This window comes from Engystomops pustulosus, chromosome 3 (assembly GCF_040894005.1).
Source record: "Engystomops pustulosus chromosome 3, aEngPut4.maternal, whole genome shotgun sequence".
Classification (NCBI taxonomy): domain Eukaryota; kingdom Metazoa; phylum Chordata; class Amphibia; order Anura; family Leptodactylidae; genus Engystomops; species Engystomops pustulosus.
In genome coordinates, this window is record NC_092413.1 from 218,701,710 (window position 1) to 219,170,159 (window position 468,450).

A 468,450-nucleotide genomic window follows, 5' to 3' on the forward strand; every position below is an offset into this window, starting at 1 on the left:
CAGCACTTCACAGAGACAGCACTTCACAGAGACAGTGATACACATGTTCTGCAGCACATTACTTCCCTATAGATCTGCAGCACATCACTTCCCTATAGATCAGCAGCACATCACTTCCCTATAGATCAGCAGCACATAACTCCATCATTGCTCTGCAGCGCATAAAGCACTCATAGCTCTACAGCACCTCTATCCCCCAGTTTTGCAGCACATCCCTCTCCCATCATTCTGCAGCACATCGCTCTCCCATCCTTCTGCAGCACATCACTCTCCCATCATTCTGCAGCACATCACTCTCCCATCATTCTGCAGCACATCACTCTCCCATCATTCTGCAGCACATCACTCTCCCATCATTCTGCAGCACATCACTCTCCCATCATTCTGCAGCACATCACTCTCCCATCATTCTGCAGCACATCACTCTCCCATCATTTTGCAGCACATTACTCTCCCACAATTCTGCAGCACATCACTCTCCCATCATTCTGCAGCACATCACTCTCCCACAATTCTGCAGCACATCACTCTCCCACAATTCTGCAGCACATCACTCTGCCATCCCTCTGCAGCACATCACTCTGCCATCCCTCTGCAGCACATCACTCTGCCATCCCTCTGCAGCACATCACTCTCCCATCCTTCTGCAGCACATCACTCTCCCATCATTCTGCAGCACATCACTCTCCCATCATTCTGCAGCACATTACTCTCCCACAATTCTGCAGCACATCACTCTGCCATCCCTCTGCAGCACATCACTCTCCCATCATTCTGCAGCACATCACTCTCCTATCCTTCTGCAGCACATCACATCACATTGCATATGTGTGCAATACCTGTAACTATGTGATTTTTATGTGAATTAATTTCTGTCCATGAAGATAAATAGCGCCCCCTGTTGAACCCGTGCTGTACACATCACGTATAGGCGATATCTGGCAGAACATCTCTGCTGCCCCCTGTCTGAATATTAATCCTCATAGTAACATCTGGTGGGGGGGGGAAACAGTCTCTCTGTGCTCCCAGGGTCACCGCCTTCAGTCCACATGGCGGTGGATGGACAGACAGTCCTCCATGGTCCCTGCTCCACCAGTCCCTGCTATTCCCCATACATCACACCTGTAGCATGTATAGCCATGAGAGGACATGTACCCACCTTTTGGGTTGGAACCATTCTTCTTGTCAACTTCTGTGTGTACTGTCTGGGGATAAAATAGACACCATCAGAAATGTAATCAGGGACATGGACAGACATGAGGTTGCAGGGACTAAAGACTGATGGGCATAGCCCGAGCCTCCGGCATACCTCCCAACATTTCTGGAAGGGAAGGAGGGACAAAATGCATGCCGCGGCGATCCCCCTAAGCCACACCCCCAATCACTCCTTGGCCACGGGACTGTCCCGGCCAATCCGGGACGGTTGGGAGCTATGGCCTTCGCTACCAGCCACGGCCACCTGTACCATTCAGCAGCATCACATGATCCATCAATGCAGCACAACCAGCCAGGATCACCACCCCAATCCTACAGAAATAGGGGTACAAGTCCCAACGCATGTGTCTTGCCCCCTTCTAACCTTACAATATATATTGGACACTGAATATCTTCAAGACAACTTGGAAGCTTAGGTACAGCATCTCAAAGGGTCATAGATGGCTTGAAGATGACAGCTTAGATACAGCAGCTCAGCTGATGCATTGTAGATTAGATACAGCAGATCAATTTGTCAGGTATGTATCTCATTAAGCTCTGTGAGGCAAGCTTAGATACGCCCCCACATTTATTAAAGTGTCTGCACCAGTTTTGTGTTGCAGCTGCACTTTGTCCGACAAAACAGAAAAAATGTCACCTAAAGGGGTTGTTACTGCTTTCTGACATGCACCACAATTCTGCAGCATAAACAAAGTGCACCAAAAAAATAATGGAGCCGACTTCCCGAGCAACAGCGCCAGATTCATGAAGACCGTGCGCTACTATTCATGAATCTGGTGCCCCCTGTAGACTACACAGGACACTGCACATAGTACAGACTGCACTGGTTCTGATAAATGTGGAGCATAGTCTCTGAATTCTATATAAAGTAGATGCTACTATTGTAATGTCCCGCAGGATGGGTCATCACTAAATTCAGCACCTTTCATCGTAATTCACCTTAAGACTGTATTTTCCCTGAGTTTCATCTGCTCTATACTAAAGCGATCCAATACCAATACTTTGCTGCCATCTCCTGCCCAAAAGGAGTGTTTACACTGGTATTACATCATGCCTGCCACTAAGGAGTTAATGTGCTATCTATTTATGTTATGTCTGAAATTAATGTAACTTTTCTGCAGAATCCCAGGCTTGTGATTGGTTGTAAGGCTCTGAATATTCCAGAACTGTCCAGACAAGAAAAGTCTATAAATTCAGGGTCTGTCTGGGGCTCTGGGTCGGTATCAATCTAGAGAAGCATCCCTGCGCCTAGCCTGCTCCAGCAGCAGAGCCAAACTGGCTCCTATTTCCAGCCTACTGACCACTGGATCAAGGTTGAACTACTTCCATATTCTCATTTCACAACGGAATCATCACCACAGCCAACCAATCCACCATCATGTGCAGAAGGAGAGTTTACAGCCTGTTACCTGCTGCTGCATGGACTACATCTGCCAATAAGGAGACAGATGTGAGTTATTTCATGATTCCCGTTTCCAAGTGTGATCCCTGGCTGCCGCTAACACCATGGGCTTCACCATCTTCCATGGGATCTGTGACTCAGGGGGATCCTCTAACTATATTGCAGCCTCCCCTTATCTTATTTCTCCCTGCCGGCCCTGATGTGTGTGGATGAGGCCTGTTCCAGTGGTCCAAGCCACCATGACATATTCTGGTGTTAGGCCGGACTACAGAATCAGCCACTCGGGTCCCTGGGAATCCAGCTGCCCCCACACTGCGGTTAGGCCACTGGTGGTATAGCAGCTCAACTCAAAGTATGGTAGATACTTCTATAAAGAACACATGCAATGGCCTGGTTATAACCGCAGCTTAGATACGGCGGCCCAGGTCTATGCAAATTTCTATAATGGAAGTTTAGATGCAGTGGCTCGGGTCTATGAATGGAGGATCTTTCTATAATGGCATCTTAGATACAACAGCTTAAGTCTATGTATGATAGATACCTCTGCAATGGCAGCTTAGATACAGTTATCAGCTCTATGTATGGTTGGTACCTCTACAATGGTAGTTTAGATACAGCAGCTCAGCTCTGTATATGGTAGATATCTCTAGGAAATTAATTAGGTTGTACTCCATGAGATGTAGTTCTGCTCCAGTTGAAGCCATGATGCCAGACTGTAGGGGACAGAATAAAATTTCCGCTATCGCCCGATAACAAATCTCCCACAATCTTACTGGACTATATACTGACCCACTACTACTCAATGGTCTATGTAAATGGGAGGAGGACATGGAGCCAGTGTATCACAAATCTCATTGCACGGAGCAGGATTTATTATACTTAGACTTCCAGATATCAGAGGGGATCAATGTGTTGTGAGAGGAGAGAGTCCTGTACGCATGGCTGTGCAAAGGGTTATTTTCACTACATCACAAGTTTCTCCCGTAAGCAGAAGTAACTTGATAGAGTCTAATGCCGTAGCCAAAGGCACTAATGTCGCTCCCATTGTTTTCAGGCAGAACCTGTGCAGAAACTTACAGAAATCCAACGTCGTAAATCACTGATCCTAAATTGTCTAAGAGGAAACCCATCCAGCAGCAGCGGGATCCAGTCTTGACTCTAGGGAACACTTCAGAGTTTTGGGATTTACAAAGGTATGAAGGTTCCTGCCAAACTACACATAGAAATGAGGAGCCAGGAGAAGTCATAGCAGCGCAGTCTCAAGGCTTGCGGTAGACACCGACGTAGAACTGGTGAAACCATTTGGATCCAGGAATATTTCAACCCGATGACTTGGTGTAAATCACCGTATGTGCTTCAAGTAGTAGAAACACCATCAACTATTAACTTAGAGGACTGTACAACTACTACTGATACACTACAGAGAGGACTGTACAACTACTGCTGATACACTACAGAGAGGACTGTACAACTACTACTGATACACTACAGAGAGGACTGTACAACTACCCCTGATACACTACAGAGAGGACTGTACAACTACTCCTGATACACTACAGAGAGGACTGTACAACTACTGCTGATACACTACAGAGAGGACTGTACAACTACTGCTGATACACTACAGAGAGGACTGTACAACTACCACTGATACACTACAGAGAGGACTGTACAACTACTGCTGCTACACTACAGAGAGGACTGTACAACTACTACTGATACACTACAGAGAGGACTGTACAACTACTGCTGATACACTACAGAGAGGACTGTACAACTACTGCTGATACACTACAGAGAGGACTGTACAACTACTACTGATACACTACAGAGAGGACTGTACAACTACTACTGATACACTACAGAGAGGACTGTACAACTACTGCTGATACACTACAGAGAGGACTGTACAACTACTGCTGATACACTACAGAGAGGACTGTACAACTACTACTGATACACTACAGAGAGGACTGTACAACTACTGCTGATACACTACAGAGAGGACTGTACAACTACTACTGATACACTACAGAGAGGACTGTACAACTACCGCTGATACACTACAGAGAGGACTGTACAACTACTACTGATACACTACAGAGAGGACTGTACAACTACTACTGATACACTACAGAGAGGACTGTACAACTACTGCTGATACACTACAGAGAGGACTGTACAACTACTACTGATACACTACAGAGAGGACTGTACAACTACTACTGATACACTACAGAGAGGACTGTACAACTACAGATACACTACAGAGAGGACTGTACAACTACTACTGATACTCTACAGAGAGGACTGTACAACTACTACTGATACACTACAGAGAGGACTGTACATCTACTACTGATACACTACAGAGAGGACTGTACAACTACAGATACACTACAGAGAGGACTGTACAACTACTACTGATACACTACAGAGAGGACTGTACAACTACTGCTGATACACTACAGAGAGGACTGTACAACTACCACTGATACACTACAGAGAGGACTGTACTATTACTGCTGATACACTACAGAGAGGACTGTACATCTACTGCTGATACACTACAGAGAGGACTGTACAACTACTACTGCTGATACACTACAGAGAGGACTGTACAACTACTGCTGATACACTACAGAGAGGACTGTACAACTACTACTGCTGATACACTACAGAGAGGACTGTACAACTACTGCTGATACACTACAGAGAGGACTGTACAACTACTGCTGATACACTACAGAGAGGAGTGTACAACTACTACTGATACACTACAGAGAGGACTGTACATCTACTGCTGATACACTACAGAGAGGACTGTACAGCTACTACTGATACACTACAGAGAGGACTGTACAACTACTGCTGATACATTACAGAGAGGACTGTACAACTACTGCTGATACACTACAGAGAGGACTGTACAACTACCACTGATACACTACAGAGAGGACTGTACAACTACTACTGATACACTACAGAGAGGACTGTACAACTACTACTGATACACTACAGAGAGGACTGTACAACTACCACTGATACACTATAGAGAGGACTGTACAACTACCGCTGATACACTACAGAGAGGACTGTACAACTACCACTGATACACTACAGAGAGGACTGTACAACTACCACTGATACACTACAGAGAGGACTGTACAACTACTGCTGATACACTACAGAGAGGGCTGTACAACTACTCCTGGTAAACTAGTAAATCAACAGCTTAAAGATTATCTACCACCAGGATCAAGTATTGTAAACCAAGCACACTTACCTGCTGTTGTGAGCCCTCCATGGCAGGTTCTGCTGTTGTTTTAACTTCTAATGCCCTCTCTTTAAGAAAAAAAGGCCTCAAAAGTTATGCAAATGAGCCTCAGGGGCTCTGGGCCCCTTTAACACCTACGGAGCATGAAGCCTCTCAAACTCATTAGCTTTTTTTTAAAAGCCTGTTTTTTAAGAAAAAAAAAACAGGACATAAGAAGCCACAATGCAGAGACTACTGTGAGGTCTTAAATGTTAGTGTCTGCCCAAAGCCCAGGTCATGAGCTTCCCCTCGAAGTCCAGTAGCGTATGTGTCTCCCCGGGTAAATAATATACATTCTTATTATATGACAAGATTACACCCAACGAGATCCGCCCAGCAAACAATTCAATAAGAAGCGAGGAGTCTACAAGACTTGTGTCTTACCACACTCATGAGCTCAGAACTCGACTTTTTCTTGCGAATCTTCATTAAGTTAAATTTTTGTTTCTTAAACCTGCAAAAAATGAAAAGGTTTGTCTGATCACATGTCAGCAGTCCAGACCACATGGACAGAGTGACGAGAGAGTCAGTGTGTAGTACACCTTCAGTGCTGCCGCAGAACCCAATCCCAGGAACTGAGTCAGGAAACTCTAATCCAGAGCTGCAGCTTCCACAGTTTGGACACAGCTCCAAATTCTCCCACCATCTACTACCAGGCTGCATCTACTACCAGGCTGCATCTACTACCAGGCTGCATCTACTACCAGGCTGCATCTACTACCAGGCTGCATCTACTACCGGGCTGCATCTACTACCAGGCTGCATCTACTACCAGGCTGCATCTACTACCAGGCTGCATCTACTACCAGGCTGCATCTACTACCAGGCTGCATCTACTACCGGGCTGCATCTACTACCAGGCTGCATCTACTACCAGGCTGCATCTACTACCAGGCTGCATCTACTACCAGGCTGCATCTACTACCAGCCTACATCTACTACCAGGCTGCATCTACTACCGGGCTGCATCTACTACCAGGCTGCATCTACTACCGGGCTGCATCTACTACCGGGCTGCATCTACTACCGGGCTGCATCTACTACCAGGCTGCATCTACTACCAGGTTGCATCTACTACCAGGCTGCATCTACTACCAGGTTGCATCTACTACCAGGCTGCATCTACTACCGGGCTGCATCTACTAGCGGGCTGCATCTACTAGCGGGCTGCATCTACTAGCGGGCTGCATCTACTACCAGGCTGCATCTACTACCGGGCTGCATCTACTACCAGGCTGCATCTACTACCAGGTTGCATCTACTACCAGGCTGCATCTACTACCAGGCTGGTGCTTTATTCCTGAGGATCCCTCTCCATGACCACATGACGTTGCATCCGTCAGATCCCTGGATATGGTTGTTACCACCACGGGCTTCCCATCTATAACCCAGGGACTTATCTTACAGACACTCAGGAGTTGCTCCAGTGAGAACCAGTTCATCAGCCTTTCCCTCCTTATTTCTTGCAAACACCACCTGCTGGAGACCTGCCAGCTGGGGGATGTTGCACATGGAACAAGCATAGCAACAATGTGTACATACATGACATTACTTATCCTGTACTGATCCTGAGTTACATCCTGTATTATACCCCAGAGCTGCACTCACTATTCTGCTGCTAGTGCAGTCACTGTGTACATACATGACATTACTTATCCTGTACTGATCCTGAGTTACATCCTGTATTATACCCCAGAGCTGCACTCACTATTCTGCTGCTGGTGCAGTCACTGTGTACATACATGACATTACTTATCCTGTACTGATCCTGAGTTACATCCTGTAGATCTTTTATTTTATATAAAAGTAAAAAAACATAACAATACAAACAAAACATAATATACAATATATACAATATCTTACCTGCTGGTCCAGCCCCATTCATACCTAGCAAAAATAATAACTTACAATACACCAAAATGAATAAACACCAAATACCACAACCCCCACCCAACCGATTATTACATCCTAAACCAAACCAATAACAAACACAAGCCACACCCACAAATAAACATAAATTACCATAAATATACATAAATATACATAAACCCACCCCACACCCTCTAATAACAAACCACCCCACACCCATTTTTTTTTTTTTTAAATATATATAATAACAAACACAGAATACACACAACACTACACTAAACTAAATCCCTCGCCCGCACCCTCCCCTTCCCCCCAGACACTGGTCTAACGTCCAAAGTTTGCGTTAAGTAGTCCAGACCAGTGCCCAGGTCAGTTCATAAGTCCCACCACCATCACCCCCCTCCCAACCTAACACTATGTCCCAAACCCAACTATATACAATATATACAATATATACACTAATTACAACATAACAAAGAAAACAGAATACAAATAAAGTCTAAACAACATCAATCAAAACCACATAAAGCCCAGGTTCGGCGCCTGCAAGCCCAACATCACTACATGCCCAGAACACAAAACAAAAATCTACAGTGCAGCTTCAGCCCGACACCAGGAGCGGAGATGACAGACTAAGGGACACTAAAGGAGAACCCCCTCCAAAGGAGAGAGGCCCTCCCCGTGCCCAGCCCCTCATACTCCAGAGAGCGCACCTTCACCAGGTCACCCACAATGTTCCTAACCACCTCATCCACCGGGAGGATTTTACGCTGCGTCGATACTAAACACCGTGCATTCCACGTGTGGTACCTGACCACTAGACTGACTAGGAATAACGTGCAGCGGTCCCGGCCACCCAGGCCTCTGAATGCTCCATAGGCCCACTCCGCATAGGAGAGACCGGCCAACCCGGGCCAATGGATGGAAGCGCCCACCCGGTTGTACACCTCTGTGTTAAAGGGGCACTGAAGCAGGAAGTGGTCCATGCTCTCCAGCAGGCCACCGCACTCCTCCCGGGGGCAACCCCTTTCCTCAGAGCTCCTACACTTCAGATTGTCCCTCACACACAGCTTTCCATGGAAGCAGCGCCAAGTCACGTCCCAAAACTTCAAGGGGATCCTGATGGAATTCAATAAACTCAAACCCACCCCCAGATCCCGACTTGGGCAATCCCTGAGGGCCAGAGGCTTCTGAAAATGGGTCAACAGAACCCTCTTGTCAAGGATTTTCCTCGACATGGTCCTGATCTCCCACATTCCCAGACCCCACCGGCGAATCACCTTCAGAACCGGGGTAGCGTAAGCCGGAAGATGCCCATGCGGTGTACGAAGATCCTTCACTTGTCCTCCTGTCTCCCATTCCTGGAAGAAAGGCCGAAACCATCCCCTACAGGAGTATACCCACGGAGGAGCCCGATATTGATCTTAAGAAAGGTATTGACTAGGAACACCACAGGGTTGACCATACACAACCCTCCTTGTCTCCTCGTGCGGTAAGTAACCTCCCTCTTGATTAGGTTCAGCCTATTCCCCCATAACAGCTGGAAGAACAGACTGTACACCCGAGTCCAGAGGGGTTCTGGCAACATGCACACACTGCCCAGATAAATCAGTAACGGGAGCAGGTAAGTTTTGATCAGATTAACCCTTTCTCTGAGGGTCAAAGACCAACCCTTCCACTGGTCCACCTTCTGGGCGGCGATCTTAAGCCTACCGTCCCAGTTTTGCATGGGGTAATCCCCCTGGCCGAATTCGATGCCGAGAACTTTGGCGGAGTCTTGGGGCCCTGGAAGAGTGTCCGGGAGATCAAAGCCTGGATCCCCCTCTCCCAGCCAGAGACTCTCACACTTATCCCGGTTGATCTTGGACCCAGAAACCTCTGAGTAGCGGTCAACCTCTGACATCACCCATTGCGCCTCCCCTCCCGAGGACACGAAAACGGTGACATCATCAGCATACGCTACCACCCTTAGAGTGGCTTCCGGTGCTGCCCGATCCATCCCGACTCCCACCAACGGCCCACGATCAACCCTCCTAAGGAATGGGTCAATCGCGAACACGTATAAAAGTGGGCTCAGAGGACAACCCTGGCGAACACCAGACCCGACCTTAAAAGAGCGGCCAATCCAACCGTTCACAAGCGGGAAACTCTCTGCCCCTGCGTACAAAACTTTCAGCCAATTGACAAACTCCCCCGGCAGGCCATACCTCAGAAGGACAGACCAGAGGTACTCATGGTTAACCCGATCAAACGCTTTTGCTTGATCAAGGACAGCAAGTACCCCTTCCAGTTACCAGCCCTGCCCTGCTCCACTGCCTCCCGAACACAAAGCACAGCACTGAATGTACTGCGGCCTGGAACAGAGCAGTGCTGGGTCCCCGAAAGGAGCCGGGGCGCAAACTGCACCAGCCGATTAAACAGCACCTTTGCCAAAACCTTTCTGTCCGTATTGAGAAGCGCTATGGGACGCCAGTTCTCAATACGAGATCGGTCCTTACCCTTTGACAGGATGATCAGGGCAGACCTCCTCATTGACTTCGGCAGAGCGCCCGAGGAAAGACACTCATTGAATACCTCAGTCAAGAGGGGAACCAAGGCGTCCTTAAAGGTCTTATAAAACTCGGATGTTAAGCCATCCGGACCTGGCGATTTCTTGAGGGCGAGCCCTTCAATCGCCCGGCTGACTTCCTCTTCCCTGATCATCTCTGTCAAAACATCAAGAGAGGGGTCTACTCCTGGCTCAGGGACAGTTTCAGCCAGGAAACCCGACATCACATCCCGATCTAGATCCTTCCTGCCCAAGAGTTGCGAGTAGAAGGATCTGACGACCTCCAGGATCCCTGATCTGGACCTTTTCAGGGATCCCGTACTGTCAACCAGTCCTGTGACAACTTTACCATTCACTGACATCTTGCAGTTTCTGTAAGGGTCGGGCGAGCGGTATTTCCCGTAATCCCTCTCAAAAACCAAAGATGCGTGTCTATCGTACTGACACCTCTTCAGCAAGGATTTCACTCTGGAGATGTCCTCACGACTACCTCCAGTCGAGACGAGATGCTCGAGTTTCCTCCTCAGGCCCTGATACAGGCGGTACCTGTCCAGGCTCCTGAGGCTCGAGAGCTGGCGGAAGAATCTCGCCACCCTTTTCTTGAGCATCTCCCACCACTCTGACTTACTGCTACAAAGGCCCAGCAATGGTACCTGGCTCTGAAGAAAGTCCTCAAAGGATTGTCTTATCTCCGCTTCTTCCAGGAGAGACGAATTGAGCTTCCAGTAGCCTCTTCCCATCCGGGGGGTCTCTGTAACATTCAGAGAAAACAAAATTAAACAGTGGTCGGAGAACTCCACCTCAACAACGGACACTGCTGAAGAAATGGCTTCCTCCTTTAAATAAAACCTGTCTATTCTAGACCTGCAGCTACCCCTATAATAGGTGAACCCCGCGTGGCCTGGGGTGTGCCGGATGTGGACATCCACCAGGCGAGCCTCACTAGCTATGCTATTAAGAGCGACGCTATCATAAGTCAGCTTGTCTCTGGAACCTCCCCTATCCTGGGACCTCGTGACAGCATTGAAGTCCCCTCCAAAGACCACCTGCCGACTTGTAAAAAGGTAGGGCTTGATCCTCATAAAGAGACACTTCCTGTCCCACTTGGACTGGGGACCATAGATGTTAATTAGGCGAAGTTCTTGTCCCTTCATGAGGACATCCAGGATCAGGCACCTCCCCATTTCTAACTCAATAACTCGTCGGCATTCTACCGGTGCGGTAAAAAGTACCGCCACTCCGCTATACGGCTCGGCCGCAAGAGACCAATAGGAAGGCCCGTGTCTCCATTCCCTCTTAGCTTTAAACACGGCCGCCAAATCTGGCAGCCTGGTCTCCTGCAAAAATAAAATGTCGGCTTCAACATGGCCAAGAAAATCAAAGGCCGCAAATCTAGCCGCATCAGACTTAATGCTGGCGACATTAATGGACGCCAGCGTCAACGGAGTGGGTGCCGCCATCATGAGTGATTGAGTTAGACGGCTTTCTTTTTACCCATCTTACCACCACCCTCGGGAAATGAACACCCCCTTTTTAGACATATTGTGGTGTCCATCTCCCGCACCTCTGATGCTTCAGGGGCAGATCCAGGACCTGCCCCCTCATCCTCGTCTCCAGACTCTGGGCCAGTCTCCCCTCCTGAGGACCCTGACTCCCCAGGGGGAGACTCGGCACCCCCTGCAGGCTCCGCCACCTCTGGCCCTTCACCCTCAGCCCCGCCATCGGCAGGAGAGGCTCCATCCAGGGCCAGGAATCGATTTGAAAGTTCGACCAGCGGGGGGTCGGTTGCACCTTCCTTGGGTAACTTAGTCAGGGAGGGAGAAGATCTTACACCTCCCTTCTTTTTACCCTTTTTCTTCTTTTTGGCGCCACGCTTACGCTTTTCCTCTAGCCACGCCCTATTATCCTCGTCCATACTCTCATAATGGGAGGAGTCTGAGGACGTGGCACCCTCCTCTCTCTCGATCCTCCTGACCTCCTCATCCAGTACATCATCCCCTGGGGCCTCAGCGACAGGTGTGGTCTCCAGGACAGCGCCAGAGGTTGTCCCAGCAGCCCGAGACTCCCCCCGCTCTCTCTCCTGTTGACGCTTCTCTAGACGCCTTAGCTGGGCAGGCGTCTTTTTCCTGTCTTTCTTCCCTGGCCCCTCCATTCCTCCACCTCTGCTAGTCCCCTCCCCAGCAGATTCAGCCTCATGGCTTTCATCCGCTGAGGTTGAGCCCGCATTAGCGAAGGAAAGAGGACAACGACTGTACGGGTGACCGAGATCACCACACAGGTTACACCTAATCTGTCCCGTACAGGATGCAGCGAGATGGCCGACACCCCCACACAACGCACACTTCTGCACGGTGCAGTTTGCGCTGAAATGTGTGGGGTCACCGCACCTGTGACACAGCTTAGGCTGCCCCCGGTAGAAGATCAGGATCCGATCCCTCCCCAGGAAGGCTGCTGAAGGGATGTGGGCGACTGAGTTACCTGAACGCCTCAACTTTACCATGAAGGTCCAGGCCCCTGACCAGATACCAAACTCGTCTCGATTTTTCTCGGGTACTCCCAGTACCTCTCCATAACGATTCATCCAGGTCATGATGTCAAAGCAAGATAATGATTCGTTACGGGTAAGAACGGTCACTTTCTTGACCTCGCTCTGGCGGGACACTGCTTGCACAGCAAAGTCCCGCCACTCGGGCTCGTTGTATCTCAGCTCATAGTTGGACCAGAAGAGCTCAAGCCCCTCCGGCCGAACAAAGCTGACATCAAACTCAGATGTACCATAGGGATGGATCAAGGCAAAGATGTCAGCCGCCTTGAAGTCCATCTTCAGCAGCAGCTCAACTACCCGTGCCCGAGGGGGACACACATCACTGCCACGCCACCGAAGACGGACCACATTCCTACGGTTAGCACCCGGCCCGGTTGTCGGGAGCGACCATGGTGTCTCCCTGCCTCTTTGCTCTCGGAAGGCAGACAGGCCGTGCCTCTCTATCCAAAACGACAAATCAACCTCCTGCCCCGCTACATTGATCGTCCTTTCACCCTTCTGTAAGGCCTGCAGGAAGCGCCGTTGCAAAAAGCCGTCCCCAGAGCCCAGAGACGAGGATGATGGAACCCTACTTCCCCCAGCAGCGACACTGGCATAGCTCTTAATAGGGGCCGCCACTGGGGGAGCAACCGGACCAACCCCTGCACCCACCACATTAACACTACCCACCAGCATGTTACACTCAGCCACGCCACTCACACCACCAGTCACTCCATCACCCACCCCCAAAGCTGGAAAAGATTCTCCACCACTCACACCATTCACATTATCCACCACAACATCACTGACTCCACTCACACTGGCTGGACCAGCAACAACATTAGGGGACATGACCACCTCCGCATCTTCAGGCACAAGGGACGGGGGTCTCCTCGCAGAGCATCGCCCAGAGGGGACCCCGACTTGTGTCACACTTGTGCCCTCCGCATCATCGGTAGCAGATGTTATTTTACTTTTCTTAGGGGAAGGTAAGAGTCGCCGCTGATCTTTGGCCGGTGTGAGGCGCCGCTGATCCCCACCTTCCTCAGCACTCGTCTGCAGACTATCTCCAACACCGACACAAAACAGGACTTTAGGTTTAGGTTTGGGAGGTTCGGAGCCCTCAGCCTCAGCGACCCCTCCACGCTGCCGCCACCCCATAACCAAGTGATCAGCGGCAACAGAATGAAGAGGCGCCGAGGCACCGGAAGCTGCCACCAGTGCCGGGCTATCCCCCCCTCCCACCGGGGGACGCACCACAGCACTGGATTTGGATGGTATCGCCACTGCCGAGCCGCCCTTACTGTCCGGCCTTGCGGCCGATGCCTCCCCTGCTCCCCCACTGTTACCACAAACAGAGACGGAGCCCATCGCCACATCAGATGTCACACCTGTAATCTCCCCGCTCCCTGGCACTGAGTCCACTGCAGGACCCGTGCTGGGCTGGGTAACGGGGCTCGCACAGTGAGCTGACCCTGCGGCCGACTTGGGTTTTACGGGGAGGGGGCTGTAGACTAGACTCACCACTTCCACGGATTTGGTCTTCTTCTTTCGTGGTTTGCTGCCCCCCGGTGCATCCTCCGGCAGATCGTCTCCAAAAGTAAAGTCCTGGAGGTGCACAGGGGACTCGAGCCGTCGGATCTCCTCCATCAGCGCCCCTCCCTGGTGGCTGTCACTATCCTCACCCGGGCCGGCAGAACCGCAGCCAGATGACATAGCCGCTTGTCCTGCAGGGGGCCCACTGTACGGCACCGGGCTTTCCTCCTCCGTCTGACTCTCAGGCTGAAGCCCCATCAGCCGCCTCTGCTTCTCCTCCTCCATCTCCCGGAACCGCTCATCATTAAGAATTTTTTCTTTAAACGGACCGCTCCTCTCCAGCAGGTAAGCTTTCCTCTCCTCCAAGGCCTGGATGTCAGTCTGGAGCCTGGATATCTCTGCCAGAATCTGCTCCTTCCTCCTCTTCTGGGCAGAGCTTGCCCTGGCATGGGCACACCTGAGCTCCTCCCGCAGTCTCCTCACCGTCTTGCTGGCTTCTTCGTACTCAGAGAGGTGGCCCAGAGCCCGGGAGGCATAGGTGGAAATAGACTCCCGGGTCCTCAGCATTCCCCAGCCCTCTTCACTGAGGTCAGCCTCACCTCCCTGAGCACTCAGCTTTCCCGCAGTATCCAGCTTTTCCTTGGTACCCAGCTTTCCCGAGGTATCCAGCTTTCCTGGGGTTTTGGAGCTTTTTGATGCCTTAGCTGGCCTGGGGGTACTTGGAGCAGCATTGCTGCTGTTCCTTGCAGATCTTCTTACCCCCAAGGCTTCCGCAGCGCTGGCCGGTTCCTGGCTACCCCTGCCCCCCGCCGGCCTAGACCGGGAAGCAGGAGCCTGGGACTTGCTGCCCTGGCTCATGCCTGAAAACCCACTCCCTCCCTGGGAGAGGAGAGAGCAGGCCCCAGGTGGAGGTGGTTTTCCCTGGAGCTCAGGAGCAGCAGCAGCACACAGCCTCTCACAGCAACAGACAGCTAACGAGCTAACGAGGCACACCAGAGATGCACTCACTATCTGCTGCTGGTGCAGTCACTGTGTACATACATGACATTACTTATCCTGTACTGATCCTGAGTTACATCCTGTATTATACTCCAGAGCTGCACTCACTATTCTGCTGGTGCAGTCACTGTGTACATACATGACATTACTTATCCTGTACTCATCCTGAGTTACATCCTGTATTATACCCCAGAGCAGCACTCACTATTCTGCTGCTGGTACAGTCACTGTGTACATACATGACATTACTTATCCTGTACTGATCCTGAGTTACATCCTGTATTATACTCCAGAGCTGCACTCACTATTCTGCTGGTGCAGTCACTGTGTACATACATGACATTACTTATCCTGTACTCATCCTGAGTTACATCCTGTATTATACCCCAGAGCAGCACTCACTATTCTGCTGCTGGTACAGTCACTGTGTACATACATGACATTACTTATCCTGTACTGATCCTGAGTTACATCCTGTATTATACTCCAGAGCTGCACTCACTATTCTGCTGCTGATGCTGTCACTGTGTACATACATGACATTACTTATCCTGTACTGATCCTGAGTTACATCCTGTATTATACCCCAGAGCTGCACTCACTATTCTGCTGCTGGTGCAGTCACTGTGTACATACATGACATTACTTATCCTGTACTGATCCTGAGTTACATCCTGTATTATACCCCAGAGCTGCACTCACTATTCTGCTGCTGGTGCAGTCACTGTGTACATACATGACATTACTTATCCTGTACTGATCCTGAGTTACATCCTGTATTATACTCCAGAGCTGCACTCACTATTCTGTTGCTGGTGCAGACACTGTGTACATACATGACATTACTTATCCTGTACTGATCCTGAGTTACATCCTGTATTATACCCCAGAGCTGCACTCACTATTCTGCTGCTGGTGCAGTCACTGTGTACATACATGACATTACTTATCCTGTACTGATCCTGAGTTACATACTGTATTATACCCCAGAGCTGCACTCACTATTCTGCTGGTCATGAGTTACACCTTGTATTACACTCCAGAGCTGTATGAAGCTCCCCACCACCCCAGGGGTCATTTCTTGGCTCTACTAATGAGGCATTAATCATTGGGGACCTCACGTGTTATCCCCTGAATCATCTACATGTGGATTGTGTTAGTTTCCATCACTCTTAGAACAGAAGTCTGGTCCAGTGCTGTATCGGGTCGGGCAGATCCTCGTCACAAATGTGGACCAGATGCTTCCAATTTCCTGGACATGAAGCCTGTACTGAGAAATCCAAGTGACGGCCTGGAGGACGCTGCTACTATAACTGGATATTAACTAGGATGTTACATTGTATCTATACAGTTTAATGCCATCTACTATGGCTGCCATTAACGTCCCACAGTAGGCTCCATATGACTCTTCCAGTCTCTGTATCTCTGGTACAACCTGCTGATGTCTCTGTGACTCTTCCAGTCTCTGTATCTCTGGTACAACATGCTGATGTCTCTCTGTGACTCTTCCAGTCTCTGTATCTCTGGTATAACAAGCCCCAAAGCAAATAGCGAAGGGGCTGAGGACTGTAGGGGGTGGTTTCAAGCCTTCTGGTAGGCTGGTGGGGCTTGCCCCTTTACTCCTCCCGTGTGAGGTCACAGGAGGCGGTGTTTGGGGGCGGGTAAGGACCCGCCCGGTGGTTTTATAAAGTCCGAGAGCACGTGGGGGGGGCCTCTTTCCTTCTGCCCCCTGGACCAAAGAGGCGAGAAGTCAGAGACACCTCTGCAAATACCCAGCATGGCTTCCCTAGAAGATCTAGTACTCTGGCAAGTGGCCCTGGATGGTTCAGCCTGGCTGGATACCCTCCTGCAGCGCCCTGCTGCGGGGTCGGTTCAAGAAGCGGACGTCCCTGAAGGGGACACCCATCTCCTAGGACCGAATCCTTCTGCAGTGGCTTCCACCCTGGAGGGTACAGCCACCACCCCCTGCCCGGCGGCCCGCCACCCTGCCACCACCACCCACCCAGTGCTCCTCACCTCCTCCACGTGTGCAGCGTCTCCAGTGCAGTTCCTGAGGAGCAGCTGGCAGAAAATAGAGGAAGGTCCATCCGGATGATCAGGCCTCCTGTCAGTTTGAGCCCTGGATCGCCTGCACCAAGCAGGTAGCGCGGCCCGGGCCAGAAAAAGATGGCGTCGCCCAGACCACGTGGGACCCATGCTGCAGCCAGTGCAGCGGATCGTCGGGGGGACGGATCGGAAGGAGGCCTTAAAGGGTAAGTGTTTGCCTCCTGCGCGCTCCCCACCCGGCATCCAAGCGCTGCGCCCCGCACCCACCCTGTGTTCACCCAGCAGGCCGCGTCCCCCTGCCTGTCACCGCCTCCACTCCCCACCGCTTCTGCGAATCACCCAGCCGGTGCCAGCGCTGCGGCCTATGCCTCCCTGCGCTCCCCAAGCAGGCCGCGATCCCCTGCCAGCCAGTCCGCACCTCCCCTGATCACCCCCCCCCGCGCTCACCTCCGCTCCGGCGGGTCCCCCAGCCGGTGCCCGCTCCCAGCCCTGCGGCCATGCCTCCCAGCGCCATCCAGCAGGCCGCGATCCCCTGCCAGCCAGCCCGCGCTCCCTCCCGCGGCCCCCCCCCCCCGCGCTTACCTCCGCTCCGGCGGGTCCCCCAGCCGGTGCCCGCTCCCAGCCCTGCGGCCATGCCTCCCAGCGTCATCCAGCAGGCCGCGATCCCCTGCCAGCCAGCCCGCGCTCCCTCCCGCGGATGCCCCCCCCCGCGCTCACCTCCGCGCTCACCTCCGCTCCGGCGTGTCCTCCAGCCGGTGCCTGCTCCCAGCCCTGCGGCCATGCCTCCCAGCGCCATCTAGCAGGCCGCGATCCCCTGCCAGCCAGCCCGCGCTCCCTCCCGCGGCCCCCCCCTCCCCCGCGCGCTCACCTGAACTCCGGCGTGGTTTTCAGCCGGGAGCAACATCCAGCGCTGCGGCCCGGCCCACCCGGTAGCCAGCAGGGGACATAAGGCCTTCCCCTCCGCGGCGTTCTCCTCATGGCTCCCCCTCATACCGTCGTGTGGTGCCTCCGTGTCCCACCGGCAGCCCCAGGCTCTCCTCCTCTCAATGCCACCCCCTCCCCCAGCACTCTCCTTGGCGCGGCAGGATCTCCAGGCAGCCCCAGGCCCAACACTAGGCCTCTGGCCTACCCCCCTATTCAGCCCCAGGCCCAACACTAGGCCTCTGGCCTACCCCCCTATTCAGCCCCAGGCCCAACACTAGGCCTCTGGCCTACCCCCCTATTCAGCCCCAGGCCCAACACTAGGCCTCTGGCCTACCCCCCTATTCAGCCCCAGGCCCAACACTAGGCCTCTGGCCTACCCCCCTATTCAGCCCCAGGCCCAACACTAGGCCTCTGGCCTACCCCCCTATTCAGCCCCAGGCCCAACACTAGGCCTCTGGCCTACCCCCCTATTCAGCCCCAGGCCCAACACTAGGCCTCTGGCCTACCCCCCTATGCAGCCCCAGGCCCAACACTAGGCCTCTGGCCTACCCCCCTATGCAGCCCCAGGCCCAACACTAGGCCTCTGGCCTACCCCCCTATGCAGCCCCAGGCCCAATACTAGGCCTCTGGCCTACCCCCCTATGCAGCCCCAGGCCCCATACAAGGCCTCAGGCCTGCTCCTCACCCAGGCCCTACATCAGGCCCGGGCCTACTCCCCAGCCAGCCCCAGGCCCTCCCTGTCACATACCCTCCCCCCCCCCCACCAACTCAGCCGCCAGCAGCGCTATCACCAGCCTGCGTCCTGGCCCTCTCCTCCCCCCCCCCCCACCACCATGCCCCCCGGCCCAGCCAACACCACAGCCCTGGATCCCTGGGCAGCTCCTTTTCCCTTCTCCTATTCCCCTGAGTCCTCTCTGCATACCCTTGATGCGGTAGAGACCTCTATGCCCACGGTGCACCACAGAGACAGGAGCCACAGATCCCCGTCCAACGAGCAGCAACGGCACAGCAGAATGGACTCCCAGACATCACGGAGGACGCATCATCACGGAGTACGCATCATCAGGACGTCGCAGACACTACAACGTCACCGGGTTCCAGTGGCCGCGAGGTGGCGCACTCACACGCCCGCACCCGGCACCGAGACTACCGACAACGCCGCAGAGACTTCCCTCACCGCCTGACCAAGCTCTCCAGGCGGTCATCAGAGCATCCAACAACTCGCCAGGAATCCGAAAACAGATCCTCAGCTCATCTACAGCCACCGCAGTCCCAGAGGTCATCCCGTCATGGCAGCCAAGGCTCTCAAGCTCCACTTCGCAGCTCTGACATCATCAAGAAACCACCTCAACGCATCACTTCAGCTTCCGAACATCACCAACCATCTGAACAGGACAAAGCACAGTCTTCTCATCAGGACACGTCAGCTCCACCAGCGAAGACTTCATCCGGTGAGTTCAGTGGCCTCCCCTCGTGGTCGGCCATTACCTCCTCACACAAGAGCACGGAGTTCATCACGTCCATTACCTCATCACACAAGAGCACAGAGGTCATCACATCCATTATCTCATCACACAAGAACACAGAGGTCATCACACAAGAACAGAGGTCATCACGTCCATTAGATCACTGATCACACAATTAGAAGGCAGTCAGGATACACCTGTGGGCTTAGGGAATTTAGCTAACGCAGGACGGGGTAACACATTTAGGGATCGCAGCCCAGGGACTGCCAGTGCCCGGGGCTGCGCGATCCTCCTTCCGGGAGCTGGGTCCGTGCCTTCTGGCAGGACCCGACTGTAACACTGAGCATGCGTAACACGCTGAGCATTACACAGTGAATACATCTGTATTACACTGTGTAAGGTGTAGAATATCTTGAACAGGCAATAACTTAGTAACATTATTGGACCCGCTTGCTGACTGCCGTAAAAACAAACCCGAAAAACTCGATAAAAATGTAAATTTTTCATATAATCTCTTCACAAAAATGTTCTAATACGTGATAAAAAAAAAAAAAAAAAAAAAAATTAGCGCCGCAATGGTATCAAGGGAAGAGACAACTCAACATGTAAAAAATAAGCCCTAAACTAGCTCTGTCAACCAAAAAATATTATAGTTATGTCTCAGAAAAGATGGCGATGCAAAAACAAATGAGATTTCCTCTATATTACTTTTTTCCAGTAAAATTGTAAATATAAATGAAAAACTATATAAATGAGGTATCAACGTAATCATAGTGATCTGTACGTTATAGATAATATAGTATTGTTAGTGTTCGGTGTACGACCCCCTCCAAAAAAAAAAAAAAAAAAAAAAAAAAAACACAAAGAAAGGAACCAAAATTGACAATTTTCCTTTCCCCCATACATTCAAGAGTTAATAAAATCCCATCAATAAGCCAATAACCCACTAAAATGTAGCACGGAAGTTATAGCTCAGGTGGTTGAGACGCTGTGTCATTATTGTTCATGGACACTGCAGGTTCTAGGTTCAAATCCCAGTCAGAATAATTTTTTATTTTTAAAGTGCATCGCATGTCGCAATAAATAAGCCCTTATATGTCCAAATTGCCTAAATACTAAAAAATAAAAATAAATGAAAATAAAGATTGTATAGCCAATAAAAAGGGACAATGCATAATCTGCTGTGAATGGCGCAGCTTCCCCTCCATGCCCTGGCGTGTGCCCGTACAGCAGTCACCACCACATATGGGGGATTGCTATACGCGGGGGGGTTTGGGTATCAAATTTTGTGGAGCGTTTTGGTATTTTATTCACTGAGAATTTGTCTCATTTTTGAAAGACACATTAATTTAGCCAAAAATATGTACTTTCATAATTGCATCCGATTTTGTTTCAACCCCCGTAAAACAATTAAAGGGTTAACAAACTTCATAAAAGTTGTTTCACATACATTGAGGTGTGTAGTTTCTATAATGGGATAATTTATGGGGTTTTCCTTTATTTAGTGATTTGAAACCAGAGCAGGTCCCTCAGGTTTTTGCGGTTTTTATGAAAATGTGAAAAATCGCACCCTACGTTCTAAGGCCCAGAACATCCTACAAAAATAAGAGTATGCATAAAAAACCACGGAGTCATAAAGTAGACATTCGGTTATGCTAGTTACTAAGTTTGTTTTTCGGTTATGACTATGTGTGGTAAAAGTAGAACATTTTTGAAGTTCGAAAATCGAGAATTTTTCCAAATTCCCTCGGTCAATGACACTATATGGTAGGAGGTTGTGGCGGTTACGTACGTCTCCTTCGATAGGGCGGGTGTCTTAGTGCAGAGAAAGATGGAAGTGTCCAAAAACTTTCCATAACTAGTTGCGAGCTTTTGCGGTTTCGATCCCTGGTTTTGGGTAAATGCAGTAACTTAAAGTCGGTAAAGGATAATCCTGGGTAGCACAAAAGGCACATCTCACCCCGGATAACTAGTCCCTTGAAGGAAGTCTTGTGGGTTTTGCAGGCATGTCTTCGTGCAGTTAATGGGTCAGGTATCCTATTCACGAGAGCAAGGAAAGTCCTGATTATCAAAAATACATGGTGTCCCTGGGAGGAGTGGCGTATAGGATAACCACCTCTTTTAATGCGACGGGGTCCATCTCAATTCCATTGAGGTGAATATTTTCCTTCTCGGCCTGCGGGAGCAGGCTGAGAAGGCCATGGCCTTGGTCCGTGTGGGGGGTCGCAGCCGGTGGTAGGAGGGAGGAGGCTGCTCCGTGGCGGAAGTTACACAGGCCCTAAGGCGCTGGAAGATGCCCACATGCCGGCTGCAGGGACGCAGCCGCCATTTCGGGCGAAGTTGGTTCTCAAGATTTTGAAGATGCCAAGCGGGCCTAGCAAGTTGGGAAATGTTTTAATTTATAACGTTATTTAATAATTTATATTAGTTGTTAATAAACGCTGTGGCCTTCCCACATTACCCAAACATTTAGTTTCCCGGTCTGTTGATGGGTGGTTAGTCTAGGTACACGGTCAGGTACCAGACGGTTGGGTGGTAATCTAGGTACACGGTCAAGTACCAGACGGTTGGGTGGTTAGTCTAGGTACACGGTCAAGTACCAAACGGATGGAAGGTTTATCAAAGTACAAGGTCAAGTACCAAACAGTTGGATGGTTGATCAAGGTACAGGGTCAAGTACCAAACGGATGGAAGGTTTATCAAAGTACAAGGTCAAGTACCAAACAGTTGGATGGTTGATCAAGGTACAGGGTCAAGTACCAAACGGTTGGATGGTTTATCAAAGTACAAGGTCAAGTACCAAACGGTTGGATGGTTTATCAAAGTACAAGGTCAAGTACCAAACGGTTGGATGGTTTATCAAAGTACAAGGTCAAGTACCAAACGGTTGGATGGTTTATCAAAGTACAGGGTCAAGTACCAAATTTAAGGTTTGGGTTTGTTAATCCCTGCAGTCTAACAAGCCCCAAAGCAAATAGCGAAGGGGCTGAGGACTGTAGGGGGTGGTTTCAAGCCTTCTGGTAGGCTGGTGGGGCTTGCCCCTTTACTCCTCCCGTGTGAGGTCACAGGAGGCGGTGTTTGGGGGCGGGTAAGGACCCGCCCGGTGGTTTTATAAAGTCCGAGAGCACGTGGGGGGGGCCTCTTTCCTTCTGCCCCCTGGACCAAAGAGGCGAGAAGTCACCCTCCCACCCTGCCCTCAGAATTATTTCTTTTCAGCTCTTCTTTCCTTGGTTCTGGCTGTTTCCTTCTGTTTTCCTACAGTTGTCACAGCGAAGGCGGAAGTTACACAGGCCCTAAGGCGCTGGAAGATGCCCACATGCCGGCTGCAGGGACGCAGCCGCCATTTCGGGCGAAGTTGGTTCTCAAGATTTTGAAGATGCCAAGCGGGCCTAGCAAGTTGGGAAATGTTTTAATTTATAACGTTATTTAATAATTTATATTAGTTGTTAATAAACGCTGTGGCCTTCCCACATTACCCAAACATTTAGTTTCCCGGTCTGTTGATGGGTGGTTAGTCTAGGTACACGGTCAGGTACCAGACGGTTGGGTGGTAATCTAGGTACACGGTCAAGTACCAGACGGTTGGGTGGTTAGTCTAGGTACACGGTCAAGTACCAAACGGATGGAAGGTTTATCAAAGTACAAGGTCAAGTACCAAACAGTTGGATGGTTGATCAAGGTACAGGGTCAAGTACCAAACGGATGGAAGGTTTATCAAAGTACAAGGTCAAGTACCAAACAGTTGGATGGTTGATCAAGGTACAGGGTCAAGTACCAAACGGTTGGATGGTTTATCAAAGTACAAGGTCAAGTACCAAACGGTTGGATGGTTTATCAAAGTACAAGGTCAAGTACCAAACGGTTGGATGGTTTATCAAAGTACAAGGTCAAGTACCAAACGGTTGGATGGTTTATCAAAGTACAGGGTCAAGTACCAAATTTAAGGTTTGGGTTTGTTAATCCCTGCAGTCTAACAAGCCCCAAAGCAAATAGCGAAGGGGCTGAGGACTGTAGGGGGTGGTTTCAAGCCTTCTGGTAGGCTGGTGGGGCTTGCCCCTTTACTCCTCCCGTGTGAGGTCACAGGAGGCGGTGTTTGGGGGCGGGTAAGGACCCGCCCGGTGGTTTTATAAAGTCCGAGAGCACGTGGGGGGGGCCTCTTTCCTTCTGCCCCCTGGACCAAAGAGGCGAGAAGTCACCCTCCCACCCTGCCCTCAGAATTATTTCTTTTCAGCTCTTCTTTCCTTGGTTCTGGCTGTTTCCTTCTGTTTTCCTACAGTTGTCACAGCGAAGGCGGAAGTTACACAGGCCCTAAGGCGCTGGAAGATGCCCACATGCCGGCTGCAGGGACGCAGCCGCCATTTCGGGCGAAGTTGGTTCTCAAGATTTTGAAGATGCCAAGCGGGCCTAGCAAGTTGGGAAATGTTTTAATTTATAACGTTATTTAATAATTTATATTAGTTGTTAATAAACGCTGTGGCCTTCCCACATTACCCAAACATTTAGTTTCCCGGTCTGTTGATGGGTGGTTAGTCTAGGTACACGGTCAAGTACCAGACGGTTGGGTGGTAATCTAGGTACACGGTCAAGTACCAGACGGTTGGGTGGTTAGTCTAGGTACACGGTCAAGTACCAAACGGATGGAAGGTTTATCAAAGTACAAGGTCAAGTACCAAACAGTTGGATGGTTGATCAAGGTACAGGGTCAAGTACCAAACGGATGGAAGGTTTATCAAAGTACAAGGTCAAGTACCAAACGGTTGGATGGTTTATCAAAGTACAAGGTCAAGTACCAAACGGTTGGATGGTTTATCAAAGTACAGGGTCAAGTACCAAATTTAAGGTTTGGGTTTGTTAATTCCTGCAGTCCAACCTGCTGATGTCTCTCTGTGACTCTTCCAGTCTCTGTATCTCTGGTACAACCTGCTGATGTCTCTCTGTGTCTCTTCCAGTCTCTTTAGCTCTGGTACAACCTGCTGATGTCTCTCTGTGACTCTTCCAGTCTCTCTGTATCTCTGGTACAACCTGCTGATGTCTCTCTGTGACTCTTCCAGTCTCTGTATCTCTGGTACAACCTGCTGATGTCTCTCTGTGACTCTTCCAGTCTCTCTGTAGCTCTGGTACAACCTGCTGATGTCTCTCTGTGACTCTTCCAGTGTCTCTGTATCTCTGGTACAACCTGCTGATGTCTCTCTGTGACCCTTCCAGTCTCTCTGTAGCTCTGGTACAACCTGCTGATGTCTCTCTGTGACTCTTTCAGTCTCTCTGTAGCTCTGGTACAACCTGCTGATGTCTCTCTGTGACTCTTCCAGTGTCTCTGTATCTCTGGTACAACCTGCTGATGTCTCTCTGTGTCTCTTCCAGTCTCTTTAGTTCTGGTACAACCTGCTGATGTCTCTCTGTGACTCTTCCAGTCTCTGTATCTCTGGTACAACCTGCTGATGTCTCTCTGTGTCTCTTCCAGTCTCTTTAGTTCTGGTACAACCTGCTGATGTCTCTCTGTGACTCTTCTAGTGTCTCTGTATCTCTGGTACAACCTGCTGATGTCTCTCTGTGACTCTTCTAGTGTCTCTGTATCTCTGGCACTATATGCGGATGTCTCTCTGTGACTCTTCCAGTCTCTGTATCTCTGGTACAACCTGCTGATGTCTCTGTGACTCTTCTAGTCTCTGTATCTCTGGTACAACCTGCTGATGTCTCTCTGTGACTCCTCCAGTCTCTGTATCCCTGGTACAACCTGCTGATGTCTCTCTGTGACTCTTCCAGTCTCTGTATCTCTGGTACAACCTGCTGATGTCTCTCTGTGACTCTTCCAGTCTCTGTATCTCTGGTACAACCTCCTGATGTCTCTCTGTGACTCTTCCAGTCTCTGTATCTCTGGTACAACCTCCTGATGTCTCTCTGTGACTCTTCCAGTCTCTCTGTATCTCTGGCACAACCTGCTGATGTCTCTCTATGACACTTACAGTCTCTGTATCTCTGGCACAACCTGCTGATGTCTCTCTGTGACTCTTCCAGTCTCTGTATCTCTGGTACAACCTGCTGATGTCTCTCTGTGACTCCTCCGGTCTCTGTATCTCTGGTACAACCTGCTGATGTCTCTCTGTGACTCCTCCAGTCTCTGTATCTCTGGTACAACCTGCTGATGTCTCTCTGTGACTCTTCCAGTCTCTGTATCTCTGGTACAACCTGCTGATGTCTCTCTGTGACTCTTCCAGTCTCTGTATCTCTGGTACAACCTGCTGATGTCTCTCTGTGACTCTTCCAGTCTCTGTATTTATGGTACAACCTGATGATGTCTCTCTATGACTCTTCCAGTCTCTGTATCCCTGGTACAACCTGCTGATGTCTCTCTGTGACTCCTCCAGTCTCTGTATTTCTGGTACAACCTGCTGATGTCTCTCTGTGACTCTTCCAGTCTCTGTATCTCTGTTAAAACCTGCTGATGTCTTTCTGTGACTCTTCCAGTCTCTGTATCTCTGGGACAACCTGCTGATGTCTCTCTGTGACTCTTCCAGTCTCTGTATCCCTGGTACAACCTGCTGATGTCTCTCTGTGACTCTTCCAGTCTCTGTATCTCTGTTAAAACCTGCTGATGTCTCTCTGTGACTCTTCCAGTCTCTGTATCTCTGGTACAACCTGCTGATGTCTCTCTGTGACTATTCCAGTCTCTCTGTATCTCTGGTACAACCCGCTGATGTCTCTCTGTGACTCTTCCAGTCTCTGTATCTCTGGGACAACCTGCTGATGTCTCTCTGTGACTCTTCCAGTCTCTGTATCTCTGGTACAACCTGCTGATGTCTCTCTGTGACTCTTCCAGTCTTTGTATCTCTGGGACAACCTGCTGATGTCTCTCTGTGACTCTTCCAGTCTCTGTATCTCTGGTACAACCTGCTGATGTCTCTCTGTGACTCTTCCAGTCTCTGTATCTCTGGCACAACCTGCTGATGTCTCTCTGTGACACTTCCAGTCTCTGTATCCCTGGTACAACCTGCTGATGTCTCTCTGTGACTCTTCCAGTCTCTGTATCTCTGGTACAACCTCCTGATGTCTCTCTGTGACTCTTCCAGTCTCTCTGTATCTCTGGTATAACCTGCTGATGTCTCTCTGTGACTCTTCCAGTCTCTGTATCTCTGGCACAACCTGCTGATGTCTCTCTGTGACACTTACAGTCTCTGTATCTCTGGCACAACCTGCTGATGTCTCTCTGTGACTCTTCCAGTCTCTGTATCTCTGGTACAACCTGCTGATGTCTCTCTGTGACTCCTCCGGTCTCTGTATCTCTGGTACAACCTGCTGATGTCTCTCTGTGACTCCTCCAGTCTCTGTATCTCTGGTACAACCTGCTGATGTCTCTCTGTGACTCTTCCAGTCTCTGTATCTCTGGTACAACCTGCTGATGTCTCTCTGTGACTCTTCCAGTCTCTGTATCTCTGGTACAACCTGCTGATGTCTCTGTGTGACTCTTCCAGTCTCTGTATCTCTGGTACAACCTGCTGATGTCTCTGTGACTCTTCCAGTCTCTGTAGCTCTGGTACAACCTGCTGATGTCTCTCTGTGACTCTTCCAGTCTCTGTATCTCTGGTACAACCTGCTGATGTCTCTCTGTGACACTTCCAGTCTCTGTATCTCTGGCACAACCTGCTGATGTCTCTCTGTGACTCTTCCAGTCTCTGTATCTCTGGCACAACCTGCTGATGTCTCTCTGTGACACTTACAGTCTCTGTATCTCTGGCACAACCTGCTGATGTCTCTCTGTGACTCTTCCAGTCTCTGTATCTCTGGTACAACCTGCTGATGTCTCTGTGACTCTTCCAGTCTCTGTAGCTCTGGTACAACCTGCTGATGTCTCTCTGTGACACTTCCAGTCTCTGTATCTCTGGCACAACCTGCTGATGTCTCTCTGTGACTCTTCCAGTCTCTGTATCTCTGGCACAACCTGCTGATGTCTCTCTGTGACACTTACAGTCTCTGTATCTCTGGCACAACCTGCTGATGTCTCTCTGTGACTCTTCCAGTCTCTGTATCTCTGGTACAACCTGCTGATGTCTCTCTGTGACTCCTCCAGTCTCTGTATCTCTGGTACAACCTGCTGATGTCTCTCTGTGACTCCTCCAGTCTCTGTATCTCTGGTACAACCTGCTGATGTCTCTGTGACTCTTCCAGTCTCTCTGTATCTCTGGTACAACCTGCTGATGTCTCTCTGTGACTCTTCCAGTCTCTGTATCTCTGGTACAACCTGCTGATGTCTCTGTGTGACTCTTCCAGTCTCTGTATCTCTGGTACAACCTGCTGATGTCTCTGTGACTCTTCCAGTCTCTGTAGCTCTGGTACAACCTGCTGATGTCTCTGTGTGACTCTTCCAGTCTTTGTATCTCTGGTACAACCTGCTGATATCTCTCTGTGACTCTTCCAGTCTCTGTATCTCTGGTACAACCTGCTGATGTCTCTCTGTGACTCTTCCAGTCTCTGTATCTCTGGTACAACCTGCTGATGTCTCTCTGTGACTCTTCCAGTCTCTGTATCTCTGGTACAACCTGCTGATGTCTCTCTATGACTCTTCCAGTCTCTGTATATCTGGTATAACCTGCTGATGTCTCTCTGTGACTCTTCCAGTCTCTGTATCTCTGGTATAACCTGCTGATGTCTCTCTGTGACTCTTCCAGTCTCTGTATCTCTGGTACAACCTGCTGATGTCTCTCTGTAACTCCTCCAGTCTCTGTATCTCTGGTATAACCTGCTGATGTCTCTCTGTGACTCTTCCAGTCTCTGTATCTCTGGTACAACCTGCTGATGTCTCTCTGTGACTCTTCCAGTCTCTGTATCCATGGTACCACCTGCTGATGTCTCTCTGTGACTCTTCCAGTCTCTGTACCTCTGGTACAACCAGCTGAAGTCTCTCTGTGACTCTTCCAGTCTCTGTATCTCTGGTACAACCTGCTGATGTCTCTCTGTGACTCTTCCAGTCTCTGTATCTCTGGTACAACCTGCTGATGTCTCTGTGACTCTTCCAGTCTCTGTATCTCTGTTACAACCTGCTGATGTCTCTCTGTGACTCTTTCAGTCTCTGTATCTCTGGTACAACCTGCTGATGTCTCTTTGTGACTCTTCCAGTCTCTCTGTGACTCTCTAAGCTCAGTGGTCGCTTCTATCTAAGAACATCCTGGTGAAGCCTCCCAATGCGGTGTAAATGCTGATCAATTATTAGTTGTCCTATGTGAACAATATGATAAGGAGGACTGTCTTAAAATATATTCCATATTAAGCAAGATATATCAAATTTAATAGAGCATTAAACAGTTAGACATTTACGGTCAAGAGCTTAAAGAAGGAGACATTAAGTTAACCTGTAAAGGTTAGAGGTGATTATAGGTTCATCCTAAAAATTTCATCCACAAACCAAATATCCCTAAATTGATGAGTGGTGTAGATAGATAGGAGATGGTTAGAGATGAGATAGATAGATAGATAGATAGATAGATAGATAGGAGATAGATAGATAGATAGATAGATAGATAGATATGAGATAGATATGAGATAGATAGATAGATAGAAGATAGATAGATAGATAGATAGATAGATAGATAGATAGATAGATAGATAGATAGATAGAAGATAGATAGATAGATAGATAGATAGATATGAGATAGATATGAGATAGATAGATAGATAGATGGATAGATAGATAGATAGATAGATGGATAGATATGAGATAGATAGATAGATAGATAGATAGATAGATAGGAGATAGATAGATAGATAGATAGATAGATAGGAGATAGATAGATAGATAGGAGATAGATAGATAGATAGATAGATAGATAGATAGATAGATAGATAGATAGATAGGAGATAGATAGATAGGAGATAGGAGATAGATAGGAGATAGATAGATAGATAGATAGATAGATAGATAGGAGATAGATAGATAGATAGATAGATAGATATTAGACAAGAGATAAATGATAAAATAATAATTAGATAATGTAATATTTGCTATAGATAATATTTGAGGATCTCTCTATGTAACTTACATCTTGCAGTTGGAGCAGGAGAGCGGCAGAGATAAGTGTCAGTGAGGGGACATACACTTTCCAGTACATGTAATACCAGGATTGGTCTGCAGGGGGTGACATAGACCTACAATCCGGATATTTCTGTGGAATACACAAGGAGTTAGTCCGGAGAGTCTGCAGGTGACAGATGGAGGCAGTTATACAGATCACTTGTGTCAGAACCTGAATGGATCAGTTCCTCAGCACCTTTAAGATCTCTGCTTTCTGTCTGTGAATAGAGAAGACGAAAGCTCGTATTGACTCAATGGGGCTCATTTACTTACACTCCCGCTGGAGTTCACTGAAAGTGCATTGTCCGTGTATAATGCCCTGTACCGGGATTCCCTACGATTGTTCGCCAGATATCCTGCATGTGTCACTTCACCGCTCAGTTACGACAGAGTTTACATGGTGTATGTAAGTGCTTGATCTTGCAACACAATGGGGCTCATTTACTAAGGGTCTGAACGCCGCACTTTCATCAGGTTTCGCGAGTTTTGCGGCGAATTGTTCCGCTATTTTAGCGCACTCAATTGGATCGGCTTGCACGCGATAGAAATTGGGGGGCGGGCCGTCGGGCAACCCGACGGATTCGGACACATGCACCGGGAAGAAGCAGGTGAACTCCAGCAGACCTCGGCGCAGAAGCGACGGACGCAGGAACTCGGGCCCACGAGCTTCATGAATCACAGTAGACCCGAATCGTCATCGGACAACGCTCTGCGGGATCGCGGCAGGACTGGGTAAGTAAACCTGCCCCAATTTGAAAGTTAAAAACCGCGCTCAGTCCGAATCAGTCACAATTTGTGTTGCATGGAAGCAGCTGCGCCAAAAAAGGATCTCATGCGCCAAAATCCCAGTGCACTTCTTCAATACCTGTCACAGACGTGTAATCCCGGAAAACACCAAACAATCTGACGAGAGTGCAGCGTGACCCTTAAATGAGCCCCAATATATGGCTGCAATTATATCCTGCACTGAAGGATTATTCCGGTTTACTGCGCAGATACATTGTAGCAAAGTGCAGTTTGGATGGAATAGTATAACATGATGGACTGTATGAACTGGATACAATTGTAACAAAGCCTCAGCATTCACTAAGTGTAAGGATCAACATTCTTACAGGACTAGTGCCCCCGCGGCCGCAGGTTGTGTCAGGTATTGCAGTTTGCTATCAATCACACCCCGCGGAGCTGATTCACCCAATCAGCAGATCGCAGGGAGATAAATATGAGAACGATATGACTGGTCAGTGGTGGCAACGCCATGGCACATGCGCCCGCCCAGCCCTCTGCCCTGGTGCACTGGTTGTGGAGTCCATAAACAAAAGGATGAACCTAACCAATTATAGAAAGACGCCCCCCCATGGACACAGAGTAATATACTGGGCTCAGTGGTAATATTCAATTGGGGAACCCACAGATCACAAAGAAGAGAAGATCCTGCCAGAGGGGGCACACACCAACATGTATATATACTTGTTTTACAATCCTTCATCCTGGTGGTGGATTTCCTTTAATGAGCAGCCTCCCCTCACTAGTGAAATAGCAGAGCCCCCTTTAATGAAAAGCCCCCATAACAGTGTCACCTACACATCCCCGATAACAGTGTCACCTACACATCCCCCCATAACAGTGTCATCTACACATCCCCCATAACAGTGTCATCTACACATCCCCCCATAACAGTGTCACCTACACATCCCCCATAACAGTGTCATCTACACATCCCCCCATAACAGTGTCACCTACACATCCCCCATAACAGTGTCATGCACACATCCCCCCCATAACAGTGTCACCTACACATCCCCCATAACAGTGTCATCTACACATCCCCCCATAACAGTGTCACCTACACATCCCCCATAACAGTGTCACCTACACATCCCCCCATAACAGTGTCATCTACACATCCCCCCATAACAGTGTCATCTACCCATCCCCCCATAACAGTGTCACCTACACATCCCCCATAACAGTGTCACCTACACATCCCCCCATAACAGTGTCATCTACCCATCCCCCCATAACAGTGTCACCTACACATCCCCCATAAGTGTCACCTACACATCCCCCATAACAGTGTCACCTACACATCCCCCCATAACAGTGTCACCTACACATCCCCCCATAACAGTGTCATCTACACATCCCCCATAACAGTGTCACCTACACATCCCCCCATAACAGTGTCACCTACACATCCCCCATAACAGTGTCACCTACACATCCCCCCATAACAGTGTCACCTACACATCCCGCATAACAGTGTCACCTACACACAGGGCCGGATTAAGGTTGGTGGGGGCCCCTGGGCGCAAAATCTGGTGGAGGCCCCCACTGAGTGTAACGTACAAACGTCTTCCTGCTTCCTTTCCAATATGCTAGCAGTAACACAGCTACATACAGCCGTCTCGCCCCCAGTAACACAGCTACATACAGCCGTCTCGCCCCCAGTAACACAGCTACATACAGCCGCCTCCCCCCCAGTAACACAGCTACATACAGCCGTCTCACCCCCAGTAACACAGCTACATACAGCCGTCTCGCCCCCAGTAACACAGCTACATACAGCCGTCTCGCCCCCAGTAAAGCAGCTACATACAGCCGCCTCATCCGCAGTAACACAGCTACACACAGCCGCCTCATCCCCAGTAACACAGCTACATACAGCTGCCTCATCCGCAGTAACATAGCTACATACAGCCGCCTCGCCCCCAGTAACACAGCTACATACAGCCGCCTCATCCCCAGTAACACAGCTACATACAGCCGCCTAGCCCCCAGCAACACATCTACACACAGCCGCCTCATCCCCAGTAACACAGCTACATACAGCTGCCTCATCCGCAGTAACACAGCTACATACAGCCGCCTCATCCCCAGTAACACAGCTACATACAGCTGCCTCATCCGGAGTAACACAGCTACATACAGCCGCCTCGCCCCCAGTAACACAGCTACATACAGCCACCTCATCCCCAGTAACACAGCTACATACAGCCGCCTCGCCCCCAGTAACACAGCTACATACAGCTACCTCGCCCTCAGTAACACAGCTACATACAGCCGCCTCGCCCCCAGTAACACAGCTACATACAGCTACCTCGCCCCCAGTAACACAGCTACATATAGCCGCCTCATCCCCAGTAACACCGCTACATACAGCTACCTCGCCCCCAGTAACACAGCTACATACAGCCGCCTCATCACCAGTAACACAGCTACATACAGCCGTCTCATCCCCAGTAACACAGCTACATACAGCCGTCTCGAACCCAGTAACACAGCTACATACAGCCGTCTCGCCCCCAGTAACAAAGCTACATACAGCCGTCTCACCCCTAGTAACACAGCTACATACAGCGGCCTCATCCCCAGTAACACAGCTACATACAGCCGCCTCGCCCCCAGTAACACATCTACATACAGCCGCCTCATCCCCAGTAACACCGCTACATACAGCCGCCTCATCCGCAGTACCACAGCTACATACAGTCGCCTCCTCCCCTGTAACACAGCTACATACAGCCGCCTCATCACCAGTAACACAGCTACATACAGCCGCCTCATCCCCAGTAACACAGCTACATACAGCCGGCTCGCCCCCAGTAACACAGCTACATACAGCTACCTCGCCCCCAGTAACACAGCTACATACAGCCGCCTCATCCCCAGTAACACTGCTACATACAGCTACCTCGCCCCCAGTAACACAGCTACATACAGCCGCCTCATCACCAGTAACACAGCTACATACAGCCGCCTCATCCCCAGTAACACAGCTACATACAGCCGGCTCGCCCCCAGTAACACAGCTACATACAGCCGCCTCATCCCTAGTAACACAGCTACATACAGCCGCTTCGCCCCCAGTAACACAGCTACATACAGCCGCCTCGCCCCCAGTAACACAGCTACATACAGCTACCTCGCCCCCAGTAACACAGCTACATACAGCCGCCTCGCCCCCAGTAACACAGCTACATACAGCTACCTCGCCCCCAGTAACACAGCTACATACAGCCGCCTCATCCCTAGTAACACAGCTACATACAGCCGCCTCATCCCTAGTAACACAGCTACATACAGCCGCTTCGCCCCCAGTAACACAGCTACATACAGCCGCCTCGCCCCCAGTAACACAGCTACATACAGCTACCTCGCCCCCAGTAACACAGCTACATACAGCCGCCTCGCCCCCAGTAACACAGCTACATACAGCTACCTCGCCCCCAGTAACACAGCTACATACAGCTACCTCGCCCCCAGTAACACAGCTACACACAGCCGCCTCCCCCCCAGTAACACAGCTACATACAGCCGTCTCGCCCCCAGTACAGCAGCTACATACAGCCGCCTCATCCGCAGTAACACAGCTACACACAGCCGCCTCATCCCCACTAACACAGCTACATACAGCTGCCTCATCCGCAGTAACATAGCTACATACAGCCGCCTCGCCCCCAGTAACACAGCTACATACAGCCGCCTCATCCACAGTAACACAGCTACATACAGCCGCCTAGCCCCCAGCAACACATCTACACACAGCCGCCTCATCCCCAGTAACACAGCTACATACAGCTGCCTCATCCGCAGTAACACAGCTACATACAGCCGCCTCACCCCCAGTAACACAGCTACATACAGCCGCCTCATCCCCAGTAACACAGCTACATACAGCTGCCTCATCCGGAGTAACACAGCTACATACAGCCGCCTCGCCCCCAGTAACACAGCTACATACAGCCACCTCATCCCCAGTAACACAGCTACATACAGCCGCCTCGCCCCCAGTAACACAGCTACATACAGCTACCTCGCCCCCAGTAACACAGCTACATACAGCCGCCTCGCCCCCAGTAACACAGCTACATACAGCTACCTCGCCCCCAGTAACACAGCTACATACAGCCGCCTCGCCCCCAGTAACACAGCTACATACAGCTACCTCGCCCCCAGTAACACAGCTACATACAGCCGCCTCGCCCCCAGTAACACAGCTACATACAGCTACCTCGCCCCCAGTAACACAGCTACATACAGCCGCCTCATCCCTAGTAACACAGCTACATACAGCCGCCTCATCCCTAGTAACACAGCTACATACAGCCGCTTCGCCCCCAGTAACACAGCTACATACAGCCGCCTCGCCCCCAGTAACACAGCTACATACAGCTACCTCGCCCCCAGTAACACAGCTACATACAGCCGCCTCGCCCCCAGTAACACAGCTACATACAGCTACCTCGCCCCCAGTAACACAGCTACATACAGCTACCTCGCCCCCAGTAACACAGCTACACACAGCCGCCTCCCCCCCAGTAACACAGCTACATACAGCCGTCTCGCCCCCAGTAAAGCAGCTACATACAGCCGCCTCATCCGCAGTAACACAGCTACACACAGCCGCCTCATCCCCACTAACACAGCTACATACAGCTGCCTCATCCGCAGTAACATAGCTACATACAGCCGCCTCGCCCCCAGTAACACAGCTACATACAGCCGCCTCATCCCCAGTAACACAGCTACATACAGCCGCCTAGCCCCCAGCAACACATCTACACACAGCCGCCTCATCCCCAGTAACACAGCTACATACAGCTGCCTCATCCGCAGTAACACAGCTACATACAGCCGCCTCACCCCCAGTAACACAGCTACATACAGCCGCCTCATCCCCAGTAACACAGCTACATACAGCTGCCTCATCCGGAGTAACACAGCTACATACAGCCGCCTCGCCCCCAGTAACACAGCTACATACAGCCACCTCATCCCCAGTAACACAGCTACATACAGCCGCCTCGCCCCCAGTAACACAGCTACATACAGCTACCTCGCCCCCAGTAACACAGCTACATACAGCCGCCTCGCCCCCAGTAACACAGCTACATACAGCTACCTCGCCCCCAGTAACACAGCTACATATAGCCGCCTCATCCCCAGTAACACCGCTACATACAGCTACCTCGCCCCCAGTAACACAGCTACATACAGCCGCCTCATCACCAGTAACACAGCTACATACAGCCGTCTCATCCCCAGTAACACAGCTACATACAGCCGTCTCGAACCCAGTAACACAGCTACATACAGCCGTCTCGCCCCCAGTAACAAAGCTACATACAGCCGTCTCACCCCTAGTAACACAGCTACATACAGCGGCCTCATCCCCAGTAACACAGCTACATACAGCCGCCTCGCCCCCAGTAACACATCTATATACAGCCGCCTCATCCCCAGTAACACCGCTACATACAGCCGCCTCATCCGCAGTACCACAGCTACATACAGTCGCCTCCTCCCCTGTAACACAGCTACATACAGCCGCCTCATCACCAGTAACACAGCTACATACAGCCGCCTCATCCCCAGTAACACAGCTACATACAGCCGGCTCGCCCCCAGTAACACAGCTACATACAGCCGTCTCGCCCCCAGTAACAAAGCTATATACAGCCGCCTCACCCCCAGTAACACAGCTACATACAGCCGCCTCGCCCCCAGTAACACAGCTACATACAGCTACCTCGCCCCCAGTAACACAGCTACATACAGCCGCCTCATCCCCAGTAACACAGCTACATACAGCCGCCTCATCACCAGTAACACAGCTACATACAGCCGCCTCATCCCCAGTAACACAGCTACATACAGCCGGCTCGCCCCCAGTAACACAGCTACATACAGCCGCCTCATCCCTAGTAACACAGCTACATACAGCCGCTTCGCCCCCAGTAACACAGCTACATACAGCCGCCTCGCCCCCAGTAACACAGCTACATACAGCTACCTCGCCCCCAGTAACACAGCTACATACAGCCGCCTCGCCCCCAGTAACACAGCTACATACAGCTACCTCGCCCCCAGTAACACAGCTACATACAGCCGCCTCATCCCTAGTAACACAGCTACATACAGCCGCCTCATCCCTAGTAACACAGCTACATACAGCCGCTTCGCCCCCAGTAACACAGCTACATACAGCCGCCTCGCCCCCAGTAACACAGCTACATACAGCTACCTCGCCCCCAGTAACATAGCTACATACAGCCGCCTCGCCCCCAGTAACACAGCTACATACAGCTACCTCGCCCCCAGTAACACAGCTACATACAGCTACCTCGCCCCCAGTAACACAGCTACATACCGCCTCACTTCCCCCCAGTAACGCAACTACATACAGACGCCTCATCCCTAGTAACACAGTTACATACAGCCGCCTCGCCCCCAGTAACACAGCTACATACAGCCGCCTCATTCCTAGTAACACAGCTACATACAGCCGCCTCTCCCTCAGTAACACTGCTACATACAGCCGCCTCATCCCCAGTAACACAGCTACAGACAGCTGCCTCATCCCCAGTAACACAGCTACATACAGCCGCCTCGCCCCCAGTAACACAGCTACATACAGCCGCCTCACCCCCAGTAACACAGCTACATACAGCCGCCTCATCCCCAGTAACACAGCTACATACAGCCGCCTCACCCCCAGTAACACAGCTACATACAGCCGCCTCACCCCCAGTAACACATCAACATACAGCCGCCTTGCCCCCAGTAACACAGCTACATACAGCCTCGCTTCCCCCCAGTAACACGAGTACATACAGCCGCCTCATCCCTAGTAACACAACTACATACACACGTCTGGCGCGCTGGAGAGGAGGAGAGGTGATCGCGGCTCACCCCTCCCCTCTCCGTAGAGAATAGAGCTACGTGGTCGTTCTTACGGCCATAGATAGAGCACGCTCTATTTCTTTTGCGGCCACAGCACGAAACAGTGAGTACTCGTTGTGCTCACCGTACCGAAGCACTAAAGACGCCTATGAGGGAAGTATATCCGGTAGCAAATTTGCGGCCAGATATACGCCCCCCATACATGTTCTTATACTGACATGTTTATACAATTACACACTGATATATACACACCTTTATATACTTATATACACACAAATAAAGTTCTACACTCGTATACTTGCACCCATATATACACACAAGTATATATTTATACACACACATTTATACACTCATATACATTTATACACTAAAACACAGAGTATATATAAACTCATAAAGTATATACACACATACAGCAAATACACACACATTCAGTATATACAGCAAATACACACACATTCAGTATATACAGCATATACATACATACCATATACCCAATATATATATATATATATATATTTAAATGTACACACATATATGCTTATATAAATATATGCGTGTATAAATACAGTATATACGCCTATACACAGTAGATGCATATATACGCTGTACATACATATATACACAGTATATACATATATACACAGTAATTGCATATATACCCATGCTTGTTCTAGCAAGGGGTGGGGGGGAGGTTGGTGTTGAGCGGGGTTGCTTGTTTGGGCGGGGGTTGGTAGCTCGGCCATGCTGCATGCGGGGGGACGGGCGGGCCGGGAGGCGGTCACCTGTGCTGGGAGGGCGGGCGGAGAGGCGAGCGCAGTGTCACCTGTGCCGGGGCAGGCTGGGAGGCGGTGTCACCTGTGCCGGGGCGGGCAGGGAGGCGGTGTCAACTGTGAGGGGGGATGGCGGGCGTTGAGGCGGAGTTACTGTCACTTGTGCCAATGGAGGCGGGCAGCTCCTCCATGCAGCGCGATGCAGCGGGCATCTCAGGAGGAAGGAGGGGGGACGCGGGCGCGCAGAGGGTGCGATCTGGTGGGGGCCCCAAGGGGGGGCAACATGGTGGGGGCCCCGGGGCTCGAGCCCCGGGAGCCCCGCCTATAATCCGGACCTGCCTACACATCCCCCATAACAGTGTCATCTACACATCCCCCATAACAGTGTCACCTACACATCCCCCATAACAGTGTCATCTACACATCCCCCATAACAGTGTCACCTACACATCCCCCATAACAGTGTCACCTACACATCCCCCATAACAGTGTCACCTACACATCCCCCATAACAGTGTCACCTACACATCCCCCCCATAACAGTGTCACCTACACATCCCCCCCATAACAGTGTCACCTACACATCCCCCATAACAGTGTCACCTACACATCCCCCATAACAGTGTCACCTACACATCCCCCCCATAACAGTGTCACCTACACATCCCCCCATAACAGTGTCACCTACACATCCCCCCATAACAGTGTCATCTACACCTCCTCCCATAACAGTGTCACCTACACATCCCCCATAACAGTGTCATCTACACATCCCCCCATAACAGTGTCACCTACACATCCCCCATAACAGTGTCATCTACACATCCCCCATAACAGTGTCACCTACACATCCCCCCATAACAGTGTCACCTACACATCCCCCCATAACAGTGTCACCTACACATCCCCCATAAAAGTGTCATCTACACCTCCTCCCATAACAGTGTCACCTACACATCCCCCATAACAGTGTCACCTACACATCCCCCATAACAGTGTCACCTACACATCCCCCATAACAGTGTCATCTACACATCCCCCCATAACAGTGTCACCTACACATCCCCCCCATAACAGTGTCACCTACACATCCCCCCATAACAGTGTCACCTACACATCCCCCCATAACAGTGTCACCTACACATCCCCCATAACAGTGTCACCTACACATCCCCCATAACAGTGTCACCTACACATCCCCCATAACAGTGTCACCTACACATCCCCCCATAACAGTGTCACCTACACATCCCCCCATAACAGTGTCATCTACACATCCCCCCATAACAGTGTCATCTACACATCCCCCCATAACAGTGTCACCTACACATCCCCCATAACAGTGTCATCTACACCTCCTCCCATAACAGTGTCACCTACACATCCCCCATAACAGTGTCACCTACACATCCCCCATAACAGTGTCATATGCACATCCCCCCATAACAGTGTCACCTACACATCCCCCATAACAGTGTCATCTACACATCCCCCCATAACAGTGTCACCTACACATCCCCCCATAACAGTGTCACCTACACATCCCCCATAACAGTGTCACCTACACATCCCCCATAACAGTGTCACCTACACATCCCCCATAACAGTGTCACCTACACATCCCCCCATAACAGTGTCACCTACACATCCCCCCATAACAGTGTCATCTACACATCCCCCATAACAGTGTCATCTACACCTCCTCCCATAACAGTGTCACCTACACATCCCCCATAACAGTGTCATCTACACATCCCCCATAACAGTGTCATCTACACATCCCCCATAACAGTGTCATCTACACATCCCCCATAACAGTGTCACCTACACATCCCCCATAACAGTGTCATCTACACCTCCTCCCATAACAGTGTCACCTACACATCCCCCATAACAGTGTCACCTACACATCCCCCATAACAGTGTCACCTACACATCCCCCATAACAGTGTCATCTACACCTCCCCCATAACAGTGTCACCTCCCCCATAACAGTGTCACCTACACATCCCCCCATAACAGTGTCACCTACACATCCCCCCATAACAGTGTCATCTACACATCCCCCCATAACAGTGTCACCTACACATCCCCCCATAACAGTGTCACCTACACATCCCCCATAACAGTGTCACCTACACATCCCCCATAACAGTGTCACCTACACATCCCCCATAACAGTGTCACCTACACATCCCCCATAACAGTGTCATCTACACATCCCCCCATAACAGTGTCACCTACACATCCCCCATAACAGTGTCATCTACACATCCCCCATAACAGTGTCACCTACACATCCCCCATAACAGTGTCACCTACACATCCCCCATAACAGTGTCACCTACACATCCCCCATAACAGTGTCATCTACACATCCCCCATAACAGTGTCATCTACACATCCCCCCATAACAGTGTCACCTACACATCCCCCCATAACAGTGTCATCTACACCTCCTCCCATAACAGTGTCACCTACACATCCCCCATAACAGTGTCACCTACACATCCCCCATAACAGTGTCATCTACACCTCCTCCCATAACAGTGTCACCTACACATCCCCCCATAACAGTGTCACCTACACATCCCCCCATAACAGTGTCATCTACACCTCCTCCCATAACAGTGTCACCTACACATCCCCCATAACAGTGTCACCTACACATCCCCCATAACAGTGTCATATACACATCCCCCCATAACAGTGTCACCTACACATCCCCCATAACAGTGTCATCTACACATCCCCCCATAACAGTGTCACCTACACATCCCCCCATAACAGTGTCACCTACACATCCCCCATAACAGTGTCACCTACACATCCCCCATAACAGTGTCACCTACACATCCCCCCATAACAGTGTCACCTACACATCCCCCCATAACAGTGTCATCTACACATCCCCCATAACAGTGTCATCTACACCTCCTCCCATAACAGTGTCACCTACACATCCCCCATAACAGTGTCATCTACACATCCCCCATAACAGTGTCATCTACACATCCCCCATAACAGTGTCACCTACACATCCCCCATAACAGTGTCATCTACACCTCCTCCCATAACAGTGTCACCTACACATCCCCCATAACAGTGTCATCTACACATCCCCCCATAACAGTGTCACCTACACATCCCCCCATAACAGTGTCACCTACACATCCCCCATAACAGTGTCACCTACACATCCCCCATAACAGTGTCACCTACACATCCCCCATAACAGTGTCACCTACACATCCCCCATAACAGTGTCATCTACACATCCCCCCATAACAGTGTCACCTACACATCCCCCATAACAGTGTCATCTACACATCCCCCATAACAGTGTCACCTACACATCCCCCATAACAGTGTCATCTACACATCCCCCCATAACAGTGTCACCTACACATCCCCCATAACAGTGTCATCTACACATCCCCCATAACAGTGTCACCTACACATCCCCCCATAACAGTGTCACCTACACATCCCCCCATAACAGTGTCATCTACACATCCCCCATAACAGTGTCATCTACACATCCCCCATAACACTGTCATCTACACATCCCCCCATAAAAGTGTCACCTACACATCCCCCCATAACAGTGTTATCTACACATCCCCCATAACAGTGTCATCTACACATCCCCCCATAACAGTGTCATCTACACATCCCCCCATAACAGTGTCATCTACACATCCCCCATAACAGTGTCATCTACACATCCCCCCATAACAGTGTTATCTACACATCCCCCCATAACAGTGTCACCTACACATCCCCCCATAACAGTGTTATCTACACATCCCCCATAACAGTGTCATCTACACATCCCCCCATAAGTGTCATCTACACATCCCCCATAACAGTGTCATCTACACATCCCCCCATAACAGTGTTATCTACACATCCCCCATAACAGTGTCATCTACACATCCCCCCATAACAGTGTCATCTACACATCCCCCCATAACAGTGTCATCTACACATCCCCCATAACAGTGTCATCTACACATCCCCCCATAACAGTGTTATCTACACATCCCCCATAACAGTGTCATCTACACATCCCCCATAACAGTGTCACCTACACATCCCCCATAACAGTGTCACCTACACATCCCCCCATAACAGTGTCATCTACACATCCCCCCATAACAGTGTCACCTACACATCCCCCATAACAGTGTCATCTACACATCCCCCCATAACAGTGTCACCTACACATCCCCCCATAACAGTGTTATCTACACATCCCCCATAACAGTGTCATCTACACATCCCCCCATAAGTGTCATCTACACATCCCCCATAACAGTGTCATCTACACATCCCCCCATAACAGTGTTATCTACACATCCCCCATAACAGTGTCATCTACACATCCCCCCATAACAGTGTCATCTACACATCCCCCCATAACAGTGTCATCTACACATCCCCCATAACAGTGTCATCTACACATCCCCCCATAACAGTGTTATCTACACATCCCCCATAACAGTGTCATCTACACATCCCCCATAACAGTGTCACCTACACATCCCCCATAACAGTGTCACCTACACATCCCCCCATAACAGTGTCATCTACACATCCCCCCATAACAGTGTCACCTACACATCCCCCATAACAGTGTCATCTACACATCCCCCATAACAGTGTCACCTACACATCCCCCATAACAGTGTCACCTACACATCCCCCCATAACAGTGTCACCTACACATCCCCCATAACAGTGTCATCTACACATCCCCCCATAACAGTGTCATCTACACATCCCCCATAACAGTGTCACCTACACATCCCCCCATAACAGTGTCATCTACACATCCCCCCATAACAGTGTCACCTACACATCCCCCATAACAGTGTCATCTACACATCCCCCATAACAGTGTCACCTACACATCCCCCATAACAGTGTCACCTACACATCCCCCCATAACAGTGTCATCTACACATCCCCCATAACAGTGTCACCTACACATCCCCCCATAACAGTGTCATCTACACATCCCCCATAACAGTGTCATCTACACATCCCCCCATAACAGTGTCATCTACACATCCCCCATAACAGTGTCATCTACACATCCCCCATAACAGTGTCACCTACACATCCCCCATAACAGTGTCACCTACACATCCCCCATAACAGTGTCACCTACACATCCCCCCATAACAATGTCATCTACACATCCCCCATAACAGTGTCATCTACACATCCCCCATAACAGTGTCACCTACACATCCCCCATAACAGTGTCACCTACACCTCCCCCCATAACAGTGTCATCTACACATCCCCCATAACAGTGTCACCTACACATCCCTCATAACAGTGTCACCTACACATCCCCCATAACAGTGTCATCTACACCTCCCCCATAACAGTGTCACCTACACATCCCTCCATAACAGTGTCACCTACACATCCCTCATAACAGTGTCACCTACACATCCCCCCCATAACAGTGTCATCTACACATCCCTCATAACAGTGTCACCTACACATCCCCCATAACAGTGTCATCTACACATCCCCCATAACAGTGTCACCTACACATCCCCCATAACAGTGTCACCTACACATCCCCCATAACAGTGTCACCTACACATCCCCCCATAACAGTGTCACCTACACATCCCCCCATAACAGTGTCACCTACACATCCCCCCCATAACAGTGTCATCTACACATCCCCCATAACAGTGTCATCTACACATCCCCCCATAACAGTGTCGTCTACACATCCCCCCATAACAGTGTCGTCTACACATCCCCCCATAACAGTGTCGTCTACACATCCCCCATAACAGTGTCATCTACACATCCCCCATAACAGTGTCACCTACACATCCCCCATAACAGTGTCACCTACACATCCCCCATAACAGTGTCACCTACACACACCCCATAACAGTGTCATCTATACATCCCCCATAACAGTGTCACCTACACATCCCCCCATAACAGTGTCACCTACACATCCCCCATAACAGTGTCATCTACACATCCCCCATAAAAGTGTCACCTACACATCCCCCATAACAGTGTCACCTACACATCCCCCATAACAGTGTCATCTACACATCCCCCCATAACAGTGTCACCTACACATCCCCCCATAACAGTGTCATCTACACATCCCCCATAACAGTGTCATCTACACCTCCCCCATAACAGTGTCATCTACACATCCCCCCATAACAGTGTCATCTACACATCCCCCATAACAGTGTCATCTACACCTCCCCCATAACAGTGTCACCTACACATCCCCCATAACAGTGTCATATACACATCCCCCCATAACAGTGTCACCTACACATCCCCCATAACAGTGTCATCTACACATCCCCCCATAACAGTGTCACCTACACATCCCCCCATAACAGTGTCACCTACACATCCCCCATAACAGTGTCACCTACACATCCCCCATAACAGTGTCACCTACACATCCCCCATAACAGTGTCACCTACACATCCCCCCATAACAGTGTCACCTACACATCCCCCCATAACAGTGTCATCTACACATCCCCCATAACAGTGTCATCTACACCTCCTCCCATAACAGTGTCACCTACACCTCCCCCATAACAGTGTCACCTACACATCCCCCCATAACAGTGTCACCTACACATCCCCCATAACAGTGTCATCTACACATCCCCCATAACAGTGTCATCTACACCTCCCCCCATAACAGTGTCACCTACACATCCCCCCATAACAGTGTCACCTACACATCCCCCATAACAGTGTCATCTACACATCCCCCATAACAGTGTCACCTACACCTCCTCCCATAACAGTGTCACCTACACCTCCCCCATAACAGTGTCACCTACACATCCCCCCATAACAGTGTCACCTACACATCCCCCCATAACAGTGTCATCTACACATCCCCCCATAACAGTGTCACCTACACATCCCCCATAACAGTGTCATCTACACATCCCCCATAACAGTGTCACCTACACATCCCCCATAACAGTGTCATCTACACCTCCTCCCATAACAGTGTCACCTACACATCCCCCATAACAGTGTCATCTACACATCCCCCCATAACAGTGTCACCTACACATCCCCCCATAACAGTGTCACCTACACATCCCCCATAACAGTGTCACCTACACATCCCCCATAACAGTGTCACCTACACATCCCCCCATAACAGTGTCACCTACACATCCCACCATAACAGTGTCATCTACACATCCCCCATAACAGTGTCACCTACACATCCCCCCATAACAGTGTCACCTACACATCCCCCCATAACAGTGTCACCTACACATCCCCCCATAACAGTGTCATCTACACCTCCTCCCATAACAGTGTCACCTACACATCCCCCATAACAGTGTCATCTACACATCCCCCCATAACAGTGTCACCTACACATCCCCCATAACAGTGTCACCTACACATCCCCCATAACAGTGTCACCTACACATCCCCCCATAACAGTGTCACCTACACATCCCCCATAACAGTGTCATCTACACATCCCCCCCATAACAGTGTCATCTACACATCCCCCCATAACAGTGTCATCTACACATCCCCCCATAACAGTGTCATCTACACATCCCCCATAACAGTGTCACCTACACATCCCCCATAACAGTGTCATCTACACATCCCCCCATAACAGTGTCACCTACACATCCCCCATAACAGTGTCATCTACACATCCCCCATAACAGTGTCACCTACACATCCCCCCATAACAGTGTCACCTACACATCCCCCCATAACAGTGTCATCTACACATCCCCCATAACAGTGTCATCTACACATCCCCCATAACACTGTCATCTACACATCCCCCCATAAAAGTGTCACCTACACATCCCCCCATAACAGTGTTATCTACACATCCCCCATAACAGTGTCATCTACACATCCCCCCATAACAGTGTCATATACACATCCCCCCATAACAGTGTCATCTACACATCCCCCATAACAGTGTCCCCTACACATCCCCCATAACAGTGTCACCTACACATCCCCCATAACAGTGTCATCTACACATCCCCCCATAACAGTGTCACCTACACATCCCCCCATAACAGTGTCATCTACACATCCCCCATAACAGTGTCACCTACACATCCCCCCATAACAGTGTCATCTACACCTCCTCCCATAACAGTGTCACCTACACATCCCCCATAACAGTGTCATCTACACATCCCCCCATAACAGTGTCACCTACACATCCCCCATAACAGTGTCACCTACACATCCCCCATAACAGTGTCACCTACACATCCCCCCATAACAGTGTCACCTACACATCCCCCATAACAGTGTCATCTACACATCCCCCCATAACAGTGTCATCTACACATCCCCCCATAACAGTGTCATCTACACATCCCCCCATAACAGTGTCATCTACACATCCCCCATAACAGTGTCACCTACACATCCCCCATAACAGTGTCATCTACACATCCCCCCATAACAGTGTCACCTACACATCCCCCATAACAGTGTCATCTACACATCCCCCATAACAGTGTCACCTACACATCCCCCCATAACAGTGTCACCTACACATCCCCCCATAACAGTGTCATCTACACATCCCCCATAACAGTGTCATCTACACATCCCCCATAACACTGTCATCTACACATCCCCCCATAAAAGTGTCACCTACACATCCCCCCATAACAGTGTTATCTACACATCCCCCATAACAGTGTCATCTACACATCCCCCCATAACAGTGTCATATACACATCCCCCCATAACAGTGTCATCTACACATCCCCCATAACAGTGTCCCCTACACATCCCCCATAACAGTGTCACCTACACATCCCCCATAACAGTGTCATCTACACATCCCCCCATAACAGTGTCACCTACACATCCCCCCATAACAGTGTCATCTACACATCCCCCATAACAGTGTCACCTACACATCCCCCCATAACAGTGTCACCTACACATCCCCCATAACAGTGTCACCTACACATCCCCCCATAACAGTGTCACCTACACATCCCCCATAACAGTGTCACCTACACATCCCCCCATAACAGTGTCACCTACACATCCCCCCATAACAGTGTCACCTACACATCCCCCATAACAGTGTCACCTACACATCCCCCATAACAGTGTCACCTACACATCCCCCATAACAGTGTCACCTACACATCCCCCATAACAGTGTCATCTACACATCCCCCATAACAGTGTCATCTACACATCCCCCCATAACAGTGTCACCTACACCTCCCCCCATAACAGTGTCATCTACACATCCCCCATAACAGTGTCATCTACACATCCCCCCATAACAGTGTCATCTACACATCCCCCCATAACAGTGTTATCTACACATCCCCCCATAACAGTGTCACCTACACATCCCCCCATAACAGTGTTATCTACACATCCCCCATAACAGTGTCATCTACACATCCCCCCATAACAGTGTCATCTACACATCCCCCATAACAGTGTCATCTACACATCCCCCCATAACAGTGTTATCTACACATCCCCCATAACAGTGTCATCTACACATCCCCCCATAACAGTGTCATCTACACATCCCCCCATAACAGTGTCATCTACACATCCCCCATAACAGTGTCATCTACACATCCCCCCATAACAGTGTTATCTACACATCCCCCATAACAGTGTCATCTACACATCCCCCCATAACAGTGTCATCTACACATCCCCCATAACAGTGTCACCTACACATCCCCCCATAACAGTGTCATCTACACATCCCCCCATAACAGTGTCACCTACACATCCCCCATAACAGTGTCATCTACACATCCCCCATAACAGTGTCACCTACACATCCCCCATAACACTGTCATCTACACATCCCCCATAACAGTGTCATCTACACATCCCCCCATAACAGTGTCATCTACACATCCCCCATAACAGTGTCACCTACACATCCCCCATAACAGTGTCACCTACACATCCCCCATAACAGTGTCACCTACACATCCCCCCATAACAATGTCATCTACACATCCCCCATAACAGTGTCATCTACACATCCCCCATAACAGTGTCACCTACACATCCCCCATAACAGTGTCACCTACACCTCCCCCCATAACAGTGTCATCTACACATCCCCCATAACAGTGTCACCTACACATCCCTCATAACAGTGTCACCTACACATCCCCCATAACAGTGTCATCTACACCTCCCCCATAACAGTGTCACCTACACATCCCTCCATAACAGTGTCACCTACACATCCCTCATAACAGTGTCACCTACACATCCCCCCCATAACAGTGTCATCTACACATCCCTCATAACAGTGTCACCTACACATCCCCCCATAACAGTGTCACCTACACATCCCCCATAACAGTGTCATCTACACATCCCCCATAACAGTGTCACCTACACATCCCCCATAACAGTGTCACCTACACATCCCCCATAACAGTGTCACCTACACATCCCCCCATAACAGTGTCACCTACACATCCCCCCATAACAGTGTCATCTACACATCCCCCATAACAGTGTCATCTACACATCCCCCATAACAGTGTCACCTACACATCCCCCATAACAGTGTCACCTACACCTCCCCCCATAACAGTGTCACCTACACATCCCCCCATAACAATGTCATCTACACATCCCCCATAACAGTGTCACCTACACATCCCCCCATAACAGTGTCATCTACACATCCCCCATAACAGTGTCACCTACACATCCCCCATAACACTGTCACCTACACATCCCCCCATAACAGTGTCACCTACACATCCCCCATAACACTGTCATCTACACATCCCCCATAACAGTGTCACCTACACATCCCCCATAACAGTGTCACCTACACATCCCCCATAACACTGTCACCTACACATCCCCCCATAACAGTGTCACCTACACATCCCCCATAACACTGTCATCTACACATCCCTCATAACAGTGTCACCTACACATCCCCCATAACAGTGTCACCTACACATCCCCCATAACAGTGTCATCTACACATCCCCCATAACAGTGTCATCTACACATCCCCCATAACAGTGTCACCTACACATCCCCCATAACAGTGTCACCTACACACACCCCATAACAGTGTCATCTATACATCCCCCATAACAGTGTCACCTACACATCCCCCCATAACAGTGTCACCTACACATCCCCCATAACAGTGTCACCTACACATCCCCCATAACAGTGTCATCTACACATTCCCCCATAACAGTGTCACCTACACATCCCCCCATAACAGTGTCACCTACACATCCCCCATAACAGTGTCACCTACACATCCCCCATAACAGTGTCATCTACACATCCCCCCCATAACAGTGTCACCTACACATCCCCCATAACAGTGTCACCTACACATCCCCCATAACAGTGTCACCTACACATCCCCCCATAACAGTGTCACCTACACATCCCCCCATAACAGTGTCACCTACACATCCCCCATAACAGTGTCATCTACACATCCCCCATAACAGTGTCACCTACACATCCCCCATAACAGTGTCACCTACACATCCCCCCATAACAGTGTCACCTACACATCCCCCATAACAGTGTCATCTACACATCCCCCATAACAGTGTCACCTACACATCCCCCCATAACAGTGTCACCTACACATCCCCCATAACAGTGTCACCTCCACATCCCCCCATAACAGGGTCACCTACACATCCCCCCCATAACAGTGTCACCTACACATCCCCCCATAACAGTGTCACCTACACATCCCCCATAACATTGTCACCTACACATCCCCCCATAACAGTGTCACCTACACATCCCCCCATAACAGTGTCACCTACACATCCCCCATAACAGTGTCACCTCCACATCCCCCCATAACAGTGTCATCTACACATCCCCCATAACAGTGTCATCTACACATCCCCCCATAACAGTGTCACCTACACATCCCCCCATAACAGTGTCACCTACACATCCCCCCATAACAGTGTCATCTACACATCCCCCATAACAGTGTCACCTACACATCCCCCATAACAGTGTCACCTACACATCCCCCATAACAGTGTCATCTACACATCCCCCATAACAGTGTCACCTACACATCCCCCCATAACAGTGTCATCTACACATCCCCCATAATAGTGTCACCTACACATCCTCCCATAACAGTGTCATCTACACATCCCCCCATAACAGTGTCACCTACACATCCCCCATAACAGTGTCACCTACACATCCCCCATTACAGTGTCACCTACACATCCCCCATAACAATGTCACCTACACATCCCCCATAACAGTGTCATCTACACATCCCCCATAACAGTGTCATCTACACATCCCCCCATAACAGTGTCACCTACACATCCCCCATAACAGTGTCATCTACACATCCCCCCATAACAGTGTCACCTACACATCCCCCATAACAGTGTCATTTACACATCCCCCATAACAGTGTCATCTACACATCCCCCATAACAGTGTCACCTACACATCCCCCCATAACAGTGTCATCTACACATCCCCCATAACAGTGTCATCTACACCTCCCCCATAACAGTGTCATCTACACATCCCCCCATAACAGTGTCATCTACACATCCCCCATAACAGTGTCATCTACACCTCCCCCATAACAGTGTCACCTACACATCCCCCATAACAGTGTCATCTACACATCCCCCCATAACAGTGTCACCTACACATCCCCCCATAACAGTGTCACCTACACATCCCCCCATAACAATGTCATATACACATCCCCCCATAACAGTGTCACCTACACATCCCCCATAACAGTGTCATCTGCACATCCCCCCATAACAGTGTCACCTACACATCCCCCCATAACAGTGTCACCTACACATCCCCCCATAACAGTGTCACCTACACATCCCCCCATAACAATGTCACCTACACATCCCCCATAACAGTGTCATCTACACATCCCCCCATAACAATGTCACCTACACATCCCCCCATAACAATGTCACCTACACATCCCCCATAACAGTGTCACCTACACATCCCTCATAACAGTGTCACCTACACATCCCCCCATAACAGTGTCATCTACACATCCCCCATAACAGTGTCACCTACACATCCCCCATAACAGTGTCACCTACACATCCCCCATAACAGTGTCATCTACACATCCCCCATAACAGTGTCACCTACACATCCCTCCATAACAGTGTCACCTACACATCCCCCATAACAGTATCACCTACACATTCCCCATAACAGTGTCATCTACACATCCCCCATAACAGTGTCACCTACACCCCCCCCATAACAGTGTCACCTACACATCCCCCCATAACAGTGTCACCTACACATCCCCCATAACAGTGTCACCTACACATCCCCCATAACAGTGTCACCTACACATCCCCCATAACAGTGTCAACTACACATCCCCCCATAACAGTGTCATCTACACATCCCCCCATAACAGTGTCATCTACACATCCCCCCATAACAGTGTCACCTACACATCCGCCATAACAGTGTCATCTACACATCCCCCATAACAGTGTCATCTACACATCCCCCATAACAGTGTCACCTACACATCCCCCCATAACAGTGTCACCTACACATCCCCCATAACAGTGTCATCTACACATCCCCCCATAACAGTGTCACCTACACATCCCCCATAACAGTGTCATCTACACATCCCCCCATAACAGTGTCACCTACACATCCCCCCATAACAGTGTCATCTACACATCCCCCCCATAACAGTGTCACCTACACATCCCCCATAACAGTGTCACCTACACATCCCCCCATAACAGTGTCACCTACACATCCCCCCATAACAGTGTCATCTACACATCCCCCATAACAGTGTCACCTACACATCCCCCATAACAGTGTCACCTACACATCCCCCCATAACAGTGTCACCTACACATCCCCCCATAACAATGTCACCTACACATCCCCCATAACAGTGTCATCTACACATCCCCCCATAACAATGTCACCTACACATCCCCCCATAACAATGTCACCTACACATCCCCCCATAACAGTGTCACCTACACATCCCCCATAACAGTGTCACCTACACATCCCCCATAACAGTGTCACCTACACATCCCCCCCATAACAATGTCATCTACACATCCCCCATAACAGTGTCACCTACACATCCCCCCATAACAGTGTCATCTACACATCCCCCATAACAGTGTCATATACACATGTGGAATGCTCTGCGTCTGGTCCATCCTGTTCCACTTGTTATAGTGACTGCATCGTTCCCGTCTGAGGCTGGAGGGACGATCCCTACACCTGCCCCTCTCTCCCTGTCCCTACACCTCTGCAACACGGTCCTGTTCCCTCCACTGCAGGTCACTGCCCTCTGACCCCACTAACACTGCAGCAGTGACCTGGACCCACCAGAAGTTCTGCAAGTTCCACTACATTTTGTGTATTCATGTCGCGCCATCTCTGCTTGCTGTGAAGAAAATAAATCATTTTTGTTTACTATCAACTACCTACAACCCATACGACACATTAGCAGCGCAATCTGTTTGTTACAATGTATCAGCGCGGAGCCCGGAATGGATTGTTTAGATTGGATACAATAAGGACAAACCCTCATCTTTTGCTTCCGCATGTGATAATCCGGGCAGTATTCGCTGACAGCAAGCAGAGATCTAGAGAATCTTAAAATTTCTATTTGCAGGACATGCACAGCACAAAGCTACAGGGTGACACACAGTCACGACACCTCAGTGCAGGCAATATATCTGCAGTAAGAGGTAAGATCTCTGTTTGCTGTCCTATAGTAGAGACATTTTCCTGTGTTCAACCCATCCTGATCCAGTCCAGTTCAAAGCTAGACGAACGGGAGAGCACTGATACACTGCAACAAACCCCCAGCACTATAAGTCTCTGACTGTAAAGATTTGTTTCCATTCACTGACATCAACCATGTGTAAACACTAAGTATATGACTTGTACTTTAGGTTCAGGGACATAAGTACAAACACCATCTCTTTCCTCCTCTATTGCTCTGGTTTCCTACGTGCCAGTCCTTACTGCAGTAATATTCTATTCAGGAACCAGAAGGCTCTGGATGAACACAGACTCATCATCTATGAAGGAATTTTGGAGGAATTGTACCCAAAAACTGAGGCTACATAGAGTATAAAATACAAAAATCTGTTCTCTTCCACTTCTCTCAGTGTCAGTCTTTACTACAGTCTTCGTATTGTGTTCATGAACCAGCAGGCTCTGGATGGGCACAGCTGAAGACATTTATGTTCTGTGTATGAATACATAATTATAACTTGATGAGAGAACCATTTTTGCATTAATTCTCCCAAAATCTATAGTCCACATGAAGGCTAATGGTGAAAAACCATCACATTTTTGCTTTCATTGCTGTTATTGTCAGTGTCAGTCCTTACTGCAGTATTAGAGTTCTATTCATGAACCAGGAGGCTCTGTATTAACACAGGGATAGAGTTTTTGGCACCTCTATAAGTCTAGATGTGAGTTTGGTGAAATGAAGGGTCAGGACTACATGCGATTTGCTCAAAAGTTTGTGAACCCGCAGTTTGCACCCTGTTCACACTGTGCTGCAGCGACACTTCCCTGATGGCAGATGCTTCTGCGGACAGATAGTGATTGCAGAAGTTGCAGGTCAGGGCGGGCGGGGGGGAGAAATCTGATAAGGACACATTTAAAGGGGCCAGACTCACATGGTAGGGTCCGGTGGCTGGTCCCCGGCGCCGGTGCGCACAGGTCACACGGGTGGGGGGTGTCAGCACATCTCTCCGCTGATCCTCGGGCTCGTCTGTCAGGTAACCTTTGCTCGTGATTTTCCCTCCTCTTCCTCATTCCGTGTCATACTATAGATAAACACCTGAGCTTCCAAGCCAAGAGGAAATGCACTGAATAGACCAATCATAGCGTCACTGTGTACGAGGTTGGCACCGGGCACCTGAAGGCTACACGGGAGGATCGTAATAGCCGTATAATCTCCAGCAGAGTACACAAAGAATCGAGCACTTCATAGCAACCAAACTGTTATGGTTTGTAGGAACCTGTGTGTAAGGCAGCAGGATCTGAAACTCATGGGCTGGTCCTTTGGTTTGTGGGGGTGTGTCTATTATAGAGCCAGCCCCCGCGGTTTCAGTTGGATGCTGATTGTTCCTATTCATCTGTGTTGGAATGACAATGTGTGCAAGTAGGGGATGAAAAATTGGCCCAGTGGTTAAAAAAAAGCTGCAGAGGGTAACACATACCCCTAGGGCCCTTCTATCCTTTCAGGGGCCACGAGGTGGCCTCATTTTGATCTCTTTAACCCTGCTTTGGCACTGTAAATGGAGCATGGAAAAATGGGACCTTGGTCTTTCATAAACATAGGAGGCCCTATTCTACATGAACACATAAGGGTCCATAAAAAGTGCCCCGATTATTCATGAACACATGAGGGCCCATAAAAAGGGCCCGATTCTTTATGAACGCATGAGGGCCCATAAAAAGGGCCCCGATTCTTTATGAACGCATGAGGGCCCATAAAAAGGTCCCCGATTCTTTATGAACGCATGTGGGCCCATAAAAAGGGCCCCGATTCTTTATGAACACATAAGGGTCCATAAAAAGGGTCCCGATTCTTCATGAACACATGAAGGCCCATAAAAAGGGCCCCGATTCTTCATTGATCAGCTATAATAATGACTAATAATCTTCAACATATCACAGGTTTTATTTGTGGGATGCACTTAAATGGATTGATCCCTGCTAGCCACACCCTTGGCCCCACCCATGAGGAAACACAATAGTATCTGATTGTATAATATAGTATAACATTGATCATTTTACTGTAAAAAATGACCTGGGCCTGGGCTTAAAGAAAGTAAAGAATAATAGGAAGCAAAATCTTATACATTCTATCGTGGCTTTGAAAATTCAGCCCAATAGAAGAACTGCATGTAGTGTATGGAGAGATGTGCCATCAGACCTTTGTGTGTGTCGTTGGTAGCAGCAGGACTGTGATATATCGATTTAAATTCCAGGATTGCAGCTTCTCCAAGTGGGGCTGTCCTCAGTTTGCTGTACTTTCAGCAGACAGTGTTATGTATTGTCCCTGGAGAATGTATAATCAGACCTTTGCATATGTTGTTAGTAGCAGCAGGACTGTGAAATATGGATTAATGTATATTCCAGAGTTGTAGCTTTACAAAGCGCACTGGGGGCAAGTACTCACACTGCTGTGCTCTTCAGCCACTGTTAGGTATTGTCCCTGGAAAGCTGTGTATTCACACTTGTGGTGTTCCCTCACACTGCTGTGCTCTTCAGCCACTGTATTGTTCCTGGAAAGCTGTGTTATCACACTTGGGGACATTCCCTCACACTGCTGTGCTCTTCAGCCACTGTATTGTCCGTGGAAAGTTGTGTAATCACACTTGGGGTGTTCCCTCACACTGCTGTGCTCTCCAGCCACTGTATTGTTCCTGGAAAGCTGTGTAATCACACTTGGGGACGTTCCCTCACACTGTTGTGCTCTCCAGCCACTGTATTGTTCCTGGAAAGCTGTGTAATCACACTTGGGGGTGTTTCCTCACACTGCTGTGCTCTCCAGCCACTGTATTGTTCCTGGAAAGCTGTGTAATCACACTTGGGGTGTTCCCTCACACTGCTGTGCTCTTCAGCCACTGTATTATCCCTGGAAAGCTGTGTAATCACACTTGGGTGTTCCCTCACACTGCTGTGCTCTCCAGCCACTGTATTGTCCCTGGAAAGCTGTGTAATCACACTTAGGGACATTACCTCACACTGCTGTGCTCTCCAGCCACTGTATCGTCTCTGGAAAGCTGTGTAATCACACTTGTGGTGTTCCCTCACACTGCTGTGCTCTTTAGCCACTGTAGTATCCCTGGAAAGCTGTGTAATCACACTTGGGGACATTCCCTCACACTGCTGTGCTCTCCAGCCACTGTATTGTCCCTGGAAAGCTGTGTAATCACACTTAGGGACATTACCTCACACTGCTGTGCTCTCCAGCCACTGTATCGTCTCTGGAAAGCTGTGTAATCACACTTGTGGTGTTCCCTCACACTGCTGTGCTCTTTAGCCACTGTAGTATCCCTGGAAAGCTGTGTAATCACACTTGGGGACATTCCCTCACACTGCTGTGCTCTCCAGCCACTGTATTGTTCCTGGAAAGCTGTGTAATCACACCAGTGCCACTAGAAAATACAATGTGGAAATACAAACGGAGAAAGCGAGAAGTTACGGCTTGTGGAAGTGGAGGAGTAAAAAACGAAAACTCAAAAGAACGTGAAGGGGTTACAGACCCCGCCCTTTGCAGGGCACCACTTTTTATAACCAATTTTTGCACATTCTTAAGGACCAGATATAATACCTTCATATTACGGTGTAATGTAATCCTGTATCTATTCATAAAAGTAAGTGCCCCCTGTGTAGCAGGACATCGGTTCTGGTTCTTGTGGTCCATATGGCAGATGTTCTCGCTTTCTCCTCCTGCTCCTCTGTAGTTGGAGGCCCCATAAACCTGTATATTAGGAAGTGATATAATGAGGATGAGGATATTACTCTATACAACCCGCAGCGAGTTCATTGTCATAAACGAAACAATTCGGGCAAAGGTCAGAAAACCTGAGCTTCAAGGGACTGTCTATTTTTTAACACCACTAGCTGTGGTAGATAACTACATGTCCCATGATCCCATGCACCATGAGGGTCTCTGGCTCTGCAAGACCCATAGATTATACAGACATCATAATGTGTAATACTTCATATCGCCTGTGGAGGCGCTGCAGGGAAATAGAATACATGAACTTCCTGTACAGGATCACAGCTGATTGGTCGAGGTCCCAGCAGAGGGACCAGTTATGATCAGATTATTATCAAGGGACCCATCTAAGCCGGGATCTAATTCCGAAATGGTCTCTAAAGGAGTCTTCCCCTAAAGGACATATATCAGCAGATAATGAGAAAACCCCTTTAAGGACAAATTCTGATTTTTAAATTGGAGGACCCCTTTAAGGATCTATGTGAATGAAGCCAGAACTCTCCTCCTGGACTTGCTTTATCGGCTTGTTTTCCTGGCTTGCTGTTTGTCTATGGATTAATCTTGTCTGGCTGAGAAGGTTTCATTCATTCCTTCTCTTCTCCGGATACAATGGGGCAGATTTACTTACCCGGTCCTGTCGCGATCCAGCGGTGCGTTCTCAGTGGAGGATTCGGGTTCTGCCGGGATTCACTAAGGCAGTTCCCCCGATGTCCACCAGGTGGCGCTGCTGCGCCGCATTCCGTCGGAATGCACTGAAGTTCACCGTCCTACTCTGGGTGCAGGTAAGCGCGTGTCAAGCGACACTTTTAAAAAAAAAAAAAAATACGGCGGGTTTTCGGGTTTACTTACGGCCACGCCCCCGATTTCCATTGCGTGCATGCCAGCGCCGATGCACCACAATCCGATTGCGTGCGCCAAAATCCCAGGGCAATTCAGGGAAAATCGCCGCAAATCGGAAATATTCGGGTAACGCAACGCAAAAAACGCGATTGGGGCCCTTAGTAAATGACCCCCAATGGTTTCTAGGATCCTTGTGCCGTAACCTGGAAGAAGATCCATCTCCTCCCAGCGCTCTCATCTCATGGGATCAATCTCTCCAAGGATCTCCAGGAAGAAGCCGATATATTCCGGAGAACTTTCCTTAAATACCAAAAACCGTAAAAAGTTATAAAATGAATAATGAAATAATAAAAGCTAAAAGTAAAGTAAAAATAATGAGAAATAAAATCAAAAAACTATAAATCAGGAGCTCAAATTAAAATGTGAATTCAGATTTATGGTCCCCCCCCCCCCTCAGGAAATAAAAAAAAAATGAATGTAAAAAAATGAATAAACAAAAAAAGGAAAAAAAAAAGCTAATGCCGATTTTGCTTATATGACAGTGGGTGGAGATAAACTGTTATCAGTATCCAATGAAAAGCAGGTTTTAAAGGGATTTTCTGTAAACCCAAATCACATTGATGGCTGGTAGGTGTGGCCAACCATAGATGGGGTGGAGTTTATGCAGAATCGATTTTTTTTTTGGGTTGTGGAGTGCATCCAGATTGCCCAAGACCAAGATTTTGTTGGGAGCTATTAAAGACTGACTCAAAGCACCTCTATCAGTTAAATAGTTAAATGGGCACAGCGCCAGACGTTTTTAGTGGATGTTCCTGATATTGCAACTTAAAGGAGAACAGCAGTTCCCACGTTGCTCCTCTAGTGTTTTTGGGACTCACTTCAGCCAATGAGTTGCCTCTTCTGACTTCTCTTCCTTTGTTGTCTCTTGATCCAAGGAATTCACTCGTTTGCTGAAGCTGGACCTGTAAACCTCCGGTACTTCTGGCTATGGACTGGCCCGAAATCAGGAAGTACCAGAGCAGCCTGGGAGCTGGAGTGCGGTAACCAGGACCCCTTGGAGTTTTCTAGATTTCTGGAAGACACCTTGAATGAAATTTCTGTAAGATGCAGTACCAGGAACAGCCACTACAAAATATATGGTGCTGTTACGGGGGATAAGCCAATCAGCTGAGTGCTTTAGGTCACACCCCAATGTGTTTTAGGCCATTTTAAGGTCATCAGTTATAACTCTTCCCCTTTCTCTGAAAACCCCTTTGATGCAGCTCTGGGTGTAATTAGAGGAAATGTAATTAGTTACATTGGCCCCAAAACAGTAACACAGTTACAAAGGTAAGTAACGTAGAATCCTGAAGATGTTCCTGGGGTCCTGCAGTCGCCCCTCAGACAGTAGAAGCGATCAGGGATCAGGTGACGCTTCCCGAGGTGTAATATTTACCTTCTGTATTAATTATGGCGCTGACCCCGCCCTGTGCAGAGGCCAATGAGATAATAGATAACAGCTCCTGTACACACAGACAGAGATTTGCATATTACTCAACAGCTGAACTCAACCTTCCAATATCCTGAAAAATGAAAGCAAAATGGAGAAAAAATTCCCGGGGGCCCCTGATCTCCAACATGTGGGGTTTCTACAAGGCATTTATTCTTTAAAGGAAATCTACCACCAGGATGAAGGATTGTAAAACAAGTATACTTACATATTGGTGTGTGCCCCCTCTGGCAGGATCTGCTCTTCTTTTAGCTTCCTTTCTTTAATAACGCAAATGAGCCTCAGGGTCTTCAGGCTTCATTAAAACCTAAGCATAATTGTAAAGTCTTCTTTTGTATAAACCAGGGCATAAGAAGCTAAAAGAAGAGCGGATCCTGACAGAGGGGGCACACACCAGTATGTCAGTGCTTGGTTTACAATCTTTCATCCTGGTGGTAGATGCCGTTTAAATATTTTCATACTGACCACTAGGGCAGTAACACCATAAGCGGTTCCCTGTAACTAACAGCTTTGCTGTATACACTGGGGCAGATTTACTTACCCGGTCCGTTCGCGATCGAGCGGCTCGTTCTCTGCGCTGGATTCGGGTCCGGACGGGATTTATTAAGGTAGTTCCTCCGCCGTCCACCAGGTGGCGCTGCTGCGCCGAAGTTCCCTGAAATGCACCGAAGTTCACGATCCTATACTGGATGAAGGTGAGTGCAAGCTCCGCGACACAATTTCCTTTTTTAAATGCGGCGGTTTTTTCCGAATCCGTCGGGTTTTCGTTCGGCCACGCCCCCCGATTTCCATCGCATGCCGGTGCCGATGCGCCACAATCCGATCGCGTGTGCCAAAATCCCGGGGCAATTCAGGTACAATCGGCGCAAATCGGAAATATTCGGGTAACACGTCGGGAAAACGCGAATCGGGCCCTTAGTAAATGACCCCCACTGTGTCAGGATGAGCAGAGTCATCTCGAAATCATTAGATGGCAGGATGGTAACATATACATGATATGTGTACAATCTGCTGCCTCTGGACTCCCCAATACACTCTCCCCTTTCTGAAGACTCCACTGTCCCACCTCTAGCCCTCTAATTGGAGATATGGTACCAGAAACAAACCTCCTACATAGATACAATACCAGAATCAAGTTTGCTACATAGATAAGGCACCTGAACCATGCACACTATACTGTATGTATAGAGAGAGACCAAGAAGCCAGTTAACTACATGCAAATAGCACAAAATAATAATAATAATCTTTATTTATATAGCGCCATCAAATTCCGTAGCGCTTTACAAATCACAAAAATGTACCGGTTTACATAGATCTAGCATCAGAACCACTTATTCTTAGTCTGTAGATGCAACACAAGAACATACCTGCATAGCTATGATACAAAAAAATTACTGCATAGATAAAGTAATAGAAACATGCCTCCTGCATAGATAAAGTAATAGAACCATGCCTGCTGCATAGATACAGTAACAGAACCATTCCCCCGCATAGATACAGTAACAGAACCATGCCCCCGCATAGATACAGTAACAGAACCATGCCCCCGCATAGATACAGTAACAGAACCATTCCCCCGCATAGATACAGTAACAGAACCATGCCTCCTGCATAGATACAGTAACAGAACCATTCCCCCGCATAGATACAGTAACAGAACCATGCCCTCGCATAGATACAGTAACAGAACCATGCCTCCTGCATAGATACAGTAACAGAACCATGCCTCCTGCATAGATACGGTAAAAGAACCATGCCTCCTGCATAGATACGGTAACAGAACCATGCCTCCTGCATAGATACGGTAACAGAACCATGTCTCCTGCATAGATACGATAAAAGAACCATGTCTCCTGCATAGATACGGTAACAGAACCATGCCTCCTACATAGATACAGTAACAAACCATGCCTCCTGCATAGATACGGTAAAAGAACCATGCCTCCTGCATAGATACAGTAACAGAACCATGTCTCCTGCATAGATACGGTAACAGAACCATGCCTCCTGCATAGATACGGTAAAAGAACCAAGCCTCCTGCATAGATACAGTAATAGAACCATGCCGCCTGCATAGATACAGTAATAGAACCATGCCTCCTGCATAGATACAGTAATAGAACCATGCCTCCTGCATAGATACAGTAATAGAACCATGCCTGCATAGATACAGTAACAGAACCATGCCTCCTGCATAGATACGGTAAAAGAACCATGCCTCCTGCATAGATACGGTAAAAGAACCAAGCCTCCTGCATAGATACAGTAATAGAACCATGCCGCCTGCATAGATACAGTAATAGAACCATGCCTCCTGCATAGATACAGTAATAGAACCATGCCGCCTGCATAGATACGGTAACAGAACCATGCCTCCTGCATAGATACGATAAAAGAACCAAGCCTCCTGCATAGATACAGTAATAGAACCATGCCTCCTGCATAGATACAGTAATAGAACCATGCCTCCTGCATAGATACAGTAATAGAACCATGCCGCCTGCATAGATACAGTAATAGAACCATGCCTCCTGCATAGATACAGTAATAGAACCATGCCTCCTGCATAGATACAGTAATAGAACCATGCCTCCTGCATAGATACAGTAATAGAACCATGCCTCCTGCATAGATACAGTAACAAACCATGCCTCCTGCATACAGTAATCCCTTTAAGAATCATGTGACACATAGAAGTACCGCCTTCCAAATATCATCTCCCATAGATGACATCACTTCACATTCGGCATAGCGTCATGAGTCATGACCTCCACCCCCGTTCTCACCCAACAATTTGGAAAGTTCATTTTTAGAAAGTCTTTATCCGAAGTGGAAATGTCTTTTTTTTTATTCGCAAGGTTAAACTGAAATGAAATCATCCCCTCCGAAAAATCCTGTAGCTCGTACATCAAACAGCTGTAAGGGATATTGATCTAGGATAACCAGCAGCCATGGACAATGAGGTCCACCGGGACCCAACTTCAGAACCTCAAACAAACAGGAAATGACATCACAGATCAGACGGCCAACCACAAATGTCAAACAAATGTAAAATCAATAATCCTTCATATTTGGGGAATGACTTGTGAGAAGCTTTCGGGAATGGCGTGATATCAAGCTCTGTGTCCCGGGGGACATCTGCCGTTGAGTCGGGTTTTTCGGAGATGATTACCATTGTCAGGCCCCGCTCTTGGATACATGTGTGTTGTGTAACTATAAAATCTTTTTTTTTTTCAGTGAAAGTTAAAATAAACGATGCACGGATAAAGCGAGTGTGACCTACGCTGACCCTCCTCCAGATGAGGAGATGATGCCGGAGTCTCGGAGTAGCGTTGAGGAGGCTTCATACTCAGCGGGATTAGGAATCCAGCCAATTTTTCTTGATGGTCTTCAAAACAGCAACTGTGGACATTAAACACTTCCCGTTTTTCTTTGACATGTGGAAAGGTATCAAAGTCTTGTTTTCGGCACTTACAAGAGAACAGAATGGGCTACATGTAACAACATGAAAGCTCGCTTTACTGCTGTGCCCCTCTTCCTGTATAATAGGAACATTCTGGGTTCTGATCATGAATAATACCATCGTGGGAAGATAATAGGACGGCAATGAGGATATGGGCCAAACTGCAAAACTTTTTAGAGTATTTTGAATTGTGGGCGAATGCATTACACCTACAGGAAGCAGAACAAGGCACCAATTTCAATCCATGGGTGGCTGTTGCACAAATTGTTGTCAGGATGCTCCTCGGGGGTGGGGCATGGACAATGCATAAGGTTTGAGATACATTTGAATGGAAAAAGAAACACACTTTTAACTGAGACTATGCAGATAGCAAAACATTTTTCTTTACTGTTGTATAATAGGAACATTATGGGGGTCATTTACTAAGGGCCCGATTCGCGTTTTCCCGACGTGTTACCCGAATATTTCCGTTTTGCGCCGATTTCCCCTGAATTGCCCTGGGATTTTAGCGCACGCGATCGGATTGTGGCGCATCGGCACCGGCATGCACGCGACCGAAATCGGGGGGGCGTGGCCGAACGAAAACCCGACGGATTCGGAAAAACTGCCGCATTTAAAAAACAAAAAGTGTTGCGGAGCTTGCACTTACCTTCACCAAGTATAGGCCGGTGTACTTGAGTGCATTTCAGCGGACTTCAGCGCAGCAGCGCCACCTGGTGGACATCGGAGGAGCTACCTTAGTAAATCCCGGCCGGACCCGAATCCACCGCAGAGAACGCGCCGCTGGATCGCGACTGGACCGGGTAAGTAAATCTGCCCCTATGAGTTTTGATCATCCAAAATTATTATCTTCATGTGAAGACGATAGCACAACATTGGCCAAAAACTGAACTCTCTTTTGTATCGTTGGACTGGAGGCGGAAGCAATATTCTGGGATCTATAGAATGCAGAACAAGGTGACAATTGAACTTCATTGTTGATTGTTGCATCTTTTGGTTTCAATTAGCTCCTTGTGGATGGGGCTAAAACAGTAACACCCACTGCATTAAAATTTAGGCAACAGATTGTAAAACATACATCCGTTAAATGGGGGATTTCAGCTATGGACAGAACAAAATTTGTTGTATTACTGCTGCAAAATAAGAAAATTTGGGGTTTTGATTTCATACCTTCATGGGAAGATAATAACACATCTGGATATGATATGAAATGAGCCAAATTAAAAAAAAACAAAACAAAAAAACTCTCTCTTGTAACATGGTACCAAGAGACTAAGACCATCTGTAATGTTATACAGGAAGCCGAACAATAGAAGACTCCAAAATCCATGGTTTTTGTTGCATCTCTTCTCAGATAATGGGGGTCATTTACTAAGGGCCCGAATCGTGTTTTCCCGACGTGTTACCCGAATATTTCCGATTTGCGCCGATTTTCCCTGAATTGCCCCAGGATTTTGGCGCACGCGATCGGATTGTGGTGCATCGCCGCTGGCATGCACGCAACGGAAATCGGTGGCGTGGCTGAACGAAAACCCGACGGATTCGGAAAAACCGCTACCTTTGCAAAACATCTTCTGTCCACCACTGTTCTCTGATAATGTTGAGGTGGATCCTATATAAAAACTGATCCCCCATTTATTTGGTCATGCCTCCAATTTGAACCTTCAAACTATGATCACAGGGTGTGCAATTCTGGTGATATTTCTACATTGGTGAGCAAGAAGCACCTCGGAGGACTCCTACATCTGGAGTATGTCCTTTCCTTTTCTTCGAATCAATTCTGACTCACAGACACGCATTGTCACCACCGAAAGTTGAGGTTTTCTATTAGACTCAATGGGGGTCATTTACCAAGGACCCAAATCGCTTTTTTCCGTCGGGTTTCCCGAAAATTACTGATATGCACCGAATTGCCCCGGGTTTTTGGCGCACGCGATCGGATTGTGGTGCATCGCCGCCGGCGTGCACACAATGGAAATCGGTGGCCGTGGCCGTCAGAAAACCTGACGGATTCAGAAAAACTGCGGAATTTTTTTTAAAAAATGTGTTGCTTGACATGCGCTTACCTGCACCCAGCAACGGATGGTGAACTCCAGCGAAATCCAACGGACTTCAGCGCAGCAGTGACACCTGGTGGACATCGGGCGCACGACCTTAGTGAATCACCGGAAGACCCGAATCCTCGACGGAGAACGTGCCGCTGGATCGCGAATGGACCGGGTAAGTAAATCTTCCCCAATGTGGCCATTGCTCATGGTAGACCTTGGTCATGGTGGATCTTGGCCATGGATCTTTCGACATATTGGAAGATGTGTTGGTGGCTTTGATTTGTGTCTCCGCTTTCCTTGATGTGAAATCTGCAAAACTCTCCAGCGCCGATGCCTTAGGGGTTTTATTCATCCAAACCAAATGAATATAAGTGATAATTGGGACCAGATTTCATCGGTTTCTTAGCAGAGCTTCATGGATCAGGGTGAAAGGTTCAGGCCGGGGTCAGGTAGACTGTGCTTTCCTCAGTAATTGTTCCTCTTTTTTCGGGGCACAAGCCCTGATTTTCGGCATTGTTAGGCATGATGTCATTTCTTGGTTGTGATTTCATTACATTTAGATATTACACATTATTGTGGAGGGTAGGAGGTGTCGCTCCTACCCACATTCAATCTGCGGTTTCAGGACCTTTAGAGGACCTTCAAAGTTCCTTAAATGGCTCTTGTGTACAGAACAGGAACAGATATACGAGAATTTCATAGTTGAAGGTCCACCTCGTTATAAAATTTGGTGGGTAGTTTTGGTGGCCATGGGCACCCTCAAAGGCTTGGGCTCAGGGCTACCACCCAAACTACCTGTATTATAATCTACTACTGCTTGGAAACTGCCTGTGACCTTCAGTAGGCAGTTGCTTATAAATGGAGCCCATTCCTACCCGGCCCCAGAGAAATTACATAGGTTACACATGTTATATATCAGCCTCCTACCATCTAAGGCTACATGCACACTGCCGCGTGCCCGCCGCACCGTAGCACGGCGGGCACACGGCAGCGACGGGGAGAGGAGGAGGAGGTGAGCGCAGCTAACCCCCGCCCCTCTCCATAGCGATATATGGCCGCGGCACCGTAATACGGGAAAAGATAGGACATGTCGTATCTGCTCCCGGGCTATGGAACTGTACGGTGCCACACTGTACCGCTCCCATAGGGCGCCGTGAGCCCATAGAAGTTGGGGGACGTACATCTGCCGCATATACGTCCCCATACTGTAGTGTGAATGTAGCCTAAAATTGTAATTGTACATAGTAATTATATTCAGATGAAAGGCTTGTAAAACGAAGGCTCAAGACAGCCAGAAGGGGAGCGTTCACTAGAGAGAAGCATGGTCCAACCAAGCCAAGGTCAAGGATAGCAAAGGTTTTGCAGGGTCAGGAAACAAGACGCAAAGAGCCTTGTTTATTCAAAGTGTGACAGTTCTGGGGAGGTTTGGTCAACCATGGACAGAAACCATTGGATTGAAACTGGTGAAGACCCCTTGGAAAAACATTGTAGGAGACCCCCATGCCAACTCTGGATGACAGACTTCCAGATATACGTTAGGGAAATGGCCCTGTATGGTTGCACTCAACACTTCGAAAGAGAGAGCCACCTCTTCTTGGCTGGATATGGTTTTCCATTTTGTAGAGAGTTTTTGGTCTCAGCAGTGCACACTAGAGATATGGAGAAATATTCAGGGTAAAGAGGGTTGTGAGGGTCAGTGGGAACTGTGCAGGTTGCCAAAAGAGAGATTTTATTTCCATAGATAGACATAGGAAACCAGGGATGGTGACAGATGTCCACAGTTGGACAATACCACCCCACTGTGACATGGGCATAGAGGATCTTTGAGCTCAGAAGGTTATTGTACGTGCACATCCTAGGACACAATCATGCTGGATTCTGCTGGCACAGTAATTATACCACTAGACTAGAAAAAGCTTTGACCTGTCTACGGAGGCCTGGGAAATGTTGCACATGTTTATCTTTGACCGGTCACAGTGATCTAGACCATCTGCTGAAATGGTGGAACACTACAAAGCCTCATGATGAGGCCGCACCACCAGCGCCGTTGCATTGTTTTATTGTAGGATTTTGTTGGTGGTCTCGATCTCTGATACTATCCAGATCTACAGAACACAGTAAATCTAACGAATAGAGAGGAATGATAAATCGCAAGCCAGAAACGGAAGGAAGGCTTACAGGATCCAAAGTCATCTCAACCTGCTCAGTCTGCCAAATAATCACAGGTCTACAAAAGAGAGACAATCACTCTCATCATTACTGGAATCCTATAAGCTCCATACACGTATAGTGTTTTGAGATAATTTTTCCCAATTCTTCCCAAACTACAGAGCAAAGCTAACAGAAAACAGAAAGTAGTCAAGATTTTTATAAGGAAAACTCCAGGTTAGGAGCTCAGTGGGCATTCCCTGTAATGCTGCAGTTTGGGAGCTCAGGGGGCATTCCCTGTAATGCTGCAGGTCAGGAGCTCAGTGGGCATTCCCTGTAATGCTGCAGGTCAGGAGCTCAGTGGGCATTCCCTGTAATGCTGCAGGTCAGGAGCTCAGTGGGCATTCCCTGTAATGCTGCAGGTCGGGAGCTCAGTGGGCATTCCATGTAATGCTGCAGGTCAGGAGCTCAGTGGGCATTCCATGTAATGCTGCAGGTCAGGAGCTCAGTGGGCATTCCATGTAATGCTGCAGGTCAGAAGCTCAGTGGGCATTCCCTGTAATGCTGCAGGTCAGAAGCTCAGTGGGCATTCCTTGTAATGCTGCAGGTCAGAAGCTCAGTGGGCATTCCATGTAATGCTGCAGGTCAGGAGCTCAGTGGGCATTCCCTGTAATGCTGCAGGTCAGAAGCTCAGTGGGCATTCCCTGTAATGCTGCAGGTCAGGAGCTCAGTGGGCATTCCATGTAATGCTGCAGGTCAGGAGCTCAGTGGGCATTCCCTGTAATGCTGCAGGTCAGAAGCTCAGTGGGCATTCCATATAATGCTGCAGGTCAGGAGCTCAGTGGGCATTCCCTGTAATGCTGCAGGTCGGGAGCTCAGTGGGCATTCCATGTAATGCTGCAGGTCAGGAGCTCAGTGGGCATTCCATGTAATGCTGCAGGTCAGGAGCTCAGTGGGCATTCCCTGTAATGCTGCAGGTCAGGAGCTCAGTGGGCATTCCCTGTAATGCTGCAGGTCAGGAGCTCAGTGGGCATTCCATGTAATGCTGCAGGTCAGGAGCTCAGTGGGCATTCCCTGTAATGCTGCAGGTCAGGAGCTCAGTGGGCATTCCCTGTAATGCTGCAGGTCAGGAGCTCAGTGGGCATTCCCTGTAATGCTGCAGGTGGGGAACTCAGTGGGCATTCCCTGTAATGCTGCAGGTCAGAAGCTCAGTGGGCATTCCATGTAATGCTGCAGGTCAGGAGCTCAGTGGGCATTCCCTGTAATGCTGCAGGTCGGGAGCTCAGTGGGCATTCCATGTAATGCTGCAGGTCAGGAGCTCAGTGGGCATTCCATGTAATGCTGCAGGTCAGGAGCTCAGTGGGCATTCCCTGTAATGCTGCAGGTCAGAAGCTCAGTGGGCATTCCCTGTAATGCTGCAGGTGGGGAACTCTGTGGGCATTCCCTGTAATGCTGCAGGTCAGGAGCTCAGTGGGCATTCCCTGTAATGCTGCAGGTGGGGAACTCAGTGGGCATTCCCTGTAATGCTGCAGGTCAGAAGCTCAGTGGGCATTCCATGTAATGCTGCAGGTCAGGAGCTCAGTGGGCATTCCCTGTAATGCTGCAGGTCGGGAGCTCAGTGGGCATTCCCTGTAATGCTGCAGGTCAGGAGCTCAGTGGGCATTCCATGTAATGCTGCAGGTCAGGAGCTCAGTGGGCATTCCCTGTAATGCTGCAGGTCAGAAGCTCAGTGGGCATTCCCTGTAATGCTGCAGGTCGGGAGCTCAGTGGGCATTCCCTGTAATGCTGCAGGTCGGGAGCTCAGGGGGCATTCCCTGTAATGCTGCAGGTCAGGAGCTCAGTGGGCATTCCCTGTAATGCTGCAGGTCGGGAGCTCAGTGGGCATTCCCTGTAATGCTGCAGGTCGGGAGCTCAGGGGGCATTCCCTGTAATGCTGCAGGTCGGGAGCTCAGGGGTCATTCCATGTAATGCTGCAGGTCGGGAGCTCAGTGGGCATTCCATGTAATGCTGCAGGTCAGGAGCTCAGTGGGCATTCCCTGTAATGCTGCAGGTCGGGAGCTCAGGGGGCATTCCCTGTAATGCTGCAGGTCGGGAGCTCAGTGGGCATTCCCTGTAATGCTGCAGGTCGGGAGCTCAGGGGGCATTCCCTGTAATGCTGCAGGTCGGGAGCTCAGGGGGCATTCCCTGTAAAGCTGCAGGTCGGGAGCTCAGTGGGCATTCCATGTAATGCTGCAGGTCAGGAGCTCAGTGGGCATTCCCTGTAATGCTGCAGGTCGGGAGCTCAGTGGGCATTCCCTGTAATGCTGCAGGTCGGGAGCTCAGGGGGCATTCCCTGTAAAGCTGCAGGTAAAAAAATGTAGTGGTATTTCTCTGAAGGTGTATGTGAGGAGCTCTGTGGGATCTCCCTGTAAAGCTGCAGTTTAGGAGCTCAATAAGCTTTTCCCTGTAAAGCTGTAGGTTGGGAGCTCGGTGGGATCTCTCTCTAAAGATGCATGTTAGAACCTCACTGCTGCAGGTTAGGGGCTCAGTGGGATCTCCATTTAAAGTTGTACTTTAGGAGCTGGATGGGATCTCCCTGTAATGCTGTAGTTTAGGAGCTCAGTGGGATCTCCATGTAAAGCTGCAGGTTAGGAGCTCAGTGGGATCTTCATGTAAAGCTGCAGGTTAGGAGCTCAGTGGGATCTCCCTGTAAAGCTGTATTTAGGAACTCAGTGGGATCTCCATGTAAAGCTGCAGGTTAGGAGCTCAGTGGGATCTTCATGTAAAGCTGCAGGTTAGGAGCTCAGTGGGATCTCCCTGTAAAGCTGTATTTAGGAGCTCAGTGGGATCTCCATGTAAAGCTGCAGGTTAGGAGCTCAGTGGGATCTTCATGTAAAGCTGCAGTTTAGGAGATCAGTGGATCTCCATGTTAAGCTGTATTTAGGAGCTCAGTGGGATCTCCCTGTAAAGCTGTATTTAGGAGCTCAGTGGGATCTCCATGTAAAGCTGCAGGTTAGGAGCTCAGTGGGATCTCCATGTAAAGCTGCAGTTTAGGAGCTCAATGGGATCTTCATGTAAAGCTGTAGTTTAGGAGCTCAGTGGGATTTCCCTGTAAAGCTGTAGTTTAGGAGCTCAGTGGGATTTCCATGTAAAGCTGCAGGTTAGGAGCTCAGTGGGATCTCCATGTAAAGCTGTAGTTTAGGAGCTCAGTGGGATTTCCATGTAAAGCTGCAGGTTAGGAGCTCAGTGGGATCTCCCAGTAATGCTGTAGTTCAGGAGCTCAGTGGGATCTCCATGTATAGGTAAAGGTTAGGAGCTCAGTGGGATCTCCCTGTAAAGCTGCAGGTTAGGAGCTCTGTGGGATCTCCGTGTTAAGCTGTATTTAGGAGCTCAATTGGATCTCCATGTAAAGCTGCAGGTTAGGGGCTCAGTGGGATCTCCATGTTTACAGCTGTAGTTTAGGGGCTCAATTGGATCTCCCTGTAAAGCTGCAGGTTAGGAGCTCAGTGGGATCTCCATGTAAAGCTGTATTTAGGAGCTCAGTGGGATCTCCATGTAAAGCTGTATTTAGGAGCTCAGTGGGATCTCCATGTAAAGCTGTATTTAGGAGCTCAGTGGGATCTTTATGTAAAGCTGCAGGTTAGAAGCTCATTGGGCATTCGTGAGAATAATACTAGGCTATTAATGACAATCAATAGGCAGAAGACCTCATACATGGCTGGAGAATCAGACTACATACATGCACAAACAGAAGAAGACATTTAGATAATAGAGCAAAAATCTAAACTGAAAATGTGCAGAAAGCCCTGACGAATGGAGCAGAATATGCAGTGGTGGTAAAGCTGTGATTCCTGTCATTGAGGGTGTTGACCCCCAGTCACCCAGCGAAGAACCAAACCATCTAGAGATCACGTAGCGGAATAGGCACAACAGATCCATCACCATCTCCGAGGCCGCTCTTATTACCAGATCCAGCGCTGCCTGACAGCCATAGCTGTGGGGGACATGCTCCGAGCTGATACGTAATAACAGCTGGGGTAATTATTCAGTATTTCTTGGCATCTCTGTAAAGCCGATAATCCCATCAAGCCGGAGTTTCACCGGCACGACTCCCAGCCCTACTGTTCTGTGAAGTTTGTCTTGTACTGATTTCCTGACTCCGTGCTGAGATCTAAGAACCACGAAATTCCATATCGACCACATTCTAAGGTATTCGGAGTCTCTGGTGATCACATTACATGATCCCCCTCTCCGTCACAACACAAGAGGGCACGAGATTGAAACAATTAGCCATCAAATATTAATTAGGTAAAGTTCTTAACCCCTTGTCTTCAAAGTTACTTGCACTTCTATTTATAGCACTAAAGGGGGCAATTATTATTAGTATAAAACAAACATAAATTACAGAAATACAGCAAATAAATCAAAATCAAAGGTAATTCAGTATACATCACACATGTTCATAAGATAATAAAATGTAGATTAAAGGGGTTTGCCCATGAAAGAAAATTCCCAAATTTCAATCCCCTACTGATGGTTACACATTGTAACCCCTTACTTTACAATGTTACTCAGTTTTCCTGCTGTTTTAGCTCCTATCACTCAGTGATGGTCAGTGTGAGCGGGGACTCTCTGAGCAGTCACATCATGATCCCTCTGTGCTGAGAGATGCTGTGTGCTGATAATGTGCTTAGATTATCAGGGTACAGGTTTATCTACACTTTCATTTAGCTTCTCAACATACTACTAGCATCTGACACATAGAAAGAGAGATGAGACAGATCAGAGATAAGATCGATGAGATGCATATTACACATAAGTGCCCACAGTCAGCTCTGTTACATCTGTGCTCCATCACAATATGTCACAGGTGCCCCGCGATCCATGTCACAGATCGCGGGCACACCCATGCCGTTCTCCGTGGTGCTGTCCCCGGCCCCAGCTCCTAACTCACCTCTCCACTCTCCTGCTCCCGTCCGGCATGGCACAAATGCACGTCCCCGCTCCCTAGGGTGTGTGCTACGGCCTCGAGGATTTAAAGGGCCAGCGCACCGCTGATTTGGTGCTGGCACTTCCTGCTTTCCTTAAAGGCTGGCTGTTCCCAGGATTCTCTGCCGGATCTTTGTGCTCTCAGCCTTAGAGAAAGCTTCCTTGCTCTTGTTCCCTGTGTTCCTGTACCTGCATGTCTTGATCTCCTGTTGCCGACCCCGGACCTGAACTCTGACCTCTGCATATCTGCCACCAACCCTGACTACCTGCCTGTACCCGACCGTGAGCCTGAACGCCGATTCTGTACCACGACCTTGGCTGCAACCATGGGCTGGTCGCACTTGTGGAAAGTCCTGGTGGCACCCTGGTGCCACTTAGAGTCCGGTCTCAGGTGTCGGCTAGTACCATCTCCCGTGGTGGTCCAGGGAGTCCACTGATCCCGAACCCTGACACAATATCAGATCTTCAACTCCCCCTTGCCCAAGATAGAACTTATCTGCTTGTAGCTCTTCTTGCTGCTGCTGTTGTTTATCGGCAGGAAGTCAGTGTCTGTGTATCAGTGTGAGCTCCGCCCTGGACTGCAGGGGGGAGGGGCTAGAGGTAGAGAAGGGCTCAGCTCCACAGAGTCAGACAAGATGGCTACCGACCCTTAAGTCATGAGATTTAGGTTTGGAAACCAGGAGCAACTGAAATTGTGTACACCTAATAGAGGCAGGTTGGAATTATGTCTGTGAAATGCTGCATTTTTGTTAATAACAGTAAATTAGAGAATGTGATATTTTGTTATCCTGAGTACATATAAGAAACTTGTCTTTGTGAGAAAACCCCTTTAACTGTAAGTTAACCCCTAATGACTCCTGCTGTATGGAGAGGACTCTGTCCCGCAATATGCAGCAACCACCCACCGGTAACACCCGTCTGTCGCTTCTGGAACCAATCGTGGGTATTAACCCTTTAAAAAAAAACCTAAAACTTCAATTCCTTTTCACTAGAACTGATATAAATATAAATAAACAATAAAAATCATAAAAACATGTTGAAAAATATTAAAACATCAATAAAAAGTTACCAAAAGGAAATACAGTCCTAACAATGGTAGCATTTAAAACGTCATCAAAAGGTGCAAAAAATGACACCACCCACAGCTCCGTACACCAGTTATTAGCGCCAGAAGATGGCAAAATGAAGAATTATTTTTGTACGGGAGGTTTTAATTTTTGTAAATGAATGAAAACATTATAAATCCTATACAAATTTAAGATCCCTGTGATCGCACTGACCCAAAGAATAAAGTAGACATGTCATTTGGGGCGCACAATGAAAGCCAGAAAATCCGAGGCCCATAAAAATATGGCACAAATGCCGAGACTCTTGTAAAACACTCTGGGAGTCAGTGAGACCTGCAATCAGTTTTTTTATCCACATGCTCCCTTCAATTCTCAAATGGATCAGGAGCCCCTAGGGTCCCATAATCCCATCAGTACCTGCTGTACTGATACTGTCTTATCTCAGATTTCAGCCGGTCAATCCTTTGTTGGTCATCCCCACCCAAAGAATAGAGTGACTCCAATTCTTTCCACAGTCTCAGATACTGGCTGTACTTACTGCTCCTCTTCTTAATTGACAGTCTCTGCGAGAGGGACCTGATCTCCTCCTTGACGTTCTCCCACCAGTCGGCCATGTTGTAAAAACTAAAAGGCCAGGAGATCGGAATATGGGATTTTTCTTTCCCTTCTTTCCCTTCAGAAAGACCAGACTGAAGAATTATATTGTTAAGGACCTTACAGTCCCTGGTAAGGGGCCTACTGTTCCTGTCCCTGGTGGTAGTGGTGGCATTAAAGTCCCCGGCCATGATGACAGGAATAGACATGAATAGATGAGGCTTCATTTCATTAAAAATCTCCACAGCAAGTGACCAAAAGGAAGGACCAGACTGCCAATCTCTCTCCGCCTCTCGTATGAGACCCAAGGTGTTTAATCACGTCTCCTGCAAGAACAATAGATCAGCCTTGAGATACTTCAGATGTTCATACACAACATGTCTGGTCCTTCTAGCTCTGATGCTATTCACATTGCTGGTGACCACAGTAAGATGGAAGTGCGCAATCATGAGAAGAACTAGAAAGACCATCCCCATCATAAGTCAGAGTTGTCTTCCTGACTACCAGTTTCCATATCCCAAACTGACTGACCTCATGAAGGGGTCTCCTTTATGGGGGTCGATGTCCCTCTGGGTCCTCATCATATTCCTCCATCATACATTTCAGCTGTCTTCTATCCTCTTCATCTGATAGTACACTGTACCTGTTAGTAGTCAAAGTAACGTCAGCCTGACTCTCCACTCTCATTTTTGTGGGTTTTATGACGGTGGTCCACACACTCTCAGGTTTGAAGGTTCTTAAGCTTCTTCCTATTTTTCACACTATGATTTTTCCCATCGGTGGGTGGAAGGGCAGGGGAAGGGATGGGCACTGGATGCTGTGCAGGCTGCTCCCCTACCTCCATGTCCCCCTTGGTGGTACCTATCTCTGAATGGTCTGGGGCAGTCCAACTCATGCCTGGGGTCTCTAGCACTGTGCACATTGACTTTGACAATAGCGCCTTCTCATCCTTCTCCTCGTCTGAGACATCTGCCCGTTCTATCAGGTCTTCATCAGGGAGGTCCCTACAGATGTTGTGCCAGGCATCAGGACAGTCCTTATGGGGATGACAGATCTGACCACAAAGATTGTATCTTATGGTCTTGCAGTTGGCGCTCACATGGCCGAGGTCCCCGCACAGGGTGCACTTCACTGTGGTGCAGTTACTCGCCACATGACCGGATCTCAATAACCGGGGGCAGTATTATAGTAGTTATATTCTTGTACATAGGGGGCAGTATTATAGTAGTTATATTCTTGTACATAGGGGGCAGTATTATAGTAGTTATATTCCTGTACATAGGGGGCAGTATTATAGTAGTTATATTCCTGTACATAGGGGGCAGTATTATAGTAGTTATATTCCTGTACATAGGAGGCAGTATTATAGTAGTTATATTCCTGTACATAGGGGCAGTATTATAGTAGTTATATTCTTGTACATAGGGAGCAGTATTATAGTAGTTATATTCTTGTACATAGGGGGCAGTATTATAGTAGTTATATCCCTGTACATAGGGGCAGTATTATAGTAGTTATATACTTGTACATAGGGGGCAGTATTATAGTAGTTATATTCCTGTACATAGGGGCAGTATTACAGTAGTTATATTCTTGTACATAGGGGGCAGTATTATAGTAGTTATATTCCTGTGCATAGGGGGCAGTATTATAGTAGTTATATTCTTGTACATAGGGGGCAGTGTTATAGTAGTTATATTCTTGTACATAGGGGGCAGTATTATAGTAGTTATATTCCTGTACATAGGGGGCAGTATTATAGTAGTTATATTCCTGTACATAGGGGGCAGTATTACAGTAGTTATATTCTTGTACATAGGGGGCAGTATTATAGTAGTTATATTCTTGTACATAGGGAGCAGTATTATAGTAGTTATATTCTTGTACATAGGGGGCAGTATTATAGTAGTTATATTCTTGTACATAGGGGGCAGTATTATAGTAGTTATATTCTTGTACATAGGGAGCAGTATTATAGTAGTTATATTCCTGTACATAGGAGGCAGTATTATAGTAGTTATATTCTTGTACATATGGAGGAGTATTATAGTAGTTATATTCCTGTACATAGGGGGCAGTATTATAGTAGTTATATTCCTGTACATAGGGGGCAGTATTATAGTAGTTATATTCTTGTACATAGGGGGCAGTATTATAGTAGTTATATTCTTGTACATAGGGGGCAGTATTATAGTAGTTATATTCCTGTACATAGGGGGCAGTATTATAGTAGTTATATTCTTGTACATAGGGGGCAGTATTATAGTAGTTATATTCTTGTACATAGGGGGCAGTATTATAGTAGTTATATTCCTGTACATAGGGGGCAGTATTATAGTAGTTATATTCCTGTACATAGGGGGCAGTATTATAGTAGTTATATTCCTGTACGTAGGGGACAGTATTATAGTAGTTATATTTTTGTACGTAGGGGGCAGTATTATAGTAGTTATATTCTTGTACGTAGGGGCAGTATTATAGTAGTTATATTCTTGTACATAGGGGGCAGTATTATAGTAGTTGTATTCTTGTACATAGGGGACAATATTATAGTAGTTATATTCCTGTACATAGGGGGCAGTATTATAGTAGTTATATTCTTGTACATAGGGGGCAGTATTATAGTAATTATATTCCTGTACATAGGGGGCAGTATTATAGTAGTTATATTCTTGTACATAGGGGGCAGTATTATAGTAGTTATATTCTTGTACATAGGGGGCAGTGTTATAGTAGTTATATTCTTGTACATAGGGGGCAGTATTATAGTAGTTATATTCATGTACATAGGGGGCAGTGTTATAGTAGTTATATTCTTGTACATAGGGGGCAGTATTATAGTAGTTATATTCCTGTACATAGGGGGCAGTATTACAGTAGTTATATTCTTGTACATAGGGGGCAGTATTATAGTAGTTATATTCTTGTACTTAGGGGGCAGTATTATAGTAGTTATATTCTTGTACATAGGGGGCAATATTATAGTAGTTATATTCTTGTACATAGGGAGCAGTATTATAGTAGTTATATTCCTGTACATAGGGGGCAGTATTACAGTAGTTTTATTCTTGTACATAGGGGGCAGTATTATAGTAGTTATATTCTTGTACATAGGGGGCAGTATTATAGTAGTTATATTCTTGTACATAGGGGGCAGTATTATAGTAGTTATATTCCTGTACATAGGGGGCAGTATTATAGTAGTTATATTTTTGTACATAGGGGATAGTATTATAGTAGTTATATTCTTGTACATAGGGGGCAGTATTATAGTAGTTATATTCCTGTACATAGGAGGCAGTATTATAGTAGTTATATTCTTGTACATAGGGGGCAGTATTATAGTAGTTATATTCCTGTACATAGGGGGCAGTATTATAGTAGTTATATTCCTGTACATAGGGGACAGTATTATAGTAGTTATATTTTTGTACATAGGGGGCAGTATTATAGTAGTTATATTCTTGTACATAGGGAGCAGTATTATAGTAGTTATATTCTTGTACATAGGGGGCAGTATTATAGTAGTTATATTTCTGTACATAGGGGGCAGTATTATAGTAGTTATATTCCTGTACATAGGAGGCAGTATTATAGTAGTTATATTCTTGTACATAGGGGACAGTATTATAGTAGTTATATTCTTGTAAATAGGGGGCAGTATTATAGTAGTTATATTCCTGTACATAGGGGGGCAGTATTATAGTAGTTATATTCTTGTACATAGGGGGCAGTATTATAGTAGTTATATTCTTGTACATAGGGGGCAGTATTATAGTAGTTATATTCTTGTACATAGGGGGCAGTATTATAGTAGTTATATTCCTGTACATAGGGGGGCAGTATTATAGTAGTTATATTCTTGTACATAGGGGGCAGTATTATAGTAGTTATATTCTTGTACATAGGGGACAGTATTATAGTAGTTATATTTTTGTACATAGGGGGAAGTGTGGACTCGGTGTTGATGTATAGTTGTGATTACCTCTATTACAGCTTTAGCCCTGGGAGTGGGGGGGGGGGGGGGCACATTGACTTTCCATGTTTTTCTCTGTATTTGATTCTGTTATCCTCACATATTGTCTTCCAGGAATACTTTATCTTCTCCTTCCAGTGACTCGGTCGTTGTCCGCTGACTTGCTCACTGCCTTGGGCTTAATCAAAGACTCTCATCCACTCCAAATGCATTTGTGTAATATACTTTGTTTCCTCGTGGTGCCTGGCAGTGGCGTTTCCTCCGGTAAAGTGCTATCAAGTATTAATTCTCCTCATTATCTCTCAGACATGGCGGCATTACACATACATGAAATAAAAGCTTGATAATGTCTCTCTACAAGAACATCGCATGATTCATGTGGATGGAATAAACAGTCACTAGTTTTCCTGTGTTATTGTATCATTTCATGTTTTTCTCTATTTATTTTGTCATATTTTTATTACTGTATTTTTTAATTGTTTTTTTTTCATAAAATGTTTTAGCTATTATAATGTTATATACTTTTTTATATTATTTTCTATTCCATTTATGCATTATATTCTTTTATTTATTACTATTAAATATATATTATTTCGTTTTGTGTCTGTCTCATCCCAGCAGCCTGAGACCCCTAGACACGTGGTGTGTTTTTGGGGACACAAATGCTCTTCTTGCTTGTGTAGGGGGCAGCTTTCACTGTGGACATTGTGCAGGCCAATCGTTCCAGATACCTGGGTGTGTGAGGCACCTTCTTCCATGGACATGTTCCCGGACCAGTTACCTAGTGAGGTGCTGTAACCTCCAGCTCATTACCCCAACTGCCCCGACCTCAGCCCATTCTCTGACCACATCTCCTCCTGGCCCTTCTGTTCCATCCACTTGCCTCTCCTAACCTGCCCAGATCAGGTCCAGGTGGTACAGACCAGGTGGTCTCCCTGAAACAAAGTCCATGGTAGTGACCTGGTGGGCACCATGAAATAAAGTCCATGGTAGTGACCTGGTGGGCTCCATGAAGCAAAGTCCATGGTAGTGACCTGGTGGGCTCCATGAAGTAAAGTCCATGGTAGTGACCTGGTGGGCTCCATGAAGCAAAGTCCATGGTAGTGACCTTGTTGGCTTCCTGAAGTAAAGTCCATGGTAGTGACCTGGTGGACTCCATGAAGCAAAGTCCATGGTAGTGACCTGGTGGGCTCCATGAAGCAAAGTCCATGGTAGTGACCTGGTGGGCTCCATGAAGCAAAGTCCATGGTAGTGACCTTGTTGGCTTCCTGAAGCAAAGTCCATGGTAGTGACCTGGTGGGCTCCATGAAGCAAAGTTCATGGTAGTGACCTGGTGGGCTCCATGAAGCAAAGTCCATGGTAGTGACCTGGTGGGCTCCCTGAAGTAAAGTCCATGGTAGTGACCTGGTGGGCTCCCTGAAGTAAAGTCCATGGTAGTGACCTGGTGGGCTCCATGAAGCAAAGTCCATGGTAGTGACCTGGTGGGCTCCCTGAAGTAAAGTCCATGGTAGTGACCTGGTGGGCTCCCTGAAGTAAAGTCCATGGTAGTGACCTGGTGGGCTCCATGAAGCAAAGTCCATGGTAGTGACCTGGTGGGCTCCATGAAGCAAAGTCCATGGTAGTGACCTGGTGGGCTTCCTGAAGCAAAGTCCATGGTAGTGACCTGCTGGGCTCCATGAAGCAAAGTCCATGGTAGTGACCTGGTGGGCTCCATGAAGCAAAGTCCATGGTAGTGACCTGGTGGGCTCCATGAAGCAAAGTCCATGGTAGTGACCTGGTGGGCTCCCTGAAGTAAAGTCCATGGTAGTGACCTTGTTGGCTTCCTGAAGCAAAGTCCATGGTAGTGACCTGGTGGGCTTCCTGAAGCAAAGTCCATGGTAGTGACCTGGTGGGCTCCATGAAGCAAAGTCCATGGTAGTGACCTGGTGGGCTCCCTGAAGTAAAGTCCATGGTAGTGACCTGGTGGGCTCCATGAAGCAAAGTCCATGGTAGTGACCTGGTGGGCTCCCTGAAGTAAAGTCCATGGTAGTGACCTGGTGGGCTCCCTGAAGTAAAGTCCATGGTAGTGACCTGGTGGGCTCCATGAAGCAAAGTCCATGGTAGTGACCTGGTGGGCTCCATGAAGCAAAGTCCATGGTAGTGACCTGGTGGGCTTCCTGAAGCAAAGTCCATGGTAGTGACCTGCTGGGCTCCATGAAGCAAAGTCCATGGTAGTGACCTGGTGGGCTTCCTGAAGCAAAGTCCATGGTAGTGACCTGGTGGGCTCCATGAAGCAAAGTCCATGGTAGTGACCTGGTGGGCTTCCTGAAGCAAAGTCCATGGTAGTGACCTGGTGGGCTCCATGAAGCAAAGTCCATGGTAGTGACCTGGTGGGCTCCATGAAGTAAAGTCCATGGTAGTGACCTGGTGGGCTCCATGAAGCAAAGTCCATGGTAGTGACCTGGTGGGCTCCATGAAGCAAAGTCCATGGTAGTGACCTGGTGGGCTCCATGAAGCAAAGTCCATGGTAGTGACCTGGTGGGCTCCCTGAAGTAAAGTCCATGGTAGTGACCTGGTGGGCTCCATGAAGCAAAGTCCATGGTAGTGACCTTGTTGGCTTCCTGAAGCAAAGTCCATGGTAGTGACCTGGTGGGCTCCATGAAGCAAAGTCCATGGTAGTGACCTGGTGGGCTCCCTGAAGTAAAGTCCATGGTAGTGACCTGGTGGGCTTCCTGAAGCAAAGTCCATGGTAGTGACCTGGTGGGCTCCATGAAGCAAAGTCCATGGTAGTGACCTTGTTGGCTTCCTGAAGCAAAATCCATGGTAGTGACCTGGTGGGCTCCATGAAGCAAAGTCCATGGTAGTGACCTGGTGGGCTCCCTGAAGTAAAGTCCATGGTAGTGATCTGGTGGGCTCCATGAAGTATAGTCCATGGTAGTGACCTGGTGGGCTTCCTGAAGCAAAGTCCATGGTAGTGACCTGGTGGGCTCCATGAAGCAAAGTCCATGGTAGTGACCTGGTGGGCTCCATGAAGTAAAGTCCATGGTAGTGACCTGGTGGGCTCCATGAAGCAAAGTCCATGGTAGTGACCTGGTGGGCTCCATGAAGCAAAGTCCATGGTAGTGACCTGGTGGGCTCCATGAAGCAAAGTCCATGGTAGTGACCTTGTTGGCTTCCTGAAGTAAAGTCCATGGTAGTGACCTTGTTGGCTTCCTGAAGTAAAGTCCATGGTAGTGACCTTGTTGGCTTCCTGAAGCAAAGTCCATGGTAGTGACCTGGTGGGCTCCATGAAGCAAAGTCCATGGTAGTGACCTGGTGGGCTCCCTGAAGTAAAATCCATGGTAGTGACCTGGTGGGCTCCATGAAGCAAAGTCCATGGTAGTGACCTGGTGGGCTCCATGAAGCAAAGTCCATGGTAGTGACCTGGTGGGCTCCCTGAAGTAAAGTCCATGGTAGTGACCTGGTGGGCTCCATGAAGCAAAGTCCATGGTAGTGACCTTGTTGGCTTCCTGAAGCAAAGTCCATGGTAGTGACCTGGTGGGCTCCATGAAGCAAAGTCCATGGTAGTGACCTGGTGGGCTCCCTGAAGTAAAGTCCATGGTAGTGACCTGGTGGGCTTCCTGAAGCAAAGTCCATGGTAGTGACCTGGTGGGCTCCATGAAGCAAAGTCCATGGTAGTGACCTTGTTGGCTTCCTGAAGCAAAATCCATGGTAGTGACCTGGTGGGCTCCATGAAGCAAAGTCCATGGTAGTGACCTGGTGGGCTCCCTGAAGTAAAGTCCATGGTAGTGATCTGGTGGGCTCCATGAAGTATAGTCCATGGTAGTGACCTGGTGGGCTTCCTGAAGCAAAGTCCATGGTAGTGACCTGGTGGGCTCCATGAAGCAAAGTCCATGGTAGTGACCTGGTGGGCTCCATGAAGTAAAGTCCATGGTAGTGACCTGGTGGGCTCCATGAAGCAAAGTCCATGGTAGTGACCTGGTGGGCTCCATGAAGCAAAGTCCATGGTAGTGACCTGGTGGGCTCCATGAAGCAAAGTCCATGGTAGTGACCTTGTTGGCTTCCTGAAGTAAAGTCCATGGTAGTGACCTTGTTGGCTTCCTGAAGTAAAGTCCATGGTAGTGACCTTGTTGGCTTCCTGAAGCAAAGTCCATGGTAGTGACCTGGTGGGCTCCATGAAGCAAAGTCCATGGTAGTGACCTGGTGGGCTCCCTGAAGTAAAATCCATGGTAGTGACCTGGTGGGCTCCATGAAGCAAAGTCCATGGTAGTGACCTGGTGGGCTCCATGAAGCAAAGTCCATGGTAGTGACCTGGTGGGCTCCATGAAGCAAAGTCCATGGTAGTGACCTTGTTGGCTTCCTGAAGCAAAGTCCATGGTAGTGACCTGGTGGGCTTCCTGAAGCAAAGTCCATGGTAGTGACCTGGTGGGCTCCATGAAGCAAAGTCCATGGTAGTGACCTTGTTGGCTTCCTGAAGCAAAGTCCATGGTAGTGACCTGGTGGGCTCCATGAAGTATAGTCCATGGTAGTGACCTGGTTGCCTCACTGCAGCAAAATCCAGAGCAAAAACCTTAGGTGTTTTCACCTAATGGTCTCCCTGCACTAAAGTCTGGGGTGTAACCTAATAGTCTTCCTGCAGCAAAACATGGGTAAAGACTGAGTGGTCTCTCTGCAACAAAACCTGAGATATCAACACGGTTCTCTTCCTACAGAAAAGTCCGGATAGCGGCCTGGTGGTCTCCCTGCTGCAAAGCACAGGGTATTGAAGATCGCAAATGGGTAACAGTCTTCCTAAAAGCTGTTTCTGATAATTTGAGGGCTGCAGATTTGAAAATGGGGTGATATATGGGGGGCTTGTAATATTATATCTTTCAAATCTCATTATAAAGAATAATGATCCCCAAAAAAGTCAATTTCTTGAAAATACGGAAAACCAATGTTCGATTTGTAAGTCACCTGATAGGAAAATAAAACCTTTCAAAAATTATAAAAACATAAAAGGAGACATGTGGGAAATATTATTTAGTAACTAATTTAGGTGGTGAAACTTTCTGCCTGAAAACAAGATCATTTCAAATTTTGAAAATGTCAAATTTTTTCAAAAACATCGCCTTTTTTAAAAAAAAAACAACATTTTTTACAAGCAAATGCAAAACTCATCAGCCAAAATCTACCGCTCACGCGAAGTGCAACAAGTGACCATAAAAAACATTCTCCAAATCCCTTTGGTAAGTTAAAGGGGGTCATTTACTAAGGGCCCAATTTGCGTTTTCCCGACGTGTTACCCGAATATTTCCGATTTGCGCTGATTTTCCCTTTATTGACCCGGGATTTTGGCGCACGCGATCGGATTGTGGCGCATCGGCGCTGGCATGCACGCGACGGAAATCGGGGGCATGGCCGAACGAAAACCCGATGGATTCGAAAAAAACCGCCGCATTTAAAACAAAAAATATGTTGCGGAGCTTGCACTTACCTTCACTCAGCCCGGCTCGGTGAACTCCAGCGCGTTCTGATGCTTTTCAGCACAGCAGCGCCACCTGGTGGACGGCGGAGGAACTACCTTAATGAATCCTGGCCGGACCCGAATCCAGCACAGAGAATGCGCCGCTGGATCGCGAATGGACCGGGTAAGTAAATCTGCCCCAAAGTGTTCAAAAGTTATAACCGTATAAAGCGACGCAAGTCAGATTACAAAAAATGGGGCTGCGTCCTGAAGGGGTTAAAATGTTTTTTTTTTGTTTTATGCAATTGTTATTCTTTAATTTTCTTTATTTTTTTCAATTTTTTCTGCTTTAGTTTTTTTTAAACTACAATCAAGCCATATGTGACATCACTGAAGAAGAGTGGCCGCGGGACCCTTAGTAAATAAGCCCCATCATCTGTTTGCTAAATTGTATCGATCCAGCAAAACCGATTGTGTCGGGGTGCTGTCACACGTCGCGTTTACTGCATGCGTTTAAAAATGCATTGCTTCAGCTGAAGGGAGATTTGCCTAATTAAACAGCTGTTAACGCTTGCGTTTACAAAACGCAAGTGTTAACACATTGTTAACACATGCGTTTTGTAAACGCAGGTGTTAATAGCTGTTTAATTAGGCAAATCTCCCTTCAGTTGTAGCAATGCATTTTTAAACGCATGCAGTAAACGCAAAGTGTGACCGCACCCCGACACAATCGGTTTTGCTGGATCGATACAATTTAGCAAACAGATGATGGGGCTTATTTACTAAGGGTCCCGCGGCCACATTTCTGTCAGGTTTTCCGATGTTTTCGGGGAACGCACCACTGGGACTATAAAATCCAATTGTCGCACACAATTGGATTTTGGCACGTTGGCGCCGGCTTTCATGCGACAGAAATCTGGAGGGCGTGTCGTTGATTGATTCGGACTGAGCGCTGGATTTAAGATTAAAATTGTGTCGCATCCAATGCACTTACATGCACCGGGAAGAAGAAGGTGAACTCCGGGGACCTGAGCGGGGAAGCGACACATGCAGGATATCGGGCGCACAATGTAAGTAAATCGCGGCACACTGCATTATCATCGGACCGTCCAGATCGGGGACCGGGCAGGGACTGGGTAAGTAAATGTGCCCCGATGCCATCATGACTCGTGTGGTGCCGTGTGAGGCCGGGGGCAGCGCTAGGGGGGGATAAGCCTCTGTTTAGTTATTAATCAGCGTTTTATTACAGTGGAAGGACCTCGCCGCTCTGCACATTCTCCTCTCCAGAAACTTTACTTTATTAATTCTCCTCCCTGGATAATTTTAGCAGCTTTTACTCATGAATAATCAAAGAATTGGAGTGAATTTTCGGCTTCCTACCGTATAATGGACGGTGGAGTATTTGGATTACTGCATTGTGCCACCAGATTGTTCGGTAATTAAAGGCAATGTATCCCGGAGCAGCGGGCAGCGCACACATATAATGACTCTATTCACACGCGATCCGCCGGCTGCAGCGTTGGATGACATTCCGCTGTGAAACGCTAATTGATACGTTTATAAATGATTTTGGTTTGTTTCCAATGAAATTCGTACAAAATCTAAACAACAATTTTCCATCTTGCACCTGAAGTCGCAGAAAGTTTGATAGTATATGATCCCCCCCCCCTTGGGGCAAGTCAATTGTGAATGTCCAATGTATCCATTGGTGGTGGTGTCATCACATTACTGGGACCATTGGTGGTGGCTTCATTCCACTAATGAAGTTTCATTTAATCCCAATGGTTGGTGGTCATCGTATTTCTTAGGGTCCATTGGTGTTGGGCTGATCTCATTGGCTTTGGCTTTATACCATTGGGCCTAGTAATGGCGGCTGTATCCTACTGTTGTTGGTTGTATATCTATGGGCCTATTAGTAGTTCATCCCACTGGGAGAAGCTTCATAGCATTGGGGGAGGCAGCCTCATATCATTAGGTCCTTTGATGTTTCACATGATTGGGCCTATTGGCTGTAGCTTGATCGGTTGGTGTTAACCTCTTATCATTAGGTTTCGTGATAGTGGACTCATCCTGTTGGTGTTGGACAAGTTCATTGGTCTTTTTTGGGGGCTTTTGAAGACTTCAGTATATGAAAGGTAGAGTCATAACACTGATCCTATTCATGGTGGCTTCATCCCATTGGTCTTGGCCTGATATCATTGGGTATCTTGATGGTAGCTTCACCCCATTGATGATGTTCTCATATAATTAGGTTTATTGGTGGTGGATTCATCCTGTTGGTGTTGGCCCATATCATCAGGTTCATTGGTTTTTTGGGGGCTTTTGAAGACTTCAGTACATGAAAGGTAGAGTCATAACACTGATCCTATTGATAGTGGCTTCATCCCATTGGTCTTGGCCTGATATCATTAGATTTCTTGATGATAGCTTCACCCCATTGATGATGTTCTCATATCATTAGGTTTATTGGTGGTGGATTCATCCTATTGGTGTTTGCCTCAAATAATTAAGTGGTGGCTTCATCCTAATAGCGCTGTTTGATACCTTTTGGGCTTTTGATGGTGGTTTAATTACATCGAAAGTTATAGTCATTGAGCCTACTAAAGGTTTCTCCATCCCACTGGTGGTGGCTTTGAGTTATGGGCTGCATGGGCGGCGGCTTTTTCCCATTAGTGGTACTTTTAGGTCATTGGACTTATTGGAAAACATTACATACCATGACATCCATTGATGGGAACTTTTTTCCAGGTGGTTGTAGCTTAATATCACGGAAACCATCAGCTTTGTATCTATAGGTTTCTTGATGGTGGATTGATCCTGTTGGTGTTGGCTTCATATCATTGGCTTCATTGGTCTGGGCCTCATTCCAATAGTGGTGTTTTGGGGTTTTTGATGGTTTCAGTACACGGCAGGTAAAGTCATAAATGGTGGCTTCATCCCATTGGTCTTGGTGGTGTGTTCATCCAATTGGTGTTGACCTGATATCATTAGATTTCTTAATGGTGGATTAATCCCATTGGTATTGACCTTATATCTTTAAGAGGGGGCTTCATCCTAATAGTGGGGTCTGATACCTATTGGGTTTTTGATGGTGGTTTCAGTACATGAAAGGTGGAGTCATAGAATTGAGCCTATTGATAGTGGCTTCATCCCATTGGTCTTTATGGTGGATTAATCCCATTGGTGTTGGCCTGATGTCATTAGATTTCTTAATGGGGGATCAATCCCATTGGTATTGACCTTATATCATTAAGAGGGGGGCTTCATCCTAATAGTGGGGTCTGATACCTTTTTGTTTTTTGATGGTGGTTTCAGTATATGAATGGTAGAGTCATAGAATTGAGCCTATCAATGGTGGCTTCATCTCATTGGTCTTGGTGGTGGATTAATCCCATTGGCGTTGGCCTCATATGATAAGGTATATTGTTGGGACATACATTTCAATAGAGGTGCTTTATACCTTTTGGGCTTTTATGGTGGTTTCATTACATGAAATTAAGAGTCATAACACTTAGCCTCTTAATGATTTCTTCATCCCACTGGGGGGGGGGGGGGGGGGCTTATATTACTGGGCGCATGGACAGTGGCATTTTCCCATAAGTGGGACTTTTATATCATTGGACTTATTGGAAGACATTGCAAGTCATTACATCCATTGATGATGGTTTTTGTCCAATGATTGTAGCTTCACATCATTGATTCCACTGTTGGTGGCCTTAGACCAGTGATGATTTTGGTGGCATCTCCATCTCACTGTTGGATTGAGTTGGTGGTGGCATATTTGACATTTGTGGTGGCTTTATATGATTGGGTCTTTTGGTAGCATGATTTCATTGGCCACCTTCGTGGACTCATCATCCCATTTGCGGTAGGTTGATGGAACTGGACTTATTGATATTGGTGGTTGCATCTTATCTTTCAGCATATTGATGGTGGCTTCTTACTAGCTTGATACCTTGGTTTTTTGGTTTTTTTGGTGATGACTACACAATATATAATTGGTGGCAACTTTATCCAATTTCTTGTCAAAGTTGAAAAATACAGAAAGTATAACTTGATGCCTCCTCCGTGATTCTTTGGTAAGACTTCTCAGTGTCTTTGTAGCTTCATGTCACAACATATGTCAGAGATGAATGGACGAGAGGACAATCGTTAGGCAGATCATAAGGGAACATATTTCTTATGTACATATCTTTAATTTCAGGTACATATAGAAGCTGTGGCTTTATCCTCCTCATCTCATGTAGAAGAAATGAAATCCAGAACATTTAGATATTTCCTCGTGTGTCTTGTCCTCTGCACAATATCCAGCGACCATTTAGAGGATCAGCAGGAGGCGCAGCAGGAGGTTCAGGTCTTGAATGGCACCTCCAGAAAAGTCACAGTCAATGGAATGAAATTTTTAGCTTTTCTTTCACCTGATCATTTAACAAATGACAAATATAACCGTAAGGGAAGAAAGAAATAAGCGGCATTGTGCACGACACAAAGGGATCTGTAATACACTTTATGTCAGGAACTGTGAGGCCTTTTCAGAGAGACTTGTCCACATTTTCTACTTGTACCAGAGATCAATTTACAGGCTATAAAACATCCATTACAAATAATACCTTCCACATAACAATAAACTGATCTATAGTCTGAGGATATACTACAAAATGAGACGGACTAATAAAGAGACAGGAGAAAGATCAATTGTATAGCTTTTATTTAACTACTATAATACTGCTCCCTATGTACAGGAATATAACTACTATAATACTGCCTCCTATGTACAGGAATATAACTACTATAATACTGCCCCCTATGTACAAGAATATATCTACTATAATACTGCCTCCTATGTACAGGAATATAACTGCTATAATACTGCCCCCTATGTACAAGAATATAACTACTATAATACTGCCCCCTATGTACAGGAATATAACTGCTATAATACTGCCCCCTATGTACAGGGATATAACTACTATAATACTGCTCCCTATGTACAGGAATATAACTACTATAATACTGCCCCCTATGTACAGGAATATAACTGCTATAATACTGCCCCCTATGTACAGGAATATAACTGCTATAATACTGCCCCCTATGTACAGGAATATAACTACTATAATACTGCTCCCTATGTACAGGAATATAACTACTATAATACTGCCCCCTATGTACAGGAATATAACTGCTATAATACTGCCCCCTATGTACAAGAATATAACTACTATAATACTGCCCCCTATGTACAGGAATATAACTGCTATAATACTTCCTCCTATGTACAGGAATATAACTACTATAATACTGCCCCCTATGTACAGGAATATAACTACTATAATACTGCCCCCTATGTACAGGAATATAACTACTATAATACTGCTCCTATGTACAGGAATATAACTACTATAATACTGCCCCCTATGTACAAGAATATAACTACTATAATACTGCCCCCTATGTACAAGAATATAACTACTATAATACTGCCCCCTATGTACAAGAATATAACTACTATAATACTGTCCCCTATGTACAAGAATATAACTACTATAATACTGCCCCTATGTACAAGAATATAACTACTATAATACTGCCCCCTATGTACAAGAATATAACTACTATAATACTGCCCCCTATGTACAGGAATATAACTGCTATAATACTGCCCCCTATGTACAGGAATATAACTGCTATAATACTGCCCCCTATGTACAAGAATATAACTACTATAATACTGCCCCCTATGTACAAGAATATAACTACTATAATACTGCCCCCTATGTACAAGAATATAACTACTATAATACTGACCCCTATGTACAAGAATATAACTACTATAATACTGCCCCCTATGTACAGGAATATAACTACTATAATACTGCCCCCTATGTACAAGAATATAACTACTATAATACTGCCCCCTATGTACAGGAATATAAATACTATAATACTGCCCCCTATGTACAGGAATATAACTGCTATAATACTGCCCCCTATGTACAGGAATATAACTACTATAATACTGCCCCCTATGTACAAGAATATAACTACTATAATACTGCCCCCTATGTACAGGAATATAACTACTATAATACTGCCCCCTATGTACAGGAATATAACTACTATAATACTGCCCCCTATGTACAGGAATATAACTACTATAATACTGCCCCCTATGTACAGGAATATAACTACTATAATACTGCCCCCTATGTACAGGAATATAACTACTATAATACTGCCCCCTATGTACAGGAATATAACTACTATAATACTGCCCCCTATGTACAAGAATATAACTACTATAATACTGCCCCCTATGTACAAGAATATAACTACTATAATACTGCCCCCTATGTACAAGAATATAACTACTATAATACTGACCCCTATGTACAAGAATATAACTACTATAATACTGCCCCCTATGTACAGGAATATAACTACTATAATACTGCCCCCTATGTACAAGAATATAACTACTATAATACTGCCCCCTATGTACAGGAATATAACTACTATAATACTGCCCCCTATGTACAAGAATATAACTACTATAATACTGCCCCCTATGTACAGGAATATAACTACTATAATACTGCCCCCTATGTACAGGAATATAACTACTATAATACTGCCCCCTATGTACAGGAATATAACTACTATAATACTGCCCCCTATGTACAGGAATATAACTACTATAATACTGCCCCCTATGTACAAGAATATAACTACTATAATACTGCCCCCTATGTACAAGAATATAACTACTATAATACTGCCCCCTATGTACAAGAATATAACTACTATAATACTGCCCCCTATGTACAGGAATATAACTACTATAATACTGCCCCCTATGTACAGGAATATAACTGCTATAATACTGCCCCCTATGTACAGGAATATAACTACTATAATACTGCCCCCTATGTACAAGGATATAAGTACTCTAATACTGCCCCCTATATACAGGAATATAACTTCTATAATACTGCCCCCTATGTACAGGAATATAACTGCTATAATACTGCCCCCTATGTACAAGAATATAACTACTATAATACTGCCCCCTATGTACAGGAATATAACTTCTATAATACTGCCCCCTATGTACAGGAATATAACTGCTATAATACTGCCCCCTATGTACAGGAATATAACTACTATAATACTGCCCCCTATGTACAAGAATATAACTACTATAATACTGCCCCCGATGTACAGGAATATAACTTCTATAATACTGCCCCCTATGTACAAGAATATAACTACTATAATACTGCCCCCTATGTACAGGTATATTACTACTATAATACTGCCCCCTATGTACAGGAATATAACTGCTATAATACTGCCCCCTATGTACAAGAATATAACTACTATAATACTGCCCCCTATGTACAAGTATATAACTACTATAATACTGCCCCCTATGTACAGGAATATAACTACTATAATACTGCCCCCTATGTACAAGAATATAACTACTATAATACTGCCCCCTATGTACAGGAATATAACTACTATAATACTGCCCCCTATGTACAGGAATATAACTACTATAATACTGCCCCCTATGTACAGGAATATAACTACTATAATACTGCCCCCTATGTACAAGAATATAACTACTATAATACTGCCCCCTATGTACAAGAATATAACTACTATAATACTGCCCCCTATGTACAGGAATATAACTACTATAATACTGCCCCCTATGTACAGGAATATAACTACTATAATACTGCCCCCTATGTACAGGAATATAACTACTATAATACTGCCCCCTATGTACAAGAATATAACTACTATAATACTGCCCCCTATGTACAAGAATATAACTACTATAATACTGCCCCCTATGTACAGGAATATAACTACTATAATACTGCCCTCTATGTACAGGAATATAACTACTATAATACTGCCCCCTATGTACAGGAATATAACTACTATAATACTGCCCCCTATGTACAAGAATATAACTACTATAATACTGCCTCCTATGTACAGGAATATAACTACTATAATACTGCCCCCTATGTACAGGAATATAACTACTATAATACTGCCTCCTATGTACAGGAATATAACTACTATAATACTGCCCCCTATGTACAGGAATATAACTACTATAATACTGCCCCCTATGTACAAGAATATAACTACTATAATACTGCCCCCTATGTACAGGAATATAACTACTATAATACTGCCCCCTATGTACAAGAACATAACTACTATAATACTGCCCCATATGTACAGGAATATAACTACTATAATACTGCCCCCTATGTACAAGAACATAACTACTATAATACTGCCCCCTATGTACAAGAATATAACTACTATAATACTGCCCCATATGTACAGGAATATAACTACTATAATACTGCCCCCTATGTACAAGAATATAACTACTATAATACTGCCCCCTATGTACAAGAATATAACTACTATAATACTGCCCCCTATGTACAAGAATATAACTACTATAATGTAACGAGCCGTGCACCTGTGTGACATCACATGACCAAGAATATAAGGAGCCATGCACCTATGTGACATCACATGACCAGGGATGCACCTGTGTGACATCACATGACCTGGGATATAAAGAGCCGTGCACCTGTGTGACATCACATGACCAGAGATATAACAGGTTGTGCACCTGTGTTACATCACATGACAAGGTATATAACAAGCCGTGCACCTGTGTGACATTACATGACCATGGATATAACGAGCCGTGCACCACCTGTGTGACATCACATGACAAGGTATATAATGAGCTGTACACCTGTGTGACATCACATGATCAGGGATATAACGAGCATTACCCCTGTGTGACATCACATGACCACGGATATAACGAGCCGTGCACCTTTGTGACATCACATGACCAGGAATATAACGAGCCGTGCACCTGTGTGACATCACATGACCAGGAATATAACGAGCCGTGCACCTGTGTGACATCACATCACATGACCAGGGTCAGATTTCTAGCCACTGGAAGTAACATAGAAGCTTTCTATAGCAGGACAGCAAGCAGAGATCTAGAAAAGCGTGAGGAACTGATACAAAAACTATATGGGAAAATTGTAGAAGGTTACATTACACAAACAATAATAGTTGCAGACATGAGAACGCCCCTTTAGGGCACATTCACATGGCCGTCTGCGGGGACGTACATGCGGTAGCATGTACGTCCCCATAGACGGCAATAGCGGCGCGGCGCGGCTCTATCTATTGGCGTGTGTGCGGCCGTGCGCCGCTATTCTCTATGGAGGGAGGAGGGGCCGCCTCCTCCTCCTCTCCAGCACACGGCGGTATGCCCGCATGGCGGGCATACCGCTGTGTGAATGTACCCTTAAGGGAGGACTGCGGAGATAGTATAGAATTACAATCTTCTTACACTCAACCACAGATGGATCTTCAGCACAAATGACTGATCCATTGATACAAGGTTCTATTGTTCTATTGCTTGAGATACCGGCAATCCTGGCGACCTTTGCCCTGGCAGGACGCGGGTCATATACGGTTATCTCCTCGGGATTTGCATGTGTCCGGGCTATTGTACTCTACTCCTCCATATCTCTACTGTCATATTGTGGAAATTCCTTCCAGAACTTTACTGAATGTTTACAGTCTTATAAATTTGTATCAAATTCTTAAGAATCACGTTTGTGGCTTAGACCCTGATCCGGGCACGAGCTCTGCACCGCCCACATTTACTAAGGTGCTTGCGCCAGTTTTCTGTCGGACTTTGCACATTTATTTCAGTGCCCGTGTCGTGGTGCACCTTTCTGCACTGAAGGGGGCGCTCCAGTGCTCATTCGGATCATGCGCCACATTTATCCTACAAAGTCCGACAGAATTGTGTCGCCTGACCCATGTTAAAGGTGCTCCAAAAAAAACAAAGCGGTGAAATCCTGAATCTGGCGCCCCCTGCAGTATACACAGGTAACTGCACATAGTACAGACTGCACTGTTATTAGTAAATGTGGGCCAACACATCCTACAAATAAAGTATCAACATGCACAAGACACAATGATCCACAGGTATTAAAGTGTCTGCGCTAGTTTTGTATCGTGGCTGCACTGTGTCCTGCAGGGGCTGATACTGCGTAGCCACGTTTATTACTGACGTGCGACCACGTTTATTACTGACGTGCGCCACAATTCTGCAGCATGAACAAAGTGCACAAACAAAAAAATGGTGCCACTTCCCCGAGCAGCCGGGGCCGCCAGATTCCTGGCCCCTGCTCACTACACATGTAGTACAGGCTGCACTGGTTCTGATACATGTGGGTCATCAGTACAGTATATGAAAATAGGACCCAGAATTATTGTGAAGGGAGATGACATGAAGAGGGGTTATCTCCCCTCTTACCAGTTTTAGGTGAATAAAAGAGGGGACAGATGTAGGCGATCTTCTTCTTCTTCCTCTTCTTATTCCTCCTCTACCTCCTCCTCTTCTTCCTCCTCTTCTTCCTCCTCTCCTTCCTCCTCTCCTCTTCTTCCTCCTCTCCTTCCTCCTCTCCTTCCTCCTCTCCTCCCTCCTCTCCTTCCTCCTCTCCTCCCTCCTCTCCTCCCTCCTCTCCTTCCTCCTCTTCTTCCTCCTCTTCTTTTTCCTACTCTTTTTCCTCCTCTAATTTTTCTATCTCCTTTTTTTCCTTCTTCTTCTTCTTCTTCCCTCCTTCACTGATATCTCTTGCCCAAATAAATGGGGTGGGAGGTAGATCTGGGAGCTTTACTCCGCTCCTGTTCTTTACATTCTCCCCCTGTGGTACTGATTACTGATGTATTTTTGGCTGCCCGGATACTATGGGGCACTAAAAGTGCTATTTCCGTGTATAATGCAGCGTGCGGCGATTCGCTGAGATCATGCACCAGAAATCCTGAATGTGTCGCTTCCCCGCTCAGGTCTGCCGGAGTTCACCTTCTATTTTGTGCCGCATCTTTAACTTAGGGCGAGCGACAGACATTGCATGTTCAATCCAGCGCTCGGTCCGACTGAAAGCCGTAATGCAACCTAATTTGTAGTATGGAGGCAGCGCAGCTGCGCCACAAAAGGGTTGTGTTTGTCACAATCGCAGCGCAGACGCTTCTTATACCCGTGCAGCCGAGAAGAACAGGAACAGTCCGACTAAAGTGCGGCGTGCGACCCTTAGTAAATGAGCCCCAATGTTTAGTCATTAATATTGATACATAATGGATGGGATGTGCTGATACCACAAGTCCCGGCTATGTATATACTATTGTACTTCATCATTTCTAATTGTTTTGTTTTTTTTTACTTTTCTGGAGCTTTTGGGGAGATTTTAAAATGGTTTTATATTGATGCCTGCATTTTTACATCAAAATGATAGCGATAAAGCAAAATGCAGACATCAATATGAAACCATAAAATCCCCGGGGCCCTATATAAAGATCCCCCATCAGTCTTAAAAAATAATCTTTACTCACCTCTGTCGTCACTATGTCATGTGACGTCATAGCAGTGGCGTAACTAGGAGAGACAGGGCCCCCTAGCAGGCTACTGCATGGGGCCCCCCTTCCCCCTTCCCAAAATATACATATTAGTATATTCACACATGCAAGTTACAATCACATATAAATACACTCATGTGCACACACAGCATATACACACACATACAGTGCCATATGCAACATACTCACATACATATACACAGATGCACATACAGTGCATATATACATCACAGTATACGTTATATACATATTATGCTGCACAATGTGTAGTACATTATAGATATAATGGTGCACATCCTCCATTCTTTATTGTGTCAAGTCAGATAACAGGGCCCCCTGACACTGTGGGCCCTATAGCGGCTGCTATGGCTGCTACCACTGTAGTTAGACTCCTGCGTCATAGTGTATGTGCTGCGCGGGCAGGAAGAGGAGAAGCCGGAGGTGAGTATAGAATTCTTTTTTTCACTCAGCACCCTGCTGTAAACATTTTATTAATAGGGGGGATCAGCAGGGGACATTTCATTAAAGGGGAAATCTGATGTGGATATTTCATTAAAGGGGCATCTGCTGTGGACATTTAAATAGAGGGGGGCATCTGCTGTGGATATTTCTGTAAAGGGGGCATCTGCTGTGGATATTTCTGTAAAGGGGGCATCTGCTGTGGATATTTCTGTAAAGGGGGCATCTGCTGTGGACATTTCATTAAAGGGGCATCTGCTGTGGACATTTCATTAAAGGGGCATCTGCTGTGGATATTTCTGTAAAGGGGGCATCTGCTGTGGATATTTCTGCAAAGGGGGCATCTGCTGTGGATATTTCTGTAAAGGGGGCATCTGCTGTGGATATTTCTGTAAAGGGGGGCATCTGCTGTGGATATTTCTGTAAAGGGGGGCATCTGCTGTGGATATTTCTGTAAAGGGGGGCATCTGCTGTGGATATTTCTGTAAAGGGGGCATCTGCTGTGGATATTTCTGTAAAGGGGGCATCTGCTGTGTATATTTCTGTAAAGGGGGGCTCTGCTGTGGATATTTCTGTAAAGGGGGGCTCTGCTGTGGATATTTCTGTAAAGGGGGCATCTGCTGTGTATATTTCTGTAAAGGGGGTATCTGCTGTGTATATTTCTGTAAAGGGGGCATCTGCTGTGGATATTTCTGTAAAGGGGGCATCTGCTGTGGACATTTCTGTAAAGGGGGCATCTGCTGTGGACATTTCTGTAAAGGGGGCATCTGCTGTGGATATTACTGTAAAGGGGGGCATCTGCTGTGGATATTTCATTAAAGGGGCATCTGCTGTGGACATTTCATTAAAGGTGCATCTGCTGTGGATATTTCTGTAAAGGGGGCATCTGCTGTGGATATTTCTGTAAAGGGGGGCATCTGCTGTGGATATTTCTGTAAAGGGGGCATCTGCTGTGGATATTTCTCGTATATAGTGGGTAGTATTATAGTAGTTATATTCTTTTATAGAGGTTACTGTATATTCTTGTACACAGGTGGAAGTATTATGCCAGTTCCCCTGTTATTAGTGGCTGTAAATCTCCCCTCCTGTGACATGTTCTTGGTGTTGCCCCCTATGTGTGGATGTTATTCCGCCCCCCGGCAGTAGCTCCCATTCTCTCCTGTGACTAGTATACACTATGTATAGCAGGTCATGTCTTCTCCCTCCTATCCAGCCATGTGATCTGTTACTGACACTATGATATGGATGAGGAATGGTCTCCTCTTCCTCTTTTGTAGATTTCAATATTTTGGTAATTTGAATGATTTATCACTTCTGCATTAAGAAGATTTATTTCATCTTATTTGTCCAGTACAATGAGCCTGGGATTGTGCGCTTCTCCAGATGTTACACGGAGGCACTTTACTCTCTCCTTGCTGTTGGATCCCATTAAGTAAAGCATCTCTTACATGTATTAATGCTCTGAACCCACTCGAGTGCTTATTAAATTAAACCCATAATCCGCCTGTAACTCCGGGGAGGCAGCGAGACTGTAGTGCACTCAGAAGAGGGGACTTAGGGGTCTTTTCAGATAAAATGAGAAGTGGAATTTATCTTTCTCAAGGACCAAAGTTCAATATCATCTCAGGGATCAACATCTGATCCTCATCCTCAAGGCTGCGAAGTCCCTTCCTTACAAGGGAAAGAAGAAACTATGTATATGGTACAATATATAGAGACCTGCAGTAACCTCAACTGACCACTACACAGAGAATGGCGCTGTCCACTTCCTGTTCTATTCTTTATCAGCTCAGTCCTCAAACCCTCTCCATACACCCCCTGTCACATGACATACTATTACATCAGCTTGTATCAAGGGGTTAAACTACAAGCCCCTCAGGTCAGGTGCGAAATGTTGCCTCTAGAATTTGCTCTTTTATGTAACATCTAACCTGTTTACCTATAGAAATTCTCCTCCGAAGTCATGTGACAATGAGCAGAGACGAGTCACTTTTTGCCAGAGACGAGTCACTTTTTGCCAGAGATGAGTCACTTTTTGTCAGAGATGAGTCACTTTTTGCCAGAGATGAGTCACTTTTTTGGGACCAGATTGGGATCTTGAGCTGTATATTAACTTCTGGTAGAACCCTCAGTGTACATCACATAGGGCCCCATAGATCTACGAGGCACCGAGCAATAATTAGGTTGCTTTATGGGTACATTCCCATTTTGAACATTGCAGTATATTGCAATTCTCTTTTCTCTGACACAGTAGCAGCGCCCCTGCGATCAGCAGGACAACTAGAATGATTACAGCATAAATCGCCAATGTGAATATAAAAAGCTTTAAAAACTCAATGTCCGGGCGATTCTGACGGCTTTTTAATCAAACCTGAGCGCAGTTTCGTTAGACAATGCATGAACAATTTACAAGACTCCTCCAGTCAGATGAAGGAGCGGCTCCTGCAGACCTCAAACCCCCAAGGAGACCGAATCAGGAACAGAAGAACTTGGAATGGCTTTTTAATGTCTTTTTAATGCACGCAGTGAGTCAGATGTAAAATGACTAACTTAATGATTGATTGGAAATGGCCCATGATGAAAAGCTGCGAATGTGCCGAACGCCTGTGATGTACCAGCAAGCGGGTCCTTGTAGACCACAACACAAATCTCCAAAGGTCCAAGATCTCAGAGAAATGGCAGGAGGTAATGAGAAAATGCTGCGTGTATCCTGCAAGATGTCAGATTATTATCTCCTCCATATACAACACTTAACATTACCATAAAGATGTATAATAATCATTTGCATTGTAGTTCTACAAAACTGCCACCTATGTACAAGAATATAACTGCTATAATACTGCCCCCCTATGTACAAGAATATAACTACTATAATACTGCCCCCTATGTACAGGAATATAACTACTATAATACTGCCCCCTATGTACAGGAATATAACTACTATAATACTGCCCCCTATGTACAGGAATATAACTACTATAATACTGCCCCCTATGTACAAGAATATAATTACTATAATACTGCCCCCTATGTACAAGAATATAACTACTATAATACTGCCCCTATGTACAAGAATATAACTGCTATAATACTGCCCCCCTATGTACAAGAATATAACTACTATAATACTGCCCCCTATGTACAGGAATATAACTACTATAATACTGCCCCCTATGTACAGGAATATAACTACTATAATACTGCCCCCTATGTACAGGAATATAACTACTATAATACTGCCCCCTATGTACAAGAATATAATTACTATAATACTGCCCCCTATGTACAAGAATATAACTACTATAATACTGCCCCTATGTACAAGAATATAACTACTATAATACTGCCCCCTATGTACAAGAATATAACTACTATAATACTGCTCCCTATGTACAGGAATATAACTACTATAATACTGCCCCCTATGTACAAGAATATAACTACTATAATACTGCCCCCTATGTACAAGAATATAACTACTATAATACTGCCCCTATGTACAAGAATATAACTACTATAATACTGCCCCCTATGTACAAAAATATAACTACTATAATACTGCTCCCTATGTACAAGAATATAACTACTATAATACTGCCCCCTATGTACAGGAATATAACTACTATAATACTGCCCCCTATGTACAGGGATATAACTACTATAATACTGCCCCCTATGTACAAGAATATAACTACTATAATACTGCCCCCTATGTACAGGAATATAACTACTATAATACTGCCCCCTATGTACATGAATATAACTACTATAATACTGCCCCCTATGTACAAGAATATAACTACTATAATACTGCCCCTATGTACAAAAATATAACTACTATAATACTGCTCCCTATGTACAAGAATATAACTACTATAATACTGCCCCCTATGTACAGGAATATAACTACTATAATACTGCCCCCTATGTACAGGGATATAACTACTATAATACTGCCCCCTATGTACAAGAATATAACTACTATAATACTGCCCCCTATGTACAGGAATATAACTACTATAATACTGCCCTCTATGTACAAGAATATAACTACTATAATACTGCCCCCTATGTACAAGAATATAACTACTATAATACTGCCCCCTATGTACATGAATATAACTACTGTAATACTGCCCCCTATGTACAGGAATATAACTACTATAATACTGCCCTCTATGTACAAGAATATAACTACTATAATACTGCCCCCTATGTACAGGAATATAACTACTATAATACTGCCCCTATGTACAAGAATATAACTACTATAATACTGCCCCCTATGTACAGGAATATAACTACTATTATACTGCCCCTTTGTACAAGAAAATAACTACTATAATACTGCCCCCTATGTACAAGAATATAACTACTATAATACTGCCCCTATGTACAAGAATATAACTACTATAATACTGCCCCCTATGTACATGAATATAACTACTATAATACTGGCCCCCTATGTACAAGAATATAACTACTATAATACTGCCCCTATGTACAAAAATATAACTACTATAATACTGCTCCCTATGTACAAGAATATAACTACTATAATACTGCCCCCTATGTACAGGAATATAACTACTATAATACTGCCCCCTATGTACAGGGATATAACTACTATAATACTGCCCCTATGTACAAGAATATAACTACTATAATACTGCCCCCTATGTACAGGAATATAACTACTATTATACTGCCCCTATGTACAAGAATATAGCTACTATAATACTGCCCCTATGTACAAGAAAATAACTACTATAATAATGCCCCCTATGTACAGGGATATAACTACTATAATACTGCCCCTATGTACAAGAATATAACTACTATAATACTGCCCCCTATGTACAGGAATATAACTACTATTATACTGCCCCTATGTACAAGAATATAACTACTATAATACTGCCCCTATGTACAAGAATATAACTACTATAATACTGCCCCCTATGTACAGGAATATAACTACTATTATACTGCCCCTATGTACAAGAATATAACTACTATAATACTGCCCCCTATGTACAAGAATATAACTACTATAATACTGCCCCTATGTACAAGAATATAACTACTATAATGCTACCCCCTATGTACAAGAATATAACTACTATAATACTGCCCCCTATGTACAGGAATATAACTACTATAATACTGCCCCCTATGTACAAGAATATAACTACTATAATACTGCCCCCTATGTACAGGAATATAACTACTATAATACTGCCCCCTATGTACAAGAATATAACTACTATAATACTGCCCCCTATGTACAGGAATATAACTACTATAATACTGCCCCCTATGTACAGGAATATAACTACTATAATACTGCCCCCTATGTACAGAAATATAACTACTATAATACTGCCCCCTATGTACAGGAATATAACTACTATAATACTGCCCCCTATGTACAGGAATATAACTACTATAATACTGCCCCCTATGTACAGGAATATAACTACTATAATACTGTCCCCTATGTACAGGAATATAACTACTATAATACTGTCCCCTATGTACAGGAATATAACTACTATAATACTGCCCCCTATGTACAGGAATATAACTACTATAATACTGCCCCCTATGTACAGGAATATAACTACTATAATACTGTCCCCTATGTACAGGAATATAACTACTATAATACTGCCCCCTATGTACAGGAATATAACTACTATAATACTGCCCCCTATGTACAGGAATATAACTACTATAATACTGTCCCCTATGTACAGGAATATAATTACTATAATACTGCCCCCTATGTACAAGAATATAACTACTATAATACTGCCCCCTATGTACAAGAATATAACTACTATAATACTGCCCCCTATGTACAGGAATATAACTACTATAATACTGCCCCCTATGTACAGGAATATAACTACTGTAATACTGCCCCCTATGTACAAAAATATAACTACTATAATACTGCTTCCTATGTACAAGAATATAACTACTATAATACTGCCCCCTATGTACAGGAATATAACTACTATAATACTGCCCCTATGTACAAGAATATAACTAATATAATACTGCCACCCATGTATAAGAATATAACTACTATAATACTGCCCCCTATGTACAGGAATATAACTACTATAATACTGCCCCCTATGTACAAGAATATAACTACTATAACACTGCCCCCTATGTACAAGAATATAACTACTATAATACTGCCCCCTATGTACAAGAATATAACTACTATAATACTGCCCCCTATGTACAAGAATATAACTACTATAATACTGCCCCCTATGTACAAGAATATAACTACTATAATACTGCCCCCTATGTACAGGAATATAACTACTATAATACTGCTTCCTATGTACAAGAATATAACTACTATAATACTGCCCCCTATGTACAAGAATATAACTACTATAATACTGCCCCTATGTACAAGAATATAACTAATATAATACTGCCACCCATGTATAAGAATATAACTGCTATAATACTGCCCCCTATGTACAAGAATATAACTACTATAATACTGCCCCCTATGTACAAGAATATAACTACTATAATACTGCCCCCTATGTACAAGAATATAACTACTATAATACTGCCCCCTATGTACAGGAATATAACTACTATAATACTGCCCCCTATGTACAAGAATATAACTACTATAATCCTGCCCCCTATGTACAAGAATATAACTACTATAATACTGCCCCCTATGTACAAGAATATAACTACTATAATACTGCCCCCTATGTACAAGAATATAACTACTATAATACTGCCCCCTATGTACAGGAATATAACTACTATAATACTGCTTCCTATGTACAAGAATATAACTACTATAATACTGCCCCCTATGTACAAGAATATAACTACTATAATACTGCCCCTATGTACAAGAATATAACTAATATAATACTGCCACCCATGTATAAGAATATAACTGCTATAATACTGCCCCCTATGTACAAGAATATAACTACTATAATACTGCCCCCTATGTACAAGAATATAACTACTATAATACTGCCCCCTATGTACAAGAATATAACTACTATAATACTGCCCCCTATGTACAGGAATATAACTACTATAATACTGCCCCCTATGTACAAGAATATAACTACTATAATCCTGCCCCCTATGTACAAGAATATAACTACTATAATACTGCCCCCTATGTACAAGAATATAACTACTATAATACTGCCTGGTGTAATATACATATATTTCTGCCTCTCAGTGTCTGTCTCATGTCATAGACTGTGTGACACATTAATCAGCCTGTGTCCCGGGATCTGTGGGGGTCCTCCGCCAACGACAAGATGGGCCATGATGAGCTGTGCTCTGCAGCGGAGGATTATTAGAACGCTGCGGGCTCTCTCATTGTCTGCCCCAGGAATAATGAATGTCACTAATTACTTCTGCTGCGGCTTTTGTACAGTATAATATCAGCGGAGTCTTCCTTTATTGTACTGTAGATACTCCGGAGCCTCCTCTTTTTTTTTGCATTTGTTTTTTTGCCATAAAGAAGTCTGAATGTGCAGATTACTCTTTACTCAAGTGCCAATGGAGATGCCTTAGATTCTGGGTACCCACCTTCACCTGCACATCAAGACAAGGTAAGCCATGACAAGGGGTTGTCCACCAGTTTGATTGATCTCAGAGGTAAGTCGATTAAAAGTCCATTTTATTAGAAAAAAAGAATATGAAATAGTTACAGCATGAGGTCAGGAAACTGACGCGTTTCGGACGATAACCGTCCTTAGTCGTAGCATAAAACATAGTGACCAGAGCAGACAATATATAGTAGATGGGGAAGTCAACACCTACATTTGGCTCCACCCCACTTCCGTTTGAAAAGGTAACAGGTGATATCAGGGAACACAGCATGAATGTAAGTAAAAGGAAAGGGAGGAATGCATCAATACAAATAGAGCAGATCACTTTTATAATTGAGCCCTAGGGGTGACCGTGTGCGTAGTGCCAATATCCAAAAAGCTTCCCGGGACAGAAGTTTTTTGAACCAATCCCCACCTCTACGTGGGCGTGGTATTCTTTCTATGGGAACGATATGTAAACTGGTAAGATCTCCTGCATGTGTGGATCTAAAATGTTTAGATAAGCCTGAAATGTTTTTGTTTGTGATTACATCCTGTCTGACAAGAGAGTCATTACAGTGTTCGTAAATTCTTTTCTTCAGTTTGCGTGTGGTACACCCAATGTATTGTAACTTGCATGTGTTGCATGTAGCCACATAAATGACATGGTCGCTTTCGCAATTGAGATGGGTGGCAATATTATAAGTTTTGGATGTGACCACAGATGAAAAATGTGAGGTTTTGTCGATATATTTGCAGGAACTACACCTGGGGAAACCACATTTAGTGCTGCCTTTATGTTTAAGCCAATTCTGGGTAGTAGGTTTGGTAACAAATAGGTTGGGAGATTTTTGGCTAAAGAAGGAGCATTTTTGAGACAAACCTGACCCCACTTTTCAATATTTCGGATGAAATGTCATCTTGAGATAAAACGGGGAGATACCGTCGGACAATATGGACTATATCATTGTACCTATTATTGTAAGTGGTACTAAATGTGAGTTTAGGAGTATTGATCTTACGTTCTCTCTTTTTTGGGGATGTAAGAAATTGCTTGATTCTGCATTTAGTTTATGTAAAGTATTGTTTACATTGTTCCCGGTGTAACCCCGAGTGTGGAGTCTTTGGCAAATGTTATTGGACGACACTTGAAAAAGTTCATCCGAAGAGCAAATGCGTTTGGCCCTTATTAATTCACCTTTTGGTAATTTTTTTATGACATGGGGTGGGTGGGTGATATCACCTGTTACCTTTTCAAACGGAAGTGGGGTGGAGCCAAATGTAGGTGTTGACTTCCCCATCTACTATATATTGTCTGCTCTGGTCACTATGTTTTATGCTACGACTAAGGACGGTTATCGTCCGAAACGCGTCAGTTTCCTGACCTCATGCTGTAACTATTTTATATTCTTTTTTTCTAATAAAATGGACTTTTAATCGACTTACCGTCTGTGATGCTGGAGTTTCCTCTTCTACCGTTCCACAAGTCTTCCACTTAGTTTGCTGCCCATGCAAACTCTCCGTGCATCAACGCCACAAATAACAGACACGCTGCATTCCAGGGAGGTGAGCTGAATCCAACTTTTTTTCTCTTTTATCCATGATCTCAGAGGTGTTATCTTCTACTTTATTTTCATCTGGGAATCTGGTTCACATCTTGAAATAGTCCTAGTACCTCTGGAAAGTAAGAGGACATGGGGCTGAATCACCAAGGGTCCGGCAGAGAATACTGCAAGGCTGTCCAGGGTTATGGAAGACAGTGGTGAGACAGAGAATAGTCAAAGACTGGCTGAGGTCAGGGCTGACTGTGGTGAGACAGATAATAGTCAGAGACTGGCTGAGGTCAGAGCTGACAGTGGAGAGACAGATATAGTCAGAGATTGGCTGAGGTCAGGTAAGGCAGTGGTGAGACAGAGAATAGCCAGAGAATGTCTGAGGTCAGGGCTGACAGTGGTGAGATAGAAAATAGTCAGAGACTGGCAGAGGTCAGGGTTTACAGTGGTGAGACAGATAATAGTCAGAGACTGGCTGAGGTCAGAACTGACAGTGGTGAGACAGATATAGTCAGAGATTGCCTGAGGTCAGGTAAGGCAGTGGTGAGACAGAGAATAGCCAGAGAATGTCTGAGGTCAGGTAAGGCAGTGGTGAGACAGAGAATAGCCAGAGAATGGCTGAGGTCAGGGCTGACAGTGGTAAGACAGAGAATGGCTGAGGTCAGGGCTGACAGTGGTGAGACAGAGAATGGCTGAGGTCAGGGCTGACAGTGGTGAGACAGAGAATGGCTGAGGTCAGGGCTGACAGTGGTGAGACAGATATAGTCAGAGATTGGCTGAGGTCAGGTAAGGCAGTGGTGAGACAGAGAATAGCCAGAGAATGGCTGAGGTCAGGTAAGGCAGTGGTGAGACAGAGAATAGCCAGAGAATGGCTGAGGTCAGGACTGACAGTGGTGAGACAGAGAATGGCTGAGGTCAGGGCTGACAGTGGTGAGACAGAGAATGGCTGAGGTCAGGGCTGACAGTGGTGAGACAGATATAGTCAGAGATTGGCTGAGGTCAGGTAAGGCAGTGGTGAGACAGAGAATAGCCAGAGAATGGCTGAGGTCAGGGCGGACAGTGGTGAGACAGAGAATGGCTGAGGTCAGGGCTGACAGTGGTGAGACAGAGAATGGCTGAGGTCAGGGCTGACAGTGGTGAGACAGATATAGTCAGAGATTGGCTGAGGTCAGGTAAGGCAGTGGTGAGACAGAGAATAGCCAGAGAATGGCTGAGGTCAGGGCGGACAGTGGTGAGACAGAGAATGGCTGAGGTCAGGGCGGACAGTGGTGAGACAGAGAATGGCTGAGGTCAGGGCTGACAGTGGTGAGACAGAGAATGGCTGAGGTCAGGGCTGACAGTGGTGAGACAGAGAATGGCTGAGGTCAGGGCTGACAGTGGTGAGACAGATATAGTCAGAGATTGGCTGAGGTCAGGGCTGACAGTGGTGAGACAGAAAATAGTGAGAGACTAGCTGAGGTCAGGGCTGACAGTGGTGAGACAGAGAATAGTCAGAGACCTGGCTGAGGTCAGGGCTGACAGTGAATAGAGAATGGTCAGAGAATGGCTGAGGTCAGGGCTGACAGTGGTGAGACAGAGAATAGTCAGAGACTGGCTGAGGTCAGGGCTGACAGTGATGAGACAGAGAATAGTCAGAGACCTGGCTGAGGTCAGGGCTGACAGTGAATAGAAAATGGTCAGAGAATGGCTGAGGTCAGGGCTGACAGTGGTGAGACAGAGAATAGTCAGAGACTGGCTGAGGTCAGGGCTGACAGTGGTGAGACAGAGAATAGTCAGAGACCTGGCTGAGGTCAGGGCTGACAGTGGTGAGACAGAGAATAGTCAGAGACCTGGCTGAGGTCAGGGCTGACAGTGGTGAGACAGAGAATAGCCAGAGACTGGCTGAGGTCAGGGCTGACAGTGGTGAGACAGAATAGTCAGAGACTGGCAGAGGTCAGGGCTGACAGTGGTGAGACAGAGAATAGCCAGAGACTGGCTGAGGTCAGGGCTGACAGTGGATAGAGAATAGTCAGAGAATGGCTGATGTCAGGGCTGACACTGGTAAGGCAGAGAATAGTGAGAGACTGGCCAAGATTAGGGACCACAATGGGGAGACAAAGAACAGTCACAAACTGGCTGAGGTCAGGGCAGTCAGTAATTAGGCAGACTCCTAGGTAGGGACCGGAAGTCAGGGCAGGCAAATACATACATCAGGTGAAGCTGAGGTCATCGTCGGAGCCGGATTGGGTCCATAGATCTTATGATTTTGATTTGAGATGTCATTACAGTAAATGAGATGTTATTATATAATATATACAGAATCAGGAGCGCCGCAGTACATATTACGTTCTGTGCATTTTTCCGAATTTACGTGATATCAGATTCCCCCCTTGTCTCACTCGCTGTGTATACGATTTGGGGAGACATCTTGGAATATACATCATGACTTGGCGTTACGAATGACAGACATAACATGAAGCCTGGATCCCGCGGTGACGTGTTTACATGAGATAATTCCCATTATTTACATTGTTACCGGGGACTGGAAATGGTTATGAGGCGGCGGGATGGAAATGAGGACCATTTGCCGCTTCTTCCCTGGATGGCGGCTCCGTCTTATTACATTTCTGTGTCTCCGCGCTCCTCTCTAGTAACGCACCTTAGATTTCCAGGAGCTGCCAGGGGGTTCACATTACTAAACACTAGAAAAACGTACAGTCCTCCAGATTCTACGTCCAAAAAATTATCTGGAGATACATTACACGTCAGGAAGTCGGCATTTTGGGAAAAGTCATTTATTGTTCCAGGTTCAAGCTGTAGGACCTTAATAACTTATACAACTCTACGTGAATTCTGAACTGCTGATTATTTAATGCACCTTCACCAATAGGCAGGTGCCTGAGCAATCATGTTCCGGATGTGCTAGTGCGATGCTAAACTGTTACTTTGGATTCTATCAGTGTTTAACTGACATCTACCACCATTATTACCTATGGAGCCTGGAGCCCCTCAGGCTCATCTGCATACAGTCCTTCATCCTGGTGGCAGATGCCCTTTAAATGAATGTACTGTATGTGTGTATAAAATGGGGCACATTTACTAAGGGTCCGAATACCACATTTTCGTCGGGTTTCCCGACTTTTTACCATTTTACCCTGAATTGCCCTGAGTTTTTGGCGCACACGAACGGATTGTGGCGCATCAGCGCCGGCTTGCATGTGACACAAATCAGGGGGCGAGGACATCGGACAACCCGACGGATTCGGACAAACCGCGGAATTTAAAAACGAAATAGTCAGCACTTGGGACATGCACATGCACCGGGAAGAAGAAGGTGAACTCCGGCAGACCTGAACGGGGGAAGCGACACATGCAGGAAAATGGACGCACGATCTTAGTGAATTGCGGTAGCTCTGAATCCTCCTCGGACAACGCACAGCGGGGATCGCGACGGGACGGGTAAGTAAATGTGCCCCAATGTGTATATTTTGTATGTATGCATGTGCATATGCAGCATGTGTGTATATGCTGTATATGGGGCACATTCTCCGTCGAGGATTCAGGTCTTCCGGCAATTCACTAAGGTCGTGCGCCCAATGTCCACCAGGTGTCGCTGCTGCGCCGAAGTCCGCCGAGGTTCGCTGGAGTTCACTAACCTATCCTGGGTGCAGGTAAGCATGTGTCAAGCGACATGTTTTTTAAAAAAATACCACGGTTTTTCCGAATCCATCTGGTTTTCCGACGGCCACACCCCCCGATTTCCCTTGGCCATGTCTCTGCTGTTCCCATTTTGTGACATACTTAGGCTACTTTTTCCTTTTCTGGATCAGCAGCAACTAGAGGACTTCAAGAGGTAGTGACTTGGTGGTCTCCCTGCAACAAAACCCAGATATGGAGATCAAAGGGTGATCAAGGCTTAGGTGAACCCTCAAACCTTACCTGTTCAAAGGGTCCACACCTGTTACATCTAATACACTAATACATGTGTAGGAGTTGGCTTCTTCTGTTAATTCATATACAACCAAAGTACATAACCATACATAAGTAATATAAAAAGCATCATAAAATATATAACATTACTATGTGGGACTATCTTATATCCAACAAGTACTCTAAGAATTTTATTATAATATAAAAGCGCCCTGTAGTACCCAAGTCACATTAACATACATTGCCCATAGCTCTACTATGTAGCTTCCAATGTAAGGAGATTACTAATATACATAAAGAGTCCATTATTCTTACACAGTCGTCTCCATAAATCTTACTGTAGGCAGCACTTGACTATTCGTAAGATTTGGAGAGCCTCCCCGGGGGGTGTGGAGTTCCTCTGTCGGCAGGTCAGTGGTGGAGGTGATGACTTGTGAAGGATCATAAGTCATCTGGCATAAGAATGATGGCGCCCCTGGAGGATAATACATGAGATTTTGCTGGTAATTTCTCCTGCCAATCTTAGCTGCCAAAAAAATTCTGAAGGAATTGATTCAGGGAAGGAGTTTCAGGAGGGTCTCTGATCACCAGACCCCGAAATTCAGTTCTACGTAGTTATCTTGGTCAAATAACCCACATGGACTGACGACCAATTGACCCCGTATACTGGAGTTCATAGAATCGTATCTATTTTCTCATGCATTGTTGAATATGTGTCAGTCTTCACTGATTTGTTGCATTGCATTCATAGATCATGAAGCTCAAGATCAGCACTGAAAAAAAAATATTCAGAAAGCTCTACCTACAAATATGAAATGAACAGTAAGTTATCTGGTGGCCACAGGTAAATAAATATGGAGGGGGGGGGGGGTGACAGCCGGGACCCCATTGTTCTGAGAAACACCTGGGTGGGTGTAAGCAGCTCAGCTCCCACACCTCAGAGAATGGAGTTGTTCTTCAGCCGACGCTTACAGTCATATAGTGATATAATGTATGAAGATAAAATACACTCATAGAAAATGTACAACTTGTCTCTTATAGATATCAGTGCAGCCTGTGGTTACTGTTAGTGTCCCTGTCTCTTATAGATATCAGTGCAGCCTGTGGTTACTGTTAGTGTCCCTGTATCTTATAGATATCAGTGCAGCCTGTGGTCACTGTTAGTGTCCTGTCTCTTATAGATATCAGTGCGGCCTGTGGTTACTGTTAGTGTCCCTGTCTCTTATAGATATCAGTGCGGCCTGTGGTTACTGTTAGTGTCCCTGTCTCTTATAGATATCAGTGCAGCCTGTGGTTACTGTTAGTGTCCCTGTCTCTTATAGATATCAGTGCAGCCTGTGGTTACTGTTAGTGCCCCTGTCTCTTATAGATATCAGTGCAGCCTGTGGTTACTGTTAGTGCCCCTGTCTCTTATAGATATCACTGCAGCCTGTGGTTACTGTTAGTGTCCCTGTCTCTTATAGATATCAGTGCAGCCTGTGGTCACTGTTAGTGCCCCTGTCTCTTATAGATATCAGTGCAGCCTGTGGTCAGTGTTAGTGTCCCTGTCTCTTATAGATATCAGTGCGGCCTGTGGTAACTGTTAGTGTCCTGTCTCTTATAGATATCAGTGCAGCCTGTGGTAACTGTTAGTGTCCTGTCTCTTATAGATATCGGTGCAGCCTGTGGTCACTGTTAGTGTCCCTGTCTCTTATAGATATCAGTGCAGCCTGTGGTTACTGTTAGTTTCCCTGTCTCTTATAGATATCAGTGCGGCCTGTGGTTACTGTTAGTGTCCCTGTCTCTTATAGATATCAGTGCAGCCTGTGGTAACTGTTAGTGTCCTGTCTCTTATAGATATCAGTGCGGCCTGTGGTAACTGTTAGTGTCCCTGTCTCTTATAGATATCAGTGCAGCCTGTGGTTACTGTTAGTGTCCCTGTCTCTTATAGATATCAGTGCAGCCTGTGGTTACTGTTAGTGCCCCTGTCTCTTATAGATATCAGTGCGGCCTGTGGTTACTGTTAGTGTCCCTGTCTCTTATAGATATCAGTGCAGCCTGTGGTTACTGTTAGTGTCCCTGTCTCTTATAGATATCAGTGCAGCCTGTGGTTACTGTTAGTGTCTCTGTCTCTTATAGATATCAGTGCAGCCTGTGGTTACTGTTAGTGTCCCTGTCTCTTATAGATATCAGTGCAGCCTGTGGTTACTGTTAGTGTCCCTGTCTCTTATAGATATCAGTGCAGCCTGTGGTTACTGTTAGTGTCTCTGTCTCTTATAGATATCAGTGCAGCCTGTGGTTACTGTTAGTGTCCCTGTCTCTTATAGATATCAGTGCGGCCTGTGGTTACTGTTAGTGTCCCTGTCTCTTATAGATATCAGTGCAGCCTGTGGTAACTGTTAGTGTCCCTGTCTCTTATAGATATCAGTGCAGCCTGTGGTTACTGTTAGTGTCCCTGTCTCTTATAGATATCAGTGCAGCCTGTGGTTACTGTTAGTGTCCCTGTCTCTTATAGATATCAGTGCAGCCTGTGGTCACTGTTAGTGTCTCTGTCTCTTATAGATATCAGTGCGGCCTGTGGTTACTGTTAGTGTCCCTGTCTCTTATAGATATCAGTGCAGCCTGTGGTTACTGTTAGTGTCCCTGTCTCTTATAGATATCAGTGCAGCCTGTGGTTACTGTTAGTGTCCCTGTCTCTTGTGGTTACTGTTAGTGTCCCTGTCTCTTATAGATATCAGTGCAGCCTGTGGTCACTGTTAGTGTCCCTGTCTCTTGTGGTTACTGTTAGTGTCCCTGTCTCTTATAGATATCAGTGCAGCCTGTGGTTACTGTTAGTGTCCCTGTCTCTTATAGATATCAGTGCAGCCTGTGGTTACTGTTAGTGTCTCTGTCTCTTATAGATATCAGTGCAGCCTGTGGTTACTGTTAGTGATCCTGTCTCTTATAGATATCAGTGCGGCCTGTGGTTACTGTTAGTATCCCTGTCTCCTATAGATATCAGTGCAGCCTGTGGTTACTGTTAGTGTCTCTGTCTCTTATAGATATCAGTGCAGCCTGTGGTTACTGTTAGTGTCTCTGTCTCTTGTGGTTACTGTTAGTGTCCCTGTCTCTTATAGATATCAGTGCAGCCTGTGGTTACTGTTAGTATCCCTGTCTCCTATAGATATCAGTGCAGCCTGTGGTTACTGTTAGTGTCCCTGTCTCTTATAGATATCAGTGCAGCCTGTGGTTACTGTTAGTGCCCCTGTCTCTTATAGATATCAGTGCAGCCTGTGGTCCCTGTTAGTGTCCCTGTCTCTTATAGATATCAGTGCAGCCTGTGGTTACTGTTAGTGTCCCTGTCTCTTATAGATATCAGTGCAGCCTGTGGTCACTGTTAGTGTCCCTGTCTCTTATAGATATCAGTGCAGCCTGTGGTTACTGTTAGTGTCTCTGTCTCTTATAGATATCAGTGCAGCCTGTGGTTACTGTTAGTGTCTCTGTCTCTTATAGATATCAGTGCAGCCTGTGGTCACTGTTAGTGCCCCTGTCTCTTATAGATATCAGTGCAGCCTGTGGTTACTGTTAGTGTCCCTGTCTCTTATAGATATCAGTGCAGCCTGTGGTTACTGTTAGTGTCCTGTCTCTTATAGATATCAGTGCAGCCTGTGGTCACTGTTAGTGTCCCTGTCTCTTATAGATATCAGTGCGGCCTGTGGTCACTGTTAGTGTTCCTGTCTCTTATAGATATCAGTGCAGCCTGTGGTTACTGTTAGTGTCTCTGTCTCTTATAGATATCAGTGCGGCCTGTGGTCACTGTTAGTGCCCCTGTCTCTTATAGATATCAGTGCAGCCTGTGGTCAATGTTAGTTTCCTGTCTCTTATAGATATCAGTGCAGCCTGTGGTTACTGTTAGTGTCCCTGTCTCTTATAGATATCAGTGCAGCCTGTGGTTACTGTTAGTGCCCCTGTCTCTTATAGATATCAGTGCAGCCTGTGGTTACTGTTACTGTCCCTGTCTCTTATAGATATCAGTGCAGCCTGTGGTCAGTGTTAGTGTCCCTGTCTCTTATAGATATCAGTGCAGCCTGTGGTTACTGTTAGTGTCCCTGTCTCTTATAGATATCAGTGCAGCCTGTGGTTACTGTTAGTGTCCCTGTCTCTTATAGATATCAGTGCAGCCTGTGGTTACTGTTAGTGTCCCTGTCTCTTATAGATATCAGTGCAGCCTGTGGTTACTGTTAGTGTCCCTGTCTCTTATAGATATCAGTGCAGCCTGTGGTTACTGTTAGTATCCCTGTCTCCTATAGATATCAGTGCAGCCTGTGGTTACTGTTAGTGTCCCTGTCTCTTATAGATATCAGTGCAGCCTGTGGTTACTGTTAGTGTCCTGACTCTTATAGATATCAGTGCAGCCTGTGGTCACTGTTAGTGTCCCTGTCTCTTATAGATATCAGTGCAGCCTGTGGTTACTGTTAGTGTCCCTGTCTCTTATAGATATCAGTGCAGCCTGTGGTTACTGTTAGTGTCCCTGTCTCTTATAGATATCAGTGCAGCCTGTGGTTACTGTTAGTGTCCCTGTCTCTTATAGATATCAGTGCAGCCTGTGGTCAGTGTTAGTGTCCCTGTCTCTTATAGATATTAGTGCAGCCTGTGGTTACTGTTAGTGTCCCTGTCTCTTATAGATATCAGTGCAGCCTGTGGTTACTGTTAGTGTCCTGTCTCTTATAGATATCAGTGCAGCCTGTGGTTACTGTTAGTGTCCCTGTCTCTTATAGATATCAGTGCAGCCTGTGGTTACTGTTAGTGTCCCTGTCTCTTATAGATATCAGTGCAGCCTGTGGTCACTGTTAGTGCCCCTGTCTCTTATAGATATCAGTGCAGCCTGTGGTCACTGTTAGTGTCCCTGTCTCTTATAGATATCAGTGCAGCCTGTGGTTACTGTTAGTGTCCCTGTCTCTTATAGATATCAGTGCAGCCTGTGGTCACTGTTAGTGCCCCTGTCTCTTATAGATATCAGTGCAGCCTGTGGTTACTGTTAGTGTCCTGTCTCTTATAGATATCAGTGCAGCCTGTGGTCACTGTTAGTGTCCCTGTCTCTTATAGATATCAGTGCAGCCTGTGGTTACTGTTAGTGTCCCTGTCTCTTATAGATATCAGTGCAGCCTGTGGTCACTGTTAGTGTCTCTGTCTCTTATAGATATCAGTGCGGCCTGTGGTTACTGTTAGTGTCCCTGTCTCTTATAGATATCAGTGCAGCCTGTGGTTACTGTTAGTGCCCCTGTCTCTTATAGATATCAGTGCAGCCTGTGGTTACTGTTAGTGTCCCTGTCTCTTATAGATATCAGTGCAGCCTGTGGTTACTGTTAGTGCCCCTGTCTCTTATAGATATCAGTGCAGCCTGTGGTTACTGTTAGTGTCCTGTCTCTTATAGATATCAGTGCAGCCTGTGGTTACTGTTAGTGCCCCTGTCTCTTATAGATATCAGTGCAGCCTGTGGTTACTGTTAGTGTTCCTGTCTCTTATAGATATCAGTGCAGCCTGTGGTTACTGTTAGTGTCCCTGTCTCTTATAGATATCAGTGCGGCCTGTGGTTACTGTTAGTGTCCCTGTCTCTTATAGATATCAGTGCAGCCTGTGGTTACTGTTAGTGTCTCTGTCTCTTATAGATATCAGTGCAGCCTGTGGTTACTGTTAGTGTCTCTGTCTCTTATAGATATCAGTGCAGCCTGTAGTTACTGTTAGTGCCCCTGTCTCTTATAGATATCAGTGCAGCCTGTGGTTACTGTTAGTGTCCCTGTCTCTTATAGATATCAGTGCAGCCTGTGGTCACTGTTAGTGTCCCTGTCTCTTATAGATATCAGTGCAGCCTGTGGTTACTGTTAGTGTCCCTGTCTCTTGTGGTTACTGTTAGTGTCCCTGTCTCTTATAGATATCAGTGCAGCCTGTGGTTACTGTTAGTGTCCCTGTCTCTTATAGATATCAGTGCGGCCTGTGGTTACTGTTAGTGTCCCTGTCTCTTATAGATATCAGTGCAGCCTGTGGTTACTGTTAGTGTCCCTGTCTCTTATAGATATCAGTGCGGCCTGTGGTTACTGTTAGTGTCCCTGTCTCTTATAGATATCAGTGCAGCCTGTGGTTACTGTTAGTGATCCTGTCTCTTATAGATATCAGTGCAGCCTGTGGTTACTGTTAGTGTCTCTGTCTCTTATAGATATCAGTGCAGCCTGTGGTCACTGTTAGTGTCTCTGTCTCTTATAGATATCAGTGCAGCCTGTGGTTACTGTTAGTGTCCCTGTCTCTTATAGATATCAGTGCAGCCTGTGGTCACTGTTAGTGTCCTGTCTCTTATAGATATCAGTGCAGCCTGTGGTTACTGTTAGTGCCCCTGTCTCTTATAGATATCAGTGCGGCCTGTGGTTACTGTTAGTGTCCCTGTCTCTTATAGATATCAGTGCAGCCTGTGGTTACTGTTAGTGTCCCTGTCTCTTATAGATATCAGTGCAGCCTGTGGTTACTGTTAGTGTCCCTGTCTCTTATAGATATCAGTGCAGCCTGTGGTTACTGTTAGTGTCCCTGTCTCTTATAGATATCAGTGCAGCCTGTGGTTACTGTTAGTGTTCCTGTCTCTTATAGATATCAGTGCAGCCTGTGGTTACTGTTAGTGTCTCTGTCTCTTATAGATATCAGTGCAGCCTGTGGTTACTGTTAGTGTCCCTGTCTCTTATAGATATCAGTGCAGCCTGTGGTTACTGTTAGTGTCCCTGTCTCTTATAGATATCAGTGCGGCCTGTGGTCACTGTTAGTGCCCCTGTCTCTTATAGATATCAGTGCAGCCTGTGGTTACTGTTAGTGTCCCTGTCTCTTATAGATATCAGTGCGGCCTGTGGTTACTGTTAGTGTCCCTGTCTCTTATAGATATCAGTGCGGCCTGTGGTTACTGTTAGTGTCCTGTCTCTTATAGATATCAGTGCAGCCTGTGGTCACTGTTAGTGTCTCTGTCTCTTATAGATATCAGTGCAGCCTGTGGTTACTGTTAGTGTCCCTGTCTCTTATAGATATCAGTGCAGCCTGTGGTTACTGTTAGTGTCCCTGTCTCTTATAGATATCAGTGCAGCCTGTGGTTACTGTTAGTGTCCCTGTCTCTTATAGATATCAGTGCAGCCTGTGGTTACTGTTAGTGCCCCTGTCTCTTATAGATATCAGTGCAGCCTGTGGTTACTGTTAGTGTCCCTGTCTCTTATAGATATCAGTGCAGCCTGTGGTTACTGTTAGTGCCCCTGTCTCTTATAGATATCAGTGCAGCCTGTGGTTACTGTTAGTGTCGCTGTCTCTTATAGATATCAGTGCAGCCTGTGGTTACTGTTAGTGTCCTGTCTCTTATAGATATCAGTGCGGCCTGTGGTAACTGTTAGTGTCCTGTCTCTTATAGATATCAGTGCAGCCTGTGGTTACTGTTAGTGTCCCTGTCTCTTATAGATATCAGTGCAGCCTGTGGTTACTGTTAGTTTCCCTGTCTCTTATAGATATCAGTGCGGCCTGTGGTAACTGTTAGTGTCCTGTCTCTTATAGATATCAGTGCAGCCTGTGGTTACTGTTAGTGTCCCTGTCTCTTATAGATATCAGTGCAGCCTGTGGTTACTGTTAGTGTCCCTGTCTCTTATAGATATCAGTGCGGCCTGTGGTTACTGTTAGTGTTCCTGTCTCTTATAGATATCAGTGCAGCCTGTGGTTACTGTTAGTGTCCCTGTCTCTTATAGATATCAGTGCAGCCTGTGGTTACTGTTAGTGTCCCTGTCTCTTATAGATATCAGTGCAGCCTGTGGTTACTGTTAGTGTCCCTGTCTCTTATAGATATCAGTGCAGCCTGTGGTTACTGTTAGTGTCCCTGTCTCTTATAGATATCAGTGCAGCCTGTGGTTACTGTTAGTGTCCCTGTCTCTTGTGGTTACTGTTAGTGTCCCTGTCTCTTATAGATATCAGTGCAGCCTGTGGTTACTGTTAGTGTCCCTGTCTCTTATAGATATCAGTGCGGCCTGTGGTTACTGTTAGTGTCCTGTCTCTTATAGATATCAGTGCGGCCTGTGGTCACTGTTACTGTCCCTGTCTCTTATAGATATCAGTGCAGCCTGTGGTTACTGTTAGTGTCCTGTCTCTTATAGATATCAGTGCAGCCTGTGGTTACTGTTAGTGTCTCTGTCTCTTATAGATATCAGTGCAGCCTGTGGTCACTGTTAGTGTCCCTGTCTCTTATAGATATCAGTGCAGCCTGTGGTTACTGTTAGTGTCCCTGTCTCTTATAGATATCAGTGCGGCCTGTGGTTACTGTTAGTGTCCCTGTCTCTTATAGATATCAGTGCAGCCTGTGGTTACTGTTAGTGCCCCTGTCTCTTATAGATATCAGTGCAGCCTGTGGTTACTGTTAGTGTCCCTGTCTCTTATAGATATCAGTGCAGCCTGTGGTCACTGTTAGTGTCCCTGTCTCTTATAGATATCAGTGCAGCCTGTGGTTACTGTTAGTGTCCCTGTCTCTTATAGATATCAGTGCGGCCTGTGGTTACTGTTAGTGTCCCTGTCTCTTATAGATATCAGTGCAGCCTGTGGTCACTGTTAGTGTCCCTGTCTCTTATAGATATCAGTGCAGCCTGTGGTTACTGTTAGTGTCTCTGTCTCTTATAGATATCAGTGCAGCCTGTGGTTACTGTTAGTGTCCCTGTCTCTTATAGATATCAGTGCAGCCTGTGGTAACTGTTAGTGTCCCTGTCTCTTATAGATATCAGTGCAGCCTGTGGTTACTGTTAGTGTCCCTGTCTCTTATAGATATCAGTGCGGCCTGTGGTTACTGTTAGTGTCCCTGTCTCTTATAGATATCAGTGCAGCCTGTGGTTACTGTTAGTGTCCCTGTCTCTTATAGATATCAGTGCAGCCTGTGGTCACTGTTAGTGTTCCTGTCTCTTATAGATATCAGTGCAGCCTGTGGTTACTGTTAGTGTCCCTGTCTCTTATAGATATCAGTGCAGCCTGTGGTTACTCTTAGTGCCCCTGTCTCTTATAGATATCAGTGCAGCCTGTGGTTACTGTTAGTGTCTCTGTCTCTTATAGATATCAGTGCAGCCTGTGGTTACTGTTAGTGTCCCTGTCTCTTATAGATATCAGTGCAGCCTGTGGTTACTGTTAGTGTCCCTGTCTCTTATAGATATCAGTGCAGCCTGTGGTTACTGTTAGTATCCCTGTCTCCTATAGATATCAGTGCAGCCTGTGGTTACTGTTAGTGTCCCTGTCTCTTATAGATATCAGTGCAGCCTGTGGTTACTGTTAGTGCCCCTGTCTCTTATAGATATCAGTGCAGCCTGTGGTTACTGTTAGTGTCCCTGTCTCTTATAGATATCAGTGCAGCCTGTGGTTACTGTTAGTGTCCCTGTCTCTTATAGATATCAGTGCAGCCTGTGGTTACTGTTAGTGTCCCTGTCTCTTATAGATATCAGTGCAGCCTGTGGTTACTGTTAGTGTCCTGTCTCTTATAGATATCAGTGCAGCCTGTGGTTACTGTTAGTGTCCCTGTCTCTTATAGATATCAGTGCAGCCTGTGGTCACTGTTAGTGTCCTGTCTCTTATAGATATCAGTGCAGCCTGTGGTCAATGTTAGTGTCCTGTCTCTTATAGATATCAGTGCAGCCTGTGGTCACTGTTAGTGTCCCTGTCTCTTATAGATATCAGTGCAGCCTGTGGTTACTGTTAGTGTCCTGTCTCTTATAGATATCAGTGCAGCCTGTGGTCACTGTTAGTGTCCTGTCTCTTATAGATATCAGTGCGGCCTGTGGTTACTGTTAGTGTCCCTGTCTCTTATAGATATCAGTGCGGCCTGTGGTCACTGTTAGTGTCCCTGTCTCTTATAGATATCAGTGCAGCCTGTGGTTACTGTTAGTGTCCCTGTCTCTTATAGATATCAGTGCGGCCTGTGGTTACTGTTAGTATCCCTGTCTCCTATAGATATCAGTGCAGCCTGTGGTTACTGTTAGTGTCCCTGTCTCTTATAGATATCAGTGCAGCCTGTGGTTACTGTTAGTGCCCCTGTCTCTTATAGATATCAGTGCAGCCTGTGGTTACTGTTAGTGTCTCTGTCTCTTATAGATATCAGTGCAGCCTGTGGTTACTGTTAGTGTCCCTGTCTCTTATAGATATCAGTGCAGCCTGTGGTTACTGTTAGTGTCCCTGTCTCTTATAGATATCAGTGCAGCCTGTGGTTACTGTTAGTGCCCCTGTCTCTTATAGATATCAGTGCGGCCTGTGGTTACTGTTAGTGTCCCTGTCTCTTATAGATATCAGTGCAGCCTGTGGTTACTGTTAGTGTCCCTGTCTCTTATAGATATCAGTGCGGCCTGTGGTTACTGTTAGTGTCCCTGTCTCTTATAGATATCAGTGCAGCCTGTGGTTACTGTTAGTGTCCCTGTCTCTTATAGATATCAGTGCAGCCTGTGGTTACTGTTAGTGTCTCTGTCTCTTATAGATATCAGTGCAGCCTGTGGTTACTGTTAGTGTTCCTGTCTCTTATAGATATCAGTGCGGCCTGTGGTTACTGTTAGTGTCCCTGTCTCTTATAGATATCAGTGCAGCCTGTGGTTACTGTTAGTGTCCCTGTCTCTTATAGATATCAGTGCGGCCTGTGGTTACTGTTAGTGTCCCTGTCTCTTATAGATATCAGTGCAGCCTGTGGTTACTGTTAGTGTCCCTGTCTCTTATAGATATCAGTGCAGCCTGTGGTTACTGTTAGTGTCTCTGTCTCTTATAGATATCAGTGCAGCCTGTGGTTACTGTTAGTGTTCCTGTCTCTTATAGATATCAGTGCGGCCTGTGGTTACTGTTAGTGTCCCTGTCTCTTATAGATATCAGTGCGGCCTGTGGTTACTGTTATTGTCCCTGTCTCTTATAGATATCAGTGCAGCCTGTGGTTACTGTTAGTGTCCCTGTCTCTTATAGATATCAGTGCAGCCTGTGGTTACTGTTAGTGTCCCTGTCTCTTATAGATATCAGTGCAGCCTGTGGTTACTGTTAGTGTCCTGTCTCTTATAGATATCAGTGCAGCCTGTGGTCACTGTTAGTGTCCCTGTCTCTTGTGGTTACTGTTAGTGTCCCTGTCTCTTGTGGTTACTGTTAGTGTCCCTGTCTCTTATAGATATCAGTGCAGCCTGTGGTTACTGTTAGTGTCCCTGTCTCTTATAGATATCAGTGCAGCCTGTGGTCAGTGTTAGTGTCTCTGTCTCTTATAGATATCAGTGCAGCCTGTGGTTACTGTTAGTGTCCCTGTCTCTTATAGATATCAGTGCGGCCTGTGGTTACTGTTATTGTCCCTGTCTCTTATAGATATCAGTGCAGCCTGTGGTTACTGTTAGTGTCCCTGTCTCTTATAGATATCAGTGCAGCCTGTGGTTACTGTTAGTGTCCCTGTCTCTTATAGATATCAGTGCAGCCTGTGGTTACTGTTAGTGTCCCTGTCTCTTATAGATATCAGTGCGGCCTGTGGTCACTGTTAGTGTCCCTGTCTCTTATAGATATTAGTGCAGCCTGTGGTTACTGTTAGTGTCCTGTCTCTTATAGATATCAGTGCAGCCTGTGGTCACTGTTAGTGTCCCTGTCTCTTGTGGTTACTGTTAGTGTCCCTGTCTCTTATAGATATCAGTGCAGCCTGTGGTTACTGTTAGTGTCCCTGTCTCTTATAGATATCAGTGCAGCCTGTGGTTACTGTTAATGCCCCTGTCTCTTATAGATATCAGTGCAGCCTGTGGTTACTGTTAGTTTCCCTGTCTCTTATAGATATCAGTGCAGCCTGTGGTTACTGTTAGTGTCCCTGTCTCTTATAGATATCAGTGCGGCCTGTGGTTACTGTTAGTGTCCCTGTCTCTTATAGATATCAGTGCAGCCTGTGGTTACTGTTAGTGTCCTGTCTCTTATAGATATCAGTGCAGCCTGTGGTTACTGTTAGTGTCCTGTCTCTTATAGATATCAGTGCAGCCTGTGGTTACTGTTAGTGTCCCTGTCTCTTGTGGTTACTGTTAGTGTCTCTGTCTCTTATAGATATCAGTGCAGCCTGTGGTTACTGTTAGTGTCCCTGTCTCTTATAGATATCAGTGCAGCCTGTGGTTACTGTTAGGGTCCCTGTCTCTTATAGATATCAGTGCAGCCTGTGGTTACTGTTAGTGTCCCTGTCTCTTATAGATATCACTGCAGCCTGTGGTTACTGTTAGTGTCTCTGTCTCTTATAGATATCAGTGCAGCCTGTGGTTACTGTTAGTGTCCCTGTCTCTTATAGATATCAGTGCAGCCTGTGGTCACTGTTAGTGTCCCTGTCTCTTATAGATATCAGTGCAGCCTGTGGTTACTGTTAGTGCCCCTGTCTCTTATAGATATCAGTGCAGCCTGTGGTTACTGTTAGTGTCCCTGTCTCTTATAGATATCAGTGCAGCCTGTGGTTACTGTTAGTGTTCCTGTCTCTTATAGATATCAGTGCAGCCTGTGGTTACTGTTAGTGTCTCTGTCTCTTATAGATATCAGTGCAGCCTGTGGTTACTGTTAGTGTCTCTGTCTCTTATAGATATCAGTGCAGCCTGTGGTTACTGTTAGTGCCCCTGTCTCTTATAGATATCAGTGCAGCCTGTGGTTACTGTTAGTGTCCCTGTCTCTTATAGATATCAGTGCAGCCTGTGGTTACTGTTAGTGTCCCTGTCTCTTATAGATATCAGTGCAGCCTGTGGTCACTGTTAGTGTCCCTGTCTCTTATAGATATCAGTGCAGCCTGTGGTTACTGTTAGTGTCTCTGTCTCTTATAGATATCAGTGCAGCCTGTGGTTACTGTTAGTGTCTCTGTCTCTTATAGATATCAGTGCAGCCTGTGGTTACTGTTAGTGTCCCTGTCTCTTATAGATATCAGTGCAGCCTGTGGTTACTGTTAGTGCCCCTGTCTCTTATAGATATCAGTGCAGCCTGTGGTTACTGTTAGTGTCCCTGTCTCTTATAGATATCAGTGCAGCCTGTGGTTACTGTTAGTGTCCCTGTCTCTTATAGATATCAGTGCAGCCTGTGGTTACTGTTAGTGCCCCTGTCTCTTATAGATATCAGTGCAGCCTGTGGTCACTGTTAGTGTCCTGTCTCTTATAGATATCAGTGCAGCCTGTGGTTACTGTTAGTGTTCCTGTCTCTTATAGATATCAGTGCAGCCTGTGGTTACTGTTAGTGTCTCTGTCTCTTATAGATATCAGTGCAGCCTGTGGTTACTGTTAGTGTCTCTGTCTCTTATAGATATCAGTGCAGCCTGTGGTTACTGTTAGTGCCCCTGTCTCTTATAGATATCAGTGCAGCCTGTGGTTACTGTTAGTGTCCCTGTCTCTTATAGATATCAGTGCAGCCTGTGGTTACTGTTAGTGTCCCTGTCTCTTATAGATATCAGTGCAGCCTGTGGTCACTGTTAGTGTCCCTGTCTCTTATAGATATCAGTGCAGCCTGTGGTCACTGTTAGTGTTCCTGTCTCTTATAGATATCAGTGCAGCCTGTGGTCACTGTTAGTGTCCCTGTCTCTTATAGATATCAGTGCAGCCTGTGGTTACTGTTACTGTCCCTGTCTCTTATAGATATCAGTGCAGCCTGTGGTCAGTGTTAGTGTCCCTGTCTCTTATAGATATCAGTGCAGCCTGTGGTTACTGTTAGTGTCCTGTCTCTTATAGATATCAGTGCAGCCTGTGGTTACTGTTAGTGTCCCTGTCTCTTATAGATATCAGTGCAGCCTGTGGTCACTGTTAGGGTCCCTGTCTCTTATAGATATCAGTGCAGCCTGTGGTTACTGTTAGTGTCCCTGTCTCTTATAGATATCAGTGCAGCCTGTGGTTACTGTTAGTGTCCCTGTCTCTTATAGATATCAGTGCAGCCTGTGGTTACTGTTAGTGTCCCTGTCTCTTATAGATATCAGTGCAGCCTGTGGTTACTGTTAGTGTCCTGTCTCTTATAGATATCAGTGCAGCCTGTGGTTACTGTTATTGTCCCTGTCTCTTATAGATATCAGTGCGGCCTGTGGTTACTGTTAGTGTCCCTGTCTCTTATAGATATCAGTGCAGTCTGTGGTCACTGTTAGTGTCCCTGTCTCTTATAGATATCAGTGCAGCCTGTGGTTACTGTTAGTGTCCCTGTCTCTTATAGATATCAGTGCAGCCTGTGGTTACTGTTAGTGTCCCTGTCTCTTATAGATATCAGTGCAGCCTGTGGTTACTGTTAGTGTCCCTGTCTCTTATAGATATCAGTGCAGCCTGTGGTTACTGTTAGTGTCCCTGTCTCTTATAGATATCAGTGCAGCCTGTGGTTACTGTTAGTGTCCCTGTCTCTTATAGATATCAGTGCAGCCTGTGGTTACTGTTAGTGTCCTGTCTCTTATAGATATCAGTGCGGCCTGTGGTTACTGTTAGTGTCCCTGTCTCTTATAGATATCAGTGCGGCCTGTGGTTACTGTTAGTGTCCCTGTCTCTTATAGATATCAGTGCAGCCTGTGGTCACTGTTAGTGTCCCTGTCTCTTATAGATATCAGTGCAGCCTGTGGTTACTGTTAGTGTCCCTGTCTCTTATAGATATCAGTGCGGCCTGTGGTTACTGTTAGTATCCCTGTCTCTTATAGATATCAGTGCAGCCTGTGGTCACTGTTAGTGCCCCTGTCTCTTATAGATATCAGTGCAGCCTGTGGTCACTGTTAGTGTCCTGTCTCTTATAGATATCAGTGCAGCCTGTGGTTACTGTTAGTGTCCCTGTCTCTTATAGATATCAGTGCAGCCTGTGGTTACTGTTAGTGCCCCTGTCTCTTATAGATATCAGTGCAGCCTGTGGTTACTGTTAGTGTCCCTGTCTCTTATAGATATCAGTGCAGCCTGTGGTTACTGTTAGTGTCCCTGTCTCTTATAGATATCAGTGCAGCCTGTGGTTACTGTTAGTGTCCTGTCTCTTATAGATATCAGTGCAGCCTGTGGTTACTGTTAGTGTCCCTGTCTCTTATAGATATCAGTGCAGCCTGTGGTCACTGTTAGTGTCCTGTCTCTTATAGATATCAGTGCAGCCTGTGGTTACTGTTAGTGTCCCTGTCTCTTATAGATATCAGTGCAGCCTGTGGTCAGTGTTAGTGTCCTGTCTCTTATAGATATCAGTGCAGCCTGTGGTCAATGTTAGTGTCCTGTCTCTTATAGATATCAGTGCAGCCTGTGGTCACTGTTAGTGCCCCTGTCTCTTATAGATATCAGTGCAGCCTGTGGTTACTGTTAGTGTCCTGTCTCTTATAGATATCAGTGCAGCCTGTGGTTACTGTTAGTGTTCCTGTCTCTTATAGATATCAGTGCGGCCTGTGGTTACTGTTAGTATCCCTGTCTCCTATAGATATCAGTGCAGCCTGTGGTTACTGTTAGTGTCCCTGTCTCTTATAGATATCAGTGCAGCCTGTGGTTACTGTTAGTGTCCCTGTCTCTTATAGATATCAGTGCAGCCTGTGGTTACTGTTAGTGATCCTGTCTCTTATAGATATCAGTGCAGCCTGTGGTTACTGTTAGTGATCCTGTCTCTTATAGATATCAGTGCGGCCTGTGGTTACTGTTAGTGTCCCTGTCTCTTATAGATATCAGTGCAGCCTGTGGTTACTGTTAGTGTCCCTGTCTCTTATAGATATCAGTGCAGCCTGTGGTCACTGTTAGTGTCTCTGTCTCTTATAGATATCAGTGCAGCCTGTGGTCACTGTTAGGGTCCCTGTCTCTTATAGATATCAGTGCAGCCTGTGGTTACTGTTAGTGCCCCTGTCTCTTATAGATATCAGTGCAGCCTGTGGTTACTGTTAGTGATCCTGTCTCTTATAGATATCAGTGCGGCCTGTGGTTACTGTTAGTGTCCCTGTCTCTTATAGATATCAGTGCAGCCTGTGGTTACTGTTAGTGATCCTGTCTCTTATAGATATCAGTGCAGCCTGTGGTTACTGTTAGTGTCCCTGTCTCCTATAGATATCAGTGCAGCCTGTGGTTACTGTTAGTGTCCCTGTCTCTTATAGATATCAGTGCAGCCTGTGGTTACTGTTAGTGTCCCTGTCTCTTATAGATATCAGTGCAGCCTGTGGTTACTGTTAGTGTCCCTGTCTCTTATAGATATCAGTGCAGCCTGTGGTTACTGTTAGTGTCCCTGTCTCTTATAGATATCAGTGCAGCCTGTGGTCACTGTTAGTGTCTCTGTCTCTTATAGATATTAGTGCAGCCTGTGGTAACTGTTAGTGTCCCTGTCTCTTATAGATATTAGTGCAGCCTGTGGTTACTGTTAGTGTCCCTGTCTCTTATAGATATCAGTGCAGCCTGTGGTCACTGTTAGTGTGTGGTCACTGTGTTTCTGTCTATTATAGATAATTAGGTTCATTAAAAACTAAGAGAAGATGCCTTGCCCGCTGCTTAGAAACCCATGGTTGTATTAAGTTACCTAAATTTAAGGTAAGCCCCATTGCCGTTCACCACTACATCACATCCTATACAGCATGCTCACCATTTGTCCTGATACTGAAACCCTTCGAAAGCTCTTGTACGATGGAGATGTCTCAGGCTACCACCAAAGAAGGGAAAGGAGGTGACTCCAATGACATATGGGCCGGTCTTGTAAACCAGGAAGTCCCAACAACTAAAGATGGCCTCAAAGCCTCTTCATTGGTCCGATGACATGAGCAGTCCTAATAACAGGGGTTGGTCCTGTTGCTAAAAGTTTATTCAAATGATGAGGTCTTCCCAACGCCCCTACATTGCCTCAAGAACATGAGCAGTCCTTAAGACATAAGGGCCGGGCTTTTTAATAAAACATGGCCGTCCCAAAGACTGGAGGTGGTCTCAATGCCCCCACATGGCTCTGATGACGTCCTGAGGACATAAAGATTGATCTAGTTGATACAAGGTGGTCATCACAAGCACTAGAGGAGGCCACTCATTGGTCTGATACCATAAAAAATCCTGATGACATAGTGACTGGCCAATGACCAAAGGGAGATAGTGATTTAGGACCATTCCTGGTGTAACTTCTCCTTCCTCCCAGAGATTTCCCTCAAGTTTGTAGGCGTGGCTTTATTATAATTTTTGAGGGGGCTAATTTTTATTGAATTACTTCTGCTAAAAAAAAATTTGGGATAAAGTGGATAAAAATGGTTGGGTACATGTTCTATCCCATGGCAAATCAGGGATTGAGAAGCTGCCCTTGTGCAGATCACTGCTGGTCTCCAGGAGGCATCTGGATAACCTTATCCGGGGACTCGGAGCTGGTGGTGAGAGAAGAGTTTCACCACTGTCTGACCTCCAGGGTCTCCGTGTGCGGTACACAACCTCACAGGAGGTGAAGTGTTCTCCACTTGAAGCAGAAGTCCCAGGGATCTCCTCCATCAGTGTCACTTACTGAGTCCTGATGATGGGGTTTATCTTTATTCCTCTCGCGGGTCTTCTACCGATTCCAAACGTCCCATTTACTGAACTTATCTGGTATTAAGTCTGATCCTCCATGGGTGACGGCCAAGACCTGAGCAGATGGGATTATGATACTGTGTGAGTGGCCCTACATAATATAACTCTACGAGCACCGAGTCATCTTCAGAACTTTTGTTCATATGTTCCAATATTTCTGTTGTGACATCTCTGCTGTACATAAAGTCTACTATTTAGGAGAGTCCATGGACAATGAGATCATTACAAATAATTCCTCTGATCTCCAGGGATCAGCTCTGATCCGCGGAGAAACCTGACAGGAAGTGTTTAGTTTCCCTGCAGTGCCTCCACAGGTGAAATAAGGTATTACACAGTGAACATTCAAGTTCATAGGTTGACTGTGCAAAACAGGATAATGCTCTTTGAGTCTTCTCAATTTCATGCTCAAGGGATGAGTATCCTCAACAGTAGATGACCTTCTATCTCCTTAAAGGTTACATGGAAATGGGTTTTCTAAACTAACAACCCTACCATCAAAATCAAGCATGGATAAACCAAGGATATTACTCATATATCCAGGCACCATAATCTTCTTACCGTATATACTCGAGTATAAGCCGACCCGAGTATAAGCCGGGACCCCTAATTTTACCACCAAAAACTGGGAAAACCTATTGACTCGAGTATAAGCCGAGGGTGGGAAATGGATTGGTCACAGACCCAACCCAGTATATAGCCAGCCAGCCCCCTATAGTATACAGCCTGCCCCCAGGTAGTATACAGCCATCCCAGCCTGCCCCCAGTAGTATACAGCCACCCCAGCCTGCCCCCAGTAGTATACAGCACTGTCCAGCCTGTCCCCAGTAGTATACAGCACTGCCCAGCCTGCCCCCAGTAGTATACAGCACTGCCCAGCCTGCCCCCAGTAGTATACAGCACAGCCCAGCCTGCCCCCAGTAGTATACAGCACAGCCCAGCCTGCCCCCAGTAGTATACAGCCACCCCAGCCTGCCCCCAGTAGTATACAGCACTGTCCAGCCTGTCCCCAGTAGTATACAGCCAGCTCAGCCTGCCCCCAGTAGTATACAGCACTACCCAACCTGCCCCCAGTAGTATACAGCACTGTCCAGCCTGTCCCCAGTAGTATACAGCCAGCTCAGCCTGCCCCCAGTAGTATACAGCACTACCCAACCTGCCCCCAGTAGTATACAGCACTGCCCAGCCTGCCCCCTGTAGTATACAGCACTGCCCAGCCTGCCCCCTGTAGTATACAGCACTGCCCAGCCTGCCCCCAGTAGTATACAGCACTGCCCAGCCTGCCCCCTGTAGTATACAGCACTGCCCAGCCTGCCCCCTGTAGTATACAGCACTGCCCAGCCTGCCCCCAGTACTATACAGCACTGCCCAGCCTGCCCCCAGTAGTATACAGCACTGCCCAGCTTGCCCCCAGTACTATACAGCACTGCCCAGCCTGCCCCCAGTAGTATACAGCACTGCCCAGCTTGCCCACAGTACTATACAGCACTGCCCAGCCTGCCCCCAGTAGTATACAGCACTGCCCAGCTTGCCCCCAGTAGTATACAGCACTGCCCAGCCTGCTCCCAGTACTATACAGCACTGCCCAGCTTGCCCCTAGTAGTATACAGCACAGCCCAGCTTGCCCCCAGTAGTATACAGCACTGCCCAGCTTGCCCCCAGTACTATACAGCACTGCCCAGCCTGCCCCCAGTAGTATACAGCACTACCCAGCTTGCCCCCAGTAGTATACAGCACTGCCCAGCCTGCCCCCAGTAGTACACAGCACAGCAAAGCCTGCCCCCAGTAGTATACAGCACTGCCCAGCCTGCTCCCAGTACTATACAGCACTGCCCAGCTTGCCCCCAGTAGTATACAGCACAGCCCAGCCTGCCCCCAGTAGTATACAGCACTACCCAGCCTGCCCCCAGTAGTATACAGCACTGCCCAGCCTGCCCCCAGTAGTATACAGCACTACCCAGCCTGCCCCCAGTAGTATACAGCACTGCCCAGCCTGCCCCCAGTAGTATACAGCACAGCCCAGCCTACCCCCAGTAGTATACAGCCAGCCCAGCCTGCCCCCAGTAGTATACAGCACAGCCCAGCCTGCCCCCAGTAGTATACATCACAGCCCAGCCTGCCCCCAGTAGTATACAGCACTACCCAGCTTGCCCCCAGTAGTATACAGCCAGCCCAGCCTGCCCCCAGTAGTATACAGCACTGCCCAGCTTGCCCCCAGTAGTATACAGCACTGCCCAGCCTGCCCCCAGTAGTATACAGCACTGCCCAGCTTGCCCCCAGTAGTATACAGCACTGCCCAGCTTGCCCCCAGTAGTATACAGCACTGCCCAGCTTGCCCCTAGTAGTATACAGCACAGCCCAGCTTGCCCCCAGTAGTATACAGCACTGCCCAGCTTGCCCCCAGTAGTATACAGCACAGCCCAGCCTGCCCCCAGTAGTACACAGCACAGCAAAGCCTGCCCCCAGTAGTATACAGCACTGCCCAGCCTGCTCCCAGTACTATACAGCACTGCCCAGCTTGCCCCCAGTAGTATACAGCACTACCCAGCTTGCCCCCAGTAGTATACAGTACTGCCCAGCCTGCCCCCAGTAGTATACAGCACAGCCCAGCCTGCCCCCAGTAGTTTACAGCCAGCCCAGCCTGCCCCCAGTAGTATACAGCACAGCCCAGCCTGCCCCCAGTAGTATACAGCACTACCCAGCTTGCCCCCAGTAGTATACAGCCAGCCCAGCCTGCCCCCAGTAGTATACAGCACTGCCCAGCCTGCCCCCAGTGGTATCATAGTGTCATAGTATATAAGGCTGGAAGGAGATGCAAGTCCATCAAGTCCAACCTTTAAGAATTAAATAAATGTTTTATCCCCATAACCCGTGATATTTTTCTCTCCAGAAAGTCATCCAGGCCTCTCTTGAACATGTACATAGAGTCGGCCATAACAACCTCCTGCGGCAGAGAGTTCCATAGTCTCACTGCTCGTACAGTAAAGAACCTTTGTCTATGGTGATGGTAGAATCGCCTCTCCTCTAGGTGTAGAGGATGCACCCTGTCCATGGTGATGGTAGAACCGCCTCTCCTCTAGGTGTAGAGGATGCCCCCTGTCTATGGTGATGGTAGGACCACCTCTCCTCTAGGTGTAGAGGATGCCCCCTGTCTATGGTGATGGTAGAACCTCCTCTTCTCTAGGTGTAGAGGATGCCCCCTGTCTATGGTGATGGTAGAACCTCCTCTTCTCTAGGTGTAGAGGATGCCCCCTGTCTATGGTGATGGTAGAACCGCCTCTCCTCTAGGTGTAGAGGATGCCCCCTGTCTATGGTGATGGTAGAACCACCTCTCCTCTAGGTGTAGAGGATGCCCCCTGTCTATGGTGATGGTAGAACCGCCTCTCCTCTAGGTGTAGAGGATGCCCCCTGTCTATGGTGATGGTAGAACCTCCTCTCCTCTAGGTGTAGAGGATGCCCCCTGTCTATGGTGATGGTAGAATCGCCTCTCCTCTAGGCGTAGAGGATGCCCCCTTGTCCTGGTCACAGGCCGAGGTATAAAAAGATCTTTGGAGAGATCCTTGTACTGTCCGTTCAGGTATTTGTACATTGTAATGAGGTCTCCCCTCAGTCGTCTTTTTTCTAAACTGAATAATCCCAAATTTTTTAATCTGTCATTGTATTCTAATCCCCCCATTCCCCTAATAATCCTGGTTGCTCTCCTCTGCACCCGTTCCAGCTCTGCTATATCCTTTTTATACACTGGTGCCCAAAACTGTACACAATATTCCATGTGTGGTCTGACCAGGGATTTGTATAAGGGCAGAACTATGTCTTTATCATGAGAATCTATTCCTCTCTTGATACATCCCATTATTTTATTTGCTTTAGCAGCAGCCGCCTGGCTCTGGTCACTAAAATTAAGTTTACCATCCACCAATACGCCCAAGTCCTTTTCAGCTTCAGTTTTACTAAGTAATTGACCGTTTAGAACATAATTATACTTTTTGTTTCCATGGCCCAAGTGCATAACTTTACATTTATCTACATTAAACCTCATCCACCATTTCTCTGCCCATCCCTCAAGCTTCCACAAATCCCTCTGTAATGCTAAACTATCGACCTCAGTATTTATTACTTTACACAGCTTAGTATCATCTGCAAATATTGAAACTTGACTGTGTAAACCCACTACAAGGTCATTAATAAAAATAGTAAAAAGAAGTGGCCCCAATACTGACCCCTGTGGAACTCCACTAGTAACCTCAACCCAATCTGAGAATGTGCCATTAATGACCACCCTCTGTTTTCTATCAGTAAGCCAATTACTTACCCAAATACACAGATTTTCTCCTATTCCCAGCAGTCTCATTTTATATACCAACCTTTTATGTGGCACGGTGTCAAATGCCTTTGAAAAGTATACAGCACTGCCCAGCCTGCCCCCAGTAGTATACAGCCAGCCCAGCCTGCCCCCAGTAGTATACAGCACTGCCCAGCCTGCCCCCAGTAGTATACAGCACTGCCCAGCCTGCCCCCAGTAGTATACAGCACTGCCCAGCATTAAAAAAAAAAAAAAACTTATATACTCACCCTCCGGTGGCCCCAATCTGCAGCGCTGCTCCCCCGATGTCCCCGCGGCTCGTCTTCTGGCTTTCGCGCCGTCTTCTGTACATCACGCTGGGCGCCGCCAATGCTCTCTCCCGGGTGGCGCCTAGTATGACGTCAGCAGCCCGGGAGAGATCAATGGCGGCGCCCAGCAGCGCTGCGCATCGGGGCCACCAGAGGGTATATGAGTTTATTATTTTTAAAGTATTTTTTACTTATTTTGTGACTCGTGTATAAGCCGAGGGGACGTTTTTCAGCACATTTTTTGTGCTGAAAAACTCAGCTTATACACGAGTATATACGGTATATTGGTTATCCATGGCCTCCTTCATTCTAAAATTAATTTTGTTCATTCTGTTATTAAGTCAAAAGTGCTCTGGGGGTGTTACTAGGAAGCTTCACAGGCTGTTACACTGTCTCCCCATACTCACTAAGCACTGCCTCCTCTCCCTTTGTGTGCTCCTGTTTTATGAATACAGCCAGAAAAGGGAGGGGAAAACGCTAAGGGAGCAGGGGGAGGGTGTGAACAGTGTAACAGCCTGTGAAGACAGAGCAGAGAGGTGCTCAGGCAGAGCCCTTCTGGCTCATTAGCATGATTCTTAGAAGGATCGCACATATAAGACGATCACCACAGTCTGGATCTATGATTTAACATGCTTAGTTTTGAAGATATATTTACAATCATGTGATTTATGCGCACATAGTGATGCCAGAAGTGCAGCTGGTGGACATGTGGGTGCTTACCAACTTCCCAAAATTTGCTAGGGTAGTCCCTAAAGTACAAAACATGACTTGGTTAGACTTGAAACCCTTCTTTTAAGTGTGTGAATTCAATCAGACAATTATGAAATACAATTAAAAAAATTCCAGTGGTAAAGGATCAAAATCTGTAAGAAAAATGTAATTAGTCAAGAAATAAAATATTTTTTTAAAAAAACCTTAATAAACCTTGAAAAAAAGTCTAGGTGTGAAAAATTGCAAGTCTTATCAGGAATCGGTAAGGCCAAAAATAGCCCAGGCGTTAAGGGGTTAAAGTGACTTAAAGGGGTTGTCAGATTGATGAGTCTTATTATAAATTCCCTTTTTTCGTTGCTGGTTCTCGCTGACCTAAAATAAGCCTATAAATATTTATACTGCGGGTCGTTACGATAATGAGGAGACTCCGGGAGTAGCTTATTTTTCTAACAAATATAATTTAAAAAAAAAAAAGTTCTGTCGGATTTCAAACTTTTTTTTCTGTTTTTATATCTTGCGTAAACTTTTTTCCAATGGATGTGCTGATATATATTTATGTATGGCAATATATTTTAAAGACAATCCTCGGGGGTGTAACTTGGGATCCTCAGGGGCTGCAGGAGGGTGTGGTTGCATGTGGAAGGAGGGTGTGTTGCATGTGGAAGGAGGGTGTGGCTGCACATGGAAGGAGGGTGTGGTTGCACGTGGAAGGAGGGTCTGGCTGCACATGGAAGGAGGGTGTGGCTGCACATGGAAGGAGGGTGTGGCTGCATTTGGAAGGAGGGCGTGGTTGCATGTGGAAGGAGGGCGTGGCTGTATGTGGAAGGAGGGTGTGGTTGCACATGGAAGAAGGGTGTGGCTGCATGGGGAAAGAGGGTATGGTTGCACGTGGAAGGAGGGTGTGGTTGCATGTGGAAGCTGTCGGAAATTGCCGAGCACCATACTCAGCGATCTCCATCAGCTCCATAGAGATGACCGGGGCAGCCAGGACATGTGCAACATCCCCCACCGGGGCCTAGCCTTGTATTGGGGCCTGGAGACAGCCTGGGCCCGCAGTACCTGAGTGGCTGGCGGTTGCGGCCTAGGCACGCTAGTGTCACGGTGCTTGGTATGGGGACCGGAGGGCTGTCCTACAGCCTGGCAGGTCTCCAGCCGGGTGGCGTTGGCAAGAAATGATGAGGGAGAGGCTGCTATAGTGGTTCTCCCTGGTGTCTAGAGTATAAGTCTCTGTGTGGTGGACAGGGTGCCCGTGATGGTGACAGCCGTAGTAGCAGGGACCAGACGGAGGAAGACGTTGAACAAAAATAACTTACAGTTCTTTATTGGAACCGACAGGAACAGTAGCAACATGCCTTAACAGAATGGTAGATTGCTGAGATGCAGTTGGAGGGAGCCACAGGATGGATCATCAGCCTGGATGCAATGGGCAGGCTGGGAGATAGCTGTGTCCTAGTAGGAAGCTTCAGCTTGTCTTTTGTTGCTTCAGATATCACCCTTGAAGGTAGGATGATACCCCTTTCCTCTCACTGACTAACTCTTAGTTCCATTCTTCAGGCAGGGAGCTGGGCTCACCTGCTCTCGTCTGGTGTACTGGCTGCACTGACTCTTCAGAGTCTCTACTCTGATCTGTACTGGATTAACTCCAGTCTTCTTCTGCCTCTAGAAGTTTCCTGACCAGGGGTTTGGTTACTCCCCCTGGTCAGGTGGTGGCTACTCCTCCAATTACATCTCAGCTCACAGACACAAGGTATGAACAACTGTGATTGGCTGCTGGAATTGCATCACATAAAACAATTAACTCCTGCCTTACCAGGCAGATCTACCGCTGCAGTGCTCATCTGTGTGATGTAGTTGTTATGTAGTGACATACTGTGGGGTTGATCAGACCCTTCACAGGCTGCAAGCTACATGGTGGGACGTATTCGCAACAACTCCTCTGCCTTGCATCGGCGAGGGTGTTGCACATGCGCCTCCTGCTACTGCACTCATCTCAGGGAACATCAGGGGTACATCGGACCCGTCATTCTAGTGATCTGTGGGGGTCAATCATTGAGACCATCACCAATCAGCAAGTTAGGTCCTATGCTATGGCACAATCAGGACCTGTGTTTTCTTCCATCCAAACCACTTGACTTGGTCACTTTTGGGGTGGATTTTCCCATATATTCTCATTTCATGCAACATGATTACTTTATTACCTTGGGCTGATGTCAGGTATCCAAATTCATGTGACATTGCAAAGGTCTGGGGGAGAAGCATCATTATCCCTGGGGTCATGGAGGGGGGACTATGTGGTCCTAGGGGCATAGGCCATAACAAGGAGCCTAGTTTGGTTTCTATTCTGTACATATCATTGGTGGTAATCTTTACACTGTGGTGGGGGCTTCTCATAAACTTCATATAAATTGCATGTGAGCAACATCCCCCCCTATTTATAGGTACAGCACTGGTTCCCAATAACTGGGATCTGCACACTCTCAGCCCAAATGTGTCTCCACCACTCAGATAACGTCTGACAATTATTTCCCATAAAGGAGCGGATTAAATAATGTGAAATCACCCAAAATTACAACCACATGTCCTACAACACGACTATGTAACGACACATCAAATACGCTGCTACCAGACGGGGTCAGGCCTGCGCCGGAGGGGGACGAGGCCCAAAAATGTCTACTAGACGATGAGAAATGGGGGCGGTAATCATCCATAGCTCAAGAAGAGAAAACATCCGTATTATGGAGGAATCAATCATCGCAGGAACGCAGCCTTCACCCCGCACTGGAGGGACCGGACGCTCTGATTTTCTTGTGGTTGTGATTAAGGAGGTTTTCCTGTAGGATAATCTGGTGCCAGGTGTCTCACAGCGGGATAAAATGTGTAAGAACGGATTCCCAGACCGAGGCCATGGTCCAGGTGCCCCGAGGTGTTGCTAATACATGGTCTCAGCAGTCCAAAAAATCTAGAACTACTCCGCTCAGCTCCTCTTCATCTTGATCCGTGCGCTGTCTGTCGCTAGTTTTGATGCACTGGATCACCTGGAAAAGAAACTTATAATTAGTAGCCCCGATTGCACGGATAAGATGTCCGGATCTCCGGGCTGCTAATTATGCACATTCCCCCGTACCTCCCTCTCCCAATCTGAAAGAGGAAGGTGATGTCACATAAGTGGCACGAATCTGCACTTCTCGCATGATGCACCTTTAACATAGGACGTGTGACACACTTCCAACTGAGCCCCGGAGCGCCCCCTTCAGTGCAGAAATTTTCCGTTGCGTCACTCCACAAATGTGTCTCGCACACTTCTTAAATATTTGTTCAAGAACTTTGCACGTGAAAAAACGTGCAAAGTCCCACAGAAAACTGGCTCTGGGGCTTTAGTAAATCTGGCCATTAGTTTTTTGAACTACAAATTTGCAAGAAAACATCTAGCTACATAGTGCCGGCTCTGGGGAACACTCACGCATGCGCGGTCAGCTCCCTACCACACTGCTAGCGCAGATGCCTGTTGTGGGAGGGAGGGCAGTGAAGGAGCTGAACACGCATGCGTGAGTGTTCCCAAGAGCCGGGGAATGTTGCAGTGTTGTGTGCGAGTGTGTGGATGTAGCAGGGCTGTGTGTGAGTGTGTGGATGTAGCAGGGCTGTGTGTGGATGTAGCAGGGCTGTGTGTGAGTGTGCGGATGTAACAGAGCTGTGTGTGAGTGTGTGGATGTAGTAGAGCTGTGTGTGAGTGTGTGGATGTAGCAGAGCTGTGTGTGAGTGTGTGGATGTAGCAGAGCTATGTGTGAGTGTGTGGATGTAGCAGAGCTGTGTGTGAGTGTGTGGATGTAGCAGAGCTGTGTGTGAGGGTGTGGATGTAGCAGAGCTGTGTGTGAGGGTGTGGATGTAGCAGAGCTGTGTGTGAGGGTGTGGATGTAGCAGAGCTGTGTGTGAGGGTGTGGATGTAGCAGAGCTGTGTGTGAGGGTGTGGATGTAACAGAGCTGTGTGTGAGGGTGTGGATGTAGCAGAGCTGTGTGTGAGGGTGTGGATGTAGCAGAGCTGTGTGTGAGTGTGTGGATGTAACAGAGCTGTGTGTGAGTGTGTGGATGTAACAGAGCTGTGTGTGAGGGTGTGGATGTAGCAGAGCTGTGTGTGAGGGTGTGGATGTAGCAGAGCTGTGTGTGAGTGTGTGGATGTAGCAGAGCTGTGTGTGGATGTAGCAGAGCTGTGTGTGAGGGCGTGGATGTAGCAGTGCTGTGTGTGAGGGCGTGGATGTAGCAGAGCTGTGTGTGAGGGCGTGGATGTAGCAGAGCTGTGTGTGAGTGTGTGGATGTAGCAGGGCTGTGTGTGGATGTAGCAGGGCTGTGTGTGAGGGTGTGGATGTAACAGAGCTGTGTGTGAGGGTGTGGATGTAACAGAGCTGTGTGTGAGGGTGTGGATGTAACAGAGCTGTGTGTGAGGGTGTGGATGTAACAGAGCTGTGTGTGAGGGTGTGGATGTAACAGAGCTGTGTGTGAGGGTGTGGATGTAACAGAGCTGTGTGTGAGGGTGTGGATGTAACAGAGCTGTGTGTGAGGGTGTGGATGTAACAGAGCTGTGTGTGAGGGTGTGGATGTAACAGAGCTGTGTGTGAGGGTGTGGATGTAACAGAGCTGTGTGTGAGGGTGTGGATGTAACAGAGCTGTGTGTGAGGGTGTGGATGTAACAGAGCTGTGTGTGAGGGTGTGGATGTAACAGGCTGTGTGTGAGGGTGTGGATGTAACAGAGCTGTGTGTGAGGGTATGGATGTAACACGCATGCGTGAGTGTTCCCTAGAGCCGGCGAATGTTGCAGAGTTGTGTGCGAGTGTGTGGATGTAGCAGAGCTGTGTGTGAGTGTGTGGATGTAGCAGGCTGTGTGTGAGTGTGTGGATGTAGCAGAGCTGTGTGTGAGTGTGTGGATGTAACAGAGCTGTGTGTGAGGGTGTGGATGTAGCAGAGCTGTGTGTGAGTGTGTGGATGTAGCAGAGCTGTGTGTGAGTGTGTGGATGTAGCAGAGCTGTGTGTGAGTGTGTGGATGTAGCAGAGCTGTGTGTGAGGGTGTGGATGTAGCAGAGCTGTGTGTGAGGGTGTGGATGTAGCAGAGCTGTGTGTGAGGGTGTGGATGTAGCAGAGCTGTGTATGAGGGTGTGCATGTAGCAGAGCTGTGTGTGAGGGTGTGCATGTAGCAGAGCTGTGTGTGAGGGTGTGGATGTAGCAGAGCTGTGTGTGAGGGTGTGGATGTAGCAGAGCTGTGTGTGAGGGCGTGGATGTAGCAGAGCTGTGTGTGAGGGCGTGGATGTAGCAGAGCTGTGTGTGAGGGCGTGGATGTAGCAGAGCTGTGTGTGAGGGTGTGGATGTAGCAGAGCTGTGTGTGAGTGTGTGGATGTAGCAGAGCTGTGTGTGAGTGTGTGGATGTAGCAGAGCTGTGTGTGAGTGTGTGGATGTAGCAGAGCTGTGTGTGAGTGTGTGGATGTAGCAGAGCTGTGTGTGAGGGCGTGGATGTAGCAGAGCTGTGTGTGAGTGTGTGGATGTAGCAGAGCTGTGTGTGAGTGTGTGGATGTATCCACTTGATAAAATGACACAGTAGGGCTGTCAGACCCCGCCTACACCCCGCTGCTTTAAAGGATTTTCACAATTCCAACCCAATTGTAGAAATTTCATAGTGTTAAAACCTCACCCACATCAAGCAATGACATAGTAGGGTTGTCAATGCTCTGCTGATTTGACGGATTTTCCTAGTAGTGTGGGAAAAGCGTCAGACGCTTCCCGACGTAACATACTAAGACTCTCCGTGGCCATTCCCAAAAACCCAACCAAATGTGGCGGTGAAAGCTCCGCCCATTTGAATAAGTCTCAGAATAGGATTGTCAAAACGCCATGTGAGTCATTTACATTGTAGATAATGAACTATGGACATGACTGTTGTGTCGTGGGAAAATACGTGGGAGCCATCGTGGCGGCCATATTGGTTGTTACCCAGTTTTCCTCCCCACAATTTAAGACAAAAACAACAAAAGTGATAAACACATTAAGTGAAGCTTCTGAGATCATCCGCAAAGCCGGACCAGACGTCTGCGTGATGTACAGTGTGTCCGGGTCATGTCTTGTGGGAGGCGATAATTTTCTTCAGACCTCGAGGAATTTTTCATAATTAAATATATATGGAGAACGAGGTCTCGTACAATTCTCCGGGAGATAAGGGAATTGGTTTGGCTGAAGGAGAAGATTCTGAGCAGCTGTGATGTGCGGAGGCAGGAGGCTGTGTCAGCGGGATGTCAGGATTTGGGGGTTCATCGGGTAAAGACGACTTCTTATAAACAATATAATAGTCAGACTGCAGATACAGACGTATCCCAATACAGCAAGGAAATTGGACCCAGGGGGGCAGTATTATAGTAGTTATATTCTTGTACATAGGGGGCAGTATTATAGTAGTTATATTCCTGTACATAGGGGGCAGTATTATAGTAGTTCTATTCCTGTACATAGGGGGCAGTATTATAGTAGTTATATTCTTGTACATAGGGGGCAGTATTATAGTAGTTATATTCTTGTACATAGGGGGCAGTATTATAGTAGTTATATTCTTGTACATAGGGGGCAGTATGATAGTAGTTATATTCCTGTACATAGGGGCAGTATTAGAGTAGTTATATTCCTGTACATAGGGGGCAGTATTATAGTAGTTATATTCTTGTACATAGGGGGCAGTATTATAGTAGTTATATTCTTGTACATAGGAGGCAGTATTATAGTAGTTATATTCCTGTACATAGGGGGCAGTATTATAGTAGTTATATTCCTGTACATAGGGGGCAGTATTATAGTAGTTATATTCTTGTACATAGGGGGCAGTATTATAGTAGTTATATTCTTGTACATAGGGGGCAGTATTATAGTAGTTATATTCCTGTACATAGGGGGCAGTATTATAGTAGTTATATTCCTGTACATAGGGGGCAGTATTATAGTAGTTATATTCTTGTACATAGGGGGCAGTATTATAGTAGTTATATTCTTGTACATAGGGGGCAGTATTATAGTAGTTATATTCTTGTACATAGGGGGCAGTATTATAGTAGTTATATTCCTGTACATAGGGGGCAGTATTATAGTAGTTATATTCTTGTACATAGGGGGCAGTATTATAGTAGTTATATTCCTGTACATAGGGGGCAGTATTATAGTAGTTATATTCTTGTACATAGGGGGCAGTATTATAGTAGTTATATTCCTGTACATAGGGGGCAGTATTATAGTAGTTATATTCTTGTACATAGGGGGCAGTATTATAGTAGTTATATTCTTGTACATAGGGGGCAATTTTTATTAGTAAAAACAAACAAAATACATTTTACATTCTTATCAGAATTTACAAGAAATCATACATCAAAATTCCATTTATAATAACTTAAATGTCCATCACTGGTTTAAGGGGGGAGAAAAAAATCAGAAATAAACAGAATTACATGATGCATCAGTATAGACTTATGTTCCTCCATAACTTCCTATTCCCTTCTCTTTTCCCAATCTCTATGGATCTGATCCACCTGAGCTCAGACATGATCAGTGTGACTGCGGTCATGTGCTGGAAGGACTCGCTGTGGATGGAGACTCGGGTCCTGTTGTGCCAGTGATAATACTTTATGGTGGTGATAATGAGGTACATGGTCCCCCGGTCAATGTCCATTATATGTGGTGTTACCCCATAGATGATATCTGGGTATCTGAGAGACTGCAGACGTGGTATATTCAGCCTGCAGGACACCTCCTGCCATATCTGCCTCCCTCCCGGGCACTCGGTGGTAAAATGCTCCATAGTCTCCTCCTGCTGACATCCTAAGGGACACATACGGTCAGAAAGACTCAGGAATTTTAAATTTCCTCTAACAAAAAGCTTCCCATGCAGAGACAACCAGGCGATGTCAAAGAATTTGGCTGGAAGCCTCGGTCCATTAAGGAGCTTCAGACTCTCCTGCAGGGTGGCCGTTGTGCAGTCCCTCAGAGCTGGCTGTAACGAATAAAAGGTCCTACAGACACTGGTATAGAGGTCCTTCCTGGTCCTACTCTCCAATAATGTTTTGTCTAGCCTCCACTTTTTCATGCACCTGAGACCATACTCCAGGTACTGGGGGAGGAAGCCAGGAGTCCACCGACCCCTCTTGAGACTGCCGCCTCGCACCCAAGACTCTGCAAAAGGCAATATCCAGTCCCTGACACTACTTACCCACAGGAGACCATTGTTTGAGTCCAGGCAACCAAAATTAACTTTCAGAAACATGGAGTCAAAGAAAACCCTTGGATTTAACATATCCAGTCCACCCTCTCTCCTCTGCAGGTAGGTGATCCCTCTTTTTACTGGGTTCAACCTGTTCCCCCATAAAAGTTGGAAGAACAGGCTAAAGAGCCTAGCGGAGAAAGATTCTGGCAAAGGAAAGACGACAGAGACGTAGAGGAAGACAGGGACCAGGTAAGTCTTCATCAGAGTAACCCTTTCTCTATAGGTCAGCCTCCAGTTCTTCCATCGCTGAACCTTTACATTTCCGGTTTCCAACTTCTCTTCCCAATTTAGTTTGGCATTATCTTCCCTCCCGAATTTAACCCCAAGGATCTTAATATGGGTGGAGGCCTTGGCGAATTGTGGCAGATCAAAGCCAGGAGCAGCATCCAATGTCCAGAAAGCTTGACTCTTCTCAAGGTTGACCAGAGACCCGGAGGCCTCTGAGTAGCTTCTGATGGCTGCAGATAACATCTCCACCTCACGAGGTTCAGATATCACCACAGTCACATCATCCGCGTAGGCAACAACATCCAGGGGCAAGCAATGGGGGACCGGCACCCCCTGAAAATCGCACCGCTGCAGTGATCTCAGGAACGGATCGATGGCAAACACATACAACAGTGGACTCAGGGGGCAGCCCTGTCGCACCCCTGCCTCTACCCTGAAAGTGTCCCCCTGCCAACCATTGATCAGAGGAAAGCTCTTCGCCTCTCTGTACAAAGTTCTCAGCCAATCTATAAATTGTCCCGGAATACCGTACTTTGATAAAGTTGCCCATAGATAATCGTGGTCAACCCTGTCAAAGGCTTTAGCCTGGTCCAGACCTACAACATATCTCCCACACCTCAGGGCTTTACATCTCTCAAACATCTCCCTTATCGAGATGACTGCTCCAGAGATGTTCCGCCCTCTTACCGTGCCGTACTGAGAGCCTGCCAACAGTGCCGGGGACAAACAGACTAACCTAGAAAACAGAATCTTTGCCAGAATCTTCCGGTCGACATTCAAGAGGGCGATCGGCCTCCAGTTCTTTATGTCACTAGGCTCTTTCCCTTTGGACAGCAGAATAAGGGAGGACACTCTCATGGATGGAGGCATCAGGTGATTTTCTAAACAATTAGTAAACACATCCACAAGGATCGGGGCCAAGAGGTCTCTAAATTTCTTATAGAATTCACATGTTATACCATCAGGACCTGGTGCCTTCTTCAGATCTAACTTATCAATGGCCTCTTTAACCTCCTCCTCTGTTATTCCTGCTGTCAAAGGAGAAAAGTCCAAATCTTTAGTGTCAGGGCCTGGAGTTGCCTCCAAGAATTGAGCCATTTTCTCTTTATCCAAAACCTTCCTCTGAAATAACTCAGCATAGTAGGATCTCACCACCCCCAGGATACCCTCCCGAGATTCCTGTAAAACTCCCTGGGAGTCAGTGAGACCTGTGATCGATTTCTTGGCCACACGTTCCCGGCAATTTTCATACGGATCGGGAACACCCAGTTTTCCGTAATCTCTTTCTATTACCAGGGACGTGTAGCGGCTGTACTGATACTGCTTTATTTCAGACTTCAGTCGGTCAATTTTATGTTTGTCCCCCCCTCCCGCCGAATACAGTGACTCCAATTCTCTCCGCAGCTTGAGATACTGGCTGTACTTACTCTTACCCTTCTTCACTGACAGTCTCTTCAAGAGGGACCTGATCTCCTCCTTGACGTTCTCCCACCAGTCACATATGTTATCATAGAAGTCTACTCTCTGGAGCTGGTCCTGAAAAAGGGAGTGGATACAATTCTGGACATATACATCATCCAGGATGCTAGAATTGAGCCTCCATAACCCCCGACCAATATCAGAGCGGTTAGTGGCTCCCATACTAAACAATAAGGCCAGGTGATCAGAATATGGGACGACTCTCTCGCTCATCCCACTTACAGTCTCTGAGGGACTCACAAAAGCCATATCGATCCTGCTGTGTCTGTCAGCACAAGAGTATGTGTACTTAGGTGTCCTACCACCCAGGGTGAACACATCACATAGATCGGCCTGTGATATGATGCTCTTTAGGACTTTGGAGTCTCTGACCACTGCTCTGCCCGAGGACCTGTCACCTGATGTCATGGTAACATTGAAATCACCTGCCATTATCACAGGGATAGAGGTAAATAGATACTGCCGTACCTCATTGAACAGCTGGATTCTCTCTGTCACTGTCTGTGGGCCATAGATGTTGATCAGCCGGAGCCGCCTACCATGGATGGTCACCTCTAGCACCAGGCACCTCCCCATAGCGACCTCCGTCAGCCTGTGCACCGTCACGTCTGTGGTGTTAAACAGTATAGCGACCCCGGCGTACGGCTCCACAGCCAGTGACCAGTAAGAAGGACCAGACCGCCACTCACGCTCAGCCTCACGGAGGTGCCCTAAGGTGGTCAGACGGGTCTCCTGCAGGAAGATGACATCAGCGTCCAGATATCTCAGGTGGTCATACACGGCGTGTCTGGTCCTTCTTACTTTAATGCTGTTGACGTTGCTGGAAGCAACTTTTAGAGAGAACCCAGCCATTACAATGATAAAGAGCAGAGCAGTGACCCCCATCATCATGTGTCAGAGTCATCCTCCCCCTGTCTTCCACCTGTCTCCATGTCTGACTCTACATCCGTATCTTCAGGAGGGGGCTTCTTTTTAGTTGGGGGGTCCCCTATGTCCACCTCACACTCATTGTCAATATGTTCCAGCTCTCGCTCATAATCCCCATCTGACTCTGACAGAGCATCAAACCGGTTGCCAAGGACCATGACCCCAGTATCACCACTGGACTTCCTCCTGGTCTTAGGTTCCGCACTGTACTCCTCAGGCTTACGGGAGGATTTATCTTTTTTCTTTCTTTTTTTCTTCTTTACCTCCTCATAATCATCAGGTGCTACAGAGGTGGCTGCCTGAGGCTGCTCCTGGGTGACAACCTCCATACTCCCCTGAGTGCTCCCTGACCGCTGAGGTTCTTGAGCAGTTTTACTTGAGCCCTGCTGTACTTCCCGCCTAGTCAGAATTTGTCCTGACAGCATGGCCTCCTCCTCTAAGGCGTCTGCCTCCTGGACTATCTCATCATCTGAGAAGTCCCTGGCGATGTTGTGCCAGGCTTCTGGGCAATCCTTGTGTGGGTGGCCCATCTCACCGCACAGATTACACTTGACCTTCTCACAGCTGGCACTGAGATGGCCGACCTCCCCGCACAGATTACATTTTACCACAGTACATATTTTAGCCACATGCCCGATCTTACCACATCTGAAGCACTTCCGTGGTTGCCCTGGGTAGAAACAGACGCCTTTCTCTCTACCAATGAAGAAGGAGTTAGGGAGGTGTAGGGTGATGTTATTGTACTGTCTCAGCTTTACTAGAACCTTCCACCCCCCAGTCCAGATACCGTCAGCGTCTCTATTCTTGGTGAGGTCAGACACAAGATCACAATGGCGCCTGAGCCACACCAGAATATCCTGAGGGGGAACAGACTCGTTCCAGAAGATGACATTCACCACCACAGTACCTGGCCTGGAAATGGGGACAAATGTGAATTTACACCAGCCATCGGTGTCCCCGAACCGGGGGAGTTTATCCCAGAACCTGTCCAGACTAGACATGAGCTTGAAGCTGACATCATAGCCCTGTCTGTCTGGAAGGTTGATGACCGCCAGGATGTCATCTGGGGAGAACCCCATTTGGCCGCACAGGAGATCCCGGACCACAAACCTCCTATCCGGGAGATCTTCCTTAGCGCCTCTGATCTTAAAGCGCACCACGTTCCTCCTCTTAAACGCCTGCCCTGAGTATTGTGCGCCAGAGGTGAAGGAGGGAGCGCCGCGGCTCCAGGCGTTTTTAGGAGGCTCCTGACGGGGCTCACTCTGGGTATTGGGGGGAGGGTCTGAAGTAGAGGGACCTGACTCATCTGGGGGGCTCGATGTTAAAGGGGGGAAGTCACACACATCATCCTGTACAACCCCCTGCCCCCCATCCACCGGTGGCTGCACCCCCCAGATAGACTGAGGGTCCCCTCCATCCCTCAACCCCTCAGCCACATCAATACGTCCAGCAATGTCCCCAGTCTCTGTCACTACAGCACAATTCTGGGTCACCGCATCACCATGACGCATGGATGGAAGTCCACTGTCTTGCTGCATAGTCTCTGCTGGGACCTGTGGTACTACAGCATTTTTATTCAGGCCTGCAGCGGGGGTCTGCGGCTGCTCTTGTGTCCGTCCCTTCTGGAATGAGAAACTTGCAGGTTTCAATACTTGGGGTGACACTTTGTGGGGTGCATCAAGTCCTGCTTGTGCTGCAGGGGCTCGGGGTCCAGGGTTATAGCTCTGCTTCTGCTGGGCAAAGCGCTCCCTGTTCTTATAGGACTCGGCCAGGGGTCCCATCCTCTCCAGAACAGAGTCCATGTCCCTGACCACCACCGCCAGCTCCTTACTCAGTGCCTGCAGCTTACTATTGTACAGGGCGCTGCTCTCAGGGTGCGCGGTCCTCAAGCTGTACATACAGTCTATCTGCATTTGCAGCATCTGCTTGTGGTGACTTAGCTCCCCCATCCTCCTTACCAGTGCTGGGATCTCCTCCGCCATCTGCAGCTCAGGCGCTCGGGTGGTCTCCTTCAGCTGCTGTGCTGGTTGCTGTAGTCCTCCAGGCTGCCTGGGTGTAACCATCTCCTGACTTGGCTTCTCAGGTTTGCTGCCTGTAATGGCCGGGCCTGAGACTGAGGCTGGATCACTCTGTGCAGAGACACTCTGCGGCTTTGCTGCTGACCTGGTGCGGCCTGTGCAGGCCATGCTGGACACAACCTCTCTCTGCTGCAGGTTTTCTTGCAGGGTTTGTCTTTCCAGCGATCTTCTCCGCTGTCTGGGTGCAGGAGTGGGGGGCTGTGCACCTGCTGCCTGACCTGTACTCAGCTGCTTCATTATCTGTGCTCCATGCTGTCCGGGCTGGGATCTGGCGTCACTTTCACTCACTTTCTTTTCTTCTTTCTTCATAACATTAACGTCACTCACAAACTGACTGCTGCTCTGCTGGCGGCTCACTCTGGGATTTACATCCCCATCAGAAGTATTAAGGGAGTTTTCTCCCGGTGTAGGCCTGGAAGCCTGGGCCTTGCTTGGGGAAGTTCCCCACCCAGGGTGGCCCCGCCCTGGGCTGTCTCCAGGCATCAGGAGACTCAGGAGCTCAGCTCACACACAACCTCCCAGCAAGGGGGCAGTATTATAGTAGTTATATTCCTGTACATAGGGGGCAGTATTATAGTAGTTATATTCCTGTACATAGGGGGCAGTATTATAGTAGTTATATTCTTGTACATAGGGGGCAGTATTATAGTAGTTATATTCTTGTACATAGGGGGCAGTATTATAGTAGTTATATTCTTGTACATAGGGGGCAGTATTATAGTAGTTATATTCCTGTACATAGGGGGCAATTTTTATTAGTAAAAACAAACAAAAATTTACAATACATTCTTGTCAGAATGAAAAATAAAACAATTATTTAACAGAGATCAAACACATCAGCAAAATAATGAATTTAGAGTAACTTCAAATTAAAAAGTCCATCACTGGTAATAAGGAAAAAAAAGAAATAAACAGAATTCCATGACATATAATCCATCACTGTAGATTTATGTTTCCCCATAACTGAACATTCTGGCTCTTTTTCCTGAACTCTAATGATCGGATCCACCTCAGCTCTGATAGTATCTGTGTGACTGCGGTCATGGGCTGGAAGGACTCATTATGGACGGACACTCTGGTCCTGGTGTGCCAGTGGTAGTATTTAGTTACCGTGATGATGAGGTACATGGTCCCCCTGTCGATGCCGGCTGCCTGTGGTGTCACCCCATAGATTATGTCCGGGTAGGTCAGAGACTGCAGTCTTGGTATCCTAAGCCTGCGGGACACCTCCTGCCATATCTGCCTTCCTCCCTGGCACTCGGTAATGAAGTGCTGCATCGTCTCCTCCTGCTGACAACCCAAGGGGCACATACGGTCTGAGACACTTAAAAACTTTAAATTACCCCTAACAAAAAGCTTCCCGTGCAGTGATAGCCAAGCAATGTCGCATAGTTTTGCAGGGAGCCTAGGACTATTGAGGAGCTTCAGACTTTTCTGCAATGTGGCCGTTGTGCAGTCCCTCAGAGCTGGCTGTAAAGTATAAAAGGTCCTACAGACACTCATATAAAGGTCCTTCCTGGTCTTACTCTCCAAATAGGTCTTATTTATTCTCCACTTTTTCACACACCTGAGACCATACTCCAGATACTGGGGGAGGAAGCCAGGAGTCCATCGGCCCCTCTTGAGACTGCCGCCTCGCACCCAAGACTCTGCAAAAGGCAATATCCAGTCCCTGACACTACTTACCCACATGAGACCATTATTTGAGTCCAAGCTTCCAAAATTAACTGTCAGAAACATGGAGTCAAAAAATACCCTTGGATTTAACATATCCAGCCCACCCTCTCTCCTCTGCAGGTAGGTGATCCCTCTTTTTACTGGGTTCAACCTGTTCCCCCATAAAAGTTGGAAGAACAGGCTAAAGAGCCTAGCGGAGAAAGATTCTGGCAAAGGAAAGACGACAGAGACGTAGAGGAAGACAGGGACCAGGTAAGTCTTCAGCAGAGTAACCCTTTCTCTATAGGTCAGCCTCCAGTTCTTCCATCGCTGAACCTTTGCATTTCCGGTTTCCAATTTCTCTTCCCAATTTAGTTTGGCATTATCTTCCCTCCCAAATTTAACCCCAAGAATCTTAATATGGGTGGAGGCCTTGGCGAACTGTGGTAGATCAAAGCCAGGAGCAGTATCCAATGTCCAGAAAGCTTGACTCTTCTCAAGGTTGACCAGAGACCCGGAGGCCTCTGAGTAACTTCTGATGGCTGCAGACAACATCTCCACCTCACGAGGTTCAGATATCACCACAGTCACATCATCCGCGTAGGCGACTACCTTCAAAGGCAAGCAATGGGGGACCGGCACCCCCTGAAAATCACACCGCTGCAGTGATCGCAGAAACAAGTCTATGGCAAACACATACAACAGTGGACTCAGGGGGCAGCCCTGCCGTACCCCTGCCTCTACTCCGAAAGTGTCCCCCTGCCAACCATTGATCAGAGGAAAGCTCTTCGCCTCTCTATACAAAGTTCTCAGCCAATCTATAAATTCTCCCGGAATACCGTACTTTGACAAAGTGGCCCATAGATAATCGTGATCAACCCTGTCAAAGGCTTTAGCCTGGTCCAGACCTACAACATATCTCCCACACCTCAGAGCTTTACATCTCTCAAACATCTCCCTTATCGAGATGACTGCTCCAGAGATGTTCCGCCCTCTTACCGTGCCGTACTGAGAGCCTGCCAACAGTGCCGGGGACAAACAGACTAACCTAGAAAACAGAATTTTTGCCAAAATCTTCCGGTCAACATTCAAGAGGGCGATCGGCCTCCAGTTCTTGATGTCACTAGGCTCCTTACCTTTGGACAGCAGAATAAGGGAGGACACTCTCATGGATGGAGGCATCAGGTGATTTTCTAGACAATTTGTAAATACATCTACAAGAATCGGGGCTAAGAGGTCTCTGAACTTCTTATAAAATTCACATGTTATACCATCAGGACCTGGTGCCTTCTTCAGATGTAACTTATCAATGGCCTCTTTAACCTCCTCCTCTGTTATTCCTGCTGTCAAAGGAGAAAAGTCCAAATCTTTAGTGTCAGGACCTGGAGTTGCCTCCAAGAATTGAGCCATTTTCTCTTCATCCAAAACCTTCTTCTGAAATAACTCAGCATAGTACGATCTCACCACCCCCAGGATACCCTCCCGAGATTCCTGTAAAACTCCCTGGGAGTCAATGAGACCTGTGATCGATTTTTTTGCCACACGTTCCCGGCAATTTTCATATGGATCTGGAACCCCCAGAGTCCCGTAATCCCGTTCTACAACAAGAGACGTGTAGCGGCTGTACTGATACTGCTTTATTTCAGATTTCAGTCGGTCAATCTTTTGTTTGTCCCCCCCTCCCGCCGAATACAGTGACTCCAATTCTTTCCGCAGCTTGAGATACTGGCTGTACTTACTCTTACCCTTCTTCACTGACTCTTTAAGAGGGACCTGATCTCCTCCTTGACGTTCTCCCACCAGTCAGATATGTTGTCATAGAAGTCTACTCTCTGGAGCTGGTCCTGAAAAAGGGAGTGAACACAATTCTGGACACAGACATCATCCAGGATGCTAGAATTGAGCCTCCATAACCCCCGACCAATGTCCGAGCGGTTAGAGGCTCCCATACAAAAAAATAACGCCAGGTGATCAGAATATGGGACGACTCTCTCACTCATCCCACTAACAGTCTCTGAAGGACTTACAAACGCCATATCTATCCTACTGCTCCTGTCAGCACAGGAGTAGGTGTACTTGGGTTTCCTGCCACCCAGGGTAAACACATCACATAGATGGGCCTGTGATATGATGCACTTTAGGACTTTGGAGTCTCTGACCACTGCTCTGCCCGAGGACCTGTCACCTGATGTCATGGTAACATTGAAATCACCTGCCATTACTACAGGGATTGAGGTAAATAGATACTGCTGTACCTCATTGAACAGCTGGATTCTCTCTGTCACTGTCTGTGGGCCATAGATGTTGATCAGCCGAAGCCGCCTACCATGGATGGTCACCTCTAGCACCAGGCACCTCCCCATAGCGACCTCCGTCAGCCTGTGCACCGTCACGTCTGTGGTGTTAAACAGTATGGCGACCCCGGCGTACGGCTCCACAGCCAGTGACCAGTAAGAAGGACCAGACCGCCACTCACGCTCAGCCTCACGGAGATGCCCTAAGGTGGTCAGACGGGTCTCCTGCAGGAAGATGACATCCGCGTCAAGATATCTCAGGTGGTCATATACAGCGTGTCTGGTCCTTCTTACTTTAATACTGTTAACATTGCTAGAAGCAACTCTTAGAGAGAATCCAGCCATCATAAGGAAATAGAAAAACATAGCAGCGACCCCCATCATCATGAGTCAGAGTCAGATTCCCTCTGCCTACCACCAGTCTCCATGTCTGACAGGGGGTCTCCAGCTTCAGAAGAAGGGGGCTTCTTTTTTGTCGGAGGGTCTTCTGTATCCCCGTCACACTCATTATCGATGCGTTCTAACTCACGCTCAAAATCTCCATCTGACTCTGATAAGACATCATATCTATTGGAAAGGACCATAACCCCGGCATCACCACTGGCTTTTTTCATGGTCTTAGACCCTGCACCATACTCTGTCTCAGGCTTACGAGAGGATTTGTCTTTTTTCTTTCTTTTGTTCTTTTTGGCCTCCTCATATTCGGTAGTAGATGTTATAGAGGCTGCTGCCTGAGGCTGGTCCTGAGTGACAACCTCCATATTCTGCTGAGTGCGGACTGCTCTCTGAGGTTCTGGCGCAGTATCACCTGACCCCTGCTGTACCTCCTGCCTAGTAAGTATTAGGCCTGACATCAAGGCCTCCTCCTCTAAGGCGTCTGCCTCCTGTACTATCTCATCATCTGAGAAGTCCCTGGCGATGTTGTGCCAGGCCTCCGGGCAATCCTTGTGTGGGTGGCCCATCTCACCGCACAGATTACACTTGACTGTCTCGCAGTTGGCGCTGAGATGGCCGACCTCCCCACACAGGTTGCACTTTACTACTGTGCATACTTTGGCCACATGACCGATCTTACCGCATCTAAAACACTTTCTCGGCTGCCCGGGATAGAAGCAGACACCTTTCTCTCTGCCTATGAAGAAGCTGTTGGGGAGGTGCAGGGTGATGTTATTATAATGGCGTAACTTCACCAGAACCTTCCACCCTCCAGTCCAGATACCGTCGGCGTCTCTATTCTTGGTGAGGTCTGACACAAGATCACAATGGCGCCTGAGCCACACCAGAATATCCTGAGGGGGAACAGACTCGTTCCAGAAGATGACATTAACCACCACAGTACCTGGCCTGGATATGGGGACAAATGTAAACTTACACCAGCCCTCAGTGTCCCTGAACCGGGGGAGTTTGTCCCAGAACCTGTCCAGACTAGACATGAGCTTAAAGCTGACATCATAGCCCTGTCTGTCTGGAAGGTTGATGACCGCCAGGATATCATCAGGCGTGAACCCCATCTGGCGGCACAGGAGATCCCGCACCACAAACCTCCTATCCGGGAGATCTTCCTTTGCGCCTCTGTTCTTAAAGCGCACCACGTTCCTCCTCCTGCCCGGAGTATTGTGCACTGGAGGTAAAGGAGGGAGCGCCGCGGCTCCAGGCATTTCTAGGAGGCTCTTGACGGGGTTCACTCTGGCTATTAGGGTGATGGTCTAATCTAGGGGGATCTGACTTATTTGGGGGGCTTGATGTTAGAGGGGGGAAATCACATACATCATCCTGTACAACCCCCTGCGCCCCATCCACCTCTATGCTATTATTAGATGGTTGCATATCCCAGACAGACTGAGGGTCCCCTCCATCCCCCAACCCCTCAGGTTCATCAGAATGTCCCCCAGTTTCGGTCACAGCAGCACAGATCTCCTGGGACAGTGCATCAGTCTGACACACAGAGGAAAATGCTTTGTCTTGCTGCTGTGCAGTCACTGCTGGGACTTGTTGTACCACATCCTCATGCTCCTTCTCAGTGACTGCTGCAGAGGTCTGCGGCTGATCCTGCGACTGTCCCTTTTGGAAGGAGAAACTAGCAGGTTTCAGTACAGGTGTTGTAACACGGGGCGCATCTGGGATCTTGGGTCTGGGGTCACAGCTCTGCTTCTGTTGTGAGAAGCGCTCCCTATTCCGATATGTCTCAGCCAGGGGTCCCATCTTCTCCAGAACACAGTCCATGTCCCTCACCACCTGTGCCAGCTCTATGCTCAGTGAGTGCAGCTTGGTATCATACAGTCTGTTACTCTCTGGATGCGCAGTTTTCAGGTTATACAAACAGTCTATCTGCATCTGCAGCATTTCCTTATGGTGGCTAAGCTCCCCCATCCTCCTTACCAGTCCTGGGATCTCCTCTGCTAGCCTCAGCTCAGGCGCTCGCACGGTCTCCTTCCCCTGCTGGTCGGGGTGCTGCTCCAGGTGGTCTAGGAGCACCCGTCTCCTTTGCTGCTCCAGTCGTCTTTCTGCCTGCAGTGGCAGAGCTTGAGGCCTGTTCACACTGTGCAGGGACACTCAGCGGCTTAGCTGTAGATCTGGTGCGGCCTGTGCAGGCCATGCTGGACACCACATCCTTCTGCTGTAAGTTCTCTTGCAGGGTTTGCCTCTCCAGGGACGTTCTTCTCTGTCTGGGTGCAGGAGTGGGGGGCTGTGCACCTGCTGCTCGTCCTGCACTCACCACCTGTGCTGCTCCATGCTGGCCGGGCCTGGGACTCACTTCCATCATTGCTTCACTCACTTTGTTTTCTTGTATCTTCTTTACAACATCCATATTCTGTTGACTTTCTTCCTTACAAACGACTCTGGGATTTCCATCCCTTGTAGAAATTGTATGGGAGTTTTCTCCCGGTGTAGGCCTGGAAGCCTGGGCCTTGCTTGGGGAATCTCCCCACCCAGGGTGGCCCCGCCCTGGGCTCGCTCCAGACATCAGGAGACTCAGGACCTCAGCTCTAACACAACCTCCCAGCAAGGGGGCAGTATTATAGTAGTTATATTCTTGTACATAGTGGGCAGTATTATAGTAGTTATATTCCTGTACATAGGTGGCAGTATTATAGTAGTTATATTCTTGTACATAGGGGGCAGTATTATAGTAGTTATATTCCTGTACATAGGGGGCAGTATTATAGTAGTTATATTCCTGTACATAGGAGGCAGTATTATAGTAGTTATATTCTTGTGTATAGGGGGCAGTATTATAGTAGTTATATTCTTGTACATAGGGGGCAGTATTATAGTAGTTATATTCCTGTACATAGGGGGCAGTATTATAGTAGTTATATTCTTGTACATAGGGGGCAGTATTATAGTAGTTATATTCTTGTACATAGGGGGCAGTATTATAGTAGTTATATTCCTGTACATAGGGGGCAGTATTATAGTGGTTATATTCCTGTACATAGGGGGCAGTATTATAGTAGTTATATTCCTGTACATAGGGGGCAGTATTATAGTAGTTATATTCTTGTACATAGGGGGCAGTATTATAGTAGTTATATTCTTGTACATAGGGGGCAGTATTATAGTAGTTATATTCTTGTACATAGGGGGCAGTATTATAGTAGTTATATTCTTGTACATAGTGGGCAGTATTATAGTAGTTATATTCCTGTACATAGGTGGCAGTATTATAGTAGTTATATTCTTGTACATAGGGGGCAGTATTATAGTAGTTATATTCCTGTACATAGGGGGCAGTATTATAGTAGTTATATTCCTGTACATAGGAGGCAGTATTATAGTAGTTATATTCTTGTGTATAGGGGGCAGTATTATAGTAGTTATATTCTTGTACATAGGGGGCAGTATTATAGTAGTTATATTCCTGTACATAGGGGGCAGTATTATAGTAGTTATATTCTTGTACATAGGGGGCAGTATTATAGTAGTTATATTCTTGTACATAGGGGGCAGTATTATAGTAGTTATATTCCTGTACATAGGGGGCAGTATTATAGTGGTTATATTCCTGTACATAGGGGGCAGTATTATAGTAGTTATATTCCTGTACATAGGGGGCAGTATTATAGTAGTTATATTCTTGTACATAGGGGGCAGTATTATACTAGTTATATTCTTGTACATAGGGGGCAGTATTATAGTAGTTATATTCTTGTACATAGGGGGCAGTATTATAGTAGTTATATTCCTGTACATAGGGGGCAGTATTATAGTAGTTATATTCCTGTACATAGGGGGCAGTATTATAGTAGTTATATTCTTGTACATAGGGGGCAGTATTATAGTAGTTATATTCTTGTACATAGGGGGCAGTATTATAGTAGTTATATTCTTATACATAGGGGGCAGTATTATAGTAGTTATATTCTTGTAAATAGGGAGCAGTATTATAGTAGTTATATTCTTGTACATAGGGGGCAGTATTATAGTAGTTATATTCTTGTACATAGGGGGCAGTATTATAGTAGTTATATTCTTGTACATAGGGGGCAGTATTATAGTAGTTATATTCTTGTACATAGGGGGCAGTATTATAGTAGTTATATTCCTGTACATAGGGGGCAGTATTATAGTAGTTATATTCCTGTACATAGGGGGCAGTATTATAGTAGTTATATTCCTGTACATAGGAGGCAGTATTATAATAGTTATATTCTTGTGTATAGGGGGCAGTATTATAGTAGTTATATTCTTGTACATAGGGGGCAGTATTATAGTAGTTATATTCCTGTACATAGGGGGCAGTATTATAGTAGTTATATTCCTGTACATAGGGGGCAGTATTATAGTAGTTATATTCCTGTACATAGGGGGCAGTATTATAGTAGTTATATTCTTGTACATAGGGAGCAGTATTATAGTAGTTATATTCTTGTACATAGGGGGCAGTATTATAGTAGTTATATTCTTGTACATAGGGGGCAGTATTATAGTAGTTATATTCTTGTACATACGGGGCAGTATTATAGTAGTTATATTCTTGTACATAGGGGGCAGTATTATAGTAGTTATATTCTTGTACATAGGGGGCAGTATTATAGTAGTTATATTCTTGTACATAGGGGGCAGTATTATAGTAGTTATATTCTTGTACATAGGGGGCAGTATTATAGTAGTTATATTCTTGTACATAGGGGGCAGTATTATAGTAGTTATATTCTTGTACATACGGGGCAGTATTATAGTAGTTATATTCTTGTACATAGGGGGCAGTATTATAGTAGTTATATTCTTGTACATAGGGGGCAGTATTATAGTAGTTATATTCTTGTACATGCGGGGCAGTATTATAGTAGTTATATTCTTGTACATAGGGGGCAGTATTATAGTAGTTATATTCTTGTACATAGGGGGCAGTATTATAGTAGTTATATTCTTGTACATAGGGGGCAGTATTATAGTAGTTATATTCTTGTACATAGGGGGCAGTATTATAGTAGTTATATTCCTGTACATAGGGAGTAGTATTATAGTAGTTATATTCTTGTACACAGGGGGCAGTATTATAGTAGTTATATTCTTGTACACAGGGGGCAGTATTATAGTAGTTATATTCTTGTACACAGGGGGCAGTATTATAGTAGTTATATTCTTGTACACTGGGGGCAGTATTATAGTAGTTATATTCTTGTACATAGGGGGCAGTACTATAGTAGTTATATTCTTGTACATAGGGGGCAGTATTATAGTAGTTACATTCCTGTACATAGGGGGTAGTATTATAGTAGTTACATTCTTGTACATAGGAGGCAGTATTATAGTAGTTATATTCTTGTACATAGGGGGCAGTATTATAGTAGTTATATTCCTGTACATAGGGGGCAGTATTATAGTAGTTATATTCCTGTACATAGGGGGCAGTATTATAGTAGTTATATTCCTGTACATAGGGGGCAGTATTATAGTAGTTATATTCTTGTACATAGGGGACAGTATTATAGTAGTTATATTCTGGTACACAGGGGGCAGTATTATAGTAGTTATATTCCTGTACATAGGGGGCAGTATTATAGTAGTTATATTCCTGTACATAGGGGGCAGTATTATAGTAGTTATATTCTTGTACATAGGGGACAGTATTATAGTAGTTATATTCTTGTACATAGGGGGCAGTATTATAGTAGTTATATTCCTGTACATAGGGGGCAGTATTATAGTAGTTATATTCTTGTACATAGGGGACAGTATTATAGTAGTTATATTCTTGTACATACTGGGCAGTATTATAGTAGTTATATTCTTGTACATACGGGGCAGTATTATAGTAGTTATATTCTTGTACATACGGGGCAGTATTATAGTAGTTATATTCTTGTACATACGGGGGTAGTATTATAGTAGTTATATTCTTGTACATAGGGGGGTAGTATTATAGTAGTTATATTCCTGTACAAAGGGGGCAGTATTATAGTAGTTATATTCTTGTACATAGGGGGTAGTATTATAGTAGTTATATTCTTGTACATAGGGAGCAGTATTATAGTAGTTATATTCCTGTACATAGGGGACAGTATTATAGTAGTTATATTCTTGTACATAGGGGGCAGTATTATAGTAGTTATATTCTTGTACATAGGGGGCAGTATTATAGTAGTTCTATTCTTGTACATAGGGGGCAGTATTATATTAGTTCTATTCTTGTACATAGGGGGCAGTATTATAGTAGTTATATTCTTGTACATAGGGGACAGTATTATAGTAGTTATATTCTTGTACATACTGGGCAGTATTATAGTAGTTATATTCTTGTACATACGGGGCAGTATTATAGTAGTTATATTCTTGTACATACGGGGCAGTATTATAGTAGTTATATTCTTGTACATACGGGGGTAGTATTATAGTAGTTATATTCTTGTACATAGGGGGTAGTATTATAGTAGTTATATTCCTGTACAAAGGGGGCAGTATTATAGTAGTTATATTCTTGTACATAGGGGGTAGTATTATAGTAGTTATATTCTTGTACATAGGGAGCAGTATTATAGTAGTTATATTCCTGTACATAGGGGACAGTATTATAGTAGTTATATTCTTGTACATAGGGGGCAGTATTATAGTAGTTATATTCTTGTACATAGGGGGCAGTATTATAGTAGTTCTATTCTTGTACATAGGGGGCAGTATTATATTAGTTCTATTCTTGTACATAGGGGGCAGTATTATAGTAGTTATATTCCTGTACATAGGTGGCAGTATTATAGTAGTTATATATTTGTACATAAGGGGCAGTATTATAGTAGTTATATTCTTGTACATAGGAGCAGTATTATAGTAGTTATATTCTTGTACATAGGGGAAGTATTATAGTAGTTATATTCTTGTACATAGGGGGCAGTATTATAGTAGTTATATTCCTGTACATAGGGGGCAGTATTATAGTAGGTATAGTCTTGTACATAGGGGACAGTACTATAGTAGTTATATTCTTGTACATAGGGGGCAGTATTATAGTAGTTATATTCTTGTACATAGGGGGCCGTATTATAGTAGTTATATTCTTGTACATAGGGGGCAGTATTATAGTAGTTATATTCTTGTACATAGGGGGCATTATTATAGTAGTTATATTCCTGTACATAGGGGGCAGTATTATAGTAGTTATATTCCTGTACATAGGGGGCAGTATTATAGTAGTTATATTCTTGTACATAGGGGGCAGTATTATAGTAGTTATATTCTTGTACATAGGGGGCAGTATTATAGTAGTTATATTCTTGTACATAGGGGGCAGTATTATAGTAGTTATATTCTTGTACATAGGGGGCAGTATTATAGTAGTTATATTCCTGTACATAGGGGGCAGTATTATAGTAGTTATATTCCTGTACATAGGGGGCAGTATTATAGTAGTTATATTCTTGTACATAGGGGGCAGTATTATAGTAGTTATATTCTTGTACATAGCGGGCAGTATTATAGTAGTTATATTCTTGTACATAGGGGGCAGTATTATAGTAGTTATATTCCTGTACATAGGGGGCAGTATTATAGTAGTTATATTCTTGTACATAGGGGGCAGTATTATAGTAGTTATATTCTTGTACATAGGGGGCAGTATTATAGTAGTTATATTCTTGTACATAGGGGGCAGTATTATGGTAGTAATAACTGTAATAATTTCATAGTAACATAACATCCGCCCCTGAATTGCTAGATATTATGTGCTGCTACAATAAATTACAGTCTTTACTAATGTAGTATAATCAGGTACATGAGGTTGTAGTAGTGATGGTCCTGTCTGCCAGATCTCCAATGTTTTCGGTAATACAATCACTTTTGGAAGTTTCAGCTTCTCCCTGGCTCTGACATCTCTTGATTAATGAGCGTAGTGATGATTTGTAGAATTCCCCATTTATATAAGATGGTATCTCCCGCATGAATGTGAGTTCCTATGGATATTTATATAAGGCCATACATCCTGCGCCATTATGTAATCTCGCTTCCAGTTTCCTCCCTGCAGCTTCGCTGTCATCCTAGATTTTGCTGTAAGACTGTTACAGTGTTAAGAGGGTCTGTGCACCATCCAGCGGTATTATTCATGTGTGTAATACCGCAGACCAGTGCTGTGACCCTCGTACAAGGCTTGTTCATGGTCTGTGTAATTACAGCGACTCAGCGTGGGGGAGTGATCATTCCCTCTAAGAGGTTTATTTATAGGGAACCTAATGGGGGTCATTTACTAAGGGCCCAATTCGCGTTTTCCCGACGTGTTGCCCAAATATTTCCGATTTGCGCCGATTTTCCCTGTGTTGCCCCGGGATTTTGGCGGACGCGATCGGATTTTGGCCCATCGGCGCTGGCATGCACGCGACGGAAATGGGGGGCGTGGCCGAACGAAAATCCGACAGATTCGGAAAAAACGCCGCATTTAAAAAACAAAAAGTGTCGCGGAGCTTGCACTTACCTTCACCAGGATAGGCCGGTGTACTTGAGTGCATTTCAGCGGACTTCAGCGCAGCAGCGCCACCTGGTGTACGTCGGAGGAACTGCCTTAGTGAATCCCGGCCGGACCCGAATCCACCGCAGAGAACACGCCGCTGGATCGCAAATGGACCGGGTAAGTAAATCTGCCCCGTTATGTCAACCAAATATGACTCTTCTCATCCCATTTTCACATGAGATGAGTCAAGTTTTCATTTTTGCGTTTTCATTTTTCACTCCCCGCCTTAAACAATCCATAACTTTTTTTATTTTCCCATATAAGGAGCTGTGTGAGGGCTTGTTTTTTGTGTAACAAATTGCACTTCATAGTGACGGTATTTACTATTCCATGCCCTGTACTAGGAAGCAGAAAAAAAATTCCAAATGCAGTGAAATCGGTGAAAAAACGCATTTGTGCCGTTTTCTTGTGGGCTTGGATTTTACGAATTTCACTGAGCGCCCCAAATTAAATGTCTACTTTATTCTTTTGGTCGGTACGATCACTGGGATACCAAATTTATGTAGGTTTTATAATGTTCTCATACATTTACAAAAATTAAAATTCTCCTGAACTTAAAAAAAATCTTCATTTTGCCCTTTACTTACGCAAATAACTTTTTCATACTTCAGTGTACGGAGCTGTGGCTGGAGTAACCTTTTTTCGATTTTTAAAAACATTTTCAATGCTACCATTTTAAGAACATTGCGGCGATTTGATCAATTTGTACAGAACTTTTAAGATTTTAAAAATGGCAAAAAAAGTTTCATTTTCGAATTTGGGCGCTATTTTCCATTATGGGGTTAAGCTCTGGGTAAAAACCGTTATTATTTGATAGACAGGACATTTTTGGACACGGCGATACCTAACATGTTTATGATTTAGGTTTATATTAGGTTTAGGGAAAGGGGGTGATTAGAATTTTTAGGTTTTTATAATTTTAATTTTGTTTCTAACTTTTATTTCACTATTTATCAGACCCCGTAGGGTCCTGACCAATGCTTAGGAAAGGCAAAGGTATGATTTGCACAATAAAATTACACCTTTTTTTAATCTCCTATCTATCTATTTATCTATCTCATATCTCCTATCTATCTCATATCTATTTATCTATCCATCTATCTCCTATCTATCTATCTCTCTATCTCCTATCCATCTATCTATCTCATATCTATCTATCTATCTCCTATCTATCTCTCATATCTATCTATCTCCTATCTATCCATCTATCTCATATCTATCTATCTATCTATCTATCTATCTATCTATCTATCTATCTATCTATCTATCTATCTATCCATCTATCTCATATCTATCTATCTCCTATCTATCTATCTATCTATCTCATATCTATCTATCTATCTATCTATCTATCTATCTATCTCATATCTATCTATCTCATATCTATCTCATATCTATCTATCTATCTATCTATCTATCTATCTATCTATCTCATATCTATCTATCTATCTATCTCATATCTATCTATCTCATATCTATCTCCTATCTATCTATCTATCTATCTATCTATCTATCTATCTATCTATCTATCTATCTATCTATCTCCTATCTATCTCCTATCTATCTATCTCCTATCTATCTATCTATCTATCTATCTATCTATCTATCTCATATCATATCTATCTATCTCCTATCTATCTCATATCTATCTATCTATCTCATATCTATCTATCTATCTGATGTCTTACTTTCTTTCTATCTACAGTATATTCTATCACCCCTCCTCTCAAGTTACCATGTTGGGCTCAGGTGAATTTTTTCAGGGAGCGGAGACCCCGGAGAAACTTCTTTCAGAAACATATAATTATACTATTTGAATGAACAAAAATAATAATTCAGTAGAAGTATCAGCGGGAGTCGCTGAGGGTTTTCTATTTCCTGCCTCCTCTGCTAGGAGCAATATCTGTACTGAATGGCAGAGCCGTCCACATGACAGATCCTCCAGGCCCATGTGCAGGCGGCTGCTACTTGTACGCACAGTACACAGAATTGGTGGCCAATTATATTGCCAAACGATTTCCTGGAAATTCTACTTATTACGCTAAAAAATTAATATACCCTGTAAACTAGACTCCTTAACTAATGCAGACCAATTAGCACTTACCCTACACACACTACAAACACTACAGACACTACACACACTACAAACACTACAGACACTACACACACTACAAACACTACAGACACTACAGACACTACAGACAATGCAGACACTATAGACAATGCAGACACTGCAGACACCAAAAACCCTGCAGACACTACAGCACTACACACATTAAAGACACTAAAGACACTACAGACACTACAGACACTGCAGACACTACAGACACTACAGACAAAGCAGACACTACACACACTACACACATTAAAGACACTAAAGACACTACAGACGCTACATATACTACAGACACCAGAGACACTACAGACCCTGCAGACACCACATATACTACATACCCTACAGACAATACAGACACTGCAGACAATACAGACACTGCAGACAATACATACTGCAGACACTACAGACACTGCAGACAATACAGGCACTACAGACCCTACAGACCCTACAGGCACTACATACAGTACAGATGCTATACACACTACATACTCTGCACACACTATAGACACTACAGACACTAAAGACAATACACACACTGCATACACTACAGGCACTACACACACTACTGACACTACAAACACCATAGACACCACAGACACCCCAGATACTACACACACTACTTACACTACAAACACCATAGACACCACAGACACCCCAGATACTACACACGCTACAGACACTACGCACACTACAGGCAATTCACACACTACCAGAGATACCACAGAAGCCACAGATACTACACAGACTACAGACACAACAGACATTACATACACTACAGGCACTCCAGACACTACACACACTACAAACACCAAAGACACTACAGACAGCAGAGACACTACAGAAAGCACAGACATTACAGATACTACAGACATTACATACACTACATGCACTACACACACTACAAACACTACAGATACTACACACACCACAGGCACTACAGATACTACTGACACCAGACACTACAGACACTACAGACACGACCCGCAGTCTCTGTTTACAGTTCATGACCTTCTATTTACAAATAATCTGCAAAAGCAGCAGCTCAGAGCAGGAGAGAAGTTTGTAGGATTATGCAGATACTACAGAGAAGTGTCCCCATGTAGCAGGGTAGAACAGAAGTGTGTAAGAACTGCAGACAGGACAGAGAAGTGAGTGGGAGCTGCAGACAGTACAGAGAAGTGTCCCTGTGTAGCAGGATAGAAGACAAATGTAAAAGAGCTGCAGCCTTTTGATGTGTTGTTCGCAAATGAGTCGGCTCTAAGTAGGCCGATGGCTCACTTAACCCTGTCTGTAACCGGCTCACCACGCCCCCTTTTACCCAATACAATCAGGTTAAAATTGTAGTGATGTGGGATGATTGACTAGCCTGCAGCTCCCTATTATGTATTTAATAGGAAGCCGCTCAGGAGGCTATAGATATACACATACATGCACCTATAGATATACACATACATGCACCTATAGATATACACATACATGCACATAGATATACACATACATGCACATAGATATACACATACATGCACATAGATATAACACATGCACCTATAGATATACACATACATGCACATAGATATAACACATGTCCCTATAGATATACACATACATGTATATTGATGTAACACATGTACCTATAGATACAACATGTACCTATAGATATACATATAGATATAACACATGTACATATAGATTTACGTAGAGATATAACACATGTACCTATATATTTATGTAGAGATGTAGATATACATATAGATTTAACACATGTACCTATAGATATACACATACCGTACATGCACCTACAGATAACAATGTACCTATAGATATACACATACATGTATATTGATGTAACACATGCACCTCTAGATAAATATATGTATACCATGCACCTATATATACACATACAGATTTAACATGCACCCATAGATATACATATCGATATAACATGTACCTATAGATATAACACATGTACCTATAGATACACATATAAATATAAAACATGCACCTATAGAGAACAAATGTTTCTATAGATATACATATATACATCATGTACCTATAGATACATATATAACACATGTACCTATAGATATACATATAGATATAACATGTACCTATAGATACAACACGTGTACATAGAGATGCACATATAGATACAACACATGCACCTATATAGAACACATGTTCCTATAGATATATATACATCATGTACCTATAGATACACATATAGATATAACACATGTACATATAGATGCACATATAGATATTACACATGCACCTATATATATATAGATATGACACACACCTATAGATATACATATCGATATAACACGCACCTATACATATCGATATAACACGCGCCTATACATATCGATATAACACGCACCTATACATATCGATATAACACGCACCTATAGATATACATATAGGGGCGGCACGGCGCCTGTCTGGGGAGTCCCAGAGCGGCGGCTGTCTGCACCTTTATAGTGTACATCTATAGGTGCATGTTATATCTATATGTATATATAGGTGTGTGTTATATCTATATGTATATATATATAGATGCATGTGTTATATCTACATGTATACATATAGGTGCATGTGTTATATCTACATGTATATATATATATATAGGTGCATGTGTTATATCTATATGTATATATAGGTGCATGTGTTATATCTATATGTATATATAGGTGCATGTGTTATATCTATATGTATATATATGGGTGCATGTGTTATATCTATACGTACATCTACAGGTGCATGTTATATCTATATGTATATCTACAGGTGCAGATATAACACATACCTATAGATATACATTTAGATATAACACATGCACCTATAGATACAACACGTGTACCTATAGATGCACATATAGATATACCACAAGCACCTATATATACATATAGATATAACATGCACATGTAGATATACGTATAGATATACCACATGCACCTATAGATATACATATAGGTATAACATGCACATGTAGATATACGTATAGATATACCACATGCACCTATATATACATAGATAAAACATGCACATGTAGATAGACGTGTAGATATAACACATGCACCTATAGATATACATATAGATATAACATGCACCTATAGATTTACACTATAGAGGTGCAGACAGCCGCCGCCGCTCTGGGACTCCCCAGACATGCGCAGTGCCGCCGCTGTCCTATAGGGGGAGCCCGCGCTCCAGGGAGTCTCAGCAGCGCAGACAGCGCCAGGAGGACAGACACAGCCCGGGCACCGGCACCGCTCCGGCACCGGGGGATGTGCGAGGCCAGCGCCACCGCCAAGGACTCACTGCACGGCCCGGAGGGGCACGGCCGGGGCGCCCTGAGGACAGCCATGCCAGCCAGACACCCTGCGCCCTGCTCCCAGCACCCGGCAGGTAGGTGCCCGTCACCCGCAGTGCTGAGGGGGTCAGGTGTCCTAGCACATGGCTGGGTATTGTGCCTTTACATGGGACTGCAGGAAATCCCAATACACAGCTGAGTGTGTCTGCTGCAGTGTCATGTGGTTTTACATAGGACTGCAGGTAAACCTACTCCATTATACTGGGAGACTGCATGAGAGGTTGTGGACACTGATGTAGCAGAGCTAAGTTTGTCAAGGTCCTTTGAGGCAAATCATGACTGTATCACGTGATTTTACATAGGACTGCAGGCAGACTGATCCTGTGGGAGAATGTATACCCATCCTGATTGGATGTAGCTGAGCTGGGTTTGTCAAGTGCAGGAAGATGTGACATGTCCTCTGTGTAGGACTTGTTCATATCACAATGTCTGTGGTATTTACATAGGACTGCAGGAAATCCGTCTATAGACAATGGTGATTAATTCATGTGAATGTAGCAGTGCTGAGTATATCTGGTCTGGAAGGTGTGTACATGTCATGGTCACTTCACGTGGGCGTTACATAGGACTGCACGGCAAGTTACTTCATACTGATGCAGTGTTGCCGATCTTTTCATGGCCATATTACATGGTTTTACATAGGACTGCAGGAAATCCGTCTATAGACAATAGTGATTAATTCATGTGAATGTAGCAGGGCTGAGTATATCGGGTCTGGAAGGTGTGTATATGTCACGTGGGCTTTACATAGGACTGCACGGCAAGTTACTTCATACTGATGCAGTGTTGCCGATCTTTTCATGGCCATATTACATGGTTTTACATAGGACTGCAGGCAAAGTTACCTACAGCAGAACGTGGAGCTACTATATCTGGATGCAGCAGAGCTGTGTTTGTCAGTTGCAGGATGGCGTTCTTTAGTGGTGTTACATAGGACTGCAGGAAAAAGTACTATACACAGGACATTGGGATCACCTTATGCAAATGTTGCAGAGCTGAGAATGTCAGGTGTAGGTTTCCCTTAGGCACATTGTATGGTATGTAATTCTATTGATTTACATAGGACTGCAGAGATTGTTCGGTGTGGGAGGTGGAGCTCGTCTTGTGGTCATAGCCTGTAATGTTTGCAGGTTTACATAGGACTGCAGTCAAAACTTCCATATTATTCTAAGAGAGTGAACACAAAGTTATTTTATGATGATGTAGCGGAGGCGAGCTGAGGCCAACCCATCGTGATTTGACATAGGACTGCAAGATGAACTACACTGTAACTACATTATAACTTGTTATAGCAGGTCTAGGGATGTCAGATGTAGTAGCTTGGGGTTTGTCTTGTGGCTCACCTCTGGGTCGTATCATAATGTGGTTTTTGTGGTTTTACATGGGGCTGCTGGCAGTTCAGACATAGCAGAGTTACATTTGTCAGGTGTAGTGGACGGAGCTGCTTCTACTTACTATGTGTTATCCCTAGGACTGCAGACACATCGATGTATGGTTTTGCATGGGACTGCAAACACAGAGATATGTAGCAGAGATAAGCGTCAGGTAGAGAGGGGCTGAGTTTGTACATTGTTACACTGTGATATCCTGTTCTGAGAATTTACATAGGACTGCAGGTACAGCTAGATGTGATGTGATACGTTATGATGCTCTAAGCTGAGGGTTTGTTAGAATTGCATCCTGCCTAGGCAGCGCTCTGTAAGCTAAACTCATTAGCAGTTCTGCTGTATGTCTTATAGTTTGTTACAATGTACAACCAAAGCCTCGGTGTATAAGTCCGGATACAACTGTAACAAACCCTCAGTTGTAAAAGGGAACCTGTCAGCAGTGTGACCATAGACTGCAGCCAGTGTTCGGTATTGTCCCTGGAGGGATGTGGAATCATAATGCTGTGTGTGATGTAAGTAGCAGCAGGACTGTGATATATGGATTTATATGCCAGGATTGTAGCTTCTCCAGGTGCACTAGGGGAGTGTCCTCACACTGCTGTGCTCTGTGCACTCTGCACTGAACTGCTACCAGCCCGTCCCCTCTGATTTTTAAGTGATTTAGGATAACCTGAAGATCACAGATAATAAGGTAATTGCTCCACAAATAAATGACTCGGGTCTGCTACATCTGTATCATTGGTACAATTATATTTGCTTGTTTTACGCTGTGTAACATGAGGATGTACAGTACATTCCTGACCCAGCACCAGTGTAATGCTGCGCTCTTACCCACTAGCTCAGCAGGGCCGCTCACATTACTAAAAGCTCCTGTGTCACCTGCTGCAGAGGAGGGCTCTTATTTTAGTGATATCTATTTATGGCAAATTCTGTATTTTACCCCAAGTGTCAGCGTGTCCCTGTCCTGCCCCCCCCCCAAGTGTCAGCGTGTCCCTGTCCTGCCCCCCCCAAGTGTCAGCGTGTCCCTGTCCTGCCCCCCCCAAGTGTCAGCGTGTCCCTGTCCTGCCCCCCCCAAGTGTCAGCGTGTCCCTGTCCTGCCCCCCCAAGTGTCAGCGTGTCCCTGTCCTGCCCCCCCCCAAGTGTCAGCGTGTCCCTGTCCTGCCCCCCCCCCAAGTGTCAGCGTGTCCCTGTCCTATCACCCCAAGTGTCAGCGTGTCCCTGTCCTGCCCCCCCCCCAAGTGTCAGCGTGTCCCTGTCCTGCCCCCCCCCAAGTGTCGGCGTGTCCCTGTCCTGCCCCCCCCCCCAAGTGTCGGCCTGTCCCTGTCCTGCCCCCCCCCCCAAGTGTCGGCCTGTCCCTGTCCCTGTCCTGCCCCCCCCCAAGTGTCGGCCTGTCCCTGTCCTGTCCCCCCCCCCAAGTGTCGGCCTGTCTCCCCCCCCCCCAAGTGTCGGCCTGTCTCCCCCCCCCCCAAGTGTCGGCCTGTCTCCCCCCCCCCCAAGTGTCGGCCTGTCTCCCCCCCCCCCAAGTGTCGGCCTGTCCCCCCCCCCCAAGTGTCGGCCTGTCCCCCCCCCCAAGTGTCGGCCTGTCCCCCCCCCAAGTGTCGGCCTGTCCCCCCCCCCCCAAGTGTCGGCCTGTCCCCCCCCCCCCAAGTGTCGGCCTGTCCCCCCCCCCCCCAAGTGTCGGCCTGTCCCCCCCCCCCCCAAGTGTCGGCCTGTCCCCCCCCCCCCAAGTGTCGGCCTGTCCCCGTCCTGTCCCCCCCCCCCCAAGTGTCGGCGTGTCCCCGTCCTGTCCACCCCCAAGTGTCGGCCTGTCCCTGTCCTGTCCCCCCCCCCCCAAGTGTCGGCCTGTCCCCGTCCTGTCCCCCCCCAAGTGTCGGCCTGTCCCTGTCCTGTCCCCCCCCCCCCAGGTGTCGGCGTGTCCCTGTCCCCCCCAGGTGTCGGCGTGTCCCCCCCCCCCAGGTGTCGGCGTGTCCCTGTCCCCCCCCCCAGGTGTCGGCGTGTCCCTGTCCCCCCCCCCAGGTGTCGGCGTGTCCCTGTCCCCCCCCCCAGGTGTCGGCGTGTCCCTGTCCTGTCCCCCCCCCCCCAGGTGTCGGCGTGTCCCTGTCCTGTCCCCCCCCCAGGTGTCGGCGTGTCCCTGTCCTGTCCCCCCCCCCCCAGGTGTCGGCGTGTCCCTGTCCCGTCCCCCCCAGGTGTCGGCGTGTCCCTGTCCCGCCCCCCCCCCAGGTGTCGGCGTGTCCCTGTCCTGTCCCCCCCCCCAGGTGCCGGCGTGTCCCTGTCCCGCCCCCCCCAGGTGCCGGCGTGTCCCTGTCCCAGCCTCCCCCAGGTGCCGGCGTGTCCCTGTCCCGGCCCCCCCCAGGTGTCGGCGTGTCCCTGTCCTGTCCCCCCCCCCCAGGTGCCGGCGTGTCCCTGTCCCGGCCCCCCCCAGGTGCCGGCGTGTCCCTGTCCCGCCCCCCCAGGTGCCGGCGTGTCCCTGTCCCGGCCCCCCCCAGGTGCCGGCGTGTCCCTGTCCCGGCCCCCCCCTGGTGTCGGCGTGTCCCTGTCCCGGCCCCCCCCAGGTGTCGGCGTGTCCCTGTCCCGGCCCCCCCCAGGTGTCGGCGTGTCCCTGTCCCGGCCCCCCCCAGGTGTCGGCGTGTCCCTGTCCCGGCCCCCCCCAGGTGTCGGCGTGTCCCTGTCCCGCCCCCCCCAGGTGCCGGCGTGTCCCTGTCCCGGCCCCCCCCAGGTGCCGGCGTGTCCCTGTCCCGGCCCCCCCCAGGTGCCGGCGTGTCCCTGTCCCGGCCCCCCCCAGGTGCCGGCGTGTCCCTGTCCCGGTACCCCCAGGTGTCGGCGTGTCCCTGTCCCGGTACCCCCCCAGGTGTCGGCGTGTCCCTGTCCCGGCCCCCCCCAGGTGTCGGCGTGTCCCTGTCCTGTCCCCCCCCCCCAGGTGCCGGCGTGTCCCTGTCCCGGCCCCCCCCAGGTGCCGGCGTGTCCCTGTCCCGCCCCCCCCAGGTGCCGGCGTGTCCCTGTCCCGGCCCCCCCCAGGTGCCGGCGTGTCCCTGTCCCGGCCCCCCCCTGGTGTCGGCGTGTCCCTGTCCCGGCCCCCCCCTGGTGTCGGCGTGTCCCTGTCCCGGCCCCCCCCAGGTGTCGGCGTGTCCCTGTCCCGGCCCCCCCCAGGTGTCGGCGTGTCCCTGTCCCGGCCCCCCCCAGGTGTCGGCGTGTCCCTGTCCCGCCCCCCCCAGGTGCCGGCGTGTCCCTGTCCCGGCCCCCCCCAGGTGCCGGCGTGTCCCTGTCCCGGCCCCCCCCAGGTGCCGGCGTGTCCCTGTCCCGGCCCCCCCCAGGTGCCGGCGTGTCCCTGTCCCGGTACCCCTATACCTATGTGACTGTGTTGGAGGCTCTCCTCTCTGAGATGTGAGTGTGTCAGGGCTCTTGCGCCTCGGTGAGGGTAGGTGAGGCGCGGGGACGCTGGTAATTACATAATTACAGTAATTGTGGGGTCAGGTTCCTCCTCTTTATTTTTCATTCATGACATAATTACCAGCCCCAGATCTGATGAAAGAGGCTAATGATTAGCTTTATCCTAATTACATAAAATGCACAAAGCCATGCGTCCAGCCCTGGCAGCGTGCAGCACGGTGGGTACAGGGTGTGCAATATCCCCTGACGGTACTGGACCTCGCTGCAGAACCTCCTTATCCACCACTCACAGCAGGAGCTGCTCCACGCATCCTAGTGTACATGAGCCTGTGACATCACCGTATGAAAGGTCCTGGAAGGGCAATCGGACCACTTCTCCTATTACAGTCTGCTGGTGCTCTGGATTGGACCTTGTTACACATCCCTCTTTTTCTTCACATCCCACAATTTCTTTACACTGCTGTGCTCTGTGCTCTCTGCAGCCAGTGTTATGTATTGTCCCTGGAGAGATGTGTGATCAGACATTACACTGCTGTGCTCTGTGCTCTCTGCAGCCAGTGTTATGTACTGTCCCTGGAGAGATGTGTAATCAGACCTCACACTGCTGTGCTCTGTGCTTTCTGCAGCCAGTGTTAGTTATTGTCCCTGGATAGATGTGTAATCAGACCTCACACTGCTGTGCTCTGTGCTCTCTGCAGCCAGTGTTAGGTATCGTCCCTGGAGAGATGTGTAATCAGACCTCACACTGCTGTGCTCTGTGCTTTCTGCAGCCAGTGTTAGTTATTGTCCCTGGATAGATGTGTAATCAGACCTCACACTGCTGTGCTCTGTGCTCTCTGCAGCCAGTGTTAGGTATCTTCCCTGGAGAGATGTGTAATCAGACCTTTCTCTATGTTGTTGGTAGCAGCAGCACTGTGATATATGGTTTTATATTCCAGGATTGTAACTTCTCCAAGTGCACTGGGAGCGTGTGCTCAAACGGCTTTGCTCTCTGAAGCCAGTGTTATGTATTGTCCCTGGAGAGATGTGTAATCAGACCACTATGTGTGTTGTTAGTAGCAGCAGCAGCGGGACTGTGAGATATGGATTTATATTCCAGGTTTGTAGCTTCACCAAGAACACTGTGGGTGTGTCCTCACACTGCTGCGCTCTGCCCTCACTGCAGCCAGTGTTAGGTATTGTCCCTGGTGAGATGTGTAATCAGACCTTTCTCCATGGTGTTAGTAGCAGCAGAACTGTGGCATGGGGATTTATATTCCAGGATTGTAGCTTCTCCAAGTGCACTGGCGGCATGTGCTCACACTGCTGTGCTCTCTGCATTGTGCTGATAGACAGCCTTTCTCCTCATGGATAGATACTGCAGCAGTCAATACAAGTAGAGGATAGGGACACATTTACTAAGTGCAGTGTCCTGTGTAGTGTGCAGGGGGCGCCAGATCCAGGATTACTGGTGCAAAGTCCATAGTAAATTTTCCCCATTGAGTTGTTTAAAAAACAGAGCTCAGAGCGCAGCAGTGTGAGGGTCGGATGTTTTGATCTTTAAAAAAAAAAATTCCTATCATAAAAGTTTAAATAGTATGATAACTTAATATACTGGCTCATTGTTAAGTACTGCAGTACCACAATATTTGTATTTTTAGATGGATTTTCCAGGAATTTACATTGATGACCTTTCCATTGGGCTGAGCCTCTAATTGGCGCCTGGGAAAGGATATTCATGGTAATTCTGGACAACCCAACTGTAAGGTGCACAAATTTACCCAATGGGAAGAAGATCTTCTTTGAGCAGAAATGTAGCAAATGTCAAAATGAGGCTTTAATATTGTACAAGATTCCACCAGTCCACGGACCCCTCATTCACAACAATGCGGGAGGTGGAGGAAGGTCATTTACAGGTTCTTCCTAAGGAATAATCATCAATGTCCAGGCCTCCTCTCACTCCTGGGATCTGCCTCTTCATTCATTTGGAAAAAGCTAATTGTCACAGGAACGGGTGCTCCTACAGCCCATATCCCGGGTAGCAGGCGCACCCCTGTTCCTCCCTGTGCCCTGGACCAACCCTGCATGGTAAATTACCTTCCCTTGCTCCAGTGGCGGTCTCCGTGGCTCCTGATAATTGGCGCTGGCCGGCCGCCTGCCCTGATAAATTCCCAGCCCCTACCTGTGACCTCTGCCGGATCTTTGTGGTTCTATGACTGAGATAAAACTTTGTTCCATGCCCTTTGCGATAATCCTGATTTACCGTTGTGACCTCAATTCTGTTCCTGACTGCCTGCCCTGACCTACCTCTTCGTCCCCGACTCTGATCCTGTGCTGCCTGTCCTGACAACAAGTTTACCTTACGATTCTGTACTTCGCCTCGGCTGCCACCATGGGCAAAGTCACGCTTGTGGAACGACCTGGCGGTACCACGCCGCGACAATTCCAATTGCTTTGCGGAGGGCTCTGGTAAAAACCAAGTGCCACTTAGACTCCGCTCCCAGTTGTCGGCTTACGTCATCATCCGCGGTGGTCCAGTGGGTCCACTACCCTTGGTGCATGACACCAATACAATTCTAGATCCTTCAAAATGAGAATTTCTTGGACTTTTTCCTAGTGGACACTTGTTCTGCCGTAGAGATCCATTGTCATCATGGGTTGAAGATGATCCAGTTATTGAGGTAGCTACAAAGACAAGACTCTCCCGCACCCAGATCCCTGAGAACATCTTAGTCTCAAGTCTGTAGACCTTGTGTTTGAAGTCCAAGAGGGTAATGGGATGGAAGCACCAGATGGAGAGCCAAGTCCAACCTCCAGAGGTGACGTCTTTACCATATCTCTATCTATTCGGTGGTTCTACATTTATGGAGACCATAATACACTAAAAATTATGGACAATATCTGGCTTCAAAAAGTGGTGGTGACAACTCAATGTCTAATAGGGAAGAGGTTTTCGTTGACCATGGGGGGCGAAGCTGTAGTATGGTGGAAGAACTGTCCCGGTGGAGAGAAGCTTTCGTCTGATGTTGAGGGGTTATATTTTCGGGTCCTGTTCTCTGGAATTGCTCACAGTAAATAGAAATGACTTCGGAGGGAGCGGAGGCCGAACCTGAGGAAACCTCAGGAATCTGAAATGTTCACATATTTTCATGGCAGGAGCCTATGCATTCGACTTCCAGCTACTGTATTCTACTTGATGTCAGGAAACTCTGTATCAGTACGGACATCTCCGGTTCCTTGCCAAGCCGTGTGGGGTCTCGCTGATCTCCAGATTTCCATAATGGCTTAGAGGAAAGGTAGACATGTCCCTCAGGTTTATTTATTCTTGGAAAAACTGTTTTTCTCCCGTTTCCCGGGAATAATGTGAGTTTCTAGATATGACTGTACCACAAAAAAGTTACAAAAATTGTTCTTCAGTTCACGAGAACCCATAGAAGAGGTCTGGTGGAGGAGGTGGTTTACTTCAGGATGACTTGAGGAGCATGTCCTAACACTCTTCTGCACTTGATATATATTGTTGTGTCCTTGTGGCAAGTGCAACCAGCGCTGGTTCCTAAGGTTGTAGTGCGGCTTCATGTGGACATCTCTAGAGAGGTGAACACCAAACAAGGGGTGGATCAAACAATACTACCCTAGCATAGATGTAATAGCCATATGTAGAGAGCATCTGTAATGGCAGCCATCTCTTATGTTCTACTAATCACCTGTGACCATAGTGGTGTTTGGAGGGTGACTGCTTGAGGTTGTGCACAGGAGTCTTTTAGACTGATAACAAGGAGCCATTACTACAGGTAATGAGGGGAGGACAGAGGAGCCATTACTACAGGTAATGAGAGGAGGACACAGGAGCCATTACTACAGGTAATGAGAGGAGGACACAGGAGCCATTACTACAGGTAATGAGAGGACACAGGAGCCATTACTACAGGTAGTGAGAGGAGGACACAGGAGCCATTACTACAGGTAATGAGAGGAGGACAGAGGAGCCATTACTACAGGTAATGAGAGGAGGACACAGGAGCCATTACTACAGGTAATGAGAGGAGGACACAGGAGCCATTACTACAGGTAATGAGAGGAGGACACAGGAGCCATTACTACAGGTAGTGAGAGGAGGACAGAGGAGCCATTACTACAGGTAATGAGGGGAGGACACAGGAGCCATTACTACAGGTAATGAGAGGAGGACAGAGGAGCCATTACTACAGGTAATGAGAGGAGGACAGAGGAGCCATTACTACAGGTAATGAGAGGAGGACAGAGGAGCCATTACTACAGGTAATGAGAGGAGGACACAGGAGCCATTACTACAGGTAATGAGGGGAGGACACAGGAGCCATTACTACAGGTAGTGAGAGGAGGACACAGGAGCCATTACTACAGGTAATGAGAGGAGGACACAGGAGCCATTACTACAGGTAATGACAGGAGGACACAGGAGCCATTACTACAGGTAATGAGAGGAGGACAGAGGAGCCATTACTACAGGTAATGAGAGGAGGACACAGGAGCCATTATTACAGGTAATGAGGGGAGGACACAGGAGCCATTACTACAGGTAATGAGAGGAGGACAGAGGAGCCATTACTACAGGTAATGAGAGGAGGACAGAGGAGCCATTACTACAGGTAATGAGAGGAGGACAGAGGAGCCATTACTACAGGTAATGAGGGGAGGACACAGGAGCCATTACTACAGGTAATGAGAGGAGGACAGAGGAGCCATTACTACAGGTAATGAGAGGAGGACACAGGAGCCATTACTACAGGTAATGAGGGGAGGACACAGGAGCCATTACTACAGGTAATGAGGGGAGGACAGAGGAGCCATTACTACAGGTAATGAGAGGAGGACACAGGAGCCATTACTACAGGTAATGAGAGGAGGACACAGGAGCCATTACTACAGGTAATGAGAGGAGGACACAGGAGCCATTACTACAGGTAATGAGAGGAGGACACAGGAGCCATTACTACAGGTAATGAGAGGAGGACACAGGAGCCATTACTACAGGTAATGAGAGGAGGACACAGGAGCCATTACTACAGGTAATGAGAGGAGGACACAGGAGCCATTACTACAGGTAATGAGGGGAGGACACAGGAGCCATTACTACAGGTAATGAGGGGAGGACAGAGGAGCCATTACTACAGGTAATGAGAGGAGGACACAGGAGCCATTACTACAGGTAATGAGAGGAGGACACAGGAGCCATTACTACAGGTAATGAGAGGAGGACAGAGGAGCCATTACTACAGGTAATGAGGGGAGGACAGAGGAGCCATTACTACAGGTAATGAGGGGAGGACACAGGAGCCATTACTACAGGTAATGAGAGGAGGACACAGGAGCCATTACTACAGGTAATGAGGGGAGGACACAGGAGCCATTACTACAGGTAATGAGAGGAGGACAGAGGAGCCATTACTACAGGTAATGAGAGGAGGACAGAGGAGCCATTACTACAGGTAATGAGGGGAGGACACAGGAGCCATTACTACAGGTAATGAGAGGAGGACAGAGGAGCCATTACTACAGGTAATGAGAGGAGGACAGAGGAGCCATTACTACAGGTAATGAGAGGAGGACACAGGAGCCATTACTGCAGGTAGTGAGAGGAGGACAGAGGAGCCATTACTACAGGTAATGAGAGGAGGACACAGGAGCCATTACTACAGGTAATGAGAGGAGGACAGAGGAGCCATTACTACAGGTAATGAGAGGAGGACAGAGGAGCCATTACTACAGGTAATGAGGGGAGGACACAGGAGCCATTACTACAGGTAATGAGAGGAGGACAGAGGAGCCATTACTACAGGTAATGAGAGGAGGACAGAGGAGCCATTACTACAGGTAATGAGAGGAGGACAGAGGAGCCATTACTACAGGTAATGAGAGGAGGACAGAGGAGCCATTACTACAGGTAATGAGAGGAGGACACAGGAGCCATTACTACAGGTAATGAGAGGAGGACACAGGAGCCATTACTACAGGTAATGAGAGGAGGACACAGGAGCCATTACTACAGGTAATGAGAGGAGGACACAGGAGCCATTACTACAGGTAATGAGGGGAGGACAGAGGAGCCATTACTACAGGTAATGAGAGGAGGACACAGGAGCCATTACTACAGGTAATGAGAGGAGGACAGAGGAGCCATTACTACAGGTAATGAGAGGAGGACAGAGGAGCCATTACTACAGGTAATGAGAGGAGGACAGATGAGCCATTACTACAGGTAATGAGAGGAGGACACAGGAGCCATTACTACAGGTAATGAGAGGAGGACACAGGAGCCATTACTACAGGTAATGGGAGGAGGACAGAGGAGCCATTACTACAGGTAATGAGGGGAGGACACAGGAGCCATTACTACAGGTAATGGGAGGAGGACACAGGAGCCATTACTACAGGTAATGAGGGGAGGACACAGGAGCCATTACTACAGGTAATGGGAGGAGGACAGAGGAGCCATTACTACAGGTAATGAGGGGAGGACACAGGAGCCATTACTACAGGTAATGGGAGGAGGACACAGGAGCCATTACTACAGGTAATGAGAGGACAGAGGAGCCATTACTACAGGTAATGAGAGGAGGACACAGGAGCCATTACTACAGGTAATGAGAGGAGGACACAGGAGCCATTACTACAGGTAATGAGAGGAGGACACAGGAGCCATTACTACAGGTAATGAGAGGAGGACAGAGGAGCCATTACTACAGGTAATGAGAGGAGGACAGAGGAGCCATTACTACAGGTAATGAGAGGAGGACACAGGAGCCATTACTACAGGTAACGAGAGGAGGACAGAGGAGCCATTACTACAGGTAATGAGGGGAGGACACAGGAGCCATTACTACAGGTAATGAGAGGAGGACAGAGGAGCCATTACTACAGGTAATGAGAGGAGGACAGAGGAGCCATTACTACAGGTAATGAGAGGAGGACACAGGAGCCATTACTACAGGTAATGAGAGGAGGACAGAGGAGCCATTACTACAGGTAATGAGAGGAGGACACAGGAGCCATTACTACAGGTAATGAGGGGAGGACACAGGAGCCATTACTACAGGTAGTGAGAGGAGGACACAGGAGCCATTACTACAGGTAATGAGAGGAGGACACAGGAGCCATTACTACAGGTAATGACAGGAGGACACAGGAGCCATTACTACAGGTAATGAGAGGAGGACACAGGAGCCATTACTACAGGTAATGAGAGGAGGACACAGGAGCCATTATTACAGGTAATGAGGGGAGGACACAGGAGCCATTACTACAGGTAATGAGAGGAGGACAGAGGAGCCATTACTACAGGTAATGAGAGGAGGACAGAGGAGCCATTACTACAGGTAATGAGAGGAGGACAGAGGAGCCATTACTACAGGTAATGAGGGGAGGACACAGGAGCCATTACTACAGGTAATGAGAGGAGGACAGAGGAGCCATTACTACAGGTAATGAGAGGAGGACACAGGAGCCATTACTACAGGTAATGAGGGGAGGACAGAGGAGCCATTACTACAGGTAATGAGAGGAGGACACAGGAGCCATTACTACAGGTAATGAGAGGAGGACACAGGAGCCATTACTACAGGTAATGAGAGGAGGACACAGGAGCCATTACTACAGGTAATGAGAGGAGGACAGAGGAGCCATTACTACAGGTAATGAGGGGAGGACACAGGAGCCATTACTACAGGTAATGAGAGGAGGACAGAGGAGCCATTACTACAGGTAATGAGAGGAGGACAGAGGAGCCATTACTACAGGTAATGAGAGGAGGACAGAGGAGCCATTACTACAGGTAATGAGAGGAGGACAGAGGAGCCATTACTACAGGTAATGAGAGGAGGACACAGGAGCCATTACTACAGGTAATGAGAGGAGGACACAGGAGCCATTACTACAGGTAATGAGAGGAGGACACAGGAGCCATTACTACAGGTAATGAGAGGAGGACACAGGAGCCATTACTACAGGTAATGAGGGGAGGACAGAGGAGCCATTACTACAGGTAATGAGAGGAGGACACAGGAGCCATTACTACAGGTAATGAGAGGAGGACACAGGAGCCATTACTACAGGTAATGAGAGGAGGACAGAGGAGCCATTACTACAGGTAATGAGAGGAGGACAGATGAGCCATTACTACAGGTAATGAGGGGAGGACACAGGAGCCATTACTACAGGTAATGGGAGGAGGACACAGGAGCCATTACTACAGGTAATGAGAGGACAGAGGAGCCATTACTACAGGTAATGAGAGGAGGACACAGGAGCCATTACTACAGGTAATGAGAGGAGGACACAGGAGCCATTACTACAGGTAATGAGAGGAGGACACAGGAGCCATTACTACAGGTAATGAGAGGAGGACAGAGGAGCCATTACTACAGGTAATGAGAGGAGGACAGAGGAGCCATTACTACAGGTAATGAGAGGAGGACACAGGAGCCATTACTACAGGTAACGAGAGGAGGACAGAGGAGCCATTACTACAGGTAATGAGGGGAGGACACAGGAGCCATTACTACAGGTAATGAGAGGAGGACACAGGAGCCATTACTACAGGTAATGAGAGGAGGACACAGGAGCCATTACTACAGGTAATGAGAGGAGGACAGAGGAGCCATTACTACAGGTAATGAGAGGAGGACAGAGGAGCCATTACTACAGGTAATGAGAGGAGGACACAGGAGCCATTACTACAGGTAATGAGAGGAGGACACAGGAGCCATTACTACAGGTAATGAGGGGAGGACACAGGAGCCATTACTACAGGTAATGAGAGGAGGACACAGGAGCCATTACTACAGGTAATGAGAGGAGGACAGAGGAGCCATTACTACAGGTAATGAGAGGAGGACACAGGAGCCATTACTACAGGTAATGAGAGGAGGACACAGGAGCCATTACTACAGGTAATGAGAGGAGGACACAGGAGCCATTACTACAGGTAATGAGGGGAGGACACAGGAGCCATTACTACAGGTAATGAGAGGAGGACACAGGAGCCATTACTACAGGTAATGAGAGGAGGACAGAGGAGCCATTACTACAGGTAATGAGAGGAGGACACAGGAGCCATTACTACAGGTAATGAGAGGAGGACACAGGAGCCATTACTACAGGTAACGAGAGGAGGACACAGGAGCCATTACTACAGGTAACGAGAGGAGGACAGAGGAGCCATTACTACAGGTAATGAGGGGAGGACACAGGAGCCATTACTACAGGTAATGAGAGGAGGACACAGGAGCCATTACTACAGGTAATGAGGGGAGGACACAGGAGCCATTACTACAGGTAATGAGGGGAGGACAGAGGAGCCATTACTACAGGTAATGAGAGGAGGACAGAGGAGCCATTACTACAGGTAATGAGAGGAGGACAGAGGAGCCATTACTACAGGTAATGAGAGGAGGACAGAGGAGCCATTACTACAGGTAATGAGAGGAGGACAGAGGAGCCATTACTACAGGTAATGAGAGGAGGACAGAGGAGCCATTACTACAGGTAATGAGGGGAGGACAGAGGAGCCATTACTACAGGTAATGAGAGGAGGACAGAGGAGCCATTACTACAGGTAATGAGAGGAGGACACAGGAGCCATTACTACAGGTAATGAGAGGAGGACACAGGAGCCATTACTACAGGTAATGAGAGGAGGACACAGGAGCCATTACTACAGGTAATGAGAGGAGGACACAGGAGCCATTACTACAGGTAATGAGAGGAGGACACAGGAGCCATTACTACAGGTAATGAGAGGAGGACACAGGAGCCATTACTACAGGTAATGAGAGGAGGACACAGGAGCCATTACTACAGGTAATGAGAGGAGGACACAGGAGCCATTACTACAGGTAATGAGGGGAGGACAGAGGAGCCATTACTACAGGTAATGAGAGGAGGACACAGGAGCCATTACTACAGGTAATGAGAGGAGGACAGAGGAGCCATTACTACAGGTAATGAGAGGAGGACAGAGGAGCCATTACTACAGGTAATGAGAGGAGGACACAGGAGCCATTACTACAGGTAATGAGAGGAGGACACAGGAGCCATTACTACAGGTAATGAGAGGAGGACACAGGAGCCATTACTACAGGTAATGAGAGGAGGACAGAGGAGCCATTACTACAGGTACTGAGAGGAGGACAGAGGAGCCATTACTACAGGTAATGAGAGGAGGCCAGAGGAGCCATTACTACAGGTAATGAGAGGAGGACACAGGAGCCATTACTACAGGTAATGAGAGGAGGACACAGGAGCCATTACTACAGGTAATGAGGGGAGGACAGAGGAGCCATTACTACAGGTAATGAGAGGAGGACACAGGAGCCATTACTACAGGTAATGAGAGGAGGACACAGGAGCCATTACTACAGGTAATGAGGGGAGGACACAGGAGCCATTACTACAGGTAACGAGAGGAGGACAGAGGAGCCATTACTACAGGTAATGAGAGGAGGACAGAGGAGCCATTACTACAGGTAATGAGGGGAGGACACAGGAGCCATTACTACAGGTAACGAGAGGAGGACACAGGAGCCATTACTACAGGTAACGAGAGGAGGACACAGGAGCCATTACTACAGGTAATGAGAGGAGGACAGAGGAGCCATTACTACAGGTAATGAGGGGAGGACAGAGGAGCCATTACTACAGGTAATGGGTGAAGGACAGAGGAGCCATTACTACAGGTAATGAGAGGAGGACACAGGAGCCATTACTACAGGTAATGAGAGGAGGACAGAGGAGCCATTACTACAGGTAATGAGAGGAGGACAGAGGAGCCATTACTACAGGTAATGAGAGGAGGACAGAGGAGCCATTACTACAGGTAATGAGAGGAGGACAGAGGAGCCATTACTACAGGTACTGAGAGGAGGACAGAGGAGCCATTACTACAGGTAATGAGAGGAGGACACAGGAGCCATTACTATAGGTAATGAGAGGAGGACACAGGAGCCATTACTACAGGTAATGAGGGGAGGACAGAGGAGCCATTACTACAGGTAATGAGAGGAGGACAGAGGAGCCATTACTACAGGTAATGAGAGGAGGACAGAGGAGCCATTACTACAGGTAATGAGGGGAGGACAGAGGAGCCATTACTACAGGTAATGAGTGGAGGACAGAGGAGCCATTACTACAGGTAATGAGAGGAGGACACAGGAGCCATTACTACAGGTAATGAGGGGAGGACACAGGAGCCATTACTACAGGTAATGAGAGGAGGACACAGGAGCCATTACTACAGGTAATGAGAGGAGGACAGAGGAGCCATTACTACAGGTACTGAGAGGAGGACAGAGGAGCCATTACTACAGGTAATGAGAGGAGGACACAGGAGCCATTACTATAGGTAATGAGAGGAGGACACAGGAGCCATTACTACAGGTAATGAGGGGAGGACAGAGGAGCCATTACTACAGGTAATGAGAGGAGGACAGAGGAGCCATTACTACAGGTAATGAGAGGAGGACACAGGAGCCATTACTACAGGTAATGAGAGGAGGACACAGGAGCCATTACTACAGGTAATGAGAGGAGGACAGAGGAGCCTTTTTAAAGAGAAGTTACAGGTCTGTGAGAGCCTGAAATTTTGTTTCTTTTGTAGTTGACAAAAAACTTATTTTTCCACCTTAATTTGCAAATAAATTTTTAAAAAATGCTATTTTTTTTTTCACATTTCGTCTCTCATAGTGACAAAGTTTGGGAGAACTTTCACAATTGGTGGATGACAAAATCCTTTTTTCTCCACTGTATATATTGCTTTCCATGTGACATTGGTCCCCTACTATACCTTATACTATGGCGGCGTTTATATCTATATTGTAGGGGTTCACTCAAATGGTAGCCTTTAGAGAAGCGCCAGGCAGCAGTCTTTCAGGTGAACAGAAGAAGTGTCTTTATTTAGACATAAAAATAACAGGGAAAAGGGCTTGCTCCAGCCGGCAAAACAAAATGCATAGTCCATATGATAAATCTCAGTCCATGTTATCAAGCACAGTTCACATTCACAGACACAGTACCGTACTTCACCCTCCTGGGTTAGGAGCACCTTTCCAGTCCTCAGACTTCCCCACACAGCAAGGCTCAGCTCTGGCTCTGCTATTCCCTGTGTTCCACTCAGCTACACACAGGTAGGTACCACCCCCCCTTCTCCTGACACAGGTGGCTATACATAGGGCTGCAAGCCGTGGCCTGGAACATGGGAGCAGCCATCCCACCCAGCACTGTGACTGCTCCAGAAAAAACCCGTCCCGGATCAGCTGCATTGCAGCTATGCTAAAATAACAAAAGTGTCAGTGGCCGAACGCCCCCGACACCAGCAATACTGGATTTTACTTCACCGAGGCCAGGCACCACGGTGACACGTATCTACCATCCACCACAACTCCTTGTGCCTTTCTACAATATATACAGTGCATTCTGATAGTATTCTGCCCCCTTGCACTTTTCTACCTTTTCGGTTTATTATTTTTTACAAAAGGTCAAAATTTACAATAACTTTCCTTCCACTTGTTGTTGATTCTTCTCCAAAAAATTACAATTTTATATCTTTATGTTTGAAGCCTGAAATGTGACAAAATCATGTTTCCCTTTGACTACGGCTTAGGAATGGTGGCACAGGTAAGACGGGGTTAGGGTTAGGAAGTGATAGGTACATGCAGCTTCTGTGGTGGAATATCCTGGAAGTGCTGAGGGTGTCCTGGAAAGTCCTCACAATGTCTCTGCTTCCAGACAGTTGACTTGCACAGTCCTGTAGACATAGGACAGGATGGAGAACTTCTATGCACCGCATGACTATGAGACCTGACATGTAAGGGGACTGATCTGAGGCAGGGGCACGTCACACGGCAGAGCCTCCGCTTCTCCTAAGAACTTCTTTCCAGAGTCTCCCAGGCTTAGTTTTCCATCTGGCTCTCATCAGCAGATCACATGCTCAAAGCAGAATTTTCTCTGCATTGACCTGGACTTATACAATATCCACGTGCGTCTCAAAGTACAGATGGGCTGTTATATAGAGAAGGAGTAATCCGCAGCTACTTACCAGATGGGTGGGAGGTTCTGAAGCCGACACTTGGGGGACAGGACAGGGACACACTGACACTTATGGTAAGGGACAATGACAAATATTGGGGTTGAAAGACACTTGGGGAGTAGACTATATTTCAGCTGTATAGACTCCACATTGTAGCGGCGCCATGTTTACGATGTTGGCCGTCTCAATGATTGAGTTAAACATGAGCGACTCTTAGCGGCGAATCACTCGGCTTGTGTGTTGGTGAAGAACGTAGATGGTTAGGAGAATAAATGTTCTGCCGTCTGGTCTGAGGGCATCATTATCACAATGGTTCATCTCCCAGTGCCATCTAAGACATATGTGCAACACAAGTTTTGGAATTCAAACCAAGTGGAATTACCTGAGGCATTGTAGTTTATAGGGAAAAAACCTTTAAATTTCCTCCACCTTGGGGCATCAAACACAAGGTTAGAAGGTCCCAACTTTCCCCTTCCATTATATTGGGTACCTAAAAATCAGATACTCACTGTACCCTCATCTGTGTAGTCTGAAGAGAGGAGGAATCGATAGATCTTTTCCATGCTTTGTTTTCCAAAAAATGACTACGACCTCGCTCAGTGATAGTTAATCTACCAACTACCCGCGGTATAATTAGCTTCTGGGAAGTAATCAATCGGCTCCTCAGTGTATTCACTTTGCATGTCTTCAGAGCATGAACAACCACAGTCCTCTTGATGGCATCACAATTAGTCTGATAACAAAGGAAACAATGACAAACTCCTGGAGAGGATACACAACCATTGCTGGTGTCCAGAAGAGGTTCAAACCACTTACAGACCCTTCATCTCCTCCATGGTGTGCTCACAAAGGCCTTCAAGCTTATGCTGATGTTTCTTGACTGTTTCCTAAGGGTTTAGAAGAGTATGAAAACTTCATTGCAGCTACAATATATGAGATTGTTCCAAAACCAATGGGTATATGCAGAGTTCTAATGAGTTTTGCTCTCCAGGCATATTTAGCCTTCAGACTGGCAGGTCGTTCACTCTTCAGGAGACACATCCCCACTGCCCCAAATTCCAGTCTTTCCACCTCTCCAGCAGCCTCCTGGTATTGAGCGTGATGATCTTGGGATACCCAGTTTGTGAAGCTTTTGATATTACTATTACCACTTCATATCCAAGATGTAACTTCTACATAATTCACTATAACACCCATTGACTGGGGCAGATCAGAAGTTTCTGGTGGCCGTCAATGAAGTTTGTTGGTGCGAACCATACTACAGATGTCCAACAATGGAGATTACTGGGCTGTGTGAGATATATAATACACCTGAGCGAAGTGAGTATGGTAGTAATTACGAGGGTCAATCTATGTTTGACCCAGTATAATATTGTCCTTGGCTGGGGTGTAACTCAAGAGGGTGCGGTCGCTATCGGGACCAAGAGGCTTAGGGGGCCAATAAGGTGTCACTTCTCCATATGAGAAGACTAGTTCTATAAACCATCGTTGGGGGCCTGGGAGAGACTTTGCTCTGGGGCCCATCAGCTTACAGTTACACCACTGATAGGGGTAAGTCTTTAACCGTTTGGTGTATACAGCTCTGATGCGGACAGGTTCTACAGATCCCACAGTAGAATGTAGGGAACAGAGAAGTAATTTTATGTAACTGCAAGATCAGATGACACTGGGTTTGTTCTGGGGTTGTATCTGTTATAGGTTTGTATAGGTGCTGCATACGTCAAAAAGGTAGACTATTGAAAATGTCTACATCCCCTTTAAAAGTCGTAGTAACTCCAGGTACTAGACTGAAGGAGGGAGGTTTCTCCGTGTTGACACGTTGCTAGGCCCTGAAACGTACGATTGACCCAAATTGTCTTCATTACTGCGGCTGATAAACCCGTCGGCCAGGCGCTGATGGGCGGAATGACTCCTAATGGGTTTTTAAACCCTCCGCTCAGATCGTTTGGAGTGTGACAACAGTCGCGTCCTTAATGGGAAAGTATTCTCCGATTTCTGTCTCCCTCTTTTTTTCCCTGCTACTTGAATGACTTGAAACGTGTGAATCCGGCGCTGAGATGGGAGCATTAAAAAGCACTTTAGTATCTGCGGTGTTCTGCTATATGTATAGTATGCGGCTATGGAGGCGCTCATTACCCGCTGTCACGTGCGGGCCAGGCCTATTTACCGGCTGTCTGCACCGCCTCATCCTCCTCTACATGGGGGATTTCTCTGGGGATTTGGTTTGAAAGAGAATTATTCATGGATAATGAATTAAAAACAAACTGCGCGGTGCTGGCGTCGGAGCTACTTAACGGCAGGCAGTCGGAGTTCGGAGCACGTCCCCTTCTCTACGAGGCTGGTGGACGTCTTCATCAGGACAATGACATCACTGAGAACATGAGACGGATCCTGAAGCTCTTTGTACCCCATGTAAAGTCTGTAATGGGGCTAAGGCTACCACCGTTACCTCTCCAAAATCAGAGTTAGGACTAATGCATACTATAGGGAACTCAAAAATAGGGGGGGGGGGGAACACAAATATTTCGTCCACAGTACGGGGCGTGACTCCAAAGTAACGGAAATAGAAAGGGGTGGAATTCAATATTGGCTTCTATGAAGGTGAGGGGCTCAAAAGCCTTGGCTGTAATAATCAAAAATACTTGCTATAATACCTGACAGGGGTCATATATACCAGCTACAATGCGGAGGAGGGCTCAAAAGTAATGGCAAAGAGTAGAAGGTGGGATTCAAAAATACTGGCTGCAATTAGAGGGAGGGGCTCAGAAGTAACGGCTACAGAAGGGGAGGGATTTATAAATACTCCAGGACGAGGAGGGGCTCAAAAGTGTTGGTTACAGAAGAAGGCGGGGTTTAAAATTACTGGCCACAATGGGGGAGTGGACTTAAATGTACTGTCTACAGTTAAAGGTGGGAGGGGTTATGGGCTTTAAAATATTGGCAACAGTAGAAGGTTGGAACTCAAAAATACTGGCCACAATAAGAGTAGTTGGGAATTCAAAAGTATTTGGTATAGTAGAAGGAGGGATTCAAAAATACTGGGCCAATGGAGGCGTTTAAAAATATTGTCTACAGTAGAAGGCGGGACTCGAGTACTTGAGGGCAAGGAGGCTCAAAAATATTAGCCACAGCAGGAGGGAGGGGAGGGCGGTCAGAAATAATGGCTAGCGTAAAGGTGGGATTTAAAATGGGGTTTGAGGTAAAATGTACTGTCTACAGTCGAAGGTAGGACTAAGGGGGGGGGGGGATTGGTCTTAAAATTATTGGCTACAGTAGAAGGTTGGAAATCAAAAACACTGGCCACAATGAGAGGGGCTCAAAATATTGTCTACAATAGGGGTTGAGACTCAAAAATACTGGTCACAATAAGATTGGTGGGGGGCTGAAAAGTACAGTAAAGGGAGGGGTTAAAAATACTGTCCATAGTTGATGGGGGTCTAAAAAACACTGGCTACCAAAAGGGGCATGGTTTAAAAATTTTGGCCACCATGGGGGAGGAGTTCAGAAATATTGGCTACTCAAAAATAAAGGCCATAATAGGGAAGAGGGTTTTACATTAAAGGGGATTTAAAAATAACGGACAGGACTAAAAAAAAATACCGACATCGGTAGGAGGCAGGACTCAAAGATGCCAGTCGCGATGGGGAGCAAGACTTATTTATAGGGGGTAGCTTTAGGACCACTTAATTTGGTAGGTGAGAACACATAAGACTGCTGACTTTTAATGGGACCTGTAAAAAAAAAAAATATGGGCCTAGCTGTAAAAATACTGGCCAGTCCGGTAGACCATCTGCCAACCGGGCAGTCACCACCAGGCTCTTGATATTACTAGAATTATCCATAGATCTAGAATTATCCATAGATCTAGAATGATCTTTATGTCTTCAATTACCTGTTTATCTAGATTTATTCCTATATCTGGCATTATCCATGGATCTAGAATGATCTCTATGCCTTGACTTATTTGTATATCTAGAATTATCCTTGCTCGGCAATCCCCAGCACTTATAAAGCCATTACGCCCTGAGCATTGGATGCCAGAGCACTTGTCTTTGCTGTGTCAACATGGAATATGTACTCATGTAATATATCTGAGCACAGGTTGGCAGCCGCCCCGCGCGGTGACTACTCGGTGAGTAAATACGGTTTACACAGGATTACATTTCACTTCAGGAACATTTATACAAGCGAATTGTTCCAAATACTAATAGATTATGTTAGAGCCTGGCACAGAAGGGATGTGACTGGCTCTTCTTCTGCTCCCATCAGGCGATACAGCCTACGAGAGCACTCGAAAAGACCACGTCCATGTCCATGAGAAGACCACCCTAGACCTTTCATCATAATCAATTGGCCTAACGGCTTTGGAGCTTTATTGTTGATTCGGTTGGTTTTTAAGTCACCCCAAAAATTGTGGGTAGAACTATCAGAGAACCTAGCGGAGGGTTCCCAGTAAGCCATCTACCTCCTCTAGGGCAATCAGTGATTTATTTGCCCCAAGTGGTTAGAAGCCCTTTAGGAATTCTGAAGACATCATCTATAGAAGTCACTGAATCCCCAAAGCAATGCTTGCCCTTGGGTAGGAACAAATACAACTCCCACCCCAAGACCATTGAACGCTACAGTGTTTTTGAGGGGTCAAATGGTGGGAAAAGTTCCTGAAAATAGCCCATGGCCAAGAAATAAATAGGATTTGTTGTAGGAAGTGATTCATCTCAACCCATATATGATGGTGTTCATTTTCTCATAGAACGTGTCCACTTTGGAAAATCCCTACTTATTGGGTGGGTCCTTTGATAAGAAGTTGATCAGTGTCCTGCTGGGATCTCCTGTGATCAGCTATGATCTGAGAAGAAACATGGACCTGTATAGTGTTCCTACTATGCCACCGCATGGAGTATCAGAGGGGTGGAGTACCACAGTATTTAAATCAATGGACTGGTCAGGTCCCCCCAGAGAGTCCACCCTAGAATCCACCAAGGATCTAAAATCTAGATTGGTCGTTCTAGAAGTGGGAACCAAGAGTTTCAAAGGAACCTTATGGTCAACATGCCCAATACCTCCCGTTGGGACATCCTATAAGCCACTGCATTGAAAATGAACACACAGTTCCACCTTCTCAAGAACTTCTTGGGTTCAAACCAGAGGTTCATAATTGCCTACAACTAGCTGATGGTCACTGTGCTTACACCCAGAAGCCTCCATATCCAATGGATCCACATGTATGAATGATGTTGGACCTTAGGAAAAAAGTCAGACAAGCCTCCTGGCCTGAGAGAAGGACTTACCATGGGTCAGTATCTTCATATGGTATACATATGATACGATGAGGTGTGGACCTAGATGGCTCCTCCTTCTCTTGTTTATCCCACAGGATTCTTATTCTACACAATATCTTAAGGGGGCGAACAAGCCCCAAGCCCACCTTATGCTCATGTTCCAGGGATGGAACTATGACGTTGATATTCACAGCTTGTGACGTACTTGTGGCCGTCTTTGGACATCTTAGCTTAATGTGTAATATTTGAAGACCCTTATAACCACGTGAGATATCTGATGTGGACGCAGAGGGGAAGGAAAGGTTATTATTGGGGTGAAAGCTCTGAAGAACGTGAGGGTTTTGCAAGGAATCACAAATTTCTTTCCGTACATAATCATTTTTCCTGAGGCTTCAGGGTTGTCTAGGGCCCAGCAATAATAGGCCCCTCATAAAATGTGACCTCTGTGTGGTACATCTGCCTCTCGGGCCTGCGCTGTGGACTCTGCCTCGTATCCAAACATATAATGCGAAAACCAAAAAGGCCATAATGAGGTCTTGTGTTCCGGACAAACACCCACATAAAGAGACAGCGCTCCAGTATGGAATCACACTACAGAGAGGAGATCATCTTATTCAATCCTACAGGGCAGGGAAATATCTATGGATTGTGTAGCAATTATGAGTCAATTACACATAAGATCGATGCCTGCCAATTATCTCACATAGTCAACTGAATCTCTATCATATCTATCTATCTATCTATCTCCTATCTATCTATCTATCTATCTATCTCATATCTATCTGTTATCTATCTCCTATCTATCTATCTATCTATCTATCTATCTATCTCATATCTATCTGTTATCTATCTCCTATTTATCTATCTATCTATCTATCTATCTATCTATCTATCTGTCTATCTCATATCTATCTATCTATCTATCTATCTATCTCCTATCTATCTCATATCTATCTATCTGTCTATCTCATATCTATCTATCTATCTATCTATCTATCTATCTATCTATCTATCTATCTATCTATCTCCTATCTATCTATCTATCTCATATCTATCTCCTATCTATCTCATATCTATCTCCTATCTATCTATCTATCTCATATCTATCTATCTATCTATCTATCTATCTATCTATCTATCTATCTATCTGTCTATCTCATATCTATCTATCTATCTATCTATCTATCTATCTATCTCATATCTATCTATCTGTCTATCTCATATCTATCTATCTATCTCCTATCTATCTATCTATCTATCTATCTATCTATCTATCTATCTATCTATCTATCTATCTATCTGTCTATCTCATATCTCATATCTATCTATCTATCTATCTATCTCCTATCTATCTCCTATCTATCTATCTATCTATCTATCTCATATCTATCTATCTATCTCCTATCTCATATCTATCTATCTATCTATCTATCCCCTATCTATCTATCCCCTATCTATCTATCCCCTATCTATCTATCTATCTATCTATCTATCTATCTATCTATCTATCTATCTATCTATCCCCTATCTATCTATCTATCTATCTATCCCCTATCTATCTATCTATCCCCTATCTATCTATCTATCTATCTATCTATCTATCTATCTATCCCCTATCTATCTGTTATCTATCGATGTATCTAGAGCACAGACACCCCCACCCCAATCACCCCCCCTCACCATACATTACATTACATTCTGTGAATATATGTCAATATTTTTACCCAGTTACGGCCAAAGTAAAGGTTTCTATAAGCCAATGTATACAATAAGCAGTGACATATACAGTGCACTATAAGGCGGGGCAATGATGAGAAGTATGTACAGGGCTGAATACAGGGCAGGCTCACTAGTAATAGTTACCCAAAACCAAACCCTAAACTCACTAAATCATATACTAAACTACATAAAATAAACTCTAAACTCTGTAAATTACTTCAAACCTCAAAATCCTTGACCCCCCTACAATCTGGTTTTCAGACCATGAAGTCCACTGAAACGGCTCTAAAGTCTCCAGTGATCTCCTCACTGCTAAATCCATAGGTGACTCTTCTCTCCTCATTCTCCTGGATCTATCGGCAGCGCTCGATACTGTGGACCACCAGCTCCTCCTCAGGGGCTTCGCTCCATTGGCCTGAAGGACCCTGCAGTCTCCTGGTTTTCTTCCTCTCTCTCCGACCAGAGTCTCCTTCTCTGGATCTTTCTCTTCTCATCTTCCTCTCAGTGTCGGGGTCCTCAGGGCTCAGTCCTAGGTCCTCTCCTCTCAGTGTCGGGGGTCCTCAGGGCTCAGTCCTAGGTCCTCTCCTCTCAGTGTCGGGGTTCCTCAGGGCTCAGTCCTAGGCCCTCTCCTCTCAGTGTCGGGTTCCTCAGGGCTCAGTCCTAGGTCCTCTCCTCTCAGTGTCGGGGTTCCTCAGGGCTCAGTCCTAGGTCCTCTCCTCTGTGTCGGGGGTCCTCAGGGCGCAGTCCTAGGTCCTCTACTCTCAGTGTCGGGGTCCTCAGGGCTCAGTCCTAGGTCCTCTCCTCTCAGTGTCGGGGTTCCTCAGGGCTCAGTCCTAGGTCCTCTCCTCTGTGTCGGGGGTCCTCAGGGCGCAGTCCTAGGTCCTCTACTCTCAGTGTCGGGGTCCTCAGGGCTCAGTCCTAGGTCCTCTCCTCTCAGTGTCGGGGTCCTCAGGGCTCAGTCCTAGGTCCTCTCCTCTCAGTGTCGGGGTTCCTCAGGGCTCAGTCCTAGGTCCTCTCCTCTCAGTGTCGGGGTCCTCAGGGCTCAGTCCTAGGTCCTCTCCTCTCAGTGTCGGGGTCCTCAGGGCTCAGTCCTAGGTCCTCTCCTCTCAGTGTCGGGGTCCTCAGGGCTCAGTCCTAGGTCCTCTCCTCTCAGTGTCGGGGTTCCTCAGGGCTCAGTCCTAGGTCCTCTCCTCTCAGTGTCGGGGGTCCTCAGGGCTCGGTCCTAGGTCCTCTCCTCTCAGTGTCGGGGTTCCTCAGGGCTCAGTCCTAGGTCCTCTCCTCTCAGTGTCAGGGGTCCTCAGGGCTCAGTCCTAGGTCCTCTCCTCTCAGTGTCGGGGGTCCTCATGGCTCAGTCCTAGGTCCTCTCCTCTCAGTGTCGGGGTTCCTCAGGGCTCAGTCCTAGGTCCTCTCCTCTGTGTCAGGGGTCCTCAGGGCTCAGTCCTAGGTCCTCTCCTCTCAGTGTCGGGGGTCCTCATGGCTCAGTCCTAGGTCCTCTCCTCTCAGTGTCGGGGTCCTCAGGGCTCAGTCCTAGGTCCTCTCCTCTCAGTGTCAGGGGTCCTCAGGGCTCAGTCCTAGGTCCTCTCCTCTCAGTGTCGGGGTCCTCAGGGCTCAGTCATAGGTCCTCTCCTCTCAGTGTCGGGGTCCTCAGGGCTCAGTCCTAGGTCATCTTCTCTCAGTGTTGGGGTCCTCAGGGCTCAGTCCTAGGTCCTCTCCTCTCGGGGTCCTCAGGGCTCAGTCCTAGGTCCTCTCCTCTCAGTGTCGGGGTCCTCAGGGCTCAGTCCTAGGTCCTCTCCTCTCAGTGTCGGGGTCCTCAGGGCTCAGTCCTAGGTCCTCTCCTCTCAGTGTCGGGGTCCTCAGGGCTCAGTCCTAGGTCCTCTCCTCTCAGTGTCGGGGTCGTCAGGGCTCAGTCCTAGGTCCTCTCCTCTCAGTGTCGGGGTCGTCAGGGCTCAGTCCTAGGTCCTCTCCTCTCAGTGTCGGGGTCGTCAGGGCTCAGTCCTAGGTCCTCTCCTCTCAGTGTCGGGGTCCTCAGGGCTCAGTCCTAGGTCCTCTCCTCTCAGTGTCGGGGTCCTCAGGGCTCAGTCCTAGGTCCTCTCCTCTCAGTGTCGGGGTTCCTCAGGGATCAGTCCTAGGTCCTCTTCTCTTCTCTCTCTATACTGCCCCCATTGGGCAAACCCTCAGCAGATTTGGTTTCCAGTATCATCTTTATGCTGCTGACCCCCAGCTGTATACTTCTGCATGTAACATCACCCCGGCCTTACTCCAGAACACCAGTGACTGTCTCTCTACTGTCTCTACCATCATGTCCTCTCTCTACCTGAAGCTTAGTTTTTCCACCATCTCCTAACCGACCCAACCATGACTTCTCCATTTCTGTCTGTGGAGTCCTCATAACCCCCGAGGCAGCAGGCTGCTGTTGGAGTTGTGCTGGTGTTGTAATGGGGTGTATTATCAAACTTGAGGGTTACCTTTTTCTTAAATTTTTGAGACTTTTCATGGTGCTTGTGTTCATTTGAGATTTTTCTTTGCGCCTAAAACAGCCTCCCTTCAAAGTTCACCATTGTCTTGTTTTCAGCAGCTTCTTAAATCCAGATGTAAAAGCTGCGACTCTTCTAAAAAGGCGCAAATTTTCGCGCCCCTCAGCAGACGTAGAAATTATCTGGGGAACGGTTTGCAACTTTTGGAGACTTTTTGCAACTTTTGTTTTTAAAAGTCGCAAATTCACTACAGATCACATACCACATGTACCAATAAAGAAAAAACTCTAAGATACGTCTGACCAGCAGGAAAGCCAAGAAAAGTCCCAAAAAACAGAAAAAACACTAAGTGTCACTCTGATTCCCTCTCGACTAGACTGCTGTAACTCCTAATCATCTTCCACTCACTAATCTCTCTCCTCTCCAATCTATACATAATGCAACAGCCAGGATTGTCTATCAGACCAAATGCTACACAGACCTATAATACCAGAGACCCCGGAGCAGACCAATAATACCGGAGACCCCGGAGCAGACCAATAATACCGGAGACCCCGGAGCAGACCAATAATGCTGGAGACCCCGGAGCAGACCAATAATACTGGAGACCCCAGAGCAGACCAATAATGCTGGAGACCCCGGAGCAGACCAATAATGCTGGAGACCCCGGAGCAGACCAATAATGCTGGAGACCCCCGAGCAGACCAATAATACTGGACACCCCTGTGTAGACCAATAATACTGGAGACCCCAGAGCAGACCAATAATACTGGAGGCCCCGGAGCAGACCAATAATACTGGAGACCCCGGAGCAGACCAATAATGCTGGAGACCCCGGAGCAGACCAATAATGCTGGAGACCCCGGAGCAGACCAATAATGCTGGAGACCCCGGAGCAGACCAATAATGCTGGAGACCCCGGAGCAGACCAATAATACTGGAGACCCCGGAGCAGACCAATAATACTGGAGACCCCGGAGCAGACCAATAATACTGGAGACCCCGGAGCAGACCAATAATACTGGAGACCCCGGAGCAGACCAATAATACTGGAGACCCCGGAACAGACCAATAATATTGGAGACCCCGGAGCAGACCAATAATCCCGGAGACCCCGGAGCAGACCAATAATCCCGGAGACCCCGGAGCAGACCAATAATCCCGGAGACCCCGGAGCAGACCAATAATCCCGGAGACCCCGGAGCAGACCAATAATCCCGGAGACCCCGGAGCAGACCAATAATCCCGGAGACCCCGGAGCAGACCAATAATCCCGGAGACCCCGGAGCAGACCAATAATCCCGGAGACCCCGGAGCAGACCAATAATCCCGGAGACCCCGGAGCAGACCAATAATCCCGGAGACCCCGGAGCAGACCAATAATCCCGGAGACCCCGGAGCAGACCAATAATCCCGGAGACCCCGGAGCAGACCAATAATCCCGGAGACCCCGGAGCAGACCAATAATCCCGGAGACCCCGGAGCAGACCAATAATCCCGGAGACCCCGGAGCAGACCACACTGCTTAAAAACGGACTGAGAAGGATGATTTGATCTTCAGTGGAGTCCGTAAAATCCTGAAACCCATCTACCATGTCTAAAAATTGTAATTTTTGAGGGATCCCGGGGGCCCCCCGAGCCATTCTATACAATGTATCATTGAAGATTTTCCGGGATTCTTCTGTTTCCTATGATGTTTATTTGAATTCCATTGACTGGATGTGATGATTGTGCAGACGTCGTGTATTGTGCGGCCGCCCGCCTGTCATATACATTCTCTCCCACAGTTATCAAACATTCCAGCACAGCATTCCGGCCGCGCCAAAATCATTCACACAAGCGCCAAAGTATACATCTAGTGATGGGCCCCGCCAGACGCTTTATTTATATACATCCGATCAGATCACTGGAACCACCTATAGAGAACTAATATTATCTGCACTGAGGAAAGACACAAATGTAACAACAAGGAAAAGAGGGACCAGAGACTGGAAAAGCTGCAACTCCTAATATCTGCTATAACATAGGCAGCGAGCTCCAGTATATAATAATATATGTATAGCTGGTATAACCTGGGGATCTCCAGTATATGATAATATATGTATAGCTGGTATAACCTGGGGATCTGCTGTATATAATGATATATGCACAGCTGGTATAACCTGGGGATCTCCTGTATATAATGATATATGTACAGCCGGTATAACCTGGGGATCTCCTGTATATAATGATATATGTACAGCCGGTATAACCTGGGGATCTCCTGTATATAATGATATATGTACAGCTGGTATAACCTGGGGATCTCCTGTATATAATGATATATGTACAGCCGGTATAACCTGGGGATCTCCTGTATATAATGATATATGTACAGCCGGTATAACCTGGGGATCTCCTGTATATAATGATATATGTACAGCTGGTATAACCCGGGGATCTCCTGTATATAATGATATATGTACAGCCGGTATAACCTGGGGATCTCCTGTATATAATGATATATGTACAGCCGGTATAACCTGGGGATCTCCTGTATATAATGATATATGTACAGCTGGTATAACCTGGGGATCTCCTGTATATAATGATATATGTACAGCCGGTATAACCTGGGGATCTCCTGTATATAATGATATATGTACAGCTGGTATAACCTGGGGATCTCCAGTATATGATAATATATGTATAGCTGGTATAACCTGGGGATCTGCTGTATATAATGATATGTGTACAGCTGGTATAACCTGGGGATCTCCTGTATATAATGATATATGTACAGCCGGTATAACCTGGGGATCTCCTGTATATAATGATATATGTACAGGCGGTATAACCTGGGGATCTCCTGTATATAATGATATATGTACAGCCGGTATAACCTGGGGATCTCCTGTATATAATGATATATGTACAGCTGGTATAACCTGGGGATCTCCTGTATATAATGATATATGTACAGCCGGTATAACCTGGGGATCTCCTGTATATAATGATATATGTACAGGCGGTATAACCTGGGGATCTCCTGTATATAATGATATATGTACAGCCGGTATAACCTGGGGATCTCCTGTATATAATGATATATATACAGCTGGTATAACCTGGGGATCTGCTGTATATAATGATATGTGTACAGCTGGTATAACCTGGGGATCTCCTGTATATAATGATATATGTACAGCCGGTATAACCTGGGGATCTCCTGTATATAATGATATATGTACAGCCGGTATAACCTGGGGATCTCCTGTATATAATGATATATGTACAGCTGGTATAACCTGGAGATCTCCTGTATATAATGATATATGTACAGCCGGTATAACCTGGGGATCTCCTGTATATAATGATATATGTACAGCTGGTATAACCTGGAGATCTCCTGTATATAATGATATATGTACAGCCGGTATAACCTGGGGATCTCCTGTATATAATGATATATGTACAGCTGGTATAACCTGGAGATCTCCTGTATATAATGATATATGTACAGCTGGTATAACCTGGAGATCTCCTGTATATAATGATATATGTACAGCCGGTATAACCTGGGGATCTCCTCTATATAATGATATATGTACAGCCGCTATAACCTGGGGATCTCCTGTATATAATGATATATGTCCAGCTGGTATAACCTGGGGATCTGCTGTATATAATGATATATGTACAGCCGGTATAACCTGGAGATCTCCTGTATATAATGATATATGTACAGCTGGTATAACCTGGGGATCTCCTGTATATAATGATATATGTACAGCCGCTATAACCTGGGGATCTCCTGTATATAATGATATATGTACAGCTGGTATAACCTGGGGATCTCCTGTATATAATGATATATGTACAGCCGGTATAACCTGGGGATCTCCTGTATATAATGATATATGTACAGCTGGTATAACCTGGGGATCTCCTGTATATAATGATATATGTACAGCCGGTATAACCTGGGGATCTCCTGTATATAATGATATATGTACAGCCGGTATAACCTGGGGATCTCCTGTATATAATGATATATGTACAGCCGGTATAACCTGGGGATCTCCTGTATATAATGATATATGTACAGCCGGTATAACCTGGGGATCTCCTGTATATAATGATATATGTACAGCTGGTATAACCTGGGGATCTCCTGTATATAATTATATATGTACAGCCGGTATAACCTGGAGATCTCATGTATATAATGATATATGTACAGCTGGTATAACCTGGGGATCTCCTGTATATAATGATATATGTACAGCCGGTATAACCTGGGGATCTCCTGTATATAATGATATATGTACAGCTGGTATAACCTGGGGTATTTTCTGTATATAATGATATATGTACAGCCGGTATAACCTGGGGATCTCCTGTATATAATGATATATGTACAGCTGGTATAACCTGGGGTATTTTCTGTATATAATGATATATGTACAGCCGGTATAACCTGGGGATCTCCTGTATATAATGATATATGTACAGCCGCTATAACCTGGGGATCTCCTGTATATAATGATATATGTACAGCCGCTATAACCTGGGGATTTCCTGTATATAATGATATATGTACAGCCGGTATAACCTGGGGATCTCCTGTATATAATGATATATGTACAGCCGGTATAACCTGGGGATCTCCTGTATATAATGATATATGTACAGCCGGTATAACCTGGGGATCTCCTGTATATAATGATATATGTACAGCCGGTATAACCTGGGGATCTCCTGTATATAATGATATATGTACAGCCGGTATAACCTGGGGATCTCCTGTATATAATGATATATGTACAGCCGCTATAACCTGGGGATCTCCTGTATATAATGATATATGTACAGCCGCTATAACCTGGGGATCTCCTGTATATAATGATATATGTACAGCCGCTATAACCTGGGGATCTCCTGTATATAATGATATATGTACAGCTGGTATAACCTGGGGTATTTTCTGTATATAATGATATATGTACAGCTGGTATAACCTGGGTGTCTCCTGTATATAATGATATATGTACAGCCGGTATAACCTGGGGATCTCCTGTATATAATGATATATGTACAGCTGGTATAACCTGGGGTATTTTCTGTATATAATGATATATGTACAGCTGGTATAACCTGGGGATCTCCTGTATATAATTATATATGTACAGCCGGTATAACCTGGAGATCTCATGTATATAATGATATATGTACAGCTGGTATAACCTGGGGATCTCCTGTATATAATGATATATGTACAGCCGGTATAACCTGGGGATCTCCTGTATATAATGATATATGTACAGCTGGTATAACCTGGGGTATTTTCTGTATATAATGATATATGTACAGCCGGTATAACCTGGGGATCTCCTGTATATAATGATATATGTACAGCTGGTATAACCTGGGGTATTTTCTGTATGTAATGATATATGTACAGCCGGTATAACCTGGGGATCTCCTGTATATAATGATATATGTACCGCTGGTATAACCTGGGGATCTCCTGTATATAATGATATATGTACAGCTGGTATAACCTGGGGATCTCCTGTATATAATGATATATGTACAGCCGGTATAACCTGGGGATCTCCTGTATATAATGATATATGTACAGCCGGTATAACCTGGGGATCTCCTGTATATAATGATATATGTACAGCTGGTATAACCTGGGGATCTCCTGTATATAATGATATATGTACAGCTGGTATAACCTGGGGATCTCCTGTATATAATAATATATGTACAGCTGGTATAACCTGGGGGTCTCCTGTATATAATGATATATGTACAGCCGGTATAACCTGGGGATCTCCTGTATATAATGATATATGTACAGCCGGTATAACCTGGGGGTCTCCTGTATATAATGATATATGTACAGCCGGTATAACCTGGGGATCTCCTGTATATAATGATATATGTACAGCCGGTATAACCTGGGGATCTCCTGTATATAATGATATATGTACAGCCGGTATAACCTGGGGATCTCCTGTATATAATGATATATATGTACAGCTGGTATAACCTGGGGATCTCCTGTATATAATTATATATGTACAGCCGGTATAACCTGGAGATCTCCTGTATATAATGATATATGTACAGCTGGTATAACCTGGGAATCTCCTGTATATAATGATATATGTACAGCCGGTGTAACCTGGGGATCTCCTGTATATAATGATATATGTACAGCTGGTATAACCTGGGGATCTCCTGTATATAATCATATATGTACAGCTGGTATAACCTGGGGTATTTTCTGTATATAATGATATATGTACAGCCGGTATAACCTGGGGATCTCCTGTATATAATGATATATGTACAGCTGGTATAACCTGGGGTATTTTCTGTATATAATGATATATGTAAAGCCGGTATAACCTGGGGATCTCCTGTATATAATGATATATGTACAGCAGCTATAACCTGGGGATCTCCTGTATATAGTGATATATGTACAGCCGCTATAACCTGGGGATCTCCTGTGTATAATGATATATGTACAGCCGGTATAACCTGGGGATCTCCTGTGTATAATGATATATGTACAGCCGGTATAACCTGGGTGTCTCCTGTATATAATGATATATGTACAGCCGGTATAACCTGGGGATCTCCTGTATATAATGATATATGTACAGCCGGTATAACCTGGAGATCTCCTGTATATAATGATATATGTACAGCCGGTATATCCTGGGGATCTCCTGTATATAATGATATATGTACAGCCGGTATAACCTGGGGATCTCCTGTATATAATGATATATGTACAGCCGCTATAACCTGGGGATCTCCTGTATATAATGATATATGTACAGCCGCTATAACCTGGGGATTTCCTGTATATAATGATATATGTACAGCCGGTATAACCTGGGGATCTCCTGTATATAATGATATATGTACAGCCGGTATAACCTGGGGATCTCCTGTATATAATGATATATGTACAGCCGGTATAACCTGGGGATCTCCTGTATATAATGATATATGTACAGCCGGTATAACCTGGGGATCTCCTGTATATAATGATATATGTACAGCCGGTATAACCTGGGGATCTCCTGTATATAATGATATATGTACAGCCGCTATAACCTGGGGATCTCCTGTATATAATGATATATGTACAGCCGCTATAACCTGGGGATCTCCTGTATATAATGATATATGTACAGCCGCTATAACCTGGGGATCTCCTGTATATAATGATATATGTACAGCTGGTATAACCTGGGGTATTTTCTGTATATAATGATATATGTACAGCTGGTATAACCTGGGTGTCTCCTGTATATAATGATATATGTACAGCCGGTATAACCTGGGGATCTCCTGTATATAATGATATATGTACAGCTGGTATAACCTGGGGTATTTTCTGTATATAATGATATATGTACAGCCGGTATAACCTGGGGATCTCCTGTATATAATGATATATGTACAGCTGGTATAACCTGGGGTATTTTCTGTATATAATGATATATGTACAGCCGGTATAACCTGGGGATCTCCTGTATATAATGATATATGTACAGCCGCTATAACCTGGGGATCTCCTGTATATAGTGATATATGTACAGCCGCTATAACCTAGGGATCTCCTGTGTATAATGATATATGTACAGCCGGTATAACCTGGGGATCTCCTGTATATAATGATATATGTACAGCCAGTATAACCTGGTGATCTCCTGTATATAATGATATATGTACAGCTGGTATAACCTGGGGATCTCCTGTATATAATGATATATGTACAGCTGGTATAACCTGGGGATCTCCTGTATATAATTATATATGTACAGCCGGTATAACCTGGAGATCTCATGTATATAATGATATATGTACAGCTGGTATAACCTGGGGATCTCCTGTATATAATGATATATGTACAGCCGGTATAACCTGGGGATCTCCTGTATATAATGATATATGTACAGCTGGTATAACCTGGGGTATTTTCTGTATATAATGATATATGTACAGCCGGTATAACCTGGGGATATCCTGTATATAATGATATATGTACAGCTGGTATAACCTGGGGATCTCCTGTATATAATGATATATGTACAGCCGGTATAACCTGGGGATCTCCTGTATATAATGATATATGTACAGCTGGTATAACCTGGGGTATTTTCTGTATATAATGATATATGTACAGCCGGTATAACCTGGGGATTTCCTGTATATAGTGATATATGTACAGCCGCTATAACCTGGGGATCTCCTGTGTATAATGATATATGTACAGCCGGTATAACCTGGGGATCTCCTGTGTATAATGATATATGTACAGCCGGTATAACCTGGGGATCTCCTGTATATAATGATATATGTACAGCCGGTATAACCTGGAGATCTCCTGTATATAATGCTATATGTACAGCCGGTATAACCTGGGGATCTCCTGTATATAATGATATATGTACAGCCGGTATAACCTGGGGATCTCCTGTATATAATGATATATGTACAGCCGGTATAACCTGGGGATCTCCTGTATATAATGATATATGTACAGCCGCTATAACCTGGGGATCTCCTGTATATAATGATATATGTACAGCCGGTATAACCTGGGGATCTCCTGTATATAATGATATATGTACAGCTGGTATATCCTGGGGATCTCCTGTATATAATGATATATGTATATCCGGTATAACCCGGAGATCTCCTGTATATAATGATATATGTACAGCCGCTATAACCTGGGGATCTCCTGTATATAATGATATATGTACAGCCGGTATAACCTGGGGATCTCCTGTATATAATGATATATGTACAGCCGGTATAACCTGGGGATCTCCTGTATATAATGATATATGTACAGCCGGTATAACCTGGGGATCTCCTGTATATAATGATATATGTACAGCCGGTATAACCTGGGGATCTCCTGTATATAATGATATATGTACAGCCGGTATAACCTGGGGATCTCCAGTATATAATGATATCTGTACAGCCGGTATAACCTGGGGATCTCCTGTATATAATGATATATGTACAGCCGGTATAACCTGGGGATCTCCTGTATATAATGATATATGTACAGCCGCTATAACCTGGGGACCTCCTGTATATAATGATATATGTACAGCCGGTATAACCTGGGGATCTCCTGTATATAATGATATATGTACAGCCGGTATAACCTGGGGATCTCCTGTATATAATGATATATGTACAGCCGGTTTAACCTGGGGATCTCCTGTATATAATGATATATGTACAGCCGGTTTAACCTGGGGGTCTCCTGTATATGATATATGATCACATTGATCTTGCTCTTCCTTCATACATCAGTTTGATTCTCCTGTGTTACTTACTTTCCAGATCTGTTGGACCTTAGATACATTTACCTTCTCCTCTTTCAGTCTGAGCAGAACAGGTGTTAATGTGTTAATCGTTTCACATATTCTAGTGTGAACATGAAGATGCAGGCTTCCGATCCTTATGCTTAGGAGAATTCACAAGTGTCTGTTATTTTCTAGATACTAAAATGTATCAAGATTTTGTATGTAGAACATATATTATTATATTCAAATAATAACAGTTCTTTGAGTTTCTCAAGGCTCCTCCAACGAAAAGTGAATAAATAAGAAAGATGATAAAGCATTCGCTTTATACAAGGCTGATTTTGTGATCTTCCAAGAAAATTAATGAAAGGATAGTGACAGTTCTTTGTGCTAATGCCTCTCCATTAGTTGTCAATGCAACTTTTAACCGTTATGCACATGTATATAATTACTATAATACTGCCCCCTATGTACATGAATATAATTTCTATAATACTGCCCCCTATGTACAAGAATATAACTACTATAATACTGCCCCCTATGTACAGGAATATAACTACTATAATACTGCCCCCTATGTACAAGAATATAACTACTATAATACTGCCCCCTATGTACAGCAATATAACTACTATAATACTGCCCCCTATGTACAGGAATATAACTACTATAATACTGCCCCCTATGTACAGGAATATAACTACTATAATACTGCCCCCTATGTGCAAGAATATAACTACTATAATACTGCCCCCTATGTACAAGAATATAACTACTATAATACTGCCCCCTATGTACAGGAATATAACTACTATAATACTGCCCCCTATGTACAGGAATATAACTACTAAAATACTGGCCCCTATGTACAGGAATATAACTACTATAATACTGCCCCCTATGTACAGGAATATAACTACTATAATACTGCCCCCTATGTACAAGAATATAACTACTATAATACTGCCCTCTATGTACAGGAATATAACTACTATAATACTGCCCTCTATGTACAAGAATATAACTACTATAATACTGCCCCCTATGTATAGGAATATAACTACTATAATACTGCCCCCTATGTACAGGAATATAACTACTAAAATACTGGCCCCTATGTACAGGAATATAACTACTATAATACTGCCCCCTATGTACAAGAATATAACTACTATAATACTGCCCCCTATGTACAGGAATATAACTACTATAATACTGCCCCTATGTACAAGAATATAACTACTATAATACTGCCCCCTATGTACAAGAATATAACTACTATAATACTTCCCCCTATGTACAGGGATATAACTACTATAATACTGCCCCCTATGTGCAAGAATACAACTACTATAATACTGCCCCCTATGTACAGGAATATAACTACTATAATACTGCCCCCTATGTACAAGAATATAACTACTATAATACTGCCCCCTATGTACAGGAATATAACTACTATAATACTGCCCCCTATGTACAGGAATATAACTACTATAATACTGCCCCTATGTACAGGAATATAACTACTATAATACTGCCCCCTATGTACAAGAATATAACTACTATAATCCCGCCCCCTATGTACAAGAATATAACTACTATAATACCGCCCCCTATGTACAAGAATATAACTATTATAATACTGCCCCATATGTACAAGAATATAACTATTATAATACTGCCCCCTAAGTACAGGAATATAACTACTATAATACTGCCCCCTATGTCCAAGAATATAACTACTATAATACTGCCCCCTATGTACAGGAATATAACTACAATAATACTGCCCCTATGTACAGGAATATAACTACTATAATACTGCCCCTATGTACAGGAATATAACTACTATAAAACTGCCCCCTACGTACAAGAATATAACTACTATAATTCTGCACCCTACGTACAAGAATATAACTGCTATAATACTGCCCCCTACGTACAAGAATATAACTGCTATAATACTGCCCCCTATGTACAAGAATATAACTGCTATAATACTGCCCCCTATGTACAAGAATATAACTGCTATAATACTGCCCCCTATGTACAAGAATATAACTGCTATAATACTGCCCCCTATGTACAAGAATATAACTGCTATAATACTGCCCCCTATGTACAAGAATATAACTACTATAATACTGCCCCCTATGTACAGGAATATAACTACTATAATACTGCCCCCTATGTACAAGAATATAACTACTATAATACTGCCCCCTATGTACAAGAATATAACTACTATAATACTGCCCCCTATGTACAGGAATATAACTACTATAATACTGCCCCCTATGTACAGGAATATAACTACTAAAATACTGGCCCCTATGTACAGGAATATAACTACTATAATACTGCCCCCTATGTACAAGAATATAACTACTATAATACTGCCCTCTATGTACAGGAATATAACTACTATAATACTGCCCTCTATGTACAAGAATATAACTACTATAATACTGCCCCCTATGTACAGGGATATAACTACTATAATACTGCCCCCTATGTGCAAGAATACAACTACTATAATACTGCCCCCTATGTACAGGAATATAACTACTATAATACTGCCCCCTATGTACAGGAATATAACTACTAAAATACTGCCCCCTATGTACAGGAATATAACTACTATAATACTGCCCCCTATGTACAGGAATATAACTACTATAATACGGCCCTCTATGTACAGGAATATAACTACTATAATACTGCCCCCTATGTACAAGAATATAACTACTATAATACTGCCCCCTATGTACAAGAATATAACTACTATAATACTGCCCCCTATGTACAAGAATATAACTACTATAATACTGCCCCCTATGTACAGGAATATAACTACTATAATACTGCCCCTATGTACAAGAATATAACTACTATAATACTGCCCCCTATGTACAAGAATATAACTACTATAATACTTCCCCCTATGTACAAGAATATAACTACTATAATACTTCCCCCTATGTACAAGAATATAACTACTATAATACTGCCCCCTATGTACAAGAATATAACTACTATAATACTGCCCCCTTTGTACAGGAATATAACTACTATAATACTGCCCCTATGTACAAGAATATAACTACTATAATACTGCCCCCTATGTACAAGAATATAACTACTATAATACTGCCCCCTATGTACAGGAATATAACTACTATAATACTGCCCCCTATGTACAGGAATATAACTACTATAATACTGCCCCTATGTACAGGAATATAACTACTATAATACTGCCCCCTATGTACAAGAATATAACTACTATAATCCCGCCCCCTATGTACAAGAATATAACTACTATAATACCGCCCCCTATGTACAAGAATATAACTATTATAATACTGCCCCATATGTACAAGAATATAACTATTATAATACTGCCCCCTAAGTACAGGAATATAACTACTATAATACTGCCCCCTATGTCCAAGAATATAACTACTATAATACTGCCCCCTATGTACAGGAATATAACTACTATAATACTGCCCCTATGTACAGGAATATAACTACTATAAAACTGCCCCCTACGTACAAGAATATAACTACTATAATTCTGCACCCTACGTACAAGAATATAACTGCTATAATTCTGCACCCTACGTACAAGAATATAACTGCTATAATACTGCCCCCTATGTACAAGAATATAACTGCTATAATACTGCCCCCTATGTACAAGAATATAACTGCTATAATACTGCCCCCTATGTACAAGAATATAACTGCTATAATACTGCCCCCTATGTACAAGAATATAACTGCTATAATACTGCCCCCTATGTACAAGAATATAACTGCTATAATACTGCCCCCTATGTACAAGAATATAACTGCTATAATACTGCCCCCTATGTACAAGAATATAACTGCTATAATACTGCCCCCTATGTACAGGAATATACCTACTATAATACTGCCCCTATGTACAAGAATATAACTACTTTAATACTGCCCCCTATGTACAAGAATATAATTACTATAATACTGCTCCCTATGTACAAGAATATAACTACTATAATACTGCCCCCTATGTACAAGAATATAACTACTATAATACTGCCCCTATGTACAAGAATCTAACTCCTATAATACTGCCCCCTATGTACAAGAATATAACTACTATAATTCTGCACCCTACGTACAAGAATATAACTGCTATAATTCTGCACCCTACGTACAAGAATATAACTGCTATAATACTGCCCCCTATGTACAAGAATATAACTGCTATAATACTGCCCCCTATGTACAAGAATATAACTGCTATAATACTGCCCCCTATGTACAAGAATATAACTGCTATAATACTGCCCCCTATGTACAAGAATATAACTGCTATAATACTGCCCCCTATGTACAAGAATATAACTGCTATAATACTGCCCCCTATGTACAAGAATATAACTGCTATAATACTGCCCCCTATGTACAAGAATATAACTGCTATAATACTGCCCCCTATGTACAGGAATATACCTACTATAATACTGCCCCTATGTACAAGAATATAACTACTTTAATACTGCCCCCTATGTACAAGAATATAATTACTATAATACTGCTCCCTATGTACAAGAATATAACTACTATAATACTGCCCCCTATGTACAAGAATATAACTACTATAATACTGCCCCTATGTACAAGAATCTAACTCCTATAATACTGCCCCCTATGTACAAGAATATAACTACTATAATACTGCCCCCTAGGTACAAGAATATAACTACTATAATACTGCCCCTATGTACAAGAATCTAACTCCTATAATACTGCCCCCTATGTACAAGAATATAACTACTATAATACTGCTTGTATTATCATTGTATCATGAAGTTGTATAATACTAGTGCAGTGTTGCGGTTGTTGGATCAGGTGTCTCTCGGTTACGGTATTATAATGAGATTTCTGTGTGGATGAGAGGTGTTGGTCTGAGGACAGATCTATAATGGATTCAGGATTGTATATGTTATTTCGTGGCGCTCTCGCTCTGTCTCCTCCTGTAGTGGTATTTGTGTTGGGTGTGTGACAGTGGTGGGCGGAGGAGCACAGTGTGAATTCTGGGCTATGTATCTGGGTAGCGGTATTATTAAATATCCTGAGTGACCGGTGTACGTTGTAGCCTGGGGAGCCGCGCTCCATCCTCGGATATATTGGTGGGGGGGGGGGGGTCTCCAGCTGGATCGCATTAGTCTCAGGTCTGCGCCTCTGCACAGTTGCAGCACGTGTAATATTACACCACATTAGGAGTTACTTAGTCAGCCAGTATTTCGGCAGCTCTCCGCTGACCAGGTGGACCCGGCTCACACCCCCCGGCTGAAGGACCTCGGCTGGTATTTGCCTGTTTTACAAAGTTAGAAAAAAAAAAGCTTGGACCACAGAAGAGAATTCGTACAGGTCTTTGCCTGAATAATAGCTCTTGTGGTGTTCCCATAATGGTACCATATGGTGCATGCATAAAGCATTCACATAATAGTGCAATATGGTGCACATTGTAGTTACATACTACTGCAAAATACTGCCATGAGCTGTAGGTACCTGCTAGCACTTACCAGGAGCCCCTAGGTCTAATGTTACTGGTGGACCCTAATGGTGATTGCATTATAATGCTCCATCCTCACAGGTGTTATAACTTATAACCTCCGAACCTTGGACTCCTCTCCCAGCATGCACAGGCACCATGAGGAAAAGGTACAATACCACCCCTGTACTACAGATTGCACCCCTGAGGAAAAGATGCTGCAGCAGCATCGCTTCTACACCCCCTGCTCCCCTGTCAGAACATGCAGTCTCAGGAGCACATTGAGGGAGAGATACTACTGCAAGCATCACCTTCTCCCCTATCACAGCATGCAGTCTCAGGAGCACATTGAGGGAGAGATACTACTGCAAGCATCACCTTCTCCCCTATCACAGCATGCAGTCTCAGGAGCACATTGAGGGAGAGATACTACTGCAAGCATCACCTTCTCCCCTCTCACAGCATGCAGTCTCAGGAGCACATTAAGGGAGAGATACTACTACATGACTTCCTCCTTCCTTGTCACAGGAGTAAAAGGAGAAAGATATAATGCTTCTGTACGCCTTCATCCACTTTCACAACATGCGCCATCTCAGGACTACACTGAGGGAGAAATACTACATTATGCTTCCCATCCTACCCATGCAGTCTCAGAAGCACATTGAGGGAGAGATACTACATGTATCCCCCTACTCCCCTTTCACAGCAGATAGTCTCACATTCACACTGAGGAAGAAATACTACTACTGCATCCCTTTCTCCTCTCTCATAGCATGCACTAATACATAAAGGAGGAGATACTACTACATGCATCTCTCCTCCTCTCCCGCAGCATGCAGTCTCAGGAGTACATTGAGCGAGAGATACTACTACTTTATGCGTCCCCCTCCTCCCTTTTCACAGCAGACAGCACACTAAGGAAGAGATACTACACCTGTGCATTCCTCTCAGAACATAGATTCTCACAATACAATGATTCTCAAAATCTAAAGTATCACAAATACCATAAGGATGAGATAATACAGGCATCTCCTCCTCTTGAGCTAAAGATAAATACTACGGGCATCTCCTCCTCTCCTCTCATAGCATGCAGTCTCAGAACACTATGAGCTAAAGATGGATACTATGGGAATCTCCTCCTCCCCTCTCATAGTATGCAGTCTCAGAACACCATTAGGTAGATATAGATGCTACAGCATCTCCTCCTCCCCTCTTATAGTATGCAGTCTCAGAACACCATGAGGTAGATACAGGTATTACAGGCATCTCCTCCTCCCCTCTCATAGCATGCAGTCTCAGAACATCATGAGGTAGATATAGATACTACAGCATCTCCTCCTCCCCTCTCATAGCATGCAGTCTCAGAACACCATGAGGTAGATACAGATATTACAGGCATGTCCTCCTCCCCTCTCATAGCATGCAATCTCAGAACACCATGAGGTAGATACAGATATTACAGGCATCTCCTCCTCCCCTCTCATAGCATGCAGTATCAGAACATCATGAGGTATATACAGATATTACAGGCATCTCCTCCTCCCCTCTCATAGCATGCAATCTCAGAACACCATGAGGTAGATACAAATATTACAGGCATCTCCTTCTCCCCTCTCATAGCATGCAGTCTCAGAACATCATGAGGTAGATACAGATACTACAGGCATCTCCTTCTCCCCTCTCATAGCATGCAGTCTCAGAACACACTAATGTAGAAATCTTGCAGCCACATTCCCACTTCCTCACATTTTCTAATCATATATATCGAGAAGATGATGTAGGGATTCCATGGATTTATGCAGAATGATGTTTCTTACAGCCTTCCTCGCTCTCCCATTATTTCTAATAAACATTAAATTCCACAACATTTTCCAGTTGTTCGATCTCCGATGTGACACATCACCATTATTAATGACACCAGGGAGCAGCCCTCGGCCGCTGTAATGGCTGGGGATCAGTATGTGGAAGGTTCACAAGTTCACGGATCACATAAGCGCATTGTGCGTGATGTCAGCCATTGATACGGTGATATATAGATGGGGGGGGGGCGGCTCCTCCCTGATTCACTCATTATATACAGGGTACATGTGATATCATGTGCTTCATATAAACACCAACCCCACAAGCCCAGACCCTAACCCTTATATGTAATAAGTGTCTACAAACCTCTGCACCTTGTTCTTATACTTTGTTAGAAACTGAAAAAGAAGTGTTCACGTTCAATGACAGCAAGTCTATCTGTAATATATATATATAACGATTCTGCTCCAATATCATTGGTGGAGGAAGAAGAGGGGCATTCTGGGTGAAACAGAAGAGTAGTAAGGAAGCCATGGGGTTATCAGGAAAGATGATTGTTCCACTAGATCAATAGGGATAGACGCTAAGCCAGTGGATCACCAGGGATAGACGCCAAACCACTAGATCACCAGGGATAGACCAATAATAATCAGTAGATCCACAGGGATCAATACTAAACTACTAGATCACCAGGGATCAACACTAAATCACTAGATCACCAGGGATAGATACTAAACTACTAGATTACCATGGATAACATTAAGCCACTAGATCACCAGGGATAGACACTAAGCCACAAAATCACCATAGATAAATACTAAACTACTAGATCACTAGGGATAACATTAAGCCACTAGATCACTAGGACGAGACACTAAGCCACTAGATCACCAGGGATAGACACTAAGCCACTAGATCACCAGGGATAGACACTAATCCACTAGATCACCAGGGATAGAAACTAAGCCACTAGATCACTAGGAAGAGACACTAAGCCACTAGATCACTAGGGATAGACACTAAGCCACTAGATCACTAGGGATAGATACTAAGCCACTAGATCACCAGGGATAGACACTAAGCCACTAGATCACCAGGGATAGACACTAATCCACTAGATCACCAGGGATAGAAACTAAGCCACTAGATCACTAGGACGAGACACTAAGCCACTAGATCACCAGGGATAGACACTAAGCCACTAGATCACCAGGGATAGACACTAAGCCACTAGATCACCAGGGATAGACACTAAGCCACTAGATCACCAGGGATAGACACTAAGCCACTTGATCACCAGGGATAGACACTAAGCCACTAGATCACCAGGGATAGACACTAAGCCACTAGATCACCAGGGATAGACACTAAGCCACTAGATTACCAGGGATAGACACTAAGCCACTAGATCACTAGGGATAGATACTAAGCCACTAGATCACCAGGGATAGACACTAAGCCACTAGATCACCAGGGATAGACACTAAGCCACTAGATTACCAGGGATAGACACTAAGCCACTAGATCGCTAGGACGGGACACTAAGCCACTCGAGCTACAAAGCTGTAATATAAATCCACATTTCACAGTCCTGTTGCTACTAACAACATACTCAAGATATAATCACACAACTCTCTAGGGACAATAACTAACACCAGATGCTGAGAGCACAGCAGTGTGAGGACACGCCCCCAGTGCTCTCTGAAAAGTTAAATCCTAGAATATCCATATGTCACAATTCTGCTGCTACTAACTTACACATGATTATGGTAACACATCTCTCCAGGGACAATACCTAACACTGGCTGCAGAGTGCACAGAGCACAGCAGAGTGAGGACAGTGCACAATCCTGTAATATAAATCCATATATCACAGTCCTGCTGCTACTAATAACATCCCCAGCGTTATGATTACTCATCTCTCCAGAGACATAACACTGGTCACACCTGCTGACACAAATCACTTTGTGAGTTTGAGAGCTACTCAGGTTTTACCCCTTACGTCTGCCATGATACTACAACCAGTGCTACTATAGACATGGATAGACAAGGGGGTGTGGCCTACAGTTTGTACATTCATTCAATGAAGGGAAGAAAAACTTGCACCTCTCCTCAGCTGCCGATGTCAAGCAACATAAATAACATGGAGAAGGCAATGAGCCGGCACAGATCGTCCATCTGGACCACCTAGGCCGGAAGATATGTTTAACATTAAGGTCTCTTGGACGGATTTGTAAATTTTTCTACTGTCCAATAATGTAAATTTTCATAAATTTATTGGTGAATTTGCCAGCCATTGGCCTTGTTTACATCCAGGCGCACAGTGTCAGGAGGGAGGCTGTAAAGGCAGCAAATCCTTACACGCAACTCTTCATGATGGAGCATAGAAAACGAAGCTTGGACTCTGATTGGTTGTGATATATAAGTGATGTCAGAGCTTTATATTTTTGCAAAAAAAAAAAAAAAAATTTCTTACATTCTTGAATACATGTAGATGGCCGGAGTCCAAGGAGCGTTGGAGATGGTGAAGGCATCCCAAGTATGCTGTGTTACCTAAGAGGTGAAGAAGGGGTAAGGTAGAGGTCACAGGAAGGAGCGATGGAGGGGACGGAGCTGTTGAATCACAATAGCTAGAGCTTTACTCCCCTACAACACTACAGTGGAGAGAGGTGTAAACAGTGGAGCACCCTGGGATAAACCTGGCTTGTGCAGTAATCTCCTGACTACTACCATCAAAATCTGCCAAGATAAACCAGGGACATTACTCATAGATCCAGGCACTGGGACTGTGGTTTTTTCTTATATGCGTTATCCATGGCCTCCTTCCTTCTAAAATCAACTTATGCTAATAAAATAATAAAATTATGCTAATGAGCAGAATGATACATCTATAACTAAGATACGGTTTGAGAGGTCCGTGCCTATGGAACACTGCTGGATGATCCCCAATGGTTGAGTAAAGATGCTACAATACTCACCTGGCACGGAATTCATCCAACCATTGGGTATCCCCCGATCATCCAGCGGTCTGGTGTTCCATAGGCACAGACCTCACAGGCTTGACTTTAGTTCTAAAATCTCAGCCTCCTTGACTTTATAAATCCAGATCACTACAGAGTTCATTTTTCAGATGATGCCACCATGCTGGGCCATGGAAGAAGCATAAATCAGAAGATATTTATCTGGTGGACAACATACTGGTAATGGTCTATTGGGTACATTTCTGCTGACAGGTTCCCTTTAAAAGTTTGATGGTTACCATGTCATGGAGGCTCTTTTCCTCCTGTACCTTTTAGGCCCCAGGCCACTCCAACCACCCGACCTTCCGCCGTTCTGCATGTGGTAGTATCCTCTATGGTCCTTCTAGCTCTCAATACTCGTGTGATCCTTGATGGCTTCTGTAGCTTGGCCTCAGTAACCAGGACTTCCACATGGCTCCTCCTGGGGACAGTGTGACTAGGCCGCAGTGCTCGGTCCTTACCCTTGTGGTGGCTTTTTGTTATTGATCTCCTTCCGCTCTCCTCCTGTGACATGGTCTTGATGGTGGGTCGTTATAAGTAATGATGTAGCCAGACCTGACCAGAACTTTCTTATGCGTGTAGGAGGTCCTACTGTCCGCATTGCAGGTCTTGAAGCCATATCACGAATACCATTCCAGGACAGCATCTACCAATACAACAAAGCACATTACATGACATAAATCCTTCATACCTTTATGAAGTGGCCCAAACCTTTGTGGGGCAGAACTTTTCTAGGCTGACACCAGATGGCGCTGTGTCATTGTGCTGCGGTTCTTGCCCAGCTACCTGGTAGATCTCTATGATTGGGAGGCACCACATGAAGATCTTGGGCCCAAATGTAAAATCTGTAAGAGGGACCTCCTACATCCTTGCGCCATTTTTATTATGGAAGATCTTCATATTTGCAGAGAGAATTTTTTTGGCTTATGGGGATCAACTCCCCCAATAAAAGACTTCCGAGAAACTTGGGAGGACCTGCCAGATCTTCTGAATCCAGCAAACTTCTTCTGCATCCTCCAGGCTTGTTGTCTTTTATATGGGTCAAGACCCAAAAAATAAATCTAACCACCATGTTGAGTGTCCATATCACATAAAGGGGAGGGGCACTCCCCAACATGGGGCATGGTACATCCAAAATTAGACTGATTGAGACCAAAGGACTTGGTCAACCAAAATGTCCTGCAGCCGTATACTATGTATTCTTCTAAGCAGATTCTGATCTGACCACAATAGTGCGGTATGAGAGCGGAGTGTATATAGGTCACATAATTGTGTAGTATTGAGTCTACTTCTGCGTTAAGGTTGCTGGGAAATCCCTCGTACGCGCTTCTTGTATGTTGGTTTCCTGGTTTACACTAATCGTGAACATTTATTTGTTTGTAAACTGCCACTCTTTCTGGTAAAAATATGCTGGTTCCTGAGTTTTTGGGGGTTTTTCCATAATTTTTTGGTGGGATCCGACAAGATAAACACAAAAATATCAGGAAATTAGACTAGTGCCCCTAGTGGTGGTACAGGTGAGTGATCCCAAAAAGGAGGAATAGCCTGGCTGCTGGTCATGGTCCTCAGTATCAGCCCCTTGTGACCTAAGTAGACAATCGCCTCAGATTATGTCTAATGCTGCTGGTGGGAGGTATATATGATATTCACCTTTCACCAGCAGAGGTGGAGGTAAGGGAGATGGAGGATGTAGAGGAGAAGGTGGAGGAGTAGGTAGGGAAGATGTAAGAAGAAAAGTTAGAGGAGATGGAGGAGGAGGACATAGGGGATATAAAGTATCAGGAGATGGAGGAGGATGAGGTGGGGGAGATGGATGAGAAGGTGGAGATGTAGGAGTTAGTGGAGATGGAGGGTGTTGGGGAGATGGAGGGGGGGGAGAAGGTAATGGAGATGGAGAATTGGAGGTAGGGGAGATGGAGGATGAGGAGTTATTTATAGATGGGTGATGTAGAGGAGACAGTGGAGGAGTAGGTAGTGGAGATGTAATTAGAGGAGACAGAGGAGGAGGTAGGGAAGATGGTGGAGGAGTTGGTAAGGAAGACGGAGGAGGAGTTATTAGAGATAGAAGATGTAGGGGAGATGGTGGAGGAGTTGGTAAGGAAGAGGGAGGAAGAGGATTTAGAGGAGAAGAAGGAGGTAGGGTAGAGGGCGGAGGAGGAGTTTTTGGAGATGGAAGATTTAGGGTACAAATTGAAGGAATTGCAGAGGAGATGAAGGAGGTAGGGGAGATGGAGGATGTAGGAAAGACAGTTGGGGAGTCGGATGGGGAGATGGAGGAAGAATTGTAGGTGGGTAAATGGAGGAGAAGGAGTTAGAGGAGGTGGAGGAGGAGTAGGAAGAGGAGATGGAGGAAGAAGTGTAGATAGGTAGATGGAGGAGGAGGGGTTAAAGGAGATGGAGGAGGAGAAGGTAGGGGAGATGGAGGAGGAGAGGTTAAAGGAGATGGAGGAGGAGAAGGTAGGGGAGATGGAGGAGGAGGGGTTAGAGGAGATGGAGGAGGAGGGGTTAGAGGAGATGGAGGAGGAGGATTTAGAGGAGAAGGAGGAGGTAGGGTAGATGGAGGAGGAGGATTTAGAGGAGAAGGAGGAGGTAGGGTAGATGGAGGAGGAGGAGTGTTTGGAGATGGAGGATTTGTAGGGGAGATGGAGGATGTAGGGAAGACAGTTGGGGAGTCGGTTGGGGAGATGGAGCAAGAAGTGTAGATGGGTAGATGGAGGATTGGATTATAGATCCGGATTTCTGTGGGATATGTCGGGGTGTACTTGTTGTTGTTGTTATATGTGTCCACGCAGTTCTATAGTTGGTAGCAGTGTATAGAGCAATATGGGTTCTTGTTGTGTTGGGATTCGATCCCAGGTGGTATAGGGGGAGATATACTATGTATGAAGCCCCATCTCCACTTATTTTGAGGCTTTTCTGCCCTAAACGCCACTTTGGATGTGACGGGAACATGGTGGGTCCTCGGTATTTACTATAGTGTCCGCTATCCCCCCATAGTCTATTGCGCTTTTCTTGGGAATGGGATTTTCTTTGAAATGAATGGGGAAGGTTTATATGGAAATGTTATCAAGTGCATTACATAATACCGAAATATACATTTTCTGCCCATGCTACGCGTGGTGGGTCGCCACCTCCTGCACATGGCCCAATAAATGACGCTTACAGAGTAACTTCCAGAATCCTTTCTATTAGTCGCAGTCCATGAATCTGTATGGTTCCTGGTGACCTGGTACAGTAGCGCCCCCCGCTGTCTCCTCGCACAGTAGCGGGATAGGACATACATCAGCCTCGCTTCCAGCTCTTTGTGCGGAACGTCTCCTGAGTGTCATTAGCGCCAAAAATATTTTGCTTTGTAGCAGATTCGGGAGCGTTTTATGGGTCATATATCAGTTTTACTAGCACCTGCGCGACACCCGCCGCTTAATCGCCATCTATATTCCCGGAATTAAACTACACGACACTGATCCTTATGTCTTCATTGAAATCTTTTATTTGGCACTTAAAGTATCTTTCCAAACCAGGGATTCTGAGGTCTCCTCACTACAGGAAGGCCCGGGCTATGCCGCATACACAGGGCACTAATGGGGGGCAATGGGGTCAGAGTTCTGGTCAGGGGTACACATAGAGGTCACATTGCATTCACTTCATGCAGCCCAAAGCCCTTGATGGTCATTGTCTTCTCTGATACAAGTGTGCTGCACACTGCGGCCTCTATCACAGGCACAGACTCTTGTTTGTATACTGCCCCTACCATATACAGGGCTATCTGCCCCATTATAGTGCCCCTGCTGTCCCTTGTGCTGCCTTCTGCCCCATGATTTTGAACATCTGCCTATTTGTACTTGGCCTTCGGCATTCGCTGTGTGACCATGTAGTAGGCCTGGATTTCCTCAAGTATTTTTACACTAGGGCCTAGTGTCCACTGTGCTGTTCCCTCTTCTATTATTTCTTACATTTTTATATATATCCCATATATGTTGTGCCTCTGTCTACCTCTCCATGTATTGCCCTGCTGCCCCTCCATGTATTGCCCTGCTGCCCCTCCATGTATTGTCCCTGCTGCCCCTCCATGTATTGTCCCTCTGTCCCTCCATGTATTGTCCCTCTGTCCCTCCATGTATGGTACCTCTGTCCCTCCATGTATGGTCCCTCTGTCCCTCCATGTATGGTCCCTCTGTCCCTCCATGTATGGTCCCTCTGTCCCTCCATGTATGGTCCCTCTGTCCCTCCATGTATGGTCCCTCTGTCCCTCCATGTATTGTCCCTGCTGCCCCTCCATGTATTGTCCCTCTGTCCCTCCATGTATGGTCCCTCTGTCCCTCCATGTATGGTCCCTCTGTCCCTCCATGTATGGTCCCTCTGTCCCTCCATGTATGGTCCCTCTGTCCCTCCATGTATGGTCCCTCTGTCCCTCCATGTATGGTCCCTCTGTCCCTCCATGTATGGTCCCTCTGTCCCTCCATGTATGGTCCCTCTGCCCCTCCACGCACAGTCTTTCTGCCCCTCCACGTACAGTCTTTCTGCCCCTCCACGTACAGTCTTTCTGCCCCTCCATGTATTGTCTTTCTGCCCCTCCATGTATTGTCTTTCTGCCCCTCCATGTATTGTCTTTCTGCCCCTCCATGTATTGTCTTTCTGCCCCTCCATGTATTGTCTTTCTGCCCCTCCATGTATTGTCTTTCTGCCCCTCCATGTATTGTCTTTCTGCCCCTCCATGTATTGTCTTTCTGCCCCTCCATGTATTGTCTTTCTGCCCCTCCATGTATAGTCTTTCTGCCCCTCCATGTATTGTCTTCCTGCCCCTCCATGTATTGTCTTTCTGCCCCTCCATGTAAAATCTTTCTGCCCCTCCATGTATAGTCTTTCTGCCCCTCCATGTATAGTCTTTCTGCCCCTCCATGTATAGTCTTTCTGCCCCTCCATGTATAGTCTTTCTGCCCCTCCATGTATAGTCTTTCTGCCCCTCCATGTATAGTCTTTCTGCCCCTCCATGTATAGTCTTCCTGCCCCTCCATGTATAGACTTTCTGCCCCTCCATGTATAATCTTTCTGCCCCTCCATGTATAGTCTTCCTGCCCCTCCATGTATAATCTTTCTGCCCCTCCATGTATAATCTTTCTGCCCCTCCATGTATAGTCTTTCTGCCCCTCCATGTATAGACTTTCTGCCCCTCCATGTATAGTCTTCCTGCCCCTCCATGTATAGTCTTTCTGCCCCTCCATGTATAGTCTTTCTGCCCCTCCATGTATAGTCTTTCTGCCCCTCCATGTATAGTCTTTCTGCCCCTCCATGTATAGTCTTTCTGCCCCTCCATGTATAATCTTCCTGCCCCTCCATGTATAGTCTTTCTGCCCCTCCATGTATAGTCTTTCTGCCACTCCATGTATAGTCTTTCTGCCACTCCATTTATTGTATTTCTGCCCCTCCATGTATAGTCTTTCTGCCCCTCCATGTATAGTCTTTCTGCCCCTCCATGTATAGTCTTTCTGCCCCTCCATGTATAGTCTTCCTGCCCCTCCATGTATAGTCTTTCTGCCCCTCCATGTATAGTCTTCCTGCCCCTCCATGTATAGACTTTCTGCCCCTCCATGTATAGTTTGCCCCGGTGTAAGATGTCTGTGCTGTAGATTACATGACATAATAAGCCTCTGGAACTGGAAATACCGGTGATAGGATTAGAGGCCAATGTTTATAATGGGACTTTCCTTTCCAAGGTGTTAAGTCGGGCCCTTTAATGGATAATCGGCTTGTGGCTTGGATCAGCGCCTCGTGTACACATCCAGGTCTGATCTGAAGTCCAGGTAAATTCCATTTTATGCTGTAAATTGGCTAAAGATTAGTTTAATGTTAATCTTTATTAATGACTTTAATGTATTTTGCAAATATTCTAAAAACCCATCACATTAATCTTCATCCCTCCCCTCTTATAATTTTAAAAGATTCTACATTAAAACTCAAACATTTAGTGCAAACCCAGTAGTTGTGTGAGGTATGGACCATGAACTGAGCTCTTATCTAGACGGCACATCTCCTCTTGTTATGCATACTATTGTAAGTAGGAGACAGTCATGTTTTATGTTGTAGATTGTGATCTGAGCTCTTATCTAGACGGCACACCTCCTCTTATTATCCATACTATTGTAAGCAGGAGGCAGTCATGTTTCATGTTCTAGATTGTGATCTGAGCTCTTATCTAGACGGCACATCTCCTCTTGTTATGCATACTATCATAAGCAGGAGGCAGTCATGTTTCATGTTGTAGATTGTGGTCTGAGCTCTTATCTAGACGGCACATCTCTTGTTATGCATACTATTGTAAGCAGGAGGCAGTCATGTTTCATGTTGTAGATTGTGGTCTGAGCTCTTATCTAGACGGCACATCTCTTGTTATGCATACTATTATAAGCAGGAGGCAGTCATTTTTCATTTTCTAGATTGTGATCTGAGCTCTTATCTAGACGGCACATCTCCTCTTAATATTTATACAATTATAAGCAGGAGGCAGTCATGTTTCATGTTCTAAATTGTGGTCTGAGCTCTTATCTAGACGGCACATCTCTTATTATTTATACTATTATAAGCAGGAGGCAGTCATGTTTCATGTTCTAGATTGTGGTCTGAGCTCTTATCTAGACGGCACATCTCTTGTTATGCATACTATTGTAAGCAGGAGGCAGTCATGTTTCATGTTCTAGATTGTGATCTGAGCTCTTATCTAGACGGCACATCTCCTCTTATTATCCATACTATTATAAGCAGGAGGCAGTCATGTTTCATGTTCTAGATTGTGATCTGAGCTTTTATCTAGACTGCACACCTCCTCTTATTATCCATGCTATTATAAGCAGGAGGCAGTCATGTTTCATGTTGAAGATTGTGGTCTTAGCTCTTATCTAGACGGCACATCTCCTCTTATTATCCGTACTATTGTAAGCAGGAGTCGGTCATGTTTCATGTTCTAGATTGTGATCTGAGCTCTTATCTGGACGGCACATCTCCTCTTATTATCCATACTATTGTAAGCAGGAGGCAGTCATGTTTCATGTTCTAGATTGTGATCTGAGCTCTTATCTAGATGGCACATCTCCTCTTGTTATCCATACTACTGTAAGCAGGAGGCAGTCATGTTTCATGTTGTAGATTGTGGTCTGAGCTCTTACCTGGACGGCACATCTCCTCTTGTTATCCATACTACTGTGAGCAGGAGGCAGTCATGTTTCATGTTGTAGATAGTAAACTGAGTTCTTATCTAGATGGCACATCTCCTCTTACTATCCATACTATTGTAATTGATGTTCCATATTTTAAACTGAGTTTTTAACTAGGCCGCTCATTTCTTGATTATGTGACTAATGAGTCAGTTGTATGAGCAGGAGACTTTCATTAACATAACTGCCATATAATCAGTAGTAAGTTGAAAGGATGAATCCACAAGAATAATAAGGTGCCCACAATAGACCCATGTGTCAGAGTCTAAGGCCACCCTTTGGTTTTCACCATTGCCTCTTGCAAGAAGGGTTGGACTTGGTTGCAAAGGACCCAGGTTGCCACTACAGTGTAAGCCATAAACCTGAAGGTAGAAAGAAGGAGAAGAGACTGGGTCAGGACGGATCAGGAGAGCACCAAAAAGCTGGCCAACGACACTAACCAACAACAAACATAGTCACGGGCAACTGGTCTATCCCTAGTCCAACAGCAAAGCAGAAACAGAGGATAGGCAACTCAACTTTCTGGTCTCTTATTTAGGCTACTCCTCTTATATCTCAGCAGATACAGTACATCAGCTTTTTTGAGTAGGAGAACATCATCCCTTATACCTTCGGGATTGTAGACTAAAGGTTTAGACTGTTCATCCCCTGTTTATCTAGATACAATATAACATGGCCATCAGCTGAGTGAGAGCAAGATAGTCATCTCTAATGTTCTAAACTCCAGCCTGAGCTCTTATCTAGCCTGCTCATCCCCTCTTCATATAGATACAATATAACATGTCCATCAGCCGAGTGAGAAGAAGATAATCATCTCTCATGTTCTAAACTCCAGCCTGAGCTCTTATCTAGCCTGCTCATCCCTTCTTCATATAGATACAATAGAACATGTCCAACAGCCGAGTGAGAAGATAATCATCTCTCATGTTCTAAACTCCAGCCTGAGCTCTTATCTAGCCTGCTCATCCTCTCTTCATCTAGATACAATATAATTAATATCAGCTGAGTAAGAAGAAGATAATCATCTCTCATGTTCTAAACTCCAGCCTGAGCTCTTATCTAGCCTGCTCATCCCCTCTTCATATAGATACAATATAATTAATATCAGCTGAGTAAGAAGAAGATAATCATCTCTCATGTTCTAAACTCCAGCCTGAGCTCTTATCTAGCCTGCTCATCCCCTCTTCATATAGATACAATATAATTAATATCAGCTGAGTAAGAAGAAGATAATCATCTCTCATGTTCTAAACTCCAGCCTGAGCTCTTATCTAGCCTGCTCATCCCCTCTTTATATAGATACAATATAATATATATCAGCTGAGTGAGAAGAAGATAATCATCTCTGATGTTCTAAACTCCAGCCTGAGCTCTTATCTAGCCTGCTCATCCTGTCTTCATATAGATACAATATAACATGTCCATCAGCCGAGTGAGAAGATAGTCATCTCTGATGTTCTAAACTCCAGCCTGAGCTCTTATCTAGCCTGCTCATCCCCTCTTCATCTAGATACAATATAACATGTCCATCAGCCGAGTGAGAAGATAATCATCTCTCATGTTCTAAACTCCAGCCTGAGCTCTTATCTAGCCTGCTCATCCCCTCTTCATCTAGATACAATAACAGCTGAGCGAGAAGAAGATAATCATCTCTGATGTTCTAAACTCCAGGCCAAGCTCTTATATAGACTTTTCATCTCTTGTTTAAATAGATACATTCATCACTTAATCAGATGTATAAGCAGGAGGCAGACTTCTTGAATTTTTTTTCTAGACTGCTCATCTCCATTCTGCATATATAGGTAGATTATTGGATCAGTTCTTATCATGGTCATCATGTTCTGGTCCTCAAGCTGAGCTCTTATTTAGACTGCCCATCTTCTGTGTATCCATTTTACAGCATATACAAGACAATAAGTAGATAACAGTGAAAGCAGGAGACATTAATCTCCCTCATGTTCTCAGCAATGTTCATCCCATTTTTAAATATAATGGGGCTTATTTATTAAGGGTCCGTGGATCGCACTTTCGTCAGATTTTTGACATTTTCTCGATTTGCAACGCTGTGACAGGTATTTAACTGGGGATTGTGTCACATGCGATTGGATTTTAGCAAAATCGTGCGACTTTCATGCGACAGAAATCGGGGGCGGGCCATCGGGCGATCAGACTGATTCGGACTGAGCGCGGGATTTAACTTTAAAATTGTGTTGCAAGATGATGCACTTACATGCACCGGGAAGAAGAAGGTGAACTCCGGAGGACCTGATCGGGGAAGCGGCACATGCAGGATATCGGGCGCACGATCTTAGTGAATCATGCATTATTGTCGGAAGAATGCCCTTCTGGTGAACTCCTCGGACAGGTAAGTAAATGTGCCCCAATATGTCCCTCAGCTGAATGAGAAGATAATCTTTCAAGCTCTGAACTTCAGGCTGAGCTCTTATCTAGCCTGCTCATCTCCTGTTTATATAGATACAATATCATTTTATCAGCCGAGTAAGCAGGAGGTAGTCATGTTTTATGTTCTGGACTGTGGACTCAGCTCTAACCTACTCATCTCCTGAATGCATAGCTGCAATATAATAATTCACTGATTCCATTATCTGTACAAGTAGTAAGAGACCCTCCCTATTATATTCTGGACGGTGGTTCAAGCTGTTACCTAAAAAGGGCAGCGTGGTGGCTCAGTGGTTAGAACTACAGCCTTGCAGTGCTAGGTTCCTGGCTTAAAGTCCCAACCAGGTCAACATCCGCAAAGAGTTTGTATGTTCTATCTGTGTTTGCGTGGGTTTCCTCCGGGTCCTCGGGTTTCCTCCCACACTCCAAAAACTTGTAGGTTTGTTAGATTGTGAGTCTCATTGGGGACAGGGACTGATTTGGCGAGCTCTGTGGAATCTGTTGGAGCTATATAAATAAAAGAATTATTATTAGTAAAATGTACATCCCCTTTTTCTCTAGATATAATATCAGAAGTCCAGTTTTGTGGGCAGGAGACAATCATCCATCTAAGGTTCTGTACTATGGACTGAGCTCTTATCTAGACTGCTCATCTCCCCGATATAGATACAATGCAATTGTTTTATCTGTGATCCTAAGGTGATCATCATGTTTTAATCTTCATGTGGGCCTCTTATCTTATCTAGACTGTTCATCCTTTTTTTATACAATGTACGTCTGATACAAGATAATAAGTCCATTACCAGTGAGACTAGTGGACATTAATTTCTCTCACATTCTGAGCTCTTATCTAGAAAACTCATCTCATTTCCATATAGATACAATGTTCTAATTCCTCCAGTTGTGGGAGCAGAATGTGAGCAACTCTCATTCTTGAGGTCTAGGTTGAGCTCTTATCTAGACGGCTCACCAGCTGTTTATGTACTGTGACTGCCCAGCTTCTGCTAATACATTATATTGCATATATAAGATTATGGTGAGAGCGTGAGGCATTAATTTCTCTCATGTTCTGGGCTGTTTTTTTCATATTGATAAAATTGATATCATTCTAGCAGACGCCAATCAACTTCCATGTTCTGGACTCCAGATTGAGCTCTTATCTAGACAGCTCACCACCTGTTTATATACTGTAACTGCAATATAATAATGCAGTATTAGGACACAATCATCTCTTCCTCGTGTTCTGGACTACAGATTGATCTCTTATCTAGACTTCTCATCGCCTATTCATAAACTATAATAGTATAATGTGTGTACAGGAGGCAGACATCTCATGTGCTGGACTAGGAGCTGAGCTCTTATCTTGCCTGCCCATCTTCTATTCATATTACTACAGTACAACTAATGCAACATTCATTTTTCATAGCTGGAGCTGAAGGTAGAGTCCAGTGTCAGCTCAAAATGTGTAAAATGTATTAAACTTACAAAAAAAAATAATATTGTAAACAATAATAGTCATTTCTGATACAATATTTATTTACAGTGTTTTCTTTAAACATAATTTTTGGCAAATTTCTCATCAGTACAGACTGAAGTTGTTGAGCTCAGTTTTCTTAGTTATTGGTATTTTTTTTGTCTTTGTTCGCACTTTCAGCTAAAAGTGTAAGTGTGAAACTAGTTAAATTTAAAGTAGGGCAGTCATGCAAAGCACATGGTTCACACAGCGCAGCACTCAGGGGCCTGGTTTAATTTAGGTTTGTAATCAAATTTCCTGTGTGGAGCCTCTTTCTATTCCTCGCTATCTGCAGTACAGGATAATAGCCTACTAATACCGTATACAGGGGTGACGAAGTATCCTGAGTATTCATGTAATTATATTCCTGCACATAGGGGGCAGTATTATAGTAGTTATATTCCTGCACATAGGGGGCAGTATTATAGTAGTTATATTCTTGTACATAGGAGGCAGTATTATAGTAGTTATATTCCTGTACATAGGGGGCAGTATTATAGTAGTTATATTCCTGCACATAGGGGGCAGTATTATAGTAGTTATATTCTTGTACATAGGGGGCAGTATTATAGTAGTTATATTCTTGTACATAGGGGGCAGTATTATAGTAGTTATATTCCTGCACATAGGGGGCAGTATTATAGTAGTTATATTCTTGTTCATAGGGGGCAGTATTATAGTAGTTATATTCTTGTACATAGGGGGCAGTATTATAGTAGTTATATTCTTGTACATAGGGGCAGTATTATAGTAGTTATATTCTTGTACATAGGGGGCAGTATTATAGTAGTTATATTCTTGTACATAGGGGGCAGTATTATAGTAGTTATATTCTTGTTCATAGGGGGCAGTATTATAGTAGTTATATTCTTGTACATAGGGGGCAGTATTATAGTAGTTATATTCTTGTACATAGGGGGCAGTATTATAGCAGTTATATTCCTGTACATAGGGGGCAGTATTATAGTAGTTATATTCTTGTACATAGGGGGCAGTATTATAGTAGTTATATTCTTGTACATAGGGGGCAGTATTATAGTAGTTATATTCTTGTACATAGGGGGCAGTATTATAGTAGTTATATTCTTGTTCATAGGGGGCAGTATTATAGTAGTTATATTCTTGTACATAGGGGGCAGTATTATAGTAGTTATATTCTTGTACATAGGGGGCAGTATTATAGTAGTTATATTCCTGTACATAGGGGGCAGTATTATAGTAGTTATATTCCTGCACATAGGGGGCAGTATTATAGTAGTTATATTCTTGTTCATAGGGGGCAGTATTCTAGTAGTTATATTCTTGTACATAGGGGGCAGTATTATAGTAGTTATATTCTTGTACATAGGGGGGAGTATTATAGTAGTTATATTCCTGTACATAGGGGGCAGTATTATAGTAGTTATATTCCTACACATAGGGGGCAGTATTATAGTAGTTATATTCCTGCACATAGGGGGCAGTAGTATAGTAGTTATATTCCTGTACATAAGGGCAGTATTATAGTAGTTATATTCCTGCACATAGGGGGCAGTATTATAGTAGTTATATTCCTGTACATAGGGGCAGTATTATAGTAGTTATATTCCTGCACATAGGAGGCAGTATTATAGTAGTTATATTCCTGTACATAGGGGCAGTATTATAGTAGTTATATTCTTGTACATAGGGGGCAGTATTATAGTAGTTATATTCCTGCACATAGGGGGCAGTATTATAGTAGTTATATTCCTGTACATAGGAGGCAGTATTATAGTAGTTATATTCCTGTACATAGGGGGCAGTATTATAGTAGTTATATTCTTGTATATAGGGGGCAGTATTATAGTAGTTATATTCTTGTACATAGGGGGCAGTATTATAGTAGTTATATTCTTGTACATAGGGGGCAGTATTATAGTGGTTATATTCTTGTACATAGGGGGCAGTATTATAGTAGTTATATTCTTGTACATAGGGGGTAGTATTATAGTAGTTATATTCCTGTACACAGGGGGCAATATTATAGTAGTTATATTCTTGTACATAGGGGGCAGTATTATAGTAGTTATATTCTTGTACATAGGGGGCAGTATTATAGTAGTTATATTCTTGTACATAGGGGCAGTATTATAGTAATTATATTCCTGTACATAGGGGGCAGTATTATAGTAGTTATATTCTTGTACATAGGGGGCAGTATTATAGTAGTTATATTCCTGTACATAGGGGGCAGTATTATAGTAGTTATATTCCTGTACATAGGGGGCAGTATTATAGTAGTTATATTCTTGTACATAGGGGGCAGTATTATAGTAGTTATATTCCTGTACATAGGGGGCAGTATTATAGTAGTTATATTCTTGTACATAGGGGGCAGTATTATAGTAGTTATTTTCTTGTACATAGGGGGCAGTATTATAGTAGTTATATTCTTGTACACAGGGGGCAGTTTTATAGTAGTTATATTCTTGTACATAGGGGGCAGTATTATAGTAGTTATATTCTTCTACATAGGGAGCAGTATTATAGTAGTTATATTCTTGTACATAGGGGGCAGTATTATAGTAGTAATATTCTTGTACATAGGGGGCAGTATTATAGTAGTTATATTCTTGTACATAGGGGGCAGTATTATAGTAGTTATATTCTTGTACATAGGGGGCAGTATTATAGTAGTTATATTCCTGTACATAGGGGGCAGTATTATAGTAGTTATATTCCTGTACATAGGGGGCAGTATTATAGTAGTTATATTCTTGTACATAGGGGGCAGTATTATAGTAGTTATATTCTTGTACATAGGGGGCATTATTATAGTAGTTATATTCTTGTACACAGGGGGCAGTTTTATAGTAGTTATATTCTTGTACATAGGGGCAGTATTATAGTAGTTATATTCTTGTACATAGGGGGCAGTTTTATAGTAGTTATATTCTTGTACATAGGGGGCAGTATTATAGTAGTTATATTCTTGTACATAGGGAGCAGTATTATAGTAGTTATATTCTTGTACATAGGGGGCAGTATTATAGTAGTAATATTCTTGTACATAGGGGGCAGTATTATAGTAGTTATATTCTTGTACATAGGGGGTAGTATTATAGTAGTTATATTCTTGTACATAGGGGGCAGTATTATAGTAGTTATATTCTTGTACATAGGGGGCAGTATTATAGTAGTTATATTCCTGTACATAGGGGGCAGTATTATAGTAGTTATATTCCTGTACATAGGGGGCAGTATTATAGTAGTTATATTCTTGTACATAGGGGGCAGTATTATAGTAGTTATATTCTTGTACATAGGGGGCAGTATTATAGTAGTTATATTCTTGTACACAGGGGGCAGTTTTATAGTAGTTATATTCTTGTACATAGGGGCAGTATTATAGTAGTTATATTCTTGTACATAGGGGGCAGTTTTATAGTAGTTATATTCTTGTACATAGGGGGCAGTATTATAGTAGTTATATTCTTGTACATAGGGGGCAGTATTATAGTAGTTATATTCTTGTACATAGGGGGCAGTTTTATAGTAGTTATATTCTTGTACATAGGGGGCAGTATTATAGTAGTTATATTCTTGTACATAGGGGGCAGTATTATAGTAGTAATATTCTTGTACATAGGGAGCAGTATTATAGTAGTTATATTCTTGTACATAGGGGGCAGTATTATAGTAGTTATATTCCTGTACATAGGGGGCAGTATTATAGTAGTTATATTCTTGTACATAGGAGGCAGTATTATAGTAGTTATATTCCTGTACATAGGGGGCAGTATTATAGTAGTTATATTCTTGTACATAGGGGGCAGTATTATAGTAGTTATATTCCTGTACATAGGGGGCAGTATTATAGTAGTTATATTCCTGTACATAGGGGGCAGTATTATAGTAGTTATATTCCTGTACATAGGGGGCAGTATTATAGTAGTTATATTCCTGTACATAGGGGGCAGTATTATAGTAGTTATATTCTTGTACATAGGGGCAGTATTATAGTAGTTATATTCTTGTACATAGGGGGCAGTATTATAGTAGTTATATTCTTGTACATAGGGGGACAGTATAATAGTAGTTATATTCTTGTACATAGGGGGCAGTATTATAGTAGTTAGGTATGTGCTCCTTCCAGTTCTCTCCCTCCAAGCACATTACTTTGCAGGAGGTAAGAGGACACCTGAGGCTACTTTCTCACGCCTGTGATATAACTTTGTGTATTTAGTACTGGGGAGTATATTGTATCCTGTCAGCACAAGGAATTAGAAACTTGCCCAGAGATTTAGTGTAATGAAGGTTTCCATGTTTATACCTGATCTTGGTCTTAGCAGGACGGTCACAATGAAGTGTAAGGTGAGCGGTACTTGTGCGATTACTTCTCTGTGTAGATGGAGGTTCTGGGGATCACTGATCTTCTGACACATGTTTCGGGGGATGATGCAGCAGAGGGTCCGGTGTGTCCGTGCACTGACCCGGGGCTTCCTCCAGGACACGTGGACCCTGGGCCGTCCGTGCAGGAGGACACATATGACGGTATATTCTATATCTCTCTGATTTGTAGCTCCAGGACTTGTAGATCTGGTTTCTTCAATCTAGGAGGAAAAAAAATGTCAAGAATTTACTGCGGCGGAGAGATTCCGCTTTGCAGACGACCTCATAAAGTTTGTAAAAGCCATTAACAGTCTGTGATAAGTAGGTGAGTCACATGTGTGAAGGGCTCTCCAGATAAGCTAATGGCTCATGAAGAAGCCAATACGGTATAATACAAGGCGCCATATTGGGCAATGGGCGGCTAATGCATGAGGAAGAATAAGCGCTCGGCCTCCGTCATGGAGCGGAGACAACAATGGCGCAGGGTCAAGTGGGTGACGTACTGCCTGCACTAACACTGCACATCCAGCCCAATATTAAAGATATTCTAGAGATCTACCAGCAATAATGACCATACAATATTGTAGTGTAATGTATTGTCCCTGGAGAGCTGTGTAATCAGGCCTTTGTGTATTTTGTTAGTAGCAGCAGGACTGTGATATATGGATTTATATTCCAGTACAGTAGCTTCTTCACTGTCCTCACACTGCTGTGCTCTTAGCTCTCTGCAGCTAGCGCTAGGTATTGTCCCTGGAGAGCTGTGTAATCAGACCTTTGTGTATGTTGTTAGTAGCAGCAGGACTGTGATATACGGATTTATATTCAAGAATTGTGTCCTCACACTGCTGTGTTCTGTAGTCAGTGAGATGTATTTTTCATGAACTGTGCAATCTTTTATTTTTTTATGTTGTTAGTAGCAGCAGGACTGTGATCTATGAATTAATATTGAAGAATTGCAGCTTCTGGGGCGTGCCCTCACACTGCTGTCTTCTGTGTTATCTATAGTCAATGTGATGTGTTGTCCTTGAACTGTGTAATCATTTATGATTTTGTATGTTGTTAGTAGCAGCAGGACTGTGATATATGAATTAATATTCAAGAATTGCAGCTTCTGGGGCGTGCCCTCACACTGCTGTGTTCTGTGTTATCTGTAGTCAGTGTGATGTATTGTCCATGAACTGTGTAATCATATATAATTTGTGTATGTTGTTAGCAGCAGCAGGACTGTGATATATGGATTTATGTTCCAGAAAAAATAAAGTAATGAAGCGCCTCTGTGAAATCGCATTTAGATCCAAAAATAGGGTGCAAGCTTGTGAAGGTCCGACTCGAGGATCCCAAAGTTCCAATAAGCCGAGGTAGAGAAGCAGCACTCCGTGACAAATAAGTGTTTAATTTACAAGTTGGAAATACTTTTATTTCCCACTTGTGAAATAAACACTTATTTGTCACGGAGTGCTGCTTCTCTACCTTGGCTTATTGGATTTATGTTCCAGGATTGTAGCTTTTACAAGTGCACTGGGTGTTTCCTCACACTGCTGTGCTTTGTGCTCTCTGCAGGTACCATTAGGTATTGTCCCTGGAAAGTTTGTGTATGTTGTAAGCAGAAGCAGGACTGTGATTTATGGATTTATGTTCAAGGATTGTAGCCTCACTGTGATTTATCTGCTTCTGCTACACCCACGAGGATCCCAGAAGCTGAGATATAGAGAGCTGTATGGTGTGTCCTCACAGTGATGGGCTGATTTATCTGCTTCTGCTACACCCACGAGGAACCCAGCAGATTAGATATAGAGAGCTGTATCCTCACAGTGATGGGCTGATCTGCTTCTGTCACACCCACGAGGAACCCAGAACATTAGATATAGAGAGCTCTATCCTCACAGTGATGGGCTGATTTATCTTCTTATGGCACACCCACGAGGAACCCAGAAGCTGAGATATAGAGAGCTGCATCCTCACAGTGATGGGCTGATCTGCTTCTGTCACACCCACGAGGAACCCAGCAGATTAGATATAGAGAGCTGTATCCTCACAGTGATTGGCTGATTTATTCTTCTTCTTGCACTCCCATTTTTTACTGACTAAAAAATCTAAGCTTAGATTTAAACCGACAATTGGCTTTTCCCTCCTCAGCCTCAACTTTGCTCCATTTTCACCATCACCTACATTATACATTTTTGAGATGTCACTTAGGTTCATTCACCTTCATTGTTTACATTGACTTGAGAGGTGAAGCCAAAAATATTCCCGTAGCAGGTAGACCTGGACTTGCTCTGCACTCTGTTAGTTTATAGATTGTTATCACAGCCCATCACTGCGCAGTACATGTCACGGAAAGAAAAAACAAGACCTCGTACGGCAACATTAACAAAAAACATATTTTTTGTTTTTATTATCTATTATTATATATGAATTTCTTTCTCAAAAGAAATGATTGTTTGTTTTATTAAACTTTTTTTTACAATATTTGTGCTTTTAAAAAATATGAAGAAAAAAATAACTTGCCACCATCAGTAAAAAACATACGGTATATTTTTTTTTTAAATAAACCAATAATTTATTATTATTATATTTTGTTGCTCAAAAAAAAAAATTTGAATTATTTTTTTAAAAGGGTATTCCAGGAATAGGCATATTTCATATTCAAATGGGTTATTAAAATATAAGCTAATATATAATTTGTTTTTATTTAAAATTTTTATCAACATTTGATGGGGGTCAGCATGCCACTAAAATTACAAAAACTGTGCAAAAAACTTGATGACTAGGGATCAGCAATGACTGTAGCACAGAGATAGATTATAATAACATGTCCTGAAGGTCCCACCAGTCACCAGTAGGGAGAGCACAGGACCTCAGCACCGGCCACAGGACATCACTGGTCTCTCACCCGGCTCTGCTGGGATCTGCTCTTCTTCCAGTCTCTTCGACAGTTCTCTGTTTTCTGTTTCAAGGAACCGCTTTACCCGTTTTGCTATGTAACAGGGGGATTGATGAACACAAGGAAGGAACCACGAGTTGTTGAAGAAGGTTCTGATATTTGTATTCACTCTGCCATGTAGCTGTATGAGAGGTCCCGCTCCTGCCGCAGAAAATATTCCCCAAACCATGACACTTCCTCCCCCATCTTTCACTGACTTCTCTGCACACTTTGGCTACAGTCTTTACCCAGTCGACAAAAATAATATTTCCCATCAGATTTAAATAAAGTAAACTTGCTTTCATTACTAAAATGAACTGTGGACACTTCTCCTCTGTCCACACAACCTGCTCCTCAGCAGAAGTGGGTGTAGCCTTTTGATTCCTTATGTTATTAGAGGTTTGCTCACTGTAGATTGTGCTTTGAGTCCAAATGCTCTTAAACATTGAGACACTGTATGACGAGAGAGATTCTTACCCTGTTCAGTTCTGAACTGGCGAGTAATTCCAGCTGCAGTGATGGAACAATTCCCCATGGAGACTCTCCGCATCATCCTGTCCTCTCTTACAGTTGTCTTTCGAATGCGACCAGTCTTCTTGTGTGAGTTAGTGATGTTGTAAAGATGCAATATTCTAGAAATAGAAGGTAAATGTTAATGTGTTTTATTTTGCAAATGGATAAAATGTGGGAAACCTGAATAGAAAGATTTGCTGAGAGGTTGAAGAGAATGAACGGCGGTGGAGCCACTTACTCTCCCCCTCGCTACTCCTACAGGCTGAACCCTCAGAGATGTTCAAGGTGACCCAATCCATTAGTGACATCAAATGTATGAAAATGGAAAGTAATAAAAAAAATTAAAAAACAATAATTGAGAATTCAACCACATATTGTAACGGGAAGACTCCAGACCATCACGGCAATCCAAGACTTATCTTCCTATTTACAGCAAAATAATATCTGAAAAGTCTGAAGCCTCCGATCAGTAGAAGTGGGGGACAAAAAAACTGAAAAAAAGATGATTTAATCCCTGGACGCATTTCTACCCACTGCCCTCCTCCGTTCAATTCAAAAAGACCTTTCGGTGCCTCCACCAATAATTTGTTGAGTTTGTCCAATGACTCTTGGAACATTTCTGATCAGGCTGGTCTTTTAGTTTTGTCTCCTAACGAGTCACTTAACCGTCAGGTGGGTGGTCCCAGGTGGTCTGTTCTCGCACAGGACTGCCCCCCAGACACTAGTCAGTAATTAAGATATTGGGCGCCAAAACTAATGTTAGTGTTTGCACCGGAGTGGTGGAGGACAACTTTGTTGTCTTCATGATTGGTGGGATGTAGATGCAGCTAAGCCACAGTGATCATCAAGAGGCCATCAAGAGACTGTTCTCAAGAAGATTGGGGAGCAACCTGCTTGTCTTCGTGATTGGTGAGATGTAGATGCAGGTGGACCACCGTTATCAATAGCTTGTCATCAAGAGACTGTGCTCAGAAAGAGAGAGGGGGACAACCCTCTCGTCTTCATGATTGGTAGGATGTGGATGCTGTTGGACCATCATGAACCATATGAGTCTGGAGGAGTGAGGGAAGACCCTCTCATCTTCATGATTTGTAGGAAGTGGATGCTGTTGGACCACCATGATCATTAAGAGATCATTGTTGAGAGACTGTGCTAAAGAAGAGTGGGGGACGACCCTCTCATCATCTTTGTAGGATGTGGATATAGTTGGACAACCATGAACATCAAGAGATTATCATCAGGAGACTGTGCTCAGGTAGAGTTGGGGACGACCCTCTCGTCTTAATGATTGGTGGGATTAGGATGCAGTTGGACAGCCATGATCATTAAGAGATCATCATCAAGAGACTGTGACCTGGAACAGTGTGGAGCAACCCTCTCGTCTTCATAATTGGTAGGATGTGGATGCAGTTGGACCACCATGATCATCAATAAATTAATACTCAAGAGACTGTGCTCAGGAACAGTGAGGGATGACGCTCTCATCTTCATGATTGGTAGGATATGGATGCATTTGGACCACCATGATCATCAAGACATGATCCTCAAGAGACTTTGCTCAGGAAGAGTGGAGGACGATCCTCTTATCTTCATGATTCGTAGGATGTAGATGCAATAGGCCACCATGAACATCAAGAGATCATCCTCAAGAGCCGGTGCTCAGGAAGAGTAGGGGACAACCTTTTCGTCTTTGTGATTGAAGGATATGGATGCAGTTGGACCACCATGATCATCAAGAGATCATCCTCAGGTGCCTGTGCTCAGGAAGAGTGGGGGATGGCCCTCTTGTCTTCGTGATTGGTGGGATGTGGATGCAGTTTGACCACCATGATCATATTTCCTTCAAGAGGAGCATCCATTGCCATTTGGGGCATATGGCTAGGAAATGGAGCCCCTTGATCATCATTTTGGGTCTTAGGAGGGCCAACACATGGTGGAAACGTTCCCTTAAAGTGTTGTGCCTCTTAATTTGCAAAGCAGGGTTAGGTCTATACAGGTTACCGAAAAGTCTATCTATTAGCAAACTGTATTGATCACTGGTGCTCAAGTCTTCTGCCGATGCGTTGGAGGTCTCATCACAGATGAGAAATGTAAAAAGTTTTGTGTAGCCCTAATCCTTCTGATTGTTTTGTAAGTAATTATTCCTCAATAACGCATTATAATGATTGTAATGTCACATTTGTATTTCCATCTCTACGGTGGGGCCCATCTCTGATTGAGTGCCCCCGGTGGTCTGGGTGTACACCGGTCGATGGCGGCTCAGTGCACTTAATTGTTTAATGTGATTGGGTATTTTGACGTTACCAGAAAAGCGTATCTTATCCGATTTCTCTTCATTTCCTTCCATAGATCTCGGTAATTGATGCAGAACCTCCTGCCGCAAAAGTTCATTTACAACCCATCGATGGGAGATCAATGAGCTTTCTTCCTGCTGTTTCGCCATCTCACCTTTTCCTTTCAAGTTAATTTCCCGACCGGCTTCGTTCCCATGAGTTCATCTGCCGTTCCAGCAAGCTAGAGGTAAGTTCTCAGTCCAGTATACTTCTGGGAAAGTTTTTGGATGGTATAGATACAATGTATAGGGGAGGGGATAGTGCACAGAGTTCTGATGACCTCTCCGAGCTTCTGTAGAACATCTTGTGAAGGTCCGCAACCACAAAATTGAGCGATTTTTCTCCTCGTAAATGGAAATAAATGACTGCAATGAGATTCGATTTTTTTTATAAGTGTTTATTTAGCCGGGAATAAAACGATGAGGGCGGGATCTAGTTCTCGATACTGGGGGAAAAGGTTCCAGATTAAGTCTGAGGTTATCCGAAAGAGATAAGGTCCTATCTGAGGATGGAGGACACTAGAACAATATTGTAACGTGTGATGATCCTACCACCAGTCATGTGTCATGTCTTATCTATTCCATCTGCTGCAGTCATAGCAGAACTCTGTACTTTCCAGCCCCCTATACAGCGCAGCTCCTCACATATCCAGATAATCCGGTTACACAGTCAAGAACTTCACTGATCTTCTATGGTCTGTTTTATATACAGTACTGCAAAATACTATAGATCCTGCAGGAGCGCAGCGTCTAATGTAGAGAATTAGACTGGTTGTGACCCTTCTAAGCTAATCTCTATGCTGATATCCCTAATATAAAGGTAAACTAAAGTTCAGATGTGTTGAAATAGGGGGCAGTATTATAGTAGTTATATTCCTGTACATAGGGGGCAGTATTATAGTAGTTATATCCCTGTACATAGGGGGCAGTATTATAGTAGTTATATTCCTGTACATAGGGGGCAGTATTATAGTAGTTATATTCTTGTACATAAGGGCAGTATTATAGTAGTTATATTCCTGTACATAGGGGGCAGTATTATAGTAGTTATATTCTTGTACATAGGGGGCAGTATTATAGTAGTTATATTCTTGTACATAGGGGGCAGTATTATAGTAGTTATATTCCTGTACATAGGGGGCAGTATTATAGTAGTTATATTCTTGTACATAAGGGCAGTATTATAGTAGTTATATTCTTGTACATAGGGGCAGTATTATAGTAGTTATATTCTTGTACATAGGGGGCAGTATTATAGTAGTTATATTCTTGTACATAGGGGGCAGTATTATAGTAGTTATATTCTTGTACATAGGGGGCAGTATTATAGTAGTTATATTCTTGTACATAGGGGGCAGTATTATAGTAGTTATATTCCTGTACATAGGGGGCAGTATTATAGTAGTTATATTCTTGTACATAGTAGTTATATTCCTGTACATAGGGGGCAGTATTATAGTAGTTATATTCTTGTACATAGGGGGCAGTATTATAGTAGTTATATTCTTGTACATAGGGAGCAGTATTATAGTAGTTATATTCCTGTACATAGGGGGCAGTATTATAGTAGTTATACTCTTGTACATAGGGGCAGTATTATAGTAGTTATATTCTTGTATATAGGGGCAGTATTATAGTAGTTATATTCTTGTACATAGGGGGCAGTATTATAGTAGTTATATTCCTGTACATAGGGAGCAGTATTATAGTAGTTATATTCTTGTACATAGGGGGACAGTATTACAGTAGTTATATTCTTGTACATAGGGGGCAGTATTATAGTAGTTATATTCTTGTACATAGGGGGCAGTATTATAGTAGTTATATTCTTGTACATAGGGGCAGTATTATAGTAGTTATATTCTTGTACATAGGAGCAGTATTATAGTAGTTATATTCTTGTACATAGGGGAAGTATTATAGTAGTTATAGTCTTGTACATAGGGGGCAGTATTATAGTAGTTATATTCCTGTACATAGGGGCAATATTATAGTAGTTATATTCCTGTACATAGGGGCAGTATTATAGTAGTTATATTCTTGTACATAGGGGGCAGTATTATAGTGGTTATATTCTTGTACATAGGGGGCAGTATTATAGCAGTTATAGTCTTGTACATAGGGGGCAGTATTATAGTAGTTATATTCCTGTACATAGGGGGCAGTATTATAGTAGTTATATTCCTGTACATAGGGGGCAGTATTATAGTAGTTATATTCTTGTACATAGGGGGCAGTATTATAGTAGTTTTATTCTTGTACATAGAGGGCAGTATTATAGTAGTTATATTCTTGTACATAGGGGGCAGTATTATAGTAGTTATAATCTTGTACATAGGGAGCAGTATTATAGTAGTTATATTCTTGTACATAGGGGGCAGTATTATAGTAGTTATAATCTTGTACATAGGGAGCAGTATTATAGTAGTTATATTCTTGTACATAGGGGGCAGTATTATAGTAGTTATAATCTTGTACATAGGGAGCAGTATTATAGTAGTTATATTCTTGTACATAGGGGGCAGTATTATAGTAGTTATAATCTTGTACATAGGGGGCAGTATTATAGTAGTTATATTCTTGTACATAGGGGGCAGTATTATAGTAGTTATATTCTTGTACATAGGGGGCAGTATTATAGTAGTTATATTCTTGTACATAGGGGGCAGTATTATAGTAGTTATATTCTTGTACATAGGGGCAGTATTATAGTAGTTATATTCTTGTACATAGGAGCAGTATTATAGTAGTTATATTCTTGTACATAGGGGAAGTATTATAGTAGTTATAGTCTTGTACATAGGGGGCAGTATTATAGTAGTTATATTCCTGTACATAGGGGCAATATTATAGTAGTTATATTCCTGTACATAGGGGCAGTATTATAGTAGTTATATTCTTGTACATAGGGGGCAGTATTATAGTGGTTATATTCTTGTACATAGGGGGCAGTATTATAGCAGTTATAGTCTTGTACATAGGGGGCAGTATTATAGTAGTTATATTCCTGTACATAGGGGGCAGTATTATAGTAGTTATATTCCTGTACATAGGGGGCAGTATTATAGTAGTTATATTCTTGTACATAGGGGGCAGTATTATAGTAGTTTTATTCTTGTACATAGAGGGCAGTATTATAGTAGTTATATTCTTGTACATAGGGGGCAGTATTATAGTAGTTATAATCTTGTACATAGGGAGCAGTATTATAGTAGTTATATTCTTGTACATAGGGGGCAGTATTATAGTAGTTATAATCTTGTACATAGGGAGCAGTATTATAGTAGTTATATTCTTGTACATAGGGGGCAGTATTATAGTAGTTATAATCTTGTACATAGGGAGCAGTATTATAGTAGTTATATTCTTGTACATAGGGGGCAGTATTATAGTAGTTATAATCTTGTACATAGGGGGCAGTATTATAGTAGTTATATTCTTGTACATAGGGGGCAGTATTATAGTAGTTATATTCTTGTACATAGGGGGCAGTATTATAGTAGTTATAATCTTGTACATTATAATAGCATTATAGTGGTTGTATATAACCAGGTAATGATAAATATATTATATTATTATTATATTAAAATGACCTGTGGCTTTACTTTTAGGTAGTTTTTTTTTTCAATTTCCAGACCCTTCCACGAGTGATATTAGGTAAATGTTTTGCAGTATTTTGCACTTTCCTGTAAGTTCCTGTATATGGGAAGTCCCTCCGTTTCTATGATTAAATCTAGTTTAATTCATCTTTTTTTCCGCCTTCAATGTATTTTCATATCTTTTGTGTTAATCCTAATTAAAGTAAAAATGCAGTTAGAGGAATAAATCATAATTAAATTTATACCTCATATTATAAATGTAATTTGGTATAATATAGTTTATTGCGCACCATGAGGCAAAATGACTTCTGATAAGCTGCAGTATATTAGCTCCGTGTCCTGAGATATAAGATATGAAAGGTCCCTGGTGATTAGCTACGATCATTGTGTGACCCTGGAGTCACTTGTAGCCCCACAGACCCTGTTCTCTATTTAAAACTTGTTCTGGGCTGAGGAAAAAGGCTGTGGAGCAGGTTAATTCGGAGAGCACAGCAGTGTGAGGACACGCCCTTAGTCACAGTCCTGCTGCTACTAAAACATGGCGAAAGGTCTCCGGGGACAATATATAACACTTAAGGGAGCTGGGACTGCAGGGAGCACAGCAGTGTGAGGACATCCCCCTCCCCCCCAGTGCACTTGGAGAAGCTACAATCCTGGAATATTAGCCTATATTTAACAGTCCTGCAGCTACTGACAACAAAAACCAATGTATGATTACACAACTCTACAGGGACAATACATAACAATGGTTTCAGAGAGCACAGAGAACAGCAGCATGAGGGACATGTCCGACGAGTACTTGGAGAAGATACAATGCTGGAAAACATATCTATATTTCACAGTCCTGCTGCTACTAATAATAATAATAATTCTTTATTTATATAGCGCACACAGATTACGCAGCGCTGCACAAAGTTTTGCCAAATCAGTCCCTGTCCCCAATAGGGCTCACTATCTAATCACCTACCAGTATGTTTTGGAGTATGGGAGGAAACCGGAGGACACGGAGGAAATCCACGCAAACACGGAGAGAACATACAAACTCTTTGCAGATGTTGACCTGGAACTAGAACATACACAAAGGTATGATTACACATCTCTCCAGGGACAATACCTTACACTGGCTGCTGTCTGTATGGTCACACCTGATAGGTTCCCGTCAATGGTCCATGGTGGTCTAGAGGAGTAATGGTGGTGGACTAAATCCACTAAAAGTAGAACAACATTTTTGAAGTGCTACAGAGGCGCAGTAAGGTCCATTAGGAGTCTGTGTGTGTCCGTTTACGGCTCCATACACTTAAAGGACATAAATCTACAAGCTCCTAAGTCACTTTTCTTGTACATCCGGAGTCATGGGAGGCTGTCACTTATCCGGAGTCATGGGAGGCTGTCACTTATCCGGAGTCATGGGAGGCTGTCACTTATCCGGAGTCATTGGAGGCTGTCACTTATCCGGAGTCATGGGGGGCTGTCACTTATCCAGAGTCATGGGGGGCTGTCACTTATCCAGAGTCATGGGGGGCTGTCACTTATCCAGAGTCATGGGGGGCTGTCACTTATCCGGAGTCATGGGGGGCTGTCACTTTTCCGGAGTCATGGGGGGCTGTCACTTTTCCGGAGCTTAACTTCCATTGTGGGGAAAGTGTTGGAAGGGTTAGTAAAAGACTATATACTGGAGTATGTGACATCAAATAGTATAATAAGTGACAGCCAGCATGGGGTTACTAAGAATAGAAGTTGTCAAACTAACCTTATCTGCTTTTACGAAGAGGTGAGCAGATGCCTGGATGGAGGAGCAGCTGTGGATATTGTGTTCTTGGACTTTGCAAAGGCATTTGACACTGTCCCTCATAGACGCCTGATGGGTAAAATTAGGGCTATTGGTTTGGCAGAAATCATTTGCAATTGGATTGAAAACTGGCTGAAGGATCGTATCCAGAGAGTTGTGGTCAATGATTCCTACTCGGAATGGTCACCAGTTATGAGTGGTGGACCCCAGGGTTCTGTGCTTGGCCCACTACTATTTAATATATTTATTAATGATATAGAGGTAGGAATTAATAGCACTGTGTCTATTTTTGCAGATGACACCAAACTGTGTAGTGTAATACAGTCTATGGAGGATGTTCATAGGCTGCAGGGTGACTTGAACTAACTGAATGTTTGGTCATCCACTTGGCAAATGAGGTTTAATGTGGATAAATGTAATGTTATGCACCTGGGGGCCAATAATCCAAAGGCAAAATATGTCCTTGGGGGAGTAAATCTGGGAGAGTCCCTTGTTGAGAAGGACCTGGGGGTACTAGTAGATCATAAATTGAATAACAGCATGCAATGTCAATCAGCTGCCTCTAAAGCCAGTAGGATCTTGTCATGTATCAGCAGTGGTCTGGACTCTCGTGATAGGGATGTAATATTACCACTATACAAGGCATTGGTTCAGCCTCACCTGGAATATGCCGTCCAGTTCTGGGCACCGGTCCATAAAAAGGAGGCGCTGGAGCTGGAGAGGGTTCAACGTAGAGCCACAAAACTGATAAGGGGTTATGGAGGGTCTCAGTTATAAGGAAAGATTAAAACAACTAGATTTATTTAGTCTGGAAAAGAGACGACTACGAGGGGACATGATTCATTTATATAAATATATGAATGGTCCATACAAAAAATATGGTGGTAAGTTGTTTCAGATTAGATCAAATCAAAAGACGAGGGGGCACTGTCTCCGTCTGGAGAAAACAAGGTTTAATCACCGGAGGCGACAGGGCATTTTTACTATGAGAACGGTCAATCTGTGGAATAGCCTGCCTCAGGCGCTGGTCACAGCAGGGACAGCAGAGAGCTTTAAGAGGGGTCTAGATGCCTTTTTACACCTAAATAACATTGATAGTTATGTTATATAGGATTGTTTCCCCTAAATCCCTTCCTCATCCAATCCCTTCCCTTCCTTGGTTGAACTTGATGGACAAGTGTCTTTTTTCAACCGTATAAACGATGAAACTATGAAAGAGTCATGGGGGGCAGTCATTTTTCCGGAGTCATGGGGGGCAGTCACTTTTCCAGAGTCATGGGGGGGCAGTCACTTTTCCAGAGTCATGGGGGGCAGTCACTTTTCCAGAGTCATTGGGGGGAGTCACTTTTCCAGAGTCATTGGGGGGAGTCACTTTTCCAGAGTCATTGGGGGGCAGTCACTTTTCCAGAGTCATGGGGGGCAGTCACTTTTCCAGAGTCATGGGGGGCAGTCACTTTTCCAGAGTCATGGGGGGCAGTCACTTTTCCAGAGTCATGGGGGGCAGTCACTTTTCCAGAGTCATGGGGGGCAGTCACTTTTCCAGAGTCATGGGGGGGAGTCACTTTTCCAGAGTCATGGGGGGGAGTCACTTTTCCAGAGTCATGGGGGGGAGTCACTTTTCCAGAGTCATGGGGGGAGTCACTTTTCCGGAGTCATGGGGGGCTGTCACTTTTTCGGAGTCATGGGGGGCAGTATTTCTAAGTAGAGGAACTGTCTAACCTCCATGAGGCGTCTTGTATAACATTTCGGTGTCCTAGGACAGTGATGGCGAACCTTTTAGAGACCGAGTGCCCAAACTACAACCAAGACCCAATTATTTATCTCAAAGTGCCAACACAGAAATGTAATTTGTGATTTATACTCCCTTCTCTGTCACAGCTTTCATTGATACCAGCACCTGAGGACACCAATAAAGCAGAAAATAGAAGAAATTTGGATGATCATTGAAGCTTCCCTTAAGGTTCCATAAATGGCAAGAATTGTCAGGGCCGGAGCTACAATGATAATCCAGATCTGTCCACACCTTCCCACCCCTCCAGTAGTCCCAGATACCTCTGTGCACAGCAAGTCCTGGGCTGTCTGGGACTGCAGAAAGATACCAGGAGTCCTCTCTGGTGATGGCCTGAGTGCCCACATAAAGGGCTCCGAGTGCCACCTCTGGCACCCGTGCCATAGGTTCGCCACCACTGTCCTAGGGGAATGAGGTTGATCTCGCCAGGACGAGGTTGATGAACCCTTCTCTTCACAGATGAGTTGATGTATAATGGTTGTTCTGAAGATGCTGTAAATCAAACTAAACGTTTCGGAGACCCCCTTATGTGCAGTCAGTCCTTACATGGAGCTCATGGTGGTTATTAATGGTTGTCCTGGTGGCTCTTCTCTCTGGGTTCCATTCACTGATGGTGGCAGGAGCAGGATCCTCCGGGAGTCTTATGTGGGAACTTACCCCACTCTACCCACATATTGGCATCCATAGCTCTGCTGGTCCATGCCATTCAGGACCTCTGGCAAGAAGTTCACCATCTTTTTGATGGACATACCTGTGCAAGGAGTTTTAGCCATGAAGAATGTGCACAGTCCGACTAAAGTGCATCGCAAAGCCCTTAGTGAATGAGCCCCATTGTCTCTAATCCCATTAGCTGTTCTTCAGGGAACATGATGTAATAGAGTTCTTCTATCTCCTATCCTGGTAATTACTACCTGCGTGTTTTTCAGGAAAGTTCATAATGAGAATTCATTCCCCCAAATCTCCTGTGAGTCTCCCAAACATGTTACTGTATCCCACAGCGGGTGCACTGACTCCACTAATCACTACTGGAGAGACGGAAAGTTCTTCCTATAATAACAAAGGTCTAAAAGTAGAAACAAATCCCATGCTACAAACCATTATACAAGAATATAACTACTATAATACTGCCCCCTATGTACAGGAATATAACTACTATAATACTGCCCCCTATGTACAGGAATATAACTACTATAATACTTCCCCCTATGTACAAGAATATAACTATTATAATACTGCCCCTATGTACAGGAATATAACTACTATAATACTGCCCCCTATGTACAAGAATATAACTACTATTATACTGCCCCCATATACAAGAATATAACTACTATAATTCTGCCCCCTATGTACAGGAAAATAACTACTATAATACTGCCCCCTATGTACAAGAATATAACTACTATAATACTGCCCCCTATGTACAAGAATATAACTACTATAATACTGCCCCCTATGTACAAGAATATAACTACTATAATACTGCCCCCTATGTACAAGAATATAACTACTATAATACTGTCCTCTATGTACAGGAATATAACTACTATAATACTGCCCCCTAAGTACAAGGATATAACTACTATAATACTGCCCCCTATGTACAGGAATATAACTACTATAATACTGCCCCTTATGTACAAGTATATAACTACTATAATACTGTCCCCTATGTACAAGAATAGAACTACTATAATACTGCCCCCTATGTACAAGAATAGAACTACTATAATACTGCCCCCTATGTACAAGTATATAACTACTATAATACTGTCCCCTATGTACAAGAATAGAACTACTATAATACTGCCCCCTATGTACAAGAATAGAACTACTATAATACTGCCCCCTATGTACAAGAATAGAACTACTATAATACTGCCCCCTATGTACAAGAATATATCTACTATAATACTGCCCCCTATGTACAGGAATATAACTACTATAATACTGCCCCCTATGTACAAGAATATAACTACTATAATACTGCCCCCTATGTACAAGAATATAACTACTATAATACTGCCCCTATGTACAGGAATAGAACTACTATAATACTGCCTCCTATGTACAAGAATATAACTACTATAATACTGCCCCCTATGTACAAGAATATAACTACTATAATACTGCCCCCTATGTACATGAATATAACTACTATAATACTGCCCCCTATGTACAAGAATATAACTACTATAATACTGCCCCCTATGTTCAAGAATATAACTACTATAATACTCCCCCTATGTACAAGAATATAACTACTATAATACTGCCCCTATGTACAAGAATATGACTACTATAATACTGCCCCCTATGTACAAGAATATAACTACTATAATACTGCCCCCTATGTACAAGAATATAACTACTATAATACTGCCCCCTATGTACAGGAATGTAACTACTATAATACTGCCCCCTATGTACAAGAATATAACTACTATAATACTGCCCCTATGTACAAGAATATAACTACTATAATACTGCCCCCTATGTACAAGTATATAACTACTATAATACTGCCCCCTATGTACAAGAATATAACTACTATAATACTGCCCCCTATGTACAAGAATATAACTACTATAATACTGCCCCCTATGTACAAGAATATAACTACTATAATACTGCCCCTATGTACAAGAATATAACTACTATAATACTGCCCCCTATGTACAAGAATATAACTACTATAATACTGCCCCCTATGTACAAGTATATAACTACTATAATACTGCCCCCTATGTACAAGAATATAACTACTATAATACTGCCCCCTATGTACAAGAATATAACTACTATAATACTGCCCCTATGTACAGAAATATAACTACTATAATACTGCCCCTATGTACAAGAATATAACTACTATAATACTGCCCCCTATGTACAGGAATATAACTACTATAATACTGCCCCCTATGTACAAGAATATAACTGCTATAATACTGCCCCCTGTGTACAAGAATATAACTACTATAATACTGCCCCCTATGTACAAGAATATAACTACTATAATACTGCCCCCCTATGTACAAGAATATATCTACTATAATACTGCCCCCTATGTACAAGAATATAACTACTATAATACTGCCCCTATGTACAAGAATATAACTACTATAATACTGCCCCCTATGTACAGGAATATAACTACTATAATACTGCCCCCTATGTACAGGAATATAACCACTATAATACTGCCCCCTATGTACAAGAATATAACTACTATAATACTGCCCCCTATGTACAAGAATATAACTACTATAATACTGCCCCCTATGTACAGGAATATAACCACTATAATACTGTCCCCTATGTACAGGAATATAACCACTATAATACTGCCCCCTATGTACAGGAATATAACTACTATAATACCGCCCTGTCCCTATGTGCACTGTTGTGCAGCGCTATGTCACATACCCCCCTCATACCTCTGGTGACCGGCTGCTATGAGGTGACGTCTCTCTCCACCTCCTTGTTTTGCCTTTTCCATAATGAATATATTCGGGGTAGTGACAGATCTCCCCCTGCACATGAAGGGCTGGCAGTGAGCTCCGGGGCTTATTCTGGCTGATCTTCTCCTCACCCGGACTCAGCAGGACAAAAAAAAAGTTTATATAATAGATTTTTGTAATGGTTTCTGTAGTAATAATTAATGGTCATTAACCCTTCAGTGTGAGATCTGGTGAGGACGGACTTGTGTGTTTTCTCCTTCAACAGTTTCTCATTTGCCTTGATTGGGTAATAATCCCCCAGGGAGCGGGGCCGGGGATTTGGGTTTTCTGTCAGCAGGAACATAGTATAATTCTTATCAGCTCTGGGCCATCACATGACTGGGGGGAGCTGTATACTGCGTATAGACCCCCGAGGACCATGCTGGATACAATGTATGGAAAGTATCTGGATCATGTATGCAGGATAGGAGTAGTAGTACTGTGCCCATATATACAGGATAGGAGTAGTAGTACTGTGCCCATATATACAGGATAGGAGTAGTAGTACTGTGCCCATATATACAGGATAGGAGTAGTAGTACTGTGCTGTGCCCATATATATACAGGATAGGAGTAGTAGTACTGTGCCCATATATACAAGATAGGAGTAGTAGTACTGTGCTGTGCCCATATATACAGGATAGGAGTAGTAGTACTGTGCTGTGCCATATATACAGGATAGGAGTAGTAGTACTGTGCCCATATATACAAGATAGGAGTAGTAGTACTGTGCTGTGCCATATCTACAGGATAGGAGTAGTAGTACTGTGCCCATATATACAGGATAGGAGTAGTAGTACTGTGCCCATATATACAGGATAGGAGTAGTAGTACTGTGCTGTGCCCATATATACAGGATAGGAGTAGTTGTACTGTGCTGTGCCCATATATACAGGATAGGAATAGTAGTACTGTGCCCATATATACAGGATAGGAGTAGTAGTACTGTGCCCATATATACAAGATAGGAGTAGTAGTACTGTGCTATGCCCATATATACAGGATAGGAGTAGTAGTACTGTGCGGTGCCCATATATACAGGATAGGAGTAGTAGTACTGTGCGGTGCCCATATATACAGGATAGGAGTAGTAGTACTGTGCTGTGCCCATATATACAGGATAGGAGTAGTAGTACTGTGCTGTGCCCATATATACAGGATAGTAGTAGTAGTACTGTGCCCATATATACAGGATAGGAGTAGTAGTACTGTGCCCATATATACAGGATAGGAGTAGTAGTACTGTGCTGTGCCCATATATACAGGATAGGAGTAGTAGTACTGTGCTGTGCCCATATATACAGGGTAGGAGTAGTAGTACTGTGCTGTGTCCATATATACAGGATAGGAGTAGTAGTACTGTGCTGTGCCCATATATACAGGATAGGAGTAGTAGTACTGTGCTGTGCCCATATATACAGGGTAGGAGTAGTAGTACTGTGCTGTGTCCATATATACAGGATAGGAGTAGTAGTACTGTGCTGTGCCCATATATACAGGATAGGAGTAGTAGTACTGTGCTGTGCCCATATATACAGGGTAGGAGTAGTAGTACTGTGCTGTGTCCATATATACAGGATAGGAGTAGTAGTACTGTGCTGTGTCCATATATACAGGATAGGAGTAGTAGTACTGTGCTGTGCCCATATATACAGGGTAGGAGTAGTAGTACTGTGCTGTGTCCATATATACAGGATAGGAGTAGTAGTACTGTGCTGTGCCCATATATACAGGATAGGAGTAGTAGTACTGTGCTGTGCCCATATATACAGGATAGGAGTAGTAGTATGTAGTGTGTATACTCCTCTCCTGCCCCTGCTCTTCTCCTGTATACATGTTACATGTGTGTTGGGAATCTGTACATATGTACAGGGGTGCCAAGAAGATGCTACGGCCATAGCACACATCATATTTGTGATGATGAGTTATCGCTTATTACATTGGTTAGTTGAATTAAATAGTCACATAACAGTAATGGGCGGGTTATTAAGGGGTTAAAGTGATGACTTATGAAGTTTGTGGGTGTCATTGTGATACAGGATGAGTCTACATAGGTGCAGCCGTCACCCCACATCCAGAGGCCCCCACCACAGGCGCAGAGATAACAATAAGCTGATCTGTGGAGAAGCTGAAGAATAATTTGGAAATTTCTTGACTTTTTCTCTGTTTATTACAGTATGTGAATAATTGGTTACCGTGACAACCTGAGTGCAGCGGATGAGCAGCGACTATAGATGCGTCGTCTGCTGGTAACCGCTGTCAATAGACTCCATACAAATGTATCCACCATGAGAAAGAGCAGACAAGTGCACAGCAACATTGTATCACTGCACAGTACATCTATCTATTATCTATCTATCTATCTATCTATCTATCTGTATATCCATCTCCTATCTATCTATCTCATATCTATCTTCTATCTATCTATCTATCTCATATCTATCTATCTATCTATCTATCTCATATCTATCTATCTATCTATCTATCTCATATCTATCTATCTATCTATCTATCTATCTATCTCCTATCTATTATCTATCTATCTCCTATCTATCTATCTATCTATCTATCTATCTATCTATCTATCTATCTCCTATCTATCTATCTATCTATCTATCTATCTATCTATCTATCTATCTCATATCTATCTATCTATCTATCTATCTATCTATCTCCTATCTATTATCTATCTATCTCCTATCTATCTATCTCCTATCTATTATCTATCTATCTCCTATCTATCTATCTATCTATCTCCTATCTATCTATCTATCTATCTATCTATCTATCTATCTATCTATCTATCTATCTCCTATCTATTATCTATCTATCTATCTATCTATCTCATATCTATCTATCTATCTCATATCTATCTATCTCCTATCTATTATCTATCTATCTATCTATCTATCTATCTATCTCCTATCTATTATCTATCTATCTATCTATCTATCTCATATCTATCTATCTATCTATTGTATTTCTTCTCTTCCCAAGGACCAATCCATTTTAAAATTATTATACTTATATTGATATTGTCTGTGTAATGAAAACTTCTACAATTTTCCAATGTGTGACATCACATGACCAGGGATATAACGAGCCGTGCACCTGTGTGACATCACATGACCAGGGATATAAGGAGCTGTGCACCTGTGTGACATCACATGACCAGGGATATAACGAGCTGTGCACCTGTGTGACATCACATGACCAGGGATATAAACAGTAACTTTTCTTTGCTTAGGTGAGGAAGCCCCTGTAATTCCCAATAATCTGTATATCCATCTCCTATCTATCTATCTCATATCTATCTTCTATCTATCTATCTATCTCATATCTATCTATCTATCTATCTATCTCATATCTATCTATCTATCTATCTATCTATCTCATATCTATCTATCTATCTATCTATCTATCTATCTATCTCCTATCTATTATCTATCTATCTCCTATCTATCTATCTATCTATCTATCTATCTATCTATCTATCTATCTATCTATCTATCTATCTATCTCCTATCTATCTATCTATCTATCTATCTATCTATCTATCTCATATCTATCTATCTATCTATCTCCTATCTATTATCTATCTATCTCCTATCTATCTATCTCCTATCTATTATCTATCTATCTCCTATCTATCTATCTATCTATCTATCTCCTATCTATCTATCTATCTATCTATCTATCTATCTATCTATCTATCTATCTATCTCCTATCTATTATCTATCTATCTATCTATCTATCTCATATCTATCTATCTATCTCATATCTATCTATCTCCTATCTATTATCTATCTATCTATCTATCTATCTATCTATCTCCTATCTATTATCTATCTATCTATCTATCTATCTCATATCTATCTATCTATCTATTGTATTTCTTCTCTTCCCAAGGACCAATCCATTTTAAAATTATTATACTTATATTGATATTGTCTGTGTAATGAAAACTTCTACAATTTTCCAATGTGTGACATCACATGACCAGGGATATAACGAGCCGTGCACCTGTGTGACATCACATGACCAGGGATATAAGGAGCTGTGCACCTGTGTGACATCACATGACCAGGGATATAACGAGCTGTGCACCTGTGTGACATCACATGACCAGGGATATAAACAGTAACTTTTCTTTGCTTAGGTGAGGAAGCCCCTGTAATTCCCAATAATCTGTATATCCATCTCCTATCTATCTATCTCATATCTATCTTCTATCTATCTATCTATCTCATATCTATCTATCTATCTATCTCATATCTATCTATCTATCTATCTATCTATCTATCTATCTATCTATCTATCTATCTCCTATCTATTATCTATCTATCTATCTATCTATCTATCTATCTATCTATCTCCTATCTATTATCTATCTATCTCCTATCTATCTATCTATCTATCTATCTATCTCCTATCTATTATCTATCTATCTCATATCTATCTATCTATCTATCTATCTATCTATCTATCTATCTATCTATCTATCTATCTCCTATCTATTATCTATCTATCTATCTATCTCATATCTATCTATCTATCTATCTCATATCTATCTATCTATCTCATATCTATCTATCTATCTATCTCCTATCTATTATCTATCTATCTATCTATCTATCTCATATCTATCTATCTATCTCATATCTATCTATCTATCTATCTATCTATCTATCTATCTATCTATCTATCTCCTATCTATCTATCTATCTATCTCCTATCTATTATCTATCTATCTATCTATCTATCTATCTATCTATCTATCTATCTATCTCATATCTATCTATCTCATATCTATCTATCTGTCTATCTATCTCCTATCTATTATCTATCTATCTATCTCATATCTATCTATCTATCTCATATCTATCTATCTATCTATCTATCTATCTCCTATCTATTATCTATCTATCTATCTATCTATCTATCTATCTATCTATCTATCTATCTATCTATCTCCTATCTATTATCTATCTATCTATCTATCTATCTCATATCTATCTATCTATCTATCTATCTCATATCTATCTATCTATCTATCTATCTATCTATCTATCTATCTATCTATCTCATATCTATCTATCTATCTATCTCCTATCTATTATCTATCTATCTATCTATCTCATATCTATCTATCTATCTATCTATCTATCTATCTATCTATCTATCTATCTCCTATCTATTATCTATCTATCTATCTATCTATCTCCTATCTATTATCTATCTATCTATCTATCTATCTATCTATCTATCTATCTCATATCTATCTATCTATCTCATATCTATCTATCTATCTCATATCTATCTATCTATCTCATATCTATCTATCTATCTCATATCTATCTATCTCATATCTATCTATCTATCTATCTATCTATCTATCTCATATCTATCTATCTATCTCATATCTATCTATCTCATATCTATCTATCTATCTATCTATCTATCTATCTATCTATCTCATATCTATCTATTGTATTTCTTCTCTTCCCAAGGACCAATCCATTTTAAAATTATTATACTTATATTGATATTGTCTGTGTAATGAAAACTTCTACAATTTTCCAATGTGTGACATCACATGACCAGGGATATAACGAGCCGTGCACCTGTGTGACATCACATGACCAGGGATATAAGGAGCTGTGCACCTGTGTGACATCACATGACCAGGGATATAACGAGCTGTGCACCTGTGTGACATAACACAACCAGGGATATAAACAGTAACTTTTCTTTGCTTAGGTGAGGAAGCCCCTGTAATTCCCAATAATTACATTACACAGTCTTGATCATAGAACATGGATTATGGGATGATGGAAGTTTCTGTCCCGTCCTGTTGTAGAGTCCCATATAGAAGGATCTCATGGCTAGATCCCTGTCCGCTGCCCCCTGTGGTGAGGTAGGGGAGTGCGGAGCAGATGCGGGGATGGTGCGGATGCCTGTATAATGAGATCAGGTAACTCTATCCGCGGCTGGGATCTGTACCCGACCGCAGGCTAATGATCTGGACGCCTCCCAGCGGAGCGCCGCCTGCCAATTCATTAACGCTCTATCAAAATGCAGCGTCGCCTAATAATAGCCGTGAACATAGCGAGTAACACTCTAATAGGAACGCGGCCGACTGCCCTGTAATGTCTGAGGGACAGCCACACGCAGGGTACAGCTCATCACCCCCTGCAGCTATGGGCAGTGGTATGTGGTGCCAAGGGTCTCATGGGGCACAACAGGGGCACCAGGTAGTCTACAGAGACACCAATAAACCACTACTAGTGATGTCTATAGAGTGCTCCTACTAGCGATGTCTATAGAGTGCTCCTACTAGTGATGTCTATAGAGTGCCGCTACTAGTGATGTCTATAGAGGGCTCCTACTAGTGATGTCTATAGAGTGCCCCTTCTAGTGATGTCTATAGAGTGCTCCTACTAGTGATGTCTATAGAGTGCTCCTACTAGTGATGTCTATAGAGTGCTCCTACTAGTGATGTCTATAGAGTGCTCCTACTAGTGATGTCTATAGAGTGCTCCTACTAGTGATGTCTATAGAGTGCTCCTACTAGCGATGTCTATAGAGTGCTCCTACTAGCGATGTCTATAGAGTGCCCCTACTAGCGATGTCTATAGAGTGCTCCTACTAGTGATGTCTATAGAGTGCTCCTACTAGTGATGTCTATAGAGTGCTCCTACTAGTGATGTCTATAGAGTGCTCCTACTAGTGATGTCTATAGAGTACTCCTACTAGTGATGTCTATAGAGTGCTCCTACTAGCGATGTCTATAGAGTGCTCCTACTAGCGATGTCTATAGAGCGCCACTACTAGTGATGTCTATAGAGTGCTCCTACTAGTGATGTCTATAGAGTGCTCCTACTAGTGATGTCTATAGAGTGCTCCTACTAGTGATGTCTATAGAGTGCCGCTACTAGTGATGTCTATAGAGTGCTCCTACTAGTGATGTCTATAGAGTGCTCCTACTAGTGATGTCTATAGAGTGCCGCTACTAGTGATGTCTATAGAGTGCTCCTACTAGTGATGTCTATAGAGTGCCGCTACTAGTGATGTCTATAGAGTGCTCCTACTAGTGATGTCTATAGAGTGCTCCTACTAGTGATGTCTATAGAGTGCTCCTACTAGTGATGTCTATAGAGTGCTCCTACTAGTGATGTCTATAGAGTGCTCCTACTAGTGATGTCTATAGAGTGCTCCTACTAGCGATGTCTATAGAGTGCTCCTACTAGCGATGTCTATAGAGTGCCCCTACTAGTGATGTCTATAGAGTGCCGCTACTAGTGATGTCTATAGAGGGCTCCTACTAGTGATGTCTATAGAGTGCCCCTTCTAGTGATGTCTATAGAGTGCTCCTACTAGTGATGTCTATAGAGTGCTCCTACTAGTGATGTCTATAGAGTGCTCCTACTAGTGATGTCTATAGAGTGCTCCTACTAGTGATGTCTATAGAGTGCTCCTACTAGCGATGTCTATAGAGTGCTCCTACTAGCGATGTCTATAGAGTGCTCCTACTAGCGATGTCTATAGAGTGCCCCTACTAGTGATGTCTATAGAGTGCCCCTACTAGTGATGTCTATAGAGTGCTCCTACTAGTGATGTCTATAGAGTGCTCCTACTAGTGATGTCTATAGAGTGCTCCTACTAGTGATGTCTATAGAGTGCTCCTACTAGTGATGTCTATAGAGTACTCCTACTAGTGATGTCTATAGAGTGTCCCTACTAGTGATGTCTATAGAGTGCCGCTACTAGTGATGTCTATAGAGTGCTCCTACTAGTGATGTCTATAGAGTGCTCCTACTAGTGATGTCTATAGAGTGCTCCTACTAGTGATGTCTATAGAGTGCTCCTACTAGTGATGTCTATAGAGTGCTCCTACTAGTGATGTCTATAGAGTGCTCCTACTAGTGATGTCTATAGAGTGCTCCTACTAGCGATGTCTATAGAGTGCTCCTACTAGCGATGTCTATAGAGTGCCCCTACTAGTGATGTCTATAGAGTGCCCCTACTAGTGATGTCTATAGAGTGCTCCTACTAGTGATGTCTATAGAGTGCTCCTACTAGTGATGTCTATAGAGTGCTCCTACTAGTGATGTCTATAGAGTGCTCCTACTAGTGATGTCTATAGAGTACTCCTACTAGTGATGTCTATAGAGTGCTCCTACTAGCGATGTCTATAGAGTGCTCCTACTAGCGATGTCTATAGAGCGCCACTACTAGTGATGTCTATAGAGTGCTCCTACTAGTGATGTCTATAGAGTGCTCCTACTAGTGATGTCTATAGAGTGCTCCTACTAGTGATGTCTATAGAGTGCCGCTACTAGTGATGTCTATAGAGTGCTCCTACTAGTGATGTCTATAGAGTGCTCCTACTAGTGATGTCTATAGAGTGCTCCTACTAGTGATGTCTATAGAGTGCCGCTACTAGTGATGTCTATAGAGTGCTCCTACTAGTGATGTCTATAGAGTGCTCCTACTAGTGATGTCTATAGAGTGCCGCTACTAGTGATGTCTATAGAGTGCTCCTACTAGTGATGTCTATAGAGTGCCGCTACTAGTGATGTCTATAGAGTGCTCCTACTAGTGATGTCTATAGAGTGCTCCTACTAGTGATGTCTATAGAGTGCTCCTACTAGTGATGTCTATAGAGTGCTCCTACTAGTGATGTCTATAGAGTGCTCCTACTAGTGATGTCTATAGAGTGCTCCTACTAGCGATGTCTATAGAGTGCTCCTACTAGCGATGTCTATAGAGTGCCCCTACTAGTGATGTCTATAGAGTGCCGCTACTAGTGATGTCTATAGAGGGCTCCTACTAGTGATGTCTATAGAGTGCCCCTTCTAGTGATGTCTATAGAGTGCTCCTACTAGTGATGTCTATAGAGTGCTCCTACTAGTGATGTCTATAGAGTGCTCCTACTAGTGATGTCTATAGAGTGCTCCTACTAGTGATGTCTATAGAGTGCTCCTACTAGCGATGTCTATAGAGTGCTCCTACTAGCGATGTCTATAGAGTGCTCCTACTAGCGATGTCTATAGAGTGCCCCTACTAGTGATGTCTATAGAGTGCCCCTACTAGTGATGTCTATAGAGTGCTCCTACTAGTGATGTCTATAGAGTGCTCCTACTAGTGATGTCTATAGAGTGCTCCTACTAGTGATGTCTATAGAGTGCTCCTACTAGTGATGTCTATAGAGTACTCCTACTAGTGATGTCTATAGAGTGTCCCTACTAGTGATGTCTATAGAGTGCCGCTACTAGTGATGTCTATAGAGTACTCCTACTAGTGATGTCTATAGAGTGCTCCTACTAGTGATGTCTATAGAGCACCCCTACTAGTGATGTCTATAGAGTGCTCCTATTGGTTCTGTTCATCTTTCAGATGTGGCTCTTGGCTACATCAGAGAAACCCCTTCTGGCTCCATGGTCTGCTAATCATTCACAACTCCGTTCTGGGAGGAAGGAGACGCGCTGTAATGCTGAATAGAGGCGTGAATAAATAGCCAGATGGGGCTCCAGTGACACAGGCAAGAGCCCCTGAGGCTCATTTGCATGATTTCAATGGGTGTTTTTTTAAAAAAAAAAAACTAAGCTAAGTCCTGCCCCCTATTGTCCCCAATATTTTGAATTCTTACCCCAATTGCCCATAGTATTTAGGATTTCTGCCCTCTATTGTTCCCAGTATTCTTCCCCTCTGTGGTCAGTGTTTGGCCTCTTTGTGGGCAGTTTCTTTGCATGTTTTGGCCAGTCCTGCCCTCTTCCCCCGTTTTTGTGAAGTTCTGACCCTCTGTGGGCAGTATTTTTTAGTGCTGCCCCCTACTGTCCACCGTGTGGCCATTATCTTTTGTGTCCAATATTCTCTAGTTCTGCCAGTATTTTGGAGTCCTGCTCACTATTGCCCCCTATTGTCCGCTTGTATTTTCTAGTCCTGCCCCTATGTGGCCGGTATTTTGGATTTCTGCCCCTTAGTCCTGCTCCAGTATTTTGGAGCCCTGTGTCTATAGATGTTGGTATTTTGAAGCTCCGCCCCTTGTGGTCACCTCTATTTCTCAGCCCCCCCCCCCTCTTTTAGGGACACTATTTTGGAGTCACACAGATGGCCCCCTCTTATAGGTTAATTTGCCCCGATCCTTCTCTCTCTCCTCACATTGTATGGGACGCCCCCCTCTGCTGGAGTCTGTAGCCCCCGGTGCACAGCACTGTCACTACGTGGCTTTTTGTCGCCTTGTTCTCCTCCTGGATTTTCTCACTATGGAGGAGGAATCGGTGAGGTGTCGGTAGTGATCTGCAGCAGCGGAGGGGTTAATGCGCTGCGTACAGTATGCGGCCTCCACCCTCGTCCCCTCCCGCTGTAGTGATGAGTGTGCGCTCCGCCTGCCGTGTTGTGTAAGAGATACTGTAAGCCGCTCCGCATTATCTCATCTTATGTAACCAACCTCAGGCCTGAAGAAGCCGATAAACAAGGCCCATGTGCTGCACAGAGAGATCCTATTCACACGTCACATCACAAACACAGACCCTACTAACTCTCCACCCAGCTTTCCCTCAATCCTGAATAGCACATTGCTATCTAAATCTACCCTTCCCGTTCCTTGTCTCATCATGTATGTACACAGTGACTGCACCAGCAGCAGAATAGTGAGTGCAGCTCTGGAGTATAATACAGGATGTAACTCAGGATCAGTACAGGATAAGTAATGTCATGTATGTACACAGTGACTGCACCAGTAGCAGAATAGTGAGTGCAGCTCTGGGGTATAATACAGGATGTAACTCAGGATCAGTACAGGATAAGTAATATCATGTATGTACACAGTGACTGCACCAGCAGCAGAATAGTGAGTGCAGCTCTGGGGTATAATACAGGATGTAACTCAGGATCAGTACAGGATAAGTAATGTCATGTATGTACACAGTGACTGCACCAGCAGCAGAATAGTGAGTGCAGCTCTGGAGTATAATACAGGATGTAACTCAGGATCAGTACAGGATAAGTAATGTCATGTATGTACACAGTGACTGCACCAGCAGCAGAATAGTGAGTGCAGCTCTGGAGTATAATACAGGATGTAACTCAGGATCAGTACAGGATAAGTAATGTCATGTATGTACACAGTGACTGCACCAGCAGAATAGTGAGTGCAGCTCTGGAGTATAATACAGGATGTAACTCAGGATCAGTACAGGATAAGTAATGTCATGTATGTACACAGTGACTGCACCAGCAGCAGAATAGTGAGTGCAGCTCTGGAGTATAATACAGGATGTAACTCAGGATCAGTACAGGATAAGTAATATCATGTATGTACACAGTGACTGCACCAGCAGCAGAATAGTGAGTGCAGCTCTGGGGTATAATACAGGATGTAACTCAGGATCAGTACAGGATAAGTAATGTCATGTATGTACACAGTGACTGCACCAGCAGCAGAATAGTGAGTGCAGCTCTGGAGTATAATACAGGATGTAACTCAGGATCAGTACAGGATAAGTAATGTCATGTATGTACACAGTGACTGCACCAGCAGCAGAATAGTGAGTGCAGCTCTGGAGTATAATACAGGATGTAACTCAGGATCAGTACAGGATAAGTAATGTCATGTATGTACACAGTGACTGCACCAGCAGCAGAATAGTGAGTGCAGCTCTGGAGTATAATACAGGATGTAACTCAGGATCAGTACAGGATAAGTAATGTCATGTATGTACACAGTGACTGCACCAGCAGCAGAATAGTGAGTGCAGCTCTGGGGTATAATACAGGATAAAGTCATTTATGTGATTATTCAGAATATTCTGTGAGATGATGATGCAGGAGCTGCAGTTCTGTACATTCTGGGGTTTAGTCATGGTTGGCCGGGTGGAGCTCTTACATTATGTGATTAATGGGCACATTATGCAGGGGCCCGGGTCAGGGCTTTGTGGGAGCCCCTAATAAAGCTGTTAGTAGCGGTGCTGGTAATTGGCTGTGTTATTTATGGCCGGGGCGGTTTATAGTCTCTTATTACACCAGTCAGGAGCAGCGAAAGGAACGGGTCGGGGGTTCTGTATTTCATTACCTGAATCTGCATCAAAAGCCCAATAATTGTGAATTCTACAAAGTTCTTACTTAAAGGGGAACTCCACTCATAACTTTGTGTGTGATTTGCATCCATCGTTTTATTTGACAGATATTTGCTACATCTTATTGTCTTGTCATTGTTCTTGTTGTAGAATATTTACCTAATAAGACGAGTCCTGGAGGCATGAGCCGCTGTGTGAGGAAGTAGTCACCGGGCAGGCGGCCAGGCTCATGTTTACTCTTCGGTTGTTACAATGTTGCAGTTATTATCCTTAGGGTCTGGATACAATGTATCTTGTATGGAGGTATCTGTACAGTTTGGGCTCAACACAAAAGCTACGCACTAAATTCTACATTGCGCCATCTATAGGCGAATATACAATCCCCTTAGAGGAATCTACCATCAAAATCCATCCTGATAAACCAGGGACATTACTCACAGATCCAGGCACTGGGACTGTGGGAATCTTTTTATATCTGTTATTAATGGACTCCTTCCTTCTGAAATCAACTTTTATAATTATGCTAATGAGTGGTTGTAACCAGAATCCCTCTGTGCTGTAGCTTCACAGGTTACACTGTGCAGGAGCACTTCCCCCTCTCACTGTCTGATGTAATCTCACGAGTTGGGAGGGAATACGCACTCCCGTACAGTGTAACAGCTTGTGAAGCTAGAGCACAGAGGGACCCCCTCATTTGCATAATTATAAAAGTTGATTTTAGACGGAAGGAGGCAATGGATAACAAATATAAGAAGATACCACAGTCACGGTGCCTGGATCTATGAGTAATGTCCCTGGGATATTACGATGGATTTTCATGGTAGATTTCCTTGAATTATTTTTTTCAAAGATCCCAACAATTTCCTGATTTTAGTCATTTAATGAAGCTGCAAGAACACACTGCACCAAAACTGCAGCCGAGTAAGACACTGCACAACCACGATGTTCTAGTAGGTAATTTCTATCCCGGACCAGGGGTGTTATTACTTATGCAATGCCCTCAGCAACCGTGACGCAGCCCAGATGTTAGGGGTGTTATTACTTATGCAACTCCAGGGAGCAGCAGCACAGGCTACGTCTGCGGGTCTGACCCAGGGGCGCTATTACTTATACCCTCCCCTATTCTTATAAGTGGCCACAAGTTACTGAACTCTGACAGCAGGTATCACCACTCCCCCTGACTATAGACACTACATAATCTGGCTCCAGGGGATGGGATTAGATACACAGCTCAGCAGACAGTATCACACGGGATGGGATTAGATACACAGCTCAGCAGACAGTATCACACAGGATAGGATTAGATACACAGCTCAGCAGACAGTATCACACGGGATGGGATTAGATACACAGCTCAGCAGACAGTATCACACGGGATAGGATTAGATACACAGCTCAGCAGTCAGTATCACACGGGATAGGATTAGATACACAGCTCAGCAGTCAGTATCACACAGGATGGGATTAGATACACAGCTCAGCAGTCAGTATCACACGGGATAGGATTAGATACACAGCTCAGCAGTCAGTATCACACAGGATGGGATTAGATACACAGCTCAGCAGTCAGTATCACTTAGGGTAGGATTAGATACACAGATAAGCAGTCAGTATCACACAGGGTAGGATTAGATACACAGATAAGCAGTCAGTATCACACATGATAGGATTAGATACACAGTTCAGCAGTCAGTATCACACATGATAGTATTAGATACACAGCTCAGCAGTCAGTATCACACATGATAGTATTAGATACACAGCTCAGCAGTCAGTATCACACATGATAGTATTAGATACACAGCTCAGCAGTCAGTATCACACAGGATAGGATTAGATACACAGCTCAGCAGTCAGTATCGTACAGGATAGGATTAGATACACAGTTCAGCAGTCAGTATCACACAGGATAGGATTAGATACACAGCTCAGCAGTCAGTATCACACAGGATAGGATTAGATACACAGCTCAGCAGTCAGTATCACACAGGATAGGATTAGATACACAGCTCAGCGGACAGTATCACACAGGATAGGATTAGATACACAGCTCAGCGGACGGTATCACACAGGATAGGATTAGATACACAGCTCAGCATTAGATACAGTGGTACCACAGTCAGTATCACACAGGACACGATTAGATACAGTGGTACCGCAGTCAGTATCACGCAGGACACAATTAGATACAGTGGTACCGCAGTCAGTATCACGCAGGACACAATTAGATACAGTGGTACCGCAGTCAGTATCACGCAGGACACAATTAGATACAGTGGTACCGCAGTCAGTATCACGCAGGACACAATTAGATACAGTGGTACCGCAGTCAGTATCACACAGGATAGGATTAGATACAGTGGTACCGCAGTCAGTATCACACAGGATAGGATTAGATACAGTGGTACCGCAGTCAGTATCACACAGGATAGGATTAGATACAGTGGTACCGCAGTCAGTATCACATAGGATAGGATTAGATACAGAGGTACAGCAGTCAGTATCGCACAGGATAGGATTAGATACAGTGGTACAGAATTCAGTATCACACTGGACAGGATTAGATACAGTGGTACAGCAGTCAGTGTCACACGGGACAGGATTAGATACAGTGTTACAGCAGTCAGTGTCACACGGGACAGGATTAGATACAGTGTTACAGCAGTCAGTATCACACAGGATAGTATTAGATACAGAGATACAGTAGTGAGTGTCACACGGGACAGGATTAGATACAGTGGTACAGCAGTCAGTATCACACAGGATAGGATTAGATACAGTGGTACAGCAGTCAGTATCACACAGGACATGATTGGATACAGTGGTACATCAGTCAGTATCACACAGGACAGGATTAGATACAGTGGTACATCAGTCAGTATCACACAGGATAGGATTAGATACAGTGGTACAGCAGTCAGTATCACACAGGATAGGATTAGATACAGTGGTACAGCAGTCAGTATCATACAGGACAGGTTTAGATACAATAGTACAGCAGTCAGTATCACACAGGTCAGGATTAGATACAGTGGTACAGCAGTCAGTATCACACAGGACATGATTGGATACAATGGTACATCAGTCAGTATCACACAGGACAGGATTAGATACAGTGGTACAGCAGTCAGTATCACACAGGACAGGATTAGATACAGTTTGGTCTCGGTTCCTCCAGCACATGTGATGGTTCAGAAATTTGTATGGTGAGGGGGCGGGTGCGAGGCTAGGTTCCACCCCTGTGCAGTGATTCGTCGACGCGCGCACACCCCCAGTGTCACGTGACGTTCCGGAGACTCAGTGACAGTGCTGCGCTCCGCCCCCGGCGCGTGCACGGTCACCCTGCGGGGCGCGCGCCTCCCGCTACTGCCGCCCGATCCTCACTGGTTGTAGGATCTCTGCTTTCTGTCTGTGAATGGAAATACCCAAGTGTATTTCTTATCCTGATAACCGTGTTCAGGCACTGCTCCTAAACAAAGTCACCCTCCACCTCACTATATGCGAATAGTCACCACAGCAAAAGGAGCAACGATAGATTCTTAACCCCTACGGGACACAGCATCTTTTGGCCTAAAGGACGCGGCCCCATTTTTCAAATCTGGCCTGTGTCACTATAAGTGGTTATAGCTTTGGAACGCTGTGAGATATCCAGGGGATTTTGAGATTGTTTTCTCGTGACACATTGTACTTCAAATTAGTTTAAAAATTTGGATGAAATCTTTTGCGTTTAGTTATGAAAAAAAACAAAATTTGGCAAAAATGTTGAAAAATTCTTTATTTTCAACGTTCTAAATTCTCTACTTTTGATTCAGAAAGTCATAGCACCCAAATAAATTCATAACTTACATTTCCCAAATGTCTGCTTTATGTTGGCATGGTTTTTTCAGATTCCACATATTTTACTAGAATGTTATGAAGCTCAGAATTTGGGAGCCATTTTTCACATTTTTTGTAAAATCGCCAAAACCTGTATTTAGATGGACCTGCACAGTTTCTAATTGACACTGAGAGGCCTAAATAATAGCGAGACTCGTAAATTACCCCATTGTGGAAACTACACCCCTCAACGTATGAAAAACCACTTTTAAGAAGTTTGTTAACCCTTTACGTGTTTTATAGGGGTTAAAACAAAATGGAGGTGGAGTCTGCAAATTGTAATATTTTTTCACAATACACTCATTTTGGGTGGAAAATTAAACATTTGTAATGGATAAAATGAAAAAAGGCTCCACAAAGTTTGATACGCAATTTCTCCCGAGTACACCGATACCCTACATGTGGTGGTAACCTGCTGTATGGGCGCACGGCCGGGCATAGAAGGGAAGGAGGCGCCATCCGGAGCAGATTTGCTGTCACATTGTACAGGCTATAATTTTTTTCTTTTTTTTAATGAGGACCTATAGGGGCTTATTTCTTTTGCCACATGAGATGCACTTTTCTAATACATAATTTTGGGGCATCTATAGCTAATTGGTGAGATTTAATTAACTCTTTGTTGGTGGAGGAAATGAAAATCATCAATTTTTAGGAAAATTTTTATGTGTTTTTTTTTTTTGGCCGTTAACCATACCATGAAAATAGTATATTATTTTTATTCTTTGGGTCGCCACGTTTATGAAAATACTTCATTTATATATATTTTTTTATTTTTTCCCATTTTTACTGAATAAAAAGTAATTTGGCAAAATTGTTGTTAATTTTAGCATCACCGTCTTTCATATGCATAACTTTTTTATTTTTCACCTCAAAAATCTGTTTAAGGGCTTATTTTTTGCAAGAATGATAGCTCTTTTTAGTGGTCTTATTTTAGATTGCGTAACTTTTTAAAATCACTTTTTTAGAGCATTTTTAAAGGGCATTAATAAAAAATCATCTTTATCAGAGAGAGTTTTTTTAGGTTGTTTTTTACGGGGTTCACTTTGCGGATCTAATAACGATTCTGTTTTATTATACAGATTGTTACGGACGCAGGGATACCAAATATGTGGGGGTTTTGTGTATTTTATTCAATTGTACTGAATAAAAACTAATTTGGAGAAAATCTTATTCATTTTAGCATCACCATCTTTTTATATGCATAACTTTTTTATTTTTTGGCAGATAAATCTTGTTAGGGGCTTATTTTTTGCGAGAACAGTTGTTCTTTTTAGTGGGCTTATTTTGGAGTGCATAACATTTTTTAAATCACTTTTTAGAGCATTTTTTATAGGGTATTAATTAAAAATTATCTTTTTTCGGAACGTTTTTTGCGTTTTTTTCCTCCGGCGTTTACCGTGCGGGTCCAGTAACAATTCTGTTTTATTATGCAGATTGTTACGGACGCGGCAATACCAAATATGCGGGGTTTTTTTGTGTTTTTATGTTTTTTATACTTTATTAAGTTTTTTTATGGGAAAGTGACATTTTAGGGGCTTATATTTTTATGTATTAATTTTTTATTTATTATAATGTGTAGTGTTAACTGTTTTTGCATATTTTTACTTATACATACTTGAACTTAAACCAGTGATGCTCTGATCACTGGTTTAAGTTCAATACACTGCTCTACAATACTATTTTATTGTAGAGCAGTGTAAACTGTCTGAGCAAGCTTGCGCATGCTCAGACAGTTTACAGCCAGACCCGGAAGGGGTCTGGCTGCCATGGAGACCGGGCAGCTCCGGGGCACATGCCAGTCCTCGGAGCTGCCCGGCAGAGGATCGGATCCCCCGGTAAGCGGCACGGGGGATCCGATCCACAGCGCTTACACCCTTACACGCCGCGGTCATGTTTGACCGCGGCGTGTAAGGGGTTAACACCCGCGATCGGAGCCGGCTCCGATCGCGGGTGTTAGCGCAGGCTGTCAGCTGTACTAGACAGCTGACAGCCGCTGCTTCTGGTACCGGCTCCGTTCGTGAGCCGGTGCCAGAAGCAGGACGTTATAGAACGTCCCCGTGCGCTAAGCATCTAGCCCCGGGGACGTACTATAACGTCCTGGTGCGCCTAGGGGTTAAAGGGTTCTTCCATCTTTGTGCTATCAGAAGGCATTCAAAACGTGTTACCCGCACCAGTCAGCTGTTGCAGGCTCCATGTTACAACAGAACTATACAATGGAGGGAGACACAAGCAGACAGCGCCAGCTACTATGTTGTGGCCACGCCGTGGTACTGCACCTCATCTGCAATTTGTATTGAGTGGATAGAACAGCTGATAGTTGAGGTGTGTGGGTGTTGGACCCCCAACTGATTTGATACTTAGTAGGTATGATTAGGAAATGTCATCGAGGTTACAGAAAAGGGGGCGTAACAGGGTCTAATCGCACTGAGATGAGCCCGCTTCTACAAATATACATTATTTTTAACCGGGACCACTTCATAAACAGGGTCCAGTAGTAAAAGTTAGGAAATGTGTCACTTTTTCTGTGTTTTCTCATAGAATCTTGGCTTTTCAAGTTATTGGTAATATTCCTGGTAATGTCTGCGGTCATTTAGGGGTTAATATCTTCTCACTCCATTATTATTCTTGTGGTCCAGGGCGGACAAGGGGTTAACTTCAATATAACACACCAAAAAAAACAACTTTTTTTTTTGTTGCAGCTAAAAAACTAGCAACTTTTCATTTGTGTCTCTATTCAAAAAGTTTGTCCGCAGATTTTGGTAACTTTGTTGCCCCTGCAGACGCGGGTATGGGGATTCTGTAACCCTGTTATATAAACACACTTAACCTGATTAAGGGCGCAGCAGCTGTCAGCGGTCGCAGGAAGCGGCAGAATCAGCACAGATGGACCAAACCCGCTTCCAAATTATTTCCAATGTTCCTCCGCACCATTCGGGTCAGTTTATAACTTCTCTTAAAGGGCAAATCCAGTTTACAATCAATAAATAGAAATATGTCAAATAAAAGAATAGAAGGAATGATGTTCCTTAAAGGAGGCAACACAAATATCCCTACAGAGAGGGGTGACCACTGACCGGCTCCATGCTGCTGTGTGGCACCTAATATCACGTGGTAGGTCTAAAGCAGGGGTCTCAAACTCAATTTACCTGGGGGCCGCTGGAGGTAGATTCTGGGTAAGGCTGGGCCGCATCAAGTTTTCCACACAAAATGCGCTTACAAAATATCATTATTCAGATTCAAATGTCATGGCGTCTCCCAGCGCAAGGAAAGCCCCGAGCGGGGAGACGTGTTTTCTCTATGAACGCGTCCTGTGCACCGAGGGGTCCCAAGCTCCTACCGCACTGAGCCCAGTCAGGGACACTCCATCCCTCCCTCCCCCCCGGTACTTGCCTCCCCGTGTCCCTCCCATCGAAGAAGATGAAGTCGCCGCTCTGACCTGCACCAAGTGCGTTCAGAGCGGCGACTTCATCTTCTTCAAGTACCGGAGGGAAGGGGATTAACCGGTTACGGGTCCTTTCCTGTTTTTTCATGTCCATTTTTCACTCCCCACCTTCAAAAATCTATAACTTTTTTATTTTTACACGTAAAGAGCTGTGTGATGGCTTGTTTTCTGCGTAACAAATTGCACTTCATAATGATGGTATTAAATATTCCATGCCATGTACTCGGAAGCGGGAAAAAAATTCCAAATGCAATGAAAATGCATTCGTGCCATTTTCTTGTGGGCTTGGATATTACGTCTTTCACTGAGCGCCCCAAATGACATGTCTACTTTATTCTTTGGGTCGGTACGATTAAGGGGATACCAAATTTGTCTAGGTTTTATAATGTTTTCATACATTTACAAAAATTAAAACCTCCTGTACAAAAATAATTTTTTTTGATTTTGCCAACTTCTGGCGCTAATAACTTTTTTATACTTTGGTGTACGGAGCTGTGGGTGGTGTCATTTTTTGCGAAATTTAATAATATGTTCAATTATATCATTTTTAGGACTGTACGACCTTTTGATCACTTTTTATAGATTTTCTTATATTTTTCAAAATGGCAAAAAAGTGCCATTTTCGACTTTGGTCGCTATTTTCCGTAACGGGGTTAAACGCATTGTAAAAAATGTTATCATATTTTGATAGATCGGGCATTTTCGAACGTGTCGATACCTCATGTGTTTATGATTTTTACTGTTTATTTATATTTATGTCAGTTCTAGGGAAAGGGGGGTGATTTGAAATTTAATGTTTTTTTATTATAATTTTTTTTTTTAACTTTTTTTTATTTTTATTTATACTATTTTTCAGACTCCCTAGGGTACTTTAACCCTAGGTTGTCTGATCGATCCTATCATATACTGCCATACTACAGTATGGCAGTATATGGGGATTTTCCTCCTCATTCATTACAATGTGCTATCAGCACATTGTAATGAAGGGGTTAAAACGAAATAGCCTCGGGTCTTCGGAAGACCCGAGGCTACCATGGAGACAGATCGCCGCCCCCCCGATGACGTCAAGGGGAGCGGCGATCCCAGGTAAGATGGCGGCGCCCATGCGCCGCTATCTTTTTGAGGCTGCCGGCAGCATTGCCGGCAGCCATCGCTGTGAAAGCACCCGCGATCGGTGCTGGCACCGATCGCGGGTGTTACCGGTAAGCCTTTGCTGCAATATGCAGCAAAGACTTACCGGCTATAGAGAGGGCTCAGCCCGTGAGCCCTCTCCATGCAGCGCTTCCCGACCGCCGCCGTGAATACACGGCGGGCGGTGCTTTTCTAGGTGGGGGCCGCAAAATGTTGTCCGCGAGTTTGAGTTTGAGACCCTTGGTCTAAAGGAAAGACACAACCATAAAGATGAAACTATAAATCTTACAATGTTGATCCAGAGGAAGGCGGATGCCCATTGATCCTTAAAGGAAAATACCTTCATAATCTCAAATTCTGGTTATTAGAATATGTGATAGGACCAAGACGCTACCCCAAGAATGTATTCTCAGAACATGTAATCCTGGCCCCTCCTGACCCTTTGCCATGCCTCATCATCCCAGCTCCTCCTGACCCTTTACCATGTATCAGCATTCTGACTCTTGCTGACCCTGTATCATTTATCAGTATCCCAGCTCCTCCTGACCCTGCACCATGTATCAGCATCCTGGCTCCTCCTGACCCTGTACCATTTATCAGTATTATGTTTCACCTTGACCCTGTGCCAAGTATCAGCATCCTGGCTCCATCTGAACATGTATCATAAATCACAATCCCACCTACTTTTGACCTTAAACCATGTATCATCATCCTGGCTCCTCCTGACCCTGTACTATGTATCAACATCTCAGCTCCTCCTGACCCTGTACCTTGTATCAGCATCTCGGCTCCTCCTGACCCTGTACTATGTATCAGCATCCCACCTCCTTTTGACCCTAAAACATGTATCAGCATATCGGCTCCTCCTGATACTGTACCATGTATCAGCATCCAGGCTCCTCCTGCCTCTGTACCATGTATCAGCATCCTGGCTCCTCCTGACCCTTTACCATGTATCAGCACCCCGGCTCCTCCTGACCCTGTACCATGTATCAGCACCCCGGCTCCTCCTGACCCTGTACCATGTATCAGCATCTCGGCTCCTCCTGACCCTGTACCATGTTTTATCATCCTGGCTCCTCCTAACCCTGTACTATGTATCAGCATCCCAGCTCCTCCTGACCCTGTACCATATATCACAATCCCACCTCCTTTTGAACCTAAACCATGTATCAGAATTCTGGCTCCTCCTGACCCTGCACCATGTATCATCATCCTGGCTCCTCCTGACCCTGTATCATTTATCAGCCATTACGTCATATTGTGGCAAGGAGATCCTTAGAGTCTCTGCTCTCGCAGTAAAGAAAACGGCCTATGATGATGTTGATCCATCTCTCCACTCGGGGAGGTAGAGGACTCCCCTTGGTCTTGGTTTCAGGCCTTGGTGTAAAAAGATCACTAGAAAGATCCCTGTGCTGCCCATTCATTATACTTTTACCTTCTTACTCTGAATAGAATAAACCCAAGTTGATTAATCTCGTCCTTGTACTCTAATCCACCCATAGCCCTAATTATCTTGGTCACCCTCCTCTGCAGCCGCTTGTCCTTATTCTCCGATGACAAGTGATTTATATAGGACAAGACTGTGTCATACATCCCATCGTGTCACATGCTTTGGCGGCAGCTGCCTGACACTAGTCTCTAAAGCTTAAAGTTTATTGTTTACCAGTTATTAATACTTGTAGTAGTAATCTATTATTAGTGCCAGTAAACACAGGGGGATTTGGGGTCTTTTCCCCATAGGCACGGATAATCGGCACCAAAAAAGGAGCTCTTAAAGTGACAGTGCGCCATATATTATTGTAAAACACTAATTACTTTCCTTCCCTTTGATCCCGTGTAATTATCTGCTCTGGCAATTATATTGAGCGCAGACGTGAGGAGGCTCCGCCCTGCTGACAAACACGGGTTGTGCTCTATGAGGTTATCGGCGGTATAGCACGGGATGTCACAGGCTCTGGATTCTATGTTTATTGCATAACATTACATAAATTCATGCACTAAGTTTTTTTTTTTACTTTGTATTTTAGTGCCAGTAAAATCTAGATTCTTCTTATAAGTTCAGGGATGTCACCGGCTCCTGCAAGTTACACCGGTGTATAGTGTACCAAGGGACAATAGCAATGCAGATCCATGCCGAAGAGCAGTTACTATAGTAAGGATATCATAACCACAGGCTGAGGTGTGTACTATGTTATCACTGCTAAGATGAAGGGTCATCTGTCCTGGACCTATATCAAGAATATAACTACTATAATACTGCCCCCTATGTACAAGAATATAACTACTATAATACTGCCTCCTATGTACAAGAATATAACTACTATAATACTGCCGCCTATGTACAAGAATATAACTACTATAATACTGCCCCCTATGTACAAGAATATAACTACTATAATACTACCCCCTATGTACAAGAATATAACTACTATAATACTGTCCCCTATGTACAGGAATATAACTACTATAATACTGCCCCCTATGTACAAGAATATAACTACTATAATACTGCCCCCTATGTACAGGAATATAACTACTATAATACTGCCCCCTATGTACAAGAATATAACTACTATAATACTGCCCCCTATGTACAAGAATATAACTACTATAATACTGCCCCCTATGTACAAGAATATAACTACTATAATACTACCCCCTATGTACAAGAATATAACTACTATAATACTGCCCCCTATGTACAAGAATATAACTACTATAATACTGCCCCCTATGTACAAGAATATAACTACTATAATACTGCCCCCTATGTACAAGAATATAACTACTATAATACTGCCCCCTATGTACAGGAATATAACTACTATAATACTGTCCCCTGTGTACAGGAATATAACTACTATAATACTGCCCCCTATGTACAAGAATATAACTACTATAATACTGTCCCCTATGTACAAGAATAGAACTACTATAATACTGCCCCCTATGTACAAGAATATATAACTACTATAATACTGTCCCCTATGTACAGGAATATAACTACTATAATACTGCCCCCTATGTACAGGAATATAACTACTATAATACTGCCCCCTATGTACAAGAATATAACTACTATAATACTGCCCCCTATGTACAAGAATATAACTACTATAATACTGCCCCCTATGTACAGGAATATAACTACTATAATACTTCCCCCTATGTACAGGAATATAACTACTATAATACTGCCCTCTATGTACAGGAATATAACTACTATAATACTGCCCCCTATGTACAGGAATATAACTACTATAATACTGCCCCCTATGTACAGGAATATAACTACTATAATACTGACCCTTATGTACAGGAATATAACTACTATAATACTGCCCCCTATGTACAAGAATATAACTACTATAATACTACCCCCTATGTACAGGAATATAACTACTATAATACTGCCCCCTATGTACAGGAATATAACTACTATAATACTGCCCTCTATGTACCAGAATATAACTACTATAATACTGCCCCCTATGTACAAGAATATAACTACTATAATACTACCTCCTATGTACAAGAATATAACTACTATAATACTGCCCCCTATGTACAAGAATATAACTACTATAATACTGCCCCCTATGTACAGGAATATAACTACTATAATACTGCCCCCTATGTACAAGAATATAACTACTATAATACTGCCCCCTATGTACAAGAATATAACTACTATAATACTGCCCCCTATGTACAGGAATATAACTACTATAATACTGCCCCCTATGTACAGGAATATAACTACTATAATACTGCCCCCTATGTACAAGAATATAACTACTATAATACTGCCCCCTATGTACAGGAAGATAACTACTATAATACTGCCCCCTATGTACAGGAATATAACTACTATAATACTGCCCCCTATGTACAAGAATATAACTACTATAATACTGCCCCCTATGTACAAGAATATAACTACTATAATACTGCCCCCTATGTACAAGAATATAACTACTATAATACTGACCCCTATGTACAAGAATATAACTACTATAATACTGCCCCCTATGTACAGGAATATAACTACTATAATACTGCCCCCTATGTACAGGAATATAACTACTATAATACTGCCCCCTATGTACAGGGATATAACTACTATAATACTGCCCCCTATGTACAGGAATATAACTACTATAATACTGCCCCCTATGTACAGGAATATAACTACTATAATACTGCCCCCTATGTACAGGAATATAACTACTATAATACTGCCTGAAATGTGCGTCCTGCATTGCTCGGCGGCCGTAGAGTCGCTTGTTTTCCTTTCTTTGCTATGTATTTCTTGTGCTCTTCTTATGCATTCGGAGACGTTTCCAGCATCTCTTGTAATTCATCTCCTGGGAGCGATGTTACTGCTTTCTGAGCTACGAGATGAAACTGGTTTAACAATAATGAAATCATTAAGAGATTACCGAGACCACAGGAGGATTGGAGAGAGTGCGGATAGAGGCGGCACCGGGGTCCGGGCCATGGTGGATCACCGCACATTAATCCCTTTTATTCCTGGCAATAGATACAAACATGGGATTGTGAGACGTGTCAGTGTGTCCATAGTGGACGGAGTGTGACTTAAAGGGAAGCAAAGTAGATAAAGGAATCGGAATCTCCTTCTAAAATCAACTCCAAATCCCTGAAGTAGGGAAGAGATGTCGCCCTCTAATTCCCTAAATGTCACCTGAGCGGGGGTGGGCTTAAATAATTGGTGACGCGGCTTAACTTGGCTGATTGGTCAGTGAAAGGCACGGGGATAAGCTAGTGGACGAGAAATAAGAGATGTCTGCTTACTCCCCTTTTATTTAATTTGAGTTCAAGGCTGGGGAGGGACTAGTATATAGACTACACCACCCTAAAGGAGCAGTATATACACTACACCACCCTATAGGAGCAGTATATAGACTACACCACCCTAAAGGAGCAGTATATAGACTACACCACCCTAAAGGAGCAGTATATAGACTACACCACCCTAAAGGAGCAGTATATAGACTACACCACCCTAAAGGAGCAGTATATAGACTACACCACCCTAAAGGAGCAGTATATAGACTACACCACCCTAAAGGAGCAGTATATAGACTACACCACCCTAAAGGAGCAGTATATAGACTACACCACCCTATAGGAGCAGTATATAGACTACACCACCCTATAGGAGCAGTATATAGACTACACCAGCCTAAAGGAGCAGTATATAGACTACACCACCCTATAGGAGCAGTATATACACTACACCACCCTATAGGAGCAGTATATAGACTACACCAGCCTAAAGGAGCAGTATATAGACTACACCACCCTATAGGAGCAGTATATAGACTACACCACCCTAAAGGAGCAGTATATAGACTACACCACCCTAAAGGAGCAGTATATAGACTACACCACCCTAAAGGAGCAGTATATAGACTACACCACCCTATAGGAGCAGTATATAGACTACACCACCCTATAGGAGCAGTATATAGACTACACCACCCTATAGGAGCAGTATATAGACTACACCACCCTATTGGAGCTGTATATAGACTGCACCACCCTAAAGGAGCAGTATATAGACTACACCACCCTAGAGGAGCAGTATATAGACCACCACACCCTAAAGGAGCAGTATATAGACTACACCACCCCAAAGGAGCAGTATATAGACTACACCAGCCTAAAGGAGCAGTATATAGACTACACCAGCCTAAAGGAGCAGTATATAGACTACACCAGCCTAAAGGAGCAGTATATAGACTACACCAGCCTAAAGGAGCAGTATATAGACTACACCACCCTAAAGGAGCAGTATATAGACTACACCAGCCTAAAGGAGCAGTATATAGACTACACCACCCCAAAGGAGCAGTATATAGACTACACCAGCCTAAAGGAGCAGTATATAGACTACACCAGCCTAAAGGAGCAGTATATAGACTACACCACCCTATAGGAGCAGTATATACACTACACCACCCTATAGGAGCAGTATATAGACTACACCAGCCTAAAGGAGCAGTATATAGACTACACCACCCTATAGGAGCAGTATATAGACTACACCACCCTAAAGGAGCAGTATATAGACTACACCACCCTAAAGGAGCAGTATATAGACTACACCACCCTAAAGGAGCAGTATATAGACTACACCACCCTATAGGAGCAGTATATAGACTACACCACCCTATAGGAGCAGTATATAGACTACACCACCCTATAGGAGCAGTATATAGACTACACCACCCTATTGGAGCTGTATATAGACTGCACCACCCTAAAGGAGCAGTATATAGACTACACCACCCTAGAGGAGCAGTATATAGACCACCACACCCTAAAGGAGCAGTATATAGACTACACCACCCCAAAGGAGCAGTATATAGACTACACCAGCCTAAAGGAGCAGTATATAGACTACACCAGCCTAAAGGAGCAGTATATAGACTACACCAGCCTAAAGGAGCAGTATATAGACTACACCAGCCTAAAGGAGCAGTATATAGACTACACCACCCTAAAGGAGCAGTATATAGACTACACCAGCCTAAAGGAGCAGTATATAGACTACACCACCCCAAAGGAGCAGTATATAGACTACACCAGCCTAAAGGAGCAGTATATAGACTACACCAGCCTAAAGGAGCAGTATATAGACTACACCACCCTATTGGAGCTGTATATAGACTACACCAGCCTAAAGGAGCAGTATATAGACTACACCAGCCTAAAGGAGCAGTATATAGACTACACCAGCCTAAAGGAGCAGTATATACACTACACCAGCCTAAAGGAGCAGTATATAGACTACACCAGCCTAAAGGAGCAGTATATAGACTACACCAGCCTAAAGGAGCAGTATATAGACTACACCAGCCTAAAGGAGCAGTATATAGACTACACCACCCTAAAGGAGCAGTATATAGACTACACCAGCCTAAAGGAGCAGTATATAGACTACACCAGCCTAAAGGAGGAGTATATAGGCTATGTTAGCCTATAGGAGCAGTATACAGGCAGTCCCCAGGTTACATACAAGATAGGGTCTGTAGGTTTGTTCTTAAGTTGAATTTGTATGTAAGTCGGAACTGTATATTTTATCATTGTAATCCCAGCCAGAACTTTTTTGGTCTCTGCGACAATTGGATTTTAAAAATGTTGGGTTGTCATAAGAATCAGGAATAACACTAAAGCTTCATTACAGACGCCTGTGATAACTGTTACTGCTGATTATTGTAGCCTAGGACTAAAGTACAATAAATTACCAAAATCCAGGGGTCCGTTTGTAACTAGGGGTCGTATGTAAGTTGAGTGTTCTTAAGTAGGGGACTGCCTGTATACACCACACCACCCTGTAGTAGCAGTATGTACGCTATACAACCCTATAGTTGTAGTATATACACCACACCACCCTATAATAACAGTATATACACCACCGTATGGTAGAAGTATATAGTTTATACCACGCTATAATAGCAGTGTGTACACCACCATATAGTAGAATTATGTACACTACACAACCCTATAGTAGCAGTATGTACACCACACCACCATATAGCTGTAGTATATACACTACACCACCCTATAGGATTACTATATATACTACACCACCCTATAGGAGCTGTATACATACTACACCACCCTATAGGAGCAGTATACATACAACACCACCCTATAGGAGCAGTATATATACTACACACCCTATAGGATTACTATATATACTGCACCACCCTAAAGGATCAGTTTATATACTACACCACCCTATAGGATTACTATATATATATATATATACTGCACGACCCTAAAGGATCAGTTTATATACTACACCACCCTATAGGATTACTATATATATATATATATATATATATATATATATATATATATATATATATACTGCACCACCCTATAGGATCAGTATATACATTACTCCATCCTTTATGGAAGTGATACATATAGCCAAGCCTGGTACAGCACAGAATAGACTTAGATACACAGCTGAGCTGCCAGTATCACACAGGACAGGCTTAGATACAGCAGGCGACTTCCCTTCACATTTGGTCGGGGCGCAGGAGGCAAACGCTAGAGATTATTCCCTCCATCTGTGCCTTCCCCTCCCCCTCACCGGCTGCAGCTGCTAATACGGGCAGGATTATCACCCCTCGGGGGTTACTGGGGGGGCACCGCACACTGTCCAGCCACCAGTATGGGGGCACCCTGAGAGCTCATATTCTCCTATAATACACCCCAGGCCCCGTACATATCACAGCTGGAGGTCCCCCCATGTAAGATCTCAGGGTGCCCCTATGGCACTGGGGATCTGTGTATAAGGGGGTCCCCAGGAATACAGTGGTGTCTGAATGTCCGACCTGCAGACTATTCCCCTCTCGTGGTCTCACTACGTGGCGATGTTATAACCCGGGTACTTGTGGAAGCCTCCACCTCCGTCCACAGATCCTATTGTTATCATAGTCATTATTCATAGATAATATGTGTCAGCGCTCGTCTCATGTGTGCGGCGTATAACATCTTCCCACTCAGAGGTGGGAGTCCTCAGGAGTCCTAACTACAAGTGTGGTGGCTGTACCTCTAACCTGGACACCTCTACCGCCATACAGTGCTCAGGTAATACCGCCATATAGTGCCCAGGTAATACCGCCATACAGTGCCCAGGTAATACCGCCATACAGTGCCCAGGTAATACCGCCATACAGTGCCCAGGTAATACCGCCATACAGTGCCCAGGTAATACCGCCATACAGTGCCCAGGTAATACAACCATAGAGTACTCTTATAATACCACCACATAGAGTCCAAAGAATACACAACGCTGAAATAATACTACCAAGCAGTGCCCAAATAATACAGCTATACAGTGCCCAAATAATACAGTTATACAGTGCCCAAATAATCTCACTATAGAGTGCACAAATAATACATCTATAGAGTGCTGAAATAATACCACCAAGCACTGCCTGAATAATAGAACTATACAGTGCCCAAATAATTGTACTATACAGTGCCCAAATAATACATCTATACAGTGCGCAAATAATACTACCATATAGTACCAAAATAATAATACTATACTGTGCCCAAATAATACATCTATACAGTGCCCAAATATACAGCTATACACGCTTGAGCGCTTGAGTTCACTTGTGCCGTTGGAACGTCCACCTTTTGCTTTGGGTTCTTCTTTGACACCAGTGTCATACGATTCACCCCCACTACTATGGAAATAATATGACTATACTACTATAATACCACAAAGTAGTGCTAAAATAATACTACTATACAGTGCCCAGATAATACCACTAAAGAGAACTAATACCGCAACACGGTGCCTAAATAAAACCGCTATACAGTACCCAAATAATACCGCTATACACTGCCAAAGTAATATAGCTAACAGTGCCCAAATAATACCATCATATATTGCCTAAATAATACTGCTATATAGTGCCCAAATAATACTGCTATATAGTGCCCAAATAATACCATCATATATTGCCTAAATAATACTGCTCTACAGTGCCTAAATAATACTGCTATACAGTGCCTAAATAATACTGCTATATAGTGCCCAAATAATACTGCTATATAGTGCCCAAATAATACCACTATTGAGTGCCCAAATAATACTGCTATACAGTGCCCAAATAATACTGCTATACAGTGCCCAAATAATACTGCTATACAGTGCCAAAGTAATATAGCTAACAGTGCCCAAATAATACCATCATATATTGCCTAAATAATACTGCTATATAGTGCCCAAATAATACTGCTATATAGTGCCCAAATAATACCATCATATATTGCCTAAATAATACTGCTCTACAGTGCCTAAATAATACTGCTATATAGTGCCCAAATAATACTGCTATATAGTGCCCAAATAATACCACTATTGAGTGCCCAAATAATACCACTATTGAGTGCCCAAATAATACTGCTATACAGTGCCCAAATAATACTGCTATACAGTGCCAAAGAAATATAGCTAAAGAGTGCCCAAATAATACCATCATATATTGCCTAAATAATACTGCTATATAGTGCCCAAATAATACTGCTATATAGTGCCCAAATAATACTCCTGTATAGTGCCCAAATAATACCACTATTGAGTGCCCAAATAATACTGCTATACAGTGCCCAAGTAATACTGCTATACAGTGCCTAAATAATACTAATATACAGTGCCCAATTAATTAGTAATATACCTAAAGAGTGCCCAAATAATACCATCATATATTGCCTAAATAATACTGCTATATGTTGCCTAAACAATGACATCTATGCATTTCCTAAATAACAGCACCATCCATCTCTGGTGACTTGTATGGAGTTCCCATTTAATCTGCTTGTATACGGGGCAGCGGGAGTAAGTAGGTCACTGTGATTTCCAGGAACACGGATACCTGCGGAGGAATGTCTTACGTAACGCCACCCAGCCGCAGCAGGAAGCGGGTAAGCCGGCTAATTACCTACTCATTAATTATGAACAGGTAAGTCGGGACTGAGCACGCCCTCTACCTACTGTACTGCATGACTGACTGCCAATGATCACCAGGGAGAGGTAAGTGGTGGGGCGCACGCACCCTGTCACGTGACTCCTCGGCTTGGTGTGGCACATGGCAGACTGTGCCCTACATCCACATATAGATGACACAGGCTGATACAGACTGACCACATCTCACAGCATCTGTCACCATCGGATACTGTCTGCTGAGCTGATACATTGTTGGTACTTTTGCAGAATGTGCTGTACTGGGCTCTTGGCTCATTGCACCCAAATTCTGTTTGATGGTGTCATTAAGAGGCCAGAGGTCATACGTGGTGGGTCAGGTAGGATTGGGCGGGGTCGGGGGCTCCTGCTGCAGCTAGTTGCCTTGCAGACAGGTGGAGCTGAAGTGTCTGATGTGCAGGAGGATAATAATCAGTTTGGGGGATATTCTCATCATCCGCTTTCCGACCTCATTGTAATTCTCATCACTTGTATCTGTTTGTATCCTGAGTTTTTGGGTGGAATTTGTTTCATTTTCAGTTACCTGGGTTTTCCTGTCCTCTTATCTGTCAGTGATAATACATGCGGCTGTAAGACATGCAGATCTATGCAGCTCCCTGGTGTTATGTGGGAGAGGCTGATGGATCTCTCCAGTGACCTTGACGCCGGAGTTGGGGGCGCAGTGTAAATGTTTAATCGGCTTTATAGTGAAAGAATGTGTCATATGTGTAAAGAGAGTGAGTGCTCCTCAGCGGGAGGGGACATGGGGGGCCATTGCTTAAGCATTGTTAATGATTTATGAGACTGTCACAGCCCAAACTATTTGGTATGGATGGATTTTAATGTTTAGATTGTAAGCTCTTTGGATCAGGAATCACTCATTGACAATGGAATGGAACTAAAATATCATCTCATTATAATATTAAGGGATATGAAGTCCTTGATCACTTCAACAGTCCTAGATAATCAAATGATCCAGAATATCTAAAGCAATGGACGGAGGAAAGTGTCCGGGACACAAAATCAGCCAAAGACACCACAACGTCATGATAAGATTTAGATGGAATCTGCTGATGATGATCAAATGATTGAGGGTCTAGGGAAACCTTCTCTGAGTTACAAGACCTTCCAATGGGCTTGGATATCCTCATCTGAGTTAGGAGATCTACTCATGACCTAGGAGACCCTTCCCTAAACCCCTGAGCTATGGAGACCTCCCTAGGACTAGAAGACCCTCCTCAGAACAGACTCTTCCCCTGGTTATGAGACCTTCCTAGGAACTAAGTTATCCTCTTGTGATTAATGAGTCCTGCCCACAGACTAGGATGTCCACCACTGAGTTAGGAGACCTTCCCATGAGATGGGGAAACCTTCCCTAAACTAGAAGAGCTAGGAGACCCTTCCTTGGACTAGAAGACACTCCACTAACCAAGAAGACCCTTCCCTGAGTTGTGAGACCTTTACAGAAACTAGGATCTCCTCCATTGAGTTAGGAGACCTTCCCGTGAGCTAGGGAACCCTTCCCTAAACTAGAAGACAAACCCTGAGCTAGGAGACCCTTCTTTGGACTAGAAGACACTCCACTAATCAAGAAGACCCTTCCCTGACCTTTACAGAAACTAGGATCTCCTCCACTGAGTTAGAAGTTCCTAGGAGTAGGGGAACACTTCCCTAAAGTAGAAGATTTATCGTTGATCTAGGGGACCCATTTTTGGACTAGAGGACTCACCTCTAATCTACGAGACCCTTGCCTGAGTTATGAGACTAGCCCTCGAACTATAATGTTTTCCTATTGAGTTAGAAGATCTTCCCGTATGCTAGGAGACCCTTCCCTAAACTAGAAGACCCACAACTGTCTTCTTAGACCAGAAGACACTTGTCTTATCTAGGAAACTTAGGAGAGTTAGGAGACCTTCTCACGAACTAGGATCACCTCCGATGAGTTAGGAGACATCCGCTAAGAGCCATCCCCAAACTAGAAGACCCACCCCTGAGATAGTGGACCCTTCTTTGGAATAGAAGACATTCCTCTAATCGAGGAGACCCTTGCTTGAGTTATGAGACCTTCTCGCGAACTAAGCTCTTCTCCTCTGGATGAGAAGACTTTCTCATAAACTAGGGAACCCCTCCTGAAAATCAAAGACCCTCCACTGAGCTGCTAGACCCTCCCTTGGATAAAAGTACCCTCCTCTAAGTTATGAGACCTTCCCCTAAACTAGGATCTCCGCCTCCTTTATAACTCCTTCCCAAGAAATAGAATATATTTGAGTTAGGAGACCCTCCTGTGATTTAGGACATCCTTCCCTGTACTAGAAGACCCACTCATGAGGTTGGACACCCTGCCTTGGGCTAGAAGACACTCCCCTGAGGTAGAAGACCGTCCAATGAGCTACTAGACCCTCCTACATAGATTCACATTTTATAAGAGCTAAAAATAATAGGGAAAATCTAGAGATATAATACATGGCTTTGTCACTTATAGAAACCAATCACTTCACAGCTTTCATTTTCCAAGATCAGAACAGAAAACCAAAGCTGCTCTGTGATTGGTTGCTATGAGCCATGTGACCCAAGCCAGATCTGTAGAGTATTGTACAGCTATTTATGAGTCTGTGGCTTTATATGTAAAAAGGAGGATTACTATTTATTTAACTGTAAATTTTGCAGTCACCGGATATACATATATCATTATATACAGGAGATCCCCAGGTTATACCGGCTGTACATATATCATTATATACAGGAGATCCCCAGGTTATACCGGCTGTACATATATCATTATATACAGGAGATCCCCAGGTTATACCGGCTGTACATATATCATTATATACAGGAGATCCCCAGGTTATACCGGCTGTACATATATCATTATATACAGGAGATCCCCAGGTTATACCGGCTGTACATATATCATTATATACAGGAGACCCCCAGGTTATAGCGGCTGTACATATATCATTATATACAGGAGATCCCCAGGTTATACCAGCTGTACATATATCATTATATACAGGAGATCCCCAGGTTATACCGGCTGTACATATATCACTATATACAGGAGATCCCCAGGTTATACCAGCTGTATATATATCATTATATACAGGAGATCCCCAGGTTATACCGGCTGTACATATATCATTATATACAGGAGATCTCCAGGTTATACCGGCTGTACATATATCATTATATACAGGAGATCCCCAGGTTATACCGGCTGTACATATATCATTATATACAGGAGATCCCCAGGTTATACCGTCTGTACATATATCATTATATACAGGAGATCCCCAGGTTATACCAGCTGTACATATATCATTATATACAGGAGATCCCCAGGTTATACCGGCTGTACATATATCATTATATACAGGAGATCCCCAGGTTATATCAGCTGTACATATATCATTATATACAGGAGATCCCCAGGTTATACCAGCTGTACATATATCATTATATACAGGAGATCCCCAGGTTATACCAGCTGTACATATATCATTATATACAGGAGATCCCCAGGTTATACCAGCTGTACATATATCATTATATACAGGAGATCCCCAGGTTATACCAGCTGTACATATATCATTATATACAGGAGATCCCCAGGTTATAGCGGCTGTACATATATCATTATATACAGGAGATCCCCAGGTTATACTGGCTGTACATATATCATTATATACAGGAGATCCCCAGGTTATAGCGGCTGTACATATATCATTATATACAGGAGATCCCCAGGTTATACCAGCTGTACATATATCATTATATACAGGAGATCCCCAGGTTATACCGGCTGTACATATATCATTATATACAGGAGATCCCCAGGTTATAGCAGCTGTACATATATCATTATATACAGGAGATCCCCAGGTTATACCGGCTGTACATATATCATTATATACAGGAGATCCCCAGGTTATACCGGCTGTACATATATCATTATATACAGGAGATCTCCAGGTTATACCGGCTGTACATATATCATTATATACAGGAGATCCCCAGGTTATACCGGCTGTACATATATCATTATATACAGGAGATCCCCAGGTTATACCGGCTGTACATATATCATTATATACAGGAGATCCCCAAGTTATACCGGCTGTACATATATCATTATATACAGGAGATCCCCAGGTTATACCGGCTGTACATATATCATTATATACAGGTGATCCCCAGGTTATACCGGCTGTACATATATCATTATATACAGGAGATCCCCAGGTTATACCGGCTGTACATATATCATTATATACAGGAGATCTCCAGGTTATACCGGCTGTACATATATCATTATATACAGGAGATCCCCAGGTTATACCGGCTGTACATATATCATTATATACAGGAGATCCCCAGGTTATACCGGCTGTACATATATCATTATATACAGGAGATCCCCAAGTTATACCGGCTGTACATATATCATTATATACAGGAGATCCCCAGGTTATACCGGCTGTACATATATCATTATATACAGGTGATCCCCAGGTTATACCAGCTGTACATATATCATTATATACAGGAGATCCCCAGGTTATACCAGCTGTACATATATCATTATATACAGGAGATCCCCAGGTTATACCGGCTGTACATATATCATTATATACAGGAGATCCCCAGGTTATACCGGCTGTACATATATCATTATATACAGGAGATCCCCAGGTTATACCGGCTGTACATATATCATTATATACAGGAGATCCCCAGGTTATACCGGCTGTACATATATCATTATATACAGGAGATCCCCAGGTTATACCAGCTGTACATATATCATTATATACAGGAGATCCCCAGGTTATACCAGCTGTACATATATCATTATATACCAGAGATCCCCAGGTTATACCGGCTGTACATATATCATTATATACAGGAGATCCCCAGGTTATAGCGGCTGTACATATATCATTATATACAGGAGACCCCCAGGTTATACCGGCTGTACATATATCATTATATACAGGAGATCCCCAGGTTATACCGGCTGTACAAATATCATTATATACAGGAGATCCCCAAGTTATACCGGCTGTACATATATCATTATATACAGGAGATCCCCAGGTTATACCGGCTGTACATATATCATTATATACAGGAGATCCCCAGGTTATACCAGCTGTACATATATCATTATATACAGGAGATCCCCAGGTTATACCGGCTGTACATATATCATTATATACAGGAGATCCCCAGGTTATACCGGCTGTACATATATCATTATATACAGGAGATCCCCAGGTTATACCGGCTGTACATATATCATTATATACAGGAGATCCCCAGGTTATACCAGCTGTACATATATCATTATATACAGGAGATCCCCAGGTTATACCGGCTGTACATATATCATTATATACAGGAGATCCCCAGGTTATACCAGCTGTACATATATCATTATATACAGGAGATCCCCAGGTTATACCAGCTGTACATATATCATTATATACAGGAGATCCCCAGGTTATACCAGCTGTACATATATCATTATATACAGGAGATCCCCAGGTTATACCGAGCTCTGGTGTCTCGGTGGATGAATTGTCGGGTCCTGTGTAAATCCTGGTGTCCTGGTGATGCTACAACTAAAGATGTAGTGAGAATTAATGAGCTCCTTGTAGACAGGTCTCCTCTCTGTATAGTGACACGGCGGTGCTAGGCCTCAGTGTATGTACAGCCATGATGGATGCACAGACTCCTCTCCTGCTATTTGCTGTGTATACACTGTATATGGCAGCGGGGTCATCCGAGGTAACGAGGCAGCAGCGCCTCCCCGCACAGGCTCCAGCCTCACATATACATATATATAGCTCCTGCCAGCCCTCCATGGAAACCTCTGCAGGCCAGGAGGATAGCGAGGACACACACAGCCCCCGCCAGACAGGGCTAAATTATCATCCGAAATATGGGGCAACCTACAGAATGGGACAACAAGGAAAAGAAAGATTGTAGCAAATATTCTGTAATCTAGGAATATGTACAGAATTCTATCTCTGTCACTCTAGATAACATATTATCTATAACATATTATCTATAACATACTATCTATAACATATTATCTATAACATACTATCTATAACATACTATCTATAACATACTATCTATAACATATTATCTATAACATATTATCTATAACATATTATCTATAACATACTATCTATAACATATTATCTATAACATACTATCTATAACATATTATCTATAACATACTATCTATAACATACTATCTATAACATACTATCTATAACATATTATCTATAACATATTATCTATAACATATTATCTATAACATATTATCTATAACAGATGTCTATCTATCTCATATCTATCTATCTATCTATCTATCTATCTATCTATCTATCTATCTATCTATCTATCTGTTTATCTCATATCTATCTATCTCCTATCTATCTATCTATCTCATATCTATCTATCTCATATCTATCTATCTCATATCTATCTATCTCATATCTATCTATCTATCTATCTATCTCATATCTATCTATCTATCTATCTATCTATCTATCTATCTCATATCTATCTATCTCATATCTGTCTATCCATCTATCTCATATCCATCTATCTCATATCTATCTATCTCATATCTATCTATCTATCTATCTCATATCTATCTATCTATCTATCTCATATCTACAGCGGTGTTATACATATACCAAACAGTGTTATAATATACAGGGCCAGTGATTGAATCTCATCTAATACATAGTAATATCTAGAATACCGTGAGTATTGTAGTGCAAATTATCCAAATATTTACATTCCAAGGTGTACAGGTGAAGTGGCCAACATACACTCACATGACGATCCTGTTCAAAAAAGTAGCGTTCACATTTTCCACCTGCGCACGTGCAGGTGACGCTCACAGGGATTCACCAATCAGCATTGAAATAGGCGAAAACGCCCATCCCTCAAACCCCACCTACTGCCTCGCCTCGATGGAAACCTAGTCTCGCATTGTATCTCAGCTGTCCGCGTCACTTCCGGTCTGTCATAGGGTCTCAATCATGTGACCTGACGTCACCGACATGTGACATTTTCGGACATGCGCAGTTTCTTGCCAAGTATGCGGACGCCATCTTGCTTAAGGGTAGGTAAAAGGGGTCTGTTCCAGATCAGAAAGAGGTACATCTACCAGGTGTTAGACTTAGGTGTCAACCCTGAAATTCTCCAAGGTATCCATTCCGTCTATTTACACCTATGGGACCGCCTCAATGACAATCTTACAGCTGTTATTTGTGAGTCCCCGGTGGTCACTTTTCTCGGCTGCATCGGAAAAGTTTTGATATAGAGAAAAATATACATAAAAATACAGTTCAAAGTAATGAATAGTCTAAAGTATAAATTATAGAACAGGATCGCTTCAGAGTTCAATAATTTCAGTTGTATTTTTTCTTTCTGAAATAGAGAAAAGATATATCAATAATGTATTCATATAATTATGAGCACATCCCTTATCCAGAGGGTACGAAATCACAAATCTGGGAGAATGTTAAAAGGAGAAAGTCAACTTATTGTTTAATTCCTGATAAGGAAAAATCAACGTTTAAACCCTTGGGTTTCAGAGTGTCTAATTTATAAATCCACTCCAATTCTCTACGTTTTAAGATGGCCTGTCTGTCACCCCCCCGTCTCAATGGCGGTATATGATCTATCAGGCAAAATTTTAATTGTCCCTCAGTATGTTTTGCTTCAGAAAAATGCCTTGAGACAGGTAAGTCCTTTCTTTTGTTCCGTATCGTATACCTGTGGTGATTTATTCTGGTCTTAAAATCCCATGTGGTTTCCCCTACATATAGGAGTTTACAGGGACACATCAAAACATAAATAACGAATCTACTGTCGCATCTCAAAAAATGTCTAATCTGATAGGATTTGTTCGTGACTGGGTGTATGAAATTCTCTCCCTTGATCATAGATGTACAATTAATACAGGAGAGACAAGGATAGCTACCTTTCCGTATTCTACCCGTTAATGTGGCTTGTTTCGTTTTCCTCAAGGATCCAATGTCGGCCTTGACTAGGTAATCCTTGAGGTTTTTAGATCTTTTATATGATAATAAAGGGGGGTTCCTGAATTCCTCAATCTCAGGGTCACAGCTCTCCAATATATGCCAGTGTTTACGGACTATCTTGGCCACTTCTACGCTTTCATTTGTAAATGTTGAAATGAATGGTATTCTTTTAATAATTCTTGTGGGAGTTTTCTTCTTTTGTATTAAAGCCTCTCTGTCTACTTCTTGCACTTTCATTCTATTTGTCACGATTGTGGTTGTAGGGTATCCTCTTTCCTTAAATTTATTAGACATTGCATCTAGTTGGATCTCCAGTTGTTCCTCACCGCTTACTATTCTTTTAACCCTCAATAACTGGCTGTATGGAAGTGAATTCACCATCGGTCTCGGATGGTGACTCTCATACCTTAACAATTGATTTCTATCTGTAGGTTTTGAAAATAGATCGGTCCTCAAAGTCCCATTGTCAATCGTGACCGACACATCAAGAAACTGTATAGTGGTTTTCGATTTGACCATTGTAAATTTCACATCTCTATCAATCATATTTAAATATTCAAAAAAGGATTGCAGTTCCGAGTCAGTACCCAACCACAGGAGGAAGATATCGTCTATGTATCTCCACCACCGGGCAACGAGGCCAAAGTGGTGGGACACATAGACGAAATCCTCCTCCAGAAAAGACATATAGATATTCGCATATGTTGGGGCCATATTAGCACCCATCGCGGTACCGCGATTTTGTACATAAAATTCGTCTCCAAACAAAAAGTAGTTATTATGCAGTACCAAAGATAATAAATCAATTATCAACAATTGACATTTCTCTGAATATTCCGAGGTTTGTAGTTTCTTGAACACAGCCCTAATCCCTTGTTCATGGGAAATAGAGGTGTATAAGGAAGTAACATCAGGCAGAGAGGCTTTAATACAAAAGAAGAAAACTCCCACAAGAATTATTAAAAGAATACCATTCATTTCAACATTTACAAATGAAAGCGTAGAAGTGGCCAAGATAGTCCGTAAACACTGGCATATATTGGAGAGCTGTGACCCTGAGATTGAGGAATTCAGGAACCCCCCTTTATTATCATATAAAAGATCTAAAAACCTCAAGGACTACCTAGTCAAGGCCGACATTGGATCCTTGAGGAAAACGAAACAAGCCACATTAACGGGTAGAATACGGAAAGGTAGCTATCCTTGTCTCTCCTGTATTAATTGTACATCTATGATCAAGGGAGAGAATTTCATACACCCAGTCACGAACAAATCCTATCAGATTAGACATTTTTTGAAATGCGACAGTAGATTCGTTATTTATGTTTTGATGTGTCCCTGTAAACTCCTATATGTAGGGGAAACCACATGGGATTTTAAGACCAGAATAAATCACCACAGGTATACGATACGGAACAAAAGAAAGGACTTACCTGTCTCAAGGCATTTTTCTGAAGCAAAACATACTGAGGGACAATTAAAATTTTGCCTGATAGATCATATACCGCCATTGAGACGGGGGGGTGACAGACAGGCCATCTTAAAACGTAGAGAATTGGAGTGGATTTATAAATTAGACACTCTGAAACCCAAGGGTTTAAACGTTGATTTTTCCTTATCAGGAATTAAACAATAAGTTGACTTTCTCCTTTTAACATTCTCCCAGATTTGTGATTTCGTACCCTCTGGATAAGGGATGTGCTCATAATTATATGAATACATTATTGATATATCTTTTCTCTATTTCAGAAAGAAAAAATACAACTGAAATTATTGAACTCTGAAGCGATCCTGTTCTATAATTTATACTTTAGACTATTCATTACTTTGAACTGTATTTTTATGTATATTTTTCTCTATATCAAAACTTTTCCGATGCAGCCGAGAAAAGTGACCACCGGGGACTCACAAATAACAGCTGTAAGATTGTCATTGAGGCGGTCCCATAGGTGTAAATAGACGGAATGGATACCTTGGAGAATTTCAGGGTTGACACCTAAGTCTAACACCTGGTAGATGTACCTCTTTCTGATCTGGAACAGACCCCTTTTACCTACCCTTAAGCAAGATGGCGTCCGCATACTTGGCAAGAAACTGCGCATGTCCGAAAATGTCACATGTCGGTGACGTCAGGTCACATGATTGAGACCCTATGACAGACCGGAAGTGACGCGGACAGCTGAGATACAATGCGAGACTAGGTTTCCATCGAGGCGAGGCAGTAGGTGGGGTTTGAGGGATGGGCGTTTTCGCCTATTTCAATGCTGATTGGTGAATCCCTGTGAGCGTCACCTGCACGTGCGCAGGTGGAAAATGTGAACGCTACTTTTTTGAACAGGATCGTCATGTGAGTGTATGTTGGCCACTTCACCTGTACACCTTGGAATGTAAATATTTGGATAATTTGCACTACAATACTCACGGTATTCTAGATATTACTATGTATTAGATGAGATTCAATCACTGGCCCTGTATATTATAACACTGTTTGGTATATGTATAACACCGCTGTATATATCTATACCCCACCCATTTTATGAACTACTTCCTATATATAAATCCTGTATGCACTTTCACTATTGCTTGACAAAGGCTTCGGATGAGGCCGAAACGTAGCAACTTGGGAATAAAAACCACTTGATTTTTCCCACAATATTGGAGTGCCGCCTTATTTTTCTATTTGCATTGATTGTGGGCTCTAGCCTGCCCGTTTGAGCGTGCACCCACCAGGATGTGTTAAGCAGTGCCGCTTGGAATCTTTTTTATTCTATCTCATATCTATCTATCTATCTCATATCTATCTATCTATCTATCTCATATCTATCTATCTCATATCTATCTATGTCATATCTATCTATCTATCTATCTCATATCTATCTATCTATCTCATATCTATCTATCTATCTATCTATCTATCTATCTATCTATCTCCTATCTATCTATCTATCTATCTATCTCATATCTATCTATCTATCTATCTCATATCTATCTCATATCTATCTCATATCTATCTCATATCTATCTATCTATCTCCTATCTATCTATCTATCTCCTATCTATCTATCTATCTCATATCTATCTATCTATCTCATATCTATCTCCTATCTATCTCATGTCTATCTATCTATCTATCTATCTATCTATCTCCTATCTATATATCTATCTATCTCATATCTATCTATCTATCTATCTATCTATCTATCTATCTATCTATCTATCTATCTATCTATCTATGTATCTATCTATCTATCTCTACTTATCTTTTTCTATCTGTCTTATTTCTCAAATCCATTATTCTTTTCAGATAATAAGCTTCTATGATCTTTCCTGCTGTATTACTCACTATTACAATGATAAAAGTTGTGTGACTTAGTCTTCCTGTAGTAGCCCCTGTCCCTCCCCGGAATCTGCATGTGATTTATTACAGTAATAGCAGGGGATCTGGTTGCGCCTCGTATCACAGATTCTCCTTCCTGTGTCACATAGATATTTCTGTTCTGCGTCTGACACAATAACCTTAATATTGAGTCTTCCATTCAATGACAGGAAGCTGTGGAGGAAATGCTGCTTAGTAATGTAACATGCGGTTTTCTCTGTCCACATCTGCTGAGAAGAAAGACTCCGGGAAATCAGATACTTCTATATATCTAAGAAAATCAGGTGTCATTTCTGTTATAGATACCTCATCCAAATCTATAACATATTATCTATAACATACTATCTATACCATACTATCTATAACATACTATCTATAACATATTATCTATAACATACTATCTATAACATACTATCTATAACATACTATCTATACCATACTATCTATAACATATTATCTATAACATACTATCTATAACATACTATCTATAACATATTATCTATACCATACTATCTATACCATACTATCTATAACATATTATCTATAACATACTATCTATAACATACTATCTATAACATACTATCTATAACATACTATCTATAACATACTATCTATAACATACTATCTATAACATATTATCTATAACATACTATCTATAACATATTATCTATAACATACTATCTATAACATATTATCTATAACATATTATCTATAACATACTATCTATAACATACTATCTATAACATATTATCTATAACATACTATCTATAACATACTATCTATAACATATTATCTATAACATACTATCTATAACATACTATCTATAGCATACTATCTATAACATACTATCTATAACATACTATCTATAACATATTATCTATAACATATTATCTATAACATACTATCTATAACATACTATCTATAACATACTATCTATAACATATTATCTATAACATACTATCTATACCATACTATCTATACCATACTATCTATAACATACTATCTATAACATATTATCTATAACATATTATCTATAACATATTATCTATAACATACTATCTATAACATACTATCTATAACATACTATCTATAACATACTATCTATAACATATTATCTATAACATACTATCTATAACATACTATCTATAACATACTATCTATAACATACTATCTATAACATACTATCTATAACATACTATCTATAACATATTATCTATAACATACTATCTATAACATACTATCTATAACATACTATCTATAACATACTATCTATAACATACTATCTATAACATACTATCTATACCATACTATCTATACCATACTATCTATACCATACTATCTATACCATACTATCTATACCATACTATCTATAACATACTATCTATACCATACTATCTATACCATACTATCTATAACATACTATCTATAACATACTATCTATAACATATTATCTATCCATCCCTCTATCTACCTGTCTTTCTCCTATTTCATATATACACTGCTCAAAAAATACCATTTGAATACTTTGTTCTGTATAAAGTTGAATGTATCCGCAACAAAATCACCAAAAAATCATCAAAGGAAATAAAATGTAGTATCCAAAGGGATGTAATGTCTGTAAATCAAGTCATGATGAGGCTCAGTATTGTGTGTGGCCTCCACGTGCCTGTATGACCTCCCTACAATGCCTTGGCATGCTCCTGATGAGGTCAGTATTGCGTGTGGCCTCCACGTGCCTGTATGACCTCCCTACCAGCCCTGGCATGCTCCTGATGAGGTCAGTATTGTGTGTGGCCTCCACGTGCCTGTATGACCTCCCTACCACCCCTGGCATGCTCCTGATGAGGTCAGTATTGTGTGTGGCCTCCATGTGCCTGTATGACCTCCCTACAATGCCTCGGCATGCTCCTGATGAGGCTCAGTATTGTGTGTGGCCTCCACGTGCCTGTATGACCTCCCTACAACACCTCGGCATCCTCCTGATGAGGTTGGGAATGGTCTCCTGAGGGATCTCCTCCCAAACCTTGAATAAAGCATCTGCCAACTCCTGGACAGTCTATGGTGTAGCGTGACGTTGGTGGATGGAGTGAGACATCTATCTATCTATCTATCTATGTATCTGTCTATTTATCTATCTATCTCCTATCTATCTATCTATCTATCTATCTCATATCTATCTATCTATCTATCTATCTATCTCATATCTATCTATCTATCTATCTATCTATCTCATATCTATCTATCTATCTATCTATCTATCTATCTATCTCATATCTATCTATCTCATATCTATCTATCTCATATCTATCTATCTATCTATCTATCTATCTATCTATCTATCTATCTCATATCTATCTATGTATCTGTCTATTTATCTATCTATCTCCTATCTCATCTATCTATCTATCTATGTATCTGTCTATTTATCTATCTATCTCCTATCTATCTATCTCATATCTATCTATCTATCTATCTCATATCTATCTATCTCATATCTATCTATCTCCTATCTATCTATCTCATATCTATCTATGTATCTGTCTATTTATCTATCTATCTATCTCCTATCTATCTATCTATCTATCTATCTATCTATCTATCTCCTATCTATCTCCTATCTATCTATCTATCTATCTCATCTATCTATCTATCTATCTCCTATCTATCTATCTAGTATTCAGTGATATAGACAGATAAATTGATTGATAGATCCATCATCTATACAATACAGGGAGAATTACCCTCCGTGTAGAGTATTCTTCTTCCTTATAATTTTCACTGTCGCCCTCAATCCCTCCTGAGCTGTCGTACATCTCACTATCACTCCTCCGGCGTGCACTACATGGCGGTATAATTTAGGATTCCAGCCAAGCAGTAAACACAAATTACTGTGAAATCGCTGGAGATCCTCTTCCTGCATAGTCATATAATAGACAATAAATTTTCCCGAACAGTCACATCTCGTATCTGGGGAGATAATTCCAATCTTGTATTCTTAGTCAAGTGTCTATCTGCCTAATTAAAAACCATAAGAACGAAGGACGGGATTGGTCCATAAACCAGTGAGATAGCGCTATCCCCTGCAAGTATCCAACACTGATTATCTCATACTTTTTATGGCTTTGTTTGCTTTAAAAATGCCATAAAATTAGAAATACTTCACGGGAAATTGACTTTTGAAGACCAGAAATTGTAATAAAGTGCAAAATAACTGCCAGTAACAATGATCCTACTTAGTGATGACGAAATTCTTATAGATAGGGGCAGTATTATAGTAGGTATATTCCTGTACATAGGGGGCAGTATTATAGTAGTTATATTGCTGTACATAGGGGGCAGTATTATAGTAGTTATATTCTTGTACATAGGGGGCAGTATTATAGTAGTTATATTCTTGTACATAGGGGGCAGTATTATAGCAGTTATATTCTTGTACATAGGGGGCAGTATTATAGTAGTTATATTCTTGTACATAGGGGGCAGTATTATAGTAGTTATATTCCTGTACATAGGGGGCAGTATTATAGTAGTTATATTCCTGTACATAGGGGGCAGTATTATAGTAGTTATATTCCTGTACATAGGGGGCAGTATTATAGTAGTTATATTCTTGTACATAGGGGGCAGTATTATAGTAGGTATATTCCTGTACATAGGGGGCAGTATTATAGTAGTTATATTGCTGTACATAGGGGGCAGTATTATAGTAGTTATATTCTTGTACATAGGGGGCAGTATTATAGTAGTTATATTCCTGTACATAGGGGGCAGTATTATAGTAGTTATATTCTTGTACATAGGGGGCAGTATTATAGTAGTTATATTCTTGTACATAGGGGGCAGTATTATAGTAGTTATATTCCTGTACATAGGGGGCAGTATTATAGTAGTTATATTGCTGTACATAGGGGTCAGTATTATAGTAGTTATATTCTTGTACATAGGGGGCAGTATTATAGTAGTTATATTCCTGTACATAGGGGGCAGTATTATAGTAGTTATATTCTTGTACATAGGGGGCAGTATTATAGTAGTTATATTCTTGTACATAGGGGGCAGTATTATAGTAGTTATATTCCTGTACATAGGGGGCAGTATTATAGTAGTTATATTGCTGTACATAGGGGGCAGTATTATAGTAGTTATATTCTTGTACATAGGGGGCAGTATTATAGTAGTTATATTCCTGTACATAGGGGGCAGTATTATAGTAGTTATATTCTTGTACATAGGGGGCAGTATTATAGTAGTTATATTCTTGTACATAGGGGGCAGTATTATAGTAGTTATATTCCTGTACATAGAGGGCAGTATTATAGTAGTTATATTCTTGTACATAGGGGGCAGTATTATAGTAGTTATATTCCTGTACATAGAGGGCAGTATTATAGTAGTTATATTCTTGTACATAGGGGGCAGTATTATAGTAGTTATATTCCTGTACATAGAGGGCAGTATTATAGTAGTTATATTCTTGTACATAGGGGGCAGTATTATAGTAGTTATATCCCTGTACATAGGGGCAGTATTATAGTAGTTATATTCTTGTACATAGGGGGCAGTATTATAGTAGTTATATTCCTGTACATAGGGGGCAGTATTATAGTAGTTATATTCCTGTACATAGGGGGCAGTATTATAGTAGTTATATTCTTGTACATAGGGGGCAGTATTATAGTAGTTATATTCCTGTACATAGGGGGCAGTATTATAGTAGTTATATTCTTGTACATAGAGGTCAGTATTATAGTAGTTATATTCTAGTACATAGGGGGCAGTATTATAGTAGTTATATTCTTGTACATAGGGGGCAGTATTATAGTAGTTATATTCTTGTACATAGGGGGCAGTATTATAGTAGTTATATTCCTGTACATAGGGGGCAGTATTATAGTAGTTATATTGCTGTACATATGGGGCAGTATTATAGTAGTTATATTCTTGTACATAGGGGGCAGTATTATAGTAGTTATATTCCTGTACATAGGGGGCAGTATTATAGTAGTTATATTCTTGTACATAGGGGGCAGTATTATAGTAGTTATATACTTGTACATAGGGGGCAGTATTATAGTAGTTATATTCCTGTACATAGCGGGCAGTATTATATTAGTTATATTCTTGTACATAGGGGGCAGTTTTATAGTAGTTATATTCTTGTACATAGGGGGCAGTATTATAGTAGTTATATTCTTGTACATAGGGGGCAGTTTTATAGTAGTTATATTCCTGTACATAGGGGGCAGTATTATAGTAGTTATATTCCTGTACATAGGGGGCAGTATTATAGTAGTTATATTCTTGTACATAGGGGGCAGTATTATAGTAGTTATATTCCTGTACAAAGGGTGCAGTATTATAGTAGTTATATTCCTGTACATAGGGGGCAGTATTATAGTAGTTATATTCTTGTACATAGGGGGCAGTATTATAGTAGTTATATTCTTGTACATAGGGGGCAGTATTATAGTAGTTATATTCTTGTACATAGGGAGCAGTATTATAGTAGTTATATTCTTGTACATAGGGAGCAGTATTATAGTTGTTATATTCCTGTACATAGGGGGCAGTATTATAGTAGTTATATTCTTGTACATAGGGAGCAGTATTATAGTAGTTATATTCCTGTACATAGGGGCAGTATTATAGTAGTTATATTCTTGTACATAGGGGGCAGTATTATAGCAGTTATATTCTTGTACATAGGGGGCAGTATTATAGTTGTTATATTCCTGTACATAGGGGGCAGTATTATAGTAGTTATATTCCTGTACATAGGGGGCAGTATTATAGTAGTTATATTCTTGCACATAGGGGGCAGTATTATTGTAGTTATATTCTTGTACATAGGGGTCAGTATTATAGTAGTTATATTCTTGTACATAGGGGCAGTATTATAGTAGTTATATTACTGAACATAGAGGGCAGTATTATAGTAGTTATATTCTTGTACATAGGGGGCAGTATTATAGTAGTTATATTCCTGTACATAGGGGGCAGTATTATAGCAGTTATATTCCTGTACATAGGGGACAGTATTATAGTAGTTATATTCTTGTACATAGGGGGCAGTATAATAGTAGTTATATTCCTGTACATAGGGGGCAGTATTATAGTAGTTATATTCCTGTACATAGGGGGCAGTATTATAGTAGTTATATTCCTGTACATAGGGGGCAGTATTATAGTCGTTATATTCCTGTACATAGGGGGCAGTATTATAGCAGTTTTATTCCTGTACATAGGGGGCAGTATTATAGTAGTTATATTCTTGTACATAGGGGGCAGTATTATAGTAGTTATATTCTTGTACATAGGGGGCGGTATTATAGTAGTTATATTCTTGTACATAGGGGGCAGTATTATAGTAGTTATATTCCTGCACATAGGGGGCAGTATTATAGTAGTTATATTCCTGTACATAGGGGGCAGTATTATAGTAGTTATAGTCTTGTACATAGGGGGCAGTATTATAGTAGTTATATTCTTGTACATAGGGGGCAGTGTTATAGTAGTTATATTCCTGTACATAGGGGGCAGTATTATAGTAGTTATATTCTTGTACACAGGAGGCAGTATTATAGTAGTTATATTCTTGTACATAGGGGGCAGTATTATAGTAGTTATATTCTTGTACATAGGGGGCAGTATTATAGTAGTTATATTCTTGTACATAGGGGGCAGTATTATAGTAGTTATATTCTTGTACATAGGGGGCAGTATTATAGTAGTTATATTCCTGCACATAGGGGGCAGTATTATAGTAGTTATATTCCTGTACATAGGGGGCAGTATTATAGTAGTTATATTCTTGTACATAGGGGGCAGTATTATAGTAGTTATATTCTTGTACATAGGGGGCAGTATTATAGTCGTTATATTCCTGTACATAGGGGGCAGTGTTATAGTAGTTTTATTCTTGTACGTACTGGAATATGTTTCCAGTTGTGCTCATTAAAGGGGTATTCCCTCAAAGACAAGTTTCTTATATGCACCCAGAATAGCAAAATATCACATTCTATACTTCACTATTTTTAACAAAAATACAGCATTTCACAGATATAAGTCTCTATCAGTCCTGTTGTACACAATTTCAGTTGCTTCTAGAAACGACCTCTCTCTGCTCCCTGTACTCTAGCCCCTCCCCCTTGCAGTGCAGGGCGGAGCTCACACTAATGTACAGACACTGACTTTCTGCTGGCAGCTGCGTGAGTAGTGTAAAGCTTCTGTCAGATAAGTTCTTTATCTGGGGAGGGGTAGGAAGCCACTGCAGATCCTGCAGTGTGTTGTGGCATAGCAGAAATGTAGCAGAGCTGACAGTGTCATTGTGTGTAATATGCATCTTGTGGATCTCATCTCTGATCCGTCTCATCTCTTTTTCTATGTGTCAGATATAGATGTAGAGTGTTTCGAAAGTGTATATTATAAAAGTGTATATAATTCTTGTACTCTGATAATCTCAGCACATTGTCAGCACAAAGCATCTCATAGTACAGTGGAATCATCAAGTGTCTGCTAAGAGAGTCCCCACTCTATCAGAATGGAAATTGCTTTTTATTTGGGGAATATTTTCTCCGTTATATGAACTTCATGATGCACGTGAACTTTTCATGCCATCCCCAACCTGCCCCCAGGTGTGACCATTTAGCCGCCAATGTTATGGAGAGTAATCAGACCCCTGTGTATGGTGTTAGTAGCAGCAGAGCTGTGATATATGGCATAATCTTCCAAGATTACTGCTTCTCTAAGTGCACCTGAGATATATCCTCACACTGCTGTGCTCAGTGCAGGCTGCAGCCAGTGTTAAGTATTGTCCCTGGAGAGATGTGTAATCATAGCTTTGTGTACTTTGTTAGGATCAGCATGAATGTGTTATATGCAGAGTCAGGACAAAGGTTAAGAAAAAGTAAGTGATCACCCAGGGTCAGGCTGACTACCAGGACTGGAGCATTTCCCCTGCTGAGTTCGATGCTGCCAGCTCTTCCCCCCTTTCTTGTGGCTGCATCAGGCTCCAGAGCTTGAGAGCAAGCCACACCTCCTCCAATGACATGAAACCCCGCCCCCACAGCATGGGCCTATCACTTTGGAGAGCCTGCATGGAGAAGAAGAACCGGGGGTAAGTGACTGGAGTGTTGTCAGTGGGGGAGGGGGAGCTTGGATGTTGTTAGTGGGGGAGGGGGAGCTGTCAGAGGAAATAGGGAAACTTTTCTGTTGTCAGTGGAGCATGGGGACCATGTAAGTAGTCAGTGGGGAAAGGGAATCATGTATTTTGGCATTGGGGAAGGGGGAGTTTGTGCTGTCAATAAGTGAGGCTTGCTTGGTCGTTCTCAGTGTGGTGGGGGAGTGTATTTTATTGTAGGGGGAGAGAAGATTTTTTTATGTTGTCAGTGGGGGAGGGGTGAGATCCTAATTTTGTTAAGCTCAACCAACCAACAATGACTTGTCTGTGACTCTTCTGTCTGGTTTCATTGCATCCTGGGGGATCTACTTAATCATCTCATGAGAGGCGAGAGGTCACATGCCCAGCAAAAGTCTACCCTTCTCTTCTCTGGGGGTCTCTAGTCCTGATCTTTCTATCTGATAATTAATATTGTCATGTAACTGTACCCCAACATTACACATCAATGCTCGTCCCTCCACCACTATTACAGATTATGCAAATCACTGAGAGGTTTGTACGAGGATTAAACCCAATTAGTGGTTTATGTTATCTGATACCAGAACAGGTGCATATCCTATATTACTATATTACACCACAGAGACACAGCAGATCATAGATCACATGGAAAATTACAGAGGGATAGTTATCAAATACAGACAGATATGTACAAGAATATATCTACTATAATACTGCCCCCTATGTACAAGAATATAACTACTATAATACTGCCCCCTATGTACAGGAATATAACTACTATAATACTGCCCCCTATGTACAAGAATATAACTACTATAATACTGCCCCCTATGTACAAGAATATAACTACTATAATACTGCCCCTATGTACAAGAATATAACTACTATAATACTGCCCCCTATGTACAAGAATATAACTACTATAATACTGACCCCTATGTACAGGAATATAATTACTATAATACTGCCCCTATGTACAGGGATATAACTACTATAATACTGCCCCTTATGTACAGGAATATTACTACTATAATACTGCCCCCTATGTACAGGAATATAACTACTATAATACTGCCCCCTATGTACAGGAATATAACTACTATAATACTGCCCCCTATGTACAGGAATATAACTACTATAATACTGCCCCCTATGTACAAGAATATAACTACTATAATACTGCCCCCTATGTACAAGAATATAACTACTATAATACTGCCCCCTATGTACAGGAATATAACTACTATAATACTGCCCCCTATGTACAAGAATATAACTACTATAATACTGCCTCCTATGTACAAGAATATAACTACTATAATACTGCCTCCTATGTACAAGAATATAACTACTATAATACTGCCCCCTATGTACAGGAATATAAGTACTATAATACTGCCCTCTATGTACAAGAATATAACTACTATAATACTGCCCCCTATGTACAAGAATATAACTACTATAATACTGCCCCCTATGTACAGGAATATAACTATTATAATACTGCCCCCTATGTACAGGAATATAACTACTATAATACTGCCCCCTATGTACAGGAATATAACTACTATAACACTGCCCTCTATGTACAAGAATATAACTACTATAATACTGCCCCCTATGTACAGGAATATAACTACTATAATACTGCCCCCTATGTACAAGAATATAACTACTATAATACTGCCCCCTATGTACAGGAATATAACTACTATAATACTGCCCCCTATGTACAAGAATATAACTACTATAATACTGCTCCCTATGTACAAGAATATAACTACTATAATACTGCCCCCTATGTACAGGAATATAACTACTATAATACTGCCCCCTATGTACAAGAATATAACTACTATAATACTACCCCCTATGTACAGGAATATAACTACTATAATACTGCCTCCTATGTACAAGAATATAACTACTATAATACTGCCCCCTATGTACAGGAATATAACTACTATAATACTGCCCCTATGTACAAGTATATAACTACTATAATACTGCTCCCTATGTACAAGAATATAACTACTATAATACTGTCCCCTATGTACAGGAATATAACTACTATAATACTGCCTCCTATGTACAGGAATATAACTACTATAATACTGCCCCCTATGTACAAGATTATAACTACTATAATACTGCCCCCTATGTACAGGAATATAACTACTATAATAATGCCCCCTATGTACAAGAATATAACTACTATAATACTGCCTCCTATGTACAGGAATATAACTACTATAATACTGCCCCCTATGTACAAGAATATAACTACTATAATACTGCCCCCTATGTACAGGAATATAACTACTATAATACTGTCTCCTATGTACAAGAATATTACTACTATAATACTGCCTCCTATGTACAGGAATATAACTACTATAATACTGCCCCCTATGTACAAGAATATAACTGCTATAATACTGCCCCCTATGTACAGGAATATAACTACTATAATACTGTCTCCTATGTACAAGAATATTACTACTATAATACTGCCTCCTATGTACAAGAATATAACTACTATAATACTGCCTCCTATGTACAAGAATATAACTACTATAATACTGCCCCCTATGTACAGGAATATAAGTACTATAATACTGCCCTCTATGTACAAGAATATAACTACTATAATACTGCCCCCTATGTACAAGAATATAACTACTATAATACTGCCCCCTATGTACAGGAATATAACTATTATAATACTGCCCCCTATGTACAGGAATATAACTACTATAACACTGCCCCCTATGTACAGGAATATAACTACTATAACACTGCCCTCTATGTACAAGAATATAACTACTATAATACTGCCCCCTATGTACAGGAATATACCTACTATAATACTGCCCCCTATGTACAAGAATATAACTACTATAATACTGCCCCCTATGTACAGGAATATAACTACTATAATACTGCCCCCTATGTACAAGAATATAACTACTATAATACTGCTCCCTATGTACAAGAATATAACTACTATAATACTGCCCCCTATGTACAGGAATATAACTACTATAATACTGCCCCCTATGTACAGGAATATAACTACTATAATACTGCCCCTATGTACAAGTATATAACTACTATAATACTGCTCCCTATGTACAAGAATATAACTACTATAATACTGTCCCCTATGTACAGGAATATAACTACTATAATACTGCCTCCTATGTACAGGAATATAACTACTATAATACTGCCCCCTATGTACAAGATTATAACTACTATAATACTGCCCCCTATGTACAGGAATATAACTACTATAATAATGCCCCCTATGTACAAGAATATAACTACTATAATACTGCCTCCTATGTACAGGAATATAACTACTATAATACTGCCCCCTATGTACAAGAATATAACTACTATAATACTGCCCCCTATGTACAGGAATATAACTACTATAATACTGTCTCCTATGTACAAGAATATTACTACTATAATACTGCCTCCTATGTACAAGAATATAACTACTATAATACTACCCCCTATGTACAAGAATATAACTACTATAATACTGCTCCCTATGTACAAGAATATAACTACTATAATACTGCTCCCTATGTACAGGAATATAACTACTATAATACTGCCCCCTATGTACAAGAATATAACTACTATAATACTGCTCCCTATGTACAGGAATATAACTACTATAATACTGCCCCCTATGTACAAGAATAGAACTACTATAATACTGCCCCCTATGTACAGGAATACAACTACTATAATACTGTCCCCTATGTATAAGAATATAACTACTATAATTCTGCCCCTATGTACAAGAATATAACTACTATAATACTGCCCCCTATGTACAAGAATATAACTACTATAATACTGCCCCCTATGTACAGGAATATACCTACTATAATACTGCCCCCTATGTACAAGAATATAACTCCTATAATACTGCCCCCTATGTACAAGAATAAAACTAATATAATACTGTCCCCTATGTACAAGAATATAACTACTATAATACTGCCCCCTATGCACAAGAATATAACTACTATAATACTGCCCCTTATGTACAAGAATATAACTACTATAATACTGCCCCCTATGTACAAGAATATAACTACTATAATACTGCCCCCTATGTACAGGAATATAACTACTATAATACTGCCCCCCATGTACAAGAATATAACTACTATAATACTGCCCCCTATGTACAGGAATATAACTGCTATAATACTGCCCCTTATGTACAAGAATATAACTACTATAATACTGCCCCCTATGTACAAGAATATAACTACTATAATACTGCCCCCCATGTACAAGAATATAACTACTATAATACTGCCCCCCATGTACAAGAATATAACTACTATAATACTGCCCCCTATGTACAAGAATATAACTACTATAATACTGCCCCCTATGTACAAGAATATAACTACTATAATACTGCCCCCTATGTACAAGAATATAACTACTATAATACTGCCCCCTATGTACAGGAATATAACTACTATAATATTGCCCTCTATGTACAAGAATATAACTGCTATAATACTGCCCCTTATGTACAAGAATATAACTGCTATAATACTGCCCCCTATGTACAAGAATATAACTACTATAATACTGCCCCCCATGTACAAGAATATAACTACTATAATACTGCCCCCCATGTACAAGAATATAACTACTATAATACTGCCCCCTATGTACAAGAATATAACTACTATAATACTGCCCCCTATGTACAAGAATATAACTACTATAATACTGCCCCCTATGTACAAGAATATAACTACTATAATACTGCCCCCTATGTACAGGAATATAACTACTATAATACTGCCCCCTATGTACAAGAATATAACTACTATAATACTGCCTCCCTATGTACAAGAATATAACTACTATAATACTGCCCCCTATGTACAGAAATATAACTACTATAATATTGCCCCCTATGTACAGGAATATAACTACTATAATACTGCCCCCTATGTACAGGAATATAGCTACTATAATACTGCCCCCTATGTACAAGAATATAACTACTATAATACTGCCCCCTATGTACAAGAATATAACTACTATAATACTGCCCCCTATGTACATGAATATAACTACTATAATACTGCCCCCTATGTACAGGAATAGAACTACTATAATACTGCCCCCTATGTACAGGAATATAACTACTATAATACTGCCCCCTATGTACAAGAATATAACTACTATAATAGTGCCCCCTATGTACAATATTGCTATACATCAAGGCCCCTCTTTCCCTTTGCCTTGACCTAAACAATATTTCCATAAGAATTAGTATGTATAGAACATAAGTTCCCGCTGTATTTGTTGGATCAGTCGGCTGTGCATTTCTGACAGTTTTTGGGCAGGAACCAAAGCAAATGTGATAAAAGTGCAGAGATTATTAGAAGTTGTGATGTGGGTCGTGTTGCTCTGGGACAATATATCACGTCTTGTCAGGACTGCTGCTCCTCTGCCTGTGAGGGCGCCATGTGTCATGTGACCCTTGTGCACAGCGCCATACGTCAGCTGCTCAGCCGACCTGACATGTTGTGGCATGCCTCCCTACAGACTGTAAATGAATGTGTCACAGATTGTCCTCCGTTTCAGTGTGTCAGTCAGCAGATTTGCAGCTTTTACTTTCACTTCTTCTCAGCTTTTATTCTCACACAGGATTGTGAATCCTACAACATGGGCCCCAATTCTTTGATTTTTACATGGTTGCCATAACACCCCCCTCATGCAGCAAGCCCTAGAATCCTAAATTTGTGGAATTATAGTCACTAGATTAAAACTTCCCATGTTCTTCCAGATGTGTTCTAGCTGGGGGTGAATAAGTATCCATTTATCGCAATTTACTCACACAATTGCTTTGCTCTGAGTAAGTGCTGGAGCTGGAATCTTCTGTTACTCAGAGCAATGGGGAAGGGCTACAATGCTGTCGATGGAGACTTATTTTCCTTTGCTCCTCTTGGCTGAAGCGTCTGCTTTGTACTCCTTAAGGTTTGGACCTCTTAGTCCTGTTCTCTCTATACATGGAACCTTCTGTGTTCCTTCCCTCCTGGGTGGCACCTTCTTCCTTGTTTTCTTCATGGGTGGAGTCTCACTGTTTGGTCTCTTACAAGCCTTAGCCTCTTTTCTCTATTCTTTTCTTAGCCGGAGTCTCATTTTTTTGCTTTCCTCATGGGTGTTCTCTCTCATGTCCCTATGCCAGGGTCACAACAGGTTGTATTTTTGTTGAATCAATAACCAGACACAGGATCGGTGTAGGAGTCGAAGAAAAATCATTGAGGACTCAAGTCAAAATGTGTCTCGTAGAGACTGTTGGAAACAATTGTCGAAAAGTAGGTTTGCAGAAGATTTACAAAAAGTTTACGAAAAAATCCTGGTTAGAAATTGGTCCAACTTTGGGGAACCACAATCAGATTGTGGTAATCGTTCTCCGAAGATAAGGCATTTTGCATGATATTGTGGAAGTCCATCTTTGACCATGTGTCCTTCTTAGACAGTGGAAGTAGAGGACATTGGACAACTATCTTCACGTCATAGCTTCTTGGAAATACAGCTTCTCATGGATGGTCCCTCTACATTGACTCTTAAGGAATTTTTGGATGTGGTCTCTAAGGAGATATTTCCATAAACTGATCTCAAGAGCAAGATCTGGTCTGGACAATCCATGGTACAATGTAGAAGAGTCCAGGTTGTCCATAGAGGACATGTTCTTACCGTAAACCGGCAATGACGAGGGGAGCTTGGACCTTAGAGGACAAACCTGATATTTTTGAAAAAAAATATCAGAACCTGATGTTTTTATGAAGCAGAAACCTTAAAATGTCAGATATACAGCACCACCGGCCCTGTCACACTGTCACCCCCGTGTTGTTGTGGTGGCCTATCCTTGAGGTGGAGCTCCGTACAGACCTACCGGAATGTGTCTATATTTTATTCTTTGTTAATGTGATTCCCACTGACTTGCTCGTCCCTTGAGAAATCCGCACTGCAGCACCGTGTGGGAGACAGCAAGTGTCTGGGGACATGAATACTAGATTTCATCAGCTCACATGACGGATGCGGCACAATACCTGCTCACAGTAACGGAGGAGAAAACAAATTACAAAAATTAGTCACACTATTGTATTAACTGTTTGACTATACTCAGAACTTGGGGTATAAATAACTTCTCTTATGGCACCCAAAGAAGGTAGAACATGTACGTAGGCACAACAGGTGTAATGGTCTCCATCCCAAACCACTTCCCCCATAGACCTTTTCTGACCTGGCCAAAGATCCCACCAATGATCCATTACCCGGAAGTCTAAGTCATCCATATTTTAAAGCTTCTTAAAGATGAAGAACCAAAAGTAGGACTTTTTCTGACTAAATGAGGTTTTAACATTGGTTTGAGGTGGTGGGTGGTTGGATCATATTTGTCTCAACTAGAAGATGATCATGAGAAGAAGTGTACAAGAATAGAAGAACATTCATATGTTCTTCGAACTTCTGCTGCCTCTGTTCTTAAGGCTGGAATCACATTGCTCCATTCTCCATACCCTACTGTCTTATTACTAAAGCCTCCTTCATCTGTCCTATTCATGGCTGGGGCCTCTTGACTTTTACACCTCCTAGAAGGAACCTTGTGCCCAGTTGGCCTCAAAAGGGACACATTTTTTTGCTCCTTGTAATCCTCATGGGTGGAACCTCTCTTCCCTGTTCTCTGTATGGGTGGAGCCTCTCTTCCCTGTTCTCTTTATGGGTGGAGCCTCTCTTCCCTGTCCTCTTTATGGATGGAGCCTCTCTTCACTGTCTTATGTAGGGGTGGAGCCTCTTTTCACTGTCCTCTGTATGGGTGGAGCCTCTTTTCACTGTCCTATGTATGGGTGGAGCCTCTCTTCCCTGTCCTCTGTATGGGTGGAGCTTGTCTTCCCTGTCCTCTGTATGGGTGGAGCCACTCTTCACTGTCTTATGTATGGGTGGAGCCTCTTTTCACTGTCCTCTTTATGGATGGAGCCTCTCTTCACTGTCCTACGTATGGGTGGAGCCTCTTTTCACTGTCCTCTGTATGGGTGGAGCCTATTTTATGGGTGGAGCCTCTCTGTATGGGTGGAGCCTCTCTTCCCTGTCCTCTGTATGGGTGGAGCCTCTCTTCCCTGTCCTCTTTATGGGTGGAGCCTCTCTTCCCTGTCCTCTGTATGGGTGAAGCCTCTTTTCACTGTCCTCTTTATGGATGGTACCTCTCTTCACTGTCCTACGTATGGGTGGAGCCTCTCTTCACTATCCTATGTATGGGTGGAGCCTCTTTTCACTGTCCTCTGTATGGGTGGAGCCTCTCTTCCCTGTCCTCTGTATGGGTGGAGCCTCTCTTCCCTGTCCTCTGAATGGGTGGAGCCTCTCTTCCCTGTCCTCTGTATGGGTGGAGCCTCTCTTCCCTGTCCTCTGTATGGGTGGAGCCTCTCTTCCCTGTCCTCTGTATGGGTGGAGCCTCTCTTCCCTGTCCTCTGTATGGGTGGAGCCTCTCTTCCCTGTCCTCTGTATGGGTGGAGCCTCTCTTCCCTGTCCTCTGCATGGGTGGAGCCTCTCTTCGCTGTCCTCTGTTTTGGCGGAGCCTCTCTTCCCTGCCCTCTGTATGGGTGGAGTTTCTTTTCCCTGTCCTCTGTATGGGTGGAGCCTCTTTTCACTGTCCTCTGTATGGGTGGAGCCTCTCTTCCCTGTCCTCTGTATGGGTGGAGCCTCTCTTCCCTGTCCTCTGTATGGGTGGAGCCTCTCTTCCCTGTCCTCTGTATGGGTGGAGCTTGTCTTCCCTGTCCTCTGTATGGGTGGAGCTTGTCTTCCCTGTCCTCTGTATGGGTGGAGCCTCTCTTCCCTGTCCTCTGTATGGGTGGAGCCTCTCTTCCCTGTCCTCTGTATGGGTGGAGCCTCTCTTCCCTGTCCTCTGTATGGGTGGAGCCTCTCTTCCCTGTCCTCTGTATGGGTGGAGCCTCTCTTCCCTGTCCTCTGTATGGGTGGAGCCTCTCTTCCCTGTCCTCTGTATGGGTGGAGCTTGTCTTCCCTGTCCTCTGTATGGGTGGAGCCTCTCTTCCCTGTCCTCTGTATGGGTGGAGCCTCTCTTCCCTGTCCTCTGTATGGGTGGAGCCTCTCTTCCCTGTCCTCTGTATGGGTGGAGCCTCTCTTCCCTGTCCTCTGTATGGGTGGAGCCTCTTTTCACTGTCCTCTGTATGGGTGGAGCCTCTCTTCCCTGTCCTCTGTATGGGTGGAGCCTCTCTTCCCTGTCCTCTGTATGGGTGGAGCCTCTCTTCCCTGTCCTCTGTATGGGTGGAGCCTCTCTTCCCTGTCCTCTGTATGGGTGGAGCTTGTCTTCCCTATCCTCTGTATGGGTGGAGCCTCTCTTCCCTGTCCTCTGTATGGGTGGAGCCTCTCTTCCCTGTCCTCTGTATGGGTGGAGCCTCTTTTCACTGTCCTCTGTATGGGTGGAGCCTCTCTTCCCTGTCCTCTGTATGGGTGGAGCCTGTCTTCCCTGTCCTCTGTATGGGTGGAGCCTCTCTTCCCTGTCCTCTGTATGGGTGGAGCCTCTCTTCCCTGTCCTCTGTATGGGTGGAGCCTCTCTTCCCTGTCCTCTGTATGGGTGGAGCCTCTCTTCCCTGTCCTCTGTATGGGTGGAGCCTCTCTTCCCTGTCCTCTGTATGGGTGGAGTCTCTCTTCCCTGTCCTCTGTATGGGTGGAGTCTCTCTTCTCTGTCCACTTTATGGGTGGTGCATCCGCATGGACAACTACTTTTGCCTTCTTTTATTCATATGTGGAGCTTGACTACCTGATCTTTTGATAGTGGAGGTCTCTCTCTTCCTTCGTCAAGCATTCTGCCCAGTTGTCTTCATGGGTTGAGCAAACGTGTCCTGTTTTCTCTCAGGTCCCGATGTAAAGGATCACGTGTGACCATATCAAGTCATAGACAGGAGGAGACCTGATTATATGGATAAATCCTGGAGGACTTTGAAGGTGAAGATCCTACAGAAGACAACACTCCGTGGACTCTACTCTTGAAGCCATTGACCATCTGAAGTGATATTATTGTTACTTCATTGCTGGTCGCAACTTTTTGGAGATATTGTTATACAATGTAGTTATTTGTATGAGGTTGTGTCAGGTCTCTTGGTAGATATATCGTTCTTTTGTTAGTCTAAGTTCATCTGAACAATCATCGCTCTATTACCAAGATGTTTTGGGTTTTTTGGGGTTTTTTTTTTCAAACCAAAAATTTTGTCATAAACCAAAAACACATCTTCATGTAAGATCAGCACCAGGAGGCTCCAGGTCCCGGTCACCATTCCCGTCCTCTGTGTCATGGTGATAATTGGCATCACTTATAACAGAGTCATCATTACTATTCTCTGTATAAAGTTACTTCCCATCCCCCATGGCGAGTCTAGGCGAATATATCAGAGTTATAATTACCCGTTACATAGTAATTATATCATATTCCATATTCATCATTCCCAGCCACAGCAGACATCTCTATTATCTCCACTATCTCCCCTCTGTTAGTAATATCCCCCATAGCAGTGTGATCTCCACTCACCATAGTAATAATAATTACCACAGGTAATATCCATGTGACCCATGTGAACACACATGACACTCACTATTCTGCTGCTGGTGCAGTCACTGTGTACATACATGACATTACTTATCCTGTACTGATCCTGAGTTACATCCTGTATTATACTCCAGAGCTGCACTCACTATTCTGCTGCTGGTGCAGTCACTGTGTACATACATGACATTACTTATCCTGTACTGATCCTGAGTTACATCCTGTATTATACCCCAGAGCTGCACTCACTATTCTGCTGCTGGTGCAGTCACTGTGTACATACATGACATTACTTATTCTGTACTGATCCTGAGTTACATCCTGTATTATACCCCAGAGCTGCACTCACTATTCTGCTGCTGGGGCAGTCACTGTGTACATACATGACATTACTTATCCTGTACTGATCCGGAGTTACATCCTGTATTATACCCCAGAGCTGCACTCACTATTCTGCTGCTGGTGCAGTCACTGTGTACATACATGACATTACTTATCCTGTACTGATCCTGAGTTACATCCTATATTCTCCAGAGCTGCACTCACTATTCTGCTGCTGGTGCAGTCACTGTGTACATACATGACATTACTTATCCTGTACTGATCCTGAGTTACATCCTGTATTATACTCCAGAGCTGCACTCACTATTCTGCTGCTGGTGCAGTCACTGTGTACATACAGCACGGTGGCTCAGTGGTTAGCACTACAGCCTTGCAGCGCTGGGGACCTGGGTTCAAGTCCCAGGGTCAACATCTGTAAAGAGTTTGTGTGTTCTCTCTGTGTCTGCATGGGTGTCCTCCGGTTTCCTCCCACACTCCAAAACATACTGGTAGGTGATTATATTGTGAGCCCCATTGGGGACAGGGAGTGATTTGGCAAACTCTGAGCAGCGCTGCGTAATCTGTGTGTATTATGTAGATAAAGGAATTATTATTATTATTATGATATGACTTATCCTTTACTGATTTGAAGTCACATTTATCCTGCCTGATTGTATTTGAGAATGAAGGTTATGCCTGTAGAATTATGATTTCAGCTCCGGAGAGCAAGGGAACTTCTAATCTGGATTCCATCTATGGATCAATATGAGCTTGGGTTGTCCATCTTCTTCTGACATATGGAAATATGTGTCCCATTGGGGGTTAATCCGGGTACTTATGGCCCTCAGTCTAAGATTTAAGGTAAACAGCCTAATCTTTGCCTTTCAAGTAAACTTTGCTTTCCTCTTTGTGAGGGTGATTACTCCTGGGCGGGGGATTAGCACTCGCTTTGTTTCATAGGTGTTAATATGCTACGGGCGCTGACCTTTCCGATAGATTTCCAAAGATACTTATCAGCCCCTGGGATAAGCTGAGAGGCACAACACTCCACCTGAAGGTTACAAACAGATTCCCTTAAGGAGGTTCTGGCGCTGGTCCATTCCATGGACTTTGATGTTGACATAACTTTGCCTTTTTAAGGGATTCTCTGCCGTAATAATCCCATATTCTCACATTTCTGGGATCTGTAATGTAAAGGGCTTCCAGCAGGAAGTTTGCAGTTTCCCTACACTGCCCCTGCAGGCGAAGTGAAGTATTACACAATTCTCATTAAGATCCATTCACCAAGGTCCTCCAAAGGCAATCATTCTGTTTGGCTGATCTCCTCTTTGGTCATAACTGAGACAACCTGTGGCTAGACATAGCGTCGTTTCTTGAAGCAGTCAGCCCCTTTTCCTAATTTTGGGCTATCCCTTTAAAATAAGGCACAATTTTAGCGATGCGTCATTACTGCCCCCCACAGGCTGGCATCCCATGAGTCAGTCATTTTTGGTACCTGGAAAGTTCAGCAAGTTTCTAATTTACTCAGTGTTTCATATCCTCAATAATATCACTTATTAATAATGGGAAAGTAATCCTGCTTGCGTGGCAGTGTGTTTGTTACAGTGTGTCAGTAAAGAGAATACTGTAATATAAAGATACATCCATTTGTAGCAGCTACGATTGTCCCAATTCGATACAATTGTAACTAAACCTCAGTTGGGAGATGTTCTTATTATGCGTTTTCTACTCACTGACAGCAAGCAGGGATCTTGAAAATAGCAAGAAACGTAACCACACAGGATTTGGTTTCACTAGTCTGTAAATCTTGGTGTAATTTGGGCATGACCATAAGTTTGACTTTTTAAGGGCATGCCCCATGAACTGATAGTATGATCCAGCTTCTTTTTGATCTTTTTTTTTAGTAATGAGGCCAATGTTTGAGTATGGGATATCATGTAGACTGATAACACCCAAATGTGTAGACACAAAGTACCAGAGGTCAAAGGAGAGGACAACAATCTGCTCATGGTTTGAGCTGCAGCATGACCCCTTAAGAGGGGTTTTTATCAACAACTCTTTTAAGATCGTGAACTTCCAGAAACCAAAATCTCTGGGTGGATATCAACAAGTCAAGACCCCCCTCTACTTCAGCTCCCTCTCCTACAGCTCCCTCTCCTTCAGCTCCTTCTCCTTCAGCTCCCTCTCCTTCAGCTCCCTCTCCTTCAGCTCCCTCTCCTTCAGCTCCTTCTCCTTCAGCTCCTTCTCCTTCAGCTCCCTCTCCTTCAGCTCCTTCTCCTTCAGCTCCTTCTCCTTCAGCTCCTTCTCCTTCAGCTCCTTCTCCTTCAGCTCCCTCTCCTTCAGCTCCCTCTCCTTCAGTTCTTTCTCTTTCAGCTCCCTCTCCTTCAGCTCCCTCTCCTTCAGCTCCCTCTCCTTCAGCTCCCTCTCCTTCAGCTCCCTTTACTTCAGCTCCCTCTCCTTTAGCTCCCTCTCCTTTAGCTCCCTCTCCTTTAGCTCCCTCTCCTTCAGCTCCCTCTCCATCAGCTCCTTCTCCTTCAGCTCCCTCTCCTTCACCTCCTTCTCCTTCAGCTCCCTCTCCTTCAGCTCCCTCTCCTTCAGCTCCCTCTCCTTCAGCTCCTTCTCCTTCAGCTCCCTCTCCTTCAGCTCCTTCTCCTTCAGCTCCTTCTCCTTCAGCTCCTTCTCCTTCAGCTCCTTCTCCTTCAGCTCCCTCTCCTTCAGCTCCCTCTCCTTCATCTACTTCAGCTCCCTCTCCTTCAGCTCCCTCTCCTTCAGCTCCCTCTCCTTCAGCTCCCTCTCCTTCAGCTCCCTCTCCTTCAGCTCCTTCAGCTCCTTCTCCTTCAGCTCCCTCTCCTACAGCTCCCTCTCCTTCAGCTACATCTCCTTCAGCTACATCTCCTTCAGCTACATCTCCTTCAGCTCCTTCTCCTTCAGCTCCCTCTCCTACAGCTCCTTCAGCTCCCTCTCTTTCAGCTCCCTCTCTTTCAGCTCCCTCTCTTTCAGCTCCTTCACCTTCAGCTCCTTCTCCTTCAGCTCCCTCTCCTTCATCTCCTTCTCCTTCAGCTCCTTCTCCTTCAGCTCCCTCTCCTACAGCTCCCTCTCCTACAGCTCCCTCTCCTACAGCTCCCTCTCCTACATCTCCTTCTCCTTCAGCTACATCTCCTTCAGCTTCTTCTCCTTCAGCTACATCTCCTACAGCTCCCTCTCCTTCATCTCCTTCTCCTTCAGCGCCCTCTCCTTCAGCTACATCTCCTTCAGTTCCCTCTCCTACAGCTCCCTCTCCTTCAGCACCCTCTCCTTCAGCTCCTTCTCCTTCAGCTCCTTCTCCTTCAGCTCCCTCTCCTTCAGCTCCCCCTCCTTCAGCTCCTTCTCCTTCAGCTCCTTCTCCTTCAGCTCCCTCTCTTTCAGCTCCCTCTCTTTCAGCTCCCTCTCTTTCAGCTCCCTCTCCTTCAGCACCCTCTCCTTCAGCTCCTTCTCCTTCAGCTCCCCCTCCTTCAGCTCCTTCTCTTTCAGCTCCTTCTCCTTCAGCTCCTTCTCCTTCAGCTCCCTCTCCTTCAGCTCCTTCTCCTTCAGCTCCCTCTCCTTCAGCTCCTTCTCCTTCAGCTCCCTCTCCTTCAGCTACATCTCCTTTAGCTCCCTCTCCTTCAGCTACATCTCCTTTAGCTCCCTCTCCTTCAGCTACATCTCCTTTTAGCTCCCTCTCCTTCAGCTCCCTCTCCTTTAGCTCCCTCTCCTTCAGCTACATCTCCTTTAGCTCCCTCTCCTTCATCTCCCTCTCCTTCAGCTCCCTCTCCTTCAGCTCCCTCTCCTTCAGCTCCCTCTCCTACAGCTCCCTCTCCTACAGCTCCCTGTCCTTCAGCTCCCCGTCCTTCAGCTCCCCGTCCTTCAGCTCCCCCTCCTTCAGCTCCCCTTCCTTCAGCTCCCCCTCCTTCAGCTCCCCCTCCTTCAGCTCCCTCTCCTTCATCTCCTTCTCCTTCAGATCCATCTCCTTCAGCTCCTTTTCCATCATCTCCTTCTCCTTCAGCTCCTTATCCTTCAGCTCCTTATCCTTCAGCTCCTTCTCCTTCAGCTCCCCCTCCTACAGCTCCTTCTCCTACAGCTCCCTCTCCTACAGCTCCTTCTCCTACAGCTCCTTCTCCTTCAGCTCCCTCTCCTTCATCTCCTTCAGCTCCCTCTCCTTCAGCTCCTTCTCCTTCAGCTCCTTCTCCTTCAGCTCCTTCTCCTTCAGCTCCTTCTCCTTCAGCTCCTTCTCCTTCAGCTCCTTCTCCTTCAGCTACTTCTCCTTCAGCTCCTTCTCATTAGGCTTCCCTCTCCTTCATCTCCGTCTCCTTAAGCTCCTTCTCCTTCATCTCCTTCAGCTCCCTCACCTTCAGCTCCCTCTCCTTCAGCTCCTTCACCTTCCGCTCCCTCTCCTTCAGCTCCTTCTCCTTCAGCTCCCTCTCCTTCAGCTCCCTATCCTACAGCTCCCTATCCTACAGCTCCCTCTCCTCCATTTCCCTCTCCTTCAGTTCCTTCTCCTTCAGCTCCATCTCCTTCAGCTCCATCTCCTTTAGCTTCATCTCCTTCAGCTTCATCTCCTTCAGCTTCATCTCCTTCAGCTCCTTCTCCTTCAGCTTCTTCTCCTTCAGCTTCTTCTCCTTCAGCTTCTTCTCCTTCAGCTTCTTCTCCTTCAGCTTCTTCTCCTTCAGCTTCTTCTCCTTCAGCTCCCTCTCCTTCAGCTCCCTCTCCTTCAGCTCCCTCTCCTTCAGCTCCCTCTCCTTCAGCTCCTTCTCCTTCAGCTCCTTCTCATTCAGCTCCTTCTTCTTCAGCTTCTTCTCCTTCTCCTTCAGCTGCCTATCCTTCAGCTCCCTATCCTTCAGCTCCTTCTTCTTCAGCTTCTTCTTCTTCAGCTCCCTCTCCTTCAGCTCCCTCTCCTTAAGCTCCCCCTCCTTCAGTTCCTTCTCCTTCAGCTCCCTCTCCTTCAGCTCCATCTCCTTCAGCTTCATCTCCTTCAGCTTCATCTCCTTCAGCTTCATCTCCTTCAGCTTCATCTCCTTCAGCTTCATCTCCTTCAGCTTCTTCTCCTTCAGCTTCTTCTCCTTCAGCTTCTTCTCCTTCAGCTTCTTCTCCTTCAGCTTCTTCTCCTTCAGCTTCTTCTCCTTCAGCTCCCTCTCCTTCAGCTCCCTCTCCTTCAGCTCCCTCTCCTTCAGCTCCCTCTCCTTCAGCTCCTTCTCCTTCAGCTCCTTCTCATTCAGCTCCTTCTTCTTCAGCTTCTTCTCCTTCTCCTTCAGCTGCCTATCCTTCAGCTCCCTATCCTTCAGCTCATTCTTCTTCAGCTTCTTCTCCTTCAGCTCCCTCTCCTTCAGCTCCCTCTCCTTCAGCTCCTTCTCCTTAAGCTTCCTATCCTTCAGCTCCTTCTCCTTCAGTTCCTTCTCCTTCAGCTCCCTCTCCTTCAGCTCCCTCTCCTTCAGCTCCCTCTCCTTCAGCTCCCCCTCCTTCAGTTCCTTCTCCTTCAGCTCCCTCTCCTTCAGCACCTTCTCCTTCAGCTCCCTCTCCTTCAGCTCCCTCTCCTTCAGCCCCCCCTCCTTCAGCACCTTCTCCTTCAGCTCCCTCTCCTTCAGCTCCTTCTCCTTCAGCCCCCCCTCCTTCAGCTCCCTCTCCTTCAGCTCCCTCTCCTTCATCTCCTTCTCCTTCAGATCCATCTCCTTCAGCTCCTTCTCCTTCAGCCCCCCCTCCTTCAGCTCCCTCTCCTTCAGCTCCCAGGCCTTCAGGTTACGATGGGTCATTTTGTCCAGAACTGGAAAGAAATGTCCAGAATTTTTCTCTCGCCCCGGGTTGGTGTCTGAGGACACAGGTGGATTTGTGTCGCTGTTCATTTTGTCTTTGATCACCTTAATTCTGGCCCAGGACTAAGTGTTAGGCTCACTGTTTTGGGTTATGTTTATAGATGACCTAATTTTTAATATGAGGACCGATGATATCATGCAGGAAGATGGAATGTAATGTGGATACCTGGGCACGCAAGGCAGGAACACACCTAGATGTCATTACTGTCACCTGTCTTCCTCTACTCCACCTACACTGACAACAAGGACCTACTGTAACCGTGTCTGAGGTAAACAATGGCACAACCAATGTCACACCAGACAAATACAGACAGGTTCTCTGGACTCAGAAACTAAGTGCAAGAGATTTGTCATAATATAATGGGTAAAAAATGGTAATAATTCCAATTTCCAGCAACCTCCACTAGAGGGGGCTAATTGCGTACATTGTTATACAGCTCTAACTGACCACTATAGATACATGTGAACGCTCTCTGGTGTCATTCTTACCAATACGGGAACACCTGAAAGTGGTATAGCAGTATTATAGTAGTTATATTCCTGTACATAGGGGGCAGTATTATAGTAGTTATATTCCTGTACATAGGGGGCATTATTATAGTAGTTCTATTCCTGTACATAGGGGGCAGTATTATAGTAGTTATATTCCTGTACATAGGGGGCAGTATTATAGTAGTTATATTCCTGTACATAGGGGGCAGTATTATAGTAGTTATATTCCTGTACATAGGGGGCAGTATTATAGTAGTTATATTCTTGTACATAGGGGGCAGTATTATAGTAGTTATATTCTTGTACATAGGGGGCAGTATTATAGTAGTTATATTCTTGTACATAGGGGCAGTATTATAGTAGTTATATTCTTGTACATAGGGGGCAGTATTATAGTAGTTATATTCTTGTACATAGGGGGCAGTATTATAGTAGTTATATTCCTGTACATAGGGGGCAGTATTATAGTAGTTATATTCTTGTACATAGGGGGCAGTATTATATTAGTTATATTCCTGTACATAGAGGACAGTATTATAGTAGTTATATCCCTGTACATAGGGGGCAGTATAATAGTAGTTATATTCCTGTACATAGGGGGCAGTATTATAGTAGTTATATTCTTGTACATAGGGGGCAGTATTATAGTAGATATATTCTTGTACATAGGGGGCAGTATTATAGTAGTTATATTCTTGTACATAGGGGGCAGTATTATAGTAGTTATATTCCTGTACATAGGGGGCAGTATTATAGTAGTTATATTCTTGTACATAGGGGGCAGTATTATAGTAGTTATATTCTTGTACATAGGGGCAGTATTATAGTAGTTATATTCTTGTACATAGGGGGCAGTATTATAGTAGTTATATTCTTGTACATAGGGGCAGTATTATAGTAGTTATATTCTTGTACATAGGGGCAGTATTATAGTAGTTATATTCTTGTACATAGGGGGCAGTATTATAGTAGTTATATTCTTGTACATAGGAGGCAGTATTATAGTAGTTATATTCCTGTACATAGGGGGCAGTATTATAGTAGTTATATTCTTGTACATAGGAGGCAGTATTATAGTAGTTATATTCTTGTACATAGGAGGCAGTATTATAGTAGTTATATTCCTGTACATAGGGGCAGTATTATAGTAGTTATATTCTTGTACATCGGGGACAGTATTATAGTAGTTATATTCTTGTACATAGGGGGCAGTATTATAGTAGTTATATTCTTGTACATAGAGGGCAGTATTATAGTAGTTATATTCCTGTACATAGGGGGCAGTATTATAGTAGTTATATTCTTGTACATAGGGGGCAGTGTTATAGTAGTTATATCCCTGTACATAGGGGGCAGTATTATAGTAGTTATATTCCTGTACATAGGGGGCAGTATTATAGTAATTATATTCCTGTACATAGGGGGCAGTATTATAGTAGTTATATTCTTGTACATAGGGGACAGTATTATAGTAGTTATATTCTTGTACATAGGGGGCAGTATTATAGTAGTTATATTCTTGTACATAGGGGGCAGTATTATAGTAGTTATATTCTTGTACATAGGGGGCAGTATTATAGTAGTTATATTCTTGTACATAGGGGGCAGTATTATAGTAGTTATATTCTTGTACATAGGGGGGGCAGTATTATAGTAGTTATATTCTTGCACATAGGGGGCAGTATTATAGTAGTTATATTCTTGTACATAGGGGGGGCAGTATTATAGTAGTTATATTCCTGTACATAGGGGGCAGTATTATAGTAGTTATATTCTTGTACATAGGGGGCAGTATTATAGTAGTTATATTCTTGTACATAGGGGGCAGTATTATAGTAGTTATATTCTTGTACATAGGGGGCAGTATTATAGTAGTTATATTCTTGTACATAGGGGGCAGTATTATAGTAGTTATATTCTTGTACATAGGGGGGGCAGTATTATAGTAGTTATATTCTTGCACATAGGGGGCAGTATTATAGTAGTTATATTCTTGTACATAGGGGGGGGGGGCAGTATTATAGTAGTTATATTCCTGTACATAGGGGACAGTATTATAGTAGTTATATTCTTGTACATAGGGGGCAGTATTATAGTAGTTATATTCCTGTACATAGGAGGCAGTATTATAGTAGTTATATTCTTGTACATAGGGGACAGTATTATAGTAGTTATATTCTTGTACATAGGGGGCAGTATTATAGTAGTTATATTCTTGTACATAGGGGGCAGTATTATAGTAGTTATATTCTTGTACATAGGGGGCAGTATTATAGTAGTTATATTCTTGTACATAGGGGGGGCAGTATTATAGTAGTTATATTCTTGCACATAGGGGGCAGTATTATAGTAGTTATATTCTTGTACATAGGGGGGGGCAGTATTATAGTAGTTATATTCTTGTACATAGGGGGCAGTATTATAGTAGTTATATTCTTGTACATAGGGGCAGTATTATAGTAGTTATATTCCTGTACATAGGGGGCAGTATTATAGTAGTTATATTCTTGTACATAGGGGGCAGTATTATAGTAGTTATATTCTTGTACATAGGGGCAGTATTATAGTAGTTATATTCCTGTACATAGGGGGCAGTATTATAGTAGTTATATTCTTGTACATAGGGGACAGTATTATAGTAGTTATATTCTTGTACATAGGGGGCAGTATTATAGTAGTTATATTCTTGTACATAGGGGGCAGTATTATAGTAGTTATATTCTTGTACATAGGGGGCAGTATTATAGTAGTTATATTCTTGTACATAGGGGGGGGGCAGTATTATAGTAGTTATATTCTTGCACATAGGGGGCAGTATTATAGTAGTTATATTCTTGTACATAGGGGGGGGCAGTATTATAGAACACACCCATTGGTCTCTCTCATCATGACACTGTATTCCTGTTTCCTTGTTAAGGACGTTTATTTTATTACATAATTTCTTTCTATTTTCTTTTTTATTAGTTATAAAGTTTCATCATTTTTGATAGCAGAAAACCTTTTTTCTGTAGAGGCTGCAGTGAAAAGCTCTTGTTTTACAAGTCTATAACAAACAGGTTTCATTTACGCAAAAGTTCATAAAGTTTATGGAAATGTTAAGAGACCTGTGACATAATGTGCAGGTAAATTATTTGTAAAACGTTGTTTCACGGGTGACAGATTTTCACTTGGTAATTTTATTCTTTTGTCTTAATTTTTATTTATGTATAATTATTATTATTTATAATTATCATTTATAATTTCCTTTCCATTATTCTATTAAAAAATGGAAAAAATAAATGTGATCAATGGAAATTTAAATAATGTTATGGTAAAGAAAAAAAAAAAAATTAAAAATTAAATCATAAAGGACTTTAAGGTTTAAGTTACAATTGAATAAACAAAATAAGTAATTTGTTTCTTCCAAATGCTACACTTTGCCTGGAGTCATCATTTCGGAGGAAGGTTACATAACCTCCTTGTGTATAGTAACACGTTATGCAATAGAATAGGGAACAGCGATTTTTTTTTAAAGGAACGAAGCCGAAGAAAAAAAAAGACGTAAAAAAAATTCCCCTTCTCCCGTCTTTTGTTTAGTGTTTTTATTACTTTTTTTTTTTTTTTAATTCTTTTTTTTTTTTTAATTCTCTCTGCGCGGCTGGCCCTTTAAAAGGCGTGGAGCTGCAGGTTCTGTGATGCAATTGTAAACACTATGAGTAGGAACTTGTGTAGCCAGTTTACCCAGAATTCTCTGGGAAGGAGCTTGAAAAAAAAAAAAAAAAACCTAAACGTTGAGAGAAGGAAGCAATATACAGGACAGCCTCAATGACAAAGCAGCCTGCCCCTATCAGCGATCTGCAGAGCAGCCGTGCCGTGCCGATTACCTGGGCAAATGTAAGATATTGTGCGGGGGGCATCCGGGGGGGCTCCTGCATTGTGGACGCAGCGATTATTTTGATGCATTTCTCCGGGGGCTGTGCAGGAGGAGCGAGGCGACGTATGGAAAGGGGGTAAAGTATGGACCGGAGCCATGTTTATGCTGAAGTTACAATGCTGATTGTGCACGCCTGACTTGAGCGGACATGCTGGCGGGGGGATCGCGGGGGGCCGCGTTATTAAATACATCCGATAAATTGCAGTTTTTGGTCATTTTCGGAAGCTTTTATCTTATTTTATTTTTTCTTGCTGTTTCCCTGGCTGGACCCAGGGGGGGAGCTCGGGGAAATGCCTTGCAGCACCTCCGTGCGACATGTCGGCCGGGGCGGCGGAGGAAAGGGTTAAGGGGAGGATAACGCTGCATTATTCGGGTTAACACGCTTGTTTTGTGTGCAGGATTGCGAGGGTTAAAGCAGGGGGGGTCACGGAGGCGACTTAATCCAGAGCACAGGGGAGGCAATGAATTGGGTTGTTTGAGATCACCCTCCCGTGTGCTGAAGGTTAAAGTATCGGGGAGCTTTTTCGATTGGGTTTTTAACCCTTTGCACACCGCACTGCTGGAGAAGCGCGTTTCGAGACTTAAAGGGGGCTCAGCGCCCTCCCCTTCCCCGCAGCCTTTTTCTAATGACAGGTCCAAGGGGGTGGAAGGGGCAGTGTGGATGGCAGTTTTTATGATTCTCATTAACCCCTGCAGCGCCAGTTACTTAAGTCTATTATCCCCTTTAAGAATTTACATAAATCACCGTTCTATAAAGAATTGAACCCCCCTCCTCTGCCCCCCTTCCCCTGGCAGAGGAAGGCGTAAGTAGGCCAGTGCCTGGCTTCCAGAAGATTAAAGTGTTTTGAATCATCTCCAGCACCCAGTTTAACCCCTTTAACGCCGAGCGGGCTGTTTTCTCCCTCACGACAAGCACTACAGCCCGGTCACCGCGTGTGTGCCAGGCAGGTGCAGCGACGGGGGGTCAGGTTGGAAGTACGTGCTTTCCTCAGCATGGTGATTTTAACCCCTTCGTGGCCCCGCGGGAAATGTTTACTGTCGCCCCAAATGTGATTGAATGAAAATGAGAAAGAGTCACATATCGGAATGGATGATGGGAGTCGTAGTCCTAGCCGTAGACAGCACGCGACCATCTGGGCGCTCAACTTTATGTAGAATTGTTTTCTTTTTGGAATGTAATGAATCATTGGTGAAGTTGTTGACTGCGGCTCCGTGTGCTTTTTCTGGGATTGAGCTGTCACTTGCTGTCACTTTGTGTCATCCTCGGGGACGTATTGATCTATATACATGTTTATAAGCGTTTTAACCCCCAGGAAATTTGTGCCGCAGCGTTCGCACGCTCGGAGCAGTAACCTGTGGTGCTTGGTGACTTTGTATTTCTATGGAAAGTTGAAACATTATGATACAATGTATCTATTGTCACGTCTATGTGTATGTAATATGGATCGTACATGGCAAAAACTTTGCCCATCTCTCAATGTATATTCCATGATGTAGTCGTAGTCAGATGTTGTAGGGGCTCCACAACCCAGATCCTTGGTGTTATGAGTCCAGATGTCTTTGGAATTTAGTTTGATGATCATTTAAGATATTGCGATCTCGAGATCGGACATTTAGAGCATCGTCCGGTGCAATGGCCAAAAAGAGTCTTATTTTGATACTAACAATTGGTCGTGCTCTTAATGTGATCTTACACCCCATTAATATTTCGGGTAAGTGTCTCTGATCATAGAGACTGCTCAGAAGTTTCCGTGCGGTGGCTGTGAGCAGAGACACATGCTGATCCTAAGAATAAATGGGAATTAGCGCTCGGAAGGGCTCATTAGACTCTTAGAATGTGCTTCTCTTTTCAGTCACTTTCCATTATTTGAATAATAATAATAATTTCTTAATTTATATAGCACACACAGATTACGCTGCACAACACAATAGAAAATTATCCAGGTTAATAAACATTTTAAATTGCACACAGGAGTATTGGGAATTCACTGTGTAAGCAATGTCCCCAACATCCTATTTTCTCAGACACGAGGGGTTGATGTGGACCCCATGGTGGTTCCTCAAAGATGTCGAAATCTCATCCACCATTGGGGTTGTTTGGTAATTTTTTATATAAAATGTTGTCTATAATATAATAATACAGAATGTTTAGATTTTATTTATAATTACCAGACATGTTTTCTACAGGTTTATGACACGTTTGAGCTTCCATGGGAGAAATGAGTGATTGGGTGATTGCTGTTTGGATTTCTTTTATAGATATTCCATGTATCCAAACCTGAATAAGCCCTATTAGTATTCATTCCGGGCTGATTGTTTATACTGCATGTGACCCCCATGGGAAACTAATTGATTGAAAATTTGATACATGTTTTGGACTCAAAACTGGTTTGGAGCAGACTTAGCCTGTCCCTCCAGCAGTGACATCAGCACACCGAGCCATGTGATGCCACTCCATGTTCACCTGAGGGATATGATTATAGGGAAGTAACCTCTCCTACTGACGGCACTGCTATGGGGTCCACCTCTAGGCCCTCTGTGAAGAAGGGCCACCTATGGCCTTGTTTTCTTAGTCCATTCCAGCATCTTGGTTACATAAAGAGCCACTTATACCATATAATAGCAATAATAAAGGATAACATTCATGTATGCAGTCATAAAGTTTCCATACATGAATGTGTAGAAAGTCTCCGTGTGAAACTGAATACAAGGTATTTCCTGCTTTCATGAGACTGACTGTTGTGTCCTTCAAAGGCATTACTGAGCAGGAAGTTTGCTGTGCGTTGGAAAATACCTCCCCTTCATCACAGATTCCTTGCGAAAACTTCACTTCAGATCCCTTGTGAGGCTTTCCTCGAGGCAAAAAGATTCAATGGCACCACATAATTCTTCTTCATGCGGACAACCGGCCTGAGGGACTGCCACACAGACAGGTCACACCTATGTTATGGACAAACAGGTGCCAGGGCCAAAGTGTGAAGGGGTGGAGAGGGGCATTAAGACCATGTTTTGGTCATCCAAAAAGATTCCATCGTGTGCTTTTGAGATGAACAATATGGGTGGTTTTAGGCTTTGGGATCCAAAAAGATTCAATGAAACTATTATCTATCTTCATGTAGACATCTGGAAAGCTAGGACAACCAATGTCAATGTTATGTCCTGCCTAACAGGTGCCGGTGATAAACATCCCAAAATTGCGTTTTTTGACGGGAACAATAAAGGCCGGTTTAGTCTAAGTGGTCCAAAAAGATTCAATGGCCCAATATAAATCATCTTCATGTGGACACCTGGTCTGCAGGACTTCGACATAGACATGAAACTTCTACATAGCAGATGTCAAGGCCAAATTGTGATGACAGTTCTAAAAATAGTGTTTTTCAGAGGGACTGTAAGATTTTGAATGGGTTTTTATGTCGGAGTTTATACGTAGTGGTCCAAAAAGTCTCAATGAGCCCCATAAATCAGGAGACGATGCCAAACTGTGATGGCCGTCACAAAAAGCTTTTCTCCTGAAGTAATTCTCGGGACATTGAGACAGGGTTAAGAGTAAGTGGTCCAAAAATACTCAATGACACTACATAATTCTTCTTCATGTGGACACCTGGCTGACAGGACTTCTGCAGGCCTTGTTATAGAGCCTAACAGGTGTGCTAAGGTCAAACTTTGGCGACAATCCCAAAATAAACTTTTTGGGAGGGATTTAAGACTTGGTTAAGGCCTCATGGTCTGAAAAGATTCAATGGAACTACGTAATTTATCTTCATGTAGACACTTGGCCGGCATTTGCTGTAGAGCCTAAGAGGTGTGTTTTCGAGAAGAACCTTATGATTAGGAAAGGTATATTAAGGCTAAATTTTGACCATGTTGTCCAAAAAGATTCAATCATACTGTGTAATGCATCTTCATGTGGACACCTGGCTTGCGGGATGGCCACACCACTGTGATGGAGCTTTAGAGGTGCTGAGATTGTGAAGACCATCCCAAGTTTTTGGGAGGGATTTAAGACTTGGTTTAGGCTTCATGGTCTGAAAAGATTCAATGGAACTACGTAATTGATCTTCATGTAGACACTTGGCCGGCATTTGCTGTAGAGCCTAAGAGATGTGTTTTCGAGAAGAACCTTATGATTAGGAAAGGTATATTAAGGCCAAGTTTAGACCATGTTGTCCAAAAAGATTCAATAACGCTGTGTATTACATCTTCATGTGGACACCTGGCGTGCGGGATGGCCACACCACTGTGATGGGGCTTTAGAGGTGCTGAGATTGTGAAGACCATCCCAACAATTGTGTTCATGAAAGGGACGGTAACGTCACACCCGAGGCTTCCTAAGGTGGACGTAGACGTCATACTCTTTCGGAAGGGGTCAATTGATGTAATGGAACATTTCTTCTCCGGATAGACTGGCCACCACCAAACATTGTGTGACAATGGCCCATTAAGACTACACACATGTTCTGCTGGGTCCCTTGTCCATGCGTTTGGGGGATGGACATGCGTTGGGTCAAAGTTAACTAAAGTGGGGGGTGTCAATGGTGAGTTACTTTGGTGGAAATTTGGGCAGAACTGGTTAAGTGTGCCCACTAGTAAGGAAGATGTCAATCTGATCTTCTCTACGTCCTACACCTTCTCATTGCAGACCACTTATGGTGATTTCTTCATTCCAGATAAGGTACCCCTATGGTTCTGGACTGAGGAACCATAAGTCCTACCATATGGTCCATCTGAATGGTACCAATGGCACCAGAGAAGAACGTTGAATGATATTTTTCTAATGAATCCTTCTACATGGATACAGCCAGACCCCTCTGAGCTCTACAGGGGTCCACGATAGCGCCCCCAATAGACCGGGGTGGACCCTACTCCTGCTCGCTCTTGGCTCTCACAGGGAGGACCATGTCCCACTATTTATCCCTTTTATGACAACATGGCGGCAGCTTCTAAACTTTGCTCCCGGGTAAAGTCTACAGCTCACACGTTGTTGATGTATCCAAGGAGCGGTAATGGTGATAACGTCGGATTAGGACGCGGCGTCTGCAGTCAGTCTTTCAAAAAGTTGTGGAAAGTTGGGGGAGATATGGAAAAAAATAGCAAAGACGGAGAGAGAACTACACAAACATGTGACCAGTGGTGACCCGAGAGAGGAGAGGTCACAGGGGCCACCACTATAGTCATATAGGAAGGTGGTGTCATGGCCGCCCCCGGCTCAGCTGCAAGGAGACATAGATTTCACTTTTCAGCACTGATGACTTTACTGTAATCTAAGCCAAAAAGCCAGAGGTGATGGCAAACAGCTAGTGATGCTGTGACTGCGCGGTATTGCTTTACTCAGCCCCGGAATAATCTGGGCACAGCCGCTATAACATAAGCATAGGCTGAAGTTCTAACTATTTATAGACGTGTATACAATCCATAGACTGAGACACTTCCCCGTATAGATATGATATGGAGTATGCCGGTATAACCTGGGGATCTCGTGTATATAATGATATATGTACAGCTGGTATAACCTGGGGATCTCCTGTATATAATGATATATGTACAGCTGGTATAACCTGGGGATCTCCTGTATATAATGATATATGTACAGCTGGTATAACCTGGGGATCTCCTGTATATAATGATATATGTACAGCCGGTATAACCTGGGGATCTCCTGTATATAATGATATATGTACAGCCGCTATAACCTGGGGATCTCCTGTATATAATGATATATGTACAGCCGGTATAACCTGGGGATCTCCTGTATATAATGATATATGTACAGCCAGTATAACCTGGGGATCTCCTGTATATAATGATATATGTACAGCTGGTATAACCTGGGGATCTCCTGTATATAATGATATATGTACAGCTGGTATAACCTGGGGATCTCCTGTATATAATGATATATGTACAGCTGGTATAACCTGGGGATCTCCTGTATATAATGATATATGTACAGCTGGTATAACCTGGGGATCTCCTGTATATAATGATATATGTACAGCTGGTATAACCTGGGGATCTCCTGTATATAATGATATATGTACAGCCGGTATAACCTGGGGATCTCCTGTATATAATGATATATGTACAGCTGGTATAACCTGGGGATCTCCTGTATATAATGATATATGTACAGCCGGTATAACCTGGGGATCTCCTGTATATAGTGATATATGTACAGCCGGTATAACTGGGGATCTCCTGTATATAGTGATATATGTACAGCCGGTATAACCTGGGGATCTCCTGTATATAATGATATATGTACAGCTGGTATAACCTGGGGATCTCCTGTATATAATGATATATGTACAGCTGGTATAACCTGGGGATCTCCTGTATATAATGATATATGTACAGCCGGTATAACCTGGGGATCTCCTGTATATAATGATATATGTACAGCTGGTATAACCTGGGGATCTCCTGTATATAATGATATATGTACAGCTGGTATAACCTGGAGATCTCCTGTATATAATGATATATGTACAGCCGGTATAACCTGGGTGTCTCCTGTATATAATGATATATATACAGCCGGTATAACCTGGGTGTCTCCTGTATATAATGATATATGCGCAGCTGGTATAACCTGGGGATCTCCTGTATATAATGATATATGTACAGCCGGTATAACCTGGGTGTCTCCTGTATATAATGATATATGCGCAGCCGGTATAACCTGGGGATCTCCTGTATATAATGATATATGTACAGCTGGTATAACCTGGGGATCTCCTGTATATAATAATATATGTACAGCCGGTATAACCTGGAGATCTCCTGTATATAATGATATATGTACAGCTGGTATAACCTGGGGATCTCCTGTATATAATGATATATGTACAGCTGGTATAACCTGGGGATCTCCTGTATATAATGATATATGTACAGCCGGTATAACCTGGGGATCTCCTGTATATAATGATATATGTACAGCTGGTATAACCTGGGGATCTCCTGTATATAATGATATATGTACAGCTGGTATAACCTGGGGATCTCCTGTATATAATGATATATGTACAGCTGGTATAACCTGGGGATCTCCTGTATATAATGATATATGTACAGCTGGTATAACCTGGGGATCTCCTGTATATAATGATATATGTACAGCTGGTATAACCTGGGGATCTCCTGTATATAATGATATATGTACAGCCGGTATAACCTGGGGATCTCCTGTATATAATGATATATGTACAGCTGGTATAACCTGGGGATCTCCTGTATATAATGATATATGTACAGCCGGTATAACCTGGGGATCTCCTGTATATAATGATATATGTACAGCCGGTATAACCTGGGGATCTCCTGTATATAATGATATATGTACAGCCGGTATAACCTGGGGATCTCCTGTATATAATGATATATGTACAGCCGGTATAACCTGGGGATCTCCTGTATATAATGATATATGTACAGCTGGTATAACCTGGGGATCTCCTGTATATAATGATATATGTACAGCCGGTATAACCTGGGGATCTCCTGTATATAATGACATATGTACAGCCGGTATAACCTGGGGATCTCCTGTATATAATGATATATGTACAGCCGGTATAACCTGGGGATCTCCTGTATATAATGATATATGTACAGCCGCTATAACCTGGGGATCTCCTGTATATAATGATATATGTACAGCCGGTATAACCTGGGGATCTCCTGTATATAATGATATATATACAGCCGGTATAACCTGGGGATCTCCTGTATATAATGATATATGTACAGCTGGTATAACCTGGGGATCTCCTGTATATAATGATATATGTACAGCCGGTATAACCTGGGGATCTCCTGTATATAATGATATATGTACAGCTGGTATAACCTGGGGATCTCCTGTATATAGTGATTGTAGAGTTTGCTGGGTGTAATTATTATTTTTGGTTATAGGACTATTGTAATGACATGTATGTAGCGGTGAGGTAGAAACATTGTATCAGTTTGTTGCTCATTGTTCCATCTTTGACCCCTGAATCACCATGGCTCCTGCGTTTGTTGTTGCAGCTGTCAACCATCGCCTGACCATGGTGACCGGACACATGGCTGTGGGTCAGCAGAGGGTGGACAGGTATATATGCAGGTTATACCAGGAGGACAGGTGTGTATATAGGGTATACCAGGTGGACAGGTGTGTATATATAGGGTATATCAGGTGGACAGGTGTGTATATATAGGGTATACCAGGTAGACAGGTGTATATATAGGGTATACCAGGGGGACAGGTGTATATGCAGGGTATACCAGGTGGACAGGTGTGTATATATAGGGTATACCAGGGGGACATGTGTGTATATATAGGGTATACCAGGGGGACAGGTGTGTATATATAGGGTATACCAGGGGGACAGGTGTATATGCAGGGTATACCAGGTGGACAGGTGTATATATAGGGTATACCAGGTAGACAGGTGTATATGCAGGGTATACCAGGTGGACAGGTGTGTATATAGTGTATACCAGCTGGACAGGTGTATATGCAGGGTATACCAGGTGGACAGGTGTGTATATATAGGGTATACCAGGGGGACATGTGTGTATATATAGGGTATACCAGGGGGACAGGTGTGTATATATAGGGTATACCAGGGGGACAGGTGTATATGCAGGGTGTACCAGGTGGACAGGTGTATATATAGGGTATACCAGGTGGACAGGTGTATATGCAGGGTATACCAGGTGGACAGGTGTGTATATATAGGGTATACAAGGGGGACAGGTGTATATATAGGGTATACCAGGTAGACAGGTGTATATATAGGGTATACCAGGTGGACAGGTGTATATGCAGGGTATACCAGGGGGAAAGGTGTATATATAGTGTATACCAGGTGGACAGGTGTGTATATATAGGGTATACCAGGTGGACAGGTGTATAGGACATAGTTTTGGACTTGTATGTATCTATATATACATTCTCTTGTAATGTTTGTGCCCCAGGACAATGATTGGGGGTATGTGGACTCCCTGGTTGGTGGTTCTGCATGTCTGGGTGCACCAGGGTCCTAGTGACAGCAATGTTCCTATGGCCGGGCCGTCACCTGGTGGATAACTATTGTTATGGCAGGATGTGACATAAGTTGCCAGGTAACCGGTGCAGGGACGTTGCGTTGTGCTACTTAATGCATCGGGCAGCAGCCGGGGGGGAAATCCCTTGTAAAACGTCTCTGGAAGGTGAAATGTGATCCGTGCAATTTACCTCCAGAATGCGGAGAGTCGCAGGTCATTCACTGGTTAATATGAATATAAACTGGATTTTAAGCCCAGGCCATATATATTACCAGACATGTGTAGCTCTACCCGGAATTATAGAGTCCTAATGATACTGGATCCTCACTATCCGAAATATACTGCTGATAGGAGACCTCCAGAGGCCGGGGTCACTACTCACTGACATCCACACCTACCTACCTCCTTGTATATAGTGATATGCCACACGAAAGTATAGAACTTACTGTACTACATAGCTACAGCACCAGAACCAAGCTTTCTAAATAGGTTTGTTACCAGTACCAAGCCTACCCTATACATCATCGAAACTCAGCTTACTATATAGATACATCACCGGAACCAAACTTACTATATAGATTTGTTACCAGTACCAAGCCTACCCTATATATCACCGGAACCAAGCTTACTATATAGATACATCACCGGAACCAAGCTTAATATATGGATACATAACTGGAACCAAGCTTACTATAGAGATACAGCATCAGAACCAAGCTTACTATATGGATACATCATCGGAACCAAGCTTACTATATAGATACATCATCGGAACCAAGCTTAAAGGAAACCTACCACTTCTGACGGTAGGTATGAGATACAAACACCGGGCACCAGCTCAGGGTGAGCTGGTGCCGGTGCTTAGTCTCGTTAGTGTTAAAACCGCGGTATCGCGGTTTTAACACTTTTGAAACTTTCTAGCAGAAACTGCTTCGGCGCTGCGCGCGATCGTGCGCGCGCAACGCCTGCGGCGTTTCCAATGTAGGCGCGCGCACGATCGTGTGCACGAAGCGCCGAAGCAGTTTCTGCTAGAAAGTTTCAAAAGTGTTAAAACCGCGATACCGCGGTTTTAACACTAACGAGACTAAGCACCGGCACCAGCTCACCCTGAGCTGGTGCCCGGTGTTTGTATCTCATACCTACCGTCAGAAGTGGTAGGTTTCCTTTAATATATGGATACATCACGGGAACCAAGCTTACTATAGAGATACATCATCGGAACCAAGCTTACTATATGGATACATCATCGGAACCAAGCTTACTATATAGATACATCACTGGAACCAAGCTTACTATATAAATACAGCATCAGAACCAAGCTTACTATATATAGATACATCACCAGAACCAAGCTTACTATATAGATACATCACCAGAACCAAGCTTACTATATAGATACATCACCAGAACCACGCTTACTATATAGATACATCACCAGAACCACGCTTACTATATAGATACATCACCAGAACCACGCTTACTATATAGATACATCACTGGAACCAAGCTTACTATATAGATACATCACCGGAACCAAGCTTACTACATAGATACATGTAATATGTGACAACCAATATGTCCGCCCCTGACAGTTCCTTATCCTGGTTGTCCCAGTATCATGTACCCGGCACGACGTCCCTTGTAGCGTGAATGTCACCATGTGCTGGCGGTGCCTCCTCTGTGATGACTCTGCTTATCTGGAGACCTTTGTGCAGCAGCCATGACCGAGTTTCGCTGGCTCAGGCCGGGACGTGCGGGTCCATTTTTTTTTTTTTTGTTTACCGTCCAATAAAATCCAGGAATGCCTCTAAGTGCTCTATAAACTGGCTTCTTAAAGGGGAGTTTCACTTTTGGTCAAGTTCTTATATTAACCCCTGTTTTTTCTCTTAAAAGTGGAGCGCCCCTTTAACTGTGTGATTCTGGGTTAGCAGCATTTGGGATGACAAGTCGGTAATACATAGAGGCAGGCAGTGGGGTGTTGTGTTGTACAAGCCCCTGACAGCTGCAGGTCAGAGGTCAGACACAGATTTGTGTTAACCTATTGTTCTCCAGGAGGTGTCACTGGGGGGTGGAGGTCATTGAACGTCTACTTAATCGTCCTGAATAGACAGATCTGCAGTCAATGACTGTGCGACCCTGAACCTGACAGGTCAATGCCCCCCCATACACACGTGTCACATTATATACATCATATTATAATGTTGGGGTTGTCAGTGTCATTATAGCCAGGAATATACATGTAATGTGTCACGTCTCCGCCAGCTCCCAGGACTCATTATACAGACATAGCCACATACAGACAAGCAGCTAATATAATGTTATAACATCACAAGCAACAATGTATCATATATCAGGGTCACATTCATGTATCGGCTCATATCATTATAATTTATTATCTCTTTATAGTCACATATCGGTATCTTATATCATAACATTACATTATCAGTATTATGTTATTATATGGGGGTCCTAGTACTGTATTATAGCATTATATGGGGGTCCTACTACTGTATTATATCATTATATGGGGGTCCTACTGCTGTATTATATCATTATATGGGGGTCCTACTACTGTATTATAGCGTTATATGGGGGTCCTACTATCGTATTATATCGTTATATGGGGGTCCTACTATCATATTATATCATTATATGGGGGTCCTACTACTGTATTATATCATTATATGGGGGTCCTACTACTGTATTATATCATTATATGGGGGTCCTACTACTGTATTATATCATTATATGGGGGTCCTACTATCGTATTATATCATTATATGGGGGTCCTACTACTGTATTATATCATTATATGGGGGTCCTACTACTGTATTATATCATTATATGGGGGTCCTACTACTGTATTATAGCATTATATGGGGGTCCTACTACTGTATTATAGCATTATATGGGGGTCCTACTACTGTATTATAGCGTTATATGGGGGTCCTACTACTGTATTATAGCATTATATGGGGGTCCTACTGCTGTATTATATCATTATATGGGGGTCCTACTGCTGTATTATATCATTATATGGGGGTCCTACTGCTGTATTATAGCGTTATATGGGGGTCCTACTACTGTATTATAGCGTTATATGGGGGTCCTACTACTGTATTATAGCATTGTATGGGGGTCCTACTACAGTAGGAAATCACATTATTAAATAATGTATATATTATACACCCACATTTCAGGGTCACGTTTCTCGGGGAGCACTGACCACCCACATTTCAGGGTCACATATTTCGGGAAGTACTGACCGGCCATATCTTTTTGTGGTCCTCGTTTCTCGTGGAGCACTGACCATCCACATTTCGGGGTCACTGTTGTCCTGGAGAACTGACCACCCATATTTGAGGGTCACGTTTCTCGTGGAGTACTGACCGGCCATATCTTTTTGTGGTCCCGTTTCTCGTGGAGTACTGACCGGCCTGTATCTTTTTGTGGTCCCGTTTCTCGTGGAGTACTGACCGGCCGTATCTTTTTGTGGTCCCGTTTCTCGTGGAGCACTGACCGGCCATATCTTTTTGTGGTCCCGTTTCTCGTGGAGCACTGACCGGCCATATCTTTTTGTGGTCCCGTTTCTCGTGGAGCACTGACCGGCCATATCTTTTTGTGGTCCCGTTTCTCGTGGAGCACTGACCGGCCATATCTTTTTGTGGTCCCGTTTCTCGTGGAGCACTGACCGGCCATATCTTTTTGTGGTCCCGTTTCTCGTGGAGCACTGACCGGCCATATCTTTTTGTGGTCCCGTTTCTCGTGGAGCACTGACCGGCCATATCTTTTTGTGGTCCCGTTTCTCGTGGAGCACTGACCGGCCATATCTTTTTGTGGTCCCGTTTCTCGTGGAGCACTGACCGGCCATATCTTTTTGTGGTCCCGTTTCTCGTGGAGCACTGACCGGCCATATCTTTTTGTGGTCCCGTTTCTCGTGGACTGCTCCCGGCCCCATGTGCACTTGTCTTCTCCTCTTAGATATATAATAGGCGTCTGCAGAATGTAAACCAATCAATAGGATAAGGCTGCAGCATTCCATAAAAACTTGTTTTCCACTACCTCATCCCCTTCATCTCCCGGATCACACATGGTTCTCATTCCTAAAATCAAAGGCTGAGAGGAGAAACCTGACAGGAGATGTTCACATGAAAGCTGATTAACGCCCCCCCCCCCCCCCCCCCCGGACCGCCCTCCACCCCCATGGACACTCCAAAAACCGGTTCTATGCAATTTCTGAGTTTTGTGACTTCTTTCTTGGGTTCTGGGTCCGGCCCAACAGCCCGATGTTTCATGGTGATACCGGACATGACCCCCACTATTCAATAAGACGGTGATTTGGGCCAACCAGAACAAGGCAACCAAACCACTACAGATGTGCGCCACAATTACGGCGGTGTTATAGAGCAGTGTTGGGCTGTATTGTGTATATATTGTGTATATACTGTTGTGTCATAGGGGGTTATAGAGCACTGGGGGGACAGTATTTTGTATATATTAATAGTGTGATGGTGTTATAGAGCACTGTGGGACAGTATTGTGTGCATATATTTCTGTTGTGACATAGGATGTAATAGAGCAGTATGGGGCAGTATGCTGTATATATTACTCTTGTGACATAGGATGTTATAGAGCAGTATGGGGCAGTATTGTGTTATATGGAGTATAAGGATGTTATAGAGCAGCATGGGGCAGTATGCTGCATATATTACTTTTGTGACATAGGATGTTATAGAGCAGTATGGGGCAGTATGCTGCATATATTACTTTTGTGACATAGGCTGTTATAGAGCAGTATGGGGCAGTACTGTGCACATATTTCTAGGGTGTTATATGTTGGGGTTATAGATAATTGCAGAGACCCCGTTTTCCCATTGTTTCCCTGTCCCCGGGGTGACGACCAGATAACGAGTCACTATGGATCAGCAGGTTAATTATCCGCCTGGCGTGGTGCCCGCTCTATGTTTAGACCTTCTGTTTTCTTCGATGTTTGGCAAACAGCTCGTCCTTGTCTGGGGCACTTGGGGTTTCTGATTGTTATAATGTACAAGCAATAATAATAACTGCAGTGTTCTGTATGTAATAACACGTAATGGGGGACGACAAAAATAACTTAACCCTTAAGGGCTTTTACTAGATTGATCCCTATTGTTTCCTTACTATTAGATAAAACCATTAGTTTTTCTGTACAGCAAGCAGAGATCCTGAAATGGTTTATACTATACAATGTGAGTTGTGTACATAAGACGTGACATCAGGTTTGGAAAGATTTGTGAATATCCCTTTAAGGTCCCATTATGTTCTATCCTATTACGTTACGGTGGCTTCTGTGCTGTGCCAGATATTACCAACCGCCCCCCCACCCCTACGTCGTGTTCTCAGGCGAAACTCTAGATGGTCCCAGGATGGAGTAAGGAATAACAGGTTCTACAAGAAAGACGTAACGTAATTATTTACCGAGCCCCCAACCCGGTCCTGTGCTGCCAGAGCCCCCCCCCCCCCCCAGGCCGGTCCTGTGCTGCCAGAGCCCCCCCCCCAGGCCGGTCCTGTGCTGCCAGAGCCCCCCCCCCCAGGCCGGTCCTGTGCTGCCAGAGCCCCCCAACCCGATCCTGTGCAGTCAGAGCCCCCCAACCGGTCCTGTGCTGCCAGAGCCCCCCAACCGGTCCTGTGCTGCCAGAGCCCCCCAACCGGTCCTGTGCTGCCAGAGCCCCCCAACCGATCCTGTGCAGCTGGAGCCCCCCAACCCGATCCTGTGCAGCCGGAGCCCCCCAGGCCGGTCCTGTGCAGCCAGAGCCCCCCAGGCCGGTCCTGTGCAGCCGGAGCCCCCGAGGACGGTCCTGTGCTGCCAGAGCCCCCCGGGCCGGTCCTGTGCTGCCAGAGCCCCCCAGGCCGGTCCTGTCCTGCCAGAGCCCCCCGGGCCGGTCCTGTGCTGCCAGAGCCCCCCAGGCCGGTCCTGTCCTGCCAGAGCCCCCCGGGCCGGTCCTGTGCTGCCAGAGCCCCCCGGGCCGGTCCTGTGCTGCCAGAGCCTGCAGCTCATAGTTTTATTTCTAAAAGACAAATTTCTCCATACATGATGTATTTGACCCAAGAAAGTTCTCCGGCCTATTACTGTAAAAAAAAACCCACAAATTTGAAATGAAAATTTTTGTTCTCTCTTTCGCTCCTGTTTTAGCCACATAATTAATCACTAAATTAATTAACAAGATGGGTGAACACAAGGTTATTACCACCACAATATGTAGCCGATCAGCAATTCTGGGACCCAGTTACCATGGAAACCAAAGTTAACGCTTCAGTTTTAAAGTTTGACTTAAAATACTGTGTTATAAAGGGTTAATATTAAGGCCCTTATGCAGAGGAAAGGGGGCACTATTCTCCCTGACACCCCCAATCCCATTGGGGCATGTGATCTCCCTCTCCTGAGAGTCGGGTATCATTACAGAATGTGAGTGTGAGTGCTGGGTGAATGCTGCTGTACAGAAGAGATCCATCCCCCTCAGGAACCACAGCTGCCAAACGGCGCATGCGCCGTCACCTGCGGACTCCCAGCTGTGACTGTGATGTCTGGATTAATGCTGATGTACTGAAGAAATTCAGCACCCTCAGTCACCGCAGCTGCACAACTGTGCATGCACTGTAAACTTAGGACACCTGACTTTGAGTGAGTGCTGGAATAATACTGTTGTACTGCAGAGATCCCGCCCCCACAGTCGCAGTAGCTGCTAAACCGCGGATGCTCAATCAACTCCGAATACCTGGTTGTGAGTGTGGGGGCTGGATTAATGCTGATGTAATGAAGAAAATCAGCACCCTCAGTCACCACAGCTGCCATACTGTGCATGCACTGTCAACTTAGGACACCTGCCTTTGAGTGTGAGTGCTGGAATAATAGTGCTGTACTGCAGAGATCCAACCCCCACAGTCACAGTAGCTGTTAAACCGCGCATGCTCAATCAACTCCGAATACTTGGCTGTGAGCGTGGGGGCTGGATTAATGCTGATGTACTGAAGAGATTCAGCCCCTCAGGCACACAGCTGCAAAACAGCGGATGTTCTGTCTCAAAACTTGGGCCTCCCAGCTGTGACTTGTGGGGCTGAATCTCTGTAGTAAAAGAGCATTAATCCAGCTCCCTGACTACGTGACACATAAACGCATGGATTGATGGGAGGGGGAGACACCAAAGACCATGTGTCATCCAGAGTTTGGGGTGTTGTTACTAACTGGTAATTTTTGAGTCACACCATATGGCATCCTAATATTCTCTGGATAACCCCCTTTAAAATTGACAACCACTTCCTGGTGGTCACAGCTCCGCCCACATCACAATGGTGGTTTCATAGACACTAATTAGTGGAAAGCGGTCTCAGACGAGACAATCAAGTGCACTCCAACAACCCCCCCCCCATCATACCCCCCTTTCCTTCATTCTCCATCATTTTTGTCAAAGAATCCACCTGCAGCTCCCAAGCCGCTCCAGTCAATAACTTCACGGTGAACGACTCTCGTGTTATCAGAGCCAGACTCATTACTGCCTTTTAATCTGACGTTCCGTTGAATGGGGTTAATGGAGCCCCCACCAGCACCCCCCAGCATCTATTAGGTTCTGTCTCGTAGAGATAAGCCATTAATGATTGTCTACGGTGGCGCGCAGCACATGGTCGGAGCATTGAGTGCCGTTTCTATGGTTTCCTACACTTCAAATTGGAGATACGGGAGGATTACGGGAAGGTTGACACCTCACAATGGAAGTGACTCTCCGACACATCGCGTCCTATTACTACAAAGAGCTACTTATTCTTTTTTATTCTATTTTCTTTAGTTTTTAGAAATTCTTCAGAAATATATTTTTTAGAAAAGTCAACAAGTCAGAAACAATCTGCCACCAACCACTGGCCATCTCGAAGCCTGTCCCCAGTTGGATTTGGCCAGGAACATAGGTTTACCACCCAGGAGATGCTTGAGAACCTGTGAAGACCATGTCCAAATACCAATTTTGGGTTGATACTGGCCATCCTGAGATGGGAAGTCTAAGGTGTCCTCAGGTTCTTCACTCATGACTCCTCCAAAGAGGGATAGTCTTCATGGACCTGGACAGTCACCAGTTGATGGTCACCTAGCCAGAAAAATGGTCATGATGGACCTTCACTTTGGCCACTAGTTTTTGGATAGACATTTTGGTGGTGTATTCCCACGATTTTTGATTTCAACAACCTATCCCTAGGATAATTCGTCAATGTCTCGTCAGTAGGGGGTCAAACCAGAACCAAGATGGGGAACCGTGAGCTGGGCCGGTCATGACTATGGTGATGGTGGTCATGACATCTTATGGTTCGAAATTTGAAAATGATTCTATTTTTGGCTGAAGTTATTTTAAAGTCCATTGGTGCAAGGAATGAGAATGGACCGATTTACGTTGAATTTTTTTGGAACCATGATCTAGAGGGAGGCAAAGACAGGGTTGTCTGACCACCAATCACATGTTCACCTCCAGCCAAGTCAAGATTGGGTTGGTGTAATTTTGTGGACAGTTCTTTTTACTCTTCTCCATTATACATGACATTGAGGACCCTCCTTGTGTTAGAAGGTCTCATCCGTGAAGGTGTCTAAGGTGGTACCACCACCAATCATTGGAATAATTGGCTCTTAGTGTAGAACTTTCTAGAAATTAGGGATTAGGGGTTAAAAATTAACCTTTGGCCAACTTCTTATCTGGAAATGCAGAAAGCGCCATGGACTTTGTGATACATTGTGACTTCTCCGATTCTGGGATGTTCTTAGAAGATCCATACACAAACTTGTCTATGTGTTGGTCGAAATTTTCAGTTTTTAAGATGAGAAAAATGTCTTGGAAAGTATCCAACAAGTCTCCAAAATCCATTGTTTAGAGGTTCTGATGGAGTAGATGGTGGAGTTGATGATCTGTCGTGTGGCCAATGTCTACCTACGCCTATTGGGGACCGTATTTGTGGACCGTTTGCGACAGCCCTACATAGACTCCGTCTGGTCCTCGGCTCTGCCCGGATCGTCGAAAATTTCTGCCGAGTCAGGAATGAAATTTCTGGCTGAACGTAGATGACTCATGGAGAAACCCTCCAACCTTTGTTGTAGCCACTCGTGCGGATTGTTTGTGGACCTGTGAATTCAGAGATCACCGGGAGAGGGGAGGGAGTTTGCCGAAGCACTGACCCACAATGCACTTGTCCTGGCACATTTTTTAAAAAAAATTAAAAAATGATTGTTCTTAATTGTTACATATCGGTTCTATGGAATAGGACATCATGTGGAGACTTCCACAAACCTTCCGGAGTCCCATAGGATGTTACCGGACACATTCAGCTCTGCTACATCTCGTGGATATGTCTCCGGTTTTCTTCAGGATTCCTTCCCTCAGGTTCTGTGCTGTTGGGGTCATGCAAGGTCTGAGCTTGTACACCCTGGTAGTGATGTGATGGGGTTAGTGGGGTCTGGACACAAAACATCTTCCTGGCCGGCCAGACACTATCAGGTGGTCTCTGGGAAGGCAGGAGAAATTAGGACACAGGTACAAGCTCTGCCCACAATGAGAACCTTTGTCAATTGTTTTCTGTAAAGGTTTGCAGATTTCCCAGAAGCCCCTGCTTGTTCATTCTCTGCATACATTGTGTGGTGATTTCCAATCAAGACAAGGGGGATGTGTAGGTGACACTGTTATGGGGGGATGTGTAGGTGACACTGTTATGGGGGGATGTGTAGATGACACTGTTATGGGGGATGTGTAGGTGACACTGTTATGGGGGGATGTGTAGGTGACACTGTTATGGGGGGATGTGTAGATGACACTGTTATGGGGGGATGTGTAGGTGACACTGTTATGGGGGGAGGTGTAGATGACACTGTTATGGGGGATGTGTAGGTGACACTGTTATGGGGGGATGTGTAGATGACACTGTTATGGGGGGATGTGTAGGTGACACTGTTATGGGGGATGTGTAGATGACACTGTTATGGGGGATGTGTAGATGACACTGTTATGGGGGATGTGTAGGTGACACTGTTATGGGGGGATGTGTAGGTGACACTGTTATGGGGGATGTGTAGGTGACACTGTTATGGGGGATGTGTAGGTGACACTGTTATGGGGGATGTGTAGATGACACTGTTATGGGGGGATGTGTAGATGACACTGTTATGGGGGATGTGTAGGTGACACTGTTATGGGGGATGTGTAGATGACACTGTTATGGGGGATGTGTAGGTGACATTGTTATGGGGGGATGTGTAGGTGACACTGTTATGGGGGGATGTGTAGGTGACATTGTTATGGGGGGATGTGTAGGTGACACTGTTATGTGGGGGGTGTAGGTGACACTGTTATGGGGGGATGTGTAGGTGACATTGTTATGGGGGGATGTGTAGGTGACACTGTTATGGGGGATGTGTAGATGACACTGTTATGGGGGATGTGTAGATAACACTGTTATGGGGGATGTGTAGGTGACACTGTTATGGGGGATGTGTAGGTGACACTGTTATGGGGGGGGATGTGTAGGTGACACTGTTATGGGGGAGGTGTAGGTGACACTGTTATGGGGGATGTGTAGGTGACACTGTTATGGGGGGATGTGTAGATGACACTGTTATGGGGGGATGTGTAGATGACACTGTTATGGGGGATGTGTAGATGACACTGTTATGGGGGATGTGTAGATGACACTGTTATGGGGGGATGTGTAGATGACACTGTTATGGGGGATGTGTAGGTGACACTGTTATGGGGGGATGTGTAGGTGACACTGTTATGGGGGATGTGTAGGTGACACTGTTATGGGGGGATGTGTAGGTGACACTGTTATGGGGGATGTGTAGGTGACACTGTTATGGGGGATGTGTAGGTGACACTGTTATGGGGGGATGTGTAGGTGACACTGTTATGGGGGGATGTGTAGGTGACACTGTTATGGGGGATGTGTAGATGACACTGTTATGGGGGGATGTGTAGATGACACTGTTATGGGGGATGTGTAGGTGACACTGTTATGGGGGGAGGTGTAGGTGACACTGTTATGGGGGGAGGTGTAGGTGACACTGTTATGGGGGGGAGGTGTAGGTGACACTGTTATGTGGGGGATGTGTAGATGACACTGTTATGTGGGGGATGTGTAGGTGACACTGTTATGGGGGGATGTGTAGGTGACACTGTTATGGGGGGAGGTGTAGGTGACACTGTTATGTGGGGGATGTGTAGATGACACTGTTATGGGGGGATGTGTAGATGACACTGTTATGGGGGATGTGTAGGTGACACTGTTATGGGGGGATGTGTAGGTGACACTGTTATGGGGGGATGTGTAGGTGACACTGTTATGGGGGGATGTGTAGGTGACACTGTTATGGGGGATGTGTAGATGACACTGTTATGGGGGATGTGTAGATGACACTGTTATGGGGGGAGGTGTAGGTGACACTGTTATGGGGGGATGTGTAGATGACACTGTTATGGGGGATGTGTAGATGACACTGTTATGGGGGATGTGTAGGTGACACTGTTATGGGGGATGTGTAGGTGACACTGTTATGGGGGATGTGTAGGTGACACTGTTATGGGGGATGTGTAGGTGACACTGTTATGGGGGGATGTGTAGGTGACACTGTTATGGGGGGATGTGTAGGTGACACTGTTATGGGGGATGTGTAGGTGACACTGTTATGGGGGGATGTGTAGGTGACACTGTTATGGGGGATGTGTAGGTGACACTGTTATGGGGGGAGGTGTAGGTGACACTGTTATGGGGGGAGGTGTAGGTGACACTGTTATGGGGGGGAGGTGTAGGTGACACTGTTATGTGGGGGATGTGTAGATGACACTGTTATGTGGGGGATGTGTAGGTGACACTGTTATGGGGGGATGTGTAGGTGACACTGTTATGGGGGGAGGTGTAGGTGACACTGTTATGTGGGGGATGTGTAGATGACACTGTTATGGGGGGATGTGTAGATGACACTGTTATGGGGGATGTGTAGGTGACACTGTTATGGGGGGATGTGTAGGTGACACTGTTATGGGGGGATGTGTAGGTGACACTGTTATGGGGGGATGTGTAGGTGACACTGTTATGGGGGATGTGTAGATGACACTGTTATGGGGGATGTGTAGATGACACTGTTATGGGGGGAGGTGTAGGTGACACTGTTATGGGGGGATGTGTAGATGACACTGTTATGGGGGATGTGTAGATGACACTGTTATGGGGGATGTGTAGGTGACACTGTTATGGGGGATGTGTAGGTGACACTGTTATGGGGGATGTGTAGGTGACACTGTTATGGGGGATGTGTAGGTGACACTGTTATGGGGGGATGTGTAGGTGACACTGTTATGGGGGGATGTGTAGGTGACACTGTTATGGGGGATGTGTAGGTGACACTGTTATGGGGGGATGTGTAGGTGACACTGTTATGGGGGATGTGTAGGTGACACTGTTATGGGGGGATGTGTAGGTGACACTGTTATGGGGGATGTGTAGATGACACTGTTATGGGGGGATGTGTAGGTGACACTGTTATGGGGGGATGTGTAGGTGACACTGTTATGGGGGATGTGTAGGTGACACTGTTATGGGGGATGTGTAGGTGACACTGTTATGGGGGATGTGTAGGTGACACTGTTATGGGGGATGTGTAGGTGACACTGTTATGGGGGGATGTGTAGATGACACTGTTATGGGGGATGTGTAGGTGACACTGTTATGGGGGGATGTGTAGGTGACACTGTTATGGGGGGATGTGTAGATGACACTGTTATGGGGGATGTGTAGATGACACTGTTATGGGGGATGTGTAGGTGACACTGTTATGGGGGATGTGTAGGTGACACTGTTATGGGGGATGTGTAGGTGACACTGTTATGGGGGATGTGTAGGTGACACTGTTATGGGGGGATGTGTAGGTGACACTGTTATGGGGGGATGTGTAGGTGACACTGTTATGGGGGATGTGTAGGTGACACTGTTATGGGGGGATGTGTAGGTGACACTGTTATGGGGGATGTGTAGGTGACACTGTTATGGGGGGATGTGTAGATGACACTGTTATGGGGGGATGTGTAGGTGACACTGTTATGGGGGATGTGTAGGTGACACTGTTATGGGGGATGTGTAGATAACACTGTTATGGGGGGATGTGTAGGTGACACTGTTATGGGGGGATGTGTAGGTAACACTGTTATGGGGGGATGTGTAGGTGACACTGTTATGGGGGGATGTGTAGGTGACACTGTTATGGGGGGGATGTGTAGGTGACACTGTTATGGGGGGGATGTGTAGGTGACACTGTTATGGGGGGGATGTGTAGGTGACACTGTTATGGGGGGGATGTGTAGGTGACACTGTTATGGGGGGATGTGTAGGTGACACTGTTATGTAGGATTTTATAACAGTGAAGATCATCCTAAATCCTGTGAAAGTTCTGGATTCATCCCTTGTGTCCAGAGGTGATCTCTAGTAATGGGCAGCGCCGCCTCCCGCTGGTGATCCCTGTTAGGAATGTGGATCTTCATTGTTGGGAAGAATCTCCTTGTTGTGACAGGACCATCATGCATCAGGGCATCATTCTTCTGACAGCTGCCACGTGTAGTCACAGTGAGATCGGCCGCTGTGCTCCCCGCTGGATACTTATGTTACATAATGGTTCCTTGTGCAATTCTTCTACTTGATGGTTCTGGTTTCCATGGGGATATTTTTACAATCAAAAGTTCTGAGAATATCTGATTAATAATGCCAAAGTGGATAAAGTATTGGATGATTTGTCCAGGTTTGCACCAGGAGCCACACTAATCTGTATATCAGCTTTTTTAGCACAGATTTTCTTGATTTAAAAAGTTACAGTATTGGATTTCTCCAGGATTCTTTCTCTTTGGAACAATAGTAAAAAAAAAATCTGATTAATAAAGTCAAATGTGATAAGACTTTGTATGATCTGTCCAAATGGCAAGCGAGCATTTAGATAAACTTTGCTGCAATGATTCATAACAACCTGAATCCTTGGATTGTTCTAGTATTTGCTTCTCTGAAATATAACAAAAAAAATCTGATTAAAAATTCCAAATGGAGCAAAAATACAGGATTATATTTCAGGAGTTACTAAAGATTCTAGATCAGCTTTCCCAGAATTACTAAAGATTCCCTAAAGACTACTAATACCATATTTTTCGGACTATAAGGCGCACAGAAATCAAAGGTGTGGCTTATAGTCCAGTGCGCCTTATATATGAACCCTACTTACAGACAACAGCTGCCTTGTACTGTGCACAGGTCTGCCACCTGCTGGTCATTCATCCATATAATCCGGTGCGCCTTATAGTCCAGTGCGCCTTATATATGACCCGTACTTACAGACAACAGCTGCCTTACACTGTGCACAGGTCTGCCACCTGCTGGTCATTCATCCTTATAATCAGGTGCGCCTTATTATCCGGTGCTCCTTATATATGACCCGTACTTACAGACAACAGCTGCCTTACACTGTGCACAGTTCTGCCACATGCTGGTCATTCATCCTTATAATCAGGTGCGCCTTATTATCCGGTGCTCCTTATATATGACCCGTACTTACAGACAACAGCTGCCTTGCACTGTGCACAGGTCTGCCACCTGCTGGTCATTCATCCTTATAATCAGGTGCGCCTTATAATCCGGTGCGCATTATATATGAATTGTACATACAGACAACAGCTGCCTTGCACTGTCCACAGGTCTGCCACCTGCTGGTCATTCATCATTATAATCAGGTGCGCCTTATAATCCAGTACGCCTTATATATGAACCGTACTTACAGACAACAGCTGCCTTGCACTGTGCACAGGTCTGCCACCTGCTGGTCATTAATCCTTATAATCCGGTGCGCCTTATATATGAACCGTACTTACAGACAACAGCTGCCTTGTACTGTGCACAGGTCTGCCACCTGCTGGTCATTCATCCTTATTATCAGGTGCGCCTTATAATCCGGTGCGCATTATATATGAACCTATACGTTTAAGCAGGCATTTATTGATGGTGCGCCTTATACTCTGGTGCGCCTTATAGTCTGAAAAATCCTGTACTAAAGATTTTTCTATTAAAATTTGTAAAAAAAAAAAAAAAAAAAAAAAAAAGATCTTATTAATAATGCCCAAGGAGATATTTTATAGTATAATATGTCCAGCTACTGAAGTTAATCTTTCCGGAGCAGAAATAGTTAATGATAACTTGGTATTGGTCGATTTCTTAAAGACGAATCTCTTAAAGCAAATTAGAAATGTATTTCAATAATCTGATTAATAGTGCCAGCCGGGGCAGATGTGAGTGTGTGTAAAGCTGGTCTTTGAGTTACTCAGATCTTCATATCAACACTAAAATCACTCTGAGCTCAGGGCTACAAGGAGATCTCTCCCAACTCAGTCCTGGAATCTGCAACTTTTCCTGCCTTAGTAATCAGATTTTTATCACTTTTCTACTAGTTTCTCAACTGTATGAAATATCATTGTGTATTTATGTGTTCAAAACCTCTGCTTATTGTGAGTTATTGGTAACATATATTATATGTATTGATGTATTGACATCCCGATGCATGAGAATCTGAACTAGTACGTCTCACATCTGAGGGTTTGTTACTGTTGCACCTAGTCCAAGCTTTGGTCAGATACACCATAGCTACGGTGATACAAAGAAACAATCAGGACAAGGGAAAGAGGAATATGTGCAGCTTATAGGGCTGTGTGTGGACTGGATCCTGTGTTACAAACAGTAAAAAATCTGATTAATAATGACAAACGTGATGAGATATGGGATGATCTGTCCAAATGGCAAGACTCTAGACCAACTTATGTTACGTATAAGATAAACAAGAACTTGACAGTAGTAAAATGCTACTGTGCAAGTATTTTTTATGATTAAATACAGGCGTCCCCCTACATAAGGACACTTGACTTACAGACGACCCCTAGTTACAGACGGACCCCTCTGCCCACTGTGACCTCTGGTGACCTCTGGATGTTACTATAGTCCCAGACTGCACTGATCAGCTGTAAGGTGTCTGTAATGAAGCTTTATTGATAATCCTTGGTCCCATTACAACAAAATATTTGGAAACTCCAATTGTCACTGGGGCAAAAAAACATTTTGTCTGGAACTACAATAGTAAAATATACAGTTTCAACTTACATACAAATTCAACTTAAGAACAATCCTATGAAACCTATCTTGTACGTAACCCGGGGGCTGCTTGTAGTTGTAAAAAATCTGATTAATAATATCGTAAGGAGGTAACATAGAGGATTATGGGTCCAAGATGACAACCAGGGGTTACCAAAGTCTCTTTATCCTAAATGCTATAGGGTGCGGTCACACGTTGCGTTTGGAAACTAATTGCAACAGCTAAACAGAGGGGATTTGCCCAATTACATTACTGTTAACATGTATGTTTACAAAACTCAATGTAAACGTGATGTTAACATACACGTTAACAACACATTTATGATGCATTTTGTAAACGCAAATGTTAACAGTAATGTAATTATGGGCAATCGCCTCCCCTCAGCTGTAGTAATGCCTTTCCAAACGCAACGTGTGACCTCACCCGTACAGTTATACGTCGAATTCTTAGAATTTTAACCCAAAACTGAATATTTTCGGATTTACGTATGACATCGCCGCCCCATGTTTGTAACCAGTGTCTGTTTTGATATTTGATCGAGCAAATGTTAAAAAAAAAAAAAAAAACCCATCCATCTGGGCTGGTACTTAAATTAGGTCTCGAACTCGCTGCCATATCTGATGAAGAGAAGAATGAATGATCTGAAGCATCTGCGAGTCTGATGGCAGCGAGGCCTGCGAGGGATATCTGTCACAGCGCTCTCCTGCCAAGAGTCCCTCAAGTCTGTTTACATAATAAACATCCAACAAGATGAGCGCCTTCATCCTTATCATTACAAAGTGGAAGGGGGGCGCAGCCAGCGCCAAAGGGGGGGGGGAGACGGGCCGCTCAGGGTTTCATGTATTATGTATCTGAACAGTCTGGCCATTGTAAAACAATTCAATCACTTGTATTCCTTTAAGAGGTTCTATTGCAACTTTCATCACCCTACTGCGACTTTGACGCTATTGTAGTCACATGACGTGTGAACATCAATTCCATTCATTTCTTCTTCTTTCACTTTGTCCCTGGTAACTTTAGAGACATGTCTCATGAAACTGTATTAGGGTCCTGCAACTTTTAATGTTTATATGATGCATAGTCATTTTAGCTGAATATTTTTAAAAAGTTGCATTACGGCGTGCGCACATCATTCGTTTTCTATTAAATGCATTGAAATTTTAAAAAAATCTTTAATATAACTCAATTTGGGGCATAAATCATTTACACCACAGCAAATCATTTTGGGTAAAGTCGTATAATGGCGCACAAATCAGTAATTTGCTACTAAATATGTAGTTCCTTTCATATAGGAATTCAAGCTGTCACATACCTTGTCCTACCAAACCAGTTTTTAGTTATATCTGAGGGCATGGGAGATTATATTACATATTTATCCCTCTTTACCTCCAGATAAAAATCAATTCTTTCACTTTTGTATAATTATGTTGAGTTTAATTAACAAATTTGCACACCCTCCTGCGACTTTGGCACATTTTAAGTCAAATGTTACCGTATTCCCTTTTACATATCACATATATATTGTTGATATGTGATACTTACCGACAATTTTCACAAAACAATTTATGTCCCCACAACTTTCAATTCTATTTGGCGGAATCTTTTGAGAAAGTTGCATGGTGGTGCACAAATTAATTATATTATATATATATATATATATATATATATATATATATATATATATATATATATTATGTTATCATTCTATAATATAATTATATAAGAACATTTAATGTTTTTACTTTACATTAAAATCCCTATTAGCTGATTCTTAATAAAAAAAGTTGCATGACGGCGCAAAAATCAATGACATAATATTGGATCTGTAGTTTGTCATATGAAAGTGGAAGTTTTTCAGCACTTTAAAGAAAAATCGTGCCCAGTTTGCTTACTGGATGATGCGGCCTTCTTTCATTTTTTGGTAACAGCACATGTTGGGACTGTCTGTATCTTTGAAAGCCCCTACAGACTTTGGCTTCTATCCATGCCGGTCCCTGGAGCCCATTAGAGGCATCTCATATATTCCCATATTCTTAGCTTTTACCCTGTGGATCAATGTTGTCATATTTCCCCCCCCCCCCATGTGCTGTGTATATGAAGGCGCTCTGCATATTATAATGTGCAGTCATGTGACCTGGAGAACATTTCCTTCACTATAACAACTAGGTCAAGATGGAAATTAAAGGCAGGTAATATAAGGGATCTTATCAGCAGACACAGAGCAGACAGTACTGCAGCCCCGCAATAAAACACACCATTTACGCTTATTGATTCCAGTCCATTAGCTGCAAGAGAGCGAGATCTCACTTATAAATTCTCCCCTGATAGACCAAACCTCGTTACTCCGCTTCCAGTGTTCGGGAAATGGGAAGCAGGGGGGCAACACTGCCCGGAGCACATCCCCCCCACCACAGCACCTTCATATCATGTCTCCAAAACTTTCTCTAACTGTACAGGAATATAACTACTATAATACTGCCCCTATGTACAGGAATATAACTACTATAATACTGCCCCCTATGTACAGGAATATAACTATTATAATACTGCCCCCTATGTACAGGAATATAACTGCTATAATACTGCTCCCTATGTACAGGAATGTAACTACTATAATACTGCCCCCTATGTACAAGAATATAACTACTATAATACTGCCCCCTATGTACAAGAATATAACTACTATAATACTGCCCCTATGTACAAGAATATAACTACTATAATACTGCCCCATATGTACAAGAATATAACTACTATAATACTGCCCCCTATGTACAAGAATATAACTACTATAATACTGCCCCCTATGTACAAGAATATAACTACTATAATACTGCTCCCTATGTACAAGAATATAACTACTATAATACTGCCCCCTATCTACAAGAATATAACTACTATAATACTGCCCCTATGTACAAGAATATAACTACTATAATACTGCCCCCTATGTACAAGAATATAACTACTATAATACTGCCCCCTATGTACAAGAATATAACTACTATAATACTGCCCCCTATGTACAAGAATATAACTACTATAATACTGCCCTCTATGTACAAGAATATAACTACTATAATACTGCCCCCTATTTACAAGAATATATCTACTATAATACTCCCCCTATGTACAGGAATATAACTACTATAATACTGTCCCCTATGTACAAGAATATAACTACTATAATACTTCCCTTATGTACAGGAATATAACTACTATAATACTGTCCCCTATGTACAAGAATATAACTACTATAATACTGCCCCCTATGTACAAGAATATAACTACTATAATACTGCCCCCTATGTACAAGAATATAACTACTATAATACTGCCCCCTATGTACAAGAATATAACTACTATAATACTGCCCCCTATGTACAAGAATATAACTACTATAATACTGCCCCCTATGTACAGGAATATAACTATTATAATACTGCCCCCTATGTACAGGAATATAACTACTATAATACTGCTCCATATGTACAGGAATGTAACTACTATAATACTGCCCCCTATGTACAAGAATATAACTACTATAATACTGCCCCTATGTACAAGAATATAACTACTATAATACTGCCCCCTATGTACAGGAATATAACTACTATAATACTGCCCCCTATGTACAAGAATATAACTACTATAATACTGCGCCCTATGTACAGGAATATAACTACTATAATACTGCCCCCTATGTACAAGAATATAACTACTATAATACTGCCCCTATTTACAAGAATATATCTACTATAATACTCCCCCTATGTACAGGAATATAACTACTATAATACTGCCCCCTATGTACAAGAATATAACTACTATAATACTGCCCCTATGTACAAGAATATAACTACTATAATACTTCCCTTATGTACAGGAATATAACTACTATAATACTGTCCCCTATGTACAAGAATATAACTACTATAATACTTCCCTTATGTACAGGAATATAACTACTATAATACTGTCCCCTATGTACAAGAATATAACTACTATAATACTGCCCCCTATGTACAAGAATATAACTACTATAATACTGCCCCCTATGTACAAGAATATAACTACTATAATACTGCCCCCTATGTACAGGAATATAACTATTATAATACTGCCCCCTATGTACAGGAATATAACTACTATAATACTGCTCCATATGTACAGGAATGTAACTACTATAATACTGCCCCCTATGTACAAGAATATAACTACTATAATACTGCCCCTATGTACAAGAATATAACTACTATAATACTGCCCCCTATGTACAGGAATATAACTACTATAATACTGCCCCCTATGTACAAGAATATAACTACTATAATACTGCGCCCTATGTACAGGAATATAACTACTATAATACTGCCCTCTATGTACAAGAATATAACTACTATAATACTGCCCCCTATGTACAGGAATATAACTACTATAATACTGCCCCCTATGTACAAGAATATAACTACTATAATACTGCCCCCTATGTACAAGAATATAACTACAGTAATACTGCCCCCTATGTACAAGAATATAACTACTATAATACTGCTCCCTATGTACAAGAATATAACTACTATAATACTGCCCCCTATGTACAAGAATATAACTACTATAATACTGCCCCCTATGTACAAGAATATAACTGCTATAATACTGCCCCCTATGTACAAGAATATAACTACTATAATACTGCCCCTATGTACAAGAATATAACTACTATAATACTGCCCCCTATGTACAAGAATATAACTACTATAATACTGCCCCTATGTACAAGAATATAACTACTATAATACTTCCCTTATGTACAGGAATATAACTACTATAATACTGTCCCCTATGTACAAGAATATAACTACTATAATACTTCCCTTATGTACAGGAATATAACTACTATAATACTGTCCCCTATGTACAAGAATATAACTACTATAATACTGCCCCCTATGTACAAGAATATAACTACTATAATACTGCCCCCTATGTACAAGAATATAACTACTATAATACTGCCCCCTATGTACAAGAATATAACTACTATAATACTGCCCCCTATGTACAGGAATATAACTATTATAATACTGCCCCCTATGTACAGGAATATAACTACTATAATACTGCTCCATATGTACAGGAATGTAACTACTATAATACTGCCCCCTATGTACAAGAATATAACTACTATAATACTGCCCCTATGTACAAGAATATAACTACTATAATACTGCCCCCTATGTACAGGAATATAACTACTATAATACTGCCCCCTATGTACAAGAATATAACTACTATAATACTGCGCCCTATGTACAGGAATATAACTACTATAATACTGCCCTCTATGTACAAGAATATAACTACTATAATACTGCCCCCTATGTACAAGAATATAACTACTATAATACTGCCCCCTATGTACAAGAATATAACTACAGTAATACTGCCCCCTATGTACAAGAATATAACTACTATAATACTGCTCCCTATGTACAAGAATATAACTACTATAATACTGCCCCCTATGTACAAGAATATAACTACTATAATACTGCCCCCTATGTACAAGAATATAACTGCTATAATACTGCCCCCTATGTACAAGAATATAACTACTATAATACTGCCCCTATGTACAAGAATATAACTACTATAATACTGCCCCCTATGTACAAGAATATAACTACTATAATACTGCCCCCTATGTACAAGAATATAACTACTATAATACTGCCCCCTATGTACAGGAATATAACTATTATAATACTGCCCCCTATGTACAGGAATATAACTACTATAATACTGCTCCCTATGTACAGGAATGTAACTACTATAATACTGCCCCCTATGTACAAGAATATAACTACTATAATACTGTCCTCTATGTACAAGAATATAACTACTATAATACTGCCCCCTATGTACAAGAATATAACTACTATAATACTGCCCCCTATGTACAGGAATATAAATACTATAATATTGCTGTGGGGTTGCAGCTCTGGATGTGAGTGGAGTATGATGTATGAGAGCAGATGCTGTAGTCTAGGTCTTTGATGTGGGGGTAGATGTGGGGCAGGAGCTGTCTCCTTCTTATGTAACATAGGACAGATCTGGGTTCGGGCTGCAGTCTGGTAGCAGGTTTTCCTATTAACCTAAAATTACCCTTTAAGATATCTTAAAGGGAAAGTGTAAGTAGGGGTGACCATACAGACTGCAACCAGTGTTATGTATTGTACATGAAGATATGTGTAATAATACTGCTGTGTATGGTGTTAGTAGCAGCAGGACTGTGATATGTGGATTTATATTCTAAGGATTGTACCTCCTCCAAATGCACTGAGGTGTGTCCTCTCACTGCTGTACTCTGTGCCTTTTGCAGTCAATGTGAGATATTGTGAGATATTATTGTTAGTAGCAGCAGAACTGTTACTAAATGGATTTATATTTCAGGATTGTAGCTTTGGTCTCTGCAGACCGTATTGGATATTTTTCTCTGAAGAGATGTGTAATCATAGCTTTGTGTATGTTTTTAGTAGCAGCAGGACTGTGATCTATGAATTATATTTCAGGATTGTAGCTTCTCCAAATGCACCAGGGGCATGTCCTCTCACTGCTGTGCTCTGTGCCTTCTGCAGCCAGTGTGAGTCATTTTCCTAAGTGATCTGTGTAATCATTCCATTGTGTATGTTGTTAGTAGCAGCAGGACTGTGATATATGGAATTCATATTACATTATTGTAGGTCCTCGAAGTGCACTGGGGGGTGTCCTCACTCTGTGCTCTTTGCATTGTCCTTGGAGAGTTGTGATCACACCTTTATATGTTTTGTTAGTAACAGCAGGACCTGTGTATCCTCACACTGCTGTGCTCTGAGTTCTCCACATTCAGCTGGTCACAGCCCTCTCACTCAGCTATCAGTAAAAGCTGTCACAGGCTTCTGCCGGTGTTCATGTGATTCAGTCACTCAGAGCAGAGGGGTCATGGAGTGTTTAGAGCTCAGAGCACAGCAGTGTGAGGACACTGCAATAAGTGTCCAGTATTCTGAAACTCTTAACTTATGTTTTATTTTGTCCACAGGTGTGAAATAGATCAAAATGAGCGGCCTTGGGGACAGTTCAATCGACCCTGCTAGCCAGGACCGCAAGAGGAAAGCCTCGCCATGTGACACCGTGCAGAAGTGAGTGTCATCCATCAGCCACTCCGGACACTAGAAAAGCTGGGGCACCTTCTATTTTTATGATTTTTCCCACTGACTTAAAGGAAATCTACCATCAAAATCTATCCTGATAAACCGGGGACATTACTCATAGATCCAGGCACCGGGACTGTCAGAATCGGCTTGGGGGCTTCACCAGAGCTCCTATGTGCTGTAGCTTCACAGGCTGTTACACTGTCTCTCCTACCACTGTATGAGATTACAGCAAGCAGAGGAGGCAACTGCAGGGAGCAGGGTAACAGCCTGAGAAACTACAGCATAGAGGGGCTCTGCTAACACCCCCCAGAGTCCTCCCGGCTCATTAGCATAATTTTAAAAGTTGACTTCTGAAGGATGGAGGCCATAGATAACAAATATAAGGAGATCCCCACAGTCACGGTGCCTGGATCTATGAGTAAGTGTCCCTGAGTTATCATGATGGATTTCCTTCAGTTATATCCCTCTGATTGTATTATTATTATTAATAATAATGTCTTTATTTATATAGCGCATATTTATTTATATAGCATTATTTTATAAATCTGATTAATATTGCAGGCTACAAGGTGTAGGGACATGATATGCCCCTCCTCCGCCCTGCCAATCACAGTGACAACCTACCAATCCCATGGACAGGTGGGTCATGTGACGAGTGTGGTTGTTACATTGTATCCATAACATCTTCTAGTCTGGATTCTAAGGGTGATGCCACACATGGCGTCTTGAAACCGTTTTTGGTACGTTTTTTTAAGCAGTCCGTTAAAAAACGCATCTGTTTTTTAAAAATGCATGCGTTTTTTGGAAACGCATCCGTTTTTGTCCGTTTTTAATTGCGCAAATTTGGATAACCTGTCAAAAACGGATACGTTTTAAAAAATCGGATGCGTTTTTTAACAGATTGCTTAAAAACGGACCAAAAACGGTTTCAAAACGCCATGTGTAGCATCACCCTGATTGGTTGTGGAGACGTGAAAGGACCACAAATTTCGCCTTCCTTTATTAATCAGATTTTTGTGTAAAGATGGAGGATTCCTTACGTTCCGGTTATCCCCATTTTCCAGAGGGTTTTGTAATATTCCCTGATGGTCGCCCGCAGGTGGTGTGACCTTTCCCACATTACACCTGTCACGTAATTGAGCTCGTTACTGGCGTTACGTAACGGAGGTTCGGTCACGGGAGAAGTGGGTCACTATCCTGTGTGTAATCCGAGGAGCCTCATCCCGTGTGGATACAATTATCCCGTCATCTACATGATGATCTCCCTGCAGCCATTAGGGTAAGAGGTTCTCCCTCTGATTCTCTTAATCCTTCTCACAGCTGAGGGTTTGTTACAATTGTGTCCAGTCCAGAAAATCGTCAGTATGCCATAAACTCTCCAGATTGACTGATTGTCGTCTGATTGGTTCTGCAGCAATGAGAAGCGGCGGCGAGAGCAGGAGAACAAGTACCTGGAGGAGCTGGCGGAGCTCCTGTCCGCTAATATCGGGGACATCGATAACTTCAGCGTCAAACCGGACAAATGCAAAATCCTCATCAAAAGGATGGACCAGATCCAGCAGCTCAAGAAGAAGAAGCAAGGTAAGAGCCGCAGCCCTATTCTCTAGCCTCGACTTTGCTTTCAAGGGAACCTGTCAGCAGCTGTGACCATGTAAACTGCAGCCAGTGTTATGTATTGTCCCTGGAGAGATGTGGAATTAGACCACTGTGTATGTTGTTAGTAGCAGCAGGACTGTGATATACAGATTTATATTCCAGTACAGTAGCTTCTTCACTGTCCCCACACTGCTGTGCTCTTAGCTCTCTGCAGCTAGCGCTAGGTATTGTCCCTGGAGAGATGTGTAATCAGACCTTTGTGTATGTTGTTAGTAGCAGCAGGACTGTGATATATGGATTTATATTCCAGTACAGTAGCTTCTTCACTGTCCTCACACTGCTGTGCTCTTAGCTCTCTGCAGCTAGCGCTAGGTATTGTCCCTGGAGAGATGCATAATCATAACTTTATTTGTATTATGATACTTGGAAACATATTCTAGGATAAATGCTTCTCCAATTTCACTATGGCTTGTCCTCACACTGCTGTGCTCTGTGCAGCCAGTGCTACATATCGGCCCTGGACAGATGTGTAATCATTCTTTGTGTATGCTGTTGGTGGTGTGATATATGGATTTATATTCCAGTATTGTAGCTTCTACAGGTGCACTCGAGGCATGTCCTCACACTGCTGTGCTCTGTGCAGCCAATGTTAGGTATTGTACCTAGAGAGCTGTGTAATCAGACCTTTTGTGTATGATTTTAGTAGTGGTAGGACTGTGGTATATGGATTTATGTTTCGGGATTGACGCTTCTCCAAGTGCACTGGGGGTGTGTACCCACCCTGCTGTGCTCTTAGCTCTGTGCAGCCAGTATTATATATTGTCCCTGGAGAGATGTGTAATCAGACCTTTGTGTATGTTGTTAGAAGCCGCAAAACTATGGAATATGGATTTATTTTCCAGGGTTAACACTTCTCTGAGTGCACTAGGGCAGAGTCCTCACCCTGCTGTGCTCTGTGCTCTCTGCATTGAACTACCCCAGCGCTGCTCTGATTGACTGCTGTAATATTTAATCAAAAGCCTGGTACATCTAAAAGGAAGGTAGCAGCATAATGCAGAGAGCTAAGAGCACAGCAGTGTGAGGTTTGAATTCTTCAACTTTATAACAGATTTTGTGTTCACTATTTTCAGTATTACTGCTTGCTGTCAGTGAATGAAAACAATCCTATTTACAAACACAATTATTGCTCTGCGAGATAAACCCCCTGACTGATACATTGTAACAAACCAGCAGAGAGATGTGTGCAGCTGCTCACAGAGCATTGTCCACACTGGATACAATTGTAGCAAATCCTCTGCTGTCTCTGAATATAACCTGGAGTGTTTTCATTCACTGACCGCAAGTAGGGGTCTTGTGATGTTGATGAACTGACAATAAGATCAGTCACCTCTATGGAGAATCAACAGTCGCTGAATATCTTGGGTATCAACTAATGCGAGAGCAGATGCTGGAGGTAGTCCTTTCGCTTTCTTAAAGGGGTTGTCCAGGATCAGGAAAAAAAAATGGCTCCGTCCACTGGTTGTGTCTGGTATTGCAATTGAGCTTCTATGGATGTGAATGGGACAGAGCTGCAATACTTACCACAACCTATGGACATTGGTGGCGTTGTTTGTGAAGGAAGTAGTCTCCTGGATCATCCCTTTAAACTTCTGGATGGCGAATTTGTAATAAGATTTGCTTGTCACACAGCTTTCCCAGGAACGGATCTGGTCTAAGCTGTGTGTTCAGAGCTGCAGATCTGCTCCCTTAGCGGCGCCCCCTGGTGGCCGGTTTGGGATGAAGTAGCGCAGAGGCACGGGGTCATGTGTTATAAATAAACACTTATGTACTTAGCTCCTGTGCCGGGAGGGTTTGCTGGTGGAACGTGGGATATCTGGTTACACGTTGGCTGCAGATCATCGCAAGTTCTTGGAACGTTCTGCGGAGGATTTCCCCGATAATTACAGAGGCTTGTGTAGCCTGAGCCAGCAGCACAGAGGATTTCAGGACTGTGCTGCTCTTTTACGAGATCACCTATTAAGAGTTACATAGTGTAAGCAGCAGAGTATATCAGGAGAGATGTGTTCTGATGTAATTGGAAGTTACTAAGTAGAGAAATCCGAAAGCAGCACAGAGTATTTCAGGAGGCGCATTAACTCATCTTGTGGGAGATCGCATACTGAAAGTTACAGCATGGATGGGGCAGCAGCACAGAGGATTTCAGGAGAGATGTCTTCTGATCTTGTGAGAGGTCACAGATTGAAAGTTACTTAGTAGACAGGGGCTAAAGCAGCACAGAGTATTTCAGGAGGTGCAGTAAAGGATCTTGTGTGAGGTTATTTCAGGAGAGGAGTGTGAGGGCACAGTGACAGGAGCATCTCCCAGCAGCACAGAGTATTTTAGGGGAAGATTCTGCTGATCTAATGAGATAACTGGATTCTCTAAGCAGCGCAGAGTATTTCAGGAGTGGAGTGCGCTGGTCATGAAGAAGGAGCGAAGCTGAGAGTTATGTAGTGGTCAGCAGGGTCCCCAGCAGCACAGAGTATTTCAGGAGAGGACGGTGAGGGCACAGGCTGGAATAGTTGTAGTTCTACTGATCTAGATATTGGGTGGTGAAGAGAGATGGGACGTGTTGTACTGGAGATGCTGTGACTCCTATTACTAGATGACTGCATTGAGCAGCTCCCTGTGTTTCCTAGACATGCTGAGACTTGTAGTCCTACGCTCTGCAGAGCGAGATGTATTTGCTGTGTTGTTTCTGTCCGGGGGGCTGGCGGCGTCCACTGACCTTCTCGCACATCTGTGCCGCCATATGGAAGGGCTCCGGATAATGTCACCAAATGCCACTGCACCCAGGCTGCCATTTGGCGCTGGTCCTGCCAGAAGTTCTTAACCCAAGAACTGTGGGTGGGGGTGGAGTGCCCATCATCACCACTGTGCCAGGGGGCGCACCCGCTGCCCTCTCCTGCACACACTATTGTATACAGGTCAATGGATCCTACAGTTTCTGTAGCATTGACTGCAAAAGTATGCAGGACTATGATCCCCACAACAGTGCCACCCAGTGCCCCATCACAAAGCCACCCAGTGCCCCATCACAAAGCCACCCAGTGCCCCCATCACAAAGCCACCCAGTGCCCCCATCACAAAGCCACCCAGTGCCCCCATCACAGTGCCACCAAGTGCCCACATCACAATGCTATCCAGTGCACGCATCAGTGTCACCCAGTGCCCCATCAGTGTCACCCAGTGCCCCCATCACAGTGCCACCCAGTGCCACACAGTGCCCCCATCACAGTGCCACCCAGTGCACGCATCACAAAGCCACGCAGTGCCCCCATCACAAAGCCACCCAGTGCCCCATCACAGTGCCACCCAGTGCCCCCCATCACAATGCCATCCAGTGCCCGCATCACAGTGTCACCCAGTGCCCCTTCAGTGTCACCCAGTGCCCCCATCACAAAGCCACCCAGTGCCCCCATCACAAAGCCACCCAGTGCCCCCATCACAGTGCCACCCAGTGCCCCCCATGGCCCCCATCACAATGCCATCCAGTGCCCGCATCACAGTGTCACCCAGTGCCCCTTCAGTGTCACCCAGTGCACGGATCACAAAGCCACCCAGTGCCCCCATCACAAAGCCACCCAGTGCCCCCATCACAGTGCCACCCAGTGCCCCCCAGTGCCCCCATCACAATGCCATCCAGTGCACGCATCAGTGTCACCCAGTGCCCCATCAGTGTCACCCAGTGCATGCATCACAAAGCCACCCAGTGCCCCCATCACAAAGCCACCCAGTGCCCCCATCACAAAGCCACCCAGTGCCCCCATCACAAAGCCACCCAGTGCCCCCATCACAATGCCATTGTCCCCATCACAGTGCCACCCAGTGCCCCCATCTCAGTGCCACTTTCACAGTGCAACCAAGTGCCCCTATCACAGTGCCACCCAGTGCCCCATCACAGTGCCACCCAGTGCCCCAATCATAGTGCCATCCAGTACTCCCATATCCGTGATGGCCACAGATCCCTAATACAATTAACATTCTCAGTGCCCCCATATCACTTGGCCAGGTGGCTCTGATTCATAAAATTTTACTATACAATCTATACTCCAGTCACATCCAAAGCTGCATTTAAACCTCCCAGTTCTCTGGTTTATCCTTATGCAGTCACGTTACCTAACAACTCACTAAAAAAAACATGTCTGGAAATCAGAATTGTAACCGCAGCTCTGGCTGTGAATGGAGTACAGGACATCAGTGATATTTGCAGATTCTCGTCTCTTTGTGCTGGTCCAGGTGTCTCGGGGTTGCACAGTGTCCAAGAGACTGTTGGGGTACAGGGTGATGTTAGAGCTATTGTGCAGCATCAATAGGGGGGATTATCTGGGACTGAGGGGAGATCCTGCCAGGTAGAGCTGACCGAGGGTTGTGTAGCAACTGGACTCCTCAGCAGGGCAGAGAGCAGACCCCGCCAGGGGGTGCGGAGGGTGACTCAGAGCAGTCACTGAGACCCCTGACAACAGCCACTAAAATCTGTACAGTACTCATATACTATACAGGGGACCTCTTACCCCATAGTATAGACCTCCGCACAGTACTACTGCTCATATACTATACAGAGGACCTCTTATCCCATAGTATAGACCTCCGCACAGTACTACTGCTCATATACTATACAGAGGACCTCTTACCCCATAGTATAGACCTCCGCACAGTACTACTGCTCATATACTATACAGAGGACCTCTTACCCCATAGTATAGACCTCCGCACAGTACTACTGCTCATATACTATACAGAGGACCTCTTACCCCATAGTATAGACCTCTGCACAGTACTACAGCTCATATACTATACAGAGGACCTCTTATCCCATAGTATAGACCTCCGCACAGTACTACTTCTCATATACTATACACAGGACCTCTTACCCCATAGTATAGACCTCCACACAGTACTACTGCTCATATACTATACAGAGGACCTCTTACCCCATAGTATAGACCTCCGCACAGTACTACTGCTCATATACTATACAGAGGACCTCTTACCCCATAGTATAGACCTCCGCACAGTACTACTGCTCATATACTATACACAGGACCTCTTACCCCATAGTATAGACCTCAGCACAGTACTACTGCTCATATACTATACACAGGACCTCTTACCCCATAGTATAGACCTCCGCACAGTACTACTGCTCATATACTATACAGAGGACCTCTTACTCTATAGTATAGACCTCCGCACAGTACTACTGCTCATATACTATACAGAGGACCTCTTATCCCATAGTATAGACCTCTGCACAGTACTACAGCTCATATACTATACAGAGGACCTCTTACCCCATAGTATAGACCTCCGCACAGTACTACTGCTCATATACTATACAGAGGACCTCTTATCCCATAGTATAGACCTCGGCACAGTACTACTGCTCATATACTATACAGAGGACCTCTTACCCCATAGTATAGACCTCCGCACAGTACTACAGCTCATATACTATACAGAGGACCTCTTACCCCATAGTATAGACTTCCGCACAGTACTACTGCTCATATACTATACAGAGGACCTCTTACCCCATAGTATAGACCTCCGCACAGTACTACTGCTCATATACTATACACAGGACCTCTCACCCCATAGTATAGACCTCCGCACAGTACTACTGCTCATATACTATACAGAGGACCTCTTACCCCATAGTATAGACCTCCGCACAGTACTACTGCTCATATACTATACAGAGGACCTCTTACCCCATAGTATAGACCTCCGCACAGTACTACAGCTCATATACTATACAGAGGATCTCTTACTCTATAGTATAGACCTCCGCACAGTACTACTGCTCATATACTATACAGAGGACCTCTTACTCTATAGTATAGACCTCTGCACAGTACTACTGCTCATATACTATACAGAGGACCTCTCACCCCATAGTATAGACCTCCGCACAGTACTACTGCTCATATACTATACAGAGGACCTCTCACCCCATAGTATAGACCTCCGCACAGTACTACTGCTCATATACTATACAGAGTACCTCTCACCCCATAGTATAGACCTCCGCACAGTACTACAGCTCATATACTATACAGAAGACCTCTTACCCCATAGTATAGACCTCCGCACAGTACTACTGCTCATATACTATACAGAGGACCTCTCACCCCATAGTATAGACCTCCGCACAGTACTACTGCTCATATACTATACAGAGGACCTCTTACCCCATAGTATAGACCTCCGCACAGTACTACTGCTCATATACTATACACAGGACCTCTTACTCTATAGTATAGACCTCCGCACAGTACTACTGCTCATATACTATACAGAGGACCTCTTACCCCATAGTATAGACCTCCGCACAGTACTACTGCTCATATACTATACAGAGGACCTCTCACCCCATAGTATAGACCTCCGCACAGTACTACTGCTCATATACTATACAGAGGACCTCTCACCCCATAGTATAGACCTCCGCACAGTACTACTGCTCATATACTATACAGAGGACCTCTTACCCCATAGTATAGACCTCCGCACAGTACTACTGCTCATATACTATACACAGGACCTCTTACCCCATAGTATAGACCTCCGCACAGTACTACTGCTCATATACTATACAGAGGACCTCTTACCCCATAGTATAGACCTCCGCACAGTACTACTGCTCATATACTATACAGAGGTCCTCTTACCCCATAGTATAGACCTCCGCACAGTACTACTGCTCATATACTATACAGAGGACCTCTTACTCTATAGTATAGACCTCCGCACAGTACTACTGCTCATATACTATACAGAGGACCTCTTACCCCATAGTATAGACCTCCGCACAGTACTACTGCTCATATACTATACAGAGGACCTCTTACCCCATAGTATAGACCTCCGCACAGTACTACTGCTCATATACTATGCACAGGACCTCTTACAGAGGTTCTCCATTGATATTTTCGCGGAGCCCCCTCTGGCTTTCCTGGCACTGCTGTGCTCTGTGCTCTGTGCTCCTCGTACTTGTGTATCTGGGAGTGCAGTAGCTGGGGCCAAGCAGCGGGAAGGAACAATGTCATCGTCTTCAGGAGGATCCTGTTATGTGAAGTCTGAGGCCAAGGGTTTTTTAAGGGAGAGGCGGGCGCCAGCTTTGGTTGTCTTCCAGCACAAGTCTCGTACAGTTGGCACGGGCCGTCCTGGCATCAGTGTGGCAGATCCTGCCAAGTACTTGCCAAGGAAAGGAGCAGGAGCCAGGGAGGAGGAGGAGGGCGAGGGGGGGGTCTCCCATGTCTTGTAAGATTCCCTGTCAGTGGGCATGGGGCGAATATAGCAGGGGGCACCTGGCATGGGGTGAATGTAGGAGGGGGCGCCTGGCATGGGGTGAATGTGGGGGGGGGCACCTGGCAAGGGGTGAATGTAGGAGGGGGCACCTGGCATGGGGTGAATGTAGGGGGGGCACCTGGCATGGGGTGAATGTAGGAGGGGGCACCTGGCATGGGGTGAATGTAGGAGGGGGCACCTGGCATGGGGTGAATGTAGGAGGGGGCACCTGGCATGGGGTGAATGTAGGAGGGGGCACCTGGCATGGGGTGAATGTAGGAGGGGGCACCTGGCATGGGGTGAATGTAGGAGGGGGCACCTGGCATGGGGTGAATGTAGGAGGGGGCACCTGGCATGGGGTGAATGTAGGAGGGGGCACCTGGCATGAGGCGAATGTAGGGGGGGCACCTGGCATGGGGCGAATATAGCAGGGGGCACTTGGCATGGGGTGAATGTGGGGGGGGCACCTGGCATGGGGTGAATGTGGGGGGGGCACCTGGCATGGGGCGAATGTAGAGGGGGCACCTGGCATGGGGCGAATATAGCAGGGGGCACCTGGCAAGGTGTGAATGTAGGAGGGGGCACCTGGCATGGGGTGAATGTAGGGGGGGCACCTGGCATGGGGTGAATGTAGGAGGGGGCACCTGGCATGGGGTGAATGTAGGAGGGGGCAGCTGGCATGGGGTGAATGTAGGAGGGGGCACCTGGCATGGGGTGAATGTAGGGGGGGCACCTGGCATGGGGTGAATGTAGGAGGGGGCACCTGGCATGGGGTGAATGTAGGAGGGGGCACCTGGCATGGGGTGAATGTAGGAGGGGGCACCTGGCATGAGGCGAATGTAGGGGGGGCACCTGGCAAGTGGTGAATGTAGGGGGGGCACCTGGCATGGGGCGAATATAGCAGGGGGCACCTGGCATGGGGCGAATGTAGGGGGGGCACCTGGCATGGGGCGAATATAGCAGGGGGCACCTGGCAAGGTGTGAATGTAGGAGGGGGCACCTGGCATGGGGTGAATGTAGGAGGGGGCACCTAGCATGGGGTTAATGTAGGGGGGGCACCTGGCATGGGGTGAATGTAGGAGGTGGGGAAACCTGGCATGGGGTGAATGTAGGAGGTGGGGAAACCTGGCATGGGGTGAATGTAGGAGGTGGGGAAACCTGGCATGGGGTGAATGTAGGAGGGGCACCTGGCAAGGAGTGAATGTAGGAGGGGGCACCTGGCAAGGAGTGAATGTAGGAGGGGGCACCTGGCATGGAGGGAATGTAGGAGGGGGCACCTGGCATGGGGTGAATGTAGGAGGGGCGCCTGGCATGGGGTGAATGTAGGAGGGGCGCCTGGCAAGGGGAGAATGTAGGAGGGGGCACCTGGCATGGGGTGAATGTAGGAGGGGGCACCTGGCATGGGGTGAATGTAGGAGGGGGCACCTGGCATGGGGTGAATGTAGGAGGGGCACCTGTCAAGGGGTGAATGTAGGAGGTGGGGCAACCTGGCAACTCCTGTAGGAGTCTTCACCCAGCTTTCCCAGACTCCTGAGCAGCAAATCTGCCCATCAATTCAACATTTTGTAGAATATCTGGACAGATTGGAATTGCCCAGAGCAGGAATGTCGGCCGTATTGCTTGTCATCCAGCTCCCGAGAAACAGAAAAACTATGGAGTAAGAATTTTTAAAAGATCATTTTGAAATGATACATCCCTTTAAATGACAATGAGACCGCTGTATTCCCCAGCTATCGCCCGTAGAGCATTATTGAGGTGTTTTTCTGTGATTTTTTCCCCCATGTCCTCACCCTCTTTCCGCTTTAATTCTCCGGAGCGTAATATCACTTTATACAACTAACCGCCCCTTTAAGAAATAATCCAATTGTTACAGGATGTTTTGGTAGACGTGGGCAGCGCGCCACCGAGGCCGCGACGGTTCCAGCAACAGGTCGCTATGTTTAAAGTTGTGCGTACGGCGTCCAGCCGAGACAATAATAGGCTCTGTATTAATTCCAGGTTTTACATAAATCACAAGTCGCGCGGCGCAGCCAAGATACACGATCCTATCAGCGGCCGGCGAGAAAATAATAGCGCGTCATGTTACATAACACACGATGTATCCACGCCGGCCGCAGGACAGACGCTTCCTCCACTCCGAGCTGTCCAGAGCCTTGGCCCAGGAGAGTGAGATCAGACACTGGATGAGGGGGCACTCACTTATAAATAGCCGCCCGCCGCTAATAAGGTATTTATAGAACTAGGGCGGCCATGTTTGGCGAGTCTGTCCAAAATCAGAAACAAATGAGTCACATGTCCTGTTCTGGGGTTTCATCGTGTAGAAAAGCTACTTCAGTGTTACCTCCTCCCATTGTATCTGTGTTACTGAAAGGAGCAGCTGTCACCTGATAGAGAAGGAGCTGCTGTCACCTGATAGAGAAGGAGCCGCTGTCACCTGATAGAGAAGGAGCCGCTGTCACCTGATAGAGAAGGAGCCGCTGTCACCTGATAGAGAAGGAGCCGCTGTCACCTGATAGAGAAGGAGCCGCTGTCACCTGATAGAGAAGGAGCCGCTGTCACCTGATAGAGAAGGAGCCGCTGTCACCTGATAGAGAAGGAGCCGCTGTCACCTGATAGAGAAGGAGCCGCTGTCACCTGATAGAGAAGGAGCCGCTGTCACCTGATAGAGAAGGAGCCGCTGTCACCTGATAGAGAAGGAGCTGCTGTCACCTGATAGAGAAGGAGCTGCTGTCACCTGATAGAGAAGGAACATCTGTCACCTGATAGAGAAGGAGCTGCTGTCCCCTGATAGAGAAGGAACATCTGTCACCTGATAGAGAAGGAGCTGCTGTCCCCTGATAGAGAAGGAGCTGCTGTCCCCTAATAGAGAAGGAGCCGCTGTCACCTGATAGAGAAGGAGCCGCTGTCACCTGATAGAGAAGGAGCCGCTGTCACCTGATAGAGAAGGAGCCGCTGTCACCTGATAGAGAAGGAGCCGCTGTCACCTGATAGAGAAGGAGCTGCTGTCACCTGATAGAGAAGGAGCTGCTGTCACCTGATAGAGAAGGAGCTGCTGTCACCTGATAGAGAAGGAACATCTGTCACCTGATAGAGAAGGAGCTGCTGTCCCCTGATAGAGAAGGAACATCTGTCACCTGATAGAGAAGGAGCTGCTGTCCCCTGATAGAGAAGGAGCTGCTGTCCCCTAATAGAGAAGGAGCCGCTGTCACCTGATAGAGAAGGAGCCGCTGTCACCTGATAGAGAAGGAACATCTGTCACCTGATAGAGAAGGAGCCGCTGTCACCTGATAGAGAAGGAGCTGCTGTCACCTGATAGAGAAGGAGCTGCTGTCACCTGATAGAGAAGGAGCTGCTGTCACCTGATAGAGAAGGAACATCTGTCACCTGATAGAGAAGGAGCTGCTGTCCCCTGATAGAGAAGGAACATCTGTCACCTGATAGAGAAGGAGCTGCTGTCCCCTGATAGAGAAGGAGCTGCTGTCCCCTAATAGAGAAGGAGCCGCTGTCACCTGATAGAGAAGGAGCCGCTGTCACCTGATAGAGAAGGAGCCGCTGTCACCTGATAGAGAAGGAGCCGCTGTCACCTGATAGAGAAGGAGCTGCTGTCACCTGATAGAGAAGGAGCTGCTGTCACCTGATAGAGAAGGAGCTGCTGTCACCTGATAGAGAAGGAACATCTGTCACCTGATAGAGAAGGAGCTGCTGTCCCCTGATAGAGAAGGAACATCTGTCACCTGATAGAGAAGGAGCTGCTGTCCCCTGATAGAGAAGGAGCTGCTGTCCCCTAATAGAGAAGGAGCCGCTGTCACCTGATAGAGAAGGAGCCGCTGTCACCTGATAGAGAAGGAGCCGCTGTCACCTGATAGAGAAGGAGCTGCTGTCACCTGATGGAGAAGGAGCCGCTGTCACCTGATAGAGAAGGAGCCGCTGCGACCCGGTAGAGAAGGAGCCGCTGTCACCTGATAGAGAAGGAGCTGCTGTCACCTGATAGAGAAGGAGCTGCTGTCACCTGATAGAGAAGGAGCTGCTGTCACCTGATAGAGAAGGAACATCTGTCACCTGATAGAGAAGGAGCTGCTGTCCCCTGATAGAGAAGGAGCCGCTGTCACCTGATAGAGAAGGAGCTGCTGTCACCTGATAGAGAAGGAGCCGCTGTCACCTGATAGAGAAGGAGCTGCTGTCCCCTGATAGAGAAGGAACATCTGTCACCTGATAGAGAAGGAGCTGCTGTCACCTGATAGAGAAGGAGCTGCTGTCACCTGATAGAGAAGGAGCTGCTGTCACCTGATAGAGAAGGAGCTGCTGTCACCTGATAGAGAAGGAGCTGCTGTCACCTGATAGAGAAGGAGCTGCTGTCCCCTGATAGAGAAGGAACATCTGTCACCTGATAGAGAAGGAGCTGCTGTCACCTGATAGAGAAGGAGCTGCTGTCACCAGATAGAGAAGGAGCTGCTGTCACCTGATAGAGAAGGAACATCTGTCACCTGATAGAGAAGGAGCTGCTGTCCCCTGATAGAGAAGGAGCTGCTGTCACCTGATAGAGAAGGAGCTGCTGTCACCTGATGGAGAAGGAGCTGCTGTCACCTGATGGAGAAGGAGCTGCTGTCACCTGATGGAGAAGGAGCTGCTGTCACCTGATAGAGAAGGAGCTGCTGTCACCTGATAGAGAAGGAACATCTGTCACCTGATAGAGAAGGAGCTGCTGTCCCCTGATAGAGAAGGAGCTACTGTCACCTGATGAAGAAGGAGCTGCTGTCCCCTGATAGAGAAGGAGCTGCTGTCACCTGATAGAGAAGGAGCCGCTGTCACCTGATAGAGAAGGAGCTGCTGTCACCTGATAGAAAGGGAACTGCTGTCACCTGATGGAGAAGGAGCCGCTGTCACCTGATGGAGAAGGAGCTGCTGTCACCTGATAGAGAAGGAGCTGCTGTCACCTGATGGAGAAGGAGCTGCTGTCCCCTGATAGAGAAGGAGCATCTGTCACCTGATAGAGAAGGAGCTGCTGTCACCTGATAGAGAAGGAGCTGCTGTCACCTGATGGAGAAGGAGCTGCTGTCACCTGATGGAGAAGGAGCTGCTGTCACCTGATGGAGAAGGAGCTGCTGTCACCTGATGGAAAAGGAGCTGCTGTCACCTGATAGAGAAGGAGCTGCTGTCACCTGATAGAGAAGGAGCTGCTGTCACATGATAGAGAAGGAGCTGCTGTCACCTGATAGAAAGGGAACTGCTGTCACCTGATACTTGCCTGATAGAGAAGGAGCTGCCGTCACCTGACAGTTATCTGTTCTCTGAGCGGAGCCCTGGCACCCCCTCCTCGGAGCGGAGCCCTGGCACCCCCTCCTCTGAGCAGAGCACTGGCACCCCCTCCTCTGAGCAGAGCACTGGCACCCCCTCCTCTGAGCGGAGCCCTGGCACCCCCACTTCTGAGCCCCCCGGTGCCATGCTCTGCTCCTGTAGGGTCTATCACAGATTACATGATGCTCATGGCAGGAGACTCTGCAGAGGTAAACGCCAGCTGCAGCTTGAAACCCGCGACTTCAAAGGGGCCCCCCGGGGACAGGCGGGAACAATATACAAGGAGTCTGGAAGACAACAATTATTTCTTGACACAGCGAGCGGGTTCCTCTTCCCTTTGATCCTGCACGCCTCTTGTTTAGTGTGGATGCCACTTGTTGTATCACAGCGCACTTGTTACTTTTCATCCTATATCTGCACTGTCCTTGTCATCTCATCTGATTGAAGACGCTGCCGCAGCCGCATGAGAGAGCTAGTAGTAGTGTTACTCTATTATTCTTATTCTGCCGGTGTGATTCCCTGTTTAGTAGTATTTTCCTTGTTAGTAGCAGCAGGACTGTGATATATGGATTTAATTCCCAGGATTGTAGTTTCTCACACTGCTGTGCTCTGTGCTCTCTGCAATGGACTTCTCCACAGCCCCTCCCCTGTAGCAGAGCCAGGGCAGAGTCGCTCCTCTCCCTCATGCATCAGTATTTCTGGCAGAGTCGCTCCTCTCCCTCCTCTTCCTCTGTATTTTGGGCACAGTTGTTCCTCTCACTTTTCTCTGCCTGTGTATTTTGGGCACGGGCGCTCTTCTCCCTCCTCTGTTTCTGTATTTCGGGCACAGTCTCTCCTCTCCCTCCTCTGTCTCTGTATTTCGGCCACAGTCTCTCCTCTCCCTCCTCTGTCTCTGTATTTTGGGCACGGGCGCTCCTCTCCCTCCTCTGTTTCTGTATTTCGGGCACAGTCTCTCCTCTCCCTCCTCTGTCTCTGTATTTCGGGCACAGTCTCTCCTCTCCCTCCTCTGTCTCTGTATTTCGGGCACAGTCTCTCCTCTTCCTCCTCTGTCTCTGTATTTCGGGCACAGTCGCTCCTCTCGCTCCTCTGTCTCTGTATTTCGGGCACAGTCTCTCCTCTCCCTTCTTTCTGTGTATTTCGGACACAGTCTCTCCTCTCCCTCCTCGGTCTCTGTATTTTGGGCACAGTCTCTCCTCTTCCTCCTCTGTCTCTGTATTTCGGGCACAGTCTCTCCTCTTCCTCCTCTGTCTCTGTATTTCGGGCACAGTCGCTCCTCTCGCTCCTCTGTCTCTGTATTTCGGGCACAGTCTCTCCTCTCCCTTCTTTCTGTGTATTTCGGGCACAGTCTCTCCTCTCCCTCCTCGGTCTCTGTATTTTGGGCACAGTCTCTCCTCTTCCTCCTCTGTCTCTGTATTTCGGGCACAGTCTCTCCTCTCCCTCCTCTGTCTCTGTATTTCGGGCACGGCCGCTCCTCTGTCTCTGTATTTCGGGCACAGTCTCTCCTCTCCCTCCTCTGTCTCTGTATTTCGGGCACAGTCTCTCCTCTCCCTTCTTTCTCTGTATTTCGGGCACAGTCTCTCCTCTCCCTCCTCTGTCTCTGTATTTCGGGCACAGTCTCTCCTCTCCCACCTCTGTCTCTGTATTTCGGGCACAGTCTCTCCTCTCCCTCCTCTGTCTCTGTATTTCGGGCACAGTCTCTCCTCTCCCTCCTCTGTATTTCGGGCACAGTCTCTCCTCTCCCTCCTCTGTCTCTGTATTTCGGGCACAGTCTCTCCTCTCCCTTCTTTCTCTGTATTTCGGGCACAGTCTCTCCTCTCCCTCCTCTGTCTCTGTATTTCGGGCACAGTCTCTCCTCTCCCTTCTTTCTCTGTATTTCGGGCACAGTCTCTCCTCTCCCTCCTCTGTCTCTGTATTTCGGGCACAGTCTCTCCTCTCCCACCTCTGTCTCTGTATTTCGGGCACAGTCTCTCCTCTCCCTCCTCTGTCTCTGTATTTCGGGCACAGTCTCTCCTCTCCCTTCTTTCTCTGTATTTCGGGCACAGTCTCTCCTCTCCCTCCTCTGTCTCTGTATTTCGGGCACAGTCTCTCCTCTCCCTCCTCTGTCTCTGTATTTCGGGCACAGTCTCTCCTCTCCCTTCTTTCTCTGTATTTCGGGCACAGTCTCTCCTCTCCCTCCTCTGTCTCTGTATTTCAGGCACAGTCTCTCCTCTCCCACCTCTGTCTCTGTATTTCAGGCACAGTCTCTCCTCTTCCTCCTCTGTCTCTGTATTTCGGGCACAGTCTCTCCTCTCCCTCCTCTGTCTCTGTATTTCGGGCACAGTCTCTCCTCTCCCTCCTCTGTCTCTGTATTTCAGGCACAGTCTCTCCTCTTCCTCCTCTGTCTCTGTATTTCGGGCACAGTCTCTCCTCTCCCTCCTCTGTCTCTGTATTTCGGGCACAGTCTCTCCTCTCCCTCCTCTGTCTCTGTATTTCGGGCACGGCCGCTCCTCTCCCTCCTCTCTGTGTTCTGAGAATCCGCCGGTGACCATCGATGTTCTTTGAAGCACGACTGTTCCTCGAATACTAAGTGCAGAACTGTAATTCCACCTGTCAAACACGGGCAAAAAAATTCACGACTCTTTTTGTCAGCGCTCGGGATTCGGGGGAGGAGGCGAAAACTAGTAATTTCAGCTGTTTAAGCGCAGCCTCTACCTGCTCTGACAGCCGCTTATTACCTGCCTCTTATAAAGGACTTGGCCTCTGGGAGACTCACATGGCGGGAGACCTTGTAAATAATGGTCCTCACTTATAACTGGGGGCACCACCATAAAGCACTACGCCGCTGCAAATTGCTGTAAACAAGTCCTGAAACTCTCCATATTTCTGTCCTGAATAAGCTGGAGAATTGAAGCCGTTTTTCTGAGGATGAGTGGGATATTCAAAATCATTTACCAGAACTGTTATATGTACCATCATGCAACTTTAGCAGTTGATAGATACTGCATATAGATACTTTTTTAGTACCGTCATTCAACTTTAGCAGACAATTTTAATGCACTCATGCAACTTTAGCAGATTTTTTTGTACCATCATGCAACCGTAGCAACAATTTAAAATTTTTGTTGTGTAACATTGGATGCCCTGCTCATGAAATCGCTACATTGTGACCATCAGTTACTGATAACTTTTTCAGAGTCATTCTATGAAAGTTGCATGAAGTCACAGCAGACTATCACACGCAACATGCTCCAGGCAGCATATTCAAGCATAACACCTAATAAAACTACATAAGATAGTGCACCTTCATGCAATTTTAGCCCACAGTTCTACTAATCAAGTTACACAAAACAAGTCATAAATCACACATGCAACTTTGTATGATTTTAACAGTGTGAACTTGTGTGTTCTGCTCCTAATATCTCTACATTGTGACTGTCAGTTAGCGTTGACTGTAATTCTGCAAACGTTGCATGAAGTCGCAGCATTAATTTTGCCATTAATTGTGACTGTCACATGTGACACCAGTTGATGCAGACAGTGGGGTGAATTCATTATTGCTCCTATGCCCAAATATTACAAATTTGCACAAAACAAAGAGTCTAAGATGCCTTCGGACACATTAATGAAGGCTTTCAGACCATTTTTTGTCCGTTTTCCGACTCGTCTGACAAAGGGGCGTGGCGTCTTGAAAGGGGGTGTGGTTTATGAGTAAAAATTTATCATATAAAAATGAGTCCGTGCGCCAAAGAATTGAGGAGGGCGCCCACAAGACTAATGGTGACAATCTCTGCATTGTCGGAGCCCAGTGTCCAGCAGTCAATACAAAATCTCATGAATATTTCATATGTTAGCGACAGTATGCACCTTCATGCAATTTTAGCATGCAGTGGTATTATTTTGCTCATTCTGATTGGTAAATAAGGGTATCATATGTGACAAATCTTAAATCCCACATCACACCTCATGTGACTATGTGTCTAATGACCACTACATGGTGACCGTCACCAGGGTCTCTTGACTTTTTCTGCACATCATAAAAATTTGTAGCAACTATTGTACTGCGGCTTTGGGTTTTAGACAAATAATAAATTGTACATGCCAGTCCATGTTACATTGTGGGGTTTGCTACATTGTGACATCGCATCAATTGGTGATAACTATAATTCTGCAAATGTCGCATGAAGGCGCTGCAGCAATTTTGATCATTTTTTTTTTTATCCTATTGTCCAAAAAATACATGCAAGTACTAATCCTGGCAAATGTAGATAGTAACTCTCTAGTGACAACGTCATTATGTATACGACACATTTAAGGGGAGGTTCCCCTTTAAGAGCGAGGATCTGTAACCGGACTCGCTGTTGTGGCGTGTTTACAGTAAAATATAGATTTTGTTTTTGGCCGTCCAATCCCCTTGGAGCAGCCATGTGGTATGGACCCTGTGAACATTCCTGGCTGAGCCTCTACCTCCCTCCGGGTGGATTCCATTCCGCTGATACATTCCTCGCTATATACATTGTAGCAGCACTGGAACCATCCCTTTAATTGGCGCGTTGCGGCCGTTTTCACCATCTGGGGGTGACGATGGTGTGGCGGGGTCATGTGACAGTGGTCAGATGTGTAGGGTGCAGCAGATAAGTGGCCCCATCTGCAGGTGTCCCCATATATGAGGGCGGAGGGGGAATTTTCGGATATTTACTCCGCAGAGACCTGTCCTGATAAGGGGCGACTCCAGGGGGGGAACTGCTCCTAAGTGAAAGGTCTCTTAAATGATGTATCCTCATTCATATAATACTTGTAGCACTGTTCAGCCTGAGCCCCCTGTTTCATGAGTAGAATGACAGATGTGCAGTGAAGACTGACACAGAAAGAAGCAGGGAGATTCTATAGCTAGAAAGATTTATACTTCTGGGGTCTGAGAACTACAGGTAGGAGTTAAAACCTGGAAATGGGGTGAAAATGTATGTGATGACATCATCAGTGTGACATCACATACCGGGACATAGTGCTGCACAACCTGTGCCAAGGCTCTGACCTCCACTATATGATTTTCCAGATGAAGATGCTTGCTGTCAGGGAATAGATACCAAACTGCTAACAAAGCCAGGTCATATCAAATGGGACAGTTTCAGAGTATTATGTCCGAGTTTTGAGGGTCTTCAAGTTTTGAATGTTTCAATTCACTGAGAGCAAGCAGAGATTTTGAAAAAAAGAGAAGAGAGAAAGCAGAGATTCTTCTCCCTACAGCAGAGCAGAGAATTTGCACAGTACAGCTACATAAACCAGAGAGACCCTATAATACCATGCTCACAGTATTCACAGAGTGTGCTTGCTGGAAGTGAATAGAAACCATCTAGACACTTAAACATGTCAACGTTTGCTGACAGCAAGCAGAGATTTTGAAAGGCAAACTACGGGAGAATTCTGATAGTACAACGCCTCAGCTTTATCATCATGAATCAGAATAGCCGTCGCGGGATTCCCAGGCCATTTGCAAGTTCTCTGCTTGCTGTAAGTGAATAGACAACATCTTTAGGTAACACAGGTGCAGGACCTGTAACAATGTTTAAGTGCAGGTTTTATGACAAGCTATGCAAATGTATGGGTTTTGCAGGCTCTTAAAATCAACCTGAATGTTTCAATTCAGTGACAGCAAGCAGAGAACTAACTTGGGATAAAGCACAGTGGAGAGATTTTACAGTACATAGTATAGTAAGATATAGACTTTTTATCATAAACCTGAATGCCCCTTTCTCTTGTCACTTTGTCCACAGGGTGATTCTTAGTATCTCTGCTTGCTGTGTGCAAATGGAAAGTCATGCAGCTGCATTGATTTTCAGGAGGTTAATAAGAAAGTTCCAACTCCATGACAGCCAGCAGAGATCTTAAAAATGGAGAGGAATTGAATTACAATATATACATACTTACTAAGATTTCCTTGTACGTTATTTTATTATCACTGACGAGAATACCCCTTTCTCCACATGGAGTATCCACTTTTCAATATTTCTGCTTGCTTTTCGTGAACAGAAACGTTCTTGAGTCCTGTAGACTTTGCTGGACTCGTAACAGTGAGTCCCCGCTCACACTCTGGAATCTTACACTGACCATCACTGAGTGATAGGAGCTAAAACAACAAAAACAATGGGTAACATTGTAAAGTAAGGGGGTTACATATGATCTTTATTGTGTAACCACCACAACGGGATTAAAGTTTGAGAACTTTCTTCCACGGGCAAACCCCTTTAAGGGAACCTGTCAGCAGTTGTGACCATAGATTGCAGCCATTGTTAGGTAGAAGAGATGTGTAATCCTACCACTGAGTGTGTTGTTAGTAGCAGCAGAACTGTGACATATGGATTTATATCCCAAGATAGTAGCACTGCTTTACCCATTGAGAACCTTGCAATACCTAATCTCCCTTGTGGGGGAGCAATGTGACATTCTTCCCCGGAGGTCAGATGTCCTGAAACCAGAGGCGCTCTATGGAATCTATAGCGGATAGATGTCAGCCAGCGCCGCGCTCATTAATTATGCCAATAGAATGGTCATATGGCATCTGACACGAGCAATCCATATGTCAGCTCAAATATAGCACAAGGGCGAGGAGGGCGGTGACCGGCAGCGGCCCCAGGTCAGGGTCACTCTGCTTCTAACATTGTTCTGTTTGTGTAAATAAAGTTTAATCATTGTGGACTTAAACATTTTGCAACTTTCCATCGGGCATTGATTGTTTGTTACAATGTATTAGTTCAGGGAAAAAGTATCCGACTGGATATGTACAACGTATGAAGAAGAATTGTCCCATTCACTGACAGCATGCAGAGATTGGTTCAGTGATTGACTTTTAGTTATATCTTGATATCCTGGTGCAGATCTGAGGTCATATTCAGGTCAGAGAGTTCGGAGAGTCTCAGGTCTAATGTCTTCGGACCAGTCTTGGTGGAAATGAGCAGTACTTTTTGCAGTAGATCCCAGTGTCTGACTGTGGGGTTGAGGATTGATAAGGTTTGAGATCCAAGATCGTGCTTCTACTCTTGGTGGATCATCTGCTGAGGCTTCAACAATCCCAATCCTATCACTACGTGGCCCTGGAGAGGCACCTTCTTTAAGGTTCCTCAATCAGCCTGTGAGAAGTTCATCTACTAGGACAGTGGTGGCGAACCTATGGCACACGTGCCGGAGGTGGCACTCAGTGCCCTCTCCTTGAGCACCCGTTCCATCGCTCGAGGTCACCAGACAGGACTCAAGTCCTCTTGCAGTCCCAGGCAGCCGAGGAACCTAGAAGGAAACTACAATAATAATCCAAGCTTCTTCTCCTTCTTTCTACTGTATTGGTGTCCTCGGGTGCCTATACAATTTAAACCTGTGATAGAGCACGGAGTAATAAGTTTGGCACTTGGTGTCTAAAAGGTTTGCCATCACTGTACTAGGAGGAGTCCTCTGATCCATTCCATCGAAGGACCTCTCTTTAGATCTACTGAACATCCCCTAGAGACCAAACATGTTCTATTACAATATATCCGTTTTACATTTTAAGGCTGTTTGTCTTCTTTCATCCTGGTAAGGTCCTAACACGTTACCTTGAACTGTGGTGGCATGACTATTTAACTAGATCAGGCCAAATGTGATATGTTTGATACAAAACCTATGCAATCCATCATTTCCCTGATGACCGCCATCATGGTCCAGATCTGAAGGACCTCAGTCTTTAGAAATTTGCAGGTCATCCATAGATATCAAAGGACCATCGATAGACGCCCAAAGGTTCTGGAGATGTCTCATGTCTTATTACCAGTCTGAGAATGCATCTACTTGTAGGACCTATCTTATCAATTCCACCCAGGGACCTCTCTTGGTGTGGATTTCTTGATGTGGATCTGAGGAACATCTCCAGCTTCTCTAGTCTTCTAAAGACCAGGTCATTTTAGGTCCATGTTCTGGAGATGTCTATTGTTTTATGACCAGTCTGAGAAGTTCATTTACATGCATCTACTTGTAGGACCTATCTCATCAATTCCATCCAGGGACCTCTCTTGGTGTGGATCTGAGGAACACCTCTAGTCAGTGGTCTTCTAAAGACTTGAGAGGTTCATTTTCTGGTCCATGTTCTGGAGATGTCTAATTTCTTATGACCAGTCCGAGAAGTTCATTTGCATGCATCTACTTGTAGGACCTATCTTATCAATTCCATCCAGGGACCTCTCTTGGATCTCTTGGTGTGGATCTGAGGAACACCTCCAATCAATGGTCTTCTAAAGACATGAGAGGTTCTCCAGGTTCTGGAGATGTCTACTGTTTTATGAAAAATCTTAGTGGACATGAGATTTTCATGGTAGATATCTATACAGTACATATGAAAATTTGGTTTACTGAAAGAGTTGGTACAGTTTGGGATTTTAGACCATCCTTTTGCACTTGATGAATCTTCTACTGAGGCTTCAAAAACCCCAATCACATCACAACTCAGAGCCGGAGAGGAAGTGGGCACCTTCCTTTTGGTTCTTCACCCAACATGTGAGAAGTTTATCTTCTAGGACAGTGATGGCAAACCTTTTAGATGCCGAGTGCCCAAACTACAACCCAAATATCTTTTGCAAAGTGCCGATTTGACAATTTAAACAGTAACTTATGACTCCCTGCTCTGTTACATGTTTAAATTGTATAGGCACCTAAGGACACCAATACAGTAGAAATAAGGAGAAGAAGTTTTGGATTATCATTGTAGCTTCCTTCTAGGGTTCTGGGCTGCCTGGGACTGCAGGAGGCCTTGAGTCCTGTCTGGCGAACTCTGCGCTGGGGTGATGGCACAGGCGCCCACAGAAAGGGCTCGGAGTGCCACCTCTGGCACCCGTGCCATAGGTTAGCCATCACTGTTCTAGGAGGACTTCTTCCATCTGTTCACCTCTGTATCTTCTCATTTACTAGAAATCCCATGGAGATGGAACGCTTTCGCTTCAATCTTTGTTCCATTGTTCCGTTTCCTACCTACTCATTAGTCAGTCCCTCACAGGTCACCTTTAAGACACTGTGGCGCCATAACTATTCATTAAGAGGAGTCTATCTCTGAAAATTTCCACCTCTGATTCTCATCTCTGTTTTCAGTCCTTGTTTCGGCTCCATTAATGATCTTCTATGGAGTTTGGGGAAGGGGGGGGGGGGCTCTTCTGGATGAGATCAATCTTGTGGATTCCTCAGGATGCATAAGCAGCAGGAGGACCATGGGGGTTTGGGGCGGATAGGAATTTTGGCTGGTGGCTTGCTGCCTTCCCGTGTTACAGTATCCTGGGCAGGCGGCCAGCGCAGTACAGTAAATTATACAGTATATCTCCTCTAGAAATGCTCCGTGATTTTCCACGCTCTCTATTGGGTTACATCCATGACACCTGCGCTCCTATGTATTCTCATTCCAGGGGGTGGGGGTGACAGGAGCATGCACCCATCACATATGGCAATCTGTAACAAGGCACCTATATATTCTACATTGTCCTAGACGCATGCACCCCCTGTAGCTCCACCCCTTTGTCAAATATCAGTGGGTGGAATCTGTCCATGTTTTCCAATATCAGTAAAGACGGGAACCTCACAGAGAGCCACCAGGTGTCTGCACTGCGGAGTCCCACTTCACTGCTTGTCGAGGCCATGCAGTAGTGTAGTAGGTTGGTACTGGTGGCCCGGTGTTGCCTCCCTGGGTTGGCGCGGTGCCAGGATAACGTTTGCCTCTCAGACTGTATAATTAATGCTGCATGAAAGCCGCCGTATCGCAGCCGGAGCCGCATGCGGTTCACAAATAAAGGAATCAGTGATTTATTTAGCTCAGATGGAGCGGCTCTGCCCTACTTTGTGCCACCCCCTTTAATTAGCCCCCCCCCCCCCGCTCTGCATGATGTAACTGAGCCGGGGCTATTGCATTACCAGCCTCCTCTCTAGCCCGGCTCCCTAGGTGCAGTAATTGCTAATTGCTGAGCGCCGGCTCCCTGCAGGGCCCCGCTCCCTCCCAGACAGGTTCTCTTTTCTGGAAATGAATAAACTCATTAAGGTTAAACACTCCTGGAACTCGGCAACATCAGGAATAATCCAGGCCGTCTATTAAAGGGGTGAGCGGCTGTCACATGTGTATGGGCTGTATGGATAGTCTAACTATTTATCCATCCATCCATCAATCTATCCATCATCTACCCATCCGTCATCCATCCATCTTCTATATCTATTCAACCATTTATCCATCCGTCCATCTACTGTATCTATCCATCCATCCATAATCTACCCATCTGTGCATCCATCTATCCATCTATCCATCCATCCATCCACTGTATCTATCCATCCATCCATAATCTATCCATCTGTGCATCCATCCATCCATCTATCATCTATCCATCATCCTATTCATCCATCCATCCATCTACTGTATCTATCCATCATCTATACATCCATCCATCTACTGTATCTATTCATCCATTTATCATCTATCCATCTACTGTATCTATCCATCCATCCATCCATCCACCCACTGTATCTATCCATCCATCTACTGTATCTATCCATCCATCCATCCATCTGCTGTATCTATCCAACCATCTACTGTATCTATCCATCCATCCATCATCCTATCCATCTATCCATCCATCTACTGTATCTATCCATCCATCCATCATCCTATCCATCTATCCATCCATCTACTGTATCTATCCATCCATCCATCATCCTATCCATCCATCCATCCATCCATCTACTGTATCTATTCATCCATCCATCATCTATCCATCATCCATCCACCTACAGTATCCATCCCTCCATCTCTCCTCTCAGTATTACAGGGGATGTTGCTGTAGATTATTCTGTGATGTGATGTCCCGGTGTTTGTAGATGATACAGATGTGATGGTGAAGCGCTGGTCCCGGTGTTGTGGGGGGGGGGGGGTCCAGGGCTGCTGATGTTGCAGGACCCCTCCCCCATGGGTGACACTGCATTGTCCTCACATGAACCGTCACTTTTCTCTATACCCTCCAGTGATTGGCTTCATATTGTATCTATAGAGAGCAGCAGGATGAATACATTGTGTGAGCCGGGGAGGCCGCTCTCAGCCCACGCGCCATTGGCTGCTAGGAAATACATATAATGGGGAGGGGGGGTCTATGTCTGCATGTCTGATATATGTGCTGCAGCATCCCAGGACGTATAGGAGTCATAACTCCTGCTGTACAGTATATATCACTATATGTACTATATTATAATCACCCCCCCAGACCTCTATATTATTATCACACCCCAGACCAGACCTCTATATTATTATCACACCCCCAGACCTCTATATTATAATCACCCCCCAGACCTCTATATTATTATCACACCCCAGACCTCTATATTATTATCACCCCCCAGACCTCTATATTATTATCACACCCCAGACCAGACCTCTATATTATTATCACACCCCAGACCTCTATATTATAATCACCCCCCAGACCTCTATATTATTATCACACCCCAGACCTCTATATTATTATCACACCCCAGACCTCTATATTATTATCACACCCCAGACCAGACCTCTATATTATTATCACCCCCCAGACCTCTATATTATTATCACCCCCCAGACCTCTATATTATTATCACCCCCCAGACCTCTATATTATTATCACCCCCCAGACCTCTATATTATTATCACCCCCCAGACCTCTATATTATTATCACCCCCCAGACCTCTATATTATTATCACACCCCAGACCTCTATATTATTATCACACCCCAGACCTGTATATTATTATCACACCCCAGACCTCTATATTATTATCACACCCCAGACCTCTATATTATTATCACCCCCCAGACCTCTATATTATTATCACACCCCAGACCTCTATATTATTATCACACCCCAGACCTCTATATTATTATCACACCCCCAGACCTCTATATTATTATCACCCCCCCAGACCTCTATATTATTATCACACCCCCAGACCTCTATATTATTATCACACCCCCAGACCTCTATATTATTATCACACCCCAGACCTCTATATTATTATCACACCCCCAGACCTCTATATTATTATCACCCCCCAGACCTCTATATTATTATCACACCCCAGACCTGTATATTATTATCACACCCCAGACCTCTATATTATTATCACACCCCAGACCTCTATATTATTATCACCCCCCAGACCTGTATATTATTATCACACCCCAGACCTCTATATTATTATCACCCCCCAGACCTCTATATTATTATCACACCCCCAGACCTCTATATTATTATCACACCCCAGACCTCTATATTATTATCACACCCCAGACCTCTATATTATTATCACCCCCCAGACCTCTATATTATTATCACACCCCAGACCTCTATATTATTATCACACCCCAGACCTGTATATTATTATCACACCCCAGACCTCTATATTATTATCACACCCCAGACCTCTATATTATTATCACACCCCAGACCTCTATATTATTATCACATCCCAGACCTCTATATTATTATCACACCCCAGACCTGTATATTATTATCACACCCCAGACCTCTATATTATTATCACCCCCCAGACCAGACCTCTATATTATTATCACACCCCCAGACCTCTATATTATTATCACCCCCCAGACCAGACCTCTATATTATTATCACACCCCAGACCAGACCTCTATATTATTATCACCCCCCAGACCTCTATATTATTATCACCCCCCAGACCTCTATATTATTATCACCCCCCCAGACCTCTATATTATTATCACACCCCCAGACCTCTATATTATTATCACACCCCCAGACCTCTATATTATTATCACACCCCCAGACCTCTATATTATTATCACACCCCCAGACCTCTATATTATTATCACACCCCCAGACCTCTATATTATTATCACACCCCCAGACCTCTATATTATTATCACACCCCCAGACCTCTATATTATTATCACACCCCCAGACCTCTATATTATTATCACACCCCCAGACCTCTATATTATTATCACACCCCCAGACCTCTATATTATTATCACACCCCCAGACCTCTATATTATTATCACCCCCCAGACCTCTATATTATTATCACACCCCTTTGCCCCGATCTTGTGAGGGTGAATATAGAGTAATTTCTCCCAGTAAAGGCTTTATGTGGGGGTCCGCCTTTGTGCCCGCTCTCTGCATTGTCTGGGGCTTCCTTGGCATGTTCTGGAGTAAACCGTCAGCCTGTCCCAAAATAACCAGAGCCTGCAGGATATCCTGAGCTCCCGCCATTCCTTCCTCTTCCCCTCAGTCACAGCTCTTCTTCCTCGAGACCACATGTCCCCGTCCCCCTGCCCATCACTGCCTCCCGCCCTACTGACAGGTCCTGGCGCATAGCTGGCACCACTCTGCCAGGTTATGTAATGTGCTGGCATGACCCTGGCCTCAACTGATAACATCCGCACCATCTATCTAGAAAAGGCAGAACTCCAGGTCCAAATGTGATTTGAAGGAGAAGTCTATTCCATGCAGTGGTAACATTTCCGGTCACTTTTGTTAAGCTTCAGCTGTAATGTTCTTTATAGATGGAATAAACTTCCAGCCTCTAGATGTACAAAGATCTATCTCCTATCTATCTCCTATCTATCTATCTATCTCCTATCTATCTCCTATCTATCTATCTCCTATCTATCTATCTATCTATCTATCTATCTATCTCCTATCTATCTATCTATCTATCTATCTATCTATCTATCTATCTATCTATCTATCTATCTATCTATCTCCTATCTATCTATCTATCTCCTATCTATCTATCTATCTCCTATCTATCTATCTATCTCCTATCTATCTCCTATCTATCTATCTATCTATCTATCTCCTATCTATCTATCTATCTATCTATCTCCTATCTATCTATCTATCTATCTCCTATCTATCTATCTATCTATCTCCTATCTATCTATCTATCTATCTCCTATCTATCTATCTATCTCCTATCTATCTATCTATCTCCTATCTATCTATCTATCTATCTATCTATCTATCTATCTATCTATCTATCTATCTCCTATCTATCTATCTCCTATCTATCTATCTCCTATCTATCTATCTCCTATCTATCTATCTATCTATCTATCTATCTATCTATCTATCTATCTATCTATCTATCTCCTATCTATCTATCTATCTCCTATCTATCTATCTATCTCCTATCTATCTATCTATCTCCTATCTATCTATCTATCTCCTATCTATCTATCTCCTATCTATCTATCTATCTATCTATCTATCTCATATCCATCTATCTATCTATCTATCTATCTATCTCATATCTATCTATCTATCTCATATCTATCTATCTTCTATCTATCTATATCTGCCCTGATGCCCCCTAAAGTTCCCTGTATACTCTGCACATTCTCCGTTTTTGCGCCTAGCCTTGCAGCGGTGAATGTCTCCGCCGCTCCCCCGGTGTGTAATGTATTCCGCTGGCGTCCCCCAGGGATTGGAGCAAGTGCTTTTAAGAGATAGAAACTTCTAGATTGGCATCTAATGAAATTTAGTATTTAAGTCCATTACTGTAAGTGTCTGTATGTGGGCGCCGCTGACACTCCTGTCTCATCACAGGGAGGGGGATAGGGCGGGGGGTCTAATCTACAGAACCAGGAGAAGAATTCCTATCAGCATCTATACATGAGCGGCCACCCAGCTTTTCCACATCCCTGAGCCGTATATCTATGGGTACCATAGAAACTTCTAGAACTTTCTAATACTCATTTTCACTGGAGAATCCAGTCTAAGCTGCAGAGATACATTTTACCTGCGCTGATACATTGTGACACACAAGAGATTTGTACAGCTGATATGTTTATGATTGTCTAGACTGGATAGAATTGTAGCAAACCCTCAGCAATGAGAAGTAATAGATGTATACAGCACCGTGATAATGAATAACTCTTTCATTACAGAGAAATCCGGCATCGATGACGATGTTCAGAAATCGGACATCTCGTCCAGCAGCGGCGGAGTCATTGAGAAGGAGTCACTGGGTCCTCTCCTCCTAGAGGTAAGTCACCCTGTGTGTGTGTGCTGTGTGCGTATAGCAGAGCAATGTCATGTATCTACACTGCAGAATAGTGAGTGCAGCTCTGGGGTATAATACAGGATGTAACTCAGGATCAGTACAGGATAAGTAATGTCATGTATGTACACAGTGACTGCACCAGCAGCAGAATAGTGAGTGCAGCTCTGGAGTATAATACAGGATGTAACTCAGGATCAGTACAGGATAAGTAATGTCATGTATGTACACAGTGACTGCACCAGCAGCAGAATAGTGAGTGCAGCTCTGGGATATAATACAGGATGTAACTCAGGATCAGTACAGGATAAGTAATGTCATGTATGTACACAGTGACTGCACCAGCAGCAGAATAGTGAGTGCAGCTCTGGAGTATAATACAGGATGTAACTCAGGATCAGTACAGGATAAGTAATGTCATGTATGTACACAGTGACTGTACCAGCAGCAGAATAGTGAGTGCAGCTCTGGAGTATAATACAGGATGTAACTCAGGATCAGTACAGGATAAGTAATGTCATGTATGTACACAGTGACTGCACCAGCAGCAGAATAGTGAGTGCAGCTCTGGTGTATAATACAGGATGTAACTCAGGATCAGTACAGGATAAGTAATGTCATGTATGTACACAGTGACTGCACCAGCAGCAGAATAGTGAGTGCAGCTCTGGAGTATAATACAGGATGTAACTCAGGATCAGTACAGGATAAGTAATGTCATGTATGTACACAGTGACTGCACCAGCAGCAGAATAGTGAGTGCAGCTCTGGGGTATAATACAGGATGTAACTCAGGATCAGTACAGGATAAGTAATGTCATGTATGTACACAGTGACTGCACCAGCAGCAGAATAGTGAGTGCAGCTCTGGGGTATAATACAGGATGTAACTCAGGATCAGTACAGGATAAGTAATGTCATGTATGTACACATTGACTGCACCAGCAGCAGAATAGTGAGTGCAGCTCTGGGGTATAATACAGGATGTAACTCAGGATCAGTACAGGATAAGTAATGTCATGTATGTACACAGTGACTGCACCAGCAGCAGAATAGTGAGTGCAGCTCTGGAGTATAATACAGGATGTAACTCAGGATCAGTACAGGATAAGTAATGTCATGTATGTACACAGTGACTGCACCAGCAGCAGAATAGTGAGTGCAGCTCTGGGGTATAATACAGGATGTAACTCAGGATCAGTACAGGATAAGTAATGTCATGTATGTACACAGTGACTGCACCAGCAGCAGAATAGTGAGTGCAGCTCTGGGGTATAATACAGGATGTAACTCAGGATCAGTACAGGATAAGTAATGTCATGTTTGTACACAGTGACTGCACCAGCAGCAGAATAGTGAGTGCAGCTCTGGAGTATAATACAGGATGTAACTCAGGATCAGTACAGGATAAGTAATGTCATGTATGTACACAGTGACTGCACCAGCAGTAGAATAGTGAGTGCACTCACAGTCCCGTCAGTATTATGTTATGTTGGGCTGTGGTTGTCACTGGATCAGCAGAGTTCTGCAGAACATTTCTGTATCGGATCATGTGCTCTGTATTGCACATGCAGACCCGTTTCTGTTACTTTGTGTCAGTAGATGTGCAGTGAGGAGCATGTATAGGAGTATATATGTAGCAGCGGGATGTATATGGTGACAGTAATCCGCTGCTATTGGTCGGAGCTTTCTTGTTACTTTGTATCACATCCCAGTCTGGGTCTTGTGCAGAAATAATTGTTGCTTAGCGACCAGCATCGTCAGCGAGTCACTAAGGGACACGTTTACGGTGACTGACGCGTCGCTTCCTGTCTGTGTCCATATACCAGCATCTATGGGGCTGCAGCAGCTTTACATGTGACTAGAGTATATAACCAGCATCTATGGGGCTACAGCAGCTTTACATGTGACTAGAGTATATAACCAGCATCTATGGGGCTACAGCAGCTTTACATGTGACTAGAGTATATAACCAGCATCTATGGGGCTACAGCAGCTTTACATGTGACTAGAGTGTATAACCAGCATCTATGGGGCTACTGCAGCTTTACATGTGACTAGAGTATATAACCAGCATCTATGGGGCTACAGCAGCTTTACATGTGACTAGAGTATATAACCAGCATCTATGGGGATACAGCAGCTTTACATGTGACTAGAGTGTATAACCAGCATCTATGGGGCTACAGCAGCTTTACATGTGACTAAAGTATATAACCAGCATCTATGGGGCTGCAGCAGCTTTACATGTGACTAGAGTATATAACCAGCATCTATGGGGCTGCAGCAGCTTTACATGTGACTAGAGTATATAACCAGCATCTATGGGGCTGCAGCAGCTTTACATGTGACTAGAGTATATAACCAGCATCTATGGGGCTACAGCAGCTTTACATGTGACTAGAGTATATAACCAGCATCTATGGGGCTACTGCAGCTTTACATGTGACGAGAGTATATAACCAGCATCTATGGGGCTACAGCAGCTTTACATGTGACTAGAGTATATAACCAGCATCTATGGGGATACAGCAGCTTTACATGTGACTAGAGTATATAACCAGCATCTATGGGGCTACAGCAGCTTTACATGTGACTAGAGTATATAACCAGCATCTATGGGGCTACAGCAGCTTTACATGTGACTAGAGTATATAACCAGCATCTATGGGGCTACAGCAGCTTTACATGTGACTGGAGTATATGGTAATAATCTATTGTTCAGCTTTTTACAATATTTTAGGGATCTTCTCGCTTCCTGGACCCATCGTACATACAGACATGACTTGTAGCTGGTTGCAGCTTTAGCTGTGAATGGAGTATATAGATTCCTGTGGATGTTGCTCATGTATACAGGTGATAACGGATCAGTCCTTGAGTGTTCAGCACATGTTAGCGTTTCCTCGCGGCGTGTAACGTGTGACCTTGTGCGCTCCTGCTGTGCGGGCGATATTGTCACCTCTCCGGGGAGCAGGTGCGGACACTCCAGTGTGACCCACTGGGCTGCAGCCGCGTCATCCTTCTTATCTGGAGCCGCTGTTACATTGTAACAAAAAGTCTGTTTGTAAAATGAGGCCTGATAGGAATTGCATGTGCACTATTTTGGGGGGCAGAATTTGGGGGGGTATAATAGGGCAGGGTACTTGTTTAACCCCATCCGTAAGTTCACAGATGGTGCGGATCCACAGCAATGTCTACAAATCTCACAAATCTTTAGTGGAGCTGAAGGTTTGTCGCAGTTGCATCCAATCTGATACCTGTGACCTGCACTGATACAATGTGAGGGCAGAGGAGGGAATTGTAACAAACCCTCAGCTGTGAGAAATATCCAGATGAGCACATGAGCTAGCACTCTTGTCAGTAGGTATCTGGGGTAGCGAGTTGCGGCCTGCGGTTGTGCGGTATTACACGTGTAAATCTTCCCGGCGCAGGATAATTGGAGCGGGATCAAATAATGGAGTCACCGGAGCGGCTCTACACAGGAAGGTGTGTCAGCAAATAGCTGCCAGGCAATGCCACTCACCGATGGCACAGGAGCTACTGTCTTAAAGGGGAAGTAACTACACAATAGTAACTGCCAAAGTAAAGGGAACCCGTCAGCAGCTGTGATACTGCAGTGTAATGTATTGTCCCTGGAGAGATGTGTAATCAGACCACTGTGTATGGTGTTAGTAGCAGCAGGACTGTGATATATGGATTTTATATTCCAGGATTGTAGCTGGGGGCGCGTCCTCACACTGCTGTGCTCTGTGCCTTAAACTATTCCTTAGACCAGTGATGGCTGACCTATGGCACTGGTGCCAGAGGTGGCACTCAGAGCCCTTTCTGTGGGCACCCAGGCCATCACCAGAGATGACTCCAGGCATCTTCCTGCAGTCCCAGACAGCCCAGGACTTGCTGTGCACAGATGTATTTTAAAGTGACAGCTCTACCTGGGACTATTTTCTGCTTTATTGGTGTCCTCAGGGGCTGGTATCAATGAAAACTGTGACAGAGAAGGGAGTATAAATCACAAATTACATTTCTGTGTTGGCACTTTGCGATAAATAAGCGGGACTTTGTTGTAGTTTGGGCACTCGGCCTCTAAAAGGTTCGCCATCACTGGTATAGACTATCCCCTCTGCTCTAAGTAAAAGCTGTAGTTTAGTTACCGTCACCAGTGAAGAGGAGAAATAAAGTCCAGTCACAGCTCAGCAGTCAGTATCACACAGGATAGGATTACATACACAGCTCAGCAGTCAGTATCACACAGGATAGGATTAGATACACAGCTCAGCAGTCAGTATCACACAGGATGGGATTAGATACACAGCTCAGCAGTCAGTGTCACACAGGAGAGGATTAGATACACAGCTCAGCAGTCAGTATCACACAGGATGGGATTAGATACACAGCTCAGCAGTCAGTGTCACACAGGAGAGGATTAGATACACAGCTCAGCAGTCAGTGTCACACAGGATGGGATTAGATACACAGCTCAGCAGTCAGTATCACACAGGATGGGATTAGATACACAGCTCAGCAGTCAGTGTCACACAGGAGAGGATTAGATACACAGCTCAGCAGTCAGTATCACACAGGATGGGATTAGATACACAGCTCAGCAGTCAGTATCACACAGGATAGGATTAGATACACAGCTCAGCAGTCAGTATCACACAGGATGGGATTAGATACACAGCTCAGCAGTCAGTGTCACACAGGAGAGGATTAGATACACAGCTCAGCAGTCAGTATCACACAGGATGGGATTAGATACACAGCTCAGCAGTCAGTGTCACACAGGAGAGGATTAGATACACAGCTCAGCAGTCAGTGTCACACAGGATGGGATTAGATACACAGCTCAGCAGTCAGTATCACACAGGATGGGATTAGATACACAGCTCAGCAGTCAGTGTCACACAGGAGAGGATTAGATACACAGCTCAGCAGTCAGTATCACACAGGATGGGATTAGATACACAGCTCAGCAGTCAGTGTCACACAGGAGAGGATTAGATACACAGCTCAGCAGTCAGTGTCACACAGGAGGGGATTACATACACAGCTCAGCAGTCAGTATCACACAGGATAGGATTAGATACACAGCTCAGCAGTCAGTATCACACAGGATGGGATTAGATACACAGCTCAGCAGTCAGTGTCACACAGGAGAGGATTAGATACACAGCTCAGCAGTCAGTGTCACACAGGATAGGATTACATACACAGCTCAGCAGTCAGTATCACACAGGATAGGATTAGATACACAGCTCAGCAGTCAGTATCACACAGGATGGGATTAGATACACAGCTCAGCAGTCAGTGTCACACAGGAGAGGATTAGATACACAGCTCAGCAGTCAGTGTCACACAGGATAGGATTAGATACACAGCTCAGCAGACAGTATCACACAGGATGGGATTAGATACACAGCTCAGCAGACAGTATCACACAGGATAGGATTAGATACACAGCCCAGCAGTCAGTATCACACAGGATAGGATTAGATACACAGCTCAGCAGGCAGTATCACACAGGATGGGATTAGATACACAGCTCAGCAGTCAGTATCACACAGGATGGGATTAGATACACAGCTCAGCAGTCAGTATCACACAGGATGGGATTAGATACACAGCTCAGCAGACAGTATCACACAGGATGGGATTAGATACACAGCTCAGCAGTCAGTATCACACAGGATGGGATTAGATACACAGCTCAGCAGTCAGTATCACACAGGATGGGATAAGATACACAGCTCAGCAGTCAGTATCACACAGGATAGGATTAGATACACTGCTCAGCAGTCAGTATCACACAGGATAGGATTAGATACACAGCCCAGCAGTCAGTATCACACAGGATGGGATCAGATACACAGCTCAGCAGTCAGTATCACACAGGATAGGATTAGATACACAGCTCAGCAGGCAGTATCACACAGGATGGGATTAGATACACAGCTCAGCAGTCAGTATCACATAGGATAGGATTAGATACACAGCTCAGCAGTCAGTATCACACAGGATGGGATTAGATACACAGCTCAGCAGTCAGTATCACACAGGATAGGATTAGATACACAGCTCAGCAGTCAGTATCACACAGGATGGGATTAGATACACAGCTCAGCAGTCAGTATCACACAGGATGGGATTAGATACACAGCTCAGCAGTCAGTATCACACAGGATAGGATTAGATACACAGCTCAGCAGTCAGTATCACACAGGGGAGGATTAGATACACAGCTCAGCAGTCAGTATCACACAGGATAGGATTAGATACACAGCTCAGCAGTCAGTATCACACAGGATAGGATTAGATACACAGCTCAGCAGTCAGTATCACACAGGATGGGATTAGATACACAGCTCAGCAGTCAGTATCACACAGGATAGGATTAGATACACAGCTCAGCAGTCAGTATCACACAGGGGAGGATTAGATACACAGCTCAGCAGTCAGTATCACACAGGATGGGATTAGATACACAGCTCAGCAGTCAGTATCACACAGGATAGGATTAGATACACAGCACAGCAGTCAGTATCACACAGGATAGGATTAGATACACAGCTCAGCAGTCAGTATCACACAGGGGAGGATTAGATACACAGCTCAGCAGTCAGTATCACACAGGATAGGATTAGATACACAGCTCAGCAGTCAGTATCACACAGGATGGGATTGGATACACAGCTCAGCAGTCAGTATCACACATGATAGGATTAGATACACAGCTCAGCAGTCAGTATCACACATGATAGGATTAGATACACAGCTCAGCAGTCAGTATCACACAGGATAGGATTAGATACACAGCTCAGCAGTCAGTATCACACAGGATGGGATTGGATACACAGCTCAGCAGTCAGTATCACACAGGATGGGATTGGATACACAGCTCAGCAGTCAGTATCACACAGGATAGGATTACATACACAGCTCAGCAGACAGTATCACACAGGGGAGGATTAGATACACAGCTCAGCAGTCAGTATCACACAGGATGGGATTAGATACACAGCTCAGCAGTCAGTATCACACAGGATGGGATTAGATACACAGCTCAGCAGTCAGTATCACACAGGATGGGATTAGATACACAGCTCAGCAGACAGTATCACACAGGATGGGATTAGATACACAGCTCAGCAGTCAGTATCACACAGGATGGGATTAGATACACAGCTCAGCAGTCAGTATCACACAGGATGGGATAAGATACACAGCTCAGCAGTCAGTATCACACAGGATAGGATTAGATACACTGCTCAGCAGTCAGTATCACACAGGATAGGATTAGATACACAGCCCAGCAGTCAGTATCACACAGGATGGGATCAGATACACAGCTCAGCAGTCAGTATCACACAGGATAGGATTAGATACACAGCTCAGCAGGCAGTATCACACAGGATGGGATTAGATACACAGCTCAGCAGTCAGTATCACATAGGATAGGATTAGATACACAGCTCAGCAGTCAGTATCACACAGGATGGGATTAGATACACAGCTCAGCAGTCAGTATCACACAGGATAGGATTAGATACACAGCTCAGCAGTCAGTATCACACAGGATGGGATTAGATACACAGCTCAGCAGTCAGTATCACACAGGATGGGATTAGATACACAGCTCAGCAGTCAGTATCACACAGGATAGGATTAGATACACAGCTCAGCAGTCAGTATCACACAGGGGAGGATTAGATACACAGCTCAGCAGTCAGTATCACACAGGATAGGATTAGATACACAGCTCAGCAGTCAGTATCACACAGGATAGGATTAGATACACAGCTCAGCAGTCAGTATCACACAGGATGGGATTAGATACACAGCTCAGCAGTCAGTATCACACAGGATAGGATTAGATACACAGCTCAGCAGTCAGTATCACACAGGGGAGGATTAGATACACAGCTCAGCAGTCAGTATCACACAGGATGGGATTAGATACACAGCTCAGCAGTCAGTATCACACAGGATAGGATTAGATACACAGCACAGCAGTCAGTATCACACAGGATAGGATTAGATACACAGCTCAGCAGTCAGTATCACACAGGGGAGGATTAGATACACAGCTCAGCAGTCAGTATCACACAGGATAGGATTAGATACACAGCTCAGCAGTCAGTATCACACAGGATGGGATTGGATACACAGCTCAGCAGTCAGTATCACACATGATAGGATTAGATACACAGCTCAGCAGTCAGTATCACACATGATAGGATTAGATACACAGCTCAGCAGTCAGTATCACACAGGATAGGATTAGATACACAGCTCAGCAGTCAGTATCACACAGGATGGGATTGGATACACAGCTCAGCAGTCAGTATCACACAGGATGGGATTGGATACACAGCTCAGCAGTCAGTATCACACAGGATAGGATTACATACACAGCTCAGCAGACAGTATCACACAGGGGAGGATTAGATACACAGCTCAGCAGTCAGTATCACACAGGATAGGATTAGATACACAGCTCAGCAGTCAGTATCACACAGGATGGGATTGGATACACAGCTCAGCAGTCAGTATCACACATGATAGGATGAGATACACAGCTCAGCAGTCAGTATCACACAGGATAGGATTAGATACACAGCTCAGCAGTCAGTATCACACAGGATAGGATTAGATACACAGCTCAGCAGGCAGTATCACACAGGATGGGATTGGATACACAGCTCAGCAGTCAGTATCACACATGATAGGATGAGATACACAGCTCAGCAGTCAGTATCACACATGATAGGATTAGATACACAGCTCAGCAGTCAGTATCACACAGGATAGGATAATATAAACAGCTCAGCAGTCAGTATCACACAGGATGGGATTAGATACACAGCTCAGCAGTCAGTATCACACAGGATAGGATTAGATACACAGCTCAGCAGTCAGTATCACACATGATAGGATTAGATACACAGCTCAGCAGTCAGTATCACACATGATAGGATTAGATACACAGCTCAGCAGTCAGTATCACACAGGATGGGATTGGATACACAGCTCAGCAGTCAGTATCACACATGTGTTACATGAAAGGATTGTATACATGGCTGTGGATGTGGCACATATTGTGGGGGCAGTGAGGTCCGGGGTACCTGGTGCCTCTCTTGTACCTCGTCTCTTTGTTCTCGGCAGGAGTCATGATGGAGAAATGTTTTTTACACTAGAGAGGAGGCGGCTGCACATTCCTGGAGACCGGATAAAAGAGAACTGACAGGAATTTTAGAGAAGCTCTCCTGTACACCCACACAGTGCAGGGACCCTGGGGAGACACGGATAGAGCGCACTACTCACACTGGACTGCAGGGGGCGCCACAGACAATGGGGGAGATCTTACTTACGGTATATCAGTTTCTGGGAAAGCTGGGTGGCAGATAATTTGTCGTTAACTAAGACTCATAGAACCTAGAACAGAAAAAGCAAAGTTCCTGATACATTGTTACAAACTACCAGAATAACACGGCTGCCGTCTTCCATAAACAGCGCCACACATAACCGTGGGCAGTGCGCGGTATTGCAGTTTGTCTTGATGAATTTCTATAAGTGATGTAAAACCAGCACTAACCACGGGCAGTGTCTATGGAACAAAAAAGTATACATCCTGTATCGCCCCTTTAAGACGGACTCTAGAGTTTCACATCACTGGAAGCAAGCAGAGATTTTGAAATTATATCTAAAGTTAAAGAATTATATAATTCATAGTAATTCTTCCTTACTTGCTAATCTAATTCTTGGCCCTTCAGAATGGACCTCCCCTTTAAGTTTATACATATATGTTTTCCTTTGCTTCAGGCTCTGGACGGGTTTTTCTTCGTGGTGAACCAGGAGGGTCGGATCGTCTTTGTCTCGGAAAATGTGACTAATTACCTGGGCTACAAGCAGGAGGAGCTGATGAAGGACAGCATCTACAGCATCCTACACGTGGGCGACCATGAGCAGTTTGTCAAGAACCTGCTCCCCAAATCCTTAGGTGAGAAATCATGGAGGCGGCCATATTGTTTCCTGGGAACGGCTTTCACTTCCTGTGACCAAGTCAGGTGACGTCACGCCATGTAAACACGTGGTCACTAGAGATGGGCTGATGTGTGGCGCCAGGGAGTGGACTGGAGTTCCCCTTTAAGAGAAATATACATGGAGATATTTCCATGGACGGAGGAGGCCGGTGCTTTATTTATACCACAGCCAAGGCCGGAGGGTGATAGGACCTGATATATGTGTCAGTAGATCGTGGGAACCCGGCCACGTGGAGCGCCACAGATGTCACTGCTACAGGGTGCTGGGGTCTCAGGGTAACTCTCATTATCTGTCCCGTCTATCCATCATCTCTCTCATATCTATAGGGAGCGCCGTCCGTCGTGGTAAAGTAGCTGCCAAAACCTTCTACTCCATGAAGTCCTTTAAGGATTTCCAAAAATTTTTGGAGTTTTTTTGTAGTCATTTTGGGAGTTGAATTCACCTGTATTATTTCCTTACCCCCCGCACACCTGTATTATCTCCTTACCCCCCGCACACCTGTATTATCTCCCCCCCCCCCGCACACCTGTATTATCTCCTTACCCCCCCCCGCAGACCTGTATTATCTCCTTACCCCCCGCACACCTGTATTATCTCCTTACCCCCCGCACACCTGTATTATCTCCTTACCCCCTCCCCCGCAGACCTGTATTATCTCCTTACCCCCTGCACACCTGTATTATCTCCTTACCCCCCGCACACCTGTATTATCTCCTTACCCCCCGCACACCTGTATTATCTCCTTACCCCCCGCACACCTGTATTATCTCCTTACTCCCCGCACACCTGTATTATCTCCTTACCCCCCGCACACCTGTATTATCTCCTTACCCCCCGCACACCTGTATTATCTCCTTACCCCCCGCACACCTGTATTATCTCCTTACCCCCCGCACACCTGTATTATCTCCTTACCCCCCGCACACCTGTATTATCTCCTTACCCCCCGCACACCTGTATTATCTCCTTACCCCCCGCACACCTGTATTATCTCCTTACCCCCCGCACACCTGTATTATCTCCTTACCTCCCGCACACCTGTATTATCTCCTTACCCCCCGCACACCTGTATTATCTCCTTACCCCCCGCACACCTGTATTATCTCCTTACCCCCCGCACACCTGTATTATCTCCTTACCTCCCGCACACCTGTATTATCTCCTTACCCCCCGCACACCTGTATTATCTCCTTACCCCCCGCACACCTGTATTATCTCCTTACCCCCCGCACACCTGTATTATCTCCTTACCCCCCGCACACCTGTATTATCTCCTTACCTCCCGCACACCTGTATTATCTCCTTACCCCCTGCACACCTGTATTATCTCCTTACCCCCCGCACACCTGTATTATCTCCTTACCCCCCGCACACCTGTATTATCTCCTTACCCCCCACACACCTGTATTATCTCCTTACCCCCCGCACACCTGTATTATCTCCTTACCCCCCGCACACCTGTATTATCTCCTCACCCCCGCACACCTGTATTATCTCCTCACCCCCGCACACCTGTATTATCTCCTTACCCCCCCCCCCCCGCACACCTGTATTATCTCCTTACCCCCCGCACACCTGTATTATCTCCTTACCCCCCGCACACCTGTATTATCTCCTTACCCCCCGCACACCTGTATTATCTCCTCACCCCCCGCACACCTGTATTATCTCCTTAACCCCCCCCCCGCACACCTGTATTATCTCCTTACCCCCCGCACACCTGTATTATCTCCTTACCCCCCCCACACCTGTATTATCTCCTTACCCCCCGCACACCTGTATTATCTCCTTACCCCCCGCACACCTGCATTATCTCCTTACCACCCGCACACCTGTATTATCTCCTTACCCCCCGCACACCTGTATTATCCCCTTACCCCCCCCCCCGCACACCTGTATTATCTCCTTACCACCCGCACACCTGTATTATCTCCTCACCCCCCGCACACCTGTATTATCCCCTTACCCCCCGCACACCTGTATTACCTCCTTACCCCCCGCACACCTGTATTACCTCCTTATCCCCCGCACACCTGTATTATCTCCTCACCCCCCGCACACCTGTATTATCTCCTTACCCCCCCCGCACACCTGTATTATCTCCTTACCCCCCCCGCACACCTGTATTATCTCCTCACCCCCCCCGCACACCTGTATTATCTCCTTACACCCCGCACACCTGTATTATCTCCTTACCCCCCCCGCACACCTGTATTATCTCCTTACCCCCCGCACACCTGTATTATCTCCTTACCCCCCGCACACCTGTATTATCTCCTTACCCCCCGCACACCTGTATTATCTCCTTACCCCCCGCACACCTGTATTATTTCCTTACCCCCCGCACACCCGTATTATCTCCTTACCCCCCGCACATGTGTATTATCTTCTTACCCCGCCATACACCTGTATTATCTCCTTACCCCCCGCACACCTGTATTATCTCCTTACCCCCCGCACACCTGTGTTATCTCCTTACCCCCCGCACACCTGTATTATTTCCTTACCCCCCGCACACCCGTATTATCTCCTTACCCCCCGCACATGTGTATTATCTCCTTACCCCGCCATACACCTGTATTATCTCCTTACCCCCCGCACACCTGTATTATCTCCTTACCCCCCGCACACCTGTATTATCTCCTTACCCCCCGCACACCTGTATTATCTCCTTACCCCCAGCACACCTGTATTATCTCCTTACCCCCCGCACACCTGTATTATCTCCTTACCCCCCGCACACCTGTATTATCTCCTTACCCCCCGCACACCTGTATTATTTCCTTACCTCCCGCACACCTGTATTATCTCCTTACCCCCCGCACACCTGTATTATCTCCTTACCCCCCGCACACCTGTATTACCTCCTTACCCCCCGCACACCTGTATTATCTCCTTACCCCCCGCACACCTGTATTATCTCCTTACCTCCCGCACACCTGTATTATCTCCTTACCCCGCCATACACCTGTATTATCTCCTTACCCCGCCATACACCTGTATTATCTCCTTACCCCCCGCACACCTGTATTATCTCCTTACCTCCCGCACACCTGTATTATCTCCTTACCCCCCGCACACCTGTATTATCTCCTTACCTCCCGCACACCTGTATTATCTCCTTACCCCCCGCACACCTGTATTATCTCCTTACCCCCCGCACACCTGTATTATCTCCTTACCCCGCCATACACCTGTATTATCTCCTTACCCCGCCATACACCTGTATTATCTCCTTACCCCCCGCACACCTGTATTATCTCCTCACCCCCCGCACACCTGTATTATCTCCTCACCCCCGCACACCTGTATTATCTCCTCACCCCCGCACACCTGTATTATCTCCTTACCCCCCGCACACCTGTATTATCTCCTTACCCCCCGCACACCTGTATTATCTCCTTACCCCCCGCACACCTGTATTATCTCCTTACCCCCCGCACACCTGTATTATCTCCTTACCCCCCGCACACCTGTATTATCTCCTTACCCCGCCATACACCTGTATTATCTCCTTACCCCGCCATACACCTGTATTATCTCCTTACCCCGCCATACACCTGTATTATCTCCTTACCCCGCCATACACCTGTATTATCTCCTTACCCCCCGCAGACCTGTATTATCTCCTCACCCCCGCACACCTGTATTATCTCCTTACCCCCGCACATCTGTATTATCTCCTTACCCCCCGCACATCTGTATTATATCCTTACCCCCCGCACACCTGTATTATCTCCTTACCCCCCGCACATCTGTATTATATCCTTACCCCCCGCACACCTGTATTATCTCCTTACCTCCCGCACACCTGTATTATCTCCTCACCCCCGCACATCTGTATTATCTCCTTACCCCCCGCACATCTGTATTATCTCCTTACCCCCCGCACACCTGTATTACCTCCTTACCCCCCGCACACCTGTATTATCTCCTTACCCCCCGCACACCTGTATTATCTCCTTACCTCCCGCACACCTGTATTATCTCCTTACCCCGCCATACACCTGTATTATCTCCTTACCCCCCGCACACCTGTATTATCTCCTTACCCCCCGCACACCCGTATTATCTCCTTACCCCCCGCACATGTGTATTATCTCCTTACCCCGCCATACACCTGTATTATCTCCTTACCCCCCGCACACCTGTATTATCTCCTTACCCCCCGCACACCCGTATTATATCCTTACCCCCCGCACACCCGTATTATCTCCTTACCCCCCGCACATCTGTATTATATCCTTACCCCCCGCACACCTGTATTATCTCCTTACCCCCCGCACACCTGTATTATCTCCTTACCCCCCGCACACCTGTATTATATCCTTACCCCCCGCACACCTGTATTATCTCCTTACCCCCCGCACATCTGTATTATATCCTTACCCCCCGCACACCTGTATTATCTCCTTACCTCCCGCACATCTGTATTATCTCCTTACCCCCCGCACACCTGTATTATCTCCTTACCCCCCGCACATCTGTATTATATCCTTACCCCCCGCACACCTGTATTATCTCATTACCTCTTATGTGTTTTTTACAGTAAATGGAGCCCCCTGGTCCCAAGAAGCCAGCAGGCGGAATAGCCATACATTAAACTGTAGAATGCTGATCCGGCCTCCCGATGACACTGGGGTGGAGAACCAGGAGGCGCGACAACGGTACGAAGTGATGCAGTGCTTTACTGTGTCTCAACCCAAATCCTTCAAGGAGGAAGGAGAAGGTAAGGTCTAACTGTATGTCAGATTTTTAGTGGGTCCTGTTGTACTCATGGTTGTCCCTTCTCTTCCTCACACCAGATTAGAGTGCTCTGAGTACTTATACTTGTCACTCTCATTCCACACACCAGGTTGGAGTGCTCTAAATGCTTATAGTTGTCACTTGTCCTCCTATAAAACAGGTTAGAGTAGTTTGAGTACATATAGTTGTCACTTTCCTTCCTCATACCAGGTTAGAGTGCTCTGAGTGCTTATTCTTGTCACTTTTCTTCCACACAAGAGATTAGAGTGCTAATAGTTGTCCTTTCTCTTCCTCACACCACATTAGAGTGCTCTGAGTACTTATAGTTGTCCTTTCTCTTCCTCACACCAGATTAGAGTGCTCTGAGTACTTATACTTGTCCTTTCTCTTCCTCACACCAGATTAGAGTGCTCTGAGTGCTTATAGTTGTCCTTTCTCTTCCTCAACCAGTTTAGAGTGCTCTGAGTGTTTATAGTTGTCCTTTCTCTTCCTCACACTAGATTAGAGTACCCTGAGTGTTTATAGTTGTCCTTTCTCTTCCTCACACCAGATCAGAGTGCTCTGAGTGTTTATAGTTGTCCTTTCTCTTCCTTACACCAGATTAGAGTGCTCTGAGTGCTAATAGTTGTCCTTTCTCTTCCTCACACCATACTAGAGTGCTCTGACTACTTATAGTTGTCCTTTTTCTTCCTCACACCAGATTAGAGTGCTCTGAGTGTTTATAGTTGTCCTTTCTCTTCCTCACACCAGATTAGAGTGCTCTGAGTGTTTATAGTTGTCCTTTCTCTTCCTCACACCAGATTAGAGTGCTCTGAGGGTTTATAGTTGTCCTTTCTCTTCCTCACACTAGATTAGAGTGCTCTGAGGGTTTATAGTTGTCCTTTCTCTTCCTCACACTAGATTAGAGTACCCTGAGTGTTTATAGTTGTCCTTTCTCTTCCTCACACCAGATCAGAGTGCTCTGAGTGTTTATAGTTGTCCTTTCTCTTCCTTACACCAGTTTAGAGTGCTCTGAGTGCTAATAGTTGTCCTTTCTCTTCCTCACACCATACTAGAGTGCTCTGACTACTTATAGTTGTCCTTTTTCTTCCTCACACCAGATTAGAGTGCTCTGAGTGTTTATAGTTGTCCTTTCTCTTCCTCACACCAGATTAGAGTGCTCTGAGTGTTTATAGTTGTCCTTTCTCTTCCTCACACCAGATTAGAGTGCTCTGAGGGTTTATAGTTGTCCTTTCTCTTCCTCACACTAGATTAGAGTGCTCTGAGGGTTTATAGTTGTCCTTTCTCTTCCTCACACTAGATTAGAGTACCCTGAGTGTTTATAGTTGTCCTTTCTCTTCCTCACACCAGATCAGAGTGCTCTGAGTGTTTATAGTTGTCCTTTCTCTTCCTTACACCAGTTTAGAGTGCTCTGAGTGCTAATAGTTGTCCTTTCTCTTCCTCACACCATACTAGAGTGCTCTGACTACTTATAGTTGTCCTTTTTCTTCCTCACACCAGATTAGAGTGCTCTGAGTGTTTATAGTTGTCCTTTCTCTTCCTCACACCAGATTAGAGTGCTCTGAGTGTTTATAGTTGTCCTTTCTCTTCCTCACACCAGATTAGAGTGCTCTGAGTGTTTATAGTTGTCCTTTCTCTTCCTCACACCAGTTTAGAGTGCTCTGAGTGCTTATAGTTGTCCCTTCTCTCCTTCACACCATATTAGAGTGCTCTGAGTACTTATAATTTTCACTTTACTTCCTCACACCAGATTAGAGTGCTCTGAGTGTTTATAGTTGTCCTTTCTCTTCCTCACACCAGATTAGAGTGCTCTGGTTACTTATAGTTGGTACCTTCCTTCTTCACACAGTCAGGAAGCGGATTAGGAAGTTCGGAGTGATCACAAGTGTCTCTTCCCTTCCTCATTCAGGATTTGGCAGCTCTGATGGTTTATTATTGTCACCTGCCTGGATTACACAGGATGAGACAGATGTCTGTGCTGCTCGTTTACATTGGATAAGATTCTGGAAGATCCTGGCTGTCACTTACCTGCTTTACATTTAGGACACTGAGAGTGCTCGAACTCACACATTATAGGGTGACACTAATTATGGACGGAGGGCCCAGGACACCTTTGTCATACAGTTACGAGACTCTTAGGCGCCCATTTCTCACACGCCAGCGCATAGTGCCCACAGCCTCCTGATATATAACACCGCAAAAAAGAGGAAACAAAAACCAAAATGTAAAAAACATAAAATAAAATAACACTTTATTAGATCAATTAAAAGAAATTCCTTAAAAAAGCATAAACAGAAAAAGTCCCTCAATGGTCAAATAACTAAATGTACCTGATAGATGACAGTGACCTGTATAGAAGCTCCAGTCCTCAGAACCGGTCAAGGAACCCGGAGAGGACAAGGGACACATATACAGGTGTATATACAGGTGTACACAGACCAAGGGTGGACACCACACAACACAAGTTTTCGGGTTTCTCATCAGGGTCTTGATATACCCAGCGGCAGCTGCACTGAAGGATAATTCTATTCCAGGTCTTGATTCAGGCTATAGCCAGCGTACAGGTGCTGCTCTGTATTCATTTAGAAGGTCTGGTGTCTGGTCTGGGGGCCTGTATTAATTTAGAAAGTCTGGTCTAGGGTCTGTATTTATTTAGGAGGTCTAATCTGAGGTCTGTATTAATTTAGGAGGTCTGGTCTGGGGTCTGTATTAATTTAGAAGGTCTGGTCTGGGGTCTGTATTAATTTAGAAGGTTTGGTCTGGGGTCTGTGCTAATTTAGAGAAGGTCTGGTCTGGGGTCTTTATTCATTTAGAAGGTCTGGTCTGGGGTCTGTATTAATTTAGAAGGTTTGGTCTGGGGTCTGTGCTAATTTACAGAAGGTCTGGTCTGGGGTCTGTATTAATTTAGGAGGTCTGGTCTGTGGTCTGTATTGGTTTAGGAGGTCTGGTGTGGGGTCTGCATTGGTTTAGGAGGTCTGGTCTGGGGTCTTTATTAATACAGAAGGTCTGGTCTGGGGTCTGTTTTAATTTAGAGGGTCTGTATTAGTTTAGGAGGTTTGGTCTGGGGTCTGTGCTAATTTAGAGAAGGTCTAATCTGAGGTCTGTATTAATTTAGAAGGTCTGGTCTGGGGTCTGTATTAGATTAAAGGGAGGCCTGGGGGTCTGTATTAGTGTAGGAGATCTGCTCTGGTGTCTGTATTAGTTTTGGAGGAGGTCTGGTCTGGGGTCTGCATTGGTTTAGAAGGTCTGGTCTGGGGTCTGTATTAGATTAAAGGGAGGCCTGGGGGTCTGTATCAGTGTAGGAGATCTGCTCTGGTGTCTGTATTAGTTTTGGAGGAGGTCTGGTCTGGGGTCTGCATTGGTTTAGAAGGTCTGGTCTGGGGTCTGTATTAGATTAAAGGGAGGCCTGGGGGTCTGTATTAGTGTAGGAGATCTGCTCTGGTGTCTGTATTAGTTTTGGAGGAGGTCTGGTCTGGGGTCTGCATTGGTTTAGGAGGTCTGGTCTGGGGTCTGCATTGGTTTAGGAGGTCTGGTCTGGGGTCTGCTTTGGTTTAGGAGCTCTGATCTGGGGTCTGCATTGGTTTAGGAGGTCTGGGAATCCTTTATTTCCGGCTAGAAATCTCCTTGATTTCCCATTTTATAAGTTAGTAATTCTGTGCTAAGCACAAATGTCACTGCTATATTCTGTGTGGCGATCGCGTGCCCTACACATCCGCTATAGGAAATGCAGAAGTCCTAGAATATGGAGTCAGCAGAAGAGCGTGCAGTTACTGTGGGTCATGTGTTATGTAACATTAACCTATAGCAAAAGGGGAAACTGCTGAGCAGGCACAATCTAGGACAAAGACCTACGTGACGCCTCTCTCCCCCCTACCCCAGCCACCTGCTCAGCGCTACACTCACCACTATAATAAGAACCACACTTTTCCATTGCACCTTTATATTATCCCAGGGTGTAATACAGACCAGAACTAATCACCTAATAACAGTTAATATTAACGCCTCGCTTTTTAGGTGATTTCACGGCCAATTTTTTAAAAACATTACATAAGAGACTATAAGTGTAAAATCGACCTAAAGGATCCTGTGTACGGAAAAGGTCAATGGCGCATGCGCGGGGTGTAGTGTATGTGTGTATGCAAAGGGCAACGCTTAAAGAGAGTCACAAGGGAGTTATTAAGATATACTGTATTTTTGTGCACAAAAAATCCTTTCATTTTCTCAGAAATAAAAGGTGCGCCTTATAGTCCAGTGCGCCTTATATATGACCCGTACTTACAGACAACAGCTGCCTTTCACTGTGCACAGGTCTGCCACCTGCTGGTCATTCATCCTTATAATCCGGTGCGCCTTATAGTCCAGTGCGCCTCATTTATGAACCGTACTTACAGACAACAGCTGCCTTGCACTGTGCACAGGTCTGCCACCTGCTGGTCATTCATCCTTATAATCCGGTGCGCCTTATAGTCCTGTGCGCCTTATATATGAACCGTACTTACAGACAACAGCTGCCTTGCACTGTGCACAGGTCTGCCCCCTGCTGGTCATTTATCCTTATAATCCGGTGCGCCTTATAGTCCAGTGCGCCTCATTTATGAACCATACTTACAGACAACAGCTGCCTTGCACTGTGCACAGGTCTGCCACCTGCTGGTCATTCATCCTTATAATCCGGTGCGCCTTATAGTCCTGTGCGCCTTATATATGAACCGTATTTACAGACAACAGCTGCCTTGAGCTGTGCACAGGTCTGCCACCTGCTGGTCATTCATCCTTATAATCCGGTGCACCTTATATATGAACCTAGACGTTTTAGCAGGCATTTATTGATGGTGCGCCTTCTAGTCCGAAAAATACGGTAGTGATTACTTAGTGCCAGTGGAGGGTTCCAGACTTATCCCAGAGGAGATCAAGCTCTGGCCAAGAGGGGGTAACGAGCCTCCCCCACTATCCTGTATGCAGGGAGAGGCCCGGCATTGTAGGCTCCACCCCCGATGTAGCCAATAGAATGGTGGAGCGTTGGTTGCCTGTATCACAGATAAGGGGACGGGCACTGGGATAGGACGAGGACGTCCTTCATATGGATTTTGACAGACAGCTCTATTAACCAATCACCTGCTTCTTTTCCAGATTTCCAGTCCTGTCTTATCTGCATAGCTCGGAGATTACCTCGGCCCACACCCATCACCTCGCTAGAGTCTTTTGTGACAAAACAAGATGCTACAGGTGAGCGGGGGGCGAAAACAACTATGATATTGAATGCCATAGAGCTCCCATTCATTGGTTACTCAGTGGTGCCATCAGTCTGCTTCTGGCTGTGTCTGGTCTTGCAGCTCCTAATTCTAACACCAATTAATTCTCATTTGTATGAAGAGTTGAACCTCTAGCGATGTGATATCGATAGCCCAACGATAGATCGTAAATATTATATATATTATAAATATTATTATATTATAGTCTTTAGAACAGCTGATTTTTCTGTGTCAGAATTCACCACTAGGTGGAGCTAACAAAGACAAATATGGGAACAGTATAAAAATGAGTACATTTATGGCCCTCCGAGGATACAAATAACTGTATGTGCCATATGGGAAGTGCAATACATTGCACCCGCTCCACCTTAGCCAAAATAAGTGCCACGTTTATCCGGTTATGTAGTCAGATGGAAGGATGTCATATGTCAATCCCTTGATATGTCCATGTCCCAGGGCCTGGGGACTTGCCTACTGCAAACAAGTTTTGGCCCCTTTTCTAAGTATCCCCCATAAATAGCCCCCATTGTTAGAGGCCTGGAATATGTCAGCTGTTCACCGTGACTCCAGCGCACTCCGAGCGTTCCGTCTATATTATGAAACATGGAGGTACAATGTATGGCTTGTCCGTGGCTTCTCGCTGAATACAATCATTATCCTGCGGCCTGAGAGCTGCATTGTTTTAACTGTTCGATCGCATGTCAAAGAAATAGAAGCAATAATCTATGTTACCACTAGGGGCGTCGGAGGAATGCAGCAATAATGATACAATGTTGCAGCTTCTGCCAATGTCACTTGAAAAACTGCCAAACTTTTACAATGTGGCAAAAAAGTTTTGGAAAAAAAACACTGGTGTACAGCCTTGTGGGCTATGACCCGCCCATTTATATAGGACACGCCTCAAGTGTGCAGAAGTGACTGGAGGCGGGGCTAAAGATGATCATTAATATTAGAAGCTGCTCCACTTATTAATAAACATCTAACAAGGAAGAAATATTTTATGATGTCATTTCCCCTTTAAGACCTCTCATTCCCCTTTGGTTACATTGTAACTGGTGGTTACTATTGTTCCAGAAACAGTGAGAGATTCCTAGATTGTCAGCTCTTGGGATCAGCCTCCGAGCAGCGGATATGAATGTTGTGTTTAATCTTCGCACCTCCTCAGACCGCAGATGGCAAATGACAAATTGATAACGCGGATCTTTCCTCAAACACGAAGCTTTCATTTTCCTCCTATTTTCATTGGCGCAGTGACAGCGCCGGCCGAGAGGTTGTGTAAACACTCGCTCCATAAACCTTCCCGTATCCAGAAACCTCTGCACCGCCGCTACATCCGACCGAAAGTGAGATTGTGTCTGATTGGCGCAGATATGGGAGTCATGTTATCTATAGAGCGCCGACTCCTCCGCCCAATAACTGCAAAGCGACCCCAACAGCATTATTTTTTTTTTCGTTTTTAGGAAAAATCATCTCCATCGATACCAGTACATTGAGAGCCTCAGGCAGCACAGGGTGGGAAGACCTGGTCAGAAAATGTATCTATGCTTTCTTTCAAGCTCAGGGTACGGAACCATCCTACGCCAAACAGCTTTTCCAAGAAGGTAAGTGCACAAGAGTCACTCCAGAGCTGCACTCACTATTCTGCTGCTGGTGCAGTCACTGTGTACATACATGACATTACTTATCCTGTACTGATCCTGAGTTACATCCTGTATTATACTCCAGAGCTGCACTCATTATTCTGCTGCTGGTGCAGTCACCGTGTACATACATGACATTACTTATCCTGTACTGATCCTGAGTTACATCCTGTATTATACTCCAGAGCTGCACTCACTATTCTGCTGCTGGTGCAGTCCCTGTGTACATACATGACATTACTTATCCTGTACTGATCCTGAGTTACATCCTGTATTATACTCCAGAGCTGCACTCACTATTCTGCTGCTGGTGCAGTCACTGTGTACATACATGACATTACTTATCCTGTACTGACCCTGAGTTACATCCTGTATTATACCCCATAGATGCACTCACTATTCTGCTGCTGGTGCAGTCACTGTGTACATACATGACATTACTTATCCTGTACTGATCCTGAGTTACATCCTGTATTATACTCCAGAGCTGCACTCACTATTCTGCTGCTGGTGCAGTCACTGTGTACATACATGATATTACTTATCCTGTACTGATCCTGAGTTACATCCTGTATTATACCCCAGAGCTGCACTCACTATTCTGCTGCTGGTGCAGTCACTGTGTACATACATGACATTACTTATCCTGTACTGATCCTGAGTTACATCCTGTATTATACTCCAGAGCTGCACTCACTATTCTGCTGCTGGTGCAGTCACTGTGTACATACATGACATTACGTATCCTGTACTGATCCTGAGTTACATCCTGTATTATACCCCAGAGCTGCATTCACTATTCTGCTGCTGGTGCAGTCACTGTGTACATACATGACATTACTTATCCTGTACTGATCCTGAGTTACATCCTGTATTATACTCCAGTGCTGCACTCACTATTCTGCTGCTGGTGCAGTCACTGTGTACATACATGACATTAATTATCCTGTACTGATCCTGAGTTACATCCTGTATTATACCCCAGAGCTGCACTCACTATTCTGCTGCTGGTGCAGTCACTGTGTACATACATGACATTACTTATCCTGTACTGATCCTGAGTTACATCCTGTATTATACCCCATAGATGCACTCACTATTCTGCTGCTGGTGCAGTCACTGTGTACATACATGACATTACTTATCCTGTACTGATCCTGAGTTACATCCTGTATTATACCCCATAGATGCACTCACTATTCTGCTGCTGGTGCAGTCACTGCGTACATACATGACATTACTTATCCTGTACTGATCCCGAGTTACATCCTTATTATACCCCAGAGCTGCATTCACTATTCTGCTGCTGGTGCAGTCACTGTGTACATACATGACATTACTTATCCTGTACTGATCCTGAGTTACATCCTGTATTATACTCCAGAGCTGCACTCACTATTCTGCTGCTGGTGCAGTCACTGTGTACATACATGACATTACTTATCTGTACTGATCCTGAGTTACATCCTGTATTATACCCCATAGATGCACTCACTATTCTGCTGCTGGTGCAGTCACAGTGTACATACATGACATTACTTATCCTGTACTGATCCTGAGTTACATCCTGTATTATACCCCATAGATGCACTCACTATTCTGCTGCTGGTGCAGTCACTGCGTACATACATGACATTACTTATCCTGTACTGATCCCGAGTTACATCCTTATTATACCCCAGAGCTGCATTCACTATTCTGCTGCTGGTGCAGTCACTGTGTACATACATGACATTACTTATCCTGTACTGATCCTGAGTTACATCCTGTATTATACTCCAGAGCTGCACTCACTATTCTGCTGCTGGTGCAGTCACTGTGTACATACATGACATTACTTATCCTGTACTGATCCTGAGTTACATCCTGTATTATACTCCAGAGCTGCACTCACTATTCTGCTGCTGGTGCAGTCACTGTGTACATACATGACATTACTTATCCTGTACTGATCCTGAGTTACATCCTGTATTATACCCCAGAGCTGCATTCACTATTCTGCTGCTGGTGCAGTCACTGTGTACATACATGACATTACTTATCCTGTACTGATCCTGAGTTACATCCTGTATTATACTCCAGTGCTGCACTCACTATTCTGCTGCTGGTGCAGTCACTGTGTACATACATGACATTACTTATCCTGTACTGATCCTGAGTTACATCCTGTATTATACCCCAGAGCTGCACTCACTATTCTGCTGCTGGTGCAGTCACTGTGTACATACATGACATTACTTATCCTGTACTGATCCTGAGTTACATCCTGTATTATACCCCAGAGCTGCACTCACTATTCTGCTGCTGGTGCAGTCACTGTGTACATACATGACATTACTTATCCTGTACTGATCCTGAGTTACATCCTGTATTATACCCCAGAGCTGCACTCACTATTCTGCTGCTGGTGCAGTCACTGTGTACATACATGACATTACTTATCCTGTACTGATCCTGAGTTACATCCTGTAAATCTTTTATTTTATATATAAAAATGAAAAACATAACAATCATAAACATAAATCAAGCCATAACTTCTGGCAAAATAAAACAATAATAATAATAATAACAAAACAATAATACAAACTAAAAGAGTCTTACGAAAATCTCCTGGCCCAGCCACACACACACCACACAATCAACATTATAAAACAAAACCTTCACCCAATCCCACCACCTAATAATAATTTTTTTTTTTTTTATAATTTTTTATATTTTTTTTTCCATATACAATTTTTTATAATTTTTTTTTTTTTTTTTTTATGAATAACTAAAGAATACACAAAAAAAGACATAAACAGGAAATAAAAACATTAAATATAACTAACTAAATCCCACGCCCATCACCCTCCCACCCAGACACTGGTCTAACGTCCAAAGTCCGCGCTATATAGTCCAGACCAGTGCCCAGGATCGTATAGTCCACATCCCGTCCACCCCCCTCCCAACCTAACACCCTAACATCAACACCCCAAAACCAACCAACCTATATACACAAGAACTATAACTACATAAATACACACTGTACACAAAATACAAACACATTAAACAAATCAACATAACAAATCCAAACCACATAAAGCCCAGGTTCGGCGCCTGCAAGCCCTACATCACTATATGCTCAGATACAAAACAAAAATCTACTGTGCAGCATCAGCCCAACACCAGGAGCGGAGATGACAGATTAAGGGACACTAAAGGAGAACCCCCTCCAAAGGAGAGAGGCCCTCCCCGTGCCCAGCCTCTCATACTCCAGAGAGCGCACCTTCACCAGGGGGGAGAGGACAGACTAAGGGACACTAAGGAGAGAGGCCCACCCCGTGCCCAGCCCCTCATACTCCAGAGAGCGCACCTTCACCAGGTCACCCAGAATGTTCCTAACCACCTCATCCACCGGGAGGATTTTACGTTGCGTCGACACTAAGCACCGTGCGTTCCACGTGTGGTACCTGACCACTAGACTGACTAGGAATAACGTGCAGCGGTCCCGGCCACCCAGGCCTCTGAATGCTCCATAGGCCCACTCCGCATAGGAGAGACCGGCCAACCCGGGCCAATGGATGGAAGCGCCCAACCGGCTGTACACCTCTGTGTTAAAGGGGCACTGAAGCAGGAAGTGGTCCATGCTCTCCAGCAGGCCACCGCACTCCTCCCGGGGACAACCCCTTTCCTCAGAGCTCCTACACTTCAGATTGTCCCTCACACACAGCTTTCCATGGAAGCAGCGCCAAGTCAAGTCCCAAAACTTCAAGGGGATCCTGATGGAATTCAATAAACTCAAACCCACCCCAAGATCCCGACTTGGGCAATCCCTGAGGGCCAGAGGCTTCTGGAAATGGGTCAACAGAACCCTCTTGTCAAGGACTTTCCTCGACATGGTCCTGATCTCCCACATTCCCAGACCCCACCGGCGAATCACCTTCAGAACCGGGGTAGCGTAAGCCGGAAGATGCCCATGCGGTGTACGAAGATCCTTCACTCGCCCTCCTGTCTCCCATTCCTGGAAGAAAGGCCGAAACCATCCCCTGCAGGAGTATACCCACGGAGGAGCCCTCTCTTTCCAGAGGTTTGCTACATTGATCTTAAGAAAGGTATTCACTAGGAACACCACAGGGTTGACCATACACAACCCTCCTTGTCTCCTCGTGCGGTAAGTAACCTCCCTCTTGATTAGGTTCAGCCTATTCCCCCATAACAGCTGGAAGAACAGACTGTAGACCCGAGTCCAGAGGGGTTCTGGCAACATGCACACACTGCCCAGATATATCAGCAATGGGAGCAGGTAGGTTTTGATCAGATTAACCCTTTCTCTGAGGGTCAAAGACCAACCCTTCCACTAGTCCACCCTCTGAGCGGCGATCTTAAGCCTGCCGTCCCAGTTTTGCATGGGGTAATCCCCCTGGCCAAATTTGATGCCGAGAACTTTGGCAGAGTCCTGGGGCCCTGGAAGAGTGTCCGGGAGATCAAAGCCTGGATCCCCCTCTCCCAGCCAGAGACTCTCACACTTATCCCGGTTGATCTTGGACCCAGAAGCCTCTGAGTAGCGGTCAACCTCTGACATCACCCATTGCGCCTCCCCTCTCGAGGACACAAAAACAGTGACGTCATCGGCGTACGCTACCACCCTTAGAGTGGCTTCCGGTGCTGCCCGGTCCATCCCGACTCCCACCAACGGCCCACGATCAACCCTCCTAAGGAATGGGTCAATCGCGAACACGTACAGTAGTGGGCTCAGAGGACAACCCTGGCGAACACCAGACCCGACCTCAAAAGAGCGGCCAATCCAACCGTTTACAAGCGGGAAACTCTCTGCCCCTGCGTACAAAACTTTCAGCCAATTGACAAACCCACCCGGCAGGCCATACCTCAGAAGGACAGACCAGAGGTACTCGTGGTCAACCCGATCAAACGCTTTTGCCTGATCCAAGGACAGCAAGTACCCCTTCCAGTTACCAGCCCTGCCCTGCTCCACTGCCTCCCGGACACACAGCACAGCACTAAATGTACTGCGGCCTGGAACAGAGCAGTGCTGGGTCCCGAAAGGAGCCGGGGCGCAAACTGCACCAGCCGATTAAACAGCACCTTTGCCAAAACCTTTCTGTCCGTATTGAGAAGCGCTATGGGACGCCAGTTCTCAATACGAGATCGGTCCTTACCCTTTGACAGGATGATCAGGGCAGACCTCCTCATTGACTTCGGCAGAGCGCCCGAGGAAAGACACTCATTGAATACCTCAGTCAAGAGGGGAACCAAGGCGTCCTTAAAGGTCTTATAAAACTCGGATGTTAAGCCATCCGGACCCGGCGATTTCTTGAGGGCGAGCCCTTCAATCGCCAGGCTGACTTCCTCTTCCCTGATCATCTCTGTCAAAACATCAAGAGAGGGGTCTACTCCTGGCTCAGGGACAGTTTCAGCCAGGAAAGCCGACATCACATCCCGATCTAGATCCTTCCTGCCCAAGAGGTGTGAGTAGAAGGATCTGACGACCTCCAGAATCCCTGATCTGGACCTTTTCAGGGATCCCGTACTGTCAACCAGTCCCGTGACAACTTTACCATTCACTGACATCTTACAGTTTCCGTAAGGGTCGGGCGAGCGGTATTTCCCGTAATCCCTCTCAAAAACCAAAGATGCGTGTCTATCGTACTGACACCTCTTCAGCAAGGATTTCACTCTGGAGATGTCCTCATGACTACCTCCAGTCGAGATGAGATGCTCGAGTTTCCTCCTCAGGCCCTGATACAGGCGGTACCTGTCCAGGCTCCTGAGGCTCGAGAGCTGGCGGAAGAATCTCGCCACCCTTTTCTTGAGCATCTCCCACCACTCTGACTTACTGCTACAAAGGCCCAGCAATGGTACCTGGCTCTGAAGAAAGTCCTCAAAGGATTGTCTTATCTCTGCTTCTTCCAGGAGAGACGAATTGAGCTTCCAGTAGCCTCTTCCCATCCGGGGGGTCTCTGTAACATTCAGAGAAAACAAAATTAAACAGTGATCGGAGAACTCCACCTCAGCAACAGAAACTGGTGAAGAAATGGCTTCCTCCTTTAAATAAAACCTGTCTATTCTAGACCTGCAGCTACCCCTATAATAGGTGAACCCCGCGTGGCCTGGGGTGTGCCGGATGTGGACATCCACCAGGCGAGCCTCACTGGCTATGCTATTAAGAGCGACGCTATCATAAGTCAGCTTGTCTCTGGAACCTCCCCTATCCTGGGACCTCGTGACAGCATTGAAGTCCCCTCCAAAGACCACCTGCCGACTTGTAAAAAGGTAGGGCTTGATCCTCATAAAGAGACACTTCCTGTCCCACTTGGACTGGGGACCATAGATGTTAATTAGGCGAAGTTCTTGTCCCTTCATGAGGACATCCAGGATCAGGCACCTCCCCATTTCTAACTCAATAACTCGTCGGCATTCTACCGGTGCGGTAAAAAGGACCGCCACTCCGCTATACGGCTCGGCCGCAAGAGACCAATAGGAAGGCCCGTGTCTCCATTCCCTCTTAGCTTTAAACACGGCCGCCAAATCTGGCAGCCTGGTCTCCTGCAAAAATAAAATGTCGGCTTCAACGCGGCCGAGAAAATCAAAGGCCGCAAATCTAGCCGCATCAGACTTAATGCTGGCGACATTAATGGACGCCAGCGTCAACGGAGTGGGTGCCGCCATCATGAGTGATTGAGTTAGACGGCTTTCTTTTTACCCATCTTACCACCACCCTCGGGAAATGAACACCCCCTTTTTAGACATATTGTGGTGTCCATCTCCCGCACCTCTGATGCTTCAGGGGCAGATCCAGGACCTGCCCCCTCATCCTCGTCTCCAGACTCTGGGCCAGTCTCCCCTCCTGAGGACCCTGACTCCCCAGGGGGAGACTCGGCACCTCCTGCAGGCTCCGCCACCTCTGTCCCTTCACCCTCAGCCCCTCCATCGGCAGGAGAGGCTCCATCCAGGGCCAGGAATCGATTTGAAAGTTCGACCAGCGGGGGGTCGGTTGCACCTTCCTTGGGTACCTTAGTCAGGGAGGGAGAAGATCTTACACCTCCCTTCTTTTTACCCTTTTTCTTCTTTTTGGCGCCACGCTTACGCTTTTCCTCTAGCCACGCCCTATTATCCTCGTCCATACTCTCATAATGGGAGGAGTCTGAGGACGTGGCACCTTCCTCTCTCTCGATCCTCCTGACCTCCTCATCCAGTACATCATCCTCTGGGGCCTCAGCGACAGGTGTGGTCTCCAGGATAGCGCCAGAGGTTGTCCCAGCAGCCCGAGACTCCCCCCGCTCTCTCTCCTGTTGTCGCTTCTCTAGACGCCTTAGCTGGGCAGGCGTCTTTTTCCTGTCTTTCTTCCCTGGCCCCTCCATTCCTCCGCCTCTGCTAGTCCCCTCCCCAGCAGATTCAGCCTCATGGCTTTCATCCGCTGAGGTTGAGCCCGCATTAGCGACTGTACGGGTGACCGAGATCACCACACAGGTTACACCTAATCTGCCCTGTACAGGATGCAGCGAGATGGCCGACACCCCCACACAACGCACACTTCTGCACGGTGCAGTTTGCGCTGAAATGTGTGGGGTCGCCACACCTGTGACACAGCTTAGGCTGCCCCCGGTAGAAGATCAGGATCCGATCCCTCCCCAGGAAGGCTGATGAAGGGATGTGGGCGACTGAGTTACCTGAACGCCTCAACTTCACCATGAAGGTCCAGGCCCCTGACCAGATACCATACTCATCACGATTTTTCTCGGGTACTCCCATTACCTCTCCATAACGATTCATCCAGGTCATGATGTCAAAGCAAGATAGTGATTCGTTACGGGTAAGATCGGTCACTTTCTTGAGTTCGCTCTGGCGGGACACTGCTTGCACAGCAAAGTCCCGCCACTCGGGCTCGTTGTATCTCAGCTCATAGTTGGACCAGAAGAGCTCAAGCCCCTCCGGCCGAACAAAGCTGATAGCAAACTCAGATGTACCATAGGGATGGATCAAGGCAAAGATGTCAGCCGTCTTGAAGTCCATCTTCAGCAGCAGCTCAACTACCCGTGCCCGAGGGGGACACACATCACTGCCACGCCACCGAAAACGGACCACATTCCTACGGTTATCCCGGTTGTCGGGAGCGACCATTGTGTCTCCCTGCCTCTTTGCTCTCGGAAGGCAGACAGGCCGTGCCTCTCTATCCAAAACGACAAATCAACCTCCTGCCCCGCTACATTGATCGTCCTTTCTCCCTTCTGTAAGGCCTGCAGGAGGCGCCGTTGCAAAAAGCCGCTCCCAGAGCCCAGAGACGAGGATGATGGAACCCTACTTCTCCCAGCAGCGACACTGGCATAGCTCTTAATAGGGGCCGCCACTGGGGGAGCAACCAGACCAACCCCTGCACCCACCACATTAACACTACCCACCTGCATGTTACACTCAGCCGCGCCACTCACACCACCAGTCACTCCATCACCCACCCCCAAAGCTGGCAAAGATTCTGCACCACTCACATTATCCACCACAACATTACTGACTCCCGGTGCATCCTCCGGCAGATCGTCTCCAAAAGTAAAGTCCTGGAGGTGCACAGGGGACTCGAGCCGTCGGATCTCCTCCATCAGCGCCCCTCCCTGGTGGCTGTCACTATCCTCACCCGGGCCGGCAGAACTGCAGCCAGATGACATGGCCGCTTGTCCTGCAGGGGGCCCACTGTACGGCACCGGGCTTTCCTCCTCCATCTGACTCTCTGGCTGAAGCCCCATCAGCCGCCTCTGCTTTTCCTCCTCCATCTCCCGGAATCTCTCATCATTCAGGATCTTTTCTTTAAACGGACCGCTCCTCTCCAGCAGATACACCTTCCTCTCCTCCAAGGCCTGGATGTCAGTCTGGAGCCTGGATATCTCTGCCATAATCTGCTCCTTCTTCCTCTTTGGGGCAGAGCTTGCCCTGGCATGGGCGCACCTGAGCTCCTCCCGCAGTCTCCTCACCGTCTTGCTGGCTTCTTCGTACTCAGAGAGGTGGCCCAGAGCCCGGGAGGCATAGGTGGAAATAGACTCCCGGGTCCTCAGCATTCCCCAGCCCTCTTCACTGAGGTTAGCCTCACCTCTCTGAGCACTCAGCTTTCCCGCGGTATCCAGCTTTTCCGAGGTACCCAGCTTTCCCAAGGTATCCAGCTTTCCTGGGGTTTTGGCGCTTTTTGAAGCCTTAGCTGGTCTGGGGGGGTTTGGAGCAGCATTGCTGCTGTTCCTTGCAGATCTTCTCACCCCCAAGGCTTCCGCAGCGCTGGCCGGTTCCTGGCTACCCCTGCCTCCCGCCGGCCTAGACCGGGAAGCAGGAGCCTGGGACTTACTGCCCTGGCTCATGCCTGGAAACCCACTCCCTCCCTGGGAGAGGAGAGAGCAGGCCCCAGGTGGAGGTGGTTTTCCCTGGAGCTCAGGAGCAGCAGCAGCACACAGCCTCTCACAGCAACAGAGAGTTAACGAGGTAACGAGGCACACCAGAGATGCACTCACTATCTGCTGCTGGTGCAGTCACTGTGTACATACATGACATTACTTATCCTGTACTGATCCTGAGTTACATCCTGTATTATACTCCAGAGCTGCACTCACTATCTGCTGCTGGTGCAGTCACTGTGTACATAAATGACATTACTTATCCTGTACTGATCCTGAGTTACATCCTGTATTATACCCCAGAGATGCACTCACTATTCTGCTGGTGGTGCAGTCACTGTGTACATACATGACATTACTTATCCTGTACTGATCCTGAGTTACATCCTGTATTATACCCCATAGATGCACTCACTATTCTGCTGCTGGTGCAGTCACTGTGTACATACATGACATTACTTATCCTGTACTGATCCTGAGTTACATCCTGTATTATACTCCAGAGCTGCACTCACTATTCTGCTGCTGGTGCAGTCACTGTGTACATACATGACATTACTTATCCTGTACTGATCCTGAGTTACATCCTGTATTATACTCCAGAGCTGCACTCACTATTCTGCTGCTGGTGCAGTCACTGTGTACATACATGACATTACTTATCCTGTACTGATCCTGAGTTACATCCTGTATTATACTCCAGAGCTGCACTCACTATTCTGCTGCTGGTGCAGTCACTGTGTACATACATGACATTACTTATCCTGTACTGATCCTGAGTTACATCCTGTATTATTCCCAGAGCTGCACTCACTATTCTGCTGGTGCAGTCACTGTGTACATACATGACATTACTTATCCTGTACTGATCCTGAGTTACATCCTGTATTATACCCCAGAGCTGCACTCACTATTCTGCTGCTGGTGCAGTCACTGTGTACATACATGACATTACTTATCCTGTACTGATCCTGAGTTACATTCTGTATTATACCCCAGAGCTGCACTCACTATTCTGCTGCTGGTGCAGTCACTGTGTACATACATGACATTACTTATCCTGTACTGATCCTGAGTTACATCCTGTATTATACTCCAGAGCTGCACTCACTATTCTGCTGCTGGTGCAGTCACTGTTACATACATGACATTACTTATCCTGTACTGATCCTGAGTTACATCCTGTATTATACCCAGAGCTGCACTCACTATTCTGCTGCTGGTGCAGTCACTGTGTACATACATGACATTACTTATCCTGTACTGATCCTGAGTTACATCCTGTATTATACCCAGAGCTGCACTCACTATTCTGCTCGTGCAGTCACTGTGTACATACATGACATTACTTATCCTGTACTGATCCTGAGTTACATCCTGTATTATACCCAGAGCTGCACTCACTATTCTGCTGGTGCAGTCACTGTGTACATACATGACATTACTTATCCTGTACTGATCCTGAGTTACATCCTGTATTATACTCCAGAGCTGCACTCACTATTCTGCTGCTGGTGCAGTCACTGTGTACATACATGACATTACTTATCCTGTACTGATCCTGAGTTACATCCTGTATTATACCCCAGAGCTGCACTCACTATTCTGCTGCTGGTGCAGTCACTGTTACATACATGACATTACTTATCCTGTACTGATCCTGAGTTACATCCTGTATTATACCCCAGAGCTGCACTCACTATTCTGCTGCTGGTGCAGTCGCTGTGTACATACATGACATTACTTATCCTGTACTGATCCTGAGTTACATCCTGTATTATACCCCATAGATGCACTCACTATTCTGCTGCTGGTGCAGTCACTGTGTACATACATGACATTACTTATCCTGTACTGATCCTGAGTTACATCCTGTATTATACTCCAGAGCTGCACTCACTATTCTGCTGCTGGTGCAGTCACTGTGTACATACATGACATTACTTATCCTGTACTGATCCTGAGTTACATCCTGTATTATACTCCAGAGCTGCACTCACTATTCTGCTGCTGGTGCAGTCACTGTGTACATACATGACATTACTTATCCTGTACTGATCCTGAGTTACATCCTGTATTATACTCCAGAGCTGCACTCACTATTCTGCTGCTGGTGCAGTCACTGTGTACATACATGACATTACTTATCCTGTACTGATCCTGAGTTACATCCTGTATTATTCCCAGAGCTGCACTCACTATTCTGCTGGTGCAGTCACTGTGTACATACATGACATTACTTATCCTGTACTGATCCTGAGTTACATCCTGTATTATACCCCAGAGCTGCACTCACTATTCTGCTGCTGGTGCAGTCACTGTGTACATACATGACATTACTTATCCTGTACTGATCCTGAGTTACATTCTGTATTATACCCCAGAGCTGCACTCACTATTCTGCTGCTGGTGCAGTCACTGTGTACATACATGACATTACTTATCCTGTACTGATCCTGAGTTACATCCTGTATTATACTCCAGAGCTGCACTCACTATTCTGCTGCTGGTGCAGTCACTGTTACATACATGACATTACTTATCCTGTACTGATCCTGAGTTACATCCTGTATTATACCCAGAGCTGCACTCACTATTCTGCTGCTGGTGCAGTCACTGTGTACATACATGACATTACTTATCCTGTACTGATCCTGAGTTACATCCTGTATTATACCCAGAGCTGCACTCACTATTCTGCTCGTGCAGTCACTGTGTACATACATGACATTACTTATCCTGTACTGATCCTGAGTTACATCCTGTATTATACCCAGAGCTGCACTCACTATTCTGCTGGTGCAGTCACTGTGTACATACATGACATTACTTATCCTGTACTGATCCTGAGTTACATCCTGTATTATACTCCAGAGCTGCACTCACTATTCTGCTGCTGGTGCAGTCACTGTGTACATACATGACATTACTTATCCTGTACTGATCCTGAGTTACATCCTGTATTATACCCCAGAGCTGCACTCACTATTCTGCTGCTGGTGCAGTCACTGTTACATACATGACATTACTTATCCTGTACTGATCCTGAGTTACATCCTGTATTATACCCCAGAGCTGCACTCACTATTCTGCTGCTGGTGCAGTCGCTGTGTACATACATGACATTACTTATCCTGTACTGATCCTGAGTTACATCCTGTATTATACCCCAGAGCTGCACTCACTATTCTGCTGCTGGTGCAGTCACTGTGTACATACATGACATTACTTATCCTGTACTGATACTGAGTTACATCATGTATTATACTGCAGAGCTGCACTCACTATTCTGCTGGTGCAGTCACTGTGTACATACATGACATTACTTATCCTGTACTGATCCTGAGTTACATCCTGCATTATACCCCAGAGCTGCACTCACTATTCTACTGCTGGTGCAGTCACTGTGTACATACATGACATTACTTATCCTGTACTGATCCTGAGTTATATCCTGTATTATTCCCAGAGCTGCACTCACTATTCTGCTGCTGCTGGTGCAGTCACTGTGTACATACATGACATTACTTATCCTGTACTGATCCTGAGTTACATCCTGTATTATACTGCAGAGCTGCACTCACTATTCTGCTGCTGGAGCAGTCACTGTGTACATACATGACATTACTTATCCTATACTGATCCTGAGTTACATCCTGTATTATACTGCAGAGCTGCACTCACTATTCTGCTGCTGGTGCAGTCACTGTGTACATACATGACATTACTTATCCTGTACTGATCCTGAGTTATATCCTGTATTATTCCCAGAGCTGCACTCACTATTCTGCTGCTGGTGCAGTCACTGTGTACATACATGACATTACTTATCCTGTACTGATCCTGAGTTACATCCTGTATTATACTGCAGAGCTGCACTCACTATTCTGCTGCTGGAGCAGTCACTGTGTACATACATGACATTACTTATCCTATACTGATCCTGAGTTACATCCTGTATTATACTCCAGAGCTGCACTCACTATTCTGCTGCTGGTGCAGCATTACTTATGACATTACTTATCCTGTACTGGTCCTGAGTTCCCGCTCTGGAGTATAATTCAGTCTGTATCTCGGCGTTACTACTTACACCATCAGTTCTAACATCTTCCATTCTCCCTCCCCGTTACAGTGATGATGAAGGGAACGGCCTGCAGTCCATCATACAAGTTCACCCTGAGTGATGGGACGGAGCTGAGTGCACACACCAAGTGTAAGCTGTACTACCCTCAGAGTCCGGACATGCAGCCTTTCGTCATGGGAATTCATTTCATTGAAAGGTGATGGAGCGGATTGCGTGTGACTTCTATATTGCATTGTTGTCAGCATTAAGGGGAGCTCCACCTCTGATTTGCTTCTCACTGAACCCAGTTTCTTATATGATGTAACCCCTTTTCCGGTATATCTCATGTCTGTATGAAGGTGGAGACTCCCCTTATGTGATCCCATTATTTCATATATCTTATATACCTTTTGTGTGTTTTTAGGGATCAGAGCTCTCTTTGTAATCCAGACAACACTAACTCAGGAATGTCACTACCCCGACTCAGCCCCTCAATTAACTCTACCATCTCGCCAGTTTCGGGGGTACCCTTCTCTTCGACCACCTCCCCATCCAATGGCAACATGCTGACCTCTAGTATAAACCAGCAGCCAGTCATTGGCCTCCATAATATCAGCAGCTCCAACACCAGCCAAACAAACTATGGATGTTCACCTGGAAGTCAGATTGGAACCAATGTTGCCTTAAATATGGGGCAGGCTGGACCCCAAAACAGTAACAATCTCAACCTCAACAGTTCCCCCATGAGTAGTCCAGGGATAAGTCCTCCTCAGTTCATGTCTCCAAGGCCAAGGGGAAGTCCAGGTTTGGTGTCTCGGCCTCGAGCTTCAGGTAATCCCTTTTCTCCTCCAATGCCTACCATGCACTCCCCCGTTGGGATCTCGAGCAGTGGTTGTAATAATAACAACAGATCGTTCTCTAATGTTCCACCAAATTCCCTGCCTATGCTCAATGATGGACCCATGACCCCAGTGGGGTATTCTTCTACATCTCCTGGTATGGTAGGCGGACTATGCACCAACAACGGGAGGCTCTTTTCTAATACCCAGGCCATAAATGATGGACCTAACAACCAGTCAACCTTTTCCACCACATCCCCCATCCTACGACAGGTATCGTCCCAGAGTTCTCCTGGGAGACATGGTATGCAGCCCTTAAAAATGGAACCCAAGGACAACAGTAGTGATCACAGGGTCGGGGATGGAGATACAAAAAGTTCCTTGGCTGCTTCAAGTCAAAAACTTGTCCAGCTATTGGCGACCACTGCTGAAAGCAAGTTGCGGGAAGGTGACCCTACTTGCAGAGATCCTTTAACTTGTCCTGTTGTCTCCAACTCGAGCTGTGGAAGTTCCTCCAGCGGGACGTGTCCTTCATCTCACAGCTCTCTGACGGAGAGGCACAAGTTATTACATCGGCTCCTTCAAGAAGGGAGTCCTTCAGACTTGAGTACTTTGACTTTAGACCATGACAAGAAAAGTTCTGGCTCTGGCAGTAGTCAGGCCCAAGGAAACACACCGGAGATAAAAGTGGAGAAAAAGGACTCCAAAGACCAGATTCTTCGAAACTTACTGGACAAGGATGAGAAGGATGTGAAGCCAACTCCTTCTTTGAGTCTGGAGGATGTTAAGGTAAAAGTGGAGAAGACCGAGTCAATCGATCAGTGTGTCTCCGCCACCAACACTATGGTGAAGCCGATTCAAGAGGACATAAAGCTGGAGACACATAGGCAGGTAAGAAGATGTTTAGACCTTCAAATACAACCCAATACCCTATGGACCATTGGTCTCCATCCTGACACATTGACAGTTGAGGTACAGGACAATGACACACTGACATTTGATGGTTTGGACAGTGGCACCGTGACATTTGGGGGAAGCACTATGACTATGGGTCAATGTTCCTTTAGAGGAGGCCAGCAGTGCACATGGAGGCTTTGAGACTGCTTGTCATTGTGTTGTCTTTTGGTGATATCCAAATCTCCAGGGTTAATTCCAGGACATGAGTACCTGCTCCCCATCCAGAATCTTCCATATAAGGAATTTTACAGCTTTGTCTTATTCTCTCACTCTATAACATGAGGGTTTCTAATTCAGGAGTTTAAGAAAGCTGATTCTCTACTGCACTGGGACCATTGACTACAAGCCCAGCTTTCCCAATGAACCCTACTGGTCACTGGGGGGTACTGCCTCTGCCCCTCCACCTCTATGTTTGGGTCTTCTCTGTGGCCCGCCATATCAGATTGTCCACCTATAACATATGTACCCTTTTCAGGCTTCATGTGCTGAATCTTTTACATTCTGTCCTTACTAGTCTGAACGCTGGTTTACTCATTTCCTAGCTGTCTTGAATTGGTGGATAGAATCTTCTCACATTTTTCTGTCTGGATGTCAGAGAACTGGTCCAATCTTCTGGGCTGGCGCTCTGACATCTCTTTGCATGCTACTTCCTACCTCCCTTCTTATTTTGAGCTGGCTAGCATTCATATTGATTTATGTATTTTGGATTCTTTTGTCCCTTTGCCTATGGATTCTGTACAGCTTTTGTCCTGCTAGTTATGACCTATATTTTTCGTATACTCTTCAGTGTTTGTAATAACCCGACTTTGCACTTTGAGTGGTTTCATCATGGTTGCACTGTGTCTGGCTCCGTCATGGTGGCACTGTGTCTGGCTCCGTCATGGTGGCACTGTGTCTGGCTCCGTCATGGTGGCACTGTGTCTGGCTCCATCGTGGTGGCACTGTGTCTGGCTACATCGTGGTGGCACTGTCTGGCTACATCGTGGTGGCACTGTGTCTGGCTACATCGTGGTGGCACTGTGTCTGGCTCCGTCGTGGTGGCACTGTGTCTGGCTCCGTCTCAGTGGCACTGTGTCTGGCGTCATCATGGTGGCACTGTGTCTGGCTCCACTGCAGTGGCACTGTGTCTGGTGGTGTCTGGCTCCGTCATGGTGGCACTGTGTCTGGCTCCACTGGGGTGGCACTGTGTTTGGGTTTGTCGTGGTGGCAATGTGTTTGGCTCCAGCGCGGTGGCACTGTGCCTGGCTCCAGCGCGGTGGCAGTGTGTCTGGCTCCGTTGTGGTGGCACTGTGTCTGGCTCCACTGCAGTGGCACTGTGTCTGGCTCCATCATGGTGGCACTGTGTCTGGCTGTGTGTCTGGCTCCGTCGTGGTGGCACTGTGTCTGGCTACGTCGTGGTGGCACTGTGTCTGGCTACGTCGTGGTGGCACTGTGTCTGGCTACGTTGTGGTGGCACTGTGTCTGGCTCCGTCGCGGTGGCACTGTGTCTGGCTCCGTTGTGGTGGCACTGTGTCTGGCTCCACTGCAGTGGCACTGTGTCTGGCTCCATCATGGTGGCACTGTGTCTGGCTGTGTGTCTGGCTCCGTCGCGGTGGCACTGTGTCTGGCTCCGTCGCGGTGGCACTGTGTCTGGCTCCGTCGCGGTGGCACTGTGTCTGGCTCCGTCGCGGTGGCACTGTGTCTGGCTCCGTCGCGGTGGCACTGTGTCTGGCTCCGTCGCGGTGGCACTGCGTCTGGCTCCGTCGCGGTGGCACTGCGTCTGGCTCCGTCGCGGTGGCACTGCGTCTGGCTCCGTCGCGGTGGCACTGCGTCTGGCTCCGTCGCGGTGGCACTGCGTCTGGCTCCGTCGCGGTGGCACTGCGTCTGGCTCCGTCGCGGTGGCACTGCGTCTGGCTCCGTCGCGGTGTCACTGCGTCTGGCTCCGTCTCGGTGGCACTGCGTCTGGCTCCGTCTCGGTGGCACTGCGTCTGGCTCCGTCTCGGTGGCACTGCGTCTGGCTCCGTCTCGGTGGCACTGCGTCTGGCTCCGTCTCGGTGGCACTGCGTCTGGCTCCGTCTCGGTGGCACTGTGTCTGGCTCCGTCTCGGTGGCACTGTGTCTGGCTCCGTCTCGGTGGCACTGTCTGGCGTCGTCATGGTGGCACTGTGTCTGGCTCCGTCGCGGTGGCACTGTGTCTGGCTCCGTCGCAGTGGCACTGTGTCTGGCTCCGTCTCGGTGGCACTGTGTCTGGCTCCGTCTTGGTGGCACTGTGTCTGGCTCCGTCTCGGTGGCACTGTGTCTGTCAAATCTTTGCTTGCTGTCAGTGACTGAGACCCTCCCGGTTTACTTGTTGATTCCTAATTTAATGTGTTTACAGTCATATCCTCTCCATACAGCGCCCCATGCGGTAGACATAGATGATGAGAATGATGGAGGATGATGAGGATGATGGGGATATGCTGCAGCTTCCAGGCCTGACTAATATGTTTTTGAAACTGAACACTTTACTGACGGGAACTAGGCAACAGGCGCCATGGCAATGGGACGGCTCTGAGCGAGACACAGGCCTCATCGTGACTGCAGCAGCGCAACGCTTGTTAGGCCGCAGTCACTTGTGGATGTTTAGTGTCTCCACCAGCGCCCCCCCCCAGCCATATGTCACCCCGTCACCCGCCTATAATCTATACATGGGAGATTAGGGGGAAATAATCCTGGAAAGGGGATTATATACAGACATCACCTCATGTATATTCATCCAGACCGGACCCAAAACCTTCCCAACTCTATCACTGCATCACCCCCATTGTGTCTGACTAATTAATATGCCACAGCACCCCTCTGCCACCCACAGCACCCCTCTGCCACCCACAGCACCCCTCTGCCACCCACAGCACCCCTCTGCCACCCACAGCATCCCTCTGCCACCCACAGCATCCCTCTGCCACCCACAGCATCCCTCTGCCACCCACAGCACTACCCTGCCACCCACAGCACCCCTCTGCCACCCACAGCATCCCTCTGCCACCCACAGCACTACCCTGCCACCCACAGCACCCCTGCCACCCACGGCACCCCTGCCACCCATAGCACTACCCTGCCACCCACAGCACTACCCTGCCACCCACAGCACTACCCTGCCACTCACAGCACCCCTGCCACTCACAGCACCCCTGCCACCCACAGCACTACCCTGCCACCCACAGCACTACCCTGCCACCCACAGCACCCCTGCCACCTACAGCACTACCCTGCCACCCACAGCACTACCCTGCCACCCACAGCACTACCCTGCCACCCACAGCACTACCCTGCCACCCACAGCACTACCCTGCCACTCACAGCACCCCTGCCACTCACAGCACCCCTGCCACCCACAGCACTACCCTGCCACCCACAGCACTACCCTGCCACCCACAGCACCCCTGCCACCTACAGCACTACCCTGCCACCCACAGCACTACCCTGCCACCCACAGCACTACCCTGCCACCCACAGCACTACCCTGCCACCCACAGCACTACCCTGCCACCCACAGCACTACCCTGCCACCCACAGCACCCCTGCCACCTACAGCACTACCCTGCCACCCACAGCACTACCCTGCCACCCACAGCACTACCCTGCCACCCACAGCACTACCCTGCCACCCACAGCACTACCCTGCCACCCACAGCACTACCCTGCCACTCACAGCACTACCCTGCCACCCACAGCACTACCCTGCCACCCACAGCACTACCCTGCCACCCACAGCACTACCCTGCCACCCACAGCACTACCCTGCCACCCACAGCACTACCCTGCCACTCACAGCACTACCCTGCCACCCACAGCACTACCCTGCCACCCACAGCACTACCCTGCCACCCACAGCACTACCCTGCCACCCACAGCACTACCCTGCCACCCACAGCACTACCCTGCCACCCACAGCACTACCCTGCCACCCATAGCACTACCCTGCCACCCACAGCACTACCCTGCCACCCACAGCACCCCTGCCACCCACAGCACCCCTGCCACCTACAGCACTACCCTGCCACCCACAGCACTACCCTGCCACCCACAGCACTACCCTGCCACCCACAGCACTACCCTGCCACCCACAGCACTACCCTGCCACCCACAGCACTACCCTGCCACTCACAGCACTACCCTGCCACCCACAGCACTACCCTGCCACCCACAGCACTACCCTGCCACCCACAGCACTACCCTGCCACCCACAGCACTACCCTGCCACCCATAGCACTACCCTGCCACCCACAGCACTACCCTGCCACCCACAGCACTACCCTGCCACCCACAGCACTACCCTGCCACTCACAGCACCCCTGCCACTCACAGCACCCCTGCCACTCACAGCACCCCTGCCACCCACAGCACTACCCTGCCACCCACAGCACTACCCTGCCACCCACAGCACTACCCTGCCACCTACAGCACTGCCCTGCCACCCACAGCACTACCCTGCCACCCACAGCACTACCCTGCCACCCACAGCACTACCCTGCCACCCACAGCACTACCCTGCCACCCACAGCACCCCTGCCACCCACAGCACTACCCTGCCACCCACAGCACTACCCTGCCACCCACAGCACTACCCTGCCACCCACAGCACTTCCCTCTGCCACCCACAGCAGCCGGTATAACCTGGGGATCTCCTGTATATAATGATATATGTACAGCCGGTATAACCTGGGGATCTCCTGTATATAATGATATATGTACATCCGGTATAACCTGGGGATCTCCTGTATATAATGATATATGTACAGCCGGTATAACCTGGGGATCTCCTGTATATAATGATATATGTACAGCCGGTATAACCTGGGGATCTCCTGTATATAATGATATATGTACAGCCGGTATAACCTGGCGATCTCCTGTATATAATGATATATGTACAGCTAGTATAACCTGGAGATCTCCTGTATATAATGATATATGTACAGCTGGTATAACCTGGGGATCTCTGTATATAATGATATATGTACAGCTGGTATAACCTGGGGATCTCCTGTATATAATGCTATATGTACAGCCAGTATAACCTGGGAATCTCCTGTATATAGTGATATATGTACAGCTGGTATAACCTGGGGATCTCCTGTATATAGATATATGTACAGCTGGTATAACCTGGGGATCTCCTGTATATATTGATATATGTACAGCCGGTATAACCTGGGGATCTCCTGTATATAATGATATATGTACAGCTGGTATAACCTGGGGATCTCCTGTATATAATGATATATGTGTACAGCCGGTATAACCTGGGGATCTCCTGTATATAATGATATATGTACAGCTGGTATAACCTGGGGATCTCCTGTATATAATGATATATGTACAGCCGGTATAACCTGGGGATCTCCTGTATATAATGATATATGTACAGCTGGTATAACCTGGGGATCTCCTGTATATAATGATATATGTACAGCCGGTATAACCTGGGGATCTCCTGTATATAATGATATATGTACAGCCGGTATAACCTGGGGATCTCCTGTATATAATGATATATGTACAGCTGGTATAACCTGGGGATCTCCTGTATATAATGATATATGTACAGCTGGTATAACCTGGGGATCTCCTGTATATAATGATATATGTACAGCTGGTATAACCTGGGGATCTCCTGTATATAATGATATATGTACAGCCGGTATAACCTGGGGATCTCCTGTATATAATGATATATGTACAGCTGGTATAACCTGCAGATCTCCTGTATATAATGATATATGTACAGCCGGTATAACCTGGGGATCTCCTGTATATAGTGATATATGTACAACAGGTATAACCTGCAGATCTCCTGTATATAATGATATATGTACAGCTGGTATAACCTGGGGATCTCCTGTATATAATGATATATGTACAGCCGGTATAACCTGGGGATCTCCTGTATATAGTGATATATGTACAACAGGTATAACCTGCGGATCTCCTGTATATAATGATATATGTACAGCTGGTATAACCTGGGGATCTCCTGTATATAATGATATATGTACAGCTGGTATAACCTGCAGATCTCCTGTATATAATGATATATGTACAGCTGGTATAACCTGGGGATCTCCTGTATATAATGATAGATGTACAGCCGGTATAACTTGGGGATCTCCTGTATATAATGATATATGTACAGCCGGTATAACCTGGGGATCTCCTGTATATAATGATATATGTACAGCTGGTATAACCTGGGGATCTCCTGTATATAGTGATATATGTACAGCCGGTATAACCTGGGGATCTCCTGTATATAATGATATATGTACAGCCGGTATAACCTGGGGATCTCCTGTATATAATGATATATGTACAGCCGGTATAACCTGGGGATCTCCTGTATATAATGGTATATGTACAGCCGGTATAACCTGGGGATCTCCTGTATATAATGATATATGTACAGCCGGTATAACCTGGGGATCTCCTGTATATAATGATATATGTACAGCCGGTATTACCTGGGGATCTCCTGTATATAATGATATATGTACAGCCGGTATAACCTGGGGATCTCCTGTATATAATGATATATGTACAGCCGATATTACCTGGGGATCTCCTGTATATAATGATATATGTACAGCCAGTATTACCTGGGGATCTCCTGTATATAATGATATATGTACAGCCGGTATAACCTGGGGATCTCCTGTATATAATGATATATGTACAGCCGGTATAACCTGGAGACCTCCTGTATATAATGATATATGTACAGCCGGTATAACCTGGGGATCTCCTGTATATAATGATATATGTACAGCTGGTATAACCTGGAGATCTCCTGTATATAATGATATATGTACAGCCGGTATAACCTGGGGATCTCCTGTATATAATGATATATGTACAGCCGGTATAACCTGGGGATCTCCTGTATATAATGATATAGGTACAGCCGGTATAACCTGGGGATCTCCTGTATATAATGATATATGTACAGCCGGTATAACCTGGGGATCTCCTGTATATAATGATATAGGTACAGCCGGTATAACCTGGTGATCTCCTGTATATAATGATATATGTACTGGTGGGATAAGTTATATAGTGATATGGAACGTGCTGGTATAACCTGGGTATTACAAGCTTGTGATGTCCCTCCCTCTTGCACTTCTTCTCGACTGTTTGTTGATGCTCTCATTCTGCTTCCGCCTCTGTAAGATGTGCTGTTCTCTTAATAGGCTCAATATCTCTCTTTATTTGTTCACTTGAGCAGTGTGCGGACGCTCTCTCCTCTCCTCCAGAGCTTTTTCTGCAGCCACTTCAGTACATTTATTGATGATACTTCCTGTGTTAGAAGAGTAAAGTGGCAGGATGGTTTTTTGTGGAGTATAATATTCTGCAGGGAGTTCATCCTTAAAGGGCAACTCCACCTGATACTCGGATATATCTAACGTTCAGGTTCTGCATGTTCTGGTTGGTAATTGTGTCTTGTTTCTTGATTCTCCTCACTTGATACCATTGGCACCCACTGGTGTATAAGACTGTCGTGGGTCCTGGGCTGTATGAATATTATGGCCCCTACAAGTCTGGGGTCACTTCCTACATCTGGTATGAGAATCGGCTACTTCAGGAATGGAGGATGTGTCCCTTCTGCTGCTTCAATCGGCAGTTTCAGTACCTTTGGAGGACCTTCAAAGGTCCTAAAATGGCTCTTGTTTACATGTGTATTGAGAGCAGGATCAGATGTATGAGGATTTCATGGATGAAGGTTTATAAAATAAAATTTGGTGGCACCATATTATAATCCACTAGTGGTGGCCCCTGCAGACATGCAGCTCTCTGTGGCACCCCAAGTGTCGTAACTTTCATGATGCAGTCATTGCAATAAGAATTTGAGTACCGCGTGTTATTAGTAATGCAATTAGCTTAAATTGTGTGCAGCACCACCCTGCAACTTTAACAGCCCACCCAACTTTCATAGAAAGCAGCACTGTCCTTAATCAGTACCACCTAAAACTATAGCATTCATATATATTTGTTTGCAGCACCATCCTTTTCCAGTATATGTTATATGTACCCAAAATATCCAGCTATAATTTATAGCAGCGCCATCCTGCAACTTTGACTCAGTATGTTATTGCATACATATAGTATTTCCTATAGCTGTGTAATTTGATGTGTACCCCAAAAATTACTGTCTTCAGCTTGGTATACGGCACCATCCTACAACTTTTACACCCACTATATGGCTACAGAAAATTCTTGTATCCAAAATCAAGAACACAACTTGCAAATTTAGCGAATTGTCACATGGCAACTCCTTCCTCCTGGGCATCTTAGGTCCGTGCCCACATGGTGAATTTAACGGCTTGTACATATTATCCTGGTAACTTTTTTATCTTTCCTGCAGTTTGCAGCGGATTTCGATCAGCTGGACCAGTTGCTTCCAACACTGGAAAAAGATTCGCCACTTCCGGGATTTGGAGGAACAGACCAGACAGAAAGTGGGCTACCTCTGAAGACTGAAATACTACCAACATCTTTACAAGCTGGTACCGTGGCCCGAACACCCACAGGGCTGAATAGTAAGTATACCCTGAAATGACCACAGGGCTAATGGAGCCGCTTATCTCTGGGATTATTCCTATAGAGACTGTAACATGTACCCTGCCTCTTGGCAGTCCTCATTCCTTGCTACCCAGCTTTCCCAAGAAACAACAAAACTTTTTGTAAAGGATTTCTATTTTCCGGAGGGGGCTTTGTAGGAATATCACATTGCGTCTTGTATGGAAGCGATGGCTGTGACGGCCTTGTCTGGATGGTTTGTATAACATTCACCCCTGAGTGATGACGCCATAAATCTGCCCAGGCTGAGGTGTTTTATCTCATGGAGCTGCTGCTGTGATTTGTATCAGTGACCTGCTAAGAGGAATCAGCATTAATACTCATTTTGGCCCAGATTGGAGGACATAAGGCTGATTTATGGCAGCGAAGGGAGGAAGACGCTGCTGATAGATTGTATGCACTGGGCTGAAGGCTGCGCTAAGTCAATGCACTGTGTCCCCCTCCCCTACAACAGGCCGTAATTCACCCACAGATCCCTATAATAGATCAGAGCGCCTCCATTTGCACACACCCGGGAGAATAGGCGTCTAAAACTGGTGTAATATGTATAAGGATTCACCAAATAGATATAAAATTCACTGTTGTTCTAATAAAAATATTAATATGCACAAAGAAAATCTAACTTTATAATAGATGCCAGGCTTCAGTTATTGAGGAAAAGAAAGTAGGCCTCATTTACCATAGCAACTAATCACAGAACAGCTTTTAATTCTACAAGATGGTAAACTAAATGAAAGCCAAGTTCTGATTGGTTGCCTGTGGTAATTCCATAAAACATATACACAGGAACAGGCCTGCTGCCCCCTCTATACATTACACAGGACTGCTGCCCCCTCTATACATTACATAGGACTGCTGTCACCCCATCTATACATTACCCAGGACTGCCACCCCCTCTATACATTACACAGGACTGCTGCCACCCCCTCTATACATTACACAGGACTGCTGCCCCCTCTATACTTTACATAGGACTGCTGCCACCCCCCTCTATACATTACACAGGGCTGCTGCTCCCCCTCTATACATTACACAGGACTGCTGCCACCCCCTCTATACATTACACAGGACTGCTGCCCCCTCTATACATTACACAGGACTGCTGCCCCCCTCTATACATTACACAGGACTGCTGCTCCCCCTCTATACACTGCACAGGACTGCTTCCCCCCTCTATACATTACACAGGACTGCTGCCCCCTCTATACATTACACAGGACTGCTGCCTTCCTTTATACTTTACATAGGACTGCTGCCACCCCCCTCTATATGTTACACAGGACTGCTGCTCCACTCTATACATTACACAGGACTGCTGTCCCCCTCTATACATTACACTGGACTGCTGCCCCCCCTCTATACGTTACACAGGACTGCTGCCCCCTCTATACATTACACAGGACTGCTGCCCCACTCTATACATTACACAGGACTGCTGTCCCCCTCTATACATTACACTGGACTGCTTCCCCCTCTATACGTTACATAGGACTGCTGCTCCACTCTATATATTACACAGGACTGCTGCCCCCTCTCTACATTACACAGGACTGCTTCCCACTCTATACGTTACACAGGACTGCTGCCCTCCTCTATACGTTATACAGGACTTCTGCCCCCCTCTATACGTTACACAGGACTGCTGCCCCCCTCTATACATTACACAGGACTGCTGCCCCCTCTATACATTACACAGGACTGCTGCCCTCCTCTATACTTTACATAGGACTGCTGCCACTGCCCACTATACATTACACAGGACTGCTGCCCCCCTCTATACATTACACAGGACTGCTGCCCCCCTCTATACATTACACAGGACTGCTGCCCCCCTCTATACATTACACAGGACTGCTGCCCCCCTCTATACATTACACAGGACTGCTTCCCCCTCTATACGTTACACAGGACTGCTGCCCCCCTCTATACATTACACAGGACTGCTGCCCCCCTCTATACGTTACACAGGACTGCTGCCCCCCTCTATACGTTACATAGGACTGCTGCCCCCCTCTATACATTACACAGGACTGCTTCCCCCTCTATACGTTACACAGGACTGCTGCCCCCCTCTATACGTTACACAGGACTGCTGCCCCCCTCTATACGTTACACAGGACTGCTGCCCCCCTCTATACGTTACACAGGACTGCTTCCCCCTCTATACGTTACACAGGACTGCTGCCCCCCTCTATACATTACACAGGACTGCTGCCCCCCTCTATACGTTACACAGGACTGCTGCCCCCCTCTATACGTTACACAGGACTGCTGCCCCCCTCTATATTTTACACAGGACTGCTGCTTCCTCTTCTTTCTTTACACAGGACTGCTGCACCCCCGTCATTCCTTGCAAAGAACTGCTGTTCCCCATTATACCTTTTACACAGGACTGCTGAACCCCTTTCTTTTTCTGTGGGGACTGCTGCACTGCCTTCCTTCCTTACATGGGACTGCTGCTCTCACACTGCTATATAGACCCATACTCTCTAGTAATGAGCACCTACCACCTGCCCAGAGCAGTACACAGTACCACACTAGTTGTGCCAAACAAATTCTATTACACAGAACAGCGCCAACCACTCCTGGTGCCGCTCTTTACGATCTGTCCCACTGCCGGGAGATGAAATGTTATTATGAGAGGCTCTAGACAGGGATTGGCATAGATGTTACCTACAGGCATCACCTTTATCCCTCTATAAGATATATTATGAATACATCTTTATCAGGACAGCAAGCACAGATACTGAAAATGGATGTACAAGACCTTGGGTACCATATTTGAGTGGAATGGTCTAAGCCTGGACCCCTTAAAGTGCTTTCCTATGGAGAGTCCTTGAGCAGTGGCATTGGTGGCCCCAATATATGTACCCCCACTGTTCGCCACGTATCTGTGTTACATGACAGAATGTAAGGTGGTGTTCCCCTTTAAGTGACTAGTTTGGAAAAATCCTACATTTCTCTGCTGCTAATTATAGGGAGTTGACAGCGGCTCATACTGTATATACTGTACATTATAATTTGTTTTCAGAAATTCCGTACAGTCATATCCTGATTTTTTTCCTTAAATAAACAAACATCTTGGCGCGGCAGAGGGCGATATGAAATAGTCACACAGACCTGCACTCACATACGGCCGGGACGTGTGGCCAGTGTTTGCTCAGAAAGTGTCAATAACTTCTGGAAGGCGCCGTCAAGACGTTTGATGAGAGGGAAACAGGTTACAGACACTTGCAGGGAAAACTGCGCGGTGTGGACGAGCCCTTGAAATGGAGATTAACATAATGAAGTAAAAGGGGCCGTACATGACAAGGAATATATGGCCCCGCAACGCTGTATGAGACTTTAGAACTCAGCTGTATGTACTTCATAGGTCTGCCAGGGTGTTCCATGGAAAGGTGCCTTAGCAATAGGTGCCTAGTCCCTCTCGTCGTGCAATGATGTGCACTATAGTTTATAGTATATTATATTACTCTACACATCTGTGCTGACCTCTTTCTAGCTACGGTACGGTATCTGCTACCTGTCCTGACCTCTGCCCAGCTACAGTACTGTCTCTACTACCTGTCCTGACCTCTGCCTAGCTACAGTACTGTCTCTGCTACCTGCCCTTACCTTTGCCTAGCTTTAGCACTGTCTCTGCTACCTGCCCTTACCTTTGCCTAGCTACAGTACTGTATATGCTACCTGCTCTTACCTTTGCCTAGCTACAGTACTGTCTCTGCTACCTGCCCTTACCTTTGCCTAGCTTTAGCACTGTCTCTACTACCTGTCCTGACCTCTGCCTAGCTACAGTACTGTCTCTGCTACCTGCTCTTACCTTTGCCTAGCTTTAGCACTGTCTCTGCTACCTGCCCTTACCTTTGCCTAGCTACAGTACTGTCCCTGCTACCTGCCCTTACCTTTGCCTACCTACAGTACTGCCTCTCCTGCCTGTTCTTACCTTTTCCTAACTACAGTACTGTCTCTGCTGCCTGTTCTTATCTCTTCCTGACTACATTACTGTCTCTGCTGCCTCTTTCTGACTGCAGTACTGTCTCTGCACCCTGTTCTTATCTCTTCCTGACTACAGTACTGTCTCTGCTATCTGTTCTGACCTCTTCCTGACTACAGTACTGTCTCTGCTGCCTCTTTCTGACTACAGTACTGTCTCAGCACCCTGTTCTTATCTCTTCCTGACTACAGTACTGTCTCTGCACCCTGTTCTTATCTCTTCCTGACTACATTACTGTCTCTGCTGCCTCTTTCTGACTACAGTACTGTCTCAGCACCCTGTTCTTATCTCTTCCTGACTACAGTACTGTCTCTGCTATCTGTTCTGACCTCTTCCTGACTACAGGGCAGGCAGTAGAGAGACAGTACTCTACTGCCTGCCCTGACCTCTGTCTGACTACATTACTGTCTACTGGCTATCCTGGCCTGCATGTCTGGATTACTGACCTTGGCTTTGCTGCTGAATTTGCCTTTGTCGTTCCCTTTGGTTCTCTGTGTTGATATTCCTGATCCCATTTGGTTAAGCAACCACTATAAAGAGACTACTACAATAAATGGCGACCTTACATAGCCTGCATTGATGTCCAGTCCCTGTACAGGTGTTTAGGGGTAAATATCAAAGACAAATCTGTTTAGGATGGACAGGATGGTCCTCAGGTCTTCACGGTAAGGCTTTGGCAGATACATCTGCTATAATGGTGGTTTCTAGGGCAGAAAGTCAGGTGGTTTCTAGGCACCTGGAATACAAAGATTATCCCAAATACATTCATAAATATGCAGCAGGGATAGTAACTAATGTATGGGTAGTCAGCTGCTGCAGACATAAGGCCCACATTGGATAAGATTGGTGGTGGTGTGAGGTAGAGAATCCAAGGGGTCCCAATACTGGAGGGTTGATAGAGATCGAAGCTAGAAAGGTCACTTCCCACCATGGGAGCAATGAAAACCATTACATCCATCATGGCCACCTTCAAGAAGCCACTTTTGGTTGGTGATACATCTCTAAATCATCCATAATTTTCCAGCATAAGGTTCTCCTCTCCATCCAGCAATTGGTTAATAGAGTTGATAGAAAGACGTTAACGGGTGAGAATAAGCAGCGAGGAATGTTTCAAGAATTTTAGGCAAGTATTTTCATGTTCAGAGGAGGGGGGGGGTCGAGCAATCTTGGGTCATATCCAAACTCAAACCTGTGGAGACGCTAAACCATATTCAGCCTGTGTTTTTTTTTATGGACTTTGTAAGACGCAGAAGGTTTGCCAGAAGGATGTCTGGACTGGAGCCTGTTCACCTCTCCCAGTGGCGGGCCGTCAACTCTCAAGGACGACATCTGACTAAGTCTTATTGGAGCATGTCACTCAGCCCTAGGAAACGGAGGCCCCCCATCACAGCGACACCTACCATGTATGAGTGATTGGTGACAGCTCGGTCTATGCCTCATTGAGGCCTCCGTCAGCCTTGAACTTGGAGGCACTTACAGGTTCTTTTTAACAAGCTGCGTACTGAGCCGGGGTGTCAAAACAGAACACACTCCTCGTACCGAGACGCCTCTGAGACTTGTCTTGTTTTAGCAGGTATTAATGGGAATCATGGCTAAATGTACTAAGGCTACACTAAGGAGGCTACCCCAAGGAACCTACATTGTGGAGATAACACCAAGAAGGCTATGCTACAAATCCCATAACAAAGAGACTTCACCAGGAAGCAATTGCTATGGATTCCAAAGCGAAGAACCTACACCAAGGATTCTACATTATGTCGCCCTCAACAAGATGGCTCTACCAGCTCTATGTAATCTACAACAAGAAGCCTACACCAAGGAGTTAACGCTATGTGACACTACACTAAGAAGTCTATTTTATGTTACTATACAAAACCTCCACCAAGTGGACTATACTTTTTTTGGTTGATGACTATACTATGTAGCCTTCAACAAGAAGCCTACAATATGTGGCCTTCAACCCCTATACAAATTTTACACTACGGACCCTGTAACAAGGAGCTTATACTTCTGGACCATAGGCAAGTCTACTCTAGAACCAATGCCAATGAGCTAACAACACTACAGAGCTTATAACAAGGAGTCTACATGAAGGAGTCCAACTACGAGCCCTATAACAAGGAGCTAGCACCAAGGAGTCTACATAACGAGGAGCTAGCACCAAGGAGTCTACATAACAAGGAGCGAGCACCAAGGAGTGTGTGCTACAGATCCCTATAACAAGAAGCCTACACCTAGGATTCTCCAATATGTGACCTACAATAAGAAGCCTCTACCAAGTCCTTTTTCATAGCCTTCAATATGAAGCCTACATCAAGAATTCTACATTACGGAGCCACCAATAAGGAGCCTACGTAAAGAAGGCTACACTTTATAGCCTAAAACAAAGATCCTATGTCAAGGAGTGAATAGCACACATAACACCAGCGAGGCCAGAACCACGTGTAGACCTTCATTGTGCTCGGCCAATGGAAGAACCAGGTCTTTGTAATGGAAGTTGTCTCCAGTTCTAGAATATTTTATGTTATCTAAGATTCTACACAGGATTCTAGAGGAACAACACAATAAAACCAAGGTTCTAGACCAATGTTATGAAGTTTCCTCAAGAATATCCCACTGCCTCCCAAAAATTAGGTTCTGGAGCAGTGACGAAAAGAAACTTGGGTTGTAGACTAGAACTTCCCAACAAGAACCATTTCCGCCTTGCCCCAGTGCTCTCCATGAATGATTTTAGGATCTAAGGCTTCCAAATCAAGGACAGTCTAGAAACGTGCGTCTGTAGAACTTTCCGATTATTCAGTAGTGTGTCACATGATCCTGAGCCTTAAAACCAAAGCTCCAGATCGGTGAAATACCAAAACTCAAGACGAAAGCCCCACCACCAGGTCAATCACCGTCAACATCTCTTCCCTCTCCCTCACTTTTCTGGTCTAAATCTCTAATTGTAGGTTCTAGATTCTGGTTCCTAGATTTACCCAGGGTTGGGTCAGCCATCCTTTGCCATGGTTATGGTTCATGTTTTTGAGTAGATGAATATATATAGAAATAACCTTGAATGTGTCGAGACCTTGACAACATCCGGTTGAATTTGGGACCTTCAGATGGTCCTGGGGTCTATGACGAGATAATGTGCTGGAGGGTGGTAACATGGCATAGTCTAAGGGTGTAGGGGCTATACCCGTGATAGCATGCCCTAGGCAGGTGGGTGGTGGCATGGATGCATGGATATCGCATGTACACGGCATGACTCTAACCACACACATGCATGTTCCTTACTCCTTAGATTTCAATGGTATCAACCCAACTCAGTCTCCCTTTGGATTCTGTGAACCTTTAGACCCGGAACTGAATCCATTCCCTGCACCTACAGACACCAGTCCCCGATCAGGACTTACCCCGGAGCAGGGCCGTGGAGTTTTACCTGGAGCGCCAACATTTCAGACTGATCCTGGTATGTAACACTAATTTCTATGCATAGCAGGAATAGAGAGAACATTGATCTCCTCATCTGGACCCTCAATGTTTTTGCAGTGGAATAATATTATAGAGTCGGGGGGGGGGCACCAGTAAGTCCCCATAGTCACCTACACCCCAACAATCTTCTGCTAATGGGGCCTGTCCCCTATTCTCCTCCTCTTATCTCCTGTTACCAAGTCTTCTCCTGTGCTGCCCACTCACTCTGGACTGCTCTATCTTGGGCAGTGAGACTCAGATCTAACCTGACACAACTTGTCTTCACTTATCTATACATGTTGTTACTTGTAGCGCATATTCTTGCGCTATATCTGTAGACGTTTATAGATATCCTTCCATATCTGTTGTTTCGTTAAGAGATAATACAATCTTCAGTTTGCAGCTTTTCCTCCCACCCCCTAAGATTTACAGTTTCCAGCATGGGGTCTATGGGGGGGGGGGGGGCCTGACACAGTCTGACCCCTCTTAGTTAGGGAAATGCAGGCTTCATCTTCTTTCAGGTCCGTATAAATCGGTAATTATGGCCGGGAGCTAATTGTGCGGGCAGATGTGTGTAGATACAGTCCCGGCTCATTAGGACGTATCTTGTATAATATGCATGTTAAGTGCCTGAACACAGTGGCAGCCACGCGGGGCCCCGGCCTGACATCTCCAAGCTGTCTCTGCTCGCATATGAAGAGCCGGATAGAGATGTGATATGTGACTGAGCTCCATATGTGTGTGTTACCGGCTCCATGTCATCTGTCACCCCGGGGAGGAGGGAGGCTGCTGGTGCCAGATTGTGGATGTGTACTATGATACTTGGGCATAGATTATGGGTTATGCTGGGCCTGGGTTTCCCCAACTAACCAACCAACCACCCACCCGACCAAACCCGACCCAATGAGAATGCACCATCTATTGTAGGACAGCGTCACCTGGGATGGAAACAATCAGCAAGACTGTTCTATTCTTCAGAGCGCTCTCCATATTCTGACACATTATAAAGGGAACCTGTCAGCAGTGTGACCAGACAGACTGCAGCCAGTGTTATGTATTGTCCCTGGAGAGATGTGTAATCAGACCTCACACTGCTGTGCTCTGTGCTCTCTGCAGCCAGTGTTATGTATTGTCCCTGGAGAGATGTGTAATCAGACCTCACACTGCTGTGCTCTGTGCTCTCTGCAGCCAGTGTTATGTATTGTCCCTGGAGAGATGTGTAATCAGACCTCACACTGCTGTGCTCTGTGCTCTCTGCATCCTGTGCTCTGTATTGTCCCTGGAGAGATGTGTAATCATACCTCACACTGCTGTGCTCTGTGCTCTCTGCAGCCAGTGTTATGTATTGTCCCTGGAGAGATGTGTAATCAGACCTCACACTGCTGTGCTCTGTGCTCTCTGCAGCCAGTGTTATGTATTGTCCCTGGAGAGATGTGTAATCAGACCTCACACTGCTGTGCTCTGTGCTCTCTGCATCCTGTGCTCTGTATTGTCCCTGGAGAGATGTGTAATCATACCTCACACTGCTGTGCTCTGTGCTCTCTGCAGCCAGTGTTATGTATTGTCCCTGGAGAGATGTGTAATCAGACCTCACACTGCTGTGCTCTGTGCTCTCTGCAGTCAGTGTTATGTATTGTCCCTGGAGAGATGTGTAATCAGACCTCACACTGCTGTGCTCTGTGCTCTCTGCAGCCAGTGTTCGGTATTGTCCCTGGAGAGATGTGTAATCAGACCTCACACTGCTGTGCTCTCTGCATCCTGTGCTCTGTATTGTCCCTGGAGAGATGTGTAATCATACCTCACACTGCTGTGCTCTGTGCTCTCTGCAGCCAGTGTTATGTATTGTCCCTGGAGAGATGTGTAATCAGACCTCACACTGCTGTGCTCTGTGCTCTCTGCAGTCAGTGTTATGTATTGTCCCTGGAGAGAGGTGTAATCAGACCTCACACTGCTGTGCTCTGTGCTCTCTGCAGTCAGTGTTATGTATTGTCCCTGGAGAGATGTGTAATCAGACCTCACACTGCTGTGCTCTCTGCAGCCAGTGTTATGTATTGTCCCTGGAGAGATGTGTGATCAGACCTCACACTGCTGAGCTCTGTGCTCTCTGCAGCCAGTGTAATGTATTGTCCCTGGAGAGATGTGTAATCAGACCTCACACTGCTGTGCTCTGTGCTCTCTGCAGTCAGTGTTATGTATTGTCCCTGGAGAGATGTGTAATCAGACCTCACACTGCTGTGCTCTCTGCATCCTGTGCTCTGTATTGTCCCTGGAGAGATGTGTAATCATACCTCACACTGCTGTGCTCTGTGCTCTCTGCAGCCAGTGTAATGTATTGTCCCTGGAGAGATGTGCAATCAGAGCTTTGTGTATGTTGTTAGTAGCAGCAGGATTGTGATATATGTATAAATCCATATATCACAGATCTCTGCTAGTAACATCTTACACAAAGGTCTCATTACATATCTCTCCAGGGACAATACATTACACTGACTGCAGAGAGCACAGAGCACAGCAGTGTGAGGTCTGATTACACATCTCTCCAGGGACAGTACATAACACTGGCTGCACAGAGCACAGCAGTGTGAGGTCTGATTACACATCTCTCCAGGGACAATACATTACACTGACTGCAGATCGCACAGAGCTCAGCAGTGTGAGGTCTCATTACACATCGCTCCAGGGACAATACATGATAACACTGGCTGCAGAGAGCACAGAGCACAGCAGTGTGAGGTCTGATTACACATCTCTCCAGGGGCAATACATAACACTGGCTGCAGAGAGCACAGAGCACAGCAGTGTGAAGTATGAATACACATCTCTCTAGGGACAATGCCTAACACTGGCTGCAGAGAGCACAGAGCACAGCAGTGTGAGGTCTTATTACACATCTCTCCGGGGACAGTATATAACACTGGCTGCAGAGAGCACAGAGCACAGCAGTGTGAGGTCTGATTACACATCTCTCCAGGGACAATACATAACACTGGCTGCAGAGAGCACAGAGCACAGGAGTGTGAGGTCTGATTACACATCTCTCCAGGGACAATACATAACACTGGCTGCAGAGAGCACAGAGCACAGCAGTGGGAGGTCTGATTACACATCTCTCCAGGGACAATACATAACACTGGCTGCAGAGAGCACAGAGCACAGCAGTGTGAGGTCTGATTACACATCTCTCCAGGGACAATACATTACACTGGCTGCAGAGAGCACAGAGCTCAGCAGTGTGAGGTCTGATCACACATCTCTCCAGGGACAATACATAACACTGGCTGCAGAGAGCACAGCAGTGTGAGGTCTGATTACACATCTCTCCAGGGACAATACATAACACTGACTGCAGAGAGCACAGAGCACAGCAGTGTGAGGTCTGATTACACATCTCTCCAGGGACAGTACATAACACTGGCTGCGGAGAGCACAGAGCACAGCAGTGTGAGGTCTGATTACACATCTCTCCAGGGACAGTACATAACACTGGCTGCGGAGAGCACAGCAGTGTGAAGACACTTCCCTGGAAACTAAGACAGTGGAATATAAATCCATATATCACAGTCCTGCTGCTACTAACAACATACACAAAGGTTGGATTAAGCATCTCTCCAGGGACAATACATAACACTGACTGTAGTCTGTATGGTCACACTTCTGACGGGGTTGTAGTTTCTAGGTAAGTGTCCTCACACTGCTGTGCTCTGTGCTCTCTGCAGTCAGTTTTAGGTATTGTCCCTAGAAGTCTTTGGAATCATTCCTTTGTGTATGTTGTAAGTAGCTGCAGGACTGTGGTATATGGATTTATATTCCTGCGTTGTATCTTCTACCGAAGTGTCCTCACATTGCTGGGCTCTGAGCTCTCTGTAGCCAGTGTTATATATTGTCCCTGGATATCTGTGTAATCAGAGCTTCGTGTATGTTGTTAGTAGCAGCAGGACTGTGACATATGGATTTATATTCTGGGGTTGTGTTTTCACCATGTGCACTGGGATCATCCGCTCACAATCCGGTGCTCTCTGCAGCCAGTGTTATGTATTGTCCCTGGATATCTGTGTAATCAGAGCTTCGTGTATGTTGTTAGTAGCAGCAGGACTGTGACATATGGATTTATATTCTGGGGTTGTGTTTTCACCATGTGCACTGGGATCATCCGCTCACAATCCGGTGCTCTCTGCAGCCAGTGTTATTTATTGTCCCTGGAGAGATATGTAGTCAGACTGCTGTGTATGTTGTTAGTAACAGCAGGACTGTGAAATATGGACTTAAATTCCAGGGTTGTATGGGACATATTCTCACACTGATTTGTTTTGTGTTCTCCACAGCCATTCTTGGTTATTGTCCCTACAGATCTATGTAATCATACATTTGTGTGTATTGTTAGTAGCAGCAGGACTGTGATATATGGATTTATATTAACGGATTGAAGCTCCTGGGGGTTGTCCTCACATCTGTGATCTCAGCAGACACCGTTGGCCATTGTCCCTGAAGAGATGTGTAATGATACATATGTGTGTTTTGTTAGTAGCAGCAGGACTGCTGTGTGCACCCCTCTGCTATAGCAGATTCCTGGTTGAATACTACAGCAGTCACACAGCATAGAAAGGGAGACTGTGAAGCAGCTCAATGCAGAGAGCACAGAGCTCAGCAGTGTGAGGACATGCCCCCAGTGTACTTGGAGAAGCTACAACTTCAGAATATAAATCCATTGGGGGAGATTCACTATGGTTTCTCCAACAGTTTTCTGGCGCAAAATCCACATGAATCTCCCCATCCACGCCGGGTTCTGAGTTTCTCTATGTGCACAGTATATACTTCTTCTGCACAGTATATATACAGCCTTCCTCTTTGTGCACGATATATACTTCTTCTGTGTGCACGGTGTATATACGTCCTCTGTGTGAACGGTATATAAGTCCTCTGTGTACACGGTATATACGTCCTCTGTGTGAACGGTATATAAGTCCTCTGTGTACACGGTATATACGTCCTCTGTGTGCACAGTATATATACAGCCTTCCTCTTTGTGCACGATATATACTTCTTCTGTGTGCACGGTGTATATACGTCCTCTGTGTGAACGGTATATAAGTCCTCTGTGTACACGGTATATACGTCCTCTGTGTGAACGGTATATAAGTCCTCTGTGTACACGGTATATACGTCCTCTGTGTGAACGGTATATATACGTCCGTCCTCTGTCTGCACGGTATATATGTCATCTGTGTGCACTGTGTATACCTACTCTGTGTGCGCAGTATATATATCCGTCCTCTGTGTGTACGGTATATTTACGTCCATCTTCTGTGTGCATGGTATATACGTCCTCTGTGGGCACAGTATATATACACGTCCGTCCTCTGTGTGCACGGTATATACGTCCTCTGTGCACGGTATATACGTCCTCTGTGCACGGTATATACGTCCTCTGTGCACGGTATATACGTCCTCTGTGCACGGTATATACGTCCTCTGTGTGCACAGTATATACTTTCTCTGTCTGCACTGTATATACGTCATCTGTGTGCACTGTGTATACATACTCTGTATGCGCTGTATATATAAGTTCCTTCCTCTATGTGTACGGTATATATACATTCGTCCTCTGTGTGCACAGTATATATACGTCCGTCTTCTGTATGCACAGTATATATACGTCCGTCCTCTGTATGCACAGTATATATATACGTCCGTCCTCTGTGTGCACAGTATATATACGTCCGTCCTCTGTGTACACGGTATATACGTCCTCTGTGTGCACAGTATATATATACGTCCGTCCTCTGTGTGCACAGTATATATACGTCCGCCCTCTGTGTACACGGTATATAGGTCCTCTGTGTGCACAGTATATATATATACGTCCGTCCTCTGTGTGCACAGTATATATACGTCTGCCCTCTGTGTACACTGTATATACGTCCTCTGTGTGCACAGTATATATACAGCCTTCCTCTTTGTGCACGATATATACTTCTTCTGTGTGCACGGTGTATATACGTCCTCTGTGTGAACGGTATATAAGTCCTCTGTGTACACGGTATATACGTCCTCTGTGTGCACAGTATATATACAGCCTTCCTCTTTGTGCACGATATATACTTCTTCTGTGTGCACGGTGTATATACGTCCTCTGTGTGAACGGTATATAAGTCCTCTGTGTACACGGTATATACGTCCTCTGTGTGAACGGTATATAAGTCCTCTGTGTACACGGTATATACGTCCTCTGTGTGAACGGTATATATACGTCCGTCCTCTGTCTGCACGGTATATATGTCATCTGTGTGCACTGTGTATACATACTCTGTGTGCGCAGTATATATATCCGTCCTCTGTGTGTACGGTATATTTACGTCCATCTTCTGTGTGCATGGTATATACGTCCTCTGTGGGCACAGTATATATACACGTCCGTCCTCTGTGTGCACGGTATATACGTCCTCTGTGCACGGTATATACGTCCTCTGTGCACGGTATATACGTCCTCTGTGCACGGTATATATGTCCTCTGTGTGCACAGTATATACTTTCTCTGTCTGCACTGTATATACGTCATCTGTGTGCACTGTGTATACATACTCTGTATGCGCTGTATATATAAGTTCCTTCCTCTATGTGTACGGTATATATACATTCGTCCTCTGTGTGCACAGTATATATACGTCCGTCTTCTGTATGCACAGTATATATACGTCCGTCCTCTGTATGCACAGTATATATATACGTCCGTCCTCTGTGTGCACAGTATATATACGTCCGTCCTCTGTGTACACGGTATATACGTCCTCTGTGTGCACAGTATATATATACGTCCGTCCTCTGTGTGCACAGTATATATACGTCCGCCCTCTGTGTACACGGTATATAGGTCCTCTGTGTGCACAGTATATATATATACGTCCGTCCTCTGTGTGCACAGTATATATACGTCTGCCCTCTGTGTACACTGTATATACGTCCTCTGTGTGCACAGTATATATATACGTCCGTCCTCTGTGTGCACAGTATATATACGTCCGTCCTCTGTGTGCACAGTATATATACGTCCGCCCTCTGTGTACACTGTATATACGTCCTCTGTGTGCACAGTATATATACGTCCGCCCTCTGTGTACACTGTATATACGTCCTCTGTGTGCACAGTATATATACGTCCGCCCTCTGTGTACACTGTATATACGTCCTCTGTGTGCACGGTGTATACGCCTTCTGTGTGCACGCTATATACGTCCCCTGTATGCACGGTATATACGTCCCCTGTGTGCACGGTATATACGTCCTCTGTGTGCACAGTATATACTTTCTCTGTCTGCACTGTATATACGTCATCTGTGTGCACTGTGTATACATACTCTGTATGCGCTGTATATATAAGTTCCTTCCTCTATGTGTACGGTATATATACATTCGTCCTCTGTGTGCACAGTATATATACGTCCGTCTTCTGTATGCACAGTATATATACGTCCGTCCTCTGTATGCACAGTATATATATACGTCCGTCCTCTGTGTGCACAGTATATATACGTCCGTCCTCTGTGTACACGGTATATACGTCCTCTGTGTGCACAGTATATATATACGTCCATCCTCTGTGTGCACAGTATATATACGTCCGCCCTCTGTGTACACGGTATATAGGTCCTCTGTGTGCACAGTATATATATATACGTCCGTCCTCTGTGTGCACAGTATATATACGTCTGCCCTCTGTGTACACTGTATATACGTCCTCTGTGTGCACAGTATATATATACGTCCGTCCTCTGTGTGCACAGTATATATACGTCCGTCCTCTGTGTGCACAGTATATATACGTCCGCCCTCTGTGTACACTGTATATACGTCCTCTGTGTGCACAGTATATATACGTCCGCCCTCTGTGTACACTGTATATACGTCCTCTGTGTGCACAGTATATATACGTCCGCCCTCTGTGTACACTGTATATACGTCCTCTGTGTGCACGGTGTATACGCCTTCTGTGTGCACGCTATATACGTCCCCTGTATGCACGGTATATACGTCCCCTGTGTGCACGGTATATACGTCCCCTGTGTGCACGGTATATACGTCCCCTGTGTGCACGGTATATACGTCCCCTGTGTGCACGGTATATACGTCCCCTGTGTGCACGGTATATACGTCCCCTGTGTGCACGGTATATATGTCCTCTGTGTGCACGGTATATATGTCCTCTGTGTGCACGGTATATATGTCCCCTGTGTGCACGGTATATACGTCCCCTGTGTGCACGGTATATATGTCCTCTGTGTGCACGGTATATACGTCCCCTGTGTGCACGGTATATACGTCCCCTGTGTGCACGGTATATACGTCCCCTGTGTGCACGGTATATACGTCCCCTGTGTCTGCGGCTCTACTGTAAATGGAAGTCACTTATAGGGCTATTATAGGAGACTTTTCAAATGATTTTTTTCTGGAAGGTTTACAATGACCTGGGAATCTTGCAGATTGCACAGCAGTGGCGTGTGGTGCCACCTAGTGGCCGCATCCTCTCATTGCACTTGCTTTCTATGTTCTAATCTGGATTTCGGAGTGATAGTGAGTGATTGTGGATTTCTCCTGATTGTTCCTTTCCTTCTATTTTCAGGTCTGCCGGACTCAGACTTGGGAATCGCAGATCAGTTTGGACCGACAGGGATCACGGAGCAGATGCCTTGGGCCGACAGCTTGACTTTACTGAACCGCGTGACTCCGAGTGCACAGGAAGAGTGAGTAACACTCATATTAAAGGGGTAAAACTTTATTTAGGATTTTCAATGGAAAATACATAGCGGAGTGTCTTTTCCATTGGGAACAATGAGGGGTTGTCACGGCCCCACCCCTTCTACTAGGATCTATACATTATGATATATGATTAGATGTCTCTATAGGAACACTGAAGGTTAATGAGACAGTGGGGCACATTTACTTACCCGGTCCAGTCACGATCCAGCGGCGGGTTCTCCGGCGCTGATTCGGGTTCTGCCGGGATTCACTAAGGTCCGTGCGCCGATATTAACCAGGTGTCGCTGCTGCGCCGAGGTCCGCCGGAGTTCACCTGCTTTTTTCTGGTGTATGTGAGTGCTTGATCTTGCGACACAAATGGCTTTTTAAATTCTGCGGTTTTTCCGAATCCTTCGGGTTGTCCGGTGGCCACGCCCCCGATTTCTGTCTTGCGCCAAAAATCGATCGCGTGCGCCACAATCCCATGAAATACAGCGCAGAGCGGAAATATTCGGGAAAAACCCGATGGATTCGCGGCTGCGGACCCTTAGTAAATGTGCCCCATTGTCCTCAATACTGACTGTGAAATGGAGTTACCCTTTAAGTTCCTCCCCCCCCCCCCCCACACACAGGTCAGGAAGAATTGACTTTCTAGAATTCCCTCTTATGGGAAATCTCTCCCGTTTACCTATAGAAAAGTCATGTGACAACGGGCAGAGAAGAGTCTTATTTTGCCTGAGAAATGTGAGATGCAGATAAAGGTCCAAGTCCACAATCCATGATCCTAATGTGATTGGAATGGAAGAAGATAAGAAAATATTCTTATCTTTAATATGACACCAGCACCTTGCTTCTAAATGCTATAGAACAGAAGATGGGGGCGTCTGCCCCTGCAGCTTCGAAACTTGACTCTTCTTACACAAAAGATGACTTTTCTCTGCTCATCGTCACATGACTTTGGAGGAGATTTTTATAGGTTGTATATACAGGCGGTCCCCTACTTAAGGACACCCGACTTACAGACAACCCATAGTTACAGACGGACCCCTCTGCCCCATGTGACCTCTGGTGAAGCTCTCTGGATGCTTTACGATAGTCCCAGACTGCAATGATCAACTGTAAGATGTCTGTAATGAAGCTTTATTGATAATTCTTGGTCCAATTACAGCAAAAATTTTGAAACTCCAATTGTCACTGGGGCAAAAGAAAAAAAATTGTCTAGAACTTCCATTATAAAATATACAGTTTCGACTTACATACAAATTCAACTTAAGAACAAACCTCCAGACCCTATCTTGTATGTAACCCGGGGACTGCCTGTATAGGGTATTTAGAAAGGACATTTCATACCTACCTGAGGGGCTGGTGGTCAAATGGGGAAAATCTGGTGACAGGTTCCCTTTAAGGCCAAATTTTGAGAATTTTGATCCAGTATCTTTTAATAGGTATTTGATCTAATTCAGGGTCTGGGAGAGATTGGGTATAGGGTGACTCTGCCCGCACCCTCGGGAAATCCCCTGCCTATAGGGTGAAGCCCCCTGCCTATGGGTGCAGCCCCCTGCCTACGGGTGAAGCCTCCTGCCTATAGGGTGAAGCCACCTGCCTATGGGTGCAGCCCCCTGCCTATGGGTGAAGCCCCCTGCCTATGGGTGAAGCCCCCTGCCTATTGGTGAAGCCCCCTGCCTATGGGTGAAGCCCCCTGCCTATGGGTGAAGCCCCCTGCCTATTGGTGAAGCCCCCTGCCTATGGGTGCAGCCCCCTGCCTATGGGTGAAGCCCCCTGCCTATGGGTGCAGCCCCCTGCCTATGGGTGAAGCCCCCTGCCTACGGGGTGCAGCCCCCTGCCTACGGGGTGCAGCCCCCTGCCTATGGGGTGCAGCCCCCTGCCTATGGGGTGCAGCCCCCTGCCTATGGGTGCAGCGCCCTGCCTATGGGTGCAGCGCCCTGCCTACGGGGTGCAGCCCCCTGCCTACGGGGTGCAGCCCCCTGCCTACGGGGTGCAGCCCCCTGCCTACGGGGTGAAGCCCCCTGCCTATGGGTGCAGCGCCCTGCCTATGGGTGCAGCGCCCTGCCTATGGGTGCAGCGCCCTGCCTATGGGTGCAGCGCCCTGCCTATGGGTGCAGCCCCCTGTCTATGGGGTGAAGCCCACCTCCCTATGGGGTGAAGCACCCAGTCTATGGGGTGAACCTCCCTGTCTATGGGGTGAAGCACCCAGTCTATGGGGTGAACCTCCCTGTCTATGGGGTGAAGCCCACCTCCCCGTAGATTATTTTCAGATGTTGGATTAAATTTCCATCCCGCGTTAGTATTTGGGATATAAATCACATGGCGCTGGGTCTCGGCACAGCCGGCCGTATTGTGTAGGTCCGGCCCCTCCCTGCGCGGGGCCCCTCACATATGTTGTCCTTTACTGCTCAGGATCAGCACAAGGAAAACTAAAGGAATGAAGCAGAGAGAACGCGTCACACGCCCAGAGCCCCCGGGATACAGCGAGGGGCCAGAGCGCCATAGAGAGCATGTATGAGGACATAGAGGAGATGTATGAGGACATAGAGGAGATGTATGAGGACATAGAGGAGATGTATGAGGACATAGAGGAGATGTATGAGGAAATAGAGGAGATGTATGAGGAAATAGAGGACATGTATGAGGACATAGAGGAGATGTATGAGGACATAGAGGAGATGTATGAGGACATAGAGGAGATGTATGAGGACATAGAGGACATGTATGAGGGCATAGAGGACATGTATGAGGACATAGAGGAGATGTATGAGGACATAGAGGAGATGTATGAGGACATAGAGGAGATGTATGAGGACATAGAGGAGATGTATGAGGACATAGAGGACATGTATGAGGACATAGAGGAGATGTATGAGGACATAGAGGACACGTATGAAGACATAGAGGACACGTATGAGGACATAGAGGACACGTATGAGGTCATAGAGGAGATGTATGAGGACTTAGAGGAGATGTATGAGGTCATAGAGGAGATGTATGAGGACATGTATGAGGAGATGTATGAGGACATGTATGAGGAGATGTATGAGGACATGTATGAGGAGATGTATGAGGACATAGATGAGATGTATGAGACCATAGAGGAGATGTATGAGGACATAGAGGACATGTATGAGGACATAGAGGACATGTATGAGGACATAGAGGAGATGTATGAGACCATAGAGGAGATGTATGAGGACATAGAGGTGATGTATGAGGACATAGAGGAGATGTATGAGACCATAGAGGAGATGTATGAGGACATAGAGGAGATGTATGAGGACATAGAGGACATGTATGAGGACATAGAGGAGATGTATGAGGACATGTATGAGGAGATGTATGAGGACATGTATGAGGAGATGTATGAGGACATAGAGGTGATGTATGAGGACATAGAGGAGATGTATGAGACCATAGAGGAGATGTATGAGACCATAGAGGAGATGTATGAGACCATAGAGGAGATGTATGAGGACATAGAGGAGATGTATGAGGACATAGAGGAGATGTATGAGGTCATAGAGGACATGTATGAGGACATAGAGGACATGTATGAGGACATAGAGGAGATGTATGAGGACATAGAGGAGATGTATGAGGACATAGAGGAGATGTATGAGGACATAGAGGAGATGTATGAGGTCATAGAGGACATGTATGAGGACATAGAGGAGATGTATGAGGACATAGAGGAGATGTATGAGGACATAGAGGAGATGTATGAGACCATAGAGGAGATGTATGAGACCATAGAGGACATGTATGAGACCATAGAGGAGATGTATGAGGACATAGAGGACATGTATGAGGACATAGAGGAGATGTATGAGACCATAGAGGAGATGTATGAGGTCATAGAGAGCATGTATGAGACCATAGAGGAGATGTATGAGGACATAGAGAGCATATATGAGACCATAGAGGAGATGTATGAGACCATAGAGGACATGTATGAGGTCATAGAGAGCATGTATGAGGTCATAGAGGAGATGTATGAGGACATAGAGGAGATGTATGAGGACATAGAGGACATGTATGAGGACATAGAGGAGATGTATGAGGACATAGAGGAGATGTATGAGGGCATAGAGGAGATGTATGAGGGCATAGAGGAGATGTATGAGGACATAGAGGAGATGTATGAGGACATAGAGGAGATGTATGAGGACATAGAGGACATGTATGAGGACATAGAGAGCATGTATGAGACCATAGAGGAGATGTATGAGGACATAGAGGAGATGTATGAGGACATGTATGAGGACATAGAGGACATGTATGAGGACATAGAGGACATGTATGAGGACATGTATGAGGACATAGAGGACATGTATGAGGGTATAGAGGAGATGTATGAGGACATAGAGGAGATGTATGAGGACATAGAGGACATGTATGAGGACATAGAGGACATGTATGAGGACATAGAGGACATGTATGAGGACATAGAGGACATGTATGAGGACATAGAGGAGATGTATGAGGACATGTATGAGGGCATAGAGGACATGTATGAGGACATAGAGGACATGTATGAGGACATAGAGGAGATGTATGAGGACATAGAGGAGATGTATGAGGACATAGAGGACATGTATGAGGACATAGAGGAGATGTATGAGGACATAGAGGACATGTATGAGGACATAGAGGACATGTATGAGGACATAGAGGAGATGTATGAGGACATAGAGGACATGTATGAGGACATAGAGGACATGTATGAGGACATAGAGGAGATGTATGAGGACATAGAGGACACGTATGAGGACATAGAGGAGATGTATGAGGACATAGAGGACACGTATGAGGACATAGAGGACACGTATGAGGACATAGAGGACACGTATGAGGACATAGAAGAGACGTATGAGGTCATAGAAGAGACGTATGAGGTCATAGAGGAGATGTATGAGGACATAGAGGAGATGTATGAGGACATAGAGGAGATGTATGAGGACATAGAGGAGATGTACGAGGACATAGAGGAGATGTATGAGGACATAGAAGAGATGTATGAGGACATAGAGGACACGTATGAGGACATAGAGGACACGTATGAGGACATAGAGGAGATGTATGAGGACATAGAGGAGATGTATGAGGACATAGAGGAGATGTATGAGGACATAGAGGAGATGTATGAGGACATAGAGGAGATGTATGAGGACATAGAGGAGATGTATGAGGACATAGAGGAGATGTATGAGGGTATAGAGGAGATGTATGAGGACATAGAGGAGATGTATGAGGGTATAGAGGAGATGTATGAGGACATAGAGGAGATGTATGAGGACATAGAGGAGATGTATGAGGACATAGAGGACATGTATGAGGACATAGAGGACATGTATGAGGACATAGAGGAGATGTATGAGGACATAGAGGACATGTATGAGGACATGTATGAGGACATAGAGGACATGTATGAGGACATAGAGGACATGTATGAGGGTATAGAGGAGATGTATGAGGACATAGAGGAGATGTATGAGGACATAGAGGAGATGTATGAGGGTATAGAGGAGATGTATGAGGACATAGAGGACATGTATGAGGGTATAGAGGAGATGTATGAGGACATAGAGGAGATGTATGAGGACATAGAGGAGATGTATGAGGACATAGAGGAGATGTATGAGGACATAGAGGAGATGTATGAGGACATAGAGGAGATGTATGAGGACATAGAGGAGATGTATTAGGACATAGAGGAGATGTATTAGGACATAGAGGAGATGTATTAGGACATAGAGGAGATGTATGAGGACATAGAGGACATGTATGAGGACATAGAGGACATGTATGAGGACATAGAGGACATGTATGAGGGTATAGAGGAGATGTATGAGGACATAGAGGACATGTATGAGGACATAGAGGACATGTATGAGGACATAGAGGACATGTATGAGGACATAGAGGACATGTATGAGGACATAGAGGAGATGTATGAGGACATAGAGGAGATGTATGAGGACATGTATGAGGGCATAGAGGACATGTATGAGGACATAGAGGACATGTATGAGGGCATAGAGGAGATGTATGAGGACATAGAGGAGATGTATGAGGACATAGAGGACATGTATGAGGACATAGAGGACATGTATGAGGACATAGAGGAGATGTATGAGGACATAGAGGACATGTATGAGGACATAGAGGAGATGTATGAGGACATAGAGGAGATGTATGAGGACAAAGAGGAGATGTATGAGGACATAGAGGACATGTATGAGGACATAGAGGAGATGTATGAGGACATAGAGGAGATGTATGAGGACATAGAGGAGATGTATGAGGACATAGAGGACACGTATGAGGACATAGAGGACACGTATGAGGACATAGAGGACACGTATGAGGACATAGAGGACACGTATGAGGACATAGAGGAGACGTATGAGGACATAGAAGAGACGTATGAGGACATAGAAGAGATGTATGAGGTCATAGAGGAGATGTATGAGGACATAGAGGAGATGTATGAGGACATAGAGGAGATGTATGAGACATAGAGGAGATGTATGAGGACATAGAGGAGATGTATGAGGACATAGAGGAGATGTATGAGGACATAGAGGAGATGTATGAGGACATAGAGGACATGTATGAGGACATAGAGGAGATGTATGAGGACATAGAGGAGATGTATGAGGACATAGAGGAGACGTATGAGGACATAGAAGAGATGTATGAGGACATAGAGGAGATGTATGAGGACATAGAGGAGATGTATGAGGACATAGAGGAGATGTATGAGACATAGAGGAGATGTATGAGGACATAGAGGAGATGTATGAGGACATAGAGGACATGTATGAGGACATAGAGGAGATGTATGAGGACATAGAGGAGACGTATGAGGACATAGAAGAGATGTATGAGGACATAGAGGACATGTATGAGGACATAGAGGAGACGTATGAGGACATAGAAGAGACGTATGAGGACATAGAGGAGATGTATGAGGACATAGAGGAGATGTATGAGGACATAGAGGAGATGTATGAGACATAGAGGAGATGTATGAGGACATAGAGGAGATGTATGAGGACATAGAGGACATGTATGAGGACATAGAGGAGATGTATGAGGACATAGAGGAGATGTATGAGGACATAGAGGAGATGTATGAGGACATAGAGGAGATGTATGAGGACATAGAGGAGATGTATGAGACATAGAGGAGATGTATGAGACATAGAGGAGATGTATGAGGACATAGAGGAGATGTATGAGGACATGTATGAGGGCATAGAGGACATGTATGAGTCCGGTGGGGTCTCCTCAGGACACCCGGCCCCCCGCTATGTATGGAAGGCTCACAGTCGCATGTTATTCTTTGGGTCTCTGGGAAGTTTTTAGGGTCTTTAGTGCAGACCAATGGGAAGACCTCCGGTAATCCCCTGCAGCCGCTCGCTCTCCCCTTCGCTGCACTTGAATTCCCAGGGAATAATCGGAGCGACGCCGAGGCTCCCGGGGCTATTTTTTCCCTGTTTTTTGTTGGTCTCCATCATTTACAGTAATCTAATAGAAGGAGCAATGAGAGCGCTGCCCCCTGGTGCTCACTGCTAGAACTGCAATCATGTATAACAATGGGAGAACTCAGGGGGTTACATAATGTCCAACCATAGACGGCACCACAAGGATAGTATATATGTGTATTATTATCCCTGTACTGTGACATCACTGTGTGTATTATCCCTGTACTGTGACATCACTGTGTGTATTATCCCTGTACTGTGACATCACTGTGCGTATTATCCCTGTACTGTGACATCACTGTGTGTATTATCCCTGTACTGTGACATCACTGTGTGTATTATCCCTGTACTGTGACATCACTGTGTGTATTATTATCCCTGTACTGTGACATCACTGTGTGTATTATCTCTGTACTGTGACATCACTGTGTGTATTATCTCGGTACTGTGACATCACTGTGTGTATTATCCCTGTACTGTGACATCACTGTGTGTATTATCCCTGTACTGTGACATCACTGTGTGTATTATCCCTGTACTGTGACATCACTGTGTGTATTATTATCCCTGTACTGTGACATCACTGTGTGTATTATCTCTGTACTGTGACATCACTGTGTGTATTATCTCGGTACTGTGACATCACTGTGTGTATTATCCCTGTACTGTGACATCACTGTGTGTATTATCCCTGTACTGTGACATCACTGTGTGTATTATCCCTGTACTGTGACATCACTGTGTGTATATCAGTCCCAGTATCTGACCATTGCAATCCTCTCCACTGTCAGGGAGATGGTGCTGGAGCAGAGTAGGGGGTTTTGATATGCTGAGATATCAGTCCCAGTATCTGACCTGTGTATACTCCTGCGGTGCTATGAGTGACAGATGTGTATCAGCACCCAGGGGTCTATATATAACTCTCTCCCACTTATTCCTTATCCTATGGATTTTGGCCCTGACCCTTTGTAACTACCATGTGATCTGGATTGAGGTTGAGGTGGTGTCACATCTAGGCCCTTGTCTCAGGTCCAGTTTGGAGTCTCGTGAGGAGTGGGAGATACTATCAGACAGTCTGTTGTAACCATCAAGGACGAGACCCTCCTGGGGGGACATGTATTGGAGTGGATGCATGGATGGGGGACATTCTTGCCTATGGGACCCTCAGTCTCCATCGGGCGCCGCTCTGGTATCTCCAGCCTCTAATGTGCTCAGACAATCTCCAAGCCCAAAACAAGGGCGATTCACGGAGGCAGCAGTGGCTGTCATTGAGTTTTTGGAGGTCACCCCCCGCCGCGCCCGCAGCCTCATCTCTGTTGTTGTCTTCCCCCTGGCAGGATTGATGACTTTCTGTGTCCTCCGACCACCATGGAGGGGCAGAACGATGAGAAGATCCTGCTGGAGCAGCTGGTGTCCTACCTCAACGGCAAAGACGAGAACGAGCTGGCCGAGCTCGACCGGGCCCTGGGAATCGACAAGCTGGTGCAGGTACGGAGGAGGTACAGGGACCGCCAGGGACGGGGGAGGTACAGGGACCGCCAGGGACGGGGGAGGTACAGGGACCTCCAGGTACGGAGGAGGTACGGGGACCTCCAGGGACGGGGGAGGTACAGGGACCTCCAGGGACGGGGGAGGTACAGGGACCTCCAGGGACGGGGGAGGTACAGGGACTGCCAGGGACGGGGGAGGTACAGGGACCAACATGGACGGAGAGATACTGGGACCTCCATGGATGGGGGAGGTGCAGGGACCTCCAGGGACAGGGGGAGGTACAGGGACCTCCAGGTACGGAGGAGGTACGGGGACCTCCAGGTACGGAGGAGGTACGGGGACCTCCAGGTACGGAGGAGGTACGGGGACCTCCAGGGACGGGGGAGGTACAGGGACCTCCAGGGACGGGGGAGGTACAGGGACCGCCAGGGACGGGGGAGGTACAGGGACCAACATGGACGGAGAGATACTGGGACCTCCATGGATGGGGGAGGTGCAGGGACCTCCAGGGACAGGGGGAGGTGCAGGGACCAACATGGACGGAGAGATACTTGGACTTCCATGGATGGGGGAGGTGCAGGGACCTCCAGGGACAAGGGGAGGTGCAGGGACCAACATGGACGGAGAGATACTGGGACCTCCATGGATGGGGGAGGTGCAGGGACCTCCAGGGACAAGGGGAGGTGCAGGGACCAACATGGACGGAGAGATACTGGGACCTCCATGGATGGGGGAGGTGCAGGGACCTCCAGGGACAGGGGGAGGTACAGGGACCTCCAGGGACAGGGGGAGGTACAGGGACCTCCAGGGACAGGGGAGATATAGGGACCTCCAGGTACGGGAGAGGTGCAGGGACCGCCATGGACGGGGGAGGCGCAGGGACCGCCATGGACGGGGGAGGCGCAGGGACCGCCATGGACGGGGGAGGCGCAGGGACCGCCATGGATGGGGGAGGCGCAGGGACCGCCATGGACGGGGGAGGCACAGGGACCGCCATGGATGGGGGAGGCACAGGGACCGCCATGGATGGGGGAGGCACAGGGACCTCCATGGACATTATTATTGCAGCTTATCTCCATTCAGCTAAAACATGGAGCCTCTGTCTGAGCTCGCGGCAGGGAGGAAGGTGATGGAGGATACAGATATATTGTGGTTCAGATGCAGATGTGGAGAAGTGTTAGCAGCGAGGTCTCACATGTCATGGATGATATCTGCCTGTATCATGGGGACCTGTTCACATTACACTTCTCGCTGTCCCATAGGGAGGAGGTCTGGACGTTGTCAGTGACAGATTTACACAGCAACCGACCATCGCTCCCGTCCTAATGGAACAGAAGCCGGGAATGTATCCTCAGCCCTACCCCGCTGCCTCCCCCAACCCCGGGCTGCCCAGTCCTTTCTCCAGCATGGTCCGACAGAAGACTAATTTTGGTCCTATGCCAGTTCAAGTGCCACAATCTCTACAACGAGGGCCTCACCCAAATGCCATGAACATGCAGCCGCGCCAAGCGCTACCCAGACCGGGAACAGCCTCCAACCAGCTACGTCTACAGCTACAGCAGAGGCTACAAGGGCAGCAGCAGGTACAAGGATACTATAATACTGCCCCCTATGTACAGGAATATAACTACTATAATACTGCCCCCTATGTACAAGAATATAACTACTATAATACTGCCCCCTATGTACAGGAATATAACTACTATAATACTGCCCCCTATGTACAGGAATATAACTACTATAATACTGCCCCCTATGTACAAGAATATAACTACTATAATACTGCGCCCTATGTACAAGAATATAACTACTATAATACTGCCTCCTATGTACAGGAATATAACTACTATAATACTGCCCCCTATATACAGGAATATAACTACTATAATACTGCCCCCTATGTACAAGAATATAACTACTATAATACTGCCCCCTATGTACAAGAATATAACTACTATAATACTGCCTCCTATGTACAAGAATATAACTACTATAATACTGCCCCTATGTACAAGAATATAACTACTATAATACTGCTCCCTATGTACAGGAATATAACTACTATAATACTGCCCCCTATATACAGGAATATAACTACTATAATACTGCCCCCTATGTACAAGAATATAACTACTATAATACTGCCCCCTATGTACAAGAATATAACTACTATAATACTGCCCCTATGTACAAGAATATAACTACTATAATACTGCCCCCTATGTACAGGAATATAACTACTATAATACTGCCCCCTATGTACAGGAATATAACTACTATAATACTGCCCCCTATGTACAAGAATATAACTACTATAATACTGCCTCCTATGTACTGGAATATAACTACTATAATACTGCCCCCTATATACAGGAATATAACTACTATAATACTGCCCCTATGTACAAGAATATAACTACTATAATACTGCCTCCTATGTACAGGAATATAACTACTATAATACTGCCCCCTATATACAGGAATATAACTACTATAATACTGCCCCCTATGTACAAGAATATAACTACTATAATACTGCCCCCTATGTACAAGAATATAACTACTATAATACTGCCTCCTATGTACAGGAATATAACTACTATAATACTGCCCCTATGTACAAGAATATAACTACTATAATACTGCCTCCTATGTACAGGAATATAACTACTATAATACTGCCCCCTATATACAGGAATATAACTACTATAATACTGCCCCCTATGTACAAGAATATAACTACTATAATACTGTCCCCTATGTACAAGAATATAACTACTATAATACTGTCCCCTATGTACAAGAATATAACTACTATAATACTACCCCCTATGTACAAGAATATAACTACTATAATACTGCCCCCTATGTACAAGAATATAACTACTATAATACTGCTCCCTATGTACAAGAATATAACTACTATAATACTGCTCCCTATGTACAAGAATATAACTACTATAATACTGTCCCCTATGTACAAGAATATAACTACTATAATACTGCCCCCTATGTACAAGAATATAACTACTATAATACTGCCCCCTATGTACAGGAATATAACTACTATAATACTGCCCCCTATGTACAAGAATATAACTACTATAATACTGCCCCCTATGTACAGGAATATAACTACTATAATACTGTCCCCTATGTACAAGAATATATCTACTATAATACTGCCCCCTATGTACAAGAATATAACTACTATAATACTGCCCCCTATGTACAAGAATATATCTACTATAATACTGCCCCCTATGTACAAGAATATAACTACTATAATACTACCCCCTATGTACAAGAATATAACTACTATAATACTGCCCCTATGTACAAGAATATAATTACTATAATACTGCCCCCTATGTATAAGAATATAACTACTATAATACTGCCCCCTATGTACAGGAATATAACTACTATATTACTGCCCCCTATGTACAGGAATATAACTACTATAATACTGCCCCCTATGTGCAGGAATATAACTACTATAATACTGCCCCCTATGTACTGGAATATAACTACTATAATACTGCCCCCTATGTACAAGAATATAACTACTATAATACTGCCTCCTATGTACAAGAATATAACTACTATAATACTGCCCCCTATGTACAAGAATATAACTACTATAATACTGCCCCCTATGTACAAGAATATAACTACTATAATACTGCCCCCTATGTACAGGAATATAACTACTATATTACTGCCCCCTATGTACAGGAATATAACTACTATAATACTGCCCCCTATGTGCAGGAATATAACTACTATAATACTGCCCCCTATGTACTGGAATATAACTACTATAATACTGCCCCCTATGTACAGGAATATAACTACTATAATACTGCCCCCTATGTACAAGAATATAACTACTATAATACTGCCCCCTATGTACAGGAATATAACTACTATAATACTGCCCCCTATGTACAAGAATATAACTACTATAATACTGCCCCCTATGTACAGGAATATAACTACTATAATACTGCCCCCTATGTACAGGAATATAACTACTATAATACTGCCCCCTATGTACAGGAATAAAACTACTATAATACTGCTCCATATGTACAAGAATATAACTACTATAATACTGCCCCCTATGTACAAGAATATAACTACTATAATACTGCCCCCTATGTACAAGAATATAACTACTATAATACTGCCCCCTACGTACAGGAATATAACTACTATAATACTGCCCCCTATGTACAGGAATATAACTACTATAATACTGCCCCCTATGTACAGGAATATAACTACTATAATACTGCCCCCTATGTACAAGAATATAACTACTATAATACTGCCCCCTATGTACAGGAATATAACTACTATAATACTGCCCCCTATGTACAGGAATATAACTACTATAATACTGCCCCCTATGTACAGGAATAAAACTACTATAATACTGCTCCATATGTACAAGAATATAACTACTATAATACTGCCCCCTATGTACAAGAATATAACTACTATAATACTGCCCCCTATGTACAAGAATATAACTACTATAATACTGCCCCCTACGTACAGGAATATAACTACTATAATACTGCCCCCTACGTACAGGAATATAACTACTATAATACTGCCCCCTATGTACAGGAATATAACTACTATAATACTGCCCCCTATGTACAAGAATATAACTACTATAATACTGCCCCCTATGTACAGGAATATAACTACTATAATACTGCCCCCTATGTACAAGAATATAACTACTATAATACTGCCTCTATGTACAGGAATATAACTACTATAATACTGCCCCCTATGTACAGGAATATAACTACTATAATACTGACCCCTATGTACAGGAATATAACTACTATAATACTGCCCCCTATGTACAGGAATATAACTACTATAATACTGCCCCCTATGTACAGGAATATAACTACTATAATACTGCCCCCTATGTACAAGAATATAACTACTATAATACTGCCCCCTATGTACAGGAATATAACTACTATAATACTGCCCCCTATGTACAGGAATATAACTACTATAATACTGCCCCTATGTACAATAATATAACTACTATAATACTGCCCCCTATGTACAGGGATATAACTACTATAATACTGCCCCCTATGTACAGGAATATAACTACTATAATACTGCCCCCTATGTACAGGAATATAACTACTATAATACTGCCCCCTATGTACAGGAATATAACTACTATAATACTGCCCTCTATGTACAAGAATATAACTACTATAATACTGCCCCCTATGTACAGGAATATAACTACTATAATACTGCCCCTATGTACAGGAATATAACTACTATAATACTGCCCCCTATGTACAGGGATATAACTACTATAATACTGCCCCCTATGTACAGGAATATAACTACTATAATACTGCCCCCTATGTACAGGAATATAACTACTATAATACTGCCCCCTATGTACAGGAATATAACTACTATAATACTGCCCCCTATGTACAGGAATATAACTACTATAATACTGCCCTCTATGTACAAGAATATAACTACTATAATACTGCCCCCTATGTACAAGAATATAACTACTATAATACTGCCCCCCTATGTACAGGAATATAACTACTATAATACTGCCCCCTATGTACAGGAATATAACTACTATAATACTGCCCCCTATGTACAGGAATATAACTACTATAATACTGCCCCCTATGTACAGGAATATAACTACTATAATACTGCCCTCTATGTACAAGAATATAACTACTATAATACTGCCCCCTATGTACAGGAATATAACTACTATAATACTGCCCCTATGTACAGGAATATAACTACTATAATACTGCCCCCTATGTACAGGGATATAACTACTATAATACTGCCCCCTATGTACAGGAATATAACTACTATAATACTGCCCCCTATGTACAGGAATATAACTACTATAATACTGCCCCCTATGTACAGGAATATAACTACTATAATACTGCCCCCTATGTACAGGAATATAACTACTATAATACTGCCCTCTATGTACAAGAATATAACTACTATAATACTGCCCCCTATGTACAAGAATATAACTACTATAATACTGCCCCCCTATGTACAGGAATATAACTACTATAATACTGCCCCCTATGTACAGGAATATAACTACTATAATACTGCCCCCTATGTACAGGAATATTACTACTATAATACTGCCTCCTATGTACAAGAATATTACTACTATAATACTGCCCTCTATGTACAAGAATATAACTACTATAATACTGCCCCCTATGTACAAGAATATAACTACTATAATACTGCCTCCTATGTACAGGAATATAACTACTATAATACTGCCCCCTATGTACAAGAATATAACTACTATAATACTGCCTCCTATGTACAAGAATATAACTACTATAATACTGCCCCCTATGTACAGGAATATAACTACTATAATACTGCCTCCTATGTACAAGAATATAACTACTATAATACTGCCCCCTATGTACAAGAATATAACTACTATAATACTGCCTCCTATGTACAAGAATATAACTACTATAATACTGCCCCCTATGTACAGGAATATAACTACTATAATACTGCCTCCTATGTACAAGAATATAACCCTACACTAGGTTTTTACATTATTATATTGATCTTTTTATAAGATTTCCTCCTCTTTGTCAGATCCTGCACCAGAATCGTCAGGCCATCCTCAGTCCGTTTGCGGTTGGTAACGCAGTGCAGATGGGCATGAGACCGGGCATGCAACAAGCCATCACCCCTCAGGTAAATTGGTTTATATACGGTATATTGTGATTTTTTTCCTTTTTGCGGTTTGGCCTGTTAGACTGGTGGTTACAGTGGTCACCAGCCCTTTGGGCATGTGGTTGTCCACAGATTGTGGCCCCGTGTTTGGCTTCTGCAGTGATTGACCCCCACTTCCATCTGTCTCCGCAGCCTCCTATAAACGCCCAGATGCTCGCCCAGCGCCAGCGGGAGCTGTACAGCCAGCAGCACCGGCAGCAGCAGCAGCAGATCATGCAGCAGAGGGCTCTACTTATGAGGCAGCAAAGTTTTGGCAACAACCTTCCCCCAAACGCAGGACTTCCCGTTAACATCGGGGCTCCGCGGCTCCCACAAGGTCCCCCGCAGCAGTTCCCTTACCCTCACAGTTATGGTACAAACCCCGTGAACCCACCTCCGTCCACCAGTCCCTTTTCACCGATGCCTACCACCCCTGAGGCCACGTTACCCAACCGCGGAGGCGCCACTCGAGGAGGTCTCGTGGGCAGAGGCATGATGGGAAACGTCGGAGGACAGTTCGGGCCTGGGATGAACCCTCAGATGACACAAAATGTATTTCAGTACTCTGGAACAGGTGAGGGGCAGGACAGGAAGTTGACCTCCCGTAATTTTTAGTGTCGGAGAGTTGTCGATGGAGCTTCGTGGAGAGGTTGGGCGGTGACAACTACTCTTGGACCCTTTTTGGGCCTACAACAAAGGCTTTGAAGAACCTGCACCTAGATTTGGTGGTGAGGATGTCTTGGATGTACAATTTTTTACATGTCCGCCTCTTTATCTTTCAGGTATCACCCAACAGGCAGATCCCAACTTCACCCCATCTCTAAGCCCCACCAGCCCCTTGATGTCCCCTCGTCTAACCCCGTCCCAAAGCCCAATGCTTCAGCAGAATCCGTCCACACCTGGTTACCAGTCACCTGACCTGAAGAGCTGGCAGCAGAGCACCTTGGGGAGCCCCAGGTGGGTGCACCAAGACTTGGGTGCTATGTATGTCATGAAGGGAGGTGGTAGAACTTTCCGGAACAACTTCTTAACTGCGATCTGGGGGGGTAACTCCTGAGACTATGGTCTGAGACTACTCACCCATCTCTGGTTCTCTCTGGTCCTCAGCCTCACTGATGACCCCACCTGGAGATCCGAGAGTGTCTTCATTCACAGGAGAGAGGGACATGTGACTTCTGTGGTCGTTCACTGACCTCCATGGTCACAGGAGAAGGGACGGTGACGTTCTTACTGATCCCTCTCCTGATTGGCCACAGCGATCATGTGACCGCAGGCACTTCTGTCAGGAGCCACGGCAGGATGGGTCCCTTTTAACCTTTCAATCATTTATATTCACCAATCCGTTTCCAGAGCCGTAGCTTAATTTTTTGTAATCTTTATAGCTGTATGAGGGCTTGTTTTTATAGAATAAGCTGCGTTTTTTAAAGACAGAATTTTATGACACATCCAACGCCATAAACCAAATTTGTAGTTATTTTTGATACTTTTACACGGTATAAAAAAAGGAACATTTTCTTATTAAAAAAAATATATTATCAGCCAAATATTTCCGTGGACAGAATGAGGTCTTGTTTTTTGTGGGCTGAGCTGCATTTTCATTAGTTAAATAGGAAAGAACTGATTAACTTTTAGCCCTATTTTGGACGGGGGCGTGGTGATCAATTAATGCTATTCTGAAACTTTTTGAAACTTTTCCTTTTTCACCTTTTTTTCTTCATATTTCTAATATTTTTTGAATATATATTTATATATATATATGTAAAAAAAAATTTTAAAGATTTTTGCTCATTTTATTTTTTTAAAAAACTGGACCTCGTAGACATTTCCAACCAGAAGGTCAGCCTAGTGGTCTTCACAATGCCCCTGGCTGCCATGATAGCTCAATGCTCTGGTGAGAGAATTGCCAGGGCTCCCATAGCATGACAACCACTTGGATGCCAGGGTCAGTTCTGACCACGGTATCTGAGGGGTTAGAAGGCCAGACCCAGCACATTTACACAATCTGGACAATAGAGCCCCTCCTCCTTTTAGTTGTGATCACTAATCACCATTCACACGACAATCTCTTCTCCTGCTTTCAGTGTCTTTGGACAAGCAGGACAGACCCAGCCTTCTCCAGGCCAGCAAGGAATGTACAACAACATGAGCATCACCGTATCCATGGGGGGCAACAATTCCGGAGTCCAGAATGTCAACCAGATGACCGGGCAGATGCAGATGAGCTCCCTGCCCATGCAGGGCATGACCAGCATGTGTACAGACCAGGTCAGTCATGGCGGTGGCACAGCAGTGTGGTGCACTATATAGCGGTGCGGTGTATGTGTGTAGGGGTGCAGCGTATGTGTGTAGCTGTGTAGTGTATGTGTATATCAGTGCGGCATATCTGTGTAGCTGTGTGGCGTATGTGTGTAAATGTGTGGTGTATGTGTGAAGTGGGGCGATGCATGTGTGTAGTGGTGTATGTGTATAGTGGTGTATGTGTGTAGCGGTGCGGTGAATGTGTGCAGCGGTGCGGTGTATGTGTGTAGCGTTGTGGTGTATGTGTGTAGTGTTGCGGTGTATGTTTGTAGTGTTGCGGTGTATGTTTGTAGCGTTGTGGTGTATGTGTGTAGCGTTGTGGCGTATGTGTGTAGCAGTGCTGTGTATGTGTGTAGTGGTGTATGTGTGTAGCGGTGCAGTGTATGTGTGTAGCGGTGCGGTGTGTGTATGTGTGTAGCAGTGCGGTGTATGTGTGTAGCGGTACGGTGTATGTGTGTAGCAGTGCGGTGTATGTGTGTAGCGGTGCGGTGTATGTGTGTAGCAGTGCGGTGTATGTGTGTAGTGGTGTATGTGTAGCGGTGCGGTGTATGTGTGTAGCAGTGCGGTGTATGTGTGTAGTGGTGTATGTGTGTAGCGGTGCGGTGTATGTGTGTAGTGGTGTATGTGTGTAGCGGTGCAGTGTGTGTATGTGTGTAGTGGTGTATGTGTGTAGCGGTACGGTGTATGTGTGTAGCAGTGCGGTGTATGTGTGTAGCGGTGCGGTGTGTGTGTGTAGCGGTGCGGTGTATGTGTGTAGCGTAGTGGTGTATGTGTGTAGCGGTGCGGTGTATGTGTGTAGCGGTGCGGTGTATGTGTGTAGCGGTGCGGTGTATGTGTGTAACGGTGCGGCGTATGTGTGTAGCGTTGTGGCGTATGTGTGTAGCGGTGTGGTGTATGTGTGTAGCGGTACGGTGTATGTGTGTAGCGGTACGGTGTATGTGTGTAGCGGTGCGGTGTATGTGTGTAGCGGTGCGGTGTATGTGTGTAGCGGTGCGGTGTATGTGTGTAGCGGTGCGGTGCATGTGTGTAGCGGTGCGGTGTATGTGTGTAGCGTTGTGGTGTGTGTGTAGCGGTGCGGTGTATGTGTGTAGTGGTGTGTGTATGTAGTGGTGCGGCGTATGTGTGCAGCGTTGTGGTGTATGTGTGTAGCGGTGTATGTGTGTAGCGGTGTATGTGTGTAGCGGTGTATGTGTGTAGCGGTGCGGTGTATGTGTGTAGCGGTGCGGTGTATGTGTGTAGCGGTGCGGTGTATGTGTGTAGCGGTGCGGTGTATGTGTGTAACGGTGCGGCGTATGTGTGTAGCGTTGTGGTGTATGTGTGTAGCGGTGCGGTGTATGTGTGTAGCGGTGCGGTGTATGTGTGTAGCGGTGCAGTGTATGTGTGTAGCGGTGCGGTGTATGTGTGTAGCGGTGCGGTGTATGTGTGTAGCGGTGCGGTGTATGTGTGTAGCGTTGTGGTGTGTGTGTAGCGGTGCGGTGTATGTGTGTAGTGGTGTGTGTATGTAGTGGTGCGGCGTATGTGTGCAGCGTTGTGGTGTATGTGTGTAGCGGTGTATGTGTGTAGCGGTGTATGTGTGTAGCGGTGCGGTGTATGTGTGTAGCGGTGTATGTGTGTAACGGTGCGGCGTATGTGTGTAGCGGTGTATGTGTGTAGCGGTGCGGTGTATGTGTGTAGCGTTGTGGTGTGTGTGTGTAGCGGTGCGGTGTATGTGTGTAGCGGTGCGGTGTATGTGTGTAGCGGTGTATGTGTGTAGCGGTGCGGTGTATGTGTGTAGCGTAGTGGTGTATGTGTGTAGCGGTGCGGTGTATGTGTGTAGCGGTGCGGTGTATGTGTGTAGCGGTGCGGTGTATGTGTGTAACGGTGCGGCGTATGTGTGTAGCGTTACGGTGTATGTGTGTAGCGGTGTGGTGTATGTGTGTAGCGGTACGGTGTATGTGTGTAGCGGTGCGGTGTATGTGTGTAGCGGTGCGGTGTATGTGTGTAGCGGTGCGGTGTATGTGTGTAGCGGTGCGGTGTATGTGTGTAGCGTTGTGGTGTGTGTGTAGCGGTGCGGTGTATGTGTGTAGTGGTGTGTGTATGTAGTGGTGCGGCGTATGTGTGCAGCGTTGTGGTGTATGTGTGTAGCGGTGTATGTGTGTAGCGGTGTATGTGTGTAGCGGTGCGGTGTATGTGTGTAGCGGTGTATGTGTGTAACGGTGCGGCGTATGTGTGTAGCGGTGTATGTGTGTAGCGTTGTGGTGTATGTGTGTAGCGGTGCGGTGTATGTGTGTAGCGTTGCGGTGTATGTGTGTAGCGGTGCGGCGTATGTGTGTAGCGGTGTATGTGTGTAGCGGTGCGGTGTATGTGTGTAGCGTTGTGGTGTGTGTGTGTAGCGGTGCGGTGTATGTGTGTAGTGGTTTAGTATCACATGACACTAACGGGTCTCTGCCTGCAGCAGGTGAATGATCCTTCTCTGCGACCAGGTGGAATTTATTGTAACCAACTCTCCTCAGCAGATCTGCTGAAAACGGAGCCAGACACCGGGCAGGTAAGTCCCCGCCTCACCAGACGCTGAACACCTCCCTGTATATTGCCATGACTCTTACAGATGGAGAAAGTCCCTTCTAAACAGCAGAGCACTGTGCCCCCTGACCCCGGCCATCACCCGTCCCCCTCAGCCATTCTCTAACAAGGGCAGACAATGTATGGAGGCACAGGGACACATATAACAGCACACTCTATCTATAGGGACACATATAACCGCACATTATATCTATAGGGACACATATAACAGCACATTATATCTATAGGGACACATATAACCGCACATTATATCTATAGGGGCACATATACCAGCACACTATATCTATAGGGACACATATAACAGCACACTATATCTATAGGGACACATATAACAGCACATTATATCTATAGGGACACATATAACAGCACACTATATCTATAGGGACACATATAACAGCACATTATATCTATAGGGACACATATAACCGCACATTGTATCTATAGGGGCACATATAACAGCACACTATATCTATAGGGACACATATAACAGCACATTATATCTATAGGGACACATATAACAGCACACTATATCTATAGGGACACATATAACAGCACACTATATCTATAGGGACACATATAACAGCACACTATATCTACAGGGACACATAACAGCACACTATATCTATAGGGACACATATAACAGCACACTATATCTATAGGGGCACATATAACTGCACATTATATCTATAGGGGCACATATAACAGCACACTATATCTATAGGGACACATATAACAGCACACTATATCTATAGGGGCACATATAACCACACATTATATCTATAGGGACACATACCAGCACATTATATCTATAGGGACACATATAACCGCACATTATATCTATAGGGGCACATATACCAGCACATTATATCTATAGGGACACATATAACCGCACATTGTATCTATAGGGGCACATATACCAGCACACTATATCTATAGGGACACATATAACAGCACACAATATCTATAGGGACACATATAACAGCACATTATATCTATAGGGACACATATAACAGCACACAATATCTATAGGGACACATATAACAGCACATTATATCTATAGGGACACATATAACAGCACACTATATCTATAGGGACACATATAACAGCACACTATATCTATAGGGACACATATAACAGCACATTATATCTATAGGGACACATATAACCGCACATTGTATCTATAGGGGCACATATAACAGCACACTATATCTATAGGGACACATATAACAGCACACTATATCTATAGGGACACATATAACAGCACACTATATCTATAGGGACACATATAACAGCACACTATATCTATAGGGACACATATAACAGCACACTATATCTATAGGGACACATATAACAGCATACTATATCTATAGGGACACATATAACAGCACACTATATCTATAGGGACACATATAACAGCACACTATATCTATAGGGACACATATAACAGCACACTATATCTATAGGGACACATATAACAGCACACTATATCTATAGGGACACATATAACAGCACACTATATCTATAGGGACACATATAACTGCACATTATATCTATAGGGACATATATAACAGCACACTATATCTATAGGGACACATATAACAGCACACTATATCTATAGGGACACATATAACAGCACACTATATCTATAGGGGCACATATAACCACACATTATATCTATAGGGACACATACCAGCACATTATATCTATAGGGACACATATACCAGCACATTATATCTATAGGGACACATATAACAGCACATTATATCTATAGGGACACATATAACAGCACACTATATTTATAGGGACACATATAACAGCACACTATATCTATAGGGACACATATAACAGCACACTATATCTATAGGGGCACATATAACTGCACATTATATCTATAGGGGCACATATAACAGCACACTATATCTATAGGGACACATATAACAGCACACTATATCTATAGGGGCACATATAACCACACATTATATCTATAGGGACACATACCAGCACATTATATCTATAGGGACACATATACCAGCACATTATATCTATAGGGACACATATAACCGCACATTATATCTATAGGGACACATATAACCGCACATTATATCTATAGGGACACATATACCAGCACACTATATCTATAGGGACACATATAACAGCACATTATATCTATAGGGACACATATAACAGCACATTATATCTATAGGGGGCACATATAACAGCACATTATATCTATAGGGGCACATATACCAGCACATTATATCTATAGGGACACATATACCAGCACATTATATCTATAGGGACACATATAACCACACATTATATCTATAGGGACACATATACCAGCACATTATATCTATAGGGACACATATAACATCACATTATATCTATAGGGGCACATATAACCACACACTATATCTATAGGGGCACATATAACGGCACATTATATCTATAGGGGCACATATAACGGCACATTATATCTATAGGGGCACATATAACAGGACATTATATCTATAGGGGCACAAAATCTTGGAAATGATAAATATACAGTCAGGGAGGCTCCGCTGTCGTCAGCTAAATGATAACTGTGTTGCTGGAGCCGGCGCTATCACCAGTAGTCGCTGTGATTGGAGTTTCTGTTCCTCCTTAAAAAATTTTTAGATATAAACAAACTGAATGAAGTAACGGTGGATTCTATATATTGGGGTTATAGAGACACAATAACATAATTTACTGTAACGATTCTTGTATTTTTCATTTTCATTTCTATTTTAATTATTTTTTTTTTTTTAATTATTCTGTCACTGGATTAAATGTTACAAATTAACAAAATATTTGGTCACCGGGTGGAGTGTAAAGTCCCTGACACTGTCTGTCTCTCAGCAGGTACAACAAGTGCAAGTCTTTGCAGATGTTCAGTGTACAGTGAACCTCGTGGGCGGGGACCCTTATCTCAACCAATCAGGACCCATCCCTACACAGAAAGCCAATGCCAGCCCCCAAACACCCCAGGCTCAACAAAAGAGCCTCCTTCAACAGCTCCTGACCGAATGACGGCGTCTGGATCAAACCAAGTGACGGGGGAGCAACTTACAATGTGAGGAGAGGGCCGAGAAAGGCGGACGTCTTATAGGAGTATATATATATGCAGCGTATATACCTTCTATACTTTTGCCGAGATGTCTGATATCTCTTACACATGCAGCCATCCTTTCCAGTAGGGAGACTGCCGAAAGCGAAAGACGTGTTTGACGAATATCGGGGGAGGGATAAAACGGGAGAGGAAAAACAAAACTTTCCAAAAAAAAAAAACATTTGTCGCAGTTTTTTTTTTCCCAGTTCCCCTCAAGTCCTTTTTGTTGGATTACGCTTGGATGGTGAGGAAGAGAGAGAGAGAGAGAGAGAGCTGTAGGGCTGGACAATCGGACCGCCGGTCCCCCCTCCCCCCCCCCTTTTCGAGCCAAATGACAGATGATAGTTATTTTTGTACGCAGTCGCTGTGATGACACTGAACGGAACCGGCGCGTCTCGGGGGGCGCCCCGGAGAGGAATGTCGCAGAATGTCAGTTTCAGCTGGTTCTGTCACTGATGCGGAACCCGAAGAGGAAAAAATGGAGGGTTCTGGGTAATTTTTACGGGTGGAAGGGGATTGGAGGAATGAAAAAGAGAGTAAAAAAAACAAAAAAAAAACAAAGAGAGAGAGAGAAAGTCTATATATATATTATACCGAGGTAAAGCGCATCTTTGTTGCAGCTCAAGTGCATTTGTAGAGCTATTTCTGGCTTAGTATGTACAATCATGTTTTTACTATGTGAGGGGCTCGCTTGGCGCACCTTTTTTTCGGGGGCATGTTTTTTAAACCCTTTTTTGCTGCTGGAGCAGCAGAGGCGACAGTTTAAAAAAAAAAAAATTTAAATGAGAAAAAAAAAATGTTGTTTTTCTTCTTTACATCATAACAAAAATTGATTTGCTTTTTTTTCCTTTCCATCCGCCGGAGGTCCGTGAGATTTGTTAAAAAAAAAATAAGGGGAAAAAAAACAAAAAACTTTTGTTTGTTTTTGTATAAGACGATGAGTTGATGAGCGGGAGCCTACACGCGAAGACATCATCACCGCGCCGCCCAACGTCCTGTACGTCCACCGACATCTCCCGTCATTTTCATCAGGTTTTTTTTTTTTTTTCAACTTTTTGGACAGATTTTTAGTTGGGAGGGAAAAAAAAATTGTATTGGCAGATAACTTGCACCCATGGGAGAGAGAGGGGGGGGGGCTGTTGATTTTGAAGTTAAATTTGAATAATCGGGGGAAAAAAAATTATTACTTAGACACCGTTACATTGTTTAGAAACGGTCTTATAATCCTTAACAAATTTGACTACATTTTCGAAACTGACAAACTTCTGCTTTTATAGAGGCGGTCACACCAGGATATAATCAACAAACTCTTTAGAAAAAGAAAAATTACCAACATTTTCAACAAAAAAAAAAAAATTACCCACATTTTTGAATTGAATGGAAAATATTTGAAACCTTTAATCAATGAAAAAAATGTAAACTATAAGAATGGAAAAAAAAAAAAAATTTCTAGGCCTAGTTTGGGCGTGTCTGTTTCTCATGAACTTATAGGACATCGATGATAAAGAGAAGGCAACAGCGCCACCCTTGTCTATGGGTTGTGTCCGGTATCACAGCTTTGCGTCGTTACAGTAAATGGGGCTCGACTGCAATACCAAAAACTACCCATGTGAAAGGTGGCGCTGTTTTGTGAAAAAATTAAAAAATGTTTTTGTTAACTATATACCCTCATCACTGTACCCAAAATCAACAGCGCCCCCTACAGATCTCACTCGACATTACGTTAAAAAAAAAACAACCTGTTGTAAAAAAGAAGAGAGGGCTTAAGCTCATGTCCCCGTCAGTAACATGGTGTACATATAATATACCCATCACTATGCAGGGCTGGATCGGGGGGCCATGGATGGAGACCCGGGGGGGTCATCAGCAAGAACACGCAGAGAATTTCCTGTGATTTTTTTTTTTTCCGAAAAATAAAATTGTAGGTTTTTTTGATTAACAAAAGATAAACTAGAATTTTTTTTTTTAATTTGGAAAATACAACTTTTAAAAATGTCTTTTTTTTAATATTTAAAAAAAAAAATCTTGTAACTTAATAAATTTTTAGCCCATCTGTGGCCTCCTGTAGGTTCCAAAGCCGCTGCTCGTGAACAGTTGTGTTCCTACCCCAAACCCGGTGGAAAGGGCACAGCTCGTGGGCAGAACGTGGCACTTTTAAGCTAGTGTTTTCGCAAAGTTTTTAATTTAAAGGGGTTGTCCAGAAATAGAAAACTTGTTGTTGTTGGTTTTTTTTTCCCCCAAAAAAAAACAGCGCCACCCTTGTCTACAGGTTGTATGTGGTACTGCAGCTCTGGTTTTATGTACATCAGTGAGTGGGGCGGAGACTGCAGACACGCAGATGGGGCAGCCGTGTTTTTTTTTAATCCCGGACAATCCCTTTAAATCCAGCCCTGCCTCTATGCATTCGGAGACGGAACTTTTCAGATGTCTGTAGTCTAAGACAAGTAATCGCTTTAACCTGCTGCTAGGATATTGTACATCCCCTCCAAGAGTCGCCATGACGACGTTGATAACAATGTAACCTTATACTCAGGATATTCCCGCAGCCGGTGCTCCTCCGCGGGACATCGACACGGGAATCTGTATATTTTTATCTTGCTTTTTTTCTTAAGAACATTATGACTAGGGCCTTTTTTTTTGGTTTTTATTTGTTAGTTTTTAAATTTTTTTTACTTTTTTTTAATGTACATGGAAGGAAAACTTTATTTACACCAGTATTTTTTTTTTATTAGTTAGATTTTTTGGGGAAAAGTACAGTATAACGGACGTGTATAGACATTTTGTAAGCAATGTTTGTAGTTTGTCATTTTGGTTATTCGATGGCACTGCCTTTTTTTTAGGTTTTTTTTTTTTCTAACGTACCTCAGCTTAAACAAAAATACTTTCCGCCGGTCCTGACGGAATTAGTACTGACCTCTTTATGGGTTGTGCCCTCGTAGGAGAGAGCGGATCTTCTATTGGGGGAACCCACCAGTGTTTTTTTTTTGTTTTTTTGTAAGTAGGTGTGTTTATATGTACACATACACTTAACATTCAAAAAAAAAAAATCCGTTTTTATTTTTGTTACTGAAACCAACCAAAAATTGCATATTAAATAAAAAGAGGAAATGTTTTAGTACCTGATTTAATATCTGGCCAAGTAAAAATTAACTAAGCACTTTTTACTCATTTTTTTTAATTTTTGGTACTAAACAGTAAAATAAAAGCTCGAATCCTAATTTAGTAATGGGGACATTTGAAATATTCCAAATTTTGTAATTTACCTTCATTTGCATATGCAATGTCCTAACTGTATATATTTTTTTATTTAAAAAAAAAAGCAAAAATTTGAATTTACTAATTCTATGCAAAGTCTTCAATCGGACCTCATCTGATGAGTCCGGTGTTTACACATGAATAGTGATAGGTCTTTTCACACAGGCCTCTGCCTGACTCTGATAAACCTCTTGAAGTGTGAGTGCAAGAGGACGGAGTAACACAAAGTTTCAATCGAATCCTAAGACGGATTCAGGTCTCATCTCTGCTGTTCTCTCTGTACTGATGGGCGGAGACCCAGCTGCTGTGACTCACCGCTCCCCCTCCCCTCTCCATAGTCTCTATACTGATGGGCGGAGACCCAGCAGCTGTGACTCACGGCTCCCCCTCCCCATAGTCTCTATACTGATGGGCGGAGACCCAGCTGTTGTGATTTAGCGCTCCCCCACCCCTCTCCATAGTCTATATAATTATGGGCGGAGACCCAGCTGTTGTGACTCACCGCTCCCCCCCCTCTCCATAGTCTCTATAATTATGGGCGGAGACCCAGCTGCTGTGACTCACCACTCCCCCTCCCCTCTCCATAGTCTATGTACTTATGGGTGGAGATCCAGCTGCTGTGACTGACCGCTCCCCCTCTTCTCTCCTTAGTCTCTGTACTGATGGGCGGAGATCCAGCTGCTGTCACTCACCGCTCCCCTCTCCATAGTCTCTGTACTTATGGGTGGAGATCCAGCTGTTGTGGCTCACCGCTCCCCCTCCCCTCTTCATAGTCTCTATACCGATCGGTGGAGACCCAGCAGCTGTGACTTACCGCTCCCCCTCCCCTCTCCATAGTCTCTATAATGATGGGCGGAGACCTAGCTGTTGTGACTCGCCTCTCCCCCTCCCCTCTTCATAGTCTCTGTACTGATGGGTGGAGACCCGGCAGCTGTGACTCATCGCTTCTCCTCCCCTCTCCATAGACTATGTAATATGAAACCTCATCAATTTTCTGTCCATCTTGCTAGCAAAACAGAACTCAGGAGAAACTTTATAGTAAAAACTAGATCACAATGTAATAATAAGACTCCTAGTTAGTGTCTTATTATGAAGCCCCGGAAAAATTTTTGGATTCACTTGTACTGCTAGTTTATGCAAATTTGTTACAAAATTACCAAATCAGATCCAAAAAAAATAAAAGTTTTTAACGTTTGACTTGAATGTCCAGTGTATGGGGTCACATTTAGGTACTAAACCACTTTCTTCAACTTCAAAAAAAAAATTGTAAATTCTTTTTTTTTTTAATGTGAAAGTGTATGTTTACATCTGTGCACGTCCTCCACTTCTCTCATAGAACCGGCAGTGCCCCCGGATCATTGCTTCAGTAACAACTGACCTTCTTGTGTTTGCATCTGCAGACAATTTTGCTGTATATAAAGCTCCAAAAAAAATTTTTTGTAAATTTTTTTTTTTTTTTTTTTGGTGGTGGTGGGCGCCTTTCACTTTAATAAAACTTCTGAACCTTCTTGTCACTCAACGAACCAGCACGTCAACGCGTTTTTATTTTCTTGCTCCAGAAAGAATCGGATTTCAAAGTCCTAAAATAACGTATTAAAAAAAAAAAGAAAAAAAACATAAAAAAAATTGAAGGCCCAAACCTTTTAGCATTTCGGTAAAAAATGTATTCTTACATTTTAACATCAAGATTCTTTAGCCAGCGGCTTTTGGTAAATGTAAAAAAAAATTAAAAATAAAGGTAAGACAATGAGTTTCACATATTTTATATGACAATTGTTTCGTAAGAAAATATACAAAAAAAAAAACGTTTGACGTCGGGAATTTTTCATATTTCTCCCTCCGTGATCGAAATGATTTAAAAAAATGTTTTCTGCTCAATACAGATTTGTTCCCTTTAAAAAAAAAAAAAAGTTTTTATATTTTGTTTGAAATAAACGCCGGCTATTGTAATGGATGAAATAATTTATTGTAAAAAAAAAAAAAACTAAAACAAAAAAAAAAAAGACTGATCTTTGCTTTTTAATTTCCTAAGGAAAACGGCATAGCAAAAAAAAAAAAAAAAAAATTTTTAATTTGTTGCTTCTATTTTTCTCTACTTAGAAATTTTTAGGAGAAAAGGAAAGAATGTAAGATGGGGGGGGGGGGGGGGTAAAAAAAAAAACGGATGGTAAATTCGTACGGATATTTCCAGCTCAGAATTTATTTTTTTTTCCTCAAAAAGTGATGCTTTGAAAACAGCAATTTTTTTTTTCTTTGTGAGGAAAAACAAAAAACTTTAAACAAAATAACAATACATTACAATAAAGATAAGAATGTAAGGTTCCCCATGGACCCAGGAGATCCCAGAAACCTGTGACATATTGCTCAATAGCTTGCCCCGCCCCTCCTTCTGCTGGGAGGCGCCGCGATGCTCTGCAGGAGGCGCTGCGATGCCCTGCAGGAGGCTCTGCGATGCTCTGCGGGCCGGCACGGGGCAGGTCTGGCAGGCGGTGAAGTGGTTAATGGTGGTTGAATAATTCTGCTTTGTGCTGTTATATTATTGGCTCGTTCAATGTTTAATTATTCTGTTTATTGTAAATAAAGTCATTTAAAATTCTGATCTTTTTGAGTGTTTTTGGTCTTTTTTCCTTGTCGATTCCTTTAGGTGACATTTAAAAAATGAATGTGAGATAGATTTTTGGTATTTTATTGTTACAACAGGCTCTATGAGATCACACTCACCCAATTCCTTATCCATTTGCCTCGCTGATCTTTACGGTAAGGGACAACTTGAAGACTATCCCTACCCCGACTATGTGCTCAGAACAGAAGGAAAATGACCAGTGATACAGACAAATATTCACAAGAGAATCGGGGAACAGGAACGGGTTTCAGGGTAGATTCTGACTCGGATATGGGTTCGGTATCAGGCAGGATTCAGACACAAGTACAAGGGTCCAGAACAGCCTGGGGTTCAGATCAGATACAGGCTCAGGTATGGGTTGGGGGTATAGAGCAGGCAGGATTCAGGCTCAGGGTTCCGGACCAGGCTGTGGTTCTGATCATACACAGGTTCAGGTTTGGGGTTTCTGGATCAGGCAGAATTCAGCCTCACGTACAGGTCTCGGTGCTGCTCACTGATCACAGCATAAACCTCCAAACTTTCGGGTGAGAGAAAGAGGGACAAGAAGTCTCTTTCCCCCTTTTTTTAAACCACGCCCCCTTGCCTAAACCGCAAGCATAGAACCATAAAGGCCCCCATATAATAGGGGGCCCCTTACTGTGGGCAAGCCCCTTGTGGACCTCTATAATAATTCAACTCCGCAACATCAAACCCCGGATTATTCTTATCCTCCCTTTACATTTGGTTTTCCACTTTTATTCATCTCTATCTATCCGTACTCCTACCCCCCCCCCCTCACATGGTGCGGCCCCCCTGTCCTCCAAGCTCCTTGTACTGCAGTCCCCGTCCTCCTGGTCCTGCTACCATCTATCCTCCAGCCTCCTTGTCATGCGGCCCCCCCCTGGCCTCCTCACACGGTGCTGCCCCCGCTGTCCTCCAGCCTCCTCACGCGGTGCGGCCCCCCCTGTCCTCCAGCCTCCTCACACGGTGCTGCCCCCCCTGTTCTCCAGCCTCCTCACACGGTGCGGCCCCCCCTCTCCTCCAGCCTCCTCACGCGGTGCGACCCCCCCTGTCCTCCAGCCTCCTCACGCGGTGCGGCCCCCCCTCTCCTCCAGCCTCCTCACACGGTGCGGCCCCCCCTGTCCTCCAGCTTCCTCACACGGTGCTGCCCCCCCTGTCCTCCAGCCTCCTCACACGGTGCTGCCCCCCCTGTCCTCCAGCCTCCTCACACGGTGCTGCCCCCCCTGTCCTCCAGCCTCCTCACACGGTGCTGCCCCCCTGTCCTGCAGCCTCCTCACACGGTGCTGCCCCCCCTGTCCTCCAGCTTCCTCACACGGTGCTGCCCCCCCTGTCCTCCAGCCTCCTCACACGGTGCTGCCCCCCCTGTCCTCCAGCCTCCTCACACGGTGCTGCCCCCCCTGTCCTGCAGCCTCCTCACACGGTGCTGCCCCCCCTGTCCTCCAGCTTCCTCACACGGTGCGGCCCCCCCTGTCCTCCAGCCTCCTCACGCGGTGCGGCCCCCCCTGTCCTCCAGCCTCCTCACGCGGTGCGACCCCCCCCCCCTGTCCTCCAGCCTCCTCACGCGGTGCGGCCCCCCCTCTCCTCCAGCCTCCTCACACGGTGCGGCCCCCCCCTGTCCTCCAGCTTCCTCACACGGTGCTGCCCCCCCCCCTGTCCTCCAGCCTCCTCACGCGGTGCGGCCCCCCCTGTCCTCCAGCCTCCTCACGCGGTGCGACCCCCCCCTGTCCTCCAGCCTCTTCACGCGGTGCGGCCCCCCCCTCCAGCCGCCTCACGCGGTGCGGCCCCCCCTCTCCAGCCGCCTCACGCGGTGCGGCCCCCCCTCTCCTCCAGCCTCCTCACACGGTGCGGCCCCCCCTGTCCTCCAGCTTCCTCACGCGGTGCTGCCCCCCCTGTCCCTCCAGCCTCCTCACGCGGTGCGACCCCCCCCTGTCCTCCAGCCTCCTCACGCGGTGCGGCCCCCCCTGTCCTCCAGCCTCCTCACGCGGTGCGACCCCCCCCGTCCTCCAGCCTCCTCACGCGGTGCGGCCCCCCCCGTCCTCCAGCCTCCTCACGCGGTGCGGCCCCCCCCGTCCTCCAGCCTCCTCACGCGGTGCGGCCCCCCCGTCCTCCAGCCTCCTCACGCGGTGCGGCCCCCCCTCCTCCTCCAGCCTCCTCACGCGGTGCGGCCCCCCCCCCCTCCTCCTCCAGCCTCCTCACGCGGTGCGGCCCCCCCCCCTCCTCCTCCAGCCTCCTCACGCGGTGCGGCCCCCCCCCCTCCTCCAGCCTCCTCACGCGGCACAAACCCCTGCCTGTCCTCCTCACGTTCTCCGACGCTGATTTGGGTCTTGCTGGGACTCACTAAGGTTGTGCGCCCGATATCCACTAGGTGTCACTGCTGCGGCAGTGTCACTTCCGCGGTTTTTCCGAATCCGTCGGGTTTTCCGACAGCCCCCCCCCCCCATTTTTGTCGCGAAAGCTGGCGCACCAAAATCCCGGGGCAATTCGGCGCAAATCGGAAAAAATTCAGGTAACCTGGCGGAAAAAATGGACCCTTAGTAAATGTGCCCCATTAAGTTGTAGAAAACCCATTTTTCAGA

General features: G+C 45.0%; 1 protein-coding gene and 1 long non-coding RNA gene across 6 annotated transcripts; one reads left to right on the forward strand and one right to left on the reverse strand.

Moving 5' to 3' along the window:
- Positions 1–1,159: 1,159 nt before the first annotated feature.
- LOC140120737 (uncharacterized) lies at positions 1,160–54,269 on the reverse strand. The gene is made up of 4 exons (XR_011853966.1): positions 54,129–54,269; positions 29,877–29,999; positions 6,318–6,387; positions 1,160–1,205 (listed from the first exon to the last, which is right to left on the reverse strand). It is a non-coding gene; the product is annotated as an uncharacterized lncRNA (long non-coding RNA).
- Positions 54,270–162,018: 107,749 nt separating this feature from the next.
- NCOA1 (nuclear receptor coactivator 1) lies at positions 162,019–460,557 on the forward strand. 5 transcript variants are annotated; one of them, XM_072143854.1, is made up of 22 exons: positions 162,019–162,191; positions 230,414–230,584; positions 345,159–345,258; positions 346,688–346,854; positions 374,420–374,517; positions 384,352–384,529; positions 389,123–389,302; positions 394,450–394,545; positions 396,032–396,172; positions 409,712–409,859; positions 410,067–411,372; positions 419,815–419,989; positions 427,307–427,474; positions 436,091–436,211; positions 445,046–445,196; positions 446,462–446,782; positions 451,887–451,988; positions 452,160–452,580; positions 452,789–452,963; positions 454,088–454,271; positions 456,739–456,831; positions 459,747–460,557. In XM_072143854.1, the coding sequence occupies exons 3-22, from the start codon at positions 345,176–345,178 to the stop codon at positions 459,915–459,917; spliced, it is 4,479 nt and encodes a 1,492-aa protein (XP_071999955.1). In that variant the 5' UTR covers positions 162,019–162,191; positions 230,414–230,584; positions 345,159–345,175; the 3' UTR covers positions 459,918–460,557. The 5 variants fall into 5 exon arrangements, with proteins under 5 accessions (XP_071999955.1, XP_071999954.1, XP_071999956.1 ...); XM_072143853.1 differs by lacking the exons at positions 162,019–162,191; positions 230,414–230,584 and adding an exon at positions 312,718–312,836; XM_072143855.1 differs by lacking the exons at positions 162,019–162,191; positions 230,414–230,584 and adding an exon at positions 312,718–312,836 and having other exon boundaries at positions 459,750–460,557.
- Positions 460,558–468,450: the final 7,893 nt, after the last annotated feature.

What these genes read in the sequence shown, in the direction of transcription:
- NCOA1 (XM_072143854.1), top strand. Translation starts at nt 345,176, where the DNA reads ATGAGCGGCCTTGGGGACAGTTCAATCGACCCTGCTAGCCAGGACCGC. An exon ending in CCTGCTCCCCAAATCCTTAG is followed by an intron (nt 384,530 to 389,122) that starts GTGAGAAATCAT and finishes TGTTTTTTACAG; the next exon opens with TAAATGGAGCCCCCTGGTCC. An exon ending in ATTTCAGTACTCTGGAACAG is followed by an intron (nt 452,581 to 452,788) that starts GTGAGGGGCAGG and finishes TTTATCTTTCAG; the next exon opens with GTATCACCCAACAGGCAGAT.